Genomic DNA, 576,716 nt, shown 5'->3' on the forward strand with positions numbered 1-576,716 from the left:
AATAATGGGCAGGCCATCAGCAGAGCTTATGGGGAAATGACTGTGCTTAGAGCAACGTGGATTAGTGACTGATGGTCCTGCACCTCATCCCAAACAAGGTAGTGAGTCCGAATGGCCTGTGTCCACAGCCCAGCTTGGTTTGTCCCAGCTTGGCCCAGCCATGTCTGTACTTGGAGGGACTTGGACTCATCTCTAAGGGTGACTAGGACAACTGATGCTTCTGACAGATGTGCAAGTCATGATGCTGGCCGACTGTATTTACTCAGAGAAGAGTAAATACAGACTCCTCAGAGGGGCATGGGGACCACTGGCCACAGGGCTTATGGAAAGAGATGGCAGCTTTGTCAAGGGGTTACACACACATATTCTCTCTCTCTCTGTCTCTCTGTCTCTGTCTCTGTCTGTCTCTGTCTCTCTGTCTCTCTCTGTCTCTCTCTGTCTCTCTCTGTCTCTCTCTGTCTCTCTCTCTCTCTCTCTCTCTCTCTCTCTCTCTCTCTCTCTCTCTCTGTCTCTCTCTCTGTCTCTCTGTCTCTCTCTGTCTCTCTCTGTCTCTCTCTCTCTCTCTCTCTCTCTCTCTCTCTCTCTCTCTCTCTCTCAGGCAAATGTCTAAGAGCAACACGCCCACCACAGAAGCCTTAGCTAGGTAAAGATGGGGGTAGGGGTGGGGAGGCAGTAGCAACACAAGCTAGAGTTGTTTAGCAATTACGCTAGTTCACATGCTGCCCCTGTCATCTTGGGAATCCCATGGAGTTTCTAGAGGCCCCAAAGAGGCTCTGCCAGGAAGGAGGGATGAGCAGATCAGCCTCCAACCTACCTAGGCACATGGGGGTAAAGCACAGGCCAGCAGGAGTCACATATGTTGGAAATTTTACCCCACTGTGAAAACCCACTGTAAGTCTCACAACTGTGGGATCTGAGAGGTTAACTGGACAATGGACCCCTGCCAGACCTCCCCACTATTCTTCCTGGAAGGTGGCCAGAGTCTTGGAGATAGTTTTGGCTTTAGAGGAGAGAGTTTGAGAGTTATAAACCCACTACCTGCCTGGCAGCGTCTTCCGAACACAAAAGGCTGCACACATGCAAGGCACGTGCTTCCTTCTCCTGAGAGGAGAAACTGAAGTTTGTTCTCCTGTGTTGTTCTTCCCAAGAGACAGTGTTAGCCCACAGGGGTCACGTGCCCTGTGTGGACATCATAGGGCAGAAGGCAGCCTCAGTCTAGGGGGTTTAGCCTGTAGAAGTGGCTGGGACAAAATACCTGGGCTGGCAGGGCTACAAAACAACAGAAACCTGCTGTTTTCTTCTTTTGTATGAATGTGTGTGCATGCGCTTGTGTGTACTTGTTTATGTGTGTGCGCACACTTATGTACATAGGCATATTGTGGTGCTGTATGTGTGTAGGGGTTCGAGTGGATACAGGTGTTTGTGCGTATGTGAGTGGAGGTAGTGTCACACATCTTTCTTGACCACTCTCCATCTTATATACTGGATCAGAGTCTCTCACTTGAGCCCAGAGCTTGTTCATTTGGCTAGTCTAGTTAGCCAGCTTGCTTCGGTGACCCTGTCTCTGCCCCGAGTGCTGGCACGGCAGGGAGGTTGCTGCACAGGCCTGGCACTGGTGTGGGGGCTGGAGAACCAAACTGTCATACGCATGCTTGGGTGGTAAACCATTTCTTTACTCCCCAAAATGTACTCGCTTGCAGCCCTGATGGCTAGAAACCCAAGTTTAAAGTATATGGCTGGCTCCTTCTAAGGATTCCTTCTCCTCCTCTGATTACAGATGGCGCCTTTTCCTGGTATCCGTAGGTGGTGTTTTCTCTGGACACAATGTATCCCTGGAGTTTCTGTGCGTTTCAAATCTCTCATCAGAAATCAGTTAGCTTGGCTAAGGGAGATCCCCACAGCCCCCACTTCATCACATATTTAATATCCCTCTCACCCTAGAAGCCAGAAATGTAACGGAATAAGACAATCGTTAAAGTCATAAAAAAGGTAACAAATAATATCTTACAAGAAATACCACATTAAGTGCTGGAATACTAGTTTTCTCCCAAATGTTAGAAATAAGACAAGGATCCCTGTTTTTGTCATTTCTAGTTAAAACGGTGAAAGTTGCAGTGGCTCAATATGGAAAAGAAAACAAAATAAAACATAAGAGGATCAAGAAGAAAGGAGACAAATTAACTATTTTGCACAGAACATAACTGTGTGCCTAGAAAGCCCAAACAAGTTATAAACTTCTAAAGTTAATAAATTAATTTTAGGACGGTTTTCTGCTCTCTGTTTGCTTTTTTCATTTACCCTAACTCATAAATAGTTAATGAATCTCATTAAATCATTTCTGTATATCTATGACTAGCATAGGGTAGTATATTGTATTTAAAGAATACAATAGTTTTGTCTCCTCACCGCTGAGCCAGGCCAAGTGTTCAGTTTTGCATTAAAGCAGAGGACAAACACAGAAACAGGATTTGTGATATAAAAAATAGAATACTTAAATTTAGTGTTATGACTTGGGCAAATATGCAGGAGCTGTAGGGGAAACCAAAGCATTGTGGAGTCATGGCAAGAGGCATGGCTCGGTTGAATTACAGGTGACGAGAGTTTATGCTCATTCCCAGTATTTTCTGGGACCCTGCGTTTCACAGGCGCTGCGCTTGGAGTCACGGCAGTGTCTTCTGTGGAAAACGGGGACTTGGTGCAAACTTTAAGGGAAGGTGCCTGTGGAGAGGTTCAACTTGCTGTGAATAGGATAACTATATAAGCTGTTGCAGTGAAAATTGTAGGCATGAAGCGGGCCATAGACTGTCTGGAAAATATTAAGAACGAGAACTGCATTCAACAAAATGCTAAATTTACAAGAATGTTCAGAAATTCTATGGTCACAGGAGAAGAGGCAACACCCAGTACCAGTTCGCGGAGTAGTGCAGTGAAGGAGAACTTTTTGATAAAATAGAGCCAGACATAGGCGTGCCTGAGCAAGATGCTCAGAGGTTCTTCCATCAACTCCTGGCAGGGTGTTTCTTCTGCATAGAATTGGAACAACTCACAGGGATATTAAACCAGAAAACCTCCTCTTGGATGAAAGGGATAACTTCAAAATCCCTGACTGCGGCTTGGCAACGATGTTTCAGCATAATAATTGTGAATGTTTACTGAACAAGATGTGTAGGACTTTACCTTATGTTGCTCCACCGCTTCTAAAGCGGAAAGAATTTAGTGCAGAACTAGTTGATGTTTGGTTTTATGGAATAGCACTTACTCCAGTGTTGGCTGGAGAATTGCGGTGGGAACATTCCAGTGATGACTGTCAGGAATATTCTGATTGGAAAGAAAAAAACTATCTCAATCCTTGGAAAAAAAATTGATTCTGCTCCTCTGGCTTTGTTTCATAAAACTCTGGTTGAGAATCCACCAGATGACGCATGGTACAACAAATCTCTTAACAGGGGAGCAAAGAGGCCCCGCACCACTTCAGGTGGTATTTAGAATGGATTCTCTAGGCACATTCATTCCAACTTCAACTTTTTCCCAGGAAATAGTGGTTCCAGTGAAGAAAACATGAAGCCCTCTACTTCCCAGCCAGAGCTGAGGACAGGGCTTTGCTCGTGGGACACTGATTCCTCATATGTTGACAAACTGGCACAAGCTCCAGTTTTCAGAGCCTACATATCCCGATCATATGCTTGTCAACAGTCAGTTACTTGGCACTCCTGGATCTTCACAGAGCCCCTGGCAGCTCTTGGTCAAAAGAACGGCAAGATTCTTTACCAAACTGGATGCAGACAAATCTTACCCATGCCTGAAAGAGACCCTTTGAGAAGTTGGGCTCTCAGTGGAAGAAGAGTTGTAACAACAACTGATCGAAGAGACGGTGACGGTGATGAGAAGACACTGGTTGACTTCGGCTTTCTACAGGTGATGGATTAGAGTCCAGGAGACGCTTCCTGAAGATTAAAGGGAAGCTCAGTGATGTTGTGAGCAGCCAGAAGGCCTGGTTTCCTGTGACATGATGAAGCCGGCAGCCCTGCAGATTCCTGGTGACTATTGTGGTGCTGTGTTGACGTTATTCTTCCTAGAGAAGGTTATCCTATTCTGCAAGCTGCAAATAGTGCCTTGAAGAGTTCTCATTACCCAAACATCTTCCAGTTCTTAGTATGTTTTGCATACAAATAATACTGTATCTTAATTGTATGTAATAGTTTTACTTTGGGGGAAAGGGTGGGCCAAATCCGCTAGGTATTTCTCCAGCTGTGTTTAAATTGTCTGAATTTGAAACCTGTTTGGTAGACCAAGTTTTGGGATATTTGAGTTTGCCTGCTTTTATACTAAAAATAAATAAATAAATGAAAAAGAAAAAAGAAAGAAAGAAAGCCCACCAAAACCAAGCAACCAACCAAAAGACCAAATCAAAATGCTTTGCTTCATTCCAAGAAAATATATTTCTTCTCTGCCTATTTAAATTGTAAGGATGAATAAACAAAGACCATGTAAAGTTGACTGGTCCACGAATGAGGTCTGCCACAAAAAGTGAATCTCAAGATATGTACTATAGTTTCAGTTTGGGAATATGTGCTGCACAAGGGCTTGACCAATTATATAAAACTGTTTTTGAGTTATGATGATTAAAATTGCAAGTGTATTCCCTCCTGCCCCTCCCTTGTATAGCTAGTCAAATATAGAGCCTGATTTGGTTGGTCTTTCATGAAATTAAACATACGCTTGAGTGCATAACTGACTTTACCCTAAAAATTACATACTTAAGTAATGCTTTCTATACTCATAGCCATATTTTAACTACTCTATAAATAAATTCTATTTTCAAAATAAAAATTAATAATACAATAAAGTTTTAATTGATACACATATCTGAAAGTAAGCATGCCCTCTCCAAGTATAGATTCTAGGGTTTAAGTCAGCGGTTCTCAACCTTCCTAATGCTGCAACCCTTTAACACAGTTTCTCATGCTGTAGTCATCACCCCCCTCCACACACACACACCATAAAATTATTTTAGTTGTTTTCAAAACTGTAATTATGCTACTGTTGTGACCCATAATGTAAATATCTGTGTTTTCTGATAGTCTTAGGTGACCCCTGTGACAGAGTCATCCGACCCCAAAGAGGTCGTAATTAACAGATTGAGAACCACTGGTTTAGGTCTTTATGGATGGATTTCAGGGGCCCCACAACACCTGTGGGGTGCTGCCAGCTATTGCTATATTATGCTGTAAAACAACCTCCAATGGCATTTGACATTCACTTCTCATTCTAAGTTGGGGGGCGGGGACTGACAGTTTGCCTGTGGGGAGGTTGCTTTGGGATGGTCCAGGCTGCAGAATGGAGTTCAGTTGTACTACTTTGGGGACAGATGTCCCTCCTGTCCCACCCCTCTCCCAGTGAGTAAAGGGGCTAGAACTTTGGACCACGTCCAGTTTCCACTGGACAGAGCAAGTCTGGTGCCAAGACTACAGAATTTATTTACAAAATCAGCCTGGTGTCTATGCCCTTTCTTTCAAGCCATGGCCTTTTCTTTTTTTTAAATTTTTTTATTTTTAATTTTTAATTTTTTTATTTTTTTATTAATTTATTCTTGTTACATCTCAATGTTTATCTCATCCCTTGTATCCTCCCATTCCTTCCCCCCCCCCATTTTCCCATTATTCCCCTCCCCTATGACTGTTCCTGAGGGGGATTACCTCCCCCTGTATATTCTCATAGGGTAGTCTCTTCGTGGCTACCAGCTGTCCTTCCTCTGAATGCCACCAGGTCTCCCCCTCCAGGGGACATGGTCAAATGTGAGGCACCAGAGTACGTGAGAAAGTCATATCACACTCTCCACTCAACTGTGGAGAATATTCTGACCATTGGCTAGATCTGGGAAGGGGTTTAAAGTTTACCTCCTATATTGTCCTTGGCTGGTGCCTTAGTTTGAGTGGGACCCCTGGGCCCAAATCTGCCTATCATATTGTTCTACTTGTAGATTTCTAGGACCCTCTGGATCCTTTTATTTTGCTGTTCTCCCATGCGTCTCTCATTTAGAGTCCCAATAGGATGCCCTCCCCTCTGTCCCAGTTTCCTGGCCTTTTCATTTCTAGTTGGCGGTTTTCTTATGGTCTCGTCTCTGTCAGAGCTCAGAGAATTGAGGCACTTTGGGCCTGTGGTACTTTCTCCTGAGTCACTCTTTCTTCATGCTATTTTCTGCAGAGGGTGCATACCATGCTAACTCCTTCCCTCCTTTGCACTCACCCAGTGCATTGCTGCCATGGTTATCTCAGCTGCTGTGACTCTCAAGATGTAATAGAAAAGATTATGGAGCACATAAAAGCTAGAAGCTGAAGGTGTCCTGCCCTGATCTTTTCTATTCAGTTGCCATCAGATTCACAGAACGCCTTATAGTGGGTAGGTGGGCTTTGCCAGCCTCAGAAGTTAGCACTGGGTGAGCGTAGGTTTGTGCTGTGGACATGAGTCAGTCGCCTGAAGTAGAGGTGGGTCTGCTTCAGAGCAATTCAGCATTCCTTCTTGTCAGCTTATAGTTAGGAAGCAAGTCTTACAACTGTGTTGCTTTCTATCTATACGCAAAGCTTTGCTCTTTCTGAATAGTCCTGGGATCCCCTCAATCTCTTTGGCTCCTTACCTGGTGTCCCTCTGTCTTTTGTCTCCGCAGATGATACCTGACTAAACTTTTGTGGGCATTTGCCTCTGGAGTTGATCATGTCACTAGTCCTAGGACCCAGAATTCAGAGTAACTTGTCTTTTCCTTCTTCGTTCTATTGTGACAGAAACACACAGACCATGAAATTCCTCTTCTTATTTTCTGAGCATCCATTGGGTGCTGGGCACATTCACAGTGCTCAGCTGCCACTGCTGTCCAATTTCAGAACTTGCTCATCTTTCCAAACTGCCACTGTCCCCACTGAACACAGATTTCTCATTCTCTAACCCAGCGTTTCAGACTGAGAGGCCAGGGACTTACTTGTTGCCCGAGGGTAGTCACAGCATTTGAACACATGCTTTTAACACCAGCCATGTTCGCGTTTGATGCTCTTATTTGGGTGTGTGGCTAGAGAAGCTGCCCTTGGAATCCTGGGTAGCAGTGAGGAAGGGCGTGGCACTTGGGCTAGCTTACCTCCCTTCAGCTTTTCATTTACTGCTCTGAGCTCTAGTCTTGCTCTCTGGGAATGGATGTACTGATAGAGCCTTCCAAGTAAAAAGATAGGTGCTTGTTTTCCCACATGTGAATGGGGCTCAGCGTGTGATTTAGGAAACGCATGGAAGAGTTTGCGCATCGATGAGGAACTCTGTCTGAAGGGTGCTGGCAGTGGCCCTATACGCTGGTCTCCTTCTCAAAGCAGGGCGTGGGGGCTGTACTCTAAGTTAGTTACTGTCCTTAATGTTTCCAGAACCATCCTTCAAGGAACAAGGGCACATAACATTTGCCTGTCCCTGGTCCAGGGACATCTTCTTGCCTTTCCCGAGGTCCCCCGATTGTGAGCTCTTGAAGAGGACAGGGACAAAGCCGTTTCCTTCCAGAGCCTGCTGACCTCTGCACTGAAATCAAGGAATTTTCATTCATCTTCAGGTTTGAAAAGCCCCTGCAATCAAGCAGTTTGACCTATGGTTCCAGAATGCATCACTGCCTTTTGCAAGCTCCTAAGGCACAGCCCTCCGTCCCGCTTAGCAGGTTGGTGAGAATAGAAGAGATAGATTTCCCTGGAGTTAAGTGGTGTTTGAGAGTCCAAGTCTTGACCTAAGACATTAAATACTCCATTCCCAACGGCTGTGAGGGGAGGGGACAGGGACATTCTCAGTGATGTGAACACTAAAGGTGGACACAGACCTCTAGCTTAAGGTGGGGGGGGGGCTTGGGCTTTCTATAAGAAAGATATTATTATTGTTAAATATATGGAAGCTACATACAGAACTTGTTCCAAACCACTTCCCCTGTGTGCATGTGCATCTGAACACACATGGGTGGACACACACACACACACACACACACACACACACACACACACACACGTCTATCATGACTCTAGGTTATGACATCTTATACAGTCAGACTCTGGATGTAAAATCCTATCTTCCTCAGAGAGCTTGGCTTTCCTCTAAGTGCTGGGCTGAGTCCAGTTCATTACGGAGGGCAAGATGCCCCACACAGTCTATGGATTCAAATGAGAAACAGAGATGTGGAGTGTGGTTGGGTCCTGTCTGGGCACACCATGGTGAGCTTCCAGAGTCTGTAAACATCATTATCTCCCAGGAGAGGCACAGGTTCAGAGAGCAAGGAGGTTACTGCGGCATGTGCTTTGAAGAGGAAGAGACCTTCCTTCTGATCCTGAGGAGAAGGCACACCTGTGTACCTGCTCCTGTAGCATGGTGGAGGACAGGAGAGTCCACATCTACATGCCTCTCTCTGAGCACCCACTTCTGAAGCGCCTCTAGGTAACAGATCTGCAAGCTGGGCATGCACATGTACACCCCGTTTTGTTAGTGTGTGGACAAGCATAGATGCACGTGTAAACACCCACACGTGGCTGCAAGGCGGCCACAGGTTGATATCAGACATTGCCCTCAGTTTCTCTCTACCTTGCTATTTTGAGATAAGGTCTCTCACTGCATCGGGAGCTCACGGATTTGGCTAGACTGCTCGGCAGTGAGCCCCAGAGATCATCCATTTTACCCCTCCCAACGCCAGGGTGACAGGTGTATACTAATGGGACTGGCTTTTCTTATGTGGGTCCTGGGTGATTTAACTCAGAGCCTCATGTGTGTGCAGGAAGCAATGTACCAACTGAGTCATCTGCCACCTCCCCTCATTTTTACAGACTCCAGATCGTGAGGCATTGGGTATAATCATTTCTATTCAGTAATGTCTATAGCCCATCAGTGAAGGGCATATTGGATCCATGTCTAATGGCTGGCATAACCTCCTGTGCCATCATGGGTATTTGGGTTGATTAACTGTGGCTGGAAATCACCCCGCTGGAATAAGTTCCTGGGAAAGGAAGGACCAAGGCTAAGGGCAGATGTATTTTTCAGATTTGGTTTCCTGTTGCTCCCTTGGTCTGTGGTCTGTGATGTGTCCTCTCAATTTATGCCCCTAGGAGTAGTGTACTTTGAAATATTTGCTGACCTGATATGGGGGGATGCGAGAGCCGTCGTGGGTTTTAGTTTAGAGTCCTTGAAATATGTCTGCCATTCTCATGATTTTCAGGCCACCTCCTCTGTCCTGCCACTTCTGTCACCATCAAGGAGAAGCTGTATCTTTACCTAGTCACTGTTTGGTGCGTCCAGGTAACTGGGCTCAGGGGCTGGTAATGGGGGCACCAGGAGCGAAGGTATAGTAGAATGGGCCACAATGACCTGATTTTTAGTTGTTGGCATCAAGATGTTGGGGATCATCAGAGCAATAAAAGCCTGATGATTAACAGTCTGTCGACAGTCAGGGCTGTGTCTGCAATATGGTGGAAGAAGTATGAAAAACAACGGGCAGCAAGCAGCGATGATAAATGCATGGAACGATTTATGACCTCTCACTCCTGCCTGAGAAGAGTAGGGAGGATGCGATCAGACTAGTTGAAGGGCTTTTAATTTAAAATGCCCTGTCCTTGCCAAGGGGAGCACATTGTCTGGGAGAGTACACTGTGTGGCTGAGCTTTTGTTGACCGGGCACAGAGGAGACGCCTTTCCAACCCTGCTTCCTCCTGACCCTCTGTGATGGGTGTCCCACAAAAGGAGGTCTCATTCCTCAGAAAGGCCATGCCACAGGGGACTGGACACCACTCAGGACATCCTCTGTGAGTGTAGCAATAAAGATGGGCACAGGGGAAGGAAGCCCAGGTCACCTGACTCCATCTGCCTGCCTGTTCCTCTGCTCTGTCTTGTCTCCACATTTCTCCTGACCAGCCAAATCCTGTTGAAGAGCTTTAGCGGCCTTATTCCCTACTGTCAGCATTCACTAGCCAGCTCCTGAGCAGTGCCTCTCTGACAGGGCTGGGTGGAGTCTAACGCTCCTGGTGGAGATCAGTAAATGTGGGATGAGTGTGTGTGTGTGTGTGTGTGTGTGTGTGTGTGTGTGTGTGTGATACTTGAGATACCTGCCTGCAGCACTTCAATAAGGATACCCAAGCCCTATATGTAAGAGGGCTGGAGCCAGGATCAGGTGCCAGGAGGCCTCTAGTCAGCCCAGGTTAGAAGGAAAAAAGTCAGCTCAAGTAAGGCCAAAGAAAATGCCCAAGGCCCACAGTCAGGACCAAGGTCAAGGGTCTGGTTCTAAGTTTAGCTAGAGCCCCATACATGCTGGGCAGATTAGCCACCACCCAGAGGCTACCAGATCCACAGTTAGAGCCATAGCGGGGCCTCCCGAGGCACAGCAGGAGCCATGGTGTGAGTTGGGGGAGATGTCAGAGGGGTGTCATGGTGGTGACTCTTTGAACAGTCCACCTATGGATGTCAGATGAAGGTTTGGGTTGAATGAGGGTCTCTCTCCCGTCCTGGGGATTTTGACAGGGAAGAACTCCTGCGGGAGCTGTGTGAGCAGGAGCCAAATCCTTCACAGGACTCTGAAAACAGAGGTTCCCCAGGTGATTTGGACACCAACTGGGAGTTTATCCTAAAGACAGAGCCTGGTGTCGGATCCTGTCAGGAGCACTGTGCCACTGTGCTGGTTTCTCTAGAAGCTGCCTTGCATCTTAGAGGACATATTATCCCTTCAGGAATGTGATTTAGTTAATTGAAAGTCACTGTTGTTTTTCTGGAAAAAAAAAGCTTTCAGAATGTGGGGTTATATTTAGTTTTTCAACAAATTACCTGAATTGTTTTCAAAATTGTGTTTTATTGTCAATAAATTGAAAGTGTCATCTTGAATTATTTATTTTTGAAGACCACACTATCTTAATTAGCCAGGTAAATTAAGAGAACATTCTTCTAAATGGGCCTTTGTCACCATGCTTGTCACAGTGATGGCAGGGACACTCGGGCTAGCTCTGAGTGTTTCACATCATCTTGAATGTTGTTGAGTGAGCAGTGACCATCACTGCGTGTACCCAACCCAATGGGCTTATCTCTACTCAGCCTTCGAAATCGATGCTTCATTAAATCATTTCAAAAAAATGCATGGTTGTATGATCCTTTAATATCAGCAGTCTGGAGGCCGAGACAGGAGAACTGTAAGTTCACAGGCGATGTGGGATACAGAACAAGTTCAAGGGCAGATGAGCTGTGTCTCAAAGCACAAGGGTGGGGCGTGTAGCTCAGTGGGAGAGCATACAGGGCACATGCACAAGGCTCCGAGTTCAATTCCTCACTGTAAAACAAGTCAGGGATAAGCGGTGACCTCGATCAGGCTGCAGGTTAGATGGTATAGGCTGAACTGTTCAGGCAGCATAGACTGTCACATAACACCACCTGGGAACCACCTCCTACAGCAACTGGAGCTGTACCAAGACCCCAAGAGCCTCTGGGGAGGGGTTCTGAAGGGTTTAGGAAGGACTGACCAGGGAGTCCAGGCGCCTCCCTGTTGAAGGGTACAGAGGGAGGCAGACAGCCCGCCCAGTGCCTTCCACCACACACTGAGGTGTGGTGACAGCTGTTCATGTGACATTCCAGATGTTTTCCAATAGCTTCTTTACTATTTCTAGAAAGGAAAGAGCTGGTTGCCAGCTGTCAAACACCACCACTACCGTCCAGGAATGTCCTGTGTGTCCTCTCCATGACAACAGCTCCCACACAGCCCTCTCTGGAAGTCAGCTTCCAGTTTAATCTCTACTCACCAAGTGCTCTGCTTCTTAACCTGGCTGGCTCCCTAAAGTGGCTGTAGCAGGTGGCCATGGGACCAGGGGATGCATGCCCACTGAGACCCACTGCTGCACAGCTCTGGAGGCTGGAAGCCCTGGTTGAAGTGCCAGCAGGACTGGTTCTGGGGCTCAGGGGAAGATTGCTCCTTGGCTTTTGCTGCTATTGGTAACTAGCCACAGTCCTTGGCTTGTACTTCAGTCTTGCTGGTCTGCCTCCGTCCTTATACAGGATGTCCCTCTGTTATGCCTGTGTGTCAAAACTCCCTTTCCTTCCTCTTAGCAATTTGTATTTTGGGTTTTTTTTTTGTTTATGTTTATGATTTCATGTATACAGACACAGACACACGTTATGGGAATGTGTAGAGGTCAGAGAACAGCATTTCCTTGTTCATTCTCATCTTCAACAGGTTAAGGCAGGATCTTTTTTGATAATTCTGCCATATCGCATACTTCAGGGTAGCTTGCCGGTAAGCTTTTGTTTGCTCCTCCTGCCTCTGTCTCACATATTTCCGCAAGAGTGCTGGGATTACAGATGTGTACCACAACATCTGAGTCTTTAATGTAAATTATAGAGATCTGGTTCTAGGTCTGAGGTTTATGTGACAAATGCTTTCACCCACTGAGCCATCTTGCCAGCCCCAACATTTTCCTTTGCCTTAAGAAGGCACCGTTCACTGGGTAGAGGACTTACCTTAAATCAGGCTGGTCTTCCGAGATCTTTACGGTGACTAGATGAGCAAAGCCATCCTTTTTAAGGCCACTCACATCCACAGATCCAGGCTCTAGACGCAGGGTGTATCCTTTGGGGCCACTATCAACGCCGAGCTTTTCAGTCTCACATCTTGCCTTAAGTTGTTGCCGTCACAGAGAGGTGGAATGGTCCCTTCAGTGGAAGGTGCCCGGCATGGCACATATTGGGAGGGTGTCTCAAGGGCTGGCACCAGCCTTCTCGGCCTCCAGTACTCACCGATGAGTAGCCTTGTTTCTCCAACATAGGTGGCTCTTACAGGTGACACCTCCGCCCCAGCCCTGAGACATGGGCTAGGGTTGAATCTGGCTTTGGGAGGAGGATGGCTTTTATCGCTACTGCGTCGTCCCACAGCGCCTTGTGGACTGGACTGTGGCTCAGCCTCTTTGCTGAAGCTCTCTCCGATGAGTTTTACCTTCAGGGAATCTTTTTTTCTTCCTAAGCCAGGAATGGAACAAACATTAAACAACTATAGAGACAAATGTGACATTAGAAAAAATACGAAAGTTAAGCTAAAGCTTGAGTTGTGAGGAGAGCAGGCACCTTCCCTTCTGAGTCTTCAGGGTGAGGACTCCTTCCGACTCAGGGAGGCCTGGCTCTGGATTCTTGGTGTGCCGGTGGTCATGCTGCATGTTACCACCAGGAGGCGCTCTAGACACAGTTTCAGCACATGGCACCTCCAGGGACATGCCACCACTGCTTGATGCTGGGTACACCCGAAAGCAAGAGGCTGAAGCATCCCTCCAGCGCCCAGTTTACCCTCACCAATCAGTCACGAAGCAGGACTCCATATGAAATCAAATGTGGCTTTATTTTCCTAAAACCTTCTCCAATCTCGGGTCCCCTGGAAGAACAGCAAGTGCTCTTATCGATAGAGCCTGCCACAAACCCCCTCTTTATTCAGTTGGGAGACCCCAGCCCATAGAATGAAATCACTCAAACTCAGGGTAGATCTCCCCATTTGTACTAACCTAGTCTGGAAAATCTGCAGACATATTCAGAGGGTGACCACCATGGTAATTCCAAAGCCTATCAAATGACAAGCAAGCTTAACCATTACAGTATGCGTCCTGTACACAGCCCCTCAATCACAACAGAGCTCTGGGAAGATCAGGCCAAAGCCCCAGATGCTTAAGTGTGAGTGAAGAAGAAGAACTTTTGGACCTTTACAGAGACAGGAGAAAATGCCGCCCGAGAGTCTTGCCTGGAAGTGTACAAAGTACCAAGACACTTGGTCATAGTGCTGATTGTACCAAATCCAGAACTTTGGAATAAAGCAAAAAACTTTATAACACTTTACAATGGAGTGGAGTATCGTTGTGAAAATGTTTCGCAGCTGAAAGATTTATCCAACCTAAACATAATTTTTCTTTTGTAGAAGAACGTATTTTAAATTTTCTGATATTTTCTATGATGACAAGAGGGTCTTAGAATATGCTGCCTGGGATATATTTCTGCAAAAATCAATACATTTAATCCAAACCTTCAAAGATAAGATGATATTTAGCCAACATGTGAGAAATATATTTTCGAAGGGAACTGGGCTATGGAGAAAGCATTAAAACTCCCAAAGCCAACATTGGGAAATGCGATTTGATTTTGTTGCCGGCATCTATATGTGCCATTCTTCTCTCTGTGGCTGTGTGGAAGTAGAATTTTCTAAAGTAATTCAATTTTCCAAATGAAGACTTTGAACACATCTGTGGAACTAGAAAATGACACTTAGCATTTTAGCTGATGTGGGGCTGGGTGATGCCAGCCGAGCTTTAACTGCTCCTCTTGGAAGCTGTCCTGTTAGAGGCCCTACCCACAGATGCTGAGAAGGACCCACGCAACCCAAGGCCTGGCTTTTGGGTCCCCTGGAATACAGCACTCTGGCTTTTATGTTTAATGGCTACAGATCCTAGATTCAGTTCAAGTTAGCAGTCCTCGAGTGTTCAGATTGTGTGTACACTGGGGCTGGGGCTGGGCGCACACAGAGGGACAGAGCCATCTCCTGAAGGGAACACACAGGGCAGGAAAAGCTCCATGCAGTCTGTTGGCTGGTGGCTCTGTAGGGAAGAGTTTGAACTGCTGGGCTGGCATGAAGGTGACCTCTAGTCCAGATGTGTTTGATGCTAAGATTGAGAGGAGAGAGGTACCGGCCAAGGAGAGGAACGCAGGTGCCATACACAGGCACAGTATGCATGATTTATTTAGGGCGTCCCAAGTCCTATGCATGTTCCTGAGACCCTCTGGCCTGGCTATGCTCAGAGTAACCACCCCAGAGGAGTAGGGCTTTGTGTGCATGTGAGCAGGTTACTGACTGCAGAGCTCATCTTCAAATCACCTCTCTCTGCTACAGTTTGGCCTTGTGTATGTGGATCGTCAGAGGCAGAGAGAGCTTAGCCAGGTCTGCAGCTGGAGAGTAGAGCCTGGCCTCAGAAATGATGGTGCTCAAAGGCTGGAGGCCAGCGACCTGTCCCTGCAGAGGATGCTTTTCAGTGAGTACCCCAATGGAAGAGGAAAAAATGGCTAGACAAGATAGACACTGCAGCATGAGTCTATTGCTCAGGCTCAGAAGTTTCTCAGCTTCAGGGACAGAGTTATCTTGCCAAGGGACCTCAACAAGGGTAGGTCTGCTTGGCCACTCTGTGGTGGCAGTTCATGGCTGCTACAACATTCTGTGTGGCTGCTTCTTCCTAAGAGCCCCATAGCCTGGTCATCCCCTCACTTCCAAATAACTTTCAACACTGATTTAGTTATTTTCTATAGCACAATAACGGAATCAAACAAAATATACCTAGGATTAATATTTTAACTCAAACAATGAAGGACTTCCTTGTAAAACAAACTTTACAGTCAACAAAAAGAAACTCTTAAAAATATAAACCCCAAAATGTTATTTTATGATTGGTTCTTTGGTTCGTTCAATTTAATCACACACACACACACACACACACACACACACACACACACACACACACACGTACAGAGTTTGGGTGGGTGTAGCTGGGGAGATAGTTTCAGTGGGGAAAATGCCAGCATGAGGGCATGAGGACCTGAGTTCAAATTCCTAGGACCCACATAAAGCTGGGCAGGGTAGCTTGAGTCTGTGATCCCGGCACTCCTATGGTAGATAGGAAACAGAGACAGAATCCCTGAGTTGTGGCTGGAATGAGAATTGTTCCTATAGTCTCCAGTATCGGAGAGCCGGGTCTGCAGTTGATGGTGTTCTCTGAGGAGCTTCAGGTGGCGCATACTTGCTGGAGGAAGTACATCATTGGAGGCAGGTGTTGACATTAAAAATGCCTTGCGCCACGCCCAGTTCATTCTCTGTTTTCTGCTTATGTTTGAAGACGCGAGCTCTAGGCTTCCACCTCCTGTTAACGTGCCTGCAGTTTATTGCTGAGCCTCCCGCCATGATGGGCTTGTATCTACCCTCTGAAATTATAAGCCAAAATAAGTTTCCTCTTTCTTAAGTTGCCTCTGATGATGAGTTTTATCACAACAACAGAAGTGTGACTAAGACATCTCAGAAGGTCACTGGACAGATAGCCTGGCATATTCAACAGTGAGCAAGAGACCCTGCCTCAAGGAAGGTGGGAGTCCAAGCCTGACACCTGGAGTTGCCCTCTGACATCCACAAGCACACGGTGGCATACACATGCCCACGCTCACACAAATAACATGCTCACACACAAACATGTGTGAGCACGTATCAAATACCCAAAATGATTAAAAATCTTCTATGGGTAAGACATAGCCTAGGTGGTTTTTATGCTAATCCTAAGACAACAGAGAAGGGACATGGATGCGAGCAACCAGCGCTGACAAGGTTATTTTGATTTAATTATTAATGCCGTGGGCTTTAACCACTGATCTATTGACATTCTACTTTCTTCTGAAGTCTGTAGATCTTTACAAGAATTGTATGATTGACAGATTCACAGAAACTCTGGAAATGGACATTTTTGAGCCAATGGGAATTGTGCTGCATAATCTGGGTTTGGGAGAAACCACTATACTTATCACCAGTGTAGGTTTGAGCTGATCAGAGGCCCCTTGTCCCACCTTTGCTTTAATTAATATTAATGAAGGTCGGCAGCCCACACGTAACTCGGGGCACAGTGGAACGTGTGCTATTTAGGCTAATTGAGGGTTTAACAATCTGTAAAGCCACTGGCATGGATAATAGCTGACAAATGGAAAAGCAGTAAATGTGGGGGAAGGAGCGGGTGGGCTCAGACCTCCCCCCACGAGCTACTTCCTCAGTTCTTCCCTGGAGTCTGGAGCCTCGGTGGACAGGCAGCCTGGCGTGGAACACACCCTGGATCCTCTTCCTCTCTCAGAGGACTTTGGATTTGCTCGTTGTTTTCTGGTGCAGCTCTCTCACTTGTGACTCATGAGGATGGAGCTAACGAGCACATGGCCCTCTGCTCACCTCTCCTGAGGCTGCAGGTGCACTGTGGTTCCCTCAGGAAGCCCTTCCCACACGTCGCTCTGCCCACAGCAGTGAGGTCTACAATGAAAAGTCCAGCTTCCTAGGCCTCGAGCTAACCCCAAGCATGCCGAGGAGGGCCTCCTCTGGGCTGGCAGACTTAATTAAGTTTAATTAACGAATTGTAGGAATAGCTAAGTCCTGGAGAACCTCAGGGAAGGAATGGGGGCTTCTGTCTCCCAGAAATGTCATTAACGCCTTTTATCACATTGACAGTATCACCATATCTCTCCTGTTCCATTTTTCTTTGATCGTTGAAATGAAGCTTTGATCCTGTTTCTCATTTATCACTGAAGGAGTTCCTGGACCTTTACTGCCGGAAGGTAGGTTCCTTCAAAGAGTGTTGAATCTGTGGCAGGTTCCAAAACTGTGTGCTTGATGCGATGCAGGAGCACTGTACCTGGGCAGTCTGGGCTCTGCGTCTGAGTGTTTGGTTGGAGCTTGTGGCAGGAACGATGGTGGCCCTCACTGTGCCTGTCTTTCAAGTGTGCTCAAGGGAAAAATCTTACAGATGGTGGTGGTGGTGGTGGTGGGGCTGTCATCAGCTCAACTCTGATGCCACCCGCCTGGGCTGACTTAGACCCTGGGTGGAGAGCAAGGTCCTGCAACAAGACTATTTGCTGCAAACAAACAGGGCCCAACTCCTCCCACCTTACCGGAGGTTCTCCAGAACAATGCTTCCCTGGAATAATGCTTCTTAAACTGGGTTGCAAGTCTGTAAGGGGTTTCTAAACCCAGTATGTGTGTATGTGTGTGGGACGTATCTCTAAAAAGTTCTCAGTGATAGAAAGTTTCTAAACATTCTACAACCAAAAATTAATTAAAAATAAAATACTCCATGAAGTCAGGGTGTTTCTGGAGAAGTTTGCCTGTGCTGTGCCACAAGGCTTCACTGCAGCTTTGATTCTGAACTTGCAACAGTGTGCTGCACAGGCTGTTCCACTGCACAGGCTGTCCCACTGCACAGGCTGTTCCACTGCACAGGCTGTCCCACTGCAAGATTGTTCCACTGCACAAGCTGTGCCATTGCATAGGCTGTGCCACTGCACAGGCTGCACAGGCTGTTCCACTGTGCAGTGCAAGATGTTGCTGGAAACCGTTTGGTGCAGATTGAAAGCTATTGCATGATATGACTCTCAGTGTTTTACTATACACACTACGTCTTCTGCTTGCACAGAAACATAATGGTTTAACTATAGAAAACAAGTTCATTCTTTTTCAGTGTGTATCAGATTAATTTATCTCTGGATGGTATTGTGGTAGACAAACAAGCACATTCATCTCATTAGTTTGCAAATTTGCCTTCACTTTTAATAAGTGGTGGAATTACGTGTTTGACAAAGAAGAGTTTTTTTTTTTTAAGTTTCTTTATTATTTGTTTTCAGTGTTTGGTGCACTGATATACATCTACTTTATATATTTATATGTGATAGGTTTTGTAGAATATTGGGGGACATAAAAAGGTTGTGAATAGAGAAGGGTCCTAGAGTCTCTTTTCTGGTCCTAGAGTGACTCAGCAGAGCATAGGACTCTTCATTAGAGGGTGAGGATGGAGAGGCGTGTTGGGCAAAGTCTGGACGGCTCTTTGGCATTGGGATCTCCTCATGTGTCCACTAACCAAGAAGTCCTCCCAGTCTTATTTCCCAGTGTCATGGGTGTTTAAAGACACAGGCACTGTTGCTCTAATTGTGGCCGGTGTGGTATGAGTGTCTCCAGCCCTCTCCCTTCCTGGAGATCAGAGGCAGAGAAGTGGCTATCCCTGTTGGATTATTAGAGACCAGTCCCCCTCTTAAAGTGTCCATCCAGGTTCTCCAGGAACCATCTCATTTGCACAGCAGATGTCCCATCACCGATGAAATGCCTAGGTCCTGTGGTGCTTTGGACTCTAAGCCAGAAAGCTGGCTGTCCTGGAACTTCCTATTGCGATCAGTCTGGGCTCAAACTCAGAGATTTTCCTGCAGCTGCCTTCTGAATGCTGGTATTGAAGGAATTTACCACCATGCCCAGTGCATCACATAATTAAAAACAAACATGGTACCCTAGTGAGGGCTGTGAGCTCATAGTGTTAGCCAGGCCTCAGCCAGAACTAGCCAGCTCAAGTAACCCTCAGAAGAGGTGCCGAGAGGTAGCTCCAACACACCACTGCCTTGTCTCTCTCTGCAATAAGGCTCTGGAGAAACAGTCCCCTGGCCAGGCTATGCCTGTTCCGTCCTCCCTCTGTTCTCAACATACAGGAATGCTGTCTTGAAGGGACAGCCTTCAACATACAAACTGTCTTGAAGGAAGCAGAGAAGGGGTATCTGCCCACAGAGGACGGTCAAGAAGAAAAAGCTGCAGATCCTCCCTAGGGAGCATCTGCCACTGGCCCTTTCCAAATGGCCACCTTCCTAGGGAAGCCAGGTCCCAGGGAGAGGGTTCCTGTCCAGATGAGCCCCCTGCTGGTTATGTGCCACAGCAATTTAGTCTGCTGTGTTCTTCAGAGGTAGAGATAGAAGGCATCTGGCTTTAGAGTTCATCTTGTTATAGCTTAGTGGTGGAACAATTACCCAGCACGTGCAAGGCTCTGGGTTCTATCTAATCAATCAGTCACTCAATCAATCTTCAATCAATTCATCACAAACTTAAAAAAGTACATCTTGTTCTAGGAGGTCAAGATGACTGGCAGGACTGCCTTTGCTAGGTCGGCCAGAAGGCAAGGAGCTCTCCAGGGTCCTGCTTAGCTGAAAACCTAGCAGCCTCCCAACTGTCTCTTCATAGCTTGGCCACTATTGTGAGTCCCCTAACAATTGGAATAGAAGCTGTCTTTGATTCTGTTGCCTGATTCTGAGTCCCTTTCCCTTAGCTGGGCTGCCTTGTCACCCCCTGGTGGGAGAGGATGTGCTTAGCCCTGCTATGACTTTAGGTGCCAGGGTGGATTGGTACCCCTTGGGGTCCTCCCATCTCTGGGAGGAGGGGGAGGGGAAATGGGAGGAGGGGAGTATGGAGGTGGGACTGAGAGGAGGGGAGGCTGGGACTGGGCTATAAAGTGATTTAATAAATAAATAGATGAAAGAAAAGATGTAGCCATTGTTCCACAAGAGTAAAAATACAGCAGTAGACTAGCAAGATGACTCCAGAGGTTAGAATGCCTGCTGTGCAGGCCCAGAGTCCCGAGTTGGATCTTTAGGACCCATATAAAAGTGGAAGGAGAGAAGTCTCTCCTCAAAGTTCTTCTCTGCCCTTCACAAACATGCCTGCACACATTAACACACACACACACACACACACACACACACACACACACACACACACACAGAGAGAGTAGTAATGTAAAAATAAGAACCAGTACATTAAAAATGCAGCAGCAATTCAATTGGAATAGAGAAAAAAAGTGACCAGGAACCACTTCACCAGCCAGCTTCTGACTGACTCATGATTTCACTTTCTTGGGTCCTACGCGCCGTGTCTCTTCCTCGGCTGGGGAAATGCGTCATCAGACTGAGTTGTTTCATTCTTAGTTGTCCTCTGCCTAGCCCCCACCGTGGCTCTGGTCTTCTTGTCCAACCATTTGCTAGGGTCCTCTTCTAGTACCTAGCATGGACCGAGCTCTGAGTGGGAACCAAATATCTGCTGGGTTGGTTTAACTCAGACAGAGACCGAGTCATCCCACTTGGCTGCTTCTCCCCATGCCTCCCAAAACGGAGAGAAGAGAGAGGGAGAACGATACACACTTCATGTTAGGGCTGGGACCTGGGGCATAGGCCAAGATGAGGGGGATGGGAGGAGGAATGTCCCTAGACAGGCTAGGGCAAGGTACAGTAGAAAGGCTGGTGACATGCCTGGCCACTGTCGGGGAGGATGACCTTCTGAGTGTGTTCCATGGCTCACGGTCTCTCTTCTTTCTCCTCTCCTCCTTCTATCTCTCTTCAAAGCCTTCTCATAACTTCAAAGCCATTCTTTACAAGGCAAGCTCCCACTCTGAGAACTCCAGAGCTGAGTTCCTGTTTGTAGGAACTGCGACTTGGGTGGATTCACAAGAGGAATAAATCTGGTAGACTTTGAAGCTGGGTGTGGGCTGTGAGGAGCAGCTGAGCTCTCAGTGTGCTCCCAAGGCAAGTGTGTTCTCCATGGCCTTCTTGCCTCTGCTGAGGTGTTCCGTGTCCATTTTCAGAAGGGTTTCAGGTATCTCCAGCCGAGTGTGCACAGTGCCTTCCCTGGAGGTGTTTCTGACACAGGGCACCTTCACCTACCAGGGCTGAGCTATACACAAAATGAAAAAAAAATCTGTACATGGTGTTTCTGATGATTGGTGTTGCCTCCTTTTAGAATTTGTCCATTCAAATCGAGGAAGTTAAGGGGCCATTGTCAGGCCTGAGTGTTTGGGCCAGGGTGGCACCTGGATGACCAGGAAGGGCAGTTTCTCATGCGCTGTAGGTACAACTCTCCACATTGTGGGGGCCTAGGACACAGCAGGGGCAGCAGCTGGAGCTCTGTAGAGTCCCTGAGCTTTACCCACATGCTCTGTTCTCTTGCCCGGGCTTCTCTTTCCAGCACCTCACTCTCAGCATGACTGTCTTTCTTTGGTTCCAGCCAAGAAAAACAGTAGTGACTTCTGTGTCCTGTGTCCATTCTAGGAGTTGTGGCTCCCTCTGGCCAGGGCCCAGTGACGTCATAAGACGATGACTATCATCTACTTGATGGATGTGAGGAGACAGCAAGCTAGAGGGCACCTCAGGCCAGGACCTGCTCAGCCTGCTGTGTGCTGTGGACCCAACAGGAGTGGGAGTGGACAGAGCCTGAGATGCTGGCCTCTGACAGATAGCTCCGCCACGACATACCTGTCTTTTACCATCTTGTTCTGATGCATGCTTTGAGTCAGGTATTAAGACCTTAGCAATATTTTTTTTTTTTCTGTAACCACCTCCAAGTATTCTGCCTAGCACGTCAGTTGTGCTATCCCAGTGTGGAAAGGATACCAAGCCACAAAGCCAGCCTTTCCTCCTTTCGTATAGGAGAGCCGCTTGCAGTGTGGGTGCCAGGAGGCAATGTTTATGTCCGGCATAGGAACTTTTGGCCTTTTATTTACTTATAACATTATTAGCATTGTCATTAACACTAAAATTAATGGCAATTATTATTAATATTTACCAAAAATCATTTTACCAGTCATTACCGTATTAACAGCTATTTAGTTGTGACCATTATGCAATTATTTTGAATTAACATATCAGTGTTAACAGCCCATATTAATGCTACACAAATATTACTGGCTGACTGCTGGTTTGCTTGCTGGTCTGGGATCCACTTAGCCTACTCTGTGGCAGAAGTGACGGTGACCATCACTGTCCCGAAGCCCCAAAGACACAGCTTCCTCTATTGTGAAGAAGAGGTCCTCTCTTCAGTGTCACAGCTGCTCCTGCTGTCACCTCAGGTCCTTCCCACACCAGTGTCTCTATCTCCCCTGTAAACTGTTTATTAGTCCCTAAACTACTTCTATAAACAAACTCATTTCAATTGGGAGAACGCAGGCTACAAACACGTAGAGACCTGGAGTGGAGATGAGGTATGTGACGTTTCCCCTGCCCTGGAAAGGTCCAAGGTCATGGCCCCAGACTGCTAGGGGGCCTGGCTTCTCTCTTCATGTGATCCTATCACAAAGGTTATAAAGGTTCCTCAGCATCAAGAGGAACGGCTGCTTGACCCCCCATAGCCAGCTCAGGAGACGCACTGACCCCAGATTAGACCAGTGGCTCTCAATCTTCCTAATGTGTCACCCATTAATACAGTTCCTTATGTTCTGGTGATTCCCCAACCATAAAATTATTTTCGTTGCTACTTCATAACTCTCATGTAAACATCTGTGTTTTTCTACTGCTCTTGGGTGACCCCTGTGAAAGGGGTTGTTCAACTCCCAAAGGGGTCGAGACCCACAGGTTGAGAACCACTGCCTTAGGCTTTGCTGGTGAGAGCACTTGGTTGTCTTGCTCGTGCCTGGACCGTGGGATATACCTTCAGGTGTCATGATGCTCTTGAGACTCTGACCTCCAGAGGCTTTGCCAAAGGCAGCCCCCAGGATGTCTATACAGTGTCCCTGCATACCATGCCAACAGTGGCCTGGGCAAGGCAGTGCCTAGGCCAGGTACCAGTGTTCTACTGTGCCACACAGCAGCTTGCATGGGAACATTCTCCTGCCTCTTCTTCTCAACCAGCTTCAGGCTGCAGCCCTAACATGGAGATTGGTGTATGTTGCTCTATCCATCTGCCACACTCCGTTTTTGGAGTTATGAAACAAGCAGGTGATCTGACTCTCTTCTCTGTCTGAATTAAACAAGCACAGTAGCTCACTGTGTAGCTCCAAGCAGTGCTGGCTGGTGTGCATGGTAGGTACTGGATAAAGAGTTGTTGAATTAACAAACTAATGAGATACAGGGCTTTTTTGTTTTGTTTTTGTTTCTGGTTTTAAAGCAACAGGGAATTTTTAAGGACCATTTATGCTGGAGGCTAGCTGCATCTCTCTTGGGAGGCTGCCAAAGACAAGAATGTGGACAAGCAACATCTCCAGGAAGCTGGAGCCTGGCCACTGCCACCTGCTTCTTGTCAGTCACCTTGTGGAGGCTTCCAGGGCAGAGTCAAGGAGAAGCAATGATTCCAGGAAGCTAAAGGCTGGCCACTGCCACCTGCTTGTCAATCACCACGAGGAGATGGCCCAGCCCTGGGTGTCCGTGTCCACACATGTATTGACAGCTTCATAACAGCACTGGGATGGTGTCCAAGCCGTGGTCTCCCTGCTAGACCTAACACACTCGTGTGAACCCTCAGCTTGAACAGCTTTATAACGGTGTTGGGAGTGGGACCAAGCTGGACTTGCCGTTCCTCACTGAACTCTGAAGTTCAAGTGTGACTCTTGTCCGCGTTCCTGCAGAACTGGAATGCTTCCACTTCCATTGCGGCAGCCATGCTGGAACTGTTATGCCATTTTACGAGAAGTGCCAACCTTGGGTGCTGCCATGTGCCAGCTGTGCCTCCCTTCTTGCCGTTTGCTGAGGAGCAATGGGAGCTCTTTGCTCCTGTACCCAACATGGCTTGTTTCATCAGGATTTCCTCCTTGGTTGTTTTTGTCTGGCCACAGTGGGAGAAGAATTGCTTAGTCCTGCTGTAACTTGAGGTGTCAGGGTAGTTTGGTACCCTTTAGGAGCCTCCCCCTCTCTGAGAAGAAGGAGAGGATAGAATGGGAGGGATATGGGGGGGGGACTAGGAGGAGAGAAGGCAGGAGGCTCAGATCAGGCTGTAAAGTGAGTAAATAAAATAAATTGAAAAAAATTCTTCTTCCCCCTTATTTTCAAAACTTCCTATTTTTTTAATCTAAATTTGTGTAGTTTGCTAGAGGAAAAAGACCCCTGAGCTGGTATTCTTAGGTGGTACCCAGCCCATGGCTCTTTCCTGGGAGGAATATATTGATTATGGCAAATACAAGTATAAGTGATTCTTTGAAGAGGACCTTGCAGGTTGGTCTGAACTGTCACAACAGCTCAGAATGACCTGGGAACCACATCTTACACAGGTTCTATCTAGGTCAGATGTGCCTGTGGGCAGGTGTGCAGGGGACAGTCTTGACAGTTCAATATGGCGCGCAGTGCCTCCATAAATATAGGCAACACCATCTCTAGGCCCAAATAACAGGCCATGGAGGAAGGAAGGTTTTGGTTCTTTGCTTGCTTGGTTTTCACTCTCACTGGCCGGTTCATCTACCCTGTTGCTGCTGCTGATTCATCCTCTAATTTTGGAGCCAGCTTCTTTGGGCTTCCAATGTGGACTGAAGACAACAGATCTCCAAGAATTCTCTGGGTCTTCAGCACTAGGTTGGGACAGCTGAGGGGAACAAGTCTTGAGAGCTGAGCAACTACTGCGTGTCCCGCCTCTGCGGTATGAGACGGATTGTTGGACTCCTCTGGATCCTAACTCAACCAGGATGGCACTTTTGTGCTCTCTCACTTCTTTGTGGAGGACAGCCAGGGCCATTCAGCTGCTCATAAAGGTGATCTGTGCAGTACGAGGCTTGGGGAAAGCCTCAGCACAATGCTTGAGACACCCAGCCTTGTGATAACTAGTCCAGGTCTAGAATTTTGAGAGGGACAGCTTGTTGCTAGTTCAGCTACATCTGGGACAATGTGCTCTAGCACATGGGTCCACAGGCTCCCTTCTCAAGGACTGGCCTGGATTCTGATGGAGATCCTTCTATCTTTCCTCCTCTTTGAGCCCTAACACATCATTGGAGCCGGCACCCCTCATGAAAGGGACAGCGGGCAGGAGAGTTAGAGTGGGAGGTGGGTGGTGATGGGTCTCTAGGAAGTCCTGGGTTATGTCAGGGATCTCTGGCTTGTGGATGGCTTCTGAAGCTACCTGACTGGAGACAAGGCTGGGCTGTTGTTCCTCTGAGTGTCACCTGGGAAACATGTACCTGGGAAACATCCCTCTGAGGGATGACCTGTCCACACCAGGGTGGACCTAGGCACTGCGACCAAAGAGCCAGTGAGGAACAAGGCAAAGATGAGGCTGCTGCCTGCCTGCCCACCAGAGGCAAGGGGTGGGGGTGAGAAGGTGGAGAGAGAATGAGGAAGAGGAAGATAGATGGGAAGAGGAGGCAGGAGGGAGCTCCAGCAAAGAGCACAGATGTCTCTAAGTAGGACAGCATTGACATTTGCAAAGAAAGATGGAGTCATATGGAAACCAGCTGGAAACAAAGTTGGGGACTGGTTTATAGGCAATATTCTTGCTTTATTATTTATGGTTGTTTTATTTTTTCCCAACCAGTCTTTAGAGTTGCATAGCAACTTTGTAAAGTTGTAAGCATGTGAATGTGTCATGCGCAGGCTTAACTTAACAACACAGACTAGTCATGGTCACCCATGCACACTCTGTGAGCCTGTTCCAATCACTGTCTCTGGTGGCTGGCTGTAGCCTCTAGCATAAGCAAGTATCTGGGTCCCACTCTGTCTGGTGGAAGGTCTACCTGGCACAGGAAGTGATGTGGTCAGCACAGGAAGCTCTGGAATCTTCTGAGAATGGCCTCTGTTTGTGGGGTGCAGATCCTGTTTGACTACCCAGGTGTGCTCTGGCAAGCAGCTGCATGGCTGTGTTGGGTGGGTAACAGCTGCCCTCTGGATGGTGGAACACACCCCAGACTAAGAGAATCACCAGACACCATCAGGGATGGACATGCAGATTCGGGGGCAGAGCGTGGATTGCTGTAGGGTCATGGGCTGGATTGTGGCTCCCAAAAGTCTTGTCTGCTTGCAACCTCAAGATATGACTTAATTTCAGTTAGAGAGAGAGACTTCAAGATGGGCTTATCCTGGGTTATCTGGGCTCTCCATTCAATGAAAAGTCCTTGTGAGGAAGAGGAGGAGGAAGAGGAGAATTGAGTGCAAATGGAGAAGGAAGGGTCATGCGATGATGACCATAGGGGCACCACATACATGTGTATATACATAGGTACACTCCAGCACACACACATATTAAAACAGAGAATCCTAAGTTTGTGGTGATTTTTAAGGGCACCCTTCCAAAGCCAATGCAGATGACCACTGCTGGTAAAGTTCCCGGAGCTCACACATTCCACCTCACCCTCCACAAATGCCTGCTTGGGGTCCCCTTTCCTGCCTGGCACAGCTTGGCAGTGGGGTCTCTCTGTCTTGACTTCTCATCTTTATTTCTGAGAAAGCTAAAAGCAAAGTTGAGAGTGAAACCACTTTTGAGAAATGAGAAAGGCAGGCAGGAGGAGAGGCTGATGTCATGGCATGAAGTGGCCCTAGCCAGGCACTGGAGGGCAGTGATGATGGAGACGGGAGTTCAGAAATGGCAGAGGAAGCGAGGGTTGGGTTTTGGCCAGGTGAGCTCATGGACCTCCCTGAAAGCTTGGCTGTGGGAAGCTAGGATGGCTTGATGGATCTGAGAGAGAAACTCAGTGATGTCCTGCTGACCCGTCTTTCCAAATAGGTATCAGGACTTCACAACTTGCTCAGGACCAGAAACTGGAACTGGCTGATGTCAACTGAGACAAGACTGGAAGCTAATACTTAGTCAAATCCTGTGCAGAGCAGAGTGTGGGCAACTCTACCTGTCTGTTTGTGTCAAGTACATCTGGGCTCGAGAAGGAGGAAGCCAAGCACACATCTGTTGATTCATTAGGCTTCTAAAGAAGGCTGGGCACCTAAAAAGTGAGTTCAGTCTCAGGTTTCTCAAGATGTACATTTGCTCGCACAGGATATGTTTAGTGACACTGAGGATGTCCAAGGCTTTGCTGTAGATGGTTTGCAACACATCTGCAAATGTCAGACAAGCCACTATCTGGCGTTCACACAATGACTGTGGGAGACAGACAAATACAAGAGAACCACTCAAGATCAATATCACCTACCACACTCCAACCTCCACATATGCCAATTATAGGGAAGCCTGAACAGTGATAACCACCAAGCTGTGGTTACAGCCAAGTCAATTGAGAAAATGACGTCTGGATGAGGGCAAGTGGGAGGTGACCAAAATACTTGTGCAGACATGGAACAATAGCATCCATGAAGACAGAGGGCATTGTAAAGACCCTAACTTTTGGGCGCAGCAAGGGACTAAGGCTGGGAAGGTCAGCTGGTGATGGGGCGGGTTCAGGAGCATGGCTGCCAGGGGCATGTAGTCTCCCTGCTGGCAGGACTGCTGGTTCTGTTCTGTCGGAGGAGCAGGCCCAGGAGTCTCTAGAGAGTGGATGGTACAGGAGGTGGAGGAAAGTCCTTTGGGAAGCTGAGGCAATAAAATAGGGAAGACCTGATAGTATCCCGAGGGAGGGTTGGCAGCTGGTAGTGGGTGGGGAGGACTGAGTGTCAAATAAAGAAGGGGTAGAGAATTGATTATTGTAAGCTATGCTAGAGCTCTGAGCTTTGATGGGCGAGGGAGGCAATGTCTGGGGAATCCTGGGATGCTTCGTTGGGGAATTTCTCCCCAGGCACATAATGCATAGGAGGCCTGTTCATCTTTCTGTGGCTTCTTCATTTTTGAAGGCAAGAGCCACATTTCCTGCTTTGTCAGCTTTGCAGGCAGGATCTGAGCAGGGTTCTACCTTTTACAAATAGCTCTTGCCTCCCAGTTTCAGCTAGGGGGGACCTCAGCAAGGCTTGCTGTAGCCGCCACAGAGTAAAGAACAGAGTGGCTGACTGCGAGTTTAGCCACATTGGGGCATGCTCAGGAGACAGGTAGATTATTGTTTACCCCAAGCATCTATCTGCAGCTTCTACAGGGAGGAGCTTGTCCCTGTCCCAGGGGAAGCTTGGAGCCAAGGAGGGAAAGTGATTGGGCTTCCCAGGCAAGGGAATGTGAGGGTGTGGAGGGCACAGCACTACAGTTGACCACATCTGGATGCGGAGACAGGAGGCTCCTCTCAGGGAAGGAAGAACTCTGTCTTTGGGGCTCAGCCTCAGCACTTTTCATTCTGTCCTGAGAAACCCTGTCACTTCTCCAAATTCCAATCTCCTTGGCAGCTATGAGAAAGGGGCAGAGCCCATGCCAGACAGTTCATGGTAGAAGGGAGATAGAGGAGGAAGGAAAGGCAAGGGTGGGGCAGAGGACTCCAAGGATGCAATGCAGACACTCACCTCCCTTTAGCTCCTCAGAAGCAGAGACTGGCCAGCTTAGGGTGTGGTCTGTGACAGTGGTGGGTGTGGTAGTTGACTGTCACAGGCCCAGACATGTGTACTATGTGCCTTATAGTGTCCAGGGCCAAGATGTGCTCTTAACCAGGCACAGAGCCAGCAAGATGGGCCCCCTTAAGATGCACAACCCTGAGCTGCCCTGAGGGTGAGAGTGTTGACAGAGCCTTCCTAGCCCACAGCAACCAAACACGCTGAACAAATTTATGCATGTATGCAAATTGCAGCAACCTAGACTTCTGCCAGTTACAAACTCCACTGCCCTGTTGCTCAGTCTTCCCTCCACTGCTGCTGATGGGAGATTTATAGATGTGCAGTCCCTCAGCCCCTGGCTTCTCTGTTGGCCTCTCTGCTTGGGCCTCTGGGATTCCAAAGGAGACAGTTTCCTACATGGCTGATCCCTGGTTTAGGGAGCTGAGAGAAAGTCTGCTCAGGGAGCTAAACCCTCCTGTCTTTCAGTGTTCTGCCATTCTCTTCACAATGTGTGGATGTACCTCATTTTTGTTAAAAGTTCTTGGCTCCACGTCTTGAAAAAAAACAACAACAACAAAAAACAAAAAACAAAAAACAAAATGAGCTAAGTTCTCATTCAACAAGCAGGGTGGATTTCTCATGAAGTGTCTTGTGTTTGATGGATAGGATCCTGTCTGGTTTTACATGCCTGTTCCTCCCATACTGTCACCATACTGCTCACGAATTCTTACAATGCCTTAGTGAGCAGGTGGCTTAGAGTTACAGGTTCCCATTTGCATGTGGCGAACTGTGCCATGAGGGGCCTGTTCTGGAGTCTTGTTGGAGTGACCAACAGTGATGTGTCCTAAGATCTGCCTGGGTTTCACTGGCCATAGCTTCAAGGCTGGGTCTAGTCCAGAGAGACTGTGTGTGTGTGTGTGTGTGTGTGTGTGTGTGTGTGTGTGTGTGTGTGTGTGTGTGTGATTTAAGAAGGAAGAGAAAAAAAAGAGCATGTTTCAGGGCTTGAATTTGCTAAAATGTACACATGGCTTTACCTTCTTACCAGCCAGCGGTGGCTGCCTCTCCCTATGACAGCGTCGAGCCCTGGGCCCTGTGCTATTCATTAAGGTGTTAATGGGGACAAGAAATAGAAATTTCCAAGATTTGAAGAAATTAAGACTTTGCCATTAGCTGGCATAGCTCAGAAGTGGGTAGGAGTACATCAGCCTACATGTTTGAAGAATTGGAAACAGAAAAAGCGTTGTGGTCTATGCTAAGGAGACTTTGGGGTGTAATATTATTTAAAACCAGCCAGTTTACTGTGATGTCTGGGCTGAAACCTGCTCTTGGCAGGCTAATGAAATCAGGGCTGCAGAGCTGACTAATCTCTTGTTCTGATTAGAATATTCGAGTGCTCTCCGCAGAAGCAGGTCAAAGCGCTGCTGCTGCTGCCATAGAGAACCCAGACTGGATCCTGCTGGGTGGATGTTGGGGTGTGTGTGTATGGGTCTGCTTAGATATAATCAGTATTGGCAGTGCTTGGAATGATGGGATGAAAGGTCATAGGGTGGACATGGGAAGGGTGCAGTTCCCTTTGCTGGAGGGGCTCCACAAGACAAAGGTGTCTCTCATTCTGAATCCTCTACAGGCTACGCCAGCTATAGGGATGGCTGGGGTGCGGTTCATTACCTCTACAATTCATCCTGGGTGCTGTGGAAATATCCAAGCCACAGATACACACAGCTTCTCTTTGACTTATCTGGGAGATTTAAGTAGACAGACAGGCTCATCACAGAGGGGTCTAATTTAGAGGTGAGATAATTAGGAAAGAAACAGGAGAGCCCAAATTAGAAAAGAGGCCAGAGTGAGAAGTCATTCAATTGTTATTCAACCTAAATAACAAACAGAGATTCTCTAGGTTGGGAAAAACAAAGGGTTCTCAGGGGGACCCAAATGCCATTGCGAACCACGCACCTGTTCAAGGGGAAGAGGTGGGCAGAAGTGTTTAGAGGAAAAAACAAGAGGAGTTCATCAAATGTTTTGAAATAATAATGCCCAGCCAGAAAGATTTATGAACTGATATGCCCAGAAAAAGGCCACTCCAGTGTTCAGCATTTCAGAGAGATTGCTGACTGACTACAGAGAGCTGGAGGTTGCAGGTTGGGGCCAAAATCCTCCTGGGATTTCCTGGATAGTCACTCCTTGCTCTTTTGCATCTGACACAATGCCCTGTGACTAGTAAGTAAATTCTTTAGGGATGTATAAACAGACCGCTGGCTCCCACCGACTCAAAGCTAAGAATGTCACTGGGTAGTAATCGAGACTATAGCAGATTTATCTGCTTTGCTGTGCCCTGCTTGCCTGGTATCCCAACCAATGCATCGGAAAACTGTCTTTATTTAGGATTTTCTTTGTTCTGTTGCTCGTCTGAAAAACATTTATGTACCGTTCCCACATGGAAACATGGCATATTGAATAACCTAAATCTACATTCCTGAGCCATAGTTACTACAGGAAACAGAGGGCTGTAAGGGCCAGTTTATGTTCAGATTACAGGTTTATACAATATGGAGATCTGGTATGAGCCAAGATGAGTTTAACACTGGATACCTAGGGGCCTATGAGTCAGTAAGAAATGGCTCATACTGGGTACCTGGGTAACTCAAAGTAAACAGTGATGTGCTGTATAGTAAATGTGTCAACATGATCCTGGGGGAAGGCTTATATTTAAACTGCAGCCAGAGTGGCCAGCAGCTTCTAGACAGAGAGGCAGGGTCAGACCACGCCTCTGGGTCTCCATAAGGAACCAGTCTTGCCACCACCTTCATGTGGACCTTTGATCTCCAGACATATAGGGATAAATTTCCTTGGTTTAAAACCACCAAGGCCTGACCCTAGATGTGCTGTGTGTGTGTGTGTGCGTGTGTGTGTGTCTGCTGTGTCACACATGTGTCATCAGGTGGCAGAGAGGAGAGAGGCTATGTCTATGCCCAGCATTCTGACCTGTGAACATCTGAATGCTTAGTAGCCTAACACTCCTTGAGAAAAGCAAGCCTGAGATGACCCACCACCAGTCCTCACCAGGCAGGATCTGGACAGGCTCTCAGAATAGGGAGCAAGGCAGACTCCCAGATAGGCTCTCAGAATGGGGGGTGGGGAGCAAGCTGGAGACTAGAATAACCCTGCCTGGGATGGTGGACCCAGGGGAAGAGTGAGCCAGAGATGACCAGCAGACCAGTGCCATGGGACCCTGATGAGGAGCTGGCCTGGGATGAGCACTAGTCTGGTGCTGTGCAGGCCTGGGAGGGATGGATGACCATGCCAGAGATGCCCCTTGTCTGGTGCCATAGTGCATGAACCCTGGGCACAACAACACTCCTGAGACCACTCCTGGGATGGCCCCAGACACTCAGAGACCCTGGGTGTCACTGGCATGAGCAAGTGAGTGTTGAGGAAATAGAAGAGAAAGAGAAACGGATGTGAACACAATGAAGAGAGGCAGAACTGGAGACATGTGGGTAGATTTGATGAACATTCCAATGGGAATACCCTGTGATGCCACCTGGGACTATGGTTGGGTCCTGGCCTGTGCTGCCACATGGGACTATGTCTGGGTCTGTGGCTCTGCAGTAACAGGGGTCTGTTGTCACCAGAGGTGACATGGAAGTCCCTGGTCTGGGCTCCTCTCTGGGAACATGTTGATGTCTGAGGGCTGTGCAGAACTGGCGCCACTCCTTACCTGGGCATCGTGGGAGAGCTGGCTGTAGAGGCAGGAGAGCAGGAGAGATGACCCAGTCCCTAAGTAGGCACAGTACTTGGGAGAACCCCCCACCCCCACCCCCGGTGCCATAAACACATAGTGAGTTGCTGATGAGCCAGCCCTAATGATATGAGCATAGGAGAGCTGGCCCTGAAGGAACCAGCCCCCTAAAGGACCCCCATTAAGGCCAAAGTCTGGAAAACTATAAAAGTCAGCCTACCCAGTCCTCCCTTAAGGACTCCCATTAAGGCCAAAGCATATAAATTTCTAGAGGGTCCAGCTTGAACCAAAGACAGACAGATATCAGATCTCTCTCTCTCTCTCTCTCTCTCTCTCTCTCTCTCTCTCTCTCTCTCTCTCTCTCTCTGTGTGTGTGTGTGTGTGTGTGTGTGTGTGTGTGTGTGTGTGGGCGCGCGCGCGTGCCAGGGACAGGAAAAACCTTGAAGAGTCCAACTTGACTCAAGGTCTCAGTCTGTGCTCAGGGTCTATCTGAACTCAAGGACAACCAACTGTGTTTAAAATTTCCACTACCCCCCCAACTAAAAAAGTTCCTAAATGCCCCCTGTGACTGCTTCAACCAATCTTTTCCATAGGTTAACTTGCCCCTCCACCCATTACTCAACCATGAAACGCCAAGACTTGTAATTCCCTGCTTGTTGTTTTTCTGCCCAAATGCCAACCAATCACATATGGTAAAACTCATTTGTCTAAAACCTATAAAAGTCCCATGCCTCTGCTTCTTGGGGTCTGCAGCTTAAAGGATCTGGACAGAACCCGTCGCATCAGCTCAATAAATTCCTATGCATTTGCATTGACTACGGACTCTGTCTCTTAGTGGGGACTCCGGGAATAGACTAGAGATCTCTCTAGAGGTCTCAGTCTTACAGCCCTGCCACTTGTCTCGTGTGCTGGCATTTACAAGGGAGAGTTACTTTCCACCCCTCACCACCTGTGACAGGAGGGAGACCTTGCCCTAGGCATGGGTGAGCTGGCCCCACAACTTGTATGCAGTGGGGCAGCATGGGCAAGGGAGAGGTGTCCTACCCCACCCTTGCCTCCTTTACAACCTACTGTAGGTGGACGACCAGGCCCTGGGGTCATAGGATGGGAGAACTGGCCATGTCCCTCACCAGCTGCAACACTCAGGAGAGTAGCCCTGTACCTTGCCTGGGCAGCAGGGTAGAGCTGACCCTGGTTGAAGGGGCATGGGGAGGGCTTGGTGGAGAGCTGGCCCTGAGGGTGAGAGAGCAGGAGAGCAGCTCAGATACTGCTCAGGTCCAGGGCTTTGAATTGGCCCACCTCAACATCTATGCCATTGGTGAGCTGCTGGAGTACATGAAGGGGCCGGTCCTACAGATCCAAAACTACTGGATCTCCATGACACGGGGCAACAACAGGCTCTGTGAGTGGAGTCTCAGTGAGGTTCCAGTATTGACAGAGTAGCAGAGGCCACAGGCCTTGTATCAGATCAACAACTCATTGTAACAAACATTTGCAAGCAAAGAAGTGTCAACAAAAGGGTATACTGTGCGACACACCGTGACACACTACAGCTTCCACAGCTGTTGGTGGGGAGGTAGCAAGGGTGGAGGGTGGGAATGAGGGGAGCAGGGGATAAATAGGATGGAGTGAATGGTGTAAAACTCACAAAGAACCAATAAAAAAATTTTAAAAATTATATAACAAAACAAAACCCACTAAGCTTAGGGCTCTTGGTTACAGCAACACTAAACACCTAAGCACTCTGTAGGTTTTTCTGGCCTCTGTTGTCCATGGAGGTGGTGTCGGAGGTTTCTCTGGAAAATGATCCTTCCTCTAACACACCTGCCTGGTAAAAGTCTGTGAAGGGGCATGGGGGACTCAGGCATACACTGCAAGTTTGCATTCGGTGTCATTTCTACACTGTGTTCTTGAGACCCTGTGATTTCTGCATCTTGGTGTGAGCCATAGTTGAGTTTAACAATCAAAAACAACCAGGGTAGGAGCAATTTTCAGCAGGGTTCTTCATCTGTGGAAGCAGCTGACGATGCCCTGACTGGAATTGCTCCTTCCAGCTCCACGTAATTGACTGACAGCCAAAGCCACAGCAAAGGCTCCAATGGAATAGGAAAATCCAGCACCCATTTAGTCACTCAGTATGGTGGTTTATGCCAATGGGTATTACTTTCTGCTGGTAGCATCTACTCAGGCTTTTATGAAAACGTCACACTGAAGGCGTGGTTCGGAATGGCTGTGGCATGCCTTCTCTATTCCTGCCGGATGAACAATGACAAGGTGGTAGTTTGGGAGAGTCTAGGTAGAGCAGGTTGTTCTCTGGAAATCAGTACAGAGGGTTTCCAGGTGACTGCCCTTGGTGCAATTCCGGGTCACCCGAGCGTGAGGGATGCTTGCAGTATGAGCTTTGGCTAGGGGTGCTGCTCAAAGTGTGGAGAGGACTCTCCCTCCCTGTTTGCTTTCAGAGAAACCCACCTGTCCCTCTCCACTCAGCATTGCTATGGGTGTGTGTGGGAGCCTGTCTATGCTGGAAGCTGGCATAGTGCATGATTCACAAAGGAAATCCACTGGACATGGAGAAGCAGTTTCTGAGGCCACCACAGTGTTCATGCCTGTACTGAAGAAGGCAGATATGGTGGCTGCTTTCTCACAGATGTCTGAGAAACTTTTAGAATCTCAGCTTCATTTAAGATAAATTAGAAGAGGATAAGGTCACACTTGAGCATTTTAAACAGGCAATCATGCCCTCAATGACCAGCTTCTTGGAGATAAAATTACTCCATTTTTTCCATCCCTGCCTTGTTTCTGCCACTTCTTTGCCTGCCACATATTTCACTGCATCTTTGTGGCAACTCCATCCATTTATCCAACCCACTAGAGCTTTTCGTGAAGCAGCCTTGCCTTCTGAAACCCCCCCCCCACTGCCACCCCGCTCAGCTTCTTCCATCCCCTGTGGTCTGATGACTGCTTCTTGCAGACAGAGGTATTTGCCTTTAGAGGTCGTCATCACTCAGGTCTGCTGCTGGAGCACTCTGTGAACTGTTCCACACACTAGAACTTCTTGGCGACAGACCCCCTGCAGGGACCTGGGCTGCCCTCCATATCTGTAGAAAGTGTTTTGTTTATAGGAAAGGTATATTTGCTTTCATTACACGGACACAGAAACTTCGAAACAGTAGGACTTCTGAGGCATGTGCCAGGCTCCGATTGATCTTCAAAGCTTAAGAGACTGTTGTTAGCACTCTAAGTAGATGTGAGTTATGAGCAAGGGCTTTTGGGATGTGACACTGGAGTTTCAGAAAGGTAGCTCTGGATATGCTGCTTGGTGAGAAATGGTGTAGATGTTTCCTGTGAGGCTTAGGTTGCCCCCCCCCCAGGTAAGCTGCTTTAGAACTTGGGGGGGGGGTAACCAGGTGAATGTGTGACCACAGACCTGAAGTGTACTCATTGTTAGCTTGCTTCTGACTTTCTAAGATTTAAAGATTTTGCAAGTTTGTCTTATGTAGATACATAGTGATGTAAGAGGCCTTTCCTTGTTTTGTTGGTTTTTTCCCCTCCAGTCATGTTGTCCTTTAATGCAGGACTCACTTTAATTAAGTGAAAGCAAGGCTGCACTGACTGCGGGGCTCTTTAAAGACCTAAAATGTGAAAATATTTGTTTGTTGCCAAGAGACCAGTACATATAGCTCTATTTTCTAAATGGAATTTTCTGGAGTGCGCTCCTTAGAACCTGTAGATACAATGGAGACAACCTTAGCCCACAGACACATGAGACAGCTTTGAGTGACTTCCCAACCAACCAACCAACCAACCAAACGAACAACCCAACAACCAACCTACCAATCTATCTACCTACCTGCCAACCAGGCACCAACTGACCAAACAACCTACCAAACAACTAGGCACCAACCAACCAATAAGCTAGCCACCAGCCAGCCACCAAACCAACCACCAGTCAATCAATCTACCAACCAACCAACCTACCAACCAACCAACCAACCAAATTTACCAAGAAATATATCAATTCTTAGATATACCAAATACAAGTAACTACCCTACTTAACAACCAATCAACTGACATACCAACTAAGAAACTAACTACTTATCCAATTAACTAGTCCATTAACCAACCAATTAAATAGCCAAGAACCTTATCAACCAGACAACCAAAAACCAGTTCTACCAACCTATAAATCTATGAAACCACCTATCAGTTCATCAACCTATCAAACAAATGGTCAGGCAATGTACCAATCAATCAACTGGCTTACTAATTAACTAACCAACTAGCTTATCAACAGCCCTACCAATATAGCAAAGAACCTACTCACCACTCTATATACCAATTAACCAATTAGCCATAAAACAAAAGCTATCAACTACTCTACCAATCATTAACCAACCAGTCTAGCAACTGACCGAGTAATCAACCAACTAATTAGCAAACTAACCTACCAATCAAGAAAAGTCCAGCGTCTTTGGAGTTTCTATTCTTCCATTGTTTTACAAGAAGTTAGGGATGCAGTTTTTCTTGTTCTCATGGTTTTAACTAGCCTAACACAATTTGGGAGTAAATTCCTTGTAAATCATAAGCAACCTGTGCCCTGTATTTCCTAAGTACAGCAGTTGGCAAATCTTGATGGTTCAGGTTTCTAAATCTGAATTTGATTGAGGCTCCACCTTGGTGTTTGGTGGGCTTCTCTTCTGACATACTTCATGGAAATTGGGTTTTGTCTTCAGAGACAGTTTTGGTGCAAATCCATATCTGATCTCTAATCTCCTGGCAAAAAGAATCTTTGTCAGATGCAGTAAGGTTGGCTGTCCCTTCTCTGAGCTGTGGTGCAGTGGCCTTGGCAATGAAGCTTTAACATGTGACCCTGTCTCCTCACTAGCCAGTGTCCTTTAATCTGCAAAGTTTCTACCTTCCTGAACAATCTGGGTAAATATGTCATTCTGATCTCTCGCGGGGGCTCAGTGTGTGGATGTTGTCTCCCATTGGCCTCTGTTGCATATGGCACCTCCCTGTCAAGTTTCAACCCCCCTGAAATCTCGTAATTCATTGAAACTCAAAATTTGTTCCTTTTCCCTTACTATAGCTTCTGCAAAGATCCCAGTAGAAATTGGAAATGGGCAGATGAGTTGTTCTAGGGCTGTGTTAAGCTTCTTCCATCTAATGAAATGTGTTTCTTTTGTGACAATTTCTGTTTCATGGCATTCAATTTCTTGTCAAATGTGATAAACAACAGAATGAATGGGCTTTATATTAGCCTTTCATCACTCTGTGGACTATTTACTCTCACACAGCCTCTCTTACCATCTCCTAATGCTTCATTTAGCTGAAATGGGAGACCAGGAGAGCCTGGCTGTTGACACATCTATGCAATATAGAGGCAGCAGCGCAGACACGCTCGCTTTTAAAGTACTAGTCGGGCGTAATCAGGAACAGTTTCCCTGTGTGCTGTGTGATTTAGTTAATTGCTACCTTAACTCTTTCTGGTGTCCAGGCTCATCCCAAGCTGAGCATCAGTCCTCTGAACTCTGTGCTCTGTTGTCATCTAACCCCTTTCTTACACACTGTCTCTTTCCTTTCTCTGAACTGCTGTCTTGGTCTGCTTCTTTCTTGGCCTCCTGTTCGTTTGGTTCACTCCATATTATGTGATGTTAGTTGTATTTTACAACTGAATTGTTTGACTTAGATGTAATATTCACCTGTTGAATTGTTCATATCAACTTGAAAATATCTATGAATTCCAAAGATAATCTTAGCAAGGTTTCTCAGCCTTTGTTTAAGTTGGAGTTTGTCAATAAAGTGTCTATGATTGTTCTTTGACAGCTGAGGGAACCCAGCCCCTGACCCTTAGAACCAGAGAAGAGTATGTGGTGAGAGTACACTGATCCATTCTGATCCAATTACTGAGAATATTTAGCAAGAACAATTCAAAAAATAGTGCCCTTGTCATTTTTATCTTCTCTGCTCCATGTCTCATTTTATCCGGGACTCAGGGATATAATTTTTCTGACACTTTGAAGCCTCCTTCCTCTTCTGGAAATTGGTGTTGACATTTTCCTATAAAGACACTGAACTTTTACGTTCTTGATTCAGTGCTCAACTGAACTCTTTGTAGAACTCCTTCATTTGCTTTTTGGTTTATAGCATAGAAGCCAGAGATGAGCTCATCAATTTCTTTATTAGACACTCCAGAGAAGCTGGGATTGGATGGGCCTTGATTTAGTCCTTTGCTAGACTTCAGTAAGAAAGTATCTTGTTATTTTCTGGAGTTCTGAAGTTGGCTCTTAAGTAAAACCCTTGCAGGGGTTCATGTGAGCAGCACATGTGTGTGGATATGCATGTGCATGCATGTGTGCATGCTTGTGTGAGCATGGATGTGTGCCCTCCTTCTCCCCCCCACCCCCCATGTGTGTGTGTGTATGTGTGTGTGTGTGTGTGTGTGTGTGTGTGTGTGTGTGTGTGTATTTGGGTGAATAAATGATGCTTTTAAAAAGGGCAATTTCTTTATGGGGCAGCTTAAAAAGAAAGTCACATAAATGCAGAGGCTATTTTGAAACACACACTTCTAGTCATGTAAAACAGTAAAGAGTTTGGTTTTTCAACTTCAGGAGCAGTTCTGGAGCTCTTGGGCAAAGTGTTTTAAAAATTATTTCATTTCATGTCTTACTAGCAACTGTGTTGGAAAAAGTGCTCTTCTAAACCTGTCTCTTTCAGGATGAGCATTTACCTGGCTCCCCAGACTTTCTCCAGGGCAGCAGGGGAGGCTCACAACAGGGAGTAAGCAAGACAGAGGAGTGCCCTGACATTTGCCAGCTCCCACAGTACAGTCTTCACATGCCTTCTGAGGACACTGCCTATCATTTTGCAGCCTTTCCCTCTAGGTTAGATTGTGTTGCTTCCCACAATCAATATGTTGACATCCTAGTTTCTGACACTCATGAATGTGATCTTATTTAGCAATAGTATTTTTGCAGATTTTTTTTTTTACTTTACATGTATATTTAGACGGAGTGGTTAGAGCAGGCATACCCTTAACAGAGCACAGCTACTGTCCTCAGAAGCTGAGACTCATGTAGATAGAGGGATGTTTTAGAGGGGATTTTCATGGAAGATGTTCCATGTTCACTTTCGCAAGTCAGTGAATGCTGGCAGTGTCCAAGAGCTAAGAGGCAAGTAAGGATATTTAGCCAACAATCCCAGAGGGACTGTGGCTCTACAGAAAGTCTAATGTCAGCCTTCAGGTCTGTGGGACTGTGGGACTGTGGGAGTCTGACTTCTTTTGCCCAAACCATCCAGCTAGTCGTTGTTTGTCATGGAAGCCACACAGACCTTTCTAAAGCCAATGGGAGCTGGAACTGGCTGCCCATGTAAGTAACAGGGATGAGTCTAGTTAGTTTTCCTGACCCTGGAGGGCAGGAGACCTCGTGCCTATTGCTTCCCTAGTATGCTGTGTGTAGAAATGAGAGCAATCTCTTCATAGCAACCGATGGAGCTGAGATCTGGCAATGGTATGACATTCAAATGCCTATTACACACATGGATAACCAGCCCGATGGTATCCTCTCCCTGAAGGGAGTGTCTCAGCAGTATGGCCTGGTAGTCTGGCAGATAAGCTCTGTACCAAAAGGGGTCATTGTTTGAGACAAGAACTGGAGGGCAGACACCTTGGCTGGGCCCACATTTAGGAGGTAGAGATCCCAGGCAGCAGGCTGATGGATTTCCAGCCCTTCTATCCTGGAACTGTTAGCCACCTATCAGCCCCTTATGCCTAAAGGCCCCAGGTGGGGTGCTTACAGCCAGAAAGTGCACAGTACCAGTCCCTCATATTCCTCAGCAAGCACCAGGGCATCCATCCACACTTACTTTAAACCCTAGGAAACATTACTAAGTTTATACATTTTAGTGTTCATTGTGAAGACCACTCAGTTTTCCAGCAGGAAATGATGTGCATGACTCTAACTGTTGCTTTAGCAAATGGAATTTAGGATTAGGCTGAGCCTGGAAGCTGTTGGTAGTCCAAACAACATAGAGTAACATAGGAGTGACGGGGGCCTGAAGAAAGGTAGGATGAGAAAGATGATGGGGAAATTGGTGGCTACAACACAGGAGGGTTGGAGCTCCCACAAGAGCAAGCAGGAGAAGCTGACTGGGTTGTGCATGAGAGCAAAGTTGGAGTGTGTCAGTACACTCCCCGGGATTTGGCCACAGCAGTGCCCCCTCCTTGACTATGCTTCTCTCTGTTCTGTGCACAGAGGTGGAGTAAACTTCCCAGAGTATGGCTGGCTTGTGGCACGTATGTGCTATGCCGCAAGGTGCTGTGATTTCAGTGGCAGCAATTTGCCAGATAGTCCTGCCTACCCTGGTAGCCTATATCACATGCAACACAGTATCTATCTATCTATCTATCTATCTATCTATCTATCTATCTATCTATCCATCTATCTACCATCTATCAATTTTCACATCTCTCTGCTTATTTATCAGATGTTACAGAATGAATGCTAGTTAAAGAGACCATAGCAGAGTTCAGCACCAGAGGTGAGATGATCAGAACACATATACGGTCTGTATTGATAAGGAGCTTGAATCGGTGAAGAAGCTTCTCTGTAGAGATCAGGCTCAGAAGAGGGAAAGCAATGGTGTAGCCAGTGACAGAGATGAAAGGGCAGGACCAGATGCAGATGGGCAAGCAGTGGGTCGTCAGACAGCAACTGAGAAAGAACATCTAACACAGGGGATTGAGTTTAACTGAGCTCTCTGGCTGTTGGCCCTTGATGCACACACCAGAAGTGTGGTCATCCTTCACTCTCAAAATGGAGTTAAAAGCTGTGTGTAAATTGGGATCTTGTGGGGGACAAAGTCCAGCCTGAGAAACCACTGTTTAGACATATAAAGTAACTTAGAGCAAGGCACAGTCTTACGTTGATACCATGTGCCTCATTTTGATCTCTAAAATGCAGAAATAACTGTATGACATCAAGGAAACCATGTGGGGTTAGATCCAGGCCCCCCAAATTCTATGGAACGTCAGCTTTCCAGCTGGGTACAAGCTAGATGACTCCATTTGAGAATGCAACAATTTTGACCAGTTACTGTGTTCTGAGTATGAATGCCAAGAAAAAAATGAGTCTATGTCTTATTTATATGAGTAAACAGCTACCATCTGCCATCACAGCAGGTGGTATAAACTTACAATGTTTGCCAATGTATTATAATACCCAAAAAGATACCAAATCACACCAAATCACCAGTCATACATGAGCATATCAACCACGTCAGATGGCACCCCATCACCTGGAACCGTAAAGAAAGAGCACCCTAAGACTCCCACATGCAGGCAGTCTGACTGGTTGCCTGGTCACGCATCAGCAACCTTTTTTTCTGGGAAAACTGCTGTGGCAAAGGACCTCTGCCTCTGCTTCTGGGCTCCAGCTTGAGTAGTTTCTCCTGCCTGTGGTACTCAGCCTACTTCAGATCTGTATCTCTACCTGACACTTCAGTGCCCATTTCTAAGATTCCTTCTGTGGTCACCTGCAGACCTAGACTTGAAGAAACACTCTCTGAACTCCACAGACTCTTTAACCATTCCTTATTTGGTAAGTTGAATATGAGGTAACTTGTAACTTGCATTATGATGTAACATGGTAACGGAACCTGAGAGTATCACAGTAATTAAGTTTGGAATAAAAGGAGTCAAGGCTGCCAACGGCCGGGTGGTCATGGGAAATTGGGACTGCTTGAAAAGTTGTGGCCAGTGAGACAGATGTAGCCTGTGAATGCATTGGTTATCTTGGAAAAAATGCAAACGTGTCTGTTTCTCACGTAACACACTCATGAGAGCCACCACAGCCTCAGAGACTTTGCAATCTCTGATCTTCCTGTCTTAGAAAAAGAAGCCCAGGCTAGCCCATGGAGAGCAGAGCCATATGCAGCAGAGACACTGTCCAACTGACTCTTCCAGATTCATTAGCCCATATCAAAATGAAGCATCGTGTGAGAGTTGCCACCTTAACTGATGGCACTGTCAACCTGATACCTAGTGCAGGTTGACTTACAGTGTAAGTTCTATTACCACAGTGGTGTGATGAAGCCAGCCATCAGGAGGCAGTGGCTGCTGAAAAGATAATTTGTACTCACAGCTCTCCAGCAAAGGTGTGTCACACTGAGGAAGCCCCATTGGTTCCAAGGCAGAGGAAGTAGTCTCTATGTGGATGGATTGGTGAGACTTATGATTGAGAGTCTTGGTCATTTTAGTGGGCTCTGTCACTTGAGTGGAGGGGGTTGGGATAGTGACCCTGAATGAGAGCTCCCTGAGGAAGTGGCTGGGCTTGAAAACTATGAGTTGGCTGGTTTATGTACAACAGGGGTGCTCTAGTGGCCACTGGCTCAAGAAATTAGCCAGTCCTGGGAAAGACCTCCATCTCTGGGAGATCTTCACCAGACTAAGAGGCCAACTTAAAGCATGGCTTAATGCTTGCTTGATGCATGATTTAATGCATGGATGTTCCAGGATCTGCTGGATCTGGGAGTTTGGCAACACAATATAGGAGGGTGAGGGCCTAGGTGAGACCATGAAGGAAGCAAAGACGTGTCTGAGGTGCAGTACTGAGGATACATATGCAGTGTGCAGTGATCGTGTTCAGCAGAAGTGGCAAGAACTTCAAAGGGGCATCCAGAAGTATAGAGGAAGAAAGGAGTGGGAGGAGAGAATAACTTCCCTGAAGCTAGACAAGGGAACTTCAAGGGCGGCTGAACAAGGATCCAGAGTTTTACATGGATCAGGAAGCATGAAGAGGAGGCAATGGCCACTGGACCCAGCTCCAGCAACAGGAGCAGATCCATCCTCAGGGAGTGAGAGGAGAGAACTACCCCATCTGTGCACTGGCCAGTGTCCTCCCTTTTTTTCTAGCTTTCCTTCCTGCTTGATTTTTCTCAGCTTGGTACTCCCTGCTGTCTAACATGCTAAGCCTGTGGCTTACTTCTTTGTTTGTTGTCTGCTCCCTGAGTGCATGAGCCTCTTGGAGGCGGAGGATTCTGTGTCTAACATTACATGATGTCCTGAGAGTCATAGCTTCCAAACACTGAAATGCAAGGAAGGGACTCCAGCTTCTCATCTGTAAGCAGGTACTGGAGACAGAGGCCATGGCTCCCCACAGCAGAGTGACAGGACTCCTGCCTCCTGGAGTAGATGAGGCTCTACTTTAAGAGGACACTTTGTATTGTCTTGTTTACACCTAGTATCTGATGAAAACTCAGTTTTCTATATGCCTGACATACAATAACCACTTAGTAAACAGCTACCAAGGGACTGGTGTTGTTAGTCACCTCCCTGTTGTGGTGATAAGACACTGGAGAGGAAAGGGTTAAAGACTTGTGGCCTCAGTAGTTTCAGTCCATGATAGTTAGCTCTTTTGTTAATTCTGTGACAGTGAGAAATATGCCAGCCAGAAAGTGGGTGAGAGACAGATAGGCAGAGACAAAGGCACACCAAGGAAGGAGAGAGGGAAAAAGAAAGAGGAGGGAGGGAGGAAGGGAGGGAGGGAGGGAAGGAGAGAGAGAGAGAGAGAGACAGAGACAGAGAGAGAGAGAGAGAGAGACAGAGAGACAGAGAGAGAGACAGAGAGAGAGAGAGGGTAGGGTATGCTATAAAGGCAAGATACACCCTTCAAAGCCATACCCCCATGACCAACCTCTTCCAATTAGCTCCAATTTCCAATTCCCATATCTCCCAATAATGACATCAAACAGTGAACACCATGAGAGAAATCTCACTGTCTAGGTCAGAGTCCTCATACTCTGATAAGTGCCTTAAAAAGTATTTCTATTTTTAAAATTGTGTGTACACACATCTGAGTATGAGCACATGAGTGCAGGTGCCTATGGAGACCAGAAGAGGGCAGCAGATTCCCTGGAGCTGGAGTTCTAGGTGGTTGTGACTCTCCCAATGGAGGTTGTGGGAGCCAAGTTCAAGTCTTCTGTAAAAGTAGGAGGTGCTTTTAACTGCTAAAGCATCTTTCTAGCCACCTAATAACTTCCTAATAACACCACTATCTAGGGCCCAAGTCTTTGACACCAAGACTTAGGGGGCAGGGAGCATTTCATATCTAAGCCATAACAACTAGATAAATAAAAAATGACATTTTGTATTAGCTGTTAATCTAAAACTGGAATGTGTCACATCTACTTCATCAAACAAAACAACCTTAAATGTCCCAAACAGAAAGCTTTTAGTCAAGTTTCTCCTCTAAGATAGTGAGGTACTTAAGGGAGAAGTCTTAGCAAAACCCTCACAAAATCACTGGGTGTGATAGTACATACTTTAATCCCATCCCATAGGAAGCAGAGGTAGGAGGATCTCTGTGAGTTCAAGGCAAAACTGGTCTACAGAGAGAGTTTCGGGATAGCCAGAAATATATAATGAAATGTTCTAAAAATGTTTTGTAAGCACACCATTTTGCTCATTGTTTGTGGCTTAAGAACTCTATACATCTTTGGCAAGCAAAGCTTAGTGTAGGTAAATTGAACACTGGCAAATATGTTCTGTGTTGACTTCAGAAGGGTACCGTGAGGCCCACAGCTTGATCTGTCTTCAGCATAGAGGGAGCCAGGTGCTCATCACACAGGCAGAAATTCACACCCAGAGGCATGATGGGATTGAGAACAGGAAGCCACCAGTGTTAAAGCCTCTAGGAGAACTTATCCTTTCGAGAAGTTAACATACTTAAACTTAAAAATAATGTGACCCTTGGCGGGCCTCTTAATAGTAAGTGACTTGCCACTCAGTGCCGCAGCTACTTCTAATCACACTTGTGTCACCTCATGTGGTCCAGTTGTAATGGCTCCCGTTGGCTCATAAGTTTGAATACTTGGTTCCCAGTTGGTGGAATTGTTTCAGAAGGATTAGGACATGCAGCTTTGCTGACACAGGGAAAGGCTTTGGGGCTTCAAAAGCTTCCTGCTGTTTCCAGTATGTTCTCGGCCTCCTGTTTGTGCACCAAGTTGTGAGCTTTCAGCTGTTGCTCCCACCATTTCTTCTCATGCACTATGGACTTCGACTCTATGATAGTATAAACCCAATTCAATACTTCCTTAATTGTAGCATTTTGTCTTGGAAATATGAAAGTAACTAAAACACCTTGGCAGCTGGCAGCCGCTAACACTTGGTCAGGGGTTAAGTATGGGCAACAGAGGGGATGCTAAGACACAGCAGCCTCTGGTTCTCAGCTGATGGAAGAAACCAGTGTTGTGTTTGCACATATGTTCACACTCCACAGCTGATACAGGCCAGACCACAAGAAGCTCTTACTTCTTTTCATCAGGGACCCAGGAATAGGGCTCCATTGCCCCTTGGACCTTGGAATCCTCTGCCAATATGGGACCTCTGGAAAACCTGGGAGTCCCATGCTAATGTTGACATTCTCTGTCCAGAGTTGGTTCACATCATTGTCCCAGTCAGAGCCAGTCACACCATGTAACCCACAAATAGGTATGAAGACACTAGTGGACTTGTCTCATCAGTATTGCTGCGGTCCTGGTCCTTGGGGTGGAGGTGGGGTCATCTATTGCCTTTGTAGATCCTGGACAGTAGGGTTTTTGTAACATGATTAAGGAATGGCTTTCAAGCTGTGGGACAGAAACACGTGGAGGTTTCCTTGAGTTGACACCCTGCCTGTCATGCCAGGTGAGAGGCAGTTGGCTCTGCCTTGAGAGGTTTTCAGCAGGGCCCAGTGCTGGGCTTGCCCGAAGAGATGCTCACACATCTCATATTCCTTTCCCAGAACACATGGATCCCCTCTGGAGAAGGGACCCCACATTTAGAGTCTGAGTCGTTCTCACAGGTTTCTCACCTGTCAGCAGGTAAAGAGCCAGTAGGCTGGATGAAGGTGGAATGGAATATCTCTTTCATTCCATACCCAAATGAAGTGTCTGGGGGCATCCTGATACTGGTTTCAATTCTTAATGCTGATGCTGATGCTGACAAAAGGGCTTATGTGAGAGTGTCTGCTGGTGATGCTGACATGAAGTGTTAATGCTGAGTACTGATATGTTGTTGTGATGCTGGTGCTGATGTTGGGATGCTGTGTACTGGTGCTGATGTTGGGATGCTGATACTGGTGCTGATGTTGGATGCTGGAGGTGATACATAATCATTCTCATATCTCACATCTCCGAGGACACTGATTCTTCCCTGTCCCACGGTAAGGAGAACTCAGGGCTACCACTTTGTTGACCTGGACTTTGCACATGCTTTTTCAGAGAGGTAAAGTGGATCTCCTACTGTGACACTGTAGTACAGCCTTGATCCCATCTGAGGGCAGTAATTCACATGCCCTCTTTAACTCCTAACAATCTTGGTTTCCGAACACTAATAGTCAGCTATAGGCTTATCTATCGGGGAAGTTCTAAATCCACAGACTGCTTCACTGTCAATGACCCGGTGAGGTGTCAGACTGTATGGGCTTTGATGGTGTCACAGGAGAGCATGGATGCTTCACAAGGTTGTAGTGTATGAGAGGCTTAAGGAGTCTCCAGAGGAGAGCCAGATTTCATAGCTTCTTCCCTTCCTCCTCCCTTTCCTTCTCCTTTATCTCCCCTCCCATTTTCTTTCTCCCATCCCATGACCCCCAGTCCCCCTTTCCCCCATCCCCCCACCCCCGCCTCATTGCTCCTCTCTTCTTCCATCTATCTACTCTGATAAAAATAGAGAAGTCAAAAGCATATACTTGCTTTTGGAGGGGCTGTGGTGTTGGGTGCTGCTAGGAAGGTGGCTCTAAATAGAGGGTTTTCGTTGGCAAACATTTTAAGACTTGTGTTCAGAAAGCCCCTAGGATCCCAGGTCAGAAAACACAGTAGGGAGGCCCAGGTGACACCAGGCCCACCTTTGACAGCCTGAGGCTTTAGGGATGCTGGGATGTGCCCTTTGAGTTGGGCCTTGAAGAGCTCTTGGCGTAAACAAAAGCAGAATCAACCCTCCTAGGTAAACAATACACAGGGCCCCAGGAGTCCTCCCTGAAAGGCAAGCAGCAGGTGGGATTCCCCTGGGAACTAATTAAGGCTTCCTGCTGAGGTGCAAGGTGTGGGTTTGGAAAGTCTCCCCAGCACTTGGCCTAGGGGGCCTGCCAAGCTCCCTTTCCAAGTGCCTTTGTCTTTTCTTCTTGACTAATTGCTGTTTAAGCTAGAAGTTGTCAGATAAATGGTTTCTGATTCAAATAACCAAATGCCTCCCAGGTGCTCCAGAGGCCTTCTCACCTTGGCCTGGGAGCAGGCTTCAGTTCAACTTTCCCTGTTTCTGCTTAGGCAATTTAGCAACTGCTGGTTGAGAGATGCTAAATTAATTAAAGAGGTGATGGTAATGCAGGACGGGCCTGAACACTGGAAATCAGCTTCTAATTGAAGAATGAAATGCTTCTTCCTCACACCAGTGGTTAGCTGGCATTTCATTAGCATCGCGCTGGCTGTTTAATAGAGCATTGGGGTGGGGAAATGGCCAGCAGCTAGGCTAATAGACAGCCCGCCCCTACTTCCCAAGACTGTGATGAGCTGAATGGGCTCTCCTCCTTCCAGGGGAAAATGAGAATGTGGAAGGATAGGGCACAGTCTACAAGGAAGACAGGTAACATACCCTAGTATGGATCATCTTATATCTTTATTTTTAGAACAATGATGAAATACCCCAACCCAAAGCAGCTTAGATAAGAGAGGGTTTATTTTACCTCATAATTCTAGTTTATAGTCTATCATAGTGGAGAAGTCAAGGCAGGGACTTGAGTCACGTTCTGTTTGCCGGGAATTGAACTCAGGACCTTTGGAAGAAGAGCCAGTGCTCTTAACCTCTGAGCCATCTCTCCAGCCCAAGGCAGGGATTTGAAATAGTTGGTCATAACACATCCGTAGTCAAGAGCAAAAGGAAATAGACACCTGTGTGCTTAGTGCTCAGCCTGCTTTCCCTACTTTTATATATGGCAGCACTCATCTTCAGGCTTGTCTTCCCAAGTCATTTAACAACCAATCAATTCCACAGACTAACTTGACCTAGACAATTTCTTATTCAGACTTCTTTCCCAGATGATTCTATTTGCATCGATTTGACAATTAAAACTACCATCACAAGCCACTTAAGTCACGATTCATCACAGAAAGAAGGTTTCAGTATAGGGGGACTAATGTCACCTGGAACAAGTGGCCCTAGCTGGGCAAGAAATAATTCATAGGTATGCTGGATGCTGACCAAACTAGACTTTACATACTTTTTGTTTTGTTTTGTTTTTCGAGGCAGGGTTTCTCTGTGTAGCCTTGGCTGTCCTAGACTTGCTTTGCAGACCAGGCTGGCATTGAAGTCACAGCGATCCACCTGCCTCTGCCTCCTGAGCGCTGGGATTAAAAGCATGTGCCTTCTGTCCTACCCTCCCCCTTTCATTTTCAGGACATTGGGGCTTAGAGGGGAAACCCAACTGTGTGGCCTCTGTGGTCAGTGGCTGGTTCTGTAGTCTTGGTCATTGTTCTGTTGCTGTGAAGAGACGTAATGAACATAGCAACTCTTGTAAAAGAAGAAAAAAACCATTTAATTGAGGCTTGCTTACAGTTACAGAGGTTTAGTCTATTGTCATAACGGTGGAAAGCACAACAACCTGTAGGCAAACATGGTGAAAAAGCTTGAGAGTTCTACTGCCAGATCTGCAGGCAGCAGGAAGAGCCAAAGTCCCTGGGCCTGGCTTGGCCTTCTGAAACCTCCAAACCAGTGACACACTTTCTCCAACAAAGCCACACCTACTCCAACAAGGCCACACCTTCTAAGGCTTTCAAATAGTGCCACTCCTTATTGAATAAAAAAGAAAATAAACAAGGAGGACATAACTGCTCTGAGGTACGGTGGAGTTGAAGGTCTATTGTAGGTATGAGAGGGCATAGCCAGAGGTGGAGACATCTAGGAGAGTCCAGAGTCAACATGGCCAGACTGAGCTTGGCCATGTGAGGAGAGAGGGAGGAGACAGGGGTAAGGGAGAGATGGAGGAGAGCAAGAGAAGAACTGCTGACCAAGATGGGCAGCCTGGGTCAAGAGACTGGTCAAGAGGCCAGGAGGGTAAAGGGTAAACACAAAGGTCAGGTAAGCAAAATATTCCCCCAACTTAGGGAAGGGCAGCTGGGGGGAAGGACAGCCCAGCCCCTCGGCTAGAGTTTAGGGTGGCGGGAGGGGGGGTACACCAATCAGAAGGACCCTGTAACAGGTAGGGACTGAAGGTTGTTGGTGGAACCCCGCATCCAGGCCTGATTTGATATGTTAAATAGGCACCTCAGCCATTAGCTGTTTGCTTGGGTTTAAGACTCAATAGCTGTGAGCCTATGGGGGTCATTTTTATTCAAACCATTACACTCGCCTCCCCCACTATGCCTTTCTTAAAATCTTCTTAGTCCTATGTCTTTGCATTCCTACTGTGTAAATGAGCTTAGAAGCTGCTTAACTAAAAGTGCAGGCCCTTCCCTCGGGCCTGCAAGGTAAGTAGAAGCAGATAAAAGGCTGGCAGCTCTGCCTTCATTTTGTACTTGTCTCCTTCACTTTGGGTTAGAGTCCTGTTCAGCTTTGCACATAGGCCTGTTAATCATTAAAGGAAGATGTCAAGATTTGCAGGGACATTGGAAGTCAAGTTTTACACGCTTCTGATCCACCTGGAATCATGCCTACAAGTTTCCAGTCATTGCCTCAAACCCGAAGTCACCTTGGATTCCAGGAATAGTGGAGCCTCACAAACAGATCTCCACCTAAGCAGGAACAATTTTCCTCTGATGGAAACCCCTCACCACCCCCACCCTCCACCCACTCCCCGTTTCAAGGAGGAACAAACATCTCCTGAGAACAAGACTTTCTCCTTAGGCAATAAAAGTAAAGACAATAGTCATCTTAGAAAAAAAATCCATTTTCATTGGAAATATCCTGGAGACCTGCTGTTGCCTCCTTAATGTAGGGGAGATAAAATAAAACAGTTCATCTTGGAGTCCTGGTGTTGCCTCCATAGTCCCATAAAAGGGATATGCAATGACAAGCAGAGGGCTCAGTGGCTCTAGTTGTCTTATGGGTGCTGTCTTAATTGGTTTGTGCCATGTGGTCACCTTATCCAAAATGGAGATAAAGTCATGTGGCATGTGTCCATCCTGATGAGTTACCAGCCAAGATGGTGGCAAGCCACGTGCTTGTTACTTACTTCAAGGTGAGCCTATGCCCTCAGTCTAGATGACAGCAGGCCACATGGTACAAGGTGAGCCCACCAGGCACCTACCCTTTTCCTAAACACAAGTTGAATCCAACGTGTATGGTATGTTACAGCAAATTACATGCTTTAAAGACAGGGAGCAAAACCAAGGAAGAGGAGGGGGAACTCAGGGAGTTAGACACCTTGCCATTTGTAACCGCTATGGGAAACAGTTTACGTCTTAGCATACTCAGAGCTCACTGTCCTTCCCTGGGCTGTTCTGTTTTGCTCTCCTTCCCCCTGTCACAGAACCAGGTGGTTATGATGCTGGTGGATATTTTCTTTAAAAAAAAAAAAAAAAACTCTCAAAGCCAGTATTTGTTGAAACTCATTTAATTTGGCTATCTTGCTTTACAAATTATGCCTCTAAATGACTGACCTATTTTTAAATAGAATGGTGTTAGGAAACAGGCTCACTGCTGCTGCCAGTACGTGGTGACTTAGCGGTGTGTTCACCAGCAGGAGGAGTCAAGATTAGCTTCTTTGTTGAGTCAGTCTATGAAGTAAATTATTTATTACAAATTTGACATGACTAACTGCTTTCACCTTTCACCTGCTGATTGAGTGTATGGAACGAAAATAAAGGCTCCGTTAGCAGGGTTGATTTTTAGAAAACTTTATAAAAAGGACCTGGCTGTCACTTGGGTAGGAACTTATGTTCTAGAGTGTTCTAGAGAAGTGCCTCTTGAGGAAAAAGCAAGGTAGTCACCGTCTCTGGGGATATTTTAAAACAGGAAAGTTAAAAAAAAAAAAACCTATTTCTTTTTAGGAAACACAACTTAGAATTAAGCTGTCTCTTGGAATATAGGCATAATGATTTGATGCTAACAAAATGTGCTGTCATGTTTTCAAATACTAGGCATGGCCATTTAAGGTAATAGTTCCAATTTTTATAATTTTATCTAATCAACTTGCTTCTAAGCAAAACTTGTGCTTTACTTGAGAAACTGTCTTTGTTCATTAAATAACAGCTGATATTGTTAATATTTAAAAGAAATATACAAAGTTCATCATATATAAAAACAAAAAATATCACTTAGGCATTTTCTGTTTAGATTTATTTCTTATATACTGACTGTAACCGATTTCTTTTACAAAGCTCCCAGGTGCCTGTTCCTTATGCAGATGTCTGATGTAACAAACAGTTAATCAGCTATCTTATCCTGCTTTAGGGTTCTGGCACATGGTCTAGCCAGTTGTACAACTGTGTTAACCTTATATTAACTTTATATCTAACCTTATGTTATAGTGACTCATGTTAATCTTAACGCAGACATTAGGATACATGTATTTTGTCTCTCAGAGTTCCCCTCAGAGTTATATAGCCATTACTTCCTGCCCTGTGCTCTGAGTCTCTGCCAATTGTTGAGCTTTACCCATAGCCCCTTGGATGGACCCTCTTCGGAGGCATTCTAACTGCTTCTCCTCTGTCACCCCTTTGTCATCCTTGGAGCAGTTACAGAGAGATCGATGGCCCCAAACCCACAGATGCAGTTTGGGTGACCTCTAACAGGGGACTAATGGGCCATGGGCCATTCAGCTCATGCCTCTTGTCATTCTGGACACTGTACTTGGGACTCAGAACTAAAAAGGCTGGGCTGAAGTCTCTTTTGCATCAATGAGCATCTCTGTCTCACCAGCCCAGGTCAGCTTCATGTCCATCTCCACTCCTTGGCTGCTGCGGTACTCCAAAGTTAAAAGGCTCTACATCTGACCGCTGCTAAGGATGGGCTCTGTGGTCTCCTTGGGCAACACTGTTCCCAGGACAACAAATTCTAACTGGTTTGAAGTGGGTCCTAAAGGCAAAGGGACCAGACAAAAATTACCTCCCACTTTAGCTTCTTTCTTGGTCACGTGTTTCTTCCTTATTATTTCCATACTTACGTTTTTTACTTGCCTTTTATTGAACTTCTCTCGCTACTCAAAAGAAATGTTTCACGTTAGCTCGTCCTTTGGCTCTCATCCTACGACAGCTCCAGTTGTCTTGATACATTTGCAAGGAGACCTTTAAGATGCTGGGGAGAAGCTGGCTAAAAGGCAACTTCATCCCTTTCACCCTGGACCAGATATAATCCTTTACCTTCGTCCTCTATTTACTCTGGTTCCTTCTTTGATGTGCTGTAGCTCCCTGATACTTCTGCTAGCTCATTTTGTGCAACAGCCCTGGCAATGGGACCAGTCACCATCACCCCCGAATCTACTCTATGCCTACTTCCTCTCACTGGCCCATTCCATCTCTCCCACCTCTGTTCTTGTCCCTCCCTGAACATTTCCAGAAAAATCGATTTTGCTCTGTACTGCTTACAGCCCTTTAATAACTATTTTCCAAGCTTCTTCAGAAACACAGGATGGCAATCGCCTGATCCATTGCAACCCATCAAGTTAAGACTACATGAGCAGAGGACTTGCTCTTCAATGGACCCAGAACTAACCCTCGAACAAAGAGCTTTATCAGAAGAAGTTATAATGGCCCTGCCCTGCATTTTTATTTCCTTTTAGACTTAGGAACGATAGCTTTCTGCTGAAAGACTACATTTCCCAGCTTCCCTTGTGGACTATAGAAGTCATTTCTGCTCTTATAAGGGGCTTAATGCCATCTTCCTCTGTAGGCACTATTGGCCATCCCCACACATGGATGACAAAGATGCCTACTCACTTTTATAAACATGGTCCTGTCTAGGGTCAGAATATAAGAAAAAAGAAAAAGAAAGAAATACCCAGGTTCTTGTGTCTGAGGGCAATGGACACAGGGTTAGAAGTAGAGACAGGATATTCAGAAAGAAAAAACTAGGAATGACAGTGGGCTAGTGAGCAGATTGTAAAGTCCCCAAAGCCCAGGTCACAAGGCACATGACTCTTTATGGAGCATTCACACAGCACCCACCTTCTCTAGTTGTATATGGAGGCTTTTCTTGCACACACTTTGTTCATTAGATGAAGCTCAGGTATGGAAGGATTTCTAGCCTTTCCTGAGCACGCTCTATTTATTGTATGGAGACCCACCCCCCAACCTCTGGGGAGGGCAGGGCTCCCAGGGTTTCTCTGCAAACTGAATTGCTGTATCCATTAATCTTGGAGCTTCGGTCTCCAGGTCCTACTCTCCTGTCCCGCAATGGAGGAGTCTTTACCACCAAGGTGCTGCATCCTACAATAGTCTGAGAAAGAGCCTAGCTGGAGATCCTCCTCTGTAGAGACTCAACTGCTTCCCAGCCATCCAAGACTGAGCACAAGAGGCTGTGAGGTATCAAGACTGACTGCTGCCCAGGTCCTAGTGTGAGGGCCTTGTGATGAGTGTGGGTTTGTCGTGCGGGGGGATGAGAGGTGGGACTTGGGGGAGTAGAGACTGTCTCTGCTCATGGACAGATGTCCCAAATACCAGGCTCAGAGGCTATAGCAACTCTGGTTGATGCTCATAAAAGGGCTTGGTGACCTGAGCTGCAGGGATTTTGTATGGATGGGACTGCAACCACTACTGTCTCTAAGATCTTTCTGTGAAACCATATTATGGGAAAGAACTGTGAGTACCTAGTCCCACCTTGCTTAGGTAATTTATAGTTGAAAAATAGCCGGCCCTCTTCAGTCCCACTGGCTGGTAACAACACAGCCAAGAGTTATAATTGCATTCGGCGTGATTTTGCTGCCACTGGATTTTGGTTAATGGGGTAACTTACAATTTTACACTTCAAAATATCAGCATCCGTTCAAACTGAGTACATTAAGAGCAATTAGAGGAGATTATGGATTTGAAATGAAGAAGGAGATACATTAATATGTCTAATTACTATGTTAATTAGACACCCGGGCCATAATATTTCATACGTAAATGGTAATGTTGATGGAGCTGTAATTACTATTATTGGTAGAAGTATTACAGAGCGCAAAATGAATCTCTGCTATTCTGCTCAGCAGTAAATAACAGCCTGGTCCTTGGGGGATCTATGTGTAAATCTGCCAGTCCCTGCCTTTCAGGGGCCCCAGTGACTTAGGGGTTGGTTAGTAGAAAACTTAGGGTGAATGTTAGTAGCCCTGTCATATGCTGCTTGACTGTGAACGTCTGATGCGTTCGTGAAAGAGTGTGGCTGAGGAATTTCAAGGAAGTTGCTGGACCCCAGTCTTTTAGTGCCCTGGGAAGTCAATGTTTTAAATCACATGATAGTTGCTGCAGCTTTCCAAGTCTGGACTGATGAAGTTGGGAGTGGGCCAGTGGGGGCTGCCTGGGATGCCTGGATCACAAGAGAAGGAGTTGTGGTAGTATTAATGTCAGGGATGGGATAACATTACCAAGTAGAGTGCCCCAGGTTTGTCAAGAGATTTTCTGACTTTAAAATTCATAGTTCAAGCCAGATGTGGTGTCTCAAATCTGTAATTATAATGTTTGGGGAGCTAAGGCAGGAGGATTTCCCTGAGTTTGAGGCCATTCTGGATTATGTAATGAATTCCTGGCTATCCTGAGCTAAGAGACTCTGTCTCAAAGAAACAGGAAAACAAAACAGCCTCAGGAGCCTCACATGCTAGGGTCCCATTCTGGCTTGAAAAGGGAATATAAAGTCACACACTCCAGAAACCTGATCTGTCCCAGGAAAGCCATGTCTCAGCCTACTCTGGGTGCCCCACATCACACCTCCAGTGACTAAGATGATGCCTTGGCCTGCGGGATTGGTCACATGCCCAGCCAACCTAGGGTATGAGATCCCAGCTGCATGACATGGGCTTCTGTTTGCAACGTGGCTTTGTGTACTACAGCAGCAAGAAGGAGTAAATGAAAGACTTTGGATCCCAGGATAAATTTGAACATGGCCTTGACCTTGCAGGAGATCTCTAAGGTATGAGCTTAACCATCATGCTGTAGAAGAAAAGTGCAGACTCCGTGCTTGAGAGTCCTTGAACTCAGGACACCTTCCAGTCAGCGGTAGGAGCCCCTCAATGACTCACCTGGTGTTCACTCTACTTCCTGTTTGAAATGTCATCCAAGGCACACAGGCTCAACTTGGGTCACTCTCTTCAAGTATCAGGCCCCATGGCTGCTTATTTCCTCTGTGGCACAGATGAACTTTTCCCATCTACCATCCCCAGAGATACAGGTGGGGCGGGGATGGTGGGGATAAATAAAAGGGTCTGATTTCTCTAAGTCAGTGAAAAACTGTACCAACTCGGCAAAATCTTCAGCCCAGCTGAAACCATGGGACACCATTTTTTTCTGTAGACTTTGAGTCCTCTACAAAGTAATAGGAAGCAAAGCAATGGACTGGCCAGTTCCTCAGTTTCCTGGATGACTCTGCTCTTGGCTGGGTGATGGCTCATCTTGATGAGCCTAAGTCTTATCCTTTCTGAGCACAGCTCCTGGGTCTTTTGTTTGATCCCATGAACTTCTTTCATATTCCCGCCACCCCAACTCCTCAAATGCTCAGATCTCTCAGGTTGGCTAAAGTTGTTGTCAACCAAAGACCCCTGCAATTAGCATAGATTCTGGCTTTGCAGTGTATCAGGGCCAGACAAGGCCTGACATCTCTAAACTGCACCCTTGCAACTATTGCGCCCTGTTCTTTCTAGTCTGGTCAGGTAGTGAGTTCAAAGCCATTAGGATTCAGTGATAAATGTTATTCACATAAATCATTAATATTTTAGTTTTCTAAAAATAAAATAATTATATTTAAAAAAAAAGGATTCAGTGATAAACAAACTCTGCATGTGGTTCGCAGTGATCTCTGCCCTGCAGAGAATGGAAATGGTCTCCTGGCTTCTGGAGGCTTCTAGGTGACCATGCCTCCAGGTAGGGACGGAGCAACTAGACTAATGTCCTGATGTTACTTCAAGCCCCCAAACCCTCAGAAGTACCCATTCTCTTTCCACCTTCTGTTTCCCTTACTGGCATGTGCCTGTCTCCAGAGACTGGTTTCCAGAGAGCACCAGGCTTCAGGACACACAGCCTCAACTTTGAGTCATCCACTCTTCAAGTATCAGACTTTTGGTTGCTTACTTCCCCTGCAGCATAGAAAAGACTTTAATTGCTCTTCTGCCAGCTCAGCCAGATGACCCAGTTAAAATAGTCCTCATTCCCTGGAGAGTTTCTTACCTGCCACTATTTTTATGCAACAATTGCTTTAAAAGAAAGAAAGAAAGTAATTCAGGGTGAATGTAAGTAAAAGGAGAGTGTGGGGAGGAGCAAAGAGGCAGAGGAAATAGAAATAAAAACAGAACCCATGGCTTAGGAAGTCTGGGAGGCCAAGCAGAAGGGTCTCAGGCCAGTTCCTCTGGTCCATGAGTGGCTACCATACCTGTCTAGTATTCTCCGTGACCAGCAGGTGTGTAACCACATCTGAGCTGCTGGAAACTTGAGTTTCCTTGTGATCTGGAAGCATTTCTCACTTCAAGGCTCTTGTGAAAGGCAAAGGAAGAGGGAGAAGACATTTTAGTCCCCTCCAAGTAGGAGGGACATCTGGGCATGCCTGGGGGTGCATGGGCTTGTTGCTGTCATTACTAGGGAGTGGTGTGTGTGTGTGTGTGTGTGTGTGTGTGTGTGTGTGTGTGTGTGTGTGTGTTAGTGCTTTAGCTGAATATTTGACAGAAAGAGCGTGTGACTTTCAAGGGTCGGGTAGTTGAGAATTCTAGCAGTTTTGTTCGGTACCTAAGGGTAATGGATCATCTTTTCAATGAGCCTTTGGGCAGAGTTGTCATGCTCCGGACTATCTATTGTGAAGGGGAGGGTGCCCATTGTTAGTCACTTCTGTCTGGCTTCACATTCCTTAGAGATCCTAGCGGCAACTTAAAAAGAAAATGTTCCTGCTGATTAATTGGATGCTGGGAAATGATCTTTTCCCTTGTCTTTGATACTTTTATTCATTCTTTGAACACTCAGCTGCCCAGACAATGCATGTGTTATTCTGCATGTCTTGGCTCGGCTCACTGACACTCAAAAGATGGATGCAGCTGGCTGGCTTCACTTGTAGAGAGTCCACTATGCAGCAAGCATCCGTTATTTTCCTTCAGAGAACAGTGAGAGATGCTCAGCCAGACTTTAGGGTCAGGGGTAGGGTCAGTGATGGCAGCCTTAGCAAGAGGAGCAGGTGGGTGGTGTGTCGGGGAGGGAAGAAGATGCCTAAGGTCCGTGATTATTTTCTAGGCCCATACTGCCAGATGGAGGAGCTGAAAAGGTGACCCCAGTGACATCACAGGCCCTCAGGCTCAGACCAGCTTTCAGAGCCCCACTGTCACTCACTGCTCCTTCTCCATGTCATGAGCAGCGACTGCCCTCAAGAGCAGGCTTTCAGTTTTCAATATGTCAGACTTTGTCAAATTCTCTGTAAGGAGGTTGGAGCATCCTATGGATCCACTTATCCAGATAGAGGCCTCTTCCCAAGCAGTCACCTGCCATGTGCTGCTTACAGGCAAAGTGGGCCTTCTGACCACAGAATCTGCTTAGAGTAGGGCAGTCCTTAAAAAAAAAACTTAACCAGGTTTGTCACTAAGACATCAGCAGTGGAGATACAATTAAACCACAAGGAACACTCAAATCATACTAAAAGTGAGCAGAAAATGGGTAAACAGAACAAGGAAGAATCGAGAAAACAAGAAAATAACTGGTAAATGGAGTTCTTGAAACTACAACTAGATAAATAACGGTATTAAGTGAAAATGTCATAAACATCTTAAGCCTGCACAAAACACCTTAAACACTGGGATGATCTGGCTGCAGGAAGAAGCAAGACCTGGTACTGAGCTATGCTGAATTTGCAGGTGGGAATGGGTGGAACAGTGCGAACAGGGACCTCAGTCCTATTGCTGTGACGAGACACCACGACCAAGGCGACTTATAAGAGAAAACATTCAATTGGGAGCTTCCTTACCATTTCAGAGGCTTAATCCTTTATCATTATGGTGGGGACAATGGTGGCAGGTATGTGGCTGAGAGATTTACATCCTGATCCATAGGCAGCAGGCAGAGGGAGAGAGGGGGTGGAGGAAATCTGAGCCTGCTGTGGCCTTTGAAAACCTCAAAGCCCACGCCCCTAGTGACACACACCTCCTCCAACAAGGCCATACCTTCTAATTCTTCCCAAAACAGCTCTGCTAACTGCGGACCAATCATTCAAACACATTAGCCTATTGGGGCTACTGCACCACCACAATGGGAGAGGAGGCAGATGCTGGCTTAGGGAACTTTGGAACAACCTCCCATCCATCACGTAGGGCAGACCTCAGAACAAGTATAGTCTCTGGACAAAAAGGGATGTTCTATGGAAACAGAGGTCAATTAGTCAAGAGCCATGATCCCGAGTGTGCAGGCAGCTAATAAAAGCACTCTTAAGTATGTGAAACACATACTGATTGGACTGAAAAAAAGGAGACAGATCCATAATTACAGTGGATGATAACCTTCACCTTGTAATCAATGCAGCGGGTAAACAGAATCAGCAAGGGCCTGAGACGGAGCCACGCTCTGCCAACTAGATTTGATGACACTCAGGACAATGATGCCGCAGTGGCAGTGACAGCTGTGGCACGGATGGCTTTGCTGAGCCATTGTGGGGCAGACACCAGCAACTCATGATGTTGAAAGAAACTCAAGTTGCAAAAAAAGTGTATTCTGTAGTCAGGAGAGAATCGGATGAGATTTCCAGAACCAAAGGATATTTAGAGAATGCCCTCATTAGGAAATCAAAGAACAGTCTCCCAAGAAGCTTGGGTGGGGGTCGGGGCGGGGTCAAAGAGGCCGAGACCCTGCTTCTCACTGAGCTAACTGAAAACACATCTAAACCTTGGGTTCTAAGGCTAACGTAATCCGTGAGAGAATTACACAGCATTAAATATTTATGTTAAAAAGAAAGGTTTCACCGTGAGAACAAAAGTTTCTTTCTTAAGTGACTAGAAAAGAACCAGTCAATATTAAACCAATCAGAAGCAGGAAATAGTCAAGCTAAAGGCAGCAGGAGGGGGACGGAGGATCGGTCACCTTGGGGAGAATGGTGCTGCGGTTGGCTGCCTCCAGGACACCACCTGCAGTCACGCAGCGCAAGGCTATGCCGGGCATCACAGCTACCCAAGGGTATTTTCAATGGGAAGGGAAAGGCTGGGTGAGCTGCTTGGTGTGGAACACATGCTTATTATAGAAGGCGTTACAGGAAAATGATGGCACTCTCAGAAGAAGTCACTGAAGAAATTCCAGGAGGCACAGACAGGCTTAAAGCAAAAACAAAAGAGCAGCTAAAGAGACAAGAGAGCACAGCTACTTACTCTGGAGAGAAACAGAGCTTCGCTTTCTGCTTCCTTGAGCTCATGCAGAAGTTGCAGGGTTTGGGTCACATGTCTTTTTCTGAGCCAATTGGGGAGGGAGACATGTGTTTTAATTGGACAAGCCAGGGTCCCAACCCTGGACCTTGCCGTTGGGGGAGGTGATTTTTTTCCCCCTCAGAGGGATATGGGTGCGGTGACTAGTAGAGAAGGGTAGAAGCTGTGAGGGAGCTAGGAAAGATGTGTCATGATGAAACAGGATACTGTCCACTCCCTCAATGGATTACTGTTGCCGCTGAAACCAGTGGTCACAGATACAGTGTCTTAAAACAGCTGCTTCGTCTCTGCCAGTTCTAGTAGCCAGGAGTCCCAGATTAAGTCTCTCTGAGCACGCTCCTCCAAGAATTCCAAGAAGCCACGCCCCACCCGCCCCTGCTTCCTTCTGTTGCATGGCTTCTGCAAGTGCCGGAGATGCTCATCTTTTGACTCCAGCCTGCATCTTCCACCCAGCACAGTGGGCAGAGTCATTGCTCCGTTACCTCTCTACACTTTCTTTTCTCTTTGGCTCTTTCTTTCCTCTCTTTTGTTCCTTGCAAAGACCCTCGGATGGCTGTGGGTCCCTGGGATGATCCTGGATAGTTTTGCTATGCCAAGGTCTGCTGATAATAACATAGCTTGCTCGTCAAGCTTAATTCCCGTTGTCAGGTTGACGGGTTCTGAGGATCAAGATGTGGGCATCTTTGTGAGTATCAGCGTTCCTGACACCACATTTAGATCTGTCTTTGGGTCAGGGAGTATGTATGGACTGGTGGAGACAAGAGTAGCTCTGGCCCCTGAGTCAAAGAGAATTTTAATAGGCCAGAGAAGTGATGGGCTTTGCTCCAAGTTCATTATCTGTCTGGGATTTTTTTTTTCTGAGATATGGAACAGGGAGATGGATATTAAATGTCAGACAGGCAAGGCAGACTGCGGTTGGAAGGCACTAAGCACCCTGGAAGGTGGCTATTTCTCTAATTTGATTTGTATTAGACAAGGTCACCCCAAAATTTGTTTCTAGAGGCAATATAAAAACTTAACCAAATTGGAGAGAAGACTCAGTAGTTAAAAAGAGCACTGGGTTCTCTTCCAGAGGTCCTGAGTTCAATTCCCGGCAACCACACGGTGGCTCACAACCATCTATAATGGGATCTGATGCCCTCTCTGACATGCTGGCATACATGCATGTAAAACACTCATATACATAAATAAATATATTTTAAAAAATGATAAAATTTATTTAAAAAAAAAAAACTAAAGAGCACAGCAAGGGAGCAGACTTACTCCGGCATTATAAGGCATATGAAGAAAGTCTGGAATCACTCATGCTAAAGAAAGCCCTGGTTTGGGAGCCTGTAACAGCACCAGCCTACGAGAAACAGGTTGCTGCAAGACTCGGGCCTGCTGACGCTTTTGCTGGTTGTCCAGGCATCCTCACTGTGATCACAGATGAACTGGGATGATAGTTCCCCTACAAACCAGGAAGTGGGTAGGCCATGCCAACAAGCTAAGGAGCCGTGAGGGCTGTGATTTTTCTCCTGGAGAGAAAGAGAAAAGGTCAGAAGGTGTACTTGCCTCTGTGGGTGGGCCAGGCAGATCCACAGGTAGCCTGGTGCTCAGGGGTCTTCTGTTTGTTCTGTGACCACAAGAGGAGTCAGTGGATATGTGGGGTGTCTCTGCCTTCCAGTGACTAGCAGATGAAAGGACGTAAGGAAGCTTTGAAGCCATGGGGAGTGATAAGCGCCCTTGTAAGCCTGCTGCTTATTCTATAGGCTGCAACCCTGAGGTTCTCAGACAGCAATGTTGGACCTTGCAAAAATGTCTGACTGTAAGGTACTTCCTTCGTTGACTTTCTTTAGGATACTCTGAGGTTTGCTGAAGGGAACTGTACGCCCTGATTACCAACTGTGCATACTCACTGTGGTGCTGGGGGTGATCTCCTCCCTGCCTGACAAAGGGTTATAGTGTGTGCGTGTGTGTGTGTGCATGTGTCTATGTGTTTGTATGTTAATCATGCATGCGATGGCACATGTAGAGGTCTGTGAAAAACTTATAGGAGTTGGTTCTCTCCTTTTACCATCTGGATCTCAGATACTAAACTCAGGTGGGCAGGCTTGACAGCAAGCACCACAACCCGCCACTGAGACATCTTGTCTACCCCAGTGAGCTGCGTCTTGCATAGCTTATTTCCCTTGCCATTTTGTCATCCTGCCCTGGAGTTCCCACAGGCATGTATGTCACACCTCATGGTGTCTTCACACAGCCCACCTGGGCACTGTTGGAGCATCCTTCCTCCTGTCTCTTCTCCCACGTGTTCTTGGTGACTCAGGCAGGCCTCATCTTGGTTTCTTCTACAGATGAGGTCTTTGCATCTCCCTTGCTCTACTGTTTTAAGTATCTTCATTGATTTCCTTTGGTGGGGGGGAGTAAGAATAACAATTCTTATTTTCTCTGCAACCTCCCTTTCTCCCTCTCTCTCTCTCTCTCTCTCTCTCTCTCTCTCTCTCTCTCTCTCTCTCTCTCTCTCTCTCTCTAATGCAAATAAATGAAAATATCTCCAAAGTGATACCCTGTCATTTTCTCACTGGCTTGGGGGAACTTGTTACATAGTAAAGTGTCTTCACAAATCTTGGGACATTTCTTAGGGGACAATATGGAGCTTTATGCTGGGGGAGAAACCAAAAACTTACCTCTTACACTGGCCCTGCGGATGCCTTAAACTCTCACCAGCTGTTTATTATTTTATAGTATCAGACAGCAGAATTCTTGGAATCTAGGCAGTACTGCCTCATTCCAGAGGCTTCTAAGCACCCAGAGTCTATATCCTTATTCTATTCTTTGTGTGTTTTGCATGGTAGAGTCCTTGGTACAGCCCTTGGCTCAGGCCCACTCCTTATAACACTTCAACTCTGAGTTGCTGTGCTGCCTCTAACTGCTGACCGTGAGTCTCCTCATCTATCTTCAGGGCCCCAAGAATTATTCTAGGAATCCCAGTGTTACTTGGGAGGATAATCTCTCACCAGAGAGTGTAATTTAATGACAGGTAAAATCCTTAATTGTTATGGAAGGGGACACATTCATGTTTCTAGGGATTGAGTTCTGGGATTGGCTGTTGCTGTCTGCCTTGGGTAGATGCTGTTTAGTTTTTAACTACTTAAAAGTTTAGATTTTTTTTTATATAATTCTATTTAGGCATAGAACAGAGTATAAATCCATATCCTTTTTAAGAGATTCATTTTATGGTTACAAGTGTTAAGGTCCAGAGGAAGCTGCACAAACCACTCAGACACCAATCTCAGTTAGATATGGATGGTTTATTGAACACACGTCCCAAGACTGATCATGATCAGAGACACAGAGTGGACTTGGGAGCCAAACTGTGACAACCAACATTCTCTAGAGATGGCTCATAAAAGCAAACACTGCAATTAGCTCACATGAGGGTTGGGTAGGGACAGCGGAATAGGATAGTCACCCCTGACTCAAGTTACTGTTGTTAATTAGACAAAGCAGTTCTAGTTGACCTTTAATTTTTTTTTTTTTAATTTGATATAGTTAGGGCCAGTTGTGCTTATGTTTGGGGAATTTCCAGGAGTACCAAGGCCATAGAGTATGATGCACATAAACATAGATTTTGGTCAAATTGACCTTTCCCAGACAGCTTTCCCCTGTACCAGCAACCTGCTGAGATGATGTGGCTGCTAAGCCTGAAACAAAAATGGCTACAGCTATGCCAAAAGGACCAGACCTCCGCACAAGTATAGCTGACCGTAAATATAAGTCACACAAGGCAGACACACAGCTTGCTGTCATCGGAGAGCTGTACCATCATTGAATTTGGGTAACTAGGTGGCTGGAGTGATTCTATATACTTGCTGATGTTCCACTCTTATGCCAGGTAGGGGGTATCTAGATGTAATGAATTTTTCTTTCATATTTAGTGGTTTCTGCTTCCTGGGGTTTAGGCTCTGTATGTAGATGATGAATTGAATCAACCCTCTTCACCACTATAAGTAAGCCACTTAACTGATGCTACTTTTCTATGCGTTGGAGTTGGCAGCATCTGACATTAAAGTGTCAACTCCCCTTTTTAGAAAATTGGACATTAAGTGATCTTCTTTCCTATCTTTTTACTTTATCTGTGTCTGTAGGCAATATATAATACATTCTTGCTTTTGGCCATTCCTGACAGTCTCTGCCTTTGAACTGGGTTGTTTTGCCCATTTATATTTAATGAGACTGCTGATATTGTTGGTTTTAAATTTACTCTCTTATTATTTTTTATCTGCTACACTTATTTTCACTCCTATTCTTTTTTTTGCCTTCTTTTGGGTTAATTGTGTATTTTCACAAATCTAATCTTTCTCTTTTGTTAGCATGTCATCTATAGTTCTTTATTTTGTTTTTTAATTAAATTATTATTAAGTTATTTATTTCCTTTTCATTCTGATCACAGTTTCTCCTTTCATCTCTCCTTCCAATACCTCCTCTGTCCCCTTGTTTTGATGTTTTAATGGTTGCGTTTGAGTTTGTAGTGTATGCCTTAGATTTCATTGTCTACTTCCAAGTGATAAGACACAATTTCATGTATAATGTAAGAAACTGATAAAACCAAAGTTGCCCCTCTGAGTCATTTCCCTTCTCCTCCTCTTCTTCCTCATTCTCTTCTTCTGTTTCTAATACTTCTAAGTGCTTTCATAATCCTTCTAAAAACCAAGACGAGGTTCATCACAATCAATAATTGACTCCTGGTACTATTTTCTATTCTAGTTAGGTAGGGCTGTCAACTGAGTTATTTGAGTGATGCTCAACTTAGAGATTGCCTTGAGCACCACCACCACCTTCTTTTTCTCCTCCCCCTGCTCCTCCTCCTTCTTTTTCTCTTTCTTAACACACACACACACACACACACACACACACACACACACCTCTAAACCAGATTGTACACGACTATTTTTCAGTTAAGCAGTCATCTCTGTTAAGAAGTTTAAATAGTAAAGATAATTGCTTTCACATTGCTCCACATTCCTCATGTGATTTGTGTGTGTGTGTGTGTGTGTGTGTGTGTGTGTGTGTGTGTGTGTGTGTGTGCGCACAGTTCCAGGCTTCCATCTGTTCTTATTTTCCTTATGCTTGAAGAATGTTCTTTATAATTTCTTACACTGTGGTTTTATTAGAGAGAATAGTTTCGGCTTTTTTTCATAAACCAAAATACTTTTCTTCATATTTGAAATCCCTTCTTGCTAAGAAATGCCTCTAAATTGACCCTACGTATGTGTATGTGTATGTGTACACATGGTGTAGGCTTTCTAATTGTTTACAGACACTGAGCTATCATTTTTAGCTTGAATAGGTTTTATATGTGTGTAAGATGTGCTCGTGTGTGTAAGTATACTTGCGCATACAGGTGTGTACATATTCCAAAAGTTTGTAGCCACGGAGCCATCATCTTTTAGGTAGCAGTTTCTTTTGTGTATGTGTGTATGTGCTTGTGTGAGTCTGTGTATCTGTGCATGCAGTTGATTGTACACATTCATCTGGAGGCCAGAGAATAACGCCAAGTGTCTTCCTCAATAGCTCCACACTTTATTATTATTTTTTTTAAAGACATGGTATTACTGGGATTCATCTACTTGGCAAAACTTGCCAAGCTCCATAGAGACACCTGTCTGCTACCCAAGCAGCAGGGCTATAGACACATGCTACTGCTCCTAATTTTTACATGGGTGCTGAGGTCTTGAACTTGGGTACTCATACTTATGTGGTAGGCACTTTACTGGCTGATCTATCTCCTAGCTGGCATGATTTTTAATGAGACATATGCTGTTGCCTTTGCCTATTTTCCTCTCCACATACTTTGACTATTTTTCTCCTGGCTGCTTTTAAGATTTTCTTTTTTGTCTCTGGCTTTGATTTCAATGTGCTGATGTAGTCTTCTTCATGTTTGCTCTGCTCAAGATTGGCTAAGTTTCTTCTTTTTTTTGGATGTGATTTATGTTTTCATTACATTTAGAAAATGTTACCCATGCTGTCCCCTGCCTTTCCTCACCCAGGAATTTCTTCTGCATCAGAGTTGGTTATTTAAAGCTGTCCAAAACACATGAATTTTGTGTTCTCTTTTGAAGGCTGTATGTTTAATTTTACACAGTTCCTAATCTGGCATCTTCAACTTCAGGAATCCTTTTCAACATTTAGCCTGTTCTTATGTCCGTTATGATGCTTATATCATTCTCAACCTTAGGAGTCCCTAAGGTTCCTATGTTTCGGGAAGTCCTGCAGGTGTCTTTTCAAGATGCCTTGCTAGGTCAGTCTTGATGGGTTAATATTCTTCGTCATGATGGGCGTTACTTTTCTGTCTCCTTCTGTGATTGGTTGGAACCATGGCCTGGGTGCCAGTCATTGGAGACTTTCCCTTGCAGTGTGCTGCATGTTTTCTTCTGTACCATGGTTGTAGTCACCTTATGTTTAATCATCTTAGGTTTTTTTGCTCCTGCACATTAGGTGGAGTGGGATGCTGTTTAGCTAGAGTGAACTTTTCCCACTGTTGGGTACTGCACCTGTACTCTGCCCTCAGGCTACCACAAGTGGCCTCTATTGGACGTGATATTTGGTGACTGTTTTCTTCAATTCAGCATAAGAGTCATTCTTTTCCTGGGGCAGCTTTTCTCATGCTAGACCTGGTCAGAAAAGTGCTACATGTTCAAGGGGGGAACTCTGCAAATTTCTGCAGTTCTTATTGCATGCAGCTGTCTGATCCCTGGCACTCTGACCTATGAACTCCAGGCTCTTGGCTTTTGGGGATTCCCCAGCCCTATATCCTTAAGCTAGGGAAAACTCAGCACTCATCCAGCAGGATATTTTGCTGAACCACCTTGACAGTCAGATATGGGGGAGCCACCTGTCTGGTTTGAGCTGTATAATTTCCCACCTAGAACTCGAAGTACTTGATCTTAGTGCTGTGACTTGCTCCTGTCTTGTCAATACTCCTCACCTGCAGTTTGCTGAGGACTGTGTCCACCACTATAAAGTGTGGCCAGCCCCGAGATCAGCCTCCCTCCATGTCTCCTAGGTTTGATTTCTCTCCTGTCACTATCTAGGTTGCTCGCTCCTTAAATGTTAACTATTGTTTCTTCTTCTTCTTCTTCTTCTTCTTCTTCTTCTTCTTCTTCTTCTTCTTCTTCTTCTTCTTCTTCTTCTTCTTCTCCTTCTTCTCCTTCTTCTTCTTCTTTCTTTCTTCTTCTTCTTCTTCTCTTCTTCTCTTCTTCTTCTTCTCTTCTTCTTCTCTTCTCTTCTTCTTCTCTCCTTCCTTCTCTTCTTCGCTTCTTCTCTTCTTCTCCTTCTCCTTCTCCTTCTCCTCCTCCTCTTCCTTCCTCCTCTTCCTCCTCCTCCTCCTTCTTCTTCTTCTTCGTCTTCTTCTCCCCAAGAAAGGTGCTCATTCTTAAATGTAACATTGAAGGTCTGTTCCAAACAGGTCACAGTGATTGCCCTCTGCTCCTTCCATGATGTGATTCTTGTCATGTCACTCGGTTTGCTTCAGCCTTTTTGACATCTCATGTTGTTCGGTTATCTGTATGCTTAGGTCCCTAGACTTCCTTAGATCTTATTTCTGTATGCGATGGTAACATTAAGTATCCACAATATATACTTTTTTGCTTCAATATTGGCCTTTGAGGAACAGGTTTGAACAAATGTCAACAATCTTGTTAGGAACAGCTTTAGAGATGCTCAGAGGTTAAGGGCATTTGATGTTCTTCCAAAGGATTCGAGTCCTAGGACCCTTATTGGGAGACTCACAATCATCTGTAACTCTGGCTTTGGGGCAATCCAATGCCTTTTGTGGCCTCTGTAAGTATCCACACACACGAGTGTACACACATATTCACATACATAAATAAATAAAACAAATTTTCAAAAATTATTAGAAATGAGCAAAATTTCAAATTCAGGAGCCAGGACTGACTGGGGGGCATCTATGTATGTCTTTATATTTGAAATGAAACCATGTGTAAGAACTTTCTAGAAGTGCATGTTTCGAATACAGATGAGCCTTTGTTTAAATAGACATAATCACATTTTGTAGATGTCCTTGACCTGACAGATTTCAGGTTTTTGGAACCAGGCTGCCTTTTAAGTGGGTTCTGATTCATGAAGACACATCTTAGGGAGTGTGGGGGCAAGGCTTATGAGCAACAACTGTGTGTGCTGAGACCCAGCATGCTATGGAGATTTGATTAAGACAGCTGGCATAAAAGGGCCACACCCTAGTGCACAGAACCCTGTTATTATAGAGCAGAATAAAATAGTTACTGCAAAACACCACAGTTTAGAAAGTAAAGGTTACCCAAGAGCATGAAATTATTTCAAGTTAATTTTGCACTCTGCCTTTGACGCTGATTAGTGTAAAATGTAATGAAATGTAATTTTTGCTAAACAGCTTAACTAGAAGTATAGCACAGAACCCTGCAATTAGTGCTGGTTGATACTGAGTCTTTCATGTGTCAAAGGAAAACTGAGTGCATGGCAGTGGTTAACAAGGTGACTGTGACAGTGCCAGGCATCTTGGCCTTTGAGAAGTAGGCCTGTCACTCTCCTGTGGCAAGAGCTGCTGGCAGATAGCAGTAGTTCTTTTGTGTGTATGAGTGTGACTGTGTCTATATGTGTGTATATGAGTGTGCATGTGAGTGTGTGAAGGAGAGAAGGAGGTTTCTGGTTCCTGGGACGAGTCCAGACCCAGTGTCTACTTAGTAACCACCCATCTCTCCTTTGCTGAGAGCTTGTGGTAGCTCAGTCATGTGCTTAGCTGTCTCACCTTGAGGGACTCAAGAAGAAGACGCCTCTTCCCAAGGCTTAGGAGGGGACTATGCACAAATGTTCAGATGCAGTGTGGCTGGTGGCTGATGAGAAAGCTTCTGATTTGAGCTACCTTGGAAAATTGCTCTCCACTCCCCATGTGTCTCTGTCTCTCCCTCTCTGTCTCTCTGTTTCTCTGTCTCTTTCTGTCTCTTTCTCTCTGTCTCTCTGCCTCTCTGTCTCTCTGTCTCTCTATCTCTGTCTCTCTCTGTGTGTATGTGTGTGTGTGTGTGTGTGTGTGTGAGAGAGAGAGAGAGAGAGAGAGAGAGAGAGAGAGAGAGAGAGAGAGAGAGAGAGAGAGAAGAGAGAGAGATTGTGCAATGCCCTCAGAAAAAGACTTCGGAGGAACGGAGGAATTAAGTGCTGCCTAAGCAGGCAGCAACAGGTCTTCCCTGGCTCAGCCTTTTGGTCCAGATCTTCATCTGCTTGGATGAGGTCCACCCACACCATGAACATCACTCAATTGGCAGATTCAGCTATTAATCTGACCTAGAAGTAGCCTCACAGATGCATGGAGGACAGTGTTTGCCAAATTTCTGGGCAGGAATCGACACACAAGATTAACCCTCATCTGATTTACTCTAACAACCCAGAGTGGAGAAAATTGATATAGAAAGTGGCATCGCCTACTTCAGGGCTGAGAGTTTTAAGATTTATGAGATGTGACTATCTCCTCTGATGGGCGTGCTTCTCCCTCGTTCCCCAGCTGTGTTTTGTTTTGTTTTGTTTTTTTGATGGTGTACTCTACAACTGTCAAGAGTTAAATAAAACCAATAAGCTTAGGACAGTTTCTAATGACATTTCTGCAATTTCTAAAGATGAAAATAGTTTAACCACGCATTTTTCAAAATGGAAGAGTGTTTTGTAGTGTAGGAAACTTGGAGTGGAGGAAACTCCAAGCGAGTGAAGTCCTGAGTGGGTGTGTGTTTGTTGACATGGCCATGTTGAGCCTCTCGTAGTTTCAGACCCATGAGAAAATGCCACACCCTCACTCTCAGGGGATGGCAAAGTCGTCCTTTGGTTCATGTGCAGATGTGACAGTGTGTGCAGGAAGTGTCCACCATATCCCTTTCATGCCAGATACTTAGGACCCGAAGACTGCTCCTTTACAGAGTCTACTTCTACCAACATCAGCTAAACCTGCCTCCTTGGTCCAGCAGTTTACAATCGTGCTGCTTCTTTGTTCTGCTGTATACAATAACCTGCCTCTCTGTTTGACTCGCTATAAAACACCCTGAACTTTGGGGGTGCAGAGGCTTCGTTATCAGAGAGAAAGTCTGTGTGCATGTGTATGTGTGTCTATTTTTTCCTTGTTCCATTGTCCCTTCTAGTTACGTCAAGTCCTTGAGGCCAAGCAAGGATGCAGCAGTGTTGGTCTGAAGCCTAAAACGTCCAAGTGAACTCTGTTAGGCTATAAGGCGAGACACACATCTGACAGGCCTGCAGCCCTGCCTTCGCTTGCCTGGAGAGGAGGCAGCAAGTCATGTCTTCTTGTCTTTTTCCACTTATTCTGAAGGCCCCCAGAGCAGGCAGGCGATGGACAGTAGCCAGGAGTTCCCCAGGGCTAGACAGTGTTCTTTGCACTTGAGGTTCCCAGTGACCAACACTCTGTTGGCAGATCTGGGTCTACAGATCTCCATTCCGGTAGGCAGAGTGGGCAGTAAACACCTGCTCCAGCTGCATCCTGTGAGGCGGTCTGGCAGGGGGAGGGGCAGGAGAGAGTTTTCCGAATTGCTGGCTAAGGCTCTTGCTGGCATCACTGGACTCTAGTGCTCATCCGCTCAAAGAAGTGAGGCTCTTATCAAGTCAACTCACCCTAAAGTATGGAAACAAACGTCTGTATAGTGGCTCCCCATGCCCCTCCCCTACTTCCACCTAAGAGTATGCCCCAATAATGTGTGTGATGCTTCCTGCTAAATTTTCTCCAGATCTATAACTCCCCTCTCTGACCACATCGTAGACTAGTCTTCTTTCTGATCTGTGGCTCTGGCCCAGAGTCCGATGCCCAGGTTTTCTCAGATCATGCTCCCCTCTTCATCCATGGCTGTCTAGTCCAGTAGCCTTTCTGGACCCACCTTTGCATTCTTTGTCTCAGATCTGAAGTTGGTCCACTGAGGTCAGATAACCCCATACATCCCGCGTGCTCACTCCGGAGCAGTTTGGGAAGGAGAGAGGCAGCTGTATATGGGTAGTTCAGGGCCCAGGGCAGGGGGGAGCCTCAGGGTTTGTCTGTGTCCTTTCTGCAGCTGGGCGTTCCAAGGAAGGCTACTGTTCCTAGTAGGGTCACACAACATGCGTTTTTTGAGCTAGTGCTCTTCAGCAGCTGGCTGAGAGCTTCCGGTGGTCCCTTTTCTGTCGTGTTGCCTTTACTTCCACCATCCTTTCACGGTGGAGATCTCAGCCATCAGTCCTGCTCTCGCACAGTCTGCTTTATTCCTTTTATTCTCGTACCAGCTGCCTATTTCAGTGCGACGTCTCCTTGTTCAGAATCCAGCAGCTGTTTTCTCACCAGGATGGAATCCAGGGTTCCACAGACTAAGATGGGGAAAATTGGTACATGTTCAGAGTGGGCCATTACTTTCTTTTTAGCTGTGCCACGCTGGTTCACCTCAAAGTCATCCACCGTAGGAATGACAAGAACAGGACAGGCCTCGGCATGCCTGACTAGCTGTCAGCCTCCAGTCCTGGAGACTTGACTAATCCTGTAATTTGAAGTTGTTTAACCAACAACGTGCACCTGTGTGGTTGCATGGCTTTATTTTTAATTAACTATTTGGCACACGGTTTGCTTTCTAATGTTTTCAATTACCTCATGTAATTATTTAGATATAAATTTTAGAAACGTCAAGTGAGTAGTTTCTTGGCAGAAGTTTCTTGAAAACTATCAACGAGCCATATTTCAAAGTCTGTTACCGAAACCCAAGGTTTCTCAGAACGCAGGGGGAAATGCCCTTGGGTGGTCTGCAGGGCAGGCCAGGTTTGGGGACCAGAATCTGTGATCAATTTTTATTGATGAGCAGTACTTTTTTTTCTTTTTTCTTTATTAATTTTTAAATTTTTTATTAATTTATTCTTGTTACATCTCAATGGTTATCCCACCCCTTGTATCCTCCCATTCTTCCCTCCCTCCCATTTTTCCCTTATTCCCCTCCCCTATGACTGTTCCTGAGGGGGATTTCCTCCCCCTGTATATGCTCATAGGGTATCAAGTCTGATGAGCAGTACTTTTAATCATGATTATTTAAAACTCTCCCAAGATATGTTGCAGGAGGGATATATAGTTTATGTATTTGAAGACAGTTCAAACTTGTCTCAGTGTTCTCTGAGGATATGATTTAAGGCACATTTTTATTATATTGTTATTTTTACATTTATTTATTTGTGTATGTAGGGTGTGCCTATGTATAAGTTGTGGATGTTGGTTCCCTTCTTCCACCATGTGGGTTCCAGGATTCGTTACTCAGGTTGGCAAGCACCTTAACCCAAATGAACCATCTTGCCAACTGTAGGGCAGAATTTAAAGGAGGGTCCTTCCTTCATGAAGTTAGGTCAGCCTTTCAGTTTTCAGCCTTCCCTTGGGTGTCTCTCATGCATGGCAAGACACAAAGTTGGGGCCTCAGAAGGATTCAATGAGTGGTTTACCTTCTGCTATGACAAAATGTCAACAACGCAAGTTGAAAGGGGGAACGCCCGTTGTGGCTCAGAGTTTGAAGATGAAATCCCTCCTGGAGGGAAAGGTACGGTAGCAGGGCATGAAACAGCTGGTCACACCATGACCACAGTCAGGAGGTAGAGAGAGATGCTCATAGCTTTCATATTTTCAGTTTGTCTCAGATTCTAGCCCCTAAGGTAGAGCTTCCCACATTCGGGCTGAGTCCTTCCTTCCTCAGCTAACCCAATCTAGAAAATTCTCTCATAGACGTGCAAGAGATTCATCTCCTAGGCCATTCAAGAGCCCATCAAGCTGACAACCAGTATGAACCACCACACCGACGATGGTATCTCTAGGCCTGCAGGTGTTTGCTGTTAGCTGGGAGTACTTCCTGTGTGGTAACAGTCAGGAGGCAGGCTACCATTCCGAGGGTGAATGATTTATAAAAAAGAGGCATGAGCACCAGGACTTTTGTCCTTTGAGAATTCAAGACAGAATAGACCTTTGTTACACAAGACTGTTCCAAATATTAGTTGAGATGTGCATCTTATGCCAGGGGAGCTAGGCAGGTTTCCAGACCTGGGACTGAGTGAGCTGCCCGTGGTCCTGCCCCGGGACAGGGCTGTGAGAGAGGCTTCATACTTATAACTCATAGGTCCAGCGGGTGCTTCCGGTGCTCAATGGTGATATTTCTTCAGCCAAACTAAGATCACAGCCTTTCTGAAAGTGCCTATTACTAGTCCTTGTTCCTGGAAAGGTTTTCACAGGAGAATGCAGCCACAGGTCACAGTTGGGGTGCTGGCTTCAGGCAGCAGGTGAAGACAGTGTCTAGAGACCAGGAGCGGCCATTTGCTAAGGTGCTAGAGGCTGTGACTCATGTCACTCTGGGTCTCCCAGGTGTGTTTAAGAGGGAAGTCCAACTCCAGGATCCAATAACTCAAAAGGCTGTCTCCTAATCATCAAAAGTTTTCAAAGACAGGTGGGAGGCACTCTATAAGCCAGACTCTACTCTCCAGAGTCTTTTAAGAGGTGGGAAAACGTCAGTTATGCTTGTTGGGAGATTTAGGATGTAATCTCACCAGCCATGCTGGATAACTATCACCTCAAACTGTTAAAATGTACAAAGACATTTAGGGGTGACTTTTGCTATGTCGGCTCCAGCTTTTCTTAGTGGAATTTGCAGGACACAAGAAGGATATTGAGTGCAGGATTTATCCTGCTCGTGGGCAAGGCAATTTGTCCCCCTGGGAGGCCAAGAGCAGGGACCGTGAAGCTCTTAGCACCCGCCGTGAGATCAGGTGCATGGTTTGCATTTAAAGCATCTCACATCAAATACACAGATGAATGAATGGAGGGTTGGATGATGGATAATGGATGACAGGCAATGGATGCATGGATATAGGAATAGATGGGTAGATGAGTGTATGGGTGGGTAAGTAAACAGGTGGATGGGTGATGGCTGAATGGGTCGATATATGATAATTATGCATAGAAGCCTGAGTTCTTCACTTGTGAGTAGAGGTACGAGGATGGGCAAATGACAGCACAGGCAAGTGGCTCATGGGGGAACAGTTGGGGAGGCAGCAGATCCTGTGCTGTGAAGCCTGAAGGGAAAAGGTTAATTGAAAAAATGGTGGTTACTGCCTCTGTGGGGCTTTTGAAGAAGTGGGTGTAGGCCACCTGCAAGGCAGTAACACTTGAAAAAGATGGGAGGAGAGGCTACGTGAGGGGGAAATGGCACGTGATCTGGTTCTTTGGGAACCTGTGCTCTATGGAATGAGTGGAAAAGTCAGTGCAATGTCTTGAGGCCCAGACTCCCTGTCCATGGCAACAGGGAAACAGCATGAAGGGTAGATGGGGTCATAGATTGCTCTTAGGAGATATCTTTTGGAAGCTAAATCTGGAGTGACTCAGAGAGGGAGAGTTGAGGAACTGTGAATAATGAGAGTGACATAGTCCTCAGGTGATGAGTGAAGCAAAGGGTGGCCTTTACAGTGCTCCCTCCAAGGTGCTCCCAGGCTTCCCATACAGTAAAGGCAGAACCTCAGATGAAATTCAATCCCACAACATAAAGGACAACACATTGGTATGACTTTTTCATTTGTGAGCATGTGTGTACATGCTTCCATCTGTGTGTGCATGTGTGTGTCTGTGCTTGCTGGCATGCACATGAATACAGCTGTATGTAGATATCAAACGTCGGATCTTAATTCTTTAGGTGTCATCCACCTTGTGCTTTGAGACATGATCTCTTACTGGCCTGGAGATGGCCAAGTAGAATAGACTTGTTGGCCAACAAGACCCGAAGATCCCACCTCTCTCTGTCTTCCCAGTGCTGGGATGACAAGTGCACACCATAACACCTGACACTTTTTCTGTGGGTTCTGAGGCTTGAAGGCAGGTCTTATGCTTACATTGCACTCCCTAGTGTAAATACCATTCTGCTCCAGGAAAGAATTATCATTTTAAGCTTGGTAGAGACACTGTTGTCAGCACAAGCTGCTCAAGTCTCCAGATATTTGCCCAGAACCTAATAGAATCTCCTGAGTCATAATTATTGCTTTCCTCACTGAGCTATATAGTCTCTGTCAGACAGGGATCCTGTTTTGGCTATCCTTGCCCTCTGTCACTTGCACAGTCTCTGTCACTTAAATCAATATTGGCTGATGAGTATAATTCACCAGATACCCTGCAAAGAAGAGCTATCCCCAATTAAGCGCAAGGAAAACACTTTGGAATGACGTACATGTTCTTGCATCTTCTATGCCTCTCAGTATTAAACAAAGTTTAGTGTTCTGCCTTGTTAAAAATAGATGTTTATTCAAGGTATTGATTCTTTGCAAAATCTGATTCCCACACTTTATGTAATGAAGGCAATTACTGCCTATATCCTCCCCAACACAATGCATTGCAGCCTTGAGGTGCTGATAACTGTAATCAAGGTGAATGTGGCCCAGTGATCAGAGGTGGGTGCCAGCGCTGAACGCAGCACTGCACCTACGGGCCCATGGATGTGCATAGAAGTTTTTCCACTGCAAACTGAAGGTCAATCAGACCAAGGGACAGAAACATTAACTGGAAGAAAGGACAAGGAGATGACCATGTCTCAGTGAGGCACCAAGGCTTCCTATAGGCCCCCACACAACACACACAGAACCATCAGAGTCTAAATAGGGTGCAATACTTTCAGGGGGCCACGGGCCTCAGCCTTTCTGAGAGTCCCTAAGTGGTAACTTCAAGATCATCCTGCCTCTGCCCACTAGAGTCCTCCCTGATCCTTGCATTGTTCCTGGCTATGTCTGAAGGGTAAGTCGGCCAAGGTGCTGCACTGTCTTGGCCCCACGTTCTTGAGGAATGGAGAGGAAAATCCAGACGAAGTGGTGGGGTGGGTGAGCAGAGCAACTCAGCAGCCACAAATGCTGCCCATGCAGAGCACTGTGAGGCTGCAGCTTTTGGGTGACAGCAAAGGATCAAGCACTTTCAATAGTGAAAACCCTGTTTAGTCTTTGATTGGAAAGCTCCACCCTCTGGTGCAGTCTGTGAAGCTAAGTCTCCAAGGAGACAACAAAGGCCCTCCTTAGCCCCCTCTTCACAGTTTGCTTGGAGGGCAACCTGGTCACCCCACTACCCAAGGCCTCAGGAACCTCTACAGTTTATTCTGCTCCAGATTGGCTGCCCTTTTGCTGCTCACGTGCTCAGGGAATTGTGAACCTCAAGAGTTGCAGAGGTTAAAGAACATCTAAGACAGGGTAGCTTTTCATTCTTGTTTCTTTCTTTTGAGTTATGAGCACTATCGGGTTCATCTCAGTCTCTAACAAATGACACTTCTGAGTTGGGCAGTGGTGGTGCGCTCCTTTAATCCCAGCACTTGGGAGGCAGAGGTGAGAGAATCGATGTGAGTTCAAGGCCAGCCTGGTCTGCAAAGTGAGTCCAGGATGGCCAAGGTTACACAGAGAAACCCTGTCTTGAGAAACAAAAACAACAACAAAAACAAAATAGAGCAAAAAACAAATAATACTCTGGGGCCAAATGAAGTCCTTTTATTTCTGATGCCTCAGAAAGAAGCTTCATGTAAATCAAAATGGAAACGGCAGCATCCCTGGAACACCACGATTGGAAACCTTGGCTGTGCCAGATTTATGAAGCCTGGTCCTTATTCTCTGATTCTACTTCTGAGACTTCCATAGGTATTCAAAATGCAGCATGGGTGCAACTTAGTGCTTTCCCCACTGGCCATGCTTATATCCCTTGTCTAAAGCTATGAAGCTCTTTTCCTTCTCCCGGGCTCTGGGCCAACCTTCTGCACAGCCAGCTGCTGTGCATGAATTCTTAGATTCAGGTGGAGGGTGGACACAGTGCAAAGGAGGCTGAGATGACACTTCCCAGAGCTCAGGGTCTGGCGTCAGACGTACACAGGAGCTCGGTACCTGTTTCTTACCAAACAGAGAAGGACCTCATAGAGCATGCAGGTTTCTTTCAGAAATGAAAACCGTGGTCCTTGGACTTCCATTGCAAAATGTGTGGAAGAGAAGCCCCTGCTGATCTGAGGAGGGACCCTGGGGATGGAGATTAGAGATGAAGGGAGAATGGGAGGTGATACCCCAGGACTTCAAGGTCATGGTCAGGTGCTACATACGTCTGCATTTAGCTGAAAGAGTGGCCTTGGCTCTTGTTCCCATATTGTCCTCTGTGGGTAAGAAGGACAACTCTTCCATGACGAGGGTGTTTTAGGCCTGACTGGAGGGTTAAGTGGGATCAGATGGTCTCTGTCAAGCATGAAGCACAGCCTTGGCACTTTGGAGTGATATCCAGGTGTCAGCGCCTGTTTTTCACACTCAAGGGCCACTGGCATTTTCCCATATGCCTCAGTGGGATGTCCACACAGTGACATGAGAAACAGCCATCCAGCTCACCCTAGCTGAGGTGAGGCCCCTCCAGGGCAGCCCCCTACCCCGGCCCAGGCATTCACCCAACCAGGGTCACGGCCTTCACAGACACAAGGGCTCTTGTGCTGCCCTGCCATGCCAATCTGTCTTTTCCAGTTCATTTTTGTTGAAGATGTGCCAGGCTTAGAAATGAGCAACGAGACCTGCCTGTTGGCTCTGCTCATGGCAGCTCAGTAGCAGAAGCTTGGCCACGCGAAAGCAGCAGATGGTCACAGAAAGAGAAGCCATAGGCCGGTGGTCTCAACAGGAGCCAGGCGTGGGGACACCGGGAAGGGAGGAGGAGTCAATGGTGCTTCCCTAACTCGACCCAGTAACACCTCCCTCATCCCACCACAGCCATCTGACATCCTTTATCAGCCTTATGTCACACCATTCGTCTCTGAGGAGGCATCCCCTCTTCTGCTGCCGCCTTCCCATGCTCCATGTGTGAGAGTAAATGTGAGTTCTCTGAGCATGTGTCATCCGCCTACTGGAACTTTCCAAGGTGCTGGCTGGTCTTGATGTAGTAGCCTCTTCGTTGCTTGGCACCTCTCCTTTCCTCTGTGCTAACAGCAGTAAGGACACTGGCTGGCAGCCACAACACTGACCATCTCTAGCCTCGGCCTTGGACACAAGGCACCAGCATCCTGTCTCCTCAAGGAGCATGTGGACACAGGTGAGGATGGAGGGCTGAGATGCAAGGCTGAACCCCACTTAGACCCCCACATAACTTCTGTTTTATATCCTGGCAGCTGGCGGTGCCTCCTCAATCTTCAATCCTGATGCGCACGCAGTATGCCTCAAACCAAATACCTTAGATGTCCCCCTTAATCCACTACATCCCCAGCCCTCCCTGATGTCTCCCTCCCTACTCCATCAACTTCCTCTGACGCTGCCTGCCTTTCCCCATCATCCCTCTGGTGACACGCCTTGACTTTCTTCCTTCCCTCCTTTCATTTGAATTCATTTTGATAAATTAACTCAATTAATACGGTTACTAATTAACTATTGACAGGGTGACAGCACCACAATCTGTCTGTAAAACAGCTCTGCTGTTGTCCTCCTAGATGTGACAGCATACCTCTGCTCTGGGATGCAGCCCCAGCCAGCCTCTGCCCTCCCACTCCTAGCGGGCAGCTTTTAGGATTTTGCATCTTCAGATTTCAAAGTAACCTGGAGGCTTTAATGACTTCACTGCTTCCACAACAAAGAAGTTCCTTAGATCTAAGCATCCCACTCACTCTCCTGCTGTATGTGTTTCTGCTGAGACACAGGCAGAATGAGGAGGTGACTGGACATTCAATCACGCTATGGAAGATTGACAAGCAATGTGTTGAATCAATCTGCAGTGGAGCCGTGCCAGCTCCCATTGTTCCCACGGTGCTATGAAGGTTGCGAAGCTGATGGAGGCTCTTGTTGGCCCCCACATGGTCTCTCAAACCCACCAGGTTACATGACCAAAGGCATACCACTTCATAAAATGGCGATGGGCTACATGATGAAAAGCCAGCTACTTCATCTCCCTTGTTCTTCTCCTACCCAATCAGAGACAGCTGCCCCAACCCTCTCTGGGCAAGAGACACACCTTTCTTTTCCCATGCCAGAGTTCTTAAGACAGCCACGTGCCCGGAGGCTATCTCTGTCTTTGTCATCTTTGTCAATCTGGAATCAGCCTTCTTATCCTTCTCAGGGAAAATAAATCTCCGTTGTGCCAAGAATCTGGTGTCTGGGTATGTTCTGTGCTGACTCCGAGGACCCTTCGGTTCTTGTATTTATCCATCTCCTTCACACTGTGTGAGAGTCTGAGGGTCCTCATCACACACTTACAGGACCCCCAGGTTTTCAAAGAGAACTAGAAGACTTTTCTCTCCCCGCAACTCACCTACTTATCCAAACTAACTCAACCACTCCCATACTCCCACGGCTTCTTAGTACCCCTTTTTGGTAGGGTGACTGCATTTTACTCAGGCCCCCATTATGGCTTTTCCAGCAGGGGTCTGTCTGTCCTGGCCCCAGCTGGTAGTTATCCCAGTCACCCTTGATACAGGCCTGAGGACCCCTTATCCCATAGCATCTGCGGTAGATCAATGCCTCTCTTTACCCATGTGGTCCTATGGTTTCAGTTATCTGTGATCAGTTATAGGATGCACATGTTAAGGAGGGAAGAAAGGAAAAAGAGAGTGAGCATTCACATGAGTTTCAAATTTTATTTTTGAGGTGTGTGTGTGTGTGTGTGTGTGTGTGTGTGTGTGTGTGTGTGTGTGTAATGCATATGGAGGCAATAGCACCAGAGTCTCTGGAGATAAAGTTACAAATGACTATGAGCCATTCATTATGAATGTTCAAAACTGAACCTGAGTCCCCTTGCAAGAGCAGGATGTGCTCTTAACGATTGAGCCATCTCTAGAGCCTCCATGTGTTTTATAGCACAGCACATTGTTTTAACAGCCCTACTCATAAGAGTAGCTGGGTGTTACCATGAGAAACCATAGCAGAAGCACATTCCAGTCTCATGTGTGCTGTCAGCCACCAGAGCATCTCCACAGATGGAGATCTGCATTTGTAGACGGGTTAGTGCTCACACAGCTGGAAGGGCATTCAGCTGCCTAGAAGCCTGAAAGTGTTGTGTAAATAGTTCTTTTTCTCGTTAATCCCTAGATGTTAGATGAGCAGAGATACAGAGCACAATACAAATAAAGCCAGAAGCATCTTTCTTAATTGGATTTGAAATGCTGGTAATTATATCCATTTAGAAAGCCCATATGATCTACCTCAAATGGATGATGGGATCGGAGTTGGGGGCTAGAGTTTCCTCCGCATGGTTGAAGTCGCCAACGCTCAGCCAAGATGACAAGTTAAATGATGTCTTCTGTGTTCTTCTGCCCAGAGTGTTTGTGTTCAAGAAAGGCTGGGGAGCATGTTACCTGGCTGACATACAAAAGCTCCTGAAAGACTTCATGAGAATCCGTAGGGACCTCAGCTGTGGCTCTTGTAGGGAGTGAGTAGACTGGCCAACTAGTTAGGCACTAGTGAGTGCTACCTCCCATTTTTAGAGCTTCTGCCATTAATGGAACTGCCTTCTGCCTGTGATGCAGAATATGTGGGTGAGGGGTGGTGTTACACACATGGCCAGTGGAGGAGCTGTGGCTTGTATGATACCAGGGACCCTGAGTAGATGTCTATTTATCATGAAGAGGCTGGTGTGAATGATCCAAAGTGGTGTGTGTGTGTGTGTGTGTGTGTGTGTGTGTGTGTGTGTGTGTGTAAAGTATTAGGCTATGCCCTAATCACCACCCACCATTGCTTCAGATCCCTTCACAAAGCTGAATCTTTTACTTTCTATCCTGGAAAGGTTAGCATGAATGCTGATGCTGACGATATTGATGCTGATGCTGGTGCTGATGCTGATGCTTATGCCGATCCTGATGTTGATGCTGTTGCTGTTGCTGGTACCTGCAGCTTCAAGTGGAACCCTTCTACTGGCTCAGATTTGCTTCCCTGGGTATCAGGCCAGCACTGACGTCACTAGGTAAAGGTGCCTACCAGAAACTGGACCAGCTACCCACCACTCCTCATTTTTACTGCTCCCTCCATTGTCTCTTCACTGAACTCTGACAGGCAGTGTTGCTGCTGCTTCGAGCAGCCTGGGTCTATCCCTTTACATGTTTGTGATTTGAGTTTGTTTCCACTGAGAAGCTGCTCAAAGAGGCTCCTAGGGTGGCCCTCCAGCTGCACAGGGATATGCGCAGGGCTGGCAGTGGAGTGTTTCTTCTCTGGAGTATTTCTTTTCCAATACTTACTTATGCTTTGTGAGCTCAGTTTTAGACAAGGATGGATTTATTCTGCTCATGCCTCGTGTGGAGACAGTGTTTAATGAAGAGACATTTCAAGACATCTTCTGAACTTGTGGATCTTGAGACAAGAATAATAGCATCACAAAATCACTTTCTAAAACATGTTCTTAGCCAAAATTTACTTAATGAGAGGAAACCAAGAAATGTGGCCTTGCTGCTTGGCTGGGTACTCTCTTCAACATGCCTTAGCCTGCACACTTTAGTGAGCCTGAAGACCGCGAAGCTAAGCACCTGCAAACGGCAGGAAATTGACTACCATGTCTGTAAAATAACCCAGCAGGCTTCTGTTGGAACTCCAGTACAGGAAGCTCTGTCTGCTCTGCATCTGGGCGGATCTCCTCGCTGAATTAGGGACTGTGACAGCTCCTCACAACGTGTACTACTTGCTTACCTGGCTCTGGAGTTTGATTTTTTTTCTAAGAGTTCATTCAGGACAACACACAGAGTGAGGCCTGAAATTGCCTGGCTTCTGGAGCAGTATGTGCGGGAGATGGTTGTCACCATGTGTATCACTGTATGGCATCCATAGAATAGTGTGGCTTCAGGCCATGCCAGCAAGGAGAGGAGTCTCTTTGAAAATGCAGGAATCGCTGATGTGAGATGAAGAATGATTGCAGCTCTCTGTCAGAGTCCTGGCTTGAAGACAGACATGCTTCCTGGATCCCAACTCACTTCCAAGATTCAGAGGAGGTATGCCTTTGAGCTTGGGTGGGTGCGGGATGGAGGGTCAGGGTTGCTGGGTTTGGCCTTGTATCCAACAGCTTGCTAGACCATCACCTCCATTTCCCCCTCTCTCAGTATTAATTTCCCTCTGATATTCCCCTGTGGGGCTGCTGGCATCCTGGGTAATTAATGGTGAATCCAGATTTCACCGGTGCAGACCTTGTAACTTGAAAGATGTTGGAAGGTCTCTGGACCTGATTTTCAGCATCGTCGTTGTTTAATTAGGTGAGTTGAAGTGAGGCCATTTTGGCAACGAGAGCACATTGCTCTGACTTGCAGGCCCACCGGATCCCATTAATGTTCTCTTTCCGCCACCTTGCAGATCCATGCACATGAAAGGTTGGGACTCTAGGCTCAGATTTGCATGGTTGGTTGTAAGGGGTTGCTTCTAGACTCCTGACAAGAGTCCTCAGGAGTGCTGCCTCTTTCTGTATTTTGCTGGGCTCAGTTGAATCAGGCACTCCCACTGTCTGATAAAGAAGAGAAACAAGGATCATAGCACTGAAATGGCTGCATCTTGAATGAAGGGATTGCTGGTACAAATGCCTGCAAATGTGTTCCATTTGAACTTGGCTCCTGCACGCAAAAGGCTCCCATCTCTTTCCAAGCTTCTCAAGCACATTTTCTTCAAGGTCAGCATAGGCTTGGCTTCTGCTATGCATCAGTTTCCCTGTCTGGCCTGTGTGCTGCTCTTCTCCACAGAGAATCTCATTTTCGCTTTAAATCTTTAGAAGCAGGCATGCATTGGCATCTGAGATGGACAAGATGCTGACTCCCCAAAGATGTCTGTGATTAACCCTGTAAACTGTGACTGTGTGACCTCTTCAGAGCCAGTGTCATCACAGGGCTTTTTACAAGAGAGAGGAGGCAGGTAGAAGGCAGGGCAGGAGAAAGGATGGTTGAACTGGCAGGTATTTCAGGCCAGAGATAGGTACTGTGAAGACAGAAGAGGCTCAGGGTCCAGGGACACACTTAGAGCAGTGGTTCTGAGCCTGTGGGTCCTGACTGCTTTGCAGCTGAAAGACCGTTTCATAGGGATCACCTAGGACTATCAGGAGACACAAATATTTACATTGTGATTCATCAGAGTAGCATAATTACAGCTATGAAGTAGTGATGAAGATACTTTCATGGTTGGCGGTCACTACGGCACAAGGAACTGTATTGAAAGGCCACAGCATTAGGAAGGCTGAGAGCCACTGATCTAGAGAGATGCACCACAAAGAGGAAGGATGAGACAGTGCCGAGGGCGTTTTCCAGAAGCCACAAAGACAAGGCAGCAGAGTTCCCTACAGCCTACACGAAGAGCCAGCCTTGCAGCCACTTTGGTTTCAGGGTTCTGAGCTCAACAAGGGAAAGGAAACGATGTTTTGCACCACTGAACTTGTGGTTGTTTGTCACCGCTGCAACGGGGCATTAGTCCACAACCTTGTGCTCTCCAAGTACCAAGTGCTTATTGTGTGAAATAATGCGCTGTAGACCTGGAAGCCCAGACGCATGTCTTAGTGTGTTTGTGTATGAGGTCAGTTTCCCTGAGTGCTATTTCCCTCTCCACTTAAGCAAGTTTGTTGCTTCCTGAGACTTAACAGCCACACGCATGGGGTTGCGTTAGTTAAAAAACAAATCTTTGACTGATGATCCCAACACTGAGCAAAATACCCATTAAAAGGAAACTTAGAGATTCCTTTCATGAAGTTTTCATGATGTGTTTAAAGTTAAATATGCGCGTGTGTTACTCTGTCATCTTTTTCAAAGGTGCCGGGAGAAGTAAGACTTAAGAAGAGCAGAGAGGTGGAGAGGGACCGGGGTGGGGGCTCCAATCTTTGAAGGCACCATTTTTTATGAAGGCTGCGATTCTCCATGGAACACATGTGTACCTTTGGCTTGAAAGAATTCTTTGACGTTTGTTTCATGTTTTTTTTGTGTGTGTTTTGTGTCTCAGCATGTCCTTTACTGATGCTCAGCATGTTGCTCTCATTTTGACAAATTGATGCCAGGCACATTTTCAGGAAGGTGGCAGAGAGGGGCTGTGTGGTGTCGGGGTGGTGCTGAGATTGCTGGGCTCTCTGTGACCCAGTCCCTCGCTCCCTGTCTAGATCTGGTAGCCTCTTCTGTAAACAAGGCAGCCTGTAAGATCATCCCAGGGACATTCTACTCAGGTTTTCAGTCTATCTCACAGCCTCGTGAAAGCTAATTCAATGGGACACTTTAATGGAACATACATCTGCTCTGCTCAGCTGAGATTTCCAGACACAGTCCTTGGAGGTGTGCTGGCCTTCCAAAGTCTCTCTTGAGAAAACAGCAACAGCAACAAATCAGTTTGTAAACATGTTAATAAGCTTCCCAAAGACCACTATTCATCATTCTGATTGAAACCTTTTAAATCGCATAATTGTGCTCTGTTTTTCTCAGTTAACCATAATAAAGTAGCTTTGGGGGCAACAATGATTAACTACTCACCTTACAACACATGATGCTTTTGTCTTTAGGTGTCTGCTTGTTTTGGTTTTTGCATTTATCTTAACCCTGTGAGGAGTGGTTCAGGTAGGAGGCTAGCATGGCAATCATTACTTCTTAATTTCACCTAAAATTAGCAGCGATGAAGCTCATATTTTCTCTTTCAATGTGTTGATTTCTCCTTCTTGACGTAGGCAAAAACTCATGGCAGGCTTGGTCTTTATTGATCTGTGCTTCAAAATGAAACCTACAGCCATATAAATATCATATTTTTTAAAGGCTTAATGCACGGCTTCTTTAAAGATTTATGAGATTCTGCAACTAGATTTTATATAAGGAAGCACAGACCCTAAATTTGTTGCCTGTAATAAGATCAGAGGGACTGATTCATTGGCTTTTGGAACTTTATAGAAAGTCGATCAGTACAGTTCTCTAACCCCTGGGGAACTTTGGGGCTTGGGTCTTCCATCAACCTCAGATGTACATTACTGTAAGGTTTCCTGTTGAAATGTCTCAGGAAATGCATAATTCAATAACCATAACTGGAAGTCCTCGGATAACTTCTCTTCTCTGATGTGAGCCATACCTCACCCCCATCCGAATTCCCAGCTTGCGAATATGCCTTTCAGTGGCCACAGGTCAAAGAGTGGTTTTGAATCCCTTAATGGTAAGTCATAAATGGAAAGACGTAGAAATAATTGCTTATGGCTTTGAGACGATGGCTTCGAAACCATGCCAATCCAAATGATATAAGCAGGTTATGAGATATAAGAATTATCTGCTCTGGCGAGCGTGAAGTAGACATAACTCAGAGGTATGATAGCATCCCCCATGTGGAGAATAAACCAGAGAGCCAGACAGCGAAAAGGAGGGGCAATAAAAGGGCTTTCTTTGTTCTTTACCATAAAACTGACATTGTGTTTAATGGCATGACCTCTGAGCAGAGGATGTGTGCTGAGGATGTAGGTGGAGGATGTGCTGGGTCACAGATGGGTTTTACTCAGCCAAGAACTGGACCTAGGGTCACACAAACCACATGTACCATGCTCCACGGAGGAACAGTCGCCTGACTGTTTAGATTGAGCTATCCTTTCAGGCAGAATTTTTAAAAATATATTTTATTACTTTATTCATATTACATCTCAATTATTATCCCATCCCTTGTATCCTCCCATTCCTCCCTCCCTCCCATTTTCCCCCTACTCCCTTCCCCTCTGACTGTGACTGAGGGGGTCCTTCTCCCCCTGTATATGCTCATAGGGTATCAAGTCTCTTCTTGGTAGCCTGCTATCCTTCCTCTGAGTGCCACCAGGCCTCAGGCAGAATTTTAACATCAGTTCTAAAGTAATATTCTCTCTCTCTCTCTCTCTCTCTCTCTCTCTCTCTCCTCTGTATTGTCTGTGCATGCATGCTTGAGGTCAACATTAGGTGCCTTACTCACTCCTCACTTCCCCCTTTTATTTGAGACAGAGTTTCTCATTGAACCTGGAGCCCACTCATTCATTTAAATCCTTGGTGAGCAAGCCTCAGGATCCTCCTGTCTCTGCCCAACCCCAGCACTGGGGTTACAAATTCATATTGCCATGCTAGGCTTTTTAATATGGGCTCTGGAGAGCTGAACTCAGGTCTTCATTCTTGCATAAGAAGCACTTTATCGACAGAGCCATCTCTCCAGCCCCCAGAGTTTCTTCCATATGGAGAGGAGCAGTGTGGCTCCCTGAACTTGGATGCCAGGTTCTTTTGCAGGAAGCAGGAGAAATCCAGTAGGCCCTCAGATTTTTTCACAAGCCACTGTTAAAATTTTTCATAATATCACGTATGTGATTCACACCTTTTTTTAGAATTAGAAAAAATAAGAATATAGCTGTCTTGGCAATGAATAAAGAAAGAACAATCATTATCTAGTACAGGAGAAACCAAGTCCTCCAACTGGGCTCTCCAACAGTGTCTCTGGCTTCTATGTACATGTGCCTACCCTGTCATTTTCATAAGGAGTTGTGATTTTCCTCATTGTTGCTTTTAACCCATGTTACAAACACACACATTACATGGTTCATAAGAATATAGATCGGCACATCCATGAGCTACTACTTACATGAGCACCACCAAGTTTCCCACCACCTGGAAAGGAAGGCTCCAATGAAACGCTTTCCAAGAGACGTGAAGAGGCTTGGGTAGCCACAGTCATCTCAACCATGAACGTTCCTTCTGCCTGTTCTATAAATCTATGTTTGTATACCCGCACATCTTGAGCTTACATACGAAGTATATAGGATCCATCATACTTTTTTGTGGGAACACACTTAGGCTTTTCACTTGGGAAGCTGTGTTCCTATTCCGTATGACATTCCTTGGTTCATGTTCTGGATGTCTGCTGTTCTGGGCTATTATGAATAAATTTGCCATGACCACTCTTGAACCTGTGCCATGAACATTTCCTTGAATGTCATCTCCAGGAGAAGCATTGCTTATGCTGTTTGTTGCACCTGCCTGTGCTGAGGGCCCACGCTACCTGACCAAGCGCAGGTGTCTTTTGTTACAGGGCACGTCCGCCTTTGCGCTCACTCTCCACTGCTTCTCTAGGTAACGTCACTAGTGCTTTGTCTCGGCTGCTTACATAGTAATTCCTGACCCATTGGCATCTCCTAACAGTGTGCTTCTGAGACCCCCCTGGCTTTTCTAGATCCAGAGCTGGGCATTAGCTGGGACTGTGCTGGGTCTGGAAATTATTTTGGGGAGAACTGCTATTTAAAAAAATAATGACTTTTCTAATCCATGAACAAAGCTTTCCCTCCCCACTGTGTCTCCTGCAGTTTATGTCAGTAATGCTTTATAATTTTTCATGCAAAGGCCTTGCACTTCAAAAAAATAATAAATTTAATTCTAGGTATTGACGGTTTTTGCTATATTAAACATATTTTCTCTAGTTTTTGTTACTTTCCTAGCAAACAACATTTCTAAGTTTTGTTGATGTCTTTTGTTGAACAAGTTAATGGATACCTTTCTGAAACTCATTTGCTAATTCTTAGAATTTATCTATGAATATTATGGGCTGTTTATGCAGTTATATCACCAGTAAATCATAGAATTTTCTCTATCCTTCCCTCATTTTCTTTCTTTCTTCCTCCCTTCCTCCAACCTATTAGTCCTGTCTTCCTTCTTCCCTTTTCTTCCTTCCCTTCCTCCCTCCTTTCCTCCTTCCCTCCCTCCCTCCCTTCCTCCCTCTATTCCTCTCTCTCTCCCTTCCTTCTACCCAGCTCTCCCACCCTCCCCTTTCCTTCCTTCCCACTTCCTTTCACTTACTTGTTTATTTCCCTTTGTGGCTCAAGCACAATGTTTCCTGCACACTGTCTGACAGGCATGATAAAGGGTCCCCAGGCTCACAGGAGTAGTGTTCCGTTTTTTACATCAAGTAGGCTATTAGCTGTAGGCTTCTTAAAAATGCACACATTCTTTACCATATTTGAGGACACTCCTTCTTTTCCAGTTTTTGGAACACTTTAATCATGATGGGTAGGTATTGGATGTTATTAATCTCTTGAGATAATCCTGTTTTTTCCTTTTCTTCTATTAAAGTGCTCAATAACATTTATAGGCATTTAAATGTTAGCCCCATGTTTCTGGAACCAGCCCCATCTGGCCATGATCTATTATGCTTTTACTATCCCTAGATTCAGATCACTAATGTTGCCTTAGCGTTTCTGTTGCCACATTCACAAATAGTGTTTGACTGTAGTTTTCTTTCTTGGTAGTGTTTGTGCTGGTCTTTTTGGAGACAGGGCCATAGGCTCATGAAATTTACTGATGAGTGTCCCTTTCTCTTCTCAGAAAGTATATTTTTAGACGAACAATAATTTTTAAAGGGTTGAAGGAATTGACCAGGGGTCTTGGTCTGGGATTTTTGTTTCTTTCTTTTCTTCTTCCCCCCTTTTCATGTTGCTGGGGTAGATCTAGGGGCCTTATGCCTGCCGATCATGAGCTTGACCACCGAGCAGCTCCTGGCCTTGGGATTTTCTTCTTGGGAGACTTTCTATTTATTCAATTTTTACAAAACAGTATAGAGCCGTGGAAATGCAGTTTCCTCATATCTGTTTCCAAAGCTGTGATCCTCAGAAAGTGTGTTCTTTTTTATCCAAGTGTCACCTGACATTTCATGCTGTGACTGGTTAGTCTCACAAAGTCCCTGAGATGTTAGCATTGTCCTTTCTCCTTCCTGACACTGGTTAGTGGTAATTTTGAAGCTCTTTTTGTCATCACCATCCATGGCACTGGATTGCCTATAGTGTTCTTGTATGTATTTATGGTATATAACGTACTCTGGTAGACACGTGATTACAAAGACAGCTCCTGCCAGCAGGCAAAGGGACATAAGCATTTCTCAGCTACCTTCTCACATGGCTCACTAACTGCTGAAATATGGTCCTGGTGATTGTCTAGTCTCTAAGACAGTGTCACTGACTATACCCCCACTGCTGAACTTCCTGGCACTCTATCTGTCCATCCTATGCAACAGAAACTTCATGTCTTTTGACCCACTTTTCTCTGACCTGATCCTGGTAGTCACTGCTATACTATTGTTTTTGTTTTGTAACTTTCACAGATGTTGCACACACTTGTTTCTTCCTGTGCTTATTTTATTTCATGGAGCATAATAACCCCCAGGTTTATCTGTATTGCTACAAGTGGCTGAGTATATTTCCTTTACAAGACTGAATAATATTTCTCTCTCTCTCTCTCTCTCTCTCTCTCTCTCTCTCTCTCTCTCTCTCTATCTATCAATAATCTATCAATCAATCAATCTATCTATCCATCATCTGTCTATCTATCATCTATCTATCTATCATCTACCAATTTTCTATCTATCCAGTATCTATCTATCCATTTATCTATCACTTATCTGTCTCTCTATAATCTCTAGATAACAATATATCTTTATCCCCCACATTCTGTTTCTGTTTCTTGGCTGTTGAGCATAACACATCAATGAATATGGAAACTCGGCTATCTCGGCTGGGTATAGTTTTGTTTTCTGTGAGTGCTTGTTGGGTCTTAACATTAATTTTCCACAATGTCTGTTCCAGTTTACATTTGCATCAACACTGTGCAGATCCTAAGGCTTCACCCCACGTGCAGACCCCCCAAGGGCACAGCTCTGGCAGCCATGATCTCTAGTAGGACTCTCCTTTTCTTGTGACAATTGCTCTTGGCATCCTGAGAAGCCTGGTATGCTGACGCCATGTTACATTTCTGGGGTCTCACATTGAGGCGAGATGGTGGATGTTGTGTACGTTCTACTCCCTTACATCTAAGGTGTCTTCAGTATAGCTGTTTTAGATTTCATCACAGATAAGGGTGGTAGGTGCGGTAGACTGCTCTTGGTGTCTAGGGCAGAGGGGATGCTCTTGGGCAGATGCACATGTTAACAGACAAGGTCTCCACTGTGCTTTTGCTATCCAGAAATACCTGGGATCAATGTCCTTCTCCAGGATGCCTCTGTTGATAACAGTCCTTTCCCCCACCCTCTTCTCCCTGCTCCTTTTACCTTTATCTCTTAGATTTTATGGAAATTCCAGCTGAATCCATGTCTCTTGCAGCGAGCCGTTTCAACTCCTTTATGGTAGTAGCTGCTGGTATAGATAATAAACTCATTATGAATTCATGTTCTCTAGCTGCAGTGGGGCCATCTATGCCATTCCAGTCTCCAGTCACTGGATTTATTCTGTTGTTCCTGGCAGTAGCTGTCTCACATCTCTTTGCTTCTTTTCAAGTTTGACATTTCCCATTTCTGCCACTGCATCCTGCTCTGTGGGAAGTATAAGTTGTTACCTGAGCATTCTCCTCTCCCCGTAAATCAACCTGCACCCCACATACCCCTTGTTCTTCTTGCCTGTCTGAATCCAGGAGGTCCCTCCTGCTGTCTGAGCCAGACCCTAGTAGTGATTGAGTTCTGGTTGCACCGATTGCACTGGCTCAAGCACCTGTTTCTCCAGGACTTTGCTCTGAGCCTGTGTCCATGCTCAGCCATAGGCCAGTGCTGTGGGAAATACTCAGATTCCATTTCCAACTGGGCTCTCATGTTTCCCCATTTCTCCCAAGCTTTATTTTTCTTTAAAAAGTTGTTCTATTTTTATGCACATGGGGAATTTGCCAGTGTGTACGTCTGTGTACCTACCACCTGTTTGCTGAATGGCTGAGGAGGTTAGAAGAGGTCATTAGATCCCCTTAAACTGGAATTACACATGATTGTGGGTTACCATGTGGGTGCTGGGAATCAAACCCTGGTTCCCTGGGAGAGTAGTCAGTGATCTTAACTAATGCACCATTTCTCCAGCCCATAGTTTTCATTTGAGACAGGGTCTCATGTAGCCCAGGATAGCATCAACTCACTGTGTAGCTGATGTAATCTCCTTGAACTTCTGATCTTCCTGCCATTAGCTCCTGAGGTGTATAACACTATTCTGAGTTTATGTGGTATTGAAGATTGACCCCGGGGCTTTTTGTATGCTAGGCAAATATTCTACAAATTGAGCAAAACCCCCCGCCCTTATAACTGATGAATGCTTTTCTTTACCTCCCCCCCTTGAGCCTTTCTGCTCACTCCTGCAATCTCTCTTTTAGCCATAGTTCCCCCCCCCTCCACAGAGGGCTGTCTGAGGCCCAGTGTTTGCAACAGTAGTGCAGAAGAAGGAACACAGTGTGTTGCAGACCCGATCACTAGCCTCTCCAAGTCTTGGCTTCTTTAGTTGTGGGGTGATCATCTTAAAGTCCTGATCCTATGACAGGGATGCCGAGTTTCCATCAGAAGGACATGCCTAGGTAATCGTGTTCTTGCTGGCCCTGGTTGGTCTGGGCTCTCCTGCTTCTGTGTGGTGGTCGTTTCCACTTGGCTCTTGTATCTGCAGTAGCCTCTGTGGTACTCTCTGATCTCTCCCTTGGCTGTGGCGGACAGGCTCTTCCTTCTTTTTGGCTTCCCTCATCTGCAGTTTCTGGCTGCTTTGTAGGCATCACACAGCTCATCAGTACCCATGTGTCTTCTTGTTGTGCATCCTACAGGTGAGTAAAGCTCACCAGATGTCCCTGGGCAGAGGGCTGCTGTGACCCAGAAGAGCAAGCATGCATGGCCACTGGAGGCCAGCCAGCATAGCCATAGCAGTATCAATTGAGGCTTTGCCAGTTCCTTGAGGGCTTGGTGGTTCTTCTGCTTTGATTTTATTCAGGTATGTACATACTCTGATAGTGGCACACTTGAATGAACAGTGTTTGCAACTGCTGGCTGTGTCTGGGGTAGGAGAAGGGTTTCCACCATTTGGGGGTGGGTGGCTATAAATCCTCCCTATCCCTCCAGCACCAGGCCTCTCCTTAGTGCCCTTTCTCTCAGCATCTATTGCTTTTTGTTGTCACCACCTGGGAAGGGCGTTTGGTATTCACTCCTGTGGTCCCAAAGGGGGAGGCATTTGCCACCTGTTAGAGAGGCCTCCAGTTTTCAGAACACACCCAGGGTACCTGCAAGCCAGTGCTGGTGCTTAGCTGTAGTGAGACTGCAGCCAAACCAAGTGGGGATTTCTCTAATATTTAGATTTGCCCTTACTAGGTCCTGTGGAGTGTGTCCCCCTTATGAGAACTCATGTGATACTGCTGGGAGGAGGGTTGAGGGTATGGTCTCCCCAGCTACCACTCTTCCTCAGGAGCCATATATTTGAGTTCTTGTAGTTCAGGGAAGACCCCCTGGCCCACAGGGCTTGGGCCTGTGTCTAGGCCTGTGCATTTATGATGTCTGGTTTGCGCTTAGAGTTTGCTTTGTCTTCAGAACTCTGGGACTGATTCTAAAGGCAGACGGAACTTGCAAGCCAGAAAGGCAGGCCCTTTTGCCAGCTGATCATACCCCGCCAACCTTCCAAATGCCCTTAGTGTTATGAGTGTTCTCCCTGGGCCCTATAGTACGTGGGAGCTGCTAAGGGCAGCACTGTGACCTTGACCTTGCTGAGGTCTAGACCTGAGAGGTTTTACCCAGCATGCATTAGTTTCTTAAACCTCACTTTATTAACAGCTTTACCAGGGCCTAAGGGGAGAAGGAGGTGCTGAGGGTTCTCGGCCTGAGAGACGGAGTTGTCAGATTTCAAGTGCGCCTCTGAACAAAGCTGCCTCTGCTCCAGAGACTTGCAGAGCTCTTCCTTGCTCTTTACCAGGATGGTTAAATAGGGCCTCTTTTGTGGTTAGGGTGCTGTTCACCAACAGCTCGTATCACTGTTTTAGTGACAAATCTTATCCCAGCATGTGGGACTTTGTTCTTCTGGGAGTTGGCATTCAGGGTGTATGTGGTTGCAGAGAGTTGGGCAATCAAGGATACAAGAACATCGTCATTGGATACTAATAATAGAAACATCACTACTGTCATCTGCCCTAGTTTTCTAATCTTCTTTCTATTGTTGTGAAAAACACATAACTGAAAACACCTTGGGGAAAAAGAAAGACTCTCCTTAAGCGTTCAGGCTCCAGTCTATCACTGAAGGAAGGCAAGGCAGGAAGCCAGAGGCAGGAACTGAAGCAGAGGACATGGAATAATGCTGCCTACTGGTTTGCTCCCTCTGGCTTTCTTGGCTACTTTTTGTTATGCACCTCAGGCCCACTTGCCTAGAGATGATGCCCCTACCCAGTGGGCTGGGACCAACTCCATTAATTAACAATTAAAAAAGTGACTCACAGATGTATCCACAGGCCAGTCTGAATAGACAATTCTGAAACTGAAGTTCCCTCTTCCAAGGTGACACTAGTTTGTATTTTTTTCAAAAATGTACCAGAACATCATGTATCCTCCAGGCTACCATCATGTATCCTCCAGGCTACCACCAGTATCCTCCAGGCTACCATCAGTATCCTCCAGGCTACCATCAGTATCCTCCAGGCTACCATCAGTATCCTCTAGGCTACCATCAGTATCCTGCAGGCTACCATCAGTATCCTCCAGGCTACCATCAGTATCCTCCAGGCTACCATCATGTTTCCCCCAGGCTACCATCAGTATCCTCCAGGCTACCACCGGTATCCTCCAAGCTATCATCAGTATCCTCCAGGCTACCACCAGTATCCTCCAGGCTACCATCATGTATCCTACAGGCTACCATCATGTATCCTCCAGAATACCTCTGGTGGCGGCATCAGCTTCAGTGGGCAGTTCAGGGACAACTGAGACCTGCTTTGTACTTACTGTGTGTCAACTTAAGCATGTGCCTGAGAGGGTTACATTTTTGGGTCCCGAGGACATCTGGGTGCTCTGAAGGTCTGCAGGGAGTGTCTAGTGGCGAAGGTAGATGATGGATAGATGCTAGAGCTATTTAGGTATTTCAAGAGCTTTGGTGAGACTTTTACATACAATGTCCTTTGTTTGTCCCTGTGCCTTTGTTATCCCACTGCCTTTTCTGCCTACTGCCTCCTAGGGTCACTTTCCTAGGATCCAGCTCCATCCTTGCTCTTGGAGGAAACCAAAGTAGCATACTAATGTATGAAAATGTTTCAGATGGAACAAGGCTTCCTTAGTGTGATGGTTTTAGTTTTAGTTGCCAACTTGACATAGCCTAGAATCACCTAGGAAGAGCCTTAGTGAGGGTCTATCTAGATAATATGGGCCTGTGGGTATGCCTGGGAAATATTTTCTTAACAGAGTTAAGTGAGGTAGGCCTGGTCTGTGGGCAGTACCATTCCCTAGGCTTGGGTCCTAGAATCTTCAAACATACAAGGGGGCTGAGTACAGGCAGGCATACGGCCTGGTTAGATTTATTTACTTATTTATTTTACTTTTTCAACTTGACACAAGCTAGAGTCATTTGAGAAGTTGGGCCATCAATTGAGAAAATAGCCACACCAGACTGGCCTGTGGGCCATTTTCTTGTTTAGCGATCGATGTAAAAAGACTCAGTTCCCTGTGGTCACTACTACTCCTGGGAGGGGGGTCCTGAGTTGTATAAGAAAGCAGGCTGTGAGATCCATGAAGATAAAGGCCGTAAGCATCAGTATTCCTTCACAGTCTCTGTATCCATCCCTGCTTCCAGTTTCCTGCCTTGAGTTCCTTTCCTGGCGTCTGTCAGCAATGGAGTAAGTGCTGAGTGTTGTAAGCAGAAATAACTCCTTTACTCCCCTAGTTGTTCTGGGTCGTGGTGTTTTATCACAGCAAAAGAAACCCTAAATAAAATAGCCTGCATGCATTCATTCTTCTCTGCTCTTGATTGTGGTTGTCATGCGACCAGCTGTTTCAAACTCCTGCCACTGTGACTCTTTTGCAATGATGAACCATAACTTTGATGTGAGCTAAAGTATAAATTTCTTTTACGCCAGGATATCTTATCACAGCAACAGAAATGAAGCCAGGAAATGGACTGCCTTGGAAATTAGTGGAGCTTTGGGTATGTAAACTCCACATTCTAAAATAGGTGGGATATAGTCAGACATAGGAAGGTACTTACTGAGACCAAAGCTCCTGGCCTGTTCACATAGCACCACTAGAAAAAAGGCCCCTGTCTATTCCCCTTTCTGGTCCTCCCAGAACCAGAACATTTGAAATTTCTCTTACTTTCTAGAAAGAAGCTGGTGGGAAGGATCCCTGGGTTGGGTGAGTTTCAGACAAGCTATTTTCCACTTTTCTTGTGGCCTCCCAGAGATGACAAAGAGTTGTCTTCCTAAAATTAGACTGTGCCTCCATGGCCATAGCTAATGAAGAAACTTGTAGAAGAAGTGGCTCTGGAGAAGGCTCCAAATACCTCTGACAGTGGTGGCTCCATCTATGTGGCCATCTGAAGCCATCTGAGAAGAGCTAGGATTCCATGAACACTGGGTCCCTGGTACGTTTTGCCTCCTTCTGAGAATCTTAGCATAGGACACAGTGAGCTTTAGCACAATTCTCAATAATATTTATATCTCAGCAGGGCTCCAAGCTGAGGTTTTGTACACTGGCAAGAAAACAAAGCAATGCTAAGCCCTCAGATGCTGCTGGAAATGTCTTGAGGTTTGTTTTACTGTTGTCTGAAGATTTTTGTTGTTTGAATATTATGTGCTTAGATGGTAAGCAAAAGAACCCAAAAAACTCCATAAAACCCAACCAAGCAACCAGCCAACCAACCAACCAACCAATCAAACAGACAAAACCCCAATTAAACATACAAACAAACAAATAACCTAGTTATTAATTAGTTAAACTACACCAAGCCAACCACAGGCAGCCCTCTGCTGGAGCAGCAGTGCTGTTTGATCTCTCTGGTTGAGTGGCTTTCTAGAGAGCTCATGTGAGCGGCTTAGCAAAGTAGACTCAGGGCTTTGTACTTCTGACCTGAGAAGCCAGATAGGGTGGTCAGGGGCTGTGATGGTTATTTTCAGTTGTCAGCTGGTCACAACCTAGAATCATATGAAAAGAGAGTCTCCATGAGGAGTTATCCTGATTGTCTTAATTGGTGTGGGAAGACTCAGCCTGAAAGTGGGCGACCCTATCCCTGGGTTTGGGGCTGTGTGAGAGTAGAGAGATCTGATCACTAAGCACGTGTATGCTTGTGTCTCTCTGCTCCTGAATGTGGGTGCGATGTGACTGGCTGTCGCTCTCCTACTTCTGCGACTTGCCCACAGTGATAGGCTAAATAAGCTAAAACAAACCCTTTCTCTCTTCTAAGTTACTTTTTGTCAGGGTATTTTATCACAGCAATGAAAAACAACTAGGATGGAAGTCAATCACTCTGGATAGCTGAGGCTTCCAGGTGGGACTGAGGGACTACAGGAACCGTCCGCAGTAACTACCACGACAGAGAGTTTATAGTGGTGATGCTGATACTGACATCTGATATAAGATGCCACTTGGGATGGAAGAGAACTTTTCAGAAAGATGCTTAGCAACATTGCCAAAAAGTAGGAAACTCCCAGAGTGTTAGGAATGAGAACTTTCCTAATTAGCTTTGACTGTCAATGCGACATAGCCAAGAACAAGTTGAAAAAGAGTCTCAGTTGATGAATTGTCTTTATCAGTTTGGTCTGTGAACATGGACACATCTGTGAGGGATTACTTGGACTTTCATAATTGATGCTGGTGGGTCTAGTCCACTGTGGGAGGCGCCGTTCCCTGGGCAGGGGGTTCTGGGCTGTATAAGGAAGCTAGCTGAACATGAGCCTAAGTGAGCCAGAGAACAAGCCAACAGCAGTATTTTTCCATGGCTCCTGCCTACAGGAATCTGCCCTGACTTTCCTCAGCAATGTGTTGGGCCCTCGAGTTTAAGCTGAAATAGATGCTTTCCTCTCCTAGGTTGCTTTTGGTCAGAGCACTTTATCACAACAACAGAATTAAATTAGAACAGGAATCCATGAAGGCCTTAGCTGGGAATTAGACCTTCTTCACAGATGCTTCTCTCTGTCTGGTGAAGCCCGGGGACAGCACAGCCCTGGCAGTGTCACTTAATCTCCATGTTTTATGAAAGAGCCCCATTTTTGTGGCTCTGTGATTTGCACAACCTAATTGGCTGTTTTTCTTTTAATTGTGAATAAAAAACCTTGCAAATGATTTTCCCTCTGGAGAAGCTCCCTCATAAGGGAGAATTTAAAACATCCCTTGAGATATAAAACTCTTTTTTTTTTTTTTTTTAAGACAAGAGTATTAGTTTTCCATTTTCTGTCATAAAATCTTTTTGTATAAGCTCAACAGGACCACATGTCTCCCCCAAGGATGTTTAAATACTGTTTAATTAGATGAATCTTTAGGCCTATATTTTATTGTTCCTAAGGTAACTCATAGTGCCTCACCACGACCCCATGCACACTGGCATGCAGTGGCCAAGAGAAGATGCAGAGTATTGCCCTCCTGACAAGTGTCCAGGAAGGCATAATTTACACAAGATATCTTCACTGTGCTAGAGCCCTGTGAGCTAAGATGGGGCTCTGTGCACTTGGACAGTCCAGGGGTCTGATTCCCCGAATTCCTGGAGGCAGAGAAAGGGGTATCTTTGGGCCAATGCCTTACCTTTTTTTCTAGAATCCTGCTTTGCGGCTTCTCATAGTTTCTCTGATTTCTAAGCTTATAAGGAGCTTGCCCATCTCTCATTTTCTTTCCACAACCTAAAAAAAGGACGCCGGCAAACCTAAGACATTTTAAGTGCAGAGAAATATCATTAAATGAGTCTGAAAAGAAAGGAGGTTTAAGAAAAAGAAGCTAGGATGGCACTGGAATCTTAAGAAAACGTGGTATATTTATACAATGTGGAGTATGCAGCCTTAAGGAAGATGGAAACTATGGTATTTGCAACAATATGGATGAAGGTGGAGGGTGTTATACAAAGCAAAATAAGCTGTAGACAGAAAGGCACACACCACATACAGGAGGAGTCCAAGAGTCACATTCTTAGAATAGAAAGTCAGATGGGTTTGGCAAAACTTTACACATACTTTGTCCTTATGGTATTGGATAGTTAGGGGACTCTGTCCAGAGGAAGGGGTTGGAAATGATCAATAAGGAGATACACCCTTGAGCTCTATAAATGTTGTAGTAGTTTACTGTATAACATCAGCTTCCAGTTAACAATATTACCTTGTACACTTACAAACTTATGGAGAAGGTAGATCTTACTTTAAGTGTTTCTACTAAGAAAATAATGAACGATGATGAGATGATAAGTCATATGTGTGAAAGGAACTCTTTGAAGCAATGGCATGCGTGTGGCCTCCACTTTGGTGCTGGTGTCACAGGTACTCATCTCCTTTGTGTATGTTAAGCGTGGATGGCTTTCTATTTCAGCCATATCTCCAAAAATGCTCACAGAGACAAGACTAGATGGGAAGTTTCCTAGTTACCCCCTCCCTCCGCACCCCCATCAGCAGTGAGAGCATTGTGCAGCTTGGTGTAGTTCAAGGCTCTAGATCAGCAGGGCCAACGTTGAGAGACAAGCAGGAGAGAGTGTCTCCTGGAAGCTGGGGCGCTGAGCCATGCATGCCAAGAGACTTTTGCCGGTGCATGCCCTCCCATGCCCGAGACACTCCAACCTACTTACTCATCCTGTTCCAGAGCAGCCCAGGGTGAGGTGAAGATGGAGGTAAGGAGAACCCACTAATTCTCACAGAGCAGCTTGCAGACTCTGAGGGCAGCTTCTCTCTGGAAGTGACCTCTTCCTGCACCTGCTGCTGGGAGTATGTCTGTGGGGTACTAACTCCAGTTTCCCCACCCACCTTCTACATCCACTTAACCCACAAAAGAGCAAAGCAAGGTGGTGGGGATCGCTGAGGGATCTTCTCCCAACCATGCCCTGAAGCTTCTTGTGGAGCGCCCCAGCTCAAGGTGTGTAAGTGTGGCATCATCTCTGTGCTGCCCTAGTCTCTTCCAGGTTCTAGCTCCTGTTTTATACTCGAAAAGCATGACGCCGTGTGGAGAAGTTGATGTTCTTGGCAGTGCAAGTGTGCTCTGACTGGGGAACCAGCTCAGATAAGTTTTCATTTCCACTGTGATCTAGAGAGACTCTCAGAGATGTGGAACCCTCCGTGCACATGCCCTGAGCATGCTACTCTTCACACCCATGCATGTATCAGCCTGCACAGAGAGATGCATCTCTTCCCTTCATCAGCTGCACATGCAGATCTCACTGCAGCCTGGAGGGGGCGTCCCTTTCCTCTTCCCTGTCCCTCCAGGAGAGAACTCGGGTGAATGTCCCCTTGGCATTGTTTAAAAACAAGGTGACTGCCCTTTAGGCAGCCAGGGATGAAGCTGAGTGATTTCGTTTTTTTTTTTTTTTTTTTTTTTTTTAAAAACAAACTGATGTAGTTAATGGCAGACACTGAAGTAGAAGCTAATGGAAGCTGAATGCATCTAGCTTCCAGCCAAGAGAAGCCTTCTTAGGACTATTGATTCCGTTTTGTTCCTTAGCTCCTCGCCCTTTTCACTGTAAATGGCTCTTGGTTTTTGGTAGGTTAGATGTGTACTTTCTTTGTTGGGCCATTTGAAGTTACTGTGGCCCATGTCAGGGGTGTCACAGCGTCTGGACTTGCGCTGTGACCTGCACTGCTTAGGAACTGACCTGACCTGAAGAGACAGGTACCAAAAAGATAGGATGAGGTGGGCAACGCTCTCTAATGGAGATGCAACGCCAGCCCAGAAATGCAGCAAATTTAGTATACAATGCTGAAAGAGGAGGCTAGTTTGTCACATACAGCTGCAGAATAGCTAATCTCAGGAGGAGGTCTCCACAGGGGAGCAGGCTCAGACTTGAAGTCATTGGAGCAGAGGAAGTTGCTAACATTTTGAAGCATTGTTAACATCCATATTCCCAGTAGGGGAGGCCTTGCTGTTACTGTGAGCCTAACTTGGGGAAGAGCAGTTCCTGTAAGTTGGAGGCGTTGGAGTGCTTTGACATGACCGGACTCATGCCAGTAGTACACACCACTTAGAACTCTTCTTACACTTCCTGTTTGCAGGTACACGGGGGGGGGGGGGTGACAGCTAGGTGGGGGCAGGGATGAAAGCTTCTGTATGCCCTGCCAGCCCTACCCCCCAGCACACTTACCTTTACAGAAGCCATTTCACCCTATATCTTCACTCTGTCAAAACAAATACACCAGAACCAGGCCGGCAGGCAGACAAGATCCCTGCATCCCCCAGCTGCATAGTCAGCCCCTCCAAGCTCCCGCCGCTGAGACTTCCCCGTCAGGAGCTAAATAAACCCTTTCTCCATTAAGTGGCTTTAGTCTGAGTGTTCATCTCCGCCACAGAACAACTAAGAAACTCAGCTTTGTGGAGTCAAAACAACAACAGCAAAAACAAACAAACAAAAAAACCCCCCAAAAACCAACCAAACAAACAAACAAAAAACCTCCCCAAATTGAACTGCTATTTAAATTAAAACTACCCCCATCCCTCTGCATGCATCTCATGTCTGGATGTATCCTGGCATCTCCCTCATGCCTGAGCTTCGGTCTACCTCATTAACAGTACTCAAAGGTTAGAGTCGGGATTACACAGTGCATTTGTGTATTGCTTTTTCCTGGCCCGGTGGTCTTAGTGTACACAAACTACTGCCAGTTATTTTCTAGTTTCCTTTCTAGGAACTGCTGCATTGTGGGTACTGTGCATCGGACTTGATAAAACATGTACATTATTACTATTTTCAGGCTTGGCTCTCCTAAGTGTAGGAACCATTGTTTAGAAGTGCAGTGTAGGTGTTACTGTGTGCTGCTCTGCCCTTGAGCTTCTCCACCCTGATCTTGTCCTCTTACACACTTATGGTCTTGGCTGGATTTCCAGTGTGAGGGCTGCAGTGTGGGTTGGCAGCTGGACAAGTGTCAGGGACTGTTAGGAGGACGGGAAGAGCTGGTGTTGGCTTAGTGCAGAGCAGGACTCAGGTGTTGCAGAGACAGGAAGACCGGGGAGCTGTCAGAAGCATCCTAGCTTTGATATTTGATGCTATCTAATGTGAGCATCATGGGGGTAAAAAAGACACATTCGGGAGTTGGGCTTGGCTTAGGAGAGCTGGGCAGCAGGTGCAGGTGTGTTGAGAATCAGACAGAGGCTGTGGGCTCAGATGGGTCACTGTGCTGCAGCACAGCTTGCATTTGGAGGTCCTGAGTAAGAGAGGAGTGACAATAGAAACAGACTATCTCCGTTGCTTTTCTGCTTTTGGCTTCCTTTCTTCCTTCCTTTTTTCCTTCCTTCCTTCCTTCTTTCTTGTTGTATGATTTTTTTCCTAGGGAGGTATGAACAAATCTGTATCCACCCCAGGTAAGTCTCTGACCAAAGACAGATCCCGCCAAGTGTAACTGGGTGAACCAGTGCATTTATTGGGGTTACTTTCATGGGTCAGGTAGACGTGGGTAACTCTACAACTACATTCCCAGAAAACCCACCCCAGCATGGGTGATGACTTACAAAAGCCACGTCCCTGGGGCTCCCTGTCCGGTTCGCAGGCTTCTCCGTTGGAGAGTTTACTCTCCTCAGCAGTTGCAACCAAGAGGGGCTTGTGAGTTTCATGGGTTCCCACTCTCTCAGCGTTTCTACAAGAGGGAATGTTTGCTTTGGGAGGCAACAGCCACACATTTCTTGCTTGCATTTTTCTCCCACTTTACAATGTGAAGGTGAGATCATTGGTTTGAGATTTCCTTCTGTTTCAATCTAAGAACTCACTGTTCAAAATCTCCCTGTGAACATCACCTTAGCTGCATTTTACACATCAATATGTTGTGGTTTTTGCCTTTATTTGATTAAAAATAGTTTGTGATTTCCTTTGTGACTTCCTCTTTGACTCATGGGTTACTTAAACTGTATTGTTTAATTTGGCATTTGGACATTTTTCAGATATATTTCTGTTACTGATTTATACTTTAATTCTGTTTGGGTCAGAGAATACACTGTGCATGGTTTTAATTTTCTTATATGTGTGGACATTTGTTTTCAGGCTGAACGTGGCCAGTTCTCATGAGTGGTTAATTTTGAGAGCCTCTGCACTCCGTAGTATCCATGAAGGATGCGTTACAGAGGCCAGTAAGATGAGGCTGATGGTGCAGTTCAGAGTCTGTGTCCTTGCTAATATGGAGTCTGCTTGTGTTTTTGCTTCTTTGAGATAAGGTATCACTCTGTAGGTCAGGCTGCCCTGGGATACCTATGTAGCCCAGGCTGGCCTCAAGGCCCGGATAGTCCTACTACCTCAGCTTCTCAAGCATTGGGATCACAGATGTGAGGCTCCGTCTGTGTCTTCTCTTACCCACAGGACTGCTGACATCATCAGCATGCTTACCGGGGTTTCCAGTTTTGCTTTTCAGTCCTCTTCTTTGCTTTGCGCATTTGGACCTCTGAGCTACGTGTGTGGGCCTTCAGGACTGCTGTCCTCTGGCGAGCTGACCTCTCGTCCACACGTCATTTCTCTCCATCGCTGGTGGCGCTCTCTCTCCAAAGGCTAGCTCTGCTCTCTGAGTAGCCACTCCGGCTTTCTTCTGTAGCTTGTTGCTTTTTGCTGTGTCTTTTCCACTGATTTGCTCTTGCAGAGGATCAGAATGTATGCGTGTTGGGTGGCTCACAACTGCCTGTAACTCCAGCTCCAGGGGGCACTTGCACTCACATGCACATGCCCACAATCATATGCATAATTAAGAGTAAAGCAATCTTTTAAAAGACCATTTGTATGTAGCATATTTATTCATCATGCAGGATTTCAAATACTCTCTTGATATCCGCTGGTTGGATTTATTTGCAGGACATGGTTTCCTTGAAAACTCCACCTCCGTTTTCTTCACAAACACTCCTGCTGCCTTTCCCTTCAATTTCTCAGCGTACTTTAGACTATGGACTGCTCCATACTCTGTTGTCAACATGACTAAAGCATGTAGCTTTGTCCTCTATTGGACTGCAGGTCCTCCAGCCTGGAGGCTTTGCTGTGGTGTCCCCTGGGTCATCAGCAGAGAGGAGATGCACAGAAATTTCCTCCCCAAGGAGAATGACCTTATATTGAAGTCCTCACTAGGTGCAGATGCCAAGCAAGGGGGAAGGGGCACAATCATGTGACGTGCGCACAGTTTCTGGTGTACAATCATGTGATGTGTGCACAGGTTTCTGGTGCACAATCATGTGATGTGCACACAGGTTTCTGGTGCTGATGCTTTCTTCTCTCACTAGCCCTAAAGTGCCAGATTCATCTTGTCATTACTGTGACGAAAGACCTTACACAAGCAGACTGAGGAAGAGATGGTTTACTTGGCTGTATCCTGTAAGATGCTACCTATCATGATGGGGGAAGGTATTATGAGATGCTCTAGCCTTGGAGACAGGAGTGTGAGGTAGCTGGTCACATTATACCTGATTAGGAAGCAGAGAGAAGTAAATGCTGGTTCTCGGGTGTTTCTCTGTCATGCCTAATATTGCTCCTGAGATGGACCTGTCTGGGGCAGCAAGGGAATAAAGAAAAGATGAGCAGATGGACACACAGACAGAATGCTGGGATTGGGTGGTCTGGGCTCTCAGGTGGGGAAACTATAGCACTGTGGGAGCACAGCATCTTTATTATACAGATTTGATCAGAGAGGCAGGGCTATTGCATGCAGATGCACGAGAAGGCTCAGTTAGCATATCCAGAAAAACCAGTAGGCAGGGGCTATGGTGTGCAGCTGGGTCAAGGAGATATTCTTTGGCTAGTCTTTGTAGAAGTCTTGTAGGTGAATAGTTCTCAGGCTGCAAATATCTAGGGAGAGAAAGAGACGGTGGACATTTTCTGTACACTATCAATAGCCACACTCTGAGTCCCGAGGAAGAGGACCATTTTCCATCTGAGTCTCACCCTAATGGCAGGCTTTGGCATTTCTCCTCAGACCTGAGGCTCTGGGGTCCTTGGCATGGCCATGCTTACTCAAGCCTTCCTCTGCGTGCTACAGTTTTCTCCTTTTTACTTAGCATTATAACACAGCCTGTGGATGCTGCTGCCTACATTAGGGTGGGTCTTTTCTCCTCATTTGAATGTTCTTGTAAATGCCCTCACAGGCATTCCAGAAGTATGTGTCCTGTGATATTCCTATCCAGTCAATGATAATGAGAACTAGGCACGCTGTGCTCTCGGGTGCTCATGTGAAAGGTCTGCATGCTTTCAAGCCTACCCAGCCCTTCATGGATGTTGAGGGTCTACAGATGGACTCTTCCATAGGCAACTGCTACCTCATTACCCCGTTCTCCACTGACCTCAGTGAGGCACATCTGTACCAGCTGTAGCCCCAGCAAGTTCTGGATATGATATCCTGACCTTCATGTACCTCACAGACTTTCGTACTCTCCCTGTCTCGTGGAGAGTACTCTTTCTATAAGACCCACCATCAGCATTGTCAAAGCCTCACTGATCCCTTTCTTTCTGCCACTCAGTGCCCAGTCCTGTTCTTTCATCTGATTGCTTTCCTTTAGTATCTCCTCTAAATTTGACCTTGGTTCCTTAAGACTGGAGCAGAGGCCCAGGTTTGGTATTTCTATCCAATGCGGCACCTTTTGTCATCCAGGCTGATCCCCTGCCTCAGAATACTCTCTCCTAGAGTGGACTTGTAGCTTTCTTCCCATCCTGCTTTAACTCACTTTGGACAATGTATTAGTTAGATTTTTGTTGCTGTGATGAAACATATGACCAGAGGCAGCTGAGAGATCACATCTTAACCACGCCTGGGAAGCACAATGTGGGGTGAGGTTAGACATCCTAGAAGCCCACCTCCCAATGATGTGATCCCTCCAGCTCCATACTCTGAAGGTTCCATCCCTTCCCAAACAGTGCCATTAACTAGGTCGAAGTATTCAAATGTGTGAGCCATGGGTGAACATTTTCACAATAGATGAGAACTGGTCAGGTCTTTTTCAGTCCTGCTATTTCTTCCCTGGCGTTGGAGGACACCCTCATCTCAGTGCCTACACCCCAGTTTCATGTTACTCTGTGTCTTGGGACAGAAACACTTTGTAGAAAGGGTCCCCATCTCTTCATTTTGGTCACCCCCCGTCCACCTGACAGAAGTAGCACCTTGGCAGACGTTCACATGAACACTCTCTTTGTTCTTGGCCTCAAGACCTAGTTTTTAGTGAAAGTGGCAGAAGGGCCTGCTTGTACATCCATTTCTGCCCTGGCTACTGGCCATCTTTAAAACAACAGAGTGAAGTCTAAAGTAGGAACAAAGGCATCTCTGGAGAGATACCCGTGGCCACTGAGAACCCCTTGGCAGTTGCCCTGTGCAGATTTACACTTGACTCTCACATTGAATGAGACTGTAGACTAGGAAATGATGAGAGTGGCCATCAGAGGTATCAGCAGGGTATACCTCATAGTATGTTTCTAATTTATTTCCCTGCAGATGCCTTCTTCTCTCTGCCAACATGGTCTGCTGTGCCTTATTTATCCCTAATTTTCCAGTGTTCTTCGGATGCTGGGGAGTCTAGATTCTTCCATGGGCCTGAAAGAAAATTGCCCTGTCGTGTCACATTAAGGACAGCGGGACATTCTGTCTGAGGGCCGCTGGACCCTGCTGCTGGGCTGACTCACAGGCAGGAAATCACCTCCCACTTCCCAAAGTGCTCTTGATTTCCTGATGTGGCCATTTGTCAGGTTTCTGTCATCTGTATCCCCAGGGGAACTGTCCCTTGGGACAAACAGAACTTGCGGGAATAGATTGTTTATCTATCGCTGAGAAACATGACTAGCTCCTTATAAAATGTGAGATTGGAATTGAAAACGCATGAGATTGGAATTGAAAACTGCTCTTTTTGGATGAAGTCCTGCCTGCCTTTCAGACTGCGGCTTCTGTGGTATAGCGGAGACGCAAGCTCATCAGGGAAGAGCTTTGAGATGAGGCAGTTCTGGGGCTCTTTATAGAGACTGCCTGTGGGCACAGAAACTTTGATTTGTTTGGATATCTAGGTCCACATGTGTGTGGGAAAATATTAATAATCCAATAATAGTTGGGGGTATTGTTTTTAAGTGAACTTAAAATTTAATTGAGCCATTTTAAATGGCTAATTCTTCTAAGTGAAAAATGTAGCAAAAGAGACTTACCTGCATTGGGTTCTGCAGTGAGTGTTCAGCACAGCTCCTGCAGGGAATGTGTGGCCATTCTTTCAGGGAAAGCTACAGGCAGGCAACTTGTTTATTGACACTCTCTGTAGGTTGGATGTTGTGTGTCTGTGTATATGCAAATGTGTGTACCTATGTGGCCTCGGATGATCCTTAAGCCCGGTGCCTGAGACCTGAAGTTTGGTTCTCTCTGGGCACTCATAGAATTTCAGGGACACCGAACTGTCTTCACTGGCCTTCCAAATCTGGTGTGAGTTTGCTCCTGTGCCAAGGACTTCCCTGGTTTGATTGGTACCGCCCACAGGAAGTTCTGGTCTAAAGGGAGGAGGAAAAGCTTGTTTTGGCAGACTCACAGGTGGCTTCTCATATGGCAGATGCATCACAGTCTATGAAATACCAAAGGGAAGCATGCTCTGGCATTTCTCTTGGAATCAGTAATAGAATTCACAGAGGGACAGAAGCTGCTGGGACTCCTGGCAGCTGCAGTGGGGCCTGCTGTCTCTCACAGCATCTCTGGGAGATGTGGTCTATGAGCCAGCTTTTCACTTGCTGCTGAAACCAGTGAAGTGGCCCTCCGGCTCTCCAGCTCTTACAGAACTGAGGGTAAATGGCAGCTGAGTGATGCTGTGAAGAGAGCTGGTCCTCTGGGGGAGAGCACTGAGGCCCCTCCAGCTGTTTCCAAGCATGAAATGGCCTCCCCAAGGAGGCAGCGACCTAAATGGAAAGAATTAGGCTGCATTAAATGACTCATTAAATGTCTCCTTCATAAAAGCAGAAGTGTGAGCAGGGATGAGAAGCCAAGTGGGGAAACACCTTGAGAGGTGTTGGAGAAACAAAGCCTGAAGGCGCTCTTTTCTGCCAGGCCCCTGTCTCTACTGGCCTGGATAAACCTGCTGCTCAGCCAGGGAAGACGTGGGCCTTGGTATGTGTTTACTAAATGGGCTTAAGTGAGTGAGGTCATGGCCATCAGGTGACAGGGGAACTGCATGAGTGCTTTACCCAAGACTACAGCCTGTGAGACAGCCTGCATCTGTCCAATGAGTCTCCCCTCAAGGATGTTCCTTCAGACAGTGAGTTTGGCAATTCCCCTCAAAGATGTTACCTGTTTATTTCCTTCAGAGAGTGAGTTTGGCAAGATTCTTGGCCATTGGTGGCAACTCTTGCCATGTAAAACAAAGGAGCCATGACATACAAAATTCAGGAAAACCTAGATGACCTGTAGCCCTTCAAAGGACAGACCTGCCTCAGTGTCCCATTGAAACAGCACCCGAGGCCTGATTGTTCAACCCCATGCCCACACAAGTCCTGCCTAAGCTTCTGGTGTCTCACGTTGCAGTGTAATAGCTGCAGCCAGACACACTGCAGAGACTTGGTTTTATTTCCAGTCTTGGAGAAGGGAAAGATCAGGGCATCTTGGGACATAGTTTGATTGTTAGAAAGAGAAAATTTGTTCTTTAATGGCAGGCACAGAATAGATGGAAGTAAGAGTCAGCCAGTAAAGGTGTTTCCAGCTGCAATGTCAGAATGGGGTTTAAACTGTACAGAAGTCAGCTGAGTCTGCAAGGTGTCTTGAGCTCAGCATGACCTTTGAAAGAAAATGTTAACAAGGAGTGTGTACAAAGGCAGCCATCAGGGTGATTAATAAGATGCCGTTGTTTTGAAGGTTGTGTAATTAGTAGGATGTCCAGTTTCTTCGTTCAGCTTCTTTCCTGTCTCTAAACTGTGTAGACAACACTTGTTTTTGTACAAGTAGGAGAGGGGTCCTGTAGGAAAGAGAATGGATCCAGATGCTTGGACAAAGTGGGACGCATTTGAGTGTGGAGAGGCTTATGTCATCAAGAGGGGACAGATGTGAGTGTTGTGAGTGAGGATTCCTGGGAAGAAGTTGGGCCTGCAAAGGCTGATTGGCTGGTTAAAGCTCCAATGGCTTTGGAGGGAGTGGGGTATTGCAGGTCTAGAACCTGAATGCAATCATCCCTGGCTACCTGTAGCCCCCTATATAGCCCTTTCTTGCCTTGCTCTATGTCAGACTTAGCATTCACACCCATGTGCACACACAGTTATTACAATAGCAGATGAATAGAGCCCACTATGGGTAGCTGGTACACAGCACGTGCATCTATCTCGGCTTACCTAGTAAGCCAAGTCTCACTGGAAGCCCTGGCCCTTGGCAGAGGAGCCTCCAACTCCCACTGGGTACTAGACTCCTTGAACAGCCAACAGTCACCTAGCCAGGAAGGGCCAACACACATGCAGGTGAGTCCCAGCACCATATCCGGATGCGCAAGACAGAGTCGAGACTTTTGATTCTTATGTGGGTGAAATAGGGCTGAGGCTAGAGATTCATGCTGCACAGGATGGTTCTGGCCAGCAAGCTTTTCTGTTGAGGGGAGATGTCTTTAGGTGAGCTAGGCTACCTTGAGAGAGAGGAACAGCTTGTGAGTGGCTAGTGCAGACAAGAGAAGGAAGAACGAACGCCTTCGCCCTAAGGAGAAATCTTGGCTCTGGTACAAGGCCTGAAGCTCCATGGCCGGTACTCTGTTTAAAGGAGAGATAAAGTCACTATTTATTCTTAATTGGCTACTCTGTTTTCAAATACTCCATCTCAGAAGACCCACCAAAGCCTCTGTTGGGCAGCTTCTCCCCAGGTAGAGGAAGGAGTTCAGATCAGCTGGGCCAAAGACAGCTGGAATGCAGGAGGTAAGTTCTGGCTCTGGACTGCATCCAAATCTGTAATAGCAAACACGGTATTTGCTAGTACTTCTGAGTGGAATCTTTATACATTTATTGCACAGCATGGTGGGAATAATACCTTGATTATTTGGGCGCTATTTAATATGTATTAGTATTTTTCAGGCTCCAATGTAATTTCTCATGAAATGATCCAGAGGCTCCATGCAGTTGAGGCTTGCCTGGCCCTCCTCTCCTCAATTATGGAGGCTGCTCGGCTATTTTTAAAGCACAATGGCACTTGGCACCAGTAAACATGTTGTTCTCATCCATTACGCCCTAACCACTGCCTCTGGACCTGTCTGACTCATAAATTACCAATTTTTGGATTCTGAAATACATAAACGTAAACTAATTATCATGCAATATTAAAATACGTGCTTAGCAGGGGGACGGTCATTATTTTTCTGTCATTATTGTTCTAGCCATTAGTTCCTTCATGGTTTGGGAAAATCTGATTAAGCCTTAGCTCAGTGGGGAGAAAGGAATTGCTGCCCACCTCAGCCTCATCACAGCCACGTGTTTGAAGCTCCTTCATCCAGCTTTCCTGGAAGGTATGGCTAGCGAGCTGTATGGTCAGCTTCTTCCCTCCATGCCTGCTAAGAAGCAGGACAATGAACAAGAAAGGCCAGGGAAGAATTGTGGAGCATGAGGAAGCCAGGCTGTGAAGGGCCTGCCTGAAGGCTCATGCTTGCCAGCAGGGCCTTCACCCGCTGTTCACGCAGGCCTCATGGCCTCTGACAAGTCCAGATGTCTCTCTTCAGGCTCCTTTCGTCCACTGGGCAGAAACGCTCCCAAGCTCTGAAGAATTAGCCCCTACAAGACACGCCTCCTCTCCTCAGTCTGCACAGAGAGCACCAGCTATTGTGTCCTCTGCACTCGGAGGCTTGGCATCTCGCATGCTCCTAACGAAGGATCATCCACAGTGTATCGTCTATCTGTCGTCTATCTATCTATCTATCTATCTATCTATCTATCTATCTATCTATCTATCATCTATCTATCTATCTATCTATCTATCATCTATCTATCTATCATCTGTCTGTCTGTCTATCTGTCTATCATCTATCTGTCTATCTGACTATCATCTGTCTGTCTATCTATCTATCCATCTATCTATCTATCTATCATCTATCTGTCTGTCTATCTGTCTATCATCTATCTATCTATCTCCATATGCAAAAGAATACAGAGAATCTTATCAGGGAGCTGTCTCCTTTGGTTTTATGTAAAACTTATTTGGTGAAGTGTTGTCAGCATCCCTCCCTGGGTTGGTTTTGGCTCTAGCACCTTTTGGAGTTCGTTCATAAAGGAAACTCGGTGTCAGCTTCAGCTGGAACTTGGTCCCTCTGTCTTTTGCAGTGGAGCATCCTGTTCACTCAGCGGGGAACTTGTTCTCCAGCTGTGGGTTCCCTGGGCATGCAGGTTTTTCCATAAACGGTGTTTCAAAGCATTATTTTTGTAATAGCTGAGATGGTTCCAAAATGCCAGAAATTTATCCACGCTTTCATCAATATGTCCATGAACTTACTTTCTGTAGTGTGCTTCCATAAGGGGTTCTGGGTGTTCATAGGATTATGTGTGGCCGAAAGTGGGGGACCTGTGCAATGTAAAATTGGCAGCTGATATCCCATGGGGACTTGCAAATCTTGACCCAGGACAAGTTTCTGCCTATATCTACTGTTTTGAGATGATGCTTGATGCTCAGCTAAGTGTCCTGCTCTTGGACTGTAGAGGGGAGTGCCCACTGAGCGGTCAGTGACTTTTACTCTCATAGTCCTCTCTGGCTGGCTCATAGCTGGCTCTGCTGATTTTCTGCTGCGTTAGTCTTAGGGTTCTGAGTCTTGAGGAGTGTCAGAGATTGAGTGAGAATAATGGACTCAAGCTCTGAGCAGCTGTGTACTCATGTCTGGTGAGCACCGGTCAGCAAACCAGAACCAGGCATGGAGGTCATTGGTGAGTCTTCCTTCTTGCTGTCATGTCCCCAGCTAGTGCCAGTGGCTCTCACTTCCTCTCTGCTGTCACTGCCCGAGGCCTCCTAAGTCTGTGTTTTCTTGCTCCTTCTAGTTTCCCTGGCTTTGTTCTCTAAGGTACCTGGTCCCTTGTCTCAGTTCCTTTAGCTGCTATAATGAAGCACCAGACTGGGGGAACTTCTTAGTGACAGGATTTATTTCTTAGTTCTAGAGGTCAGAAATCTGAGATGAGGGTATCGCCTGTGTGGTGCTGGTGTGACCCTTTCCTGGGTGCACAGAACTGCCTCCTTCCTGTGTTGTCTTGTGAGAGACAGGATGAGAGGGCTCTTTGGAGTTCATTTAGTCAGGGCACTGATTCCATTTGTGTGGACTTACCTCCTGAAGGTCTCCTGATAGTATCGCCTTGGGTTTGGGGCACCCAGCCTAAGAGATTTGGGTCACAAGCATGCAGTGCAAAGTGTCCTTTTCTGTATGCTCCCTATGGCTCTGTGGCCCCAGCCCTGTTTCTTATCTCTCCTACTTTCTCAACGGCAGAAACAACGAGCATGGCATTGACTGCTCAGCGGAGGTCCTTGGCTCCCAGGAGGGAACCCAGCTCTGGAAGAGAAGTGTTCTCTTTTGGAGTGGCAGTCTTTGGAAGGCTGGCTTTGCCTAGCAAACAGAGCCAACCTTCCTTCTTGAGAGGGCTGTCTTCACAGAGCACCCCTGGAGCATGGGGCTTTAAGGCCAACAGGCAGGGCTCCTCTTGAACCTTGATCTAAGACCAAGACTTCAGAAGCTCCGCTGGATTGCTTACTTGCTTACAGTCAGGCCCACAGTAGGGGTGGGGACCAAGGAAAGCTCCAATAACTCCGTCACACATGTAACTGTGCCCAGGGCTGATGTTTCTCATAATGGATGGGACAGATACACAGCAGCATCTCAAGGGATAAGGAAGCAGGTAGAAAAATCTGTATGAACCCTGGTATGTACTTTCTTATTCTTTCCCCACCTCAAGAAGGGGGTGGCAGGAGCTCACTCCTCTTTCAACATGAATGCAGCAGAGGTGGGCCATTTTCTTATTTTAGGAAAAAAGTCTCATTATGTAGCCCAGGCGAGCTTCTAACTAGGAGGAATTCTGCCTTAGCTTTGCAAGTGCTGGGATTATAGATGTAAGCTACCACACTGGGTTCGTGCTGAGGTTTTCACTGGGGCTAGTCCCATAGCTCCCCTTGCCTGGCCTGTGTCAGAGGGTGACAGTCTGGCAATAATGAATAGTAAATGAAACCTCAAGGAGTCCCAGTGTCAGAGGTACAGAGCCCGAGGTTTGGTCCAAGCACACTGCTGAAACCATGTGTCACCAAAAGCTAAACATAATCCCTAAGTCCCTTCATCAATAGTGGTGAAACTCTGCTCTATACTGGTGAAGGTGCACGTGCTGAGCTATATGACTGCACGTACACATGCCTGTCACCCTGCTGGACCCTTCCTTCTTTCATGCATAAAACTGGCCACTGTCAGCATGCTCAATCACGGGGGGCGGAAAAAAAGAGGAAACAATATAAGCGAACAACAGAGTTGATTCAGTACAGTGAGGGTTGTTAGAATATTCAGTTACTGGCTGACTGAATATTTTAAGGAAAATCACAAATTTAAAATACATATTTATTTTCTCCATTATGACCCCTGCTGAAGCCACATTATCCTCCTGTGGCGAATCTGTCAATCACTGTTCACCATCTCCCATATCAATAATGACAGCGGTCGTCCTCAGACACAGGGGCGGGGGGCAGGGACAGTGCTTATGTCCCTGAAGAACAAATGGTAGTTTAGGGAAGCAAGGCTTTGGATGTGAGTTCCTGTTTGGAACCAGGTTTGGAGATTCAGCCATCCCTGGGAGATAGCGAAGCTTGCAGGCCCCACGGAGAACTTGCTGATCTGATTGAGGTGAAGCCAAAAGGGAAGATACAGTCTTTACACGGGGGCACCAGGGCTTTGTTTAACAATAAACTGGCTGGGGATGCAATCCCATTATTCAGTTGCCTAACTAAGGGTAGGGTTTTTTTTTTTTTTTTTTAGCACTGTTTATTGGCAGTAGATGAAATCAAGTTGAAAGCCCAGTTGAAAGGTTCTTTCAAGTAGCGACTTTGACTTTTCCCTTGAACACAATCTCACGTTAACATTGGAAGGCTATGGGAGTTTTTAAATGTAAGGGTGATTGCGGATGAACCTGTGAAAGAAAGGGACACATGTTACAGTTCAAATTACTGGTGACATTAAATGATTATGAAGGGCTCATCCAAGGCTGAGGCAGGATGAAAAGGAGGCTGGGAAAGAAGTCACAGTCTGGTGGCTCTGGTTGATGCCTCAGCATCTGGGAGGGTCTTGCCGGCGGAGATGCATCTCATCACTAGGTGACATTGCTGGAGCTGTTATTCCCTTCGTGATTCTAAAACCCAAGGTCCTCTCCGTACAGTTTAGGTATTCAACTGTTAGCTGCCGGAGGGTAACCGTGGGCTAAGCTGTATCAGTGTCTCCATTATGAATGGGAAAAGATTAATTTTCATTATGGCTGCTAGTTAGTAAACTATCTTTTTATCAGCCTGGAAAAATAATATGAGTGATGGGAACTATCTCACTTATTTTGGGTTAACTTTAAAGCTTTAATTACGGCAATTCTTTGCATATTTAATGGGCTTTTGGATTGAAGCAAGTTATTTCTGTTGTCTGATTTGTGGAGAGAGTTCTTACTGGGTCCCTGAGAGGGAAGGAATGGCAGCCCCTGGGAGCTTGTGGATATGGGACGGAAGGCAGCAGGAGAGGAGCCGAGCTGCTTGGATTGGGGATTCTGAATGACTTGGTTTAGGCAAAATCTTGTGACAAGCAGATGCCATTCATTCATTCATTCATTCATTCACTATTCATTCACTTACTCACTCATCCATTCAATCATTCACTCATTCATTCATTCCTGGGCGAATACTGATTGAGGCTGAACAGAACTTTGGACTGTTGAATCTCCCATAATCACCGGCTGGCAATTTTGTCCGATGTTCCCCACTTGCCTCCTCTGAGTTTCATCTGAGGCATGACACATCAAGACTAAGTCAGTGCAGGTTTAGGTTGATAGAGTGAAAGATCCAGAGTTCGGCCTTGCAGTGACCTGAACCTCAGTTCTGATTCTGGAGCTTCTAAACTGTGTGAGCGTAAGCGAGTCAGAGACCCTCATGGAGTTTCCTCCTTTGCAAGAAGCAGCTCATCAGAGGGCAGTTGGTCTTGGTGGAGGGCCCTCAACCAAAGTCCTACTACTCCTGAACCCTCTTGGAGCTTCCTATCATAGGTCTTGCCTGCTTTGTGGGAGTGGATTGTTTGAGCGGAAGTCAGGAGAGCATGCACACACACCACACGCGCGCATGCCAGTGGATGCGGAGTTTCTCTTTACCCACCCAGGTTCCTAACATTTACTGGAGTTCCCACAGGCCTGAGGAGGAAGCCAAGATTACATTGGTGTGGTTTTTTTTTTTTTTTTTAGAGTGTAGATATCATCTCCCAGGCTTCACAACCCCTATGCATTTGTGGAATTGGGAGCTAGGGCTCAGGTGATCTTCTAGGCATGAACTAAAAGTCCTATGGTTCTCTGGCCATCTGTTTCTTGCCTGGCTGTCCAGTTTGATATAGGAAAAATGCTTTCTGAGCCTGTTGTGTCTGAAGAAATTTTCTTGCCTCTCAAGAACGCAGCGCCTCGTGTGATCTCCAGTGTCTCTCTGGCAGGCAGTGCTCGAAGGCGCAGAACAGTGGAGCCCCTGGCTCATCACAGGTAAAATCCTTGTCTCTTAGGAGCATTTATGGTGCTTGATAGAAACAGTGGCTGGAGCTGACCAAATTGAAACATTTGGGAGGAAGAGAAGTGGACACTATGCCTGTTGGGAACACAGTTAACCCAGAGCCTCTGTGGCAGCAAGGTGTCAGATTTTCTTCCTGGGGCCCTGGGGATGGGTGTGACCTAACCGCATACTGTAGCTTGCCAGTGCTGGGCTGGCAGCCATGGCCTCCTGTATGCACCTCCCTATAGAATTTCTGTTGTGACCTTAAAGCTCTGTCAAATGTTTCTGCCTTTAGGCTCAGGTTTTCTCCCCTTGTGAGTTTGCTGGAGCTTGTGTCACTATGAGAAACACTGCAGAGAGCATATCAGGACCCCATGGCTACCCTGAACTGTTGAGTAACTGGTGGTCTCGCCTTTAGGCTTAGCGAGGTTGGCACAGTTGGAGAATTCAGCCAATTGGCAAGTGGGAGAGTGCTTTGAAACTGCTCACAGTGCCTCAGAGAAAATGAAAACTGATTTCTGGTGTCCGCCAGGCATGGAGCCAGACATCTGCAGGGTGCTTGTCTGTTAGAAGCCTTGCTCCTTACTCAGGCTGCTTGCATCTTACACAGGCTTGTCTCTGCTGGGCATCCCTGCCTGCACAGGAACCGCAGATGTTGGCTGGATGTAGTTGCACTTAGAACCCATGTACCAGAGGCTGAGCTTCAAGTGGAGGTACAGCCCGCATGGAGACACGGGCGGCAGCCACTGTCTAGGCAGGTTCAGCCTGACAGGTCACTCTGCATTATTTCGTCTTAAGAGTGTGGCTTGTTTGGCGGTTTGCTTTTCTTTTGAAACAAGAAGTTATGTATTCTAGGATAGTCTTAACCTTGCCCTGTAGCCAGAGATGGCCTTGGACTTCTGATCCTCCTGCCTCCACTTCCCATGTGCTAGGATTATAAGGGTGTACCACCAGGTGCTGGGATTGGATGGAGGGCTTTGTTCATGCTAGGTAAGCAGACTACCAACCTGGTTACATGGTGGTGGGAGTGTGGCTTGGGCAGGTCATGGGTATCTCTTGTTTCATAGAGGGGATGCAAAGCTGAATTAGTGTGTGAGCTGTACAGAGTCAGGTGTCATACAATGCAGTCTCAGGGAAATCTTGCAGGAGGGCCAGCTTGCAGCTGCTTTTTTGGTTGCTAGGTATAGAAACCAAATAGAAGTAGTTTATGAAAGGGAAGGTGAACTTGCAAAGTTCTAGTACACTGAACCCTGTGGGGGAAGGGCTGCTGTTGCTTCAAAAGCAGATCTCAGCAGACTTGCAGCCTCTCCCTGAAGCTCACCAGCCATGGCCTTATCTCACTTGCTCCAGTGTCTCTGCAGACACCAGGCACTTCTTGCTTCCTAAATCCAGATTCCAGGAGCGTGTGTGCCTGGCCAAGCTTGAGTCAGAAACCCTCAGGTCAAATCAGTGTGTTCAGGAGAAGTGAATAAGGCACTGGGCACGGAGCATGGAGTTTGGCAAACACACGCACATCTATTAGCTACCGCAAACTAATAAATAAAAATACAAATACATTTTAACAAAAGTCTGTGCTTTTACTTGACACCTTCATGTTCACAGCAAACTCAGATCTATGAGTGAGAATACGCATCTGAGCTGCAGGAAGCTGGGACTATGGGACATATGGCACCTGTGACATGGCTCAGGACGTGGCTGGTGCCGATGCTTTCTGAATAGATGAAAAGTGATGAGGACTTTGAGTCATTCTGAAAAAGTCATAGGTTTTGAGAATCCAGGATGGGGGGGGGTAGAGAGCTCGAGGCTATGGAATCTGGACATTGTCCCAGAGACAGAGAAAGCTGTGTCCTGAATTTCTGATGCTGGTTCTAGGCAACCAAGCTCAAGCTTATTCGTGCTTGCTTTCACTCCCTTTGCTGTGGTAAAACTTTATTTTATCATTAGTCATGAGCCATCACGGGTGTGCTTTGTCAATTGATCTGTTGGTTGATAATGTACTCATGGGTAACTCCGGAGCCCTGTTGGACAAGTCAGCTGAGGCAGCTATGGAGGAGGTGGCTCTGTGGGCAACCACACACCAACCCCTAAGTTCCCTGAATCTGACAGCTTCCCTTGTGGTCTGATTGCCCATCACCCCAGGCTACCACACACATTCTCAAGAGCTCAGGCTGCTGTGCAAAATGCAGCTTCTGGGATGTAAAACTCGACAGTGGCTGTTTTTTTCCTAAACATGAAAATCTTCAGGAAGTGCATTTGTTTTTCTAGTAAGCATCCAATGCGGCTGTGCATTTGCTTGATTCTGTAATTCTACACAGGGAAATTTGCCAACATAGCATCTACCCAGTTCTGCCCCCTTTCCATGCAGGCAAGAAGACCTGACAATCTATGCAGCTTGCTGTTGCCCAGTTGTAAGTGTATGCTGAGCTGCATGGCACTAGAGGAAGGAGACAGCCATGGTGCTTCTCACTCCCATGTTGGGATGTGAATGACATGATGATGCTCTGCCCAATGAGAGAGCTGTGATAGGTTGTTGAATAGGGTGACATGGTGTGTACGGTGGGTTTGGGGTGCAGGCCTGGTCATAGCTACTAGCTCCTTCAGAGAAAAGGCATGTCACTTCTGTCCCTGTTGGTTTAACAGTGCTGCAGGAGACTGTGCAGGCCATGCCTCACACCCCTTCTGCTTTTCTATAATGTCAAGTGGATGCATGGGTTTTGGGACAGAAGCCAGCCATACAGCAGCACATATATCTTAGGACAGATGCACAGAAATTTCCAGAATAACACACTTTGCCTAATAACTTCCGAGGGCTTCAGAGCCAGAAAGCTTAGCAGCGCAGTGAGCTGAGCCTTAATGATGGGCTCCCGATGGTGGACTAATGGGCTGGAAAGGCAGGGCTATTTGGACAGCTGCTGTAGACCCTGCAAGGAAGCCCATGCTCTTAGCACATATTTGATTTTCTTTGGCATCATTGCACAGCACTTAGGAGGTCCTTTTCATTCAGCTTTATTTCAGCCTACTTAGCCATGTTAAGGAATGGCCACCAAGTAGGTGCTGTAGTGGGAAGCTTGTTCAAAGGGAGTGAGAAATGGTTCCCTTGCAGGTAAGAGGCACGGCGTGGTTGGGTGCAGTCGTGTAGACATAGGTATTCTGCATCTTCCTATGTGTAAACCAGATGGGCTATTGGGGAGCAAACCAGGGATGATGGTTTGAAGGAGAATGTTCCTCATAGCCTCATGGATTTGAATACCTGGCTCCCAGTTGGAGGCACTGTTTTGGAAGTTTGTGGGACCTTTAGGAGGTAGAGCCTTGCTAGAGGAAGTGTGATATTTGGAAGGGAGTGGGCGTTGAGGGTTTGTGGCCTGGACCCTCTTGTGTTCTCTCTCTCTCTCTCTCTCTCTCTCTCTCTCTCTCTCTCTCTCTCTCTCTCTCTCTCTCTCTCTCTCTCTCTCTGCCTCCGCTATGTGGATCAAACAGTTTGCTTCTTGATGGTCAGGCCAGCCCCATGCTCCTGCTGCCATACTGTTCCTGCTGTCCATGATAGACTCTATTCCTCCGTAACTGGGAGCCCAAACAAATCTTTTCATCCTGTTGTTTTCTCATAACAACAGAAAAGAAATGAGAGCACCAAGCATATGCCACGTGCTAAGAGGAACCTCTGGGAATGTAGAATCTTCTTTATGGGATCAAGAAGCAGAGGAAGAAGCTAGGAAGTTGTAATGTGTGTGTGTGTGTGTGTGTGTGTGTGTGTGTGTGTGTGTAGGGTTGAGAGACTGACGTCTTTTTCATGTTGGGGTTGTGGGAGGACCCATCTCTTTTCTTCCAGCCAGGGAAGGTAGTGCTGCCCTAGGCTGTGGTGCGTATCTTCTAGTCTTGAGTGATTTTAGAACCTGGGGTTTGCAAATACTCTGCATATATGTGTCTCACAGACTGGGCCCATCCCTTGCTGGGGAGTTCTCATGGCAGAGGCTGAGTTGAGGGTGAAAAGGGAGTAGCCTGCTGCTTTGCCTTCCAGTTTGAGGAGAGTTGTCATGCTGGCACATGGGTGAGGAGTGAATGGGTCTCCATGCCCCTTTTCTAGGGCAAGTGACCTCTGACCTCGAGTGCCGTGCTGGCATTCTTGGTCTCAGATTTCTGACACTATGGAGCTTCTCTTAGCCAGTCAGTACAGAATTGTATTCTGAGCTATTGCTCTGATATTTTGGTCTAGCTACAGGAGACTCTTGTTCTCAGATTTCTGACACTATGGAGCCTCTCTTAACCCCTCGTCAGTACAGAATTGTATTCTGAGCTATTGCTCTTATATTTTGGTCTAGCTAATGAGATCTTTTCTTTGGAATGTCACTATGTACACACTCGGTCCCCATCTTACCAGATCCAGGGTACGTTAGGGATGAAGGTGGACTGTGGTACTTTTCTGACTATGCTGAGATGGGCTGCGCCTGGGCCATGTTCCCTGGTCCTTGAACTGTGACAAAGCACTGTGCTCTCTTTTTGTTCTCTGTGTGCCATCGTTGCACAGAATGAGAGGCCCTTCATGTTGTCCAAAGCTTTTTTCTTCTATTTGAAAATTTCTCTCCATTTTGAGAACATAACTTCTTTTTTTGACTGTATATCTTTTATGTATATAGATATATATATTTATTAATTTTTTACATATACACTTATATTATTACACATATATACAATAAACTACCTATAGCAAGAAGAACCATTAAACAATCAAGAATAATATAAATGTTACATTCTTAGTGTTTTGGCTATTTGGCAGCCTTGAAGAAAATGTCTTTCCTATCTTGGTGTGTTTAAAATTTTGAAAGTAAATCAGTATCTATCATATCTCATCATCATCAACTTAAAACATCTATCTAGACCTAAAAACATTTTAACCCCTAAACAACTACGCTTAATTGTAAAAACTAAACTATCTGGTCTTCAACCTCATCAGAGACTTGAGAAGGAATAAAATTAATTACCTGAGTATACAGGATGTGCAGGCTAGCTGCTTCCCAAATTAGAAGATTACAAAGACAGTTTGCTACCTGAGAAGCCACCACAAACTCTCTATAATGTTGGAGCATCATCTTCTTATGTCTTTAATTTATCTGACAGACATATTTATGAGGCAGGAACTATTGAGGACTTACTTACTCTGTCTTGGCAGAATTTGGCCATCAACTCAGCCTGCTTCCAAGCTTTCCCCTTTTTAGGTAGAATTATGCCTATGGTAGAAGCGAGGACATTTTACCTGGTAGATTTTTGCTACATTTGAAGCTATCTCCATAAGGAGGTTCTTTGATGCTCATCATCCTCTTTGAGGTGGGCTGGGTGTTTCCAGGAGTTTACCTGTCTCGTTGTCAATGAATCTTTAAAATAATAAAAACATGTTTAAATTAAATAAATTCTGTATGTCTCTGAGGTTTTTGAAGATCTTATCTAACTATTTTACCTTATCTTTCTATAGAATCATATCTATCTGTTCCACCTAAGATGTATATTGTTGTGATAAAAGTAGACTAGTGATTGCTATGACCATGATTTGACCAACTAACAATTAACTTGTATAATTTATTTATCCTAAACAGCCTGCAATAGCACTTTCAAAGTATTGGAAGTAAACCTTGTATTATAATCGAGCTATATGGGGAGAACCTAACTTCTTTTTTTTTTTAATTTCGGTTAGAATTTTTATTTATTCTTTGAAATGTTCATACATGTACACAAAATATCTCAATCATGTCCACCTCTGAGTTCCCTATCCTACTCCCTCAAGACCCTCAATCACAGCTCTATCCCTACTTTATGTCCTATCATAATTTTTTCTTTGTTAGTTTTTTTTTTTATAATTTCACACATGAGTACTGTAGTTACACAATCTCCACCCCCTCCTTTCTCCCTTCCAACTCTTCCCCTGTCACCCTTCTTAAATTCACAAGTTCTTCTACCTACTGAGTCCTTTAGTGTTACTCATATGCACATGTATTTAGGGCCAAACACTTAGAATTAGAAATCCTAGCCTGGGTGCTTCCCTGAAGAAAACCTCTTCCCTCTCTTATCAGCCATGCATGGATTAAAGTCTTCATCTAGGGTTGAGGCCTTGTGAAATTTCCCCCGTTCATATTGGCACATTCGTTGAGCTATGCAGCCATTTTGCAAGTCTTGTTTAAAGCAGTTGTTTTTGAGAGTCCATGGATACGGTTTCCCTGACATGTCCATATGACACTATCTCACAGTAGACATCCTGGACCTCTGGAGAACCTAACTTCTTAACAAGAATATGTAATACTGAATTTCTCTTTTGAGTTGTACTAAAAATCATTTTGCTGGGATTGAGTTTTCATAATGTCATATTCTACCTTTTGGTCTATATATCATCTATGTATCTACCTTTGTTCTTACAAAGTTCACAGACTGTGGGATGCTGGCCCACAGCTAGCTTTCTTTCCATCTGTTTGTGCATTGATGACATTGTGTGGTCACATACACTTACTGAAGGCAGAGGAAGAGATCAGAGAAGTTACGAGACTTGAATGGACTAAGAAAGAGATGGGAAAGGGCTTGGTGGATAAGTGGAGGCATGCTGGGCAATTTGTATGACCAGTTGGGACTTTATAGATTTTGTCCAATGGCAAATGTTTACTTCTGGACTTCTCTGTTTTGGGAATAATGATATGTGCCTACCAAAATGTTCAACCATAAAGAAATGCATAAAAGTGTATACTAGCTACTTTGCTTATTGATATGACAAAATACTTTGTAAAAGTAACTTTTAAGGAAAGAAAGATTTGCTTTGTCTCATGGTTTCAGGGAGTCACAGTCCATCTTGGGAGGGAGGGGCAAAGCAGAGCTGTTTGCTCCATCATAGCACTGTATGTACTAGAGGCTTGTTCATGGTCATAGAGGAAGGAACAGAGAGAGACAGACAGGACTAGGACTGGGCTATTCTTCAAAGGCCCAAACTTGTGATTTACTTCCACCATCCAGGTCTTAATTCCTGAAGGCTCCACAGCCTCTCAAAAACAGTTCTGTGAGCTTGGGACTAAGGCCTCAAAAACATGAACCCATGGAGGACATTTCAGATCAAATCTTAGGCATGTGGTGGCTGACAAGGTCCCTGGGGATATGTGCTGGCTAGTCTTCTGTCAACTTGACACAAGCTAGTGATATCTGAAAATGAGAGACACTCAATTGAGAAAATAGCTCCATAAGATCTGGCTGTAAGGCATTTTTCTTAATTAGTGATTGATGGGGGAAGAACCTATTCCATTATGGGAGGATTCATCCCTGGGCTGGTGGTCCTGGGTACCATAAGAAAGCAAGATGAGCAAGCCATGAGAAAGAAACCAGTAACCAGCATTCTTCCATCACTTCGGCATCAGCTTCTGTCTCCAGGTCCCTGCCTTGTTTGAATTTCTGTCATGACTTCTTCCAACGATAAACAGTGGTGTGGAAGAATAAACCAAATAAATCTTTTCCTCCACAAGTTTCTTTGGTCATGGTGCTTTATCACATCAGAAGTGACTATAACTAAGACAAGGTGTTTGGTTAATGTTTGGTGAACTTTCTCCAAAGCCTCTTTTTATTCTACATATGGCAGAAGAGTGGCTGTCAGTCTGTCTACTGGCTCAAGTAGTTCACCACAATGATAAAAGTGGGTTATATGATGTGTGATATGCTGCAAATTGTGATTCACTTTAATTTTGCATGAATACAACAAAGGCAACACATGCAGAGCTTGATGGACTGTTCAACTTCAGATTAATAGTTCTAATTAAATGAGATCTTAGTGACATAATGGTGGCTTGGGGCTCTGACAGATAATTGTGAGAAATGGTGAGGTCAAAGTCAGTTGGCATGCTCCATTTTCACATCTGACCCATTCTTTCCTGGAGAAGAAAAAACAAAACAAAACAAAACAAAACAAAACAAAACAAAACCAGGAGTCCTGCCGAGTTTCTTCTCCGTCTGTGACCATGAGCATCATGTTCACTTTGAAGCTTAATTTCTATATGTTTCTTTTCCATCCTTGCTTATGGACCTTTCCCTTGTCATGGTTCCTCAGACAGACTTCTTCATTCGTAGGTCATTTCATTCCCTGGTGTCTGGATTTATTGTCTATCAATTCCTGGGAGAACTCTGTTTTCCTGTTCCTAAGCTCTCAAAGACGAGAACACATGTCTGCCTTTGGGATGGCCCATCTCTGCTTTCCTGGTGCCCCCTGAAATTTCCCTGCTAGTTACTTTTGGGAATTGTCCTACCTAGCCTCCATTGTCAACTTAATACAGGCTAGAGTCATCTGAGAGGGAAGTTTTAATTGAGGAGTTGCCACCATTGACCTATGGGTATGTTTGTGAGTGGTTGTCTTAATTATTAATCTGTGTAGAAGGGTCTTGTCCACTGTGGGCAGCACTATTCCCTAGGCATGTGGTCTTGAGCTATATAAGCAAGGTAGGTAAACAGGAGTCTGTGAATGAGCCAGTAAGCAGTGTTTCTTCATGTTTTCTGCTTTGAGTTTCTGGCTTGGGTTCCTGCCCCTTCTTTCTTCCTTGATAAACTATAACCTGCAAGAAAAGATACTTTCTTTTTTTTAAAATTAATTTATTCTTGTTACATCTCAATGGTTATCCCATCCCTTGTATCCTCCCATTCTTCCCTCCCTCCCATTTTCCCCCTACCCCCCTCCCCTATGACTGTGACTGAGGGGGACTTCCTCCACCTTTATATGCTCATAGGGTATCAAGTCTAAAAAGAGATACTTTAGTCCTCTAAGTTGCTTGTGGTTAAGACTGGTTTTTTTTTTTTTTTTTTTTAATAATGACAACAAAAAGGAGATGAGCACAAAGATTTTGTATGAAAATGTCACCATTGTCATCTTCTTGTCTATGCTTCCCTGAGCTCCAATAAGGTGAAAGCTGTAAGCAAGGGTGGCGCAGTGAAACCACTGAACTAGACCACTCTGTTGGGAGAAAACAGCTTATTGGAGAGCAAACTGCTGTGTTTTTTCACAGGAATAGGGAACAACAGCTCAGCTGGAAGGGTGTTTTATATGATAGTCAGCCCGGTGGGGGGTTTGAGCTGATGCAGGCTGTTCGGATTAATGGGGAGCTAGATGCCTTTACCTGAGGTAGTTGATTATTGAGAGTGGATAAAGGAGGTAGTGCTTTTCCTGGTAAGCAGAAACACACCTATGAGATTCCTGAGGAACGCTGGATTTAGGTTCTGTTTACCTAGTCAGAGTCCTTCTGTTTAGGACAATGCCATCAGTTCTGCATTTTGGGGAGCCTGCTTTGGGCCTAACAAAAATGTCGGCTTTTATTGTCTTAAACTCGAATCCCCAGCTAGCTGAAGTAGATGTCTCTTTCTTACAACCTTGTAGACGTGGCCCTATCACCTTTGACAACCGTGGTCGAGGCATAGAGGGCTCCAAGTCAGCTGATTGTTCTTAGTCTTAAAGAATTCTGTATTGTCCCAGGAAGTGCAAGAATTACCTCTCTGTCTTAGTCAGCTGTCTATTGCTGTGAAGAGACACCATGGCCTATGGCAACTCTTATAAAGGAAAGCATTTGATTGGGGCTGGCTTACAGCTTCAGAGGTTTAGTTCATTGTCATCATGGTAAGAAGAATGGTGGCATGGAGGTTGACATTGTGGAGAGAAGTAGCTGGGAGTTCTACATCTGGATCTGTAGGCAGCAGGAAGGGAGAAACATTGGGCCTGGCTTGGACTTCAGAAACCTCAAAGTTCCTCCTCCCTTACCTCCCCAGTGATATCCTCTCTCGAAAGAGGCCACGCCTACTCTAACAAGGCCACACCTCTTAATCCTTCTCAGGTAGTACCACTCCCTGACTACTAACCATTCAAGTGAATGAGCCTATTAGGGCCATTCTTTTTCAAGCCACCACACTCTCTAAATGTGAAAATGAGTCCCCTCATCAAGGTTTGTCTGGCAGCTTGTTCTCTGTGATTTAACCAAGAAACCCAAATGTGGTTCTGGGAGACAAGCTTGCTAGGCAGGACCACTGCTATCCTTACGTCCTATTATCTCTCCCTCCTATTAACTCCTGCTTCATCTTCTCAGCTGCCCCTCGGCCATCTCTATTTTTCCACTTACTCATTCAGAGTTACTCATATGAAACCTTTCTCCGTGTTTTGATTCACAGCATAGCAGAGTCCTCATAATGATGATGTTTTGGGCAAACTTGTTTCCTGGAGCCTATGATTTCCATTTTCATCTTATTTTCTTGTTTTACAGCCTTGCCTTTGGATGAGTGTTCCTATTGAATTTCTGTCCCTATTCCACTCCTCTAAAGTATGAAGCACTCATGGGGAATGTTCGACCGTCTCTCAGGGCATGTGCTCTTCCTCTGGACTATCTGTTTTCTTAAAGGTCTGCTCTCTTGCTTTCCTCTCCTCCTTCCCTCCCTCGCTTTACCCCCCTTTTCTTCTTCTCATCCCAGTGGATGCATTGGAGTCCCATGGGATTCTTGAACACGAGACTTCTTGGATTTAGCTGCACATTTATGTATAAGTGTATAATGTATATATATATATATATATGTATATATATATATATACATACATACACACATATATAATTGGATCAGATTATCTGAGAGTGAAAGGATATAATCAATGATGTCAGTGTAAGGCTTCAAACAATGATGTCAGCTAAAAGACCATGTGGGTCCCTTTCCGGATTGGAACATGGGCCTGTAGAGTGTGAGAGAAGAAACAGGACATATGACAGCAGTGGCCTGGCCCAGGGAGCTGTTTTCCTATAAACCACATCCGGTTTCTGGGTAAAATCACAAAGAACAAACTGCTGAAGCTAGTGGCCAGGCCGGGCCAAGCTCAACCTAGGTTCAACCTAGGGCCTTTGTGCCCCTGGTCTTGCATTAGACTCAGAGGATGTTCACTCGTCATCCTGGCAAGCAGTGTTTCCTCGCCTTTGCCCAGACTGCACCTTTTCCCACCTGCTACAGCAATTACAGGAAGGGCTTCTTTGCACTCAAGCCAGGAATTAATCATTTCCAGATAATTCCCAGATGGGAAGCCTTGTGACTTTTGTTTACTTCCTTAAAAAAAAAATTCCCGTTTAGCCTGAGGCTGGGCTGAAAGAATTTTAAACAGTCTTTGAAAGCTGTTAAAGAAGGGTTGGGACTGCAGTGACCACTCTAACTGGAGACATCATTTTTATTTTTTAAGTGCCTTGTTAAGGAGAGGGCACCCAGTCCTACCTGAGAAATGATCCTGCCACCCGTGGAATGTTAATTTCATCAGAGGCGACTCTGGAAATGAATTGTAGCTGCCTAGCAGTTGCTGGGCCAGATGAACCACATTAGGGCCGATGGCATTATGATTCAGACCCAGGACACAGAGAATATTATTTTGATCAGGATCTGTGTGCACACTGTAAATAGTTGTGGCTAGGTGGGGACAGAGGCTGCAGATGGAGAGCCAGGGTGGGGCTGGGCCTGCCACCCCAGCCTTATCTAAGGTAGGGGAGTGAATTCTTCCCAGCTGCTGCTCGGAGGGGCTCAGTCCACAACCCTGGGTCCAAATCACGGACTGCTATGTTCATGTCAGGAGCAGGAGTGTCTTCTGTTCCTTGTCCTCGAGCTCGGGCCATTCTTCATTGCTCCGAGAGTAGAAGATCATAGACATGTGAGTTTGGAAGAGAAAGGGACGGCATGCCCCGGGGTTAGGTACAGCCTCCTGTGTGCCTAGACACAGGCCTTGCGACTGTTTGAAGAGTAGGAGTCACAGAGGATAGAGACGGTGTATGCACAGTGGGTGTGGGTGCTGATCACAGGCCCTGGGAATATGCGCTGTGTGTAGTTGCTGGACAAGGGCACTATTTGGGAACCCTGAGGCACACACCCTTGGTATTCTATCTAGATATGGGTCTCTGGGCGTGGTACTGTTGGTATATAAGCTGGATGTGAGATCCTGTGAGAGTAACATTGGGCATGGTTCTATTGGGCATGAGCCTGGGACAGGATACAGGGGGCTGGCCTTGTTTCCTTTTCATGGTAGCAGTGAGCTCTCCTGCCTCGTTCTGACCTGTGATATCAGAAGCTGCTAGCCAGCTATTATGCTCTTCCCTCCTGGGGACTACACATGTGCGTCCCTGTCCCCGTTGGAGTGCCCATGGGACCTCAGTCTTGTTAAGTTTCTCTTTCAGTCTCTGCTGGCTTCCTCTCTGTCTGCAAATCTGCACACCTTCCTGGTGGCCCACGCTGCAGCTTGTCACTGTCCTGTCTGTGGTTCGTGGCAGCTGTGGGGACCCTGCTCCTAGGCCTCTGCTGAAGCCCGGATGGGTTAGGGACCCTAGAATGAATCTAACCCAGTTCATAGGGACCTGGGGAAGAAACAGCTGCCGCTTAGAGTGAGAGCCTTTACCCTAAGGGATTTAGTGTCGAGCCATACAGCTAATGACAATTATGAATTCATAACTGGTACAAGTCACATGCTTATGGAGCACCAGGTGCCGTTAGACATCTGGGAAGTTTAAGATTTAATTTTCAAGATGGCCCTGTGGGTGGACACTGCAGTCCGCATTCGTAGGCAGGACACAGAGCTCAGCCTGGTCAGTGGCTGGCTTAGCAGTCTCCTGCCAGGTGCTGGACCTGAACCTGAGCAGGCGCAACTCAAGGACAGCGAGCAGGACAGAGTGTTGGAGCTTCTGCGTTTTGACACTCACCTTCCTCACTGGTAACAGAGGGAAGAAATCTGGCAATCAGACACAGGCAGGGCTGAATCCTTAGTGATGGATGCACAGGGCCAGCCAGGTGGCTTTGCTACTTTCATGCACGTTTGAACATTTCTATAAGAAGCAAAGTTGAGAAATATTACCATATAGATGGAGAAATAAAAGATATGGCCTAGGGATAACAAATAGGTATTTGCTAGTTTGAATAAGAATCTTTGGATGCTTTCCTTTCCGGGGTGGAGAAAGGTAGGGCCTGGGTTTGGGGCTATGCAGGGAGATAGAGGGCCACTATTTCCTCAGGGCTCTCCAGTGTCTTGGGGGCACCGCATTTTCTTAGCACAGGAACCAATACAAATGCAGACCCAGAGAAGCCTGAGTGTGTATGGATACATATGTGACATGCATATGCACGTGTGTGCATGTATACTTTTACATGTATAGCCCATGCATATGTTTGTGTGTAACTGTGTGCACACATGTAAATTTATGTAGGCACTCACAGTTATGTACATATGCTCATAGTGAATACAATATCCACAGATGTATTCATATGTACATCCTGAAGGGCATTTGTACGTATGTATATTTCATGTGTGTGCATAGAAAAAGTAATTGTTCTCTGATGTTTAGCAAAGAACAAGCCTAGGCCTGCTGCTGCTGCTGCTCATAGATAGAAATTGCTAGAGACATATAGGTGGTATTCTTCCAGAATTAATGACTGGACATTTACTAAGGCCACAAGGAAGCCATTCTTGTCTTTCCATTTTATTCCCCTCTGCCTCCTGTAAAGATGGTACGGAGCATGGCCTCAGCCCCGGCCTTGTCAGGCCCTGGAGTGTGGGTGGTAGGAACTTGGTGTTTCTCATACATTTCTGTGTGCTAGGAACCTGGATAGGGTTCAGGGTGAGCCCATGGCAAGCATTGACTTGGAACACAGCTTTCCTATGAAACAGTGAGCCTGAGCACCCAGGATACAAAAGCTTCGTGAATGTGCTTCCCCCATCTACCTAGAATCCTTGCTTCCTGTGTACTGTCTGGGGGACATTATGGAAAATCTACTACTTCTCCTAGGAAGAACATTAAGAAGGGAAACCAGATGGCCCAGGAGAGACAAAATAAATGGCCCCGACTCAGGACGACCAGTCCAATACACAGTTAGTATCTCAGCTGGCGTTTGGGAGATACCTTCTCACTGGCAAAACCTCAGTGCCTGTGTTGCGGGAAGGAGTTGCGGTACCCTGACACTGCGCTCCAGGAGATGATGCCTTTCAGGGATGTGGCTATAAGGGCTGAGCCTTCTACTTCCTCCCAATTCAGAGCCCAGTTTCTTAGCCATCAGGAGGGAATCTGAATTCTCATTACTCCCAGCAGCAAGGAGAAATGGGTATATAGGAGAAGAGCTTTGGCAGAGATGGGGTAGCTAAGGAGGCTGGGTGTGTGGGCATGAGTGTCCCACACTGACACCTCTGAACTGGCCACCCACAGGCCCATAGAAGATCTGCAATGTGCCAGGAATAAGGTCGGTGCAGTGCTCAAGACCACCCCATCAGGCTCAGAAGAGCAATCCCAAGGGAGGCCTGGCCTGGCCCTGCTGGTGACACCCACAGTGACACCCACACTGCCCACATCCTGACCAGACTCTTGTGAGGAAAAGACAGAAACAAAGATCAGCATTCGATCTCGCCGTGGCGAGCTGCTCACAGTGCGTGTAGGTCTGCTCCTGCCACCCATGATGTATTAGGCGTCTGAACCTGAAGGTCTCACAGTGAAATGCGTGGTGACTGCTAACGACTCGCTCTGCTTCTCCCCTCAGTCCACGTCACAATTTCCAAGACAAGCTGGGTGGATTTAGAGGCAAGAAGCAGTTCCTTGTTTTGATACTGGGGGATGCTACTCATCACCTCTCAGCTGGGAAGGACATTAGTTCCCACCGGAGTCGGCAGGATGGCTGATTGCCACATGCATAGTCTTGTCCTGTCTTGCCTGAAAAACTAGCAAAGAATTGATCACAGAGAGCAAAGCCTCAGACTGTCCTGGAATTACTGACCCTGCACTCTGTGTGTGTGTGTGTGTGTGTGTGTGTGTGTGTGTGTGTGTGTGTGTGTGTGTGTGTATTGTATGCCAGGTCCTTGATGGGGCGCAAGATCCCTAGATCCCTAGTGAACCAGCTGGTTATGTAGACTAGGCGACCATTGCTTTGCTGGGAAAGGACAAGCCAGATTACTTCCAGTTAAGTCTGTGGATGATGCTAGATGCTGCCCAGTTACATAGCCAATTCGTTACCAAAGAAAGAAAGAAGGATTCTTAGCCTATTTAGTTAACAAGTGGCTTTCTGAGTCACAGCTTCAATAGGGCCTGGGAGGGAATAAGAGGATTTCTATTTAAGCCTCATCCCCTTTTCCACCCTATGCCATGTCTACATGGGCCCACATTTCCATACAAGTGAGCATACACCCTCACAGGTCTCTCCTGGAGTGTCCCGAGATTCATGCCCAGGAATTACAGCAATCACACTGTGCTGTACAATACTTTTTGTGTATTATTGATGACATTTTGTGGAAGTAAATTGCATCACTCCCACAGTTCCTCAAGCCATTGCTGTCAGTCTATTAGCATTTTGTGGCCTGAGGGGACAGCTGGCTGGCTGTTTGAGCTGTGTGAAAGATCCCACCGGCAAAGCAGCATGCCAAAAGTGCAGAAAATTTAGCTTTCAATAAACATATTAAATCGTCACCGTTTGTTTGCAGCGGTGGCTTGCTCAGACTAGAAAGTTATTTTCTTTTCCATTTTGCAGAACGTTTTGATGTCACCTGCAGATTTCACAGTGTGTTGCACAGAGGTGTGACAGAGGACAGGAAAGTTACTTCTTATGGTGTCTGGTCTTTTTGGGTCAGCAATACAGAACTGGAGCTCAGGGCCCAGAGCTGGTGAGCTACTTCTGCTGGAGATTTGGGGCTTCTTCCTCCACTAGACTGGATGTTCATTCAGAGTGACCCTGGGGTCCTGAGAACCTGTGGTGTGTGTCGGGGGGGTTTGAGAAGGGATTATATTTTGAAAGCAGTGATACAGCCAACAGGGGCAGAGTAGGAGAAGGTGCTGGGGTAACATTCTAGATTTGGATTTCTTGAATAGAAGCATGCAGAGAAACGAATGTTGTTCTAGAAGAGTGAAAAGCCCTAGTGACCCAAGATCTGTCTTCAGAGAGCTAGCATGAACCTTGAAGTGCTACAATAAAGGGAAGGCAGGCATGGCTGGGGATTTGCACATCTGGGTTTTGCATAGATTGGAGGTTTTCTTGGGGTGTTGCATAGGCGGGAGTTGCATAGCTGGGTATTGAATAGGGAGTTTGCTTAGTAGGGGGTTGCATAACTAGGGGTTTCAAGCATGGGGGCTGCATGGCATAGGAAATTGACATTTGGGTATGCCATAGTTAGGATACGGTATAGTTGGAGGGTAGCATAGCTCATGGGTTGCATAGCTTGGGAATTGCATAGCTGGGGTGTGACATAGCTGAGGGCTTGCACAGCTAGGGAGTTTCATAGCTGAGGGGTTGCATAGCTGAGGTTTTGCGTAACATGGAGGCTTGTGTTCAAAGAGGCTTCACAACTGGGGGTGGCATGACTTAGGGGTGGCATAGATGAGGGGTTAAATAGCTGGCAAGGGGGATAGTATAACTGAGGCACCTTCAGTACTCTCAGGAGGTGAGTGGCTAGCTGGCAAAGCAGCAATGCCAGGCAAGCTTTAAACTGCTCTACCTAAGTCTTCACTCAGGATGGTAGGTGAAAGAAAGTCCCTGCTGTCCAGGGCTGTTTTAACTCCTTTCCCAAGATGTTTATTCATTAGATATATTATACTCAAGAGTCCAAGTTGGCTGGCAGAGGGCCTGACTTGAAGAAACAATGAAGAAAAGCAGATGTGAAGTTAACCCTTCAGGGTTAGGACAGGGATTGGAGGTGTGTCGTCATAGCTCCGGGGCCTGGAATGGGATTCCTAGCAGCTGGCTGCCAACTGTACACTGATGGCCACGTCCCTGAAAACCTTGGAACTATCCTAATTACTTTTGTGCTAGTGTCTTCAGCCTGGGATCAAGGAGGCCCTCCAGCTTCGGAGGAATACTCATCAAATGGTTGACAGAGCTGAGTGCAGAGCTGAGCAGGGCTCTGACCTCAAGGTTAAGGTAGCAAAGGTGACAGTTGTAGGGTGGAGGCAGAGGCTCCAGGCTTCACTAATTTTTACCAATCACTAGGCACCCAAAGTGTTAATACTTTGGGCACAGCGCAACTTCCCAGTCCTCTTTCTGTGGGTTGCTGCAGAGCTGAGGTTCCCACTTGGGAAAGATGACTTGTGGCCTGGTGGCTGTGGGGACTAAGTGGTGTTCAGAATCTGATGGCCATTCCAGGCTGATGGCCTGTTTGTCTCTGTGTCCTTCACAGATGCTGTGAGCCATAACCAGGCTGGGAGCTTCTGTCTGGACTAAGAGAAGATGGAATAGCATTATTATTATGCCATTTTTTCTACCAGCCACATGGTCCTCGGTTCACCAAGCAGGAATCTGGCCAGGTCCTGCTTCCTTCCTTCAGGGGAGGTGCCCAGTCCCTGCTCTGTTAAGCCTTGGTCTAGGCTTCCAAACTGCACAGATGATGATGTTCAGGCTTGGATTCATAAGAGTTACAATGAGACAGGTGGTCAGAACACAGTGATTGGTCCTGTGCCTGGGCATGCACTGTGACATAGAAACTGTCCTCATTCACAATTGAATTTCCATTCCCGAGGGAGTCTCAAATGTCTCTGAGGAGTGGTGTGGAGACCAGTCCCGTGGAGTGGAAGGGGCAGGTTGAGGGGATAGAGAAATGTCTCTAGTCACCATGCATTCTCTGGAGAGTGTGAGCAATGCTTAAGTCTGAGGCCCTGGACACCATCTGGTCATCCTGCAGTATCTGTGAGTTTTTGGAGGCCAGGACTTAGGGCATGAAAAGCCATGCCGCAGCTCTTCATGGGATAGACAGGCCATGCTACATGTTTGATGAGCTTGGGAGTGCGCAGACACATGCCACACAGAACAGCTTCCTGACCTCCATCTACCTCACCCTCCTCCAGCTGAGATGGGAGCATAGTTAACACCCCCTACTGGGTGTGCCAATAAGGATAAAGAGAGGGACACATGGGAGCCCTGGTGTACCACTGTTGCCCGTGGAGCTTCTTTCTTCTGGTGGCCCTTCTACTCACTGTGATTTGCTCTGCTGGCAGAGATAAATATTTAGAAAAGCAAGGACTTCTGGAAGATATCTTATCCTCATCCCCCTGCCTCTTCCCCACCCCTTGTCTCTTTCCCCCTCTCTCATTCCCCCCACAATGTGTGTGTGTGTGTGTGTGTGTGTGTGTGTGTGTGTGTGTGTGTGTGTGTGCGTGCGTGCGTGTGTGTGTGTTTCTCTGTAAGGAGGCCAGGATCAGAATGTGAAGTGAATTTAGGAACCCAGACAGAGATAATGGCTGAAATGTGGCCATCTGACACTGGACAGCTTTGCTCTGGGATCTGGGATCTTCAATCCAGGCATAGTCATTCATCACTGTTAAGATTCTCACACATAGTTGGGGATAGCTGTACTCAAGAGACAGGGTCCCCAGAATCCCCTGGACCAGCTTGAGCAGATTCAATTACTGGCTGCCTGAGCACTTCATTGTCTTATTGACTCATAGTAGAAAGGTGATCGTGGTAGGACCCTCCACTTTCTCGTAGAGGCTTTGTACAGGCGCCGGTGCTTCTTCATCATCAAAATGACCATTCTCCCTGGGTTCTGTTAATGCACAGAACCCCCAGGATCAAGATGTGTGGTCAACTTGGGAAGTGTGCTGTGCTTTGGGGACCTTACTAGGTGCCTGGGAATTGCCGGTGCGGCCAATGGGACTGGAGTTAAGACTCTAGACAAAGTCATCACAGAGAACTCTGTCTTTGTGAAGGGCAGCATCAGGAGGTAGTATCACTGTGTGGTTAAGTGTGGTCTCTACCTCAGGAATCACACTTGAGGCATTGCATAGGCTGTCTCCTCCCTGAGAAGGTTCAGGTCAGGGCCAGTAGAGGATGGGGGCCTGGGTGGTTACCGCCCTTTGCCCACACATGCTTCTGAAAGATGTGCTTGTCTCCGACGTTTGATTACTCCCCTATCTTTTCTCAATGATTTATTTGTGTGTTATCGGGTGCTTGTGTAGGAGATGGCCTTGTGAAGGAATCCAGGACTGAAACTTATCCTGTCTTTCTGTATGTTATTTGTTACATTCTGTGACCAATGTTTCTGCTGGCCTTTTTTTTTTTATCCCTATGGAAAGGTGACTCACTGGAAAGGCTAAATCTCCCCACCACAACCCCAGCAAGATGGTAGGAAATTGTAGGTGGGAATGGTAGAATAGGTAGAGCCCTCAGGAATGTTTGAGGGGACTTGGTGGTGTGGGGGTCTTAGAATTGCCTGTGTCTGTACTTCTCTGGTGGACAGAATCCTGGGAAACTACAGATGACATCTTCCTTAAGGACAACCCATCCACCCACCTCCCTGCTGATGGGGATACTGCAGCATGGATGTGATTAACCCAGACAGGAATATAAGCTTGGAGTCTTGGTCTGGTCTCTGCTGCTCTAGCTTTCTCTTGTAGACCAGATGGCTTAAGCAACAGATAGTCACTTCTCAGAGTTCTGGGGTTGGCCATCTGAGGCCAGACGCCAGAGGGTGGCGCTCTATGAAGCCTCACTCCCAGGCTGAAGGCAGCCAGCTTCTCACGAAGTCTTCTTTGCAAGGGCTCTAGTCCCGTTCATCTCTTTCCTCTCAGGACCGTGTTGACTTTTGTGTGTCTTTTTGTGCTTCCACGTGAATGAGAGGATTGCTTTTTACCGTTCTGTGAAAAACATTGTTGGAATTTTTGATTTCTGCATTCTGAACCATCCTTGTGTGTTTGATCATAGAACATATTTTAGTGTGTCGATTTAGTTTGCAAAGAATAATTTTTGTTTTTTGTTGTGTCATCTAATTGTGGTACCAGGGTAACAATTGCTTCATAGAGTAATGTGGTATAGTCTTTCTCTTTTGATGTTACAAAATTGTTTGTGTAGCATTGGTATTTGGTCTATAAGGTCTCATAGAAGTCAGCAGCGAGCCTGTCCTTTCCCTAACTTTACTTTGGTGGGAAAATCTGTGTTATTTTCTCCTTGTCGTTGCTCATGATCAGCCTGCTTAGCTTGTGTATCCCTCTTGATGCAGTTTTGGCAGGTCATGTGGACCTATGGTTTGGTTTGGTATTTTTGTAAGACCTTGAAGTTATTTATGTAGAATCTCTTTTATTTCTAAAGCCGTAAGTTACTTATTTGAGATCTCTTTCAGTTTTTAATGTAGGCATCCATAGCTCAGGCCTACCTTGGGTCAACCCAAAAGGTTTTGTTTTCATTTTCATCTGAATATAGACATTTAAAAATTCCGGTCCTGAGTTCTTATGAGCCCACTTTATTCAAAGCTGTGTTGTCAAATCTCTGTGTGCACATTTAGTTTCTACAGTGTCTGCTTTGACTGATTTCTTACGTTACTTTACTATAATCTGATAAGACGCCATAAATAGTCTCAACAGTTTTTGAGTCTGTGAAGAGGCACTTTGTTGCCAGCTCCAGTGGACTATGCCTTTGCCTAAGTCATTATGGAGGCTGAGGCAGGAGGATCTCTGAGTTCATGGGTTTTGAGCTGCTCTGTTTCTAGCCTGGGCCAGTTGATGCCTCCTTATGCATCTGGTGCTTCAGTATGGGCACTCATTCCACGTAGTATACTGTAGCCCAAAACTCAGGGGCTGGATAGGCCCTGTGGGCAGGCACTGCTCCCCAGCCCTAGCAACATAGCTTGGCCCCATCTCTCTAAAATGTTCTTGCTTTATGGCCTAAAATGTGGTCTCTTTTAGAGAAACTTCAGTGGGTTGTGGAGAGGAATGTTTATTTTGTGGCTCTGGGCAGTGTTCTGTTAATGTCTGTTAGGTTCATTTGATCTGTGCTGCAGATGGATTCTGGAGTGTCTTTGTTGATCTTCTTGGTCTGGGTGCTATCTATTGATAGACATTGGAGTACGTAAGTGATCCTCTTTTATCCTATCTGTGTAAACCTACCTGTCCCTTAGTGTCCAGCTTTATGAAACTGAATGTGGCAAGGTTGGATGCAAGTATATTGACAAACATATCACCTCAACGGACTCTTTTCTTTATTAATATGAAGTGAATCTTGATTTACAGTCTTTGTCACATATGAATGTGGCTTCTGCTCTCATTTTCCACTTCTCTTCTTTGTCTTTGTGTCCCCTAACTCTTTCAACAACCACCCAGGGTCTTAGCAGTGTTCACACTAACGAGAGTTCTGTCTCCGCTGTGCCCTCCACAGATTAGGAAGCTGTGTTTTCGGTCCCAGCCTTGGCTCTGGTGTGTTTTTAAGTGTCTTTGCCTGACAGATGAAGCCCGCCCTCTGGCACCAACACATTTCCCAGCACCTCATCAACACACAGTACTGTAAAATGAGTGCAGTTGAGGGAACTCGGTTGTTTAGTGTGTCCCTTTAAAATGAGGGTTATGTCAGGCAGGAGATCCAAAGTGATCAGAGAAAATGGAGAAAAATACCCCGTGAACCCTGAGTGGCGTGCTTGTTAGAGCTGTAGCCCTTGACTTCCACCTGAGGAATTTGCAGTTAGGGCAAAGGAGGGGTCAGCACTTAACTGTGTAATGCTCCCTGCTTTTACCCAGGGGAGAGTTTAGCAGCCGTGAGGCTCCTGCTGTTCTGCAGCTTGTTTTTCCATGTATGAGCCATTAGATGTCCCATCAGCTCCCTGCCACGATGACAGACAGCCACACTCAGACCTCATTTAATTCTCGACTGGAGCGATGGCTGGACTGGGGGAAGGACGCAGAGAGAAAGAATTCATTGAGTTCAGGTAGACTGACATTTGCATTGGATGAGATTTCTTTTCAAGCTCTCAGAAGAAAAAGAAATTAAAGGAGCGCTCACAGGAAGCCAATACACATTTCAAAATGTTTCTACCTCTGAGCTCTATTTAAGGTTGAGCTGTTTTATGGTTCTTTTCAAATGGCCAAGCTTCTCTTGACAAGGACCAATTTAACTCGAGGGGGGAGGCATACTTTGTATGCAATTAAGAAAATTGTAGATACCAAGAACCTCTGTAAATACAGCAGAAAGAAGCTTCAGATGACCTGAGTGTTCCATCACGGTTAGAGGGCTGACTGGGAGGTGTGCTTTCATGTGGAAATGTCTTCCTCCCAGAGGAGATAGACCTCCAGCCTTCGAGAGTGGGGTCTTACCCTGTAGAGCACGACACCCTCCATCTCAGCAGGCCATCTTCTGTCCTGGAGAGAATCAGGCATTGTTTAATGCTCTTGACCAGACAGCTTTGATTTGACTAGAATCTTCTTAGAGGCTGTAACATCACTAAATAATTGGTATTTCTGTATTTGTCTGCTAAAAGTAACTGGTAGAGCTAGTACATTGATCGGTTGCCATAAGGCAGGTGGAAGCTCATCTTCCCTATAGGAAGAGAAGAGAGGGAGTCCACTCCATCTAGGGGGAGGAGCCAGGAGTCCTTTCCATAGGCCTTCACCACATTCTGCTTCTTGCCTGAGGACAGAGTTGGAGGAACGGGAGCAGGGATTTGGGAGGAGAGAGACAAGGTAGCTAAAGATGGAGCCTGGTGCTGCCCTGTGACTTTCTGTGAGTAGCAGGCTCTGAGTTGGGGGAACAGGGAACAAGTGGAGGAATGACCTTCACACAGCAGGCAGGGAGACTGAGGCAGAATTAGCAAGCAAATTTAAACAATGAGTCCCCTAATCCTGAGCAGTACATGTACATAGATCATTTGGGCTTCCACAGGCCAGGGCTCAGGAAAAAAAAAAAAAAAAAAAAAAAAAAAAAAGATGCTGTGCCCATTGACAGCATAAGAGAAACTGAATGAGGGTGGGATGGAAAGAGCTCTTGGCCAGGATGCACCCTTCAGTGCTTCTCCTGAGTTGGTGCCATGTTTTCTCCATCACAGCAGGCAGTCTCAGAGCCTAGAGAAGGCCTGGATGCTGAAGGTGGGCTCCTTGTTTATAAAGGGAGCTGACTCTGCTGGAGAGAGGGGGGGGGGGATCAGGACATTGCTTGTTGCTTTGTCTGTCCCATGCAACTGTAATGAAACTCCCAAGGCTAGGTACTTATCATAACATCCTTGAGGCTGGGTACTTATCACAAAGTCCCTAAGACTGGGTACTTATCACATAGCCCCCGAGGCTAGGTACTTATGACAAAGTTCCTGAGGTTGGGTACTTATCACAAAGTCCCTGAGGCTGGTTACTTATCACAAAATCCCTAAGGCTGGGTACTTATCACAAAACCCCTGAGGCTGGGTACTTATCACAAAACTCTGAGGCTGGGTACTTAAAACAAATCTCTGAATCTGGGCACTTATAATCAAACACACTGGATGGGTAGTTATAAAGTAAATTTGTTTACTGGGCCCACAATTATAGTGCTGGAGGGTCCAAACAAGATGGTGCTGATATCCTGCCCAGACCCCTGGCTGTTCTGAAACACTGCAGAAACATGAGTTGGTAACAGAATCCACCCATCCTTTCCCACAGCATCCCATTATCTATCAATGGCCCAGTGGTCCCACTTCACTGAGGCTTCACAGCATTAGTGCATTCCACTGGCCGCCAGCTTCCAGGGACATCCAGTGTTGGGGCTGAGCCCCTTCCAAACTGCCTACTCTGTCTCCCTGCTCAGTTCCTTACATTCTTTGCAGGTGTCCCTGGGAATAGTCTGTGCTAACAGGATCTGGAGCAACAGACAGCATCCAAAGCTACTGGCCTCTGTGTTTTTGTGTTCATGTCATTACTCGTTTCAGATGTTCATGCTGGTGAAAATGGGACTTCATCTCAGTTTATGATTATGTCAGGCAGATTTGTAATGAGGATTGTTATGATGGTGGTGGAGGAGGCCTTGCTAATGTCATCACTATTTGGGGTCCTTTTCTTTTCCTTGGGACCAGAGTCATCTTGGCTCCATGCTGGCTTGGAGGACAGGAGGGCAACAGCAGTGCTCTGAGATGGGTTTTCACTGTGTATAGCTCCTGGGCACTGAGGCCTCTGTTTAGGATGGAGGAGACAACACAGTGTGTCCTGGAAGTCTGCCCTACACATATAAGGCAGATGCTGCTGCCATTGTCAGGACCAGCAGAAAGGAACAGCCAGAAACCTGCCATATGATGGGATAGGCCTCTTGGTGGTGGGCGCAAGCAGCCTGGCTGGACACTGCTCAGCTTCCACATTTCTTTCTACCCCTCCTTCTGCCTCTCCTTCCCTTTTCCATGGCTCCTGTCTTCTGTTTGGGATGCAAGTTAAAGAATAGCATGTCAGACAGGTATTGTCGTCACTAGAGAGGCTTGCATGTTCCCCTGGTAGAGTATTACAGGAATTAAACCCAGGTAAAGATGGTTCTATTGACCCAAGACAGAATGACTATCAGGCCGTTAAGCAGTCTTTCTGTAATGTGAAGCTTTGTGTATTCAGGATAGGATCTCTCCTATTTAAGTGTGTGTCCCTGCCACTTGTAAATCACCATCTCTCCTTGTGCTCTGGCTCCTTCCTTCTAACCAGCATCTGAGTTAAAATCTCTTGATCACAGGCCAGGGTCTCCTTCTATCTTTGGTGCTCTCATGTATGTGATTTTCCAGGAGCTTTCACAGACGACACATCATCAAGATGTCACCTGTCTCAGATTCTAGAGCAGTGGTCCTCAACCTTCCCAATGTTGCGACCCTTTAATACAGTTTCTTATGTTGTGGTGACTCAAGACCATAAAATTATCTCATTGCTACTTCATAATTGTAATCTTGCTCCTGTTATCAATCATAATGCAAATATCTGACACATAGCAGATCTGATATATGACCCCCAATGAGGATGGGACCCACAGGTTGAGAACCACTGTCTTAGAGCATCATTTCCACCATGTACCTTTCTTGTGCCTAGTTTTCATCTCTCCTCACTGCCTGGAGGATGAGGGTACAGTGACACAGTGGTATTCAAGAAAATCATCATGTGGACCCAGGTCATCAGTAGTTATTCCAGCATAGAGATCATATCAAAAGATCAATAAACTCCCACAGGCATTCTGATACAGGCCAAAGCCCCCTATTAATGAGTTTCTATTGGTGTCTGATAAAGTTGGAGGGGGAATAAAACAACCAGAATGGTAGCTACCGTGTTCGCATATCTGATGGTGACAGACCAGGAGGCTTGGGCCAGCATCCACTGGGAGCAACTAGAAGTGCCAGGTGCCAAAGGCCTGAAATTCCTGCTTGAATACTTCTGAACACCTGCCATGACCTGGCATAGGAGACATAATAGTCTATTATTAAATCATCCCAGGTCCTGTTTGGTTTGGAGTGATACGATGTATAGATACCAATTCCTGCAGACTGGCTACCTAAAATAAGTAGGAAAGCTGCATACATTCTGAAGGAAGAGACACCATCAATACCCTCAAATCAACTTCATTATTTTCTACCATGTATCACAGGCATTTTTGTATTTCATTAAAAAAAAATAACCATCGTGGCATGAGGGGACACAAGGTGTAAAAAAAAAAAATCCAAAATAATGAAATAGATACACATGGTGTCCAAAGATTAGAATCATCACATATAGAATTAGGAGCTATCGGGCTTGAAGTTTTAAATTGCTATCTTCATATGATTCTTTGAATAAACGTTTAGATTTAAAAATGACCAAAAAAGTGGACACTATAAGAAAGACTAAGATGTTGAGCCTGCAGCTGATGACCATGACTGAGTGAGTTGCTCAGAGGTGAGTCAGACAAATTCACCAGAACATCTTTAAATGAATCCCTGAGAGAAACCGATGGGAAGAAAAAGAAAAGCAGAAAAATGGTTAGATATTAGAAGGCTTCAGAACAAGGATTGAAACTTGAAAATGTCTCATGGTCAAACTTAATATTTCAAGCCAGGCTTTAAAAAGGATACTGAAGAATAAATTCAAAAATCAGGATAATATCAAGAAAACCACACTCAAGCAAATTGTCATAAAACTGTCGACATTGAAGACAAGAGAGAATTCTTAAAAGGAAGAAGACAAAAGGCCAGTGAACTCAAGCTCCCCCGTTACCTTCAGAGGAACAAGAGTAATAGCTACATTTCCAATAAAACAATAGCTACAAACCAAAATGAGTGTTTAAAGAATTGAAGGAAAACAACTGCTTGCTCACAAGTTCATGTACCACAGCAGCATCTCTCAAAAATAAAAGCAAGCCAAGGGTAGTGTTGCAAGCCCAGGCTGATCCCAGCCTTACCAATGTTGCGACCCCTTTAATACAGTTTCTTATGTTGTGGTGACTCAAGACCATAAAATTATCTCATTGCTACTTCATAATTGTAATCCTGCTCCTGTTATCAATCATAATGCAAATATCTGACACATAGCAGAGCTGATATATGACCCCCAATGGGGTTGCGACCCACAGGTTGAGAACCACTGTCCTAGAGCATCATTTCCACCATGTACCTTTCTTGTGCCTAGTTTCACCTCTCCTCACTGCCTGGAGGATGAGGGTACAGTGCACGAGGATTCTGAGTTCAAGGCCACCCTGTGATACATTGCAAGATCCCATCTTTTAATGCATAATCTTTTATTAGCATAGTCAGTAGACAAAGAAACCAGTTATTGTTTCATAGACAGAATAATGATGGCCTTCAGGGATACAAAAGAGAAGGGAAAGAGAGGTGTAAACATGCATTATGAAAATACATTGAATTTTAATAAATATAGAAGATCTTAAATCATAGAACCTCTGAGGCCCATAAACTAGAGAGCAATTAACAGAGTGAATGCATCTCAGAGGGAGGCAACCTCACGGTGTGTTAGGGGGAAAGCTCTGAGTTATGAAAGCCCCCTCAGGAACCAAACCAAAACTCAAGGATTAGAAAGTGAAGACTGATCCTGACAAAAGACACCAATTAATAAAATAGAAAACAAATATGCAATGCAAAGTTAACTGGAAAGAGTCTTTGGAAAGCAAGACCTTCGGTGTCATCAGGAAAATATGAGATCTGCACCCAGTCAGAGGGGCTCTTCGGCACAGATCTACCAGCAAGATCATAAGGGATAAGGGCTTGGAATAGTTTTATGGGAATCCATTAGAATATTTAAACAGAATCATGAAGAAACCTGGAAATGCAAGCTTAAAAACTACCTCAAGGAAATAGAAAACAATCTGAATGTTCACATCAGAATTAAGTACTCCAAACTCATATACACACTGAAGCTTTATACTTTATATATATACTTTATCTGAAGTGTGCGTTACATCCCATGCCCATGTTCCTGGCAGCAGATTCTATCAAGCTGTCATGGACAGAGTCACCTTTCTGCTTTATAAAGATCAGCTAGGGAGTAAGAAAAGGTGATACCCATGGGGGGGGGGTGGAAACAACGAGTTTGGCGTCGTCTAACCACAGAAATAAAACAAATGGCAGCCCAACTGTTGAGTTAACCCTGCAAGGCAAATTTAAAAACACTCAAGCCTCATCCACTAGAGACAAGATTTAGAGACTGGACTTTGCCCCATTGAAGCTCTTCAGAGGAAACCACTAAGAGGGTAACATGCAAGTCGCAGAGCGAGGCAAGGCAGCTGCAGTATGGGTGGCTATCCTAAGAGAAAGATGCTCAGTCTCTGCCGTGGAGACCTGCTGTCGTGCAGAGATGCAGTCCAGTTTATTGCCCAGAGCTGGCAGACCCTTGCATCTTGTTGAACTTGGAAAGCAGAGCCCCGCCTTTCTGCCCGTACCCCTGAGAATCTCGCTGGTCTCTATCTGAAGACATTCAGAAAGATGAAAGAGTGCAACTGCCATTTGTCTTCTGGGGAAGGGCTTGTCACGGATGCCAGCAGGTCAACATGACAAGCCTTCCCTCTGTGTGTGTGTGTGTGTGTGTGTGTGTGTGTGTGTGTGTGTGTGTTCACATGTAGATGCTGGAGGTTGGTGTCTTGTGTCTTCTGCTGTTCCTCTCCACCTCCTAATTTGGAGATGGGGGTCTCTAACAGAACCTGGAGCTACCAGCTCAGTTGAATGGCTGCTTAGCAAGCCTCTGGGCTCTGTCTGCATCTCCCTCTCAGCACTGGAATTATAGACATGCACTGCACAGCCAGTGTTCATGTGGTTGCTGGGGTCTGAACTCGGGTTCTCATGCTCGAGCAGCAAGTTCTTTGTACACTGTGCCACCTCCCCACCTCTTCCTTTTAAAGATCAAATTAACCTTTATCTTCCATCATTAGCCTGGTGATGGGCATGCAGCTCTGCCTCTTGCCCACTGTAACTCCTTTGTGACAACCCACATACATGACCTCGGCACCATTATGCATACAGGACTGAGTGTCATACCTGAGCCCAGGTGCATGTACCCGGCGTGTGTAGTTTTGGTGCACACAGTTGGAAGGTCTGGCTGTTCTCTTGAGAGCTCCCCTGTGTCCCTCAGAGAGCCTGAAATTTCATGGCTCCCTGGCTGTGCCATATAAGCATGCCTTCTTATTGCTAGATTGAGACCATAATCTCTTAAGCTCATCTTTGGCCACAGGACAAGATGAACAGGAATACATGCAGCAAGCCTCTGAGAAATAGCTGTAGGCAAGGGCAGAGGTCAGAAGAAGGCAAGAGGGCTAATGTATAAATGGAAATGACAGTGCTGCAGGGCCAGGAGCACAGTAGGGCTGAGGAAAGCTTCCCACACAGGGAAATAACAGGATTGAAAGGATGGTCAAGACAATCTGAGTCCTGGTAGCTCTACCTCATATGTGTGAACTGGCTTTCTTTTTTGTAGCTATAGGTTGGACTTTGAGGAAGAAAGTTACTGGGTAATTCTGGGTAGTGATGTAATGTTGACTACATACAGGTGGGACTTATGGCAGCTTCTCTGATAAGAGAAACAAAAAGAGTAACCAATGAATGTGTGAAACTGGGAACTTTGACATAGCACAGGAGCTCCCTTAATACCACCAGCCCAAGAGCTACAGAAGCTAGGGGAGAGAAGGCACAGTGGTGGGTCTGTGTGCTGGTTAGGATTTTAGCAATTTGACACAGACTAGCGTCATTTTGGTATAAGAACCCTTAATTAAGAAGATCCCTCCATAAGACTGGCCTGTGGGTAGATCTGTGGGCTTTCTTGATCGATGGTTAACATGGGTGGGCCCAGGCAATTATAAGCAGTGCCACCTCTGGGCAGGTGGTTCTGGGTTGTACAAGACAAGAGGCTGAGCAAGCCATGGGAAGCAAGGCGGGAAGCAGTTCTTCTGTGGCTTCTGCTTCCTTTCCTGCCCCCAGGTTCCTGCTTCCGTTCCCACCCTGACTTCCCTCTCTGATGGACTGTGATGTGGAAGTGTAAGCGAACAAGCCCTTTCCTCTGCCTGTCACTTTGGTCATGGTGTTTATCACAGCAAGAGGAAGCTAGGGAGGACGGTCTAAGATGGAGGCCTAAAGTTACTGCGGGAAAGGACTATGTGAGAAAACGCCAAGTTGTGTGGTAGCTGAGGCCCACCCCGAACAGAGACGCGGAAGCATGCCCCCTCAATTGTGAGTCTGCCTTCTGGAGATGGTGGCAGTTTGAAGGGATGGAAATGGAAGAATTTCAAAGAGAGGAGCCTGGATACTGCCTGGGAAGGAAAGAAAAATCAAAGCACACAGATTCCATCTTTCTATCCAGACTCCAAAAAAATAAAAGAGCAAGAAAACAGCCAAGTCAGTAAAGAGCCCAGGCTCACAGTGCTGACAGGAAAACATGGAAACCCATTAAACTTTTAGCAACTAGCCCTGGTATAATAGTAATTGATATACATTTTATTAACATAATGAAATATGGATGCTAGATCCTCAGCCTGTACCTGCCAATGTGAGGAAATTCTTTCAAAGGGCTGAGGGATGAGAGAGTGGTGCTTCCTGTCTCTACTGCCACTCAGTACTGGGCTGGGGGTTAGAGGTCCTTAAGTCACTGTTACACAAATGCATGTGAGCGTAGTTTAATAGTATCATGACGTAAATGCAAGCTAGAATCACACCTAAATTATATTTCTGGCTTAGCTGGTGGACAGATATTTTCACACAAGGCCTCCTGAGTCGGCTTCCTCCCACACTGCTGGTGGAAATGCAAATTGCTGTAACTGTCTTGAAGGCAATTCAGCAACAGTTATGAAGGTGACGTTTCCATTCTCCTTTGGGCGTGGCTATGTCATTTCATCATTTACTCCCATGCTAGGCTTTCAGAGGTATAAGAGCACAAAGTTGTTACTGTAGTACCGTTTGGAATTGCAAAGCACGGGGACTCGGAATCCAGCCATTCTTCACACAGTGTGGCTGGGCCGTGGGGAAGTGGGTACTCAGCAACTGTCAACAGTATGGAGAAAAGCCAAGGGCAGACAGGGGGATACCTGGGGACACATTAATAAGTAGAAAAATGGAAGAATGTGGAAGAATGTAGCATGGTGGGTTTTTTTTTTTTTTTTTTTTTGTACATGGAAATAAAACACACGTGCATTTGTTCATCTATAGGGAAAATTCCCAAGTGAAAACCACACATACAAGAAGATATGAACCAGAGGGGTGGCATCAGGGCTTCTTGACATTCTAAGACAAGTGAATGGATGTGTGTGTGTGTGTGTGTGTGTGTGTGTGTGTGTGTGTGTGTGCGCGTATGCGTGCACGTGCATGCGAGCGCGCCCTCTGCCAATATCACTGCCTTAGTTTGATTCTGTGAAAGCTGATGATCTTTTCTCTACTTGAGAAAAAGAAACCAAAACATTATCAAGGAAGGTTGGGGTGGAACCTAGAACAAACGCAAGAGTGAAATGAACGTGGTCACTTGTCTGCTGGGGTGAATAACATAGTGAATTGGAGAGAGAGTTGCTGATGGAAGAAGTCACCCAGGAACCCAATGTTTGGATCTTCATTCAGATGAAAGGCAAAAACTCAACATACTTCCTAACACTGGTTAGCAGTACCTGAAGCCCGGCCTCCACGGAAGTGAGGGAAAAACCATCCTGCAATTTATTTTCTTTTTGGTGTTTGTTCTGTATAGTACAAAGAATGATCTGTGGTGAAGTGCTTTTGGTTTTTAAACAAATTTATTATTCCAAACAGAAGGTAACATCATCAAATTGGGGGCTTGCAAACTTCCACCAGAAACTGATCAGTGAGACCCAGATGAGGCAGCCAGCTAGAGTTCTGGGCCGGAAGTCCCAGACAAAGCAGGGTGTCTCAAGTAAGGCTTCCAAGCAGAAAAACAACTAAGAAAAGAAAAGTAACATCCTTGTGGATGCACAATTATCTGGCAGAGATAACTGGGGAAACCTTGAAGGGAGTGTGGGGCTTGAATTTCTAGCACAGAGCTTTAGGGGACTGTAGCAGTGGAGCGTTGCTCCCTCCCTCCCTCCCTCCCACTGCCACGGCAGTTGTTTTCTGTTTGTTTTTTAAATACAGAATAGAAACTTCAACTGGAAACAGTTCACCTGTCAGTTGTCTCCAAGCGTGTACTCTCTGGCTCTACTTTTGGGCTGCTCTTCCTTTTTGCTGTTATGGAATCCGGGATCTGCCCATCCACCCACACACAAGGCATCTTGGATTTTGAAATGAACACCGGAGTCTGGGACAGGAGAGCCCTCTTTGTTCTCAAAGTCCACTTCAAGAAGCTTAAAGAGCACAAGGCAGTTTGTCAATTTAAGGTACATTACAGAGTCTTAGGGTCAAGCACATCTATAGGCATTTTGTAGATTAAAGGAGTAACTGACGGGGGGAGGGTGGTGGTGGTGGTGGTGGTGGAGAGCACTTGACAGGGAGGAGGGGTTGATGGAAGGAGGCAACACTGTGTGGTAGGTTTGGCTTTGTGGATAGGCCACCATTTTGTCCTTTGAGGTTTATGGCTGATAAGTGTACAAGCCCCTGTCTGGGCTGCTATAGGAAGGGGCTCATTCTTAGATGTATTTCAGTAGATAGTACTGACCTTTGCGCTCCATGGCCTCTGGCAACTATGTGTCTCTGTAATGGTCCAAGGGGGGCAGAACCGTTCCTAGGGTTTAAATCCAGGATCCCCATCACCACTGCTATTGGCCATATTTCCCTGTCTGTTTTGTGTATCGTGGGTTTGTGCCTGATAGATGTGGGGACCCCAGTGGTAACATGCAAGGAACTCCCAGCACATGTGGCTCTAAGTGAGGTTCCCAATCCACGGGTTCTTTTACTGTCTGTAATTTGGTTGAAAGTGTGTGTGTTGCTGGAGGTGAGGGTAGGAAACGTGCTCTGCCCTTGTGGAAACATTTGTGTTGCTTTCTTCTGTTCTCTACTGCTCCTTACATCCGAGTGAGCCCTTGCGAGGACTAGGGAAACTCAGCAGAGATGTTGGCAGAGGTCGGAGATCACGTCTCAAGTTGATTGTGTTTTTGAAGGGCAAGACTCTATTTTCCTCCAGGGCATCAATCTTTCACCATGCTAAATGAGAAGGTAAATTTGAGCTGAAGCCTGGTGATAGGCCGGCATTCCCACCTGGCAGCTGATAAGTCAATCGTGCTGGTGTCTGGGGCCTCATCACGGAGTCGGCACAGGGAGACGGGAGCCAGGCAGAGGTGGAAGCTGGTCCTGGGTGGTGATGTTCAGGCAAGGTGGAAATGAGGGCTAGTTGGTTGGTTGACATTTCCAACTTCAGCTTCAGAGGGGAGGGGCTCCACCCCTCTGCACAGCTCCTGGCACTTTGGGTAAAGACACAAAGGCCCGTCCTCTCTATTCTGAGAGCAGCCCTGTGGGTTTGCCTGTACCCAAATACCAGCCATGCATCATCAAATCTGAAAGACGTTATCCCCTCCAGCCACTCCACTTAGACATGAGAACCATTTACATCTTTGGGAACTTCAATCCTTTGGAAAAAATGAGCATGGTGGCACCGGCCTTTAATCCTAGTACTTGAGGGATAGGCAGGTGGTTTTCTGTGAGTTGGAGGCCATCTTGGTCTACAAAGAAGACCCTCTCCCAGTCCCCAACTCCATGAACTATTATATATCAGATAGAGCTGTTTTATTTTTTTCCTAGATTAAAAAAAAAAATCTATTATGAGCAGTTCACAACAGCACTGAAATAGCTTCCAAAACATTATTTTCAAAACACTCAGTATTTCTGAAGGCATCAGTTTAACAGCTTTGTTGAGGTGTAACTGATTTATGATAAATCCACATATTTAAGATGTACCGGCTGATAAGTTCTGACATGTGTACACACCCATGAAGGCATTACCACCAGTGTGTTGACAAAGGTATCTATCACTCTCAAAGCTTCTCCTCACTGACGATTTCTTCATGCTGCTGAGATACTGGTAGGTCATGTCTTTTTATGCATGAGTAGTAAGTACTTAATGGTACCGATACATCCACTGAACAGCTGCATGGTTTCCAGTTTGGAGCTATTGTAAGTGAAGTTCACATGACGTCTGCACACGAATCTTTGTATGGATTTTTTTTTTTTTTTTTTTTTTTGGCATGAAAACAAAAGAAAGTGTTACCCACTGTCCGAGCTATCTATGAGTAGAGTAGATGGATCCTATATTTTGTGTATTTTAAGAAAGTAACCAACTGTTTTTCAAAGTGGTTTCCTTCTCTGTGTGTGTGTGTGTGTGTGTGTGTGTGTGTGTGTATGTGTGTGTGTTCCCTCATAGCCATTAACTGCCAGTAGCTCCTGAGCTAGGGGTGGGGCCTTGTGAGCCCCTCTCCTGTCCATGCTGGAATGTTGAGTGGTTTGATCTCGTGTGTGTCTTGTACATTGTAACCTCAGCTGCTGTGAGCTCATGAGTGCCACAGCATGGTGCATCTCGGAGACATAGCTTCATAACACTCCTCCCCATCACCTGCCTCTTACCTTCTTTCTGTTCCCTTATCTGTGATGTTCCCCGAGCTTCATGGGGGGGATGGCTTTGTTGTAGTTGTCCCCTGTAGGACTGAGAGATCACAGCCTTTTATTCTTGAACTTTGACTAATTGTGAGTCTCTGTATTAACTTCTGATCACTACAGAAAGAATCTTTTTTTGATTCAGGTTGAGAGCAGTTCTAATCTAAGAGCATAAAGATACATATTTAGAAGGCAGTTTGGCAACATGGACATTTAGCAAAATAACATCAATAGATTTTCCCCGTAGGACCTATGACTTTCCCAGCTATGGGCTTCTGCTTGGGTTTATGATGCCTGGTGTGCATTTCTTCCTGTGGAACAGGCCTCAAACCCCACCAGAAAGCAGTCAGTTTCCCCACCAACAGTCATGCCATTATTGCACCAATGGGGGCATCTTACCTGACAGGTTGATATTACAATGTTGGAGTCCGTCAGTAACCCACAGACCACTCAGGCTCAGGAATCGATTCCAAACATGATTTATTGAACATCTTTTACCAAGCCGATTGATGTGGGACACAGTTGGACTTGGGAGCCAAGACTGAGACCCTGAGCCATTTTCAAAGTCTATTTTAAAAAGGAAAACCCTCAAGCAGGCTGGTTGGCAACATTCCTGCTATTTAGTCAAAGCATTGCTCTTTGGCCTTTAAGCTGATTGGCTAGATCTAACGTCATAGGAGTCTAGGGAGTTTCTAAGACTCAAGGGCCTCATGGTGGGGGAACTTCCAGATTAGAAAAACAAGACATCATAGTTAGGGCAAGGGACAATTTAGGTCAAACTGAGGTTACAAGCTAATGCTAAAATGAAAGTTAGGATAAAATAGTTGAATTGTTAGAACTACTGTCAAGTTTTAGCATAAAATAACATGCAGGATTTATTGATGATGTCTTTTTCTCCCATAGTGGCCTGCATGGTACCTTTTGGCACTACAAAAACTTGCCAGCAGGAAAGAAGTTTCCAGGTCACTTCCAAATTGATTTCTCTATGGCCTACAGCAATTATTTTGTGTGGTGTCTTCAACAATAGGGATTTACCATCAAGTTATGGAGAGCAACCACGAGTCTTGACAATAGCCTGTATTGTTTTGCGGGCCTCTGGGACCTCCCTGATTAATAACCCATAGCACGGTATCTCACACCTGGCACTGATACTTTCCTTTAGCAACCATGTCATCTGGGAACAGTATTGTCTACTCAGGCAGCTAGACCTCTCTGTAAAATCATTTTAAAATTATGTTTTAAAACCAGCTTATAAAGTAATGGGTTAATGTAAGGGTTTTTCATATACTCTTGGTGTTGGTTAACCTCTCCAAAATATCCCTCTGCTCTATCCACCCGCCCCCACCACTGATTCCCCTTGAACTTCCAGAATCCTTCCTTCCTTTAAATCACTGTTTTGGCATACATTTTGCTCCTGTGTTGTCTCATAATATATTGATTTGTATAAATAGCTCACTTTTAAAGAACATTTAAATAATAATAAGAGCGTACAGACTTGTCTGGGAACTCCCCATTCCCGTGTTCTTCACTGTGTTTTCTGAGCCCATGCTTCTGTCACCATTTCCTTCTGCTTGAAGACTCCCCTCTGCGTTTTTTACACCATGGGTCCGGTGTAAGGCTAAAGCTGGCCAAGGATAAAGCTCTTCGGTTTATCTTTCTGTCTGAAAATATTTACTGTGCCTTTGTTAAGAGAATCTTTTCTTTGAGCCTGGAAATCGTGGTTGGCAGCTTTGCTTTTCCATTTCTGCTCCCACAGATGTTGCTTCACAGCTTCCCCTGCGCACTGTTGTTAACGAGAAGTTTGAAATCATCGGTATGTTTGTTCCTCTGTGTGTAAAATCTAATTTTCTCTGGCTCAGAGAATATTCTCTTCATTGCTGGTTTTGAGTCGCTTAATCTCTTATTTCTTGGTTTTCATTTGTTCTTTTCTTTATGTGGTTCACTAACCTTTTGACTTTGTTTACTTAGAGTATTTAACAAATTTGGCAGTGTTTTAGACATTGTTTCCTGAAACACTTTTTAGTTACTCTACCCGGGCTACTTAAACTGCCACAGCACACTGATGCTTCCTAGTGCGTTTTCTTCTCCATTGATTCTTATCAGCATGATTTCTAATAGTTATGCAATATTTCATCTTATGTTTTTCAAATTGTTTAACCGTCTCTTTTAGTTGAGCATATAATTGGTTTTTATGTTTTATTATTCTATTATCAATACACCCAAGAAGGATATTTTGGAGAGAACATGCTCCAATTTCCCAAAAGTATAAATCATGAGATAATTTGTTTCAAATCCTTGATGCACACCCACAGTGTGATCAGCAGGGTAGAAACAAAGAAATGGTACGTGCCATTTTACAATAGGATTTGATTATTTGCCATATGCAGTGTGGGAGAAAATCCACTCATTGTAGGGATGCCTTCAGGGGTAATCATTCCCATAAGAATAAATGGGTGTACCCTCATGTGTGTATGTGTGCACCTGTGTACACTACATATACTTGTTATCAGAATGAATAATCTATTGCTTATTTTCATTTTTGAGAATGCAACATAGGCACCACAAATGCAGAAAAATGCTCAAACGAATAAGTAGAATTGTCCTTACCGAACACACTTAGACTGTTTGTTATATGTGTCACCCTTAGAGGAAATTTAGGTGACAGTTCAAAGATAATAAAATAAAACATAATACTATCCACAATAGGGGATAATTATGATCTACGTATCTTTTATGCATGTGTACAAATATCATAGTGAAGCCCATATTCTATGCAACTTTTTGTGTATTTTTATCTTTTGAAACAGAGTTTCTCTGTGGGGCTCTGGCTGTCCTAGACTCACTCTGTAGACCAGGCTAGCCTTGAACTCACCGAACTCTGCCTGCCTCTGCCTCCCTGAATGCTGGGATTAAAGGCGTGCGCCACCACTCCTGGCTGTTTTGTGCAAGTTTTAATGTTCTAACTGAACAAAAGAAACTGTTATGTCTATTAAAATGGCAAATGCATTTATTCTCATTGTGTTTGTACATGAGCAGTAGTGTGATTCAAGTGTCACCGAGAAAGGACATTTTCCTTTCCACCTGGTGTCCCACAACCACACACTACCAAGTCTGAATGCAGTCTACATGTTCGTAACTGGGTAATTTTAAACAAAACTATGGAACTTTTGCCTGTAAATGTTATAAAGTTATGACAAAAGCAAAATTGCATTAATGTCTTATTATATTATTTAATATTATTCAGTCTTACTGAAGTAATCTCATTGTGTAGTTTTTCTTTCAGTATTTTGTTCTCCAACTTCTTCTCTATGCTTTAGATCAATGGCTGGAACTTATAGGTCCACATGGAGAACCAGCTGTGGCGGAAGCTGTCTCAGCCTGGACTCCTACAGGAGAGCATCACAGACTCACTGCCTTTATGCTCTCAGATTCAGTGTCTGTGAAGGCCCTCAGCCTGACTTATAGGTAACGTCTTCTCATGTGGAGGAAAGAAGAGGGTGCTTCATATCTCTTTTTTCAACTCTTTTTTCAAGGCACGTTCTCTGTTCACAAAGGCTCCACTCCTAGCCACCTCCTGTGAGCCCCTCAACAAATACCATCATATTAGGGTTGGGCTGCAACAGTAATTTGTGGGCATCATAATTCTGTTCCCAATTTTGAGGAGAATTTCTATATCATTTAAATGTTGAGAATAGCCAGATGGTGGTGGCACACACCTTTAATCCTAGCAGTCGGAAGGCAGAGGCAGGTGGATCATTGTGAGTTCAAGGCTAGCCTGGACTACAGTGTGAGTCCAGGATAGCCAAGCCTACACATAGAAACCCTGTCTCAGAAAACCAGGAAAAAAAAGTTGATAATAAATACTTGCTTTGCTTAGATGACACATAACTTTATTTTTAGTTTTTATTTTTATAATATATATTTTATTAATTTATTCATATTACATCTCAATAGTTATCCCATCCCTTGTATCCTCTCATTCCTCCCTCCCGCTCACTTTCCCCCTACTGCCCTCCCCTGTGACTGTGACTGAGGGGGACCTCCTCCCCCTGTATATGCTCATAGGGTACCAGATGTAACAAGAATAAATTAATAAAAAATTAAAATATATATAATTATCTGACACATAACTTTATAACTTGACTTGTGGTGTATATCTGTCTGTCTGTCATCTACCTATATGAGAGAGAGAGAGAGAGAGAGAGAGAGAGAGAGAGAGAGAGAGAGAGAGAGAAGGTGGAGGGAGTTTTTGCTTTGTATTTCAGGCTATCTTGAAACTGTCCCAGCCTCCTAAATGCTGGGATTACAGAAGTGACATATCTGGTGGTCCACCCAGGCTGACCCTTCAAGAAATAACAGCAATACCTGCCAACCATCTTCAATTCTTGGGACATCCCAGACACCACTATTCATTCTCATCTTTGAGATAAAGACAGTGCAGAGGTCAGAGATTAATGATCCCCAGTGTCAGGCCTAGCCATAGTGGAGCTTATGTGCAGTGGGGAATCAGGCTGGGTCTAAGTACTGTTCGGGTTGCCTATAGATCCAGCCTTATAGAAGTCATTTCACAAATCAGAATGTGTCTTCTCCCTTCCATTTTAGATTGTCATGTGCCATGTCTGCCTATTTAATTCTACATATTTTCCCCTTTGCAAAGGATCTTGTTGTTATCCAAAGTCGTATGCTGTACATTTATTCTGAGCAGCCAATCACTTAAGTTTAAAGAGAGCAGTGGGGATTCAGGCCAGCAGCTATATCTGGGAGAGTAGGTGTTACAGGATATTTGCTCACACTGTGAACTCTGAGATTGTGTTGTTTATTGGAAAAACCTGTTTCTAGTTGTGCCTTGACTCAGCCCTAGCACACACCTTTAATCCAAGAGCTTTCTGATTGAGTACTGTAAACAGGATTAAACAAAGTTAATGCTAGGTCAAGAAGCAGAGCAATGAACGAGTTGACAGAGAGTAAGCATAGGAAAAAACCAAACAGAATAAGAGGAGGCCAGGAGGGCAGATATATGCACTAGAAATGTAAGGGAGGGACATTGAGTTTAAAGGGTTTTGGAGACAGCATGGGAGAAGGAATAGGCCCTTTTCCTTCTGGGATGTTGACTGAGGAGGAAAGTCAGTTGGGTGCTTCCTCTGCCTCTCTGAGCTAGCAGGCTTTTACCCTAGCATCTTGAGATTTTTATTAAAAACAGTTAGATTCCAATGTAGGAGGAGAGTAAACTGTTCTAGGACCAGTGACTGCAAGTCAAGGCTTTGCCTCCTTGATCACACTCATGCTGCAAAGTCAGCCACTGCACCTCAGATGCCACCACCTTACTGTCACCAGTTAGGATTGGAAAACCACCTCATTAGGGAGAATTTCCCTGTGTTTGTATCCCCTGCAGATTTGTGTAAACTCAGGCCCTCTGTGTGTGGGAATAGCCTCTCATATGACAAGGCCTGTGGAGAACCTCCCACTCCCGCTATGGGATGTCCTAGAGTTGGCCTTGTTAAGCTGTGGAGACACACTGTAGGAAAACACAAGCTCCATGAAGCACTTTGTCAAGGTGCGCATTAAGTAATTGCTGCTATCGGGGTCAAATGAGATTTTACTTAAATTAATTAAAGCTGCAGGATCCAGACGGGATGTGATGAAATTATTATTTTCTCACCTTTACAGCTCTGTACAGGCCTGGAGAGACTCCAATTAAGACTTCAGGGAGGGGAGGGATTCCTGTCTGTTAAAATGAAGCTTGCACGGAACTGGACAGAACAGCTGCTAAATTGTGATTAGCCAAATTCCCCAAATTTCATTTGGACTGATGCTAAAAGGACACATTTGCCAAATAATGATCAAGACAGATGCTCCGATTCCATGATCATATTTGCAAGAATGGTTTACTGGAAGTCAGGATGTCATTAGATGAAATGAAAGCTAAGTGGCACATGGTCCCGTTTTTCATCGCAGTGCGTGGCAGAAAGGGGCTGTGATCTGTGTGGACCCCTGTGGAGCCTTCTGGCTTTTCTGGGCCGAATACAGTGTTTTCACTGGGAATCACTGTTTTTATCAATATCCCACCCCCACATACTTGGGAACCATCTATTATTATGGGGCATACCTCCATATTACACCCTCAAATGTTCTAACATTATCCCCCAGGCTACACATCCTAGGCCACGCAACAGACATTGAGGGGGTCAGGTATCTCACAACAGTGATGAACAAGTTGAGCAACAATTTAACTCAGAACTGTGTGTGAAGTAATCACGGGTTGCAGACAGGTGTTTTCCTCCGTGGTGACATCTGCTAAAGGATTTGGGAAGAGACTGTCTCATGGGACGTACTGACTTGATGCCACGTGTGTCCCACCCATCATCACTGTACTTGGGTTGGACTTGTGCTCACAGCTGGGATACCACATATGGGCCCCTGGAGTTGTGAGAGCTTTGGCCTTCTGTGTTGCAGACTCATCTCTCCCTCCCAATGCTGTGGAGAAAAAGATGGGTTCACTAAAGTCAGCTATCATTCTGGGGCTCTTAAGTATGTTCTGGGGGTAACTGTGACTTTTTTTTGTACTTCAAAGAGTTTCCATCGGCCTGTGAGGGAGCTGCCTGGCTTGGGCTCCAGCCTTGGTCATGGTTGCCATGTCAATGAGAAGCTATAAGAAGTAAGACAGCTAGCAACAGGCATGCCACGCGGTGACCCAGAAGGGTCACACAGATGTCAGACATACCGTTTTGGGGGCTGTCTTTGGGTTCAATTGCTGTGAAGAGACACCACGATCACAGCAACCCTTCTAAAGGAAAACATTGAATTGGGACTGGCTTACAGTTTCAGAGGCTTAGACCATTATCACCATGGGGAGAAAAATGGCATCATGCAGGCAGACATGGTGCTAAAGGAGCTGGGAGTTCTACATCTTGATCCAAAGGCAGCAGGAAGAGACTGTGTATCATACTAGGCATAGCTTGAGCATAGAAACCCTCAAAGCTCACTCCCACAGTGACATACTTCCTCCAGCAAGGTCACACTTCCTAACCGTGCCACTCCCTATGGGCCAAGAATTCAAACACATAAGTCTATGGGGCCATAGCTATTCATACCACCACATTCCACTCCCTTACCTCCACAGGCATATAGCCATGACATAATGCAACATGCATTTAGTCCAACTTCAAAATTCCCCATAGTCTATCACAGTCTAAATAATGTTTAAAAGTCCGAAGTTCAAAGTCTCTTCTGAGATTCATGCAATCTCTTAACTGTAATTCCCTATACTATCAAAATAGAAACTGATTACATACTTACAACATACATTAGCACAGGATATATATTGCCATTCCAAAATGTAGGGAAGACAGACAGCATAGGAAATACTGGACTAAAGAAAGACCAAAAACCAACTGGTCAAATTCCAAACTCTGCATCTCATGTCTGATATCAAAATGTTTTGTCAGATCTTCAACTCCTTTCATCTTTGTTGAGTGCAACACACTTCTTTATCTTGGGCTGGTTCCACTCCCTGTTAGCAGATTTACTTAACAGGCATTCCACAGCTCTGAAATCTCTAACTTCTTGTCTCCAAGGCAATCCAAGCTTCGTCTTTACAGCTTCATACAGGGAACTTTCTAGGCCTTCATACAGGGACACCCTGTAGAGGGATTTTAATCCAGCAACATGGATACTTTGGCTGAAATAAAGGCATGTCTTTAATACAAGGGAAGCAGAGGCAAGCAGATCTCTGAGCCAAGGCCAGCCCGGTATAGAGCAAGTTTCAGGTAAAGAAATGCTTAATTCCAGGCGTGGTGGTACACGCTTGTAATCCCAGCACCCAGCACTCAGGAAACAGAAGGATGCAGATTTCTGAGCCCTAGTCAGTGCTATTGTGTCAGTTTGGTTGAGTCAGTGAATTGAAAGGCAGTGCAGTAGAGTTGAGTTCACGGGAGTATGAGTTCAGTATAGGTCAGCAGAGCCAGTTGAAGTCAGAAAGCAGCACAGAGAGAGGAAGAGAGGAGACAGTTTTACCAGGACAGTTGTGCAGAGACAGGCTGCAGAGAGAGAGAGAGAGAACAAGCTGGACACATGTGAAGACAGAATGAACCAGAGAATTAGAAGGAGCCAGAATATTAGAACATATTGCCAAAGTTAGTATGAGACCAAGCAGAGCAATTTAGTTAGAAGTCGTGAAGCCAGTTTGAATCAATCAGCTTGGAGAGAACTTTTGAGCCAGCCAGCTGAGTTGAACCAGCCAACCAGAGTTCAAAAAGAGCTAGAAAGGGCGAGCTTATTCAGCAATAAGTCTCAGAGGATGAAAACATTCTAGGACTAAATTAGATTGTATGGTGGCTAGAAGTTCCAGGGCTAGGCTTAGGCTAGCAGACAGAGGCAGTAAGAGGAGATGACAATTATCCAGGTGAATAAAAGATACTTTAACAACACCCCTGCCACACACTTGGACTCAGCAACTTTCCTTGGTTACAAAGGGAAATTCTATAACTCCTTTCTTCTATTCTTGACTTTAAAGCCAGAACCACATGACTGAAGCTACCAAATTCTGCTGCCTATTGGGACTGGAAGATAGCCCCCTCTTTCAAATACATCATGACCAGCTTTCTGTTTTCAAATTCCTCCTACTGCCTAAGCTTGGCTCTCCTGGAACTTACTCTTTAGACCAAGCCTGGCCTTGAACTCAGAGATTCAATTGCCTCTGCCTCTGGAGTTGTGGGACTAAAGGGAAGTCTTGCCCTGAGGGCACTGCTCCCTTAATTCCATTTAACATCTGGCTTTTCTTTAATTTTTTTCTTGAACACAGGATTTAGCTCCATTCTGCCCCTTTTTAGTATAGATCTTGATAAGCATGACCATTAAAAAAACACAGGACATAGTCCGTGTTAAGCTGTTTTGAAATTTTCTCTGCAAATACATTTAATCCTAAACTCTTCAATATATCCCGAGGCAGTTTTATGTATGTGCAAAAAGCAGTCACATTCTTCACCAAAATGTCACAAGAATGACCTCTAAATAACACCCTAAAGTTCTCCTTTGAAGCTTCTTGAGCCAGGCCCCCACACTTCAAACCTTGCTCAATGCCATGGTCTTCCATGCTTCTACTAGGCCCCACTTAAAGCATTTCATTGCTTTCCTAACCCAACGTCCACATTCCTCCAAACAAAAGCTCGGTCAGGCCTAACACAGCAATACCCAGTCCATGGTACCAACTTAGTTAGGATTGTATTGCTATCAGGAGACACCAAACCATAGCAACTCTTATAAAGGAAAACATTGGGGCTGGCTTACAGTTTCAGAGGTTTAGTACATTATCATCATGGCAGGCATGATGGCAGGCGTGAAGACGGACATGATCCTAGAGAAACAGCTGAGAATTCTACATCTTGATCCAGTAGATCAAGCAGAAAGTGACTGTGTATCTTACTGGGCATAGCTTGAGCATAGAAGATCTCAAGCCCACTCTTATGGTCACACACATCCTCCAAAAAGGCCACACCCACTCCAGGAAGGTCATACCTAGCAGTGCCACTTCCTATGGGCTAAGCATTCAAACACAGGAGTCTGTAGGGGCCATGCCTATTCAACCCGCCGCCCCCTACAGAGGCTTTTCACATCTACCAAGTCTAGGTGGCCATGGTACTTTCTTCTTGTATGCTGGCTGCTGCCAAGCTCTGGGGCCTGTGGAATGAGGTATTTAAAGAGACAGACATGTGAATTAGACAGATGCATGTTCTGGGCACAGATAAAAGGTAGGGCATCAGCAGCCTGTGGAAATCCTGGAGAAAGTCTGTCTGCATGGGAAGCCCTGGGGTCTTCCAAGCACACCAGGGGCATTGTGCAGAGCCCTCGTCCAGTGCTATACTGTGCACTTGAGGCTAAGGTAAGTATGGATTAAGCTTTTGGGTCACTGTGCTTGGATCTACATGAAGGCATTTATAAAATGTGTTATTATAGATGTACTGTCTAAAAATAATAGTTTCAAAAGTAGTGAAAATAAAACACTTGTCAATCAAGTCCCTGTCTAGAACTTCTAAGTCTGGTGTATAGCCCTATTGACATCTGTCCCTCAGTTTTAAAACACAGGTATTGTAGTATATAGGTAATGAGATAGACATCTCCTGTGGACCCTACTCGATGCATCATCCCCAGGGCAGAATGGACTGTAAGGACGGAGGCTACCACCACCACCAAGAGGGGCACAGAACTCCTCAGCAAGTGGGGTGTGCAGCTCGCTCATGTGCATGTGGGCCCCACTCTGCCATCCCAGCATGCCAGTCTTGCACTGTAAAGCCCTTCTTTCTCACTGCTCTCAGAAATGGCCAGTCTGTTGCTTTCCGGTCTTTGCTCTATAAATAAACACTCACTGCCCTCAATAGCAGATGCAAGCCACCTGTTCTTTCATTAAGAAAGTATAAACCACCTAGGGGAAAACCTGCTGTTGAGCGACTGCAGAGAAGGCTCACGTCTGCCCTGGTGTCATGCTAAGGACTCCTTCCATGGCAGGTGTGTTTGGCTTCTGGGTGATAGTTAGTGACAGCCTTGCAGGGCTGGTTGATGCAGGAGCAGAGAAAGCCCAGTAGTGTTGGCTTTTATACCAATGCACGGTATGGCCATGGCAACTTCATGGCCAAGTTCTGATGAGTTGGAACAACCAAGACCTCCATGTCCTAGTCCCTGCTCTCTGAGAATTTCTAATGAAGAGGAGTGACAGATACGCCCACGGCGATTCTGAATGCTGCCTACTGGATGATTTGTGGTTTCTTGAGCATTACTCTAGCTACCTCAGGATGGACAGCACCATCTGAGAAGGACAGCCCCCTGGAGGCCAATGGTAACAGGAGGCCAGATAATGGCTCTGAAGGAGCAGGGAGGCTGCCCAGGAAGAAGCACAGGCTGTGGTAGATGCCAAACTTGCTGACACTGCTACAGCCTCATGTGCTTTAGGTGTCAGAGATCATGGCTTCACCTTCCCTTCCAGAGACCCAATCTAGAATTTAGAGTGCTGGCAACATGACTCAGTGGGTTGAGGCATTTACCACTAAGCCTGACAACCTGAGTTCAATCCCGAGAACCCACATTGTAGGAGACAACCAACCCCTAAAAGTTGTCCTTTGACTCCCCTCCTGCCCCAAACATGTGTTATGACATGCTTACACCTCGCCCTCCATACACACAAAATATAGTTTTTATGTAAACAAAATCAGTTATTTTACTTCTAGGGCCTGTGTTAGTTAAGGTATTTGACAACTTTCAATACCAAAAAAAAAAAAAAAAAAAAAAAAAGGAAGTTGCAGCCAGGAGCTCACTTGGCTGAGTGGCTTCTTTGGATTTCATGTTCTGTTTCTTCAAAGTGCTTAAACAATGGCCAGGCTGCGCAGGCTAGAGCTGCAGTGTTCCTGGAATGGAGTCCAAGGCTGCACTCAGCAGTGATTAGATGGTGAGCCATCACCCAGGCTATTTTGGTGTTGGCCAAATATTTTGAATATGTGCTAAATGGCAATAATCAACTTTCTCTTAATTGCCTCTGCATTAGGTTAGCAGGTGAGCAATAATATGAATACAAAAATTGGCTCTGTGGGAGCATGTGACAAGGAGGCCTGAGGGATTCTGAGCCAGGCTGGAAGGAGCTCCAGGTAGCCGTGTGTGTGGAGATTTCATTCACGTTGCTGCTGTTGCTCTGGCCTTTGCCAGGTTCTTTCTAGTTTATTTCTGACCTCAGAAGGGTCCTGATGTCTGTGCTGAGATTCTTGGCAGCTTCTCCACTCTGGATCTCCTCCTACTTGTTTCTCCATCCCAGGTCACCCTCTGTCCCATCAAACCACCTTAACACATTTGCTCTAAATTCCCAACCAAATTAGTCCTTTAATGATACTTGCAAAAATTACGCCTGCCCTGTGTCCAATTTCTGTCCAAGGGGATCACCTGCTCCGGGCATTTGACTATGACCAGCAGAGGGTCGCCATGGCCCCAGCTCCCGTATGATGTGGTGTTATTGGTAGGTCATGGAAAGTAGGAGGTGAGGCCTCACTGGAGGGAGTGGATCACACAGATGCTGGTCTCTTATGCCTCCTTTCCGTTCTGTCCTCCTTCCCTTCCTTCTCTTTTTGTTCCCAGCCTTGATCCATTTCCTGGCTTCCACAAGATGAACAGCCTCTGCTACTTAAACTGCCATCTTGGTTATGTCTTTCCTCAGGACAAAATCGATTATGTCAGAGATAATAGATAGGATCCTCTGAAACTGAGAGCGAAAGGAAGCCATACTCATCTTATTTTCTCTGTTATTTTGTCATGATGGAAAACTGCTACGCTCTCCCCTTCTACCACAGGATAGCACAGCGGTGAGCGCACACCACCACAGGAGAGCACAGGCGAGAGCATGCCACCACAGGACAGCACAGCGGCGAGAACACGCCACTACAGGAGAGCACAGCGGCGTGAACATGCCCTCTACAAACAGAACACAGAACTCTATGGGTCACAGTTCTGTTGGAACCTTCATCTTGGACTCTTCAATTTACAGAAATGTGAGAAATAAGTTCGTCTTGCTTATAGGCTAGCTATAAAATATAGTTATCCTGGCATTTCCTTAGACCAGTTTCAATAGTCAGGGACAGAAGAGTCCTCTCTTCAGTAAGTGGTGCTAGGAAAACTAGACTTAAAATTGGGCCATGTGAAAAAAAAAATCAACTGAAAATGAATAAAAGACCTAATTGTAAGACACGAATCTATAAAATCCTAGTAGAAAACAGGGGAAAGAAAGGTCCTTGGTATTGGCCGTATACCAAAACATGGTGTACACCTTAAATAAAGACAGTCAGGATGAATTAGGAGAGGCTGGGGAAATGGCTCAGTAAAGCCTGTGCCACGCTTGGTGGTTTGAGCAAGAATGACCCTCCAACACCCCCATAGGCTCATATATTTGAATGTTTGGTCCCCAGCTGGAGAAACTGTTTAGAAGGCTTAGGAACTGTGGCCTTGGTGGAGGTGTCACTGGGTTAGGACTTGAGGTTTCAGCGCTTTCTTTGCCCTGTGCTTGTGGGTCCTGCTGTGAGCGCTCCGCTACTGCTCCAGCACCATGCCTGCCTGTTGCCATGCTGCCTGTCTGTGCCACTCCACACACACCTGCATTGGAAGGGCAAGACATTGTTTCTGTCCTGGCATGCAGTCAATCTTAGCTTCAGACGGTGCGGAAGCAAAGCAGTTTTGCAGCTGCTGAGGATGGGATCTCACTCAACACCCATGGGCCAAGAGCGGTGCGTGGGAAAGCTGGGACATGGAAGAATTCAATTCCTCTCTTCTGCCATCTGATCAGTGGGCCCATATACTTAACTGGACATCACATCTGTATGCAAAAGCTCTTTGCTTCCAAACGACGGTAACATATTCACAGTGCTGAAGCAGAGGCTGACTTTTCTTACTATGACTGTCTGCTGAATCATGTGTCCAGGTTTGTGGCTCTGTGATTTTATTTGCTTCAATATCTAACTCCTGACTAGAATGCAGCAAAGAGAAGAGAAAGATTAGCTTCCATGTTTAGAAAGCCTGTGGTACAGAATGATATGGAAAAAGTTAAGATATATTTACCTATATGGATGACACACATGTGTAGATCCATAAATAAATCATTTTATCTACTTTTGAATAAGCAAATGGGGTGAGATGATATCTGAACTGAGAGAGGATAAGAGGACATTGGAAAAAGTAATGAAGTATAGAAGGCATTTTTAGAAAATATTGGCAATATGTTATTTCCAGGAAGTGCTGGAGGGCCTTGGATTTACATGATAGTCAAATATACCTTCCTCAGTGGTCTAATTTTTTCCAAATTGTAGCCTATTTGGTACAAGCTCATAAAACATTTGAGTCTTGGCTCAAGGCAAAGATTATTTTCCAGCCAAATATGAGAAAGATGGAGAAAGGTTAAGGACATCTTATTACTCAAGTGATACGAAGGTAAGAGGCAACTTGTGGACAGTGTAATAGGAAACTCTTTGTCTCTTTGATATTAAGTAATTGACACACAGGTTTCAGATTAAATAAAAATGCATGGCTTGAGAAGCATTTGACAGTGGGCCAAGTGCTCCAGAATTAGGGAGAATTCACCTTTCCCTTGTCTGATGTTCTGTCCAGGCCTGAAGGCTTTGACAGTCTGACTGCTGCTTTTTCTCACCCAGCCACCGGCTCACGTGTTCCCCCTTTAGCAAACTCCTTCCCAGATGCTCCCAGATAGTGCTCTGCCAGTGAGCTCCGGGCAGCCTGTCAAGTCAATGCATAAAACGTACCATCACAGGTGGGCAGAAGTGAGGTGGCAGCTGCCCACTGTGGGCAGAAGAGCCAGGAGACCACCGAGGTGGGGCAAGGAGAAGAAAGCTGTTTAGATTTACAGGATAGGATTTAACTCCTTCACATCACTTTAGTGTTCCAGGCTGTCCTGTGCTCACTGTGCCTTGTGCCGTGGTCTCCCAAAGCTGTGTGAGTGTAAGTGCTTAGATTGTGTGTCCCCAGGTAAGGTGTCTCAGGAGACAGAGACTAGGGGGTCCCTGAGGCTGCTCCTGGGATGGAGCAATAGGCAGATGCTGCTGCCACAGTCTCCATTCATATGCACTTCCTTTGAGGGCAGGAGATGACTCCTTCAGTAAATACCTGCTGTCCTCGCTTGAGGACCTGAGTTCAGATCCTCAGCACTTAGGTAAAAGGGAGATGCAACCCAGCAAGGTGCGTCTGTAAAACTACCACCAGCAGAGCAAGAGACTAAGGATCTAAGGATGACTGCAAAAGTTTGACCAGCCAATCTATCTGAGTGGATGGGTTCCAGGTTCAGTGGGAGATAGTCAACAAACAAAATAAAACAAAACACCACCACCAACAACAACAAACAACCCCCCCCCCGAAAACAATGCTAAGTTCCTTTTCACTATACCATACATGAACCCCAATTTGCAACAGCCAGAGGGAAGCCATCTTCAGCTCTGATGGAGCCCATGACTCTTGACTCTCTTTTGGCTCAGTGGTTATTTGACTAGCAATCTTGGTGGCCAAGGCTTTTCCTTTCCCCTCCCAATTAGGGTTGGGCTTAAAACAGTTTGCTGTGGATTAATTCTCAGTGTGTGGAATGTTTGGTATGCAGATCTACTCCCTTAACTGTCATCTTTCATTTGCCAGTGTGGCAAGCCTTTATTTGTTTCTATTACAAAACCAAATCCCTGAAACTCCAAGTTCTTAATATTTTGAAATTTCAATTACCCACCGTGATCATATCTCTGTCTACACTCCCATTTGCATGCAGGGAGAGCAGGCTGTAAACAAAAGCGCCTTTTGAAGTTAGGAGCATTACTAGAATCTCCAGCGGAGCCCTTATTTGTCAGAAAGAAGTCATTTCCATAAGGAAGCCAGAAGAGGGCCAGTGGGAATGAGAGGCCCTTGGAGGATCCTGACCCTGCTCAGAGCAGTAGCCTTGCTGGGAAGTGAATTGACCTTGTGCTAAGTCTTGGTGTTCTGAATGTCTTGGAGGGTCCCAGGTGGACTATGTGGTGGTGGCACGCTCGTGAATTATAGAGCTTGCTGCTCTTGGGCCTGGACACCAATACATACAGTTGCACGTTTTAACTGCACTTTAAGTCAGATAAGTGCACTTAGAGAAAACCCATGGCAAGAGCTACATGAACAGTCGGATGCTGTTTCCAGAAGGACTGAGCAGGAATTTGCGCTCACTCCACAGTGTAAGTGGAAGATATGGACAGTTAGCACAGAATGCCAAGGGCAGAGCAGGGAGTACAGACCTGGGGACGTGACTGCACGAGAAGGCAGGAGTCCCGAGGGAGGCTGGGTTGGGTCTTTAGTGAATGATTGCCTGCTGATCTGCCTTGCAGCCATGACCGGGCTCCTTAAAGCCAGGACCCCTGCCCAACCACATCCCAGTCGTAGGTGCCAGAACTGCCTCAGCTGATTCATCAGTGTCACAACCATGATGGCGACACTGTAGCACTTAAGAGAGTGGGTTGAGGTTGGTTTGTGAGAAAGGTATAGGGTGGGACCTCTAGGCTGTTTCCCAGCCAGGATGCCATCTATTCCATGGTTTCTTCTAGGTGAAACTGGCCTGCAGCTGGGACTCCCATTCTGTGAGTCACACCAGGCACTGAGCCTTAGTCCTGGAGAGTGCCAGATGTTTATGTATGAAACCGAGGAGCTGATGAAGGAACGCTACTATATTATATGGAAGAACTTGTGTTTTATGGGAAAGCTCTCCTCCATGGGCCCAGTGAGCATTATAGAACCTTTCTCTGTAGACATAGGGAGTACTCCGGATTCTCTCTCTATCTCTCTCTGTGGCTACAGCAAATGTTCCAGACCAAGCTCAATGGGAACAGGAAGTGTTTCTGACCCTTCCTTCTAGGGACAGTGAGTGTTCTAGATGCTTCTTGATGGGGACAGTGAATGTCTAGCCCTCCCTCCACAGAGAAGTAAGATTGAAGACCATTTCTCCACAGAGACAGTGAACTCTCATGTGTGCACAGCACATCAGCCATTCCCAGATTTACTACATGATGCCAGCACTCCTGTCTAGGCACTGGTCCAGCCCTTGAGGACACTGTGATGAGCAAGGCTGTTTATGCTCTGGGTAGTTAGTCTCCCAAGAGCTAGTCAGCAGATGGCCTCCTAGTCCAGATGGTAACCACAGCTGCTCAGAGGTATAAACCACAAAGCCTCAACCAATAAAACAAACAAACAAACAAACAAACCAAAAACCAAAACAACAACCATATCTCTTGCTTCTCTTTCTACCCCCTCCCTACTTAGGTCAGAATGACCTGATGACCCATTCCACATGGTCATGCCCCAGATACCACCCCAATGATGGGTTGCCCAGAAGAAGTGGAGGATTTTCAGGAGCTTAGGGTAAGGTCTGGACATAGGGTTTCCACTCTAAACACAGTATAGGCCATTCAGCTCCTGCCTTGATCAAGGCAGGGCCTCAAGGATGGAATGAGCACAAGAAAGATGACTGAAAGTAGCACTGGAGTGGGATCTACCCTGCTCAGGTGAGAGGGGGCAGGCTCTCAGGGATCCTGCACCCACCACTGGTCTGCGGCTGAAGGGAATAGAGTACCAAGCTTCAACTTTCCTTCTAGAATATAGACTGGTAGCTAACAAAAGAGTTGTCAGGGCAAAGCAACCAACCCAGGGCTACAGAAGGCCAACCCTGTGGTAACTGCAGCCTGATGTGCTCTGGGACCGTCTAAGCAGAGCCATGGACAGGAAGACCGAGCCAAGCATGTCCCCAAAGAGGAATCTTTATTCTGAGGATGGGCCAGTGTTCTACCTCTATTCTTTCTGTTTATTTTGTTATTTGGATTTTTCTTTAGCAATTTGCCAGGCTTGCTGTATTTCTTTGTTTCACTGTTTTTCATCTGTGCATAGATTACATGTTTTCAGCAGCGTCTGCTGTGAATTTTAATTATGACGCTCAACTCAAAGGGAGCCTCACAAAGCAGTCTGCATCGTTAGCAGTCCAGGGCCATGTTTATGGCGCAGGCGGAGGTAGCACAGTGCATTGGGAGACTTGGAAGTCAGTCAAAGGAAATACGACCCTGCAGTTCTCCCCGTGTCTCACTGCCCCTCACCACCCCCCCCCTCACACTTTTAAGAAGCATCTGTAGCAAGGGACCACTATGCATAAAATTACTCTTGGCTTTTGTTTTTCGCCAATAATTGTCCTTTGGTTCTTTGAGGTAGCACCACAAAGGCCTGGAAGCTTTTAAAGTAGCAATCTGGGACTGGCGGGTAGACTGGTGGAAAATACATGTCTGGGTTTTGTTTTTTCAATTGCAAAAATAAGCTTATAAAATGCCATAAAACCGGGCTGTGATTACCTCTTAGCTTAGGAAGGCTTTCTGGGACACATGGAATTGAGGAATGTGAGTCCCCTGAGGTCATCCTTATGTTGCTAGTGCTAACTCCACGTAGCTCAGCATGGAAGCCTAGAGGGTCCTGCTCACACAGGCGTGTCAAGCCAGGCTGCTGGTGTCCAGCACCTGGGGCCAGTCCTCCTGCTGAATTGACTGGGCAGAGCATGCCCCAGCCACAGAACACATTCCCGACAGAGCAGATTGTGTCTGTCATGGTCATTTGTACAATGCAGCCCCATGAGTGACTTTTGTTTCCAGTGTGTCTGTTTGGAATACACGATTATGCAGTCAGAATTTGCCTGCTACCATAGTCAAGGGAGCTGGGAAGAGAAGACAGACATTACATTCCTTGAAGCCCCAGACTAAGTCTGTGCTTTTGGTCAGGGGCTGCCAGAAGTCTGTGGGCATGTCCTGAAGGGCAAGAGAAAGCTTCATCCTTGGCATGTGTGGCACTATGTCTTCTTAGGAGCATGGATGTTCTTGACATGCGGCTGTAGGGTGTTGTGTTAACGTTTCTTATGGAGACATGAATAAACATAGCCTCACCCCAATAGGGCACCAACGACAGAGCAAAGATTCTACTGGTATTGATCTTGATAAACCAAATATGTTTTTCAAGCTTATTGTAGGAGTATGGATGAAGAGTTACTATAGGACCATGGGTGGCGCCTAAACAGCCAACCAAAACACCTCACCATAGCATACATGATGACTTCCCCACAACTGCATAGACCTGCTTCCTCTTCGGTTTACATTCTACCTCATGTATAGTCTAACACCTCCTCAGCCCATGTAACTGGGACAGAATCATGCTCTGCTGGGAACAGGGTTTCGAAGTGAGGTAGTGGCTGGACTCTCAAGTGAGGGTCTCATGAACCATTCCAAGCTCTCCTAGAAGGGAATGTCAATAGGCACAACATTTTTGAAGCTCTCTTGTTCCTTAATTAAAACAATGTTAATGGTTATTGGGTTCTCCAAGATGGACCAACAGGTAAAGAGAGTTTCCATGCAAGCCTGATCATCTGAGTTTGATCCATAGGATCCATGTACAGATAAAGGGAGAGAACCAACTTTACAACGTTGTTTTCTGACAGCCACCCATGTGCCACAACATGTTCTTCCTTCTTCCCAACATGCAGAGACATAATAATAGTAAATCATTTTTAAAGTGTAGTAAGGGCTACACATGTATCATAGTAAGTTCTCCCCTCCCCCACATCATGCATACACATAGTACAATAAATAAAAATGGAAAGGATAGTGATGAATGCTACTATTGATGGATAATGTTCTATAACTCAGGGCCTTTGGCAATGATCTATGAGAGCTGCGAAGGTGCCCAAGGCAAATGTTATGCAGTGTTTGCCAAACTTCATTCTCCTTTTTCCTGAGCACTTCAACCAAGTCACCAGGGGACCAGAAGCAGCTTATATGACTCCAGCACAGGTTGGCTTCTGCAGGGCAGTATGTAGCATAGACAGTGCATGTTTGGTGTCAACTTTCACTGCCATACCTCCTGAATGGTGTCTGCTCTAGCCAACCTGATCCCACTTGCCAGGCACATGTACAGACCATGGTAACATGGAGGTTGGCCAAGAGTGCTTGGTCTTCATGTGGCAAGAGACAAAGCTGGGGCTGGAGTTCAGTCATCTATCTGTCCCAGAGCTCCAGAGGGTGGTGACTTTGTGGTTTTTGTCCTTCAGGCTCTATGGCCTAGAGACCTTTGACAGTTATTGCTCAATCCCCTTCTATTGATCTCCAGTAAGGTCCCTCCGTGCTGTCGCTGATCTCATTGTAATTGCTTGACTCTTCTGGCCTTTGAATGGCAGGCCATATAGTCTTTAGTGCCCTGTCAATATCCTAGGGAATGAGAAAGTATGTTCTTGGGCTTTTGGGTGCCATGTCACTTCCTTCTTCTACTACCAATATGCTAGGAATACATTCGGCCATGAGGTCATGGATCTCTGCGGCCCGGGGGCCCTGCTCTTACATTGTCTTGTAAGCTGAAGCCTCTGCTTTCTCTACTGCTCGGCTTGGCTTGTAGGAGGATTCTCCCATCTCTGGGAATGCCACACAGGGAGGAGAGACTTGCAAGTGATGACCTCACCCCAGGGGAACATCATGCTTATTCAATAGGGTTTGACACTTGTTTCCTCTTGAATAGCCTGTATAGAAATGAGACAGGGAAAGTTGTTTTGTGCCTGGAAGCTGGGGCACGGTGCTCACCGTGGGCAGTGAGAAACCGATTGGTCACCTGACGCCACAGAAAAAGTGTCTTTTTTCTGTCCCAAGTCACCCATCCAGGATTCCCCCACTTCGTTTAGCTGCTTTGTCTCCTTAGGCTGTTCTTGATGGTGAGAGTTTTCAGACCCTCATTGTTTTTGATGACCCTAATCATGCAGGGGAATATGTCAGGAAGGGTCTTACTTTTGGTTTTCCCTCCCCCTTTATCATAATGAGACTGAGCTAAGGGTCTTTGGAGGAATCCCACAGAGGTGGAGTGGCTCCTTGTCATGTCACATCTAGACCATGCTCTATCCGCTTGACTGGGCCACTGCTTGATGTCACTCAGTCACCAAGCTGAAGAAGTATTTGTCTGGTTTCTTCCTCCTCTAGTTCACTTTTCTGTTTCTATGATAAACACCACATCCCATAAGGTAAGGGCTTATTTGGCTCATACTTTCATTATTGAAGGAAACCAGGACAGAATTCAGCACAGAAACTTGAAGCAGAGACCACAGAGGAGGGCTGCTTAATGGCTTGTATCATCTGGGTTGCTCAGCTACCTTGCTTGTAAGAGGACGACCCAGGCCCATCTGCCTAAAAATAGTATTCCCTATAGTGGGCGGAGCCTTCCCAAATCATTTAGCAATCAAGAAAATGTCCCATAGATGTGCCTTCAAGGCCATTCTGGTGGTGACAGTTCCTCAATTAAGATTCTCTCTTCCTAAGTGTCTCAGATTGACAAACTAGTTATCACAGTGTCCTATATATGACCTGTACACCTGATGGAAAAGGCAGATATTCCAAGGCACCAGGGCTGAAGTGCTTGGCCCCCTTCTTCCAGGGCTCTGGACTTACAGAATGACTAGCTGCCCAGTCTTAACAGTGAGGTCACCCTGGTCCCTGGTATGCCTGGGGCTTAGGAACTCTGGGAAGCACCAGAAGAGTGGCTGGTTTGCTGGGCATATTTGTTTGGGGTGGTGATGAAGAACATCCCTCCATTCTTGTCATGGCTGTCCGTGGTTGACAGATGTGCAGACTGACTCAGGCTGTCTGGTAGGGCCTGTCAATCTACCATAGTTCTCAGGAGCAGTGGCTGTCCGTGGCTGATGGGTGTACAAAGTGACTCAAACTGCCTGGTAGGGCCCATCAATCTACCTCAGCTCCCAGGGTCCATGACTCTCAATACAGTGAAGAGATGCCACGTGGGGGAGCAGCTATAACTTTCCCAATAGGTTATTATAAATTTTTTTTGCCCCCAAATGCTTTAAGAATCTGCTAGGAAACCATCTTAAGCTTCTATCGGAGAGTCTATGTTTTCAGAAACACGTGAAAAGAACCATTTCCTTCCAATGGGGTATAAAACAAGACTATTTTCATCAGATATTTTGGGGCCTTTATAGCTAAGAGGGTTTGAATTTTGAATTCACCATCGCATTCTACACATCTTTCTGTAAACATGTCCAGGGGATTGTTTATCTGCCAGCTCAGCCTCAATAACCCATAATACCACTTTCCTTTCTACCCTTTTCTATTCCTGAGTCTCAGGAAACATGGAAGGGCTAGCACTTACCAACATGGATGGCGTGCCACAGCTTTCAAGAGACTGAGCAAAACTATCAGTGTACATTTGGAAGAGAAGGTTCTTAGCAGGGCTAGTAAACATTGTATTTTGTAATACTTTTATTTTTCTTTTCTTCTCTTATTATGTGTGTTGTGAGCAAGGCAAGCTTGGTACTGGGATGTTTTAAGAAGTTTTTTTACTGATGAAAAACAAGGCCCTGGAGTACAGTGGTTAGAGCTGAGCCAATGGGAAGGTCATGTGATCCTGAACGGACTTTTTGTAGGAGTTTTGCCTAGGTGCAGAAAATATTTGGAAGCCTAAATGTCATGTGAATCCACACACTGACTTCATGATATGTAACTTTCCATGTTTTCTACTGATGCTTTCTTGGCAGTATGGTCTAAACACAATTTGATGTTGTCACTTTACCCCATCCCTACTCCCAACCCTGCAACTTTTGGATTCTGGCTACAGCCTATGTGCAGCCCATGAGGCCCATGGGAATTTCTGTGCACTTGTTCCATCCAGTTTTGTTGAGAAACCGGCAATCCTTTGTGAACAGCCGAGACCATTGTTGGTCCCAGAGGTCCGGGTTCTTTACTGTTAGTAACCTCGTGTTATTAAGTTCCCAGCACTGCCACACTGCTCCGGCTCTGATTTCTTACTTGTGAATATTAAGTGGTGTTCTTATTGAGGACATATTTTCCCTTTTATGAATGTTAGGAAAGCTCATGTCCTCAGCAGCGGGGAGCATGGACTAGCAGCACAGAAGGCCTCTGCCGAGAGGAGAGTGGAGAAGGGCTCCTGCGTGTTCAGGAGTGTGGGTGCTGAGGAGGTCAGGTGACTGCAGGTGTCCTCGGCTCTGCAGCCGGCTTCCACAGGGCAGTAGGGACTCCTCCAGAGGATGTCATAAGGCAAAGAGCACAGACACAAGTATGTCATGTGAACTCTTGCTACAAGGGCTGAACAAATGTGTATGCACCCCAGATAGGGCACCAAAGTAATGATTCCATCTATAGATTGATGATATAACAATCTTAGGCTTATCCGAAGGAAAAGTGGGAGACGGGTTGCTTAGAGCAGTGTATGTGACCCCAACTCAGTGATGTCACCAGAAAGTCTTACCCTAGCCTAGATGAGGACTTTCCCACAACTGCATGGAAGGAGTATTTGCTTTGGTTTACCCTCCATCTCCTGTATACTCTGACATATGCAGAGATCGAGTCTAGCTTGGGCACAGTTACATACAGCTGGGGATGAGTCCGAGGAGGGAAGGAGTGGTTAGGATCTCAGGTAAGGGCCTAACCCCATCCTAGGCTATTTTATGAGGGACTGTCAACAGGCCCAATCCTGAGGGTTCCTTGCTGGTAGTAAAGGCTGACATGCTTGGGAGACAGCAGCCCTCAATAATGTGGGATCCAGACGGGTGTGTGGTGATAGACAGCAGGGGAGAGGCTTTATCAATGTGGGGGTGGGGTGAGGGGCAGCTAATCTCCCACTTCTGAGGTCCTCCAGTATGGCAAGCAGAGGAAGAGCCCCGGCACCCAAGAGCTGGTATGTTTTTTGCCAACAGCGGGACTTTGTCCTTTGAATATCCTCCATGTCTAAGGCATCACACATAAATGCATGACCTGTGGATGCTCCAGGGACAGGAGGGCACTTCTAACCTTCATTCAAGATGAGCTGTGCAAAGGACTCCTCCTCTTTCCACATGCAAAGACCGCTCCTACCAGAGGTTCCCCGTTTGGGTAACAGCAGGACTCCCTGCATTTCCCAGTGGCTAAGCTGTGAATCTCATCACTGCTACAAAGCCCTGGGGCTCTCCACTGAGGTGAGCATGAGGCTGAGTAAAGCATCAGAGCGCCCCTGTACAAGGCATGCATGCTCCAGGAAGGGAGGCGCAGGAGACGGATGTAGTTGAAAATATGCTCATAGGAAGGTCTTGGCTCCCGTTGGCCTACTTGCATTCCATCCTCAAGAATGAGTGAGTAGAATCTGCCCTGGGCAAATCGCTGTGATGTTCCATACACACGGGGTGGATATTAGTTACTTTTCTTACTACTGTGACAAAACAGCCAACAAAAGCAACTTTAGAAGGAAAGAGTTCATTTTGCCTCACAGTTTGCGGGTGCAGTCTGTTGCGGTGCAGACGTCATGGAGGCAGGATCTTGAGGCAGCCACAGTCAGGAAGCAGAAAGAGATGAATGCTGATGCTCAAGTCACCATCTCCTTCTTCTCTAACTGGGGGCCCACTCCATGGAATGGTACTGCTTACTTCAAACGACTCAAACTGGAGATTTGCTTACATACATGCCCAGAGGTTTGCCTTCCAGATGATCTTTATATCTAGTCAAGTTGCTAATCAATCTTAAAAAAAGAAAGAAAGAAAGAAAGAAAGAAAGAAAGAAAGGAAGAAAACCCCAAACAAAACATTTTTATTGATTCTTCTGTGGGTTTCACAGTATGTACCCCGGTGCTGCTCATCACTCTGTCCCCTTATATGTGCCCTTCACCTTTGCATGTCCCCCATTGATGACATCACACTATGTCCCCCAGTATATGTCTCTGTCCACATCACTTCACTCCCAAATGTTCATTGCAATGAGTCATTGGTCTTGTTTGAGATCTCTGCCTTCTGTGTCACTATCAGTTATTGGATCCTCACTGGGGCTGCTCCCAGTTATTCTGTTGTTGCCCCATGTCATGGAGATCCTGTAGCTTTGGAACTGCAGAACTGGCCCTTTTGTGTATATCCCAATCATTTGCAGATGCTATGGATTTTTGCGTGGACCAATTCTGAGCCCTGGATATTGGCCTGGGTGGTAGCTGAGCTGGTCAGCATGCTGGGTTTCCATTATTGCATCACCAAGATTACACCACCAGGACAAGTTCTCCAGCACTGCTCCAGTGAGGCCACTCAGCGCTACCATTGGCAGGAGGCAGGGTCAGCTGCCTCTCTTTCATCCACGCCTCCTGAGCCAGTTCCACTGTGCTGCCCAGTCAAGGTGCTGGGGCCATTCTCCAGAGAGCTGCAGCCTGTGAGATTCGGGGACGACTCTCCTATTTTCATGCCCTTGGGGCTAGTTCACCTGTGTACCTTCACCATCAGGGTCAGCTCCACTGTGTAACCCAGGCAAGTTGTAGGGCCCACTCTCCTAAGTTATACAGTTGGTGATGGTGTAGAGTTAGCTTTCCCTTTCACATAAACCAGGGCCAGATCTCCTGGCTACTTCAGGTGGCAAGGAGAGAGGGGAAGGACATCATCCCTGTACCCACACCACCTTACACCAGAAAGTGATGGGGCCAGCTCTTCCTTGCTCTGTCCTTGGGGATGGTCCACTAGCGCCACCTCATCCAGGGCCAACACTATTGTGCTGCCCAGGCTAAGTGTAGCGCCCGCTCTCCCAAGTGCTGTAGCTGGCGATGGACAAGGCCAGCTCTCCTGCTCTCATGACCCCAGGGCCAGTTCTTCTGTCTGCCACAAGTGTTAAGGAATGAAGGGCTAAGGACATCTCCCCTCCCACAACCCTGCCCAGGCCACCTCACAGTAGAAGAGAGGCAAGAACAGCTCCCCTGCTCTCATGCCCTCAGGGCCAGCTCATCAGCTGGTGTGCTTTCCATGAGGGCCAGTTCTACTGTGCTGCTCAGGCAAGGTGCAGAGCCCAGCCTGGTCTCCCGAGTGCTGCAGTCTATGAGGAGCAGGGCCAGCTTATCTGCTTCCATGACCCAGGGGGCCAGTTCATCCAGCTGCTGCAGATGGTGAGGGGAACAGAGGAGAGAGGTGTCACTTTCGTAGCCATGACACCTCATGATTGCTGTCCAGTTCTCCTGCTCACTTGCCCTCGGAGCTGGCTTACCTGTGACCCTGCCAGGTGAGATGCGGTCCAGGTGAGATGCTTGCTCCTGCTCTTCTGAGTGCTGCTACTGGGATAGCTCGCTCTCAGTTTCATCTCTCCTCCTGATGCTCAAGCTTCTCCGTGTCCCTTTCTCTCCCATCTGACCACCACAAACTTTCACATTGTAGTGGCTCTTACTGCAGCTCTCGAAGCAGCTGGTGGCCTCCTGGGTTCCTGGGTGACATCCTCCATCCTTGCTGTGGGTGTGGCAGAAGGCAGGTGTCTATGAGCCACCTGTGCCATATACTAGAGGGCAGCTCTGTGGTCGGCAGGGTGGGCCCCAGGTCTCTCTGTCTGTCTTCCTCTTCCTGTGCTTTGCTGCCTGGCTCTAATTTGATTTCATTTTTTTAATGAGTCCCGGATGTAAAAGACAGCTTTGGCCACCAGGTCAGGCATCAAGCTAGGATGAACAAAAGAACTGCCCTTTGCTCTGCCCCTGAGTGGTACAAGGACAGCGCCACAAACAAGGTCTCATTGCCTATTGTTGGGAGCTGGGGAGATGGGTAGTCAGTCTTAACTATCGCAAGTTGTAAGAAGAATTAATTGTAAGATTATTTTGACATAAATGTATATGCCAAGGAGAGGTGTTTGGGGGAGAACTGTTCTTTCGTTCTTTATGATGAGACCAGCAACAATTTAGTTCTTCAAAATTGAATATCCCAAGTCAAGAGAACATACACTGTAAAACATTGATAGGTTGGTTGATTGGTTGATTGACTGGATCATTCTCCAAACGTTCATTTGCTATATCCCACAGGCCAGGTCTTACTTATATAGGGATAAGATTAACCAGACAGGCATGGTCCCTGCTATAGGCAACCTTCACCCAGTGTGAGAAGATAGACAGTCATCGGATAATTACAAGTCATGGCTTAACTGTGGTCAGAAATACTACTACAGACGAAAACACCATGAAGATACTATGGGTAGCTGAGGCTATCATTCTGAGCTATTTAAATATGAACGCCCCCCCCCCCAAAAAAAAGCCCAGAGCAAGGCATTCATGTGTTGAAGGAGCAGAGAGCTTGGATTCAGGATGCTGGGCTAGCTTAGGTGGCTGACACTGGGCCTCCAGGGTCTGCCTAGGACATGGGCTGTGGCTTTCCCTGGATGAGGTCACTGAAATGCATGATTGATGTGCTCACAAACACTGTGCTTGGGGATCTCCCGAGTGAATGGTACATTGAATTTTGTTGCATTTCCAATCAAACTAATTAGGAGAGGCAGCTCTTCTAGGCGAATCCTATCATCACCGTGCCAAGGCCAAGCATGCTTTTTTTTCCCAGAGAGTACCTAGTGCTTCTACCATCAAGTCCAAACTGTTTGCTAAAAATATGCACAGACTGATTGCCACCTGCTTCAGAATCAGAGTTAATGGACTTACAGAGAAACAGTGGTATTAATTTCCATACTGATTTCTTTTGGAAAACAACTTGAGAAGGTCTGGATCCTGTACACCTTCACAATCAAGGCTCTGTTTGAACTTCAGAAGTTAGAGGAAATCTGGGTGCCCTGCAGCTCAGTGGGGTGCCGGGGTCAGTGGGTAGTCACCTCTGTCATATAATGGAGACACAGAGCCTCAGTTGGGGCAACGCCTGACTCTTGGCTATGAGGCTCTGTTGCAAGGGGCTGAGAAGTCAATATCTATTCCTGAAGAAAACCACGACATGTCACAGACCACTAGGTAAGATGTATCTTTAATTTATGGAACAGCACAATTCTGGGGGAATTTTTAAAGACAGAAAAAAGTTTTGAGACCACTGCCTATAATTAATTGTTTATCCCATGCCCATGACTGAGCTGAGAAATTAAGGGGATAAAGTTGGGAGAGAAGTCCAGAGGTTTCCATGTAGGACAGGCAAGCTTTGCTCTCCTGGGCTACTCTAGAACTTTCTGTCCCTTCTTCTAAAACCTCCCTTGCTTTTCTTCTCAAATAAAGTTTAATATGAAATGTCTGAATGGAGAAGCAGAACAGTTTGAGGTTCAGTTGGGGCACCTCTAGGGATTGCCCCTCCCCAAATCAAGTTAAATCTGAGCCTGCTCCTTGTGGTACATCTGCTGCCCTCTTGTGGCCTTTCTGGTCACTGCAGGCTCTGCTCTATAACCGGGAGCTCAGGGTCATCAGGCTGGGCTTTGGCAGCCATCTTGTTAGGTATCCCCACAACTGTGTCAGCTAAGAGTTGGGGAGGCAGGAGGGGGTGAGTGGCCGACATGCAGATGGTGGAGCACTGAGCTGTTCCTGTCCACTTCCTCCAGCTCTGTGCCTCCAGCTCTGACACAACTGCAAGGATTCAGGTCTAGTTAAGAGGAGCCTTTGTTTGCCAAATGTCTCCACAACCCCTGCTTTTATGAATGAATTTATATAAAGTAGAGACATCTTGTTTATGTGACAGGCTGTTTCACCTAAGGTTTTTGTTTTGTTTTGTTTTTGTTTTTAATGTAAAGAGGTTCTTGAAAAGACCATGTCTCTCCATAGAATCCTGTCATCTGATTCAGCCGGCGATCAAGAGGCCAGAAGTCCAGGAGATGGCAGCTCCCACTTAACAATACGCCACAGAGAACAAATAGAGAGCAGGGCTCTCTAGCAGGGACTTGTTTACAAACAGTTTTGAGATGAGCTGATTCTACTTCATTAGCTGCACGGAGCCGCCCAGGAGTTCAGCTACTATTGTCGAACTAAAATGGGTTCTTCCGAGGATCCCCTGAGCCTTCTTGCAGCTCAGTTTTACCTCTATTAATAGCAAGCTCTTCTCAATTATATCTGCAATGCGAAAATGAATTGGCCTTGAAGTCCATTGTGAGTTCCTGGAGGCTATCAGGGTTCAGCATTGAGCTGTGAATGTGTCCAACTGTGACCTTTAGTGGAACCCTTGGTTGAGGTTAAGTACTACCAGGGAGCAGAGGGTGAAATGATATATTTGTTTCCGGGGGCACAGAAATGGTCCCCAGCCAGGAGAGTGGCTTTGAAGTTGATGGCCGGTGAATTTATTCAATTGAACTTGTTAGAACCACTTGGGAGGCAGTGGCAGGTGGATCGCTGTGAGTTTGAGGACAGCCTGGTCTACAAAGTGAGTACAGGACAGCCAAGGCTACACAGAGAAACCCTGTCTCAGAGAGAGAGAGAGAGAGAGAGAGAGAGAGAGAGAGAGAGAGAGAGAGAGAGAACTAGAGTAGGCTTAGGGTTGTCTGATAACATGCTATCTACGGAATAGGTGTTCCTTGCCCATACTCTGCAGGGATACAGGCCTGATGGTATGATACTACCTGGAGAGTTTGTCTACCCTCAAAGCAAATAGAAACCGTGACCTCCTTTCCCTTGTCAAAGCCAAATCACACATTTCGAAGCATTTGCTCTAGACTTCCTTTGCTCAGACAAGGTTCTTTGTAGATATTGTAGCTGACTGAACTCCCTGTTCTCCTGGGATGCTTAGACTGACACAGAGCAGAGACATTCTTTAGGACCCCCACTTGGGTGAACGAGCACTGCCCGCCTTCTCCAGAGGCTTCACCCCATTCGCTGTCACCCACAGAGGTAGAGGAACTCACCCTCCCTCCGTAAGCATCAGTTCCTGCTTTTCTTTTTCTTTAAAAAAAAATCCATTTACATCTTAGACATGTGCCGATTCTACAGTGCTGCTTAGTTTTAGAGGGGGGTGCAGGAAGAGCTTCCAGGGAGTGTTAAAGCCTTGCTCCTTCTGCTTCCATCCTGTGAGTTACAGAGTGGGAGATGCTACAGTAGCAAGTTCTGGTGGTGGATAACATGAGAGAGATAGATAGAGAGAGAGAGAGAGAGAGAGAGAGAGAGAGAGAGAGAGAGAGAGAGAGAGAGAGAGAGAGAGAGAGAGAGAGAGAGAGAACTGGAGTAGGCTTAGGGCTGTCTGATAACATGCTGTCTACGGAATAGGTGTTCCTTGCCCATACTCTGCAGGGATACAGGCCTGATGGTATGATACTACCTGGGGAGTAAGTTCCTGTTGGGAGATGCAGTAAAATGGATAAACATGGATCCCCTTCAGCTCCATCAGCATGCTTCTGGGGTTGCTCATTCTTCTTCAGTTGCAAGAAACAGTGGGTTTTCCTCTAGACTTGATTTCTCCCATGCCACTCACAACATGTGCTGTGGTCCAGGCAATGCATCTGTCAGTAGTGCAGTGTCTGCTGAGGCATGCTGCTGCCTTCTTCACGTCTAAGGATCAGCCTTCCAACATCTTTCTGACTGATGGATTATTACTGTGAAGTTAAGACCTCGGCTCACAGCACCTCATGCTGGTGACACTACACTAGCATTCTATTAAAAATGATCTCCTTCTTTCAAAATCTAAGAACAATTTAGGCAAAAGTCTACGTATTTATTTTTTAAAAAGAGAATGTATGTGAAATTAGAGAGAAAGGCCAGTGATTATGACTTAATGAAAGTTTTTAGTTTCTGAGTTTTGACTGGATTGAATTACGTTTGATCTTGTAAGGATATCAGGTAAAGGAAGAAAGGGCTAATTAAATGTTTTGAGCTCAACTAAGCAAAGGGGCACAGTTACCCTGCGTGCTCAATCTTTGTAGAAAGCAAAGGAGCAAAGGATAAAAGAATATCTGAGCTCAGGAAAAAAAATCCCACACTGTCTCCCTGTTGGTGTCTCCATTAGCTGCTTTCTCATTGCTGTGTGAAATACCTTAGGGAAAGATCTTAAGGGAGGCAGAACTGATTTCCCTCAGGGTTTGAAAGTATGGCAGAGCAGGGGTGGAGCAAGAAGGTGCCACCATCATGGTGCAGAAGGTGTGGGCGAGAGCAGTTCTAGCTCTGGTGGTACAGAACTGTGAGGTCACAAGAGCCGAAAGCTGCTGTTCCTGATGGCTCTCTCTTCTTGTCTAGTCTAAGACCCAAGCCCATGGAATGGTGCTGTCCACACTCAGGGTGGGTCTTCCTTCCTTGCTCAGTTAAACCTCCTTGGAAATGCTCTGATGGACATGCTTGGAGGTGTGTCTCCCAGGTGACTCAAAATGTGCTGAGCTGACAGTGTAGATAAACTATCCTGGGGCCTGTGATGGATATACTTGGTTGTCAACTTGACTATATCTGGGATTGACTAAAACCCAAATGATTGGGCACAACTGTAAGTGATTTTCTTTTCTTAATTAAACCATTTTAAGTAGGAAGACTCACTTCTGATCTGGATCTTTGAAGTGCAAAGATGCAGTTTTAATCTGGACTGCAACTTCTGCTTGTAGCTTGTATAAAGGACATGGGAGGTGGAGGCATGCTCTCTCTTTGCCTGCTTGTTCTTTCTAGCATGTCCATTCCTTCACTGGCACTGGAGCCTACTTCTTTAGGATTCCAGCATATACTGAAGGCCAGCTGAGACATCCAGCTTCATTGACTGAACAATTACTAAATTCTTAGACCGTCTATTGGTAGAAAGCCATTGTTAGATTAGCTGGACCACAGCATATAAGCCATTCTAATAATTTTCTTTATCTATCTATCTATCTATCTATCTATCTATCTACCTATCTATCTATCTATCTTATCCATATATATATCTACCATGTTCCTTTCAGCCTGCACACATGGTGTGTCCTTCGTGCCCTGGCCTATTTCATTTCAGAGGCTGAAGGGCTCAGTCTGCTTCTTGCCTGCACCATGAACAATACGGTGTTTGATGCCTTGCTTATTTGGGATATCAAAATATATTTTGTGATGTACTACAGAGAAGATACTCATCTTGAAGTCTACCAAATATCGTTGTGCATTTTAGCCTAACCACTCCCTGTATGACGTTATATAAGTAGCTGTAGATGACTGGGGTCTATGTCATTTGTATGAAGCCCAGATCTATATCTGAGTATGGGGTTCATGCTGTTGTAAAAGTGTTTTACCTTTCACCTTCTTCAGTTTGAAATGTGAGGATTCCCTTGTATCCTTGTGGCCCAGAGAGCACTGATATATCATTTCTAGCACAGTAAACAAACTCCTGGAGGCATGCTTTCCTGTTCTAATGTTGGAAGTCTTGCCAGAAGGTGTCTCTGAGATGATTGATGATGAAACAGTGATGTAGCAATGAAGACTGATAATTAAGGACTAGTTCAGATGAATTGGATTACTAAACTGAAAACATTTTAAAAAATCTTAAGGCAAAAAGGGCGTTTGAAGTCCCATTCTAAAGGGACAAACAGCAGCATGATGCCTGACGCAAGTCTTTGCTTCTAGAACACCGTCCTACCCTCATATTGAAGCCTGCTGTTCTCCTGGAATACTGTGAGCCAGCTAACCGTGGGAGGCTGTCACTATTCCTAGTGACTTCACTCACTGCTGGGGTTGGCAACAGTGCAGGGATCATCAGCTTCTACACTGTCTTACCTTTTAGCCTTTCTGCACATGTCTGTCTTTTTTTTTTTTTTTTAAAGCCTTTCCTCGGGGTGAAACTAACTCGGTGTTACCCATGATAGTCAGACACAGCTGGATTCTAGCTCTACCTTCAACGCCCTGTGCTTCTGTCCTCACTGGAACGGCCTGTGAACAGCATCTCTCTCCTCTCTGCTCACGGGCCTTGAACATCCCCTGTTGCATCTTGAACCTAGGAAGAGAGAAGGTCCACAGTCTGCTCAGCCTGGATGTCTCGACCCGAACATGTCCCTCTGAAAGCCTCTGCTTGCGTCTCTTTCTCTGTATGCGTTCCTTACAACCCCCTGTGTCAAGGCCCAACAGTGTGTGACCCGGTGGCCCTTTACTGTTCTCAGATGATGTATACAGCCCCATGCCTTCCCCAGCTTTGTACTCTATAGATAAACCTCTCAGTCCATCCATGCATCCATCGCGCCACTCACCCATCTGCCTAGCCTCTGGCTCTCTGCTTGCAACCTTGATAGAACACAGAAACAAGCATTGTACAGGCCAGCCTCTTTTGTCAAGATGCTTCCCGCTGACAAACTAACTCTCTGAAAGACACAGATGCACCCTGTCACAACTCTGGTCTCTCCTTGCCACCATTGCTCTTCTCACTGGCTGCTTCTGGTCCATATTCACTGCCTTGTCTCCACCATGTCATCAAAGTGGTGCTGCTAAAGACACCATTGTCATTATGCTATTAAATCCCATAGAAAACCTGTCTCTGATTTGAGTTTCACCCGCTGTTTTCCCCCTTAAGAATTCCCCATGTTATGGCCCTTTTCAGTGCCCACTCACCTACTATTGCTGTGTAGGAAGCAAGAATCTGACCTGTTCTGTCTGGAGAATCCTGAGGCATGTTTGGCTCTCCTGGTCTATGGAGAAGTGGTGGTAGGAGCAGATGAGAGGCCAATGTCCTTTAAATCTGGATGAATTCCTCCCTCAAAGGTGTATCACAGATGAGAACCTCGGAGGTTGGAACTCATACCGGCACACAGATCTCTTTCCTGAGCCTCAGGCTTGGCCACACTCTACTGCACAGTCACTCCAATTTGACCATGCCTTGTCTTCAGTCATCACCGCCCCCCCCTACTCCTTTCTTTCATAGTTATCATCTCACGAAAACAAGAAGGACCAGCTCATCTCATTTCTCCCTGAGGAAGCCCAGTCTTAGCAAGTGGTGCCATGTTGTTGATGCCAGAATCCATCACTCCACAGCTGGCCTGTCTCCAGGTCTTTGGGTCTTGATCTACTACCAACACCAACTCATTTTTACTGTCTGGATTGTTGTCATCATTTCTCTGTCCACTTTTTCCTATCCACACTGGATCCTCAGCATTCTTCAGGGGCGTCCTATTGATGCATATGCCACTGTCTTGCTACAAACCCCTCAAAGTCTAATAAAGTTCCTCTTCTGGAGAAATTATGTAGCCCCCAAGGAAGGAAGATGTAGCCCTCATGGGTCTACCTCCTCTACTTTTCTGGTCTCCCCAACAAGGCTCTTCTCCTTCACCTCCTTTCACTCATAGCAGCCTTCAACTCATCTCAGTCCTCTTCTGGGAGACCTTCCCTTGCGTTGCCTTCTGTTTGGGGGGCCTTGTTCATCCCTGGCTTGGGTGCTTCCCAAGACAGTGCCATTGCTTATAGCATCCGCGTGCAGCTTAAGTTTGTCTGTGGTCACCATCCATCCTCTCTGCCTCACTTGTTAGGTCGTAAATGCATGCAAAGGAGGGTGTGGGCTGTTTATTGATGTGGCCCTGAGTCTGCAGTGTTGTACTGGATTACTGGAGCTAAACCAAGGGGAAGGCTGGGTCATGGAGATATTGCTTGATAGAAGATCATAGTCACACGTTGGCTGCATGCTGCCCTACACTGGATGTGATGGGATCTGTGTCCTGCTTCCTTCCACCTTTCCTCCTTCAAACATCTTTTCCCTTACCACCCTCATCATTCTCACATGACCGGGGATCTGAAGTGAGGCTGGTGCCCAGGCATCTCTGTGCAGTAGTGTCTGTGTGACTTTGAGGATTTGGGGCATTCACAGACTGAGCAGATCCCTTCCCCCACCGCTCTCCTGGTGCCCATCAGGACTGAGAGTTTTCTTTTTAAAGTTTATGGCCTCAGTGCTTCGAAGGCAGTTACAGTGCCCCGAACAGCTGTTACTCCTTGCAACAGTGGATCAGAAATGAAGCTGAGCTCTGGCTTAATGGAAATTGTCCCTTGAAAGGTTTGAATTTAGAACATTTATTCTCCATTAATTCCAAGTAGATTCAAAGTTGAGCAAAACAGCCTCCGTCTTCCCTTTCAGTCGCAGGTTTGTACTGAGAAGTGGGTGTCGCGGCTGCTGATTTGATTGCTGGCATCGGGATGAGGGATTTCTGCAAATGTGCTCATGTTTCCCAACTTGTATCTTTCCAGCTGCAGCCTAGGCACCTGCAGTGCCCAGTGCACCATATAGCCCTGTCATGCTGGGGTGGAGAGCACATTTGTGTCTGTCACTTTCCTCCTTGCTACGATCAAATACTTAGGAAAAGAAACTTAAGAAAAGAAAGGCATCTCTGGTTTACAGTTTAAAAATACAGTCTATCTGTCCATCATGGAGGGAGAGCCATGAAAGGAGGGACATGAGACAGCTGGTCACCTCGCACCCAAAGTCATAAAGGAGACAGCTGGCGGGGAGGCAGGGAATGATGCTGCTCAGCTTGCTTTCTCCTTTTTTATTTAACCTTGGACTCCCGCCTATGAAGTGGTACCCACCACATTTAGAGTAGGAACTACCTCCCCAGTCAAACCTTTCTTTAACACAGCCATGGGTACCCCAGACCCATTCCCATGATGAATCTAAACCCTCTTGGGTTGACATCAAGGATTATACATGGCCACAGTCTCTTCATGTGTGTAGACACTGACAGAAACCTACTGAGGTGGGCGGGAGGAGTGCCAGAAGGACCCCTGAGTAGAGAAGACAGATCAAAGTCCCTGCCCTGGGCCCTGCTCCCTCATAAATGGATTCTCTCACCACCTGAAAGATTGACTGGTCTCACACTGGGGGAAGTGGCAGCTATATGAGCTCCTTACAAGGTCTGGGCGCTGAGCATCTAATCAGGAATAGCAATGGCTTTGAAGCTGTGCTATGAACGTCCTGTACACAAGCCGTGGAAATGAGTGTTCTCCGATCAGTGATGCTGTGATGGGGGAAGGGTCAGCACAAGCTTTGCCTTGCGTCATGCTAAGCTGGAGGTGGGAATGGATGACAGCTAACAGGCCTTTCGGGCTTGAGAAGCCACACCCTGCCCATGGTATTGTCTGGACACAGCCTAGAGTCACCTGAGAAGAGAGTCTCCCTCGAGGGCTTGCCTAGACCAGGTTGGCTTGTGGACCAGGCTTTGAGGCATTGTCTTGATTGTTCATTGCTGTAGGCTGGCCCAGCCCACTGTGGGACGCACCATCCTTCAGCAGGTGCCCCTGGGCTGCATGAAAACAGTGGCTGGTCATGGGCTCGTGAGTGATCCAGCAGCAGCCTTCCACCATGCTTTCTGCTTTGAGTTCCTGCCTTTGATGATGGACTACGACTTGGAAGTATAAGCCAAAGAAATCCTTTCTTCTCCCAAGTTGCTGTGGTCAGAGTGTCCATCACCGAGCAGGAAGGCGAGGGGGACACCTGTCCTGCCTCAGACCCTTATACAAGCCAGAGTTAGGCTTGCGCAAGCAGAGTGACACTTGTTCTTCTGAAACCTGGAAATTCAGAGCAAAGCTTTCAAACCGACGTCTGTGGCACCCATAGGAGGCTGAAGGTCTCATACTAGTGGACACCTGACTTTGCACATCACTGGCTTGCTCGTGTTGCTATGACTTTGAACTCTGCTGGGGGAAATCCTGTGCTGGGTGTTTGGCTTTCTTATCATGTGGCTACTCAGGCCCCCTGAGTCTCAGCAGGCAGACTTCCCCACTCCTTTTGCACCACTGATTCCAATCAACTTCAGTCTTATGAGCTCGTGGGGGAGCACAGAGAGGAAGTCATCTTATACTGTCTACCCCTTGCCCCTCTGCTGTCTGCTGTGGGCTGTGTGTGCCTCCTGGTGACACCTTCACTGATGGTATGGATTTCTGGTCACCTTCTAGTGGTAACAAGTCCAGGGGAATCCAGCTCAAACTTCAAGTCTCTTCTTCCTATTCCATTAGTCTCCAGTGGCTTGTAGTGGGGAGAGTGAGGTTATTCTGTGAGGACCTCTCCTTACTGGGTCCCAGTTTTCACTGGAGAGAAAGCCTGAAGGGGCTAGGAATGAAAAGAAAAAGAGCCTCTTAGGCATGTGAAGCTGCTGGGATACACTGTTGGTTGTGTGAAATCCAGAAGAAAACCATGACAAAGGGCTTGCTCACAGGGCCATTGGAATGGAGATTGTGAGACCATGAGAAAACAGGACACATGCATGTGCCAGAAAGATGCTTGCTGAAAATGGACTCCTGAACTAGGCAGCTGGCTGTGAGCTTTGGGCCATGGTTGCACTGCTGTGACCACTCCTAATGTGTGCTATGGTCGGCGCTTGAGTTGGTCCTCACGACTGGTTTTATTTGGCAGAATGTGTGCAGCTCAAGGCTAGGATGGGCCCTCTGTACCAGCCATTATCTTATAGCATGGCTTTGGGATTTCCTCTGTGCTTATCTTGCCCTTCCCAGTGAGTACCCTGCACACCTGTATTTCTTTGAAACATTCATGCAGAGGTCTGAACCTCTGTTTACCTAAATTGCAATTCCCAGGACCCCAAGTAGAGCTTCTCCAACTTTATTGTTTCTAAGATTTGAGTTGATGGACAGCTGTGTAGTGTGTGAAGAGCCTGAGAGTTTCAGTGCCTCTTGCATCTGTTTTTCCATGGTCTCCCAACTCTGTTCTGATGGCTCTTTAAGGGTAGCCCTTTGTCATGGTTTTCTTTTGGATTTCACACAACCAACAATGTACCCCAACACCACCACGTACCTAAGAGGCTCTTGTCCCTTTTTATACTTAGCCCTCTCATGCTGTCTCACCATTGGAGACAGGTACCCAATAAGGAGAGTTCCTCATGGACTACAACCCATTCTTCTCACATGTCACTGGAGACTCGTTACGTAGCAAAATGAGACTTTGAGTTCCAGCTGGATTTCCCTGGACTTGTTACCACTAGAAGGTGACCAGAAATCCATACAGTCAGCCAAACGGTCATCAAGAGGCACACATCTTCAGCCCTGGGGTCCAGGGGCTCAAATACCAGCTCCAAGTTGCACTCAAATCCCTTGCACAGTCTCTCAAGACCTTGCCTTCACTAATCCCTGTCCCTGTCCACTGTGCTCATACCTCCACACACATCCTCTCAAGCCACCAAAGAGATGCCCTGTTCTTTTTAGTGAGTGCCTCCTTCCCTCACGAGCTCTGTGTCCTTCCTTCTTTCTCCCTCAATGAATGGGCACTTGTTGGTATTATTCGGCTATGGAAAGATCTTTGCTTCATCTCAGCAGCAGAGGATGCAGAAGGTTGCCATCAAACTTCTGAGAATCACCTTTGAACTTTTGGCTTCTTAGACAGAAGTCCTTGAAGTATGGACCTATGCGTTAGCAGTTGTTGGACTGTTTGATTTCCCTTTTTCATTTGTATCAGGCTTGTCCTTTTGTACATTCCATTCAGTCTGCCTCAGGTTTTTGTTTGTTTGTTTGTTTGATGATGTAACATTGGATTCTGGGTACAAAATTGGCCATACCACCAGCACCATCTCTTCTCTGGCCACATCCTGTGCTTCAGCGTTGGGCTTTCCTCCTGGCCCCTGGTAGGTTGCAAAGAGGCAGCTATTTCCTCAACCACAGTGCTTCAATAGACAGAAGTTCCCAGAACTACAGAAAATAAAGGGAAAAGGAAAACACCTCCTCTCTGGTTTTAAAAGAAAGATTGGCCTTGCCGTGTTCTCAACAGCAAAGCCACAGCACTTGTGTATTTAAAGTATGGACATATTAAAACAATTACAAAACAGATACATTTGCAAACCTTTCAAAAGCAATAGCTCCATCAAGAAAATACTTAAATAAAAAATAAATGATTGCAATTTTCAGGTTGAGCAATAATGTGCTTATAATTGCAATGGCTAATACATACATCTAATGAACCATATCTATCTTCCTGCAGGAGTACCACCGATCAACATGTGATGGAGTGATGTAATAAAGGATACAGCACTGTTCCAAAATGGTTTTAAAAGCCCTAAGCATCTCACAGTGCCTTGTGTTAACCGGCATAGAGTTAATGCCATCTGTTTGTGCAACTCTTTGCTAAATGCTAAGGTCCAGTTGTCCTCTGAGGGGTCCTTAGTTAGCTGAAGGAAAAAGGTAATGCCCACAGAGCCTGAGCCAGGCCCCATTCATTACTTTTCTGTTACTGTTATGAAATAGCACCACTGAAAAGCAACTTAAAGGGGAAAGGAGCTTATTTTGGCTTCTAGCTGCAGAGGGTTAGGGTCCAGAAAAGTATGGCAACAGAAGGCAGGAACAGGAAGACTACTCAGGCAGTTCCCAGGATCCAAGGCTCTCTGAAATGCTGACAGCTGGTCCAGAATCTACTTCCTGACCCTGATGGTGAGATGGGCAAGTGCTGTGCAAAATCTGAGACCAGGTGAAGAGCAGAGCCCTATAGATTCAATGCTCATTATCAAAAGTCAACTAAGAGATCTTACTAGGTGCCCAGCACTGCTATTAGCCAAATGAGAGTCAGCCCAGAGTGAATGACACCAGGGAGAAGCCCACAGTCAGATGCCTTCTTAATGTTTTCAATGCATCATTTAACATTCATGACATTTCTGTTATCTGCTGTAGCAGCAGGGGAGGAGGAGAGGAACCTGGAAGACTGACAGGTCTCCACTGTTGTACATCGTTAGTGAGATATTCTAATGGTCCAGAAAAACAGGAGCAACCCCAGAGACCTGAGTGTACACACACACACACACACACACACACACACACTTTTATCAGAGATTTCATATAGAAAGAAGAGAGTGAAGGAAAGAGGGAAGGGGCAAGCCAGAGTGTGAGGTGGGAAGTAGAGTCATGCAGAACAATGCATTGTATAAAATAGTGCATTTTTGGACAAAATCATATGTAGCATATGTGGAAAGCAATAGGTAATGCTACCAAACCAAATGCTTGTGCACATGGCATGTAAATCACAAAGAAAACATCAAGAACTCTGATGCCTACCATGGACTTCCCCCTTAACGTCACCCTTTTATCTCAAGGGGCAGCACTGAGATTAAGTTTTGTGGGTACCAACCCTTATATCTATCTATCTATCTATCTATCTATCTATCTATCTATCTATCTATCTACCTATCCATCCATCCATCTATCCATCTATTATCTGCAATCTATTTTTGCACACATATGAATATCTAAGCAATATTTTACTTATAATTTTTCAGAAGTTCTGGACTTTGCTGTAATCGGAGCCACACCACACACAGCCTTCTGTGGTTTGCTTTCTTACTTAATATCAAATGTGTGAATTTTGTTTATGGTGATGAATGAATAGAAAGGACCATAGTTCATATGTCTTTGCTGCCTTATAACTTTCTGCTAAATAGAGATGGGACTCTGTATCCATTAATCTGTCAATAGATTATGTTCAAGTTTTTGCTGTTACAAAATGGTCTAATAAATATTCTCAAACTCGTCTCCTGATGCATAAAAGTGACATTTCTTCCATCCATACATATATTTGTGTGTATGTATATGTGTGAAATTGTCAGGGCTTGTGGCATGTAAATCTTTCACTTTAATGAGAAAATGACGCCCCCTCCAAGGGAAACCACCGTTTTACATTTCCACTAAAAATTCAGTAGCTCCCCCTATTGCCAGCAGCTGCTGTGTATTTTCTTTTCAGCTTTTCTTCAACTGCAGGTCATAAAGCGATGTCCCTGTGGCTCAGCTACCCACTGATCAGCTGAGAGGACAAGCACCATTCCTCAGGTGTCTTAACTGCCTGACTATTCAGGCTTTTTTTTTTTTCCCAAGAGAAATCCTGTTTTAGGGTTTGTCTATTGTGGCTTTCTTTTAATTGTTTTGAGTGATCCCTCACACATCTTGTAATTTTTTTTTATTGTTTCAGAATTTCATACGTGCATATAATGTGTTTTGGTCAAATCCCCTTCTATTCCCTCCCTTCCAAGTCCTCCCTCTCTAGTCACCACCAACTTCATATTCTCTCTCCCTCTTGCTCTCCCTCTCCCTCTCCCTCTCCCTCTCCCTCTCCTTCTTCCATTCACTTGGTGCTGCCTTGTGTGCATGGGTGTAAAACCATTACTAGAACATGAGTAACCCTTTAGGGTGGGGGAATCCAAAAAGAAAACCAACTCTGCCTCCTCCAGAAGCCATCAGTTGTCAGTATCTCCTGGGCTAGGCATGGGACTTCACGAGCCCCTCCACGTTCCACGGCGGGGTTTTGGCTGGCTTGGGCTAGGGCAGGTCTTGTGCTTGCGTTACAGATGCTGTCCTATCAGAAGACTCTGGTTTGGACTTGCATTTCCTCACTATGGATGTTGGTGTCCATCTCTTCATAATGTTCAACTGTTTGAAGCTCTTGCTTTTCTGCTCTATTTTTTTCCATGGCATCGTCTTTTGTGTTCTTGGGTGTGAAAGTACATTCTGGACTTTTATTTCTACATTGTAAATATCTTTCCTGCAAGTGGATCTCACTTTTCATCCCCCAAAATCAGACCTGATTTAGTGCATAATTTCTATCTATCTATCTATCTATCTATCTATCTATCTATCTATCTATCTATCTATCATCTATTTATAGTGTGTGTGTGTGTGTGTGTGTGTGTGTGTGTGTGTGTGTGTGATGGCACATGCATGTGGAAGACAGGGCAACTCTCATGAGTAGGTCCTCTCTTGCTTCCTTGTGGGATCTGTGGATAGAACTCAGGTCATCAGGCCTGTGAATAAGTCCCTCCGTCATGCCTTCTGAGCTCTCCTACTAGCTTTAATCTGTGATTTTTTATTTTCTGATTGAAAGAATTTTCCTACTCTGTGTTGTGAAAACATTCTGACTTGACTTCCTAGCTGGTTTAAGTTTTCTTGCTCTCATTTAGGTTTGCTTTCCAGGCAGCTTTGCCTTGGTGACTGACAATTCCCCCACAATCAGGACAGTCTTGTTGTAAGTCAGTGCTTCTGTGTGTAGCCCATATTGGGGTCCATTTTTGCTTGTCTGGTTGGTTTCCAGTATAAGATGTGGCCCCTGAGTACCAGCTTATAATGATTGGCTTAGATCTCTGACCAAGCTGACACCAGTAGAATGATCGCAGAATACCCATTAGGAAAAGAAGTAAAGCACACTTCCACTTCCCTTTCAAGTCTCTCCTTAGACATTCTTGGTCCCTTGCTCACTCTTTCTTTTCCTGCTTTTGTTATAGATTAAGCTTGTATATTTGAAGAATTGGGGACTTTGAGTTAATTTGTGAAAAATCATTTTGTTGCAATGTTAATTCTTCAAATCAAATAAACATGACTTATCTCTCTGTTTATTCAATTTCCTTAAGTGCCTTGATGATTTTTCTTTTTTCCCCCTGAATATAAATTTTGAATGCTGCTTGTTAGATCAATTCTTAGATATTGGTATGTTGAACAATATTGTAAATGGTGCCTTTGTAAACTGTATTTTAAAACTTTATTATCAGGGGCTGGAAGGGTGACTTAGCAGTTAAGAGCACATGCTACTCTTGTAGAGGACCCAAGTTTGGTCCTTAGCGCCCATGTTAGAATTAGACATCTCTGGTCTCTGAAGGTACCTACACTTAGTGTGTACATTCCTACACACAGACACACAGACATGAACATGCACATACAGAGAGACTAAAAATAATAAAAATGCATAATAAAAAGTTTTGCATCTGGAGATATATTTGTTTTCCACACATTGAATTTGTGTGCATCAACTCTTGTTATAGTTTTGTTGTCTGGTTAGTTGGTTGTTTGCTGCCGAGGAACTTGCATGTTCTGGGCATGTGCTTCCAAGGCAAACACTCTACTACTGAGCCATATCCTCAGCCCTGTATTAACCTTTAAAACTTCTCCTAGAAACTCTACTTATCTGTTTGCACAGCCCCTTTACTTTATGCATAGATTTAATTTTTTTAAAAAGTGGCATGAATAAAATCCTGGGCCTTCTGCATACTAGCTAGGTTCTCTACTATAGGCTTATAACTTAATTTATAAGCTCTCAATTATTACAACAAATGCAATATTAAATAATGTCATTAATTAAATGATAAATGTTTTATTAAAAAGGAAGATTTTACTATGTTAAGGTAAGTTTCCAATCTACATGTGTGACAGAAGCTCATCATCTGGTCCGCTGTGAAGGACAAGTGTCCCATGGACAACAGTGATCCTTGACTCCATGTTCATTTTCCTCTGATGCTGATGCCTGGTGTCTGCGATGAGCTTTTAAGGCATTTTCTGTCTAGTCTTTCCAATTACCTTCAAGGCGGATTCAGTTCAGGTGTCTTAATCCACCATTTCCAAAAGCGGAATGCCATTTAAAAAATATTTACCTTCAAAAAAGTCATTACTATTATTTGTGTGTATATGTGTACATGTGTGTTCATGTGCTTATGGAGGGTGGAGTTCAATATCAGCTGTTTTATTTCCTCCCTTTAATTTTTTAAAGCTAATTTTATTTGTATCATTAAGTGTTTTGCCTATATGCATGTGTTTGCACCAAGTGTGTGCTAGTGTCCACAGAAGCCAGAAAAAGGTGTTGGATCCCATGATACTGGAGTTAACTATGGTTGTGAGCCAGCATGTTGGTGCTGGGCGTCCAACCCAGGTCCTCTGGAAGAGCAAAAATATTCTTAACTGCTAAGCCATATCTATAGTACCTCCCCCCTCCCCCGACACCTTAATTTTTAAGACAGGGTGTCTCACTGAACTTGGAACTCACAGATTGGCTTGACAGGCTGCCCAGTGAGCTCTGGGCATTCAGACCATCTTTCTCTACCCTCTCGGGCCTCGGGTTACATGCAGATTCTGGCTGCCAGAACCAGTTTTCTACATGAGTGCTGAAAATCCAAATCAGGTCTTGGTTTTTGTAAAGCAGGAACCTTCCCCACCAATCCCCTACTATCATTTTTTTCTTGTAAAAAGAACACAGTTAATATTTCTTTAAATCTTTATTTAATATCATATATTGTTATCTTTTTTACAGATGCTTTTCCAACTGAAATGTTTTCCTTTCCTTTTTTTTTGGTGCACAGTCATTAGAAGGGCCCTTTGAGAAGATCTGCTGTCAACACATGCAGTTTTGTGTGTTTAACGACGTAATAGTGTCTACCTGCCTACTGGCCTACCTACCACCTATGCTCCATGCTGGTTCTTGAGGCTTTGATGGACTACTTGTTTCTGTAGATTGAGGAGCACTTTGAAGACACTAACTCTGGTGTTTGTTTGTTTGTTTGTGGCACCTGTTGCTGCTGTTGGGACAGCAGCCAGTCCCCCCCTGCCCCCCACCCAATTTTTTCTTTCTCATCTGTCAGCTTTTAAGATCTTCTTTGACTTTAATGCTCTGGTCTCCCTGGGATAGTCCGAGTTCCAGGTGGATGTTCATTTGTTCTTTATGTTCTTTGTGATTGGGGGCTTTGGTGTCTGCGATAACATGGTGGCCATTTCTGCCCAAATTCTGTCTCTCCAGACTTTGCATTCCATTCTAGAAATTCCTTGTGTGATGTTCTCTCATTTCACCTGTCCTCCATTTTGTCCATCTCTTATCTTTCTTTATTGAACTCTGGGTCATCTTCTCAAATTTATTTTTCATTTACTCATTCTTTATGCACATAGTTTAATCTGCTTTTGCCACATCTATTGAAATATTAACATTTATTATAAATTCCTTTAAAGGTTTGTCTTTTTTCTATTATGCAGACCAGGCTGTCTCTGAATTTGCTGCAATTCTTCAGCCTCAGACTCACCAGTGCTGCTATGATAGGCCTATGACATCACACATAGCTTTTTTTTTTTTTTTTTTGAAATTTAAAGTTATCTCTTTTTCCTTGTTAATATTGTCTGTTTCTGGCTTATTTTATTTGTTCATATTTTATTCATTTATTTTGTATTTTTAGTGTAATATCTTATTATCTGTGGTTTTGCAGTCTATTTTTGAGAGAGAGAGAGAGAGAGAGAGAGAGAGAGAGAGAGAGAGAGAGAGAGAGAGAGAGAGAGATTGTTATGTAGAGCAGCAGGTTGGTTTCAAACTCACAGAGACCTTCTTGCCTTCTGAGTATGAAATTGAACTATATCATACCTGGCTGCAGTCTAATTTGGTTGTCCATTTAAAAATGTTTATCTGTTTTTGTGTTTTGTGTGTGTTTGTGTGTGTGTGTGTGCGTGCTTGTGTGTGTGTGCGTGTGCGTGTGTGTGTGTGTGTGTGTCTGAGTTTTCTTCTTCCATGTATGTCTGTGCACCACATGTGTGTCTGGTTCCTTGGAGGTCAGAAAATGGTCTTACATTCCCTTGAAATGGAATTATAGATGCTTTTGAGCTACCATGTGGGTTTTGGAATAGAATCTGGATCCTTTGCAAGAGCTACAAATACTTTATTTATTTACTTATTTATTATACAGTATTCAGCCTGCCTGTGAGCAAGCAGGCCAGAAGAGGGCACCAGATCTCATTATAGATGGTTAGGAGCCAGCATGTGGTTGCTGGGAATTGAACTTAGGATCTTTGGAAGAGCAGCCAGTGCTCTTAACCTCTGAGCCATCTCTGCAGCTCCCTACAAGTATTCTTAAGTGGCTGAACCAAATGTCCAGTCACTGACCATTGTTTTTACTAAAGTCGTTACTTGGGCTCCTTACTCTCCAGTGTTCCTAGGATGTTTTGTGTATTTAGACAGTAGGGGAAGTGTGTGGATTTGCTTCTGCCAAAGTAAAGGAAGCCCTGTCTGGGACCTCTTGCTGTATAGTCCTCAGCTGGTGTTTTATGCATTCTGCGATAGAGAGCTGGTAGCCACCAATCCTGTGTATGGATGTGGCTAGGCCACAGAGTGAGTCTTTAGGGAACCGTGTCACACCCCAGTGTGTGTCCCTGATGCTCAAGTCCCCTGCTGTGACTTTTCAGAAGTCAGAGTTTACTTGCGGTTTTAGAGGCCCGCAGCCCTGCGGAGGTCTGACTTTAAAGACTACCCCTCATCAGAGAGGACATGCAAACCCTGAGCTACTGAGGGCTTGGTCTAGCCGTCTGTATCCACCAGGCTTGGTGCTCATCTCTTGTCATATATTGGCCCTGTTTGGAGACACAGAATATTTTCTTTTAGGTCATTCATACACGTCAATTAATGCTTTTTTAATATATATTTTCCCAACATTTTCAGATTTATTTTGAGATGTTTTTGTTTCATGTTAACTTGGGCTAAATTGACCGAAAGTAATCCCATAATCTCTTTCCTGGAATTGTTTCTGAAAGGGAAACTTACGGGTAATTGGAGGGTAAAATAGTGTGGAGCCACTCCTCCGAGGAGGCTGTCACTGTCCTATCCAATCAGGATACAGCTTCTAGAATCCCTGCTTACTGCTCCCCTCAGCTCCAGGTTCAGCTCTTTACATATATATATATATATATATATATATATACATACATACACATGATTATGTCTAACAAATGATGTTTGTCTCTAAGAACACAAACTCTAGGAGCTGGCAGATAGCTCAGCTATTAAAGTGCTTGCTAAGTATCCATGAAACCCGGGGCCTATTCCCAGCACCCCATGAATCAGGCCTGACGGAGAGAGCCTGTAACCCCCAGTGCTTGGAAGGTCGAGGCAGGAGCCTTATCAGGTCCAGGCTATCTTCAGCTGCACAGTGAATCCTGGTGTAAATAAACACCCCCACCCACCCGCATCCCTCACGCATAGTCTAGAATCCATACTTCTATGACACTTTCTCACTTGGAGTAGATGTTTTATCCATTTAAGTCATTCTTGACATCTTTCCGTAGTTAAGTAATTCAGATTTATCGTGAGTACAAAGCCATATGATTTAATTACAAGAGGGAAAAATAGTGGTCATCTTTAATCGTTGCCCATGCGTGGGGAAAGCAGCACTGAGCTGTTCAGTTCTGACTGTCCTTTAATTTGATGACTACTGTCCAGCAGGTGTCTGCTGACATCTCACAAGGAAGTCAACATGAAACAGTTGGGCTGAGCCTCCTTACACCTGCCGTTTCTCCCACGACCTCCACCACCAGCCATAGCTTGTGTGGCCTCTGGTCTAGGTACTGATTGAGTTGAAGCACCCCGTGTACTCACAGTCAATGGCCATTTGTATTCTCCAATTTCCTTGGAAACTCCTCCGCTGAGCCCTTATCAGCCCTCAGGACAGAGGTGCCCTCTCTTCCCAGCCTGGTGTGTGACATCTTTCAGTCGTCAAAGTAGCCCTTCTAAAATGTATGGTCTCCACCATGATTCTCTGGGGGAAGGGGCTGCAGTCTCGGGTTTGAAGCCGCGTATCTGGTTACATTCCCCTCCCTTCACAGAAAAGAAACAGGAAGAAGAAAGACAAGCTGCCTCCTGGCTCTGCACACCAGCTTCACACCCATTGCCGTTCACAAGGAAACAGAGGCCCAAGCTAAGCACTAGTGACTTCAAGACAGTATATGAAGGTGAGCCCCCAGGGAGGGCTTCGGTGAGAGATGCGACGACTGGGAATTTAAAGGAAAAGTTGAAGTGGCATTCTCCGTCAGAGACTAAGTGAGAGGCTGTCACGAAGGCAAGTCCTCTTTACTCAGGCTAGCACAAGTTTTGATGCTGTAAGATGTGTGTACGTTGGCACACACAGTGCATTCGCGCCCGAGTGAGACACACCATGACACTCCCCGCTCGCATGGCCGCTTCTATCATCTTTTCTCTACCTCCACTTTGGGGTTTGTAAGGTGTCACTTGCCTACACTCAACAGATGGCTCCTGCTCTAAGCATGGACGGCAGCTCCATCACCGGCTGAATGGTTTTGGCACGGAATATCATCACTGTCCCATTTCCAACCTGTCACATTAGCAGGATCTCATGTGACAGAAGGCAGAACTTTGCTGCACAAGGAGTGTAGCTCAGAGACCGCTTCGCCGTTTGCTCAGTGTCACAGCGGAGTAGACAGCTGTGAGGGGGAAACATGACCTTCTGTTGGCTTGTACTGTTTTTTGGTGCGGCCTGAGGTGGGGGCAGGGCAGGTAGGAGGGTGGGCTTCCCTGCCAGCTCTGTGGCAGGAGCTTCTGAAATAGACCTTGGCTTACCTCGGATTTTACACCCTATTATACGCTTGGCTGGAAGGTGCTAACTCTCGCAGTTTATCAGCTCACAACTGCTGTTTCCACACATCTCTTCTATCCTTCATTTAACTACAGGAATTATTTTCTTAAAATGTGAAGGTTGGATCACGTCAAAAAATACCCTCACGTCAAAAAAATTTTTAGGAGACTCCCTAAATATTTTTTAAAAACATTTCTTTAGTTACCAGATGTTTTGAGATATATTTTCACATATTTTATCTTTGTAAAAAATTTAATAATTTGTATAAACTAACAAAATTATATATGGCCATCATATATACTCACTTATATCAAAACACTAGTCCAAGGGATACGTACCATGAAAATCTTTACTTACCAAGAAAGTGGGTCAGAGGAGAGGACATCCGAGTGAGACTTTAGGCAAGAGTAGCATGGAAGAAAGGGGAAATAGTAGGACCCACAGGGTCCTGGAAAACCTACAAGAAGAACTTTATGACAGGCAGATCTGGATCCTGGGGTCCTCCTCAAACTAAGACACCAGCCAAGGAGAATATAGGCAGTAAGCTTCGAACCCCTACCAAGACCTAGCCGACGAACAGGATATTCTCCACCATTGAGTGGAGAGTGAGATCTGACTCTCACACGAACTCTGGTGCCCCTTTTCTGACCATGTCCTTTGGATGGGGAGACCTGGAGGCACTCAGAGGAAGGATAGCAAGTTACCAAGAAGAGACTTGATATTCTGAGAGCATATATAAGGGGAGGAGGTCTCCCTCAGTCACAGACATAGGGGAGGGGAGAAGGAGAGAAATGGGAGGGAGGGAAGAATGGGAGGAAACAGGGGAAGGGCTAACAATCGAGATGTAATATGAATAAATTAATAAAATTATAAAAAAAATCGGGATTTCTTGTACTCATTAGTCTAGCCTCTTTCTTGGGATTTCTTTCAAGTTGTATCTCAGAATGCACAGACCTTTTTGCCTGACTTCTTTATTAAACATAACATCAAGAGGCTCATTTATAGCATAACATGCTTACAGAGTTTTCCTCATTCAGGGCAGAATAGTATTCCATTGCCCGTCTAGTTTTCTAGTTGGGTTTACAGGTTGTCGCCAATTCAAGGGTATTGTGAACACTGGAGCAAAGAAATGCATAAAAGTTTTTTTTTTTTTTTAATGTGAAAACAGCTTCCCTTTCTGTGTGAGCACTGAAATGGGAATTACCAGGCTACCTGGACAATTACGTTTAACTTTCAAGAGTCTGAAAATCAGTTTTCTCAAGTGGCTGCAGCATTTGTTTCCTCCAGCCGTGTGTGGAGGTTCCCATATCTCCCCAGCTGTCCCAGTGCTGTTGCTGGTGGTTTGGCTGTAGTCTTCCTGACAGTCTCAAGGCCAGCATCTGTGGTTTCACTTAGCTGTTGCTTAGAGACTCAAGGAGCCTTTTAATTATGAACTATCCTTGCATCTTCTATGGAGCAACGCTTTTTTTCACCACATGCTCACGTTTTCCTTGGGTGGTCTGTCTTCTGGAAATATGTTGTTTCTATTCAAAACCAGGAGTTTTAATAGACAAATGTTTGCAAATGTCGCTGCCCACTGTGTTCCCTGTGTTTTCCTTAGAGCTAATGTCAAACCTTAATGAGGGCCGATTGATGATTCTTCTGTTGTGGACCATGTGTTTGGTGACATTTTAGGAAATCTTTGCCTAACCTAAAATTTTCTTCTCTGTTTTATTTGGGTTGAGACAGGGTCTCACTACACCAATCACCCATGGAGATCATTTTGGAGAGAATGGTCAGCTCAGTAGTATTCAGTCAGTTAGCGTGGGGCGTCTCCCCATTTAGTCAGGGCATTAACTTCCCCAGCAACTTTCCACAATTTCAGTGTAAAAGGGTTTCATCCTTCATTAATTGTATCCATAGTTTACTTGTTTTGATGATACAGTATAGTTTATCATAGGTTTAATTTCATTTATTTTTGCATCATTGACCTTTGGATTGTGTGCTTATGAGCATCTGTTGACCTTGGATCTTGTGACTTCTCCATGATTATTTCCTAGCTCTGACTTAATCGCTTCTTAACGGTGCATTTAGCTGAACAACTAAAGGTAGTATTTAAAGTGTAAGTGTAAACATGGGCCTCCATCCCTCAAGGACCAATACAATCAACTGAATAAATCCCCTCACAATTCTTTAAAGGCCTATGTCTGCCCCACCTCCCAGCCTTCTCAGCATCTTTCCAAAGCTCGTTTGCTGTGGTTATCATGCTGTTCACAGAAGGACAAGCGCAAGTAGTGTTGAGGTCACCTGGGAAATGCCTAGAGCTCTTTGAAAAGTGACTGTGCTGTGTGTGAGCACAAGACTTCGGAGTCTTCCCACATCCTCAGCGGCATTTGGAATGCTCAAAATTCCAGTCATGTGTGTGCTTTCACTCGGGCTCTGGTGGGACTCCGTGGAGGCTTTAGCTTTGCATTTTCCTAATGGCCAATATCATGGAGGAGAGTCTGTGTGGTGACTTACCATCTACATATGCTCTTTGATGAAGAATACGTGGTAATGTAATTTTCTTCTAGAAGATTTAGAGTATAGGTTTCATACTTAACTCTATAGAGCCTCTGAGTTACATTTTGCGTGTAGCGCGAGGTGATTCTTGGCTTTTTATTTTATTTTTTTAGAGAGAGAGTTGGTTGTTTTGATATCATTTGTCAAACAGCCGTTCTTTGCCTCACAGAATGACTGCAGTCCTTTGTCAAAAGTCGGTGTTTATATGTATGGTATACTGCTGAGGCCTCTGCTTCATTCTTTTGATGTACTGTCTATTTTGAAAATTATAATATACTTTTGATTATTGTCATTTCAAATAAGACTTCATGTGGAGTAGAGGTATTTCCCGTGCAGTTGTTATTTTTCAAAAGTGTTTTTTTTTTTCCTAAGTCTTTTTGCAATTCCTCTTGCCTTTTTAGAATCGCTGTGTCAATTTCAACAAAGGGCCTTGGTGGGGTTTTGTTATATCTCTAAATGGATTTTGGAGAAAGTGACGTGTTAACAATATTGAGTCTTCTAGCCTATGAATAAAGCAGATATTGCCGTTTATTTAAATTTTATGTCTTTCAGCCATACTGTGCAGTTTCTGTTCATAAACATCCTTTGTTAGCTCTCAGTTTTCCGCACTTTAATGCTATTGTACATGGTGTGATTTTAGGGTTTAGGTGTCTGATTGTTATTTTGGTGTGCTATGTAGTCCAGCCTGATATTAAATACTGCTGCACCTGCAACCTCACAGACTCACTCATCTGTCCTTGTGTCTCTGGCAGACATCATGAAACACTTGGCACTAGTGATCATGTCTTTTGAAGAATAAGCCCATTTCTTGGCCAGTCTTACTCCCCTCCTTCTTTTTCTGTTTCCTAGCTTAAGTGTACCAGGCTATATCCACAATGCAATGTGAAAGAGAAGTGTGAAGGTGAGAAAGTCCTGTCCTGGCAAGGACAGGATTCCATGTGCATCCCCAACTCTGAGGGTCATCATTTGAGCAGCACTGGCCCTGAAGTATCAGGGGTGAAGGTGAGCTGCTCCTCTTGGGCAGGACCCTCTGTGCACTGTCAAGTATGAGGGTGAACCTCCTCACCGGCGTCAACATCCGTGACGCACAATCAAGCAGAAACTCGCACGGACTCCTGCTCCTCGTTGCCTACTCCTGTAAAGCTTCCCGCGAGTTTTGTCTGCTTCTTCTTTGTTTCATGTTGGACAACAAGCCACGTCCCTGGCACTGCATTCAAGGTATCAGCAGATACTCCTGTCTGCGCTCCGTATGACTTTCAAGTCCTCTGGGACTCAGTGACCACTAGACTTCACAACCTATATTCTCAGCCTACAGCTGTGTTAGCACTTTTGCACTTCTGTGCATGTTGAATATCCTTCCTCCCACACCTGTGCTGATAAATAGACGGTGCTCAAAGCTCACGTCACTATTTCTACCATCCGTCGTGAAAATTTTCATAGGTATTTACTATGCGCATCAGGCACTGGCCTGGGTGAGATAAAAACAGTGATCCTGGCAGATGTGTGTCTGACTTTCAGGATCCCATTGTTTAGTTTGTAAGTGATAAAGATAGAGGATGGAAACCACGCAGGATGCGTGTGGTGGCCTCCTGTAGACTCATGTGTTGAATGTTTGGCCCATACGTAGCGGCACTATTAGGCGGTGTGGCCTTGTTGGAGTAGGTGTGAACTTGTTGGAGGAAGTGTGCCACTGTGGGGGGCTGGCTTTGAGGTCTCCTATGCTCACGCTATGCCAACAGTCTCCTGCTGCCTGTGGATCAAGATGCAGAACTCCCAACTCCTTCTCCAGCACCATGTCTGCCTGTACGCTGCCGCTGCCGTGCTTCCTGGCATGAGGACAATGGACTAAACCTCTGAACTGTAAGCCAGCCCCAGTTCACTGTTTTCCTTTATAAGAGTTGCTGTAGTCACGTTGTCTTTTCACAGCAATCCACTAAGACAATGAGGTTCCTGCATCTGGAATCCTGGCTTTGGGCACAGGGCGGGTTGGGAAGGTGGCATTGGAGAGGAAGTTGGATTCAGATCTGTCATTGGCTAAGTGCTTTCATTTCCTTTTGCTCCAGTTTCCCAGTCCCAAAGTTGCTCTCCCTGACCCTGGTATTTGAAGCGTATTGTCCTTGGCTTCTGCTGTCCTGTGGCTTTCTCAGGAAGCAGGGCTTGTGTACTGGTCCTCAGCGCTGTCCTCACAGCAGTGCTTCACGGGGGTGGGGTGAGGGGGATCAGTGACAGTAAACTCTGGTGACACAGATTAACAAAGGACACTTTTTTTTGTTTTGTTTGTTTTTGGTTTTTCAAGACAGGGTTTCTCTGTGTTAGCCTTGGCTGTCCTGGAGTCGTTTTTTAGACCAGGCTGGCCTGAAACTCACAGAGATCTGCCTGTCTCTGCCTCCCGAGTGCTGGGATTAAAGGTGTGCCCCACCACGCCCGGCCCCAAAGGACACTGTTTTAAGGCATGCAGCATCAGCTGTTTCTCTGGGCTGCCCATTGCTCTATGTGTGAGGACTTCATAGCCATGCAATTTTAATTTCAAGAACCAAATAAATGTGTCAACAGAGCAGACCCAGACAAGAAATTCTCAGCTTGATTTTTCTCCCTCACCGTCATCACCTTTATGGTCCCATGGAGCTGTACATAAGTGCTCCGATCAAGAGGGAAAGAAATGAGCAGGTGGTGCAGTGTGGAAAACGGTCGCCTGAAGTGCACTGTCCAGCTAGATCCCTGATCAGATGCTACTGAGGGCTGTGAAACAGGCCTGCAGTATCCCCCGGGCAGCTGCATCTTCAACAGCATTGCAGCCATGAGTTGCCCTACAGAGGCTCAGCCATCAGCTCTCGGGACTCTTGATTTGGGGCCAAGGCAGGGAGGTGATTCTTATAAGCCAGGCTTGTACCTTCAGTTTATTGTTCTTCATAGAAACGGGGCCCAGCGAGACATTTGCTGATCTCTGTGTCAGGACATCAGTGCAGAGACTCTGACTATGGGCGGAGAGTCCTGGGTGCTATGAGAGGCCGGGAAAATCGATGCTTTTGATTCAAGGGCAGGTTTGAAGGTTCTGCCTTTGAAATGAAGAGACTGTACCCTGAACGATACTTCAGATCTCAGAAACAACATTTATTTTTTAAGAACTGGGTTTACAACACAGTGTGGTATAAAAATACAACAAAATCCCTTCACCTCTCTTTGAGCCAATTGTGGGGCATCTCTAAGCCCAAGAATAATGCTAGGATCAGAGCCTTGGAAACTGTCCCTCCAGGACAGGCTCTGTGTGTGTATGTGTTGGGGAGGAGGGAGGTGCCACCAATGCAAGGCCAACACATGCCCTGCACTGCTGACCTGGTCTCACTATAGCTTGGAGGTTGACTGTCCCCAAAGGACGCTTGGTTCCCAGCAGAGTGCTATTAGAAAGTTGGCAGAATCTTATAGAAGTGTGGCCTACTGGGTAGGTCTCTGTGTATGTGTGTGGTGTGTGTGTGTGTATGTGTGTGTGTGTGTGTAAACAGAAACCAGAGGTGGCTGTGAGAGATCCAACCTAACTCCGTTTTGAAGCAGGTTCAAAAAGGGGACAGGCCCTGAGGAATTCCACCCTGTGGAATGGACAGTTTTAGCCTACACAAACAGGAACTTACCCACCCAGAGACAGTTAAAACAAGTTCCCCTCTGATTCTGAACGCCTCCGGGCTAAGACATAGTTTTAGAAATACCCAATAAAATTAAAGGTCATGTTAAGTAGCCAATAAGATTGTTACAAATCTGACTTTAAGAGAAGTAGAAGAACTGAGCACTTTTGTTACTCGGGGTCACCTCTCCCTCAGGTGCAGGTAGACCCCGTTGCGTCAGGTCAATAAACTTCCTCTTGTGTTTGCATCGAACTGGCCTCTGTCTCTCATCCAATTGCTTCCCAGAATAGACTCTCCCAACCAGAGTCTCAGAGCTGTTACATATTTTCCTTATGCTTTTTAAACAAGGCCTCTCATTGAACTTGGAGACGGTCTCTGCTAGATTTGGCTGGCCAGCAAGCCCCCCAATCCTCTTGTCTCTGTTGTCTCAGAGCTGTGACTGATTATAGATAAATGGTGCCACGCCTGGCTTTCTACCTGGGTATCTGAACCCAGCACCTCAGGCTTGGGTGGCAAGCAGTTTACTGACTGAGCCGTCTCCCCAGGCCCCACGTTCTCACTTTTATGCGATGTCATCTGTGCTTGATTGAAAGCTTGCCATGGACAGATGCTTCTAATAGGGGACTGTATGACCTCAATGTCCCCTCTTTTGTCCCTTGGTCATGAAGGATCAGTTTTTCTCTACCACATGCTCTTGCCGTGTGTTCTGCTTTGCCACTGGCCTGCCTGCTGCAGGGATGACTGGCCAGGGAGGGACACAGGCTAACTGAGCTAACCCTGGCTAAATCTGACAGTAGCTCCTCAACATGGCCCATGTGTTCCTATGGTTTAATAACATTTTTTTAAAAATTCATTTTTACTTAAGGTGTATGGGTGTTTTTACTGTATGTGTGTCTGTGTGGTAAGTGTGGGACTGGTGCCTGCAGAGGTTGGAAGGGGGTATCAGAACCCCTCACCTGTTCTATGGGTGCTGGGAATCTGACCCAAGTCCTCTGGAAAAGCCAGTGCTCTTAGCCACTTCTCCAGCCCCCGCCATGCATTGTTGTTTCATTCATATTATGTTAATTGATCATGGCTGTTTCCCCATATTTTCTTTGCTAAGTTTGTTACACTTCGTTGTCTAAGTCTATTAATGCCCTGCCATGCCCTGCTGACGGCTCTTGTACCTTAGCTCACTCAATAGGTCCTGCTCTGACTCTCGGAGGCCAGCATCATTACACTATCCAGTTTGGAAACAGAACGGGCTTTACAGTTTTGAAGTTTTAAAATCTCGATATTTACCTTTTGGACAATTTGTAAAATTAGTCGTGCCACCAGTCTCATGGGGCAAGAGGGTGAGGTGGCATTGCAGAGGGCTCAGCGCACTGATCTTAGGGATGGTGCTATTCCTCCCATGCTGTTCCATCAGCACACGCTATTTCTGAGACTTGGATGCCCATTGGGTCTTGTTGGCGTGGATGTCCCCATAGGAGCCACAGTATCATAGTCGGCTTTTGATCCGTGAGTGACTTCTCCTCTGAGGATCAGGGACCTTCCGGGCTCAACGGGATGCCCCTCTACATGTGCATCTTTAGCTCATTTTCACGGTCACAGTCTGGCACATCCTAGTCCCCAGCTCTGCACCCAGCCAACCCTTTCTCTTGCTTCTGAAAAGCTGCTTCTCATGTCTGTAGTTATCCCACCCAGTGGGCTTCAGGCCCATGCCTGGGCTGACTTTTTCTTTCTCCTGGGTGGCCCTTGATTTCATCTTTCAGGTTGTAGTGGGAGGGACACTCTTCAGAGAACTTTCTAGGTTGCCCTGGCTACAGTGGCCCTCTTCCCTGGGTCACTTCTGTTTCCTCATGGCACTGGCCAAACTTTAAATGTTCTCATTTATTTTCCAGAGTCCCTGATGAGTAGAGTTTCCGTTGCCTGTTTTGAAGGTACTTGCAGCAGAATGTTATGATTACAGGCCTTGCTCTGATTTCTAGGGGTTGCCCATGAAGACTACGCTGCCCATCAGCTACATATGTGTAGCTGATACACATACATGTGTAGGGGCCCTAGGTCCAGCCCACACATGCTCTCTGTTTGGTGGTTCAAGGCTTGGACTGGCATCACACTATCCCGATGGATCCAGTAGGAGATAATTGGTTTTTTTTTTTTATGTTTTCTAATTAGTTATGTTGTTCCATTTCTATCTTTAAAATCATAGATCTTTCTCCATTGACTTATTATCAATCCTTTGCTATTTATCCTGCATCTCCATTTGATAAATTTTGATAGTACTAAAGATATTCTTAAAAAATATTTATGGCATGTGCTTTATTACTGGGGTAGAGAAACATACACAGGTGAGAACAGAGAGAACTTCCCTGGACCTCCAGGAGCCACTGAGTTCCTCTCCTCATTCTCCCACCCATTCTCCCCTTTTGTCTTAGTTACTTTTCTATTACTGTGAAGAATTTCTATCACTTCACCATGGCAACATATCAAAGCATATATCAAAGAAAACATTTAACTGGGGACTTGATTACAGCTTCATATGGTAAATCCATGATCACCATAGTGGGGAGCGTGACAGCGGACAGGCATGGTGCCGGAGCATCGGCTGAGAACTTACACCTGATCCACAAACAGCAGACAGAGAGTGAGAGCTGAGCTGGGGTGGGCTTTTAAAGCCTCAAAGCCCATCCCCAGTGACACACCTCCTCTGACAAGGCCACACCTCCCAATTCTTCCCACGCAGTTCCACCAGCTGGGGACCAAGTATTCAAATATATGAACACGTGGGATGTATTTTTATTCAAACCATTACACCTTTGATATTAAACATGAAGGTGGATTCATTTACATGATTCTGAGGTAAAGCAGCCAATCAATGTAGCTAATCAACATACCAAACCCAAGGTGAATAAATAAATCTGATTTTATCTTCTAACCAAACTTGGAAATTCTTTGACAGGTTCTTTTTTATTCTCTGGTTAGTACTGTTGCTTTGAGTCTCATTATATTTTTTAATTCAGATTGAGAATCTATAGCAAAAGAAGAGATCAACATGGAGATATAATAATCATGGAATCATGTTCACTGAACAGATAGATGGATTTGGAGTAGAGAGAGTCAATAATGACATAGCTGAGAGGTTAGGGTCCATCATGCCCGCCAGGCACACAGCCAACATCTTTTTTTGTTTGTTTGTTTGTTTGTCTTGGTTTGGTTTGGTCTTTTGATACAGGGCTTCTCTGTGTAGCCTTGACTGTCCTGGACTCACTTTGTAGTTCAAGCTGGCCTCGAACTCATAGCGATCTGCCTTCCTCTGCATCCTGAGTGCTGGGATTTAAGGCATGTGCCACCACTGCTGGGCACCAACATGCTTCTTTTTCAATCTGACCCATAGACAAGTACAGTTCAGTGAGATATATGATGATGCAGAGATACTTATGCATTCATAAATAGAAAACAAAGAACCGTACCCTTTACCCCCAATACATTTAGAATATTTGCTCAAGAATTAACAAACTGGAGTTTTATATACGTTCCAAAGAATTGATATTATATATAGCATAGCCTCTGCTCTTAGGTGATAATTTAAAATCTAATAATAAAAGAATATAAAAAAAAAAGAATGCTCAGATGCTTGTAAATTACACCATAATTCACGATACTTATAAAATATTTATAATTGTCTTTAAAACCCCCAGTTTCCAGAATGATGCTTTACACACAGTCAGTACTCAACATTTGTTACCCAGATAAACACTAATGTAGACATTTGGTACAAATCCTGTGGGACACAGCGCAGTTATTTCTTAGAGGAAAATGTTAGTACTAATGCATATTGGGAACCAAAAGGGATGGGCTATGATGCGGTATGGGCTGAATACTTGATTTTTCTCTCTTCCACTCATAAACTCTGACATACCTCATTAATACCAATTCTAGAGGCCCAAATGTAATGACATACAAAAGACTGAAAACTCCTTAGACTTTGATGATGCAAAATAAGAGCAGCCTTGATGTGGGTATACATGCCTGAAGCCACTGGGAGAGAGGAACAGTGTAGCTGGTAGGGGGAAGCAAACCTTCTCCGACCTTCTGCACAGCAGTGTGCACTGCAGTCTTGTTGGGAGAAAAACGGAGGGTGGAGCAATTAAAATGTCCACAAACAGCAGAATTAGAAACCCTTGGTATGCCTATAGATGAGATGGCCATACGAAGGGTGAGCCGGCTGGAAAATGCATCACCTTGACAGTTCATGTCACGATGCTAAACAAAGCAGGAAGCTGCGAATGAAAGCATGGCAAACTACCTGTGTGTATTTATTTATAACAACACATCAGGCCCACGTAGCTCCCAGGTTCAAAGTTATATACCATGAAGATATACAAGCATACGCACAGAGAATACCTTCATGATTAATGTTAATTGTTGCCTGAGAAGGCATGAAATGGACTAAAATAGGGACTTAGCAGGATCGTTCGCAATATTTGCAATGTTTGTGTTTCACTCGGGATTTTGTAGAACATCAGAAACACCCACCTACCTCCCCCACACACAAAACACAAAACATAGAGTATGGCTTAGATGTAAAATGCCCCCCCCCCCCCCCGACCAGCTCATGTGTTCAAATACACACTCCTCAGCTGGTGAGTCCGCTCTTAAAGGTTGCAAGAATGGAGTAGATGGAGTTTCTTGCTGGAAGTGGGTTGCTAGAGGGTAGCCCTTGGGTTCATAGTCTTGCCCCTCTGCTCTTTCCCTGCTTTCTGCTGTGCAGAGATGTGAGGAGGTTCAGCCATGAGCTTCCGGTATTGTGTCGTTCCTCAAACAGGCCTTTCTTCCCATAAGCGGTGTGTGTGTGTGTCTGTGTGTCTGCGTGTGTGTCTGTGTGTGTGTTTGCATTTGTGTGTGGTGGTATGCATGTGTATGCATATGTGTGTGGTACCCATGTGTGTGCATGTTTGGATGTGTGTGTGTGTGTCAGCTCTAGATACCTCATCACGTTACTTTCAATAAACTTCCAAAAGATACAAACCACAGGACTACAGCATTTGTTTGACCGTGGGCGTTTTGGCCTTCCTTTGATGTCATTCCTTCCTTCCACAGCCCGCTCTTCCTTCTCAGAATGGGAACGTTTGCTGTGTGCTGTTGTAGACGGGAAGCGATGTTTGATTTTACAGAGCCTCACTGCCAAGCTGCCTTGAGTCTCAGAGAAAATTATGGACTTGAAATTTTGAACAATGTTGGAACCATGAGGGTCCTGAGGACTCTTAAATTATATTTTTCATTAGGACATGGCCAAACACTTTTCAGAACCAGGGACAGACATTTGTGGTTTTAATATATAGCCACACCCATGTTCAGAATACTTGGTGCCTATCTGGTTGTACTATTTTGGGAGGTTCTGGAAACATTAAGAAGTGGGGCTTACCTGGAGGAAGGAGGTGTGTTATTTCTGCCTGCTTCCTGCCTTGCCCTCTGCCTCCTGGTCAGATATGGTGTGAAAAGCATCTACCACACAGCCCTGACGCCATGAAATCATATTAATCTATAACACCATCCCTACTAAGAGCTAAAAATAAAATCCACCTCCCCAACATACTCTCTCTTTCAGTGGCTGTGGTCATAGCAACACAAAAGTTGGTTAATAACAGTATCCCTAACTGGCCTTGGCCTCCTGAGTGTTGGGGTTGTGGCTGTGGCTAGCACGCTTGGCTTGAACCTCCACTGACGGTATGTGTGAAGACTAAGGGAAGATGGCCTTGTCCAGTGATGTCTCTGGGACTACCGAGCTGGGTGTGACTTGAAAAGACTCCACCCCAGTGCTGTGATGTGCCACGGCATACTTAGGCAGGACACTGGCGTGCTAGGGATCTTTTAGCAGCACCCTACTGAACTTGGCACTCACCCTTTGCTTTCCTCACCTCTGAGCTCACCAAGGGATAAGTCGGCCTCTGGGTTGACTCTGTTGAGATGCTACGAAAATAACAGGTCATGTGAGTTCATCTGAGAAGACTTGGGTTGCAAACTGCCAAGTGAACTCAATTTAATCATCTAAGCAAAGTGTAGCCTCATTGGAATTACTGGGGGGCACAGCCCTTGTAAAGGGGGCTGTCGAATGAGCAATTGGAAGCGGCCTTCATTTTTGCATGCACCATAGGTGCGATTAGATAGTAGCGGAGGTGACTGGGGTAATATCTTCCTCTTTGGATGGGCCGAGAACTCTTTAGTGCTGGGAACCAGGCTCATGCTGCTGACAGGCTGTTCCATGTGCCTAGTGCCAAAATAAGAATGATGGATGCATTCTGTGAAGCGGGCAGGTGGGTGATAGGAGAAAGCTATAACATACGGAGGAGCATCCGGAAATTAACTGGATTCACTACCCCAGAACAGTATAGGTCTGCATAACAAGTCTGGAGAGAAGGTATTTGTGTGTGCATATGTAAGGGTATGTGATGATGCACATATGACCTGTGTGTGCATGACGTGTGTGTGTGTGTGTGTGTGTGTGTGTGTGTGTGTGAGAGAGAGAGAGAGAGAGAGAGAGAGAGAGAGAGAGAGAGAGAGAGAGAGAGAGAGAGAGTTCTGTCTAAACTATGAAACCACCTTCCACCTTTAGTGGATAGGAAAAATGTAAAAGCATGCCACCTTGGGTCCAGGAACACAGAAGCAGTTCCCATGAAGATAAGAACAGAGCAGAAGACAACTGACCACCCTGCCTCTCTGGTGGACAGTACCAAAGGATCCTGCAAAGTGTTGGCCCTGGAAACCCAGCTCATGAAGACACTGTCATCAGTGGCTGCTTTCCTAAAAAGTGTGTTGGGGGGGGGTTAGAGGATTAAGAAGGGGGTTGTGTGTCTTCCTGTCTACTTTGCATGTGGCTGAGCTTTTTCTGGGGGACAAACACTTTGACTTGCATCCCAGGGTGGTAGTATCAGTGACCATGTGTCCTTTTCTCACTGGATCCCTCACAAAGTTCTCCAATAGGAGACAAATGACTCAGACGAAAGTGCCTCTGTGCTCATGTGTAGCCCCCAGGGTCCTCACCAGGCACAAGACACAGCTACTCAACTAGCAATATGTGTACCTATAAGCACTGGGCAGGGATGTGGGCAAGTCGCCGAATCGGGGTGAGGATGGAAAACTTCCCATCAGCATGGGTGCCCTTTCCCTACCTTTGGGTGCAGGTCCTAAGAGCACAAATTAGGTCCAAGAGGGTCAGCAGGAAATACCCTTGCATGGTCTTCCATTGTCCTCAGCAGGAAAGCACCATCAGTCCCTCAGACCTGAGGGTCTTTGGTCAGCACTACACCTCAGGCCCTGCAGCCCCTGCAGGCCCTGTGACAGGTGTCTTTGATAGGAAACCAGCCTAGTAATGAGAAACACAGGGCCCCAGCTCCACCCTCTTTGCATCCTGGGAGTAAACACCTGCCAAGATGACTGGCCCCCTCGCTCAGACCTCTGAACTCTCCCTCCTCTGCCTACCCTCACCTCTGCTGTTCTTTCTCCTCAGGATTACCACCCATGCACACACCCTCTTGACAGAATCCAGACCTCCTCCTTTCTTCAGAGAAAAACTGGGCCCAATTCCTTTCTGGAAATCAAGGGCACTGGTCTGCGTGAAGTTGACCCTCCTTTTGGGCCTTCCACATGGAGGTCGAACCCCCTCCCTTTTTTCAGTTTGATTTCTCACACCACGTGCCCAGTTCCTCCCATCATCGTTTCTTTATTAGCTGGATCAGGATGGGAACAGGAAGCGGAAGCTTGAAGAACCAGGCTTTAGGTTAGAAGGCTTCAGAAATCTCACCATCAGAGAAAGATAAAAACCTACCACCCTGAGGCCGATTTTGTCTGTTGGAATATTCCTATTGTAAACCAGAGCCTTTGGTGCCCATGGCCGAGGCCCCTCACTTTAGAGTAGCCTCTTTCCATCCACTATTGCTTTCAAAACTCTTGAGAGAGGGGAGCCAGCGGCTTCCATGGTGACAAGCTGTATTTTGAAACCAGGGCCCTGGGCAGTACTGGGGTAGCCAGAATTCTCAGAATGAAAGACCTCCCGCCCCCCTGCGTTGTTTGGCTTATCTGGCATTTATGGCAGAGCCTTCAGGCCGCCTCATTCACCCCTTGCCGGTTCCATTCCTTCAACCATCATTGGCTCAGCCTAGCAGGGGCCAGCACAGGTATTCCAGGGACAAGTGAGGAACCACTTGGCCTCAGCCACCCAGTACCTGTTCCAAGGAGCGGATTCTGGATGAGGGTGGCAGCGAGGCGCCACACTGATCCCTCTTCTACGTTTTCTCCACTTCTTTCATCTCCGTGTCTCGTCGTTGTCCCCGCCGCCGCCGCCAGAGATCTGAGCAATGCTGTGCCCTCTTGCTGTCTGAGTCTCTTTTGTTTTGACACTCAGCCCTGGCCACCAGCGTGAGGGACCAATTTCTACTCATCACCTACTTGTCAGCCTGCATAGACCTTGGGCTCCTGGGAGAGCTCCGGGCAGCTTGTTGACTGATCTTGTCACCTCCACAGGCCTAGAGGCTTTTTTTTTTTTTTAGTATGAGCTTTACTTTTTGAAGGCTGTGGAGAGATTTGGGACACCTAATTTAAAAGGTATTTCCTTTTTGGCGCTAACTTTGACACCCATGCCTTCTAGTAAAGCAGAATTCCTGGTGGGTGGGGCTAAGCCACAGCTTTCGGCCCTGGTGCCGTTTATCAGCTCCCATCCCAGAAGCATCACGTGAAATTCTTGCAGAACCTTCTCACACACACTATGGGAGAGACCCACCCAAAGGGCACAGGAGCTGATGCAAACCAGGTAGCTGCAGCTGTCTGCCCATGTTAGCCCAAAGGGCACCAGCAACAAACACAAAAGTCTATTGCCCTTTGAGCCTCCATCACTTCTAACTCTGAAATCCCAAGGAAGATGTAGGCCATGACGTCCTCCCCTCTCCCCATGCACCAGGATCCATTAGGACTCAACTCAATGCAGCATAGAGGACGCTACTTCCAGCTAAAAACCTTGTACATTTGTGAGGATTTAGACTTAGGATGCCCTCTAGAGAAGCAGACAAGACATGGTTCTCCAGAAATAAAGACCCAGTAGGCATGTGATTTCTGCCATTGGCTGGCTGGCTCTGTGGGTGGGTGCTGCTCTGGCGTGCCTATTCCCTTGGGTCCCATGACCCCTGCCAATTCTTCTGGAGCTCTCTCTCCCTCCTGGAGCTCTGTCCACTGTGGATCTGCCCCTCTTATGCCCCTGATTGGTGTGGAAGAAAAATAGGTCCATATAATTCTAGGGTTGGCAGCTAAGGCTCTCTTGGGCCACCTAGGCTGGTTTGGTCCACGTGGAGGAACGCACAGCCCAGCTTCTTGAGCCTAGATTCCTGATGGGCCAAATGTCATTAGCCACTTGGAGCAAAGGTAGCTTAAAATGTACACCTGTGATGATGGCTGCCAAGCAGTTTTGCCTACCATGAGCAAGAAAGTCTTTACTGTGACTTTCCTGCTGTTAAAAAAAGAAGGTTTTTGGTTACTTTTCTATTTCAATCATGAGACACCAAGACCAAGGCAACTTATAAAATAAGTTTATTGGGGTCCGTGGTTCCAAAAGGTTAGAGTTCATGGTCATTATTGTGGGGAGGACAGGCAGACAAGCATAGTGCTGGAGCAGTGTGTGAGAACTTATATCCTGATTCCCAGGCACAAGGCAGAGAGAGCTGGTTTGGAATGACATGGGCATTTGAAACCTCAAAGTCCACTGCAATGATGTACCTCCTCCAATAAAGCTGTGCACCCTAATCTTTGCCAAATAGTTCCACCAATGGGGGGACGAACCATTCAAAACCACCACAATAAGGAAAATCAGAGTAATTAGCCATTATATCATCACCCAGATACAAAATGCTAAGTTTTGATTCTTTTCCTCTGTCACGCGCACAGTTTTAGAGAATTTTATTCTGATTTCTTTTGTTCGACATCAAAAGTATTGTCCCGTGTCACTCCCACACAGCAGCCCTTTCCACAACTGAGTGTGACTTGACCTGTGGTATGGTCAGTCCTGGTTGCCAACATCAGAGGACAATTTCTACCCGTCACTACATGTCAGCCTGGGTGGGCTGTGGGCTTCTGGGAGCTTTTGTTACTCAGGGCCTCATGGCGATGTTCTTGTCCCACATATGGCATGCCTGATTCTGGTATTTTTATACTGTATTTTATAATCACTCAGAAAGGTACTTTTTCGTTATAGCACTTGTCACTGTGTGGTTCTTCCAGCCTCTTGAGTCATTTTATGGTTAAAGGACCACAGAGTATATTTCCCGCACTCTTGTCCATGGGTTTGATGTGAGACAGTAAGAACCAGAGGGGTAAGAAATCAACGCTGGGGTAATGCAGACTGCATTGGTCTATGCCCTGCTACTTTTAGGGACAGAACTGTGCACCTCAGATTTAAGTAGTGATAATGGGGATGTGATACATGCTCTGCATTGTGTCTTCTTGTCACTGATCACCACAAGATGGCAAATACATTTCCCTGTGTCTCCTTCTTGAAGTTTTATGGTCTTGGCTCTGACTCTTTTGATCCATGAGACATTTCAGGATTATTTGGGTATGTGGTATTTTTTTTTTCACATTTACATCCTATTGTTCTCATACTCTCCCCCCTACTCCCTGCACCCCTCTGAGGTAATGAGTTCATCTCTCCATCTAGTTGCCTTTGTCATAAATCAATTGGAGATGCACACATGGGTCCAGCACTGGAAGCTGTGATTTCTTCCATTGATCTCTATATCTTTGTCCTTCTGCAGATCTCACACTGTCCCCAATACTGTGGCTTCAGAGTGAGTGTGGCACCCTGGGGATGGTCCCCCACACCATACCTTCTGTGTCAAAGGCATATGCAGGTGGCCAGGCTTCTGTAGGCTGCTCTCCACTGAGGTCATTCACAGTTCCGTTCTGTCTCTCGTGGCTCACTTCTGTGTCACCTTTGTCCGTTTGTTTCTTTAAACCTCAGGTATTAAATGTATCAATGAAGCATTATTTCAATTACACCCTGGCTGCTATTTCAACACCTACAGAAGCTTTACTGTTGTCTCTTATTCCTCACGTTTTTCACTCATGTTTTTTTTTCCTTGTGAAGATTTTCAGTTTGATCTACATTTTCAAAGAATTACTTTTCTATTTTTCTGTTTTTCGTTCCATTGCTATTTTCACTCATCTTGTTCTGTGTACAGTTGAGTTTGGTAATTGTTTTTCTTCCTACCCTGGGTTGAAAGTTACAGCATTAAAATTTAAACACTTTTATTGTTTGCTAGTGGTGTTTAAGGCTCTTGATTTTACTCTGTGCCTTCTTCAGCTGCCACCTCACATTTTAAATGTCTTTTTACTTTCATTTAGCTCGAAGGACCCTTTTTTTAAAGTTAGCTTGTAGTAATTTTTGAATGAATTATTTATTTGAGGATTTATTATTTATTAATGAGTTATTTAGAAATGAGTTGTATAATGTGCATATATTTGAACTTTTAAGGATCTTACTGAAGTAGAATTTTCTGCAATATTTCAATTTTCTGAAGTTGAGGCTGTCTTGGTTTATAGGGCAGCATATTTTCTGATTTGGTGACTACTCCCCCCCCTTTTTTTTATACTCAGAAGACAAAATATGTTGTGTAGTCATCAACTGTATGCTTTAGAAATGCCTGTTAGCTCACAGGGCCACAGCGTCGATGCTGTGAACCTTCTATGTGCCTGTTTGTGCTTAGTTGTTCTACCAGCTACTGAGCAAAGTGCACAGAATCCCATAGTTAGGCTGTGACTTCATTTTCTCTGTGGTTCTGAGTATTTACAAAGTGTGTTTTGAGGCATTGTTATTATAACCAGACCTCCCTCGTGGCCGGCTGGCTCTGTTAACACTGTACAATATCGCTGTCATTTGTCTGCATTCCTTCACGTGTATGTCACCTGACAGAGTAGCCACATAGCCTAATTACATCACTCTATGCTGTTACCTGCTACATCCTCTTTCATCATTTCACTTACAATCTCCTTGTGCTTTTGCAGTCAAAGGGTGACATATGTGTGTGTGTGTGTGTGTGTGTGTGTGTGTGTGTGTGTGTGTGTCCACACAATTAGTTTGCTCTTGGTTGTCATCCCTCCCTAGGTTGGTTAAACCTGCATTTTGACAGAGGCATCTAACTTGTTTACATTTAATACTGTCATTGACCTACCAGATTTTAATCTGTCACCATGTCACTTTTCCTCAACTCATTTTATCATGCATTTTATATATCACGTATGCCTAGTAAAATGCTACCCTTAGGGCTGGAGAGGTGGCTCTGTGGTCAGTGCGCTGGCCTCTCTTACAGAGATCCCTAGTGTAATTCCCACATCATAGCTCACAACTGTCTCCAACTGTAGTTCTGGGGGAGCTGAACTCTCTTCTGGCCCCTGAGGACTCTGCATACATGTAGTGCACACACATACATTTAAAAAGCACCCGTACAATAAAATTATAAAATAAGATGGAATAAAATACTATAACTTCTTTTGAGTTCATTGGATATGTATCTTTTAGAGAAAATAAGAAATAAGAGGAAAAAAGCAGCAATCCAGCCATTCTTACTTGGCCATGCAGTGATGGTTTCTACTGCTCTGCAAATTTCCCAGAACGTCTGAGTTTCTAGCAAGTCTCCTTTGACTTCAGCCAGGAGAATTTCATTAGCAAGTATCCTCTCAGCTTTTTTTTTTTTTTATCATTTTCAACTTACAAAGTTTTGGTAAATACAGACTTTTTGGTAGATTTTTTAAAATTAACATGTGACAACAAAATAATATTTCCAAATCTTATGACCTCAGGCTCCCTGTGAAGCTGGCTACTGTATTACATACATTTCCTTGTATGTAACATGTCAGCTTTCTCTGGCGTTAAACACTTTCTCTGTTCAACTTCAGCACTGAAACTCCCAGTGCCCGGCAGTGATGAGCCTTTCCTGGAGTTTTCAGGAAAACTCCATTTACTGGCCTGGGGGTCCTTATCTTCCACCAAATCATAGAACTCTGTGTACGTTTTCTTCTTTAAAGTTTTGTTTGTTTGTTTGCTTTGATTTTGGTTTGTTTCATTTTTGTTTTTTCTGTTTTGTTTTTGTTTTGAGACAGGGTTTCTGTATAGCCCCGGCTGTGCTGGAACTCACTCTGTAGACCAGGCTGGCTGCCTGCTTCTGTCTCTCAAGTGCTGGGATTACAGGTGTGTACCACTCTGCTCAGCTGTAATTTTTTTTTTTTTTTTTTTTTTTTTTTTTGCAGAAGACATTTTTCAGCCCAATTTTATCTCTTTTCAAGTGAGATTTCAGTATTGTGTGTTTGGACTGTTTGGATTCTTGTTTCTGTGCATCTCAGTTTTCCTCTCCTTGTTCTTCATATCCAGAACTTTCTTTTTTACTCAACCACAAGTTAACCAGTCCTTTTTCAGAGTTGTCCTTCAACTGGCATTTAACCCTTAGAGTGACTTTTAAAAATGTCAATAACTTGAAGAGTAAGGTGGTGAACGCCTTCAATCCAAGCACTGGAAAGACAGAGGCAGGCAGATCTTTGTGAGTTCCAGGCCCTGCTACAGATATGGAGGGAGACTTTGTCCCAAACAAACAATTTAGTGACTATATTCAGATCTAAAATTCTTACTTTAAAATTTTTACATATACGTTTATATTATTACACGTATATACAATAAATTACCTATTGCAAGAAGAACCATGGCACAATCAGGAATGGTATAAATGTTGTGTCTAAAATTCTGAATGTAAATCAGTCTCCATCATATCTTGCCATTATCAACCTAAAACATCTATCAATACCTAAAAACATCTTAACCCCTAAACAACTAAGCTTCATGGTAAAACTAAGCTACCTGGTCTTCAACTCCATCAGAGACGTGAGAAGGAATAAACTTGAGTATCTGAGTATGCCAGGAGTGCAGGTTAGTAGTTTTCCAAATGAGAAGATGACAGAGACAGTTTTCTACCTGAATAGTCACCCAAAACTCTCTATAACATTGGAGCATCTTCTTCAGCCTTCTGGCCCAATACATCTGACAGACATATTTGTGAGGCAGGAGCTATTGAGGACTTGGTTACCATCTCTTGGCAGAGTTTGGCCATCAACTCTGCCTGCATCCAAGCTTGCCTTTTTTAAAGGCAGAATTCTGTCTGTGGTAGAAATGAAGATATTTTGCCCAATGGCTTGTTTGTCACATTTGAAGCCTTTTCCATAAGGAGGTTCTTTGATGCTCATCATCCTTTTTGAGGTAGGCTGGGTGTGGCCAGGAGTTAACCTGTTTCATTTTCAGTGAATCTAAAATAATAAAAACATTTAAAATGCCATATTCTGTATGCCTCTGAGGTTTCTTAAGACCTTATCTTACTGTCCTACCTTATCTTTCTATAGAATCATATCCATCTGCCACACCTAAGATGTATATTCTTGTGATAAAAGTACACTAGTGATTGACATGACCTTGATTTGATCAGCTAACAATTAACTTGTATAACTTATTTATCCTAAACAGTAAATTTCCTGTTTTAAAATTTTAAGTGTGTGTGTGTGTGTGTGTGTGTGTGTGTGTATGTGTGTGTGCCATGTATGTACAGGAGCCCACGAAGGACAGAAGAGGGCATAAGATCACTAGAAGCTGAAGTCACAGGCAGTTGTGAGCCCTCTGACATGTGTGCTGGGAACAGAGTTCAGATCCTCTGGAAGAGTAACGATTGCTCTTAGCTGCTAATTAGTCATATTCCCATCCTCAATTTTTTCATTTTAATTAGTTTCAGCTCCTCAGTGGAGGTTTCATATCCTGTTGTCCTTTTATTTTTAAATTATTTTTGTGAGTGTGGAACTCCTCAATATTGTTTCTGTAGCTCACTTCTGTCATCGTTCTTTCTTTCTTTCTTTCTTTCTTTCTTTCTTTCTTTCTTTCTTTTTTCTTTGTTTTGTTTGTTTGTTTTCAAGACAGGGTTTCTCTGTGTAGACTTGGCTCTTCTAGATTCATTTTGTACATGAAGCTGGCCTCGAACTCACAGAGATCTGCCTGTCTCTGCCTCTCTGAGTACTGGGCTTACAGGTGTGCGCCACCATGCCTGGCATCTGGTGGGTTTCTATTGATCACTCTTTCCCATGCTCAGGTCATACTTTGCTGTTGATTTGCATGTCTATCAATGTGGGCTTGAAGCTTACATGGTACATATGACTAGAGTCTTCAGCGCTCTTCACGCTTGGCTCTGTATTGTCCTAATTGGGCAGTTCACTTCCTTGGCTCCAATCTTCAGATTGATTTTTCCTGATGAGGCTGCTGAACTCAACTGTTTTGTCTCTCTAGCTATTACTTTGTGGCCACTTTTGTAAATTGATCTTGCTGATACTTAAATTTCTCTGTAATTAAACAACAACAACAACAACAACCAGTTTCAGCTTTTTGTTTCTTTGGTATTTAATCTGTGGTTGAATAATTTAACAATTCATCAAAGGTTTATGCCGAGAGTTTGCTCAGATTTAGCCCTCTGCTTCTGTGAGTTTTCTGACCCCTTGGGTACCCCTGCTTTCTTATAGCTCTGCTCTGTGCCCTGAATGTTAAGCCTATGTGGTGTTGGCTTTCTGTTGCTGAAAATCACATTTAGGGCGCACCCAGGGGTCAAATAATCAAACACACAGATATGACCTGTTCAGCTTTGCTTCCTTAAAGAGCCCCTCCTGGACCCTGGCTTCTTCCCCCCAAGTTCTCTGTGCTATCCTCTGCCCACTTAATGCCTAGCTCAGACTTCAGGCAGTGATTTGGGTGAGTTTTGTATTTGGTTTTCTTGTGTCACTCCCTCTGCATCACCTTCATCCTAGAGTGTTTATAGCGAGCTCTACCCTTTGTCTCTGGTCTGATTTCTCATCTCCTGTATCGTGGTCATTCTTTCTGGCACATCTGGGTTCTGGGATGCTCACACATGCCACCAACTCTCCTTACTCTTCTCCATTATATTCTTTTAAATAGTATGAGCTCTGGACTGTTTTTTTGCCCATTGCTAGCTGATTTCTAAGTTTTTAAAAAAATCTTTTTATTTTTATTTTATTAGTTTATTCATATTACATCTCAATGGTTATCCCGTCCCTTGTATCCTCCCATTCCTCCCTCCCTCCCATTTTCCCCTTACTCCCCTTCCCTATGACTGTGCCTGAGGGGGACCTCCTCCCCCTGTATATGCTCATAGGGTATCACGTCTCTTCTTGGTGGCCTGCTATCTTTCCTCTGAGTGCCACCAGGTCTCCCCATTCAGGGGACATGGTCAAATGTGAGGCACCAGAGTACATATGAAAGTCAGACCCCACTCTCTTTAAGTAGCTCCTTTAAAATACTTATGTGGGTTTAGCCACTATAATCACAGAGTGGCAAATCAGCAGCAAATTGCAGTTTGTGTGAGAACCATGGATTTACCTTTTTCTGTGGTTAAAACAAAACAAAACAAAAAACAATCAACCATCTTCCAAATCAAAACAACAACAAACCCTTAAAGTTAATTCATCTTTTTAATTTTCAAATTCATTATTTATACCTTTCACTCACATTTAATAATTATGATGAGAGCAAGTTATTGTTTGTGTGTGTGTGTTTACTAGTATTCAGGATTTTTCATCCTTGCTGTAGAAGGCTATCCTCTGAACAAATAGCCGCTGTCCTCATTAGATCAGCTGTGCCTGCTTCCAGAGTGCACCATGATGGAACTTTTTGGCCGCTGACACTCGCTCATAGAAGGGTGGGTGCAAAGAGTCATGTGACCATCTCCTGAGATTCCTGTTTCTTACACCGTCCATTTGCCCATTAGCATGCAATTCTGCCCTAATTGCCTGTTGGCTTTGAGGTCTAGAATATATAGGCTAGGGAAATTCGATTGAGAGGTGTCCATGTTTAAGGCTGTGGGGAGGCCATTGTCCACACTAGGTGAAAACTTTCCAGTGCCTGTGCCTTGTGCCCACTTTCTGCCATGCTCTGTAAGTAAGTCTGATAAATGCATCTGCTCCCTGGGGTGAACACTAGGGCTGTCCTATGTTGGTGTGTCATCAGGGTCTTAAGTGGAGGGACAGATTTTGACTTTGCATTTCCTTAGAGAAGGAGCTCCAGCAACAACCCCTACGTGACTGGGTAAGATTTTCAGAGGTTCTGCCTGTATGTCAGAAATCATCCACTTGGGTCAGATGGATCATAAGTTTTGAATTGTAGTCTTTCTATGGGTATTATTTTGCTTATATTATTGGTTTTTTATTAGTATATTAAAAACAAAACCAATCTGCTTTATTAAAAATGTGAAGCCAATCTGCCTTGTAACTTATTTTATTCTGTTTTTATAGTTTACATTTCTTTGATTACTCTTGAGACGTTTCTCAATGTTTATGAGCTATTCAAAATTCCTCTCTCATGAGTTGACTTTGTTATTTCTCTTTCGCCATAACTTTTAACGTGTATTTGTTACAACTCTATATACTGGGGATATTAAACCTTTGTCACACGACGTGTCAGTATTTTCCCCAGGGCTCAGCCACTTTCTACTTTTTTGTGGTGTTTCAAGCTACACGGTTCTGTGTTTTTAAGATGCCTAATAAAGAGTGTTCTTTTCCCATTAACACCCTGCTTTTCCAGCTTCCCCTACATGCATGGTACACTTGGGTAGCTCTCACTGTCATCAGTTCTTGTGCTATATTTATATCTGCAGGCCACTGATGATTTGTTTATGTATTAATTTATTTAGAGATAGAATCTTATTATATCATTGAGGATGGTCTTGAACTCACAACCCTGCTATCTTGCCACCTGAGTGCTGCGACTGCAGGCACGGAACACCATGCCCTGCATTTTGATATTAGTTGTGAATGAAGGAGCTAAATATTATTTCCCCATGGCTTTCCATTTTGCAAACACCGTTTGTTGAATAATTTATCTTACTCTTGTTATTTGGAATTCTACTGCTCTGTTTTAAGCAGTTCCGGGTCTTTGGGTTTGTTTGTTAACTCTCTTCTATGCCAGCACTCTGCCCTTCCCTCATACAGAGTATGTGGTACATTTTTGAATGAACATATGCTTAAGATAGATTTTTTTGACATTTCATAGGTCATTTTTTCTCTCTAATATTCTTCTATGTTTTCTGCTTCAAACCAATTTTTATAAAATTTTGTCATATGAAGCTATTTGTGATTTTTACTGAAGCAGCATGAGTCTGCGGGGTTTAGTGGCAGGAGTTGAAATGTCACTCTTGAAACAGTTCTGGTTGCCTTGGTGCCCATCGCCCTGTGAGATTTTTCTCCAGGCAGGTCTGTGGTGCTTCAGCGTGGGTTTGTTCTTGTGGTCCTGCTAGGGATGCAGGTGCTGGAAATCAACTCTTCCGTGAGGTCTTATATTGTCCCTGGTTGTTACTGGACATAGTAAGATGGCCAGTCTAGTCAAATTGCCAACATTCAAACATTGCTTCTTATACATTTTATTTGATCTCTAAGCTAAAATGTCATATTGTCACTAAAATTTGCAGCAGAAATTCTTTTTGTTGAAAAAGTTTACATTGGCTCTAGAAAGGGTAGCGATAGCAATCACCTTTGCTTTGTTGTGTTTTATTTTATTTTACCTTTCCTGCGGGGTTTTTATATATGCTAGGCAAGAGCTCTACTTTTGAACTGTAGCCTCTGCCTCAGGGACACTGTGGTTTAATAAGAATATATGCTTTGGTCACCTCCTTGTTCAGAGATCCTAAAACCCTGTTGTAATATGTTTAACCACAAAGGTGCTACTAACGCCCTATGTCCCTGTATTTGGTCATTGACTTGCATCTGACTCAGTGATGCCAAATGCCTTGGCATTTCCCAGGACATGGAGACATTCTTCTCTCTGCATAAAGTGACTCTTGGTGGCCCCCGATTGGGAGCTCCTCATCAGAAGAATGAAGACAGGTCTTGCCAGATGGAAATACTCAGCTCTACCCCATCTCTGTGAAAGGGAAAAGAGCTTGAGATTGTAGACGGCTCTGTAAGAATTCTAGAGAGCTTCCAGGTCGCTGAACTCCTGGAATTCTTGAGTTGGGTCAATGTATCCCAGGAGGAAGGAAACTCTTGCCCCAAGGCCCTGCCCCGTGGGTCTCTTTCCTCTGGCTGCTGATTAGTGTATCTGATAATATCTTGTACAACAGGTCAATAAATGCTTCTCTGAATTTCAAGGTCTTTCCATCCAACAACAAAGCTTAGGGAAGTGGTACTGAGAACTATCAACTTACAACTTGGAATATTGGAATGCTGCAGTCTGCATTTGCCTCGGACCCTGAAGTGTGGAGGTCAGTTGAGACTGAACCCTCTACCTTGGTCCCATTAACTTTGGCCAGCATCAGAACTGAATCGACACCACTTTGGTGTCCACTGGTGAATTTGTGTTATGTGGGCAATCCCCACACATCTGGTCACGATGTGTTTGTTAAGTGTACAGAGTTCTATAAAATAGAGAGGTTTGAGTCTTCCTGCCGCTCACAAGTAGGAAAGACTAATAGTTTGAGATAAATCGATCTTCATTTCATTTAAAAACATTTAGCAATATTTTTACATCTCTGTTTTTCAAACACTCTATAAAAATTAGGAATCAATGTTAAATTGGCTGAGTGGCTCTTAGGCATTTGTTATGATAACCATATAGTTTGTTTTCCTATGATTTATTATGGTAAATTATATTGATAAATTTGCTATTTTTCTAGAAAACCATTTCTTATCATTTTCTTCTTATTTTAGATATGCTGAAATATTAGACGAAATATGTTGTCTAATTTGAAATTGAAAAATATTTATTGATAGCTAAAATTATTTTGCACGTTTGCTTATGTGCTTCTAAGATTTTCTGGCTGTCAGGGTTATGTGCAGTGAACTGGGAAGCCTTCCAAATTCTTATGTGCTAAAATAATTTAAATAGCAAAAGAATGATCTCTTTTTGAATTTTGAAATTACCTGCTTGTAAAAATGCCCAGACCTGGCATTTCTTATGAGATTAGTTCTGGGACACCTTTAAACATTTCATCTTTTAAATTAATTTTTAACTGCAAGCTATATATGAGTATACTTTTGTTATGTTAATTTTTAAAAGATACAGGGAAAGTTTTTTTTTTCTTGGTTATTTCACACATACCCCCATTTCTCGGCAGAAGCAAAGATTATGCAACTTGGTGAGACCAACGGAAGTTTTCTCTCCACTGCTGCACTGAGCAAGAAGCACAATCGAGCAGTAGGAAGGCCATGAGTTGGCCTGTCATGTCATGGGACAGAAGTGAACCCTGGTGACCTGTTAATTCCACAGTACAAAAGAAAGAGATACAAAAAGAAGTTCAGAAGAAGATGGGGAGACACATCTGACAAGCCAGAAAGAAGAGGGAAACAAAGCCAGACATTCTTACATACCACTAACCTGCTCCGTCTGCTTAGAAAAATGACAGAGATTCTCTCTCATGGAGACCCACATGTTAGAGATTCCACCTGTTCGCTCACAGATATATAGTCCACAGCATCTCACATGGTGACTGCGTGCATGTGTGCGTGCATGCGTGTGTGCGTGCATGTGTGTGTGTGTGTGTGTGTGTGTGTGTGTGTGTGTGTGCATGTGGCAGAGGCCAACCCTGCCTATCAGTTCTTGCCTTCCAACTTGTTTGAGACACCGTCTCTTTGTTGTTTGTCATCGCACTCTCTAGGCTAGCTGGCCCATAAGCTTCCAGGGATTCTCCTGTACTGCTTCTCCCTATAGGATGACTGAGATTACAGATGCACATCTGGCTTGGCATGGGTTCTGGGAGCTTGAGCTTACAAGGCAAGTCCTTTACGCATGGAGTCATCTCTTGGGGCTAATTTGGTGTTTCTTTTTTGTTTGTTTGTTTTTGTTTTGATTTTTGTTTTTTTCTCAAATTTATTTATTTATTCACTTTACATCCTGATCTTAGGCCCCTTTCTCACTTCCTTTTGGTTCCACCCTCTCTCCTTCTTCCTTCTCCCCTTTTCCTCAGAACACCCCGCCCACTAACCCACCCTAGCTCATCAAGTTGCATTAGGACTGAGTTTATCCTCTTCCTTGCGGTCTGGCAAGGCAGCCCCACCAAGGGAAAGTGATAAAAAAGCAGGCCACAGAACCCAGGTCAGAGATAGCTCTCACTCCCCTTACTAGGGGACCCACATGAAGTCTGAAGAACTCATTGGATACATCTGTGTAGGGGGCTTAGATCCAGTCCATGCATGGTCCTTGGTTGGTGCTTCAGTCTCCACAAGCCCCTCTGGGCCCTGGTTGGTTGGCTTTGTTGATCTTCTTGGGAGCTCTTGTCACCTCCAGATCCTTTTATCCTTCCTCTCATTTTTCCACAAGACTCCTTACACTTAACCCAGTGTTTGACTGTGCGTCTTGAATCTGTTTTGAACGTTTGCAGGGTGGAGCCTCTCAGAGGACAGCTAGGCTTCGGTCTGCAAGTATAACAGAGTATCATTAACAGTGTCAGGGGCTGGCTTTCTCCAATGGAGTGGGTCTCAGGTTGGGCCAGGCATTTGTTGGACATTCCCTCAATCTCTGCTCTATCTTTATGCCTACATATCTTGTAAGCAGGGGAAATTTGGGGTCAAAGTTTTTATGGGTGGGTTGGTTGTTCTCCCTCCACTAGGAGTCTTGTCTTTAGTTTCCATGCTACTAGAAGTCTCAACAAGAGTTTTCCCCATATCCTCCCAGAAGCCTATCCTGTTTTATGTCTCCAGCTTGTCACAGAGATGCTCCAGCTCACAGTTTCTCTTCTCTCTTTAGGCCTTCTGCCCTCCTATCCTTGCTCTCCCCAGGTCTGATTTCCATTGCCAGTTATTCCTGCTCTCCTTCTAACGTGTTCCCTCTCTTCAACCACTTCTGTTGTCTATTCCATTTTCCTTTCTGAGTGATTCCTCCCTTGGATGCCTGCTTTTTATCATCTTTGAGTCTGTGAATTATAGTATGTTCATCCTGTACTAATATGGCTAAAATTTGCTTATAAATGAGCATATACCATGTGTGTCTTTCTAGGTTGCCTCCCTCAGAATGATCTTTTCTAGTTCCATCCATTTACCTGCAATTTTCATGATTTACCTGTTTTTAATAGCCGGGTAGTATTCCATTGTGTAAATGTACCACAGTTTCTTTATCCATTGTTTGGTTAATGAACACCTAGGTTGTTTCCAGATTTTGTCTATTACAAATAAAGCTGCTTGGAATATAGGTAAGTGAGTATATTTGTTGTTGGATTCAGTTTGCAACTATTTCATTGAGTATTTTTATATCATTGTTCATAAGAGAGATTGGTATGAAATTTTCTTTCTTTGTTGGGGTCTTTGTGTAGTTTAGGTATCAAAGTGACTGTGGCTTCATAGAATAAGTTTGGCAATGTTCCTTCTGTTTCTATTTTGTGGAATAGTTTGAGGAGTATTGGTATTAACTCTTCTTTGAAAGTTTGGTAGAAATCTGGGCAGAAACCATCTGGCCCTGGACTTTTTTTGGATGGGAGACTTTTAATGATCGCTTCTTTTTTTAAATTTTATTTTAATAATTTATTCACATTACATCTCAATTGTTAGCCCATCCCTTGTATCCTCCCATTCCTCCCTCCCTCCCATTTTCCCCTTACTCCCTTCCCCTATGACTGTGACTGAGGGGGACCTCTTCCCCCTGTATATGCTCATAGGGTACCAAGCCTCTTCTTAGTAGCCTGCTATCCTTCCTCTGAGTACCACCACGCCTCCTCATCCAGGGGACGTGGTCAAATATGGGGCACCAGAGTTCATGTGAAAGTCATACTCCACTCTCTACTCAACTGTGAAGAATGTCCTGTCATTGGCTAGATTTGGGTAGGGGTTCGAAGTTTACTGCATGTATTGTTCTTGGTTGGTGCCTTAGTTTGAGCAGGACCCCTGGGCCTGGATCCGTCTGTCATAATGTTCTTCTTGTAGGTTTCTATGACCCTCTGGATCCTTCTATTTCCCCATTCTCCCATGCTTCTCTCACCTAGCATCCCAGTAGCGTGTCCTCCCCTCTGTTTCACTTTCCTGATAAGTAAAGACATTCATGGGACATGCCCCTTGGGCTAGTGTCCAGATATAAGTGAGTTTAATGACTGCTTCTATTTCTTTAGAGGTTGTAGGACTATTAAGCTACTTGACTCAATCTTGATTTAACTTTGGTAAGTAGGATCTATCAAGAAAATTGTCCATTTCATTTAGATTTCTCAATTTTGTGGAATAAAGACATTTGAAGTAAGACCTAATGATTCTTTGGATTTCCCCAGTGTCTGTTGTAATGTCCTCCCTTTCATTTACGATTTTGCTGATTTGGATATTGTCTTTCTGCCTTTTAGTTAGTGGGGCTAAGGGTTTGCCTATCTTGTTGATTTTTCTCAAAGAACCAGCTCTTGCTTTCATTGATTCTTTGTATTGTTATCTTTGTTTCTACTTTATTGAGTTCAGACCTGAGTTTGATTATTTCCTGCTATCTATTCATCTTTAGTGTCTTTGCTTCTTTTTTTCCTAAAGCTTTCAGATCAGTTGTTAATTTGCTAGTATGAGCTCTTTCCAATTTCTTTATGAAGGCACTTAGTGCTGTGAACTTCCCTCTTAGCACTGCTTTCATTGTGTCCCATAAATTTTCATTGAATTTTAGCCTTCATTTTCATTGAATTTTAGCAAGTCTTTAATTTATTTCTTTGTTTCTCCCCTGACCTAGTGGTCATTGAGTAAGGAGTTATTCTGTTTCCATGAGGGTGTAGGCTCTTTGTCACTTCTGTTGTTGTTGAAGTCCAGCTTTAATACATGGTAACATGATTAAGCACAATGGGTTAAGTCAATCTTCTTGGATTGATTGAAGTTTGCCTTATGACTGACTATATGGTAGATTTTGGAGGTTCTGTGTTGTGCTGAGAAGAAGGCATATTCTTTTGTGTTTGAGTGAAAAGTCCTGTAGATATCTATTAGGTCCATTTGATTTCTGACATCTGTTAGTTTCATTATTTCTCTATTTAGTTTCTGTCTCAATGATCTGTCCCTTGGAGAAAGTGGGGTGTTGAAGTCTCCCACTATTAATATATGGGAATTGATGTGTGATTTAAGCTTTAATAGTGTTTCTTTTAGAAATGTGGTTGCCATTGTATTTCTGGCATAGATGTTCAGGATTGCCAGTGGTTTTCATTGGATTTTATATTTTATTTCCTTCTTCATCTCTTTCCTCTTGTAGTCTGGTGAGAAATTCTACAGCCAGTCACTGGACTGACAAATGAATTATTTTCCTGGGTTCAGTTCTGTTCTTATGTTTTGTTGTCTGTTTAATCCCAGGGTCCTGCTCTTTAACTATAAGCATTCTTCTTGGTCACAGGTGCATGTCACCTGAAACTTCCTTTAAAAATTCAAAATGGTGAATCAAAGAGACTTTTCTTCAGGCCACTGCAGGATATCCAGCTCCCAGGAGAATGTTCTGACCTGTAGGTAAGTGCCTTTCATTGAGTTCTGAATCATTGTGAGGGAGATTCCTCTCTATGAGCTCATTCCTGAAGAACGCCACAGACCCATGGTTTTTGCAGGGAGCTGTCAGAGTCTGTTACATACCACACTGCTGCTTTGACTTCATTGTGTCCTTTCAAATCAGACATGTGAAGGGAAATGCAGAGCTGAAGCTCTGGATGGAGGTAAGGGCTAGGTGGCTCTATTTCTGTGCATTCAACTTCTGTTGCTTTTTCACCTTTTTATACAGTGCCGAGCTTTCCCCAGACAGCACTCCTGAAGATTCTGTAAGACCTGTGTGGCCTTGTCCTAGTGCTGGGCTGTTCAGCCTTTTCTGCTTATCAGAGGAAATGAAGGACCAACTGGGAGTTTGTGTCCCTTAGTGCAGATCTTTTATCCTTCAGAGAGTGCACAGCAGCTTCATCCTGCACTGCGACTTCCTAGAAACAGTTCGAAACGCTGTCCCTGTGGACTCTAAAGTAGCCTGATGGCTCCTGCACCCTGAGTTTGAACACAGCCCAATGGAGGCAGGGTCAGCACCTTTCCCCTGCTCAGCTTCCTCTATCAGAAATGGTTAAAACTTATTCTCATCAGTCTAGAAATTTCTTCTTTCAAGAGTTGCACAAACCTCACCTGTGTTCTCCAACAAGCTATCCAGTCATTTCTTATCTTACTTCCCTTGTTCCCGAACTCCTGTTTTCCAAGCAGCTCTTCTCAGAAGCCGCCAGCTCAGGACCTGCTCTGTCTTTGCTTATACTCCTAGAGAATTGGTGCAGGGGCTAGAGGCTCTCTGTTCCACCACCACCGCCATCTGCAAGGCTCAGGTTTTACTTTCAACTTCTGAGCGTCATACCGCTCAATGCAATGTGACCCTTATCTGTTTACGGCCCACTAAGCCACACGTCTATCGGTCTGTCTTGACCTTATGGTCTGTTCATACTCCATTCAACCACACACCTGTCTTGACCTTGTGGTCTGTTCATATTTCACTAAGCCACACATCTGTCTGGGTGCTATTATTGATTTTTTTGAACGTAGATGCAAGTCATGCTATTAACCCCGACTTCCCTTACGCTGAGCTACACACACCCTTCCTCCAAGCTCCTTCCACTGTGCACAGCAATGTCTTATTTCGTTACATTCTCACAAATCTCCAGCTGAGAGGTAAAGTATTTTAACTTTTTTTATTTTTGAAATTAAAATATAATTGCATCATTTCCCCCTTTCCTTTTTCTCCCTCCCACTCTTCTCCTGTATCCCCCCAAACTTTGCCTCAAATTCATGGCCTCTATTTCTTTAATTGTTGTTATATATACACATAATAATATATTCCTAAATGTATAAATACATCCTGTTCTGTCCATATAATGTTAGTGTTACACATGCACACACACATACACACATATATATTCATACACACACATATGTGATTTCAGGGCTGATTACTTAGTATTGGATAACCAGTCTGGGAGCTCTCTTCTGGGAAAGACTATTTCTCCAGCATTAGTCACCTGCAGTTCTTTGTGTAGGGTTGAGGCCCCATGAGATTCCACGCCCCCTTCCATGTTAGCATGTCTAATGTTCACAAAGATAAGAAAACAAATATTTGGAATATTATTAACATCCAAAAACACTTACAGCAGACATAATGATTCTACCATTGCTGTCCTGTTGTGGGGGTCACCCTGTGTCTCTGGCACCTGCCTTCCTCTTTCTGTCTTAGGTTAACTTCTGGGTAGAGAAGACGGGTGTTCTGTAAGGAGAGACTTTCCATTTCAAACGGGCTCCTTGCTTAGCTGTGTTTTTCTTCACAAGGAGACACACACAGAGCCAATTAGGAAGTATTTGACCTCAACATTTCTTAACCTCAGCATTTGCCCCTCAACCTGCTGAGGACCTGCAGGAGTATCTTGCAGTCCAGATTTGGTTGGAAATGACTGGTTTTTTGTTTGTTTGTTGTTTTGTTTTGTGTGTGTGTGTGTGTTTTGTGTTTGCTTGTTTGTTTGTTTTGCTTTCAGGGACTTCACTTAGGTCAAATCTCTCTCACACACACCCCCAACCACACTGTTCTTGGGACACATCCCCACTTATCTTTTAGCCCTGAGTGCACAAACTGCTTCTTACATGGGGTCTCCTGGCCTCTTCAGGAGGGGCAGGTTTCCCTGCCTGTGCCTCAGCAGCCCTGAGTTTAGTGATCTCATCATGCAGAATGGCCCTGCCACACCCACTCCCCTTCACAGTGGCAGCAGCTCCAGGACAAGCTGCATATGTGTTTACTGAAGCACAAACACCCAACTTGCCCACCCAGTGTAAGCTCTTGGCCTAAGGATAAGACACATTGCTGTACAGTCTTTGTGTAGATGCAAAGGCAAGGGTGCTACTAGCAAATGTTAATAAATATTTAAGGGGAAAATTAGTGCACTCAGTCAGAGCACAACAGGTGAAGGCGCATTCTCTAGTCCTCTGAAGGCCTAGGAGAACTCTGAAATCAACCATGCAGGAATAATAAAAGGAAATAAAATTATAGACTAATAGTCAAGTGCAGCGAGATGTGAACACTAGTAACAATAGGTCAGCATGCCAAAATGTAGCCCCATGCACACATGTGTACATTCAAGGAATTCATACTTTGTATATAAGCATTCTTCTTGCCATTCCATTCATACTAGCTACATATACCACATGGGCACCTACTGCAAATGTACACCATACATTAATCCTACATACATAAACTACATATACACATGCACACCTTACACAAACCTTACATATTATATACACACACATACCTATGTGCACACTCCAAGGTGAAGATAGGCATTTGCTGCAAGTGCTCACAGACTTCAGAGAGGAAAGGCAAGCACACGTGTTGCAGGACAGTCAGAAAGGGAATCCAAGGGCTTATGAGCTCAGTGGGTAAGGATGAGCTCTAAAGGAAGGTGGACTGAAGCCTGCTCTGATGCCTGTGGCCTTACCTACAGCATTTCCCATGACAAGGACATGTTGGGGAAAGCATGGGGACATGCGATTTTGTTAGGGCTACAGCAGAAAAAATGTGGCCGCACATGGCGTTGTCTACACTGAACAAACAACGGGGACTGAGTGGAGGCTGGTTCTAAGTATGGAAGTCAGGGCCAAGGGGGCTGTGGGAACGCCAGACCAATGCTTGGGTGGCAGGGATATACATGAGTCCTGGTAGCTTAATGGCACAAAGTGGATGTGACTTCCTAAGAGGAGTCACAGAAGGCTCACTGTTGTTGGGACATTTATTCAACACTAGTTGACTAGTCCTAGCCAGGGAAACAAAACCAAGGTAAGAAAACTAACCATAAAGATGTAAGGTCAGCATGGTAGAGGGAGCCTGACAATTGCACAATTGCATGTAAGGACGGCATGGTGATCCATACATGTGTCTATCCCAGTACATGCAGCTTAAATAGGAAAGCTAAAACTAAGATGGCATGAGCCAACAGAAATTGGTTAAGTGCTGTGCTTGTTTGTTGAAAGCAAGGAAAACCAAATTTAACAAAACCAAACAGAGGTCTGAAAAATAATATCAGATCTGAAAAAGAACCAACAAGAATCTCTTAAAAGTGCAATGGACCAGGCTCAGGTGACGGTTTGGTCAGGAAGTGCTTGTCTTGCAAGCATGAGGACTTGAGTCCATTTCCAGATCCCGAGAAAAGCCAGGAATGGTGATATCCCGTTGTAATTCTAGTGTTGGGGAAGCAGATTTCTGGGTCTTGCTCTTCAGTCAGTTTAACCTGCTTGGGACATCCCAGGCCAATGAGAGCTCTCCTTTCGAGAGAAAAAGCAAGAGTGGGCAGCACCTGCAAAATGATACCCAATGTTATCTTCTGGCCTCCATGTGCACATGCACATACATACACGAACAAGCACATATACATACATGAACACACATACACACATATATATACAAAATGCGGTGTATTAGCTCAATTAGACATAATCTAAGAGATCGTTAGTAAGTTGGAAATTTTAAGAGAAAATGTTGAAGAATGAACCCGGTAAAGCCAGCAGGACCAAACATATGGAAGAGAAGGTGAGAGGATCCGAGCATATGGCTTGCTGGTCTAATATACATGAATGCCAGATCAGGAGACTTGGGTCTGGGCTTTGCCTGCTGCCTCCATCTTGGCACCACAGCAAAATGAGAAAGACCATATAAGAAAGCAAAGAGATAAATCTTCAAACCACAAGAATGGCACACTTGGACACATTCTCAGAAAATCTGAGATGAGAAACAGAGGGAACATCATGAAGGCAGCCAGAGGAAACACCACTGAATGTGAAAAACAGCCAGGCTTCTAGCCAAAAGACAAACACATGGGAGTAGAAACCAGATTGTCTTTCAGAATGAGGGGTGAGTTAGCCAGTGTGGTGACCACAGGGGACATGGTCACGTGCATAGGCTATGTTTCAGCTGGTAAGGATAAGACAGTCAATCCTTAGAGTCTGGAAGGAGAATATGGTCATTAACTGCCACCAAGACAAGCTGCCAGGCTTTGGCCTCTGGCTCTGCCCTCTACCTCCAGGAAGCACACATCAGGCTTGGTGCTTCTCTGGGTAAACAGAGAAAAATCCATGGCTGTAGTGCTGTCAAAGAAAAGCCACACCACAATACTGGCACATTCTATGAAGGGAGTCAGGAGCAGTCTTTATAAAAATGGACAGTGATGCCACGTGGGAAAAAAGAAGGATAGAACTAAGTGGTTAATAAGCTCTTCACCTTCATTAGAAAGCAAGGAGATGTAAATTGAAGCCAAAATAGGACTCAAATCTCCAGGGCGGAAATGTAAAGGGCAGAAGGCTTGGTGCCAGCTTGGACATGAAGCTGTGGGCCTTCAAACCTGTTCTTCAGTACGCGCATGAACTGGATCTGCACTATGGGAAACCATTTACCACATCTGCCAACTGTGCACACGCAGGTGCCAAGACCCAGCAATCCCACCTTGAGGTCTATTCTCAAGAGCATTCCAGGCACCATACTCTTAGACGTATGTTTAAGGATGGCCAGCATGTCCTCATATGTGACAGGTAAAAATTACATGGAATAAAATGTCAAATTAGCACGTAAGCCAAGGCAGCACAGTGTGGATGCTGATGTGTGTCTGAGTCTCAAACGGTGACAGATGAAAAGCTGTTAAACCCAAAGATGGGAGGAGAAAGACCACCGACCCAAATCATCATGGCCAAATTAAGTAAAGCAAACTATCTTTAAATTTGTGTACCTAGGCTGCCTCCCTGTAAGGCGGGTTTTGAGAGTTCAGCACTGGATGTGAGGAAGACAAGGTGTTTATAGTTCAAGGGTAGGGGATTTCCAAATGGAGGATTTGGTGGGTGAGGTTACAGGAGCATCACAAGTTAGTCCTAACAGCCTCCTGGTTCTAACAACAAGCAGTCATAACAAGGCAGTCTTCACAACTCATCTGAAACAAAGGCGGGGTTGCAAGATGGTTATTAACTTTTTGAAAGAAAAACGTGATTGTTATTCCTGGGACAGGCAGTATAGAGTCATTTGTAGTTAAGGTTACAGGTGGGGCAGAGCCCGATCCTTGAGAAATGGAGGCTCAATCATATGTAGGAATGAACCTAGTTTGTCTTTATTAGAAGATGGCTTTCAAGTCTAAGATGGAGGCAGGCTGCTTCTTCAAAGCCAGGCAGGAAGACTGATGGAGGATGATTTTGTCAGCATGAATAAAACGAAATGTGAAGCAGTGTTCAAGGATGGAGGTGTATATCCATCGTGCTGCTCAGGATAGGCGGGGCGTGAGATTTTAACACCAAGGCAATACTGGCCTTCAGAGGCAGGGAGGCCAGAGAGAAGTGGAACAGAGCTGGTCTGGCATGCTCACCATGGACCAGCATATGACTCTATGCCCCTGGGTTACTCATTTTATAATGGTCGAAAACTTCATAAGGAATCCCACAGAGACCCACTGTGCAAGATCTACGTAATGGGAAAGGAGGGCTAAGAAGCCACCTTGAATGAGTCAGGCCAGATCCACTGTCTTGGGAACCATTTTCAGAGGGCAGGATGCCGTTTCACCTCCTTGCTGTGGAGTGTGTTCAAGGCCTAGACAGAAAATGACCACAGCGGCTCTGGGAAGATGTCCCAGGCCCCAGGGCCCAGCGCTGAGCTCCTCCATCTCCTCTCCAATCTCTCTCCTCCCTGGCAGCACCTCCCCCATCACATCTCTATCCCTCTGAGGATCTCTTGCTGTTTGGGTACAAGCAGAAAATGAGGAGAAGAGCTGGTACAATAGTGCTAATTATTTTAACAAGTAAATGCTAAAAGGAAAAAAAACCAAAAGAGCAACAGGGAGCATCCACCAGGGTATGGTTAGTAAAATGCGGGACCCTTGGATGTAGAACTCTGCAAATGAGGTCAAGTGAGATCAAGTACATTCTCCCAAATAACTTCTACTTCCTTGAAAAGACCCTTTGCAGAAGGAGCCTTAAAGGGGCAGGACCCCATTCTTGGAACTAGTCCAGTTCATGTATTCCTCAGTTTCAAAAGGAAAGCACTTCTCTAGTGCAGAACCAAAAGCAGAAACCTGTAAGTCAGGCCTAATGACAGGAGATGTGAGTAACATGTTGGTGTGGATAAGCCAGATAGAGATTTCCCGAAGCAGAGCAAGCACTGATTGTCTGCATGATTACTTTGAATAAAGGGTCAATTTTTGGTTTAAGGAAAACAGCTGAAATGTTGAATATTTATGAAGCTGAGTCACTGCGGCAGAGGGCAGCTGAGGGCCCAGGAGCTGGCTGCTGGAACACACCATGATGTCTAGCATTCTTCTTCTGGGCTACTGGAGGGGGTTCAAGGACAGTGTAAGATCATTCATCATCCAGAGGGAAAAAATAACACCAAATGTAGATTTTTCTCTGAATCGACCCAGGCTGAGAGCAGGGGATTTACAAAGCCCAGTGCTGGAGTCCTTGTGTAAATTGCTCCAATCAGTTTGTTTGGATGAACTTAAGCCACAGCAAGCCCTTCCTCTGGCTGTAAAGGGGCATAATGACCCTCTCTGCTGCTGCTCTGCTCATTAAAGCACCATAAATCTGGTAGAGGCAAAAAATGCTGTCAACTGATTCCTGCAAGGTTACTAGTGGGAAGATACCTCTCTAGTCCTGTTCCTGCAGTCTGGGAACCCAGAGGGGCTTTTGGCCATACTGTCAAGTTGTTCCCTGTGTCATGAGGGGTTTGGGATGGAGAGACTACTAGTTTCAAATGTGGCTAAGGAGATCAGATGGTGTGCACCTATGTTTGTATGTATTGTAGAAACGTAAACACACATACACATCTTAGGTATATATTTGCATAAATAGGTTTAAATGTATATGCATGTCATATTCATCAGCGCTATACATGCATATTATATGCAAATAGGTATCATACTTATATATACAAGATATACATTATAAGTAACTCTGTTATGCATGTGGGTGGATACCTGAATTTGCAGACATAGGCAGGTGTGTGTACAACTGTATGCTCACACACGTTTTTGATTGGGCACAGTATAGATGGTTGTGGAATTGCCTCTGGAAAATGATGTTTGTGTTGTTAGCTTTGGAATACCCAGATTCCATCTGTGACTGCGATGTTCAAGCCTTCTATCACCTTCTTCAGAGGGTACACTCTCGCTCTGGTGTTTCTTTCTCTGTCTCTGTCTGTCTGTCTGTCTGTCTGTCTGTCTGTCTGTCTCTTTCTCAGGTGGGGGTTTCTTTGTTTAGCCCTGGCTATCCTGGAACTCACTGTATAGAGCAGGCTGGCCTCAAACTCAGAGATTCACCTCTCTCTGACCACCCCCCCACCCCCAGGAAGTGCTGGATTAAAAGTGTGCATCAGCCATGCTCAGCTGGTGTTCCCTTAATCTGTGAGAATGCATTGGTAGCCAGTGGTTTTTCTTGAAGAGGCTGACTGCCCAGCCAAGGTTTAGACCCTAAACTTTAGGTGGACTTCCATTAGGTTTTCACTGGGCTACACAAGCAAAAACTCATATCAGCTCTCCTGGGAAGGCCTTCATCTGCAAAGACTGTGCTGGCTGGTTAGAGGAGTTTTGTAACTCACATGTGATCCGATGAGGTCCCTCTTTCCATCTTAGATATATATTACTTTCTTACACTAAGCTGATGCCCTTGCTACAGAAATCAGAGGGAAGCTGTCCTGCTGTATATGGCTCTGAGGACGCTACTGTCTCTGGTGGGCAGCAGGCTAGAGAGTGTATGCTTGATGCACTCGGTGCTCAACCCTCTCATAAGAAGACCAGTGGCCTCTAGATACTGGCTTTTTACCCACCAAGGTCGACAAGAGACCTCACCTAAGATCCCTTGGTCTCTCAGATAATTTTATGATGGCTTCCCTGCATTCTGGGGATGTGTGGTAGTTTGGTGGAGTTGGAGCTTTTCCTAGGGAACTGTTTTATGATCCTGAAGCCCTTACTACCTCTCCAAGTGTCTTTATAAAGACACAGATTTTCTACAGTCTTGTCCTTGTGAGTGCCCTTGCTCTGTCCACTTCCAGTTTCCGTTTGAACATTTGCTTCTCTCTGTCCCTTTCCCCTAAAGCTCTAGGGGAGCCTGTCCAGGGGCATTTCCTTGTGATCATCCTCTTGTCCTCAGGGTTGATGGCCACAGCCACAGCCCAGCTTGTTCCTGGGCCAGGATGGACTCTGCCCTGGAGTCCCAACCAGAGCCCCCTCTGTATTCCTAGTATGAGAATTGTAGACACTTTTGTGATGTTCTGCCCAGCATTCCTCAGCAGAGCATGGACATACAAAGACTTTAGGAAGTCTCATACCTCACCCAAGAGACCTTGAACAACAGGAAACAGGCCCACCCAGAGTGACCTACTGCAGAACTAACATCAAGGGAGGATTATGGGTTGACAGTGTCACTGCTATGTTAAGCCATTTCTGAATGGAACTTTGTCCAGTAGCAACCCTGGGAGTATTGAAAAGGTGAGGTATGCTTGGGTTGCCTGTCCCTTCCCTCCCTTCTTCCCTCCCTCCCTCCTCTTCTTCCCTTTCTCCTTTCCTCACTTCCTCCCTCCCTCTCTCCCTCCCTCCTTCCCTTTCTCCCTTCCTCTTTACTTTATTCTCTCTTTCCCTTATTCTTTCATTCTTTGATTTGCAATACAGTGTCTCTGTGTGTAGCCCAGGCTAGCACTGTATTTGCAGTGCTATGCCTCTGCTTCCTCGGTGCCAAGTCTACAGATGCATGTCACCAGGGCCTGCTCCACCGAGGTATGAGCTCTGTGTGTCTCGCCTCTGCTGCCCTCAAAGTGAAGCATGGGTTCTGTGCAATGATGTATTGGCAGTGGGCTTTCTCACACTCTGACCCATTTGATCCCACCTCCTTTCATTCTCAGTCCATGTTCTTTCCAGAAAGATCAGTTTTTCTCCAGAAACCCATGACAGAGTCTGTTTCTTCCAGTCTCTGCTATCATCCCATGCCTGCTGGGCTTCCCAAGTTCCTGGGATGATTCTCTCTGCCTCAGTTTTCTGCCAGCCATGCCAGAATGTTCTGCCCTACACATACTTACTTTCACTTCTGACTTTGCAGATAAAATGCCTGGCTCTCCACAGATATTACCACATCTTTCACAGGCACCATGTTCCACTGGAGTTTGACAATATCAAAGAGCATTGTTCACAAGTCATTTGGCAATTGATGAAGGCAGTCTTACTTAAATAGGATTGGAACTGACGACAAATGCGACAGGAGTGCTTTGAATAACAAGCTGGTTTATAACGCCACGCAAGTGTTTCACCAGCTGTGAAGAGACAAGAATGTCAAGAGAAGGCATAAGAAACTCATGAAGATCTCCTGAGAACACGGAAACCTTCCAAGGTTCACTGGGAGCCTGAGGTGGCAAGTTCTGCACACAGTCTCAGATATCTGTGGGAGCAGGGCACACTTCCTACAATGGACCAGTCTTCACACTGGTTGCATGCTCTCCCTGACACAGAGTCTCCTCAGAGGATCTTCTTATTGAGTCCTATATCTAGCTGTCACAAGATGGATAGCCAGTCTCCTACCTTGCCAGCATATAAGCAGCTTCCCAAGCCTGGCCCCCAGGCTGCCTACCAACCTATGATGTCATCACCGCCCACCCACCATCAGGGGTGCACCCCTACCCAGGATATAAAAAGGGCAAACCCAGCTCATCTCTCTTTTGTTCAGTCTTGCTGTCTCTGTCTGTCTGTCTATCTGTCTGTCTGTCTGTCTGCCTCTTTCTCTCTGAGGAACCCTTTTTTGTTCCTCCACGCTTCTACAATAAACGTCTCCATATCACTCCCGCCTGACATCTTATTTCATATTTAACACATCTGGCTTGGGAACTGTGAAGATGAAGATGAACAGTTTTGGGAGGAATCTGAGTTGATGTGTCCATCACAGATGAAAGACAGAAGGACCAGAAGCCACCCATAACACAGCACCCGAGTCCCTGGAATCAAGTGTGGCTTTATTTCCAGTGACTTCAGTTTCTAGGGCTTCATAGGTCTATTCACATTTAACTTTTTATTTCAAAGTCCTTCAAATCTAGAAATGCTTTCTCGGGAATAATACAAAGTCCTTCTTAGATTCGCCAATTTGAATAATTTTTAATCTTATTTTTACTTTTTTTGCATAAAAATGTTTTTCCTAGTCTCCTTTACCTCTGCTCTAGTGAGTGGTCAGTCACTCCTAAAGCTACCTACCTGTGCAGGGGTATATGTTACTTACTGAATGTTATGATAAGACTGCTTGACCTAGGGTAGCTTACAGAACAGAACAATTTGTCTGGGCTTAGCTTCCAGAGGGAGAAATATCCATCACCAACATGGTGGGGAAGCAAAGCAGTAGGCAGGCATGGTGGCTGGAGGAGAAGCAAGCTAAAAGATTACCTCTTTTTTTTTTTTTAAGATTCATTTATTATTTATACAGTAGTCTGTATGCACATATACCTACACACCAGAAGAGGGCACCAGATCTCATTATAGATGGTTGTGAGCCATCATGTGGTTGCTGGGAATTGAACTCAGGATCTCTGGAAGAGCAACCTGTGCTTTTAACCTGAGCCATATCTCTAGCCTTAAAAGCTCACCTCTTAAACAGCAAGCAGCAAGCAGAGAAAGTGCACTGAGAATGGTAGCAGACTTCTCCAGCAAGGCCACGCCTTTGAACCATAGCTAAATAATGCCACCAATGGGGACCAAGTATGCAAATGATCGTGACTCTGGACATTCTATTCAAACCACTACAGGAGAACACAGAAAGGAAGAACTGAGCTGGTAGGTCCCTGAGCATGAATACTGGGGGGGGGGGGGGGAGAATCAACACATCCATGTTTATTTCACGGCTGTTCACAATAGCCAAGCTATGGAATCAGCCTAGGTGTCTGTCAACTGATGCATGGATAAAGAGGGTGCAGTGTATAGACACAATGCTGTTTTATTCAGTCACAAAGAAGAAGGAAATCATGTCATCTGCTGGGAAGTAGATCATCACATTAAGAGAAATATGCCAGACTCAAAAAGACAAACATTGCATGCTCTCTTTCATTTGCGGCTCTTAAATTGTACACAGAAACGTAAAATCATTCATACACATGACATGAAAGCAGAAGGGAGCTTGGGAGAAGGAACAAGACAAGCATCAGGGAGAAGGGGGCCAAAGAAAGGGGAGTGATAATATGCCTTTTGTGGGATGTTTTTTGCGGGGAGGCAGAGTTTCTCTATGTTTCTTTGACTGTTCTGGAACTCACTCAATAGACCAGGTTGGCCTTGAACTCACAGAGATTTGCTTGCTTCTGCCTTCCTAGTGTGGCAACTAAAGGTGTGCATCCCCATTCCTGCTGTTCTCTGTGTGCTTTAATCCCTCTCTCTCTCTCTCTCTCTCTCTCTCTCTCTCTCTCTCTCTCTCTCTCTCTTTCTTTTCTTTTGGAGACAGGGTCTCATGTAGCTCAAGCTGGCCTCTAATTTCTTATGAAGCTGAGGATCACCTCAACTTCCTGAGTCTCCTGCCTCAGTGCTAGGATCACTGGCACAGGCCATGTATGTGTTTATGTGGTGCTGGGGATTGAACATAGACCCTCATGTGTGTCAAGAGAGTGCTCCATCAACTAAGCCACAACCTCAGCACCCTCCTGATACTTGCTCTATCTATCTATCTATCTATCTATCTATCTATCTATCTATCTATCTTCGGTCTATCATCTATCTGTGAATCTATTTTTTGCATAAAAAATATCTGGCATGCTACATTTGTCAGGAACTAGACATTTTTTTAAATGCCCTTTCATAGAGAACAGTCCTAGGAAATTATGATCTTTGCATCTCACAGGCTCACAGCTAAAGGAACATCACAGACTTCAGGCCCCTCAGCAAACAGAACAGAAGAACCCTGCCTGTCTGCCTTTCTATCTGAATCTAGCTCCAGGTCTCTAATACCATGAGTTCATGATCACAGAGCCATCTCCATCCACTACATCCTTTGCAGCCTGCCCGCATTTCCCATTTGTGCCTCCATTTGCCAATAGTGACAGCTGAGCCTCCTGTGTCATCATGGCTTTGCCACACTGCTTGGTCCTGCTGGTGCGGGAAAGCTTCCAGAACTGCTGCTCCATTCCACTGTGAAAACTGCTGCTTGGGGATGCTGTGTAAGTCAGTGCCTCCTGCTTTGAATGATGAGAACAAAATACAATGCCTAAAACAGCCTCTTCCAACCAGAAGCAGGAAACAGCGGAGGGACAGAGTAACGTGTGAAAGGATGGAAACAAACAAGTTAGTCACGCAATCATACAGCTCGCTGGAGAAGCTTCTGGGCTGTGGTGCAGAAAGGTGAATCTTAAACAGTGCTCAGGAATTTTCCGACTCCCAAACACAGAGCTCATAGCTTTAGAGGCCAAGACCTTCAGACTGTGCCATGATGACCCCGAGACAGAGGTCTGCAAGTTCCTCTTGAATCAACCTCAGTGTCAGTCTGTGGTCACGTGTGGAAATCTCTATGCATGAAAACAAAAGCCACTAGGAGACAGAAGGGCAAATTGTGGAACTTATACTTCAACAGCACAGTTGGAAAGACCTGTAAGACCTGGGCAAGGAGGCTGAGTCCTCAGAAGACCACAGCCTGAGAAGCTGAACTAAGGTAGCCCCAGACTACCAGTCAGGGGAAGACTCTGCTTGCAAGCCTGCAGACAGACCTCAGAGGAGCCTGCCTGATCCCATGCAAAGTAAGTGAAAGACACAGTAGTTCCCAGTGCTCGGTATCCAGTAAAAGCCCCGGTGAGGCAAAGAGATAACAAAATGAAACCTACCAATAGGATGAGACTTGGCTACTGAGGTCCAAACAGTCCAGGAAGCATGGAATTTTCAGATGAAGGTGATAAATTTCAAATAAAACAGTATACACAAATGCACACAGACACATACATACACACAGCTTCTGAAACACACACACACACACACACACACACACAGAGAGAAAGAGAGACACACACACACACACAGAGAGAGAGAGAGAGAGAGAGAGAGAGAGAGAGAGAGAGAGAGAGAGAGAGAGAGAGAGAGAGAGAAAACAGAGATAAGATTAATGATGGATCTGAGAATAAAGCTGTGGATTCTGAGCACACAGATTCAATCCACCATGGCTAAAAGGGTTTTTTTTTTTAAACCTAGTGTAGGGACACAGGCCTGTAACCCCAGATAGCTGAGACAGGGGACCTCCTGTGTAACATAATGGGAGCTCCTTCTCAAGATAAAAGCTGTTAAAAACAGAGATGTCACGCAATTTGCAGACAAGTGGATGGAACTAGAAAAGATCTTTCTGAGTGAGGTAACCCACACCCAGAAAGACACACATGGTATGTACTCACTTCTAAGTGGATGTTAGCCGTAAGGTACAGGATAACCAGGCTACAATCCACAGACCCAAAGAAGCCAAGAAGGGCCCAAGGGAGGATGCTTGAATCTCATTCAAAAGAAAAAGTAAAACAGACATCTGAAGTAATGGGGCTGGGAATCAGGTGTGGGGAGAACAGGGTGTGTGTGTGTGTGTGTGTGTGTGTGTGTGTGTGTGTGTGTGTGTGTGTGTGTGTGTGTGTGTACCAGGAGAAAGAACAGGCATTGGTTGGGGGCACCTCTAGGAGAGGGGAGTGACCCTGGTTGAGAAACAGTGGAGGTTAAGGAGCCTGAAGTTACATCCCCCTGTAGCTAGTGGAGGGAGAGGGACACTAACCCACCCATAAAACTTTTGACCCAAAATCTGTCTAACTTACAAGAACTGTAGGGATAAAGATGGAACAGAGATTGAGGGAATGGCAGACTAATGACTGGCCCAACTTGAGACTCACCCTATAGGAGAAAGCCAACCTCTGTCACTACTAATGATATCCTGCTATGCATACCTGTCTTCTGAGAGGCTTCACTCAGCAGCTGGTGGAAACAGATGCAGAGACCCACAGCCAAACAATAGGTTGAGCTTGGAGAGTCTTGTGGAAGAGTGGGAGAAAAGATAGAGCCAGTTAGAGGTGTCAAGGACACCACAAGAAGACCTACAGAATCAACTATCCTGGGCCAATGGGTGTACTCAGAGACTGAGCCACCAACCAAACAGCATGCATGAGCTGGGCCTAGACCCACTACACAAACATAGCAGATGTGCAGCTTGGTCTACATATTGGTCTCTTACCACTGGGAGTAGAGTTTGTCTCTGACTCTGCTACCTGCCTTTGGATCCCTTACCCCTTCTCTGGGCTGCCTTGTCAGGTCTTAGTAAGAGAGGATGTGCTTAGTCTCGCTGTGACTTGAGACGCCAAGATGGATTGACACTCATCGGGGGGGGGGGGGGGGGGGGGGTGGGGGGGGGGGGGGGAGGGGGTGGGGGGGGACTCTCCTTCTCTGAGAAGAAGGAAAGGGGGAAATTGGGGGAGGCGGGATGTGAGGGTAGGACTGGAAGGAGAGGAAAAAGGGGCTTGGGATGGATCAGACTATAAAGTGATTAAATAAAGAAATGAATTTTTAAAAATGAGAGAAAAGGGGTATGGGATGCTGAGGGGTAGAGCACTTGCCTAGCTTGATGAGGCCCTAAATTCAATCCCTAATACTTTAACAAGCTATAAAGTACTCTGTACTGAGCATGTGTAAATTTTTGCCTTACATCTATTCCATAAACAGCATGACACTTTTTCCTGCAGTATTCAGATTGTTTCAGGTGCCGTAAATAATCGAGATAGTTTACATGAGGGTGTGGTCAGGTTACCTATGCCTAGAGGAGCTCTGTAGAACTAAGGGATAACCATGGACCCAGAGAAACTAAACATGATGAATCTCAAAGATAAACAGTATCAGGATTTGTGAAAGAACAGCAAAAGATTCAAAATGGGAAGAGAGGTCAGAAGGTGCTGAGGAAAAAAATAGCTGAAGAAAGAAAAGCTGATAAAATACTGAAATTTGTTAAAACCCCATGAACGGAAATTGAAGAAGAAGTCTCTACTGGAAAGAAAGTGAAGAAAATCATGGCCAGGCCACACATCGATCCAGTTGCTACCAAGAAGAAACCTTAAAGCACCTTATATAAGAGACGCATCGATGGATGTTGTTATGTAATTGTGCAAAAGAAACGGAAAAAGATTGATGCACACTTTGCTTCAGCACGTAAGTGCCAGAGAGATTGAACAGGGCTTTTTGTTCACCAGAACAAAATACCCTCAGCTGAGGATCCTATGCAGAATGAAGCTACTTTTCAAAAACTTCAGAGGGCTTCCACCCTTGTGTGAGGGATTCAGGGCCTATAGATAACAGACTCCTTCAAGAAACCACTACAAGTTTGAGGCTCAGCACAAGGTGTAGTTAACCTAAGTCAGTCCTACTCTGAGGCTTCCGTGCAGCCACACGGTATGCAAAAGACAGCACAACACATGTGCGAATCTCATACATTGTTTATGCCTGGGGAACAAGACAGGCCAGGCTGCGGAACTCACACATTGCAGAGAACTGTTGAAGGCAGAGAAGGGAGCCCCGACTATGTTTAACCACGTCTCTGACTGGCTCCAAACATGTACAGCAAATTCCTGTATCACTCGGCTCAAAGCAAAGTATCTAACCATGCCCTACCTTCCAAAACAGTGTGTAACAATGGACCAGTAGGGGACATTTCACACTCAAAATGATAGCAGTGTGACCTTTCACTTTGCCCCTCTTGAGTTTTAAATCTAAAGTAGACCATTAGTTTTAATTAAAGAAATTCCCTAAAGATAACTAAAAGGCCTCAGTAGAGAAATGGACACAACCAAGGATGAAAATTTATGAATTCAATAATTTAGTTATTTTTTAAAAGATGTATGTGAAGGGGGCACACAGGCCATGATGTATATGGATCAGACAGCAGCTGGTATGAATTGGCTCTTTCCTTCCACTGTAGGTTTTGAGGATGAAACCCAAGTATCCAGGCTTTTGTGGCAGGCCCAATAATTTAATTTTAAGTAACAACAAGTGCATTTACCCACGGAACTGTCTCGCCAGGCCTGTCTTTAACATCTTTTAAAAACACAAAGCCTAAGCGGTTTGCTGGAGTCTACGAAACAGTTCAATATACATGTAATTGGATTGTCAGGAGGGAAGAGAGGAGAGACTGGGAGCGAGATATGTTTGAAGATTTAATATCTAAATATTCTGTAGCTGATGTAAACCAGAAAGACACTAAGTAGACCACAGGAAAAACAAAGTAGCCAGGCCGCAGATCATTACCAACCTGCTGGAAACTACATGTAGCAAGTGAATGTTAACAGCAGGTGGAGAAAGATGGCTTGCTACTTTCCTGGTGACCAGGATGCAATTAGCTCCTATTTTTTGGCTGAAATCCAGCAGGGGCAGGGGACACAGCATTTACCAAGAACAAAAACAAACAAACAAGCAAACAAAACACACACACACACAAAACCCCACAGTAAACTCCACTCAGTTTTGAAAATAAGCTACATTCAGAATTCTATGGTCAAAACATTCTTTCAGAATTAAGATAACATAAAAATTTTTGATAATTTGTTGTGAGGCATTCTTTGATTTTTTTTTAAAAAGAAATATCAATATAAGCTATTCAGACTGATGGGAATGCCAAGAAATACAAAATGGGATATTCTGTAGGGAATGAAAGGCAGAATGTGGGGGGATGGTTTCGGGGGTGAAACCTTAGTCTGCACCCCTAGAACCTATGTAAAAAGGCAGTTGTAGTGGTGGGCATCTGTAAGCCCAGCATCGAGGAGGAGGCAAACACAGGCTGATCTTTGAAGGACGCTGGTCAATGAGTCCAGTCAAATCAGTGAGAGACTCTGTCTGAAAAAATAAGGTAAAGAGCGATAGATGGAAGTGGCCAACATTGGTCTCTGGTTGTCTCCTGCAGTGCATGCACACACACACGTGTACACATTTGTTCACACGTGTATATATATACTACACATGTGCACAAAAGAAAAAAGAACAAAAAAACGGCAAGTATTTATGGTCCCTTCAAAATCCATACTACTGTAAACTATAGACAGTGAGCCTGAACATACTCAAGTTAGAGAAATACAACCTGTGTATGGAGCGTTGTGGGATGGTATCCCTGCAAAGAAGAGGCCGGTCCACACTGAGGATGGAGAAAAAAGGATACAGTCTTTCTAATTCAGATCTAAGACACCCTTAGGCTAAGGACAGAACTGTAGTTTAACACTGCGTTACAGTGGGTGAACTCGAATCTTACATGGGGTATTTCAAGAATTCCAAAGCGGTTCACATGCTCAGTAGGGGTGAATAAGTATGCAAGTGAAGTGGGTATTAGGAGCCTTGCTTCTCCAAGGAAAATCATCACTAATAATCAGGAAGGGCTGGCTTAGATGCTGTGGGTCTGGAGAGGGGCAGGAGTAATCTATGAATGTATTTTGATGTATTACTGTAGTTTGAATGTGAAATGTCCCATATAGAGGCTCATGCGCCCTAGCCATTGGCATCATTTGGGGAGATTGTAGAACCTATAGGAGGTGGGGATTTTCTGGAAGAAGTTGGGAGGCAGGTCTTAAGGTCTTAGAAGTCTGCTTACTTCCTGTCCTCTCTCTGCTTTCTGATCTGTACAGGTGTGAAGAGTCTCACCCACACACTCCCACTGCCGCTGTGTCCCCTCAAACTGTGAGCCAAAGCAAACACTTCATTTTTAAGTCGCTTATGCCAGGTATTTGCAGTGATGGGGAAGGTAGCAAGGGCACGCGTATGCATATTCCGACACATAACTAGCTAAATGTCTAGTGGGCGTGGTTTTTAAAAGCCCTGGCAAAAGAAGCTGGAGGAGAAAAGGGTTTATTTTGGCTTGCATCTTCAGAGTGCAGTCCACCATGGGGGCGAGCACTTGAGACTGGTTGTGTGCACGGTTTGGGGAGAGGAGGGTGACGGTTGCTGGTGTTCAGGTGTTTTCCTTTTTATACGCACTCCAGGACCCAAGCTTGTGGGATTTCCCTCCCAGGAATGCCCAGAGAGCCTAGGTGAGTAATATCCTGTCAAGCTAACAATCAGTCATAGCCATTACATCAACAGACACAGGACCATCAAAAGTGAGAAACCATCGCATTTAATCCCCAGTTCTGATGTGTAGTGTTAGGCAATTCCTGTGCTGTTTCTGACATGGCTGATTTTAAGGGATAAACTGTGATGCTGGGAGATACAGGTGCTCGGCACTGTGAGTGAGAGTGAGCACACAATGAGAAGAAACCATTTTCCTGGGGCATAACAATTCTCAATAAATGCAAGAAGTTGCCAAGTTTAAGGTACATTGTTTAAAAATATGGGCAAACTATGGAAGAAATCAAAGGCTGAAATATCTCTAGAAAAATATGTAACTTTTTAGAATTAAACAGTGTGTGTGTGTGTGTGTGTGTGTGTGTGTGTGTGTGTGTGTGCGTGCGTGCATTCCAAAGAAGTAAGATCAAGAGAAATAGGGGGGAAATAAGGAAAGCAAAAACCCAAGAGCGTGACTTATAAGGCTTACATCAAAATGACCATAATATCCTTTAGACAGCATTTTTCAGAAACATGTTCACAAAACAATGCCCAGCTGGATGCAGGCCATTCCAAAGGAACAGGTTAGGCTGATCCACTGAGTTCACCCTATGAAAGGAAGAATGGCCTCAAACTGAAAGATCCATCATAGCCATTCATATTGATAATGGAGCATGAATGAACACTGTGCGATTATCTTACTATATGCAGAAAAAGCATGTGAATAAATTTAATATCCATCCATGATTAAAAAAAAAAACAATAAAACAAATTCTCCTGGGCTCAGAGATGGAAGAGAGCTTCCTGGATATGGCTAGTAGACTGTGTAAAATCACACAGCTACTATGATACCCACTAGTGAAAGAGACTTCCCCAGAGCTCTACCCCAAACTCCCACCACAATAAAACATGGTATAAATTAAGAGATGTGGAACTCTTTAACCATGGGTTGTTCTTAATACTCCACTGTATGTACAAACCCAACAAATAAAATTAATGAGAAATGTAAACATGATCATGAGACACTGAAACATCTGTATTTTAACCCTAATTTTGTATTCTTTATACAGTTTAAGTGTAATTTTAGAGATTAAGTTTCCCAGAGAATCTAAAAAATATTTTTAAATGTTAATAATAAAAAATTCGATTCATCATCTCATGTATCTACTCGTGTATGCCCTCAAATACAATCACCTAAGAGTATCAAATAACATATATACAAGATTCCTGGCTTACAATTATGAAACGCTCCTTAAATAAGTCAAGAAAGACCTGGATAAGTTTTTAAAAATACTATATTCAGGTCACAGAAAGCTGAATATTGCCACAAGCCAATTTTCCCCAAATAGACCTGTAAATTTGCAGAAACCCAGTTAAAATCTCTTAAGTTTTCATTTCTTAAAATTTATAAAGAAAAGCAAAGGTTTTAAACAATTATTTTAAAGACTTATTCTGCACGATTTCATGCTTATTATATAAAGCTATGAGGTTAGGTGGTGCTGGTGTTCCGAGGAGGAGGAGGAAGAAGAGGAGGAGAAGGAGGAGCAGGAGCAGGAGGAGCTCTGAATGGAGCCACACTCATCCGCCATGCAATTAGGGAGGAAAGGACAGACTCATACCAAGCAGTGGTGGAAAACCACTCAGAGTATCGCAGTAACCACACAAATGTCATGGCTGGTGGCACAAGCTGCCATCCACAAGAAGAGTACTAGCGGCACATAGCTGTGCAGTGCAGCTTGGTGTTCAGAAGACACAGCCACAGCCACTGCCTGTGTGGTGGGCCCAATTACACAGACTTCTGGAAAAGGCAGGAAAAAACATCAGTGGCTTCCCTGGGGATAGGCCTAGGAGAGTGATAGGCTGCAAATAAGGGGGCACTCTGTGGGAATGGAGTGAGTCTAACAATTGTATGCATTTGCAAAAAACCCATTGAATTTCACACTTTAAATTAGAACTTAATTGTGCATAAGCCATACCTCGATTAAAGCAATTAGAAGTGTTAAGTGAAAAACCCCAAGCAAAAACCAAGGGAGGCAGTCACTCTCACTGACTTGGGCATCAGCCGGGTCTCTACATGCTGTTCACATGGGGCTTGTTGAGCTCCTTGGCCATATCATGACAAAGACAGCTTTTTTTGTGTGTGCCACATCCCCTGTTACCTTGAGTTGGCTGATCCTGAGTTAATGTGGTCCGCATCTGGTGGCTCCAGATCCTGCCGAGGATCAGAGCTCTCCTTCCCCTGTCTGGTTCCCAAGGCCATCCTCTTGGGGACTGGTGATGGAGCGGACATTTGAGTCCTTCCAGGAGAGCCGCATCTCATCTGTGTAGCAGGTGCTCCATGTTAATAGCATGTTTTAGCACCCATGCTCAGCCCTTCTCAGGGAGAGCTGTAGGCTAATTGTTGTGTTTTCCCTCTTGGCCACTTTGCTCCACAGGTATTGAGCTGGGCTTATTAATTGGGGGAATTCCTTCTCTCTGCATACAGACTTTGAGTTGGAAAAGCTTATACTTACCCTAAGGTGACCATACTGATGCATGGGGACCCAGGGGAGGCCAGCTAAGGGCTCCCTTTGCAACCTTAAGTTTTCTAGAACATGCTTTACATGTGTGTGGTATGTATACAGACCCATAGGTATATAAATATATATTTATATAATTAATATAATGTATACTATGTAACACATATATATTATAAAGATATAATTATATAATATATTATACCATATAAAAGATAACTCCTTATAATCTGAGGGTTGTCAGGGTTGAGAATTTGCCAGGAGCCACACTCCTTAGGCTCCAGGGCCTGTGTATTTCCCCTAACACTACCAGGGAATTGATATATATGTGTGCACACATACAAGGGGTTGTAGGTATATGTATGTAGTATATACATATGTTTATGCATATATATATATGAAAGTATGCACACACAGACAAGTGTGTATAAACATGTTCATACCTGTCCACATGTGCATTATCTGATCACATATGCATATATAAGCTCATGCATGTGGTTATGCTTTTATGTACCTGAATATGATCATGTGTGTATACATGTGTACATAATATTACACAGGTAAGGACACCTATATAACCATAGGTGGGTCAGTGTCTGGTGTTCATAGGCATCAGGTATATACATGTGTGGACGGAAAGAGAAAGGGAGTGGCAAAGCAACAGGGGCTGGGGACCATCTGCTCCTTTTTCATTTTTAGAAGACAAATGAACATATTGGTTTTCACCTTCTGTGGATCTGGGTCTAACCCATATTCCTGGTTTTGGGGGGCAGTTTCATATAGGCAAATCTTTCCTTCTGAAAGATTCGTTTGTGCAGTAAGATACAGTGTTTCTACTAATGTAACAATTGATGTGTGCTGCAAAACCCAACTGCTTCTTGGAAATTTTGTGTCTTACACTCTGATGGGGCCTGGGGCCCCTACAAAAATGGAACACCTGATCCCTCAGTGCTCCAGCACCAAGAAATAAGCTTTTGGGCGGAGGTGGTGGTCCTGAGACCTCCTCTGCTTGTGAGAGTGTGTGGGCAGACACTGCTGCCTTGAACTCTAGGATCAACACAGCTGTTGTGTTTCTAACCTGTGCCAGAGGTCTGGTGTTGGGGCCAGGAGGACATACCTGGCTGTCTACAGCCACTACCTCTCCCCCCTATCCCCCCCCCACCACCGTGCCCTGCCACATACCCACCATAAGGCTGTGTGTGGGGATTCCAGGCCAGCCCCTCCTCCTTGAAGCTAAGAAAGATCTCACATACCTGAAACCTTGGAAGTTGGATCCTCTCAAGGGAGAAGGGGGCGGGGGGGATGTAGGTAAGGCCACTGAAAGGTCAAATCTAAGTGGGAAAGCTGGCAAGGTGTGATGCCACCTGGGAAAGCTGGCAAGGTGTGATGCCACCTGGGAAATGATGCTGGGATGAGATCCGGTGTTGGGAGAAGCAGCTGCCACTCTATACAGGTCCTGCTTTGTTACAGTCATTTTCTCTGCAATTACCAAAACTCCCAATACTCTCTTCCATCCTAGCCTCTCAATGAACATTGATTCAAAGGTTCTTGCATGCAGCCACTGAGGGATGCCAGTAGAGCCTGTATTTAGTTCTCATTTTTAAGGACATTCAGTGGCTGGCATGAGGGTTGGCTTCCATGAGGTTCTCATGCTTTGCTATGCTGGCTGAGGAGCATCGGCTGCCTCAGCACTGGAGACAGTGCAGACATGCATGCTGGGGGGCTGCGAGGTCCATTTCCTAATCAAAAATCGGGCTGAGGAAGTCAGTACCGCTTTGACAAGCACTGCTGTGCTTTGGAAGGAGATGTGGGTTTAATTGAACAGATCAGCCCAGCAGGCCAGCAATTGATTTTGTGTAACACAGAGACACAGGGAGAGAGTTTCAGGAGAGCCAGAATCTGCACAGATGGCCACCGAAACCACTGGCGAGGAGACTGGAAAGTCAGCAGCATTCTCAGCAGGGATGGTCTGTGATTCTGGAACCTGCCTTAGTGATTAATTGACCGTTAGTCAATTAATAGTTTTTAAATCCTTTCACTGGATGGGAACAATAAGTGTGTGCATGTGTTATATTTGTGTGCATGCATGCATCTTGAACTTGTGTGACTTTGTGTGTGTGTGTGTGTTACGTGTTTGCATACATGCCTTTTGAACTTATGTGAGTTTGTGTCTGTCTCTTTGTGTGTGTGCGTTTGTTACCTGTGTGTTCATGCATGTCTTTTGAACTTGTGTGAGTTTAAGTGCGTGTGCATATCTAAGTGTATCTGTTCGTGCAGGTGTGTGTGTGTGTGTGTGTGTGTGTGTGTGTGTGTAGAGGCTAAAAGTCAACATCAAGTGTCTTCCTTAACCACTCTCCTCCTCAGTTTTAAAGAGACTGTCTCCTATAGAACCTGGAGGTGGCTGATTCTGCTCCACTGCCTAACTAGTGAGCCCCAGAACCCTCCTGTCTTCATTCCTCTAGCACTAGGATTATGTTCATGCCATGTGCCCAGCTTGTGTGGGGAGGATCTAAAATCAGGTCCTTAGGACTGCATAGCAAGCAGTTACTGACTGAGTCATTTTCCCAGCAGAAAGACTTGGGGCTTGAGGGGGGGGGCGGGCTTTGAGGACATCACTTTGGACCTCTTTAAAGTTTAAGCCTACAGTCCTTTGTGGATATGTGCCTAGTGGACAGAGAAGCCCACACTCTGCTCTTTTTATTCTAACTAAGAAAACAAGGCTCTGCAAAAACCAGAGTCTGCATCCAAGGCACCTGTAGCAGGACCTTGTATAATCAAGGCATATACGCATTCAGCAAAGCCTGGCTCATTCCAACTGCCAAATTCAATGCAGTAAAACCAGGCCTCTCATTCAAGATGTCTTCACAAATTAGCAAGTACAGCGAACCCCAGAGTGTTGCTTCTGTCTCATCGGCTGGTCTCCTTACAGTCACTGCTGCCCATGGCTCCTGGGGCTTCAGAATCTATGAAGACCTTTTCTCATGCTGGTTTTAAGCTGTGGTTTAAAAGATGCCAGCATCCAGGTTAATGTCTCAGGCACACACATCATCAGGAGGTTCATCTTCAGGGCAGGACACCCGTCTCCAGTTTGAGATGTGTGAAACTTGCAGGGATCTGGCTGGAACTTGCATCTCAATGTGAGGTGATGAAGAAGAGGTGGCAGGCAGTGATGCCAGGAGCAGTCAGCTGGGAGCCAGCTACACAGAGGATGATGGAAGCCGGGAATCAGTATGGATGGAAAAGGCGCAATCAGCAGCCAGCCAACCTGCAGGTCTGCAGCTGGAGATCCACACTCTTCCCCGAGGAGTGTTTTCCTCACCAGCTGAGAACAGGCCTGTCACTCGGAGGTCAGCAAACTCATGTCTGCCTTGAACACAGGTGGGGCCTTCAGGAGGACAGTGGGAGGAAAACACCAGCTGGACTGAAGATACCAGAGTCCAGCAGGGTTTTAATACTGGCAGAAAAAAAAAATGGAGAATAAGCAGCCACAGTCGCCGCACATTGACCAAGGAAGAATTCTATACAAACAGTCTGTGGGGTGGCTGGGCAGTGTGTCAGGGCCCAGGAGAGCAGCTGTCTGCTGAGTGACCAGGCCTAGCTTGGAGAGAGGAGTGAGGAGGAGCTAAAAAGGTGCTCCTGGAATCCACCTCCTGGGAGCCACTTGTGTTTGGATTCACTGCAGTCTCCAGACTTAGGGCTGAGAGTTTGTGTCTGTCAGCCATTCTCCAGGTCCCGAGGACAATTCCCTGAGCAATACGGATGGGGGAAAAAAGTGAAGTAATAGAATTCATATCACAAAGGATTTGTTAATAGATTTGTTTAGGAGACATTGAACAGAATTTAGCTAAGAGAATAGTGTCCCTAACACACTCCAAAGATAAACACTATGCTAACCAGGCCTGTTGGGGGATAAGCAAAGTTTACAATGGTAGGACATAAATGTTTGCTCTTCAGGATGGACCAGCTATTGGGCCCATTCCCCCAAAGAACAATGCAGGAAAGGCAGCTCAAGAGCAGCACAAAGCCGCAAGAAATGATAAGACCTGACCTGCCATAAAGCTCCTGTTCTCTTCTGGAGGAACCTGTAATTCTGCCAGATGGGCAAGATGACCCTGGGTAACAACTACTGGAAAAGATCAACACAGGTGTACTTAAGAAATAATTCTGGCAATATCTTTGCTGTGTAAATCCTCCATCTGCCCAAGTGGCCAGACTTGCAGTCACCTGTCTCTGTTTAAATTGTTCAAAGCGTGATCTGAGGTCAGGACCTGAAAGGGATTTAAAGATGACAGCATATGTAAAATGCCTAAGGTGTATATAAGTTAGTGAAATTGTCTGTTCAAGGCTGGCTCTTACTTGGGCATGAGCCCCAGGTGGCTTTGTACTTTAGTAAAGAGCAGTTGGAGGGGAGGGATGTTTATATGTTTGCCTCGACACAGAAAAGCTTACCACATGGGGTGGAATGCTCTGTACAATATAGGTTTATGAACACATTACTGCTTGGCCCAAGTGTCCCTCTCTCTTTCCTCTGATATGTGTGTGTGTGCTTACCTTTCATTTCTTCTTGGTGTTCACACAGCAGGTCCTTAGGCCCAGGACTGACTGTACTGTAGCAGAGTGAGTCAGACTGCACAAGCATGCATTCACTGGCCCTCTCCTACCTCAGCAGCCATCACAATGCATGTAACACACTGCGGTTTGTGGTGGATCTCTGAAGCTGCAGGTAATATCCCACACATCTTGCAGAGCCTTGCCTCTCAGGATGCACATCTGCACTGAGGTTATCTCACAAACTCAAAACCAGGGAGGAGGAAGCTTTGTGTCTTTGTATCTGTGAGCTCCAGGGACTGAGGTGGAGATGAGGAGCTGCCTGGAAGAGGACCCCTGAGCCCAAAGAAGATGCTCGCACAGGCACATCCAAGTTTCTGCTGTAAGCCGAGGCCACTCATCCCTCCAAACCCATAGAAGCTCCAGGACTGTTTCTGGAGATCAGGAGGAGGGAACCAACAAATGACTGAGACCATACTCAGGGGCATGTGGCATTTGGGGAGGTTGTGCATGCAGTTAAGGCGCTGAGCAGTCCATTGGAAGCGGTCCTTGCAGAGGAATCCTTGTCTCAGAGTAGCCGCCTGCCATCCTTGAATTCACATTTCACAAAGGCTAAAGGCAGGACCACCACTTGAAGTTACTAGAAGGCCCTTCCTGTTTTATCAACATGGAGGAACAATTTGCCTTTACAGTGGATCCTAAGTGCCACCAAATGATAGGCTTTTGTTTTGTTTTATTCTTTTGGGTTAAACATTACATCAATAAGGCTGTCATAGCCGGAACTGGGTGTTTCAAAACTCAGGAGAATTTCAGGAGTCCATTGAGATGACCCAGTGGGCCTGCCAGCTGATGGAAAACGTCACCCATGGGGCTTTCTCAGGAAGTGTCATTGGTTGACAACAACTCTCCCAGCCACTCAAGGGGTCCCACTACACACCCGCAAAGCTTTCCTGAGCATTTCTTTATATTGATTGTGGAAAATGGGATGCTTCTCTGGAGAGCTAGGAGGATGGAACTGGCAATTCCTCTGAGCATGAGCCCCAGGGAGAAACACTAGGGAAACTGAGGTCAGCATTGCAGCAAAGGCCTCTTCTTCGGGCCCTAGCCTCACTCACTACCCTTCAAGTGGGTGACATCCAGCACCAAGTGTCTGGCCGCTGAGGTCTGTTGAAAGGTCAGGATGAGTTCCATGGGTCTTCAATGTGAGAATAATCCTTGGACCATCCTCAGGACTCCAGAGAATGAAGTGGGTATTGTGCAAACTTGCCATACTGTTGAAGGAACTGATTCTCAAGAGTGTGGGGGATCCTGTGTCTTGTCTTACTGTGGCGACAGCAGCTGGACTGAGTTTTGTGGCCCCAGAAAACCCGGCTGCCACCTGCATCGTTGGATGCGGAAGCAGCCTATACTAGAATGTGTGTTGTGAAGAGCTCAGGTGGGGAGGGTCTGAGTTATCCTAGGATGTGGCCCAAGACTATCTCAGTAGATGGTTTGATGCCACCGCACAGGAATGACGTGCTACCACATCAGCGTCTTCTCTACCAGCAGCCCCCCCGGGAAAGTGTGGACAAATCCGCCCACCACCTTGCTTTAGGAGCCGAAGCAGGGAGGAAATTCCTTGGCTTAGCTTAATTCAATTAAGAACTATTAATTGGGCTTCTAAAATGTTCAAGGTAGTGTCCTCAGTAATTCAATTATTTGCAGGTTTTCTTTGAATAGCTAATTTAAACGCTCACTCCTTATAAAGGAAACAGAAGGTAATTGGTAATATTTAATTTGCAAATGCTTGCCCCCAAAGTAGTAGCCACTAGATGGGAGGACAAGGTGAAGGAAACCAAGCCAGCCTAGGCTTCTTCCTACCAGAGCCTGGGATGTGTGCAGCAAGCCTGTTTGAGTGGTATTACACTCCTCATGACTTAGTCAACTAGGAGGTGCTGGGGTACCTTTTGGCCTTTCCTTAGCCAGACTGTATCCTGGACAGACTCTAGCTCTGCGATGATGGTTTGTGTCCAAGTCCCCAGCTGTACATAAGGACTGAGCAAAACCTATATTAAAGGATTCTGAGAATCCCCGCCAGGAGACACTCCTTGTGTGATCAGAGATTATTTTCAACCACCTTAAATAGAATAAAGATCTTTTATTTATTCTGGAGTCAAATGTGAGTGACCATGGCCCAGGAACAGATTCAGGTGATGCCACATTTGATGCTCTGATGTGGAAACAGTTTCACAAGGCTCTAAAGAGTAACAACAGAACAACCAAAACCATTAAAGTCGCCGGTGTGGACATCAGGTAGGCGGACTAGAGTAAAGCAGCAAGTCTTTGTCACAGGTCTGAGTCACTAGGTGACAGCATCCTTAGCCTTTGGGTTGGTACAAAGCTGAGGGTTCTGTTAGGAAACTCTAAAAGTATCTCACTCATTGTCACAGGATGGATGTTAGGCCGCACACAGAAGTGGGCAATGAATGGAGATAAGGGAACTACAAAGGATAGCCTGAGATAATTGAGCCCTAGGCATGTAACAACCATTTTCTCCGTAGACACAGAGGATCTAACCAGGCAGCCTTCTATAGCCTTTAACACAGACGTAATTTCTCTCCCCGAGAGCTTCAGTTACAAGGTGTTGGTTAAGCCTTGCTTATCCAGGCATAAGGAAGAGCGCCCACCACCAGCTCCAGTCTCAGGCTAGCTTCCCAGGTCCCAAGGACCAGAGATAGTGCCCTTCAGAGTCCCTGAATCTTTTGTGACATGGACATTTCTGTTGTGCCAAGGTATAAAAACAATGCCTTGGTTTCCCCTAGTGACTGTGTTTCACAGCACATATTGCTCCACCAGAACTAAGGAAAGAGAAGGCATCATCCTGGGTTTGGATTAAACTGACTTCTTGGTAAGTCAGCCTGGGAAAGGATGAAAGGGTCAAGGGGCAGTGATGATGTCCATGGCTTAACTTGCAATTATTTAGAAAAAATATATACCCGAAAGCTAGACCAATTGCCCCTCCCTACAATAGGCTCTTCTTTCAGTTTCAAAGTGACGGCTACCTGGGGATCCTAAGCACACTTGTTGGAAAAGTGACAGGCACTCTGGATGTTCTGGGGTCGGCCACATTGGAGGTGGCATACCAGACTGCAGAGCTGTAGTCAGAGCCCCTGTGCTGCTTCCTCCGGCTCTGCAGTAGAGACATCCCTCTCACCACTGTGTGGAGCAAGCCTAGGCCCCAGACCATGGCTCAGGAGAAAGATGTCTGCACTGTGAGAGTTCAGAAGCAGGTCAACACTTCACTGAGAGTTTCACTAAAATAACTATGCTGATCAATTTCCAGCAATGGACAAGCTAGAGCCACCCTAGAGATAGAGTCGGAGGGACATGAAGGGCCCCCCCCCCCCCCCCCGTGGTGATGCTCCATTGGTCACTGGACCACAACCCTCTAACAGGAGGCTGAAGCTGTCCTGAGTCCCTGCTCGCTCTGCCAGCAGGATGCTGTGCACCTGACTAGGCACAGATCCACCACGGACACGCTGGTGTTTCCTTGAGAAGCTCACACAGTGCTTATGAATCTCAGTTTGAGACCCCCTGATTGGACAATCAGGCCTTTTCACAATAAACTTTAAATGATTTTTAATTTGATCTGATTTTATGTTTTAATGAAACTTATTTTTAGGAGCTGGAGACATTTCTTGGTAGATAAAGGCACTTACTGCTCTTGCAGACAACCCAGGGTCAGCTCCCAGTACCTATATGGCAGCTTGCAGCCATCTGTAAGTCTAGTTTCAGGAGATCCAATGCCTTTTTCTGACTTTTATGGCCACCAGGCATGCATGATGCACATACATACATGTAGGCAAAATACTCATACACATAAAATGAAAATAAAATGTAAAAGTAAACACAATTTTATCTAATCTGTAAGAATATAAAAAACAGAGAATGCCACATGAGGATGAATGTATTTTTTCACAACTACACTGTATGACAGTCTTTCTTTCTGGGTAGCAAGAAAGGGTCAGTGTGACTACAGCAAAGGAACACTGAGTACCAAGGCAGCAGAGCCAGTGTCCTGTGGGTTTTCACCTGTCCCTTCCCAACACAGTGGACTCTAAAAGGCACGAATGGACCAAAAGCTGGGACAGGAAGGAAGGAGAAGGCAGGGTCTTGCCCAGGGCTTGTTTGCCTTTCTCTCTCTAGGCAGATTTTCTTGCCTCTGTTACTTTGCCTGGAATCATGAGTCAAAGCAGATGGCACCATCATGGTAATGAAATTACCCAGGACCTCTGAGTGATTGCACTCGGAGGCCAAAAGCAACAAGCAAGCTGAGTGTGAGGAGGTGCAGCCCTCTTCACTCTGATGGGATCCCCCTCGTGGACGGGATAAATTTGATTGGGATTCAGATGTAGTCAGTCAATGACGATCTCTAATTTAGGAAAATGTTAAGTTAATTTGTAATTCTAATGTCCTTTAATGTCAAAGAGCCACGAGGAAAAAGATCCTCTAAAAGATCCTGAAGTAGGGACTGAGAGAGAGCTCAGGAGCATTTGCAGAGGACCCAGGTTTGCATCCCAGCTCACAACCATTTGTAATGCCAGTTCCAGGGGTCTGACGCCCTCTTCTGGCCTCTGTGGGTAATGCATGCATGCTCTATTGATACATGCACATAGGCAAAACACTCATATACTTAAAATAAAAATAAATCTTTAAAAAATGTGGTGAAGTAATGTTATTGCTGAGAATGAAGCTTCCTCTTCTTGTCCAGGTGGGAGGAAATCCAGTTCACAGCGTTGAATGACTGTGGTTCAGTGATCCCCTCAGTCCCGTGACAATTCTGCAACATTAACAAGACCTTCAGGGCAAGTGGAAAACGGATGAGGAGGAGCATGCTTGTGTGTGGCAGTGAAGACTGGAAGGCGAGGTTGTGCAGACAAGAGGGAAGAGACTCTCACGAGATGGCAATGGAACAGAGGTCAAATTGTCAGTGTGGTTGCTGGCCGAGCAGGGAGAAAATTGCCAGTATGGTTGGTTTCATTTTGGACCTCAGAGAGCTGCACCACAGGGAGGAGGCAGCAGGCCCAGCAGGGAATGCAGCATTCTCAGGGGACTGGACTACTCTTTAGACAGTGGGATGCTAATTGCTTCGACTTCAGGGGCAACTTTCCTGAAAGCTCACGTTGCTCTGCTCATGTGAAGTTCACAGGCAGCCTCTGTGAATACTCAGGCTGCCTTCATTTTCCTTCTCAGAACCAGGCTCAGATGGGCTTTGCCACGGCTTGCTGAGGAGAGAAGAGGGACTTAAGTGGTCCAAGGGCAGAGAGGCCAGAGCAAAGCTGGGAGGGAGGCAGTATGCATGCCTCCTGCTACCTTTGAGTGGACTCAGATTGGAGCGTACTGATGGCCTGCAGGGAAACTCGTGGGAGATATGGGCAGGCCTGGTGGACACAGGGTCCTCCTCAGAGTTCTATACTGAAAATGAACATTTGTTAAGTATATGTGAGCCTGAAAGTGTTAAATGTTGTATTAGTAAGCTTCTGTCACTGTGACTGAATGTCTGGGAAAATTCACTTTACAAGGAGGACATGTTTGTTGGCGTCATTGCTTCAGTCTGTGGCTTCTTGGTTCTGGTATTGGGCCTGTGGTGAGGTGGTATGCCATGGTGAGGAGTGTGGTAGAGAGGAGCCAAGGCACAAAAGGAGAGCTAGGAAGGGGGTCAAGGGGGGCAGGGTCCTGATGTCCCCTTCAAGGCCACACCCCTGATGACCTAACTTCCTTCCAGGAGGCCGGTTTCCACTTTTATTTCCTGATAGGGACAAAGTCTGAGAACCAAGCTTTCAACTTATGACCTCTGGGGGACATTTCAAATCTAACCTGTGTTGCAGGATGCTTGATCCCATTGTGAACCCCAAGATTTTGAACTGTAAAAATCTGTTTTTTTGTTTGGTGTGGTTTAGCCCTAACACACATTTTTAATCCAAGAACTTTCTGTTTATTGTAAATATGTGAATATGGTGTGGCTCGGCCCTAGCACATACCTTTTCTTCAAGAGTTTTGTGTACACAGGATTTACTAAAATTAACCCTAGGTCAAAAGACAGAGCAAGAAACCAGCTGACAGGGTTTAAGTGGAAAGGGGGGCACTTTGAGAGAATTTAAGACAGAGCTTTTTGGCTTTTAGCTTCTGGATTTTTCTGCCTGTGTTGTTGGGTGAGTTATCAGGGCTTTTTCTCCTGGGCTGTCAGCCGAGCTGGCAAGATTTGGTTTTTGGATTTTTCCTTTGGGAAGTGAGCTGAGTAGGAAGGTCAGCTGGATGCTCTGCCTTTCTGAGCTAGCAAGTTTTCACCCCAGGATCTGGTTCCTGAGTATTCACTGGTAAAAGCAAACAATTGAGATTTCCTTTCATTATAACAATAAACCTGTAGTGTTGTGCACACTTATGCTGAGAGAAAGAAGAAAAAGAAAGAAAAAAGAAAGGAAGGAAGGAAGGAAGGAAGAAAAACAAGAAAAGAAGCTGCTTCTTCTAAAATTCAGCTTGAGCTGGGTACCTGTATTTTCCTGTTTTCTTTTTTTACGTTTAAAAATTTTAATTTTTAATTTATTCACTTTACATCCTGACTGTAGCCTCCTCCCTCATCTCCTTCTGTTTCCATTATCCCTCTCTCCTCCCTCCTTCTCCCTCCCTTAGTCCTCAGAAAGAGGGAGCCCTCCTCCCTTATCATCTAACCCAAGCCTACCAAGTCTCATCTGGACTGCCTGTATCCTCTTCCTCTGTATCCTGGCAAGGCAGCCCTGCCAGAGGGAAGTGGTCAACAAGTGGGCACCAGAGTTCATATCAGAGGTAGCCCCTACTCACCATAATATGGTACCCACAAGGAGACTGTGCTGCCTCTCAACTACATCTGAGCAGGGATCTAGGTCATCACTATGCATGGTCCTTGGCTGATGCATCAGTCTCTGCAGGCTTCCCCTCCTCCCCCCCCCCACCTGGATTTCTTGGTTCCATTGGTCCCCTTGTGGTGCTCCTGTCCCTTCCAGCTCCTTCTATCCCCTAACTCTTCCATAAGACTCCCTGTACTCCATCCCAAAGTTTGGCTGTGAGTGTCAGCATCTGCTTCCATCCCTACTGCGTGGAGTCTTTTGGAGGACCTCTATGGATATCTGCATTTCTATGCACTCAATGTGGTAGGGGCAGACTGGTGGCTTTCACAGGGCATGGAAGGAATTCAGAGGGAGGAAAAGTAGCTTATAAGCCAGGTTTTGCCTCTTGGGAGGTTCCTAGGGGCGTGGCTTGGTGGCGCTGTGGAGGGACTCTGTGGGCCATGATCAGCTGGCCAGGGCTGGAACTCAAGGGGGGGGGGGCATGTGTAGCCTGAGGCTAAAGAGTGGCCAACTGGATGCACAGCCACTTCGCTTAATGAGCCTGAGAAGCATACTGTGAATTTCCCCTGAGGAAATCTGTTCAGAAATGAACTTTAGTAAACACATGGGCAAGATTTGGTGCCATTACTTTTTCTAATAAATGCATTTCTGCTGTGAAAGGTCTTTGAAACACAGAAATCATTTTCATTGATATTTGATTAGTGTTCCCTGTGTAAGAGGCACAGCTCTGAGTGTCCCATTGCATAGCCCTCTCCTAGAAGTTGTCATTCACCGTCTAAGAACCTCTTTCTGGGTGAAGCTCCAGACCCTGACCCGAGCTCCTAAGAGATGCAGAGCAGGGGGCCATAGGAGGCAAACAAGATTCAGAACTCACTGGTCATTGCGGGACGTCTTTAACCTTCTCAGAAAACCTTTAGGATTTGAATTTCAGATAAAGAAGAACCAAGGCTGCAGCATAAGTTGTCAGAAATATTCCATAGGTATATTTATTTTGAAATACTTATAATTTATTCTAAAATTCAGATGCAACTGGGGACTATTATTAAAGCACAGAGAGTTTAAATACGTGCTCCAAATTACGAAGTCAGGAAGTCAGTAAGGCAGGGTTTGAGCCCAGGCCAGGGATTTGAGCTTCTTAATTTCTATTCATGCTGCCTGGAAATTCTTCCTATTATGAACAAATGAAGCCTGCCTTGGGCTCTTTCTAGCAATGAGAGACTGAACAGCACTTATAAATATGATAACATTTCTAAAGGGATTATGTGAATAGGTATGGCCCCCATCTACTCATATGTTTGAATGTTTGGCCCATAAACAATGGCACTACTAGGAGGTGTGGCCTTGTTGAAGTAGGTGTGGCCTTGTTGGAGGAAGTGTGGCCTTGTTGGAGGAAGTATGGCCTTGTTGGAGGAAGTGTGTCACTGTGGAGGTGGGCTTTGAGTTTCATATGCTCAAACCACACTTAGTGTGGCAGTCTCTTTCTGATGCTTGCATGGTAGGATGTAGAACTCTCAGTTCCTTCTCCAGCACCGTGTCTGCCTGCGTGCTGCCATGCTTCCCACCATGATGATAATGGGCGAAATCTCTGAAACTGTAAGCCAGTCCCAGCTAAATGTTTTCCTTCATAAGTGTTGCTGTGGTCATGGTGTCTCTTCACTGCAGTAGAACTCTAACTGAGACAGGGATACTTGGTGGCTCAGGGAGCCTGGGATGGGCTTTTTTTGTGAAGATGGATTTGTCCTGAAGAAGCTGAAGCTGTCCTAACCCCAAGATCAGAAGGACAAAGGAACAAGTGAGCATTCCAGGCAGATGGACTGGCTTGGGAAAAGTCTCTAGTAGGGAGTAGTTCTCTCCAAGATAGATGAGCTATGTAATTTGGAGGGCCCAGCAGACAAATAGAGAGCAAAACCCCTCATTCAGAAAATTCTTAGAAATTTTAAAGTGGAGAAAAAAACACTGAGCCCATTGAAGTGCCTCAGACACGCCACATAGCAAGAAACAGGCCTAGCTCAAAGCAGAAGGCCAGCAAGGCAAGAGTGGATGAAGCAGGGGTGATGAGCCTTGAGGGGTTATGGGTTATGCATCAGAGATACCAGCAGACCCAGTGAGACATAGGAATGTGGCAGAGGGTACCCAGATGAGAGACCAGATGGAGACTTCCAACTTCAGCCAAAGGGCAACTGGCAGTCAAGGGCCTCCAGCCAGACGATGACATGACAGGCTGACACGTATTAGGACATTTCTCTGGCTGCAGGTGGACTGTGGGCCAGGTGCTTGGTGATGACCATGGCCCCTGTCACATCAACATAAGCAAACTGTGGCAAGGGCTAGCCTGACAGAAAGAGGGTTTAGAAGTGACTTCCACAAAACTGCTGGCTCCAGAGTCCAGGAAGGGCCTTCAGGAAACTGTTCAGGGTTGTGATTCAAGAATCAGAGTAACTATAGAGCTGGGTGTGAGCTAGGAGGGTGTGGGGCCATGCCTGCACAGGTTTAGTAGGGGAAGACACAGATGAGGGAGGGATTGGCCTCAGTTCCCACATGCAGTCTTGGTCTGAGCTGGAGATAAATAAGTGGGGAGGTGGACCTAGAGATGTGGACCAGTGCACCCAGTTAGAAAGGGGACCAGGAAAGAGTTCGCTAGACCTGTTGATGAAACAGACTAGCTCCAGAAATTAGGAATGAAGGACAGGAAGATAGACATGAGCCAAAGACCCCCTTGCTTCTTACGACCGTGCTTCCAGATGGTTGAGGATGGGGAAGAGACCATAGGTCAGAAGCAACAGGACAATGTACACAGCTTATTCCTTAGACAAAAAAGAACATCAAAATTCTGGTTTATGCATCAGCAGTGGAGCAGCCAGGCTGATTCTGGGCAACTTGTCTGTGAAAGCTTTGGTACCAATAGTGTCCCAATCCTGATTCTTCCTCTCCTTCTATGAGGCTCAGAACAGGCATACATATCTCTATGTAGGGACACAAGTTCTGTGTGTTGTTTCTAGGGTGGGTACTGGCCTAAGGGAGGACTATGCCTGGCTCTAAAGTTTCTGTTTTGGTTCAAGAACCAGGCTAAACAGCTACTGACTGCGCCCCAGCCGCCTCTGGTAACAGGAATCTTCAGCCAGTTGCAAACCTTTAGGACTGGTTGTTGTTCATAACAAAATTGCCTACTGCTTAGTTTTTTTTCCTATTGCTGTGGTATAAATACTCTGACAGAAGGAACCTAAGAGAAAAGGGGGAAGGGCCTTAATTTAGGCTCACAGATGTCCATTGTGGCAGAGGTTTCGTGGCTGTAGGAGCTTACAGCAGCTGCAGTCAGGAAGGAGAGGATGAGAGAGCTCTCTCTATTTAATGCAGCCTAGGACACCAGCCTCTGAGATGCTGCCACCCAATTCTAGAATGAGTCTTCTTACTTCAATTAATCTGATGAACATGTGATGAACATAACCCACACAGGTGTGTTTGGAAGGCCTGTCTCCTAGGTGACTATAGATCCTGCCAATTTGATTTGGTAATTGACACTAACCATCACACCTAGGATATCACATACAAACAGATGAAAGTAGTGTTGGGATAATAAAGCAAACCGAAGGCATAGTGGTCCACAAATGTAGGTGGATGGGGTAGGGCTCAGGGAACCTAGATCTGCCTGGGCCAAGGCCGCTCCAGGGGAGCCACCCTGAGGCAGATGCTGAGATTTCAGGATCCGTGCCTTTCAGCAGCATGCCGCCAACTATGAAAATGCTGAAGTGTGTGACAAATAAGCCCTGTCTGGGGACTAAGAGTAAAGGCACACTTCCGGAGATTAGATATGGAGAGCCCTTAGCTTAGAGAGATGTACAGACTGAGTTCCAGCATGGAGTGAGAGCAAGGGTGGGGTCCCAGGAAGAGAGGCTCAGAGTGAGGAGGTAGTAATATTAGTTTGTGGAACCCAGAAAAGACAGAAGCAAACCCCCAAGGCAGGAACAAAGGTAGCCTACGGAGAGGCAGGAGGATGGAGGCCCCTGGGTAAGAACTGCAGCAAGGAGGGGATGCTCCAGAACCCAGGAGAAAGGAAAGCTACATCTTTAAGAGTAATGGACAACCAAACATTTTTTTTTTTGTGAAATAAAAGGTTGATTGGTTCAACAATGAGGAATTCATACATATAATTCATTATACAAGTAGGGGGAAATTACTCCAATCAGAATAAAAACCATGAGCTGAGGTCTCTGGAGATGGAAAAGGGCATTTGATAAAAATCAGTCCCTATTTATGAAAACAGCAAGAGTTATCAACACAAAGGATGTTAGCTGAGATTAGAAACATGTCTACAGAAAAACACTGGTTCTATTTCCTTTTCTGTTGCCGTGGCAGATTCCCTGACCAAAAGTAACTTTGGAGAGCCAAGGGTTTATTCAGTTTACAATCCCAGGTTTGAGGAGAAGTTGAGGCAGGGACTCTAAGCAATCAGCCACATAATATTTATTGTCAAGAGCAGAGAGAAATGAAGCTTGAAGCTGCCTGCTTGCTGCTACATTCATATAACTTTCTTCTGTTCTAGATGGCTCAAAACCACTTGCCTACGGAATGGTGCCACCCACAAAGGGATGGATCTTTCTACATTATTAATAATTAAGACATCTCCCTCAAACATGGCCACAGTGCCAACATGAGCTAAATAATTCCTCAGCTGTAACTCTCTTCCCAGGTAACTCTCTTCCCTAGGCTGTGGCAGAGTGACATCAAGCTAATTGTCACAACACTGAACAATTTGTCACTATAAAAACTTGGTGTTAGAATGTGAAATTTCACCTGTGACCCCCAGGTTCAGGCATGTGGTAGGTGTGGGAACACTGCCAGACCCTAGAGCTACATCTTGTCTGTAAGTTGTGTTCCACTTCCTTTCTAGAATTTTGTAAAAAAAAAAACGAAAGAAAGAAAGAAAAGGATGGGTTATGCTAGACCTCAACACACACTGTCCATGCAAGCAATGAAAGGGGTTATCAGGTAGTTGGACTCATAGATGCATGTTTCTGATTCACAATATTTAAAGGAAATTCCTCTACCCAGACTCCCTTGCCTGCTCTTTTTTTTTTTTTTATTTTTTTTATTTTTTATTTTTTTTGTATTTTGTCATTGCCTGTCTTGGTTTGAAAAAATATTTTGCCTTGACCTTCTTTATTCCTAGTATTGTTATTTTTTTTGTCCATTTCTTTTTTTCCTGTAGAAACTCTCTAAGTGCCAGGGTTGAGTAGGAGACTCAGGCACACAATCTACACAAGACTTTCCCTCATCCTGGTGTCCTGGGATGCCTCTATTCTCTAACTCCGGGACAGCTGGAGCTCAGTGGAGGGTCGCTGGTGTGAATGGAATGTGTGATGCCCTTGCATGACCATCTGGTTCTCCAGTCTCTCCACATCTCTGAGTGAAGCTGCTGGGATTTGCGCTAGGAAGCAGTTAGGCAGGAGTAGCCCTGCTGCATGGGCCCAGGCTTCCGAGAGTGTAGAGAAGGCTACTCACAGCAATGGATAGTTGGAAAAGGAAGCCTTTGGAGGTGAGGGTAGCCCAAGAAAGGTCTCAATGATTGTGGTTACTTATGAAGGAGGGGCATAATGCATCCTATGGCGGAGATGATCCTTCCCAGTGTAGGTGAAGTTTATAGGCTACGGCTTCTACCCACAGGTTCCAGCCTCTTTGCTGGTTCTATCACATCTCTACTTTCTGGGTGGACAAGCACAATGCTATAGAACATCCCCAGGCATTGATGGGGAAAATCCTTACAAAGGGAGAGCTCATCCGTTGTCTGACTTCTCAGTTCTCCTAACAAGGCAGCCGAGGCTTTTCCTAAGGTGTCTATAGACAGTGGCTATCTTCTCCCAGCTTCTGAATCAGTGTCTAGGCTCATATAATAATTCTCAGTACTATAGGTTGCTTTGTGGTTGAGTTGAAGCAGTGTTTGCTAAGCTGTAATCGAGGAATTATGAAGGAAGAGTAGAAGATGCCTAACTTTTAGAAATAAGTAATTTGAAGGTATCTGAGGTCTCTAAAACAAGACAAAACATTTTCATGTGTTCTAGTATTTTACCTCATGGGTATACATAGAGGGCATAGAGGGGAAAGACTATGCCATTTTTAATGAAAACATCATGTTGTGGTTGTTCTGATTACAAAATAACTATGCACTCAGAACAGGAAACTGGAGAGTCTATAAGGAATATAGCACTGAGGTAAGCAGGTAAGGACTGCCTATAGCGATGTTGCTTGGGAGGCCACGCTGTTAGCATTTGGGGTTAAGCCTTTCCAGCCTATTTATGTGGCTATAATTTTATTCATTACCCTTTTGAAGTAAAAATGTCACCGTGACACAAATGCTTTTGTAGATTGCACAAAAGATGTACCAGGAAAATAAAAACCAAGAAAAGCTGGGATGGCTATTAATATGCTGAGTTAAATTGCATTTCTAATGCCAGCTGCAAGTGCTTAGAAAATAGCTAAAAAAGATGTAGCTGAAAAGATGTCAAGCTATAAAGCTTGTAAAAAAAAAAAAATAGAAAGAACACAGTCGTTTGGTTTTAAAGTTATCTAACGGAGGCGGAGGTGAGCGGAGAAGTGTACCATGTGCATGGATAGAAGACACACCATTGTGAAGGCAAGAAGCCCACGGAATCCAATTCATAGGTGTACTGTGCTGGGATTGCATCCCACTAACATGATCTCGATGGGTCTGTGGAGTTCTGCTGTGGATACCACCCTCATTTGCTTAAGCAACATTCCTCTGCTTGCTATTCAGATTTTTATTAGGCACATTTTCATGGGTGTAAAATGAACTATTTGAAACCCTTGACTATGGCCCAGCAACTGCATTTATAATAACTTACTCAGCATAAATGCTCATAGCTAAACCAGGAGTGTTGGCATTGTTATATAATGTTACTGTGCACTGTATAAGTTTTATCCTTGTTCATTCAAACGCTGGTTTCTCTACCCCACTATTTGGTTTCAACCCAGAAATGGCATTGTAATGTTTAGTCTAAACATCTCCTGTCTCAAGTTTGTGTAAACATGCCGCCATTTGTTCTCTGTTCTGCTAATAAAGCGCTGATAAGCCAACGGTGAGTGATAAAGAGAATAGGATGGGAAACTGGGGTCCGGTGAAGGGAAGAGAAAGAGAGAGAAGTAAGAGGTGGAGTCGCAATGAGAGGACTAGGAAGCATCAGGAGAAATGAACTGAGAAGAAGAGATGAGTAGAAGTGGAAGTATGATGGGAAAGTGGGCTGGGAGAAAGCTAGAATAGCTTGGAATTTTAGAACGGAGCAACCAGTGTTCAGTATTGTGCTCTAAGCTAGTTAAATAAACGGTAGTACCCATGTATCATTACTTGCATAAATAGCTGGCTATAGGTAAACTGCCACTGTGCTAAATTTATGATTTATATCACATTGATAATCTTTCCACACAGACGTCCAAAGGACAGGGGGATTTTTATTTATTTATTTTCTGTCATTCTCACCTGAGATCTTTCTCTCAGACTGTCAGGACTGAGTTTCCCATTTCCTCATGTCCTCATGCTCTGGGCAACACCGTTCCACTGGTCTTTGTGAATGGGATAGCTAGAACATACCCACGGACTCACACTTTCCTATAAACTCCATGGAGTAGAGAACATCCCAGCATAAGGATTGTTTGGTATTGGATAGATATTTCTAAATAAAAGAATTAAAGAGTTTTTATTTTCTGTTCTTTCCTTCTCTGTTTTTTTTAATTTAACATTTTTTATTTATTCTTTGTGAACTTCACATCAGATACCCCAACACCACCTATCTCCCCATCACTGTGTATCTGCCTCCACCCTTGAAACTTCCCCCCAAAGGAAAAAATAACTCATTGTGAAAGTTGTAGTGTGTCACAGTGTGTGCCATAGTATACCCTGACTCACGTTCTCTGGTTTCTGCTGCACTATCAATAATCAATACTGGATCCTCACTGGGACTGTTCTCAGATAGCCTGCTATTGTCCTGTTTCATGAAGATCCTATAGCTCTGGATTTGTATTTGCAGGACTAGTAGATGTCAGAGTGGGCCAACTCAAAGCCCTGGAACTTGGCTTGGGTCGTAGCCAAACTGGTCAGCTCTCCTGCACCCACAAGCGATTCTTCTGTTTGTGAGGAGACAGGACATGGCCACAGTCTTACAGACTTGCTTTTCCTTTACATCCCATGTTTCATTTCCCTGTTGTGTCTTCTTATTACAGTCCAAGAAAACTGTGACATCATCAAACAGAGACTGGTGAACTATACTCAGAATCCCTGAAAGTTTTGGGAAGATTCAATTACAGAACTACATGTTAGACCAGACATATGACTATAAAGAAAGCCAGCCCATGGCAGTCACTGCTCTCTCAGTGGCGTCTAGAGGCCCACTTCACAGCAGGTCAGAGCTATGGGCTTTGACAACTGAGGCACTTTAGGACATGCATGATATTCCTAGACATCTAATTCTATCATTTCGGTAGAGGAAGTTGCTAGCTTCCATATTTTCCTCATGTTTGGCAACAGCCATTAAGGACCCAGATTTCATTTCATAAGTGCATCTCCTACTGTGCACTTGGCTTATGGAATGCCACACACTTTAGATTTATATTGTACATTTTCTGTAGTTTTCTTGGCATAAATAATAGACAAATTTATGTGTTTATAACCCACAAACATTTGACAATAATTCTTAGCTTTAATACATTTTAAAAAGTTGGATATAATAAAAAATGAGCTATTATTTCTCCTGATAAGACATCAATACCTTAGTTTTCTTGATAGTTCCTGGGGGCCCTGGGTAGGGTCCATTAGTACACTCTGGAGTCTGGGGAACTCCTGCCTAGTAGCATAGAAGGCAGTCTGCTTCAGGTCCCCAGGGTGAGAAATACTGCTCAGTAGCCTCAAGATATTCTTTCTCAAATACATTTATAATGAAGTGTGTGTGTGTGTGTGTGTGTGTGTGTGTGTGTGCGTGCATGTGCGTGTGTGTGTGTGTGTGTGTGTGTGTGTGTGTGTGTGTGTGTGTGCGCGCGCATGTGCGTGTGTGTGTGTGGCTGGAGGGATGATTAACAAACTCCAGATAGTGAAAGCTATCAACAATCACAAAACGTTTCTCTTTCATTGTTATATCAATTAAGTGCATGAATATGGGTTTTCCCTTCAAATTCAGGAAGTAATATATCTTAGAGTGTTCTATCAGCAAGATTTCATGGACTTCAGCTTATCCATCAAAGCCAGATCTGGAAGGCTCCTCCCACCCTTGGGACAATGTCCACACACCTGAATGCCTGTGCCCTTCTTCCGTCCCACGATGCACCAATTAACCTCATTATGTTCACGAGAAAGAATATATGGCAAAGTTCTCTGCAGTCTTATACCAAATCCCCAGCAGCACGGGCCCAGCTCGTTCTCACTGAATGCCCCTTGCTGAGCTGGAGAGCTGCCCTGTTGGCTGGCATGACCCAAATCTAGCTGTTCATTAGTACAGAAAGACACATGCACCCGACTTCAAAGTTGGAGCCTTGCTGACAAAAGTGTGGTGACGTTGGCAAAGGAACCAAGCCTAGAAAGTTCCATTGAGGTTTTCAGCCTTTTGATAATGTGTCTGCACCCCTAGATAAACCTTTGACAAACTGAAATGTGACAAAAGACCTTATAGAGGTCCAAGCGAATAACACCATAAAAACACCCTCGTCAGACCAGTAAAAAAAAAACCTCTCAGAACAAGATACTATCTCTCCATTTGTCACTTAGAAGACACACAATGTGTGAGGACTCTGGAAACATTAAGAAGTGCTCAACAGAGGGAGAGATCCCTAAAGCCCGTGATACCATCGTGGATCGATACAGTGACTAATTGGATGGAGGAAGAACAGGAGGCAGCCCTACTCTTAGCAGCCCTCACTTTTAACTGGCTGTATCCAAGTTTCTTAAGTTCCTCTGTGCCCCACCCAGGATCACCGCAGGGTATCCCTCTCCCATGGATGGACTTTGTGGGGCCAGCCAGGGGAAGAGGCTAGCTGGGACCACATTTCACAGCAGAGAATGTCATTATTCAAGGCATGCGTCCTAGGTGCGGCACTCCCAGGCAACGTGTCCATTTAATCATTTTCCAATCTGTTTCCCTTGTGAAATTCATTACTTTTTGTGGAAATAAATATCTGTCAAAATATAATATTAGGGTGGCATTTGAAGGCCCACACATCTTCGGCAATAACAGCTCCGTATCTTCTTTTCCTTTGAAGGGAGCTGATGAGTCTCTCTGAGGATGTGCTCCCATTCCATCTTGGGGCTGTTTTCCTGTCATTGGGTGGTAAATATCCTTAATTGGTTGAAGATGCTGTCCTGGCAGGAATCCACTACAGGGGAGTCAGAACAAGCCCCCCCAACCCCGCCCCCTGCACAGTCCAAGGCAAATGGAGGCTTCAGTCTAGAGGCAGAGCATCCTCTTACCACTCATAAGAAACGCCCATATTTAACATATGGCCACACTAAAGTGTTCATTAAGAGAACTGGCTGGAACTGAGTGGTACAGCTATGCGCATGGGTATTTCTGGTTAAAATTCACCTCACCTTTTATCAGCATTTGGCAGAGTAAAAAAAAGTTAAGATGAGAGTTCAGTTCAGAGGGGAGTCTTACGACCTCCTGCCTCTGCTCTCCAGAAGCCCTGGCACAGGCGTCAGGCACGGATGTGATCTAGGAATGTGTGGTACTGATACAGGATCCTGAATCTCCTTTCCGCTGCTCATCCTGAATCAACCCTCACCCCCATCTCCTATAAAACCCTCTTCCAAGCACACCTGCTGTAAGTGGTATTAATGCAGAAGGATGGAGAGTGAATGCCCACAACCCAGCACTGAGCATCCAGCTTACAACCCACTATAACACCTGCTCCCAGAGGGGGACTTGGCTGCCAAATGAAAACATCCAGCCACTTAGGAAGATGAATGGAGCAAGCCTCAGTTTCCTGTGCAGAACTGACACCCAGTAAAACCTCCCTACCTTGAAGCTCAAAGCTTGGCAGGGTTCCGAGTGCTGGACATCCCACTGCAGGCACTGAACACTGGCCTCCGCAGACCCTATCCCTTTCCACTCTGTGCCAACTCCACTGAGTTCACTCTTTTCGTTGCTCTCTGCCCACTCAGAGCCCTAGACCCCAAATTGCTTTTTAAAAAAACAGGAGGGACTTGCTTTTGGAGGAAAGCAATTGTAGACTTGATTTAACCAACCGACACTTATGCTAAGCCCCAAATTTACAGTCAAACTGTTCTTAGCTCTTCTCGTAGTAAACACATTTCAATTGAAAAGCACAATTTCAGACTTGAGGTGAGGCAAACCATCCAGCTGAACTTAAACGGAAACAAAAGGAAATAAAGCATGATAATACATGGGGGCAGTAACAAGACATTTAAATTCATCCTGAGGCCAGAGGCAAAGAGCAGAAGATATAATGCCCATGAAGACAGACAGACAGACAGACAGACACATTTCACAGTCTCCCCTGGGGTAAGGTGGTTCTGACAATGAAAGAAGTGAAGGATGGTTCACCACAGGGAGTAAAGGTCTGGTTCCTCAGTGGGAATGAAAACTTTGATTCTCTAGGGGGAATGAAGCCTTGGTTCCCCAGTGGGGATGAAGGATTAGTTCACCAAAGGGAATAAAGATTTAGTTCTCCAATGGGAGTGAAGACTTGGTTCCCTGGTGGAAACGAAGTCTTGGGAATGAAGCCTTGGTCCTCTGTTGGGACAAAGCCCCGGACTCCCTTGGGAATGAAGCCTTGGTCCTCTGTTGGGACAAAGCCCTGGCTTCCTGTGGGAATGAAGCCTTGGTTCCCCAGTGGGGATGAAGGATTGGTTCACCAAAGGGAATAAAGATTTAGTTCTCCAATGGGAGTGAAGACTTGGTTCCCTGGTGGAAACAAAGTCTTGGGAATGAAGCCTTGGTCCTCTGTTGGGACAAAGCCCTGGCTTCCTGTGGGAATGAAGCCTTGGTCCTCTGTTGGGACAAAGCCCCGGACTCCCTTGGGAATGAAGCCTTGGTCCTCTGTTGGGACAAAGCCCTGGACTCCCTTGGGAATGAAGCCTTGGTCCTCTGTTGGGACAAAGCCCTGGCTTCCTGTGGGAATGAAGCCTTGTTCCTTCAGGGTCTTCTGGGAAGGTAGCTTTCTGAGGTCCAGTGACTCATAACCCTGCATGCTCTGATTTTTGGCTGGAGGTTTTGGGTTCTTCATACTCTCTGGCTGGAGGATCCAAAGATGGTGAGATATTTAGACAGTGCCTGAAACCTCTTCTTCCCAAGTAGATCCTGAAAGTGAATTTTGGACTAGGTGTAACACTAGACATGAGAATAGCATACAAGCAAGATGGACCTCACGAGTAATAGGGACAGTGATTGGTCATCACTAAAACAGACCTGGGCGATGTGCTCCTCATGCTGTGAGATGGTATCATTGGGATGCCTGGAGAGGGATAAGGCTAAAGGCAGGTGGCAGAGTCTATGCAGTGTTTTGTGGCTGGGTAACGGTTTATGATCTTTATCCTACAATATATGCAAAGCCACATTAGTGCTCATTCCTCTACAAATGGGGAATTCCAGGCGGGGAGAAGACAGCCGGTTTGATATGGTGTAAAATCTTTGTGAGGTTAGGGATGGCAAGGGTTGCTACCGGGAGACTGGGTAGGAGACCCAGCAGTCACAGGAGCGAGCACTGATGGCAGCAAGGGGATGAGGGCAAGTCGGGAGAAGCCTGGAAGGTAACACCTGCAAAAAATAGTACAGGATCATCTCTGGTGGACAGGTAGAGGGGAGCTGAGTTCGCCAAGGCTTTGAATTCCTTTCTGTTTACTAATTGGATAATGGAGATGTTTCCCAGACAGGGGTACTGGGAAGGATCAGGGGTGGAGGGGATCATCAGCTAATTGCTTTTAGATATGTTGAGTTGGAGCAACTATGCCATATCCGAGTAGAGCTCCCCCTGCAAATGGGTTTAGAGGAGAGAAATGTATGATGAGGTAGAAGCTTATGATTTGATGACAGGCAGCAATTAAGGTTACAGGTGCAGACGGAATCTCCCAGAGGAAGGATGCAAGAGGATACAGGGAGCTCTGAGGATCTTTGAGACTCATTGGTGAAGGTGAAGGAACATGTGTAGGTAGAAGACGATCTGTAGTTACCTGACCTCAGGGAGAGTCACCACAAAGAACAATCTCAATGGTAGAAAGACGAGGTGAGGATAGAATGATGTGCTTCGACGGAAACTCATCGGAGATGTGACCATCATGGTGGCGTTAAACGTAACAGTGCTGATGGCGTAAATCCCATGTGGTACAGCTAGGAATGAGTGGCAGGTGGGCAAATGGAGGCAGAGGAGGAAAGAGGATTCTTCTGGGAGCCCTGTGGGCCTTTTTGCTTTCGTTGAAGCCAAGGTGTGCTGTCCAAACTCATCTTTAGAGACCTCTCATCTGCAAGACCCTGAGGCGTTCCCAGGACACCCTGGTGGAACACAGCTAGATGGCCTGGCATGCACTGGGGGTTTCCAAATACCTAACGCTGAGCAGAATACGCCATTTGGGTTCTACCTGCTGGTTCAACCCTTCCACAGCAGCTCCAATGTGCAGACTCCATAGAGAGCAGCCTGAGAGTGGACTAAGGGCAGGTTCCCGGTCTCATAGGAGTCCATCCCAGAGTAGTAGAGGACATGCAACAATGTCTGCTAGAAAGGAAACGGGAAGGATAGACTCTAGTTGAGTCAGAAGCATGAGGTTCAACAGCAAGGCTGGATGTGCACAAGGAATCATTGAGGAGGTCTTATAGGGTGTTAGGACAGGACAGCAGTACAAAATAGCAGTCTCTGTGGATGGAGGACTCTGAAGGCAACATGTCATCTCTGAACAGAGGCAACAGAACCCACGTCGGGAAGGTGGGAATGCTAAATCAGATGACAGCGAGGCTGAAGAGCCACAGGGAGATGGTAGTAGTTGTCAGCGACCACTAGAAGTTGGAGAAGCCTTGGCTCGCACAGCAGCAGCAGGACTCCAAGTGAGGACCCATGCTTTCATCAGCCTGTGGCTCCTTGGTCGTCATGTCAGATGGTATCTGTTTGTGTGTGAGTACACGGATAGTATTGACAACACCCCAGTAACAGATGGCACACCTAAAGAAATGGAGCTTCTAAGCATGGTCATAAACCCTTCATCTCAACACTGCCATGACTCCTCCCCTTAACATTAGATGTGAGGCCGGAGGATACCACCTGCTGTCCAAGTGATTTTGGGTGGATGGGTGTGTTAGATTTTTTTAAGACAGGGTTTCTCTGTGTAGCCTTGGTTGTACTGCACTTGCCTTGTGGACCAGGCTGGCCTCAAATTTCATGTGAATTTTTTTCCTGTTATTTTGGAAGTTGTCTCCAGGCTGTGACATTTCACACCAGGGTAGCCTGGTCTCACTATGCCTCTTAATTTAAGTACTTGCTGTACAAATGTTTCTTTCCACAAAAACTCTGCTTTGCCAATAGACTAGCAACTAAGGAAATTCTAACATGAATGTGCTCTGCTCAGAAACAAAACACCTGTCAATACTTGGCCTCAAATCTCAGACTCAGTCCCTGGAACGTATACAATTTATGAAGGCTGTTATTATTTCATTTCTTCAGAATTGGGAGACTTGAAGCTTAATAACACGTCATGGAGCGAGTGCCACTCTGCATAACGGGCTGTGGCAGCTCTCGGGAGCATTCTGGAAGTTTACTTGGTGTGACAGGAATGAATATAAAATTATTCACAATAGATACACCAATAAAAAGAAAAAAATTATTTCCATCATGAAAGCACTGTCCCACGTCCCTGGCTGTTGCTCAATAATGGGACACAGACCAGACAGGATCTCCAGCTCTGCTCCAGCATTAGCCCCTCCATGGGCAGCTTTGTGTGCCTTGAAATTACTGAGAAATAAGTTCTCACCCTGCTATAGACTCTAGGTGACCAGTAAGAGTCTGGTTTTGCAAGTTGGACCAGTAGGGAGCACCTGCTCCCTTGAAAAATGGCCGCTTTCACCTGGCATCCCTTGGAGTGCTCCCTCTGGGGGAAGCCAGCGCCATGTTAAATACCAGGGTAAGACCAATTAACCCCAGGGGAGGCTTTGTGGAGGGAGAGCAGACTCCTGTGGTTTTTTAGTTTCCCAAGCCATCCAGCAGGCAAGCAAGCTTTGGGTTTATGGACTCTGTTATAAAATGCCTCTGCCTGTGACTCAGAAACCTGTCGGGCAGGGCCAACATTGCTGGTCCCTGCCAGCAGCAGGAAATAATGGTTTTTTTTTTTTTTAAATTTCTGGTTTAGTGCTGATTTGAATTAATCAGGACTGACTTCCTTCCTTCCTTCTTCCTTCCATCCATCCTTCCTTCCTTCCCTTCCTTCCTCCCTTCCTCCCTTCTTTTATTTTTTTTTCCCCTAAAGACTTAGATCAGTGATCATTTAAGGCAAATCTTCTCTCCTAAATCCCAGGTACTCTAACTTTATAAGTACCTAGTTGGCTCATCTAACACAGGCATCTCTGTTTACACAGTGAAGGTCCTGGTGCTTTGCTGTTCTCAAGTCTATCCCTTTGGCCACTCCCCAGATTAGGTATCTGCTTATCATCTATCAATCTATCTACCTTTCATTTATCAATCTGTCTTCTATTATCTATCACCTATCTGTCAGTCATCTATTAATCATCTGTCTTCTATCACCTATCAGTCACTTATATCTACCTATTATCTACCTAGCATCTATCTATTAGTCATCTATTATTTATTTACCATCTCTCTACCTTCCATCATCCCATCCATCCATTCAACCATCCATCCATCAATCACATCTTCTTCTTCCTCTTCTCTCTGTCTTTCCCCCTTCCTATGCCAACTGACTGGGCAGATGGTGATATGGCTCAGATAACTCCAGCTGAATAGAAGATCCACAAATACACACATTTCAATGTGCAACACTTATGCTTAGCTATTGGTGCATGAAATAAACAAAGACACAGTTGAATGGTGTGAAGTCACAGCTTTTGCCAAGCATAGTATTTCAGAATTCAGATACAGCACACCTGGGGCCTCTGCTATGGACATTGGAGGGGTGGCTGGGCCTTCTTTAATAGAGAAGCGGCTGTGGCTTTATTTCTTTTCTAAACGGCATAGGTGAATTCAGGGCAGTCAAGATGGTCATCTTCTCTGACCTATGATGCTTAGAACACAAGATGCAGGCAGGCACTGCCTTCTCTCTCTCTCTCTCTCTCTCTCTCTCCTCTCTCCTCACTCCTCTCTCTCTCTCTCTCTCTCTCTCTCTCTCTCTCTCTCTCTCTCTCTCTCTCTCTCTCTCTCTCTCTCCACGCCTTTCCTGAGGCTGATGGCTATTCCTCAAAGTGTAATGACTCAGTGTATTGTAGGTAAGACTTATGCTTACAGAGGTGTGCACTGGTCATCATACGGTGTCCTGAATGTCATTACAGTGTCAGATCCCACCCACAGCAAGGAAAGGGAGAGGAAGGGCCTCTCAGGAAGGAGTGTCAGAGATAACACAGTCTGCCATGGCCTCTCCTGCCTGGCCTTGTGAGTCACAGGTTTGGGCAGGGGCTATGGAAACTGTCTTGAAGGGGAGCCTGATCTGAGTGGAGCAGGAAGTCCAGGTGATCTGGATGGTGAGACTCCAGGGCCAGCTGCTGAGGGAACTGGTGCCAGGCAGTTACTTAAAAACCCAGGCACAAGTTCACAAACATAATGCAGAATATTTAGGATTCTTTCATTTAAGTCGTGGAAACATCCTACATTGCAAACTCCTCAGAGAGCCTGTTGGAGGACTCTCACTGGTGCTCCTGGCTATGAAAACTCTTCCAGAAAGAACACTCCAGGTAGCCACCTCTGCTGCTCAGGCCTAACATCCTGGCATATCCTGGGGTGGGTCTTTTTGCTGCCGCAGGCTGTGCCCAGCACCACCATCAGTTTATTTATGAATCTCTGCTCTGGTACCACCTACTCAAGGATGAGAAGTAGCCCTTCTCATGTTTTTTTTTTTCTATTCTTGTTCAAATACAGTTTCATTTTGTAGTATCAGTGGAGCCTACCTACTCTGGAGGCATAAGTAAACATTCTAATCATTCAAAATATAAATTCACTCAGTGGGAGACAGTGCCTTCAAGTGCACCTGCTCTTTCTAGACCACGCTGCAAGGGCTGGTCCTGCGGTGAGATGTACTTCCTCGCTGATACTGAAATGCAATTCTGACAGCTGCTTCTTGCCTTGCCTCATACCTGTTTGTGTGGCACAGGGTGTCCTTTCTCTGTGTCTCATCCTCCCTCTGAGAAGTGTGTCAGTCACTCTGGAGGTGGCAGTCAGCGAATCCTACTTACATGTGCAAGATATGTGCCTACTCAAAATCCCTTGCCAATGGGCTGTCCGAGGCACGAAGAAAACCCCATGGCAGTCAGAAGTAGGTGACACAGGCGACACTTCCTGTTCAGTCACACTCGAGTGTTTGTGATTCATCGGAGATCTCTGTGTAGAGGTTTTCACACGCTGCCCCAAATTTGCATCTCACCGTTGTTAATTATGGGAACTGTCACAATCTCATTTTAAATAAGATCAAGGTCAGTTCTCTAGGGAGCCATGATTCAGATGAAGAGTCGGACTTCCTAGCAATGTGAACGTGAGGATGGCAGAGAAAGGCATCATCAGATACACGGAAGTCTGTATCTAAAGTGAGCGTCATGCAGCCTCGTCCTTCCAGATGAGGATGTGTGGTGCCAAGTGTCAGGGTTGGCTTGGGATGGATGGGGCAGGGAACCAGGAGGTTGTGACTGTCATAGAGGAAAGCAGGTATGGTGGCAGAGATGCTGGGGCTTAATGGAGTGATTTTCCCCCATGCCAGGCTAGCTCCCTGTCTCCCCATTGCTTCTCCATCTTCGCTCCACACTCCTGAAATTTCAAACATGACATCATAAAGAGTCACCTATATAAAATCCTCCTTGTCAAGAGGAGACCATGTATTTCTAAAACAGTTCATTGGCCCCTCATCTAGCTTTGCAATGAGCAGTTTCCCAGCCTCCCCAGGCCCAACATGGGTCTGACTATGTTGGGCTCATCTGACAACCACTGCAGGGAGTCTCAAGCCTGCTGGAACTGGTCTCTGCCTAGTACAGTGTTCCTACCACAATATGAATCATACTCTCACCATGAGAGCCCTGGAGAGACACAAATAACACAGCCTTGTGAGTTGCCATAGAACACATCACCTCAGGACTCAGTTATTTAAAACAATAAGCTTTTGTCATCTTTCAGACCTGAGGGCTGAGTCAGGATGCAGGTAAGCTCTGTGACTCCATTTCCACGTCTCTCATTGTGTTGTCAAGGTGTCCATTGGGTCCAGATTTTATGCTTAGTCCTATCATTGTTGCAAAGGTTTCACAGGAGGTCTGACCAAGGGCCTTCTTTCTTCCATGGTTGTTGACAAGAAGGTTCCTTTTGTCCCTCTTCTCTGTGTCTATCCACTGGCTTTGTTCACAATAGGTGGCGAGAAGGTGGCTTGGCTGGTTGGATGTCCTCATGACCCGAGAAGAGACTGCTCACTCATTTGTCCTCCCGTCCTTTGGTCATATGCTGCAGGCTTGATGCAAAAGCTCGGATCCACGTGTCTGCCACGGTCACCTTGTCTCTAGGGTACCAGCCTAGACACATGCTTCCTTCAGTGACACAGAGACACAGAAATGGAAGTCATCAAGGCCTCGTAAGGGCTCAAACAGCGCATGGTGGCTTCTGTTTCAGTCTTTGGGCCAAAGCATGTCATGTTTGAGCTCAGCTTTACCATGGGGCTATATAGCCGCCCTGTGGGAGAAGTACACTTAGGGTTCCATGGCAAAGAGTGTCGATGCAGAAAGAAGTGACCGACCAAGGACATTAATGTAGTCTCCTCATTGTCTGTTCTCTACTCAGCAGGAACCTATAATTCCTAAGCTCCCTGCCTTCTTGCCTCTGATTGGCTTAAGGACTGGGTACCTTGAGGCAAGCCTGGAGAGAGGTATAGGGGAAGCCTAGCATGTTCCCCTCCATTTACTCTGTGAGGTACTTCTGGAAATGACTGCTCTTTCTCTGTGACTCCAGTCCACCTCAGTGTGCTCCTAGCAGGTCCCCTCTCTAGCCGCTCTCACTACGAGGCCCAGGCTGCTGTTTCCCAGCACCATTCCTCTTCAAGCTGGTGAGTAGCTGCCTGCTATGCTGCTGTTTGGTCTGCCTCATCACTGTTCTCCAATCATTGCCTCACCCGTGCAGCCATATTACTACTACACCCCGCCACCTCACTACTACACCTTGCCTCCTCACTACTACATCCTGCCGCCTCACTGCTACACCCTGCAGCCTCACTACTACACCCTGCCGCCTCACCACTACACCCTGCCGCCTCACCACTACACCCTGCCGCCTCACCACTACACCCTGCCGCCTCACCACTACACCCTGCCGCCTCACCACTACACCCTGCCGCCTCACTACACCCTGCCGCCTCACCACTACACCCTGCCGCCTCACTACTACACCCTGCCGCCTCACCACTACACCCTGCCGCCTCACCACTACACCCTGCCGCCTCACTACTACACCCCGCCACCTCACTACTACACCCTGCCGCCTCACTACTACACCCTGCCGCCTCACTACTACACCCTGCCATCTGTGATCCCTGAATCTTGTGATCCCACCTCTTTCCTTCTCTCTGTGGCCACACCTATCTTGGGTGAGGTCAAGTATGTCCAGATCAGAAGAAGATGAAAATATTTATTAGTACATAGAAAAAATGCTGCAATTTCACTTTTAAGATATTGTGGTTATAGTTTTTTTTTATTAATTTATTCTTGTTACATCTCAATGTTTATCCCATCCATTGTATCCTCCCATTCCTCCCCCCCCCCATTTTCCCATTATTCCCCTCCCCTATGACTGTTCCTGAGGGGGATTACCTCCCCCTGTATATTCTCATAGGGTATCAAGTCTCTTCTTGGCTACCTGCTGTCCTTCCTCTGAGTGCCACCAGGTCTCTCCCTCCAGGGGACATGGTCAAATGTGAGGCACCAGAGTACGTGAGAAAGTCATATCCCACTCTCCACTCAACACCAGAGTACGTGAGAAAGTCGTATCACACTCTCCACTCAACTGTGGAGAATATTCTGACCATTGGCTAGATCTCGGAAGGGGTTTAAAGTTTACCTCCTGTATTGTCCTTGGCTGGTGCCTTAGTTTGAGAGGGACCCCTGGGTTATAGTTTTTAAGGAAACAGAATATGTACTTTCCTTGGTTTATAGTGAGATTGTCTCGATGAACCAGTTGTAAGCTGAAAATATCACACATAGAAAAAAACTGTTCACTTCGCCCAAGCTCCTGGGCATCCCAGCTCAGTAGGACATGCCGAGGGGCTTTGGCACGTCCTACTCATGTAGCTGGGACTGGCTCCCAGAGAGGATCATGGACCTTCGTTCACCTAGAGAAGGATTTCAATCCTAAATTCAAAGTACGGGTGAGCATGTCACTTTCACAGTAAGATGAGGTTAAGACTCCAGAGTCAAAGCATCTGGACCCAGAACAGAGACTGGCTGTAGATCTGGCTGTGGTCCTTGGCTCTTTGCTAAATATCCCATGATTTTTTTTTTTTTTTGACTTAGCAAATGACTTACATTCTGTATTTGTCACCAGGCTGATAGAATGCTGACACTCCGGGTGATGTCCTTGGCCGTGTTTCCCCATCCATGACAACATGAAAACAGGAACAACTGCCTTTCTGTCTCATAGGGCGCATGAGATGAGCTCTCCAGCATGCAGTGGGTAAACAGTGGGACACCCCAGTTCTGAAATCCAGCTCTCCCCTGTGGTGACCTTCTTTTACTGTGTCCTCATACATTTTCCACTACTTTGTTGCAGCCCTGTGCTGCGAGAGGGCTCTTTGCTTGGGCTGTGTGCAGAGAATAAAGACACAGAAGTGCTCATCGGAGTGGCTTGTGGAAGCTCCTTGCTCTAGTAAAATTTAATTTGAAACAGTAAACCTGCTGCCTTTCCATGACATATATATGAGGATTACATAATTATAGGACAAACGGCTTTTCTGAGGAGGACATGAAAACCAGTGATTTAGCACACATGCTGTGTGAGATCCGCAACTCTCCACTCCTCATTAAATGCAGGCTGTCCATTCGAATCACTCTCAGTGCAGTGGCCACCTTCCGTCCAACGCTTATCATCAGAGCGGCCAGGAGAGCCTTCAGCTTCATGTGTGTGATGGATGAGAGATTCTGTTGGACAGGTTTCCACTGTGATAGACAGAAGCAATATCTCTCAAGCTACAAGCATACCAGTCTTTATAAAGACGTTGTGCCTCATAAGGTATGTGGCGAATATTTACCCAACACCTGCAGCCTCGACAGAGATTTTCATTAGGAGTTGAGAGGTGTTTTAAAGTCTTTTCAGGGCACATTTCTGTTTGCTTCTATTTTCTTATCACTCTTGTTTCACCCATCCCATCCTTTGTCAGAAGGATAGATGCAGCCTCGTCACTACCGCTGCAGGTGTGTGCTTCTTTTGGGTAGAAGCCGTCAGCAGTTCTTAGAGCATTGGGACCAAACAGCTCTGTTCTGGTCCATGACTGTGATGGTCAGAATAACTTGCGACTTTCCCAGGAAAGGATGCTTGACCCAAAGCATTCCTGTACTAATGGCCATCACCTTACCTATAACTCTTCCTCTGAGAAGCTCATAGACCCCAAAACTCACACTTGCAGAGATGAACCCAACAGCCCTCCTAGGCATGCTTCTTCTATCCTTCTAGTGCCTGGACTGTCACCAAGGCACTCAAGCTGTTGCCCTTGGCACTTCTTCTGATTGCCATGAACCATTGAGGATTTCACCAAATGAAATGAATGCACTCCTCCTCCAATATCATTGCTAAGCTGCATACAGCCAAAGCCACACAGTTGCTTGGATGCAGTCTGAGCTTCACAGTTGCTTTGATGCATTCAGCCAGAGCTGCGCAGTTGCTTTGGTGCATACAGTCACAGCCTTACACTTGCTCCCCTTGGCTAGTGGAGTCATTCATCCTATTCACACATTGACTCAGCTACTTCGGACATCACCCTGTGCTACACCCTGCTTTCACGTTTTTGTTTCTATCTACACAGATAAAATGTTCTCACACTGGCTGGCATCATTAAGCCATTACCAAGGTCTTGTTTCATATTTTACTTTGAATTTCTTTGTATAGTGTTTTAGATTCCTTCTTTTCTATTTTTTACACTCTCTCTCCCCAAAGGAAATGCTCCAAAGTATGTGATGTCTGTCTTTAGATTTATGTGTATTCTTCAAGTTTTCTTTATCTGAAACAGGCTCTCTCAACAAAGCACAGGCTGACAGTGAACTCATGATCTCATGATCTGTCAGTCCCAGACTCCTGGGTGCTGGAATTATAGGCATGTACCATAGTGTCCATCCTATATAAGGCTGCTAATAAGCTCAAATTTTGATACATGTACATATCTAATTTATCCATAGTATATTTCATTATAAACTTGCATCTTTTACTTTTTCCATTTGTACTGTGTTCTTGAGGAAGATTGGGTTTCCATTTGTGCATTTAACCTGTTTCTTAGTGTCCTTGAAGGGGAAGATTTCTCTCGGTGGGAGATCCAATGACTGGGAAATAGTTACTGTTGCTTGTCCTCATCTTCTTCCTTCACTGTTCCTCATCCTCCTTCTGAGACAACGTCTCACTGTGTAGACCAGGGTGTCTTGGAACTTCTATGTGGCCCAGGCTAGTTAGTATTAAATCCATGGCAATCCTCCCATTTGGTCCACTCAAGATAATAGGCATGAGACATCATTCTTAGTTTTTTTATTTCCCCCTCTTTCCCATTTTTTCTATTAGCTGAATTCTTTAAAAAAGAAAGAAAGAAAGAAAGAAAGAAAGAAAGAAAGAAAGAAAGAAGGAAAATTCCCCTGGAATAGTGTACTGGAGCAGTTTATTGTCCTTTTGTAGTTATTTCTTATCTAATTTGCTTTTTGTTTATTCTGTCATGTAATTATGTCAGAAGTTTACCTATGATGTTGTTTCGAAGAAAGCATTTGCAGTGATCTGAAGGATAAGTGATCTCCACAGCCTCCTGTAGCTGAGCACTTGGTCCTCAGGTAATGCTGCAGTTTGGGGAGGTTGTACACCTTATGGAGTGTAGGGTTGCTGAAGGAAGTACAACACTTGAGGTGGACTTTTTTGGGCCTTTCAGCTTTCCCCCACTTCCTGCTTGTTCTCTCCCTCCTCCTGCCTCAGCCCCCCCCCCCCCAGCCTCTGTATGCTGCGTGCAGATAAAAAGTAATCAGCCAGTACTGCCTGTTGCCTTGTCATGGCTACGTATCCCTCTGGAACCGAAAGTCAGCAGCAACTCTTCCACAAGTAGCCTTTGGTCATGGTATTTTATCCTAGCAACAGAAAAAAATAGTTAACACACCATCATTTCAATCTTTTGTCATGCGTTTCCCAGTGTGTGCAAAGTAGGATGCATAATGCCACAGGCCCTGTGTACTTGGCAGTGGACCATATCTTGGCTGCTCAGCTAAACTGAGCATTTAGAAGCAAGACATAGGTTATCAAGTGACCTTATCCATTCATGGTGCCAAGAAACAACAGCCAATTTCACGTATCTTCACTGATAGTTCTGACTTCGTTCTTGGCTTCCTTATATAGAATCTTGTTTTCTTTGCTTTCCTACATTGCGCTCACATTCTCCTTGTAGATGCTTGAGTGGAATGCTGCGCTTCTAATAACTCTTGTTTTCTAGTGACTGATGGCTGCAACACTGATCAGAGCATGGGCGGCCAGGGCTCATCTACACAGGCACAGGCTGTATATTTTCATGGTGTGCACATTTATGATTGTCCCATCTTCTACTTCTGCTACCTTTTTATGGATGTATAGCTTCCCTTGTCAAGTGTTGTGGCTTTATCCTAAATCCTGCTGTGCTCATTACTAAAAATGTTGCGCTAGTTTCCTTGAGTTCATGTTTAAACATTATTTTTTCATATTTGTGTTAGCCTTTCTTCCCCTTTGTTCTAAATTGTCTCTCATTTCTCATAGCCCCTTTTTCTTAATCTGGAGTCTGCCTTATGATGGGGAAATTTAACATACTTACAGTTAATGTGACCGTGTTTATGCCTATTTCTTCTTCTTATTTTGTGAGCTTATTTATCACATTTTCCTTATCCTTTATTACTTCCCATTGGATAGATTAAACTTTTGTACTGATTTTAAAATTATGAATTTATTTCCACATGTTAGGTGGGTGGCTTCAAATGATTAAGAGCAAGGTTTTTTCTCACTGAGCATGGTGGCGCAATCCTTCATATCAGTTCCTGAGAAGACCGAGGCAGGAGCGTAACAAGTTCAAGGCCTGCCTGAGCCAGTGTGGCTAACTCAGTGATGCCTTATCTCAAAATAGAATTCAAAACAAGAACCAGGGGTATAAATCAGAGGCATAGTGCTTGCCTGGCATGTGTGAGGCCCTCAGTTCAGTCTGTAAGACCCAACAATAAAAAGCATTTACTTAATTTCTTTTAAATCTCTTGACCATAACTACAACTTCATGTCTCCTAGACAAAATGGGCAAATGGGCTTAGCAGAGCACAGTCATGCCTTCTTTCCCTCTTAGTATGCGCTCTCTCTCTCTCTCTCTCTCTCTCTCTCTCTCTCTCTCTCTCTCTCTCTCTCTCTCTCTGCGCTATCTAAAAGTCATGTTGAGTGTGAATCCCCAATGCATGATAATGATGAGGCATGCCTTCTGGAGCTATCCTGTAATATAGAGGTCAAGCAGATGAAGGCCTCTCCTCCTATCCTTTCTCTCCTTCATTCGAGAACACAGTCAAGCCTCCATCTTGGAATCAGCAATCAGGCCCTCACTGGACTCTAGATCTGCTGGAACCTAGATCTTGGGTTTTCCAGCCTCTAGGATGGAGAGAAAGTAAAATTGTTTTTATTTGTAATTTAAATTAGCAGATATTTTCTCACAGTAGGAGAAATGGGCTAAGTTTCCTCCCCACTCACATATCTTTGGATAAGCTTTCTGTACCCTCCTAGGAGAATTTTTCTCTAATAAGCGTCAAGCTAGCAAACTGAAGAAGCAAGCTCTTCCCATTCAGAGGTCCTGGGTGGACCACAATTCCTCAAGATCCAGTACCAACTGGTCTTAGATAGAGGTTCAAGAAGCACACTGAGAAGTGTTGCTAATGTTAAGAAATCTATTAGAAGATTTATTAACACTGTGGTTAAATAGACAGACAGACGGACAGGAAGCATGGCAAGGATTCGGAGATAAACCTGGCCCGTGTGGCAGAGTCCAGGATCCTTTTCATAGCGCTGTGAGGAAGGGGTATGTTTCACAGCACAAGCCTGCAGCCAGGAAATCAGATTCCCAAACAAGGAGCAGTGAGGGTGTGGGGAACAAGATGTGTGGCCAGCAATACTCTTTTTGATAAAAACCTCACTTTCCCAGGTGAGAAGTCCCTGCATCTACAAGTCTATTAGCTAGAGGTTTATGGGCAATGTTCTCAGTGAGTGCCTGTCAGTCTGGAGTGGTGTGTGTGTGTGTGTGTGTGTGTGTGTGTGTGTGTGTGTGTGTGTGTGTGTGTAGAGATATTGCTGCTCCAGACATGGCCTGATCTGGATTCTAACATTGCAAGTATCTGCAGCTACAAGTTTTCATGACATAATAAGCACAGAAGAGGAAATGTTTTTAGTGGTGTGATGAAGCAGGCTTGTACCAGGACTTGAAAATCTATTCTCTATGTCTTTTCCCAGCTCTGTATCCAGTGATGCCAGGATAGCAGGTTGAAATTATTCATGTTAGAAAAATTTATACTACAAAAATCGACAAACATTACAAATATGCGTGTATTGTCCCTCAGGAAACATGCTTCAAATGCTCCATTAACATGCTTTCTGATGCTTCCTACATATTCATTAAGGACACAAAGCCAGAATATTTTTTCTCAAGATATTGAAGCTAAATTTTCTGCACAGGGATATTTAAAGGAATTTCTTCTCTGCAAGAAGCAGGGGTGAGCGTCTGGCTGTGAGCGGAGAATGACATGATGGGCACACTAAGAACTGACTCAGACCTTCAGAACAGCTGGGCAGAAGCCCTGTCATCTCACCCTACACTCAGCACCCTACACTTAGGTCAGAGTGCAAGCTCTGTCCCCTGCGTGTTGTTCCATAGCTATTTCTCAGGCATCTGAGCAGAAGCCTCCAAATTCAGCAGTCACTGGTCCCCAGGTGGGTCAGGAGTGGAGCAGAGGGAGGCAACATATCTGCTATTCATACTTCTGTGTCACCAGGCAACGATTCACATCCAATTTTTCCTGCAAACATATGTTGGGTTGAGGGAGCCTAAATAAAGACGTTCATTACAGCCCACAACAGGGTAGTCAGGAAATTCCACCACTCGCACTTTCAGCAAGTAATGGTCATGATAAGATCGCTTGATGGGCTCAGCCACCCTACCAGATCGCCCCTGTCTGTGCAGCCAAATCTTGTCACTATGATAAGATACAGCGTGTTCTTCCAAGGGGCTCCTCAGTCTCTGTAAAGTTGTTTGGGAAAGAGTTAACAAGTTGATACAAATATGTCTCTGCCTGTTCCAGGATTACTTTTAAGTTACAGTGTTGTAAGTAGAATTATTCTCTGTTGATGTCTTCTTTCTCAGAGAGCAAACTCTCTTTTAGAAGCTATTAAGAAACACTGATGTCTATAAGGACGTTTCATTTTTGATTTGTGAAATATGAAGGTTTTCTTGGAATCCTTAAAGGGCAGAAATAAGAAAAAAAAAACCCACTCCAACTGAGTGATTGCACACAGCCATCTTGGTTAAAGGAAGTTAAAGAGATAAGAGGGGAAGTTGGCAGTCTCCCACACATTATTAATATTGTATGAATCTAAAGTGATGTACGATTCCAATCGTGAAGCCAAACGCAGACAAAAAAAAAAATGGCTTCTTAGATCAACCTCAAGGAAAGCAATTGATGTGAGAAGTAATCAGTGAGTGTGAATCCCAGGCTTAATTCCCAAGGTTCTGAGTACAGCTCCCAGAGTGGCCAATATGGTCTATTCAATCCCAGGCCCTGTCCGATCTGGGAGAGATGGGGTGAGATAATTTCTGCTGAAGGTCAAAGGGGTTAATACTTATAAAAATGACCAAGGTGCTTCAAGAACATAAGAGGCACTGTAAAGATGCTTATTAGACAAACAAAGACATATACACAGGTGAATGACTCTGTTCCTAGGCAAGTGAGGAGTTAGAATTGAGGTCACAGTGGGAAGCTGCAGCTGCATGTTGTAGCTGTGTCTCCTGACAGCCAGATGTCTCGTTGGGACTAAACATCGCTGCAGCTGCAGGTCTGTTATTCCTGCCATCTCAGAACTGAGGCACCAAGGAATTCGCCTGCACGTGTGAACCAACCAAGGGTCTATATACAGCTCCACAAGACTTGATCTCAGTATGACATCACGTCTTCTATGGTTTTGAGCGCCTCTCCCCAACTTGTGGGCTTTTCTAGAGGACTATGGGAAGATGCATCCAAAAAAGGAGATCCGGTCTACCATGATTTATGAGGGCAAGTGGGAGGGCCTTACCCCGTGAATAGGCCAGCCACCTCTTGGGTATTCATAAAGAAATTTCTTTCCATTGCACAGAACTCAGTGTGTCTGTGGGGTTGGGTACCATGCAGGAAAGGGGGTTTTCCATTACAACTTGTATTGAGTTCTCTAGGAAGGGACCTGGGATAAGATCTTCTATATAATAGAACTTAGCTTGGTGTCTGAGAGAATCGAGGTGGGAGAAGGTAGGTGAGACCAGGGAAGAGGTCAGACAGATGCACGGTCCAAACAAGATGCACATGGAGACACTTAGCCTGCAGCAAAGTAGGTCTTCGAGGTGGGGTATTGGGAAGGCTCAGCTTCTACCTGTATGGACACTGCTTAGGTCACTTTGGAAGTGCATCCAGATACTTATGGCAGCCTTAACATAAGCACAGGCCAGAGGATGTGCCTTCTGTCATCACCATGGGAGAAGCAGGTTTCAGGAAGGAATGGGCAAGGACATGTGAGTAGAATGAACAGCAGTGACAGTCCTTGTGCTGTTTGAGAGAAAAACTTAAAAATATTTGCACTCATCACTCCCTCTGTGTCTCAAGTCTACAGGGCAAAGAGGGCACTGGGAGCTTCAGCTGTAGCCTAATGAAAAACTTAAGGCAAAGGAGTCTTGTGCTGAGGACACTCTAGCCGGCTGCCCTCTTACTACCAGGCGCTCTTAGCATCACGTCTGTAAGATCCAACCGGAAAGAAAAACAAAGATATTTTTATGCAGCTCTTCCCTCAGCCCACAGGGAAGTGGACCCTGACCTCCACCCCAGATACCGGCCAAAAAGAAAAGGGAGCAGACAGGTTGAAGAGGCAGGGACACTTGAGTACTGCAGAAGGGGAAGTGAACAAAGGAAACACAGGGTACTGGCTTCTAGGAAGACCTTAGAACTAGATCTCTTAGCACCGTGTGTCCTTTGCCTGAGGATGACAGTCCTAGGCAGAGAGAACCAACAGTGGAAGGTGCCATGTCCAGTGGGGGTAAGCCAGCCAAGGCCAGCCAAAGAGAAACTTAGCCTCCCAAATTCCTGTCCTCTTTACTTACCAACAGCACCAAACCAGTTGTTGGGCAGATTTGATAATGTGACAGAAGAGTTAACGCACCTTAAATGAGGGAGACCCCAGAGTACTCCCAGGGACACCAGTCTCCAATGGGTACCATATCCCTAAGGGTCCCAGGTGGTCATCCCCATATCCATTTAACTGTTCTCATCCCCAAGTGCACTCTGAATGACCAATAGCGAGGACGGGGTGAAGGATGCCTCCCAGCTGCCGATCATGTATCCTCCTAAGATTTTTCCCTAGTTCAACTCCCTGCTCTCTTATTTATTTTCTGAAGCAAGCAACAAGAATTGTAGAATAAAAAGCTTTTCGAAAAAAGCAAGCACAAGCGGCAAGCAGAGACCACCTCTGAACAGGATGAAACAGCCAGAAAGAGAGTTTTTTTTTTAAAGGAGATTTGCAAGTACCATTATAGAGCTAAGAATTAAAAAAAAAAAAAAAATGGAATGGATCAAAGAAGTATTTGTTTTCTAAACAATCTGGGAACTCAGGGAGATAAAGGCAGCTAGCTGCCATACAGAGAACCCCCTGCTGCCCTGTGCCTGTGGGCTGAACACTAGGGGCTTAGTTCACCGATAGAAATTGTGGCTTAAAATCTGCCAAGTGAATCAAGCATCGTTTTCCTATGTAAATAGAATGGTGGAGATGAATTATTCAGGAGTTGGAGCCAGGACATTTGCATGCATCCATCATGTGTGCGGAGGTATAATACAGTATATCTCTCTCAAGATGTTTTCTAGTATTTATGAAAACAATTTATAAAATTAAATCTCATTAGTTCTAGATTAGCACTTGACATTCGTCAGACTAATGACTCTGGTTGCTGGGGGGGAGGAGGGACACCCCTAGTGCTGATGCACCTAATGTCTCTCACCGTGGTGATCACTGCTCCATTGAACCGACCCTCCTCTTCCTTGCAGATTACTTTGTTCTTGGGGAAGTGTATTTTGTATTTGTCTTGAAACTCAAACCTTCCATTTCTGCAGGAAACTGAATTTTTGTTCAGTTTCATATTTAAAAACAATCTTGTCAGCGGAGGCCTCCTGGAAGACATCTATAGATGCAGTCGTAGCCATTTATCAACCGTGGATTTTCTGCTTCCCTAGACCGTCATCGACAGTGAATACGTAGTGTCGATACTCTGCTCAGGGCTGATATGATTACCTGGCTCAGTGGAGAATCTTGAGCATTGACAAGTGCATCCCGGTGTCAACACAAGTACCTCTTGGCTGGTAGCAGATCACCTACTCAAGATGGTTCCTAAGGAGCCATTTATACGCGTGTCTTTAATTCCCTGTGCTCACTCTAGATCAGACAGATGTTCTGTGTTGTTGAGAGGCTCAGGAGCCTCTCATGGGCTGTCTCTTGAGTACTTGCAAAGAAGCAGAGCTCGAAGTGGGGACTATACACCAAGTAGTGTATCCGCAAGACTATAAACACGCGATGTTTATAGGACTTTGCTTTGGTAGCAAGCAAAAGAGATCAAGGCTAGGCCAAAGTCCTGCAAACAAAAATTATTTAGAGGGTCATCCATCAAAGAACCAAAGGCTTAGAGAGGTGGCTCAGTTGTTAAGAGCATTGGCTGCTTTTTGCAGAGAACCTAATTTGATTCCCTTTGCTCACACAGTGGCTCACAACTTTCTAGAACTCCGGTTCTAAGAGGTCTGACGCCCTCTTCAGGCATCAGGCATATATATCAGTTCCACAGATTCAGGCAAAGCATTCAGATACATAAAATAAAAATAGCAGTTCAAAAAAGAACTGAGGGATGTTAGTGTATGAAATGTTATCAGTAAATCACATTGTCTTTTTGATTGTCAGGTCTCTGAGCATATACCTCCAGTGAGTTGCATGTCTCAAAGCAGACATATCTAACCTGAATACCATGCTTGTCCCATTCCATGGTCGAGGGATCAAGCTCCTTTATGAGAGCTCATTCTTTGTTAAGCTGCAGAGATTTTCACTGTGAGATCTGCCTTGAGGCATTAGGCATCTCAAGAGAGAGGCCAAGACCACAGAGAGCCCTGAAATCTCTCGCTTAGGGATGATAGCAAATCCCTCATAAAGATTAAGCAGAATAGGACTGAGCCTCGAGGGCCACCATCCACAGAACAGCTGCCTGGAGGAAGAAGAAGTGACTAGAGACACACAGATCAGCACAGAGGAGCTGCAGAGAGAAAGAAGAGATGGCCAGGGACACACACCTGTAGGATCAGGGAGCAGAGAGCCATCATACAGAGACCATCAGTGTTGGGTTATTTTATGTGAATGAGGCATCACGATTTTTTGGAGATGGAGAATCAGTGAGTTGCCTTGGGCCCTGTGAACAAAGCTTTGGGGGGCCAAGGTGAGCTGGTAGTGGTGCAGGCATCAGCCTAGGTGTAACCAGAGTGAAGATCATTCTTTCTGTCAGCAGGCAGAGAAACAAGAGAGCTTGGTGGCCAAGAAGAAGCAGGAACATGGGGCTGAATGATGACTGTCAGACAGGCTTTCCCAGAAGCCATTACTGCCATAGTAACCAAAGAGGATGCTCCTTAGGATGCACTGTGAGCTATAAGGCTATGGTGTTTTATTAATTTTAGAGTAAACTATAAACTACGTGGTGACAGGGACAGCAGCCCATGTGCATGCTTGACATCTCCTGAAATATCAGCCTTATTGTATGACATAATAAATTCCCACTCTGGTGTGGACACAGGAATAAAGACATCCAGGCTTGTGGAGCCCTCTGGGTGGATCACATAGGTACTTGAGAAGCCATGTTAGCATGCATGTCAGCTGAATGTTATCTAAATTGTAGTCTAAGCACTGCTGTGACCTAGGAGCGAGCCTTCTTAAATTTTCTCAGAGCTTTGAAGTCTGTCTAGACCATATAGCTGAAGGCTATGTCATAATCGGGAAGCTATGTCTTAGGAATGGTTCTGGAGAGAGAGAGAGAGAGAGAGAGAGAGAGAGAGAGAGAGAGAGAGAGAGAGAGAGAGAGAGAGAGAGAGATAAAGAAAAAGAAGAAGGAGGAGGAGGAGAGAGACAGAGATAGAGACAGAGACAGAAACAGAGAAACAAAGTTGGCTAGTCTGGCTTCTATTTCCTTTCAGCCCTGATTTTGCAGTTACTCGTTTATTGGCATTTCAAAGGCTTCTGTCCTTGAAGAGTTTCCCATCACCATAGCGGCTGCTGGCCAGGGTCTCTGGGCTTCTTCTGTTCATTCAAGTCCTCCTTTCTGCCCCCCAAAAGGCCCATGCTCATTCAGCAAGCTTCATCACACTGCAGAATGTATTACCCATCCACCCAACAGAAGAGAGGCTCTGGTGAAATATATATTGATTTTTGAGAACTGCCCACTTGTTAGAAAGCGGTACCCTTTCATTATATGGTTTCTTGTTCTATTTATGTGTTCTTAGAAGCGAGCAAGTTTTAAGCATGTACAGGCTTTTGCTTGGGTTATTCTTTCCCTGAGGGCTTCTTCAGTCAAGCTCTCGGTATTAATAAGGGTTTTGTAAAAATGTTAAAATGATTCACCTGTTGGAGAGGTGAACTTTGGAGTCAAAGAGGCCTGGAAGATTATTAGAGACCAAGATTGCTCTTTGTTTTTCTGTTTCTTTTTTCCCCATTAGTTAACCTATTTACCTTCCATCTCAGTGGGAGGTTGCCCTCCCTTTTCTCTTCGCAGTCTGTCCCTCTCCCCTCCCCTCCCTGTATTCCTCCTCCCATTCACTTCAGAGAAAGGAAGAACTACCATGGATATGAACCTCCCCTTGGTATATCAAGTTGTAGTAGGCTTGGATGCATCTAGGATAGACAAGGCCATCCAGTTAAGGGAAAGGCATTCAAAAGCTAGCAGAGTCATATACAGCTCCTGCCCCTGCTGTTAGAGGACCAAGCTCTATATCTACTACATATGTGTAGGGGCCCTAGATCTTTCCTATTCATAGTCTCTGGTTGGTGGTTTAGTCTTTGTGAGCTCCTATGGGCTCAGGTTAGCTGATTTTGTATGGTTTCTAGTGGTGTCCTTGATCCCTCTGGCTCTTTCAATCCTTCTTCCTCCACCTCTTCCACAAGATTCTTTGAGCTCCGCCTAATGGTAGGCTGTTGGTCTCTGCATGTTTTCATCAGCTGCTCAGTGAAGCCACCCAGATGCCAGTTATGCTAGCCTCTTGTCTGCAAGTATAGCAGGGTATCATTAATAGTGTCAAGGGTGGGCTCTCTCTCTCTCTCACAGTATGGGACTCAAGTTGGGACAGTCATTCATTGGCCATTCCTGACTTTCTACTCCCACTTTATCCCTGCACCTCTGATAGGCAGGAAAAATTATGGGTCCAAACTTTTGTGGCTGGATTGGTGTCCCAACACCTTCATTGGAAGTCTTGCCTGGTTACAGAGGTGGCTATTCCATATCTCCTATTACTAGAAGCCTTATCTAGGGTCACTCTCATAGATTCTTTGGAGTTTCTATTGTCCTAGATTTCTAGCTTGTGCCAGAGATAACCCCACCCACACTGCTTCCAGCTCTTTCTCTTGCCATCCTTCTCACACTTGATCCCCCCTGTTCTCTCCACCCCATCTCCCACACAGTCCCCTCCATCCATCCACCCCAGATACCTGCTGTATTTCCCATTCTCAGTAAGATTCAAGCATCCTCTCTTGGGCCCTCCTTGTTACTTAGCCTCTTTGGGTCTGTGGATTGTATAGTGGTTATCCTGTACTTTATGGCTAACTTCCACTTATAAGTCAATATATACCATGTGTGTCTTTCTGGGTCTGGATTACTTCACTCAGGATGATCTTTTCTAGTTCCATTCATTTTCCTGCAAATTTCATGATGTCATTGCTTTTAATAGCTGAGAAATATTTCGTTGTGTAAATGTTCCATATTTCCTTTATCCATTCTTCAGTTGAGGATCATCTAGGTTGTTTCTAGTTTCTGGTTATTACAAATAAAGCTGCTATGAACATAGTTGAGCAGGTGTCCTTTTGGTATCGTTTAGGTACATGCCCAGGAGTGGTATACCTGAGTCTTGAAGTAGAGCTATTCCCAATTTTCTAAGAAACTGCCAGATTGATTTCCGAAGTGGCTATACAAGTTTATACTCCCACCAGCAGTGGAGGAGTTTCCCCCTTGTTTTACATCTTGTTTGAATGTGTTGTCACTTGAGTTTTTGATCTTAGATATTCTGATTGGTGTAACATGGAATATCAGAGTCCTTTTGATTTGCCTTCCCATGATGTCAAGCATTTCTTGAAGTGTTTCTGGGCCGTAAGAGATTTCTCTGTTGAGAATTCTCTTTTTAGCTGTTTCCCAGTTTTTTAAATTGAGTTGTTTGGTTTGTTGGTGTTTAATTTCTTCAGTTCTTTGTATATGTTTGGAATCAAAATATATAAATATATGGCTGCCATTTGTCCTTTTGATGATGTCCTTTGCCTTACAAAAGCCTTTCAGCTTCATGAGGTCCCATTTATTAATTGTTGATTGTAGAGCTTAAGCTGTTGGTGTTCTGTCCCGGAATTTGTCTCCTGTGCCAGTGTATTCAAGGCTATTCCCTATTTTTATTTCTATCAGATTTAGTGTATCTGGTTTTATGTTGAAGTATTTGATCCACTTGAATTTGAGTTTTGCGCAGAGTGATAGATATGGATCTATTTGCATTCTTCTACATGCAGACATCCAGTTAGACCAGCACCATTTGTTGAAGATGGTTTCTTTGTTCCATTGTAAAGTTTTGGCTTGTTTGTCAAAAATCATGTGCCCATATGTGTGTGGGATTACTTCTGGGTCTTCAATTCCATTGATCAACCTGTTTGTTTCTATGCCAGTACCTTGTGGCTTTTATTACTATTGCTCTGTACTAGAGCTTGAGATCAGGGATGGAAATACCTTCAGAAGTTCTTTATTGTGTAGGATTGTTTTAGTTATCCTGTTTTTCCATGTGAAATTAAGATTGTTCTTTTAAGGTCTGTAAAGAATTGTGTTGTAATTTTGATGGAAATTGCATTGAATCTGTAGATTACTTTTGGTTAAGATGGCCATTTTTACTATGTTAATCCTATGAATCCATGATTGGGAGGTCTTTCCATCTTCTGATATCCTCTTTAACTTCTTTCTTCAAGGACGATGAGTTCTTGTCATGTAAGTCTTTAATTGCTTGGTTAGAATTACACTAAGATATTTTATTTTATTGTGAAGGGTGTTTTTTCTCTAATTTCTTCTTCAGTCTGTTTATCATTTATATAAAGGAGGGCTACTTATTTTTTAGAGTTAATTTTGTATCCAGCCACTTTGTTGAAGGTGTTTATTAGCTGTTGGAGTTCTCAGATAGAATTTTTGGGTCATTTGTGTATACTAGCATATCATCCGCAAATAGAGATAGTTTGACTTCTTCCTTACCAATTTGTATCTCTTTGATCTCCTTTAGTTGTCTTACTGCTTCAGCCAAAATTTTAAATACTATATTGAATAGATAGAGAGTGGGAAGCCTTGTCTTGTCCCTGATTCTAGTGGAATTGCTTCAAGTCTCTCTCTACTTAATTTGATGTTGGCTATAGGCTTTCTGTATTTTGCCTTTATTGTGTTTAGGTATGTGCCTTGTATCCCTGATCTCTCCAAGACTTTTTATAAAGAAAGAATGTTGGATCTTGTCAATGGCTTCTCAACATCAAATGAGATGATCATGTGATTTTTTTCTTTCAGTTTGTTTATATATATGGTGGATTATATTGATGGATTTTCATATGTTGAACCATCCTGTATCCCTGGGATCAAGCCTACTTGATCATGGTGGATATATTTTTGATGTATTCTGTTTGAGAGTATTTTTCATTTTTCATCAATGTTCATAAAGGAGATAGGTCTGACATTCTCTTTCTTTCTTGGGTTTTTGTGTGGTTTAGGTATCAAGGTGACTGTGGCCTCATAGAATGAGTTCAACAATGCTCCTTTTGTTTCTATTTTGTGGAATCATCTGAGGAATATTGGTATTAGCTCTTCTTTTAATGTCTGATAGAATTCTGTGCTAAAACCATCAAATCCTGGGCTTCTTTTCCTTTTTCCTTTTTGGTTGGAAGACTATTATTGACTGCTTCTGTTTTCTTAGGGTTCATAGGTCTTTTTACATTGTTTTCCTGATCTTGATTTAACTTTGGTAAGTAGAATCTATCAAGTTCAGTGGCTATTGCAAAGTTCAAGGCTCAGAGCTTGTTCAGTGAGTGGTCTTTGACCTCACATATACACATCCTTCCCTCAACACTATATGTCTTTGCCTACAGTCTACACACAGTGGCATCCCTGCCACCCCTTTCTGTGATGTCCCTTGTGTTTCTGAGACATTCATAACTTTGTATTTCTTAGAAATCTTGGCTATAAATCATTCTAGTGAGATCCCAGCAGTGAGCAGTAAGATCTCCTTCCCTGCCCAGAAGCTGAGTATGAAGGTTAGGAAATGGCAGATGTGCACACAGTTCACAGAGGGTAATGGTAAGGCAGAGACCTCAGTTCATACTGAAGAATTCTAAGTCTTCACTTTGGAATGGCCAACAGATGATCCTGGGCTCCCCAGACCCAGGACAGTGAAAACTTAGTGTCCAGGTGAGTGCATGCTCCCCCCCCCCAATCTGTCCTATCTTTCTCTGCCATGCACTCTTTTTGTTGATGGACTCAGAATATCTTGAGCAGTTGTTTTCCTAACCACTTTTGTTTTTGTCAAAATCTCACTCCCTTGATTTTTACCAATAAAGACTCAGGATCCAGATGCCGGGGTGAAAGCCTACTAGATCAGAGAGGCAGAGAAAGCACCCAGCTGACCTTCTGACTCAGCCAACATTCCAAAAGGAAAAGGAAGTTCTTCTTTACACTGTTTCAAAAACCTTCAGATTCAATGTTCCTCCCTTCTACTTCCTGTGTTTCTCTCCATCCATTCTCCTCCTCACTTCCTCTTACTCTCTATGTTTTTTCCCTATATTTACTCTCTCTGTCAACTGATTGCTTCCTCTGCCTCTTAACCTAGCATTAACTTTGTTTAATCCTGTTTTGGATTAAAGGTAGGGCTGAGCAACACCACAACTAGAAACAGGTTTTTCCAGTAAGCAACACAATCTCAGTGTTCACAGTGTAACCAAGTATCCTGCAATAGACCACAGCCTGGTTGCTTGACAGCAAGCATCTTGCCCTAAAGGAGACATAATTCTCCCAAAGATGACACTTTTGAAAGAGGAACTTTGGGGACAGAAAGAGTGGGAAGCAGGTCTCCTGGGGTAAACGAAGGGATGCAGAGCATTTGGAGGCAGTGGCTATCACCCACAAAATAGATTCAAGGTCATGAGTCTATTAACCACCATAGCAGTTCCGGTCTCTACTCCATTGCATAGGGTGAGAGAGGGTAACCTCATGCCATGCCTGGGGGCGTGGCTAGACATAGTGTACTGTCTCAGGAGATCTAAAATCTGCTCCCACGCACCCTCTTCCCAGGGAAGCATTTGTAATCCAAGCATAGAAACATGTCTCTGTTAAGTGCTGGAGTGACGGGTCAATGGTAGTGGGCAAGGTTGGACTCCCCTCACCTATGTGATGACTCACCATCACCAGTCACACCAGTTCCAGGGGATCTGATGTCCTCTTCTGACCTCCACAGGCAAAACCCCACACACTTGGTGCACATATACATATGCAGGCAAAACATTTATACATGTAAAATAAATGAATAAATCTTTAAGAAAAGTATGTGTGTCTGTTTAACATGCTGTTGACACAAACATACCCACAGACACATACCCATACAGACACACATACACGCATACACACACACACACACACACACACACACACACACACACACACACACACACATGCATTTCTTTTTCAAGGTACAGGAAATACAAACAGAAGTCAGCCTGTGAGGTTGTGGAATCTCTTCCCCTCACCCTCCTGCAGGAACATACTTATCAATTATGGACTCTTTCACAGCTTCCTTATCTGCCTCCAGTTTCTTGCTATTGAAGTCAAAACAAAAGACTGTTAGTTTCTTCTCCTGAGCAGTTAGGCACCTTGTGTAGGGTTAGCGCCCTGAGTCATTAGTTGCTATTAGCTACCTGATGATGCTCGTCTCTCACGAAGTCCTGTGATTATGAGGACTCCCATTTTACAGCTCAGGTGTTTAGAAGAAAGTGACATCACCACTGTCGTACAGTCTCTGGACAGGTGGTTGCAGACTTCAAGCTTGTGAATCCTCAGCTTTGTGCCAGCCACATCCACCCTTGGGCCCTCATGCCATCTCTCTACCTCTCTTCCTTTCATTGTCTTTCTCTCCCTTTTCTCTCCTGGATGGTCTTCACGTCTTTGCTGTGTTTAGCCTTGAGCAGCAATGATTCGGTGCTTTTTGGGGTAGGGGCTGTCTCAGAAGCATTCCCCATCCCCATGGCTTTCTATGTACCCAGACACATCTAGAACTTTTCACGGTGGATGCCCAGACACTAATGTGATTTGAGCCCCTCATTTGGCCAGGCTCATGGAGGAAGGAGTCTCCATCTAGGAGTGGCAAATGGTCTCTGATGAGTCTCAGAGATCTAGGACACTGGGTAGAGGCTATACCTCCCATCCTGGCACAATCCTGGCCAAGTCAGCATGGCTCCATATCACCTCTGCATTGGGATAGTCCTAGGGCATGAGAGTAGATATCTGCTACCACAGCTGAAAAGCCTGTGATCTCGGACACTCGGACAGAGGGCTTCTAGTCCTGAGCCCTCTCCATACCCTAAGCAGGGCCGTCACTAAGTCAGAGATGCCTGGTCCTCTTTTGCTTCTCTTCCTAGTATATCCACCAGGCAGACCATGGGTAAACAGCCTTTTTATCTAAATCTAGGCAGGTTCCCCAGCCTCTGCCCAGGTGGAGTTTGGCCTGATTCTCTCAAGCACTATGATGGTGGACACTCTTGTAAGAGAGGGTGAGAGCAGCAGTCAGTCCTGCTCTATATAGCCTTCATAGCCTCTATCTGTCTGAGCCCTTTTCGTGACAGTCTTTCTTCTTGGCAGAACATTGTGGAGCATTGTATAGAATTGCAGGGCAGGATGGCTACTGCTTCGGGTAGATTTCCAAGTCAGAAAAGGGATGAGGGCCTTAGAAGATGATTTCTGACTCTTCAACTAAGAGTAGCGTTTAGGTAACCTGGTGACAGGCACATTCAGCGTGCTACTCAGACCCAGAGTGTCTCCATCTAGGTCTTCTTTACCACATGAGGGTTCCAAGGTTGGCATGGAAACCCTTTACCACAGGCCAGGAGAGAATATGACTTGTAGAATGGAGCCACAAAGAGGGTTTCACACTCAGGGGAGGAGGGACTCCCCTCCCCACAAATGCATGACCTCATTAAACCACAAGGGCACCCTGGAAGTGTAATTCACTCAGGAGCTCCTTCTCCAGTGATCATTTCCCAAAGGAAGAGGCATCAGACTCTCCGGATATATGATTGGCTTATTTCTGAGGCCAGGACAGCATGAGATGAGGTTGAAGGCCACACAGATGGTGAGTAACAAGTACCATGAAACAGGTGAATCCCATGTCTGCACAGAAATGTTCTCCTGGCCAGAAGGCTTTGTGGTGTCCTGGTGTGGTTAGCCACGAGTGCAGGAGGCAGTATAATCTCCTCTTCAGAGTCCTGGTCCAGGTAGTGCACAGAGGAAGAGGTTCTATAGCTAGAGGTACCCACATTGCAGCTGGGCTGCCTCCCCAACAGGGGCTGATCAGGAGCCTGTGAGCATCCTCCTGCACCTCTTTGGGCCCTGAGACACGATGGAGTACGGGATCGCAGAGCAAGCCTGCTCAGAATGAGACACTCTGTGGTGGACTCCAGGTATCTCTCCTGGGGCTGATCTTTCTTAAGAAGTGGTTCTGTGGGAAGTGCATGACAATTTGTTTTGTTTGTTTGATTGATTGATTTTTGTTCATTTTCTTTTCTTCTTTCTTTCCTTTTTTTTGGGGCGGGAAGGGGGATGGATGTTCCGGAATATTATCTGGCTTCAGAACACTATAAGCAGGGATGATTACAGCCCAAGAAAGTGCCTCGGGCTGGGTAAGTGGTACAGACACACAGGCTACAGAAGGATGAATCTGAATGGACTAAGAGTTGAACTCATAAGCTCTGAAATTCCTGAGCTGCATCCTAGAGATGCTGCCCTAATAGCCTCCACTCATTCCCATCCCCAGCCCTGTTCACTCCCCCTTGAATGCTCATTTCCTGGCTGATCATAGGTCGCAGCCCCTTCAGACCAGGCAGGGGGTGAACTCCTCCTGTGCCCAACTTAGCAGTGGGCCTGACAGAGGTCGTCAGTGGTGTGGCCAGTAGCTAGCTGGCTGTACTAGCAGGCCAATGCACAGCAGCAGGTATTCTTTCAAATTCTGGAAGCCTTCTCCCCATACACACACACACACACACACACACACACACACACACACACACACACACACACCCTGAGTGAACCTAGGAGAGTTGCCTTGACTGAAGGCTAATGAAAAATGTCTCAGAAATACTGTGGAAATCTGAATAATTCCCATGAGAAAGATTTTCCCATCTGGACCCAGAGCATTCTGTTTGGCTGAAAACACAGCTGAGCTGATAAACGTGCCTCCTTCCGAATGAAGAATTGCAGGTGGTTTACAGGAGCTGTGGTAGAGAAACCCAACTGTTTCCCGACAGTTTCCTTTTCAAAGGTCATTTCTCCCAAAGGAGAGTGGGTAAAGTGACAGCAAATAGTAGACTGGGTCAGTTGGGCTTTCGCTACCTTGATGGACTAAGTGCACCCCCCCTCAGAAATATACCTCACTGCAAAGAGGAGGCTGGGTTGTCCCTGGCCTTGTGACAACATCCGATATTTGCTGAGACACTTGTATTGTTTCAACAACAAAAGCCTAATTCTCACATCAAACCCCGAGGAAAGAGTTGATTTTCCAAATTTCAAGCTGTTAAAAAATCAGCCGATGGCTTATTCTTTAATCAGCATATATGCAAGCTGCATGCATTTAAATCATTGCAAATACCTGTGGACTCCGTCTGCTCAGTACATGCTAATGAAAGCTCTTTTTTTTTTTTTTTTTAAAGAAGTGACATACCTGGCCATTCTTGACCCCAAGGCACCATTAGGCACCTGCTGATCATGTATTTCTGAGATTGCAGCAGTATGGGTTTTTCCAAATACAACACCAATTAGCTTTCATATTTTTACAAATAAAATTCTCTCAAACCTGCCTGGGGTGCAGGTGGAAGCAGATGGCTCACATTTGGGCATATGAGGATGGATAGTGCTCAATGCATTTCAAGTTTAGCAGTGCCCATGACTTCCTCAGAATGCTGTACATCTAGACTCCAAAGAACAATGGCCTCAAGAGAGATGCTTCAGGAACAAAGTTCCCAGTGTCATAAAACCAAGCCCTGTATGGCCGCCAACCAGTAGCTTCTAAGTCCCAGCCCTGCAAAGCCATGGCCCACCGTGAAGCTCTTACAGAAAGCCCCACAAGGCTGGTGACTTGTGCTGGTAGTTCCTGCAGCCTAAACCCTAGGAGGAAAACCAAGGAGGGATTTTCATGGTGCTGAGTATTAGCAGAGGGTTTCTGGAATAACCAATGAGATAGTGCCTGAGAACATGACTAGGTCACACTCTGCTGAGGTCACTGGCTTCAATCAGTAAAGCCACACATAGTTTACAAGGCAGCTTAATGGCTGATCCTCACAAGAGGTGGTGCTTATTGGTGATCCTTTGTGTTCGAGGACCATGTGGAGAACTGCCTGCCTGGCCTGTTTGAGCCCACACTACTGACCCTCCTGATGCCATAGGAGTCATCCAGGTTCCAGAATCCAGTGATGCCTCTGCTAGCCCAGATGATGGCATCATGGGCTCTAGACAATTGAGACCCAATTAGAAGCTTTCAAATCTGTTTCTGGTGAGTGACAAGAGGGGAAGGGGGTGGGAGAAGGGGGATGGGGGGAAATGGGGGGCTGGAGGTTGCTGGGGCTAATCCAAGTCTCACTTCCTTGATGGCAACCTAAGGTGCTGGTGCCAGGCTACCGCCATATGGGTTGGTGATGTCCTAGTTTTTGCTTCTGTTGCTGTAATAAAATATCTGACAGAAGAACTTTAAGAGAGAAAGAGCTTATTTAGATCACAATTCCAGGCCATGGTCCCTTATTTTGGGAAGTCAAGGCAGTACCCTAAGCAACAGTCACATCCACAATGAAGAAGAGAGAGAATGAATAGATGTATACTTAGAGCTTATGCAAATCAGGAGCCCCTGGCTAGGGAATGGTGCCACCCACAATGAGTGGGTCTTCTCATCTCAATTAAGACAATTAACACAATTCCCCAAAGCCATAAGCCAACCCAACCTAGAGCAGCACTCATTAAGACTCTCTTCCCACCTGACCCCCACCCTTGTTCTCTTCCTCATCCCTCCAGGCTGGGAGAAAAAAAAAAAGAAACCAATGGGGGGGCATTTCTGGGATAAGCTGGAGACTCTCAGTGGAGTAGGCTCTTGGGAGGATATGGCAGTGACTCTAGCTGAGTCTCCTAACAGCAGGGGATATGGAGACTGATGTAGCTACCTCCTATAGCCAGGCAGGACTTTCAGTGAAGGAAGGGGACACCAACCCACCTGCAAAATCTTCTACCCAAACTTTACCCTGCAAACAAGATATGTAGGGATAAAAATGGAACAGAAATTGAGGGAGGAGAGGGCCAACCAATGACTAGCTCAATTTGAGACCTACCTCATTAGAGAGAGCCAACCCCTGACACTATTAACAATAGTCTGCTATTGCTTGCAGACAGGAGACTAGCATAACTGTCCTCTGAGAGGCTCCTCCCAGCAGCAGATCAAAACAGACGAAGATACCCACAGCCAAATATTAAGCAGAGCTTGGGGAGTCTTGTAGAAGAGTTGGGGGAAGGACAGAAGGACTCAAAGGGGACAAGAACTCCACATGAAGACCAACAGAGTCAACTAACCAAGGACCATGGGGGCTTACAGAGACTGAACCACCAACCAAAGAACATGCATGGACTGGGCCAAAGTCCCCTACACATATGTAGCTGATGGACAGCTTGGTCTTCATGAGGGTCTCCTAGCAATTAGAAGGGGGCTTATCTTTGACATGGACTCTGTTGCCTGCTTTTGGATCACTTTGCCCTAGCTGGGCTGCCTTGTCAGACTTTAGAGGGAGAGGATGAGCTTAGTCCTGATGGGACTTGATGTGTTGGGCTGAGTTGATGGGGGTAATCCCCTTTTCTGAGGGGAAGGGGAGGGGGAAAAGAGGGAGGGCAGGACAAGGAGGAAAGGAGAGGAGGTAGGGGGAAGGGGGATGTAAAGTGAGTGAAAAAAGAATAAAAAAAATTTTAAAGACTCTCTTCCTAAGTTATTCTAAATTTGTGTCAAGCGACAATTAAAAATAACCATTACAAATGACATAGCCTAGTGATATGCCCCAAGGGCCCAGTGCAATGTAAACAAAAACAAAAACAAACAAACTAACAAAAAAAAAAAAAAACTGGCCTTCATTGCCATGGCACCTGTCCACGGGTCATTTAGAGAGAAGTCCTACCTGACATCAGATACTAGGTTGTGACTACAGCCTGCCCTCCTGCGTGTGCAGGCTAGAGACTTAACTTTCCATTGTTGTGAAGCTCCATGGAAGTCCTGTCTTTCTTGTGTCTGAAGACATTGGCTCATGTCTTTCTCCTTATAGGTGGCCTACAGCAGGATTGACACCATGCCTGGTGTGACCTGAGCAAGCATGAAAAGGATGGAAACCTGAGGGACCACAGGAAGCTGACTCCAAGGCGACTCTACCATAGCTTTCTATCATCCTTCTAGTGAGGAGATGCCCCTTCTCATTTCTGTGGGGTCTAGGTCAGCTAGCTAGAATCTGGAACCTTAGTTACCAGTGAAAGCAGAGAAGCAGAGAGATATGTTGGCATCCTTTGTGTTCTATAGACCAAATTTTCCCACATGTGCTCTACTTTCCTTTCTGGGTGGGGCTTGGATTCAGGAACAGGGCAGGACAAGAGAGGGGTGGGCAGGACTCCAATGCCTCCTTCCTCCGTGACCCCATGACCTCATGGACTGCTTCAATGTATCCCTTAAACTTAGTAGGAGCCAGAAAGCTATGCTCCCTGACCAAATGTTGTCCTATTTTGTGTGATCTTCAAACTGAGGATAGTTGTCACAGTATTAGCTTTCAGAGGAAACACATGTTGAGCCCTAATTTTGGCAACGAGCACTTTGTTTCCCAGGAGTCTCCAGCTTGGCTGAAACTCTACTCTGCCCTCCATTATTTTTTATTGGCCATCCATTTCTGCACGTTGGAGAGACTTCAGTGGGTGAATGGGATAATCACAGACAGATAGGCATTCAAGGTACTGTCAGAGCCCTGGAGCCTCATGCGTAGAGCCTGTGGTGTGACAAGTGGGTGCCCCTGGCAGGACACAGTAGGAAAAAAAAAGGAAAATTCAGCATTCAACTTGCCTCTGCATACTTCTGAGTCTGGAAATCCAGTTCTTTGGAAGCCCTGGAGTGAGAAACAAAATTGCCAAGAATTCCCCGATGCAGGGTAGGTTTGTAAAGACCTTGGAAGTATACCTTGCCATTCTGTCTCTCCTTCCTGTTTGCTTTAGGTGCCAGTTTTCCCAGGAGTTAGCAGCAGGAGTAGAGTGGCCCCGTAAGAGTTTTTATGCAGTAGAGAGAGGGACATGAGTGTGGGTGACCAGTCACTGGCATGCAGACAGATGTTCTTTGAAGGACACAGAATTTGTTGGTGGGGGCAGCTCAAAGCTTAACAGCTCTGGGGTTCAGGCTGGGCTCATGTGAGCCTCCTGATCTGCTGGCCCTTCACAGTGTGCAAAACTTGTTGTCATCTGCCTTGACTGTCCAGGTGTCTAAGTGCCCATGTAGTTGTCAAAGAGGGAGAAGACAGCCACGGTTGTCAGAAGTGGGAACAGGCTGTGGTGAGGAAGATGGGGAATGGGTGGGTGGTCAAGGGGTCCAGAATGCAGCTTCTCCAGAATCTTAATATGTTGCAATGCAATGATACAACAGTGGCTGGCACCAATAAGGACATTTTCAAACAGCTCCTAGGGAGGATTTTCATTGTTCCTAGCACAAAGAAACAGTGAGTGTCTGAGCTGATTGATGTGCCAATTATCCAGATCTGATCATTAGCCTTGTAAGCATGTGTTGCAATGTCATGATGTACCCAATAAATATGGAAAGCCACTATGTGTCAATTAAAATCAATTGAATAAATAAATACAATCTATCAAAAGCACAGACCTAAAATAGCAAGAGTGTATCTTCTGGAGCTAATACAAACCTTTTCCGGGAGAGTGCCCTGCTCTGATGGGGAGAAGCAGGAGTCTGTTTTAAGGAAGGACATGAAAGTGGTGTCCTCTGGGGACAGCCCAGGCTAGTCCTCATTCTGGTTGCAATGATGAGACAGTTTCAAACTGGTCTGCAGCCCTACAAGGCTTCCTAGACTCCTCCTGAGACCAAATGGGGAGAAAATGGCACTGTACGGGGAGTGGTGGCCTGAGCCAGGGTGAGCACTTGGTCATGGCAAGAAGATCATAGACAGGGCTCTCAAAGCCAGGGCCAGGTTTCATACAACTGGTGGTCTGCTCTGGAAAGCTCCTTTGCATGAGTGAAATTTCCAAAGAAAGAATTTATAAACAGTTCTTTTCTACTCTGTAATGTGTGAGTAGACAGACACTTTGATGGATTTGACAAGTGCTCAACCTCTGAGTGGGTCATCTCACCCCCCCCTCCCACATTCTTATCTCAGCTCAGGCTGTACCACTCAGCTTATAGGCAGCATGGCAACGACCCACCTGCTAGCCAGCTAGCCAGATGCAGGCTCTGTCTCTTGGCTTTCTCCTCTTCTCAGCCTCAGCAGCATGGTTGAGAATCTGTTTTCTGTACACCACGGTGGGAATCTCAGCACTAGCCACCATCAGAAGAGCCCAGGATGGGCAGCCTGGGCTCAGTCTACGGTTCTAGATGGTCATGCACAGGCCTGTGTGCATACTTCCTTCCTTCCACTTGGGTAAAGATTTGAGTGGATGTGTGGACTTGCTGATGGTAGAAGGGGGCTGATTAATTTGTGAGATGCTGCACACTGTTTCTCCCAAATTTCCAATTGTGAGGTGTGTGACTGTCCATGGCACGGTGCTATGCTCCTAGGGAGGAGAGACACCTTGGATGGATTTATTTAGCATTTCCCAGTGACCCAGAACATGAGGAATTTTTAAAAATGCAAACTCAAGCTGCTCTGAGTCCAGCCTCAGAGAACAGGAAAGGGCTCTCTTCGAGTCTGTTTTGCAGTCTCCCAGGAGAGAAGTTGGACTCTCTTCTCGTCTGTGCACCTCAACAAAAGAGACAAGTTTTCAAAAAAGAAAATGTCAAATTCCTCCTGAAAACGAACAGCACAGAATCCAGAACAGTCTGCAACCAGGCTGCAGAACCTTCTGCATGTGCCCCTCTGTGAATGGCCCTGCATGTCTGAGAACTCATGGAACACTTTCTGAATAGAAGGAAGGAGTGAGGGCAAATGCCTCCTCTAGAGCCCTCTTAAAACACTTCCCAGGCTGTGCCTTATGCCATGCTGAAGTTCAAAGTGAGAAAAGAAAAGTCAATGCTGAGTGATTAATTTATAAATTAACAGACAACATGGTTGATCCGTCTGCTTTTTAACGAATTTATTTTCAAATCTGCCATATATAAGGCTGATATGAAGTGTTTAGATTGGGGTAGAATTCAGTTTCCTTATCCATTCACTAATTCATTCATTAACTTCCTCTTTCACTCACTCATTCATCCACTTATTCATTCACTCGCCCTATTCATTACGTTTTTACAAAACAGGGTCCTGCTTCACATTCTTTGACTAAACTGTTAATTAACTTTTCTGTCAGTTTACCATTCCGTCAAACACCAACACAGCAATAGCATTTCTTTCCCCCTCCCGTCCCCTTCCTTCCTTCCTTCCTTCCTACAAATACTCCCTACTCTAGTCAGACTCCTTGAGACCTTGCCCATCAGGCCTCCACCTCCATTCCTTGCTTCCACTCTGGCTATGGCTGTAAAGTCCAGTTCTAGCAAGAATCTTGCCGCCTCATCTTAGAGCAGGCCTCTGACCTTCCAGATTTCGCTTCAGTATTTCTACAAATTCCTGACCCTCTCTCTTTGAAGCCCATTAGCTTGGCTCACATCCAGCAAATCCTTGCAGGTCGTGTGAGCAAGAATTCTCACCCTTTATACCTATTGGGGAACTTCAAATGTATGCCCCCCCCCCCACCTTGTGTGCTGTACTCCAAACCTGCTCATATCCTATACTCCTGGCTTTTTCTCCTGTGGCCCTAGATCCTAAATGAAATCTGTATTTCCTTTCCATATGAATTGTTGTCACTCATATGCCAAGCCCTGAGTGGCCAATGCACTTGGTCACCGTCTCAACTGGCCTGTAAAGAAGGTGCCCAGGCAGGCAAAGTGAACACAGCATAACAGGACACTGAAAAGGACTGGCTGCCTTTCTTAGGTGGTAGGAAAAGAAGGAAGGAGAGGAGAAGGCGTGCCACCAGGATACCTGCATGTGCCCTTCTCTACAGCACCATTTTATGATCAATTGTTGACCCCCTCCACATCAAGGTGAGTGTATACACGGGTGAAAGGAAGGAGGGGACAGTAGCTGGAGATGGTGACACACACAGAGGTGGGGACTGCACTACGAGGGTTAATAATTTATCACTGCAATGATGAGCAATATCACAGCCTGATTCTTACTCCTTAGCCAGGGACCCCAGGTCTAACAGGAAAGACCTCTCTGCCCAGAAGGCCAAGGCTGTGCTTGTGTGCTGATCCTGGTCACCAGTGAGAAAGACAGCCTACAAAAGTGGAAGTCTGTCATGCAGGATGTCAGATTGTCGCTCCACTGAGCACATAAGTGACTTCATACCTCTGTGGGAAGGCTCTATGGCTTCAGGGGTCTGTGCTCTTTTGGACACTGAGAGCAAACTTGTCCTGAAAAAAAAAAAAACAGTCTCAAGAGAGGAAAGAATTGGAGTGCAGAAAAGTGACCTCACTTTCACAAGCAGTTAGCAAACAAGTCAGCATCTCAGTCCATGAGCTGTACTCCACAGGTAATTCAAAGCCTGCATGCTGCCACACCACTAATCCATTTGACAAGACTCAGCCAGGCCCCCAAGCATCACAAAATGACCAGGTTAGCCGAAGAAGCCAGATGGAGTGGCCATGCTGAGGGGGCAGTGACGTGAGCCATACCCACCCCTTCTATCAAGAGCCTGTGCCCAAAAACGGAGAGGTGAGGCTACCTCCTGCAATTTCTTTACTTGAAGCAGTGTGTGGTGCCCAGGAAGTCTCAGCAATGAATGGTGAATGAATCCATTAATGAGGGAAGGAAGAAGGGACAATGACTTTGGCGCCACACTAGGAGCTGTGAGACAGCTATGCCTCCCACTCCCTGAAACTTTGGTCAGACATATGGGCCTCAGTTTCCCTATCTGACACATGGAGATAAAGGTAGTAATTACCCATAAACTATGGCCAATTCTGCATCTGGCTTTGGCCACTGCCAGGAAACCTGCAAAGTCACTGTTCTCATCGTGAGGGCTCTCATCTGCAGGCCACAGGAGAAAATTGAGATGCAGTTGAGCTAGGAAAATGCCTGCACACTGAAGCCTTCCTCTTCCCATTCTGTCTCTCCCACCTCCAGTTTTCTCTATGGAAGTCAGTCACTGATGCTATCCACCAGGTGCCAGCAGTAAGGAGAGACGTTTCTGGAATCATGTTGCCTGCCAGTGAGAAGAGCTACCAGATATAGCTAGCACACCAATGTCAAAACTACATGCATGTGTGTCCTGACCTCCTGAGAATCCAGAGAATACAGTCTGAGAGTGCATTTCCTCCCAGGCCCCGAGCAACCAGGAAAGGACTTTTCCCATCACTTTGTCCCAGCTACAGTCTAACCAGCTCTTCATGGAAGCATCAACTCTAAAACTCCACCTGTTTTGTACACCCACAATACTGAAGGGACCAATAACTCCAGAGTTTCCAGAGGGGATGGCTGTGACACCAGGACAACATTTCCCCCTGCTGCCTGACCTGACTGCAGGCTCAAGTCCAGAGTGCCATCGAGCAGGTGTGAGAAGCATCAGCAGTCACTCCCTCACTCACTGGGACCATGGTCCTACTGCCATGCCTTCTTTTTGTCATGGTCTGTGCCCTCTGAAACCACAGTAAGTCATCTTTTCCTTAAGTTGCTTCTTACTGGATATTTGAAGAAAAGTGTCTTCCATGGAGCTGCCCCAGCAAAGTGAATGCCTGCTCCATTGGTCTCATCCTCAGCCCAGCATGTATCTTGTGATTTTTTTTTAATTATTTATTTTTAAAGTGTAGCTGTCATTGGCATTTGGCCTGTACATATGTCTGTATGAGGGAGTCAGATCTACTGGAAGCTGAGTGACAGACAGTTGTGAGCTGCATTGTGGGTGCTTGGAATTGAACCCTGGTCCTCTGGAAGAGCAGCCAATGTTCTTAAACACTGAGCCCCTCTTCAGCTCCTGTCTCTTTGATTCTTAACCCAAGTGCCATGAGTGCTGCCCCTGGGGACCAAAAACATCATCTCCTAGTTATGAACAGGGGCCAGTGACATAACCCATGATTGGCCTCAGAGTTTTGAGTTTGGGCTGGCCCAGATTTTCCTGTACCTTTTTACAGATGGAGCACTATCCAAGGCTGCAGCAGGAGGCTGTCACACTGCATGAGTGACTGTCTCCAGTAGTCACTCTTCCTTCATTCCATGCAGACTCCTGCCTCCTATGCATCAGGAAGGCCATGTGGTTGTGTGTGTGCATTCATGTGGTGCCTTTGAATGTGTTCTTTCTCTTCTCTCTTTTGTCTGTTCCAGTGCTCAGCACATGGAGTTGGCTCTGCCCATTGCAGTCAGAGAGAGAGAGCAGTCAGAGGCAGGGCAAGTATTACTGTACATTGTGGTCTCAGCAGGAACAGGCAAGAGGCGGGGGATGTTCTCTAAAGGCCCAAGGTTGTGAGTTCAGAGATGCTGAAGCAGCTAGAAGTAGAAACATCATAGTGGAGATTGTAAAAACAGGAAAATAAGACTTCACAGACTAAAGCCAACAAAGCCATCACATGGGCCACCACCTCACTGTGGCAGGAGGGTTTGTGGCCAGCATGCTTGAGGCCTGAATGTATATGAGATATCACTGAACGAGGTCACTACTAACCCGAGGACCATCCTGCAGCTCCTATAAATGTTAAAGGCATCATTCCTAGAGATGGAAAACACATGTGGTATGATTTCATTGATGGGGGGAAAAAGTTCAGAGTGGGTAGTTCTATAGATCCAGAAGTTGGTACTTAGTGCTTGCCCGTTTCTAGTACTGGGACTACGTATTAACTCCAGATGTCCCTGAGGGCTCTTGGTGGGTGGTCTGAAGTATTATGGCACTGGGTTACAGTAGCATTTCTGCAAAGCTAGATGAATTTTATGCTTTGTACTTTACACTGCAATTAAATTGTTTTTTTTTTTTCCTCTTTAAAGTAAGCGGATGCATGGTACTCTACAGTGCCCAGTGTGGAATTTCTTGCCTACAGCAGGCTGGATGCACAAGACTCTACAGTGTCCAGTCTGAGATTCATCACCTGCATCTGGATGCATGGGACATTACAGTATCCAGTCTGATATTCCATATGGCTATATGCAGGCAAAACACTATGGAATTTCAGAAAGGATCACCCAGTGCACCGTGTAGGCTCTCCTCATACAGAAAGCACACTGCAGGGACTGAAATGGGAGGCAGGGGAGGAAGGCTGTAGTTAGTGTGAGTAGTCACTGTGACAAGACAGTAACAAGGTGATAGATGATGGGGGTGGGGTGGGCAGTGGAGATATGCTATCTGAGGGAGCTGAGGTAAAGATGGGGCTTAGAGCACTCATAACCTAGACTATCACTCTGACAACATCGAGATGAACCAAGGAGAGATTACACAGATGAGCCCGTCACACGATTTCAATGGAGAAGTGCTGACAAAATGCCTCTTCTGTGCCCAAGGGCATGAATCGGCAATGAGTCTGATGAGGGACCCAGCACAGGCACAAACTCCTTCAGGGAAATCGTCACGGAAAGTGGGTGGGGTTTCACCACTCTGCTGTCTGCCCAGAGATGCTGCGATAGTGCTTGTTCACTCTTCTCTCCCACAGAGATGCAGTTCCAGCTCCATAACGTGCCTAGGTTTTTACTGCCCCAAAGCATGTGTATGGATAAGTTAAGACAGCTCTAAAGCAATCTCTTACTACAGCTCTCTTCCAATACTGTGTGGGATAGGAGACCCAGACACATGACCTGGTGATTAAAGAGCACCTAGGTGCCATGTTTAGAATCCCAGTGAGCATTCAGAGACCAGCAGTATACTCTCTCCCTCCCTCCCTTCTTTTTCTCTTATAGAAATTATTGTTAGTATAATAGCTCAAAAGTAATTCATTTGCTATAATAAATGATTTCATATACCACTTTCTAAACTATAACCGTATTGACTCTTGGTTTTATTCTCTTGTTTGTTAGTGTATATTTAGTGTACATTTGTTGAGCAAACCAGCAGGTTTCATCATGACATCCTCCTACATGGATACAAGCTACCTGATTATACCCACTTCTAGTTCCCCTTTCTTGTTTCTTTGTTCCCCGATCCCTTTTCTCTTGCCAAACAGTTCCCCTGCCATTTTCATACATAGAGGAGTGAACATGTGACCGTGTATTCCTTCCAAGAAATGGGATGGTTTCCATGGCTGCTGAATGGAGGTTTTATGTGGATGAGTGTGAGAAAGCTCAGAGATTGGAAACACAGATGCCTGGAGACTTTTCTTGTTCTTCTGCGTAGAAGAGGTTGAGTCACACGGTGTCTAACTTAGGTTTCTCTTGCTGTGATGAAACGCCAGGAACAAAGGCAGATTGGAGAAGAAAGGGTTTTATTTCACTTTACACTTCCACATCACAGTCCATCATCTAAGGGAGCCAAGGGCAGGAACTCAAGGGAGAAATCTGGTGGCAGGAACTGAAACAGAGGAGGGATGCTGCTTACTGGCTTGCTTCTCTTGGCTCGCTTAGCCTGCTTTCCTATACAACGTAGGACAACCTGCCCAAGTGTGGCACCATGCACAGTGCATTGGACCCTCTCATGTCAATCATTAATCAAGAAAATTTCCCACAGATTTGCTTACAGGCCAAGATCTTTTCTCAGTTAAGATTCTCTCTCCCCAGATAGGTTTAGGCTTGTGTCATCTGGCGATCCTCGCTCTGCCCTTGGTTCTGAATTTTACGTGGCTTCTTGCACTACATCTTATCTCAGCTTTTGTCTCTCTTCATGAGGAAGACGGGAGTTCAGTGTGCATGAGTATGCACGCGCCCGTGTGTGTATGTGTGTGTGGGGGGGGGCAGACATAACTGCAACTGAGCTGAGCCTATCCACTTCTTGACAAAACAAATACCCTTTCTTATCCCACTGCAAGACCTGCCAGGGTCCTGTGTACATCAGCTGTAGCTCCCCAGCAGAGTCAATATGAGCCTATAGGAACCTCCCCAAGGACATGGGGAGAAGCTGGGCCTTGGACGGGGCCCTTGCTCTACAGGCATCTCTAATGCTGTAAAGGAAGCCTTGCCTAATCATAAGCAACAATGAAGCATCAGGCACATGCGTTTTACCCTCTGCCTCCCTAGTTGGTGCTGGGGTGCTTCTCCATGTCTCATCTGCTAAACTGGCTGAAGACAACAAGGGATATGTCTCTCAGTAAAGTCCAGGGACATTGTTTTCTCAATGAAATAACCACCTGACGCTAAACAGAAAGCTTCAAGTGGGCACCTAGAATTTTATTCTCTCGGAAAGCAAACTTCAGGATGGCAATCTCTTTCTTTTCTCTGATCATATTCTTTTTTTAAAAATGATACTTTTAGGGAACACCTCTTGAAACACCCATTTAAGCTACATTTCTATTTATGTCCCAGTTATTGGAAAAAATTCAATACCCACACAGAGACTCCACTCCCATTCCAGGCAGAAGGAGCTGAGTATGGCACTCTTAAGGCAGTGTCAACTTAGACTTTGAAGCTGAGGCCTTCCTTAGGCATTATTCCCAGTCTCTAGTAAGAAGTAGTTTTTAATTTTTAAATCAAACTTTCCTGGCAACATTTTCTTTTACAAAGAACTTGTAGCAGATCTCTCTCTCTCTCTCTCTCTCTCTCTCTCTCTCTCTCTCTCTCTCTCTCTCTCTCTCTCACACACACACACACACACACACAGTATTCCTGAAATTGTACATCCTGGCCATGCCTAGGCTGAACCAGAACTTACTGAAGGCCACCTCTCTTGGCACTGCAGGCAAAGTAAGACAACCTATTTATTTTCTGAGCAGTTGCTATAGGCCAGGCATCATCTAGTCCCTGGGACTGGTGAGGGATGGTAGTCCAGCCACCTGGTAAGACTTGGCATTCATAGATCTGAGCTGAGGTCCCTGAGCTGTCATGCTTGGTGCTAGCTGACCTGTTCCTGTTAAAGCTGTCAAGGGCAGAGGAGGAGGGGGAAGAGGGCATTCTAAGAGGACTGGCCATTTCATCACCTGATTTGCAAGTTGTCCTAAGTCATGCTTTTGCTTGACAGGCTCTTACTTTACAATGTAAACCTGATGTTATTCAAACTTACATCTTCAATCCGTGTCGCACCCACAAGGGAGAAAACGAATGCTTAGGAGATGAAATGTGCACCTTTACTTAAAAAAAAAAAAAAAAAAGCCTCCACCAACACCTCTTGCCCGAGTGAAGCTAGGGAGTGGAGCACCTGCATCTGTGAAGGTGATATGTTTCCCTTAAAAATAAAGTGAGTAATCGTGTGCACTCCAGTTTACCAAAACAAATAGACTGCGGGATTGGACTGCGGTCGATTGTCTTAAATGAATACTCTGTTGGAGAGAAGCCATCTGTCTGCAGCTTCCCTGAAACTTACTGATAAGCCATAAATCCATTAGGAGATTCTCCCTTCTGCAGTTTAGAATGAAGGAGGAAAAAAACATTTATACTGGAACAGCTGCGTTCGGGATGATGGCTCTTGTGGACATGATGTATGTGTGATGGATCATCAATGGACAGCCATCCTTGAGCTTCATTTTAATTTTATTATGATCCTTGTGATATTTACTGTACAAGCAAACAGGAACCTGTGCATATTTATGGGAGATAGCAGGGCTTTTAATATGAGCAGAATGAATAAATCTACACACCCTGAAAGGAGGGGGGCGGTAAAAAGGGTTCGGATGGGCAGTGGTTTTAGACATAATTTTCAATTAAAGCAGAGTTGAACGGAACAGCACTATGCTCATCCCTCTCATCTCTCATGTTCCCATTGGCTCTGAGGCAGGTAGGAGACTTGATGCACCATCCAGCTGTTCTCTAAAAGACGCACTTGTAGGTCCGTGTGGGGACTTGGGAGGAGTGTGTCTTTTCAGAACCTCTTTTTGCATAAGTGCTGGGCAAGAAAGCAGAGGCTCACAGAGAGGCCTGGAAAACATTTTAAGATGTGAGCTGATAGCTGTGATGGTATGTCCTGTGCAACCGTGCAAGGCTGGGAGAACATGTAAGACCCCTGGATGGACCAGACTGAAGCCATCCCCCTGTCAACGAGCAGCAGGAAAAGGCCGAAGGCTCTATTTGTTTTCATGAGTCTCTGCTTCCAATAAGGAAGCGTGTTACATCTCATCAAAGTTATTTCGTATTTCCAACAGTTTTCTCCTGCTCTAATGCTCAGATATGAAAGGAACTTAGAGAGGGGGCTTAACTTGGGAGTGCAATGGTACCTGAGTGTCATGGGGCAGAGCTCTGTGAGGAAGCCTGCTGGTGAGAGCAGAAGCCCCAGGACTGGTTCAGGTCCACCTCATCCCCCTCCGGTGACTATGTGATTGCCTGCTAAAGAGCTTTGCAGCTCTAAGCCCCTTTTTCCTCTGGTGTAAAAATGAAGGCAATATCGGCTCCTTTTCAGGAGTTCCTAAGGATAAAATGCAATGGCTGTTAACAAAGTCACTGTTAGCAGTGGACAAAGTGGCCACTGCTCCCTGTGTGAGTGCCCACCCCGTTCCCACTGTGTGCTTACCTCTGAGCTTCCAGAAGACAGGCGGTCTGGCAACCTACACCCTCATTATTCCCGCTGCAAGCAGAGTCAGGATGTCACTGGAGGCCCAAAGCAAGTACAACGTGGACGATGACAGAGTGGCTGTGTGTTAGGGAGGTAGCTGGCTCTCAAGGTCCTGGCATGGGCCCGGGTACAACTCTGTTCCACCTGGCCTGGATCAGAAGCAGAGTGCGGGTGGCTCCCTCCATGTTCTGGTTATGCTTCCACTGTAGAGTGGCAGCTATGAAGCTGCAAGTATCTCTGAGGAGCAAGCTGAGTACCTGCCAAGGGTCCAGCTCAGGGCAGCAGCTCTAGCCTAGCACATAGTAGACGTAAAAGTCTTTCAAGTGTTCCAAAGCAAGTGTCAAGATCCTAAGACTTGGCTGTCCCAGTCGCCAACTACTTTCCCTGAGGGATCAAACCCAAGTGTAGAGAGAGCATGCTGGTCCCAACTGAAAAATTCACCACAGTCTCCAATGAAACAGAGGGATGACCCCAATGAGAAGAGGTATGCCAGAGGACAATGCTTCAGTGGTTTTCTCAGCATGGAGGCCAGCATTCCTGTTTCCAGAGGTGTCACAGGGGATGCCCAGCAGAGCATTAGACCCTGGTGGAGGACAGGAATCTCAGGTTTACTTGTTGAACTCAGAAGTGACTATGCCCCTGCCACTGGCTCAGGCAGATGGAACAATACTCAGTGACACAGTTCATGCTCCAGGCTTGCAAACAGGTAGAAGAGAGGAGATGACTGGACAGTGCTGCACAGCACCCTGTCCTGTTCCCATGCTAAATGTCTACCTCGAGCCACAATGTCACCAAGTACTCCCTAAGAGTGTCAGGGCCATGTCAAACATTGGCTGACCCCAGGTAGGAACAAATATGGATGGCACTGATGAGAAAGGATAGTTAGTGGTCTTGGCTCTGGGCCAGACTCCATGGGGAAAAGGGCAGAAGACACTAATGTCAACAGTAAGGAAGTTGGTGGAAGTGTTTTGAGACATTGGAAAGCCAGGAAGATGAGGTCGAGGGTCAGGAGTCAGGAGTCAGGGTCCATTTTTCATGTGTAAAAGAGCTTTTATGTGTTAATTCACTGCCAGCTCTGTGTTTGGGCAACTGGCTATGAGCACCTCTCTCCCAGATCTTCTGAGGGGGTGGGGATTGCCCATGCTGTATTCTCTGTCCACAGAGCACCATCTGATCCTCATGCTGACTGCCGCGGCATCCTGTTCTGCGTTGTATGTGTTCCTGTTCCACACAGCGGCCTCATTTTTGAGTGTGTGTCACCTGAAAGTCCCATGACATTTCTATTCAGGGCCTGGGGCAGAGACTCTCTAAGCTTTCTGCATCCTGTGTGTATCACTGGAGGCGGCACCTAGGCGTGGAAGCAGGGTGGGGGAGGTGTGCTTCCCTGCCGTGGAGCACCCTAGAGATGTGGACACTTGCCAGCCAGGCACTAGATGCTTCTAGAGCTGAAAAGGAGATGGGAGAATCACTGAGCTCAAAACTATTGCAATGAGATGAGGGTGGGGAGGCATTGGGTTGGAGATAACTGGGCTCTTAGGCGGTTAGGAACATTTGCTGTTCTTGCACAGAACTGGAGTTCAATTCTCAGCACCATGTTGGGTGGCTTACTACCCATAACAAGCAAACAAATACATAAGTCTTGGTAAAAAAAGAGGATTGTCCAATCAGGGCTGCAGAAAAAGGGTTAAATGAAGTGGCACTTTCACAGCCTCCCACTGTAATTCAAGAACCAGTTAGTTCCAGAAGAGTGAAGGAAAGGGAGCTATCACACGTGCTGAAATGGGCTCACACCATTACCTTGTTTAAAACAGCAGAGCTTATCTGTTGAGGAAACAAGTGGCTATATTGAGAAGTAATTAATTTAGTAATTAGGAACGGAAATCACAAGCTCCTGGCAATCAAGGCTGAGCACACCTTAAGAGAAATCGCTGCCTTCTTATAGAAGAAAGGTGTGGAGGAAGAGTGGGGAGCTTCGGGGGCAGGTGGCTGCTTCATCTTCAAAGATGCACTGGCTGGTGCAGACATGTGGGAGTGCAGTCACTTTCCTTCCTGCAGGACCTTTTTTTTTTTTTTTTTTTTTTTTTTTTTTTTAAGTTTCTCTGATAGGAACAAGAAAAATGTGTTAGAAGGGAATTTGTGTTGACTTAGTTTTTTTGAAACTGACTCTCCTCCGAGTGCACTTAACCTAATGTGTCTCCTCAGGGAAGAAAGGACCTCAGAAGACAGAGGAGCAGAGAGGGCACTGACCAAGCAGAGCGCACCCACTTAGGATGAGGCGCTGTCAACCTTTGATGGCTTTTCACCAGGCTCAGTACCTGGAACCACACACTTGTCCCTAGCTTGCAGATCCACTCTCAGAATTTGTGACCAGGGTGACATGTCTGATAGGCTTCTGTGTGGAATCAGTCCAGGGAGCCAGTCTGGTGTCATAGTGGCCTAATTCCCTCAGGTGTTGGAAGGTGACATGGTACTCCTTTCTTAACAGATGACAGCAAGCCTTGCATACCGAGACACCGTCAGAAACACTTTGGAGAGAAACAGAAATATGTGAGAGAGCTTATATGGCTCCAGGGGTGATGGTCATATTTGCCTCTGTGTTAGGGATCTTGTGACATATGCAAACCACTGAGGAGGAGAAAGTGGGGTGCACACATCTTCCACACGATGGCTGGTTCTTCAGATACGATGGTGTCAACTGACAGTGTGTTCTCCATGGAACAAGTTTACAACAGTTTGAGAATAGGATTAAAATACTGAAACATCGTCACTATCTGCAAGGCATTGTTTGATTAGCATGACAAAATATAGTACAACTCTTCTAGCTGTCAAAACATATATTCCTGGGGAAATAATTACACGAGGCCTGAGGAAGTGGAGGAGAGCTTTGCACAACTCTGTTTCTAGGTCACAGGGAACAAGATGACATTGATTTCCCAGTGCCCTATCCATAAAGCCACACCATACTGAGAAAGAATTTTAAGGAGCACTTTTAAGCCCAAAATTTTGAAGTGAAAGTCCTACTTTGCTAGAATAACATGGCCTCACCGTGCTTTGATCAGCATGGCATAAGACCTGGCAGCCGAGCTTCAAACTGTTTGGACAGAAATTGAAATTATTTTCCTCTGCATGTTGTGCTTTGTTCTAGCTTGGTGACTGCATCACTGAGCTGTCGTCTCAGTGGCTTCTGGGAGGAAAAGGAATCAAAGCTAGGTGCAGACACTTGCTTCCCCGTTTCCTGGGCTCAGGTGAAATGTAAATCAGCTTGAGCAATGGTTCTTTGGAACCTGGGTTGCTGTCATGGTGCTGCCACCAACTTGTCCCTGGGATGTGGACAGGTCACATGCCTTTCGTGGGTTCCATATTTTCACTGATACAGTTGAATAGTAATGAGTCCTCTTTTGAGATTGAAGAACTGATCCTATGAAACACCGAATCAGAAAAATGAGAGCTGGAGTCAAGAAACAACACCCCAATTCCTCACATAGGCTTACCTTGGACAAGCTGTGTGGAGCACTATGGAGGGTGCTGGTGAGCAAAGAGAACACACAATAGCTGCCCCCATAGATGATGCTACATTTTTACAAGGATGAATAAATAAGTGGGACTTCATTGGTGGCAACATCATGGGTAGTAAATCAAGCTCCAAGATGAGCAGTGATGGCCAGTGAATAGTCAACCAAGGTCCAGGGTGGGTAATGATGGTCAGAGACCTACCACAAACTGTCAAACAAACTCCAGAGTGGGTAATGATGGAGGATAGGTACTCACCATGGGGTCAAAGAGGCCTCTTGAAGAGGGGTGATGGAGCTCAGATGAAACACTTAGAAAAAAGGACACAGTTTGAGCAGGACCCCAGGATCCAGATCTGCCCATCATAATGTTCTTCTTGTAGGTTTCCAGGACCCTCTGGATCCTTCTATTTCCCCATTCTCCCATGCTTCTCTCACATAAAGTCCCAATAGGATGTCCTCCCCTCTGACCCGTTTTCCTGGTAAGTAAAGTCTTACATGGGACATACCTCTTGGGCTAGTGTCTCGATATAAGTGAGTATATACTATTTGTCTCTTTTTGCTTCTAGGTGAACTCACTCATTATGATAATTTCTAGTTTAATCCATTTGTCCACAAATTTTGGGAATTCCTTGTTTTTAATAGCTGAATAGTATTCCATAGTGTAAATGTACCACAGTTTCTTTATCCATTCTTCTACTGAGGGACACTTAGGCTGTTTCCATGTTCTGGCTATTATGAATAAGGCAGCTATGAACATGGTTGAGCATATGTCCTTGTTGTGTGGTAGAGCATTTTCTGGGTATATTCCAAGGAGTGGAATAGCTGGGTCTTGAGGAAGCCCTATTCCCAGTTTTCTGAGAAAGTGCTAGATAGATTTTCAAAGTGGTTGTACTAGTTTGCATTCCCACCAGCAATGAAGGAGTGTTCCTCTCTCTCCACATCCTCACCAACATGTGGTGTCACTTGAGTTTTTGATCTTAGTCATTCTGATGGGTGTAAGATGGAATCTCAGTGTCATTTTGATTTGCATTTCCCTGATGACTAAGGAGGTTGAGCATTTCCTTAAGTGTTTCTCAGCCATTTGATATTCCTCTGTTGAGAATTCTCTGTTTAGTTCCAAGCCCCATTTCTCAATTGGGTTATTTGGTTTGGTGGTGTTTAATTTCTTGAGTTCTTTATATATTTTGGATGTTAGACCTTTGTCAGATGTATGGTTGGTGAAGATCTTTTTCCAGTCTATAGGCTGTCGCTTTGTTCTGTTGACAGTGTCTCCTGCCTTACAGAAGCTTCTCAGCCTCATGAGGTCCCATTTATTAATTGTTGACCTTAAGGCCTGGGCTGTTGGTGTTCTCTTCAGGAAGTTGTCTCCTGTGCCAATGTGTTCCAGGCTCTTACCCACTTTTTCCTCTAACCGATTTAATGTCTCTGGTTTTATGTTGAGGTCTTTAATTCACTTGGACTTGAGTTTTGTGCATGGTGACAATTAGGGGTCTAGTTGCATTTTTCTACATGTAGACATCCAGTTAGACCAGCACCATTTGTTGAAGATGCTATCCTTTTTCCATTGACTAGATTTGGCTTCTTTCTCAATTATTAAGTGACCAAATGTATGTGGATTCATCTCGGGGTCTTCAATTCGATTCCGTTGATCCACCAGCCTATTTCTGTGCCAGTACCATGCTGTTTTAATTACTATTGCTCTATAGTACAGCTTGAGATCGGGTATGGAGATTCCTCCAGAGGATCTTTTATTGTATAGAATTGTTTTTGCTATTATGGGCTTTTTGTTTCTCCATATGAAGTAGAGAAATGATCTTTCAATATCTTCAAAATATTTTTTAGGTATTTTGATAAGGATTGCCAAGGAAAATATAGGCAGTAAACTTTGAACTCTTACCCAGAGCTAGCCGATGGACAGGACATTCTCCACAGTTGAGTGGAGAGGGAGATCTGACATTCATACAAACTCTGGTGCCCCATTTCTGACCACCTCCCCTTGATGGGGAGGCCTGGTTGCACTCAGAGGAAGTATAACAGGTCACCAAGAAGAGACTCTATACCCTATGGGCATATACAGGGGTAGGAGGTTCCCCTCAGTCACAGACATAGGGGAGGGGAGTAAGGAGGAAGCTGGAGGGAGGGAGGAATGGGAGAACACAAGGGATGGGCTAACAACTGATATGTAATATGAATAAATTATTAACAATAAAAAAGAATGGAGGACACCTGGGGCAAGTGAGTGAAAAGTCTTCCAAAGAGAGCTCCATAGGCTTGAAGAAGCCTGGCTGAAGTGAATTTGGTATGTTTTAAGTTTTAGAAAGAGGCTAATAGTAGCTAGAACATTGTGTCTGGTGGTGTGTATGTGTGAGACATAGTTTTAGAAGCAGGTGGAAGCCAAGTTGCTAGACCCAACAACCCTGGGTCATGGTGGTGGGTGGCTTGGCAGTCATTCCAGGTATGATGGAAAGGCATTTGGTGGTTAAACCAGAGATTCAAGTTTAGATTTATTGGTTCACTGGTTCATCATAGGTGCTCTGTAGAAAGAGATGACATGAGAACCGAAGTTAGAAAACCCAAGAGGAGGCTGCTTGGCCAGGAATTGTAAGTCTAATAATGATGAAAGAGAGAGATGTGAGATTGCAGTAGCCAGAAGCCCTCCTGAGCTACTGATGATTCCACATGAAGAGCTTTTGGCCCCTTGGTTTGGAGTTTAGGCATCAGGGTGACAGGGACTTGTTGGTCATATGCTACTATTGTTTTTCTTTCTGTTGCATCAGGGTGAATGCAGCATCAGCCACACCTCCACAGAGTGATTTTCCAAGAAACTAGAGCAAGTTTAACTTTTGAGGAGTTGTATATAGGATTGAGAGGGAAGAAGATGGAAAGTAGATGCAAAAAGGTGTGGGAGGCCTTCTCTACTCATAAAGGGAAAACAACCACACAGTGTGCTCTCTGCAGAAGCAGTGAGGAGGGGAGTCTGACAGTGCTGCAGGGAGAAGGCAGAGAAGAGATGTAGTCATGGCCTTGAGTGTAGGAGAAGGCTTGGGCTGGGACAAATAGAGAAGAGAAAGAGCATGGACACACATTTGGCAGATGCCATTTGGGGGGAGTGGGAATTCTATCCCAGTTGCTTTTATTTTCTCAATTAACAAGGAGGAAGTGAGGCTAAGTACCATAAGAAGGGGTTGCTTGGAAGTTTCAGAAGGTAGGAGTTGCTTCAAGAATTGTTAGTAAGGGAGGAGAAAATATGCAATATAAGACATTCTAGATTTCTGGGCAGCTTGGGGGTACCACAGATAACATAGTAGAAAGTTTCAGCTCACAGTAACCAGTCAGCAGAGTTGTTGTGTACATAGAAAATCTCACAGATAATCATCATGAACTTGATTTACCCTGTCTTGACCTGTCTTGAAACTTATCTGAATAGTGTAACAAAGGCTAGGAACTCAAGAGTATGCCTGGTAGATATTGCAGAGAATAAGAAAAACAACAACAACAACAAAAAACAAAACAAGTTTCAGGATGGGAGGAAGTACAGCTTTGAGGAAGAAGAGACCAAGAGGCTGTGGTCATATCAAAGGACTGAAGGTCCGGTGCTGGGAGAGTGACTGCAATTGGATGATGGGAGTTGATGGTTCTGGCCAGAGGGAAGATGCCCGAGTCTGATTTAAGAAGGAGTGTATTAGTGAAGAAGGATTCAGGGGGAACTGTAAGAGTTAATATTGACTGTGAGCTTGGTGGGGTTTAGAATCACACTCTGGATGTGTCTAAGAGGGTGTTTCCAGCATGACTTAGCTTGTAATGAAGACTCATCCTAAATGTGGCAGTACCATTTTATGGGCTGGGGTCTCAGTCTGATTTAAAAGGTGAAAGCAAGTTAAGAGGCAGCATTGATTTCTCTCTGTTTCTTGGCTGTGCCCAAAACTTGACCATCTTCCTACTTCCCCACCTTCATACTGTGGTCCAAAAGAAGTCCCTCGTTCTTCAAGTTACTTTTGTTGGAAATCTCATGGCAGCCTAGGGAGACCTAATACAGAACCATAGAGTATGGCAGTAGTAGGTAGAGAGGTAGAGAGTGTCCCTGAGGAGAGGACAGTTTACAGGGAACATAGAGGGGTTTAGTATACAGATGGGTCTGGGGAAGCTGGACCTAGCCCATACTGGCAGTGTCCCCCCAAAATGCATGGCCTCTGCAGTATGCGTAGAAACCCAAAATCAAAGAGGGATCCTATACGGCTCTGGCAACAGTGTGCTCTTCTGCAGCCAGGCTCACTTCCACTGAAAGTCCTGGATCATTTGTCTCAACCTCTTCACATGCTTGCCTGTCCTTCCCAAATTTTCATTTGTAGCTGCATGTAAAGGCATCCACCTTAGTCCTGTCTTCCTACAAATGAAGATGCTAGCATGCTTGTTATGGCCTCAGATCTCTCATAATATAGCTCAGCACATCACATTTGCTGTATCTCTTGGTCACAGCCACATCCTTGGGGATTGTCAAATAAGTTGTATTTCAGATTTCTGCCACCACTGAAGTGTGTGCTGCTGTCCAAAATCCAATATCCTTTTTATTTCTCACACCCCCACTGTATAGCTGTTCCTTAGGGCTAAGTAGACCACTAAGTTAGTGTCTGATCTTAGATAAAGCTTTATTTTCCCAAATTGGACCTGAAGTCTGAATCCTCCTTGACCTGTGGGAAATAGACTGTCCTACTGCTGGAGGCTCTGGCCCAGATGCTCAGTAGCATGGCTTTTTAGTGATGGCTAGAGATGTCTCTGATGGCATCACAACTCTCAGTACTTCACATGTAGAATGGAGAGAGACAAGGATGTGATTTTTGTTAATGGATTATTATATTTCATTTGCATATAGATATAATTATTTTCTTCATAAGAAGATCGTTGCTCCAACTAAATGACATAAGATTTCTTTCTAAGGGAGACTTGAGCAATTTGCAGAGACTTCTGGGGAGGTGGTATAATTAGCAAGCCACTCTAACGCTAATGAGACCTGGGTAGGTGGGAGCTCTTCCCTGTATCACCAATATACCCTTTGTGGGTTTGTCTTGGCTGCGCTTGTGGGTTGTGGGCTGCTAGTGGGGAGGAAATGGCTCCTTGGAGGCTAGATATTATACAACTTAGGAGACACAAGAATACAGGAGAAGACGGAGTGTGTGTGTGTGTGTGTGTGTGTGTGTGTGTTTGCATGTCCTTTTCAAGACCTGTGTTTAAGATTCCATGAAGCTGAGACTTGGATTTTCTATGAAAGGCATCACTATCTATGCAAAATCCTACCTTTTCAATTTGGATAGACTTGGGAACAACACCTAGCAGATAAGAGGTGAAGGCAGAATCCTAACAGGTCATGTAAGTGTAGTAAGAAAGGCACAGGGGTCCACTTCTAAACTACTGACACAACAGGGAGGGCTGCTTCAGGACCATGGACAGTAACCTCACTGCCTTAGGAAGCAAATGAGTTGCTGAGATACTGATTGATATGTGGTAGGTTCTGTACACAATTTAAAAGAGAAACCCGTGAAGTCTCACCAACACACTGCCCAAACGTGAGCAAACGATGACACCAATCAGCACACCAAATTATACGGGAAAAAGCCCATAAGGCCTCAGCCCTACAGAAAGAACTGCAGGCAACTGAGAAAAACTAGGAGTAGGAGGGGTGGTCCTCCCCAGGGAAGAGCACACCAATGGTTGTCCACTGCAAAATGGTCAGCTTTGAAAACATACACATAGGTGGCATTATACAGACTGGTTATATGGGGTTATATGTAGGAAAATATATGTATATACATATACATATGCAATAACAATTAGTAAAAGTAGAGATGACCCATTTGAATAGGAGAAGGTAGAAGGATAAGAGAAGAAAGAAAAGGTAGAAATGTTATTATCAAAGTATAATCTAAAAATATAAAAAGGAAAATAAAAATAAATTGAACAGAGAGAGAGAGACAGAGACAGAGAGAGACAGAGAGAGAGAGAGAGAGAGAGAGAGAGAGAGAGAGAGAGAGACAGAGAGAGAGAGAGAGAAGGGTGGGGGTGGAGAGAGAACACAGAAAGCAGGCACAGGCAGAGCTTGAGTGGCAGTTGCTAGCTGGGTCCTATGTCAGCCAGAAACATAGCATGAGAATGTGCCTCAGAGAGACAGCCAGAGTTAGTCACAGAGCACAGAGAGCTCCCCGGGCTAGAGAACAGTACCATTCTCAGGAACAGAAACTTCACCAAACCGTTTACCTATGTGAACCCGAGGAGACAGAGAGGACAGCACACAGGACCTCAACTGTGAACAGCAGTACATCCTGACAGGGTCCTTGTCACAGGCAGGGTCACAGGCAGGCAGCAAGAGACCAAGGGCACAGCTTGTGATGTTTCTCTCCCTCTTATCTCATGCTAGTGTGAAGCACTGTCATTAACATGTTGTGGAAGGTGTGTGTGTGTGTGTGTGTGTGTGTGTGTGTGTGTGTATGTCTCAGTTCTTCTTCCTAAAGAACATCATTCTGTCAAGTTTAAATGGACAGCTTACGTATTTCATCCAGTGAAGCAAACACTCCAAAGAGAGGCTGGAGTGGACTACTCTAAAGGGAGGGGCAGCGTTATGGTTATGTGTTGTGGATTTTAGAGATGATGATGATGATGATGATGATGATGATGATGTGTGTGTATGTACATATGTATGTAAGTGTATATGTAGTGGGCGGGTATATTTATAAGATAAGGTGAACCGTTTCCCCTCATCCTGGTGAAGCCAACAGTCTTTTTAAGGTATTTAATTAAATGAACCTCCTAAAAAGCCCACAAAGGAAGGAGATTTAAATTGTACTGCAGTGATATAATGAAATTTGGGTCTTTGGAGGATGTAGACCCTTCATTAGGCATCTGTGTATGGGAAAATTCCCCGGTGCCTCAGTTTCTGATACAGTGGGAACAATATGACTGCAGCTTCAAGGATGTTTACTCACAAAGCGACATGCAAACTATCAGGAGACACAGCGACGAGGACCCAGCTGACTAAGCATATTTAACTGCTTGACTACCTGGTATCAAGACCAAGCAGGGGCCACAGAACACAAAAATGTTTCATTCTTTGAAGAATGAACTCCTCATCAAAGGGGAGGAATATGCTGCTTTGGTCTGTACCTATCAGCTATAAGGTGTCACAGAACACTGGTACCTAGGAACACTCTGTAGTTAGCTGATCAGAGGTGAGAGGTCCCCAGACCACCATGCCAACCTCATGTTGACAGGGCATTGGCTCACACTGCTGGCTGGCCTCTGAACTGCCCCAAGTCTCCTTTTGTATTTTCCAGGCATTCACATGTCATCTGTGAGTGCCCATCCCCACCTTACTCTCTGCATTGTATTTTCTATGGTTCACCTCCCAATTCATCTCTAAGCAGAAGGTGGCACCATGAATACCGAGAACTGCAGAGGTTACGTTAAGATACTGAGGCCTTGGTCCTCTAGGTCCTTAATGTTCACTCTCTGGATGAGTGGAGAGGATTCCTGGGAGTGGAAAGAGTGCAAATCCACATTCTTAGCTTGGCTGGCTCTCAACACAGACTGCTTTCTTATGTCTCCTCTTTGTAGCTTTCCAGCCTCCATGTTCAGCACCCACAGTCTACAGACTTTAACACGTTAACTCTGCATTTCCTAGGATTTCCCTGCAGTATCTTCATCCATCCTACGCCTGCGTGCACGTGGCACAGAGCCCCCATAGTTATTACGAAGGTCTCTGCCTCGCTAGGGAAGGCTGCACTGTCAGTCTTACATTCCTGGTGGCACCCCGTGAAGCAGTTAAAGTGTCTCCTAAAGTCACTGACAGGGAAAACTGAGCAGAAGCAGAAACTTCTTACAAGCCTAGGTTATTGGGCACCTTGTCCCTCATCAGGCCATCAAAGCTCAAAGGCAGAGAAGGGCCAATGCACACATCAGCACATATTCAAAGAAGCAGAGAAGAAAAAAGTGGGGAAAGAGGCAGGATACACTTGCTTCTTTCTACCCCAGAAGCCACGCCATCATAGAAAATGGGCCTCATACCCAACCCTGAAGCCAAATGGGTCAGAAATGGAGGATCCTTGAAAACAGACTGATTGAGAACATGGCTGATAATGCTGACCAGCCCCCCTCAGCCTTAATTCACAGCTGAAATCGGCACTGGACAGATCACCCAGGAGGATTGGGATGGGTGAGTGAGCAGAAAACTTAGACCAACTTAAGATACACATTGTTGTGCCTTTAAGTGCTGTGTCTGTTGGGGAATAAGGGTCCTTTTTGGATCAGTGAAGAGCCAAGGGTGCTGATTGATGTTACAGGGATTCTGATCTGGAGAGCCCACAGTCCCAGGAAACTGCGACAGAATCCAGGCAAGATTCCTTAAAGACATCCAAAATGACAAGTTCCCTGTGAAGCCTGAGGTGGTCCATGGGCCACAATCACATTCTGCAGTCTAGTACTGGCCTCATGGGCAGTCTAGGTATGAACATTCAGAGGCCATTCAAAGATTACTCCCCTTTCCATCCTGGTACAGAGATGGCTGGCATGTATGGCCTCAGTTACATCCCCTGTACACCCCACCTCCTGAGCTGCATCCCAGCTTGCGAGTCAGCTGATCAGTCTTCTCCAGACACCTGCCTGCCCTTGTCTCTGCTTAGCCTTTAATGAGCAACCCTCCCTGGCTGAGTCTGGAGCAGAAGATTACTCTGCTCCTGTGATCCTTGTCAAAGGCAGAACCATACTTTCCACCAGAGTGCCTGTCTTACTGTCTTGTGTGATCCTATGTTCTACTTTTTACAGTCCTTGGGTGGGTGGGTGGGTGGGTGGGAGGGTGGGTGGGAGGGTGGGTGAGGCTCTGTGCCTCCAGATCTCTCGCCATGTTGATTTCAACCCTGTCTGCTGATTTCATACCTCTTCGCTTCCCCTCGCTCCTACCTTCCTCCTTCTAGGACCACAAAGCCTCTTAAAAAAAAAAAACCTTCCTCCTTCTAGGACCACAGAGCCTCTTAAAAAAAAACCACACTTCTTTGCCATTCAATTTAAGATGCCAGGTTTAGAGAGCTCTCACACTCGGCCCTTCCACCAGCCAATCAGCTTACAGAAGCAGAGCTGAAACCCCTCACCCCAATAGCCATTGCTCCTGAGACCTGCAACAGAAAACTTCCCCAAACAACTTGCTTGTGCTTGGTGGAGATAAAAGTTGTTTGTATTTTGTTCCAAGCATCCAATCTTTATTCCTTGCTGATATCTGCTCTAAAACTTGTAATCAAAAAACCAAACTGTCAAGACATAAATGATGAAGCCACCCGTGGGGCCAGGCATGGGAGAGGATGCCGGTTCTGCAACCCTCTGATCCGAATGCAACTTGACATAATGATGAGCTGACTCTTACCCTCACCACTGCCAACCCCCAGGGGGGCACGGCAGCCTGCCCATCCACTGAAGCTGGAGGCGGAAAAATTCTAATACGGAAAATTAAAGTTAGGGGTTGCTATGCCCTGTGGACCCCAGGGTGATACACTTGCACTCTGCACCTTTGCTTCTTATTCTTAAACCATCACTCTGGCAATTTGGGATCACAGAGCAGAAATTACCAACTTCTGATCTGTTTAAAAGCCTTCAAGGAAGTAGTGTCAGTTTGCTGTAAGCAGCAGTTCAATGTGATGCAGTGGGACACGGCAGGTCTTGAGAACCATAAGAACATGCTGGTTACTTTTAGTCAATTTGACACAGGCTAGAGTCATTTGGGTGGAGGGAACTTTAATGGAGAATATGTTTCCATAACTTGTCCTGCCTGTTGGACGGGGGACTCTTGTAGGTCATTTTCTATTTTTTTTTGATTCATGATTTGTAAGGGAAGACAAAGTTCACCATGGGTGGTGTCGTGCCCTGGTAGGTGGTACTAGGTTGCATATAGGAGCAGACTGAGCATGCTGTGAGAGCAAGCCAGTAAGCAGCACTCCTCCATGGCCTCTACTTCAGTTCCTGCCTCCAGGTTTTTGTCCTGATTCCCTGTTGTGATGAAAAATTTAAGGACAATACAGGCTGTAAACTTCAAACCCCTACCCAGATCTAGCCAATGGACAGGACATTCTCCACAGTTGAGCGGAGAGTGGGGTCTGACTTTCACATGTACTCTGGTGCCTCATATTTGACCACGTCCCCTGAATGGGGAGACCTGGTGGCACTCAGAAGAAGGATGGCAGGCTACCAAGAAGAGACTTGATACCCTATGAACATATACAGGGGGAGGAAGTCCCCCTCAGTCACAGTCATAGGGGAGGGGAGTAAGGGGAAAGTGGGATGGAGGGAGGAATGGGAGGATACAAGGGAGGGGATAACCATTGAGATGTAATATGAATAAATTAATAAAATAAAATTTTAAAAAAGATGTAAGTGAGACAATAGACTATCCAGTGAGCCTGTCAGGCAGGTCTTCATGTCCCCTTGGTTTTCTTTTCTCACTTAAAAAAGAAAAGATGCTATAAAAGAATGTGTTTATCAAAATAATAATAATAATAATAATAATAATAATAATAATAATAATAATAATAATAATAATAATAATAATAGCAATAATAATAATAAACCCTGTCTTCTCCAAAACCTTCTTGTAGTTGTGTTTATCGTGAAACATCTTGAACATGTTACAAGCGTCCTGGGAGGAGGGGTAGCCTGAAAAATGCCACTTTGTACATGGTTTGTGAAAAAGGACAACTCTCTAAATCACCTTGGCTCTGGTTTACTCCTCTATTCCCACCCACTGTGCCTTGACACTTAGGTTGGCCTGGGTGAACTGTGGCCTCCAGCCTTCTGCAGATCCAGCTGTTCAGTGATGGGTAAGCACTACGGACCTCCTGGGCAGAGTTTGATCCTGTTCAGACCCTGTTCTGTGTTTTGGACCTTGGTCTCAGCCTCCAGTCTTGTCCAGCCCAATGTCAGCTGCCCAAAGCTACTGACATTGTTCTCCCAGTAGCCCCCTCCCTCCCCAGTCTATCCCCAAATATCCAACCCCTCTATCTCAGAGTCTTTCCCAGACAGACCAGTAACCATATGGCTTGGACAGAACCCAGTCACTAGAAAGGCCTAGAATTTACCCCATGAAGCATTTGCCATAAAAGAAAAGCAGGGAGTCTGTCCTGACTCAGCAGAGAGCCTGAGTGCTGTGCTGAGCCTTCCTAAGCCAATGCTTGCCCACTAGGGAAGCAAGAAGGCCTGCAGTCTCTGCCCTGCTTAATAACATGCCTTAATCACTGGGGAAGACTGGCACTTAGAAGTCCTGTAATACTTTTCTTAAAATTTATTCCACCAAGCACATTGACATTCAGTTCCTCATTGTTATGACACCTGCCCTGGAGGTAGCTCATCAGGTGAGGCAGGCAGGAATTCCAGTGCCAGAAGGCAGGAGGATGTAGTCTTCAGAGGGTTTCCTGCAAGGTAAAAAGATGAAATGGCCTTGGGTCTGTCATACTCTGGAGCATCTGTGAGACGGAAGGATGGTTGCCCCACTGGCTACACCCATTCCTAAGGGTACCTGAATACTGGTGATACCCATCAACCAAGATCTGTCATTTCCTGATCTGTTAGTGCTCTGATTGGACCCGTCCCAAAAAGCCCACCTCTCCTGTTTGCTATTTAAACAAACCTCTTGTTTTTATCAAAGAGCCTGATGAATGTTCAGATCTGGCCTGGTCAAGTTTAGTCTAAGGTCTCCAAATTTAGAATGGGTAATTGATCTGGAGACATTTGAGAGAAAACAAACAAACAAACAACAACAATAACAAAAATGCAAACAAAACAAAACAAACAAACAACTACAGAGAAAGGCCTCCTGGGAGCATCTCTGGCCATCTAGTGAGCAGAAGCTTCTGGGAAATGTAGTTGCCACAGCTGTGGCTCCAGAAAAAACAGCCAGGGGCTAGCCTGCTATGGATCTCCTCTCTAGGAACATTCACAGCCAGGATAAGGATAAGGAGACACTTATACCATACAAGTGAACTGTCATTCTTTCTTATCTCTCATTCGCTCACCCAAAAGCCCACTTGTATTTGCAGAAAGCTTCCTGCTCTTCTGTAAAGCCTTTCACTCCCCACTCCCCACGCTGTCTAAGCCCAGGCTCCCCTTTGAGTCAGCCAGACAGTAACATGCCTATGCTCATGTGAAATGCATGCATAACTGTATGTTTTCCTTAGGTAATGAGACTTCCATTCCCTTAATTTTCAGGCCTTACACAATGAACTTTAAAGGGTAGGAGAGACATTTTTCTTTCCATCTCACACAAGCCTCTGTTCTCCTCCTTAGCCAAGCTTTGCACATGAGGATGTGAAAAAATCCACAGCACCTTTTCCTAATGTTCCCTGATGAAGTGGCTCAATCCACTCCAGTCCCCCAAGCTCTTCCCCTTGTGACAGGAAATCACTCATCTATCATGGAGAATCTCACAGTTTTTGTGGTCTGAGGTCCCTCTTCTTGAAGCAGACAGGATTGTTTATTTCAACAGTATTCTCTTTTGATCTTCCTGACCCTTACAAATAAAGCCTCTTCTTCCCCAAACGGTTTGCTTTGGCTGACAATGGCCAGATGGACTGAGGCCACTCAGGCCACGTCAGTGACTTAATGGCAGCAGCTGTGTAGCAATCCCATCTGTGGTGGATTGTTGGGGTCTTATTATGAGTTATGCCATCAAGCCAGCTACCGTGCATTAAGTAAACTGTGCTTAAAACAATGGGGAATAGTTGGTGTTGGGGAGATGGGTGGGTGGGTAAAGAACTTGCTGTGCCAACATGAAAGCCTGAGTTTAACTTCATAGAATCCACATAAAGCCAGACATGGTGATATGTGTCTATAATGCCAGCACTCTTACAGTGAGATGAGAAGAGAAAATGAAAGAATTCTCAAGAAGCTTGGAGGCCAGAGTGCCAGGCTCATGTAGTTATGAAAACAAATGAACAAATAATAACAATAACAAGAGAATTTGTCTCAGGCAAGGTGAACAGTGAGGACTGATGACAGAGGTTTTTCTCCGACCTTCACACATGTGCCATAGGACACACAAGACTCAAAAACAAGAATGGGAAAATGTCCAGGTCAGGGAGAAAGATCAGTTGGCAATGTGCTTGCTTGAAAATGTGAGCACCAAGTGGGGACTCCCACCGATGTGAAAAGCCAGGTACACAGAGCAGGTCTGTAATTCTAGCACTGAAAAGACAGAAACAGAATTCCTGGACTTTGCTGATCAGCCATCATAGATGAATAGACTAGTTTCAGGTTTAGTGAGGGATCCTGTCAGATAAAATAGGGTAGCAACTGACACCAACCTATGACCTCCACATGCATGTGCAGGCGCACACCCCCACACACCCCATACACACACAGAATAAGAGCAAGACAACCCAGCCCTGAGTGCAGTCTAACTAGGCAGCATGATGTTCAATTTGCAGACATCCGACCCATCTTGACTGAAGTCTACACTGCTTCCTCATTAATGTGTCATTAACACAAAAATTGCATTATTTCCAAAGCCTATTGATTCAGGACGATCCAACAAAGCCTACCTTCTCTGAACTTCAGCTTTTGACACTGTGAAAGTCCCCCCAGAAGCACTTTAATTGTCTTGGATACTGGCTGCTTGTCATCTTGTGCTTGGCTTCTCCAGGGAGGGACATTTTTGATTTTCTGTTCTTTGTGACTCTTGTAGTTATCACGCTGTGAGGAGATTCTCTCAGGGTTGAAAGAGAGGACTATTTGAACACGAAAGAGTGGCGATTGTGAACATATTTTCCCAATTTACATTTTCAAAGGGCCTTACTATTCCAGCCCCAGGAGGACAGCCATGGATTAGGGAAAGGATGGAGCAGCATGACTGTGAGGATGCTGTGCTTGCCCATCACGGGATGCAGCTCTGGGCCTGGACCAACCTGTGTGCATAACAACCTCTGCATTTGCCTAGCAATTAATACGCTTTTCAGCTTAGGAGATGATTCTAGCTTTTCTGGAGCTAAAAAATGAACTAAGACCCAAAATGCATAAGCAATGCTATTGGACAGACTGCCAATCTCTGAGGCCTGACTCATTATCACACTTCTAGAATCCGCTGGGAGTGCACTCCAATATCACACGCCCTACAAAAGAGTGGTAGGCATGACTTAGACTCCTGGGGGGTTTGAGGCTGCATCCCTGTGACTTGGCCTCCTGCCCCATCAATTCTCAGCTGCTCAGCGCTCTCTGCTGCCCTTAACGTATTGATAGCGGGACATTGACGATAGATCCAATTAACCAAAGTGATAGAATGTGACCTTTGCAAGATCGCTGTCTGGCCTTGATTTGCTCAGGGGGATAAAGGTTTCCTATTTTTTTTTTAAAAAACAGGAAATAACAAGTAAATAATGCCTTACGTATTTGAAGGCTCACAAATAAAAATATTTTAACACATTTATGTATACCACACATGAGAGGGAGGGCAGGGTGAGATTTCAACTTGGAGGCAAATGAGTTGCTTAATCATACATAATGATCCTTAGTTGTAATTATCTTGAGTTGTTTTAAATATTTGTAGATCAGGTGAATGGCCCAGAGAAGCTCCCATGGAAACGTTTCTCACCGACCAAGTTCCAAAGGGCTCAGGCCAAGCTAATGTTCTGTAGCCAAGTCTGGGTGTCCATGTCATGGGACATTGTTAGAGCCTTTAAAAAATCTGGTATTCTTCCCAGTTTCCATTTGGCAGGCAGTAGGCTGCCTGCAGAGGTGCTCGTAATGTCATCCAGTTTGCACTCTGAACTCAGCCAGACTCCATGCTCTAGAAGTTAAAGGAGCATGGTAGCCCCTACGTTCAGAGAGAGCGAGTAGCCAGGCCCAGTTTCTCACTGGCACCAGCTCCGAGGTGAGTACATGGAAAAGGGCATGCCCGGGAGAATGCAGTGTGCAGCAAGCAGCTCTCAAGTGGTTTTCTGGCCTTAGAGTATTAGTCATCAGTATGGAAACACTGGAGCCCGTGGGCCACAGGCCAAAGGACCTTCAGAAGAATCCAAGGAGCCTTCACTTGTTTGAATAGTTCTCTTTCTGCTGTGCGTCCTCACCCGTGCTGTCCTTTCACTGCCCTCAGGTCCCCACTTGGGTTACAGACTCTCTATAATGAAGCTGCCATCTCGCCCATTCTCCTCTGCCTCTAGACCTCACCTGCTGAAGTCGCCACCTGTCCTGTGGTCCGTGGCTGTGCAGCAGGTATGCCCTGATTGTGCAGCTGACTTTTGCTGTAGATCATCATTTGTCTTGTTACACATGGCAGTGCCTCTCAGTTTCTTGTCTGTAAAACACCTCACTAGCTGTCTCTTGTACTAAGAAGTTGCCTTGTTGGCTGTCCTTGGCACCTCAATTTCCATTTCCAGCAGTGTTAGGTGTATTGAGAACCCCACGTGGATGCAAAGCAGCAGCCCACACGCCAGCTTCTCTCCTGGATGCTCCTGGCTTCCCAAAGCTGTGCCTGCTTGTGTCCTACCTATGTTCAGCTATATTCCTGTCCTTTCCTCGCTCTAATACACCTTGATATAACTCGATTTCTTGGATATTTTATTGGGTTCTTTCTCCTACCTCCCTATAGAGGGGATAGAGGGAAAACGGGGCATAGATTTCTTCTTGTTGATTTCGAGTTCTTTGGGGGGGCAATGTTCAGTCTTTGCTGTCAGGATATCTCTAACCAGCCACCAAATCCAGCAACCAGAACCAAGCAATCAGAAACCAGCAAAAGCAGCCACGGGGGCAGCAGCAGCTGCTACTTCTTCAGCAGCCCCAGCTCCCCTGCCTCTTAGGGCTCTGGCATTATAAACTGTCTGACGAGTCCCCCCGGAATCCCAAACAAAATCACGCTGCTGCTGGAGCACGAGGCAGATAAGAGTCAGCTGCTGTGGTCACCTCGAAGCAGCCCCATATCCCGTACCTGGGACCGATACTCATATAATATGCCTATGTTTTTATTTTTATTTTTATTTATTTATTTATTTATTTTTGTTTTGTTTTATTTTTTATTTTTTATTAATTTATTCTTGTTACATCTCAATGTTTATCCCATCCCTTGTATCCTCCCATTCCTCCCCCTCCCCCATTTTCCCATTATTCCCCTCCCCTATGACTGTTCCTGAGGGGGATTACCTCCCCCTGTATATTCTCATAGGGTATCAAGTCTCTTCTTGGCTACCTGCTGTCCTTCCTCTGAGTGCCACCAGGTCTCCCCCTCCAGGGGACATGGTCAAATGTGAGGCACCAGAGTACGTGAGAAAGTCGTATCACACTCTCCACTCAACTGTGGAGAATATTCTGACCATTGGCTAGATCTGGGAAGGGGTTTAAAGTTTACCTCCTGTATTGTCCTTGGCTGGTGCCTTAGTTTGAGCGGGACCCCTGGGCTCAAATCTGCCTATCATATTGTTCTACTTGTAGACTTCTAGGACCCTCTGTATCCTTTTATTTTGCTGTTCTCCCATGCGTTTCTCATTTAGAGTCCCAATAGGATGCCTTCCCCTCTGTCCCAGTTTCCTGGTAAGTGAAGGCTTTCGTGGGACATGCCCCTTGGGCTAGTATGCAGATATAAGTGAGTATATACCATTTGATTCTTTCTGCTTCTGGGTTAACTCACTCATTATGATCATTTCTAGCTCAATCCAATGCCTATGTTTTTAAAGAAATCACAATTTCCACTACACCTTGCTTTCTCCTCTTAGGGACTCCCTGTTTCTAGCTTCTCTGCTTTGTATTTGGGAGCTTGAGAAAGCCAGGGATGAAACTGTCCTTGCTTTTTTTCAGAACGTGTAGGTGTGCAGTATCCTTGTGGGCATGGCTAGCCCTTATTCCTCCTGAGCTCTGTCCTGTGCTGCTATGCTGACTGCCACTGCCTGCCTGCAGGCTATGGCCCTGGTTAGATGATCCTGTCTCTTTTGATCTGGTGGCTTCCCCCTCCCCAGAACCCCAGCTCCAGTATCGTTAGGAACAGTCGATGGGCTTTTCGTACCTGTAAAGGGAAGCCCTGGTCCATACAGGCTACCATCTTTAGGCCCCCACAGTAATAGCGATACCAGTTCCTCCTATAGTTGACCTCAGTTTCATGTGTAGGAAAGAAGCCTCTTTAAGAATCATACATGACCCTGGGTATATTTGCTGCTGCCTATAGGTTGTTCAGCTTCCCTGTTAATCTGAAGAGAGGAGGAACAGTCTGGGCAAAGAGCTAGAAAGACAAAGAGCAGGCTGTGTCTGAGACATTTCTCCTGACTTGACTTTACGACAGCAAGTCCCAATGTGGACTTGTGACTTCAGAACTGTGAGGTGATACACTCCTGTTCCACAGACCTTTTAGGAGGGCCGGGTGTCATGGCAGGCACAAGATACTTAGGCATAGGCTAGGGAGGCTCTCACTCACAGCAGGGTCTATGATGACCTGAACAGACCTGGGGCTTAGAGTTCCGGGCTCATTTTCCTATATTTCAAATGCACACAGGCTGGTATAGTCTCAGCCCGTATCTTGATGTAGAAGTCTTTGAGCTTGGAGGGAGCATAACTTTCCTAAGATTCGAGCCCTCACTCAGTAGGGCTGCTTGATACAAATGGGGTTTTTACATGCTGGAACTTCCGGTGTCACTTTGACTTACGTTTTCTTTCTGATCTTAGAAGCACGGGGCTCTTTACCACTGAATATGAGATGAATCACAGAATGCTCGTGTCTTCATCAGGTTGAGGGAGTTCAGCTCTTTTTGCTCTATCTGAGGTGTTTATTGTTAATGGCTGTGAATTCTGGGAATGCTTTTATTACATTGATCTGCTGGATTATGTTTACTGATTTGCGTGTTGAGACAGGCTTGCATCCACAGCATTCGGCTTGTAATCATGTAATTATTTTTCTTTATCGCTGACTTTAGCATCCCACCTTCGGAGATCACCTGCCGTCTCCTCTTTGGTGCTTTTTTTTCCCCTGCAGTTTTGGCATCAGGGTGATACTGGCTTCATGAAAGGAACTGGGGAGTTCTGCTTTCTTCCAGAAAACAGTTTCTGGAAGAGTCTGACAGAACTGGTGTTAATCCGATTTTGAATGTTTGTAGAATTCTACAGGGAAGCCATCTGGGTCTAGAGATTTCATATTGTGGGATTTTAAAATTATGAATTCGATGTCTGGAGTAGCTTTGTAATTTTTCAAGGGATCTGTTTCGTATGGGCTGGGTCATGGTGGTCATTCTTTTCAAAGAACCAGCTGATTTCATAGACGCTGTCAAACTGATATGAGGAGAGATGCCTGTAGGCTCCTGTTACTGCCCTTTGCCACCTGTCAGGTCATGTGCCATGCCCTCTGACACTTGGCCATTATGTCTCTTTTTTCCACTAGTCTGGACTTGCCAGTGGTTTGTGCATTTTGCTGCTGCCTTCTGACAGGGGCCCTTTTTGTTTACTGGCATCTCTCTGCTCTTTTCAAGTCCCCCTCCGTCCTGCTTTCCTGTGCCTTGGTTTTCCTGTGACCTTCTTTTCTTCCTTTATTGAGGTCAGAGTTTAGCTGGCTGCTGTGAGAGGTCACGTCAGTCTGGTAGTGTTGGCATTCTTGCTACACATCTCCCTCCCAGCCCTGCTTTATCTGCCACCTGCATGCTTTGAATGTCACATTTTAACATCCCTTCATCCCAGGGTCCTGATGTGCCTGCCGAATCCTTGCATGGGTAGCACTGAAAGTCCAACTTCACTGGAGGTGGCAGAAGTGAGGCTGAGAGGCACTCATCCCCTCAGCCCTGCAGGGGGACTTCAGTGCAGCCTTGGCTTGCAGAGCCCAGCAGGGTTGCCTTTTGTCTGCACCTTCCCCCACAGTCCCTAGCAGTTACATAAAGGGCTTTCCTTCTGACATTTCCGTAGATGTATAAACTGCTCTGATTATACCCACCCCTGCTACTCCCCATTAATATCTCCTTTCCCTTTTCCATGCTTTCTTTCTATCCATGATGACAAGGCTACCAAGAAGACTAATGCAGTGCTGGGGTCCAGCCAGTCAGAGCTTTTCTCTTCTTCCCTGTTTCCTAATTGACCAATAGGATGAGTTGGCTGTGTGAATTAGGTACATCCTCTATTGTTTGTGGGTCATGTTTTTCTTGAAGTCAGGTGTATCAGGCCCTTCCTACTGGCTCTGGAAACTACCCAGAGACAGTCATGGCAAAGCATCAATGGACAGTCTCTGCAGAAACCACCACTATGTTGAAGATCTGTAGACTCCAGACCAGAGAGGCATGATTGTGGGGAGACAGAATGTTACAGACCATGAGCCAGAGTTATCTTTATCTGCCATTTACACTACCAACCTCTGTATCTGAATTAATGTCCTTGTGACTATTAGGTGACACTTTACACTTTTATTTACTCATGTATTCATTGATTCATTTTGTGCATATATATGTGTGTATATGTCTGGGGTGGAGGGCGGCCATATCCACTGAGGCCAGAAGGGGGCAATAGATTCCCAGAAGCTGGAGTTGTGGTTATTTGTGAGTCACCTGACATGGGTGAAGAGAAACAAACTTGGGTCCGAGAGCCGCAAGCACTCTAAACTACTGAACAGTCTCTCCAGGCCCTAGGCAAAATTTGTGAACTAGATTAGCAGACGCCTAGCTTTCATAAACTCCAAAACCAAAAGTGTTGTTAGGTGGAATGTGGAACTTAGAGCAAAGGTTGTATTGCTTGATTGTAGCCTGCCTACCTTCTGTTCCCCACCTATGTATCTGGCAAATCCATTGATTTATTCTTTCCTTTCATTCTAAGGCCATAAAAGCTCTCACAACTGCTTTTATGGATGAACAGGACAGCTTGATTCTGTGTTCAGAGGCCATGGCCACTCATATTGGCTCAGAACAAACTATCATGTGTTGGCATTTCAGTAAGAGTGACAGTGTTGCATTGAAACCATCACAGGTGGTCAGAGCCGTCAGAAGATATACTGAGGAGACAAGACAGATGTTGCCAAGATCCAGTGGGTTGTCCTCATCCACAGAAGTGGATGGTTCTAATAGCAGGTCCACTTCTATGCCCAAACCATAAACATCTTTTTTTTTTTTTTTTTTTTTTACAGTGGCTAGGCCTTAACTCCACTGTGCACCAGGATCTGGAAGCCTCTCTCCATCTACTACTGGTGACAATGGCTCAAAACACTGAGCTTGGCTTCCCTACTGTCTCCCCCTCTATTCTGCCAAGACTAAGTGTGGATGTTGCATTCTGATGACTCTTTTAAGGACAGACATGCAACGACACATGATCATGTATGTCCTGATAATTCATCCTTGTGTACATTCAGGACACCTGTTCACAAAATGTCACCATTGGAAGAATGCCTTGACACCCTGTCTCTCCCTCTATTCTACATTCACAGGACCCAGTGATCTGCAAACAGGTCATCGTTTCTCAAGATCACATGGTCTCAGGGCAGCATCTGTCTCCTTGGAGATACTTTATGACTGAGTCTCATTTATAGGTAAAATGGAGCTAAAGGCTTAGGTGGCCTAAAATGCCTGGAAGTCATTCGTTCTCAGAAATCTTGGCATAAGGCTCGGCGCCTTGCAGGGATGTAAAGCCAGATAAGGATGCCAGAGCCTAGTGAAGGAAAGACGTCTAGGAACGAACATGGAGTTTAGTGTACAACTAATTGTATTCTAGCATCCAGCTGTAATGAGTTTTCCTGAACTAACATTGATCTAAAACCTAAACAATCTGATGTGGCTCTTTCAGTACTTAAGATGTAACTCTCAAAAGTCAGGAGTGTAGATCTCATGGAAAGTGGCAGAAGAAAGGAAAATCTTGCAGAACTCTAAGCATGTTATATATGCATGCATGAATGTGTGTGTGTGTGTGTACAACACATGATGCATTACATGAATGTACATATGTGTACCTGCATGAACTTATGTCTGCACTGCCATTCCCATACACTGCTTCTTCCATGTTGATAGTGGCAGAGACCTGAACATCTTGCTGCATCCTGTAGACACAACGTAAACCAGGAGTGCTGCTAACTGGTTGATGGTAGTGTGGTTCCCACTGGGTTCAAGGTAAATACTGTTATAAAAGTTTGACAAACGATCTATCATTTATGTCCTTTAATCTGAGTTTCACCTGAAACCCTGAAGTTGGTTGGATTTCAGTGAGCAGGTGGACGCTCAGATATTTTTACTGGGGGCTCTATATCCTCTACCTTGGGGACCTGCTCATCTCCATTCCCAGGAAAATGGCCTGCACATTTGGAAAGCCAGTGTCCATTCGCATACCCTGCATTGGGTTCTCTAGTGGAAACTCATTAAATAATTATTCTAGATGTAATAAAGAGAGACAAGGAAAGAGAAGGGGAGATGGACTTATTTCATTAAATCATGACACCAGGTCTATTTCAAACCCTCTCCATGGGTTTGGGGAGTAAAGAGTCAGAAAAAAGAGCCCAAGAGCACTGACCCTTTTAAATTAATGGGACAATCAAAGCCAATCCACTTCTAATTAGGCTAATCATCTGTAGCAACCTTAGGTCAAATATGATCATCCTGTGTTTAAGATAGTCTTGCCAATTCTCAGCCAGTGATACCTAGGGTGGACGTGCTAGATGGCCTCCCACTCTGGGACCCTTGTGAATGGAATAGGTACACAAAACCAACTGCTTAAATTATCTATGTAATTGGTAACTAATGATGGCCAGGCAGAGTGCAAGCACAGGGGATGCCCTCACTTGGCCCTTGTGTGGATTATGTTCACAGGCTAAAAGTCAGAGGGCAGGTAGCCAATATTGGGGAAATGGTGTAATGGCCATGCTGTGTCTGTATATCAAGTGATGCAGCAGTTTACCCATCCATTCGCTCTTTATTCAGAACCAAGTCTCAAGCTGTTACCAGGTGCCAGGAAGGAAGGCCAGGCAAGCTGGCGAAGCTGAAGGCCCAGCCTCCTGTTCTCCCACCTAAGGCCTGGAAAGTTCCCTAGCATTGTCCCCATGACCCACCACTGTTTCCATTTCTGCAGAACCAGACGCTTTATTTTGTTTTGTTTTGTTTTTGTTTTTGTTTTTGTTTTTTTGAATTTTTTATTTTTTGTGCACCAGTGTCTTGCCTACACATATGTTTCTGTGAGGGTGTCAGGTCCCTTGGAACTGAGGTTACAGACAGCTGTGAGCTGCCATGTGGTTGCTGGGAATAGAACTCAGGTCCTCTGGAAGAGCAGCCAGCGCTCTTAACTGCTGAGCCATCTCTCGATTTGCAAGCACACTTCTCATCTCCACCTCTCTCCAGGAGGAGGACAATGGGATAGCGGTGAACTCTAAGTTGGAGGTGGCATGTCTTATGGTGGACACTTCAACATGGAGATCTGTTCCTACAGATTGCTTGGGATGGGAGAGCCTAATCCTTGTGGATTGTCAGTGCTCTGACCATGACCCATATTGCTTCCCAGTGTTTATGATGCTCAATGGTCTGTCTCTGACCCCTTAGCCACATTAACTTCTGTGCCTACACTGCCTCTAGTCCTCTGCACTGCCTGTGACCATCTCCCTTAGACACCACACCTATACTGTCCCTGTCCTTAGCCTTGCCTGTGGTCCATCTCCCACCAGAACCTATGCTTACGCTTATATCCCTGCTCAAGACTGTCTGTGGGACTCTAATTTCCTGTTGCAGCACATGGACTGGATGGTTTAAATGAACAAAGAAATCACTTCTCACAGTTCTTGAGGACCAAAGGCCAGGGGTGCTTACCTGGGGCTACAGTTGAGATGTGCTCATGGCCAAATTTCACAAGGCTCTTGGAGTGGAAACATTCATGGCCTCCTATGTTTGCATCATGCTGCCCTTGCATGGTCACATGACCTCTTCTTACCAGTCTGTGTCAGATTTTTTTTTTCATCTCCTTTTTATAAGGACACCTATCTATCAGTTAGTGCCTGCCTAGCTAAGCCAGGCTTCTTTTGTCAAAATCCACCATTTAATCATTTGCCAATGAAATACCATAGATTCTGGGGATTAGAAGCTGGTACCTTGGGGGGCATTGTTCAGATGACTACACAGATCTACCTGGATTCCCCTTCTTCCTCTTCTCCCTCTTCTTAATCCTCTTCTTCTCTCCCATTCTCTCTCTCTCTTTTTCTCTCTTATTTTCTCCCTTGACCCTCATCCTGGAATGTCCTTAGCAATTCCATCTTTTCCTAAACATGTCAATTTCTCCCTGGTTGAGGAAATACTGAGACTGACAAGGGCAAGGTAAAACTCCCAACACTCTACAGCAAAGACTCCCACTGTGGCAATAGCTGAGGAGGATGTAGAACCATTCATTCAAGGAGCGTAACCTCACGATTAACGGAAAGCAAGCATGATATGATTCTCTATGTTTGAATACAAATGTCCCTGAGTCTTTCTGACAGTAGTCTCCCACCTCTCATCCCCACAGCTCAAAATTTCATATCACAGAAAGTGAGGTACATGAGCAGAAGGAATCCCCGTCTGTCACCATTCTGGCTGAAGGTCAAGGTCAAGGTATTTATAGGGTGGTTTTGTTGAGTTCTTCTGATGGGCTTGCTGAGATTTCTTGTTGTGTCTTTATTTAAGATCTCCTGGGTAGTGAGCAGAGCTGACTCAGTAGACAAAACATGGCAGTCAAAGAGCCAGGGCCAAGGCCAGGGATACAGCAGCAGATAGCCACCAGGGTAAGGGGGCTGATTGGACAGATGTGCCTGAAAGATCTCAGGGGCCCTGCTAACCTCAGAGGGTCCAGTGCTTGTATGCTGCGTGTAGCCTAGGGAGAATGAAAACTAAATGTGCAGGCTTGTTTGCATATTCAGGCTCCTGACAGGACACAAGAGGAACAGAGGTTTAGAAGCTTCTGGGACTGTCCATGGCCCACAAAGGTGCTGGGATTGAAAGAACCATGGATAGAAATGAATGAAAGGGAAGGCAGCTGTGATAACTGGATTTGGAGGGAATGAATACCCCTTGGCAAGGCCTGGCTTTTCATTTTGGTCTGGGGAAAAGGCCAACTAGTTTGCCAGGGTCATACCAAGTAGTAGCCCACAGGAGCGGACTGTCTCTGGGCTTCTGAGAGCCAATTGGCTTCATTATTCTCACCTTAATATTTATATTCACCTCCATATTCTCTGTTTCATTTCATTTCCACTTTCTAGGCCACCTGTGCATCACCCAGCCATGGGGCTTGTGGAAACCTTCTTCCTGCCTGGGATTCCAAGATAGTCCCAGACCTTCTATGGGACCCTCTTATATGCTGTCTGGAGTCCCTGCTATAACCTATTACACCACCTGCCAGGGGTTGGGGATCGTCCAAGCAGTCTTTGGGGAACCCAGCAACCTCAGGCAAACTGAGGAAGGCTGAAAGCAGCTTTCAGAATTTGAACTTTTTCAGGTAAAATAAAATGAAAATGGGATGATTTTTATAACTTACGTTTATAATTCTCTAGCTTGCAGAATTTCCCTGTGAACACAGAGGCCTTCCTCTGTCTTCTATCTCAACCCTCCATCTCTGTCCCATGACTCCTAGAAGCTTGGGGCCAACTAAGAGAGCTGAGGAAAGGAAAGGGTTACATGGACCCAGGGTCAGAGTTAAGGAAGAAGCCCAGGTTTATCTTCCAGCCCAGACTTCTATTTAAGCTGTGGCCTGCCACTGTTAGCACAGTGTTTAGTGACCACCTCGCCTGTGACCTGGGATGGTCAGGATCTTGCAGTGTTTTCTATATGTTAACAGAACTGATGGGCAGGTGTGCCAATCTGTCCACATCTGATGCTTTCAAAGGCCTGAGTAGGGAGTATGGGGTGATCGGCCCTTGTGCCAGTGGTCAACAGAAGGATAACGCCCACCCATGACAAGTAAACTTGGATTAAAGCAGTTTATGAGATTGGGAAGAGGCTGCCCAGGTTGAAAGGCTGACTTATCTTCCTGAGTCCAAAGCCACAAGGCAGATGTGGTTAAAGAGGAAGTAATTGTCTAGCCCTTTGATGGATTTAGTCTTTCCTTGAAGACCCTAGCCACAGACTCTGGTAAGAGGATGCACTCTTAGAAAGGCGGGAGAGAGAAAGGGCACTGTACTGTGATATATTCCTTACTGCCTGGGGGACTTCTTCCTTCTGAAGATGCCCATCAGTTCCAGCCATGAACACAGTGTGTCCCAGAATCATCCTGTACCAGCAATGATCCCCATTCTCTTCCATTTCAGTATGTGAAGACAGAGAAGCAATAGTCGTAGAATCTGACACCTGTCTTTACTCAGCCTGGGTAGATGTGGAAAGGCATGGCCCTGACAGGTTGCACTGATTGCAAAAATCATTTCATAAAATTGACGTAAATGTTTAAGATGACACAATTCAGAAACTCAAAAATGACTTAAATATTTTCAGTATTTTGGTATTCCTGAATTATAATGTATTCTCTTTCATCATTTATATAACTAACTCCAAAAAGGAATGCAACACATTTGTTCATTTTGTTGTTGTTGTTTTGTTTTTTGAGACAGGATTTCTCTGTGTAGCCTTGGCTGTCCTATAACTCACTGTATAGACCAGGCTGCCTGAAACTCAGAGATCCATCTGTCTCTGTCTCTGGAGTGTGGGCATTAAAGGTGTGTACCACCACCGCCCAGCCAACATATTTGTTCTTAACAATGGTTTTGTATTTTACTTTTTTATTAAAAATTATTTTCTACAATTTAAAGGTCATCAAATTTTACCTTTACATAACAGGGTTTGCAAACTATAAATTCTAAAATGTGTGTGTGTGTGTGTGTGTGTGTGTGTGTGTGTGTGTGTGTGTGTGTGTGTACCATAGCACACACATGAAGGTCAGAGGCCAAGTTGTGGAATTCAGTTTTATGCTTTGTTTAAAATATTTTATTTTATTTTAAGTGTATGTGTGTGTGTGTACACACATGCAGTGACTATGGCGGATGGAATATAGTATTGACTATTATAAGCATGGAGTTATAAGTGGTTGTAAGCTACTCAGAGTGGGTGCTGGGAACTGAACGTGGGTCCCCTTTAAGAACAGTATATTCTCTTATCCACTGAGCTATCTCACAGACCCCAGTTCTCTCTTCCTGTCACGTGAGTCCCAGTGATTGAACTCAGGTTATCAGACTTGGTGGCAGGTGCTCTTACCTATTCAACCATCTCACTAGCTAAAAAACATAATCTTTAAAGGACTCCTTAATGAGATATTAACCGAACAAAAATAATAATGGAAGCAACCGTATGGTTTTGTAGATCTTGTTCTGTGGAATATGCGTGTCTCTATTTTATCACTCAGACATCATTAGGCGGTGGACACAAATCTCAGAAAGGTCCTTGATACCTGGCTAGCTCTCAATCCAATCCCAACACTTTTCGGTGATGCTCTAAGGGCAATGTCTGTTAGGCATGAAGAAGGGCGCATTGCCTTAGTAATTTATTGGCTTGGATTCTATTCGTGAGTGCTTTGGAGGCCCTGTGTCTCTGGCTGTCCCAGTTGACCTGAACAAGGCTGCCTGCGCCTTGATCGATGGCTTCTCTGTTCCTCTAGAAAACTGAGAGCTTGCAGAACAGTCTTTGTAATTAGCTTTTGTGTGTCCAGATTGTGTGCATTTAGACACACAGTGGACAGAGCACTCTGCAACTTCACTCTGTGTGTACTTGAGAGGGAGTTCTTATTTTGGGGTCTTTATGTGGTTGACCTTTCCCTGAAGTACTAGCCAGGCACAGCCAGATATGCTGCCTGCATTCTCATGATCCTAAGGTTCTGTGCAGCCGGGGAGGATTTGGAGCTGTTGGAAGCAATACCCCATCTGCAGATCTGACCCCTAAGCTGTGTAAATCTGGTGGATGTTTGCTTCCTCTGTGACAGATACTGAACAGATGTCACAGAAATGACCAAATTCACAGTGTGAAGCTCTGCACATGGTGACAAAATGACCAGATGAATGGACAAAAAAAAAAGTCTAAGATAAGGGGAAAAGAAGATTTTGTTGGTTTTTAAAACTGGATTTTAGAGAAGTTTTCAAAGATGACCGTCCTTGGTTCCAGCAGAGGAGATGACCATCAAAATGTACTGTGTACATCTGTAGGGCCATGACAGAAGCTAAGAAGATTGACAGTGCCACTACACACTGGGTAGTAGGACTTCACAAAGTACGCTCCTGTCTCTCGTCAGTCTTCACCTCCAATTCCCCAACTTTCTGTATGTGGTAAGCAGGTACCCAACCATCCCTAGGAACCAGAGCACAGTGGTAGCCAGGATCAGACACCTAGAGATGTGTTTGGGATCTTGCTGAGCTGGCAGAAGCATGCAAGTGTGTTCTGTGTTCAGCCCACGCAGAAAGGCAGAAGGAAAAACATAGGATGCTATGGTCATGAGGCTTGACAAAGAACTCCTAAGCGCCCAGAGGATGGCTTCCGTACAAACCACAACAGGCTCATGGGTAACTCCGTCTCTGCTTCCACTGTCTGCCAGCCATGCTTCCCCTCTTCCCTTCCCACCCTGCCCACTGCGTTCCTTTACCATGCTTCTTCTGTTTATCTTCACAGGACATGGCAGCCAGGAGCCTTAGAAAATGGCATCTGTGCCCCTCTGAGCCTTCTGCATAGATACAGGACAGGCTCATTCGGAGGGATACAGCGGATCCTCCGGGCTTTCTAGTAATCACAGACACCCAGGAGTCTCCCCTTCTGCCAAGGGTGACAGGATACAGAGCTGGGCACTTGGTGTTACCACGATCTTGTCTACAATTTCTTTAATTCTGTTTGATTTGTGCCATTTCTTGGGTAACTGAGCTTACTCAGGAGTGTAATGATGGGATTCGTATTTGTGCATTGTAAATATTATAACTTTAGGACTGGATGCATAAAATATGAGAAATGCATTTACAGTGGGACTTGTGCATCACATTATGGGTTCCATCTAGGGAAATAGGTTTAAGCATTAGCATCATGAATAAAGGAATTTCATTTCTCCTTATTTACAGTCCACAGTTCATTGGGCTTTTTAAGAGAGAGAGAGAAATAAAAAGAACCCATGCTGAAAATGTGGAAGGAATCCAAATCTGTTTACCTCTAGAGACATTTCTTGGACAAAAGAAAAAACAAAGCTATTATTGAATTGTCTGAAGATGCCAGCAAAAGAGCACTGGGTTATTTAAATTGGGGCTGAATAGGCAAGGAGCTGGTCATTCTGTTTATTCACAGTGGTTTCAACTTGCAAGCTGGGATCGAATATACTCTTGTGACTAAGCTGGTCCCATTGATCATGTGAATGTGAAGGCCATGCTCTGAGGTAGGCAGGGTGACCCCCAATCCTGTGTACTCCCCCAGATGCTGTCTCAGCTAGGCTATGGCTGTTGTGTGGATCCAACAAGGAAAAGGGTACTTGACAAAATCGGTAGATGCAGAGCTATGAAAAGCTCAAGGAGATGCTGCAGCATCCCTCTGGTATGACTGGTGCTGCTCATGAGATTCTTTCCTCTAGCATTTCCTATTGGTGCCATTCACAGGAAATGTGTTTCCAAAGAGTTAATTTTAAAAAGGAAAAGGCACTCTTTATCCCATTTTTTAATCAGATAATTTGGTTTGGTGGTGTTTAATTTCTTGAGTTCTTTATATATTTTGGGTATTAGCCTGTTGTCAGATGTAGGGTTGGTGAAGATCTTTTCCTACTCTGTAGGCTGTTGTTTTGTTCTGCTGACAGTGTCCTTTGCCTTTCAGAAGGTTTTCAGTTTCATGAGGTCCCATTTATTAATTGTTGATCTTAAAGCCTGAGCTGTTGGTGTTCTTCTGTACAGGAAGTTGTCTCCTGTGCCACTGAGTTCAAGGTTCTCCCCCATTTTCTCTTCTAACAGATACAGTGTATCTGGTTTCATGTTGAGGTCTTTAATCTACTTGGACTTGAGTTTTGTGCAGGGTGGTAAACATGGATCTATTTGCAGCTTTCTACATGTAGATATTCAGTTAAACAAGCACCATTTGTTGAAGATGGTATCTTTTTTCCATTGTATGAATTTTGCTACACTGGGAAAAGATCTTCACCAAGCCTACATCCAACAAAGAGATAATATCCAAAATATATAAATAACTCAAGAAATTAAACACCACCAAATCAAATAGTCCAATTAAAAATGGGGTACAGACTTAAACAGACAATTCTCAACAGAGAAACATAGAATTGCCAAGAAACATTTAAATGTTCAACATCCTTAGTTATCAGGGAAACACAGATCAAAATGACCCTGAGATTCCATCTTACATCTACTAGAATGGCTAAGATAAAAATTTCAAGAGACAGCACACGCTGGCAAGTATGTGGATAAAGAGGAACACTCCTCCATTGCTGGTGGGGGTGCAAATTAATACAACCACTTTGGAAATCAATTTAGTGCTTTCTCAGAAAGTTGGGAATAGTGCTACCTCAAGACCCAGCTATATCACTCTTGGGCATATACACAAAATATGTCCTACCACACAACAAGGACATTTGCTCAACTACATTCATAGCAGCTTTATTCTTAATAGCCATAATCTGGAAACAACCTCGATGTCCCTCAACCAAAGATGGATAAAGAAACTGTGATACATTTACACTATGGAATACTACTCAGCTATTAAAAAGAAGGAAATCATGACATTTGCAGGCAAATGGATGGAATGAGAAATGATTATCCTGAGTGAGGTAACCTAGACCTAGAAAGATACACATGGTGTGTACTCACTTATAAGTGGACATTAGCCCAACATAGATGTCTTCTGAGAGACTCCACCCAAAGGAAGATTAGGACAGATGCTGAGACTCACTGCTAGATTCTGGACAGAACACTGAGAGTGGTATGGAAGTGTAGGGGATGGAAGGAAGTATACGGGATGGAAGGACCCAGAGGGTTCAGAAGTCCCATACAGAGGCTATTAAGGCTGACATATCTGGACAAAGTAGGGGGCCTGCACAAACTGTGCCACCAACCAAGGACAATGCAGGCAGTGAACCTAGACACCCTTTTCAGACCTAGTCAATGGACAGCTCATTCTCCAAGGTTGTGGGGACAGCAGGGACTGCCTCTGACATGCACTCTGGTGGCCCTGATTTGACAACTTCCCCTTGGTGGGGAAGCTTAGTGAGAACTCAGAGAAAGGGAAGGTAGGCCATCCAGGTGAGACCTGATAGGCTGTGGTCATAGGGAGGAGGAGGAGGTCCTCTTCTTTCAGAAGTCTAGGGGAGGCTAATAGTGTGAAAGAGGGAGGGAAGGTGGGAATGAAAAGATACAAGTGAGGGGATAATAATCTGGGTGTATTCTGAATAAATTATAATAAATTAAATTTTTTTAAAAGAAAAGAAAAGAAAAGACACATCTATTCAGGCAGTCTGTGCTCTTACTTATGGGCTACAAGCCAATAGGAATGTGGTCCTGAAAGCTTAGTGACTCTAGGTTCATGGAGAAAAGGAAAACACAAACAATACTCCAAGATGCCTAAGAATCCCACCACTGAACCTGCTGACAGGCCCAGGGTGATGGTGAGCTATGAGGTTCCTTTCTCCCGGAGGCTGGGCTGAGAATTGGGTCACAGAGTTTTCTTCAGCCTTCTGGAGGGCTAGCTGAGGAAGGCGTTGCCTGGAGAACGGGCCACTAGGAAGGCCTCCTGGGCAGTGAGGGAGAATTCAGGTCAGATCCCCTAGCCTGAGGGAGCTCAGGGTGGCTCTTAGCTGGGGGTTGAGACAATGAGGAGAAGGGAGCCCCAGACTTGTAAATGACCAGGTAACCAACCGCACTTGGTTAAAATAAAAACAGTCAAGAGTCGAAAAGCAAGATTTTAATTCACTAAACTATTTCTCTATCCAATCTTAAAAGAAAGACAAAGACAAGGAGATATGGAGGGAGAAACAGGGGAGTGAGTGCCCCCATCCCAAACCTCTGGGTTTATAAACCAAGTATATTTGAATTGAAGAAGCCACACCCAGGACATCTCCCAGGGCTTGTTTCCAGGGCTTAGGGTCTTGTGGACTACTGCCAGCAGGGGAACACCTGCCTATTTCCAAGAGCAAAGCTTACTGGGACAGGGAGTCTCCTCCACCCACAGACAAAGACTCACAGTGAGCACCCCCTCAGAGTACAGCTCTGTGTTAGCGGGTCTCCAGTGCCCCAAGTGATGCCAAGCTGTGGTCCCATCTCTGTTGTCGGCTTCCAGTTCTGCTCCTTTCTACCCACCCTCATTGTTTTGCTGGGCGGGAAGCACTTAGCTGGAGGGTTTCAGTCATAACATTACGGTTTATGTCCGCCATGCAATTCCTCTGGCGAGGAGAAACACGGCCTTTTCGTTTTATGACACCTAAATGCATTTTCTTAATGGCTTATTTTCTTGAGCATCTTAATAATTCTTCGGATGGCACTCACAAACCCCTTGGTGATATAGAAATTACAGCAGAAGAAACACAAGCCCGGCCATCCTTCTTTTCCGCATTTTGCTTGATATCAGAAGCTGCAGTCCTAAAAGGAAGAGAACAAATATTTTCCAGTTTGGAATCCATCAAATAATTTCAGAGAGCTCCAGAAGGTAATTGGCTCCTGGAGCTCTCGTGGTACACGTGGGAACTGACTGACCTCAGAGCTCTCCAATAGACCTGAGCCTCTTTGTGGCTTGCTTTCTATATAAGGCTTAGTACAACTTGGTCTGAACAAAAATAGCCTTACTTAAAAGCAAATCTTCAAGACAGAGTCTCCTTCAGCCATTGGGATATGGTCCTTGGACGATTAGCCCAGTGGCCTGTCAGATCTGGGGCACCAGTGCCCACTTAGTGAGCAGAATGGGTTTGGGATGCTCTGTCCTGCTAATGACTCACTCCGAAGGGCAGCAACTCAGTCTGGCATCTGTCACAGTCACGCAATGATGCATTGATTCTCGGGAATAACCCCTGTATCTCTGTCAATCCGCAGGTCCCAGACTGTCACAGGGGGCACAGGCTAGAGTCTAGTAGACCTCCTCAATCCCTATGTAACAGTTGGGTGTAGCAGGCTCAGTGGGGACAGCTGATCCTAGGATTTAGAGAGGGCCCAGTGTTCTACTGTTAACAATTTCCTGTTAGTGTACCATTTCTGACCTTCTAGAACAGTCACGTTCTGTCATGCATCTTCCTCTTGCTGGAGTCTCTAATGGCTGCGGTACCCATTGACCAGTGTCTCATAAGGGACTCTCCAGGCATGGTTCCAAAAAGATCATTACCAAAGAGGTATCACATGGCTAACATAAAAGTCTGTGGGTCATGTTCCCCTCATCCCCATCACAGTCCTTTCATGTCCTGAGAAATGGGCATAACTTCCTTGAGTTGGTATAAATCAAAATGTCAATCTGGGTCTGGTAAGTCAAGGACACATAAGGAATCCCTGGTGCCTCGGTGTTCCCATCAACGAATGGAGATGACATTGTCTATACCCAAAGTCTGCAAATGCAACAGCCAGAGATGTTTGCAGAGGGCAGAAGCTAGCCCTAGTCGGGGGGGGGGGCATGGCACTGCAGGGTCACCCTGTGTTCACTCTAGCCACCATCAGCTGTGGCCTTGCTCTGTGAGTGTGGCTGGGTTCTGTATGGTATGTACTGGAACAGAGGGAGAGTGTTTGCTGATCCTGCCTCAGGGAAAAGGCTTCTAGATTTTCTAGGCTCACTCTGCTCAAGCCACATGCTAGGAACAGAAGGCCAGACAGTGGCCCTATCTAACTGTGGTAGCAGACATCCCCGTTAGAGTCAAGGTCCAAAGGCAAACTGTTTCTCTGGGAGACTAGGAGTAAAAGGGGAACTTGGCAACCAAATTGCTCCTAACGTGTCTTGTCAGAGAACAAGCTCAGACTTAAGACTCACTAGTGGCCTGACTTAGGACCCCTCTGGCTGCCAGCCTGACCCCTCAGGACCGTCCTATGTGCAAGAGCCTTGCTCTTGTTCTACATCACAACAGATGACCACATTTTGTAAAGTTTGTATTTGCCCGTGATTGTGTGATCAGGCTTAAAAACAACCTTGTCCTTTACCCCCCTTAGCTTGCCTGTGTTCCTCTGGATGGTAGCGCCATCAGAGCATGTGCATCATACCCAATGTCTGTAGGTTTTACCCACGGGGAGTCTGACTTGGCAATGGATTGAAGATAATACATTTCCATGATAAGAAAATACTCAACACAATGAAAGATAAGGCCAATGGCTATGATTTTTTTTTATCCTTGCATGCCTGTCATACTAGAATGATTTATTTTACTCATCCTAAAAGTATCTGATCAAGAACTGAGGTGCCTAACATATGCAGAGCCCTGGAATCAATCCTTAGCATTGAGTGGGGGGGGGGTGGTAAGGAAAGGGGAGAGAAAGCTATTGAGAAACTAGATCTGCTGTTATGGAAACCCTTCCCAGGACCATGAGGGGAGAGTAGAGCCAGAATACCCAAGTGCACATGACTAGCACAGCCTGTACCACCTTGATTAGTCCAGCCTTATGCCACTGTTTCCTGCTAAGCTAAGGAGAAAGAGCCAAAACACAGGAATCATGTATCATTTAGGCTACTAAAGCCAGGGTGTGTGTGCAGGCATGTGTGTGCACGTGCTCATGTCTTTGTTGAGTGTGTGTGCTCTGTCGAAGCACACATGTGTGTACATGTGAATGTCCACATGATACAACTGTGATTCTGTATGGGTCCATCCTTGCCTCCAATTTCCAGCCCCCACTGTGTCTTACCTTCTCTGTGAAACAGCCTTCTCTTGAGTCCTCTGCTTCTGAGCTCAATCAGAGTGACCTAGTGAGAGCACAAGTTTATGATTATTGCAAGGACAGCAGTTTACTCTGGGAACAACAGCAGAGTTATCCTAGCATTGTACCCACTCTCATCCCCAGTAACAGTCTCCTTCCTTTTAAGCACCATTATTGCTTCTTGTTGAGAGCCATCCCTGAAGCTCTTCAGGGCACAGTTCTTCCTTCAGACTTCTTCAATGAGGCCTTCTCTGATCTTCCTGATCCCAGGCGTCCCCAGAATTTATTTACTTCTACATATATGTCACATGTACACTGTGTGATGTCCCAGTGGGCTGTGAGTGACTTGAAGCTGAGGGGAGCAGACTTGATTTTCTGTGGTCTGGCAGCTTCAACCTGGCTAGGCACCTGAACTTTGTTTGTTTTATGAATGGATGCATATGCGGTGGGTCGCAAATACATGGATTTACTCTGCTTTGAATCTTTGAAAGGCTACCAACAGTCTTATGATTCCCACCCAAGATGTCCACCTTTCTCTCTTCCCATGATACACAGGCCCCTGTAATTCCTCTCTGGGATAAGCTGTGGTGGCCTGTGTCATCTGCCAAGTCTTGTGCTCTCATGACTCCTGCCCTGCTATATGGAACCTGAGAACTTAGGCCCAGCTTTCCCCTGCCTCCCATGAGGGCCCCATAACCCGATGATTTTTACACATGATCTCATTGAGCAATGATATGGGGTGTCTCTGACAGAGACAGAAAACAGGCTCCAGGCAGGCTGACATGGAGGCTGGCACATCATGCAGCATGGCAGCAGACACCTTCCTAAACTCTATAATTTCTTCAAAGTCACCCCCTCCCAAACACACATACACAATAACAATGTTGCTGATGCTGAAATGAAGAGATGAGTGGTGGCTGTGAGCTCTCTGGGCCAGGTACCTTTTACCGAAAGGATTCAGGAGTGTAAGATTATTTTAAAAGGTGTCAAAGGAAATGGGCTCTCAAGGGTGGGATCCTGGGAGCAGCTTGCTGTTTCTCTGAGTCTCAGGTAGAATACTGAACCCTGATTGGGTTGCAAAAGAGGATGAAGATGCTCAACACTGAACCTCTGCTTGGCATGCAAAGGAGGATGAAGAGGCTCACCATGAGAGGAGCAAACACATACAAAGGCAGCAGCCAGCCAGGGAAGGTATGGCCCTGGGCTCCCCCTTTTCTCACTTAAATTCTTTAGTACCCTCCCCTTTGGATGAAACACAACTGGGACCAAAGGTAGCTCTTTTTGTCCTTCAGACTTTTATTAGTTGCTTTTGTATCCTTGTAACCAAATTCCTAAAGGGGGATTGTTTGAGCCCAGTTTCCAAGCAATTTCAGTCTATAGCGCTGGAGGCAGCAGAGTGCAGTGGCTCATCTGTGACTGCAGGAGGATAAAGTCACTGCTCACATCACACTGGACAAGGAAGCAGAGAGCAGAAGGGAAGCAGGGATGGCCATGACCTTCAAAGTCTGTTCCTTGTCCCTAGAGGCACACTTCTGTCAATGAGGACCCATCTTTATTTTTATTTACTTTACATGCAGATAGCAGTCTCCCCTCCTCTCCTCCCAGTCCTACCCTCATACTCCCTCCTCTTACTGTCACCTCCCCTTCTCCTCAAGGAGAAGCCCCCATGGGTACCAACCCTCCCTGATACATCAAGTTACATCAGGACTAAGCACATACTCTTCCACTGAGGCCAGACAAGGCAGCCCGGCTAGGGGAAAGGGATACAAGGGTAGGTAACAGAGAGGGCTCAACTTTTAAAGGCTCCATGGGCCTCTGAAATAGCACCCCAGGCTAGAGATAGAGAGCTCAAAACACCAACCCATGAGGGGCCTTTCAATTTCAAACTGAGCAGCTTATGCTGGGTCATTTATAAACAACATAAAGAAATTGTCCTCACAGTTCTAGAGAACAGGGAGGCTGTGATCAAGGTCAGCATGTGATGAGGGCCTTGTGGCCAGGCCACAGCACTGTGAAGAGGAGTGACAAGGTGATTCTGAGCAAGGTGAGAGCAAGCTTGGGTCCCCATCATGGGAGCCCCACCCACATGACCTCATCTTACTCTGAAGTCCCAGAATCTTTGGAAACAAAAATTCTAACACACACACACACACACACACACACACACACACACACACACACACACACACACACACACACACCCAACTTTGGGATATGCTGGAGCCACTGCAGAGGCAGCCAATGGCATCAGGGCACACACATGCTGAGCGGGGAGGTGGAAAGGAAGAAGAGCAATTCTAGGTAGATGGAAAGTCGGTTGGTCTAAACTCAGTTTTATGTCTGTTGACTTGTTCTAGTTCTGTTCACTCATTTGTTTAAAGAATATTCTCACTTTGCAACCCAGGCTGGCCTGGATCACTCCATGTAGCCAGGCTAGTCTTGAATTCATGGCAATCCTCCTGTCTTAGCTACCCCAGTGCAGACTTGAGCCACCAGTTCAGAAGATCAAATATCTTACTGCTGTTTTCTGAGCATTATGAGCCATGTTCCAGTGATCCTTCTAGAATAAACCCTACTGCTTCTGTTCACAGTGCTGTTTCCGTAGTAGAGCACCTCCAGGCTAGAGCATGGCTCCCCTTCACAATAACCAGCGCTCATCTCAGGCTTGTGACATCCACAAGTTTACTGATGGGTTTCCCACTCGGTTAAGTCACTCAGCCATCATCTGCGATGAGCTCAGTAGCTCACCCAGAGCCAGGTGGGATTCTGGTCCAAGCTCCAGCCTTATTTTCTGTGATAGCACTGAGCAATTGTAAGCTGATTGCAGAGCGCTCAGGCTATTAACATCAAACTCTAGGTATCAATACAAAAAGACTTGCCTGTCAGCCTTCCCTCTGCCTGGAGCTAGAGATGGGAAGAAAAGGAACAAGGAGGAGAAGACTTCAAGCCTCTGTCCCTAGCTGCTGCCTTGGCAGCAGCTCCAGGCCTCTCATGAATTAAAAACCTCTCCTTGGCCAGTGAGTCTCAGTTTCAGTGTTCCGAGTTGATTTTTCCAGCAGGGGCATAAGACATAAATAGCCCAATGTGTTTGTGCTCCACAGGGGACTTCACCTAAGAGCTGTGACACTCCAGGAAGCCACCCACTTCCTAATGTGAAAAGCCTGCCCACTTACCTCGTGGTAGGATGGCCACTGGAGTGTGCCCAGGCTCTGGGACAACACCAGCAAATTGGTATTCACTATAAACCTCCCGGCCACACCAGGCAGAAGTAGATCAGTGCTTCCAATCTTCCATCTCCAGTAAGAAAAAAAAAAGCCAATGTGCAAGGCACCATGTCATTCCCACTGACATCCAGACCCATGCAGCTGTCACTGAGAGCTCCCCAAGGCTTCCTGCGCAAGCCGAGGGATGCCAGCTCCTTTTGTCTTCTTAGTGGCTCAAGGTTTCTAGAAAGAATACAGTCACTGGGTATGGTTCCCAGTAAGAAGTCACAGGCTCCAGTCAATGTGGCTTGACCTCTATGTGCCAGGAGGGGCACCAGGTCCATGTCTCCAAGTGCCAGCTGTAGGAGCCAGAGATGGTGGCTCACTGTGCACCCACACCAGTCTGCCCTGGGGAAAGCTCTGGGCCTGTGTAGGCCTTCTGCAACTTCCCCTTCTGCTAATACTGGAAACTGCTCTTCCCTGCCTTCTTCAGCCCCAAGACCAGGAAGGACTCTGCCATCACTAGGCCCTGGGGCTTGCTGTCCTCCTGAATGCTTTTCTTACCGTGATGCCTTTGACTCTGACCACATATTGGTCCTTCAGTGACCCTGTGACAAGTGGAACATGCTTCAGTGTAAGGCTTTGGCTCTGGAGACCTGTGCAAATTAGGTCAGTATGACTGAGAAGGCTGGATGTCTACAGAGCCCAGGAAGGCTCCCTCTGCCTCAAACCCCGATCGCTGCCCCAAAGCCCATCTTCAGGGTAGAGGAGAGAAAGGGACAGCGGCTATTCATGGAAACCACCACTGAAACACCTTGCACTAGAGGGCAGAAGCAGGAGCATGCCATGTGGTGGCCTCTCCTGAGAGAAGGTATTCCCTTCACCTTCCCTTGTAAAAGGCTGGCTCTTGGACTCTATTCCATTACTAAGAAACGCACAGAAGTTGGAGTCACTTCTGAAAACCAATTATAGAGTGTTGCAAGGTTTCCTCCACCAAATTTCAAAGCCTGTTTTGTCAGCCCAGAAGTAACCACAATTTCTTTGTAATTATTAGGAAAGCAAAGGAAGGGACAAGTACAGCCTAAGCCTGAAGTTGTTTGAAAATCAAAAAGCTGAGTTGAGAATAGAGGGCTGCTCTCTGCGCAGCTGTAATCTCGGTTTGGAAAATGAGAAATAATGAAATCAATCTCATCTGCATGGGTCGGGCACTCTCACTGGCCATTTCTCGGCTCTCCCAGGTGCAGAGAAAGCGAGTGCGTTCCTCCTTGTACTTCCCTCCTCAGCCTTCTCTCAGATGAAGCATCCTGGTGGATGCCTAACCCTCGCCCAACCACTTCATCTCAGAAAGCACAGCCTCACCGGTTCTGACAGGATCCTTTGGTGATGGTTACATGCAGACATGCAATCATTGAGTTGGTTTCTGAACTCACTCACAATGTCTCACATTTGCAGTTAATTTTATTCTGATGCTGTGAATGGGCAGAGCTCCGCTGAAGTGACAAGCAGATCTCCAGTGCAACTTAGCTCCTCTTGGAAATGGTGGCAGGAAGAGAAGGTTTGTGCAAACCATCCTGGCTCAGGCCTATTTCACGTTAGCCTTATGGAGAAGGCCTGAGGTTAAAGTGCACAGTCCTCAGTCCATCAGAAATCTCCCCAGGGAGGATCCCTTCTCCTTGTGCTGTGTTGTTGTTTTCCCTTAGGACGGGCAGTGTCAGGCTTTGATGATATGAGTCCCCAGAGGAACCTGCTTCGTGTTCGGAAACTACAGGAAAAGCAAGAGCTGTGATTGTGTTTTCAGATGTAAGTACACTGGGCTTGACAACACCTACCACACAAATGGGAGAAGGCAACCCAGGCACCTCAGGTTGACCAGAGAGGGTCTCTCTAACAGGACATGTTTTAATTTCATACTCAGGGAAAAATTCTCCCATGCTGGGTCCACAGCTGGTATGGATTAAACTGTGTCCCCCAGAGTATGGGTTGGATTTCTATTCACATTGTATAGAAATGTGGTCCAATTCTGTAGAGAAGGAACCAGGTTAAGATCAGATTAAGGCTGGACTCCGAATCCAATGACAGTGTTCTTACGTGCTCAGTCTTCTGAAGGGAGCTTGTTATCCCTGCTGTTATCCTTTGAAAAGTCCCTTAACAACCAGGCCTAGGCCAGATAGGCGGTGCACTGCTGTCATCCCAGCACTTGGAGATTAGAGGATCAGAAATTCAAGGTCACCATTGGATACAGAGAGAGTTCAAAACCAACCCGGGCTCCTTGAGATACTGTCTCAAAAGTGAAAATTAAACCCCAAGACAATCCCAGGAATGATGATGATAAAGTCCAGGGTCTATGCCCCTCCATGTACAAATCAGACTCTTGTCCTGGGCAGCATGAAAGGAAGAGCTTAGGGAAGCATGGCTTTGGGAAGGGGAAGCCATCCCTGCTACGTGGATCAACATGCCCACTGCACACTGTGAATACCATAGCACGTAACTCAAGACTTTATTCCACACCGGCCTTCAAAGTGAAGCTTTGAAAGGCATGGGGCACAAAGCAGATAGATTTAGATGTGGGGCTCAGGATCTCTTTCCATGTTTGCAGACAAGCCAGGCCAGGCTGAGGCCCTGGCAGGCTAATGGAGGGACTGTGGATAGTGCTCAAATTTGCGGTCTCTGACTCTCAAGAACATGGACTCTAAATCTCAGCCGAGCAGCCCTGCAAGGGCGTGTCCCAGAGTCAAATCAATCCCTCATGCTCAGTGCTCTGCTCTTGTTTCCACAGCCAGCCCGGTGCGTGGTGATGGATGCGCTACATCTAAAGTTCACTCCTCTCATTTCACTAATGGATTTCCTCATGTATCATGAGCCATCTTCTGTTGGCTAATGTCTGCATAAGCAGTTCATCTTACGAATGTGTGTCAGCCACATTATTCTTGCTTCTTGATGCCTCCCCAACACAGTAAAGCCAGCAAAGACACTGCCTCCCTGGTTCTCCCAGTAAAATGTACAAGAGCGTGCTACAATGAGCATAGGGTAGTGCTCTGCTACCAGCTTTCAATGCATGGTGGCTCCCAGGTCCTTGGATTTTCAGGAAGGTCTCCTGCCCAGAAGGACATGGACCAACTTTCCCTGGAAGGATTTTTCTGTTTCCAGAGCACAAGACTCAGGGATCACAGGAGACCGGGTAGCTCGGTGCTTAGCTGCCAATGCTGCCACACATTTTGCTCCAGAAACTGATCAGTAAATAAAACAATGGGAAGCACAGTGACCTTCGTGGGAACCATGGCCACAAAGATAAGGTCCAGTTCTCATCTCATTTCCAACAACCAGATGTTCTTTTGTACGTGTTCATGGCAGCCAACATCTGGCAACCGCCCCCCCCCCCCCAATGATTCCCTTTTAACAGGGAAATGCATGAGCTCAGCTTGACCCTATTGACTGTTTTGATGGATAAAGATGACTTAGCAGATGTGATGGGAAGAGGGCTCCTAGTGTGGACCCATCATAGAGATCTTGTCCAGAACACCATCATTCTCTTAAACCCTGAATTACAGAATCCGTCTATGCTTGAAGCTCAGAAGTAGAGTCACAGCAGCCTGAGATCACACCTCTCGCTGCTCCTGGCTTCCTGCTCTTCTGGTTTGCTTCTGTTTCTGCTCATGCTCATTGCTCATTCTGTTCCCAGGGGGAGGGGATGCTCCTATCATACTATCTTCCCGGCTCAGGAAGATCTCTAACTTCCACTCATCTACTAATTCATTCAGTTGCCTATCACTGTCTCAGCCTGTCGCTCTTCAGATGGAAGGCAGGATGTATGAATCTCTCGGGCTGAGTCCTCAATTATAAGAAGAAGATGTTCAGCCTTCCTAGGACCTATGAAGTCCAGGGACCTCCAGTGGGCAACCGGAGACCCCAGGGAGCCAATGGAGAATGTTCCAGATGGATTCTTAGTCTATGGACAGAAGACCTCTGCCCAGTATAAAGGCAGCCAGGCAAGGAGGGGCAGGATTTCTTCCTAGATAGCCTCTTATTCTGTTCAGATTCTTCATACATTGGAGAGGCCCACCTACACTGGGGAGCACAATGTCATTTAGTTCATAGACTCAAGTATTTCCCTATTCAGACAGACAAACATAGACGTGTACACAATCAATGTGATGTGACTACATTCCTGGGTTCCACACAGCCAACTCAAGTTGATGCATAAAATTAATTGCCATAGCCCTCCATCCTAATTACACTAGAGTGGGCAATGTGGGTGCCTCAGGGACAGAAAATAACATGACTGGACACCTGACATTCTGCAGCCACAGTGAAAGATACTTAAACTTCTTGGTGACTATGAGGTAACACCACTCATATTTTGAAGAGTTGAGGCAACTACCTAAGGACACATGTTACGTCAGACTAACACCAGGATCATTGTCCTCCACATGCACCACATTGACTCTTTTGTAAAAATAAATAAATAAATAAACACACATCCACAGTTGTATATGTCTTACATACTCTGAAATAAAAAAATATTAATTTATGTGAAAAATATTAACCACTCAAAAGCAAACTAATCCAGGACCAGGGTTATGCCATTCATGGAGACATTAATTACAATGTGATGACAAGTTCTGTATAACACTCCAGCAGTGGCTGGAGGTGGCTGCTCTTCCCTTCCCTGTGGGAGATGGTGGTCAGAGAGGCTTCACTAGGTTGCACGTTGCAAGGTAGAAGAGGCAGGGGTGGAGCTGCTCAGATTCTTTGCCATTTGCAAACAATATTTAGAAGACAATAAACCCATCATTCAGGAACAATCTTCATGAAATGCATGTTGGGAACAGGCAAACCATTCTTTCTCCATGATGTCTCTACATGTACTCGCCTTTTAGTTCTTGGGACACCATCACTATACCCTAATTTTAGAAATGGCTTGTTTGGAGGGCTCCCCCTCTCTGCACCATCAACATGTCTCTAACACATCACCAGCTGGCTTTCCAAATAGGTACTCCCATGATTCCTGAGCGACCTGCACCTGCTTAGTCTCCAGGACCCCTTTCTGCTATCAGGGACCTTGGTGTTTTAACCCATACCCAAACTGACCATCCTGAGAGACATATTTGTAAAGATGGAGTAAAGGATCGGATTTTGTGCAATTAGAATGTGGGAGGTCAGGCAGAGAACATTCAAACTAGGGTCTTATGTCCATAATCATTGAATATAGGACAACAGACATATTTTAAACCTGCGAGGGAGTCAGGATGTCTCAAGCCTGTAACTCTGGCACATTGAAAATTGAAGCAGATGTGTTGCCATGACATGAACATCATCCTAGGCTACATGATGAGTTCTAGGTCAGCCTGGGCTATAGAGTAAGACTGTATCTCAGAAACAAAAACAAAAAACAAAAACAAAACCAGAAAATCCTCACCAATTAGTGGTTTCATATAGAGCCTGTTGGAGATCTGTGCTATACGTTGAACTCATGGAAAAACACTTCAAGCAGAGATAGATCACTCCAGGAATCAGAAGAGACAGAGACTGCAGGTGCTTATTCAAAGAGTGTGGGTCTGCAGGGCATGCCACAGTACCCAGAGACACACATCAGTAGACACTGCATTAGCCCAGTTGCTGGCCAAGGCCCAGCTGCCCAACACAAAGCCAGAGGTCATAGACAGAGGGCCTGCCCAGTCCATGCTAGAGTTGCCTACATGGATCTGGAGAAGTGAGGAGCCTTTCTCTACTGTACTTTCAGAGGCATCCTAGTAGCAACAGGAAATCAGCCCTGTGGGAAAATTTACACTGTAAGAGTTGGCAGACATGGGAAGTCAGCATTCCCTTCCCTTCCTTCACCCAAGCTGGTTGTTAGACCTATTGGGCACTGTCTTCCCAAGAGAAAACACATGTGCTGGGGCTCTTGGATTCTGTGGCTTTATGAAGGCATTTCCTTCTTTGAAGACCAGGAAAAAAATGAGGTCATTTATTTGCTTTCTCAACTTCTAGTTGGCTTCTCACATCATTTGAAGAGAAAAGTGGCTCTGTCCCAGGTCCATCACATGACATGAGTTAGGGATGCAGCCAACATGGATCACCCATCCTTGGGTCAGTCATCCTGCTAATATGAATGCTGGTGCTCAACCTTGTCCCCATGGGGGTTTTGAGGGAGTTCCACATCCAGCGATGCTATGAATGGGAAAGAGTCCACAGCTAATGTCCTGGAGCTCTAAGGAAGCCAGCCAGGAATATTTTAGAGCTAAGATGCCTCATCTTACACTTCCAATAAACCCCTTGCTTCCAAAGACAGAACAGGGAACAGGAAGTGGAGGAGGAAAAAATCAAGAGTTGGTAAGGAAGCGGGGTGTGCAGAGGATCTTCACTCAAGAGTTCCTTCATGACTCGAGACTGAAGACAGACAGAGGAAGGGTTTCCTGTGCCCTACATGTATGATGCAAATGAAAGGATCAGGTTTTATAAATGGGGTGACAGGACTGCGGTCCTCCTGTAGAGTCTTCAGAGTCTCTAGCTCCCCATGCTATGCTGAGCAGTCTTTGGCCTTGACCTTGCAAAGGTTACACGTACCTGGCTTGACTTCATATAGGAACTCCAAATTCCTATTCTCAAATCCTTACAAGATTCCCTCCTACATCCCAATGGCCATAGCCAACACCCCCTTTTAGCTAGAAGAAACCAGATCTGTTGTCACCCTAATACCACAATGACTGTTAGGATTACCTCTTCAGAGAGCAGATGATAAAAACAGAAGGTAGAAATTGGCTAAGCAGTTTAGGACAAAACACAAAAACACAAACAAACAAACAAACAAACCAAAAACCCTAAGAAAAATAACTAATTTTAACCTTGACCTAAAAGCCCCAAATGTCCTGGGACTTATTGGCAGCTTCATCCTTGCCAGAGGTTAGAAGGATACCAGAAGTATTTGGGGCTCTAATCTGTCACCTGACTCCTAAATGACTGTGGGGTGGGAGTAGGGGGAGTATTAGAATAGCAGTGAAGACCCATTAAGAAACAATTCTTTGTGGTCAAGAGAGGAAACCCTTTAGTCCGGTGAATGCCTAAGATTCCAGTTAGACAGAGTCAATGCCTTGGCCAGGAGACTCCCCTGTGGGCTCACCTTAAGATATAGAGAGATAGACAGAATAAGATTTCCTTGAATGCCATGCCGTACTTTTCCTTCCCAAAATTCTTGCTCAGTCCTTGCAAGCAGAACAGCCACAGGGGCCAAACTAGGTCTATTGACTTTGTATGTGACTTTTCCTTTTCTTTTTAAAAAATTTGAATTTATTTATTATTTTACTTGTACATTTATATTAGCACACATATATACAATAAACTACCTACAGCAAGAAGAACCATGAAACAATCAGGAATTATATTAATTGTTACATTCATAGCGTTTTCTTCAAGGCTGCCAAATACAAATAGCCAAAACACTATGAAGGAAACGCGACTTTTCCATTTCATTCTTTTTCTCCCAAATGCTGCCTGGAAGGCTAAGTACACTGTTTTTGAAGCTTTGAGCTTTCTATTCTTTCCACAATGTGTCTAGCCTCCAAGCTGACTTAAACAGAGTGGCTTTCCCTTCTTTCCTCCAGTCTTCTCCAGACAGCTACAGGGATTTACAGTTTATTTTCCCTTTGGTTTTTCTTTAAAATTCTAATACAGCTGTCCTTAAGCTTAAACAGATCTCCTCACCATGCCTCAGTTTCTTCTTCTGTAATGCATGGAGTAACAATATAAGCAGTTCATGGGACTAGAGTCTGAGGTGGACTGTAGGAATGGCGCGCAAGGACTCCACGTTTTTGACTGGTCCACCTCAGCACAGCCTGGCCACATTCAGAACTGGATACACAGCACCAGGTCCTCCTGGACCTGGATATGAGGTTTACGGCCCAGCTGGAGGATGCTGAGGCTAAATTCCTGTGTCCCAGTGGACAGAAGTGTGCTCCAATTTATATGGTCCCAGTTTCCTCCTTTGAAACCATCACTGAGGTCACAAGTTCATCCAAACCTTAGAGGCTGTCTGCATTTTCAGAGGCAAGCTGCTCCTGGGGAAGATCCCTGGTCAGCATCCACTCCTTTTGTGTTTCACTTTCCTCCATAATTAATCAAAGAGTGTTTCCCCTAAAGTGTGTGTAGGAACAGCCTGGGCCCAGATGACACGTCCCAGAAGAGAAGGAGAGTGAAAGTTCTGGAACACAAGCCACGTAGGGGCGGCCCCAATATTCTCTGCATCCCAGTGACGCCTTGGTTAGTATTCATTTGGTATTCCTCTATAAATCAATAGCTTTGAATGTAAATGGATTTCCTAAATAGTAAAACGTGTGTCATCACCTTATATCAAAAGCCATTAGCTCTTGGCAGGACTAAAAGACAATAAATAATGAAGACATATATACGTTCTTGAGTGACTGAACTGTGTATGCACACATATATTATTTATTGGCCTTTGGTGTGTATATTAGTAATGATGATTAATATCAACGTTACATGATGCCACATCTTGTTTCTGTTTAGTTTGGGCTCTATGTTGAGAAGAATGGTAAGGAAGTGATGTGATGAGAGAGGAGGCAAAAAAGGGACAGGGGAGGCTATACTCGTTATGCTAGACAAAGTCAGTTTGAGAAAGCAACACCTGTAGTAATGATGGAAGAGAGACAGAGCCAGGGACACATGGATTAGGAGACCTGAGTAAGAAGCTGATAGATGCTCACAGGTGTGCCTCAGAATGATGGTTGTCAACAGACACGTGCAGGGTGCTCAGGGTTCTATTTTTCACTTCCCTTCCTTTCCACTCTGCGTGCTGGGTCTTGAGCCTTTAGGTTCCATCTACTAGCAGACCATTTGTGTTATGAGAGTGAATTCACAGGGCCGCAGTGAGGCCGGAAGAGAAACAGTTCTGTAGATGTGCTGGTGACCTGATGATGAGGATTCACTGTTGTGAGCCTTGCAGCACAGCATGAGGATGCTGATGCAAAGACCGGACCTTGGGTCCTCTGAAGTTTCCAGATGTTGAGATGAGACAGCCATGTAGAAAGCGGTAAAGATGTAAGAACAGAGCCTTCTCAGTTATCACCAGTAGTAACTGAACTATCAGTTGACACTCCATGCAGAATTGTTTCACAGTATTGGGTCAGAGGGTTTCAGATAGCTGCCTTCCTCAGAGGATTCAGCAGCAGCACCCAGCACTGAAGGCTTCAGAATTTCTAGCACCAGCACCTAGGAGGAGAGCTGGCTTGATGGTTTGGATGCAGTTTAAGTAAGTGACCTATAGAGAAACGGAGCCTGTCCTCCTGTATCTCTCTGTTCTAAGTGAAGAATAGTATCTTTGATCCTATTGGCAGAGGAGCAGGCCACAGTGGCTTTCCTTACTGCTGCTGGGATCTGACTCCTGCACGTGTTCTCCTAGTTACATGTGACTGTGGCCCAGGATATGATAAAACAAAAAAAGTTACATTTCTTGCTCTGCGAGATGGTCGCTGGGCTCAGGAGTACACATGTAGACCTCTGCAGATGGACAAATGGAAGCCTGATGTGCCTGGACTTGGGCCAAGCAGACAGGAGCCGAGACTTCTCAGGCTTGCAGAAGGAGCAGAAATGCTATGATCTGGAGGACTTGATGGACAGGGTGACAAAAATGTCTACACTTAGGGTAAAGCTATTCTTATGTCACCTTTGACTATTCAGAGTGTTTCGTGAACTTAGAGAACTATTGGTGGCTTCCTAAATACTCGTAAATATTTATCCTTATACCTGAGGTGCGCTCAAGTCCTCAGCAATGAAGAACTGCGTACCAGAGCCTGAGGCTGGTTATGCTTACCATGGGGACACCATCAACTTCCTTCTGTGGTCACTGTTCTTAAAACCTTAATAGCCACTGTCAAGAATGGGATTGTGATAGTAAGTACTTTTTTTTTTTTTTTTTTCAGAATCAGATAGAGATCCAATCCAAATTAATTCATTAGTTGGTCAAGAGAAAACCAATTGAGTCCAAGGCTGTACTGAGCCTATAACACGACCACAAAGCTGCACCCAGGAGCCTGGGCAGTGTGTTAGTTTCTGCACGGGTCCTAAGAGTAACTGTCATCCATACCCAGTAATCAGCACAGACCCTAGAGCTTCAGTGGCCAGACTATTACAAGGAGGAAGGGGTCATGCTTAACTAAGCTGCTGCTCCAGAGAGTGGATTCTCCTAAAAATGTGTCCTATCACGGGATATGGGAAACTGACCATGACCAGAATCTTACAGTTTGTTCCAGACAGTGGAACATTTTTTAAAAGGAAAAACATGGTACCCAGCACATCTGTTTAAAAAGAAAATGAAAAATATGAGTAATAAACAGGTTTTCCAGGACATTTTCCAAATGACCAACAGATTGAACATACAGTAGGTATCATGTGAATTAGGAAAGACTTCAGGAAGAAAGGGAGAGGTAAAGGAAGCAAGGAAAGAAGAGAGGGAGAGAGAAAGGAGAGAGGAAGAGATAAGGGAGGAAGAGGAGGGATGAAGTGAAAGAAAGTCAAAGGAAGGAAGAATGAAGAAAAGGAGGAAGTGCAGGGAGAGGGAGGGAGGGAGGGAGAGAGAGGAAGGAGAAAAGAATGAAGGAGAAAAGGAAGGGAGGGAGAGAGGGAAGGAGGGAAGAAGAGAAGTAGAAGGGGATGGAGGTAGGAGGGAAGGGTTCATGGAAGAAAAGAAAGGGAAGAAGGAGGAAAGAAGGAAGCGTTAGGAAGGGAGAAGGGAAGAGGGTAGAGAAGGACAGCAAGACAGAAGGGCTGAGGGAGGGAGGGCGAAAGGAAGGAAGAAAGGGAGAGAGCAAAATGGGAAGGAAAGGAAGTGAGAAGAAAAATAGCAAGGGAGGGATGGAGGGAGGGAGGGAAGAGCTCTGGGGCTTTCTGCTCAACAGTATTAGGCCAGGCCCAGAGGTCAGCTGGTGTATAGTGCTTGTTGAGACTGCATATGGGTGTCTGGTGGGTAAAGAACCCCTTCCTTTCTAGGGAGGAGGGATTTACCCTAGGGATTTGTCAGTTTCTGCTCCCCCAACTCCTGTGTTGGGGATGGCAGGCAGGTTTCCCTCATTAGGAAATCCTGTGGGAGCTAGTCTATCCCAGGTGAGAACAGAGGCCCCAGATAGGCCTAGGAACTACAGAATCTTAAATACTAAAATTAATAACCCTTTTGCTCTTGGAAAAGCAGAATCTAATTACCTTCTTGTCAGTTCAAGTAGCAGTAGAGGAAGAGAAAATAGAAGGAGAGGCAGATGAAAACCGGCCATAAGTGCGTTTATTGAAAGCTCAATTTTCTGCTTCTTCCTGGTGGCCGTATTTCTTCCTTCTCCGGGGCATTTTCACTTACTTCATTTATAATAAATAACCCCTAAGTATATCCCGCCTTTGCTCTCCAGACAGACTAAAAAATCACACAAAAGTACCCACATGAAAAATTTTGTCTTAGGAAAGGAAATGATATTTCTTTCTCTAGAAGTACAAGTTGATACAAGGTTCCTTCACCCCGTCTGGATGTCATGGAAACCAACAGGAGCTGTTGGGCAGCCTTCTCCACTACAGTCCTACACACACACACACATACACACACACACACACACATCACATCACCAAGAGCAGAATGACTGTACAGAAAGAAAAGCCCCTCCTCATCAGGTCTCATAGAACACTATTCTGGGGACCATTCCTGAAGACTGCAGTTACTTGCCAACATTCTGTAGTCATGATGGGAGCTGGAAACCAAGTTTACTTGGAGTAATGTTGCATTGGCTCTTGGGTGATGGCTTAGCCACTGGGTGACATCCATGTGTGGCCTCATTTTATTTAGGTGCCTGTGTTCCAATGCCTAAGCTGTCTTATAAATGCTCATGGGTTTAGACAGAGAAGATGATGGGGTGGCTTATAGTGACTGTCAGTTTGGTGGAATTGAGAATCACTCTAAAGAAAAATCTTTGGGCCTGCCTGCACAGGATTTTCTAGACTGGATTAATAGGGGTGAAAAGACACCCCCCCTCAACTGTGGGGCCAAAGAAGAAAGCTAGCTGAGCACTAGAATTCATGGTTCTCCACTTCCAGGTGAGGGATGCCATGTGACTAGTTGCCTTCAGCTCCTGCTACTGTGACTTCCCCACTATGATGCACAGTGCCCTGCAGCTATGAGCCAAATCAAACCCTTCATTTCTGAAGTTAATTTGGTTGGGTAGTTGTCACAGAAATGAGACATGTTACTAATATTTATGAAGAAATAGAAGAAGAAGAAGAAGAAGAAGAAGAAGAAGAAGAAGAAGAAGAAGAAGAAGAAGAAGAAGAAGAAGAAAAGGAGAAGGAGAAGGAGAAGGAAAAGGAAAAGGAAAAGGAAAAGGAGAAGAAGAAAGGGGCCACAGAGAAGACTTCTAGTTGATTTTATTCTATATATCAGTGAATGGTGGTAAAGCTGGAAAGGGATCTTAGATGATGTTTGGAGTCTTCAGTGTCCACAGACAGGGATATATGGCTCCACTTCCCTTCCTGGCATGCCATGTTGGCTGAAGTATGGGTGAGGTCAGCACATCACCAGGACACCCAGGGCCTGTGTGATGCAGCCCTCTCTTTAGACAGGAGTGTCTGTTGTTAGTGCTTTCTTGTCTTTGGAGGGGTCACACCCTATGAAGACATCTTGGCTCCATAGCGTCTCCTGTGGCACCTGGAGTGAAGAGGTTAAAAACAGAGATCTCATGCCTGGGAATGCACATGCACAGAAGAGCAGGATGATGAAGAGACTGGTGTTGACTGGATAGTAGATAATGGCGTCTGGTCTAAGTGTTTTGATGTTCTAATTCAGTTCGTATTTACAGACTTCAGGGATGGACAAGCCATTCTTACGTCATTTCACAACTGAGGAAACTGAGGCACAAAGAAATGGGTAATGTGTTCAATGCCAGTGTTAATTTCTTTTCTTATTGCTGATGAAATCATCTCTCCCACAGACTGAGTCAATGGCAGTATGTGCTGAACTTCCCAGGGTTGCCCAGAGGGAGATGGCTGTTTGCCCCTGCACTTGCACCTAGAAAGCTATATAGGAGGTAATCCTGGGAGTCCTCCAAGATCGGTCTCCCTGTCCCCATTGAGCACTGGTCTTATTCTTAGCCCATGCTAAGGGGAAGTGGTAGCCTTGTCATCCTGCCCTTTCAAGAGAGGGTTGTAGCCAGTGATGGTGGCATGCATCTTTAATCCCTTTACTCAGGAGGCAGAGGCAGGCAAATCTCTGTGAGTTTAAGGCTAGCCTGGTCTACAGAGCTAGGTACGGAATAGCCAGGTCTACAGAGAGAAACCCTATCTTCAAAAAACAAAACAACAAGAATAAAAAGGGGTTGTAAGCTTCCAATGATACAAACCAAGGCTCTATCAGAGAAAGACCTAAAACCCAGATTAAGTATCTGATGCCTTGGCATCTGACACAAAGCAGAGGGCCTTGTTGCTCAGCAACCAGCAGCCATTTCTACTTATACTTGGCCAGAGGGTTTTGCTTCCTAATCACTCCTGAGCATGAAGCGCTGTCCCTTGTTCACCCTTTGGCAGCAGGCCTGACCTCAGATCACCCCTAGGGAGGAGTGAGCTGTGAACCACTATCACCCCCATGCAGCAAGGCTAGCTCTTGCTCACCTCTGAGCAGCAGGCCTTTGTGCCCACTCTGCTCCTGAGATAACTATGGTCCCAGCACACACTCCTGAAGGATGTACTCCTGTCCTTTTGTGGCCATACAGTCCACCTCCTGCAGCATCAGTAAGTCATTCTGCCTCCAAGTATCCTACTCCATTGCCCTCTATTGCATCCTACCCTCCTGGATGACAGTGCATGAGACTGACAAATTGGGCTCAGTCTTTGGACATTCTTGTAACCCTTAGCAGAGAGGTCTTTCCTCATGAAGGAGCAGGAGGCCTCCAGAACACCCTACTATGGCTGGCATAAAGGAGTGGGACACAAAAGCCCATCATTAAATGAATTGCACATGGGAGATTATTACCATGGTCCAGTTCAGGTCATCCACTTCTTTTCCAGTCTGGTTCAAACCAAGCAAGAACTAGCTCGGCTCCTGAAAACACAGACTGCCTACAACTGTAGATGTGGAGTCCTACTTTATGACCAGAACATGCTCCAACAAGGAGAACTGGATCTGCCTCTTTGAGTGGGTTGTGTTCAGTGATGGTCATCTCGCAGCACAGAATCCACACAGCAGGAACACTTTGCTTGGTTCTTTGAACCACTCTTGGATGGCTGCCTTCCTGAGTTCATTTGGCTATGTAACATCCTAAGCCTTTCTTTACATGGTGACTGCCTTTCATGACTCAGATCATGGCTGGCAGGCATGACACATGAGTTTAGAAAGTCTTGTGTATATGAAAACTCCTACTTCTGTGTGAGTCCTCCAGTCTCAGAGAATGGCCTACTTTCTGGTCCATGCTTTGAGATTGGCCATCTTATCCGCATTTCCTGGGCTCAGTGTCTTGGGCTTCTAGGGTTGCGTTGCCACGATTAGATGGCCACTCTATAAGTTTAAATGGAAGCACAGCTTCTTCATGGGCTCTAGTAGGAAAGGAAATGTGTGTGTGTGTGTGTGTGTGTGTGTGTGTGTGTGTGTGTGTGTGTGTGTGTGTGTGTTAGGGGCCCTTATTTTTAGTTGTTATCCCTTAAAACAGAGGGGAGAAACAGAGAAGCCTATTCCATGTTTGTGACTCAGAAAGGGTTTTAGAGAATAAAACAGTGTTTCAAGTCATCAATTTCACAGCTGGCTTTTGTGAGGCACTTGATAATTAAAATGCATACCTGTAATAGCCACGGGCAATGGAAATTTCAAGATAGTCATTAGAGTTACCTCTTCCTTATTCATTTATTCGGAGGGTTATTTTCACAGGAATGCTTCTGAGAGGAATTTTCAGCCATTTTAGAGAAAGGAAGACACAGTCCAGGAAACGCAGCACCGTGTGTTGCAACTGTCATCTCTTAGAGCTGGGGCACTGTGAGTGATTGTCTTTGGCTGCCAAATCCAGCTCTGTGGACCCTTTAAACCCCTCAGAGACTCACCAGAGGCTACCATAGAAAGGGTGGCTACATCTTCCTTACTGTCCTCACCTTTACTGCCCCCACTCACACCAGGCTTACCTACAGCCTTCTGTGCTCTGTCTGTCTCCTGAGTTCCATGGAAGCTTTTCATTTAGATGCTCTTCTGTGTAGAATGTTTGTAAGCCACTGACTACCCTGCCCATGTCTGTGGTTCAGCCTCATTCAAACACAAAAGGACTAAGAGAAGAGTGAAGATTTCCCCAGCCTGTCAGCAGAGAGGAGCTAGGGACAGTGTCAGAGCCTGGCAGCTCAAACCACTATCTCATGTCTTCACAACACGCATCTCTCTTGTAACCCATGAGATGTCTGTTTATGCAAAACACCAGAGCCAAACTGGGGTGACCACCCCACACCCCCCCCACGCACACACAGGATGGTAAAATGCCTCATTCCAAAGACTTATCTGTGGTAGTGCTGATGAACTGCAGTCCCCCAGGTGTGAGACTGGCTCTGAATAGCTTCCCTGTAAAAGGAAGGTACACCTAACAGCATCCATGAACAGTGCTGCAAAGCCACGCCTTTCTGCCTGATACTTGCCTTCTGCCTTGGAAAGATGATCTTCACAGTAAAGCATCCTCTCTCACAGGAGCGTCACGCATCCCACCCCAGCATCCAGAGTCCCTGTGCCTGCAACTTCGGCAGCTGCCATCTGCCTCCCTGTGAGTCTTATACTGCTGCGCTTTAGGCGTGTAATATATCCTGCATGCTCTTTTCCCCCTTATCTGTCTATTGTCAGTTTATTTCACAGACTAAAATTATTGAACCTTCAGAGGGAAAAGAGTAAATTTGAAACTCCCAACAGCAGTATCTTAGATCATGGAAAGACCATTTCAACACAGTGTATAGCCTGGTGTCAGGACGGCTTTGATTCAATGTCTGGGAATGTCAGGATGCAACTCATGAGCTGAGACACATTCTTCCTCCTAGGCCTGTGAGGACTAAATGACCCCATTTCCCTCCACATAGTTACTCACTAGCAACAGAGTCAAGCAACCAGGGGATTGGGATGGGGTGCTATATAGGCAAGGCGATTCTTTTTCTAAAACCCCATCTCTGTGCCAGAAATGCAGTGAGCTCTATGACCGGGGAAGAAATGAGATTCATCTGAGAAGCAAACGAAGAGACACAGGCAACTTTGCATCTCAAGTAGCTCTCCTGATCCCACCTGGGCCCCCTTGCCTGTTCTTCCTTTGGGGACCCGAGAAAGCCCACAGCATGGCAATCCAGAGATGCTACAACCCAGTTCTGTGTCGTGGTGTTGGCATCCAAGACTTTCCAAACAAGACAGTCTCCAAGTTCTGTCTTGAGCTCCGTGGACTAACAGGATCCATAAAATAACAGAAGTGTGCCCGCAAGGGAAGAAAAGGAAACCGGCACATGGAGGGGAAGAGATTACAACCCCTAGTCCTTTCAGCCACTAGAGATTAGGTTCCATGTTAAACTGATCCAACATCCCTGTGTGTAAATGCAACACTAAGCACCCTCAAGCTGGTGAATGGACTCCGCTATGCACTGATGTGGAACGGTGCTCGCCTCGCTCATTTCCTTGGCCCACAACTGCACTTATTGAACTACAGAGCCTTGCCTCATCTTTCCATCTTTTGAACCAAGACATTGATGCTGACCAGGGGCACTTTACCACCAATAAGTAAAAAAAAAAAAAAAAAAGTGTTCTTAGGATTTTCTTAAGCTATGAAAATTTTCCACATCCATAAGAAGGTAAACTGGGTAATACCCAACAAGTAAAAAAATATCATCAATAGTTATTTTCAGGGCCATATTTAATCAGTTTCAACTGAGTCCTGACTAAATATGCAATGCTATTCAATGTTACCTAGCTTTTTAATGAACTCAATTTGTTTCCTATTTAAGTCTCCAGTGACCACATTTATTTTAATTATCAATGCATATACATTAATTAATTTCATTGTAATATTTATCCTTAATTTAAATTAAAACAAGGGAAGAGTCATCTGACTGCTGTTTGAGGTAGCAAATGACTTCTCTCTGCTCTTCTCTGTAGCTCGTGGTTTCCTACCAACAGAATGAAATAACTCAAGTCATCAGTCTCAATTTATCTTAAAAAAAAAAAAGCTTTAAATATCAAGAAATGAAAAGTCATAGATACGGTTTCCCTGTTAATTTACATGTAAATGGTGCTAACCGTTTATTGCTTATTGTTTAGGGAGAGAATGTCTCATAAAAAATCAAAGAAAGTTTAAATCACAGCCAAGGCAAAAGCTAATAATGATGCTTGAAAAAACTTTTTATCATTCCTAATAAAAATCCTATCTGGTTTTCGTAGAAAGCTTATCCTAGCTCTGGTGAGGAAAGTCTGCTCTTTTGCCTCTGATTGGGTCCAGATAATGCTCCAGGAAGCACTACTGCAGGCCACTCGGCTTGTAACTCCACATTTCCCCTGGCCAGAACTCACAGAACCCAACTGAAAAGAAACCATTCACTGAGCAGGAGAGATGGCTCAGAGCTTAAGAGCCCTGGCTGCTCTTCCAAAGATCCTGAGTTCAATTCCAAGCAAACACATGGTGGCTCGCAACTATCTATAATGAGATCTGATGCCCTCTTTCTGGCGGGCAGGCAGAATATCATATAAATAATAAATAAATGATAAATAAAAACTAAAAAAAAAAATCATTCACCATTGCTCTGGTGATTTTGTAATGAAATCTTCAGTCCCTATGGCTGATGTCTGCCGTCTGATCACACAGGCAGCCACTCTTAGGGTCGGTGGCTTTGGGTCACTCTGTGGGTCATCACTGTGTACCCTGCTAGGCACTGAACAGACCTGGTGACAGTTCTCTATAGCCAGAAGCAGATTACCATGAATCTTCATAATATCCCTCCTGGAACAGTGCTCCCATTTCCTAGAGTTAGGAGCAAAGAAACTGATGTAATCTGAAAGCTCCTAGAAACAGTAGTACCTCTAGATCAGACCTGATCTCCTCTCCACCTGCTATAATCCCATCCCTTGATTCTCTAGCAGGATGCTTTCCAATGCACTTTTCACAAGGTGTGTCATTCTGCAGACAACTTCCTTGCAGGCTAAACTTATGACAGGCACATCATTCTTAATTGAGATAGTGTGGGTTTTTCTTTTCTGATGAAACATTATGACAGTAGAAACTAAGATTCACTTTGCCACTAGCCTGCACCAAGTCGGGCATCAACATTTCAGAGCGACTAATATGCAAGTCCCAATATGGGGAGGAGGAAGAAGACAGATGGGCTTAATTTAGAGTGTGCTGGCAGCAAGCACATAAACATATAAACCAATGTCTATAGATCAGAAGCGTCTCTCACACTGCGGTAGATGTGAAGATGTGCTGTGCAGCTCCAGGGACAGAGCTGGCGCCTATTGGTACCTTCACTTGAAGAGAGCCACAGTCAAGGAGAAAATTGTAACTCTGACTTCTGTTTCAGCCAAATAAGGTTGGTTAAGGGTGTCAACAATTTTTTTTAATAATATGCTCTGATTCTGTTTGTGTTTGCTGTACCCAAGCCAGGCAGTCTGCACTAGTGCAGGAAACAACCTGGCAGTACAGACCCTGCCCTGCTTGGAGCTGAGACTGACAAGAGGGAAGATGGGTAGAACATCCAGAGGCAAAGAAGGAGTTAGAAGTTTTCTCTGGTTGTGAAATTGTCACAAATGTCATTATAATCCCCCTTTTAATGCTGTTTAATGATACCAGCCCATTGTATGTGACAGGCATGCATGAGCAGCCTGAGCTTAGCTTCAGAATCTGTCTACAGTTGTCCCACAAATTGCCGTCTCCATTATGAAGATGAGAGAGCGGGGTCAGAAACCTGTCTGGCCACCTAATGAGACACAGGATAGGAAGCCATATCTGCGGCAAGTTCCATGGTCAAGACTCTTGTCAAAGCCACAGGTCAATGAAAAGTAGGGCATGACCAATTCAGTACTGACACCGACAAGAAGCTGTGAAAAGTCTTTGCCATTGTCTCATGGTTCCCTTAGGCTGACCAGTTCCCCACTCTGTCCCTTCTTCATCCTGTTTCGGTGGTGGTGGTGGTAGTAGCAGTAGTGGGAGTAGTGGGAGGAGGAGGAGGAGGAAGAGGAGGAGGAGAACGAGAGAGGGAGAGAGAGAGAAAGAGTGTGTGTGTGTGTGTTTGAGAGAGAGAGAGAGAGAGAGAGAGAGAGAGAGAGAGAGAGAGGGAAGGTATGTGTGGTTGTATATGAGTGGATATAAATGCTTGTCTTGGAAGGGATCATATCTTTCTATATGTGAGTTGGGTGGGACGAAGTATGCGGGTCTGAGTGTGCGGCATATATGAAGAATGGGCATATGTGTGCGTTCATTTGCGTGTAGGTCGCACCAAGACATCTCCCAAAGGAAAGCTATGAAGGTTGAGAATGATACTGTACTGCCATTCAGGCTTCACATGGATTCACACATGGATAACACCGTGGGCATTCAGCACTGAACATATCATCTCATTTGCAAACACAGCTGCTTGCTGACAACTTTCATAATGCTTAGATTTTGGCTGAGGGTTTTTTTTTTTAACATGTAAGGTTTTTGTTTTTTGGTTTTTTTTGACAATTATCAATATAAGCTAAAGGCCAAAACCAGAATTAATTGTCTGGATGTAAAAGTACTTTGCCTAAGAAGAGACACACAGAGCCCCAAACACAGATACAGTAGGGCATTCACAGACAAGGACTCCCATGATCTCTATAGTAACTGTGGTGCAGAGCAGGAGCCTTGATCTCAATTCATTATACTCACAAAAATAATAATCCTCAACTAGATCAGGGATTTAAATGTGGAAGATGGAATGAGTAAGTTAAAAAGAGAATCCTCAAACCTTTGGGGAAAAAAAGACGTCTTTAAAATGGAAGGAAACACTAGGCATTAAGGGATAGTTGAGAAACCACACTCCACTAAAACATTCTCAATAAAAAATTATTCTTTCATAAAAGACTACTTATTAAGAAGGTGAAAAGTCAAGATAAAGTATTCCTGATGCAGTCATAAAAATAGAGACTCAGCCTTTGAATCCATAACTGTTGCTGCCAATCAGAGAGGAGAAGAGAGGCAGCTGATTATAAAAGACACCAAAAGACCAAAAAGGAATGAGGTACTGTAGTGGAAATAAGCATGTTTTCATTTTGATCCCAAGTGTGGGATGTGAAACACACTTGTGAAAGGGTTACAGTGTTTTACTGCTGGAAACAGGCTTGTGAGAAAACAGATGATGTTTGTCCACTAGAAGAGGAACTGCCTCTTGTAGAGGCGCCGTCTTATCCTGATAATGAAGAGTAGAATTGCTCCAAGGAACTGAGTCTAAAAAGGTCTGCTTCTCCTGTTCCCATTCACCTCTTTTCTCTCATTGCTAGGGTATGTGGGTTAGAAGGGAGGTATAAGCCTACAAGCTACTTCACCGAACATATCATACAAACTCACAGTGGGCTGTGGTCAACTTCAGTAGTTGTTTGGAAATACAAATGCAGACACTAGGACTGTAATAGTTATATTCCTCACTGTGACACATCCCTGGCAAGGCATTATTTTGGCTCCTGGTTTGAATATAAAGCCCATCATGGTGGTGAGAGGCATGGAACCAGGAGCATGAGATGGCTGGTCACACTGTGTCTACACTCGGGAAACAAAAAGAGATGGATACTGGTGCTCATCTCTTTTTCTCCTTTATTCAATTGAGAGCCTCAGCCCATGGGATGGTGCCATCCACAATTGGGGTGTGTCTTCTCTTCTTAGTTAATTCTTTTTGAAAACATATGCACAGATGCTCATGGGTGTGTCTTCTAGGTGAGTCTAAATCTAACCAATTAAATGATTATGACCACTAACCACCACACATGATACCAGCAAGCAGATATGGGAAAGGCTGTAGTGAGAAGTCATACCAGAGGCATCAGTGAGGATGTGGAGTGGTTGTCAGGGTGAATTAGCACAGCTCCTCTGCATGGCGATATAGTAATGCCAGTAACCGCTGATCATGTGCACTCCATGGTACCTAGAGAATCTCTTCTAGGATAGTCACCTGAAATAAACATGTACACCATACACACACACACACACACACACACACACACACACACACACACACACCAGAAACTGGACAGACCTGATCTAGAAACAACCAAAACAGGCATTGGTAACAACGTTCTTGAGTGAATTATACTTGTGCATGCCAAGGAAGATGGTGCCACAAGGAAGAGACATCAGTGACAACTATTGACCGTCTATGCTGAGTGAAGAGCTGAGCACAAAAGCAACCCTCGCACATGGTTATTTAAAAGCCAAGCCACACATTCTGTTGTCACCCATTGACCACTGGAGATCTAAACACTTTCCCCATGTTTCTATGGATTTCTGTTTACAGAAAAGGTAGAGAAAAAAATCAACACTACAAACTCTGAGGCTGCACAATGCAGAAGGAACACAAATATCCCCCTTGGCTTTAGACACCAACACCATCATCTATCATGGCTGAACAAACTACCTCATATTTAACTCCACAAAGTAACAGCCGCTTTGTACACTTATAAAAAAGAAAAAGAATGGTGCTGGCTTGACTCCCCAAAAAGACATGTATTGAAGCCATGAATCCAGAAGGGACTAATAGCAAGATCACTTCTTTTTTTTTTTTTTTTTTTTTTTTTTTTTTGTGTGTGTATCTAATTGGTCAGTATTTATTATGGGGATGATTTTTTTCTTTTTTTTTTTTTTTTTTTTTTTTTTTTTTTTTTTTTTTATTAATTTATTCTTGTTACATCTCAATGTTTATCCCATCCCTTGTATCCTCCCATTCCTTCCCCCCCCCATTTTCCCATTATTCCCCTCCCCTATGACTGTTCCTGAGGGGGATTACCTCCCCCTATATATTCTCATAGGGTATCAAGTCTCTTCTTGGTTACTTGCTGTCCTTCCTCTGAGTGCCACCAGGTCTCCCCCTCCAGGGGACATGGTCAAATGTGAGGCACCAGAGTATGTGAGAAAGTCGTATCACACTCTCCACTCAACTGTGGAGAATATTCTGACCATTGGCTAGATCTGGGAAGGGGTTTAAAGTTTACCTCCTGTATTGTCCTTGGCTGGTGCCTTAGTTTGAGCGGGACCCCTGGGCCCAAATCTGCCTATCATATTGTTCTACTTGTAGATTTCTAGGACCCTCTGGATCCTTTTATTTTGCTGTTCTCCATGCGTCTCTCATTTAGAGTCCCAATAGGATGCCTTCCCCTCTGTCCCAGTTTCCTGGTAAGTGAAGGCTTTCGTGGGACATGCCCCTTGGGCTAGTATGCAGATATAAGTGAGTATATACCATTTGATTCTTTCTGCTTCTGGGTTAACTCACTCATTATGATCATTTCTAGCTCAATCCATTTATCCACAAATTTCGGGAATTCCTTGTTTTTAATAGCTGAGTAGTATTCCATAGTGTATATGTACCACAGTTTCTTTATCCACTCTTCTACTGAGGGACACTTAGGCTGTTTCCATGTTCTGGCTATTATGAATAAGGCTGCTATGAACATGGTTGAGCAAATTTTCTTGTTGTGTGCTGGAGCATCTTCTGGGTATATTCCAAGGAGTGGAATAGCTGGGTCTTGAGGCAGCCCTATTCCCATTTTTCTGAGATAGCACCAGATAGATTTCCAAAGTGGCTGTACTAGTTTGCATTCCCACCAGCAATGAAGGAGTGTTCCTCTCTCCCCACATCCTCGCCAGCATGTGGTGTCGCTTGAATTTTTGATCTTAGCCATTCTGATGGGTGTAAGATGGAATCTCAGAGTTGTTTTGATTTGCATTTCCCTGATGACTAAGGAGGTTGAGCATTTCTTTAAGTGTTTCTCAGCCATTTGATACTCCTCTGTTGAGAATTCTCTGTTTAGTTCCAAGCCCCATTTCTCAATTGGGTTATTCGGTTTGGTGGTGTTTAATTTCTTGAGTTCTTTATATATTTTGGATATTAGACCTTTGTCAGATGTAGGGTTGGTGAAGATTTTTTCCCAGTCTGTAGGCTGTCGCTTTGTTCTCTTGACAGTGTCTCCTGCCTTACAGAAGCTTCTCAGCCTCATGAGGTCCCATTTATTAATGGTTGACATTAAGGCCTGGGCCGTTGGTGTTCTGTTCAGGAAGTTGTCTCCTGTGCCAATATGTTCCAGGCTCTTTCCCACTTTTTCTTCTAAGTGAGTTAGTGTCTCTGGTTTTATGTTGAGGTCTTTAATCCACTTGGATTTGAGTTTTGTGCAAGGTGACAAATATGGGTCCAGTTTCATTTTTTTACACATAGACCTCCAGTTAGACCAGCACCATTTGTTGAAGATGCTATCCTTTTTCCATTGAATGGATTTGGCTTCTTTGTCAAAAATCAAGTGACCATATGTGTGTGGATTCATATCTGGGTCTTCGATTCGATTCCACTGATCAACCAGCCTGTTGCTGTGCCAGTACCATGCTGTTTTAAGTACTATTGCTTATAGTACAGTTTGAGATCAGGTATGGAGATTCCTCCGGAGCATCTTTTATTGTACAAGATTGTTTTAGCTATTCTGGGTTTTTTGTTTTTCCATATGAAGTTCAGAATTGAACTTTCAATGTCTTTAAAAAATTGTGTAGTTATTTTGATAGGGATTGCATTGAATCTGTAGATTGCTTTTGGTAGGATGGCCATTTTTACTATGTTAATTCTCCCGATCCATGAGCAAGGAAGATCACGCCATCTTCTCAGGTCATCTTCAATCTCTTTCTTCAGAGTTTTGAAATTTTTTTCATACAAGTCCTTCACTTGCTTAGTTAGGGTAACTCCTAGATATTTTATATTGCTTGTGGCTAATGTGAAGGGTGTGGTTTTCCTAATTTCTTCCTCTGTAAGCTTGTCATTTGTGTATAGGAAGGCTACAGACTTTTTTGAGTTAATTTTGTATCCAGCCAATTTGCTGAAGGTGTTTATCAGCTTTAGGAGTTCTCTGGTGGAGTTTTGAGGGTCACTTATGTACACTATCATATCATCTGCAAAGAGGGATAATTTGACTTCCTCCTTTCCCATTTGGATCCCCTTGATCTCCTTTTGTTGTCTTATTGCTCTGGCTAGAACTTCGAGTACTATATTGAAGAGATATGGAGAGAGTGGGCAGCCTTGCCTTGTTCCCGATTTGAGAGGAATTTCCTTGAGTATCTCACCATTTACTTTGATTTTGGCTATTGGCTTGCTGTATATAGCCTTTATTATGTTCAGGAAAGTGCCTTGTATCCCCGATCTCTCTAACACTTTAAACATGAATGGGTGTTGAATTTTATCAAATGCTTTCTCTGCATCCAAGGAGATAATCATGTGGTTTTTTATTTTCAGTTTGTTTATATGGTGGATTACATTGATGGATTTCCGTATATTAAACCATCCCTGCATGCCTGGAATGAAGCCTACTTGGTCATGATGAATGATATCTTTGATGTGCTCCTGTATTCGTTTTGCAAGTATTTTATTTAGTATTTTTGCAGCAAGATCACTTCTAAAGCCACCTGCCTGAGCTCATAATGGGTAGCTGGGCTGTCACCAGCGTGCCTATACATTCAAGTTATAGATAATAAAAATAACATCTCATCCAATGCTACAAAAGTCAAAGACATGCAAAACCAATTGACATGCTTTGTTATTTTGTTGTGCTAAAACACCATGACAATAAGTAACTTGGAGACAGGAGAATTTACTTGGATACTATGTCCCAATCATAGGTAGGGCAGGAAGGCAAGGCAGGAACCTAGAGGCAGGAACTGATGCAGAGACCATGGAGAAATTCTGCTACCTGGTGTGCTCCCATAGTAACAACTTTCCAGACTTTGGGATAACTGATATTATGTTAGGTTATAACCTTATTATAACCTTAGAATCCAGGACATAGACTCCAACACCTGCCAAAATACCTAATCCATCAAAGACATAGTCCATCGTTCCAGGAAAAATCCAGAAATGTATTAATGTTTCTCTTTGGTTTCTTGTAGTTCTGCTTCTTGCAACTGAAGTTTGACAAGCATGATGTGGGGTTTGTGCATAAAAGGCAAAAGGTTAACTGAGGGTGAAATTCAATGATGCAGCTTCCATGAGGTTAGCACAACACCATGGACTTTTTGGGGATCACCCATATTACTACAAGTAACCTCTCACTTATGTTCCTATAAATAAGTACAACAAACTTGTCCATTCACTAGGATGGGCCTGCATGGAAATGCTGCTTGGCTTGTTTTTGGTGCCCTATCTGAGATGAGAAGATATTTGTTCATATCTCCCCAGGAAATTTTATAATGCATTTATTCAACAAATGAGTGATCCTAAGATACTTCTGTATAAACTCATGAAACCATAGCAAGAATTCTGTAAGGTAGACATCATGACCACACACTGAGAAGAGACTTGCTCCAGCTTCCATGGTTTTGGTAGAGGCTAGGTCTTGACAGACATGAGGTTGAGATCTCCTTATTTTGTTGGTTAGTTTTGATTTTCAACTTTATTGGCTGGAAAGCTGCCTGCAGGCTTAGGGGAGCCTCAGAGTGTCTTTGGGAGCATTTCCAGAGAGAATTAACTAAGGATGGCTATATACCCTGAGTGTGGGTGGTACATTTCCTCCAGTGGGGGTAATAAAGATGAAAGGGGAGAGAGCCAACTAGCTCAAGAATCTACACCCACCCACTCTGGTCTACCGTCGTTTCTTTGTTTTACCACACCTTTCATATTGTGATTGCCTGACATCTCTGAACCCATGAGCTATGTTAACATAAGTTATTCTGTTAGGAATTTCTTCACAGAGACAAACAAAAAACAAAAAACCCAAACAAACAAAACCACCACTACCAACAACAACAACAATAACAACATTGTAAGATAGAAAGTTAGTACGAGAGACATGAGGTCATTGTGGTCATTGTTACCACTAAACCTGGCCATGATATACCAGAGAAACCCCAGGATGCAGAATTTAATAGGGATCATAGAAAGCACAGAGACTGCAATGCTGACAGGAGTGCCGGCAGTAAGGAGACTGTGCCTGTGAGGGTTTAGATGGAAATAGGGACTCCTGTGGGGATTGGACTAGTGGTCATTCCTGCTATATTCCTGAAAGAAAATCTTGGCTACATTATTTTCATACCACGTGACTTAAAAAAAAAAAGGCCAAGTTTAAAAGTGGCAGCTACTTTGGTAGAGAAGCTTTCAAAGCAGCCCAGCACTTGGAATGTAGAATGGTCACTGATGAATGCTTTCACCCAGGTTTACAGGGTAATTGGAAGCAAAGATACTGCACAAAGATTTTTAAAAGTTGTTCTGTGGTTAGAAAAGCTTATACAAAGTTGAATCTAAGAAAGACACACTTGCTAAAGATATCAGGGCCATTAAAAAGAAGCCAAGAGAGACCAGCAATGGTGAGGTCTGCCCTGTGACCCATGCATGCCAGATCCTGGGCCCCAGATCTGCTTGCAGTTCCAGAAACATAACCCACTGGGGACCACCAGCAATGGGAGAGTTCTGCCCCATTACTTCTTTGTGACAGCTCCTGGGTCCCAGCTCTGCCTACAGTCCTAGAGACAGCAGCCATCAGGGACTAGCAGAGGCAGTAGCCAAAAGAGACTATTATCAGCAGTACAACATGCTACTTCCTGCACCCCAACTACACCTGCAGTCACAGAGGTGGCAGCCATCAATGACTACCAGAAACTTCCAAGTCTGCCCAAACCAGGGACAACCAGATGGGTAAAGGACAGTGTAAGAACACATTCAACACAACTCAGGTCAATATAGAATCCTCAGAGCCCAGTATCCTACTACACCAAGATCTGGATACCCTAACACATTTGAAACACAGGAAAATGACCCCAAATCTAATCTTATGAATATGATAGAGTCCTTTAAACAGGAAATGAATAAATTTCTCAAAGAAATACAGGAAAATATAAGCAAACAGGAGAATGAAATGAATAAAACTGTTCAAGACCTGAAAAGGGAAGTAGAAGCAATAAAGGAAACAAACTGAGACAATCCTGGAGATGGAAAACCTAAGAAAGAGAACAGGAACTACAGACACAAGTGTCACCAACAGACTACAAAAGAGGAAGAAAGATTCTCAGGCATAAAAGTTACAATAGAAGAAATTGATACATCGGTTAAAGAAAATACTAAATCTAAAAGTTTTCTAACACATAAAATTTGGGACACTATGAAAATACCAAACCAAAGAATAATAGGAGTAGAAGAAGGAGATACCCACCTCAAATACCCAGAATCATACAGAACAAAGAAAGAATATTAAAAGCGACAAGGGGTAAGGGCCAGGTAACATATATAGGCAGACCTATTAGAATTATACCAGACTTCTCAAGAGAGACTTTAAGAGCTACAAGGGCCTGGGAAGATATCTTGCAAACCCAAAAAAAAACCACAGATGCCAGCTCAGACTACTATACCCAGCAAATGATCCCTGCCCTACAAAACATATTAGAAAGAAAACTTCAACACAATGGGGGTAAATACATCCAAGAAAACACAGAAAATAAATAATTTCACACCAGCAAAAGAAAAAGAAAGGAAGCACACACACTCACACTACCACCACCAATATCAAAATTATAGAAATCATCATTGGTCATTAATATCAGTCAACATCAGTGGACTTAATTCCTAAATAAAAAAGACACAGGCTAACAGAATGTATGCAGAAGCAGGATCCATCATTCTGCTGCATACAAGAAACACACTTCAGCAACAAAGATAGACATTACCTCAGAGTGAATGACTAGAAAAGGGGTTTCTAAGCAAATAGACCCAGAAACAAGCAGAAGTAAATATTCTAATATCTAATAAATAGACTTTCAACCAAAATTAATCAAAAGAGATGGGGAAGGACACTTTATACTCATCAGAGGAAAAATCCACCAAGATGACATCTCAATTCTGAACATTTATGTCCCAAATACAAGGGCACTCATGTTCACAAAAGAAACATTACTAAAACTTAAATCACACATCTATCTCCACAAATTAATGGTAGGAGACTTCAATACCCAACTCCCATCAATGGACAGGCCAATGAGACAGAAACTAAACAGAGAAATAATAAAACTAACCAACATTATGAATCAAATGAACTTAATAGATATCTATAGAACATCTCACCTAAACACAAAAGAGTATACCTTCTCAGCACCACATCGAACCTTCTCCAAAGTTGACTACCTACTTGGTCACAAAGCAAGCCTGAATAGATACAAGATGATTGAAAATAACCCCTTTGCATCTTACCAGACCACCAAGGATCTCATCATCAACAGAAACAAAAGAAAGTCTACAAACTCATGGAAACTGAATAAGTTTCTGTGGCACGCAACGACCACTGGGTCAGGGAAGAAATAAAGAAATTAGAGTCTTTCTATAATTCAATAAAAATGAAGGCTCAACATACTGAAACTTATGGGACACAGTGAAAGCAACGCTAAGAAGAAAGTTCATAGCACTAAGTGCCTTCCTAAAGAAATTGGAGAGATCTTAACAGCACATCTGAAAGCTCCAGAACAAAAAGAGTCAAATACACCCAAGAGAAGTAGATGGCAAGAAATAATTAAATTCAGAACTAAAATCAATAACTTAGAAACAAAATGAACAATACAAAGAATCAATGAAACTAAAAGCTGTTTCTTTGAGAAAATGAACAAGATAGACAAGTCCTTAGCCAAATTAACTAAAAGGCAGAGAGGTAATATCCAAATTAACAAAATCAGAAAAAAGGGGGACATAACAACAGACATAGACAAAAATCCAAAGAATCATTAGGTCTTACTTCAAAAGCCTGTATTCTACAAAACTGAAAAGTCTAAATGAAATGGACAATTTTCTTGATATATGCCATTTACCAAAGTTAAATCAAGATCAGGTTAACAATTTAAATAGTCGTATAACCTCTAAGGAAATAGAAGCAACCATCAAAAGACTAACAACCAAAAAAGGCCGGGGCCAGATGGCTTTAGTGCAGAATTCTACCAGACTTTCAAAGAAGAGCTAATATCAATACTTCTCAAACTGTTCCACAATATAAAAACAGAAGGAATACTGCCAAACTCATTTTATGAAGCTACAGTACCCTTGATACCTAAGCCACACAAAGATTCAATCAAAAAAGAAAATTTCAGTCCAATTACCCTTACGAACATCAATGCAAAAAAAATACTCATTAAAATACTCTCCAACCAAATCCAAGAACACATCAAAAACACCATGATCAAGTAGGCCTCATTCCAGGGGTGCAGAGATGGTTCAACATATGAAAATCTATTAATGTAATCCACTATATAAACAAACTGAAATAAAAAAAACCACATGATCATCTCATTATATACAGAAAAAGCCTTTGACAAAATCGGACACCCCTTCATTACAAAAGTCTTAAAGATACAAGGCCCATACCTAAACATAATGAAAACAATATACAGCAAGCTGATAGTCAACATCAAATTAAATGGAGAGAAACTTAAAGCAATTCCACTAAAATCAGGGACAAAGCAAGGCTGTCCACTCTCTCCATACCTAGACAACATAGTACTTGAACTCCTAGCTAATGCAATAAGACAATTAAAGGAAATCATAATTCCTGATTTTAAGTTGTACTACAAAGCAATAGTAAAAAAAAAAAGGAAAAAAAAACCCACATGGTAGTGGCATAAAAAGCGACAGGTTGATCAATAGAATGGAATCAATGCCTGAGAAATAAACCCACACACCTATGGACACTTGATTTTATACAAAGAACCAAAACCATACAATGGAAAAATTATAGCATCTTTAACATACGATACTGGTATAACTGGATGTGGAAGCATGCAAATAGATCCATATTTATCATCCTTCACAAAACTCAAATCTAATAGATCAAAGACCTCAACATAAAACAAGAAACATGAAACCTGTTAGAAAATAAATTGGGATAAGAGATTTAAATTCACTGGCACAGGAGACAACTTCCTGAACCGAACACCAACAGTTAAGACTCTAAGATTAACTATCGATAAATGGGACTTCATGAAACTAGAAGCTTCTGCAAGGCAAAGGACATGATCGATAGAACAAAGCAGCAGCCAACAGACTGGGAAAAGATCTTCACCAACCCTACATGTGACAAAAGGCTAATATCCAAAATATATATAAAGATCTCAGTAAATCAAACACCAACAAACTAAAAAACACTATTAAAATGGGTACAAAGCTAAACAGAATTTTCAGCAGAGGGACTTTGAATGTCCAAGAAGCACTTAAAGAATGATCAATGTGCTTAGTCCTCAGGGAAATGCAAATTGAAATGACTCTGAGATTCCATCTTACATTCATCAAAATGGCTAAGATCAAAACTCAAATGACAGAACATGCTGGAGAGGATGTGGAGCAAGGGGACACTCCTTCATTGCTGATGGGAGCACAGACTTGTACAACCACTTTGGAAATCAATCTGAAGCTTTCTCAGAAATTTGGGAATAGCTCTACCTCAAGACCCAGCTATGCCACTCCTGGGCAAACACCCAAAAACTGCCCCATCATACCACAAGGACACTTTCTCAACTATGTTCATAACAGTTTTATTCATAATAGCCAGAAACTGGCAACAACTCAGATGTCCCTCAGTCAAAGAATGGGTAAAGAAACTGTGATACATTTACACAATGGAATACTACTTAGCTATTAAAAACAAGGAAATCATGACATTTGCAGGCAAATGGAAGGATCTAGAAAATATTATCCTGAATGAAGTAACCCAGACCCAGAAAGGCACACATGGTACATTTTTACTTATTACCAGATATTAGCTATATAGTACAGGATAAACATACTGCAATTCACAATAGGGCCCAAGGAGCATGCTTGAATATCACTCAGAAGGGGAAATAGAATAGACATCAGAAGTGGATGAGGAGAGGGAACAAGGTAGGATGGAGGTGTGAAGGGAAATGAGGATCATATGTGGGGAAAGCATGGGAAGGAGGTCAGAAGGCTTGGAGGGAGAAGAGAAACCAAGGGTGGGGGCACTGCTGAGACAAGCTAGAGACCTAAGGCATGGTAGGTTCCTGGGAAGTTATGGGGGTGACTCTAGTTAAGACTCCTAGTATCAAGGGTCATGGAGATTGAAGAGGCCATCCTCTAACTAGACACAACTCCAAGTGGAGGGAGGGGAACACCAAACCACTCACAAAAACTGACCCAAAATTTACCCTGCCTACAAGATGTGGAAGGATAAAGATAGAACAGATATTAAGGGAATGTCTCCCCAATGCCTGGCCCAACTTGAGACTCACCTCACAGGAAAGAGCCAACCCCTGACATGACAAATGATATTCTGTTATGCTTGCAGAAGGGAGCCTAGCATAGTTGTCCTCTGAGAGGCTCCACCCAGCAGTGGATCGAAACAGATGCTGAGACTCTCAGCCAAATATTAAGTGGAGTGTGGGGAACCTTGTGGAAAAGTAATGGGACAGATAAAAGGACCTAGAGAGGATAAAAGCCATATAAGAAGACCACCAGTGTCAACTAACCAGGGCCCGGGGGCCATACAGAAACTGAAGCACCAATTGAGGACCATGTATAGACTTTACCTAGGCCCTCTACACATATGTAGCCAATGGGCAGCTTAGTTCTCATGTGAGTCCTCTAGTAAGGGGAGTAGGGACTGTCTTTGACATGGATTCTGTTGTCTGCTTTTTTGTCACTTCTCTCTGGCAAGGCTGTGTTGTCAGGCCTCAGTGGAAGAGGATGCACTTAGTCCTGATGGGACTTGGTGTGAGAAGGTCGGCTGGGGGAGGGGCTCCATTTTGCTGAGGAGTAGGGGAGAGGGGATAATGGAAAGAGAAAGGGACAGTAAGACCAGGAGAAGAGGAGGGAAGGGTTATGATCAGGATGTAAAGTGAAAACAAACAAACAAACAAATATTAAAAGAAAAGAAGCCAAGAACTTTGCAGTAAAGCTACAAGAAAGATTTCTTGAGGATGTCTTAAATGGCCAGATTACAACCCACTGCAGGCTCAGGCATATAAAAGAAACTTTGTAGAAAGACTTCCTCTTTTAAAGAGAGTGCTGCCACTGGGCTACCCTGCTCATTCACATAGGGTAATTTAAGAAATGTATATTTCTGAGCTTAGCCTTCTAGACACTCATAGGTCACTGTGGTTGTTGGCCAAGGAGGCCTTGTGACTACCTGAGCTGCTGACACACCTTGGAAGCATGCATATGAAAATATATGATATTTTCGCAGACATGCAGAATAGAAGAATTACGTGGTCATGGAGGCTTTCACTCAGATAGGAGAAAGGTTCATGGGATCAGGCAGTGTAGAAAAGTCCCTGAATTAGCAGTGTGTGGAACTGTGAAAGTGAAGTCTAAGTTTCAAAGAAAGCACCATAATGTTGGAGATGCCAGGGATATGGGATGTTTGCTGAGAAAACTTACAGACAGTGAGTGGAGTTAACTTAAGAGAGGCCATGTGGGTTGCAAATGAAAAGGCCCCAGGGGTGGGTCTCTTCAGACCCCTTGTGGTTCACTGTGTGTGCCTGGGATGCCTGGAGTGGACTAAGGTCTTCAGGACTAAGTGTTTGCTTGATTTTGCTCTGAGTCAATGCTTCCTCTTTGTCTCCTATTCTCTTTTGGAATGGCAATGCTTACTCTTTGGCCTTGTATCTTGGGACTATGCGATTGGTTTCCTGATTTTTGTAAATATCCAGTTAGGGATTTTTTGATGTTTTCGTAAGTTATTTAATAGATAATATGTATATACATATGCATATTATCATATGTACACATATTCATGTACATTATCATATTCAAATCTCACAGGAGATTTGAACTTGGATTTTGGAGTAAGGGGAGAGCTGTTAAGATTATGAGACTGGTGGAGATGGACTGAATGTATTTGCATTATGGATGAACACAACCCTTTCTGCTGTGCTTTGTGTCAAACTGACAAGGGGTGGATTCTTGTGGTTAGTATTGATTGTCAGTCTTGGTTGGATTCAGAGTTGCATAGGGAATTAGTAAAATAAACTTCTGTGTATATGTGCAATGTTTTTTCTTTTTAGAAAAAAAATTGACAAAGAAGGAAGAATTGCTCTGAAACATCTCATTAAAGAGCACCAAATAAAATAAAATGTGGAAAAGGAGATACACACAGAGAGAGAAAGGGGGTGTGTGTCTCTGCTTCCCGACCACTATAGAGCAAGCAGTCTCTGCCACTTGCTATCACCGTGATATTCTAGAAGCTTAAGTGCAGCACAGAATCAGAGGTTGGGGTGAGAACTGAGCTCAAATGTCTAAACTATGAGTTAAAATCAATCTGCCCTCAAATTATGTCAAGATCTTGTCATAGCAATGAAAAAAGTAACACGATCATGATTTATTTATACTGTTCTGATAATAAATGCTGTAGGTCACTGAAGAAGCAATCAACAGAAGTCAAATAAACAAAATGTCAAATACTTTTATAAAAAGTTCAATCATGTAGCCATCAAAGAAATATGAATTCAGTGAGAAACAATTCTTCTTCCTTATGAATTGGTAATAATTATGAACATGGTGCTGTCTATATTTGGAAAGCTTCGGGAGAATTCATATGCCTTTCCATTGAGGATGTCAGCTACTTGAAAAGATGTTTCAAACGTTTAACCAATTCATATTAAACATTTAAATGTAGATAGCCTTTAACCTAGAAGCTCCAATTCTAAGTGCTCTTGCTGCAAAGTAATTAGGCAATTATGCAAGATTCAGATTGCTCTATTAATTATTCTTTACAAAGGATTACAGAAGGCAAAAGAAAAATCAGAGGTAAGAAAGACAGAGAAAAGAGGAAGGATGAAAGGGGGAAGGAAGGAAGGAGGAAGGGAAAATATCAAAGGAGAATGGAAGAGGGGAAGTGATGAAGAAAAGAGGGAGGGGAAAGTAGGACAAGTTAAAAACTTTCTCAAGGAAGATTTGGTAAATGAATTGTGTTGTATTCACTACATGCCTATTATATGAATATTGCAATATGCGTGTCCACATGGTGAGGCCTCCACATGCTATACATGTGTATACATGTGTATACATGTGTATACAAGTGTATACATGTACACATAGTATACCAGAATGAGCAGAATGATCCTGCTTTGTAAATACGCACGCACAGAAGTGTTCAGAGCACTGAAAGGACTGCTCCAAAATGTGGTTAGAGGTGTGTGGGAGGGTTGGCAGCATTATCCTTCTTATAATATTGATGTTCTTTGTATTGAACATGCATTTATATATACATATTATCTATTACATGACTTATGAAAATATCAGAAAAACCCAAACAAAATTATGTAAAATGCAATGATGGTCTCACAAATACATGCTCCTGTGAATGTGAGGTGCACATGTAGGTGAAAAATAGGAAAGAAACGGCAACTATGGTTAAAACAATAGGATGTTTTTAAACTCTTGCCATAAGTTAATATATACACAATTGTTTGAATACAGAAATATATAAGGGAAAACGTTGAATTCAGCTCAGTTACCTTCACGATGCCTGTTTTCCTAACAGGACTTTACCCTCCACGGGGAGTAAGGAGCACCCAGCCCCAGCTGGAGCCGACTGCAATGGGGATGAGTGGTGTGCTCAGGCTGACAGGTAAGTGGTGCTCAGCCTGGTCTGAGTGTGAGTGTCCCCACTGGCTCATGTGTCTTATCACTTGGTCCCCACTGATGATACTGCTTCTGGAGGTTGTCGAGTCTCTGGGGGATGGAGCCAGGCTGGAGGAAGTGGCTCTGAGTGCAATGGAACCCAGTGTTTATAGCTCCAGCTCACAGCCAGCTCCATCTCTGCTTCTTGACTCTCGCAGATGTCAGCAAGGAGTCTCATGTTCCTGCCAACACATCTCCGAACTACTCCTGCAGGCGTGTCTCCTCCACCCTGGTGGATTGTACCTTTCAACAGTGAGCAAATGTCGACCCTTCTACCCCCAAAGCCACCTCTTGTGAGGCTGCTAGCACATTTGCCCAGGCAGGCTGGCCTGCCAGGGAATCCTGTTTCCGTCTCATGGTCAGAAGTCTCCTGTGTCTGCTTCACATGCTGTTCCCAGTCCCACCTATCACTACGGGGACCTCCACACTGGCCTGTCTGGCCTGAGAGAGCTTCCACTCTTTCTGGAGTCTATCCAAGCTCTCTCATCAGTGCCCGGGTGATGTTGTCATCACTACTCCCACTGTCCACTCTCCTCAAACACCTGTATGCACACCCCAGCGACCTCACATGCCCAATTTCATACTCTCATGCCTGTACAAGTGCACACCTGCAGGCATGTAGCATTCCTACGTGCACTCCTAATTGTACTCATTCACATGCGTATGCACACACAACTGTATAAAAACAAGCTCGCGAACTTTCTTTGCACATACAAAGCACGCAGTCACGTACGTACACCTGTGTGCATGCCTACATGAACACAAGGACATCTGTGTTCATCCATACACACAGCTACATTCCTGCACATATACACAACACACATGCCTAAAGCCTCAAGTCCCTGAAGACCAGGGCTCAGTGTTTCTCCTTTGGATGACACTCTTTTTGGATAATCTCTGGTGATTAGTTAATGACTGTCTTTCTGAACTGGAAGTGGCACAGGGCCAGGTCTGTTTCATAAGTAGCTGCATTTCTAAACTCAGCAAAGTGCCTGATCCTTATGGGTGTCTCAGCAACTCTTACAGATGAACAGGTGCCTGAGTTGTGTCTGGCACTCAGTAAGGGTCTAGTCTCACCCTGGACTCTAATCCCTTCGTCCTGGGATATAGAGGGCTATGGAGAATACAGGGCAGGCCTTCTGTCTGACTGGGAAAAGAGAGAGCTTCTAATAGCCTATGTGGGCCCTACATGAAGCATAGTATCAAGAACCTGTGACCCAGGCAACTCTACAATCCTATACTCACGAAGACCTGCATGAAGCCAAATATCTGGTTGTCACCTACTGGCACAGGTCTTATTTGGCACAAACCTTTGTCTTGGTTACTTTTCTTGTTCCAATGAAAAAATACTCTGACAAAAGTAACTTGAGGGAGAAAGGGCTATTCTGGCTCACAGTTCTGAGAAGACACAGTCCACCATGGCGAAGAAGACATGTGAGCAGGAGGCTGGCTGGTCCCATTGTCTTCACAATAAGGCAGACAGATAACAGGAAGTGGGGACCAGCTATAAAATAAAATCCCAAGGCCTTCCTTCAGTGGCCTATTTCCTCTAGCAAAGCTCCACCTTCTGAAGGTTCCACAACCCTCCCAAACAGCAGCAGCAGCAGGACAACCAAGTGTTCTAACACAGGAGCCTTTAGGGGAGCATTTCCCATTAGTTCCAAGTGATGGGTAGGTCCTACCAGCCTGGTAGCCCAGCAAGGTGGGCATGCTCCCCACTAGAGCCACAAAGTAGGGCTTTCTGAGGAAGGATCAAGCTACCTTCCATGTATTGCTGAGGAAATGTTCTAGCAGTTGAATTTTCCTTCTTTGCCCTAGGGTGCAGGCAGGGCCTCATGAACGTTGAGCCTGTGCTTTGCTGCTAAACCCATTCTTCCAGTTCAAGAGGTCTTCAGTGAAGTTGATGCTCTTAGAAACTCCCCTGGGCCACATTCTGAACTCTTGGGAGCCACAGACAACTGGGCTGACCACACATACTGAAGCCACAGAGCATGGCTGCAGGCCCTCATTCCTGTGAAGCCTCCATAAGCCATACTGGTAGGGAACACACAGTTTGACTTCAGAGTCTCAGTCCTATGAGTGTTTTGTAGACCAATCTGGAAGGTGATATATAGTGTGGCTTCAAGGCACCACTCCTATGAGTTTTCTTTGCTGGGGCCACATGCAAGCTAATGAGTAACACAAACATCAGGGCTTTTTCAAAAGATATCCTCCAAAGTGACTTCCAACAGCCACCTGGATCCCTTAGGGCAGAACAAGGGATGTCTTAACTAGAACTGTACCCAAGGAGGAAAGAAATAAATGTTTGTTGGTAGATACCTAGCCACTTGCAAAGATAACTTGTTTCATGATGGATGAAGTAACAAGAAAACCTACAAACATTTGATTTCCAGACCATCAGCTCTTGGAGAGCGAACTGTTGACCTTCCTTTTGGAACCTTAAAGGAATGGGCTGGGTGTGGTTTTGAGTCTCTAATGCTAGAAACCCAACATTTAAGCAATGTTACCTAAGACTCCACAGTGGAAACTCTTTCCTACTGGAATACTTGAGTAAGTAAGGATGATTCTGTCATTTATATTTGTACTAAGTGTGAACCCAGGTGACACAGTAACACTAGTCATGCAGGCAAACATGTATACACAGAGAAACATAAACATATGCAGACACATAAGAGGCTCATGTGCACAAATGAATGTACATAAAACATGAATACATACACATCAATACACACAGGTACATTATATATATATATATATATATATATATATATATATATATATATATATATATATATGTAGCCCATTGATTTGTATATTGCACACACTCAGGTACATACATACACACTGTCAAATGTATTGGAGGCTCTAGGGCACACATCTCACAAACTCACTTCTATATACATGCATGCAAACTGGTGCCTTCAAGTACACAACCAAATGAACATGTACATGTATAGGCATACACAAGGGAACTCACATGCACACATGTGTTCACATACATACAACACACATTGAGAGACTCAAACAGCCAAATGCATAGACACACACGTAAGCTCTTTGTGGATTTACACTCTCTAAGCCCCACTTTTGGGCATATTGACCCTGTTTCTTACTTCACCTTCCATTTAGAGTCAATTCAGAAAGTCATTGAGCAGCAATTGCAACAGACACACTCCATTGTTCCCCCATTTTCAGAGGATGCTCTGGAGTTTCTGGTTCACAGAGTTTTTACTGAGTGACATAATCCAAGACAAAGTCAGGAAAGTGCCACACCACTCCCAGTAGAGCCATAGCTGGTCTACAGGAATGGCTGGGTCCTGGATGGACAAATTCTGGGAGAGGAGGGGAAGACCCTGATGAACACTGCTATGGGAGGTTCAGACCGTGTATGCCAAATGGTGTCTAAAGTCTCAGAACCAAGTACAGATAGGGACGCAGGGATGGAGCCAGAGGCACTTTCAGCACAGCAGTGGTTACATGCTGTCTCTTCATCAGTTTGTCCTCAAAGTCACACCCATAATGGTAAAAAAATAGAGCTTCAGGCACATGAGGGGACATGCAGTAAGAGACTTCTACTGCTTTGTCATGGGATGTAGTAAGGGAGGCAAGTAAGGTCTTGTCTTCTCTGATGGCAGAGGGATTCTTGCAATAGAGCTGTATTTCTAGAACCAGTGGGTCAGCTGTGTGATTTAGGCATTATGTAGGATCCTCTGGCATACTCGGCCGCAGGTGCTGCTTCAGAGTCTCTAGCTTGACTGTCAGTTTGGATGAGATTCTAATTAGTTCCTAGTGTACTCAGGGTTTAATTATCTTCCAGTCGCTAAATACCTATTTACTTAATATCTTCTAAACCACTCCTTCAGGTAATGGAGGGAATGCAACCAGACTGAGATCACCCAGTAGAACTGAACCATCAGCCCTGTCATGTGTGTACATGTGTCAGGTCTGCAGAGGCATGCAGGCAGTGACACAATGTAGCCAGAAGCTTGGACCAACTGTGGCAAGGAGCTGATGAACTCCTGAGAAGTGGTGCTCTTCCAGGGAAATAATTAAAACTAAGAAGCAAAGGCTGTAGCTTTAAGCTGAAACATAGAAAGAGCATGGAAATCATTGCCCCATTATATTAGCAAGAATAAGTGGAACAAATGGGAAATCCTTGATTTTTTTTCTCAGACCTTTCTTGGTCTAAGGCTACATGTCCAGCTGCCACCCAAGATCCTGGGAGTCATAGCTAGGACTATAATGTCATGAGCAGAGATTTCTGAGGACACCTCCTAGTCCAGTGATTTGTAGTGGAAGTAAACATGTTTTTGTTTTGATCCCAAGTATGGGATGTGAAACAGACTTGTGTGAGGGTGTGTGGTGTTTTTTCCGCTAAAAACAGAATTGTGAGAGACCGGGTGCTGTTTGTCCACTGGAAGAGGAACTGCCTCATGCAGGGGCATGGTCTTGCCAACTGTTAAACATCCTAGTATAGGCTCTGAGAGGCAGGGCTTTTTTGGTCTTGGCTGTTCATCACTCCACTTCAAGACGCTCCTAGAGAGAACCACTCCAATGAAGGCTTCGAGGCTCAGGGCTTCAAGGCTTAGGACTCTGGCTGCTGCTCTGGGCTCCTACTGCTGTTCCAGGTGCCAGCGGCTGTGGACCTGTTCACTGAATTGCTGGTTTACTGTTTAACTGGTCTATTGGAATCCTGCTGACTACATCAGTGGAATCACTCCAAGGAACTGAGTATAAAAAACAGGTCTATCTCTTCTGTTCCTATTAACTTCTTTTCTCTGCTATCTAGGGTATTTGTGTTGGAAGGGAGGTGTAAGCATTAAAGAACCCCAAATAAAGTAAGTTTGAAGAAGTTCAAAGCCTACAGATGACTCACTTGGTGTGTGACTGGCTTGCTATACTATTAAGAATGGAAATATCAAGTGGCTACAGTGGTGAGGGAATCCAAGGAGATTCTATTGGTAAGAGTAAGGAAAGACCCCTTTATTTTGAAAGGGAGGGAAGGGTTGACCAATAGGAAGGAACCTCATGTGTTCTCCATGAAGAAGGATTGCCATTTTCAACAAGAAAAGACCTTCACCTGAGACTAAGCTCACCTCTTGGGAAGGTAACACACTTACTTTCCCAGCCCTCTGAAATTAACATAGGGGTGGGAAGTAAAAATAATATTCACTCAGTAGCAGTAAGTCACCAGACCCAGTCACTTTGTTATACCAGACAGACCTGCAGATGCATCCAGAAAATAACTCATTTTACACCGAACTCATCCCTGTGCAGTAGAGCCCAGAAACACATGCCCGGTGAAGACTCAGATTTAGTTGTAAGGTTGTGGAATGCTTCTCCTCCCACATCAACAGAGCTCCAGTATAATAGCTGCTACACTCATAGGTGAAAGGCTTGGGCTCTATTTAAGAAAGAATTCCTAGATGGACCAAAAGGAAGAAGAAAGCAAGGCCATTAGAAAATAGGTATATTCACATTAGATACTGGTACACCATTTTAATTAGTATGTTTAAAGGGCATGGGGCTTACATAACTGATCAAATGATGGAGATCCTCAGGGCTGTCCAAAAGAAAGAGTCAACAAAGCATTGTTTGCAAGAGGCCAGCTTTAGCCTAGATGCGTATAGATTGGTCAGATGCAACAAGACGACAGAAGCCATAAGTTGATGCATTCATTTTCTTAAACCTGTCAGAACAACTCAGGGCAGCAAGGCTTTATTTAGATTCATGGTGGAGAAGGCTCGTCAACTAAAGCAAGTCAGTCCATCACAGCAAGAGCCATAGCCCGTTCACATCATGGCGAAGGAGAAGTAGGCAGGGATATCACCTCCAAGACCTTGTCCCTGCGACTCACTTCTACCAGATAGTCAAAGTTCCCAACAGTTCCACAAACCCCTAAAGAGCTGGGGACCAAGTGCTCACAGATATGAGCCTATCGGGGGACTGTTCACACTGAAGTCATAACATTTAATAACTCATACAAAAAGAAAGATGGAGTTCAGAGTGACTTCCAATACAGCCTCTTCCTAACATGCATAAGGCCCCAAGTTCATCTTAACATCTGAAATAAGAATCAGGAAGAAAACTGAGATGATCACTACATTTGCTTCAGATACAGTGATTTATTTTTATCTAAAAAGGGCAATTACATAGAGAAAATGGATTGATTCAAGGACAAGGCACTTTTTTTTTTTTTTTACATTCTTGCATCTAATAGACAATCAGCATATGTGAGGCAAGGACCAAGAGACTGACTGCATAGAATGTATAAATCCATCCATCAAAGATTCGGAGATATTCACATCTCTTCTTCTGGTAATGATACATAATGTCGTGGGCATATTGGTGTATAATTAATATGCCATCAACTATTGATTAGTTTGGTTTAATTGACATTATCAGGTGTGTCAGCCAATAATGTCAAACTAGCATAATTTGAAATTCATGCAGAATCTTCATCAATTTGCAACATACCCTGAATCACAAAACTAAACTAAAGGCCATAAAAGGTCGGAGTTTTAGCTCACAGTAGGATTAAATTAGAAATCAGTAATAGAGAGATATTTTAAATGGCAAAATATTTTCTTTTTAAATAACATTATTCCAAATAATACTGGAACAAGTAAAATGTTTTTAGAAGACTGTGAAATATTTTGAACTAAATTAAAATTGAAATATACTTTTTTAAATTGCAGGTTGCATTGGAATCCATGGATGGAGAGAAATAAACATTATGAAGTGAGCCCTGGAGAGGAAGATGCCTTGCAGTCAATGCTCTATGCTTCTCCTTGAGAATGTGGGAAGGAAGGAAACCAAGCCCGATGCAGGAAGAAGAAAGGAAGCAATCAGTTAGAACAGAAATCAATAAAGTCAGGAAGTCGATGGGAAAAATCAAGTACTGGCTGTTTGAAAACATCAAAGAAATTCTAAACACTTAGCCTGTCTAGCCAAGATAAAAAGAGAGAAGACATGAACTGTAAGCCTCAGGCAAAAAAGAGATGTCACTTCAGAATCCATGATGTTAGAAGGATTAAAAGGGAATATGATAAACATTTCTCTGTCTCAACTGTGATAACATAGATGAAGTCAACAAATCCCTTGACAGACACTACAAACATTTTTTAAAGAATGTGATTACCCTAATAGAGCAAAATCATTTAAAGAAATGGAATCAACGACTAACATCTTTCCAAATATAAAGCACGGGGCCCACATGGTTTCATGGGTAAATTTCACCAGAATTCAAGAGGTTAAATCAATTCTTCACAATCTCTTCTAGAAAATGGAAGCAGAGAGAGACTTTCCAACTTCATTCTGTAAGGACAATTTTGTCCTATTGACTCAAGACAGATGAATACATTTCAAGAAATGAAAATTATAATAAAATATCTTTCATAAGTAAAGCTGCAAGAAATCTCCACAAGTCAAATCCAACAATGAATAAAAAGAACTATATGCCATGGTCAAGTTGGATTTGTTCCAAGCAGGAAGCCTGTTCAATGTTTGAAAGCTAAACAAATGTGATAAAGTCATGAGCTTGGCTGAAAAAAGAAAGATCACATGATCACGTTAATTACTACAACAGTTGCATCTGACAGAATCCCACAGCTGGCAAGGACAATAACTACAACAGCAAACACCTCATTCAGATTAAAGATACATCAGTGACCGACACCTGCAAAATGCTTATAGCTGCATCTCATTTCTGAGTGACGTACAGAGCCTGAAAACACAGCCAGCCTGCCTGTGTCTCTTACTGAGCATCACACTTGAAATCCTAACTAGTACAAGACAGAGAATGTTAAAAAAAAATAGACAATCGGGAAGGAAGGAATACAATTGCCTTCGTGTGGAGATGACATGATACAACTTTCTATGCAAAAATACTAACAAATAGGCAATACAGTTCTTGATAGTAGTGAGCGAGTACAGAGAACTCATAATACAAAATCTACAAAATCGATTTCTTTTCCCTGTATTATCCATGAATGCCTGGAACTCGAAATTAAAAACACAAAATCATGTAAAATAGAAAGCATCCTATCTCTAAAAATGATATATTTGGTACAAATCTAGCAGAGTATATACAGGCTTCCTGTATAGTAAAAAAACAAAACAAAACAAAAAAAAAACAACTATAAAGCTTTGATGTAGGAAGACAAAAGGGCTTAAAGAAATGCAGACTCTCTGATGAGCGATTACAAAACGTTGTATCTAAATATGTCAGCTCCCAACTTGATCTGTAATTTTAACACAGTGCTAAAATGTTTCCATCAAGTTACTTTGTGCTTGTGGATAAAGTAATTCTTAAGTTTATTGGAACAAAAAAAAAATTAGTAATGATACATATGATTGTGAGGCGAGAGAGCAACAGTTCTTCAGCCATATAGCCTCAAGACTCACAGCAGTGGGGACAGCTCACAATTAGAGGAGGGACAGCTGCCTGAGTCTATGGAACGCTATAGACAACTGACCTAGCTTGTTTCCTGCTGCTATGATAAACACCATAACCAAAAGCAACTTGGGGAGGACAGGCTTTTTTTTTTTTTTTTTAGTTACTTAATTTTTTTAATTTTTAAATTATGTTATTTTTGTACATATATATTTATATTATTACAAATATATACAATAGATTGCCTATGGCAAGAAGAACCATGACACAATCAGGAATTATATAGATGTTACATTCTTAGTGTTTTGGCTATTTGTATTTGACAGCCTTGAAGAAGACATCTTTCCTATCTTGGTGCATCTGAATTTCTGAATATAAACCAATCTCTATCACATATTGTCATTATCAACTTAGAACACCTATCTAGACCTAAAAACATCTTAACCCCTAAACAATTAAGCTTCATTGTAAAACTAAGCTACCTGGTCTTCAACTCCCTCAGAGACTTGAGAAGGAGTAAGCTTGATTACCTGAGTATGGACAGGTCACAGTTCATCACTGAAGGAAGTCAGGGCAGGAACTCAGGCAGAGCCAGAGGCAAGGACCACGGAGAATGCTGCACACTCGCTTCCCTGAGGTTCCCTCTTCCCTTGCTGTGGCAGATTGACGATCAAGATTCACCATCACAACGACCCAGAACAAATACAGATGCATACAACCCCACACCTTTGACCAAGGAGCAAGACCCACTGATATGACTTTCTCACGTACTATGGTGCCTCACATTTGACCATGTCCCCTGGAGGGGGAGACCTGGTGGCACTCAGAGGAAGGACAGCAGGTAGCCAAGAAGAGACTTGATACCCTATGAGAATATATAGGGGGACGTAATCCCCCTCAGGAACAGTCATAGGGGAGGGGAATAATGGGAAAATGGGGGGGGAGGAATGGGAGGATACAAGGGATGGGATAAACATTGAGATGTAACAAGAATTAATTAAAAATAAAAATAAAAAATAAAAAAATAAAACAAATAAAACAAAAATAAAATAAAATAAAATAAATAAGTTTAGAAAAGAAAAAGTCACAGTGGAACCCATTATATTATATATTATATAACCAAAAAATAATTTTAAAATCATCAAAAATTTTTTAAAAAAACATTAAAAGTATACTTTCCAAGTTAAAAAAAAAAAAAGAAAATAATGGCTAACACTGGACATCCATATGCAAACTGGAAATGAATCTACACAGGTCTCAGAGTTTTCACAACAACTAGCTACATATGAATAGCAGGAAGTAACATAACATTTTCAGAAAAAAAAATACTGGATAAAATTTATTTGGCCTGTGTTTGCTCATGAATATTTAGATATAAAACTGAAAATACGATGCATTAAAAATTGATAGGTGAGGGTTTTTTTTTTAAGTTAAATAGAAGTCCACAAAACATATTGTTAAGTTAATGATTACCCATAGTGAGGTGGAAATATTTGAAAAAGTACATGATATGGCCTTTTTTGTGGGGGGGGTTGGTTTTTCAAGACAACATTTCTCTATGTAGCCTTGCCTTTCCCGGACTCGCTTTGTAGACCAGGCTGGCCTTGAACTCATAGAGGTCCACTTGCCTCTGCCTCACCTAAGGGCTTTTTATATAAGATAAAGAAGAGTCTTATGAAGTGAACAGTACAAGGGCATACACCCACTTGTTAAAAATGGACCCAAGCTCTGAACAAATATATTCTAAAGATGAAACACACATGAACTATAGCCATGTGCAACATCTCCAAGTCTGTGCTATGAGAGTGAAAATAAAATAGTAAGTAGTGAAGCCGAGGACATGGCTTCGTGGACATAGACACACATGTGCAAATCAAACAGAAACCAGCATGATACTGGTCTGCTGCACTGACCCTTCTGAGCTGACTCTTACACACAGAACCCAGCAGATGACAGCAAGTACTGATGGGAGAGTGGGACTGCAGACAACCATAACCACTTTGGAAGGTCTTTTTGGCAGAGTCTATGAAGCTTATTACCTTACCAATTAATTAGTCTAGAGAGTGTGCTCTTAACTTTTTACCAAACTAGCTTGGAAAATTCATACTCACACAAAAGTCAACAAAGGGGTATTTGTAACAGCTTTATTCATTATCATCAAAAATTGGAAGTGACCAGGATGCCTTTCCCTGGGTGAAGACACACACCACAGCACATCCATTAAAACAGAATATTAATTCAACATTAGAAAGAAATCAGGCATTGTTCTGAGAGATGGTATCCTGTGATTCTCATTATCTTGGGAAAGCGGAAGCTGCCACTGTAGTGGTGAAATAAGAGGTCCTATGGTTGGAATGGGAGGAACAGGGAGAGTGGAGACGTTTGGTATGTTGCTGCAATGCTGTGACAGGGGGTTTTCATGTGTCTAAACTCATAGAACACACCCAAGGAGGATCTCTCTCCCTCTCTCTCTCTCTCTCTCTCTCTCTCTCTCTCTCTCTCTCTCCCTCTCTCTGTCTCTCTCTCTCTCTCACTTTTGTATTTGTGCATTTGCAAGTCTGGATGCACACATGCCATGGCTTGTGAGTGGAGGTCAGAGGACAATTTGCCTTCCACCCTGCCTGAGACAGAGTCTCTTTGTCTTTTGCCTCTGTGTACACCAGGGCAAGTGACCTGCGATCTTCCTGAGAGTTTCTTGTCCCCACCACCAATTTCCCTATAGGGGCACTGCAATCACAGATGTATACGAAAGCACCTGCCTCCATGTGGGTTCTGGAGATTCAAAGTCAGTTCCTCGCGCTTGCATGCCTGCTTACCTGCTTCAGCCTCTACACCTGCCTGAACAGGAGGGCCTGCTTGGGAGCTGCAGAGACTCAGTGCTGAAAGCTGGAAGTGAAGGTCATAGCTGAAGGTGACTGTTTCCACACAATCCACAGAATGATAATTAGCCGATAAAAACAAAAAAGACAAGGTGCTCTAATCCTTCAACATGGAATGACTCCAACTCCATGGCCTTCAAAGATTTGAAGAACAGCAAACAATCCTTTGAAAAGAACAGAGGCACTACCTTGTCTCAGCTGTGCCCCTCCCAGCAAGCTGAGCAAAGGAGCGTTAATTAGTATCTCCCCCGCTGCCCCCGCCGGCCTCCCCCACCCCTGCCTGCCACATCATCCTCTCATTCCATGCTGCATAGGAGAGAACTGAAGGGCCAGTGTCTGCTGCGGATAGAGGACCACACTGGGGACATAATTCTGCAGGTGAGGGGCTCCTGGCAGCATGGTAAAGGCTCAGTGATTTTATCCAACTGGATGGAAACAGTATTCTCAGCGAGACCTGGATGGCCAAATCTTGTTCTTTATCCTACAGGACTTTGGTGTTTTCTGTTGTTGTTTTCCTTTTCCTTCTTCTCCCTCAAAATATTGCTTTTATAAGGGTAAATTCATATCATGTCTTTAGCTTTTGAGCACCTTTATCCTATCCTGTCTGCTGGGATAGTGGCCTCATCCCCAAAACCCAGGAAAGCCTCTATGAGCTGAGGTTATGAGCACAGAGCTCTTGCCACTTGGATCTGGAATCTGAACAAAAGCTCTTTCCTGTCAATGGAAGCTTGTCATTTCACCCACAGGAAAGGCAGTTCTACTAAGGACGGTGGCAGTCCTACAAAATGCTTGAATTTGCACAGCAAGAAACCATACAATCCTGTAAAGCTAAATATCCAGGCTCAGCTTCCTTTTCAATTCTCTGTGGAGCAGCACGCAGCTCTCCTCCCTGTCTGTGAATGGCTCTGAGGGTCTCCCAGTCTCCTGAAATTGAACTGGGCTGAAAGCTGCAGCAGCTGGACCAATGCCACCAGAGTAGATTGCCCAGGCCCAGCTGTGACTCAAGATACCTGCCCTGCAGAGCCAGACCTTACTCACTGGGGTGTTGGCTTGAGGAAGCTCTACACGTTGGCCTTGGGTCAGTGGAATAAAGTGGCCTCATCTCAGCACACCTGGGAATGAGTCCAGTCCAATCAGGTGAGGAAAGAAAGAATAACAGTCAAGCTGGCTAAGAGGACTCTGCGTTCTTGTCCTTTTAAGGTTAAAAAAAAAAAAATACATGTTTACTTAGGGCTTATCTGTTCTGTTTCCATGAGACTACCCAGAATGGGAAGACAGGAAAATGGGACAGCAGATATGTGCCAGCTAAAGGTGACAGAACAGCCCATTGCCAAGGCCTCTGAGCCCCTCACCTGCCTGGTGCCCCAGACTCTGTATTGTTGCCTTCCTCTCAGACTTCCCCTCTGGACTTATTCTGGGCTCTGTTCCTCGCTCCACTTCCACCTATAGGATGACCAACCCTGCTTTTGGGCCAAGGCATTCTCCTTTTGCTTCAAGGTCATTCATCCACAGGCATTATGTGACTGCCTTCCACTTGTGAGATTCTCGGGGCAATTTTTGCAGGACTCCCTAAGGCAGATGGCCATTGGTAATACAGAGTCTTGGCCCATGGTCCCTCTCAGATGCCTATATCATCAAATGCTCAAGACCTTCATATTTAAAATTGCAAAGGGTGTGCCTTGAAATCATTGGGTGTCCTTTAAACTGTCTCCAAATGACTCACTATGTAAAAACTGTGCAAATGGCTATTATACCAGTTTCTTCATAGAATAACGAAGAAGAGAATGTGTATTCTAGCCTGACAATGAAGCTTTGGTAAGGCAGGACCACAAAACAGGAAAAAGATGTGAGGCCAAAGTGCTCAAGTAGCCAGAGGTGCAGAGATTTCCTGCCTGTGCAGTGGTGCTCTGCAATGGGGTGGCCCTGCATGAATTCCTGCATGGTCGTCTGTTACTTGGTAGGTGACCACATTGTCTCTTACTGTAAATTTATCCATAGACAGCCTGGAAGAAAAGCATCAGTGTCCCAATAGAATCATAATTAGACAAAGGGTGGTGGGCCAGACTGGATGCATGGGCTCTGGGGATTTTCCTTTGCCTCCAAGGGCAGAACATACCTTGATTTTTGTTCAAAGGGAGTCCAGTCACTCCCCCCAATACAGGACTCCCCTTTCCAGCCCTTCCCACACAGACTCCTCCCTAAATGTGTTTGTTCTGTCAGTTGGTGCCCGTCTCTACTCACTTCAATGTCCACCTCAGAATGCAGGGACTTGTGAGGCTTGCAAGGGGCTGTGGACTGTATGAGTGACAATCTTCCAAGAAAGGAGGAGACATCTACTTACCAGGGGGATGTCTTTCTCCAAATGCACCAGGGATAATGACCTTCAGAAGGTCATTATCATGCTGGGGTCATGCCCAAAGCAGAGTGACAGTGGGAGGGCTTGGCAAGGCAGCAGACCCCACATGAAGGAGCGAGCCTTCCTTAAAGCGAGGCAGCCTACTGAAGGCTCTATCCCAAGCACAGCTGTGAGCCTGGAAAGATGTCCAGGTGTCAAGGAGCCCAGGAGCCTGGATCCTTCCAAGCTGGAGGTGAAGCACAGCTCTGTGCTGTAGTTAGTCTTAAAGCATAAAATTGATAAGAGTCATGCTGTCTAGTGGATAAGTGGTGGTCCTGAGAGAGTAATCTTGGCACTGCCCTCCCAAGCATGTATGCGACCTGATTTCTGAAGGGACCTTTGGTGGTAAAAGTGGGTGAAGTTGCTCCTAACAAGAAGAGGGAAAGCCATCCAGGAAGAGCCACATGAGGACTGAAGCGGACATTAGAGGGATGTTCCAGCTAAGGAGGTGCCTTGATCTGGGCCAGGCCTGAACAGGCAGGTCATCCTGGAAGGGATCTCTAGCAAGAGCTCTGCCTACTCACTTCATGTTCCTGCCTCCAGAGAGGACGTATGACATTGTCACCCACCCTCTATGTGGCAACAATGACCCAGAAGAGACAAACAGAAGTTTTAGGCAGTAGTCCTCTGATGATCTTTTTCAACATGTACTGGTAGGTACATCCTGTCACTCAAAGTCCTGTGCCCAGGCTCTGAGGAGGCACCCCCATGCCACAGGGAACAGTTCTCTGAATGTGGATTCATGCTGCGCTCTGAGCCCAGTGTTTCCACACAGCCTTTGAGAACCATCATTCTCCATGTGACAGGAATTCCATGAAGCAAAGCTTACCCCACCAGCTTGAGGTGCTCCATGCCTTTGTTCTAGCTCTGCATTTTTTCTGGTGCTCATCAATTACCTATGCAAATCAGTTTGCATCTCTTTGGCATGTTTTCTTTCCTGGATAAAGTGTGTAACTCTGCCTGTGTGGGAGGGCGGAGACAGAGCTACACTAGAAGAATGCTAGCTACCTGCTTGAAATTCACCTTCGGGTTCTCGAATCCACAAAGAGCAGAGTGACTCCCAACAGAGGGTCTTGGAAGAAAAGCGAGGCATCCCTGTCAATCTGCAGCTTGTCAGTAAACGGTGCAAAGCTATTTCTGAGATGAAGAATGGCTGTAACTCAGACTGCTGACACCCATAAATACTGCTGAAATTGCTTTTCTCAATCATGTACTTCCAAATAGGCATGAAGAGACTCAATTTCAACACAGGTCAGCTTTGAGCAGATGAGGAATATTGCCCTCCTGTGTCCTGCCTCTGGGCACAACAGGAAGCACTCCTACCACACAGGTTCTTGGAACTCAGTCACAGCTGACTTCCAACTCCTAACACTATACGAGGACCGCAATCCATTTCTCATTACTCAACAGAGACTAGCAAGACCATATCTTCCTCTGTTCATGATAGCTGCCGCTTGCTTTGGGAAATTTGAAGACTGAGACGCAGTTATTGTTTTTCCATTGTATTTGGGTCTTTTCCAGATCTGTCCTGGTGCTTGCCTGAATATCTGGGATTTGCACTTAGGAGGTGGCCACTCCTTTAACAATGTTGCCGTCTCAAAGGCAGTGCCCATTCATTTCATTTAACAGATGTTTACAGAGAACATGAAAGTCCCATCCGTTCACCCATCTACCCATTATCCATTGAACATTCATCCATTCATTCATCCATCCTTTCACCATTCCATTCATCTATCTACCCATCCAATATCCATCCCTCCATTAATCTGCCCACCCATCTAGCCACCCATTTCCCGACCATCCATTAATCGTCTGTCTATTCATCCATCTCCCTTCAACCATCCATCCATCTCCCCATTCACTCACTAATTCATCTATCAGTCATCCACCTGTCATGTATTCAACTACTCACACATCATCCATCCATCACTCATCCACCTACCCACTCATGCACTCATCATCCATCTATCCATTTATTCACCTATCATACATACATACACACACACACACACACACACACACACACACACACGCACACATATACATACACAGATTATCCATTCATGCACACATCATTTATGTCATTGGTTCATTCTTTCAACGAAGTCTTATTATTATCTACACTGTATTTTACACAGTGTTTCTACAAGACCTTTGAATAACTTTCTGACAATGTTTCCACCTCCTCCTAGTGTGCTAGGAATCACCTCTACAAGACTCCAGGTCCCCAATTTCTCTATGGCATTCCTCATATCTCAATGCCAAGGAGTGAGACACAGGAATTAAAGTACAGAGTGTAGGAACAATACAGAGATATGCATACAGATCTGGAGCTGCTGATAGGCAGATAGCAAGCCACTTTGGGACCAGGCATGGGTTCTCTTTCTTGAGTCAATTGTGACCTGTGGGAGGGGGGCGGAGATCTTCTGTCTCTCTGTCCATGGTCCACATTTGGAATTGACTACAGAAGTCAGTTTTTCCTTTCCCATCTATCTGTGCTGGACTCTCGTAGCATCTGCTGTTACTCACTACAAGCTTCATATCTTAAACAGTAAAAAATGCATCTTCTTATATAAGTCATAGGTGTCTACATGGGCCTCAGTGGGATAAAAATCAAGCTGCCTTGATTTTGGACTATGAAAAAAGGTAAGCAGCACCAGTAAATAGAAGCAGAGATGAAGGAGGAGCCATCACAACAGCTTCATCGACATCTTGTATAAGAGGATAGTGGGAAATGGGGCAGAGAAAACACAAGCTGATGAAAAAAAAAAAAAGGAGGGAGCAAGGAGTCTGGTGAGGAAGATGGAGCCTGTATGGTGTGTGTGTGTGTGTGTGTGTGTGTGTGTGTGTGTGTGTGTGTGTCAGAGGCAGCTCATACATGTAGGTCTTGGGAGTAAGGTGACACAGATGAGGGGGCAATGGAATGGCTCTCCAGGTAAGCAGCTCTCCTGATGGACCAGCTGCAATGCCCCATGTGCTGAGGCCTTATGCCTCACATCTCAGTCTTCAACAGCTCCTGAGAGGCATTCACCCAGTCTGGAAGGGCTTCCTGGGTGACATGATTCTGCCGGTCCTGCCCTGTGCTTAGACTTGAGCTTTGTGTTCATGCCAGCTCCCCCACCTTCCCCACCACCTCTGCTATCCCCACCTTCCCTATCTTCCCCAACCCCTCCCACTTGGACACCTCTGTTCAATGCTAGAGTCTGGACCAAGAGACCTAATAAGAACAGAAACATCCTGCCAGAGGAGGCTCAACCCCAGCCCTGGAATTGAGTTCATAGACAAGTGGAGAAGGTCTAGGGTGGCTTTGGAGAAAATATCAGCAGGACAGGATGACATCCATATTGCTGTCTGGTCTGCAAGTCTTCTCAGGGAGACAGATCACAAAGCCCTACATACATGGTCTTATTCTAGGACAGAGACAGTTTCTGTGTTTCTTTTTAAATAAACTAATATAAACTTCATCGCATTCATTTTGAAAACTGCACACTGTATTAATTTCCAAACAAAATTCCAATCTTGTGTTCATTTCCAAAGCAAATGAAATGTTGAGCAGTGCTGGATACACCACACCCCTGACAATACAACCCACAGGCTCTTGTGGCTGTCAACTCCCCTTTACTTATATTTTTACATAGGACTCTGGGGATGTGGCTGCCATGGAGCAGTGCAGACAAGACCTTTGAGGCCCACCAGACTCCTAATGCACCCCCTGGCCTCCCGAGTGGGACACGCCAGAGTCTGGTGGGTATAGCTGTCAGTAATACTCACAGAGTTACTGTCCTGTCCTGCTTCGGTATTTGTCTGGTTCCATTCCTTCCGCCTATAGAACCTCTTTTCATAACTTATATCAATGCTTCTTCCAGAAACCACTGGGAACTGGCACAGCTGACAAGCCCCCGGAACTGCTTGACATATTTTCTCAAAATGTAAAGCTGTGAATGAAACTGAAGCTTGTGTGCAAACAGCTATCTCCTGGGACGGTCCCTCCCCGGTCCTTCTCCTTATTATCGTGGGTGATTTAAAGATTTCTAAACAGATGATGGTTTTTAAAGCAGATTATCTTTGCACAGATCCTCAGACTTATGGCTGAGAACTTCAAGTCGGCAAGGCCCAGATGTGATTTAGTAGGCCATTTGGGCTGTACCTAGAGTTTCCTATAAATTACCTCTCTATTGTTAATTTTGATAAAGATACTCCACCTATCAGAAAGTGCAGTGACAGTCCACACAGCGAGGAATAACACACACACACACACACACACACACACACACACGCAAGAGGCCCCCTGATGGCCCTCTAGGAATGAGAGTGTGCCTGCCGAACACCAACCATTTCCATATCTGCTTTGCACTTCATTTTTCTTGAGCCCAGGTCCATGAGGTTGTTGACATACTGATCACAGTAGTGCTCGTGTTCATAATGGACATGTCCCTAAAACTGCATAAATTAGGACACACACACACACATGCACACACACACACATGTGTGAGTGCACAAATCAGTGATCCAGGTGTGCAAACTGCATCTTTGAAAACAAAGAGGGAATTTCTTGAAATAACAGCAGATGCCATGGTATGTTCTCAGGTGGAGCTGGCCAACAGTCTAATTGATGGGCCTCAGCATCTTAGCATTGTGAGTGTCAGAGCACAGGAACCACAGAGATCTTGAATCTAACATCTTGCTCTAGGAAAGAAGACAGTGAGACTCCAGGCGACGAACCACAAGCTCAGGTCTCAGCATGGCATGGTGGCTGTGGGGGTCCTGGCTCCAGAGCCTGCTACCTGGTCTGATGTGTTCTGCATAATGTCCTGCTTCCATGGTGATGTCTCCTGCTCTGCAGGTGAGCATCATGGTGAGGTCACAAGGTGTGATCAATACACCAAGTCCTTTTGGTAGCATTGTTCACTACCAAAACCACCAGGCTACCCCTCCTGGGCGGTGAAGGGGCTGCCTTGTCAATCTCCATTCTATGCAACTTGAGACAGACTTTCCTCCTGTTCTCATTGGAGGTCCCAGTTTTCTCTGAGAATGAGGCAGGACCTGAATCCAGGAGCTGACTTCAGTGTCATCCCATGAGCTTGCCCCAGTCTGAGAAGAGAGGAGTTTTGCTTCTGTTTTACAGTTGATGTTTCCTCCCAGAGGGGTGTAAATGCCTTTATACTGTGTGACTGCCATCCTGACAATTGTCAGTGGGTAAAACCAGGCCATGGGCATCAAAGCTAACAAAGTGCTCAGGGCTATGCATCCCAGAAGCTGTTTTGGTCACTTACACCATGAGCTCTCTTATTGCTCTGAGGCAATCATGGGACCCCAAGTATGCAGTTAGAACCCTAGGCATAACTTCTAGATGAATCAAGTTGGCTAACTTGGGTGCCTTACCTCGCCCCCCCACTACCTCCTCTTATCTTTTGCCAAGGCCATGTGACCCAATGGTTCCCTTGGTGCCTGCCACACAAAGCCTCAGTTCCCCCCCAAAAAGGACATAGCACAGAGCCTGTGAAATGTCTTCTTATCTGCAAGACTGCAGTCCAAATAAATAACACAAAGCTCCTAAGAACGAAGACCGAATAACCAGAAACATGAAGTTTAAAAGAGCTATGATTCATGTGACTGAAGACATAGAGAAATGGATGAGAGTTTCATCAGACACTTAGAATCCCTAAAAGACCATAAATAGGAATTCTAGAGCTAAAATTGCCATGAATTGAATTAATAATTTAACAAATGAGTTTAATGGGATGTTAGGCCCATTGGAATAAAAAAATGAGAGAATTATGATAATTCACAGGGAAGTGTCCACAGGGTTACCTGGAGAAATAATGGTGACTGAGTGGCGAGATGTAGGGAGGGGGCAGAAAGGCAAAGCATCATCTGACATATGCCAATCAAGAGTTTCCTAAAACAATGCACCTGTCAACTTAAGATGCCATAATAAATTAAGCCAGACTGGGTGTCATAAATAGACACACTCTCACTGTTCTAGAGCCTAGAAGTCAAAGGTCAAATGTGAGAGTATCCCATGAGTCTCCTTCTAAGGATGAAGATCATAGATCCAACTTGATCAGGGATCCGCACTTGAACTTCATCAATCTCCACTGCCCCAAATACGATCACGTTAAAGTCTGGGGCTTCCGCACATGAATATTAGGGGGCACAGCTCGATCTTTAACAAGTGGCTGCAAGCCAACTAAAGACTTCATGTTGCATAATGAAGACCTTCTCCTCACCCCAAAGCAGGAAGAATACAAGAAACTCATCTGACCTTGTGGTCACAGGAAAAAAGAAAGCCTTAAAATAACTACAGTGGGAAGGGAAATGCTATCTTTAGAGAAACAGTGCAGACAGAAGAGCTAGCACCCCCACAGATCAGCATCTGAAGGTCAGGACACAGCATTCTTTGGGGAAGATCTCATTTAGAAGTAATTTTAGAAACAAAAACAAGAAGAGTAGTTACCCCTGTGCGGAATTCACCCCAACTTACCCACCGTCTCCATGTCACCAGCTTATCTACATGCTTTCTCCTCTTGATGGTCACTCACTGCTCAACTTGTATTGACAGTGTCTTCAAAAGTGGTTAATTTCATATTGATCCCTACTGCAACATAACCCCAAATCCTTTCTGGGAACACTTCTATTGTGCCACTGATTTTCTTTCCATCTGTCTTTTCCAGGAGCTTGAAATTCCAGCAAAAGTCTGTCCCATTTGGTCTTTGTATCTGTTTTAGCCTCCATAGTTTTGATACTTTTGAACACTGTGAGAGGAATTTAATATGATGCTCCTTCAATATTTCTTCATACTGTATTGTGACCATGAACTTCCAGAGAGGGCCTGCTTGTATTGTTGCACTAGTTCAAGGCTGGTGCCCTCTCTAGTTTTCTTCACAGGCCCTCCTCTCCCGTGAGGAGCACATCGAATGACCTTCACTGCACTTTCTCGTCGGCACAATCCAAGAGAATCTTGCAGCAGTGTGAACCCACAATGCTAGGAAAACAATCACAAACAAGAGTCTGCTGTTTGTTTGTGGGTTTTCTCTGTCTTTGTAAAGTCTACACAGTCAAATTTTTGTTTCCAGATTTCTTAATCCATTGTTCCCCCTTCCATGCTCCTACATTATTTAACTGGAATACAGTTGATCATGAGAGGTCCTAAGTGGAAAAAAATCCTAACAAGGTTCTAACATTCAAAGTTGTCCAAAAAGTAGCACTCAGACAAGTGTTGCCCATTGACAACCCACTGGTCCCAAATCACATTCATTAGTTTCTGGTCTAATCTCTCAGCATTTCTTTGTAAGAAGGGACCAAAAGAAATATTCATTTCTTTTTTTTCTGTTATATCGACTGCCCTGTCCTCTGCATATTCCCTAACAGTACATCCAGTAAATATTAGCAACCATCCTTAAACCTGTGTGTGTGCATGCACATGCTCGTGTGTGTGTGTGTGTGTGTGTGTGTGTGTGTGTGTGTGTGTGTGTGTGGTTATTTGTACAATTTGAGTGCATAGGTCACTGGTTAGACATTCGTCATTGGTGAATATTTCCTCATGGCCTATACCAGCCCTTATCTGGTCATCTGGGAGGAAGGCAAACGTGTCTGGTTTTAAACTCTGAGTGGGAACTGATCTCTCTGGGCACAGTGTTTTAGCACTCCTGTGAAGCTGAGAGAACTGTTTCCTACTGTCTTTACCAGGTCTAAGTATTCACGCTTTATAACAATAGGAGTTCTTGTCTTTCGCTTATGCTAAGAAGTCTTGGGTTCTTGCTTTTGTTTTTTATCTTCAGCACTCAGAATGTCTTCCCTCTGGGCCTGCAGCATGACCCCTGGGAAGCGATCAGGTGGGTTCCCTCTCTTCCAGGTCAGGGACTCAGTAACTTTGTGACTTCCTTAGAAAGTGTGTTACTTAAACTTTCTGTTTCTAAGAGAAGAGTGACAAAGATTGCTACTTTCTTCTCTGTTCTAGGTTTTAAATTCAGTTGCATAGGGTTTCATAAATGATATTTTATGATGCTTTCTAATGGTTATATTTGGGGGGACTGATTTTTTTTCATGCTTGCAATCCCATCCACCTCTCTATCCACTCTCTTTCTCCTTTCTCCTCTCCCCCGCGCCGCCCCCGTCTCTCTGTCTCTGTCTCGGTCTCTGTCTCTCTCTCTCTCTTGTGCACGCTCGCACACACACACACACTCACACACACACTCACACACACACACACACATACTCACACACACATCTTCCCCCTCTTTCTTTTTCTGTATTAGAGTTTCCTCTTTCCATTTCTTGATCAAGTCAGCTAGTTGCTTATCTACTTTGAATTTCTGGGATGGAGCAGCCCACAGTTTTTGATTATTAATGTGTTCTGCTCTTTTTCTATTTTCTAGTGCATTAATTCCTGTTTTTATTTTTATTGATTGCTTCTTAATGCTCTATTTTGCTTTTATTGTTCTTCAGATTTGCCAATTATTTTGACATGGATACAGACATTTAAAGCTACAGGCTGCCCTCTTACTAATGCTTTTCATGACTTTCTTACCATCAGAATTAAAAAAAAAAATAATGCTGTGATTTTGATCTGCATGTATTCTTTCATCTAAGAATGGTTTAATGGAATATATTTGTCTTAATTCTAAGCTTGAGACTAGAGAGATGGCTCAGTATGTAAAATGTTTGCTGTGCAAATGTGAGCAGCTGAGTTGAGGCCCAGAATCTACATCCACAGTGGCTCTGAAATCACAGTGCTCCTAAGACGAGATGGGAAGTGGAACCAGAAGAATCCCTGGAAACTCCAGATCCAGCTAGCCTGCTGTATGCAGGAGAGAATGAGGGAGCCTGTCTCAAACAAGGTGAAAGGTGATGACTGCCACTCAAGATTGTCCTCAGACTGCCACATGTACACCTCGGTACACTCACACATAGCAGACCCATATGCACACACGTAAAGGTAAATAAATAAATTTTGAAGCCCATTTGTTTTCTGCTTTTGCCATTGGTCCCCAACTCTTTGGCATTCTGATTGGACAGGCTGTTGGCCGTCGTATTGACGGAGTATGTTGATGCTTTCCTTACAACCCAAGCCATGAAGTCTCGTCGGTTTCCTACACATTCCAGGGAAGAAGTTGAGTTCCTAGTTTTGAAGAGTAAATCTTAAACTGTCAAATGAGATCCATCTCGCTAGTCATATGGCTTACATCTCACTCCTGGCCCATTTCCCAGTCATTCCTCATTACACATATTCACAGGTGTCATTTGATCCTGGTGGCCTGTGCTTCTGGCATGGAGATGTGACTTTTCCCATAGTGTTCTCATACTCAGTCATAACCTCTGGTTTCTATCTGTCACCTGCCAGTCACCCTTAGCCTTTCCTCATCATTCTGAGCCTTCTCTTTTTAGCCAAATCTGCTTTCTAAGATGGACAGAAAACAATTTTCTTTTCAAAGGCCAGTTAAAGTATGCTGCATACCCATAAGGCTGTGTTTGGTCTCTCTGCAGGTATGATGTTCCAGGTAGGGCTGCAGTAGTCTACTACGTGTGCTTGCTGTTTTCTCCTCTCCCTGCGGCCTTTCTCCTTATTCACATGTGTTCCTGTTTTGCTTCAGAGGTTCTTCGATACTTATGCCATTTAAAATTCCTTCAGGCTTCTGTATTCTTATTCTGCCTTTTGCTAATTCATAATGTTTTAGTACCATCCTTGACAGTCTCCTATACAGTGCCTCCCACTCAATATGCTTGGTTTCCTCTCCCTTTCTTTCAGTTTTATGCACCTGTTCAGTTCTAACACTTTCATTTTGTCAAACTCTGTAACACATATGCATACACACCACACACACACACACATACACACACACACACACACACATACACACACACACACACACACACACACCTTCCACTTTCATGCCTTCCTTATTTTAGCCTTAAATATTCAGTTAAATATAAAGTCATCACCATCTGTCTTTCTGCCTGAGCTTTCTCAGGCATCTTATGGCTAGAATTGAGGAAGCTCATCTTTTAGGAGATCCCATAAGATGGCTCATGAGAGCAGTATGTTGTGTGTTCTTAGATGTCATGTTGTTATTCTAAAGAGCAGAAGTGTAGCTTGGTGGTACAGCACGTCCTTGCTCCCCTCCCCCCAGTCCTAGCTTTTGTCTCTAACCATGCAAAAAGTAAATAGACAAATAAAAAGAAAACAAAAGCTTTTCTTGAGGCATGGCCCTTGGTTAGTTTAGCTGGCAATGATGCCCTGCATGCACTAGAAGCTTTTCTCATTGCTATGACAGTGTACCCGACAAAAGCAATTTACAGACTGATTTCTTTTAGCTCATGATTAGAGCTAAAGAAAGTCACGGTGGCAGGAGTATGGGACAGCTGGAATGTTGCCTTTTCAGGCAGAAGGAAGAGAAATGGATGCTAGTCCCCAGCTTGCCTTCCTTTCATTTTATTCAGTCTGGAACCCCAACCCCTGGGTAGTTCCTTCTACATGAGGGCTGACTCTCCCCTCTTTAGTTAAACCCTCATGAATCACCCTCATGAGCACATGCATGCCTGCAGGTTTGTTTCCTAGGCACGTCTGCATGTAGCCAAGTTGAGAGTGAGCATGACCCTCCATGTTCTAAGCTGCTCTCATCTAATGTTAGAGTCATCTTTGCCTATTGTCTACGGGATGGAGTCGGTGCTCCTGTGTGCTTCTCATCCCTGCACTCTAGTTAGGATGTCTGCTTTGAGGCCATGGGGACCTTTGTACTTAATGTTTAAAGTCTAGTTGCTTCCTGGGCTAAGATCCTAAGCTCCCTTAGTTTGCCAATGACCATTATGTCCTTGTCAATGACCAAGAATATCTTTAATTTCTGAAAAGTTCCATGAGGTAGGCTTTGCTACTGGTTTTTCTTTGAAGACCCAATTACGTGTTTTGAACTTCACTTCTGTGCCTGCAAGGCACTTCAACCAGTGTTCTCTGACCTTGTTTATGCCTTCTCGCTCCTTTTTCTCCTAGTTATTTTTCTACCTTTTTGTGGTACAATATTTACTAAATCTTGATATTCCCTCAGGCAGCTTGTGAGTTTGTCTCTATTTCTGATATGATAGTACTTGTTTTTTTCTCCCTAGTTAAAAAAAAAAACCGTTCTCATTCAGCTTTTTGTCTTCTTCCCATTTTGTTTGTGTTTTATCTTCATTTTTGAAATTTCTGACATCGTGAAATGTTTGTATGAAGGTATTAATCCTCCTAGGATTACTGTGTTATTTTGTTCTATTTCTGTTTCCTTTTTGTGGGTGGATTCATCAGCTGAGTTCTTTGATTTAGTCTTTCTGCTTATTCTCACATTTGCTTTGTAGAGTCAAAGACTCTATTATTCACAGAGGTCACTTGGAGGGTGCTATGAGTTTATGGGTTAAGAAAGACTTCTGTCACCATAGCCAAGTATAGTTACTGATGTGTTTTATGGGGCAGAGGGTTGGAAGGGCTAGCCGTTCTTTGATATTTGCAACTCAATTTTGTTAAAGACTCTAAATTTCGCACATTTATTCTTTCTTTCCCTCTTCTCCATCTTTTTTGCTTACTTTACTCATTGCTGTGAAAAAAAAATGCCTGGCACAAAGCAACGTCAAGAAGGAAGAGTGAGAGGGTGGCTAATGGTCTGATGAGCTATTGCCCATCATGTTGTGTAGCTATAGCAATGGGAGTGGGAAGCATCTGACTACATTGTGTCCACAGTCAGAAGCCAAGGGGTGGTGGGGGAAGGGATGCTGGTGCTTGGTTGGCAGCTTGCAAGGATGTGCTTTTAATTCAATCTAAGACCCCACCTGTGGGATAATAGCACCCATATCCTTGGTGGGTTCTCCTCTCAGTTAAATTTCTCTGGAAATGTCCTCACAGACTCGCTCAGAGGTGTGTCTCTTAGGTGAGTCTAACCCCAGGAAAGCTGACAATGGAGACGAACCACCACACCCTGTCTCCATGAGTGCCTTGGCCTTGCTTTGCTCCTCTCATCCCACAGCAGCAGTGTGTCTCAGTCCCATTCAGGTATCTCAGCTCTCTAGTGATCAGAGGAGATGAGATGGGCATGGTCATATCCAAGATGAGCATTCTGGGTTCCTGTTTCCTTCCCTCTTCTGTGCCTTTCTCCAAATTCTTCTGATTTCCACTTAGACTCCCCAAACATTACAACAAGGCCAAGCGAGAACTCCCTTCAGTACAATACTATCATTATTGTTTTTCTTTTTTAAAAAACAGTTGTGTGCCTATGGTGTATATAGGATGCTTTATATATGAAAGTGGGTGCAAGAGCTCTATAGCCATGCATGTGTAGAGACCAGATGGGCCTCTTGGATATCTTTCTCCATTGCTTTCTGTTGTGCTTTTCCAAGACAGGGACTTTCACCAAACCCAAAACTCACCAGCTGGCTAGACTGGTTGCTGGCGAACCTCTAGGAACTCTTTGTCTTCCTTACTCCTAGTGTGTGCTACAGGAACATACTACCATACTCAGTGGTGTGGATGCAGGTCCTTTTGCTCATATGGCAGAAACTTTACCAACAGGTACCCCACCCCCAGCAAACTAGCATTTTGCCATTAAATTTATGCAGAAGTTCTATAGAATTTAAAGTCTGTGGTGCCTTTTGTATGTTTGCTAAATGGAAACGTGATATCTTTTTTTCTTTTCTGAAGATGGGCAGAAAGATTTGAGACTAACATCCAGTACCAGTACATTCTCAGCTAGCTGGATATGCTACCAGGACATCTGCATGGCATGGAAAGGACATGCTTCTGGCCTGAGTATTCCCAGGTCAAGGATAGGAAGCTAGAAGCACCATAGACATCACAGAGAAAGAAGAGAGCATCTTTCAGTACACTTACATGGGGGCACTTGTGGTGAGCAATGGACCAGCAGCGGCTAGAGGGTAGAGTCCTACCCTAGACACTGAAGTGTGATACAAAACAGTGCACACAGCGGGACTATGTAAATGAGATGTTGGCATAGGAGAAACTGATACTTGATGACATGAAACAGAAAATGGTCTGCTTCAGGCTGAGGTGGTGGCTGCCGGAACTGAGAGGTTTGAGGGATATCTAAGGGTAGCAGACATGCTGCCTCTCTTGATTGACAAGGCAGCTCCATGAATGGATGCCTTGTCAATGCTAGTCACTGAGGTGAAGTGTACCTTATCATATGAAAATCCCAGCTCAAGACTGGCTTTACAAAACGCCAAAGATGGATGGGTGAGATGGCTCAGTAAGTAAAGGTACCTGCTGCCAAGATGACAAGATGAGTTCTGTTCCTGGGACTCACGCGGTGGAGGGCAAAAACTTACTTTCTCAAGTTTTCCTCTGACCTCTGCGCACATGCCATGGCACATGTACAATACACACACACACACACACACACACACACACATAAACACACACACACATAAACACACACACACACTCAAAAAATGTAAATTTTAAAAGGTGAGTATGTTTTCAGAAAACTCCAAAGGAAAGAGAATTCAGGGAGTCCTGTCCAAGATGTGACCATGGATCTATGGAAAAAAGATGCAGTGTCTCAGTTTTAGGGCTCAGCTCCTAGAAGTTGAGGAGTTACAGGCCCACTACAGAGCTTCCAGGACACCCTTCCTCCTTGTCTCCACTGGATCCACTCATTGGAAGGGCTGTCACAGAATGGGGAGTTCTCCTGCAACCAAGCAGCTAGGGCAGAAGCCAGGTCCCTCAACACCAGCCTTCCGTCTCCACTGTCTGGCTCACAGGGGCCTTCCACTGAAATGAAATCTACAGGGCTGACGATCACAGACTCATCAGATTATTCCAACTTGCTGGTCACTTTTATGCTATCTGAGAAGACAAGAGGAAGTGAGTCCTAAAGCATTTCCGAATGTACAACTGGCAGAAGGTATCAAAGGCTATGAAAGAGCCCAGAAACACCTCCATACGTCCTATTGAAATATGTATCTGACTGCTGAATTTTGGAAGCCAAGAGATAAGTAAAAATGGACTTCCCCAGCACGGGACTGTGTGGAATGGGGGCTTCCTGGTGAGTGCCAATCCTTCTGCCTACAGCTCTGATAAGAAGCAGTGAGAGGGTTTCAGGCCATGAGCAGAGTGTTTTTTAATCAACATTGGCAGTAACAATCAGAATGCTAACACCAAGAGTAGTTAGGAAAATGAGAGTGGGCGAAATCCCACACCTCTCTCTTATCTCTTAGCAAGTGTGAAGTTTAACACAAGCTGGGAGCCTTGTGTTCTCAGGGCTCTAAGACAGACTGGGAGCCCTGGATTCTCAGGGCTCTAAGACAGGCTGCGAGCCTTGGGTTCTCAGGGCTCAGACTTTGAACCTCGGAAGGCCCCATTGTGAAGCCAAGTATGAAGAATGCAGATGCCTATCTAAAGTTCAGCTATCCCTTCAGCCTCATCCCTTTCCTGCTTCATTTGAATGAAGTTAAGCTTAAAATGCGTATAACACAGTGACGTATTTAATTCTATTAAAATAAATTTCATGCCCGTGCCCATCATTTCTAGTCCATTTGTATGTAGGAGGAAAACTTATATTAGTGTTAATACTAATGGAAGTTGTCATTAGGAAGTGGGAAATGGCATCATTTAACTGCCTCGCTCCTTAGAGTCCCCAGCTTCACAGAGTATCAAGCAGAAACATTCTTATTTCTTAGGATCCTGGGGTTGCACTCCAGTAAACAAAGATAACCTGGGGGCAGGGGAGGATTCCAGCTGAACTGGTATGGAGTTACAGCTGGAGGCTGTGTAAAAGACACAGGGGTGGGGCAGAGCTGTACCACTAGTGACAGACAGCATCGATGACACAAAAAAACATGGGAAGATGCTGGAGCGTCATCACTGATGTTTTAAACTTAGAGAGTAGTTCCCACAGAGCTCGATCCTGGGTATGAGGTTACTGCCTCACCAATGGTGGTCTTGGGGTGAGAAGCAAGACTGGGTAGAAAGTAATGCAGAAAGTCATCAAATGCAAACCCTATTCATCTGTAAGATGGTGTCCTACCACAGGGTTAAAGTGATGTATCCCCGAGGCACCAATGGGACTTGCAGCTGGAGTAGCCATTCAGAAGCAAATGAGTAGAAACCACAGGAGCCAGCCTTGCCCTCACCAACCAGGCATCTCGAACTGGAAATTCTTGGGGTTGACAGAAGAGAGCCTGGCAAAGCTCTACTCGCCCCTCTGACAGAGAACCAACAATGGCTCACACTGAGGAACAGTGGCATGGCTCCTAGGCCACTCTGGCCTTGGAGTAGGAGCTTCTGGTTCATACAGATGCTTCTAGACGGCACAGACACAACTTCTGTTCATTCCTAACAAAGTCTGGCCTTCCTTCATTGGATCAAAAGTGACCCCAAAGTGAAGGGTACATCTTTAGTGTTGTCTGTCCTCATATCTATTCTTTCACTAACACTCTGTCCACCCTAAGGTAGGTGCCCATAAGACTCAGATATAAATCCTAAACATGCAGGTTCCCCAAAACTAGCAGCCATAGTCCTCCAGGGGGCGGGGCTCATGAGAGATGAGCCTCAGGAGATGGGAAAAGAGGTGCCACACAGAAATTAGGAGGCAGAGCAAGAGGGAGGCAGCACTGAAGAGTATCCCTCTCCTGGCTCTTGTCACCAGTTGATGGACTGGAGCTGTGAAAATGGATAGCGAGGATTGGGGGTTTGGTAAAGTTAATCCAAAAAATGTTTTTCAAGAAAAGGGTAGGTGAAACCTAGAGGCAAAGAAAAGCAGCGCCCAACAGTTGAGTTTTCCTGAAGACAACATGTCTCCAGGGATGCTGGGCACAGCACCCTGGTATTCCTGGGTGAAGGTGGCTACGTTTAGATGGAAAGAACTATAGTCCTTCTGACCTGCGGGAAGACAAGTAGGAACAAGGCCAAGTCACATAGGACAAGGAACTGGACAGCAGAGAGCGCACAGGGCCTGGAGTGCTCCTGCTGCTCAGAGCTCAGGAGCACACACTGAAGGATTTGGAACTCTTAAGTGAAGGAAGTTGCCTGGAGTTCTTCAGGAGTCCAAACTCTTGAAATTTTGGCCTTTGTAACTATGCAGTAAAGGGAGGGAGAGAGGGAAGGAGGAAAAGAGGGAGGGAAGGAAGGAGGGAGGAAGAGAGCCAAGGATGGAGAGGAGGAAGTACTTTGTTTCTTTCACCTGCAAACAGAAGTAATAAGCAAATGACTAGGCCTAAGATGTTCATGAGGAAAAGATCCAGGTGAGCACTAGCTAAGGTCTCAAAGAGTCACATATGATTCCCCAGATTGGTATTGCTTGAGCCTTCTCTTTTGGAACAGTAGAGAACTCACCATCTGAAAATAGAACCCTTTCTTTCTATGTAAATGGTATCTTGGGAGGGAGCGCATGCCCACAGCTGCCAGAAAGGACAGAGCTCCTTGCAATGTGCTCTCTGTATCTTTGCAACACTTATGCTGGCTTCTAGCCGGCGGGGGGGGGGGGGGGGGGGGGGGAGGGCGGTATTAGTCTGTGTCATAAGTGTAGCCTATGTTCAGCTTCTGGTGGTTCATGGTAGAGTGTTCTGTGACCAGGAAAAAAGCATCCCCAAGGCATCTCAAGGCTGTGAGCAAGGTGATGGTTTACTTAGCATTCTCCCTTTGTCCATGACAGCCAGTATTTCCCAGCTATGTGGCAGACAGGAAGCACATACACTCTGCATGCAAGTGGGTTCGCTGACACATGGTGTTTGCAGAAGTGAGGACAGCACACAGTACTGTGGCTTATGCCACTACTGGGAAGTATCTCTAGCCAAAAATAAAACACTACATGCTCGGAGCTGGAGGGCAGGCCCAATGATTAAGAGTGTTTACTTATTTTCCAGAGGGTACAAGGTTAACTCCCAGCACCCACATTGGACAGCTCCCAGTTACCTGTAATTCCACCTCTAGGGAATGCCCTCTTCTGGTCTCCTCAGACACTGCACTCACGTGCCATACAGGTACACAGATACTACACATAACTAAAAAGAAAAATTTAATGCACCATTTTAAAAAGGCAATGAGTTGGTCTTACTTTGGGGGTCTAGTTATTGTTACTCAGAACTAATTTAAATTAAAATCTCAATCTGAATGAAATCAGAGAATTACACTTCTATTTGCCATTGTATTCAAAGCCCCCAACCCTGGGCTTTGTGAACTGAGGAGAAGCAGCTGTGAACAAATGTTTTCTACCTGCAAGCTCTGCTCCCAGCCCCATGTGCCGTTACTCGGCTACAAGGCTGAATAATTATTCAGCTTCTTCAGACTGGAGTCAGTAAATAAAGCCAATCCCCTCTACTTCAGAATCCAACTATTCAGGCTCATGAAGGCCAAGGCCGACCTCATCACTCAGGACTAAGTCATGCGTGTGCCTGCATATGGGAAAGAGTGTGTAGAATCCACATCAGCCACGTGAACACCTGGGGTGGATGGCTCAGTGAGGCCCAACCAGGTCTGTCTCCAGTTTTGATACTCAGATCCTGGGGATTATGGAAACTGACAGCAAGAGAACCCTCAGGGGAACATCTGTCTTCTTGACGACGGTGCAAATGCACATGAATTGGGTGGAAACTGCACTTGAACTTTGCAGAGTTGAGCCTTTCCTAAGCTAGCAATGTGTGCTAAAGTACTCTCTCATGTTTTTAATTAATTTGTAAGACCCCGTTCACAGTAATTAGTTTCATTGTGGTGTCTTCATGCGCATCTTATTATGATCGGTTTCCACTCTCCCCCTCCCTCCTCCCCTTCCCTCATGCCTACCTTCTTCTTTCATGGGCTCCCTTTCCTGCTCCACTTAGTGCCCCTTTCTGATTTCCTATTGCATGTATTCCATTACCCTACCCCATCATATTCCTTAAAATCTCTTCCTCTATGTTTATGATCCCCTTTGTAGTTTCATGGCCAATACACATATGTAAACACACACTTATATGCATGCACATATACACAACACACACACACACACACACACACACACACACACATTTAATTTAAGGCCCACATATAAAAGAAAATGTGGTACTTGTCTTTCTGAGTCCGGCTCATTTCATTTAACATAATGCCCTCTTTGCATCCATTTTCCTGCAAATGTTATGGTTTTGTTGTTCTCCATGTGTATATGTACCAAATCTATCCACACAGATGTTGATGGACGTCTGGGCCAGGTCCTCTTCCTGGCTATCGTAAACAGTACAGCTTCTGCATGAGTGTGCAGCTGTCTTTTTGGCATGCTCTCATAGTATGTACCCCAGTGGGGTATAGCTGGGTCACATGTTAGTTCTCTTGAGTTTGTCTGTTTGTTTTCTGAGGAGCCTCTGCTCTGCTTTCCACAGATCCTGCTGTTCTCAAATGGAGACTTGGTTACACACAGAGCTGGTGCTTATCTTGGGCACTCTCCTCCACTGTGCAGGTACAATAGGGAACCTCTGCCATGGTGGGTCATAGGCATTTCCACTTCCTCTTCCTCTTCACCAAGCCAGATGGGCCTTCCTGAGTCTGCTTTGACCTCTCCTCAGTAGAATGCTCAGTAGGTGCTGCTTCTTCCAGCACCTAGTATTGCCCAAGTGTCTCCTAAAAGTTGTCAAAAGTTTAGAATGATAGTCTCCAGACATTGGTGGGAAAACCCTCATCTTGTAGTCTATAGAGTCAGCATCCTTAGAAAGCAAGAGACAAAGACCCTGGGAAAGGTAGGTATCTTGCCTGCCACCGGTGTAGTCACAGGTGAATAGCACGGCAGTATAAAACTACAACTGACTAGATTAGAAGATATCCATTCTTGTCTAGGCTCTTCTAGTGAATTTGCCCTGGACAAGTCTAGTCGTCTCCCCGTGCCTCAGTTTCCCCAAATTAAGATTAGGTCTGTCATCCATAGCAGACTGGAACTGTGCCCTAAATCCTGGGCCATGATCTACTGGGGTAGAGGTTGATGTTCCTCAGTGGATGGCTTTGGGTTACTGGCCAGATGTAGCCAATGGTCTATGAGCAGAATGGTTCTCATCATTAGGATGTTGTCAGATTAGGCTTGGTCTCTTGTGTCCTCCTGATCATAGACTAGGAACCTCATTAGCAATAAGGACATGGAGCATGTCCTAACCCACTATGGGTATGCAGAACATGTGAAAAGTAAACTGGTGCCTCAAATCATGATACCTCTGGGCTGCTTGTTACTGCAGTATACCCAAGGTTACATTGACCTTGTCACCTTGATTATAGAAGGACTCTAGAACGCTTGGAAGCTACTGTGATAAGTGACCCCAAATCATAGCACCCACGACCTACACTATAATTACAGAGACTTGCATGTCCTCATCTGTCAGGAAAGATGTGAATGCAGCTTTGTCATTCCCAGGGGTAATCACACTCAGAAGAAACAACAGCTAGACCCAGTTCTTGAAGGACTGAGTGAGATAAAATGTGATTTCTCTTCATCACAGGGAATGGAAATTAGATGGGAAAGCAAAGAGGCTTACACAGAGATAGGAGAAGATTCCTGCTGAGACAAAGAAGCCATCACCAGACTGTAATTATGCGATAGAGAAGGGAGCCTTCTCCTAAGCAGGGTGGAAACAGACTTCTCTTTACACAAAGATGGCAGCAGGATCTAGGCCAAAGAGTTTACCAACCATTGTTATAATGAGGTAACCTGGTGATCTTTCACAATAGGTTCTTGTGATGGCCCACAGAAAATCAAAGCCTGGTATCCCGACAAGTGCCAACAAGTGATGAGGAATCAGAACTGGCATCTAAAATAGGATTCATGGCCAAGGGAGCAGGGATGCTGTAAGTCTGTCATGCATCAGGATGGAAGGCACTCACTGGGAACTCAGGATGGGAGAAGACTAGGCCCAGGAGTCAAGTGGAGATGCCTTCACAAAGACAGGCATTTTTATTGTGGCTCCCAGAAGGAGGTAAGGTCTAGAGCCCAGTCCTGGTCAAGGTATGAATCTAAGATTCGGGCGTGGACCACCTATAGAGACAGGCAATCTGTACTCGCCTGTATGTATCCTACTAGGCAGGTTAGAAGGCTATAAGCAGGAGCCACTGGTTTCTCACCCTGGGTCAGTCCCTTGACCCCACCCAGCTCTATTTTATTGATCTACTGGCTCCAGGGACTGTACTGGCTTTAGCCATTAGGCATCCAGGCATTGTTTGAGGACACTGCACACCAACTGTTAATAACAACCACTTAGCCAGTCTCTGGCCTCAGTTCTTCCTCTGCTCCAATATGGACATGGCGGCATGGAAGATGGCAAGCAGGTGTGCAACCAGAGTTGTCCGTTGAGCATTTTAGGAAAGGGCTTTTGTCACACATGGGTTGTCTGGAGGTGTTTCTTTCGGGTCCAGCCACTTTCTGATTGCTCTCAACTTTCATGCCCTAGCACAGGACATCTACCAGAGTGCAAAAAGATGGTGGGTAACAGTCTTGGGTTCAAGTCTAAGTATGAGACCTAGGGTCTAAGTTGCATGAGCCTCACCGTCGTGGTGTTTGGAGAGGAGCTAAGTGTTTCTGCACAACTTTGATCCAGTTGTATGAAGGTCCTGGGCACACTGGCACAGGATTTTGTACAGGTTGATTTTATTCTTCTGTGTGGCATCATGTGTACCCTCCAACGCTGCACCACAGCACTGCAGGAAAACACACTGGCTTTCCCCAAGCAGCAGTGAAATTGTAGAAACCCCAGCCACGTGTGTTCGTTGATCAGCTAGAAGGATTACCCTCCTGATTGATGACCTTCGAGAGCTTGCTCATGACAGGTCTTCAAATTACCGGGCTTGCCTTCAAGAGCCCAGACATGGTAATAAGTACATGTCAATTCCACCAGCCCCACCGTGCTTCCCTCTAGGAAGATGAGTGATCAAAGCGCTATTTTAAAATTAGCCAGCTGATGACCTTTCCATCCTGCCATGCGCTGGAAATGCCAGCATTAGCAAAATCATGGGGAACAACTGCGAGACTCCTTGTCAGGAAGGAGACCCATGAGGAGTGGTGCAGCCACGGCCTTTGTGTGTGAGGAAAAACTCTGCCGGAGTAGATGAGAATGATGTTTTTTTTTCCATTTTATTATTTTCTTCATATTACATCTTGATTGTTAGCCCTTCCCCTGTTTCCTCCCATTCTTCCCTCCCTCCCACTTCCCCCCTTCTCCCCTTCCCTATGTCTGTGATTGAGGGAGACCTCCTCCCCCTATATATGCTCTTAGAATATCGAGTCTCTTCTTGGTAACTTGCTATCCTTCCTCTGAGTGCCGCCAGGCCTCCCCATCCAGGGGACATGGTCAGAAAAGGGGCACCAGAGTTCGTGTGAGAGTCGGATCTCACTCTCCACTCAACGGTGGAGAATATCCTGATCGTAGGCTAGGTCCTGGTAGGGGTTCGAAGTTTAATGCCTATATTCTCCTTGGCTGGTGCCTTAGTTTGAGGAGGACCCCAGGACCCAGAATGATGCTTGCATTTCAGAAGAGGAGGAGATGGGGGCTATCAGGAATGCTAATCTCTCGATGCAGCTTGGCTTCACTCAACCTGCAGAGTGCTCTGGATGGCTCCTCGCTGCAGGAAGAAGCAGCACAAAAAGCCCATGTGGTGCACACAGGAGACATTTGTCTCAGTTGCTTGGACAGAGTTCACAAGAATCTCTGTAGATGTGATCATAAATTTGTGTCTGATGATAGCAATCGAAGCACAGTATTATAGTGTTCCGAATGCTGCATTTAGCTAATGCGGCCTGCTGAAATGAACAGGAAGCTATGTCAGAGAGGGAGAAAAGTAGTCCCATTTAATCTGTTTCTCTATGTCCAGAGCTATATTTCTCCCTCATATTGTCAGTTCTCAGGAGCTATGTCCATACTGCCTGATAATGGTTCAGGAAAAAATTTAATTTCCATTTATTTTTATTATTAATATTAATACTTATTTAAATTTATTATTAATTAACAATTTGTTTAATCAATACATTTATTATTAATACTAATGTTCAATTTTAATTTTTTCTTCTTCTCTCTCTCTCTCTCTCTCTCTCTCTCTCTCTCTCTCTCTCTCTGTCTGTCTGTCTCTGTCTCTCTCTCATGTAAATGCAGGCACCCAATAAAGCAAGAGACTTCTGATCCTCTAAAGTTGGTATTTCTGGTGACTGAAAGCCACCTCATGTGGTTGTTGAGACCTGAACTCTGGAAGCATGCTGGAAGAGCAGTGACCTTAACTGCTGAGCCATCTCTCCAGCCCCACTAAGGAAGTTTAAAATGTGGTATTTTCCCCCCACGATACAGGGCAGGGTAATGCGACCTTCCCATCCATCCAGAAGTAAGCCATGACTGCCAGTCACCTCAGGTCTTGGATTGACCACCATGCTGGCTCTATTTAGTCTGAGGCCATGGGAGAGGCACACTCCATCAATGGACATTGCAGTGCCCAGTAGCCAGATGTTAGCTGTTTTTAGGGTAACAATATGCTTTTATGGAGTTTGATAGAAAACGTCCATTTGTCCTTCTGGAGGGGATGTTGTGAAGCATCACTCCATCCATAAGGTCCCCCTGGACTACTCTCAGTGCATCCTTACCTCTCATCCTGCTAAGCCCAATCAAAGCCCAGTGATCTCAGTAGTTCCACCCTCACACTTGCTCCCTTTTAGAATCACTAGACTTTTACATTTCCTGCAGAGCATGCTTTGCTGGGCCTATAGGATCAATTTCCCCACCATGAAGTAACGTAGTTAGGAAGACAAATCCTAAGGCACTCTCTAGCCTCCACACTAGTCCTCATGTTCCTTGATGTACCCTTGACCTTGGGGTGACCTTTCATTTGCAGCCCAACACTAGATCCAATTCATTCTCTCTGGGATGAGCTTGAGTTGTCAGTCTAGCCTCAAGTGCAGCAGCAGAGGGCATTACACAGACAGGTGGTGAGTTGGTCTGTATGCCCCCATATTAAAGTGACCTGTTGCCTTCATCCTGGTATGCCGGGCTGCCTCCCCACCTCCATCCAAAGCTCTAGAGCAATGCAGCAGGTGGCTATTGCCCACCATACCATCCTCTTCGAAGTCAAAGGTCATTAATCTCCAGGCTGCTCCCCGCTCCCTTGCCCAGCATTCATTTCTTCAATGATATGGTTATGGGCACAGTGATGAAAAGTAGACACACTCTTGTAAAGCACTCCCCTTGAAAAGGTCTTCATGTTTGAGGGTGGCACAGCAAGCTCATCAAGTTCAGCCTGTTACAGAGACACAGCCAATGTATCTCAGAGCCTCTTCTAATTCCTTGCTTTTTACTACAATGGCCACCAGCTCGTCTCCCTGACACCAGCCTCCCTGGATACCATCCAATTTTCTTGCTTCACTCAGGATTTCTTACAGCAATATCTGACTTGCCAGTTGACATGGGTTGAGATCATTTTCTACAGGAGATATACGGGCACTTTATGTCTGGATCCATCTCCTCCTGGCTTTATCTCCTATTCCTATAGCATAAGGTACTGTTTTCAACTCATGGCATCCTCCTGGACATTCCCCAGTGGCACAGCTATCTGCCTTCAGCACATACCTTCATACACATTCATGTTTTCTATATATAGCTCACTCTGCCTGGGACCCAGTACCTCTGCCTCTCGAAGAGAGTAACAATACCCACAGAGTCTCAACACCACTGGTGCTTCTGTGATGCCATCTCAACCCCAGGAGGACCTGTTGACATCACCTGCTGACCTCACTTTGAGGATAGGCAAGGTCTTTGATGGGTAGGACTACCTTAATCCCTCTTTGCTGGCCAGCATAGGTGACGTCTTGGGATAAATATAGCAGTGAAATGGATACATGAAAATGGATTCAACTCTGAGAACATGTGCCACTTAGCCAACTGTGTACCCTCCTCACATACCTAGAGGAATGGCAGAAAGCTAATGTGAAGAAGAAGTCAACAGTTCTTATGGGACACATGTGACTTACAAGTTCAAACTGATATGAAATTAAATTGGAGTAAGCATACACTTAGGATGTAGTCTTTGTCCAAGAAATAAACTGCTATGATGTGGTAACAATTCTCTCAAATTCCACAGAAGAGAAAGCTCTCATTACTGAAGAGGTGTGGTATGCACAGATTATACCAATGCCGTGCTAATAAGATTTTAATTAGCACTGACATCATGGAGAGGAAGGTGCGGTGTACAGTTAGAGCTAATTGCCTAGTAAAATCGTGGTACTTCTAAGAACAATAGCTAAAGAAAGCAACATTCTTTCCCCCAAACTAACGTTTTCCAGCAGGTAGCCTGGCAGATGTGGAGCTCTTAGGGCTGGTATGTGATATAAAGAGAAATGAAAATGGCATACCTGTGTGATGGAAGATATGACAGAGAAGTGAAGACAGCTCCTCTGTGTGCTGGGACATCTTAGTGTCAAGAATAGATTTTATTCGGCATGTTTGGAGCCACCTTGAGTTTTAATTCTGGTTCGGATTTTTCTTAAATTAAAATTCAGCGGGCAGATTTCAGTGGTCGACACATCTCTGGCCTTCTATCCAGAGTCTCCAGGAATGTGCTATTGTGGTGACATATCTCCAAGAGACCTCCACTGAGAGTTCTTTTACAGCTGAGCCTGATGCTGTTGTGTAGATCAGACTGAGTAGCGAGGTGTGCCAAGACACAGGAAAGCAGGGACAGTTCAGCCTTAGTTGGGCAGTCCATGATAACATCAGTGTTTGTGGGTACACGGGGACTACTTTCCATTTGAAAGTCACATTGAGTCCATGAGGCCACTTAGACTTTTTTCTCTTAACTCCGGTTCTGAAGAACTGTTGAATGTTAATGTTAGTCCCACCCAAGTCTCATCACCTTGATGCCGTCAGCAACATTTCTAACTTAAACCTAGTTCCTGTCTCTGTAGCCTAGTGCAGCACTTTTTTGATGGAACTCAATTCTCTGAACACACTCAGGTCCTGTTAGCTTTAATATGGAGGTCTATGTCTCTGCTCTTCTGCTTAATCTTCTACAATGTCTCTGTCCTCTAATCTATGTGTGTGTGTGTGTGTGTGTGTGTGTGTGTGTGTGTGTGTGTGTAATGTATATTAAGTATATATATAATATATATCTATATCATATACCATACATCATATCATATATCATATATTGCCATAAACACACACATGAAGAATATATGTATATAGATATAGATATTCAGCAGCATAAAAAAATGGGCTTTTATCTTCCTCCTAGGACTGTGCTCTGGCACCTCACCAGCCAGATCAGACAGGTTCTTGCCTTGTCCTGCTGCACTACATGTGGACCATGGACCTTGAAGTCCCTGAGTTTCATTCTTGCCCTCTTCCCACTTCCCACAGCAGCCCATGGCATGCCGAGCTGCTCAGGTCAAGTGTTCTCAGGCAAGAATCCCCAATCCTCTATGATTTGCCCAGGGCCAGAGGATCTGTCTCCTAGACAGTCAGGATCTTCTATGCTCTCTTTTCCATGCTGGAGTGCTAATTCCTCATGATGTACTGGGCTTTTGGCCTCTTCAGTTTTCCACCCTATAGGTAAACAGTCTTACACTAAAGTATTTTCCAGAGCTTGATTGACAGTAATATTAGCACCAGGAGTGGGCACAGGAAAGGACACTCAGTGTGGCATATAAAGACTTCTTTCGCCCTGCTCTCAGACTGGGTGACAGTGATGAGCATCCTACAGACCTGAATGAACATACTAGCTGTAAAGCCCGTGCTAATACCATTATTGATCAAATTGCCACCTGGACATGATGACTATAAAATAAGCATTATAGATTCAAATACTTTAATGGTAGCTGTGGGGGTTGTGGATGGGAGCAAGTTCCTGGGAACTCTACAGAGCTCATAGAAAGACTTGGACAGCCCCAAGATTGGAAAGCTTCTGGCCAAGCCATAATCAGAGAAAGCAGGGCTTTTTTTGGCACCCCTGCAGATGCTGGTAGTCCTCACAGTAGCAAGCACATCCTTTCTCACTTGGGCCCATGCTGAGCCATCTATACTGCTAAGATATGAATCCTTCACAGGGTATTTTGGGTGCTTTTCCTCCAGCTAATGGCTCTGCTTTGGGGCACCATGGAAATTCAGGTGGGAACTGGCTGGCAGGAGGTATGTCTTAGACACAGGATTGTATAGGTTAAACACAGCATTGGTTCCCACCTGCTGTGTGGTCTGCTGCCATATGAACCTCTTTATCCCATCTTTTCCACCATGGATGGAGCTAGAACTGAGCCATTACACTATGGCGGACTGAAGATCCCTGAAACTAGGAGACAAAATAAATCTTCTGAGCTTAAGCCATTCTTCCAGGTGTCTGTCACAACGAGAAAAGTAACTGAACAAATTGTAGTTGGCTTTGGTCTCCCAGGATGCGTTTATAAGAGATGCGTACTGATAGGGGCTATGCATCTTGAAACAGGAACAAACAAGAGGCACAAACAAAACCGAGAGCTCTGTCCCTGGCAAATAACCTTGAGGGTCATTTACCATTGAAAACTGCATACCTTCCCTGTCCCCACGTCTAAGAATAGCACAAGCTTGATAACATATCCCTCAGTAGCTTAATGTAGGACAGTTACCCTACAAGCACATACCTATTTCATAAGAACCCATGTCAGCCACTCCATGTCGCCCCTAGACTTATGACTAGGGTCAGATGTCAGCTTGTGGCAGGAGGGACGTACAGAGGCAAGCCTAGGAAGATGTCACTTTATCTCTGGCAGGGGAGGGGAGTGTCTACTAGTCAATACTGAAGAAATGAATTCTATCTAAGAGAACAGCACAAGGAGAGTGGACCGTGGAGAGGATGCCAAGCATAGACTGAGTGCTCTGACAGGGATTTCATTCATATGGCTGAAGGGGCTCTAGCAGTATCTCTGGCTTGGTGACAGACAGGATAAAGCCCAGTGGCCTCCATTCTATAGAACTGGGATGGCGGTGCTCTTCTGACATAGTTTGTACCAAAAGGCCCATGAAGTGTGTGTGTCAGGAAGGGGCAAATCTTGACCACTGCAGGGGTTGGGGTGCTATCCTTGGTGTTGCCACTGAGTCGTCCTTGATCTCACTGAAAGAGGCAGGCTCAGGATGCCTTTACTTCAGGGATGCCTTCACTTCACTTACTGGAAAGGGCAGCAGGGACAACTGGCAGCAGAGTTTAACCCACAGAGAGCTGCAGCACTATCCAACTGGCCATGGCATGCCTAGGAGTGATGTGGACAATCAGGTACCCTAACAATGCTTGGTGTCCGTACATCAAGAACAAAGGTGCCAGGTGTGGTGGTTCACCCTTTTAATCCCAACACTGCAGCACTCCAGCAGAGGCAGGAGGATCGCTGTGAGTTCAAGGCCAGCCTAGTCTGCAAAATGAGTCCAGGACAGCCAAGTCCACACAGAGAAATCCTGTCTTGAAAAACCAAAAATAAAATAAAACAAAGGCAAACTGATGACAGTAACTAAGCTGAGTTACTGCATGGAGACATTCAGCTTTCCCCCTCATGTCTGAGATGTAGACCAGAAGCTCTTGGCTGGAGATGTCAGGCACAATGTAGAAAGTTCCAGACAAACTGCTATAACGTTATTCTCTCAGGCCTTTTCTAAATGAACTGTGATTGTTCCCTAAGTGGCTATGCTCCTGGTAAAAGAAAACACCCAGCTCCTTCAGGGTTTTCTAGACACAAATTTGTGTCATCTTAGGATCACCCTCACCAACCCAGTGATGACCACCCATACTGTGGTTGGTGGCAGTCAAGTATGACATTGGCAAATCTACCTTAAAGTTTGTTTTGAATTCTAGAGTTTATTAGTAGGAGAGCCATCTTGGGCAGCATGGAATCCCTGTGTGTAATGAGGCTCATTATCCTCAGAAGCAGCAGGTGGGTGATCCTAGAGAGTCTTCTACTTACCAGACTACTAAACTGCAAGCGATGAACACCCTTGAAGAGATTATAGATTAGATCCATCACCAAAACTTGGAGAATCCAGAGGTGGTAATAGAAATTCGATATTTGTTTAGCTATCTTTTGTTCCCTACAAAGAAGGTGGGAATCTGAGAGAATGACTGTAGATTATTATAAATTTAATCAATTGCCAGCGTTAATTGAAGCTGCTGTTTCAAACATGCTTGCCTTACTGGAGCAGATCAATATGTCTCCTGGAACACGGGTTGTAGGCATTGACTTGACAGATTATTTTTCCTCTCTACCAATTTGTTGATCCTGGAAGATGTGCTTCAGCATGACAGGGCCACTAATGCACCTTCACAGTTTTGCCTCAGGGTGACTCTCTCTCTCTCTCTCTCTCTCTCTCTCTCTCTCTCTCTCTCTCTCTCTCTCTCTCTCTCTCTCTCTCTCTCTTTCTCCCTCTCTCTCATGCACTCTGCCATGAGCAATCCTCAGTAGTGTTCCCTTCTCTTGACAGTCCTGAAAGATGGCACTGCTTTTACCAGGCTGGTAAATGTATACATTAGACATGAAAAAGAGGAAGCTATAAGTAAGATGTGCATCGGCCAGAGGGTGTGGGGAAGAGCTTTAGTGTTGCACCATAGCATGGAGTTTCTGGAGGTCTGGAAAGTGTCAAAGTCGTCCTCTAACATTAAAGAGAAGCTACTGGAAGTTTTCCAAATCTCTCCCCAGCTTTAATGGAACCCAGGGCCTTGCACTTGCAAGGCAAGCACTCTACCACTGAACTAAATCCCCAACCCAAACATTTTTATTTCTAATTATAATTATATAATTTTTCCCTCTCCTCCCTCCTACTCCTTTCTTCCCCTCCCCCATTCCTCTTAAATGCATGACATATTTTTCTGTAATTACTATTACATAACATACATATGAACAAATATATATGTGAATATGTTTCTCTCTCTCCTCCCTCCCTCCCCCCCCCCTCTCTGTGTCCTGTTGATACCATTTAGTATTGTTTGTATGTTTGTTTTTAGGACTGACCATTTGATATTGGATAGCCAATTAAGGGACTCATCTCTGGGGAAACTGGTTCTTGGATTCCCTCAGTAGTTATTGTTTGTAGCTCTTCATCTGGGGAAGAAGGCCCATGAGAGTCCTCCATCTCTGTTGGCATGTCAACTAGTGTCAGCATTGGTTAGAGCTTGCTTAGGCAGCTGTGTTGTTGAGATTTCACGGGTGTAGCTTTGTTGTATCTCCAACACCTTTTCTCAGAAGACTTCCTTGTCTTTTGGCTCTTATGCTCCTTTCTCCTCAGCCCTCTGTGATGTTCCTTGAGCCTTAAGTGTAAAGTTAGTGTTGCCAACTATCACGTGTCTTAGAGGAGAACCGGCTATCACCACCTTCCTCAACCAGCATAATTTCTACGTCCATTCTAAAAACTTATTCTTATGCAGTGGATAAGTGTAGCTCTTACCCCTCACAAGGAAGCTATTATTTTCTTTTTGCAGTAAACAGAGGTCATTACAGAGCTCTATAACCAGTCAAAATGCAGAGAACAACTGACAATGAGGTCCCCACCACCAAGTGATACAGCAAAAGCTAGTGGAATTGTTAATATCTGCAGTAAAAAAAAAAAAGAGGCACAACTATGCTTTGGCTCTTAGAGCCAGTATGTATTACACAAGATGTTGTGCAGGATGAATAGCATACTCTAACTGGTCCCTGCACTCTCCATTTCTGAGTGGGAAACATCACAAGACACAGCTCTGCAGGGAATCTGACTGCCCATCATCCACTGGGCACCATGAAACAGGGCCTGTGCAGCACCCAGACGTCTCATACAGAGCACAGTGCAAACTGTCCTCCTCCAGCAGTGGTTCTCAAAGTTGATGCAGGATCGACATCTTTAGGAAGTGCTAAAACATACTACTGTACCCACTCTCAGAGTTCTTGATTTAGTGGTCTAGGGATCTATGTTTCTAGTAAGTTCCCCTGTGATACTGTGTCCACACATACTGAGTTCAGCTGCTGTTATTCCTGGGAGTAAAGATAATCTCTCCCTATAAGCTAATTCTTCCCTTTGTGTGAATCCTCCAGTTTTCCAAGGACTGCTCCAATAGGGTGGTACAGACTGTGTGACTACAGGGAGACAAGCATTATTTCCCTGGTGAGGTGGCTAGATATCTGAACTCAAGGTGGCTTCAGGCACATTCTGAAGGTGTATCTAATAAGCTTCTGCGTACATGCATTTGTAACCCACTATCAGTCACTGATATCACATGACATGAATATGTTTTAGTAAGATACACGTGAGCCAGGGGATGAAAGAAGAGTCATTGCTATCAATATCTTCTAGGGTACACACACTGAACGGGAGCTCAGCCCACCCTACTCCAATATGACTTATTTATTGAAAATAGATTTTTTTCAAGCCATTTCTCCTTCACCCAAGTCCTCCTAGATCCTTCCCACTTCCCCACATACTCAAATTCACTCTTTGTCTTTCTTATTAGAATACAAATAGACCATCTAATGATGATGGTGATGATGAAATAAAAAACAAAACAGAATATGACAGAATAAGCTAACATTAGAAAAAGAGACAAAGAGAAAGGAAAGGAACACATTTATGTGAGGGCACACATGTTCACAAACAGAGAAATTCCAGAAAAACACAAAGCTGGAAATGATAACATATTCATAAAGACCTGTCTAGACTGTATAAAAAAGAAAACAAAACAACAACAACAACAAAAAACTGGACAAAAGAAAATAACCCAATTAAAAACGGTGTACAGATCTACCAGAGAATTTTCAAAAGAAGAAATACAAATGCCCGAGGAGCACTTAGAGAAATGTTCAACATCCTTATTCATAGGGGATATGCAAATAAAAAAATACTTTGAGATTTCATCTTACACCTGTCAGAATGGCTAAGATCAATAGCACAAGTGACAGCTCCTGCCGGTGAGGGTGTAGAGTAAAGAGGACCCTCACCTGTTGTTGGTGGGATGGAAAACCCATCCAGCCACTGTGGAAATCAGTGTGGCAGTTCCTCAGGAAGCTGGGAATAGATCCAGCTCTACCACTTATTGGCAGATACCCAAAGGACTCCACATCTTACTACGGAGACATGTGCTCAATTATGTTCATTGCTGCTCTATGCATAATAGTCAGAAATTGGAAACAGTCTAGATGTTCATTACCAGATGAATGGGTAAAGGAAATGTGCTACATTTACACTATGAAATATTACTCGGCTGTTAAAAAATGGAATTGTAACATTTTCAGGAAAATAGATGGGGCTAAAAAAAGTTATCCTGACTGAAGTAACCAACCTAGATTTAAAAAATATAAATAATGGTGAGTATTCACTTATATGTGGGTGTTAGATGTTAAGTCTTGAAAAGCAGGCTAAAATCCATATTATCATAGAGGTTAGGCACAGAGTAAGGGACTGGGGATGGTCAGGGAGAGGGGGATTGGATCTCCCTAGGAAAGGAAAGTAGAATAGATAGTTATGAGTGGATGGGGGTGCAGATACTGAAAGGGAAGTATCAAATGTGAAGGGGGAAAAATGGGGGGGGGTGAGGGAGGAACAACTACAACTAAGGGCCATTTGAGGCTTATATGGAAACCTAATACAACAGAAACCTCCCAAAATATATACCTATATGAAGGTAAATGGAATTGCCAAATAATGGGGAGATGGAGGCCCAACTAGACATCTCTCATTGCAAAAGCAAGCCTCCATTTCCAGGAATGGGTTACATCTAACCAAGCTGTTAGCAAAAGCATAAGAACCAAGACTATTGCCAAGGGTACTGGTTGTTCTCCAAAACCTGATAGTACCATTCTATTGCTAATGGCAACACCTGAACAACTCATTGAACCTGGAGAAGTTGAATTGGTGCCTACCTAGAACCTTCACCCCTACTGAGTACTGTCCATGGTACTGGAAATTACTTTTCATGCTACCAGAGGAGATAGTTAAACACCAACTCAGCTACCAATCCTTCAGTCTACAATAGTGACCTGCTGTAAGATACACTAGTGCAGTAGTGGCACCAGGCTTGTTGGAGTAACCAACCACTGTCTGATTGGATTTAAGGCCCACTCCTGTGAGATGGAACCCACCCTTGACGCTGCTAAAGCAGCCAAGAACTTGAGGCTAGATAGGCCAGGTGCCTAGGGGAAAACCAAATACTACTGTTCTGTTGAATGACAACTACACCAGAAAAATGACTCCTAATGACATTCTGCTAGATTCATAAATCATTGTCTTGCTTAACCATCATCAGTGACTCTTCCTTCTGTAGTAGATGGAAGCAAATACAGAGACATACAGATGGGTAATGTGCAGAGTGAGGAACCTTGGAAAAGTCAGTCCTAAATTATATGTCTTCATCAAAGTTTTCCCCCTCAGGGCTCAAGGAACTCTGCAGAGGAGAAGGAAGGAAGAATGTTACAGCCAGAGAGGATGGAGGATACCAGGGGAGCAAGACCTTCTGAACACAGCAGGACTGACACACATATAAACTTAGAGAGGCTGAGGCAGCGTGCACAGGGCCTGTGCAGACCTGGACTAGATAGAGTCCTTCTGCCAAAAAAGAAACCACTCACAAAAGAGAACTTGGTTTTATTCAATGGAGTTTCACTGTGGATACAAACCTTTCTTAAGGCCAGGCCATATTCCCAGCACTTGATAGTCAACACAAACAGAACTTGGTGGCATCTTTGGATGTTCTTCACCTTATAATGCTCTGTCTGGATTTTTTCCTGATGTTTTATTAGCCTGTCAAATTTGTAGTGCTTATATTCCCAAGTCAGAGTGAGACATGTTCTGGTTTTTTTAAAGGCAGCCTCTACTAGCGTTTCTCTTCTCTCCTTGTTCCAGAAATGTTGCTTTTTGGAGGTAGTTTGGATTGAAATTCAGGAGCGAATTAGAGACAGACTACTGCAGGTAACCTGGATACAGACAGAGAGTCAAGATGGCAACAAAAGAGGAGATCCTCCCAAAATGAAAAACTCTGAGCTTCCGAGGTGTCAACTCAGAGACGTCTGGAGGTATGAAACTGCTCATCCAGTGCCTCTCGCTAACGGTCTCCTGGATGACCCTGGACATTAGAGCAAGAACACTGGAGGACTGGTGACAAGGAAGAGCTGTGGGTGCTATTTTTAGAAGAGACCCATTCCCTAAGTACATGTTCATAAATGTGCATCCACCATGAAAAGCTATCAACAGCAAAGAAGAAGGGATGACTCACTGTTCATCTTTCCCCAGTCACTCCCAAGCTTTCTCTATGGTCATGTGACAAGAATGCCATGAAGGGGCCCCATAGTGTGTATTTCCCAGATAAAAATTTAATGGTTGTGATGCACATGCCTGAGATGACAACAAGACAGCGCCTGCCTCAGGCTTATTAGGCTGAACTGCTTCTGCATATGGCTTTGGCCGAACACTTCCTGCAGCACTCATATGGGCTTGATGAATTCCTGTATTCATTACCATGCCTTTAGACCCCTGCACCAAAGGAGCTAGTTTGTTCTTGTAAAGTGAGTTTTCTTGTTAGAAGCAACACTGTGTTAAGGCATGGTAGTGAATTTTGTCGTGAGTTTTGGATGAGGCACGTATTCAAACTTTAGCACTCAGTAATCCATTTGTAAGTCTTAGAGTGGAAACAGCCATGTGACAGTCAGAACTTCTCTTGACACCAGTATGGAAAGCAGGCTCAGGAGAATCCTTGGCCTGAAGTGCTGGTGCCCATTTCTGAGGATGTAGAGGACTGGTTGGCATAATGAAAACAAGAGCTTTGAGCCTGGGCCCTGGAATGTTCTGGGGTCAGCCACTTCTGTAATTCACAAAGAAACTAATAGAAACCATAGCAACCAGTATAGAGAAGAAAAAGACAGAGAGAAAGAAAGAAAGAAAGAAAGAAAGAAAGAAAGAAAGAAAGAAAGAAAGAAGTGAGTAGACCACTGAAGGTAATCATTCTGCAGGAATAAAAGCCAGTGCCACCACAGTAAGTAATCAGATGAGGTATGGCTGAGAATGAGGAAGTAATGGGGTGTGTGATGGGAGCAGGAAGATGCATCAAGAAATGATGGCCTCCACCACAGAAAAAGACTGAGATATTGCCACATTGTTTGTTTTCTCTGTTGCTGTCTCCCTTGTCCTCCTATGTGGACCCTGGGATGTGATTAGGCCTTGTTATTATGCCCTACATGGTTATCCTGTGGCTATCTATCTCAATCGCTATGAGCCATATCTGCAAGGTCCCCTTTTGCCATAAGAAGGTAAGTCCATAGTGCTGGAAAAGGAGCCTCTGACTCAGAGTATGATCACTGAGAAGCTGATGCAGAAATGTAGGGTGTATCTCCTAGGTGACCCTCAGGACTCTGTGCCTCATCATCATGAGGGGTCAGAAAGGGACCGCAGCTGTGAAAAGCACAGCTCTGAGTGAGCGGAGCTAAGTTGCTTACAGCTCACACTGGAGTTTCAGCATTCACAGACACGGGAACTTGCAGAGCACTCAGGGGTTGGCCTAGGCAGTCAGTGCCCTCTGCCCCTCTGCTCCAAAGCAGCTTCTGCCTGGGCTTAGAGAAACAGCTCTGCCCCTTCCACTTCCGTCCCCGCATCTGCTGCAGCTGCTGCTTTGAGATCCACAACTGGGGATTCCAAATGGAGCAGGGCAGGGACATTCGGTCTTTTCTGTTTTCTCTTTCTCGTTGCTGTTAGCATTGGCTCAGCCATGGCTTTCTCCATCCAGCACAAGCTGGTCTCAGTGAGGCACCTGGTCCTAGTTTGGTCTCTTTTCTCCCCTTGTTTCTGGAGCCAGTCTTGGATGTTGTCTTTAAAATGTGGTTCTAACTGTTTCTGGGACTGGGGAACTTGGGTCCCTTCCCTTAGACCTGTGATGTCACCGTCCTGCAAGCAGTAGGGCTGCCTCTGCCAATCCCGTTCCAGTTTCTGGGTCAGAAGGTTCTCAGCCTCTATTCTGGGTTCTCCAACTCTGCTGCCCCCCACCAAGCCACTGTCTCTTGGATGCCACAGGCTTCTCTCTTGTTTGTTGATGTTTCTTCAGCCCAATTTAAAATATGTCATATAGCTAGACTTGTGAACAGTGTGGTTCCAAGTCAGGCTGGACTCCAGTTCCATCCGTTACTCCACCCCTGCGGAGGATGCTGGATCAGTTTTCTGTGTGGTATGCACACAGCCGCTGGCAGCTCACATGGAGAGAGTCTGGCTTCATGCTATTTCTCTGAGTCAACATCAATTGCTTACTCTCCCTCACAGCGAAAGGGTGAGAGTCACCATTGCTGGGTCCTCCTGGAAGACAGCAAGCCAACGAACGGCCCACACTGTGAAGTTGTGGGTTATTGCAAGGATAATCACACACCGCTACCCTTCTTAAAGGCATAGGAACCGCGGTGTGTGGTGATGAGATGTAAAAATAGGCTTTTGTTGAGTCGTATCCACGGAGAAGGCCAGAACATGTTGAACATGTGGTGTTTTGTTTCAGCTGTACTCCTGAACTCTCTAGCATCCAACCTAGGGTAGCCCACCACTTCATGGGGGCCCCAGGCCTGTTGTTTCAGGGTCCAGTGGCAGCAGTTTTAAAAGAAGAGGAAAACATTTTATCATGTAAGATAAACTTGGATTCAGCTGTCACCAGTTAATAAAGTAATAAGATTCCTATGGAAGCACAAACTATAAAGACTTTCCAGGTACCCTTACATCTGCTGCATAGACCAGAGAATCAATACCCTCTGGGAAGAGCTGGCTTCGAAAGCTGTCCCTCCGAACAAAACCACACCTGTCCTACCAACACAGATCATTCCCTGGGTAGAAAACCTGCACAAGTGTATGTGTTATGGGGGGCCCACCAGAGACGACCACCCAGACAGTTTTGTAGGCTAGTGAAAGTCTTAGGTCCAGCAGGATGGACTAAATTCAGGTAGTCAAGATGTAAGTTCAGGCCAGAGTGTCCAGAGCACAAAGTTTTTAAAGATAAAAAAAAAAACAACAACAACAACAACAAAAAAACCCATCTTGCTTGGCAGCTGCAGGAGGGTAGAGGCTGGGGTGGGGCACGGAAGCAAGCAGTTGAGGAGAAACTAAGTTAAGCTAGCTGGGGCATCTTGACCTTGGGCTCCTACAATAGAGTTGGGTAATTTCCATGGGATTCTCCATCAAGGAGATCAAATTCTGGTTAAACATGAAATGGCTTCAGCGAGAGTATAAGACAGAGAAACCACTGCATGTCCTTGCCCTGGTGCACATAAGAACCTTGCAGAACTGCAGGGAGGGTGGAGAAGTTTTATGTTTTCAAGGGAACTTTTTTTTTTTTAGAGTCTCATGTATCTCCAGCTGTCCTTGCACTCATAGGGTAGCTGAGGCTGGCCTTGAACTTCTCATCATTCTGCCTCCACCTCCTAAATGCTGGGATTAGGGGCATGAGCCCCCCTGCCTTGGTGAAAGGGATCGATTTTTAAAATCCCTGTGTGCTGCCAAGGAAAATGATGAGTTTTGCTGTCTTGAATTGGAGGGATAAGGAGAAGGATTTTTCAAAGATGTGTTTGGTTTCAAGATGATTGAATTGTTTCATGTCTCTTTGAACAAAGCCTAAACATAACATACTCTGCAGAGGCCCTGTCTTAGATCCCCTCCTGCCTGTGTGAGCATGGCTCTACTCTCACCCTTCCACTTTGCAGCATTACTGGACTATTCATTTTGCGAAGAGGTGAGAAGCCTGAAACCTGTGGAGCAGAAGCCCCAGACCTGGACCAGGGAGAGGCCACTGTATTAGATAGTGGCATCTCCATGTCCTTCAACCTGGGGCGGTGCAAGCTAACATGCTGCCAAATTCCCTGGGTAAGCACATCACCATGGCAGCTTTCCTTTCCAGATGGCTGGCACCGCTTCTTCATCAAACAGTTCTGCATAGAGCTTTATTCATGTCCTTGGTCTCTGCAGCACATTCCTGATGCAGGGAGCTGGGATAAAGCCTGAAGCAGAAAGCTGAAGCAGACAGGGATGTGTAGGGAACCAAGTGTCACCAAGGGAGATGTCTTCACTCTGTCCTTAGTCTATAAACTACTTAAAGCTGAGGATAGCGCATAGCTAGGGTGAGAAAAATCCATCCTGGTCTAAATTGTCAAGTCTCTCAGATTCATCACTTTCCAGCAGTGATCCTTCCTACCCTGTTTGATTTCAGACGTGTTAGGGCTGACTCCTTATCTCTACAAGTCTGCAAAAGTCCCTCATCCTTGCAATGCCTCAGTGTGTTCACCTTGCTGGAAATGGGGCAGAGAGACTGGTGGTTAATAATAGTAATTTGCTTATTCATTTTTATAGCAGCTTTTTTTTCTCCTATAGCACATTCTTGTGGCCATGTTGTCTGTTTCTCTCCACTGTGTTTGAGGCAGTTGTCTTGGATACAGAGAACACTGACACTGACAAATTGCAATTCACACCTAAAGCAATCTGCATCTCTGGCAGGATGGACATTTATAGAACATTCTTTGCCACAGGCAAAACTTTCTTCCTTGGGATTTGAACACTTGTTTTCAGCAGTGAGAAAGGAAGCCAGGGTGTGTCTGGATTTCCCCTCAACTACATTGTTTTATTTCCCCTTCACCTGGATCTGCTGTCCTGTCCGTTTTGCACACTGGGTGCCCCACTGTGTTTTGCCATGTCCTTCGGCTCCAGCAGAACTCTTTCCCAGTAGGGCAGCGGCTCTGTGTTGTATCTGTTTTTCCTTTTGGTCTAGACCTTTAACCAGCCCATTCTCCCAACCTCAGAATTCTATGAGAACCATGTTCTAAACTCTGATGGGCAGGAATGATGGGCAGGAAGTATTCTTAACTGTGAAGCCCCTCTCTTCCTGGCTGGGCCCGTTTAGATGACTCAATGAGACCTTAATGCTGTCAGCACCTTGCTGGATCCTGAGTTCACACAGTGGCCCAGAGAGGCCCTTGTGTTCCTTATGGCCAGCTGTTCTGTGTAATCTATACTGACTGAGGGACAGTGTCTGCCAAGTGTGCATAGCACCTATGTCTGGTTCCACGCAAAAAGCCAAGGTGGAGCCAGGCTTGGAGACAGGCTACTGGGCCAAGTGCAGCCCTTAGTTCAGAAGGCATGGCAAGGCTGAGCCAGTGGCCTGATGAGAGAGCTTTGAATAGCAGCACTTCCTTGCTGCAAAGGCTACACTCCTTAGCACCATCTAACCCACCATGACCATCACCGAGTGCCTTGTCTCCCTCAGACAGCTGATTTCCTACTCACTGGTCCCCTATTTGTTTATCTCAGCAAAGGTGTTTCCTATATTGTGTGGTTGGGGTGGGGATGTCTGTGTGTATAAGTCTATGGCCACAGTTCTCGTATGTGTGTGTGCCTATATGTGTCTGTGTTCATAGTTCTTGAGTCTGTGTGTTTGTGTGTGTGTGTGTGTGTTCTGTGTGCCTACATGTGTCTGTTCACAGTTCTTGTGTGTGGGTGTGTAATTGGCATTGCAAATGTGTGGACGTCAGAGGGCAGCCTTTGGTTTCAGCTCTCCCCTTACACCTTATTTGAGGTAGGGCCTTTGTTGTTTGCCACTCCACTGCCATTGACCCTCTAAGGATTCTCCTATCCTCACTCGCCTATCTTGCCGCAAGAGTGCTAGGATGTCAGACACATCCTAGCCCATCCAGCTTTCATGTTGGTTCAAACTCAGGTCTTTATGCTTGTCCCACAAGTGCTCGATCCACTGAGTCCTCTCCCCAGTTTCCCTCCATTATTTTTCAAACTATAGCCCCCCCCCCCCCGAAAGCTAGTTTTATTTTAACAACTTATCAGGGGGACCAACAAACTAAAAATGTCATCCACTCAACTTGGAGAACATCATTTTTTTGTGACAGACTGCCCACTCCCTGGTCAGCATTCTTCAGTGTTTTCCTGTAAGCAAATGATGAACAGATCCACAAGCCCAAACAGGCAATAAACAGCTCATATCCGAGCACAATGAGCAGAACCATTGTGAGAATTACAGAATAACAGCCCACTAGCACAGGTAGCACTCCACCTGGACTGTGCCGAGCACATTTGCAAATGCATTTTACAATGGCATTAGCTCACAATTCAAGGGCTTCTCTAGGCAACTGCTCAATAATGACCCAAAGATTTGTACTGCGTACAATAAGTGCTCTCCCATCCCCTGGCCTACGGAGCCATTTTCCTTCTTGTCAGCACAAAGAAATAGCATTACAACCATGTAATTTTTTCCTGACCAAATCATGTGTTGGAAAGAAGCAGCAGAAGAAAGCAAGAGCAGTCAGTCAGATGCTGCAGAAGATTTACAGTCTCAAGCTCATGGAGAAGAGGGTGGGGGCTTTGATTTACCCGAGTGGGCTTTTTACCTTTGTATCCTCACTAGGACATCCCTTGTCTAAGATGAGTCAGAATTTGGAGAATAACAGATGCATTGAGCTTCTAGGTCTATAAAGGTAGGCTGGAGACTGACAGTGGGACATCTATCGATAGCACCCCTAAGAACAAGGTGTGCAGCCGTGTGCCTCTTCTTCCCCCAACAGAGGAGCCAAGACTACAAGTCACCACATAGCATCTAACTGGGTGGAGGTGAGACTACAAAGTCAACATCCATCCTCCTTCTGGGCCTTCCTTGGCTCCTTACTGGCTTGATGGCCAATTGATGCTGCCATGTTTTGGAGAAAGCTATCTTAATGGCCACTTATGCCAGCTCTGTGGTGGGGTTGAGGCATGTGGCTGTCAGATAACACAGAGGTCTGGCCTCTTCTTCTTTACAGCTGGTCCACCTTGGTGGTAACTTAACTTCCCCATCCCCATTGCTCACAGATACAAGGTCAGCATAGGACCTGGGCTACAGTTAGGTACAAAAACCACTACTAGCAAAGCTGGGTTTACAGATTCACCTGATAGGTTGGGTTTTTCTGTGCCTCTGGTTCTAAGAAGTTGTAATTTACCTAGAAGTGGTGACTCTCACAAGATAGACCTAGCCAGAGGCAAGGGCAAGCAGATCTCAATGACTCTGGTCAGGGCTACATAATGAGACTCCTTTGATGATGATGATGATGGTGGTGGTGGTGGTGGTGGTGGTGGTGGTAAAACTCACAAAAGTTTTAATGTAGAATTAGAGAAGACAGATGAAGCTGGAAGCTGCCCCATCCCAGACCTGCAGACTCATTGCCTTACAGAGTCTCTAAGCTCTTGGTAACAAAAGACATAAGGCCTGACCCAGCAGTCCCCATCTCAGGATTCACACTGGAATTTTTGACCCAGCAAACACACTCTACGAGCTCCCTCTCATCACCTCTGAGTTTGCATCTTCACGCAGACTTGAAGCATATTCAAAAGTCCTAGTGTTTTTATCTTTGTGAGAAAGGTATTGGAATCCATGTATCCTTTCAGTTTACAAGAATGTGCCAAGGCTGATGTATGTTTTGCTTTTGGCTGCTGGGTGATCAAAGCATGGTCCATTCCTTCTCTCTTCTTTTCCTCTTTGGGAGTCACTCGTGCCTGTTCTCTTTCACAATGCTTCAGTGAACTGAGCAGCCCTGATGGTGGTTCACTTCCACTTCAAGCATGGCTCCATGCATGAATAGCACCATGGGACGTGTTGTTGGGAGACAGTTGGAGTCTGCCAGCATGCTGGCATTGCTGTGTCTTGCAGCTACGGTTCCCATCTTTGTCACACTCCTTGGGACCTGACACCTGTGTATGTCAGTGACCAGCTAGTGAAGGGATGCCGCCCCCTGCTTCTTGGTGATTATGCCCACTCCTGCTAGCTGCAGCTCCTCCTCACTAGCTGCAGCCACTGTCCTTTCTACCAAGGCCATGCGTGCTTTGCTCTCACCTGTGAGCAACTTTCCTTACTGGTGCTCTTTACCAACTTTAAGCACTATTTCTCACACTTAGTACTTACCTTTGCACTGCGTTTCATAAAAATGTCAACATCAACTCAGTGCACCCTACAGACAGTGCTGGGGCTCCCTTCGCATTTCTGATACTTGTCAGAGGGTTCCAGAACAAATGCACAAATGCTGTTCTTCTTTTGTGGTGAAGGCCTGAGGTGCCAGAAGCGCTGGCACAGTCTGGGCAGCTGCAGGTGAATGAAGCCAGAGACCGTGTTGGGGTTCCTGAAAAGTTCTCTTCCTCCCCCCCCTCAATTATTTCCCTGCTGAAAATGGAGGTTCTAATGTGATGCCACTAAGGTCTTTCCTCCTTAGTGGTCCCTGATGCTAGCTGGAGGCTCACAACAGACACTGACACACACACACCAGTCTGTACCTAAAGGGCACTTGCTGAGGACCAGGCACCAGATGCCAAGCCCTCCTCACAAGTGGCCTTTGTGACCTCCCTGTGACTTGATGACAGCCCCACTATTGCAACAGGAGAGGCCTCTTTGTCTGAGAATCCACAGGTCTGCTGAAGGTTTGTTTACTCTAACCTGTAAAACTCCCCAGATTTCCAAATCAATGGGAATCAGCCAACATCTCAATTCATCACCCTTAAGTTAAATTTAAAAGGAACATTCAAAGATCAAGGCCCAGAATCTCCCAGAAATCCCCACTCCCTTCCTTCTGACAGGAGGAATCCAGGCTTTCAAATTGTTTCTGATATACAAATGGTCTTGTTGAACCTCAGGAGCCAGAGATCTAGGGCTTGAAGCACATAATCCTCCCAGTTTGAACAGCACCCATCCATCAGCTTAAGGAGCCCAGCCAGGAGCTGGCTGTTTGGACAGGTAGGTTGCCCCTCTTTGCTAGTCTGTGGGAGCCTGGCTTTAGACAGCCTCATCCATCAAATGGGAACGTGGTTCATGGCCCTATCAGTGTCAGGAGGGGCTTTCTGGGCTGTGTGTGTGTGTGTGTGTGAGGGGGGGGGCGTGGCAGGTGGGGGAGGGCAGATGAGTGAGGAAGGGGCATGGATTTCCCAGAGTTGCCATGTACCTCTCTCTCCCCTTCTCAAGCAAACAGGTCTTCTGTAAACCATCTTGCTACTCCTCAGAGTATAGTCCTTCACAACCTCATCTGCTGTTCACAACTCTACAGAAATTCAGCATCGCTGAGGGACAAGGGGAATGAAATCACTGACCTCTCATTCGCTTTAGGAGAAATCAACTGATGGGCGCCCAACAAAGTCTGGGACAGAAACCTAGTGGACCACCTTGCCCCTACATGGTCATTCGTTTTCACTTGACCTGGTTTCTGTTTCCCCAAGGGAACAGGCAGTTAATTATAGCTCATTTCTTGAGCAGATCAGTGGTAGGCAGCCTCCTCACTACCCAGGCTCTTGTTGATAACGGAAAGGCTCCTGCGTGGAAAACACGCAAGACACAGACCTCCTGTGAAACAGAGATCCAGTCTTGTCAACAATACATCAACTAGGAAATTTTTCCCATTATTTGCTTCTGACTTATAACAGTCTCCAGATAATGGCTTTTTTGGGCTTCTTTGTATGAGCACCCACTCCGCGCTGGCTTAGATAGAGCTTAGAAAGCATAGCTACCATGCAAGCAACATTCTTTCTGTTCTGGATTAGCCACTGGTTCAGAGGAGAACAAAGGCAACTGAACTGAGAACAGAGAGCTCAGAGTAATACTGATGGAGTCAACTCTACAAAACAGGTGGCTTCCAAGCATTGATCTAGGAGATCAAGAGAGCTGTTGGCAGACTGTGATATATAATAATGGCATTTTAATTATTTTTTTTATTGTAATAATGAAACCTTATGGCCATGGAAACTCATAGAAGAAATGCTTTATTGAGGCTTACAGTTTCATAGGGCGAGTCCATGACTATGATGGCAGGGAGCATGAAGCAGGCAGGCAGGCATGGCACTGAAACAGTAACCGAGAGAGCTTACATATTGTTGAACTTAAGACACAGAGACAGTGATACCTGGAATTGTCCCCAGGCTTTTGAAACCTCAAAGCCTATCCCCAGTGGCAGGTCTCCTCCAATAAAGCCATACTCCTAATCCATCCCAAAAAGTTCTACCAAATGGGGACAAAGTATTCAAATATATATATATATATTGGGGCCTGTGGGGATCATTCTCATTCAAACCACCACAAGTAGGGTCATGAAGTGGAAGAGGATATTTTAAGTAGAGAGAATAGCGTCTCCACATGCTCTGAGGTCACCAGGGAAAAGAAGCTTCTAACTCCAGGAATCTAGTCTTTTACAGGGAAGGAAAAAGAAGCCTCAGAGGTACTGGGATTTCCATAGATCCATGGCAAATGCAGAGAGAATTCAAACGTATTCCTTCTGCATGTTGGGTCAGAGTTCACCCGTCCATCCACCCTCCCATCCATTTAGTTGTTTTTCTACATCCGAGAGTTCCTAGGGGCTGAAACTGCCAGTGACGTGCCTCTCTGTCTGATGTGACCCACATGACCACTTCCTCATCCTGTATGTGACTAGATTGAAAGATGTTGGTCTTACTTTAGGTCCTGGTGAAACTGATCTTCTTAAACTCTTGCGAGCTCCAAATTCTGATGTGGCTAAAACGTCAGATAATGAAAAGGGAGGGAGAAGAACACAGACTCCTGACCTGTTTCCTTCTTTGCTCCTCCGCTGCAGAAGAAGGAGGCAGCATACTTATTTCCCAGAAAAGGGGGCTTCATCTTGGACGCTCCTAGCTGCCATACACTCTTATCTAAGCCTAGAGTATGTTCACCCTCTGAGACTTAGTGTTTCTTGTTGGCTGGTTCAACTCAGCAGTTCTGGCACAAAGTCCTCTCCACGTTGACTGAGTATAACTGGCTTCTCTCAGTTTCTCATTGAATTGTTCTGCTTGGACTCAAGCTAACTTTAGCAATCTGTTCTAATCTTCTGGCTCCTTCTCATTCTCTGGCTCGTTCTGTCTTCACTTGTGTCCAGCTTGTTCTCTCTTCAGGCTCTCTTTGTAAAACTCTCTTCAGTTAAAAAAAAAAAAAACTGCCTCTGAATTCCACAAACTGAATTCCCATGAACTCAACTCCCCAAGCACTGCCTCTCAACTCACTCTCAGCTGAACTGCTTAAACAGCATTGACTAGAACTCAGAGGTCTGCATGCCTCTGTCTCCTGAGTGCTGGGATTAAAAGTGTGTATCACCACACCTGGACCTAAGCCTTTCTTTACCCGAAATTTGCTCTGTACTATACTTGTCTTGAATTCAGAGATCTGCTTGCCTCTGTCTCCTGAGATTAAAGGCGTGTCTGTATTCCAGCTGGACCACACAAACCAAGAAGGTCTTCTTTGGACTTGATCTCTTGCCAAAGCAGCCATGTTCCAAATTGAAATTCTACATCTACACCAGGAAAAACAGAGCCAGGTGTGTTGGTAAGAGTGTAGCTCTGTGATAAAGGGTGCCAATGTTCTGAGTGTCTATGAAGACAGCTTCCCAGATGTTTCAGGGCATTTGGAGGTCAGTACACTGGTCCATGCATGAGTGGGGATTTAATTTGGATATAGTGGGTAAGGCTGGGAGTTTGACAATACTTGGTTGGGGCAGATAGAGTAGATCATCCCCCCGTCCGTCTAAGCCCAGCTTTGACAGAGAGGTGGGCTTAGTCAGGGACTGGTATCTCTTCCTAAAGGCATGATCTCATTCTGGGACAGCTCCATCTCAGAAGGAGAGGACAAGAGGAAGGGGGAGGATGGAAGGAAGGGACCAGGTACTGAGCAATGCAACCAGTACCAAGAGGGATTCTGAGATTTCAGGATAAAAATATAACCCAGACTCGAATTTAAACATCTGTCTAAATAACAGACTAAAGAATCAAGCTAAGGAAGATGCACTCCGATGATTCTCAAGCCATTATCACTAAAGTAATAACCGTACATTTTGTGCTGATGGGAAATAACAATCCCACAGCCTGTGGCCAGCTCAGAGCTTCATCTCTCATTGTTATCTACCTCTGAAAACCACAATTCTCTGAATGTCAGGGTAAGCGCCATCCCAGCAGCACCGCTCTACTGGATCCATGCCAGGCACTGGGCATGAGGACCTTGGGGCTGGCAGTTGACACAATTGCTCCTACTTGCCCAGGGCCCAGAGCCTCCTTAAGGGGTCCAGAGAGCTGAGAAGGAGACAAATGATGCAGGGCTTAGCTTTAAGCTGCTGGTTTTTTCATACAGTTTATCATGTATTTGGCAGGAGAGAGAGAGAGAGAGAGAGAGAGAGAGAGAGAGAGAGAGAGAGAGGAGAGAGAGAGAGAGAGAGAGAGAGAGAGAGAGAGAGGAGAGAGAGAGAGAGAGAGAGAGACTTTGAAATGTCAAAAACGGGAAATGATGGCAATGCCACAACGTCCAGAAAGCAAACTGGAGCAGTGCTGAATTCTTCCAGCCTGGGGCAGTGTCATACTTACGGTTTCTGTTGCTGTGACAAAACATGGTGACCAAAGAGCCATTTGCAGAGAAAAGTGTTTATTTGTGTTACACTTACATATGTCATTGAAGGAAGTAAGGAAAGGAACTCCAACAGGGTAGGAACCTGAAGGCAGGAGCTGATGCAGGACATGGAGGTGCTGCTTACTGACTTGCTCCTCATGGCATGCTCAATCTGCCTTCTTATAGAGCCCAGGACCACCAGTCCAGGGATGACACCATCTACAGTGGGTTGGTCCCTCCCACATCAATCACTAGTAAGAAAGCGCCATACAGCTGTATCTTATAAAGACATTTTTTTTCTGTTGAGGTTCCCTCCTTTCAGTTCATATCAGGTTGATAGAAGACTACATGGCACAGGCAGGAAAAGCTATCAGAGCTGAGTCTCTGAGACAAGGACTGTAACATCCTTGAGGGACTTGGGTCCATGTTGCTGTGCAGCCTAACCCTCAGAGCTGAATTAATCACAGATGACCTGCAAACGGTTCCCTACTCAACTCTCTGTTCTTGGACTCCTGTTTTGACATCACCTGTCTTTGGACAGGTATCAGCCACCCACTCTGATGTCAAAATGCCCTACATATGGTTTCCTCAGGCATGATTCTGAGCAGAAGACTCTTGATTTCATTCCTAGGACCTATGTGACACAGCCCAAGATGAGGCACAGTGTGGAGGCTGCCGCTAGAGCATCCTCTGCTTCCAAGGATCCCCTACTCCTGTCTTTGCTGGGCCCTGGGGCTCCCACAGTCTCTCAGCAGCCCTCACTATAGCACTGGCCTCCTTCCCCAGCAACCTTCCACCATTGTCCCTTCCCTCTACAAGAAGGATCCCCTACTCCTGTCTTTGCTCAGCCCTGGGGCTCCCACAGTCTCTCAGCAGCCCTCACTATAGCACTGGCCTCCTTCCCCAGCAACCTTCGACCATTGTCCCTTCCCTCTACAAGAAGGATATGCTCCTGAGGAGAGGACCTTCGTGACCATCTTGGTGCCCTTTGGTCCTCCACTGAAAAGGCTATTGAAGGAAAGACCATGAAATTGTTAACGTCTAGGGGTCTTGATCAGATTCACTTTCTCTGCCAGTTGAAAAATTAAAAGGCAGGCAGCACAGGAGAAAACATGAACCCAGCAAACAGGAGTGGGAAAAATCAGCAGTGGAAGAAAGGCTTTTATTGGGCCTGAGGAAACACATAGGCAGCAGGCATATAGAAAAAGATAAGGGGGGACTCAGGAAGCCAAAAGACCCAGTGTCTTAGAGGCTGGTGCTCTGTTTTTTAAGTCTCTGAAGAGCCTTCCTTTCCTGATTTAGGGTTGGGGAGCTTGAAGAAAGCCCGGATCATTGACTGGTCCACAACCTTTGCATAGCATGTCCTGATTCTGCATCAAACTCATCCAGCTAGTTCATCACAGGGGGATTATTAGCAGGCCTTTGGAGGGGAGAAAGAAAGCCAAAAGCCACCATCTTAGAAGTTTGCCACCTTTATTACCTGGCCATGGCCCTTCTCCATGTCTGTCTGCCTATCAGAAAATCGTTTCAACTTTTAAGCCCCCAAAGAAAACACAGGAAAAGGAATTAGAAGATGAAGGTGAGGTGGTGTAAAATCAGGCAGTTGGGCAAAGGGCCCTCCAGAAAGCTGTGCACTTTCCCTGTTGCTGTGTGGTAGTCAAACACTACTCTTCAGCAATGGTTCTCAACCTGTCTATCTCGGCCCCTCTGGGGTGACATATTAGATATTTACAGTATGACTCATAACAGTAGCAAAACTACAACTATGGAGTAGCAATGAAATAATTGTATGGCCAGGGTGTCATCAGAACACGAGGAACTGTATTAAATGGTTGTAGTATTAGGAAGGTTGAGAACCACTGCTCTAGAGTAAAACGTCTATTTAAGATAAAAGATTGTTGCGTATGATGATGCATGTCTTTAATCGCAGTACTAGAATGGTAGAAACAGTAGTATTAGGAGTTCAAAGTCATCCCTGGATACATAGTAAAGTTGAGTCCAACCTTGGCTATGTGAAACCTTATTTCAGAAAAAAAAAATAATGAAAGAAGTAGTCCATGAATACAGGCATTGGGGTTGGGCAAAAAAAATGGCAGCTTACCTTTGGCTCTTTTCCTAGTGTGAAGAAAACTTCCTTGAAAGAAGCTATGTGCAAGGGCTGATGGACTGATTAAAACTTGAATGAATGTAGAGAGGCTGCAATGCTGAAGTTTCAGAACCTAATTACGATTTATCTTGGGAGATCTTTAGCTTACCAAATAGCCATTGCTGGCCCACCTCTGTGTCAGACCTAACATCCTGTAAGTAGCAGATAAAGCTCAGCCTAACATCACAACACGCAGATAAAACCCTTGGCAATGTATTTACTTAACAAAACCCCATTCTCCACCCATCAAAGGGCTGAGAATGCTATCAGATAAGACCTGAGGCCTGGCTGCCTGGCTTTAACCTGCTTCTCTTATGTATCCACCAATGTGTTTTAAAATTACCTTGATTTATGCTTTTCTTTGTTCTGTTAACTATGAACTCCAAGAAATTTCTTGTCCTTTGAAAAGCATGGACGTGGGGAGTCAGGCCACAGCAGCTCTTCTGCTCAAAGGGCTACTGAACCATTTGTTCTGTTCTGCAAAGAAAAGGCCACCAAGTCTCTGTCTCAGAGAGAAAGAGAGAGAGGAAAGAGGAGGGAAGGGAAGGATAGGGAAGATGAAAGAGGGGAGGAGGTGGAAGGGGAGGAGGAGGAAGGAGAGAAAGAGGAGGAGGAAGAAGGAAGAGTAGAAGGAAAACGTCACTTGTTCCTTAATTAAATTACCTCTTATCTCTGTGAGTTGAGAGTTGTGTTTTTGTGCTAATCAATGATACACTGTTCCGTTTGTATGTAGTCAAGACATGCATCTCCAGTGTCTAATGGCACCTGTGGAAATCCACCATATTCATATCATCGGTTATTCTTGCTGGGCCACTGGCTTTGTTGTGACTCAATACATACATACATGCAAACACACACACACACACACACACACACACACACACACAGAGAGAGAGAGAGAGAGAGAGAGAGAGAGAGAGAGAGAGAGAGAGAGAGAGAGAGAGAGAGAGAGAGGAGGGAGACAGAGATAGACAGACAGAGACAGACACTTCTTTCTGGGTCATCTAGTGGCAGGTTGGTTGGAATGCCTATTCACAGACACAGTACCTCAGACACAGGAAAGCCAAGTGTTCTCAGGTCTGCAGTAAATGCACTCAAAGCACCATGGACTCACACATATTGCTAAAGGTATCTAAGGTCAAGAGCCTCTGGAAAATGGCCTACATTTAACAAGCATCCTCACCTGAGGAACGGAGGGAAAGATTATCTTGCTGACACAGTTGGCAACATGCTGTCAAAGTCAGAGTATAGATTAGGTTGACTTAAAATAGCCCTAAACCAATTTCAGCTAAGTCATGATAACTTGTGTGAAAACCAGAGCAGAGACTACAGGCAATAAAAGGCATTGCGGCTCCATCGAAACCTAGTTTCTACTTATGAGGATCCTGGCCTGAGATTATTACTTCTTATCCCTGATGCTAGTTAAGTAAAGCATTCTTAGCATTTCAGAGTCTTCTCAAAAGCTGCTGTGTAGCTGAAGAATGGCTATATTTACAGAAAGTGACATTTTTGTAGCATGGTTCTTAAACCACAGTTATCTGATGACACTAGAGTCAAGCAAACATTTGCATGTACAGCAGAGAAAACCTAGACCAAACTAAAAACATCATCTCACACCCACAAAGACGCTCTTTTCTCCTTGTATTTGCTTTCTTCTGTGAAGAGAATACAAAGTGGAACCTCCTTCCCTTCTTCTTTCTCACATGGAAGTATCAAGGTTTCAGGTCATTGTGGATACTGGGAGGAATCTTTGCACTTTTAGATATCCAGACAGGGTGGACAGCCTCCCTGGGGTTGGTGGAATGGTCACAGAGAGGGAATGTGTTTGGCCTTTTGTCCACTGCATCAGGATAGATGGATGAAATTGACAGGATGGTGTTGTTCAAGGTTTCAGGAACAGAATCTTTCTTCCCAGTTATTTAAATACTAAGAAGACAGGAAAGGCAAAGTACAAGTTTTACTAAAAGCAAAAAGTGTACAGGTGTACATACCTCATACACACACACACACACACACACACACACACACACACACACACACGACTTCCAGAGTGGGAAGTTAACCCAAAGATGGTGTTCCCATCTTCTCAGAAAGCTGGGGACTTTTTATGTTTGAGGATGGGATGCATTTCCTTTTTTCCTAGGCATTGTTTGGGCCTTTGCCCACATGAGTTAGATAGCTTAAAGCAAGGGATGCTGATGGAGTCAGGCCACAGCAGCTGTCTGCTCAAAGTGCTGCTGAACCACTCATTCCCCTCTACAGAGAAGGGCCCACCAAGTCTCTGTCTCAGAAAGAAAGAGAGAGAGAGAGAGTAGGGATGGGAGGGATAGGGAAGAAGAAAGAGGGGGGAGGAGGAAGAGGAGGAAGAGGAGGAGGAAGGAAGAGAAGGAGGAAGAAGGAAGGATGGAAAGGAGAAAGTCAGTCATCTTGAATGTATCTAGGACCTCTTTCCTGTTTGTCTGTAGACCATGAAGCTGTCTGGCTCTTATTTCCTCAAGGAGAGGAAGAAGAGAAAGAGCCAGCTTGTATGGGACTCATCGAATATGCTGATGGCACCAGGGACATTGATCGGCATCTGGTCTGAGGAGAGACTGATAAGCTTCAAGGGAAGTAAAGGCAGAATTGTGAGTTGGGAAGTAGCAGGTACCTGTTCCTCCCTCAGTTTGAGCAAAGGAATCTCTTTCTCCTTGCCTACCATGTCAAAAATCCTGAAGGGGCCAACTTCCTGTCCCCCAATCCTCTGTTCAGGCTACTAGCCCTTGTCCTGGACTCCATATGTCTGGGTGATCTTGAGTTCACACGCAGAGAAGATAATTTTTTTTTTAAACCTAGCAACACCAGAGGCCAATGGTGGCAGGTCTCTTCTAGGTTTCTAGTGGTGACAGGCACTTAAAAAGAAAAACAAAAACCAAAACAAAAAACCCAAACTGAAACAAAAAATTAAAAAAATAAAAAAGAGAAAAAACCAAGGGGAGAGAACCGAGCTCTACAACCTCCTATCTGCAATCCCCAAATCAAAAGAATTAATACTTTCATTTTTCTTCATTATGGCTCAGAATTCATTTGGCAGCAAAATGTACTCCCATTTCATGTGAAGCTGTTCAAAAGCTTCATTCATTCCCCCCTAGGCTGGCCGTTTCCCAGTAGCAATGTGACCCTGTGTGATTATGGATGGCTTTCCGGGCCCTGGTGAGTGTTCACAGCTCAAGGAGAAGGTACAATCGCAGTTCCTAGCCTCAACTGCTCCTCCTGATGTGTCCTTTGCACACCAGGCAAAGCCGCCATAGAGAGCTGGGGTGCCTCTCTTTGTTCTTACACAGCTGCACATAAGCAACACAATTGCTTTATATTTCCCAGCAAGCAAATTTTTAAAAGTTAGTCCAAGACAGAGACTGTACAACACACAGCAAGGCAGAACAGAAAATGCAACTGACTTTAAAGGAATAAGGTCTTTGGGAGATTGATGTGCTCCCAGATGAAGTGAGAAATCCCGCTGCAGACCTCTGACTTGACTCTCGAACATCAGGCCCTGAGTCTCTCTGCCCCCTTGAGGGGAAAGCTCAGGCTCTGCTGGCAAGGACTGAACCATGGATAATTAATTGCAGCTATTGGAGGAGCAAAAGGATCAGGCAGCAGAGAAACAGCAAGAGGGAAGGTGATTGATACTAGGCTTTCAGTAGTTTAACATCAAGAACCAATTTACCAGGAAAAAAATTATTGGATTATGTAGAACCAGCCTACAGCTCAACTCTCAGTGAGGAGCCTTTATTCTGTCTAAACATAAACCAAAGTTTCTGTGCATTCTCAAAATTACTTGTTTGACTTACAGCTTTCAACTTGACACAAGATTTTCATTATATATATATATATATATATTGAAATATATATATTCAATATATATATTTTTTTTTTTTTTTTTTTTTTTTTTTTTTTTTTTTGAAAGGCACCAAAACCCCTTACAGCTCAACAGCAGGTGAAAGGTGGGTCCACAAGAGACCTTGCTACACTGACAGTTTGAAAAATACTGTGGGGCTGTGATCTGAGGCTTGGAGGCCAGATCAGAGCACCCTGAATTTCATTGTCTGGTGGTGAAGCTCAGAATGTGTTTCTAAAAAAAGGCTTTTCAGAAAACGTAGCTCATTTATCAGAGAAGACAAGGCTGGGAGACGCAACGAGTAGGCTGGATGGCTGGATGGCTGGATGGGAATCTGTCCTGGGCTCTACGACCTTCCAGAAGACAGGGGTGTTGAGAGCAGGGCTAGGACAAGCCATCACCACAGGGACCATGGGGAGCATCAAGGAAGGCCTCCATGCTCTTGTGTTTAGTTTTCTTATCCTCATTCTTACCTCAGAGGCACAAGCAAATTGTCATCAATTTAGGGCCATAAGGCCACACTGGTAGCTCACAAATAAATTCCACAAATATCATGAGGCTCTTCCTACGTCTGCAGATAGGTTAGTGGGGACCACTGCTGAAAGTCACACAGTCACCTGGCCATCCTCCTTGCTCTGGCTGTCCCCACGCACACCTCCCTGTTCTCACTCCTGCTCTGTCTATTTCCACAACCGTTCTGGGATCTAACCACAGGCCATGGAGGATGCATTTCAGACATAGCCACAGCCAAATACAGAGGACACAGGAGTGACATAGAAGGAGATACAGAACTCTCATGCACAGAGCTGACTCACTGAGAGTCATAGGTGACCCAACAGAGAGTCTGTGCTTGTCACCTGTCTTTGCTTTGGGGGTTAGAAGGGCAGAGCTGGACTACTCGGAGCTCAGGTCAACTCTCAAAGCAAGGTGGTGATGACAAATCTGGTGATTTGTTACTGGGAGCTCTGAGCCTTTGGAGACAGGAGTCTTGGGTCTCAATGTCTGCATTATAGGGGCATCATGAAGAAATGCCACCACTTTGCTTCTTGGAGTAATCCAACTTTCCCTAAGATTCCATTGTACTTGCTAATAGGAAATTTAGCATCAGCTGTCTCTGGGCACCTTTCAGAGAACTGTTACCCCATGTATCTGCTCTGGACTTAAAGTGCTCAATCTGCTGAAGAGGTCAACCTGAGCCCTATGAAGAGGGCAGATGAGGACAAGGGTTTATAGAGGAGGACTTTCTCTTCTGGTGAGCACTGTCTTTGGAGCTCTGCCCTCACCATGTTAATTGGCTGAGGCCCCACTTGTTCTCCTGGATGCTCAGATAACCCTTAGCCCCACCCCTTGCTCATCCACTACACTGGGCACAGGGATGTGGGTAGGCCTTTGCTGTAGTCTCTACAGCCAGATTCTGGGTTTGAGATACTACTATTTGCGCGCTCCACTCCAAGGCACTGAAGTTCGAAGAAAGCACAGGTGGCCACTGGGAGGTGTTGTCTAGGTGCTTGAGACTAGGCAACTCTCAATGTGGGTCTTCCCTTAGACTTTTCAATATCCTGTCTCATCTACTTGCGTCCCCATTCCTAGAACACTGCAAGTGCTGGGGAGTTCAGGCTGACTGGGCAAGCAGAGGCTTTTCTCACTGTCTAGCTATATATACCCCAGCATGGTAAAGTGTGCCTTACCTCTGGATAAACTCCATGGCAGTCATGATGAACTGATGGCTTTCAATTCCCCCACAATAATAACTCCAGGGGCTCCTCCTACAGTGCTGGGAAGTTCCTGTGTTTAAAGGTGAGACAGTGAAAACAAAGAGGGCTCTTTGATTGACGGTTAGATTTCTTTTTTTAAAATCTCTTCAGAGCTATGCGGTCCTGGGTGAGGACTCTCTGAGGACTTCTAGGCTCCAGACAGCTTCAGTTTTATCAAAAGGCTTGCCCAGGAGCCCTGGGGCACAGAAGCTTACTCCAAAAGAGAGGAGAAAGCCCGCAGGTCTGACTTAAGAAGGCTTCTCAGCCCTGTCTATACATCAAATTGCCCACCAGGCTGTAAAGAGATACCAAGAAGCCTGAACCAAGGCCTGCTCTGAGTCAATTTAAATCAGCCCCTAATGGGAGGCCAGGCTAGCTGAAACTTTGCAAAGCTCTCAGTACAGCTGGGATTTTACACCTAGCTTAGGGACAGAACCCATCTCGCTCCCAGCTCCCAGGGGAAGCCAGGCAGAGACTGATGACAGAGGTCAGGTTATGGTTCCTATGCACACTTAGGAACACTCTGGAAGCTGGGGGGAAGGGCAGATGTAAAACGAGGGAAATTTTGCAGGCTGATTCTGTCCTTCTCAGGGGCTAGCTGGGATATTACAAGCCCCTAGAGACTGCCATGTAGAAAGTGGTCTAAGATAGTGAAAACATACTATAGCCAGAAATGGCTTCTCACCTAGTCAGGCTAGGAGGCCTGGAGCTGGATACCCTGCAGTACAAGGGGGCACTGCTGGATATCAACTGAAGCTGGCATAAAGAGGGCAAATGTGGCAGGCAGACCACTGCTTGCACTGGAGAGGAAGGCATGAATCTGGGAGAGGAGGGTCCCTTGAGACCCTGGCCGTTCATTGCCTGTGACTACCTGCAAACCGATGCATCCCTGGTATGGGAGAGATGCTGGCCGAGGGCTCTCTTATGGATTCTCATTCCTTGGTTGGCCACGGCTCAGGCTATGGTTTTGCACAGCACAGTTGAACAGTGGGGTCCTAGCTAACGGACCTACTAGTTAGAATATCTCTGACAGTCTGCCCTGAGAGACACTGTTACAGCTGTTCTGGGAAGCCATCATAATACCAAAGGTGAGACCATCCTTCTAGAATGTCAAAGTCCAGAGAAATGCTGGGTCATAATTTATGAATGATATGTGGGCTTCTAGTCTGTATCATGGATTCCACAGAGGCTGGCCAACCAGCAACCTTCTCTGTGTGATGGAATGAACCATTGGCTCAAGATTGGTCACAGCAGGAACCAGAATAAGCCAGTTGCATTTCTTCCCATTTTCCTGTTCTTAACTTCTCGAGCTACCAGTACATGCTTCTGTCTACCTCAGAACTCAGCTCAAAGCGTCCAGGATTTAATCAATGGTTCTATCCACCTACCACTGTTTTTGTGACTGCCCCCTCCCTATGTGGCTTACTTTTTAGACTTACATGTCACTCATGCTCCCTGGGCTCCACACCAGGATGATGCTGGCCCCACATGCTGCCCATGCAGAGACAAGCTACTTCCTCAGAAGCCCAGAAGGAAACGTGCTGTACCAACCTTGATCCCAGGCTGAGATTCACTGTGGACAGACTCATATCGGCACTCAAGCAATGTGGCCAAGTCCAGACCATGGGAATGTCCAGGACAGTGTCTCAAGGGCCAGATGAGATGACTCCTCCATTTATCCCTCACAGGGCTGCCCAAGCTTCCTGGAGGGGCATCTTGAACAAACTTTTAGAACAAAGAAGAGTTGAATAAAATCAGATGCTTTTTTTTTTCTTGGAAATATATTCCATTAACTGTGAGCCTAAATACTGATCCATGTGCCAAATGGGCTTATTCAGTAAGAGTTCTCGTATTAAGGTTTGCACTACAGAACATAAATAAACTAGTTCTTACATTGGGTTGATGGGCAGATGCTTCCTTCTCCTTTGTCCTCAGAAGCTGGAATCCATCCCATCCTAGATTCTGGTAGTTAATGGCTTCCCTACAGATCTGTCAGTGTGGCTTCCTCTGTGTTCCCTTGTCACCAAGCTCTAAAGGCCATCAAAGCCAATTCAGAGGTGGCCTCTGGCCCAGCTGCTCTCAGCTCTGATTTACAGTGTGTGAATGAAGCTAATCTGTCTGTAAGAGTTAGAAAAGCGAGTCTCTTCCTCCCACTGTCACTTGAGGCTATGGATCTCAAGAACATATATGACTTTTAAATCCTGGGGAGCTCCAGAAAAGACAGGGAGCCTTGGCAGCCTGTCTGGGGCTGACTGCCAGAGGGATGCTTAAGTTCCTTTTCTTGGCTACTCTGGGCCTCTCTAGGAGCCTCTAAGTATTTATTATTATTATTATTATTATTATTATTATTATTATTATTATTATTATTATTATTCACTTTACATCCTGATTGTAGCAACGTTCCTTGTTTTCTCCCATCCCCACACTTCCTCCCTCTTCTCCCATCCCTCCCTCCCTTAGACCTCAAAAATGGGGAGCCATCATCTCCTACCATCTGACCCCAGCCTATCAAGTCTCATCAGGACTGCCTGCATCCTCTTCCTCCGTGGCCTGGCAAGGCCACCCCACCAGGGGGAAGTGACTAATGAGCTGAATGGGCAACAGAGTCCATGTCAGAGACAGCCCCTGCTCCCTTTAGGAGACCCACATGGAGACTAAGCAGCCTATTGACTGCATCTGAGCAGGGGGTCTAGGTCTTCTCCATGTGTGGTCTTTGGTTGGTGCATCAGTCTCCGCAGGCCCTCCTGGGTCCGGATCTGTTGGCTCTGTCGGTTTCCTTGTGAAGTCCCTGCCCTCCCACCAAGGCCTTCTATCCTTCAACTGTCCCATAAGATTCTCTGTGCTCTGTTCAAAGTGAGTCGCAGCTTCTGTATTAATCCCCTGCTGGGTGGAGTCTTTCAGAGGACATCTACGATAGGCAAAGTGGCTAGATAGAAAATTAACTATAAAAAATATCAGTAGCCCTCTAAGTGTTTCTTACAGCTAGAAGCTCCTTCACATCTCCTGCAGGACTCCCTCCCGTGTGGCTGCAGATTAGGGAGGAGTCTAAAGCACTTCATCTTAGCACTGGCTAGGGCTTCCAGCCTGACAGGCCACAGGGCCACAGGGCTACAGGGCCACAGCGCCACAGGGCCACAGGCCACAGGGCCACAGAGCCACAGGGCCACAGGAAGTGATGCATTATTTATGACCGTGGTTTCCCACAGCCTCAGGAATCCTTCAAGAGATGAAGCAGAGCATGTTATGTTGCTTCCCTGGAGAAGAACACATGGCCTTGGAGGCCAGGCTGAGAAGCACAGATAAGTGTCCTTGGGCACCTGAGCCTAGAAATCAGAGATCTACTCTAGAACAATGCACTCAAGGACACTGACTGCTCACAATCAAGTCCCCACTGTCCATTTAGAAGCTCCCATCAAGGTGAGGTGGCTCACTGGGTAAAACCTTGACTCCTCTAAGCAATGGGAACTGTGCAAGACAGGAGCTGTGAGCGAGTCATACATAGATGTTTTCAGTGTTTGTGTAGTTTCTCTGGACTGGCAAAAAAAAAAAAAATAATAATAATGAAAACAAACACGGAGAACAATGGCTTGGTAATATAGGGAATGCAGTGGCGTGGGCTAAACTGTTTTCACCATAAGTGAAGGGTACATGACACCTGGCATTTACAGCAGTGCTTTCTATATGAAAACATGCTGACAGCCTCCCTCAGGCAGAGGAAGGCATGGTAAGCATTTCCCAGAGACGATGGATCATCTCTCCTGTGTCATTTACTCCCCTAGCCCTGGCCTTTGATTCACCTTTAGGCTCTAGAACTTGGCTAGTGTTTCTAACACTTTCCCAACCCTACATGAGTCAGGAACATTTAGGTTATTCCACAGTATTGAGCACCCACAGCTGCCCCTGCCCCGCCACGAGTTCTCCAAAACTGACTCATAGTAGGAGTGTATGATTGGTGCATCAGAAGACAGCTGTGTACCCATGAGTTCCGAGGCATAGCTGCGTACGCATCGGGATGTATGCTGACTTTACAGTGCAAGTAGCTGTTTGTCTGAGCCTGTGCCAACATCCGGGTTGTACATCAGTCTCCAGTCACAGGTGGTTAAGACTTGAAATAGCTTTTTCTAATCCTTTAGTCAACTACACGGGGAAGGACATTTGTCTGTTGAACAAGCTTGTAAAGTGACATTTCACATAACACAACGGCTTTATGGAGCTGTCTATTTCTTTAGGTAGGAAATAACCCTGACTAGTCTCTAGCATGTCTTGGTGGCTGGGCAGAGGCCAAGACCTCTTGAGACAGTGGGACTGAGAGTGGCTGCGGGAGAACCCACTCTCCCACACCTTAGTTATGGATGTTTAACCCATAACCCTAGAACCCTAGAACCCAGGGGACACAGCCATGCCTGTTCTCAGAAAGAAGACTAGGGGCCTTACAAAATGACCGAAAACTTTGTCAGAACCCCAGCTAAAATGTCTACTCCCGAAATCCCAGTGCTTAGTGTGAGGGCCTTGTGCCGAGAAACATCATCAGTTGGAGTCAGCCTCTGAGGTGACACACAGCAGCAGTTGGGTCAGCAGCCTGTTCTCACGTCTCTCATCCTTTGAAGGCCGACTCTGAGCTTTTATCCCCTGCTCTGATGTTGCTCGGTCCCCCAGGAAGACTTCAAGCATTTCAGCCTAAAGCCAGGGGAACTTTCTTCTGCCTCTTCAAAGCCTCAAAATAAAAAGGCCATTAATACAGGAGACAGAAGCTCAGCAGAAGGGGTACTCCTCCCAGGATGAAATAGGAACACTGGTGTCCAGCCTTGCACTAGAGGTTTCCTGTACCAGTGAAGCTACTTCAGAGCATCTACTGTTCAGACCATAATGAGCTGCTGGTCTGGGGTTACCTTTGCTCTGTGACAAGCAGTCCCAGGATACCATTTTTATGCCCCTCAAATAATGTCTTCCAAGCACCCACTGTTCTTCAGAGTTCACAGCAAATCATTCATGTAGATAGAGCTGCATAGATGGGGGCCAATGAAGGGGCGTGATGGCAGGTGGCCAGTGCTAAAGAATGTCCCTTGGTCTCCTAATAGGAAGAGGCCTCTGCCTCATGGTCTGGGGTCTTATCCCATTGTCTCCCACTTTTCCTCCAAACAACTGCAGCCAAGGGGCTGGGCCTACATGACTGGGGCCAGCAGGCCACTCTTCAGTGACAGGTTCCTGAGGGGAAGGACTGGAGATTAGAAAATAAAGAAGACAAGAAAGTTGGAATCAGGAGTTGCAGGAGCTGATGCCCCATGCCAAGCAAGGTTATTAAAAAGTATAGCATCTTACACAGTATTTACAGGGGAAGGATGAAACAGAGTCAGCAGAAAGCTAATCTAGCAATGCTGTGCAAAGGAGACAGGATATCTCAGTGTCTCGCAGACCTAGCACTCAGCGGCCTGAGATTGATAAGCACAGCCCTTCAGTGCAGAGAAGGAGACATTTGAGTTAGAAGACTGTGAAATCTCCTGGAAGGTTCTGGTCTTTACTGGCCTTGACAAGCATGTTCTTTGTCTAAAACCCTGGGTTCTTCCTCTCTATCTGTACAGGACTAGCCAGGTATCCTGGTGGAGAGCCATGGAGCCAAGCAGATGGGCCGTGGCAGACAAGCATGAGATAATATCAGTCTCTATGTGTTGGAGACCAGCCTTGTCCTAGAATTTTCCTGTAGTAAAACACTGACCAAAACCAACTTGCAAGGGGAAGGTCTATTTGGCTTTCAGGTTATATAGTCCATCATCAAGGAAAGGCAAGGCAGGAACTGAAGCAGAGACCATGGTGGAATGCTACTTACTGGCTTGCTTCTCTGGGCTTGCCCAGTTAGCTCTCTTACAGAGCCCAGGCTTGTTTATCCAGGAACGGCACCTCCCACAGTGAGCTGGGCCCTCCTACATCAATGAACAACCGAGGAAGTGCAGCAGGAACACAACCATGGGCCAATAGGACCGAGCCAATTCTTCAGTTGAATTTCCTTCTTCACAGGTGACTCTAGATTTGCATCAAGTTAACAGCTGAGGCTAATTATGACAACCCCTCACTCTGCTCCTCAGCAGCCATAACACCCTTACCCCAGGTTTGAGGAAGGGTACTTCCTCAGATGTCTCTAGGTTTGCATCAATTTGACAGCTGAGGCTCACTATGACAACCCCTCACTCTGCTCCTCAGCAGCCATAACACTCTCACCCCAGGTCTGAGGAAGGGTACCCTAACATTCCAATCCCATAGCCACAACAAGGTGTCCTAATACCCTGTGCCCTGCCACAGCTGGATCACAGCAAAGTGGGAAGAGAGAAGTGACCTGAAGCAACACAGTCCAGAGCCAACAATAAAATCTCCTCACCTTCTTCTCACACCTCACCCCAAAAGTGGCCACTAGGGTCATTATTTCCCAGCTATGTGGATGTGGCTGTCCCTTTACATACATGCAGAGTCAGACATGCACATTATACCCACGAGTCATCCCAGCATCACTTTCACGCTTGCTAGCTGAACTGTGCTGACTCATATCACTCCTCCATAGTGAGGTGCCAAGATACCCTCAACTTTGTTTTTTTTTTTTTTCCCCTTGATTCTGGGTTTCTTGGGCATCTGTCCTATTTATGGCAGGCTTTCCCAGGGCAAGCTCAGTGAATGAGTGAGTGAGCAGATGGAGGAATGAAGGACTTTCTACACTGTTGGCTCTTTGCAGTGATGGTCTCTGCATCACTTTTACTAAATACCTGCATCTGCCCCTCCCAGTTCTTGATAATACCTCCATGAATCAAGAAACCCTCATGCAAGTTCCAGTAGTCGGATGTGTTGTGTCTTCCCTGACCTGGTACAATTCAGGGTGGGCTGCAAGTTCCAGCTGCAGCCGAGCCATTCACACTGGCTGAAAACTTGACAGGCGGTAGAAGTACCTTCTTCCAGGTACTCGCTGAAGTCTTGTAGTGGAGGAATATGGGCTTGTCCTGTGTGGTTTAAATAAGATGAGGTTGAGGCTATGCAGCCCCATAGGATGTGCCTGGAGCTTGTTTTTCTCACCTTCCTTGGTGCAGAAGGTTGAAAAAGGATATATAAAAGCACCAAAAATTTTGGAGGGACAGACTCAGCTTGGCAGCACCTCCTTTCCCCTTTCCCATTTGATTTGTACCTTGAAAGAAGTTACCTCAATTCCCTGGGTAAGTTCTCTCACCTGTTAAAATAAGCACTTGTTCCTCAAGTCTCTTAGTTTCCTGAATATTGGCTGAGATGAGATGCCCAAATCTGGCAGCTTGGTGTGCCAAGTAAATGCTGAACAGAGTGAATTTCATCTCTGTCCTTCAAATGCAGCATTGTCGGGAGGCTGGTACTCAAAGGACCCAGCCTGCGGGTGCTTCTGGGGCCCAATCTGCCCTGTGGCAATTCATGGAATAGAGCTTGCTCTGTGCATTCCAATGAGGCTCCAAGCTCTATGCCTTTCATTTCAGGACAGAGGTGCCCCAGGGTCTTCTTGTGAAGTCCACCAATTTGCCTTTCTAATCAGACCCTTTTGGGTCAGTCTGCACCTCCATCAATCCTTTGCAGAGCCCAGGGGGTTCCCCTTGGTTCACCTGATTGGACAGGGTACCCACAGCAGTTCAGGAAATTAATTTTCCAGAAAGTCTGACCCTAAGACATGAGGCCAGCTTCCTCATACCTGCACTTTAACTTTTTTGCCAGTTTTCTCCTCTGTGAACGGTGGTTTCCTTTTGCCTGTCTAGTGTATGAAAAAAAAACCAAAAAGGTATTTAAAAGGGGGAGGGGTTATAGTATTTCTTATAGTTGCCTTTGTTTTCAGAGTTTCTGAAGTCTCCTCATTATAACATTCACATTTTAGTGAATATCATCATTTAGTGCCATTTAGTGAAATATAACACTGTTGTTTGATATTTTATAAGAAGTCATTACCCTCCGTAAAAATACCTGCAGCCCACCCAAGCCCACTCCCACCCTGCTGCTGGAAGCTGGCTTTCTGCTCCCCTAGCTCCTCTTTCAAATGGTCTGTAAATGGAATCTTCACCTGCGCAACATTTTATATTTCCTTCCTGTAGCAAAGCATGTTTGCGATCCACTCATGCAGTGGGTGAATGGTCGCCCCTTGCTTTCCATGAATAAGTGTGAGAATGAGTTCCGGTCTCTACCTGACTACCTGCTGAGGAGCATTTGTATTCTTCCCAATTATGGAGGACTATTCATAAAACTGCTAAAAATGAATATCTAATATCAAGTATTTTGTGAGCATGAGTTTTTATTAATCTTAAATGAAAACCCAGCAGTGCCATTTCTGGTCCCATGATTAATGTATGGTTGAATATGCTAGAAGTTGTCATCAAACTTTTTTCATTTCAGCATTTATACAAACTTGTAAAATTAGATGAACACAGCTATATAATCAACAAGATAATATGTCCATAAAATGTTAAGTGTGGGAAGAGTAACAACTTGATTGCCACTCAAGTTGTCTTGAAGCTGCTTTGGGCTCTAAGACCTGCCTCCCACTAGTGACACCGACACTTGCTGCACTCCACAGATGTACCAAGATGTAGCTCAGCTCTGAGGAATGACATGGACTATGCATCTCTCTTGGTCATCATCTTAGCCATCAATGACCCACTCTGAGCATCTCTTGTATCTCATCAGACCATCATGAAGTGTGTGTGTGTGTGTGTGTGTGTGTGTGTATGTGTGTGTGTGTGTGTGTTTTCAAAGCTCATTGTCACTGCTTTATTGAGATATAATTCTCATCATGCGCAATTCACCCAGAGTGCACAGTCGGCTTCCTTGGCCCATCTTCCTAGGGTAGAAACTATCATAACTTAATTTTACACTATAGCACTTCCAGCAAAGTAATTTACGTTAGAGCACTTCAAGCAAAAGTAGTACTTTCCTCATCCTGATGCTTCCCCAACCTGAACCCCAGAGAGTCTTGGAAGATTTGTTTATGGTTGATGTTTCACAGAAGGAGTAGCAAATCCTGTTCTGTCTTGTGCTTGATCCTTTCCCTGTCTGATGCCTTCAAACTCCTTAGCACTGCCCCCATTGGTACTTCTGCCCTCTGCACTGTGTGGATTACACAGTTAGCACATAACATCTTTCATTCTCCTATCCTCAAGTGGTGGGCGGCTGGCCTCCATATTTAGGCAGTTATAAATAAGGGTTGGTGAGCACTCTGCACAAGTCCCATGATGTGTATTGCTATTATTTTACTCAGATAGGTCTTTAATCATGGATTTGCTGGATCAAGTGATAACTACACATTTAAACTTTGAAATTTTTTTTCAAAGTATTACCCAAACGAACTCATTATTTTATTTTACCTTATTTACCAATTATGATTGTTTATTGGGAAGGCTACTTCATGTTTCTCTGTGCTCTTGATGGTACCTTCTTAGCCTTGCCTTAAAGCTTTCCACGTTTCCCTATCACTTCTACCATGGGTCTGATCTCTTTTCTGGTTGTATGAAACCTCCTTGTTTCATGAGCAGGGCTCATGAACTCTGACCTGCATCCTCTACACCTTTTTTATTTTTTGTCTTCCTTGTGCATAGCTTGGGAATCTGTCCTAACTTGTTGCGACTTGTGGCAGGAAAACCCCATTTTGTATGAGGTTGTTCAGTGCGTGCAGCAGCTCTTGGCCTATGATTACGTCACGTCCTGCTTCATACTATTGAATTTGACGTTAGTGTCCCGGCAGCCCCTCAGGATTGCAAAGCTCCTGGACTATCTGGAGGAAATTGCAGTGCAGTCCTGGGTATTCTCCCTAAATCCATGCATCTATTCCATCTATTCTTTCCATCAGGATACACGCTTCCCCAAGGAAATGGTTCATCTTCCTTGTTCCCTTAGCAACTGTTGATGTGGGACACAGACACATCCTCACCGTTACACCTTTGAGCCTCACAGGCACCAGAGCACAGCAGACCAAAATATCACAACGTCCTCTTGTCCTTCTGTGCCTGGGAACCCTGAGATACTCAAGTCGCCCCTGTGGGTTGGTGATTACAGAGCTCAGCTTGGATCTCGGCTGTGAGCTGAGCTAACCCCTGGTGTCAGTGTGGTCATCTTTCTACTGGTATGATGATGTGATTAAATTTCTCACCTAAGAATTCAGTGTGAGGTCTTGGAAAAAAACGTGGTGTTTGTGTAGGCTGTTTCTGAATTGGGTGTTTCCCTTTGCTTCCGTGGTAGCCATCTTTTGGCTCTGCTTTGCCCTTAACATGCCAACTGGATGAGGGCACTGCCATGGGAGCTACTCACGCAGCACGCAGAACTCCACAATGCTTCCAGACCTCACAGTGGAGCCTCTGTGGGCTATGGCTGGTGATGTCCCCCAATCTTTGTCTCACTCTGACTCTTTCCCACTCAGCCATCCCTGTGCTGCCTCCTTTTGCCCAGGATTCCTGGGTCATGTCGAATGAAACATAAATGGAGCAGTCTATCCCGGATTTCTTCTGTGTTTCATTAGCATCCTGCTAAAGCGTTTTTTTCTTCATGCATTTGAAGTTCCCAGTGCTTATAAAGGCTTAATCTAGCTTTTTTCACCTTCACTCATGGCTTAGCTGTCTCATTATCCCCCTCTTCATGGTCAGTGCTCCCTACAGATTGTTTCAAACACGGAGGTTGTGCATTCACTTCGTTTATGGGATGCATTCTTCCCATCCACTCTATGTTTTTATAAAACAGCTCCCCTCCCCCATCAGAGGGGTGGGTTGGAGAGAAGCTTGCTCTGATGCCTTCTCCACCCAGCTCTGGAGATGCAGGTGAAGCTTAGCAATGTGCACATCATAGCTATGAAGCCAATCAGCTATAATGGTCACAACAACTGTGTATTGTGTGTGTTGGGGGCAAGGAGGCAGAGGGTTGACAAAGGCACTTCAAGTTACCCATTGAGAATGAATGAGAAGATTCAAAACTTAAGGTTCATCAGTGATTCAAATGATAAGAAGGTACGTGTGAAAGGCCCAGTGACAGAAGCGGCCCAAGGGCGGGCTTCCTCAGTGACCTGTGGAGACAGAGCTTGGAAGAGACACTGATGTGTAAGGGTAGTGTCCTTCTTGATCCTTGTACTTCCTGAGATGGCATGGAGGTCTTCAGGCCATGAGAAATCCCTAAGTTGCTATCTCAGCCCGTTCTGCTGTGGCAACAACACACACACACACACACACACACACACACACACACACACACACACTCCAGATCAGGTAATTTACAAACAAGGAAAGCATATGGCTTCATCTCCAGGAGGCTGCAAAATTTCAAAGCAAGGCAGCAGTTGAGCTAATATCTGACACACTTGGTTCCTGCTTCGAAGGTGACATCTTGTTGCTACGTCTCCACAAGGCAGCACAGTAAAGGGGACAAATGCTAAAAGAGGTAGAAGGTACTGGCTGATGCTGTGAGTCTTTTGCTGGGGAATTAATGTCCCCATGAGGACAGAGTTCTTCCAACCCAGTCACTCCCTAAAGTGGTATCGTTACATTAGGAATTAAATGTCAATATGAATTGTGAGGGATGGTGTCAAGATCTAAGCCACAGCACTTGACAAAGCCTGAAGCCACAGAGATACTTCTGTGCTCTGTCTATGAGGTAGCTCTGTGAAAAACCCAGCTTCAGTCAGTGCAACTGCTGGACCAGAACTTAACGAGGAAAACGTGAGGCCAGCTCATGCAGGTGATCTATGGGTGCTTCACTTCCCATAGGCCAGCAAGCCAGGGGAAGCATGGGATCTAAACTAATCTACAGGTCACCATGGTCACCAGTGTGGTCAAGGCCTATGCAGCTTAGAGTGCCCCAGCCCAGGGCTTCTCACAGTCCTGCCTTTGAGCCTCTGGAAACTGAAATTCCCAGAGAGAAAAATATTCACACCTGTGTTAGAAGAGTCTACAAGGCTGAAGATGTGATCTGTGTTCTTAGGAAACTATCAACTTCAACCAATCCTGATGCTAAGCGTGTCATTGGATGGCATATGGGACCTATGTCACGGATTCCCCTGCTTTGCTGTCCCCATCAGTGTGTTTGGTAAATGCGGTGATGCACAGCTGTGTTTGCTCTGCAGCTAATAGACTCTTATCTCAATGCTTATGCAAGGCCACCTGCATCCACACTCCCAGCCATGGTCAGTCTTATTTAGCTCAAAATAAACTTCAATGTTCCCTTTGAGGTGAGAACTGTGCTTTGCATTCACACTTAAGTACCCTGAAGCACCCCCCACATTGCCTCCACAGGTGCAGGCCTCAAACCTCCCAGGAACAAAAATGTGTGCATTCTGCCCAAGGCTCCAATGCGCCACTTCCTTTGGAGACGAAGGAAAACTCAGCAAATCCATCAAAAACTTTTTCATTGCTTTCCCGAGCCAGGCACATGAACTGAGAGACACGATCAATGTGATTTATGGGCTGGATCAGCGATGGACCTGAGTCCTTTCCATGTAGAAAGGGCTTTTTTGATCAATTACAATGTACCTGCAGCACCATAAAAATACTGTATCTCCTGTGCACCAAGACGGTTCATCAAAACGTCAGAGTTATTGCGTTTCCCACCTGTGGCAGCCCTGTCTCTGCCTTACTGATTTTTCTCCCTATTCAAAATCATTTTTTTACCTGTCCCATTGTGGGGATGGAAGCTGCCTTAGCTCAGGGGATAAGTATGGAACCAGATCGTTATCTTTGGTCCCTCTTCTCGAATGAACCATTTCCAGATTTGCTGCTCCACCAGTAAGCAACACCCACTTCACTCAGGCTAAGGGCTAGGAGCATAGTTGTCTCTTCTGTGTCCTCCACTGGACCCCGCTACCCTGCAAGGTGAGCATATATCTGTATGGTCACTCCTGTTCCCCCCAGCTCTGGACCCAAAGGTCTTCATTAACGGCTGATAGATGGACAGAGAAGTCAGTAACCTAAAGCACAGGTGAAGGGGCGTAGACTAAAGACAGAGGAGGCTGCACCTAGGAGAACCTGTGTAGGAGACCCTGGGGCATGATGGGGCAGATATAGAACAGAAAAACTAGCTTCATTCAGTAGCCAGCCTTGGGGAAGGGCTTCAGAGGCCCCACTAGGAACAGGGATCCCTTCTTAGCATGCGGCTAGAGTGGAGGGAAGCTCCTGAACACAATCAAATGGCATTCCAGTGGAAGTAAGAGTTTAAATGTGGACACATCTTGGTGGTAGAGTACCTTCTTAGGATGCATGAAGCCCTGGGTTCAAGCCCTAGCATGGCACATAAGGCAGAAAAAGTTAAGTGAACGCTCAAATGGCCCTAAGATGAAGGATTCCTTCACCTGCGGCTTTCCAACTCACCCACGTGCACAAAGAATGACACCACTGTCCCTGGAGAGATCCTCCGTCATTGCTTTGAATAACACAAAGAGGTCAACAAGCTACCCATAACTTAACATCCACACTCCCAGCCTACTCCACAGGGCAGTGGGCAGCTTGGGTGCCCTTGGGACAGACACTGGACACATGCACTATCGTGCTCAAAACCATGCAGACAGCTGGTCTCCGGCCAGTGCCACAGGGCACATCCTACTTTCACTGACTTCTTTCCCTGGCAGACTCCACCCATGCTTCATTTTATTTTTTAATACAGAGAAACAAAGCTATGGAAGATGAATTGAACCTTTAATATAAGCCCACATCTGTGCTGGGTTCCTTACTTGAATTAATTCTCATACAAATGCTTCATAAAGCCATTTTTTATAAATGAGGTAAGTGAAATGAGGCTTAAAATAATTAATAACTCAGTGTTTCCACAGCTGTCCCATGCTGGGTACAGGACACCCATCTTTGAAGTCTGCACCAAAAGCCATAGACAACCTTTGGCCATCCATATTTGGTGTTGTGGCAGGGAGAATCCTTTGGATAGAGATGGAGAGAGAGCACTCAGAGAAGGGAGAGGAAGTCACAGCATGGGTGTGGATTGGGAGCTCAGAAGGCTGATTTAGATCAGACCTGTGCTGACAAGCCAAGTCAGGGCTGCTCTGCAATGACTGCTAGGAAGTTAACTGGTGACTTTGGAGTGCACAGCTCAATTCTCAACACCTGAAAGTGATGAAGGCTTGTCAATTGGAGATGAGGGGTTCTCTAATCCGGCCTCAGGATCTGATGTGGAAATGAAGCTACCCAGTGATAAATGTTCCTTCTCAGTTCCCCGACAGCCAAGGAAGCTGTCAGATGTGTTCAGGAAACCGGTCAGCTTTCCTAGTGATTTCTCAATGGCTTCTTTGCCAGCAACAAGCCCATTCATTTCAGGGAGGAATTCCTTTTTCTGCAAGATACACAAAGACGTCAATGGGCAGTGTCTTGGTCTGTTCTTTGAGGAGGATAGGTATGGCATAAAAAGAAAGCTGTGCATGCTGGTTTGCACTTTGGAAACAGGCTCTGTTGCTGGTGAGGGCCACAGAGATTATTATCATGGCAGAGTGTGGGAATGGAGGCAGCCATGTGCGGAAGCTCCTGGAACTGTAGAATCCATCTTAACCTATTGTGAGAGAGGGTCTTCATGACTCACAATGCCTTTTCATAATCCCCTCTCTTCTTATCACTATCACACAGGGGACTGGGCCAAACCAACTCAAATCACAGCAAGGGGTTTCAGAACTAACTTGCTCGAGCCAAAGCAAGGTAGGAGGACTTACTTGCAAAGAACACCTCACAACAGCCACCCACCCACTCACTCCCTGTCCATCCCAAGAAGACATGAGAAAAGGATGCATGTTCTAGGGCAAGAAGACATGATCTCAGGGGAGTTTTCTTGTTTCTCACTTCTCTTCTGTCTTGATTTAAAGAATAATTCTTTCATGTTTAAAGAAAAATTGGAAAGTACTACAGAGTACGCAGATTCCAAATATCAAGTTCCCCCATCAGGAACATCTTGTGTCATAGGATACCTTAGCTTTGGTTTAGCACAGAATGTAAACTGCCTGTTAACTGTGATGGTTAATTTAATTTTCAGCCTAAGGTCACCTAGAAATAGAGCCTCAATGAGGTATTTCTATACCTGTGTTTGCCCTGTAGGCATGTCTGTAAAGGATTGTCTTGATTCGCTGTAAGTGACATGGGAAAATCGAGCCTAAAAGAAGGTGACACCATTCCTAAGTTTGGGATCTTATCCTGCATACAAATAGAAAAGATAGCTGAGCACTAAGTATGAAGGAGTTCACTTGTCTCTCTGCTCTTGACTGGATCTGAGGTGATTAGCTGCTTTCTGTTCCTACCTTGACTTCTTTTGATGGCAGCCTAAAGCCTGGAATTGTGAGCTGAAATTAACCCTGTATCTATTTTTATCACAGCAGCAGAATAGGTGGAGCCTTTGCCCCTTTTCCTTTCTCTGTACCAGAATGCCACATAAATTTCCACATTCCATTTAACCATTTAACCCCTGTGTCTCTCTGGCTCCTCTTGGCCTTGGCACTATCTCAGATCCACCTGACTTCCAACAGTTTCAGCCTCACACTGACCACTCAGACACCTGACCCAGACAGATGGAAATTTATTGAACATGTAGCAAAGTCTGACCATTCAGGGACACAGTCTGGATTCAGGGGTGAGGACTGTGACCCCCATCTGTTTTTAAAGCAGGCTTTTTAATAAGAAGAACCATAACCCAGTGACAACTAGGTAACAGGTGTAGGTAGCAAGGGGAGGGCAGTGTTACATCATTTAACTAGTTAAACAAAGCATTTCTAACTTATAAATAAAGCCATAGATAATATACCACTACAAGAGATTATGCTGAGCTTACAACATGTCAGCATATTAATCATTAGGAGGCAGAGCCTGAGTACCTGAACTTAATTTTATCTTATGAACAAGATGGAGATTAAAGACAAAATGGCTTCAGTTATGTTAAAGATCAAAACAGATGTCAAAGGGAGAGCTACAGTTAGGCTAAAATCTAAAGTGGGTCTTAACAGAGGGGCTATAGTTATGCAAAAAGTTAAATCAGGCCTCAATGAGGTATGTCTCATGTGGGTGTATACTGCAATCTGTGTGGTGTATTTTGCACTGAGACACTGAAACACTTGAAAGAGTGACCACTTCCTCTCATCCCTGCTTCAGAATTCTCTCTTAGAGCACTACTTTTTCTCCCAAAATGGTCTGTGTGCATTGCTAGCAAGCATGGAAAGACAATGTAGTGTTGTTGTTATTTAGCCTACTCCATGACAGATGTGGAAGTTCTGCCTATTTTATACTCGTTGCCCTATTCCTAGGGAAACATAGCACCTGGCAGAGAGGTTGGACTCATCTTGCCCTCTGAAAGTTTTGAAGCCTTCTAGAAACTTCTGAGCACCCTGAAGAAGTACAGGACACTCAGATCCTGGTTTTGCTCAGAGCCTCACAGCTGCTCGTGTTGTGCCTGTGCCTACTCTTACAAAGGTGTCCTTCCATTTGCTGCATCTTGGACACCCTTACAAGAATTCTTTGCATGGCTGTGACTCAACACTGCCCTGAAGAACCTGAGGAAGTACAAGCAGCTATTGGCCAGGCAATAGCTGTATTAGATGAGGCAGCAGGAGCTCTTTGGAGAAGGCAGCAGATACATCACATGGACAAGAGAACCCAGTACATTAGAGGCACTTCTGTAAGCTACGACTTTGTCTCCAGATGGCTGATGCTACAATTTACATGTATCACTTACAAGGAGATGTGGTACAGACCGGAAGGCACACTAGCTATGCACAAGTAAGTGGGAAGAGCCCATTCTAGCTGTGCATTATCTATCCATCACCTACCTCACACAAACATGTCAGAGGAGGGGGACAAAAGTTGTCATCAATTTCTTTCTCAATCATTCTCTATGTTGTTTACTGAAGCAAGGGCTGTTGCTGAAGCCAGAGCCTGCTGCTTCAACGAATCTAGCTAGCTAGCTTGATTCAGGGATCTACTGTCTTTTCCTACTTATCTTTAGACTAACAGGTAGGTCACCACACCCATCTGGCTTTTATGCTGTTGGGGACAATAGGCCATATGGCCAATGTTCAGCTATCTTGTCCAAGTCTGCACCTTTAAGTCTCTGTTTTTCCCAGAGCTTGCCTTTCACCAGAAACTTGCTGACCCTGTTGTAGGTCATCAGTTAGACTAAAGACAGATAGAGATGGAGCAACCTTGTTATGGTTTAGCAGTTAGACTAGGCAAATATGGAGCCAGATACCCTGCATGGCAGGACATTATGACCATGCCTGGAATTCACTATGTTTTGAGAAAGGCCTATAGGTGGGTTGCTATAGCAATATGCTTCCTTGCCTTCTGACTTATAAAAACTGCTGCTTGACTAATAAAGTTTGAGAGTTTGATCATTCAGACTTGCTCTCCTTCTTTGTGTCTTGCATTTTCCACAGGTGAACTTCCTCCTGAGTTTTAGTCAAACCCCGAAGGCCAGGGCATTATGCACTGGAGTTAGGAATCCAAACTCCAGTCCTTATTCTTGCACAAGTGATTCATCCCTTTAACAATAGACCAAACCCTAACCAGTCTTTTATAAGGTAAGATCATTTGCTGGTCTGGAACTCACCAATTGGACCAAAAAAACCTGAAAGATCAACTCTACTATTCCTTCCAAGCACTGGGATTACAAGTATCCACCAAAACACCTGGGTTTGTTACACGTGTGTTTGGTGTTGGACTCAGGCTCTCATGCTTGAGTGAGGCTCTCCTTGTCCCTGGTGAGAATAGCTGGATATAAGGCAAAGGTTTTCCTTTAAAATTTTACATTAAATGCTGGCTATCAATATACATATTTTATATAAACTTTTTCTGAACCATTCAACCATTACTTTTCCCCCCAAAAGTTGTGGGATTTCTTATCACCCCAGGGAAAATGAACCCTTTCATGAAGAAGATGCTCCTTTGTCTGCAGATATTTCCTTTATGATGCCTCTTAGGCTCAGGTGGTAAGATATGTTCTGTATCATCTAATGTGGCCATGAACATAACCCACTATCTTCCTTTAGCCCAAAGTGTGATGAGAGGTTATTCTATGGTAAAGGCTGAGTAGTGCAGATGTCCAAGCAAATGAGGCTTAGCCCCCTCACCTCACATATGTTGCATTCTCTTTGAAGTCAGTATATCGTCCATATTCTATACAGACATTTTTCACAGAGGAAGGATTCACCTGCTGGCATGCCTTAGCTTTCTTTCTACATTTGCAACAGGTACAGCTGGTTTGATTTAGTCCCAGACAAGGACAGATGTCAGAAGGGATGAAGTAAATCTCAGTTGTGTCATGTGACATTTTTTCTGGAAGCTGTCCTGTGAGAGGGCATGTGATGATTTGCTGAGAACAAACACATGAGAGGGTGGGCAATGTTTGAAAAAGATATAAATAGAACTCCGCAGACAGTGAGATGATGCTTTTGCATTGCTACACTTCTTGTGATACTCCAGATGATTCTGGCTGTTTCCCAAGGACTTGTGCCCATTTGACCGAGCCTTAATGTTTCTGCTGGATCACACCACCACTACTGAGTCATGATACTGTTTGTTGTTTGCGACTGGATTGGACTGCTGGTATTCTGACAATGAATAGTGGAATTTCCCCCAAGGAACTACTTCTAAACAAATCTACATCCCCTTTTCTTATTAACTTTCTTTCTCCCCTACCTCTAGTCAGTGGTTTTGAAGGAGGTGGAAGCACTTAAGAACCCTAAATAAAGTAGGTTTAAAAAAAATCTAAGCCTACATGTCCTATTGCTCTGTGAAGTGCTGACAGGTGGACACAAGCAGAGCAGAGCTGGGTACCCAAGTCCCATCAGGGCTCAGCTAATCTCACTCTTACCCTGTTGCTTCAGCAACCTTCTGATGAGCAGGCTGTAGGCATGTTTAATGTGTCTAAGTGAGAGAAATGTGTTCCCATCTGTTCCAGAGTGTGCCAAAGTTGGCCCACTAGGGTGAGATGGACACACTCAGAGATCTTGGGTGCCCCCAGGTTTGCAACAAACAGCACTACTCTGGAGGGAAGACTGAAAAGAAATGCTAATCCCTGATGGAAATACCCTACCGTATTCCAACAGCTTAGCTGGGATAGGGGTTATTCTAGCCCGGCCAATAACATTTCATAATATGAGGCTCAGTGGCTTATCTCTAACATCTAACTATGGGAAGCTATAGGAGTCATGAACAATGTCCGAAAAACTAATGAATACAGTAACCATGGCTCCTGACACCCAGCTATGTACTTGATTGGGAAACAATGCTGGGAGAACATCCAGCAAGTTCATGGTACCTCTTCAGTCAGTATGGTTCCCCCAACACAGAAGAGTCACAGAGTAAAATGCAGAGGCACTCACTGCATTCCTTCTTCAGGTTCTTCTTGGTGGTGTTCTGACCTGTTTCCTTCTCATCATGGAGATGACGGTACAGCAGTATCTGGATCATCAATATCACTTTCACTGGACTGTGCTCTCAAGAGAAATCCAATTTGATCTTCGTGGCAGGTGTGCCAGGGTTCAAAGCTGTAAGTAAGCTTTCCATCCCTGACAAAACACCCATGAAAAATAACTTAAAAGAGAAAATGTCTTACTTTGGCTTATAGTGTCTGGAGTTACAGCCTAGGGTTATCTGGGGCCATCATTCCCGGCTTTGTGGCAATGAAGAAGAATATAGAGGAGAAGAGGCATTCAGCTTATGGAACTTATGAAGAAGAAATGGAGGGAGAGAGAGACTGAGGACCAGACAGATCCTTCAAGGACAGAGACCTCCAGTGACATGGTAATCTGAATGAGAATGGCTCCCAAAGGCTCATATGAATGCTTGGGACTCCAGTTGGTGGAACTCTTTGGGAAGGATTAACAGATGTGGCATTGTTAGAGGAGGTGTGCCATAGGGGCCAGGCTTTGAGGATTCAATGTCCCATCCTACTCACAGTAGGACTCTCTGCCTCCTGCTTGCAGATCACCATGTATACTCTCAGTTGCTGCTCAAGCAACCTATCACCACACGTTTGCTCCATCACCATGGACCCCAACACTCTGGAAGTGCAAGCTTAGTTAAACTCTTACCTTTCTAAGATGCTTTGGTCATGGCGTCTTATCACAGCAATTGAAGTGATACCTAGGCAAGTGACATGTTTTTCTTGATGTGGGCCTCATCTCCTAATAGACCACCGAACTGTGAACCCATTCATGGATTAACTCATTGATGAGGTCTTCTCATCCATGATTCAATCAGCTTTAGGGACCAAGACTTCATCATATGAGCATTTGGTGGGGAGAAGTGGCAGGGAGACATTTCTTATCCAAACCATAACAAAAGCTTGGAACTGAAGAGAGCTGAGGCCAGAGGATCAGAGAGATGCAGGATAGATACAAAAAAGCAAGAAGGGCGTTTCCCTGCTATTGCAGGTGATTATCTTAGTGTCTGCAATGTGTGTGCGATTTTGGCCTTTCCAGAAGCCTCTTGAGGGGGACAAAAAAGCCCACCTGGCATCAAACAGAGAGGTATCTCCTAATATGACTATCTTCTGGTATCTCATAGATATCATAGGAGAAGCTTCCGTCTTCTGAGCCTAATAACCTTTCACAGTTCCAGGGAAGAGATTTAAAAATGTAAATGGTTTTTAAAGGACCTGAAGGGGAAGCAGTAAGGCATGGTTCCACAGTATCAGGCAACATAGAGGAGGTGGTATGTCTGCCTAAGAGACATCATATGGCATTGAAAACCACAAAGTCCATTTGTCAGCTTTCTCATCAAGGCTGGCCCATAGTGTGTACATAGATGATAACTGTGTTACACATTGACTCAAAACATATACATAGACAGTAACCATGTTACACATTGACTCAACATAAAACATATAAAACCATTGCATTTTCTGTAGTTAATCTGTAACTCAGATTTTCTGGCCATAAAGTGATGCTTATGCTAGCATTCACGGTTCATTTCACTTACTGAGCAGCTGTATTTCCCAGGCATCTTCACAGTTTGCCTTGAACTATTTATACTTGTTTTTTATAGTTCTGCATGTGAAACTTCTTGGAGATGCAAAGCCCTGTACAAGATAAGTGTCAGTGTCTTTACTAGGAAACAATTCTCAGTTAGTATCTGGATGCCAGGCAAGGTCCAATGATCAAGGCCCACATGCTCGGCGCAAGGACACTGGACAAGACTACATCAGGTTAATAGGCCATGAAACAGTGGAAGGCCAGAAATAAGAGGTAGCTGGGTCTAGAAGCATAAGAAAGGCCAGTTTCCGTGAAAATGCTTGAGTGGTGACCAGATAGAGCTATGGAGTTGACTCTCTACAACTGTCATATACACTCCAAAGGATTTAGTGAGGTTTAAAGGTCCTGATCTGGGAAGCAAAGCAGAATGCCAGCTTTGCTGACAGCACACATGGGTCCAAAAGAAAGATTTAGAATGCTATCTCTGGAGGACTGGATGACAAAAGAGCCCCCAAGGAAGACATGGCACCAGAAATGTACCATAGGAATGTTCATATGAGGGCTCATGGGGACCATGTGGGCATACCATGGACAGTAATAGCCACTGTCCCCAGAAGCTGCTGGCCTTTCAGACCTGGTGTGGTATGATCCAAGCAACGCTGTGTCCTCAGCCTTTGTTCATTGCTAACACAGCAGCAGGGCCTTTGCTGTATTCCATAGCATGTCCTGTGAGCTTCATCAGAAAGGCATGACACTCTGCAGTGGCAATGGCCTCTTCTACTCCTCCTTAACTCAGAGTGAGGCGCTGGGCATTGGGACTTTTTTCCACACTGGAGCTTGGTGGAAGAGTGAGTGTCTCAGCAGCATTGATATATACAGGAAGGGTCTCTATGTGGCCCACTCTGTTCACCTGCAGGTGGACAGACTCCACATGGAGGTAACAGAGACTCTGGGAGGACATTAGCAAGTCATAACAGTTACTTTGCTCAGGACTGTGTCAGAGTGTCTGACAGTAAGCCACTTAAGGATAAGGTGAGCTTTAGATCACAGTTTAAGGTGATGCTGTCAGTCATAGTGGTATCCTGCTTTGTGGTGTCAAGAGTGTGTGGTCATGAATCTTCACTTCATGTGTCAGTGGAAAAGGAGATGGAGAGAATGTGGTCCTGGAACAAAGGCTGGACACAACCCTCAGGTCCCACTTCTCCAGTGGCCTACTTCTTGCAGTTATGTCCACCTCCTAGAGGTCCCACAATTCCTCACTCAGCACCACCACTTCATGGTGTTCAAACACACGAGCCTGAAGAACTCTTTACTTCCAACCCATAACACAAGGCTGCTACGGCCCCCTACCCTAATGCTACTTGTTAGTCTGTCATTTGAGCAGGAAAAAAAAAAATGTGACATCAAGCATCTAGGGCTTGTCGAATGCTTGTCACCACATTGACTTATCTGATGATGTGTGAATTCAAAAATGCACCCAGAAATGGAGATGCAAGTAGGACAAAGGGGACTTTCTTTGTAAATCCTTTGGCTGCCAGAGCTTTGCTCGAGAGCCTTCTGCACAGGGAAAGAGGCTGGAGCCTCCACCACCCACAATAGTGAAGGTTATTGTCCTCAGCTTGTCAGATGTGATAGATGAAGGATGTTGGGATAGACCTTTACAACCTACCTAAAGGTTGATTTAGTGATGCTCTAATAAGGGAGACAGGCTTCAGCCAAAATAACTTTAAAAGTTAAAATAAAATTAAATTAAATTAAACATGACAAAACAACTAATATTTATAGTAAAGATCAAGCCTAGGCATGCTGGATGTAAAATAACAAAGAAGGGTCTTTTATAGTAGGTGAACTCTTGCTAAACCCTCTTGAACAGAATTCTTGCCCAAATTAGGCTCTACATAGGTCTTAATCTATTTGGTGCCACTATAACAAAACACTTGGGGCTGGACATGTCATCAAGAAAAAAAAAAAAAAAAACAGGCTTATTTTATCATAATTCTTAAGGCTGAAAGCTCAAGATGAATTGGCCCATTTGGTGAGACTCTGTTCACTGATGCATCCAGTGACCAGTCCATTCCTGCAAAATCTGATCCACTTGCTATGATGACAGCAAAGAGCCCCGTCATAGTGGTGCTCATGGTGATCTCATTAACGCCCCTAAGTCCCTCCCATCTCTTTAAGGTCCTACAACCTCTTACATTGCTTTACTAGATGCTAAACCTCCAACCCAAGAACTTTGGGAGACAAGGCACATGTAGCCATAAGAGTGGGCCAGGGCCAGGGTCACAAGATGAGGCCAAAGAAGGGCTCTGGGCCTATGTATAAAGTTGGACGGGGGAAGCTTTGCCAGGATGAGTACAAATCAGAGGCGCTGGCTGTGGTACAGAATTCCCTCAGGCCTGGGATGGGCTACAGAGTGTCTGTTACCAATAAACAACTACGACTCTTAACAACAGGGTCTTCCAAAGCCTTGACAAATGCTTACTAGCAAAATAGATGACTGTTTGCTATGCAGAGAGCTGCACCTCCGGGAACACGGCTTCGTGTTGCGGAGTCTCATTTGTTATGTGATTGAAATATGGAAATCATTTTCTCTGCCTACATTGCTTCTGTATATTGATATTAACTATAAACAACAAATTTCTTCCACGGGCCAAACAAGCAGATGGGTTTTAAACACTTTAGAAATATAAAGAGGTCACTTAGCGCGTGATAACTCATCTAAGTATTGAGCCACTGTGGAGGCTCCTCTCCTTCCCAGCCTACCTTCCTGGGTACAACACCTGGAGCCATCCATGAGCCCACCACACATCCTCCCCTGGGGCAGTGATTTTGATACCTGACCAAACTTTGGGCTCCACTACAGCCTTCTGCTTTGCTCTAGAGGTTTTGAACCCTCAGGTCCAAGTAAGTCCATAAAGCTGGTTTTTGTGAGGACACGGTGGGGCTCCAGGAGTCTGGGCTTGGATTGCTGGTGCTCTAGACAGCTTTAAGAAGCTCTGACTTTGAATCTACCGTCTTTCTTAACAACTTGATCAAATCCCGCAGAGCAAGCTGGAGGTCTGCAGTGCTAGAGTAATTAGACCAACATATAAGGTCCCTTTGTTACATCTTTTCTGTCAGATCTGCCCTGCTGGAGTATCTAGCCCATATACAAGCCCCATATAAAAGCCCCATATACCAAGCACCTTTGTTGTATTGACTTGTTTGCACCTGAGAACACTCTGTGGGTTTATAGGTGCAGAGTTATGCTGTTAGGACACTCCTGATAGGTCATCCAAAACAGTGTATCTTTGCTTTTGAAAAGCTGATGGAAGCAATGAACTCTCCCAGGGAGAGCTTACTGAGCTTGGGTCATGAGGGCTCTGCTTTGGGGCCTGGCAGTGAAAGTGGACAGAAGCCTTCAGGTTGACACATGGTCTAGAAGAGCACCTTTAGTTGCTGGGCCAAACAGGCACATCTGCAAGCTCAGGGATGCTGCAGTTTGTTCTGGGACCTTGTGGCATCAATGGGAGAGCAGCTTCTCTTTATTCTGCATTGGCTGTGTCTGAGAGCAAGTCCATGCACTTCCAGCAACATCCATGTCTTCAGGATTAGCGTATACAGAATATTCCCCTTCACAGGTCAGAGAGATGACTTCCGGGGTGATGATAATTTGTCTAAGGATGAAAGGAAATTCCACATAAGACTCAGCGGCTCTACCTCATCTGCAACCTCACTGCCTGCTCTTAGCCCCATTGCTCCAGTCTGTCCTAACCTATCAAAGCCATACTTCCCTCTCCTCCCTTCCGCTCTCCTCCTTCCTTCCATTCTTGGCCCCTTTCGAGAACACAGGAAACTCTTCCCTTGGCTCAGAGAAAAGGAACCATCCTGCCTGCTCACCCACCCCAGAGGCCCACAAGAGGTCCCAGGATACACTTTTCTAATTTCTGCCTTCTCGCAGCCTTTTGAGGATAGATGGGCCAAGGGAGTGGCCGGTTTTCTTTCTTGACCTGTCTTGACCACTTTGGGAGAATAGTACCATTTTGGTGCACAGGTAAAATCAGTCATGGCTGTGACTGTGATGGGTCCTTCAAAAAGGCCTGGCTCTGCAAATCAGGATCAATGCACAGAAGGGGAATTACTTCTTCTTTGTGGGTGTGAGAAACTGGGACAAGGCGCCTCCCCCTGCTCTTTGAGAACACTTAGCGTAATGAACTAAAACTTGCTCAGCTCACTGACTAAGTGCACAGCAGGTGCTTAATATATGCCCCGTGTACTGTATAGTTTTATGTCAACTTGACATAAGCTGAAGTCATCTGAGAGGAAGAAACCTCAAAATGCTTCCAGGTGTTGGTGGAAGGGCTGGCCCCAGCCCGGTGGTGCTAACTCCAGCCCTGGTTGTGGCCCATGCTGATCAACTCAGATACTACCCAGGCGCAGGCCCACAGCTTTGCGTTGGTTCACTCCAACATTTACTCCATCTATGAGCTGCGGCTATGTGGTCTGGTGTTGGCTCTGTACAACCAGAACTGCAGGATCTCCGTGAGTCTGGGTGACAGCAGGGTATCTGAAAGGAGTCTCGGCAAGGGCGAGGGTCCAGTGTTGATGGTGAGGCAGAAGCCAGACCAGTGATTCACTGTGATGAACATTTGCATATAAAGCTGTTTGGTAACAAACTGCAGATTCCAGTGCCACTATAAGAAAAAAATTAATATGTGGCACAGAGTTGTAAGAGATGGGGGAGTGGAGCAATGCAATGGAACTGAAGAGACGACAGCTGTAACGAGTGAGAGAAGGCCGCAGTTGATGGAGGAACAGGTCATTCATTACTCAGTAGGGTTGGCAGGGTGGTGCGTGACAGTCTGGAGCTTGCAGCATCTCAGCCACTGAACAAGTTTTCCAACTGCATGACAGCCCTAGCTCTGAATGGCAAGAGGATGTTCCAGATGAAGATTGGTCCATGCACTAGATTGGACCTCCTTGAAAGACCTCCGTAGTCCATACTTCTCTCTGAGAGGCCATGCTGGTCTGTGGCCCATGCTTTGGCAGAGGTGGCAGAGGGCTATGTTGAGGTCCACTGGCCATATTGCCACCAGAGACCAAGCAGAGGCCCTTGGCATGTGCTGATGCTGGGGAGCTGATGGGTGTTTGTAGTCTATGTTCTTGCCAGAAGCCATGTAGAAGCCCAGGATCGTGTTCTTGCTGACTGTAAAGGGCAAGGAAGCTACACTTGTAGAGGTATTGATGACTGAAGATGTACAACTGAGAGAACATAGAAGACTCCTGTGACGACCCCTATCTCCAGATCCCCCCAAAATAACAGTCTAAAAAGGAAGCCATCAAAGAGAACTCCTAAAATTTTTTATAAGGATGCTGAAGTGTATCCCTCCACAAGGCCAGCTTCTAGTGAGGGTACAGGTGGAGAAAGACTCAGCTTTCCTTGGGGGTCAGGCCAGTGGGAGTTTGGCCATGCTCCACTGAGTATATGGACAACACAAAATGGACTTTTCCCCATTCTTTCTCTTTTTTTTTTTTCCTTTAAGGTGGTGGTCACAAGGATGAAAAAGTAGACATGGGAGGACAAGGAAGTGAATGTGAGCAAGGTGTATGATGTGAAATTTTACCAAATAATCAATAAAAATACTGTGTTGGAAACAAAAAAAATGTGTCCATAAGATCAGGCTGTAGACAAGCCTGTAGAACATTTTCTTAACTGATTGATGGGGGAGGGCCAAGTCTATTACGGATGGTCCCATCACTGGAATGATGGTCCTGGGTTCTATAAGAAAGCAGGCTGAATAAGCCAGAGACAGCAAGCCGATAAGCCACACTTTTTCATGGCCTCTGCATCAGCATCTGCCTCCAGGTTCCATCCCTGCTTGAGTTCCCGCCTTCAGTTCTTTTGATGATGAACTGTGACATGGATGTGTGAGTGATATAAACCCTTTCCTCTCCAAGTTGCTTTTGGGTATGGTAACTCATCACATCAATAAGAATGCTAACTAGGACACCCCTTTACCCCTTTGCTTCATCCCTCCTTCCACAGCTTGGAATGAAGAGAAACCACTCAGCCCTTACCCATAGCATATGGAGGCTCCGAGACCCATCATAAAACTGCCAACCAGGATGCATACTGTAGCTTGAATTAATATATTTCCAGTCACTTGCATTCTTTGTGCCAGAGGCACATTGGTTGACATATGTCCACAGCACATTTGCAAGTAGGAATGACACTTTAAAAAACTATGTAATGGATGTTTTGCTTTTTTGTTGCTGCACAGGATGAATGGCCCACTCTGTTGTCTGCTGCTCCTTCTTGCATTGGCCTGGGGCATGCCAATGGCACCATTACACTGTGTGAGCCCCTGGGTTACTAGGAACAGTGCTTCATTCATCTCCAAGCAGGGAAGAGCATCCTGTGGGCCTCAGGGTAACTTAGAGGGAGAGAAGGAAGTTGAACAGAGGACAAAGAGCTGGAGTTCCTCAGAGGACCCCACATTAAGGAAACATCTGCTGTAAGTTAAGGTAGAATTGGGGCTGGTGTGGAGACTGAGGTGACAATTCCTGACTTTGAGTTCACAGTTCCTGTGGAAGAAAAACCTCAGAAGAAGAGCTCCACTCCATGCCATCTGCTTCTAATAAATTCTATCTGGCCTATTTCCCATTCATAATGTCAAAATACTTGCTAATGTTGTTCATCTGGGCATTTCTTTCCATGTGGAACTTCAGAGTTCCTCCTCTTGCCCCACATGACCCCTTCCTATCCTCTGGTACTTGTCTGCTTCCCCTTCCCAAGATCCTTCTTTCTCCCAGAAGCCTGCAAACTTTCACTCCTCTACCCGCTGCTCCTTCCTTCTGTCCTGCCCAGGTATAGGGCTTTTATTCAGCTAATTAAGGAAACAAGGTTACACAGCAATACTTGGGGTGTGTGAGAAAATGCTCAGCAGGGCAGCAACTAGATCTTGGGAGCCAATAATTAGCATCAAAACACACAGCACCAGACCAACCTTCAAATCCTCCTTTTCAGTCTAATTAAAAAGACCATTTTTATAGTAACATATAGTAAGAACAATTATGAAACAATTATAAAAACCAGCAGATAAGATTTACATATATAATGTACACTGAAAAGGTATTTGGTAACCTTGAAGAAAATATTATCTATCCTATCTTGGTGAATCTAAAGTTTTGTATCCATATTAATTTCTATCATATCTTGTATCTGACAGCCTAAAAACATCTATCTAGACCTTAATATACCTTCTGAACTCCTGAGCAACTAAGCTTAATGGTAGAACTATAACTATCTGGTCTTTAACCCCATCAGCGACTTAAGAAGGGATAAAATGCAACAAATTCTGAAAAATAAAGATAAAAATATGATATTGTGACTATGCAAAACAGTGCAGAAGTTCTTCCATCCTGTTTTCTTTCTGAAGCCATTTCAGGTCTAATTACAATTTGATCTCTTTGATGGAGAATCCCATGGAAAATTACCCAACTCTATTCTAGGAACCTGAGGTCAAGATGCCACAACTGGCTTATCTTAGCTTCTTTTAAACTGCTTGCTCTGCAACCCTCTCTCTGTAGCTGCCCCTTGGGCTAAATGCTTGGGACTGCATTTAGGTCCTTAATACCTGAGTATAGTCCCAGCTAGATGGAATAAAGACTTTCAATTGGCTATGAACAGTGTCTGAGTGGTCATCTCTGGTTGCTTCTCTGTAAGAATATATTGAAATATATATAATTAAAAACAGTTTGATGAAAAGAAGCCATGGATCAGAAGCAAATTTGCATACCCCAATATAAATAAAAATAAAATATAAATTGGCAACTCAAGAGGCTTGAAGTAAGAGTGTAAAATTTGCCAAAAGAAGGAAATGCAGATAAAAGCAGAAATCAATGAGGTTAAAAAAAAAAAAAAAAAAACAAAGGAGTGAAGTAAATAAAGTATTCAGCATGATAAAAAAAAAATAGAATAAATGAAATCCTAAATAAACAAAATAAGCAGGCAAACCAACAACATGAGCATATTAACACAACTTGGTATGGAAACATTTGAAGTTTTTAAGTGAAAAAGATAAATTCTCAGAAAACTATAATTTGCCAAAAGTGACTTCATAGGAAAAGGAGAAATTAAGCAGACTCATTTCTTCAAACACAAAGAAATTTGTCAGGCCCAACATACAGTGGCTCAGAAAGTTCTTTAGACCTCCCAAAGAGTAAGAATTAAAAGAAAAACCAAAACAGAAAAAAAGAAAACCTTATAAATCATGTTCACTTGAGAAACATGCCATGGGCACTGACACCTGATGAAAACAGCACAGGAGATAAACCAGAAAAGCGGTATCAGGAAAGCCAACATAGAAAACATGAAATGCTAGCTGACACAGTCAAAACCTCTATTAAAAAGTATTTTAGCTATAGGGGATTTAGTCCAACAATACATGATGGTTCAAGCTCAGGAAATCTATTAAAAATTCTTCGTACGTGTCCAGAGAGAAATTTATATAACCATTTTCACAGATCTGTGATAGCTTTTGACCAACTACAGCATCCTCAGAGAAGGGCACTCCCTGGATCAACCCCCTGAGACCAAGGGTAAACCCAAGGCCACCAAGGGATCAACCCCAAGGACAAGAAAAAGCAAGGGTTCCTAGACTATGTATTATGGTGTGGATGACACAAAGCAGTTCCACCACAAAGAGAAGCAGCGTAAGTATAAGTTTAAGAGAGAATAAATAAAGCCTCCCTAGGAGACCAGGAGAAAACAAGACGCAAGGAAAACAAGCCCCAAAGCATGACACAGTGAATACCCAAAGTATGACTCCTTCATAGGAAAAAAATAATGTGAAGAGAATAGTGGAAGCCTTTACTACCCACATCGAGGAAGACAGGTAGATTCTCCAGATTGCTGTTAACAATCTGTAAGTGGAGATGGACAGTGACAGTACAACGATGAAAAACAACAGAAAGATTGGCCATCAATTTTGCTTGGGGGAAGATAATCACACTGAGAGTCACAGGCACATTCCCATGCTGGGGTGGGGGTGGGGGCACAGTGTCTTTATTTAATTTGATTATTTGATTGTTTATCCTCCAGTACCCATTTTGAAGTTTATACAGAGAAGATGAACATGTTATCACAGCAAGGAAAGCTTTAAAAGTAAGAGCTAGAGCACCCATCTGTGCTTCTGGTTAGAACACATTCCCAGGGCCTGAAAAGATGGCTCAGAGGGCAAATGTGCACACTGCATTTGCATGATGTAGAGGTTCCAGGTGTTTGGTGACCACAACCTATATCTGGTTGACCACAACTGCCTGTAACTCCATCCCCAGGGGATCCACTGTCCTCCTCTGGCCTCTGAGGGCACCTGAGCAAATGTGGCATACATTCACAGAAACACATATGTTCACAAACAATATAAAAATAAATATTTCCAGAATGATGACTATCTCGGTGACAGATGACTGAGGCACAGAGAAATCTATGACAGGAGTTGTCCTAGGGGACTAGAGATACTGTCTGTGACACACAATATTTTTGTCCATCAGCCCCAACATCTCTGTCCACTAGAAAAAAAAAGGGCACTTTGCAGATGCTGAAATCAGTGACAGACCAATGGAATAAACACACACACACACACACACACACACACACACACACACACCACCACCACCACCACCACCACCACCGTGAACAAGAAATGTTATCAAATACTATGCAAAACCTAGAGGCTTGCTAGCAACACCTTCAAATGCAGATGCAATAAAAGCCGATGGATGAGACAGTGCAGTAGTGAAAAGCTACAGAAATGTGGCCATAAATTTTGCCTGAAGGAAGGCATTTCTTGGCTGTATAGTCAGCTTTCTTTATTTAAAGTGTGTTTGTTGGAGATAAATGGTTAGTTTTCCATAGAATTCTTGGTACTGGAAGAAAATGAAGAACAACTCTCTGATAAAAACCTGCCTGGAAGCATGTACAGAGGCCAAGGCTACAATTGGCCTTCAGACATAGGAAGAGTGCTTGTCTTCCCTTCTCATCACAGAAGCACAAAGGAAGGTGCCCATCCTGCCAGGTGGCTTCTGTCATGGATGATGTTCTTCATAGCAGAAGCACTGTGTCTGCACCTGTGTCCTAGAAGAACCAAAGCTCCACAGGACAGACCAAGGATGGAGGGCTGTGAACCCAACAGAGAAGAGCATAGTTAGAGTATCAACAATACACCTGGTGAGACACAAATAGCCTCAGAGACCAACTGGTTACACCCCAGCAGCAAAGGAGGAAGGGAGGCTGCCACTCTGTAGGCAGCAGGCTACTGGGTAGAATGAGTTGGTAAGATGCTGTGTGATGATTGACATGGACAAGAGCCAGCAGTGAACCATAAGGACACTATATATAAGTGCGTCAGGGACCACTTTCCAGGTTACTGAGTAATTTTAAGTTCTGAAGAAAATCCCAAAACCCAGTGATGAAACACACATGGCTGGCAATGCTGCAAAGGGAAATGGTGGTGTAATTTCCAGGAAAAGCATAACATTACCATTCTGCAAATTTGTGCACCCTCAGTCTACTTATGAGAAAAAGACCAGACAACTGTAGGGGACTGGGAAGTCTGCAGGATGACCAGTTTAAATATTCAAAGCCCAATACTGCTGCTGCCACCAACACAGGGAACCCTCAGAGGTCTTTGAGATGCTCTGGGGTTGAGATGTTCCAAAGGAGATCAAAATATATGGCAGCTAAACTCAGGCCTGAAATAAGAATTTTAAATAAAAAAGAAGCATGAAGCAAGACAGAAATAAATAAAGGAATTAGACCAAAGCATGTTGTCTGTCACAGGGTAAAATTAAAAATGAAGTGCAGACCTTTGCTTTGTCCAATGCTTGCTTTTCAAAGACCCACCAAGATGCGATGAGATCTCAGCTCCCGGCCACTATCCGGCTTCCAGACCACTACACCCTGCTCCATTCTACGGAAGAATCACATTTGGCAGCCCCCGCACTCCTGCCTTGAGTATGATAAAGGACGCCAAGGCTAGGATGAGCCTGACCTTTTACTTATGATAAACAATCACGTTCATAGCTGCTTTATACATAATAGCCAGAACATGGAATCAGCCAAAGTATCCCTCAGTAGAAGAATGGACTAAGAAACTGTGGTACATTTACACTTTGGAATACTACTCAGCTATTAAAAACAAGGAATTCCCGAAATTTGTGGACAAATGGATTGATCTAGAAATTATCATAATGAGTGAGTTCACCCAGAAGCAAAAAGAGACAAACGGTATATACTCACTTATATCAAGACACTAGTCCAAGGGATATGTCACATGAAAAACCTTACTTACCAGGAAAGTGGGTCAGAGGAGAGGACATCCTATTGAGACTTTAGGTGAGAGTAGCATGGAAGAATGGGGAAATAATAGGATCCACAGGGTCCTGGAATTACAAGAAGAACTTTATGACAGGCAGATCTGGGTCCTGGGGGCCTCCTCAAACTAAGGCACCAGCCAAGGAGAATATAAGCAGTAAACTTCGAACCCCTACCAAGACCTAGCAGACGAACATGATATTCTCCACCGTTGAGTGGAGAGTGAGATCTGACTCTCACACGAACTCTGGTGCCCCTTTTCTGACCACGTCCCCTGGATGGGGAGGCCTGGCGGCACTCAGAGGAAGGATAGCAAGTTACCAAGAAGAGACTCGATATTCTAAGAGCATATATAGGGGGAGGAGGTCTCCCTCAATCACAGACATAGGGAAGGGGAGAAGGGGGGAAGTGGGAGGGAGGGAAGAATGGGAGGAAACAGGGGAAGGGCTAACAATCGAGATGTAATATGAATAAATTAATAAAAAAAGATGAAAAAAAGGAAAAAACTGTGTTATCAAAAGCTAAAGTGGTGTGATATACCTAAGTGTTACTTTTAAGTTATTCAGAAAATACCAAATGTAAATTACATTCAACAAGATTATATAACTATGTGTCCACATGCATAAGGAGAGAGGAAAGGCAGGCTGGCCTGGTGGTACAGTCCTGTAATCCCAGCTACTTTGGAGGCTGAGGCAAGAGGAGTTTTAGTTTGATGCCCATCTGGGCTACAGAATGAGCTCAGGCAGTGCCATCCTGGATTCCTTAGGGAGAGAGTGTCTCGAGAACTAAAAGGAAGACTGGGAATGGAGCCCAGTGTAGACATCTTGCTTACTATGAATTAGGCCGATGGGACAGAAACAGGAGAAGAGAAGGCAGGTTTAATCTTGTCAAATAATCAAATCTTAAGATTGAGGAAAATATGTGTGAACTGTGTATTATTATCCTGTTTTCTCAAGCTTTTCTGTGGACTTAGTAGTAACTTACGCATAATTCTTTGTCCCGTGGATCTCCTGCAGCCTCAGCGGTATAGATGTTTCAGCGCATGGCTGACCATAACCAGGAGCTCGGGCATTGCCACAAGCAGTGTGAACCGCACGGCCCAGCTCTCTATACCTGACTTGAATTACCACACAAGGCCATGACATACAGAAGAAGATAGCTCTCTGCAAACTTCATGATGATGACTGTCATGCTCTGAAATAGGTCGTCAAGTACAGATTCTGGGTTTGGGTGAGGTATCTATCTATCTATGTATCTATCTATGTATCTATCTATGTATCTATCATATATTTATTTATTGTGTGTGTGTGTGTGTACCTCCAGCACTGCAGATGCCCTCAGAGGCCAGTTCCCCTGAGACTAGAAGTACAGAGAGCTGTGAACCTCTAGATGTGGGTGAGTACTGGCAACCAAACCCAGGGTCTCTTCACGAACAGTAAGTGCTTGTAAGACTGAGCTATCTCTCCAGTTCCTATTGCTCCATTTCGTAAAGTGTTAACAATATTTTTGAGATTTCCATGGGATAAATGCAACTCGCGTGTGCACAGAGTGAGAGAAGACTCTTTGATAAATTGCCCTTTAATATCTTCTTGGATTTCCTGGGATCATAGAAAGAGGCACTGCAATTATAGTTAGTTGCTGGGTAACAACTGAATATTATCTTCCTACGAGAGAAGCAATTAACCCACTCTAATAAGAACATGATCTTCAGGTTTTTGGTGTGCAGCACTCATTCTGTGTTTCTGGTCACCTACTGGAGCATGTGGATTCCCCAAGGGAAGTAGTGATGGCAGAAACATAGAAATGCTCCAGGCAACCAACCTAATGTCAGAAGACAAATGTCCAATGCAGCTCCACCAGTCATCAGCAGATAGGAGAATGTGTCTAAACTGTAAAAACCACAGCCCCACAGTCAAAAGGACTGGAGCTTTGTTCTCCAAATGTGTTTCCTTCTCTGGCCTTCGCAGCATCTTCAAACCTCACAGCACGCTTGGAGGAAAGGCTATGGGTCAGCTTAAATGTTCTGTTTTGGTATTCCAAGCTTTAAGTCTGGAGCTGAGCAGGCATCCACAAGACTTCAGGCTCCATTTGAAGTCTTCAGAGAGATGCACAGTTCAAGTTAAGATCGTCACAGCAATTAGCTCTTCTCAATAGCCCTAAGTGGAAAGTGGTCTTAATGCTTCAATTAAAAGATTCAAACTAGCTGATTGAACTAAAATACAGCTGTCTGTGATCTCTAGAAAACACACCTCACTGTCAAAGATATAGACCATCATCAGAAAGATGGAGGTCAGTTTACCAAACAGTCCTGAAGAAAGTCACATAGCTATTCTGATAACTGATCAGGAAAATTTAAACCAAAATTAGTCAGGAGAGATAAAGAAGGGCACCACATATTAGGTAAAGGAATAATCCATCAAGATGGAGGAACAATTGACTACATGTACATGTTAAGCTTTGGAGCCTCTGACTTTAAACATGGGCGCACACACACACACACACACACACACACACACACACACACACACACACACACGGCCATAAAGGACCAAATGGGCCCTGACACAATACTAGTGAGTGACTTCAACACTTCACCTCACTAACAGGTCAATTGTCAAGACTGACAGATCAATGAAGAAACTTCAGAGTTGATCTGCATCATAGAGCAAATGGATTTACAGACATTTACAGAGTATTACATGCTATAGCTATAGAATACAAACTTTCCAGCAGCCCATAGACCCTTCTCTAAAAGAAAACTTAGGTCATAAATTAAATCTTAACAGATAAATAAATAATTTAAATAATTTATTGTGCCTTAAATGGCTATGATGGAATAAAGCTAATTGAAATTAATAGCAAAAGAAATTGTTGGTCCTTTCAGAATAGAGCAAATGCACATTATACACTCCATGGCAATGATGGTTTACATTAAAAACTCTGAGAGGTCTCAAATAAATAACTTTTCTGAGGGGCAGCCTCATACTAAAACAAGAACCAGCCAAAACCAAATGATTCAGTAAATATCTGACAGAATGAAACAGTAAATATCTGAGTAGAAATTAATGACATGGAGATTACAAAAGAGTAATAAGAAGAAGCAAAGTGACAGAGTTCGTTCCTTTAAAAAAAAGTCACAAACCCCTAGCCAAACTAACCAAAAGAAAAATAGAAAAATCAAATGAATAAAATTAGAGATGAAAAAAAAAATGCAACAGATTTCAATGAAATTCATTTGATCGCTAGGTGATATTTTGAAAACTCGTTTTGTAAAACCCTGGAAAATTCAGAAGAAATATAAATTCCTAGATATGACCAACCAAAGCTAAACCAAAGGTATATAAACAATACACATGGGTCTGAAACAGGAAGCAAGAGTGGAGCATCAGTGAATTGTCTCCCAACAAAGAAAAGCCCAGAACCAGATTCCCTGTCAGACCTTTAAAGGAAGAGCTAACAGCCACGCTGCCCAGGGGTCCCAGCCCACACATAGAGGATCTGTTCACTAAGTTCTTCTGCTCCCATTAGGATGGTCAAACACATTGCTGTTTGAAGTCCCCCTTCTGCATAGCCCGGGCAGCCTGAGCTCTGCTTCAGATCCACCCATGCACTGGCATTCCAGGCAGGAGAAAGCCTTCCCGTTTGTTTTAGGATCGTGTTTACAGATGCCACCTCTAGGTGTTTCCTTGCAAACACTGAGTGAGGGTGCCTCCTTCTCAATCTGAAATGTTCTGTGCAAAACCTGAGGAACAAATCACATGTCTTCTACCAGGAAGGTGAAACCAGATGGCGGCCTGAGGGGGATGATTGGTAAATGCCCGACCATTTACAGCCAGGTGAATCCACTCCTGACTGCTTTCTAGATTTGTCCTTCAATGTCCTTCTTCCTTCTGCATGTGTGTATCCACCTCTCACACACCTGCCCCAGGGACACAGACTCCTCTGACACCATGTTTGTCACCAAAGAAAGGGCTGATGCTTCCATCTGCCTCTCTTGTCAGACCTTCCAACTTTGTCAACAGTCAATACGTGAGTCAAAAGAGAGTACTCTGGAAGTGGAGGGAGGAGTGCTATGAATTCAAGACCAGTGTAGGCTATGTAATGAAACCTAATTTAGAGAGTAAGATCCTGTCTCAAATAAATAAATAGCAGCAACAACAGTAAAAACCAGCAGCTGCTGCATCCAGTGCTAGACCTCAGCTTCAGTTAAAGTCTCACCATGAGAGAACATCCCAGCTTTAGTCCAGAAGAGAATAGAGTCTCACCATGAGGGAGCATCCTAAACCTTAGGCCAGGAAAGAACAGTTGGATTTATCATCCCACCTTGGGCCATCCACGGTCGGGGAGATGGTTTTATTATGTGGGCAGGCATGGAGGAAGTGGGTCCCTCATATTCCAGGAACGGATAAAAACAGAAGTCAGAGCCCACGTCTGGGTAAGAACCCTGTATAGACACACTCCTCAGGTACCGAGGTTTGAGCTTGCTGGGATTTCCCTGCTGACAGTTCGGCTTTGTCTCAGTGTTTAAACAGATGCTTTTCAATCAAAAGTGATTTAATGAGCTGCCTTCAGCACAGCCAGGTTACACCAGAACTGGGCACACAGCTGTATTTATGTAAACTGTGCTACTTACACAAAAGCGGCCGAGACAAGGTGAACTCCATGGTGAGGGAGGACATATTTTGTTCATACCATCAGCAGCAGAGCTCTTGTTTTTACACTGTGCTCTTCAAAAATAACTTTATCTTACTTTATGTGTAAGGGGAAGGAATTGACATAAACCGGTACCATAACCCATCTGTGTTATCGGTAAATAGGAAATAATGGTGACTCATACCTATCCCTCTCATAAGCAGGAGTAGGGAGAGTTTGTCTCTATAACTTACACAGAGAATAACCAGGCGAGGGGATCTGGCACTTTGTAGCTGGCCTTAGCCTCACCATGTCCTCTATTTGTGGGGAAAAAGTGAAATCCACCTGTCTTATGCCCGCTTCTCGCTCCTTGTCCCTCAAACTCCTGCCTTTTCCTCTTCTTATGTTGTCACTCTCATGGGTACTGAGCAAGGATGTCCCCACCTGGGTGTGATTCTAATCTGTGCTCTATGGAGCCCTTCCCGGCATGCTAGGCAGGCACAGATGCCTCAGCCACACTGAGGCATGGCATAGAGCGTCCTGAAAGAATCACGTCTGGGATGGACTCAGGGGGACAGACAGATTTCATGAGGAGAGGCTGGAGAGAAAGAGCCCATGTAGTAGTGAGGCTGCAGCGTGTGGAACGATCTGTAAGCCTGGCTCTTACCCCAAGCGTCAAGTCACACCATCCGGTAAACCAGCACCATCGATGACAGTCATACTAGACTGGGACTCATTTCCCACCTGGTTCCTTCTAGGCCCACTTTCATATACCACCAAGACCACTTTACATGTCCTTTTTAAGGAAAGACAGAACCGCGAGAAGCTAAGAAGCAGGAAAACTCTAATTTAGAGCTCCAGGGTATGTAAAGGAGGCTTATCCTGGGGAGGGGCCCATCATGGACACTTGAACATCTAGTTGTGTACTGGTATTATTCACACTGAACATTTTGGACTTTGCCGCCCAGCCCTGGCAACTTCTGCGCTGCCAAAGATTCTGAACTTGGTCCCACAGTGAATGTCCTAAAACTCTTCATAAAAAAAAGGGTTTAGTCCACCAAAGAGGAGCCAAGCTTGATGTAGCTTGTTTTCACTGGGGAAACAGCCATCAAACTCCTGGTCCCCAGTGCCTACGTACAAGTCTATCCCCACGCCATGCCAGTCAGTCACAGTACCCCCAGTGACATGGGAGGAACCACTGAAGGCCCTGGGATAAGGAGCTCTGGAGAGAGAACAGCCAAGGCCTCCCTGAGCCTGTTTCCCAGCCCCACACAGCTGAGAAGGGAGCCAGGGCTTTCCCCTTGAGAGCCCGCGACACCCAGTGGAAGCGAGAGGGAAGAGAATGTCCCCTGAAATTAAGGAAGAATTTTCCAGTAACTGTCAGAACTGTTTCTGGCAATCAAGGACTTTCCCATAACCCCAGGAGGCCAAACATAGGAGGTAGGCCTCTGCTTCCGCCAGGGTTTCCTGGAGGGAGCTGCCTAGCTCATAGGAAGATTGTTCAACCAACCCAGAAGCATGCTTCTCCAATGACATTTGGGATGAATAGGAATTAATTTTCAACATATGGGGAAGTCCACAAGCCACCAACGGAGAATTAACAAAACATGAAGAAACCGGAGTGGCCTGGCCGGGCCTGACTGCAGCCTGGCCAACTTTCCCAATGTTGACGCTTAGTCTTACACACCACAGTAACTTTCTGATGAAAAATTGAAAATGATGCCTCACTGTCCTCAGTGACTAAAACATTTCCCATTCCGGGATCACTTTGAATCCTCCATCTCGGCACTACTCCCAAGAGCTGATGAAAATCACAGAGCTGTCTCCAGGCTGGGCAGTGAGAGGTAAACTTCTGGCACTGTGTTCCCTTCTATGGCTGCTGATGGAAGGCTGACCTTGTTTTTGCAAGGCTGAATGCCTATATAAAACGTGTGTGTGTGTGTGTGTGTGTGTGTGTGTGTGTGTGTATGTGTGTGTGTGTATGTGTGTGTGTATGTGTGTGTGTGTGTGTATGTGTGTGTGTGTGTGTGTGTGTGTGTGTGTGTGTGTGTGTCAGAGAAGGCCACCCAAAGTTCACTCACCATTTGGCTCTTCGGGCAGGTAACCTGCGAAGAACAGAGCAATGGTTAAGGCTTCTTGTTCTTCATCTTCCCCACTGACCTCACCCACCAGGCACAGCTGCAACCCTGACCTATGACCCTCATATCTTCCTCACCCAGTGCCCACGATTCTGATGGGAGTTTGAGGCCTAAAAGACACACACACACACACACACACACACACACACACACACACACACACACACACCAGACATAAGTGAGTTCCTCAATATTTTGAGCACCTCACAGAGCCAGCTGCCCTCCTGTACACTCCCTACTGAATTATTCACAGTAGCGAAGATTCAGAAAGAGCCTGAGTGCTTTTGACAGGCAGCAGATAGAGAAATCATGATATAACTGTGCCATAATGGGTACACAGTATGCAGTCCTAATATGCTGTAGTAAACACACAGACACACGCGCACTAACTGTACATCCGGAAGAGTGGCTGTATTCATACACATGGAAGCGTGGCTACGTTCACTTGCTTGTCTGTAGTAACCACTTCATTACGCACATGTGCATCCAAATATCATGTGTACACTTAAAATATTTTCAGTAAGAGTGTTTCTTTTTAAAGGGCCTTCATAAATGCCTGTGTACTGCTCTTTGAAAGTAAAATGTTCCCACAGGCTCACATGTTTGCACTCTTGGTTCCCAGTTTGCAGGAAGGTTATACAGTCCTTAAAAGGTGGAGCTTTGCTGGAAAGTGTGTCATTGGGGGCAGGATTTGAGGCTTTCTTGTCCTGTTCCTCTCTCTTTTGCTTCCTGGGTGTAGGTGCAATGTGGCCAGCCAGCCTACTGCTCTTGTCATGCCGTCCCTGCCTGCTGTATACCTTCCCTGCATGCTGCATGCCTTCCCTGCCTGCTGCATGCCTTCCCTGCCTGCTGCATGCCTTCCCTGCCTGCTGCATGCCTTCCCTGCCTGCTGCATGCCTTCCCTACCTGCTGCATGCCTTCCGTTCCTGCTGTATACCTTCCCTGCATGCTGCATGCCTTCCCTGCATGCTGCATGCCTTCCCTGCCTGCCACATATCTTCCTGTCACAATGAACTATATCTCCCTGGAACATGAGCCAAAATAAACCATATTCTCCTTGAGTGGTCCTTTTCAGGGTATTTTAGTCTAAGTACAAAGGAAGGGAAGTGTTTTACCCCAGGTTGACTATCCCTATCATGAAAATGCAAATTCCAAAATGTTCCAGAATCTAAAAGTATTTTGGCATTGACATAAGGTCATGATGGAAAATGCCACATCAAATCTTAAGAGACAGGTCACAGTCAAAATGTAAACACACAAAAATGTGTTAAAGAATTATCCCCACCATGTGTATAAGTGGCAGATAAAAACTAAGTAAATTCTATGTTGACCTCAAAAAGTCTCATTATATACATTATATGCAAAATCTTAAGAAGAATCCAGAAAAAGAACAGTGTAGGTGCCAAGCTTTTTGGATAAGGAACACTCACCCTAGGCATATAGTTTTGACTGTGAGATCATTTGAGTCTGTGACTATGAGTCAGGCTTCTAGGCCTGTAACAAAAGTATCAAGCTTCTGATGGCTGCAGTCATGTGTGTGGTCACAGACTCTGCCACGTTGGGCCTTTGGTAAGGAAGAGCATCATGGCGGAAACATGGGGAGGAGGAGGAGGAGGCTACTGCCTCGAGGTAGCCAAGCAGCAGAGGGAGGGTGTGGGGAGCCAGGGTCCGGTGTCCTCCTCAGTCATACTCCAGTGTACAAACCTTCTACCAGACTCCACCTCCCCACACGGTGCCACAGGCTGGGACCACGGTTTCAGTACACACATCTTTGGCACATGTGCCTTTAAAGGACATTTAAGACCTGGGCCACAACTGCCTCATCAAAAGCTCAACTTTGGTTCCCCCCCCCCTTTTTTTTGTTAATTTATTCATATTACATCTCAATTGTTAGCCCTTCCCTTGTATCCTCCTATCCCTCCCTCCCTCCCTCCCACTTCCCCCTTTCTCCCCTCCCCTATGTCTGTGATTGAGGGAGACCTCCTCCCCCTATATATGCTTTTAGAGTACCGAGTCTCTTCTTGGTAACTTGCTATCCTTCAGCTTTTTTTTTTTTTTTTTTTTCTAAAGGCGGGAATAAACTTGTTCCTGTGAGAATAATGATCTCACTTTCATAAATCCAAGGCTTTTTGTGATGTGATGACAATGTCTGTAGTGGCAAATAGGCTTCTCACCTTCTGTCATCAGGAAGCACCTCAGGCCCTACTTCCCCCAGAGCCAAGCCCCATGATAGGTGTTTGAAACCCATCAGCTAGTTGTGACTAAGAGGTCACAAGGCAATCTGTATGAAAAGGTACATACATCCTACTGAGTGTCACCAGGGTCCAGAGCCTCAATACAGTGTTCAACACATCCAAACAATGTCTCCTGGACAAGTCCACAGACTCAGGTGCTCTCAGGTGGCTCTGGGTGGGTCCCCAGACATCCCAGTTTCTACTTGGGTAGTGATACAGTGAACTATAAAGTGAGGAAACCCACAGAATATGTTGTGCCATAATTCTAGCATTTTGAGGTGCTCTGTGTTACAACTTCCAAATAAAACCTAACTTGGACCAAAATTTATTTTGTGTCAGAATTTTATCCTAGTTATAAACCCTATCAGGGCTTGAAAGTACCACGACATTGAATTTATTCACACTGCCAGACAGAACGCCAGGGAGGGGGTGGCCCACGTTTGCTGGTTTTTTATTTTACCACCACTACACTGAGAAGTTAAATGGCCTCTGCTTTCTAAGTACACCAGAACACAGCCTTAATTTGGTCCTCTTGCCTGGGACCACCACTGCAGATAAACATCTCCCCCACACACCCCAGGCTCTTTTTGAGTCACCATTTGATGACCCATACTTTTTTTATTTAGCTATGTTTCCTTGATCAGAATAAAAATGAGGAGGCCTTCATAAGCAACAGAAATAGCTTCAAGCATAGCCATTGACAACTAACCCGGCAGCCACACCCCTTGATACATATGGGGCTTCTAAACCTCTTCTCATCCCTGAGCTTTCTCAGTGGATACCAAGCCTGCTGATTGAAATCAGAGTCTCCTAAGCTGTTCATCTATCCAGGGAGGGTCTATGACCTGACCAAGCCTTCAGCCAGGGCTCCCAGAAAGCAGTGGGCAGGCATGTTTCTGGAGATATATCCAAGTTCAGGATGTTCAGGTCAGGGCCCTGCCAACACCCCAAAGATAAACGGAGAACACCGTATTTGGAGACTAAAGTCTCTGTGAAAGGGACTTGTCCCACCTTCTGAGAGCACTAGCAGCCATCTAAGGCTTTCCCCGAACCAGAACAGCTCTAGCCTCTGAGACGTGGCATGTGCTTCCTTCTGAAGGTTTCTCTCCCCTTGGCTGGAGAGATGGAGGATGACAAGGATGAGTCCTCACCCGGCCCTCAGGAGCTGCTTCTGTTCCCTGCATATAATGTGTGCTGCTGCACCTGCCAGCTTCAGGTCAGCCAGTGTGCCTGCATGTCCAGAGGCTGAGGCAGGTGCAAGATGTGGCATTGACAGGTGCTGCCCGAGTCACACTGTATGTATGCACACACTGCCCTCAGTTCATGCCCAACACAAAGCACCTCACAGACACTGTCACATTCCACACAAAGGAAGCTTTCTAGGCTAATGAGCAGCTAGACGGCCAGCCTTGAGCCTGTGATAAGAAAATTACAACCTAGAATGCTTCGCCCAACACACAATTACAGTATATTTAACGACCCAGTGGTGTCGAAACAAGCTAGAGCCAGGAAGCCAGTTAAACTACCCCTGTGAGGATGAAGCCGCTGGGTACCATTATAAAGAGAAAGAAAACCGTACTGTATAGCCTCACAATGCCTTCAACCTTTATAATATTAAAGGTCTCAGGGATGTGCCCTGTAAGTTGCAGGGGGACCCAGGAGTGGGGCCGTACCTTAGGCACCTCCTCATACCTCTGACCAAAAGACAACATGGTACTGGAGATGAGGTGGCCTATGTAGGGGAGGGGGGACTTTCTCCAGCCACTATTAACTAAAGAGCTTGTGTGTGGGGCTATCCCACTGTCATGACTCTGGTCACAGGTGACTTTTCTGATGCTTCAGCCTGTGGGGCTCCTTAGATAAGGAGGCCTTTCTGGTCACGTCACATAGTGTCCTCACACAGCTCCCTTCTGGAGAGCCCTCAATTTAACAGTACAGAGCCCCAGCCAGAGCCTCCAGAAAGCACACTGATGCTTAAGACCAGGCCTTATGAATAGGGCTGATACGACAGCTCAACATTTGTTTTGATTGAGAAGGTTTGCATTTTATTTCAGTGTTGACAAACAAATGACTGGCAGCAGTACAAATGAAATTTCAAAAACAAAACTTAACTATACACAAAAGGCACAGGAAAAACTATAGCTTGGTTGCCTTCTTGATCAAAAGCCAGGAGGACAGTGCCTGGCTGGCTTTTCTGTTTCCCTAGCTCCTCTGAGCTTCATTGTGCTCTCATCACTGGCAGCTACTCAGGTCTGGAACCTGGCGATTTTAGACAGAGCAGACATCTGACACACACAACCCAGACTCAAGAAACCAGGGAACTATACTCCCTCTCTCTTGTCCATGCTCCATAAACCATTCGGATTTCCTCTATAGCTTTAGACATACTGATCTTGCACGGATTGACTCTTACTCCCACTCTGTGCCTGTGAAGTCCTGTCCCTGGGCTGGATCACAACCGCTCCAACTGGTGACTGGACAGAAAGGCAGTTCAGTCAGTATTGGTGCGTAGAATGAAGTAAACTGGTAAGATAGTGCTTGGCAATTCCAGCCGGTGAGCTATGGCTGGCAAGGGCCATTGATCCAGGATCCTGGATTGTTGGTACTAATGCCCAAACCAACCTTTAGCCCACTACAGCACTGTTGGAGTGGAATGCCAACCACAGGGTATACAGGTGATGGAGAAATCCTCAGAGTCTTCCAGGATAAGAGTAGCTGTCATCTTCAGCCTTCTACAGCAGGGCTCACAGCTGTTTCTCACTTGAATACCACACCGTAACAATTTGTAATCAATGCTAAATACTGGCTGTGTACAAAGTTCAAATTCATGAGCCACATGACGCTCCACGGGCGTGCCCCAGAAGCTTTTCAGTTCCCACCAAAACAACTGGAAGCAAGGAAAAGACACATTCCATTAAAAACAAATCAGTCAAAAGAAAACTGCAAGAGCTGTTTTTGTATTCAAAAGGGATTCTGCAGCTTTTAAAAATAGGCTGTTTTCTGTAATAAGAACAATGACTATTTTACAAAGGTTAGTAACTCTAGGCCCATAAATCCAGGGAACAGCTAAATGTACCAGGCAAGGGCTCCTCCTTCTAATTCAAGCCCTCCATTTCTCCATTAAGCTGCTAACTAGGTCATTAGCGAGGGACCTGCAGCAGCTCCCATCAGCCTCCCTCTGCTTTGCTTCCCAGCTGGAGCGGAGTTGGAAGCTGGGAGTGATGGATGGCAGGCCTGCTGGGGGCTCATCTCTTTTCCTGGGGCACATCTTGAGGATGCTACTGCATGGGCCTATCTGAGATGACAGTAAATAAGCACTCGGTAATTTTCTTTGGAGAGACTGATGGAGTCTGTGCCCTTAGAGCTATTTGGGGTTTTACAGCACATGGTGCCACAGGAGTCAGTCACACCAGGAGCCCAGATCACAGGATACAGATTGTACTAATGCCCAATTAGAGTGGGAAGGAGAATTCGATAACTATAACAATTATTGAATGCTGACATATGTGCTAATCTGTTTGTGGGTTTATATGCACACACACGCTACACTTGTCAGAGAATCAAAAGACACTGAAACTCACATCTCTGCGTTTCTAGGCAGTGGTCTATGGCACGATGGACACTGACAGGCGTGAGGCACTGTTATGGAATCCAAAGCTTGGCCATTAGATGAAAAAGCCAGGAGTGAGCAAGGTTCCTTCTGAACATGGGCATTCACCATCGGTGTGGGTCAGCCGGGGTGGTATACTCAGTAAGCCCCCTCCTGCTGTAACCTCGAATCATTCAGATCCTGGAGATGCTGAGAGTGAATGCTGGGGAGCCAGTCTGTCTGGTCAGATTTCACTTTTAGCTAGTGAATGGCTCTCATTGACAGCCTGCGGGCAGCTTAAACCTATCGCAACCAGCACTGAGAGTCCTGCTCATCCTGTCTTCTTCCCTGGTCCCTGCCTGCCCTCTATGGCTGTTGCCTACATCCCTCCTCCCATGTTCACCACCCGAGGGGTCCCTCTCCCCAGAGAACGGTTCAGGACAAAGCTGGGTATTGCCTTCATCACTCCCTTCCTGCACTCACTCAACATTAGCCAGATACTGAGCTCTGCAACTTCTAAATCAGAAGTGAACATCTGTTTACCAGCCATCCTGTTCTTCAAAATGGGATCCCGTCTTCTTGTCTACAGAAATCTGTTGACGCGGAAGCCAGAGTGATGGCACTGAAACGGGGGCCTGGAGTCGCAGTTCCTCCAACAGGCTTCTCTGCAAGCATTAGAGTTACATCAGAAGGCCCGCATTTGGGTCCCCGTGTCTCCCTAGAGTAACCGACACCTTTTTAAGTCAGCTCCTAAGTCGGTACAATGAGGTGTGCACTGTCAGACTGATGACCTCCATCAGGATGCACATGGCCAATACTTTTATCCTCTTGTGGGGTGTGAACTGCCAATCTGACAACCCTCCAGGATGGGAATGTGACCCTTTCAACCACTCTCAGACTGGGAATCTAAGGGTCTAGGTATATCAGTGCTCCCCACACCAAGACCTTCCAATGCTCCTGTCTCATGTTAAACCTTAGTTAGGCCTCTGCATCCATGGCCTCGAGTCCTTTGCTCTTATGTCTGCTTCAGTTTGTTTCCAGAACTTACCCATGTGCTTTTGATCCTGCCTTGGCCACCTCTCCCTCCAGGAAGCCTTCTCTGCTTATGTGCCAACACATTTTCCATCATAGATCCAGACACTGTATGGGATCGGTCATTTGCCTCCTGTGAACAAGGAATATCTCTTTCAAGTATTATTTTTTTACATTTTATCATTGCTGCATCAGTACCAGGTATTTTAATATGATGAGCAGCAAGAATTAAAAAAAAAAAAACAAAACAAAACACTGGCTTCAGTGAAGACACTGCCACAACTGAGCTTTAGAAGATTACATGCTAGTGCGAGGCCAGCTAGTACATGTCCCTCCTTCCAGAAGCATCCACTATGCTAAGAATGGGGGTAGGAGCTGGGTTGTGCTGGCAGCCTGAGAACCAGATGAGTCTCTTCACTAGAAGACTTTGTAACACCTGGGCCTGTGACTTGGTTTTGTTCCCTGAAAGAACTCCCAGGGTGGGAGCAGGACAAGGTGTAATATAGCTAGCTACAACAAGAATTGACAGATGGCCTGTAAAGCAAGGGGCTTTGTTATGCTCAAGGTCTTATTCTGAGGTCTGTTCTTTATCCTGCATGAGTCCTGAGGCCAGGTGCAGGAAGGCATAACTGGCCATATTCCAAGATGTACAGACCCAAACTCAAGCATCTTAACCATCTGTGTGATGGTGGCACTGTTGTTGGTGGCAGGTCCAAAGCCCTAAGGTTGACTTTCACCTGTAGCTGCCAGCTCCTCCTCAGAAGGATGCTTTGCTGGGTGCTCATCTCTCTGAGGCAGATCACATAGAACACTGTTCCCCTAAAACTTTCAAGAGGGACCGTCTCATTCTGCAGCTTTTCATTGGGCAGGGTATTCATGACAAGTTTCATGGCCAGCATTTCAACACTCATAAAGTTGGGATGCACGTTGCACTTGCACTTGGGCCTGGGCAGCCATAAATAAAGAGCTTGGTTTCTCTCTAACCTTCAGCTTTTTCTATCTCTCTCAGCTGGTATGAGAAACACTCAGCATTCGCCCAAAGCTCAGTCAGCATTTTTCCCCACAGAGGTGGTCAACGCTGACCAACAAAGCCTGCTGGACTCTGTCTCTATTCTGTTCCTGCCTGGAAGCTACTTGGTGCGGTCAGCAGGGGCTTCTTTTCTTCATTTGATGCCAGCTGGGTGTCTACCTTGTTCCCCTGAGGCAGCAAGCATGGTTGGAGATGTAGGGGGATACATGGGAGTAACCCAAAGTCTCCCAGCTGTGCAAGACCAGAAGTTTTGGTGGGTAAGAGTCCATAGAGAGAATGATAGCTTGTTCTCTTGCATCATGGGAAATGTGAACTAAACCCAAGTATTTAGCTGCTCTTGGCAGGAGACCATGCCTGGTGATATTAGGAAGACACACAGCAGCAGCAGCAGTAGACCCTGGGCACTTACAATCTGCCTTGGGGGACTCAGCTCAAAAAGAGAATGAAAACATATTCAGAGTAGATTATTTATCCCACAGGCTCCCCAAAGGAGACTGAGTATGTATGCCCCGGGGGAACACTGGTTAGGGACATGGGAGAATACTGGAAGAGCAGAGCTCGGAGGCAGGAAGCTCAGCCACCTGCAGACAGCACACAGCAAAGCTGGCGGAGACGCCCCACACACAGTCCTGTTCATCAGTTGCGAGCTTCAGCCTGAGATGAAGGCAAAGCCACCCACCTGAGAAAAAAAGCTCTGATTTAGAGAAACAGAAGCTCACTGATTCCTTTGTCCATGTCTTGTCTGCCCCAGCATGTCTCTACTCCTCCTTGTCTCCTCCCCTTCTCCCATTCTCAACTCGGAGGCTGGCTAGGTGTGTTCTTGTCATCCAGGACCCTATCACATCTGCACATGAAGAGCCTGTTTGGCCTTCTCCAAGCCTCTTTTAGCCCTCCACCCCCACCCCACCCAGGCCATGCTGCTTTCTCTAAGACTAGAGCCATCTTGGTCTCTAGCACTGGGTCTCTTCCCCTTAATTGTGTGGGATGAAGAGGAACCAAGAAGCCATGTGGTCAGGGATGCGAAAGACAGCAAGGCCCCACTCCTAAGGAGCAACAGCCCCCACAAAAGCATTTCTTCCTGTGGATTCACCGGCAGAGAGGCAGAGGATCGCACATCACTGCACCACCATCCAGCTGTTCCTCTGTCGCAATTCCTGGTCTGGGAAGCTTCAGTAAGCAATAACATAGGGGGAAAGGAGATGCTGCAGTGTCACACTCACTTTGGAAATCATAGTCACATCAATGCGACAAGCTCACATGATCTCAAGGCAGAATTTATTTCAGAGCATTGCCGAATGCTCTGGGGTGCCAGATACGCCACTATGTGATGCGTCATCTTTGTGATGCGTTTGTCACTTGAAAGGGTCTGTTGCTGTTTCCCCTAGGCTGGGCAGGCCCAGGAGGAAACAGAAATAAATCAGCAGGACATTATATATTTTCTACAGTGTCAAATGATGTTCCCCATGGTGGGTTTGGGAGGAAATTGATTTGCCTCCTTTCTCAAGCAGCAGATGGAAAAGTATGCCTCTGAGCTTGCTGAGGGATCAGCGCTCAGGTGGGGACACAGCCCCCATCCTGGGGCTTCTAGTTGAGGAGTGCACTCTTCCAGTTCTTGCCTGGCCCAGAGAACTTCTGAGGAAGAGGCTTGAAGTTCAGGCCACAGCACAAGGAAATCTGTGGGCACATCAGAGACCCTTGGATGAACCCTATTATCAAACCTCAGGTGTCTCCAGCTCCATGTCCCACCTCAGAAATTCTTACAGGCTGTTCATGCTTCTCCCATTCTGTATACCAAGTGACTATGTCTTTTCTCTATTCATCATTACTGTGTGACCTGACACAGGCCTTTCTTGTCAATTTGTGGCACAGTGGTATAGAAATGCATTACCAAAGAAGAACTTTACATCTTTTGGCAAGGCGGCTTAGACCTGGGCGTGTGGATGCTGACAGGGCAAAGTCATGTCTGGGCCCAGTAGATCCCCTTGGAAGAAGTGATTCAGAAGAACTTGCCCTGGTCATCTTGCACATGTGGAGTTGTGATAGAATCACAGATCATTGGATTAAATCTACTACAAACTGTAAGGGTGGTATCACCTTCTATATTTGGAAACAACTCGTACAAATTCCACATCTTTCCAACAGTAGCTCATCTTGTTGCCTTGGTTGCACTCTACTGTACCTGTAAACATGGCCTGCAGCATCTGAATCCACTGGCCCTGCCTTGCCTCATCCACTTTCAAACTAAAGTTCTGGGTCATGCAATTATTTTGGCCTTTATTGCTAGTCCCATGGACTCAAAAGACCTGAAAAAGGTTATTGTTTTGAACTACAAAAGCCATAACCTTCTTCTGAACATCTCCTTCCCACCATGGAAATTATTTATCTACTGAGCAAATAGCAGCCATTGCCTAATGGACTGGAATCCTGCCTGAAGGAGGCATGTGGGCATCTTGTGGCTCCACTCAACTCCAGCCCCGCACCTGCCTCAGTGAACTGCAGGCCCCGTGCCTGCCTTGTATGTCCAAGATGGAAAAGTTTAAATTGTACAAATTATATAAAAACAGAGTTGATCAAGGCTGAGTCTCCCAGGTGGCCACCATTGCTGATAACAGAAGATGGCTTAGCTTTATTTAAACCACATTCAAGAACAACTTTCATGTTAGCTAATGTTGGAAATACAGCTATGAAGACCAAACGAATAGTCAGCAAATAAAAGTGCTTGGTGTGCAAGCATGAGGACTGGAGTTTGAACCCCAGCACCCATGTATCAATGTAGGTATGATCTGAACATGCCTGTGCCCTCCGGCCTGAACGAAGGGAGACAAGAAGAAGAGGATTACGGAAGTTACTGACTGACAGCCTAGCTGAAAAACACAAACTCAATCAAAATATTCATGTGGAAATCCTGCCTCGAAGAAATATGGTGGAGAATGGTCAGGGAAGACACCCAAAACCCTACTTTGGCCTCCACATGCTCTCACGGGTATGTATACCTATGATAAACTCACGTGCTCATACAGGGCGCTCTCTCTCTCTCTCTCTCTCTCTCTCTCTCTCTCTCTCTCTCTCTCTCTATGTATATATATATATATATATATATATATATATATATATATATATATATATACATGTGTCTGAATATGTATATGTTTGAGTAGTGTGGGAGCCATCAAGCTACCATGTCCTTGGAGCTATCTTCTTATCCACCTGATTCTCAGCCAGAACTGCCTGTAGACACAAAGCTTCCTTACAGTGTCAACGCTGGCTTTCTCCTTTAGCATTCTTGCCTTGAGCTATTACACACATTCAAGAAGTGACACCGAATCATCAGAGATCAAATAAGCATCATAATAACATCATGACCTTGCTTAAAGAATATAAGTCTGGGTGCCTCCTAGGTTTCCTAACTTTGACATGTCCTCTCTCCCTCCGGCCCCTTGGCTTTCCTGCATGTGTGTGGTATCACATGTTGTATTTCTGTTGCTGTAAATAAGAACCATGCCCAACACTGCTAATAGAAGGACGGGTTCATTTGGGCTTGTGGTGTCCGTAATGGTAGGGAAGCATGGTAGCAGGCAGCAGGCTTGCTGCTGAATCAGGAAGCTGAGTTCTCACATCCCTTATCATAAGCCCAAAGCAGAGAGAAAGAATTGGAAATGACATAAAGCCCACCTCCATGACATACTCATTCCAACAAGGCCATATGTCCCAAACCTCCATAAACAACACCAACAACTAGGGACCAAGTATCAAATATCTGAGCCCACAAGTGACATTCTCATGTAAGCCATTACATATGTCTAGAAGTAAAACAGTATGGATACTTTTATGGCTTAAAATAACATCGGCTAGAAAGCCAGCCTCAGACTATGTACACTCCATATAATAAATACCCTAATTATTGGGACCACTGAATAAGAAACCTTCACTGCATGCCACTCAAATGCTGCGGAGGGTGTCTGCCTCCCTGCATTCTACAAAGGGTGTCACCCCTCCCTCTGGCCCTGCATGCTTCAAAAGGTGTTCTCCTTCCCCTACATGCTGCAGAGAGTGTCTTCCTGTCCCATGCGTGTCCCCCACCTCCCTCTCCACACACCCCAGAGGTGCCTCTGCTCCTGGTGCCCCAATCCCCATGTTCCAAGTCATATCGCTGTTCACAGGGCTAGTGCTGTGCTGGCTCCTCCTGCTGAAGCAGTGCCCTTCCCCACACTGGAGTTGTATAATTCTGATGCTTCATTTTCATAGTGTGGCTTGAGCACTTTTCTGTGCTTGGTTCTTTCTCAGCGGTGGATTAGCTATTCTTAGCCCTCTGTTTTTCCGTATTAATTTTAGATTTATCTTGTAAAGTTCCATGAAAAACCCTGTTGAGATTTTGATTAGAATTGTATTGAAGAATTAAACCAATCTGGGGAGCTTTCTCGGGTTTGCAATATTTAGTTTTATGGTCCATGCGCCTGACATCTCTCTCCACTTAATTCTGCCTCATCTAATGCTTTCAATGAAGCGTAATAATTTTCTCATAACAGATGATTCACTTCTTTGGTGAAATGTTACTTTGTTAGTGACATTGTAAATAGTGTGTGCATCAGTCAGGGAAGGACCTGTCATGCTATAGTAACAAATAGCTCCCCAAACCTCTGGAGTTGAAATCCTCACTTGGCACTTCAGGCTGCAGAATAGTTTGGGGCTCTTATCTCTGAAGATATGAAACCAACCTGCACCTCTGTAGCGGACTCCTGGGCCGCTACACCCTGGTGTTCCATCGTGGGATGAAACTGCATTCATTCTGAATCAAAGCTTTGGATGCTGGAGTGACATTAGCAGGGGAAATTTGATGCTAGGTCCTGAGAAGCCAGCCCTTTCTGCAGACCTTTGTCTGAAGACCTCTAAATGAGAAGGTGTTCTCTCCTCCTGTGCATCACAGAGAGTGTCCCCAGACATGATCTGGTGCTGGGCTGGCATTTCCTACGGTGCATCTCTGCTGACTCTGCCCTCACTGTGGGTGGAAGCCTGTTTGAGCAGAAGGTCTCTCCTGCTCTTGGTGTAGACACAAGTCTAGATGCTCCAGGAGAACAAAGGCAGAAGGGAGGGGCTTGAATGAGCTCTGAGTAGACAGAGTGGAGGGTTTACCCCAACATGGCTGCAAGGCTCCTGACACACCTGCTGAGAATCCTGAGGACTCCGGTCTGTCATGGGCTTGTTTGGAAGGGTTGGCAAAGATCCAACATTGCCCCAGGAAGGGTTAGGGATGCTGGTTCTCAGTGGCAGGGCAGACAGTCTCCAGAGATGCCAACTTGTCCTGAGGCAATTAGGATGCTTGTTTTGTCCCTGACACCATTGAGTTGTGGCTAAAACAAGCAGAACCCAAAAGGATATCCAATTTAAAGGCAAACTAACCACACAACTCAAACACTCCACATCTTGTTCTCTATCCAATAAAGAAAGGAAGAAAGGAAGAAAGAAAGAAAGAAAGAAAGAAAGAAAGAAAGAAAGAAAGAAAGACACACAGGGATTTCAAGGCCACTTTTTTTCTTCCAGAGCTCAGAACTGGAAAGCCACAGGTCCACTTTTCTGGATGCTCAGTAAGGAAATGCTCTGTGTGTACAACATGGAACTCAACTCAGCAAGCAAAGGGAAACTGCAGACATTTGCTACATTGTGGATAAAGCTCAAAATTCATGAGCCAAATACACAAGTACGAACTGCATGTTGTGTGTCCAAGAAAGATGAACTGATAGGCACAGACAGTGGATCAGTGACTGCCTGTGGCTTGGGACCCAGAGAGGTACTGGGCTAGAAGTGAGCATCAGTGTTCCTCTCTCCCCACATCCTCGCCAGCATGTGGTGTCACTTGATTTTTTGATCTTAGCCATTCTGATGGGTGTAAGATGGAATCTCAGAGTTGTTTTGATTTGCATTTCCATGATGACTAAGGAGGTTGAGCATTTCCTTAAGTGTTTCTCAGCCATTTGATATTCCTCTGTTGAAAATTCTCTGTTTAGTTCCAAGCCCCATTTCTCAATTGGGTTCTTTGGTTTGGTGGTGTTTAATTTCTTGAGTTCTTTATATATTTTGGATATTAGACCTTTGTCAGATGAAGGGTTGGTGAAGATCTTTTCCCAGTCTGTAGACTGTCGCTTTGTTCTCTTGACAGTGTCTCCTGCCTTACAGAAGCTTCTCAGCCTCATGAGGTCCCGTTTATTAATGGTTGACATTAAGGCCTGGGCCATTGTTGTTCTGTTCAGGAAGTTGTCTCCTGTGCCAATATGTTCCAGGCTCTTTCCCACTTTTTCCTCTAAGTGGCTTAGTGTCTCTGGTTTTATGTTGAGGTCTTTAATCCACTTGGATTTGAGTTTTGTGCAAGGTCACAAATATGGGTCCAGTTGCATTTTTTTATACATAGACCTCCAGTTAGACCAGCACAATTTGTTGAAGATGTTATCTTTTTTCCATTGAATGGATTTGGCTTCTTTGTCAAAAATCAAGTGACCATATGTGTGTGGATTCATATCTGGGTCTTCTATTCGATTCCATTGATCAACCAGCCTGTTGCTGGTGGGAATGCAAACTAGTACAGCCACTTTGGAAATCTATCTGGTGCTATCTCAGAAAAATGGGAATAGGGCTTCCTCAAGACCCAGCTATTCCACTCCTTGGAATATACCCAGAAGATGCTCCAGCACACAACAAGAAAATTTGCTCAACCATGTTCATAGCCGCCTTATTCATAATAGCCAGAACATGGAAACATCCTAAGTGTCCATCAGTAGAAGAATGGATAAAGAAACTGTGGTACATATACGCTATAGAATACTATTCAGCTATTAAAAACAAGGAATTCCCGAAATTTGTGGATAAATGGATTGAGCTAGAAATGATCATAATGAGTGAGTTAACCCAGAAGCAGAAAGAATCAAATGGTATATACTCACTTATATCTGCATACTAGCCCAAGGGGCATGTGCCACGAAAGCCTTCACTTACCAGGAAACTGAGACAGAGGGGAGGACATCCTATTGGGACTCTAAAGGAGAGAAGCATGGGAGAATAGTAAAGTAGAAGGATCCAGAGGGTCCTAGAAACCTACAAGTAGAACATTATGATAGGCAGATTTGGGCCCAGGGATCCCGCTCAAACTAAGGCACCAGCCAAGGACAATACAGGTGGTAAACTTTAAACCCCTACCCAGATCTAGCCAATGGTCAGAACATTCTCCACAGTTGAGTGGAGAGTGGGATATGACTTTCTCACGTACTCTGGTGCCTCACATTTGACCATGTCCCCTGGAGGGGGAGACCTGGTGGCACTCAGAGGAAGGACAGCAGGTTACCAAGAAGAGACTTGATACCCTATGAACATATACAGGGGCAGGTAATCCCCCTCAGGAACAGTCATAGGGGAGGGGAATAAGGGGAAAATGGGAGGGAGGGAAGAATGGGAGGATACAAGGGATGGGATAAACATTGAGATGTAACAAGAGTAAATTAATTAAAAAAAATTTTTTTTAAAAGTGAGCATGGGGGAGTTTGTTAGGGTGAAATTATGCTAAATGGGCATTGTGGCAGTATCTGCCAACTCTAAATATTTGAGTAAAGTACATTTAAACTCACTCTATTGCATTCTATTGTAGACACTCTAAGCCCCAACAAAGCTGTTGTATATGTAAATCCAAATTTGTTAAGCACACAACTGTACATCATACATTCCATCAGCTTTACTTCCAGGAGTGTGTTGTCTAGAAGAAAGCAAACACATGTACCCCTCCTTAGACCTGTTTATAGATCCTGTGGCAGCATTGCTCACAACCACCAAACAGTGGAAGCCATCCAAATGCCACCAACAAGGGAAGAGATAAGTGAACAACAGTGTTGTGTGGCCACACAATAGTGCTCCTCGATAAAAGAAAAAGACTTCTGATGGGTGACCCATTATTTAATCTTAAAATGTGGCCGTGGGAAGAATCAAGGCGCAGAATCACACAAGGCAGGGTGTTCTCAAAGTTTCTACTCAAGACATGCTTGGGGGAAGGGGGTGGCAGTCAGAACAGTGGTCACTGCGGCTGGACCAAGGTCTGGGCCTTTGGAGATTTGAGGACACTCTATATCCAGTCTCTGGTGGTGGCTGAGGAGTTCGTGCATTTGTACAAATGCACAAGAGGGTGTATTCACATCCAAGGGGCAACATGAGAAGTCTGTGAACTAAATTTCCATTAACCCAACTTTAAAGGCAGAATGGAAGGGCGTCAGGGACCTTCAGCCTTCTGACTGTGATGACGACCCAGCTGGTTCCCAAGACAGGGCACACATGGTAAGGTCTGCAGAAACAGAGTAGAGAGCACTGCCACAGGAGACAGCCGTAATCCCCAAGCACTGTCCTCATGCTACGCCTGTTACTGTCAGGTACCCCCTGTTTCCTGGAGAGTTAGCTCCTCGCCTTGATGGGAGTCACTCTGCAGAGATAGCTTCATAGGCATACTGGAACAGAGAAGAGCATTCCATAGACTGACTCAGCATTAATCCAAGCCTCTGGGAATTCTGCCATTGTGAAGGTTCAGCAATGGGTAGAAAGGAGCAGTGTTAGGGCATAAGAACTTTACCCGTGTCCCACTTCATCACCTTTGATGAGGAGGCTTTTGGTAGGAGGTGGATCAGGTAGGAGCGACAAACTGGCACACAGGACAGTGAGCTTACCCAGGAACCTGAAGAGATTTGAGAAGGAGCTGGGGAAGTGGGACAGCAATGTAAGTGTCCATGATTTGAGAGCAGATGCTTGCAGGTCAGATGTCTGCTTTCTGGGTTGGGGTGGCTCTGTACTCTTCCCTCATTCCTTTGTTGCTCATAGCTTCCACCGTGTATGGGCATGCTGCATACTCTTGCTCACTCCCTTCAGCCTCTTGGGTTCTTTTCAAACTTTGGCTCCAGTGACTAGTGGGGCTAGGAGTACTTTTGTGCACATTTCTATATGTGTCTAAGTTTCCTAGAGTAGAATTGTGAGGTCATTTGGTTACTGGTTGGTTGGCGTTTTGAGGGAAGTCAGAGTGTTTTCTAATGCTGTGGAAACACTTTATCCTCAGTCAGCAACAGATGCGTGTCCTAGGGTCTTTCTGCACATCCTCCCAACACCAATTTCCATCTGCTTTGCTGACAGCCATTCTTATCAATAGGAAGGAACATCTCAAGGTTCTGATTTGTGTCTTAATAGTCACTAAGATTGCTGGGGAGAGTTTAAGTGCTTCTTGCCTTTTTATTTGCTTTGTTAAGGAAATGTGTTCAACTATGTGTTCATATCATTGAATTTTCATAGTTCATTACATATGGTGGCTATTAGCCCTTTATCAGAGATGTAATTGGCAAGTTCTCCCCTATTTCCTTGGCTGTGTGCTTGCTTTCTGAAGGATACTATTCTCATTACAGAGATTTTTTTTTTTAATTTGGATGAAGTCCAATTTTTCTGCCTGACTTTTAATTTCTTATGATTTGTTGGCTCTTCTGGGACCCTTACGTTTTCATAGACATTTCCATAGAAATCAGCTGTACAATTGCTACTTTAAAAGGACACAACCTACCTGCATCCCTGAGACAAGTTATGTTGGATTTTTCAGCCAATTTGAAAATCGCTTCATAACAATTGTAAATATTTTGATCCATGAACACTGGGTGTCTCACAGTTAACTGAGAAATTTAACTCATTTTGGCAACATTTTATGGTATTTAGAGTAAAATAACTGAACTTCTTTTTAGTGTATTTATATCTAAAAATATTTTATTGTTGTTGATACTTTCACTAATGGATCTTTATTAAATTCATTTTAATGGCTTATGGTTATTGACTAGAAATTAAAATATGTGTTTTATATAATAATCTTGTATCCAGCAACATTGGTATATTTTTAAAAGTACCTCTAATAGATTTTATTTCTGGATTCTGTAGAAGTTTCCATATCTACCTTCCTATATGAAATAGTTTCCCTTTTTCATTTCTCGTATGGATGGATTTATTTTATTCTCCTGTGTACTTGCCTCCTCTAGAAACTCTAGTACATCAGAATCGCACAGACCAAGCAGGAGAAACCCTCGCTAGCTTGTCTACAGATGTGGAGTATGAAGTTGGGTAAGTAAGAGGTCTTCAGTATGTTTTTATCCCAAGGAGCACATAGTCCCCTAGTCCCATTACCGTGAGTGCCCCTGTCATGAATGACTACAGGATTTCATTTAGTCCATACTGCTTAATGTCCTGATGACCAACCATATGGATTTGTCCCTAATTCTTCGGCCATGAGTCATTTCCAGGTGTCATGGCATGGGGCTAGAATCTTAGGATTTAGGAGTAAACAAGCGGATTGTGAGTTTGTGATCAGGCGTGCGGTGTCTATCAGAACTCTGTTTTAAAGAAAGGAAAAAAGAAGAAGAAGAAGAAGGAGGAGGCGGGAGAGAGAGGAACAAAGAACAGATCACAGCACTCTGGGAGGCAAAGGCAGGCACATCACTATGAGTTCGAGGCCAGCCTGGTCTGCAAAGCAAGTCTAGGACAGTCAAGGCTACACAGAGAAACCCTGTCTCAAAAAAACCAAACCAAACCAAACAAACAAACAAACAAAACCAAAGAACAATACACACTTTGGTGTAAGGTATTGTAATGACTGAAATTCAGCCTTGAGTTCCAGACAAGAATCTCACTCAGTCATGGTCTCGTATATCAATGGTTTGGGGTTTTGTTGTTGTTGTTGTTGTTTGTTTGTTTGTTTGTTGTTGTTGTTGTTGTTGTTTTGTTTTTTGTCTCTTCACTGGAGACACTGGCATTGACATCCATAAGGCACAATACTAAGTACTTTTCAATCCTTGTCAATGGTGTGTCTGGTTTGACCTAAGGAATGGCTTAGGAGAAGTAAGGTTTTTTTCTACTTTGAAATAAGTAAATAATTCTTCTCTAATTGTGGGAGGAAGCTGAACCAGCAAGTCACCCAGGCCTAAGCCTTCTATTATAGATGGCTTTCTGCTGGTAATTCAGTTGCTTGACTTGTTCTGAGGCTGCTGAGGTTTCTCGTTCCTTCTCCAGTTACCTGGGCAGTACCTCTAGGCAAGGCTCTGACTCACCTACATTACCTGCTCTGTTCAGACCTTTTTCTCCTTATAATCTTCTTCAGCAGTGTGAAACCTAGTCCTGTCTTGTGGTTCAGCCCCGTCTTCTTGATTGTCCACACTCAGTAGAACTTGGTCATGCTGAGGTAGGGGAGAGATGGGAGCAGCTGCTGTGAGCTCAGCTCAGATTTCACAGACTCTCACTATTCTAACAGGAATGCAGCAGATTGTCCAGGGTGAACAATTCACTTCCCTCCTAGGAAGATTCACAGAGATAAAAATGTCACTGCTCTGCTTTGTATTTCATTAGTTAAATGACTTCTTAATGGAGGAGAGGATCCACTCTGGAGGTCAGCCAAATCCCAGCCGTCATTCTCTTATGTCCATGTGGACACACAAACATCCACAGCTTATACACTGTACGGCGCCCCCCTTGGCTCCCCTTTCTGATGAATGCTGGACTTGATTAACCTTTCTTTTACATGAAAATGGTCCAAGTATCCCTCTCTGAACTTCAGATGCTTGCACGAATTGCTTTATAATGTAATCTTTTAGTTTGCTCTTCTGTGTCCTGGAGTCGCCTTGTAGACCAGGCTGGCCTCAGACTCAGAGAGATTCGCTCGCCTCTGCCTCCCTGAGTGCTGGGATTACAGGCATGCGCCATCATAGCTCACTTTAGAATATATTCTTTTATTTTTTTTAAAAAAATATTTATTTAATGTATGAGTGCTGTATCTGCATGTGCACTTGTATACCAGAATTGGGCATCGGATAGAACTATAGATGTGTGTGAGCCACCTTGTGATTGCTGGGAATGGAGCTCAGGACCTCTGGAAGTGCAGACCGTGCTCTTATCCACTGTGCCATCTCTCCAGCCTTAGAATATAGTATTTAAAAAAAAAAAAAAGGTAACGCTTTTTATAAGATCCAGTTTACCTTTAGTTTTGTTTGTGCCCATGAACAAACAATGCTCATGAGACAGTGCCTGTGTAGGTCAGAGATGGAGCTGTGGTTCTGAGTCTCCTAATGTGGTGCTGGGACAAGTCCTCTGCTGAACAACTTTCCAATCCTGGAATATTTTCCTAAGGATGAAACTCCGGGCTAGACAGAAATGACGTCTTTAACTTTGAAGGATACCGCCCAATCGATTACACCAATTTAAGCTGCAGCTACCAACCAACACTGCTTTAGGATCTCATCAATATGCAGCACAGTAGTAGAGTCTGAAGCTAGGCTAATTCTTTTCCACTTTAGCTTTCTTTTTCTCTTATCACTAAGGATGCCTTTAGGTTTTCTTTCATATAATTTTCTCTACCATATTCTTGTCTGTCCTCCTGTTAGGTTGGTTCTCTCTGCGTAGACAAGTATTGATTTGTATAAGTGATCTGTATGGATTCTGTTACCCCGTGGCCTTCAATGTATAGCTTGCCATGCAGGACTTTAAAGGTTTTGACAGAATTTAATTAATCTTTTTCAAAAGTTATTTTTCTCTCTGAGCTTTATTTAAGATCCTTACTACCCCCAAATCTTAATGGAATTCTACATTTTCTAGTAATGCGTTCGAAGTTTTGATTTTCATAGCAAGTCTTCAATTTACCTGGAGCTTATTTGCTAATTACCTCTGAACCATTCACTGAACTGATTCATCTCTAAATACACACACACACACACACACACACACACACACACACACACACACACACACCTTTTTATATCCTTATTGGCCCCTCTGAAGGCCAATCTCTGTTGCCAGTAACGGTGGAGACAAGCCTTTGGACACAACTCTTGCTAGATCAGGTAAACTTAGATGGAAAGGTCCATTTAAATTGGCTGCATCCGTCCATGGACCAGGGGTCCTGGACTGAACCAAAAGGACAGAGCGAGCTAAACAACAGTATCCATCTCTCTGTGCTTTCTAACTGTGGACACACAATGACCAGGTGCCTCACACTTCTGCAGACATGCGCCATGCTTTACCTGCTATAATGATGGACTGTACCTCCACTCCGTGAGCCAAATAAACCCTAATGTGGGCAACTGTGAACAAATCTGTGTCTTGGACCTTGGATATATTCCCATGGGCTTATGCCAGCACCAGTACCTCACGATTTAATCATTGTTGCTTGTCAGTGAAGCTAAGCCCTTCCAGAGCCATGTACTAACCTCAACCACTCCAAGAGGGTTTGCTAGCCTGGCCCCTGTGGCTTTGCATGTGAGCATAGTTGTAGTGCATTAGATTGGCATCTCTGACATTTAAGAAGAATACCATATTATCTGAAGAACTGACTTTTCCCCCATAATAGTTCCATCTGCCATGCTCATGATTAACTAGTTTGTTTGGTGTGTTGCCATGTGGCCTGATCTCCTTTCGAGTTATGTTTCTAATGAATGTCACCCTGCATGGAGAACTCTGGGTCCCTGTATCAGATCTCCCCACCTATGGAGTCTATCCGCAGGAGCTCGTCTATTGGCTGTGACTCGATGTCTTTCCTCTGTTTAGCCACTTGCTTTTCCTTGTTTAACTTTCCCACTCAGGAGCTCTGCCATGGAGGAGAGAGGCCTTCAGTGAACATCAGCTCTCATCTTGTTCAGAACCTTCTGGTCTGGGAACATGGTTTTCAGAGTGGGTATAGGCGTCAGGTGTCAGTGACAGTGTCACAGGTGGGTTCTGCAGAAGTAGGTGATAATGCAGAGATGGGGTGAAGGATGTCAATTAGGGATTATTCTAGTAGCATCCTGTTGCTATGATAAAACACTTCCGGCCTAAAGCAACTTAGGGGAGAAAAGGGTTGGTCTGGCTCACACTTCCAAGTTGTAATTCATCAATTTGGGAAGCCAGGAAAGGAATTCAAGCAGGAACTCAAAGGCAGGCCTGTTTGTTAGGCTGTGTATTTTCTCTAATCAGGGAACTCATTCAGAGGTAAAGAAGTACAGCAAAAGCCATGGCAGAATGCTTCTTAATGACTCACTCACAGACACAAGCTTAGCTAACATTCTTATACAGGCGAGGACCACCTGCCCTGGGAATGGGCCAGCCAACTGTGGCCTGGGCCTTCCAACACCAATGAATAATCAGGCCACTTCTCCACAGAAGTGCCTACAAGCCAGTGATGTGGGTAAGCCCTCCATTGACACTCACTCCTCAGATGACTTCAGGCTGAGTCAGGCTGACAGTCAGTGAAAGCAAACTGGGGCAGGGGTCATAACCTATGAAGAAGATAGGTTGGGCAGAGGAGCCCCAACAGAGCTCAGCTGGCCTAGTGAGGAAACCTGATGCAAAGTGCACAGCAGAGGTGTTCTGCAGTAGACCAATTGGCAGGGGCTGCGGCACCCCTGCCAATCACAGCCTGGAGTATCTGCTTTTGCCCACTTTCTTTCTCTAGGGGTTTTCACTCACCACTCACTGAGTATCTAGTAAGTGTGCGGATGAGTCTCATCCCATTTGGTAAGGCCTTGCTAGAGAGAGGAAAGTTCCATGGCTCACGTTTGAAGAGCAATTCACATCTCATACAGTTTCCCTGGAGCTTTTAATTGCACAAAAAGCTATAGGATCTGGTGCTTTGATAAATATACATCTTGAAGGATCTCAGACTCAAAGTGATGCAGCGGCTGATGCGCTCTGTATTTCCGTCTCTGACATCTGGAGCGGTCCTCTTCTGCACTTGAACTTGTGTGGGGAGCGTTATAAAGGAGCCCTCCATCCGACTCCACTGCCCACCAGGGAAGTCCTGTGGGTGAGGACAGGGAGCTGGCCTCAGTGGTTCTAGAAAGCAGGTCTGTTTTCTCTCTAGTAAGCAGGCCCAAACCACACCAAGTAAGCATCCCTGTGGGAAGCAACCTCAGGCACTTGAGGCCTCATTTCGTGTCTCTCAGACAACGATGGGTGACTTTGTCATTCTTGGCTGAAGCTGACAGGGGATCTTGGGAGGTTTGTCAGGATTTGTTGGCCTGTATAGCTCAGTGCCAGAGCCAGGAGATGATGGGTCTCTGCCGCTGGCCCAGTCTCCATCCCAGCTACAGGTGGGCAGGTGGACTGGGTCAGCAGCTGCACAGGAAGAAGGCTGATTGTATTTTGTCATTCACAGGACCCATGAGAAAACATGATCCACACAGGCAGTGAATCAGGCAGGATAAAGCAATCAATGCTTCAGCTCAGTCCTTCCTGCTCAGCGTTTTCAACTGTCCTCAGGCCCACCATTCGATTCCTACGGCAGGATGTTTGCAAAGTGAAACCCTTCCTTTCTTTCCCCTGGTAAACGGTCGGGCTGAGCAGAGCCTGGAAAGAACTGAGTGTACAGGAAAGCCACTCCTGAGTCACTATCGCTTTTAAGTTCCTGGCTGCTACTCACAGAGTGGAGAAGTCTGTATAGGCATCGCCTGGTCTGGCTGGGTGAGTCCAGAATAAGTCAGGTCCTTCACCTCTGGAATCTAGATCATCAACCTGTAGCTTCTTCCTGACTATCCTGTCAACAGGGAAAAGCACCTGCCTCTATGTCACCACTGGAACACTTCGACCAAAGCCTCTGAGCCCAGCATGAAGAGGACACCTGGCACCTTCTGGGGTTATCCATGATAACATATCTAAGGGTAAGAAGGGACTTCAGAAAAGCCTTTTCTGGGGCTGAGAGATGTCTTTCTCATAAACTACAAAGGCCCTCCCTACTCCTGTGATGGGCTCTGCTACTTAGCATCAGACTGAATGTTGAATTGTTGCACTATATTTAGTGACAGAAAAATTCTGTAGATTTTTTTTTTCTTCATTATTTTTACCTTTAGGTATAGAATCAGAAGCCCTGATCTTAGGGCTGCCAAAGAGGAGGTGGCACTGGGAGCCAGTTGGCAGAGGTCACTGGTAAGAGAGGTGAAGAGGGGGCAGTGAATGGATCTGCACAATTCCACATCCCAGCCTGCCCAACCCCCACCCCCACCCCATGCTGCTGACTCTCCCGCATCTGCCTCAGGGTCCTCTTTACTTGGAACTGTGCCCCGCAATGCCCACATGCTCTGTCACCCCTATTTCTTCACTGCCTTTCCCATTCTTCTGGCTGATTTTCAGTATGAGAAAGCAGAGAAACTGTCCTTGGGAAAATGAGCTGTGTATTCCAGCACTCATTAATGTACACCCTGGCCCTTCAGAGAACAGCAGTGGCTGTTCTCCTCAGCTAAAGGTTGGTAGCAAGGCCTGGCCCTACATGGCTCACCAAGCAGCTGTGGGGCTGGCACGGTGTGCAGAGGCATGTGGAGAACGGAGCAGCTCTGGGGCTCTGCTGTCCCTCTTCCTGCCTAGCTACCTCCAGTTCTGAAGCACTATAGTTGCCATGGAAACGGTAGGGTCTTACAAGCTATTTCAAGGTAGCCCACAAAGATGGATCTCCAGAATACGTAGGAAGCCAGGTGAAAAGGGCTCAGCCCCTTCTCTGCTCTGGAACTCAGGGATTGTGGTTGCTTGGCGAGAGCTCAGAGGTGCCTGCAGGCCTCAAGGAAGGGGAGATTCTTTTCCGACCCTAGTGTCTCTGGGGTGTTTGATGGTGTAGGTATGGTAACCATACACCTGACTCATTTCCATCTCTCTTTACAAAATGACCCCAGCTGCCTCCTACCCGTGCCTCACTTCCTATAGCCTAGACTTAGCTCTCTGCATGATTCTGCTCTGGATGAATGTCACCATTTGCTCTCCCTGGATCTTTATGAATTCCAGTCCTTAGCTGTTCTTTCTGTTCATTTCTGTTATTTGGATAAAACTAGTTCAGCCACCTAGGGCAGAAGACATGAATCCAGGGTCCCCTAGCATGTTTCTGATGATCCCATCTCAAGCCCGTTAACCATCTCTGCCTCCCAGGCTTTGGGTTTCCGCTGACTATGGTACCTAGGTGCTTGACACACTGATCTGCTATGTTCTTACACATTGAAGTCCAAAGACCCCCTCTGGGCTCCAGACTCAGGCAAGCTTTTGCTGCTAGTCACTCACCTGCTGGGTTGTTGTTTCTTTCCTGACCCTCCATACCTACCACAGAGGGGTACTTACTCCAATCCCCCCATATAATCACACCCTCTCTCTCCTCTGCCTCAGGAAGGGCTATCGCATGTTAGCTCCTGTCCCTGGTACGCTACAGTGACATTGAGCAAGGATGAGACACAGTTAACTTCTGTGTCCTGTGACCTCTGGTCAAAGAGGCCTTGCCAAAGCAGAACTGGACATCAGCCAGCCTCTGGGAAAGCTCACCTGCCTTACAGTGGCCTCTACACCTCCAGGCAGCAGACATGGATCCAGTATGCATCGCATTGCTTTTGGGAGAACATACAAAAAAATCTCATAAACTCTTTTCATAGGTGATGTGTGTGTGTGTGTGTGTGTGTGTGTGTGTGTGTGTGTATGTGTGTGTGTGTGTATGTGTGTGTGTGTGTGTATGTGTGTGTATGTGTGTGTGTGTGTATGTGTGTGTGTGTATGTGTGTGTGTGTATGTGTGTGTGTGTATGTGTGTATGTGTGTGTGTATGTGTGTGTGTATGTATGTGTGTGTGTGTGTGTGTATGTGTGTGTGTGTATGTGTGTATTATATACAGAATATAAGCCACACATTACAACTTTGGGATACTTACTATTCTTACTGAATAATCTTTATTTTGTGTTTCCCTGGCACCTAGAGTTTCTACCTCACCTACATAGAATATTTTTTTGAAATCAGAAAGTAAATGTCTCACCCCACTCCCACAGTAAGATAATCACAGATGGTGAAGCCAAGACTCTGCTTTCAGTTCTCCAGTCATCCATAGGTCCATTATCTGTCCACAACCACAGCATGTACACTGTCCTTTCCCAATCAAGGGAATATGGAGGAGAGGCGACACTGTCATTAATATCCACATTAAGCCCGTACTATGCTCCTGAGATCTGATACCAAAGGTTCACAGAGGTGTACTCTAGGCTTGGGACAGGTGTGGCCCCGTAGCCTAGGATTCACAGACAAGATGTTCCTTTCATCCTCATCTTCATGGGCCTCTTTTTCCCTTATCAAGGCCTGAGAATAGACCAAACTTTAATATGAGCTGGGGTTTAGTCGCCATGAAAGACCATCCAGGAGAGCCCTGTGCTTCGTCTGAAGCAAGCAGGTGAAGCTTGCTCACCCACGTACACCACTGGTCCAGAGTCGAGAGCTGAAGAATGCTAGGCAGACAAGGGCCATTAGGCTGGCAGCTGGAGCACACAGAGTTTGGCTTAGCCACAGCCTTGGTCAAGCCAAGAGTTGAACTTGATGTCTCTATCAAGACCATGTTCATGGCACCCTGGAGTGCCCAATATGCTTACAACTTCTGCATCTCGAGTTTCCTCACAGGCTGGAATCTGGGCCAACCAAACCCAGAGCAAGCTGCCGAACAGACAGGCAAGCTGCTAGCAGCCACTGTGGCTCCCTAAGTGGACCGGAGAACCATTGGCTTCCAGGTTTTGAACTTGGATGGCAACACCATCTGCTGCCTTTCCAGTGCTAATTGCATGCCTGAGCATTGAGGAGTGACAGTCCAGGGGCTCCAAAAGATCAGCCCAGGCTGGCACTTCCCACAGGCCTGTCTTCCTCCTCCAACCCTGCTTTTCCCATTTTCCTTCTTCCTACTCAGCCCAGGGTGGAACCAGTTGCTCAACAAGTCTGAGCTCCTATGAGACATGTGTAGAATATTTTCACATGTGGCAAGCTGCTTATCCAAACACCCGAGTCCCAGGGTCTCTCAGCTTTAATTAAAAACATTTGTAAACAACCTGATGATTGCCACCATCATCCCATCTACTAAGCAATAAGAACAATGAACAATCAGCTGAACGTATAACTGGGAAATGGTTTGCCTTTGAACTTTCCAGATGGGACTCGGTTCCACGGTTTAATAGACAATTACAGATTGTGTTAACAGTTGAACACGAGAATATCTGCCTCCTAGATTCCGGGGGCGCAATGGGGAGCCATAGTTCAATGCCTCTCATCAGGATACAGCTCTATCCAATAGATAAGCCGATTAATGCTGGATATATTTGAAAAACAAGTAGCAGCCAGCCACCTGCTTTCTGGTGACAGCTTTATGCTGTCGCCTCTCTGGTTTATAAGCAGGCCAGCAGAGCGTCTCAACATATCTGCACAGGTGGCCTGAAGGCCAAGGCCAGCTCATTATCCTCTTGTCCAGGGGAATTCCCACACCAGCTGTTCGTGTAAGCCTATTGAGACTCAGCAAGAGCTATCCTAAAAGTTTGGCGATTCATAGAAACTTCCAGAATCACTTCTACTCAGTGAACAGAGGGAATTTTGCAAAAAAAAACAAAACCAGACTCAAATATCCTTACTGTGAAAAAGAAAGCCCAATTGCAGCCCATGGCACCTTTCAGGAGAAGCCGTGGTGATGCTGTAGTTTAGGTCTTCAGAAAGGCAGGTGATTCATGTGGCCCCACTCAGGACGGCTGTTGAAGCTTACTGCTCCATTCAACACTTACCCTAAAGGATAAAGATTTCTGTCATCTAGATAAGGATGGATACCTGAAACATCGATAGCAGTTGCTACTAAGTCGATTATGGCTGCCAGAGGAAAGGGGGTGACTTTCACCTCCACAGCCCAGTCTTGCTAGGAGGGTCCATTAACACGTGGCTGGTAAAGCTCTCAGCCTGGATAGGAGTAATAGTTACACCTATGTCAACAGAGGAAGAAGTCCAAATCCCAGGTGCTTGACCTTGGGTCTCTGTAACAGATTCTAACAAAGGATGCATCCATGTTTCCACTTCTCACACACCTTTGCTCAGCACAGTGAGGGACCAAACTCTAGGAGGCTGTATTCTCACATGGGACCTGCCTGAGTGATGCACACAGAGCTGGTGGTTAACTCTATAAGTGGGATTTACCAATGTTTCAGTGTGGACGTTATGTGGGAGCAGTGTCTCTACTTAGTATAATTGGCAGTTGCTTGTATAATATCACTGCAGAAAAAGCACCGTGGCAGATATGAAGCACTTTGGTGTGAAACCTCAGAGCATTGAACAGTCACAGTTGTAACTGACATCAAAAGATGCCCAACAAGGTGAGGCCTGTTGGCATTCTTTCATAGAACAAGGGAGTGAGTGGCTGAGGTTCTAGCCGTTGTGTCCTGCATACCCCTAGCCATATACAGCTGGGCCCTCGCTGCACTGGTCTTGGGATGTGCTAGAACACACAGCAAGTGGGAAGTTAACTGAAGAAAGGGGTTTATGGGTTGGTGAGATGGCTCAGGGGTTAAGAGCACTGGCTGTTCTTCTAAAGGTCCTGAGTTCAAATCACAGCAACCACATGGTGGCTCACCACCATCTGTAGTGAGGTCAGGTACCCTCTTCTGGCCTGCAGGCACAACATTGTATAAATAATAAATAAGTTGAAGGAAAGAAAGAAAAAAGAAAGAAAGAAAGAAAGAAAGAAAGAAAGAAAGAAAGAATCTTTGGGGGGTGATCATCCACAGTCCTGTAAGATCCTAGATGTTTTTAGGGTTTCTATTGTTGTGATAAAACACCATGACCAACACCAACTTGGAGGAAAGAGAAGGAAGCCTTACCCCAAGTGAGGACACTGGGCATTGAGTCTCACCCTCCTTGTGGTGACATTGACCAGGCCCTGTCCATCCACAGACCGCCCAGCATGCTGCCCCCAAGGAATGGATGAGATGAGAAGCAATGGAACCAAGTGAGTAATTTAGATCTCAGGATTTCAATATTCCACTCAGTATTCTATTTGCTAAATTTTAAAACGAGAACAAAATACCAGAAATGAGCCAATTTCCTGATTCTAACCACACATCTGCATTCCTCTGTGTGGCCTTCCATTAATGCAGAATATGCTATTATATTGAAAAATCAAATAATACAGTTGAGGTTATAGGGCTCAGAGTGAAGCATCCAGGGAGGAGAATAAATCCAGAATATTAAAGTCAAGTGCAGAGCGTGTTGGGATTTGGGGCTGCATGGAGATTTCCAGGCACCGATTTTCCACAGCCAGGCTGCAAGACTTTGGGTAGGACAGGGACAAATCTTTCCACAAAGCCTGAACAACGTTGGATCCGCATTCTGTCCCAGTGGGTCTGAGAGCAAGGAGCTATCACTGAGAGCACATGAAGAGTGCAGGGCACTTGCTGGAAACACCTCTCCTCTGAGGGCAGAGAGAAGACATAGAGAAAGGTCTGATGGAGAGTCCCTCATATGTAGTCTCCTTGGGGTACGTAGCCTTGCTTCTGTTTGTGGTCTAGCGACTCTCGTGCCAAGCTCTGTCTGCTTCTCCATTTAATTCTTCAGGTTCCCTCTCTCTCTCTCTCTCTCTCTCTCTCTCTCTCTCTCTCTCTCTCTCTCTCTCTCTCTCTCTCACACACACACACACACACACAAATTGTTGTGCACCCTGGCATGCCCATATTTCTAACTGGTTTTTTTTTTTCCTTTAACTGTACTTTTTGTGCCTGATGGTTCCCGCTGTGCCAGAATACCTGTGTGCCTTCCTGGTCTTCGTGTCACACATATTACTGTCACAGACATTCGCAGCTCACAACACTGTAGTGACTTTTCTTTACTTGGGTCACATTAGTACAGGTGACTTCAGTGTCTCATTGTTTTTATTTACATAGAAAGAATGCATTCCATCTTAGTTTCTGAACGGACCTTTCTCTGAAGATAAAACTGTGCTTCTGATGTTTCCTCTTCTGTACTGCAAAGTTGCCATTTTATTGTCTTCTGACCTTGTAGTTTTTCTCGTGGGGAAGCTGCCTCATGCCTGTATGCCTTCCCTTGTATTGGATGTAATGCATTTCCCTGGTTGCTTTTAGCTTTTTGTTTTGGAGGGCAGGTGGATTGGGATGTGTCTGTGCTGCTGTCTTGGCATTCACCCTACTTCACTTGCTGAGCCTCATATATCTGTTCAGTGTCCTCCCCCACTTTGGAATGTTTTGGCTACTTTGCCTTCGCCTGCCTTTCTGATTCACTCTTGTTTGACTTCTGTAATTCCAGCAGCATAGAACTGCTGGAATTACAGCCTGCTTGTTATTTCCAACATGTCTTCGAGATTCAGCCTTTACATTGTTAACTTCGTTTTTTTTTTCTTTTCTTCTTTTTTATTCCTCAGATTGGATCATTTCTATTGATCTACCTTCAGGACTGCTGAGTCTTTACTTCTATCTCAGACCTTGTACGAAACTCACCTAGTGAGTTTTTCACTTGATTTGTATTTCTCCAACTTTCAGATATTCCCCTGATTCATGTTTACGCAGTCTGCATTTGTATGGTGATTCCCACTGGTTTAGATATGGTGTTTATGTTTTTCTTTAAGCCACCACTGCTTGGAGCCACTGTGGGGTATCTGCAGCCCAGGTGGTATTTTAATCTCAATCTCTACCAGCTGATATTCTCTTCTGACTTTGGGCCACAGTTTTCTTTTTCTTTTTTATCCTTTATTTTAATGATTCTGAAAATTAATTTTAAGGGATTTTTTTTACACAGGATCTCATTATGTAGCCCTCCTTGGCCTAGAGCTCACTTTGTAGGCTAGGTTACCTTTGAATTCACAGAGATCTACACCTGCCTCTGCCTGTTGAGTGCTGGGACTGAAGGTGCACATCACAACACCTGGCTAATTAATTTTTTAATCAAAAAAAGAAATACTTTCATATGAGTAAGAGTTAACATTTTCTTTAACTATTTAAGCTATGTCTATATAGTTTGTTGTTTTGTTTTCCAATTTTTTCTTTATAGTTGTAACAGCCATGAGGAGGCAGGGGTGGGATGAGGTGGGGGGGTGGGGAGTGGAGGTGGGGGGGGGAAGAAGAGAGTACAAGGAGAAAGGAAAAGGAGAGAGGAAGAGGAGGCTTGGATTTAGGGCTGTGTTCATCCACACTGCAGATCTCCTGGCCTTGGCTATGTTATACTGCAGAGTGATTTTTGTTTTGCAAATAACTTCCCTGAAATGGAGAGCTGCAGCCTGTTTTTGCAATGAGGAGGAAGGTAAAACATCATCTCAGTGATTTCTATTTTCAGTCTGGCTTTTCTGCCAGCTCTCATGTCACCTAAAATGCCCTGTGTTGTAGGCTGAGCAGTGTCCAAAGGAAGAAATTGGATCATGAGTGCCCCAACTTCGTGAAAGGGTTAATCCACTGACAGTGCCCAGAGTCCCAGCAAGGTGGATTATTAGGAAGTTGTGGAAATGTTAGGAAGTGGGGAGCGTTTGGAGGAAGTAGGTCATTGAGGTATGTGTCTGAACAGTTAGTCTGTGACCCTCCCCACCTCGTCTTCTCTGTCTCTTAATCCTCCCTTCCTTTCTTTTCCCCCTTTCTCTGTCTCTTTCTTTCTCCCCTCTCTCTCCTTCCCAGAACTTTTCTCTACCACAGGTTGCCACCATGTTGCTGTCCCTTATCACAAGCTCAAGAAGGATGGGACCAAGTGACTAAAGCATCAGCCAAAACAAACTTCCCTTCTTTAAATTGTTGATCTTAAGCATGTTGTCATCATGAAGAAAGGGAGTACACAGGTCTTCCCACTCAGTGTATGACAGTTGAGTGACGAGCCTGGGATTTCCCACGTCTTTACACTGTCATCAACTCCGTCCACCCCAGCTCCCTCCCCACCCCAGCTCCCTGATCAATGTACAAAGCCATGTGCTCTCTCAGACTGAGTCGCTGCTCTGCTGCCTTGAGTTCCTCTGCCTCTCATCTGAAGTGCGAGCCCTCAGCTCTCTTGGATGAAAGTCAAGTTTAAGCTTTCATTCCTCAAGGCTCTGCTTGCTTTGGGTCTCCCTCCAATACCTACGAAGAGTCACATTTTAAAAACAATTATACTCAGCTTTGTAATGTTTTGCCTGTGAGAGTTCAGTAGCTAGGATACCTGTTGCTATTCTCAGACATACTTTTTCCAAGGATCTATGTAAGCAATGCTGATGCTGAATTCTTTTTTAAAAAATATTTATTTGTTATGGGTATACGAGTGTGATTGAGCGTATGTATGAATATCGTGTGCGTGGAGCCTGTGGGTGTCCGAGAAGACATCCTCTTGAACTGGAGTTACAGGTGGTTGTGAATGGCCATATGGGTATTATGAATTGAACCTGGGTCTTTTGCAAAAGCTGTAAGGACCTTTAACTGCTGAGCTACCTCTCCAGGCCCTGATTCTGGAGTCTTAAGAAAGAACAGCCACAGCAGTGCTATTCAAAGGTTAACAATTCAATGCCATGGTGGCAATAGGCTCCATCATTTACACTTCTTGTCACCTTACACATCATTTTGTGACTAAATTATGAGGTACTAAAATCAGGGTATAATTATTGGCTCCACAAAAGATTGCTTTGAGGTTTCTGTACAGTTCCCTGGGTTTCAATCGAATGGCATCAGACACCATTCTGTCAATTACTACGGTCCTCACACTCCTTAATCTCTGCTACCTAATGAGCTGGTAGACAGGCTCCTAGGGCGTTCATACTACCTGACACTCATGAAGCGCAGAGCAATGATAAACTGTGAGTGCCTGTGTCTCCCTCCCGGACAGCACTGGCTCTGAGGGAAACAGACAGATGAATACCAGCCTTTGAGTAGGTATGTGAGCTGCAGTGTCAGGCACTGCCACTTTCAGTTCCCTTTAGCCAGGCATCCTGGATATACCTTCTCGGAATGATGCTCTCGTCCGACTGGGAATGCATCTGCCATCTGAATGTGGGCAGAACTGGGCTCCTAGCTCCTCTTTTACCTCAAACCCCAGTCTTGCTCAGCTGAGTATGACAGAATGCAGGCCCAGCCCTTCCTTTTCTGTTGCTGAGTTTGCTTTTGTAAGGGTCCAAAAATTGCTGAAGGAAGACCCCAGACTCAAATAGTAAGTAAAAACAGAATGTTTATTCTGCATAAACAACCAGCATTCAGGGGTCAACCATGCATACAAAATGGTGGCGACCATGAGGAGGAGCTCACAGACTCTTTTAAAGGCTTCTAGAGGAATAGTATCTGTGGCTACGTGACTCTAACTGGGATTGGCTTGTGGAGGTAGGCCAGGCAGATGCTCATGGAGGCTACATGACTCTAGCCACGGTCCTTTTAGCAATGTCCCATCCTCTCGCTCTTGCTCTGTGAGCCACATAGGACTTTCCTGAGGCTATAGAATCCTGGCTGTACCCCATTATTGGCCCAATCCCTGCCTAACATGTAGGTGTTTTGTCTGCCACCCACCACTCAGTGAGTTGAGATGCCTCTGTCGGTATTTGAGGCATCGTGCCCATCTACGTTCTAGAAAGGTGCCACAGTCAAACTCTAGAGACAAGTTTTCCAGCTGCTGCTCGCTAGGAAAGTCAGGTGCAGCACAGAGCAAGGCACGCCTGGCACAGACCTAGAGGGTCATCCACGTGCTCAGTGACTTCTAGGTGTAAGAGGGCCACAGAGACACAAATATAAATGCAAACAAGTGTCCTCTGGGCCTTAAAAGACCCATGTGAGAAAAGGAACAGGTGGGTGAGAAAACACCAAGAGTTCTGGCTTACCTTGTCTTTCAAGGACAAAACTAATCCCATGTTCTGTGTGTAATGTATATTCTGCAACTAATGCTGTGGTCTGTGAATGTTCTGTGAAAACTTGTTCTCCAGGTGACTTCACTCCTTCCTGTGTTCTGGGAATGACCACGTATTGCCATAAACTAGACCTGCCAGCTGTCTCCAGAAACTCCAAACTTCCAACGATCCTCTGAGATAAACAACTTCCCTGGAGATTCAGCCTCCTGCACCCAACCAGCCAAAAGGTCAACATTCCTGTGACCTACAATGTCCCCTTGAGATCCAGCCTCCACCCAACCTGCTCTCCCAGACCCAAGCTCCCTAAAAGTTGACATTCCTGTGATTCACAAACCCCACTTCCGTTTTACCCCCTATTGCCCTTGAAGCATCAGTGTCACTCTCCTTTCTTGCTGCATCAGGGAGGACTGTGACCTGAAACTCGAGACTATATGTTGCATTAGTATTGAGTCCTGGTGGCCTTTTTGGCGATCTGGGTATTACAGTCTTTCTCGCTGAGCAGACCTGCCTGAGCTCACAGAGTCAGCAGGTTCCCTTGGGCTTTCTGCACATATCTCTCCTGATCCCACTGTGGACTGAATCCCACTGGACTCCTTGGTGACACCTCTACCAAATAGCTTTGCCATCGTATGGCTCATGGTATCTAAGACTGACAGCCTACTAACACAGAGGATTTGTTATGTCACAAGGGAGAAACATATCTCGAGTGCAGAAAGACCCTGGTTTGTATGATGAATTTTCATGATAGAAAGAAGATTCATGAAAAGTGATTTTGACATAGAAAAATGCTCTAGTAAATTTTTCAGTTAGGAAGAAAGAAAGAAAAAGGAAAGAAAGAAAGAAAGAAAGAAAGAAAGAAAGAAAGAAAGAAAGAAAGAAAGAAAGAAAGAAGCTTCCCAAATCACTAGACTGGAACTGAAATATTTATCTCAAGAACAAGCCTCAAGCAGACTGTGGATTTTTAGTCTTCAATTCTAGGCTTGAAACAAGTCCAGACTTCTCACCAAATCTAGATGAAAAAGACACTGAGTTCCTAAATTTCAGCTTGTAGTTGAAGTGCCCTGTGTGCATTACAAAGAGGAACTGGGAGAAGATTCCTCCAAAAGGCACGCTAGTATAAGCTATCTGGCCGTGCCTTCAGTATCACTGATGGTCAAAGAAATAGCACTTCAGGAGAACTGAGAGTTGTGATTTGAATAGGTATGCCCCCCTCCCATGGACTCCTGTTTAAATGCTTGGTCCATAGGGAATGGTACTATTAGGAAATGTGGCCTTTTTGGAAGTCTGGAGGGCAGACTTTGAGGGCTCCTAGGCTCAAGCTACTACACCCAGTGTGCCACACAGTCTCCTTCTGCTGCCTGCAGATCAAGACATAGAGCTCGCAGCTCCTGCTCCACCACACTCCCCACCATGATGATAATGAACTAAACCTCTGAACTGTAAGCCAACCAACCCCAATTAAATATTTTCCTTTATAAGCATTGCCATGGCCATGTTCTCTTCATAGCAATGAAGTCCTAACTAAGACACTGAGTCAAACATAAGAGCAAACCCAGGGACCTAGCTAGATAAAAGAGCCAGAAGGCAGCTCTGAGAGGCCTGTTCTCAGCTCCTAGGAATCAGGTGAATCCTATATGGCACTGCTACTTCTCCTCCCACCATCAGCATGCCGGTCAGGTTCTCTGGGGAAATAGGAGTGTGTGTGCAGTGAATGGAGACCATTGATTGGTTGATGATGAGAACCAGTCCATGTGATTGTGAAGACCGGAGGCTAAGAAGCCCCACGATATGTTGTCTGCAAGCTATTCGCTGGTGGCATGATGCAACGTGAGGACCAGGGAAACATGAATGTTCATCCCAATCTGAGTCTCCCCAACTTTGAGCAGAAGGGCAACGCTCATGTGTGGGCAAAGATGGAGAGAAGGCGGATGTCCTGCTCAGGCAGAGAGATGGAGGAGTCAGGTTCCTCCATCTTGCTCTGTAAAGGCTCTGTGGTTTAGACAGTGCTCTCCACACTGGCAAAGGCAATCTTTTTTACTCAGCCATGGCATTAAACTCCAGTGTCTTCTAACTCACCCCTTGTGGACACACCTGGAAATCATGCCTGACCAGCTTTCTGAGCACTGTGTGGTATGTCCTGAAGGCCCATTTTCTAAGGCCAGGGTGGGGTTCGTGGAGTAAACACCATCTCAGGCTAGTCTAGATAGAAGTCGTACCATAGAGTCCGGAGCCTCCTGCATAGGTGGATGCTAATCTCGCAGAGAAGGTTGGGTCTCAGGAATGATTGTTCTCGTGGGCACAGATCATTAGGAAGCAAGGCTACTTACAAATGGGTCCAACTGTATGTGGCATCCATTCTTCTCATCAGGCTCTGGGTACCACACCACCTTGAGCCAAATGAACTTCAGTACTTTATATGTTACCCAGCCTCTGCTACATTGTTAGAGTAACACACATAAGCTAAACACTAAGCAGCACTGAGACTGAAATGATACCAGATCACCTTGTGAGTCCTGCTTTGCTTCGTTTGCACTCTCAAGCTCAGGTATCTGCCTGTTAGGTGTCTCAACAATGACAGGTGCAGCCTCACTCCCAATTGGCTGACACTAAAAGCCAAGTATTACTCTATCATCCCTCAGAATGGCTGAAGACAAGAGGAATCCAGATACTTAGAAAGTGCCATTACACAGGACCCAGCCCTAAGTTTCTGAAGCAATCAGTTTGGTCCACCGCTAAGTGACTCCAAATTCAGCAGAGGCTGCCCTGTCACTCTCCCTCTTCACCTGACTCCAATTCTTGTTCAAAGATGCAAGAAAAACCCGTGTTAGCCTGAGCCCCCTTAACAAAATCAAAGGGAATGAGTTAGTGCCACATCCCTTGCCTCTGGGGGCCAGGCTCCATCTCTACCACTGTACATGCTGAGAGACCCCCTTCTCAGAAAGTCCCACTTCCCAAACATTCGCACAGTGTTCTGCCCCAGGGTGACGTGCTTCGTGCCTGTAGGACAAAGGCCTGAGAGTGATTTAATGAATCAATCCCTCCTCCACGTCTCTGATTTCTGATGCCTGAAGCAAGTTCTGGGGCTATCACCTCAGAACAAGCTGAAGACACTGGTATGGGAGAAGGGCTAAACAACCTCCTACGCTGTGTTCACAGCAAGCCACTTAGCCCAGATTGGCAGGGAGTCCTGATGGAATTGCCTTAATCTTTTGTGTTGTCCTGGGAGGAGCCTGAACCTGATCTGAAGCCATTATTCAGTATACAGAATATAAAATAGTGTCTTTATCGGGACTATTGAAAGAAAAGAAAAAAATAACGCAAGACACATTTTTATTCTTATTTATAAGACTGACGCTGACAGGGAGTGAGTTCTGGAGAAGAACGCGGAGGAAACGTGGATTCCACCTGTTGAGCTGTTGAAGTGCTAGGAATTTATAACAATGACTTGTTCTGCTTTCCAACCAGCTGCCTTTGGACGCCCTCCAGCTGGCCCTTTGTGTCCTGATGGAGCACAGATAGAATCTGGTGTCACAGAGAAGACTCGAGGAAGAGTATTGAATTGCAAATATTCTCAGCAAATCTCTTGTTTGAGCAGCACAGCAGAGGTGGATCTGTCTAGGGCATCCATCGCTGAAGAGGCAATAGGAGAATCCTGCCGTGGACTGTGATCCTCTTCTGCTACTTTGTGCTGCGGGCAAGCTCCCATGTTTCCCCGGCCCTGCTTCCTGCTAGTGAGAAGCCAGGGAGGATTCTGGGAGCGCTTCCAGGAACACCCACAAAGTCCTCCATCTGGTTTGTTCACAGAACAATGAAGGATAAGAACTGTAGTTGTACGCCAATCTGGAATCTGTATTCAATTTTTTTATTAAAAACTCCCCGTTGTATCCGTTTCACCCTGGTCTTGAGGACCATCAGAGACATGATGGTTCTCTGTCCTAATGCATGTTCCAGAGTTCCCAGCATGCCCAGGTCCCTGAGGTGACTGAAAGCATCCTGAGCTCCCACCATAGCTTCCACCATGGCTCCTGAATGACAGAGTGGCTAGCTGTGGACCATGTGGGTCAAAGGTCGTCTGTTAATACAGTGTGGTTCCTGTGGAACCCCTTTCCTGCCAGCCTAGCAAGCAGTACTCTGCTTCTGGTAAAAGGTGAAATAAGAACCTATTTTAAGAAAGATTGTTTTCTCTGTGTTAATCACTGTGTTATGATGTTAAATTATATGTGCATTGATCTTGAGGTACTAAAATATGGAGCGACTCAGGAAGTGATACTTCTAAGACCAAAAGTGGATAAAGGGAAATTAATTTCATATTTGCGGGTATTGTGAGTCTGGATTATGCTTTCAGCTACCAAGGCAGAGGTCAGATTAATGTTCCAGGGTATAAGATCTGAGCCCACGGAGGCCTAGAGGATGTCAACTTCTGAGCTCACTGCATCCAGAGATGCCTAGGAACAGGGGGGGGAGGTGCTTCTGGGAGCCCTGCCTTCAAAGGCATCACAGTCTCAGGAAGTAGAGGACACCTTCAGGAAGTGATCGGAGTTGTTCACGGCAAGATGGCAGCACTCCCTCCAACTTCTACTTAAACCTGACACAGTATCACTAACTCTGTCCTGCAAACCAGCCTGCCCCCACCGATAGCAAAGACAAAGCTGTTTCTGGGTCATTTTGTTATCTGTGAGCTTACATGCTGCCTGGCCACTCATGGAGAAACCAAGACTGAGGCTGTTCTGAGAGCTGCTCAGGGGCTCAGGGGTGAGCCTGAGGCTTTCACCTGAACTGCTTTCTCATGAATGGTGTGAGAAATGTCTACGGAATTTTGTCAAATCCTGGGAAGGACATCATGGCTCACACAGGCTATGGTAAGCTGAAGTAGACTGTGATTCTCCAAGGAATGAGAGACTTTTTGTTTATTTCTGAATGCTAGATTTCAACACAAGGCTTAATCCAAAAATCACGCACATTCATTTTATGAGATGCTCAGGTATCGTTATGCTCTTGCGTGGTTTTTGTATTGTTCTTGTGTCCTGCCATGAGTCCTGGAGGCTATTAGAGTTTCCCTTCAGGAATATGTTCTTTCTCTTTCGGTAATGGGCAAACCACCCACAGTGAACAGGTGAAGGGACACAGGGACAGGTGCTAGTGAGAATGTTCATCCGTGGAACCTTAATCCACTGCTGGCAGGGGAGTAATTAGTATAATCACCTTGGAAAACAGTTTGACATCAGTTCCTGAAGTCAAACACACATATGTTCCACTCCACAGACATCCTACTCCCAGATAAACACCCAAAGGTAATTCTCACAAGTGAGTGATCAGAGGCCCACATCCATCCTTGCCAACACCATGTACAATAAGGAAAACCTGGCACTGTGTGCCCACCAGAAGTAGAACAAACCAATAAACTCTGGCACAGGTCCACTGCAAAATGTCTGGCAGAAATAAAAATCAGTAAATGCAGTGACACTCCCAGTATAGTCCAGTCCTAGCAATGCCGTGTCAGTGGATAGGAATAACTGAGTTCCAATAAGTAACATGAAAAATACATCATTTTTATGAAGTTGAAATTACTTTTTCATATCTATTCCCCCAGTCTTACTTACTCCAGCCCTGTAGCAGACCACCAGCTGTGGCCTCCTCTTCCTCCCTGCCCCCATCTCCTATGGATCAGGTAGATCTCTTCCTCCAATCTTTCTTACTCCAACTCATGGCATTATCCATCCCCAACACCAGCAGGCATTCCCTGGGGACCCAGCATCCCTATCAGCAAAGGAAACAGGTAAGCTAAGTGCAGATCTTCACCTCTCCCTCCTCTACTACAATTCCCATCCTCCAGCCTCATCCCCAGCTCTGTAGCAGACTACCTTGTTGTGGCCTCTCCTCATTCTTTGTCCCCATTCCCAGGGTCTAAGCAGATCATTGAGAAACAACTTATTTTCCTCCTTCTTATGGACCTTCCCACCTTCTCCCTCAAGTCCACCATAGCCCATCCCCTAAGTGTCAGTTCCTAATACCAAGAAACACATTTTACATGAAATCCCCAGAGGCCACATCTGGCAGGATACCAGAAGAATTCCCTACCAGAAAATACATAAGCACCACAGCCTCCTAAGAACCACAAAGAGCAACAAAAACCAAAGAACAAAATACCTACCCAACAAAGACAGCAATTCTAGATATCGGCACCTAGAATTATAATCATCCCAAACCCAGAGACCTAGACACCAATGTAAAAAAAAAAAAAATAACCAATAACAGCCAAGGCATATGTCTCCACTAGAGCCCCACAAGCCTACTACAGTAGGCCCTGAAATTTGCATTATGGCTAAAGCAGAAGACAAGGACTTTAAAATAGTTTTATGAATATTACAGAGGTCCCTAAAGAGGAAATTAATAAATCCCTTAAAGAAATCCAGGGAAGCACAAACGAGCAGTGAAAGGGAAGGAATAAAACAGTTCAAAGCCTGAAAATATAAGTAGAATCAATAAAGAAAATCCAAACTGAGAAAAATCTGGAAATGAAAAATTTAGAAATTCAAATTAGAACCTCAGAGGCAAGCCACACCAATAGAAGTGAGAATCCCAGGCACTGAAGACACAATAAAAGAAATGTATATCTCTGTAAAAGAAAATGTTGAATCTTAAAAAAAAAAGTCCTGGCACAAAATATCTAGGGAATTTGAGACAATATGAAAAGACAAATCTAAGGATAATAGGAATAGAGTAAGGAGAGGAAACTGAGTTCAAAGGCACAGAAAATATCTTCAACAAAATTTTAGGGAAAATTTTCCTAACCTAAAGAAGGAGGGACCCATCACAGTACAAGAAGCAGGAAAAACACCAAAATATGCTGAACAGTAAAAGAAATTCCCCTTAGCCCATAATAATCAAAGCACTAAGCATATGGAACAAAGAAAGAATATTAAAAACTGCAAAGGGGAAAAGACGAAGTAACTCGTAAAAGTAGACACATTTGGAAACACCTGACTTCTCAATGGAGACTCTAAACGCCAGAAGGACCTGAGCAGATGTTCTACAAACTCTAAGAGACCACAGATGCCAAGCCAGACTACTATACCCAGCAAAACTTTCAATCACCATATGTAAAATAAGGCATTTCATGGTAAAAATCAAACTTAAGGACCACCTACAGAAGGCACTAGAAGGAAGAATCAACCGAAAGAAGCTAACAATACAAGAAAGAGCATCAAATTCTTCCAGACCAGCAAATCAAAAGAGGGGAAACATACTATCCCCTAACACAAAGCTACCAGCAGCAACACCACCACCACAAGAACAACAGTAATAACAAAATAACATGAACCGACAAACACTGCTCATTGATAACTCAACATCAATGGTTTCAATTCCCCCAGTAAAAAAGACACAGACTAATAGAATAGATGTGAAAACAGGACCCATCCTTCTGCTGCCTTCAAGCAACACACCTTACCATCAAGGATAGGCATCACCTCAAGAGAACAGAACGAAAAAAGATTTTCCAAGAAAACGAACCCAAGAAGCATGCTGGTATAACTTTTAAAAAAATCTTATTATGTTTTATTTCATTGTGTTGCTATCTCTTAGAAGCCTATTTGTTTTCTAGTGAGAGTCAGAAATGGGGTGCGTCTGGATGGAAGTAGGAGAAACTGTAATCAGGCTAGATGTTATGGGAGAAAAATACCTATTTTCATTAAATGGTAAAAAATAAAAGTATTTCAGCCATCATAAAAATACTTTTTAAAAAAAGCACACTTTAGGGAAAATAAGTAGGAAACCATGAACACGATGGGCATGGATTAAGTGTAAGATTAACTTTGAAAGCAGAACAGAGCCAAGGAGTGGATGGGGCCTCCACAGGTCAAGATTCTAGATTTTCTTCTGAGAGGCTGACCCAAAGAGTTTTCTCAGATCTGAAGCTGTGGAGTCCAAAGACACTGTCTCATGATCAAAGGTAAGAACAGCACCTCGGCCCAAACAGAAACTTCTCTCTGGTTCTGTGTCAGCACACTCTGACTGGAGCATAGACACAGCTCTCAATTCACTGTGCCCTATGCCTCTTTGCAAGCCAGCTCCCACCCTTTCCAGTTTCCAAATCACTTGTATTGACAGCTTCATAGAGGAAGAAATACATAGCATTTCTGGGGAGAAAATTAATTTTGAAAGTAATTAAAGATGACTAGCTTCTGGCTGAACACAAAAGAGGCTCACTTTCTGCAGAATGTCATCCTCGGGGTTTGAAACTCCACTTCAAGGCCCAGAAAACTGAAGAAGTCTAATTCTAATTATTCTTGTAGCACATGCACATTCTTTTCAAAGACTCTATTGACGGTCTGCAAGAGCTTCTTATTATGTCAAACTCTCTTCTTTCCTTTGGCACTGACAATTCTAATAGAGGAGAAAACAAAAAGACTTTGTCCTTGAAGTTCATAAACTCTTAGAACACAAAACACCCTTTATCATCCTTAACATTAATAAGCAACAGAGATGCCCTGGGAGTTCAGGTTGGGCTCGCTCTGCAGTGAGCGGAAGCTGACTTCAGAGCCTCCGTGCCTAACATCTTCCCAGACTCATGTGGGATGGAGGATAACCTGTGACCATTGCTACCACTGTGGCCAAGGGAGCCCAGCTATGGTCTTCAGGTGAAATGTAGTACTAGAAGGGACACACAGAGGGAGTCTAGTTAGAAGTCGCCTGGGCTAGCCTTTGGTCACCTAGGGTCCACATGTCACAGGCTTCACCACACCCCTAGTGACATTCAGGCAGGGTCATCCAAGCACTCAGACTCCTTACATGTCCTCCCACACCCTGGCTCCTGCCACTGTGCTTACTTACCCCTTAACCTCCTCTAGTTCCCCCTGGTTGTCCTATGCAGTTACCCTTGCAAATGTCACCTTGTTACTGAACAGCCCTAAAGCAGAGAAATGCTTTACTTTCTGCCAGCAAAGCGGAGTCCTCCAAACACTTCAGGGTGCTCACACTTCCCTGGTCTATATTCAAGTTTTAATACTCTGACCACCAGAAGTCCAGCACACATGTCATGGTCTCCTGGTCCATTTCATTTCGTTTTAACTGTGCTTAAAACCTTTGTGGTGCAGCTGGCAGCACCGCAGCCCTGCCTGCCTTGGAGCCTGGCTTCTTCCTTCATTACCACACTGCAGCCCTTCACTTAGAATCCTCTTCAGGAGGCCCAGTGGAGATGGCCCATCCTGGCTCTCTCCCTCTATAACCATGTTTTATTTTTGTGTGGCTCTTAAATGCGGTAAAGCGACTGTATCCCATTTTGAGTTGGGCGTTTTTCATTCTTAGTGTTGTGGAGACGGTCCCCCTCCTCCTCTGGAGTCCATTGTCAGTACCTGGACTCTTAACTTGGCCTTCTGTTGGTCCCTCCTTTACTCTCTGTCCCCCAGGGCTCCTGTCCTTTTGTCCTGATGTGTCATGGCTTAGCAAAGCTGTGACCTGATGGGGACTTTGTTTTTCTATCCACATTTAAAATATTCCCCAATCTCCTGCGTTCTTAATAATTAATTATGCTAATTAAAACTTTCTATGCTGTTCCAGAGGCATTGCTTAGATTGCACAAAGGACATGGTGATTTCCTCTTTGCCGGTCAGTGACCTGTCACCAACTACACTCTGAACCTCACGTGTAGCTCAGGTCCATGCCTTAAGGTACAGTATAGAAAGGCCCAGGTACCCTCATACTGGTAAAACTAACCCAATGGCCTCTTTCCTCACCCTCCCTGGTAAGAGCAACTACCTAGCCTCTAAGGCACTTTCCCAGCAGGACTGCCAGGACCACAGGGTCTCAAAGACAAAGGGTCTTTGAGAAAGCAGCAGGTAAGATGGAGAGCCAGGAAGGGCAGATCTACTTAGAAGGAACAGCCACATGGGAGGCAAGGTGACCTCTACATGGCTGGGGGTATTGTGCCGAAAGTCCTCAGATGTTAATAGCTGAACTTTGAACTCAATTTCAAGTGAATGTCATATTCTTATAAAGGATGGTACAGACTTAAAGATGGCCCTGCCTCCCTCCATAGCTACACCTTATAGTCCTCTTCCTGGAACATGGTAGAGCTGATGCCTTTGCTCCTAGCTAGTAGAATAAAACAAGAAGACTGTGTGTGGCTCTGTGCTGGAATTTTGGCCCACTCTAAGGCCTGCTCCATTATTAGCTGTGAAGAAACAAGCCCCTGTCCTGAGAGCTACCTGATGGAGAGGCCGTACACCCAGGAATAAGAAGGACCTCTGATCCTTCGCCAGCAAGAAATTCAGACACCAGTCTGTGTGTCCGAAAACTAAACACTGCATATAATCATAGGAACTCAGAGGCATGCCGCTCGTCCTCAGGTAAGCCTCCGGTGGGACCCCTGTCACAGAGACACATCAGTACAGACCTGCAGATGCCCCAGTTACACAATGTTTAGATCTCTGACAGGAAGCAAGCTGATGTTGTACGTTCTTTGAAGCACTGCACACGTGGGTAGCAAGGAGCTGGGCGTGCGAGTTGGGTAACAGATCACTGTGACAGGAATCTGTATGCCTACCACAGATGCTCAGGGCCTCCTGCCGAAAGGGAGCAGAGGTCAGATGAAATTACCCCCACAAAGCCCAAACAGCACTGTGAAAAGACCTCAGCCTTCTTTGGGGGTGGCTTGAAACCCACTAAGCGTTTTAGACATTATGGAATAAAAATAGCCTGATGGCTCAAGTGTGACCTGAACCCCAGCCCTGTGAGGCACGCCCAGCTCCTTGATCCCCGTCTCCTTGAGAGATGGAATCTCTGTGGGAAAAAATGCAGTACGGACACAATGCATCCAAAGCCTTCCACATGAAATGTTTGCCCAGCACCACTTGCGGCAGATCGCTTATATTGTCTAAGTTCTGCGGAATCTCCCTTAAGCCAGTTCACAGTTGATAAATGGATTGTTTTTTTTTTTTCTCCCAATAGATGAAGAAGAATATGAGAGCACTTTGAAAATGAATCACAGAGCCCTCGGGTAGTTGTCAATAACCCCATCTGTGTTTCTCCTGCATTCTGCCGCCTCTTTGGATCTCCGAGCCCCAGCCCTGGCTGAACTCACCCTGGCACGAGGCCCTGGCTGAGTCCAGCGCCTACTCTTGGCCCCTCCTTCACTGTTTTACTGCCTGGCTTTGACTTCAGCTGCCTTTGGCCACGGCCTCCCCCTCTGTGGTGACACAGAAACACTAGGACCTCCCAGCCCGGCATAGATCCATACTAGTCCCCCTCCAGGTGTTTAGCAATTCCAGGAAGGAGATGGATGGCTAGGACTGCGGTCCCCCAGCCAGGCTGTTTCCTCCTTTCCCTGCGGTGTGAGCTGCACGCCAATGAGAACTGCAGCAGGCGTGCATGCACACACACACACACACACACACACACACACACACACACACACACACACACACACACGGTTCAGCACTCCATTATTTCTCAGTGACGGTTCCACCTCCTGCTTGCTACAGTCACTAAAAGGGCTCCAAAATGTTGCTTTGTCATTTTTCAAACCCGCAGCAGCTTCCCACTTATCATACAGGGGATAATTCACTCTCACCACATATCCCCTTCCAACAGCATCACTGAGAGACTGGGAATCAAGACTCAGGAGGGAACCTTTAGCTTTCATTTAAAGTGACATTTAAGGAACCAGCTATTATTCCTTTGTGACAGGAGCTGACACCATCTGGGAAGACATTGAGGTGATGGGGTTCACATGAGGACAGGCCTACGAGGATGCTTCCCAGATGGCCACACTGAGAGCACAGGCCTGTGTTGGGTCACACGCAGTAAGAGGAGCCTTTCCAGCCAGAACCAGAGCCCAGATATGTATCTATTCTCCACCGTCCCCTGCAGCCTCAGAAAGGGACACTAGGGCCTAAGGAGTAGAGGCCAGCTGGTTTTGTGTGGGCCAACACTGTGGGCCTCAGATGACAACTCTGGGATAGACGGCCAGAAAATATGGGAAGAGGCTGAGTTTCTCTGCCTTCCCTTCTATCAAGGAATAGTCCAGAGCCAGGGTCTAAGCTGCCTAAAGTGTGATTGGCGTCTCATCATGAGAGTGTTCTAGGGAGGGTCCAGGTCTCCAGGTGGGTCAGAATCCTTCTTTTGTATCCATGGAGCTCATGCAGGGAGAATGTCCTTCCCCAGGACTCAGGCCCGTATCTGAGGTCCCTCTAGTGCTGGCTTCTCATTGGTTCAGTTCCATGTGTGTTAGGTGGCTTAACATTAATTAGGGTGACAAATACCTGAGACAATCAACTATATAAGTAGTAAAGTCTCAGCCCCAGGTTAGTTGGCTTTGTTGCTTTCAGAGAATTCTCTGTCTACCTGTCTATCTGTCTACCTATCTACATCTATGTATCTATCTACATCTATCTATCTATCTATCTATCTATCTATCTATCTATCTATCTATCTATCTATCTATCTATCTACCTATGTATGTATGTATGTTTGTATGTATGAATGCAAGTATCTACCTCTTTATCTATTTCCCCCCCTCCTCCACATACTTATCACCTACCTTTCTCCATATGTATCATCTAGCTATTTACTAACTTTTCAGCTCTAAGCATGGAACCCAGGGCCTCACACATGCTCAGCAAGTGCTCTGCTGCAGAGCTCCTTCCCCAGCCTGTTTGGGCCTATGGCAGGCAGCAAGCCATGACATGAGCCTTGTTGTAGCAAAACTATTCATCTCAGCATCACCACCTCTCGACAGTGCCACCCTGGGACCTAGTCTTTTCATGTGGACTTGGGGGAGGGGAACTGTAGATCCAAACTTCAGCACCTGGCAATGCCTGGGCTGAACCAGGAGCCCATTGCAGAATCCAAGATGCCAAAGAGCAGGACCAGGAAGTTCTACCCAAGCATGAAGAGGGAACATTTGGTTAGTACAGGTCCTTGATAAGAGGGATTTGGAGAACCGCAGAAAATCTCACATTTATGTTCAGTATCCTGCTGTCCCCTGAGCCCTGGGTCCTTTATGTCATCAGAAGCCAGTCTATAAGAAATCACAGAGCTTTGTCTTTCCATCCTGGTCTTGCTGCCAGGATCATATACTACTCTTTGGGACAGACATTATTACCCTTCAGAGCATGGTCCCATCCCCCCACTCAGTCATGGGTCTCTGGAAGGTTCCCCTGTGGTCAGTACCCATGCAGATATGAGCTTCCAAGGCAAAGAGATGGCTTTTCCTCTGCTCATCTGTGATGAATGGTTCTGGGAAAAAAAACATAAAGAGGAGAGTGCTCTTTAAGCACACTTAGAATAAAATGTTTCTCAACGAACCTGGTCCTAGGTCACACCACACCACAAGGCAAAGCGTTTCTCCAGGGCTCACCATGAAGCACGGCTCCTTCCCAACCAGGTGAGTGCTAGGTCACGGATTAACATCTGCTTTGTGTTAATGCCAATATGTTGTGGGTAGCCTTCTATCTTCATCTGCATTGTGCTGTTAGACCATTGACTGGCGGGGTAGAAAGAGAAAGGCTCATTTCTTACAGTCTGGAGTCTGGAAGATTCACCATCAAGGTACCAGCATCTGGCAGGGAGCTTTCATTTGTTCCTTTCCAGGGTGAAAGGAGACAGAGTGGAGGATGGAGGTTCAACTGCTCTCACTCTTGCGGTTAGATAATGGCCTTAGTCCTTTCCCATGTGAGGAGCCCTTGTGAACCCGCTCTGGTTAGCTGTAACTGTCAATCTGGCACAGCCTAGAGTTATGTGAGAAGGTACTCTCAATTGTCCAGATTAGATTGGTGTGTGGACATGTCTGTAGGAGGGTTATCTAAAGGGGATTGATGTAGGAAGGCCTAGCCCACTGTGGACAGCAACATTCCCTGGGCAGATGGGAGTGGGCTATACAAATAAACTGTTTATGAGCCTAACCCATAGCTTCTGCTTTCATTTTCTGCATCAGTTCCTGCCCTGGTTCCCCTCAGTGATGGGCTGTGACCTATAAGTTAAATAAACTCTTTTTGTGTCCTAAATTGGTTTTGGTCAGAGTGTTTCATCACAGCAACAGAAATCAAAACAAGGCACTAGCCTCTTAGCAGACTCCACTCTCCAGACTGTCCCATTGGAGATGAAGCTTCCTAAACACAGGTGAACTTCAAGGACAGCAGCCCTGGCCAAATCACACAAAATAGCAGCACTGGAATGCTCTCCTGGAGAGACGTGTCCTATAAACTGGTTATAGCTGAGTGTGTGAAAATTGGGAGTCTCTGTAGGTAAATAGAAAAAAATTGTAGCTGTCAATGTTTTTTCTTTTTCACTTTAAAGGCAGTAACTGTTCAGAAAGTGTTCTCAGGGTAACTAGCCAATTACAGCCCTGTGTCCAGCAGGCCTTGAGGTTGAGACCACCCCTACCCATCAAGTGCTACCCACCCTGGGAAGATATGCAAGGTCACCTTTGGGGCAAATGCAGGTTCCTAGGATGACTTCTCAGCCATCAGAGAGAGTGACACCTCTATGATTTTTCACACACACACACACACACACACACACACACACACACACACACACGCACGTCTACAGAAGCTATGTCCTCTCCCATGGGCTTGAACTAAAAGTCTGAGCTTGGATCTCTGGCTCACATCTTTTTGAGGTATTGGGTCAGAAGCAGAGACACACACTGCTCACTGCAGGGGACCAAGCCCCGGAGGAGGAGGCTGATTCCACTGAAGATCATCTCCAGCCTACTTATCTTCCTCTACTTTACCAGTCCTGGCCACGAGCTACCTGCAGACCAGGGTGAGGGCAGAGACTAAAGTCCTTTCACTGTGGTCCCCAGAGAGATTCATAACTTAGCTAGCAAGTCAAACTGGTGCCATCCCAGAAGAATGGAAGCAAAGCAAACTGGGGAGACTTTCCCAAAGCAGACACCTGGTCGGTCTGAGGCTTTAGATAAAACCTGTGTCTACCCAACTACACGTGAGACCCACGCACTGAGTCTTGAGTGGAGCCTGGGTGTCTCAGGCCACCTGAGCCAAGAGGTCTTGAGTAGAGAGACAGTGAAGCACAGGGCCAGCGGCAGCAATGTCCAGAGCATTAGGAGTGACTCTGAACTGGAGACACAAGGAAACCAGCAGCCCTCTGGAACCAGAGCCTCGTTAGCAGTGCTGCCCTCTCCTCATGTGTGGCCCTCACACTCCCTGGGTGCAGACAACGTTTAAGTGATTTAAATCCTAGTGGAAAATAGGTCAGAACGAATTTCATTAAAAGATAAATATGCACTTTGAGGCCTGTTGAAAACACAGGTAATAAAATCATGGGGCCATTATAATACAGGCTATCTACGAGTGGGCAGCAAGGACATCTGAGCAGAGACAGTATCCTGAGGTCCTGACTACCTTGTTATCTATAGAGAGTTAAGTATCAGGCAGAACCAGTCCCTCCTTCTGTTGCATGGGGATGCTTCTTGTTCGCTACCTTTTCCTATACTATCCTCCTTCTACTGTGCCAATCCATGGTCATCTTCCAGCAGCAAAATGTTGCTGAACTTTTGGAGCTATTAAGCAACATTCTGGATTCCTACTGTCCAACACAACTATTCTTCCATCTTGGTTTGCTAAGTCAGTGATGTTTACATGCCTAAGCCTGAGTCCTGCAATATGGATCCATGCACACGTAATGCATGGACTTCTGCAATATGTGAAAATAGGCTCTCACACATGCAGATTCTCTCCAGATTGACCCAGCAAAAAACACCATCTTGACTCTTTCCACTAGTGAGGTCACTATGGAACCCATGGTTTGAGCTCAGATGAATTGTTCCTGGCTGGGGTCCTCTTAAATGAGGCAGACCATGCCTGGACCTTTGGCTTTCTTTAATGGTTGTTCATATCTGACATGACACTGGTGAAGTAGCACAAGAAACGTCTACATGACCATCTTAGGTACAAGTATAGCTGACCTGCCCTGATTCTGTAGAAAACTGCAGTTTGGGCCCGTAACAGAGAGTCTTTGAGGTCACTGTCCTAAGTATGGGAATCTAGACACTATTCTGTCCAGGCCTCTGACTTTAAGCCTATGGCTCAGACAGTGAGAGACCAATTGGGTCATTTGGGTAGTCCAGAAAAAGAGGACCTACAACAAAGGTGGGGTAACACTGGGAGAGTGAGGAAGGGAAGGATGCAGCCCCAACCTCTAGGCCTTTCCACAGCCCAAATCTAAAATACAAGTGCAGAGCAGTGGCCCTTGGGACATGTTGGGTCAGGCCATATTTAGAAAAGACAGCTGGCTGTGGACTTATTTCCTGCTCCAGGTAAGGATGGGACAGGGTGACCACGTTTACCCCTTAAACTCTGGTTTCCCCCGAATACCTATACATCTATGTATTTGAAAACTATGGCAGCTCAAGATGGGCATACATTTGTTTGTTTGCTTGTAGCCAGTGACATGTTTCATCAGATGAAGGTGCTTGTTGGGCAGGCCTGGTGATGTGAGTTTAGTCCTCTGAGCCCACATAAAGCTGGAAGGAGAGAATCAACCTATATGTCCTCTGACCTCCATGTGCACACTGTAGCACACATGTGCCTGTAGTCTTTCTCTCTCCTTCTCTCTCTCTCTCTCTCACATACACACACCATGCGCATATACAATAATAATGAGTAAAATATTTATATTTTCTTTTCAACAGACAAAAGCCTCTGTTCTTGTCAATGTCTGCTCTTCTCCTCTCTTCACTTGCCATTCATGGGCCTTCTACTTCCACGCTATGCAGACATCACAACACAGATGGAGCCAGGATCTAGCACAAGGAGCGAAAAAGAGATGAAGTGTGAGGGACCAGGAGCCTCACGAGCCTGACCCTGATGAGGCTGCTCAGGAACAAGCTCTTTTGTGCTCATTTGTCCTCACCGGCACAGCCACAATCAAGGAAGCATCTGAACTCTGACCTCACAGAGTGACAACTGCGCTCCATAGGTCAGTGAGTGATTCCTCCTCCAAGGTCCCCCAAGATACGACCACTAACTTCTCTCACACTGTCAAGTGTGAAGACAGAATGCCCTTGAGTCTACAGTGAGCACATTGTCTGTATCGGAACACCTCAGAAGGACAGTCATCTTCCCCTTTCAAGGGCTCGGTGACCTTCTAAGGACACATATGGTATATCCAGATCTATGGATTCACCTGGTATTTCCAGCTCTGGGCACCGAGCTAGGTCTGTGGGATGATGACAGACCCATGCAGGTTTCCTTTCTGGAATGTGACTAGGTGGCTTCACCTGAGCTTGTCTCCCCACTACAGCCCGAGGCCATGAATCCTTAAGACATGGAGGTTACTCAGTGGGTGTCCCATTGCTGGCACCACAGAAGCACCCTGGCACTGATGGGTCTGGAGAGAAGTCATGTGCTGTCCAGTGGGGCTTGTGTCTGTGCCCTTTGTGTAGCTACTGAACAATCAAAGAGAAGTGACTAAATCTCTAAAAGATGTCAAGATATCACTGGGGATACTGAACTAGACAGTAAGAACTTTGTGTGTGCAAAGAGGAAGCCAGAAGGTGTGTGGTAAAGTCCAAAGAACCATCTGGTCCTATTGGAAAGAGGAGGTCAGTCACATGATGCCACTGAAGAAGGAAGCCACACAGTCTCATTAGGGGTAGGAGGTCATGTGGTCTCACTATGAACAGGATGTCCTCACTCTCTTTCCTGGGAGTACATGCCCCACATTTATACCTGGTGAGTGCAAGCAGTCACTGACAGCCTCTGAATGCAGGACATAGGACAGAGAGGGCTGGGTTTGATGGTCCAGCACAGGTGGAGAAGAGGAGGCAGAGGCAAGAGCTCCAGTAATGATGGCTAAGGAACTTGTCCCACACTACCAGATGTGGGAAAGCTGGGGCAATTTCAAGTGGCAAGCGCCTCTCTGCCTCTCTAATATACCGAGCTCTGACAAAGGCCTTCAGAACAGCCCTGACAAAGATTCTGTCACTGCACGATAGCTGTCATTCACTGAGAAGGGACACAGGCAGGTGCTAACACTGATCATACAGTGTTCCAGACCTCTGCCCTTCACAACCTCCAGAGAAGCATGCAATCCAGAGGGTAGGTGGGGCTCACTGCAGAGGCCTGGTTAGACCCCTCCCTGCAAAAAGAGGCAGTGCCGAAGGGAGCCTGTGCTTGTGCCAAGGGAGTCCTGAGAGAGTTGGACTCAGAATGGATAGACACGGTGTGAGGCTGGTCTCCAGGGGGAAGCTCCCTATTGCTACAAGGATGCCTGTGTATAAAGGTTTATCTTGTTGCCACACAATATTTTTTAAACATAGAGGCACAAAAAGCATCAAATGAAAGCACAGGAGTCCATTTGGCAGCGTCAACAAAAACTCCACTCTGCTGCATTGCTTTCCTATCTTCTTTTTTTTCCCTTAGAGGATAGTACCATTATTCTTGGTAACTACCTTCATTGTTCTCCAAACCCTAACACATCTTGATGGACACTTTAGGAAAACAACAGGGCCTTGAAAGCATAGCATAAAGCTAAAATTCAGTTAATTTCCCATTTTTCCCCACTCTTTACCTCTTTGACCATTTCATATAAGTATACAATGCATTTTCAGTCGTTTTCATTCACCCATTCCTGGCTGTCAACCCACTCTCTCTCTCAGCAAAATCTTTCTTCCAATCTTTAAGGTGCAGAATGCCCTGCTTTCCTCTGATCCCCTCCCAGCCTCCTGGACATGCCTTTCTGTGTTCTGCATTGCTTGGATGCATGCAGGCTCAAGGCTCTGCATCTGTGTCCCTCGGGAGGGAACCTGGACCTCCTGAGCAGGGAACCTACACCCAAGAGCCCAGAAACTAATCTTAGGGGGCCACAGCAGCAGTCATCAAGGCTGTCCCTTTAAGGATTGCCCTAGCAGCACAGTGTCATTCAATATGCTGTGGAGAGTTGTGATTTACCTGAGTGCCCATACCTAGTTTGCCTCCTTTGACATTCCACACAGTCTGTATTCTGTGACTTGCTGTTGTGTGGAAACTCCCCCACACAGGCTCTCTGCCATGTATTCATGAGTCCTGTAAGCACTGCATGACTTATCTCCCCACCTTCTCACCCATAAGATCCCAATGATCCTGTTTGCCAGCATCACAGATGATGCAACAACACATTTGAGTCTACGTCTCAACACACATAAGGAGGTTTCCTACTACAGGGCACTTGCTTAGAGGTACAGTTTGAGGACATCTTCCCCTTCACTGGTATAAGGTGTTCTTAAATGTGGTTGAGCCACCTCCTCGTCACCTCTGATTTTGACTCATCACATCCCAGGGTCCACATGTATCCTAGGATAGCTTTGACACGTGATAGACCACAGTGTAAGGTACAAGTGTCAGAAGTTTGGAGGGCCCTGCACAAATCAACTCTTTGTGTCAGTGTGAATGCTCTTGTTGCTGGTGAGGGGCTGAGAGGAAACACAGAGCGTTGTGCATGGCTGTGTATGGCTCTTCATCTGTTACTGTTCACTTTCCTATTGATTGGGTGACCGTCACCCACCTCTGGCATTGATTGTACTGCAACATCCCACCATCCGTACCTTCTGTTTCACCTTATTTATTGTACTGTCTACTGCTGGAAACATAATTCTACACAACCACATTTACTTCTCCTTCTGCCAATTTTTTAAATTTAAGAAATCTGTTCCTACCCTCAGAGGTAAAAATTCTTCTAAAGTGTGTTTGAAACCATTAAAACTCTGTTTCTTTTGCTTTTTTTTTTTTTTTTTTTTTTTTTTTTTTAGTCTATTTCTGGCATGCAGCAATGTTTTGAGGTTACACTGGAGCCTCGCTGTCCCCTTGGCTTCCTCACTGTGTATATTATATCATTGATTTGCATGGGAAGGGAGTGAGTGGGAGGCCCTGAATTATACTTAGCAGTCATCCCTCTCAGGGGCAGCTCCTGTGCTCAGGAACTTGGAGTATGTGGGGAGGAGCCAGAGGTGGAGGACAGCCCCTGGCCTCAGACAGGTAGTCACAGAGCCAAAGGTATGCACCCTGACCTCTGTCCCCATTTCCATGATCCGCAGGGACAGATGGACTTGCCAAATAGGCCACTTCTCTGTTGTGTTCAAGGGTACCATCAAGAAATGGCCTTTAAGGTCTCTTTTGCAGAATGGAAGCTCTGTCCGGGCACAGAATACATTGAAATGACGCCTCTCGTTTCTCTGCATCCAACTCTTCAAAATAAAGTCCAGAGTTTAAAAGCAGGTGGGAGAAATCCAAGGTGGGAGGGGTCTCACCCATGTCCTTTGCTCGGATCTCCATGTTTGAACTAATGGAGCCTTTGCAACCTGAAGTCCTACCTGGTTTCAATTCACTGCCTCAACCACTGTTCCCACTGGTCACAGAGAAATACCCAAACATACACTCAAAGCCTCCATGGGTTCACACCACCTACAGCCTTGACCTGGCTCTGTGCTGTCTCCAGGAATAACCCAAGGTCACAACAAAGCTGGCTTATAGGACACCAGGTCTGCTTTTGCCAAGCATGACATATTTTCTCTGAGTTCATCTCCCCCAAATTCATTCATTCATATCCATACTTTCTCTCATATACAAGTTAAAATGGCAGAGCAGAGGGACAAGCAGCTTACCTTTGGGCTTCATAGTGACCTTGTCTCCTTTACAAAATGAGATGCTACCAAGGTCCCATGCTCCAGACACGTCTGGTCATCCTTCAGCACAGGTTGGTGTTCCAGCTCCTGTACTGCCTTGAGTGTACTGTTCCAGCAGGTTCTCCACCCCTGTGGAGACACCATTCTTCTTCCTCACAGACATCCTTCTGCCCAGCTGAAACCCTCCCTCCCCTCTTCTAACATTTCTGCCCACACACATTTCTCTACCTTTCTCTCTTCTTCATTTCTTCTTGACAATGGTTCCCTGGTACACATGCATGGTGGTCACTTATCTTCCTGTCAGTTGTTTGCATACAGGAAGAAAAGCCCTGGGTGGTGGGCATGGATCCTCGGTCCTCTGTGCCACTCATCTTCAGCTCTTGAAACTCTACCTGCATAGAGCTACTCACAAGAGACAAGACACTATTCATGTGGAGTGCATGTCAGAGTATGGTCTGCAGGACCCTAACTACCCTTCTCAGAGGTTTTCATGGAAGGTAAAGGGAATGACACTCGAGCAACCACTGTCTTTTCATCTACGTCAAGGGAACTCAGAGTATGTCCAGGAAGAAAAGGCCAAGGAGGAGCAGAAAGAGAGGGTCAATGACATCATTTGAGCCCCTAGAGCAGTGGTTCTCAACCTTCCTAATTCTGTGAATCTTTAATACAGTTCCTCATGTGTGCTGTCTCCAACCATAAAATTATTTTTGCTGTCACTTTATAACTTTTTTTTTGCTGCACTTACAAATTGTAATGTTTGTTGAAACATAGGTTTGCCAAAGGGGTTGCAACCCGTGGGTTGAGAAATGCTGCCCTAGTTCATGCTATGCCTGAAGCTGCTACAGAGTGACAAGGTCTATGAATCAATCAGTTTGCCTCTTGGCTGGAGATTCCACCACTAACAATCCTTAGTGTACTCGGTACTACAGAAATCCTTGCTAAGGGCCATTCCTGGAGAGGCAGTGGGGCCAAAACCCCAGCTGGCATTCACCTGTCCCACACTAAAGAAGCACAGGGCTACTCATGAGGCCCACACTGTGCAAAGCACTCATATGCCTCGCTAAAATGAACATTTGTATTTCTCAAGAAGGGTACCTAGGGCTTCCTAGATGGCTGGTCACCAGCTTTCCCTTCCAGTTAGTGGTGTATAGATGTGGTATAGCCCTTGCCAGAAAGGTATGTTGAGCCTGTGACTGCCTGCCGCAGTGCTTCGGCAATCTTTTTTTTTTTTTTTTTTTTTCTTGTTAACACACCTGCTGGGATTAAACAGCTATGTGAACAGCCCCAGAGGAAGGATAAGAATCAGCACCAATGACTCAGTCTGCTTCCACTGCACCCAAGAGATGCCTGAGATGCATGTGGCCCAGTTTTAGCAAATGAATAGAGAAGTCACCTGGGTGCTATTTTTATGCTTGCATAGCATGTCTTAGTATACCATATTATATATTTACATTACATATTAATGTAGAAGTGTTTGTATACTTGGAAATAGCTTGAATCACCAACTTGTACAGTGAGTCACCAACTTCCATCCTCTACAATAGTATATTGCATAAATAAGACAGAGGGAGGAGGAGAAAGATTCATCAGGCTGAGCATTAGAGTTGATTTCTCCATACCCCTTGTTGAGTAATGACAGATCTCCTATGTTCTAGTTAGTTTTGATGGCCAACTTGGCAAAGCCTAGAGTCATCTAAGGAAGGAATTGCCTAGATCAGATGTGACTATAGGCATATCTTTGAGGAACTGTCCTGATTGTCCATTGATGTAGGTGGGCTCAGCCCATGGTGGGCAGCACCATTCCCCAGGCAATGGGCCTTGGGCTGTATAAAAAAGCTAGATAAACAAGAGCCTGCGACAAGCCAGCAAGCAGCCTTCCTCCATGGTTTCTGCTTCAAGCTCTTGTTTGAGTTCCTACTCTGACTTCCCTCTGTGACAGACTATAACCTGTAAGCCGAAATTGAAGTTGAGTTTGGTCAGAGTGTTTTACTGGAGCACCCTCATTATTGGTGGTTAACAGATCCCTCATTTCTAGGGTTGGAGCTAGTACATGTTGATGGATACCCAGCATGTTCAGTGCTTGCTTGGCAAATGGTAATCTCAGAGTCCACATTTACAGAAGCACATGGGCATATTTTCTAATACAGTATGTGAAAGAGAAGCTAGTCCCATCTGCAAGGAGGGAAGAAATTGTCCACAGGTCACCAACGGCCATATCCCCAGACATGGGAGTTCTCCTCTGTTCTAGAATGTGAACCTCCAATGTTTAAGGTCAATACTCAGGGTTGAGAGTGACCACAGAAGACCTATATCCAGAAAGGGCTACTGCTACGGAGCCAGTGCTGCTGGACTCTCATCCATTATCTCCTGAAGATGATTATAACAGACCTTGAAGAATCCAGTATGAACTCTCTCTGTATAGCAGACCATAGGGCCAGAGATGTGGGTCTTGGCTCTCTGTATGGTTAACTACAGCTAACAGGAGAGTGGTGGACAAATGCCAACGCCTATGCAAATAGTGGAACTGCTAGGAAATATGGCCAGGAGGATTTCAGCTTGCCTGGCAATCATCCAAAGTCTGCAGGGCTTGATCATGGTGCAATTGAGACACTCCATAAATCTAAAGGGGATAAATTTTGAATATTAATGCTAATAATGTCAAAGGGTTTCAGTCAGACTGTATGATTCTAATTTTAGACCCAGAGGTGTATCTGAGAAAAGCAGGTTGGGAAACCCACATAAACCATCTTGGTAGGAGGCTAATGGCTCAGTTATTTACCTCTCCTATACCAAGAGAAATTCATAGGCATTGACATGTGAGTGCCTCGGAGGTATAAGGCACATCTAATAAACTCCTAAATGTCCAGAGAGTCACAGCAACAAGCCAGTGCCCAGTTGTCTAGAAGCAGAGCTGTAAAAAACTGTTTTTTGGTGCATCATGGGGCTCCCTCTCCAGAGGTGGGCTAAGGCCAAGAACAGGCTTGCAGTGGAATCTGCAGGATGAGGCTGGCTTCGTTATAGAACTGTCCAAGGTAGCTGAGGGATGAATGGGCCAGCCATGATGGCTCCAGGAAACACGCCTGCCTGCGCCTGCCTGCGCCACATCTCCTATCAATGAGTCCACCAGACACAACCAATGCTCTCAGGAGCACTAGTGAAGAAACACAGCTCCTATGGGTGTGGCTGGCCTCAGACAAGCCTTTACCTCCCTCTTCCACCAGCTGCTGTAGGCATCGTCTTGGCTGATACTTTTCCTGGACTAAATGGTTTATCTGGTGGGATCTTCAATCCCATCCCTGAAGACTCTCCAGCCTGGAGTTCCCACATTCCCATGACACAAGCTGTGAGTCTGTCTCTGACAGTATGGTTATAGTAGGGTAGCATTGCCCTAAGGGTTTACTGGGTGCCCTACTTTCCTCTTGGCTCCTCTGCAGGCTGTGAAGATGCACTAGGATAAGCAGGCAAGCTGCACAATAGAGTCTCTGGAGCCTTCCCATGGCTCTGCTGTGTTTCTCTCACACTCCTGGCCTCTGTGGTGTTTGGACAGCTCTGGTGTTTGGACAGCTCTGGTGAGGCTCTTTGGTGTTTATCTTCTGTAATGGAGAACACCACGTGTGGCAAGGAAGGGTCTCTGGTGAGGCAGTGACAAAGCAATGTCTAGTATGACACCTAGACAAGGTGTAGAGGCCATCATCCTGATCTGAGCTTCCTACCCTGCAGGCGGCCCAGGTGAGGGCCTATGTGGTCTTATATTTGCCCCTTCTCTGCATGGACCAGGAAGCCACAGACACACCCAGGTTACATCAGATACCAGGGAAGCACGTCATGACCAGACCCTCTGGCTCTGGCTCTCATCACCATGAAAACAGGACATGCCATTATCCTTCCTCCTCCAGTCTGTTAGAGTACCATATACGTAAGACTGAACTCTGAACATCACCAAGCTTAAGCATTGTACGACTAGAAGCATGAGAAGGGAGGTCAGGATCAGAGGTGGAAAGCCATCATCTGTGGGACTCATTGTGAACCAGGTCACTGCCAGTGTCAAGGTTCCAGCAAATCCCCAGCAGACCAGTCACTGGTTGGGAGAAGGCAACTTGAGTCCCCTGTCCCTGGATATGGGTTGTTCTAGTCTGGACAAAGCTCCAAGCCTGTGGCAAAGCTTCCTGCAAGCACCTGGTACTAGGGAAGACTACCATTTCCTTCCTGGGGATTTCATGAAAAAGAGCAGGAAGCAGGGTATTTTAGTAGAGTTTCCATTGCTGGGAAGAGACATCATGACCAAGTCAACCCTTATAAAGGACAGCATTTAATTGGCATTGGCTTACAACTTCAGAGGTTTAGTTCACTGTCATGGTGAGAAACATGGCAGCATCCAGGTAGACATGGTGCTGGAGAAACCAAGAGTTCTACATCTTGATCTGAAGGCAGCCAAGTAGGAGGCTGGATTTTTTTCATATTGGGCATACCTTCATGTGTGTGTGTGTGTGTGTGTGTGTGTGTGTGTGTGTGTGTGTGTGTGTGTGTTACACACATCATCCCACAAGGCCACACCTACTCCAATAAAGCCACACCTCCGAATAGTACCACTCCACAGGCATGCAAACACATGAGTCTATGGGGACAAATCTATTCAAACTACCACAGAGGTGACAGTCCAGAGGGGAAGGCATGGAGGGGAAGGGACTGAGGGCTGAATGGGGTAGAGAGGAGAGGACAGACTATATAGAGGAGTGAAGGGGAAATTGTTGGAGGGAGGCAGGGACAAATGAAAGAGAGAGAGAGAGATAATGGGGGGAGTGAGGGAAGGGAGAGCAGAGGGAGACATCCTGCCTGACTCTATCCTTTGGCCCTTGCTTGGGTATTCTGGAGGCACACCTCATAGATGAAACTTTTCTCTACTAGTAACATTCTCCAAAGCAATTGGCAAATATAAGAAACAGAGATAATTCATAATTTCACATTGACCCCGAAATAAATTGGATTATTTTATTTTTCTCAGGCATGCACTTGGTTTGCTCCATCTGGCATGTGATCTATAGGGTCAAGAGCCCCTCTGAGATCCATTCACAGCAGGGATTTATCTAATCTCAAGCAAAAGAGACAGACTGAGCCATTAGATATATGTTAAGTTAATTAGTAACCTCATGATATTATACAAGTCAACATCTCTCTTTTTTCTTTCTTTTCTTTTTTCTTCACTCAGTTTCTTCTTTTAAATACCAGAATCAACCATAGATCAGTCCCAAGTTATTAGGAAGTACAAATAAACCTTTGTGTTTTTTCTACTCTCTTTAAGGTCCACTTAAGCCAAGTTACACAGACAAGAAAAATAAATTTGGCTCCAGAAGCCTTTCATGATAAAATGAATCTTCTTTGATGTCTTTCATTCTTTTTTTTTCTGAGTAGTCAGTCAGGCTTTTTCTTAATTTTAATTTTAATAATTTATTCAGATTACAACTCAATTGTTATCCCATCACTTGTATCCTCCCCTTCCTCCCTCCCTCCCGCTTTCACCCTATTCCCCTCCCCTAGGTCTAAGACCAAGGGGGACCTCCTCTCCCACTATATGGTTATAAGCTATCAAGTCTCATCTTGATAGCCTGCTTATTTTTTCTTTGAATGCCATCATGTCTCCCCACCAAGTGGAGATGGTCAAATATGGGGCACCAGAGTTCATGTCAGAGTCAGTCCCCGCTCTCCACATAATTGTGGAGAATGTCCTGTCCATTGGGTAGATCAGAGTAGGGGTTCTATGTTTACTACTTGTATTGTCCTTGGTTAGTGCAATAGTTTGAGCAGACACCCCTGGGCCCCGATCCACCCGTCACGATGTTCTTCTTGTAGGTTTCTAGGATCCTCTGGGTCCTTCTATTTCACCATCTCCTATATTTGTCTTACCTAGAGTCTCAGTAGAGGGACTATAAGACCACTCCCTATGACACACAGGAAAATTTACCTGAATTGTCCTTACTGTAAATCTGTTGTATCCTTTAAACATGGGCAACTTCACTGAAGTTCTATAATAATAATAATAATAATAATAATAATAACAACAACAACAACAACAACAATGAAGCAATCTTTAAATGCCTCTACATAAGGACCTCTTCCCTGGTTTCTTTTTTTCATTGCACTAAAACCATCTGGCAGCCTCTGCAAACATGGAAGGCAGGACAATTCACTAGAATGCCTTGAAGAATTAGGGAAGGAACCAAGCTAAGCACTGCAGTGTCACTCCTGGGGGACACAAATCAAGAGCAGTTATGTGTGGAGTAAAGAAGTACAAAAAGGTCCTGCGTGCTCTCCTTACAGAATCAGGAGGAGACAGGGAAACGTGAGCCTCAGTATCCAGGGTTTTTAATTGAGGTCTGGTTGCACAGGCATGACAAATTGAATCATCAGTTAATCATCAGGAATGAGTGATTGAACAAAATCACCAGTCTCTTTCTTCTCACCAGTCAAGTTGACACCATGAAGCTCAGAATTTAAAACCACACAGTTGGTCTTCTCTGCACTATCATCCCTATCCTGGGGATGCCTGTGGGCTTCCCAAGAATCACTCATTAACATGACTTTAGGGATTAAAACTCAAGGGCCACCCTCAAGAACAATACTGTAGGCCTTTATTTAAAAACCCAAAGGACTCACATGCCCCTGTAGGAGGCCAGAATAAAGGACAGACTATGTGACAGCTAATTGTTCAACCCACATAGAAGACGGAGGTCAAATGTACTGTCATCTCTAGCACATCTTTGGTTTTCTCTAAAATTAGCACATAAAATACACAATTCATTGGTTAGTATTGGTAGTGATATTCCCAAAGTCACTCTGCGAGAATACTGTGCCCTAAGGACACAGGAGAAGGGGCAATCATACCTCTTTATTCAGATAAGAGTAAGTAAAGAGCTGGAATTTATATATATATATATGGAGAGAGAGAGACAGAGAGAGAGAGAGAGAGAGACAGAGAGACAGAGAGAGAGAGATGGGGGGGGGGGGGAGGGAGAACAATCTAGTACAGAGCTCTGAAAATGGGCTTGGTTTTGATCCTAAAGACAACAGACAGTAACGCCCAGTTATTTAAATCAGCATCTAGAGAGTGACCATGCCAACCTTACTTGTCCCTGTTACTGCCTCATTGTACTATGTCCACGTCACCACAAAGAAGGTTCGGGTTAGACCTTGCCAAGAAAATTCTGCAGCTTCCCTTCAAGATTCATTTTCCTATTAGCATAGAAAGTCTAAAACCAACCAAATAATCAAACAACAACAACAACAACAAACCACTCTGGGAGCTTTCTGACAGGTGGGCAGGTTCCAACATTCTGGCCCTGGGTGTTGTAGTTAAGGGATGGAAGGTCCTCCTGAGTTCCTTCTGAGCCACCCCCAGCTCCAGCTTCTTAAGAATGGTCTCCAAAGCCTGTGTATGGTCTTATTTGCATATGACCAGCTTTTAGAAGAGAGAAAAGAAGCCATTTTATTCAAGTAACTTTCATTTGCCTGAAGTAATTGTTATCTTCGAGGCTTACTGCTTCTATCGGTTAACCTAGGCCGAGGCCTGGAAGCCTCTAGCCTCCATACAATCTCATTGAGGCCGAGAATGTTTTCAACCTCTGAGACTTACTACTGAGTAAGTTTACTCTTTCTACCACTTTCTGAACTCTGCCTGGCTGGTTCAACTCAGCTGTTCTGGCTCAAACTCCTCTCCCAGCTTACTCAGTCTGGCTCCTCTCTAGGCCTCTGACTTTTTGCTCTGCTTGGCCTCAAATTAACTCTAGCAATCTGTTCTAATCTTCTGGCTCTTTCTCATTCTCTGGCTCATTCTGTCTTCACCTGTGTCTAGCTTGGTCTCTCTTCAACGTCTCTCTGTAAAACTCTCCTGATAAAACTGCCTCTGAATTCCACAAACTGAACTGCCATGAACTCAGCTCCACTGCACTGCCTCTCCACTCACTGACTCAACCAAACTGCCTGAACTGCCCTAACTAGAGCTCAGAGATCTGCATGCCTCGGTCTCCTGAGTGCTGGGATTAAAGGCGTGTACCACCACACCTGGACCTAAGCTTTTCTTTACCTGAAACTTTATACTACATTGGCCTTGAACTCAGAGATCTGCTTACCTTTGTCTCCTGGGATTACAGGCGTGCCTGTATTCCCTCTGTATCACACAGACCTAGGGGGTCTTTGGATGTGATCTCTTTCTAACACCAGCCATGTTCTGAATTAAAATTTCTCCGCACCATTTATTGTTTCTACTTTATTGTTAAGTGTCATCTATCTATTCTGTGTATGTGAATATGCATGTGCAAGAGTGTATGCACCGTGGAGAACATAGGTCCATATCAAGCATCTTCCTCAGTTGCTTTCCACCTGCTTTTTTTCTCACTTGTCCTGGAACTCACAGATTCTGGTAGACTGACTCACCATTGAGCACTGTAAGTAAATTCACTTGTCTCTAATCCCAGCCATGGAGTTACAGGCACATACCCTCAGGCTCCGGGGTTTACGCAGGCATTGAAAATTGGAAACTCAGGTCCTCACACATTTGTATCAGGCTGCTCCATTCCCCAGCCACCTGAGCTCTATTTTAAAGGAGGTTCTTTTTCACTGTGACTATTATTCCAAACCGAGAAACACTGAACTCACTTGGGCCTTCTGCGTATATCACGGCGCTTGGACTTTTTACAGATTATGAGTCTGCATAATATCATGGGCCTGGGACTCGTTTCTACGCACGGGATGGTACTGAGTAAAATGCACCCTGTACTGTTATCCTGTGGTCTCTAGAACTCATATGACCAGCAATAGCAATTTAAAAAATTAAATAAACATGCCTTGCTGTTGTTACTGGGTTTTTTGTTTTGTTTTGTTTTGTTTTGTTTTTTGTTTTTTACATTTCCTTTATTGCAATTGAGGTGAGCAAGGGAAGCACTTCCCCTTATCCCTGAGTACAGCGAGTGGCCACAGGGCAGGGTGCTTTTTGTGAAGGTTGCTGGTGACTCCCACGAAGCAGCAGTTTCCTTCTGTATATCTGCAAAAGCACATAAGAAAACAAAACAAAACAACAACAACAACAACAACAAAAAAAACCTCAAGTTGGCCTCAAGGCAAAAACCTTGTCTTGACAATCCCTGGAAGGCTGCCCATTCCTATAAGCCAAAGAAACCACGGGAAAGGCAGAACAGTGCAAAACCAGGGGTCCTGGGAGGATGCTGGGGGAGGTGTGTGGCCTGGAGCAGAGAGGGTTAGGAAACAGGCCTGTCAAGTGCTATAGCCTTTCTCAGAATCACTGGCACTTTGTGTGATTTTTCCAAGCAGATTCATGCAGTCATGTGACAGATGAACTTGCTGGTGTCACTTCATGCCACCAGCACCTGGAGCCCATGCTATCAGTGTCTCCATCCCAGCATCCTATGGTTTTCGTCCTCCTCCTTTTGCTCCTGTTTTCAGCTTCAAAGGTTGTACACGGCTTTGAATTTGGCAAGTTTCATTTCCAACAGTGTCTGAGACTCCAAGCAAAACAAAACTTAGTATTCTTTCCACAAAAGACTTCGCCTTCAAGCCCATCTGCTTGGGTGCCTGGCTGTAAGAGAAGTCTGTGAAGCCAGCATCCAGGGTAGTCTTGATCTGGCCCCCCGGTCACGCCTGGAGCCTGCCGATAACTTGCAACACGCCTCATCTGCGACTGTGGATTTCACCAAGTTCACAAGAGACTTTTTTGAATTGCTGCTTTTCAAAAGATTTCTGTCAAGAAATGGAAGCCGAATGTTGGATTTTCTCCACAGAAATCCTCTTGCGTCCCCGGAGTTTAAGTTCTTAAGCCCTTGCCTGCACTTCAGGTGTACACTTCTCCTTGGGGAGTGAGGAAGAGAACCCCTCGGGAACAATCTGGCGGCGGGGAAGATGTAATTCCTGGCTCCGCTCACCTGTGAATGTTGTTGATGCCAGGCAGAGGGAGTACAGAGGCAGAAGCAGGGTCTGCCTGCTGCAGGTACCAAAGGTGCTCCCTTTGAGGCAGGGTCTGCCTGCCTGCGATGGCAGCGGCTGCCCAGAGAACATCTTTCTCTCGGTTGTTAAAAGGGAATCTGGGGGCGGAAGGCAGTTTCTTCTCCCACCAAGGCATAGCAAGGCCCATGCTTCCGTACTTACGCTGGGTGCACTGTAATGTGCAGAATCCAAGGAAGCTAACTAGTAGCTCCTTGCTGTTGGCTTTTTGCTTCATATGCCTTTGTTTGGAACTGAGGAAGCCAATGGCCTCGGAGTAGCAGGAATTAAAACACTAAACCCAACATGAAAGCCGCCTGCATCTCTTGCACAGACCAAGGAAGAGGCAGCCTGGCCAGAAATGGAAAACACCCAGACCTCCCAGGCTCCTCCAGTCGTTCTCATTAGCATACGAGTAAATCTTCCATTTTTTCATGTCCCAAGGGAGGCTCAGGCCAGTTGCGTGCCACGAACTGGGAGTCACTTGGTTGCATGGGAAAATGAGATCTGGGAGAGATTTCATATTCGTCACTTTGCTTTTGCTGAAGATGTGCCTTGCCAATGCAATGACAGCCTTGCTTCTTTGTAAACTTTTATTCATTTTTAAGAATTTCATAGGTGGGTATAATGTGTTTTAATCAATCCCACCCCCAATTCCATCCCCTTCTACTCTTCCTAAACCACCGCCCCCCCCACACACACACACATACACACGTTTCTCTCCCTACCCGGTATACTCCTTAAAAAACAAATAAACAAACAATTGAATCTACTTAGCACCATCAGTTCATGGTTTTGTTTTTGTTTTTTTTGGTTTTTTGTTTGTTTGTTTGTTTGTTTGTTTTTGGTCATATGAAGAAAACACTCACTCCCCAGCAGGCACCAGTTATCAGCAGCTCTCCAGCTCTGGGTGTCATTTCTTCAGTCTCTTCCCCATCCATGCTGCAAAGCTGGCTGGCTTGATCTTGTGCAGGTCTTGTGTGTGCGGTCCAGCCGCTGTAGACTCATGCGTGCAGTCACCCTCTCATATCTGGAGCACGGTTTTATAACAATCCCCCCATAACTCTGGCTCTTCCTAGCTTTCTGCCTCCTCTTTCAAGATAATCCCTGAGCCTTGAGGGGCAAAAGCTTGATGTAGATATCCTACTTAGGGCTGAGCCCTCCTTGGTCTCCCATCCTCTGCACTTGGACCAGTTTTGAGTCTCTGTATTAATTGCCATCTCCTTCAAAAAGAAGCTTCTCTGAGGAGTTGAGAATGGCATTAATCTATCAGCAAAAGAGAAACACTTGAGGAAGTTTAATACTATGTATATTTCAGCAAATAATTGGTTCTCTCTTAGAACTTATGACCTACTCAACCACAGGCTCTTGGCTCAGGAAACAGTATCAGGCATGAGATCCATCTTGTGGATCTAATCTAATCAGAAATGGTTGGTTACTCTCCAAATTCTCTTGCCACTCTTATACCAATGGTCGTCTCCTGCCAGGGCAGTTGTTATAGTAGTGCACAGGGCTCACAGCAAGGTGAGGCAGTGATGCTTTTTCTTCTCTGGTAGCACCACAGCACCTTCCAGCACTACAACAGCTAAAGCAGCCGACATGAAGCATTCAGGGCAGTAGCGGTTTGATTTCTCTGTCTTCTATGGTATCCTGAGCAACAGGGCCTTAGCTTCACATTCTGAAGAGAAACCAAGAGCAATGGCGAAGAGCCTGTATTGTTTTGTGGCTCTGTGGGACCTCACGGACTGATAGCTCAAAGCAACCTAACCCACTCTAGGCTCTAGGCTTCTCTTTCTAAAGTCTATGGCATCTAAAGAGACGCTATCCCCTAGTATAGGGTAGCCCCACATAGACACAATAGTGTGTTTCCACGAGGCATTTTCAAACATATCCAGGGTGAGTTAGCACCCTGGCTTCTTAAGCTGTGGTTCATGACTTCACATGGATCATACAAGTGAATGTGTGTTGTCAAGTTTGGGCTCTGAATGTGTAATGATCAAAAATTAACTCACAATCAAATCGGGCCATGCTCATCTGTGTTATATCACACAGCTGTGTTGTCAGCCTTGGCTCTGCTGGCCGTACAACTTGGGCACTTCTCATGCTATCACACCACACAGCACCAAGAAAAAAAAAAAAAAAACCTGGCTGACACATCTTGGCTCTTGTTCAGCACCATTCCATGTTGGTGCTTTCCTTTTCAGTACATTAAATCAAAAACAAAAACAAAGTTTTCTGCTCTTTAAAAAGAATATAATTGTTAAATTATGCAAAATAAAAGAATGTTTTTCTATCATCATTCCTCAGCATGTATTAAATTAGCCTATCTTTAGATTGCATTGTGCCAGATTTTTAAAAAAAAAATACTGTTTGAGCCACTGACTGGAATTTATGAGAAATCACTTAATGAATTTTGGCTTGGGCTTAAAACAGAATTTCTAACAGTTTCTGTAATGGCCCTAGACATATTTCTACCATTTGTACTACATATTTATGCTAAGCGGGGTTCTCAGTACTGACAATTATAAAATCAAAATATTGATCAATTCTGAAAAACACTGAAGAAGCTCTATTCCCTACACCAGATATTCAGCCAGGGTTGAATTTTTATGTCAAAATAAACAAGCACGTCAACCCATTAATAAACAAGTTTATTTTTCGCCTTAACAAATGGTAAGAGTGTACGTACACAAAGACAGTTTTAAATTAAAATTGTTACTATTTGTAATCAGTGAATGTTTGATTTTTATACCTCAGGTCCCATATAAGTTCCTCAGGCAGGAAGAATCTATGAATGGGAAAGTTTAAAACTTGCCTCGGGGAAGCACAGCTTTATATGGATGCTGAGAATCAATGTAATCAGGTGTGGATGTAGCCTTTCTCAGACAATTGTCTTAGGGTTACTATTACTTCAATGAAAAGCCATAACCAAAAAGCAATTCGGGGAGGAAAGGGTTTATTTCACTTACATTTCCACATCAGATAGGAACTCAGACTGGAGGCAGAAGCTGATGCAGAGGCCATGGAGGAGTGCTGCTCACTGGCTTGCTCCTTATGGCTTTCTCAGCCTGCTTTCTTATAGAACCCGGGACCACCAGCCCAGGGATGGCACCACCCACAATGGGCTTGGCCCTCCCCCCATCAATCAGTAATTAAGAAAGTACCTTACAGACTTGCTAACAGCCTGATCTTCTGAAGGCATTTTCTCAATTGAGATACCTTATATCAGATAGATAGATAGATAGATAGATAGATAGATAGATAGATAGATAGATAGAACATGACAACACAGTTACAATTGTCTTCAGAAGTGAGCCCTGTGTTGATTTGAAGAGCACACAGTGTGCAGGGACTAAGTGACCCAGAGGCTATGCTGTTCTCCCTCCCAGCACCCTTCCCAGGAATGTACTGTCTGCCTATTTGAAAATGACCCCAGAAGATGCTCCAGCACACAACAAGAAAATTTGCTCAACCATGTTCATAGCAGCCTTATTCATAATAGCCAGAACATGGAAACAGCCTAAGTGTCCCTCAGTAGAAGAGTGGATAAAGAAACTGTGGTACATATACACTATGGAATACTACTCAGCTATTAAAAACAAGGAATTCCCGAAATTTGTGGATAAATGGATTGAGCTAGAAATGATCATAATGAGTGAGTTAACCCAGAAGCAGAAAGAATCAAATGGTATATACTCACTTATATCTGCATACTAGCCCAAGGGGCATGTCCCACGAAAGCCTTCACTTACCAGGAAACTGGGACAGAGGGGAAGGCATCCTATTGGGACTCTAAATGAGAGACGCATGGGAGAACAGCAAAATAAAAGGATCCAGAGGGTCCTAGAAATCTACAAGTAGAACAATATGATAGGCAGATTTGGGCCCAGGGGTCCCGCCAAAACTAAGGCACCAGCCAAGGACAATACAGGAGGTAAACTTTAAACCCCTTCCCAGATCTAGCCAATGGTCAGAATATTCTCCACAGTTGAGTGGAGAGTGTGATACGACTTTCTCACGTACTCTGGTGCCTCACATTTGACCATGTCCCCTGGAAGGGGAGACCTGGTGGCACTCAGAGGAAGGACAGCAAGTAGCCAAGAAGAGACTTGATACCCTATGAGAATATATAGGGGGACATAATCCCCCTCAGGAACAGTCATAGGGGAGGGGAATAATGGGAAAATGGGGGGGGGGAGGAATGGGAGGATACAAGGGATGGGATAAACATTGAGATGTAACAAGAATAAATTAATAAAAAAAAAAATGGGAAAAAAAAAAAAAAAAAGAAAATGACCAGATATTTTTTAAATGGACAGCTTTACTACTGGGTGCAACCACCACTGGGAAAGTGTGACAGTGCCTCTGGCTTATGCAGGGGGTGGGGGGTGGGGGGGGCTGAACAGGCAGCACTCAAACCATGGGCCCTCAAACCATAAGCACTCAAACCATAGGCGCGCAAACCATGGGGGCTCAAACCATGGACACTCAAACCATGGGCACTCAAACCATGGGCACTCAAGCCTTATGGTGTGAGAACATTGGTCCAGATTAGAAAACAGAAGTTCCAGTTTGCATGTGTTGATGATGCCACCAGTTTTCCAATTAGTCACAGTGTACATAAGTTGTCCTGAGGACCAGCTTCAGGATTCTCCACTCAGAAACACATCCTGATGTCACACCTGTACTGCCCACCTACTCAGGGAGAAGCCCTCATGGCCAGGCCTTGGCTGGAATAGCCCTTTTCTCAGCCCCCATCTACAGAACTACAGAGAACTTAGACAATGCAGGGCTGGGACATAGGGACAAGACTGCAGGAAAATAAGCATTCCCAAAGAAAGAAGGGGACAGAACGTGGGGTTAAAAGCCACAAGGCTGTCATCCCTGCTCTTCATGATGAATCCAGGACACTGGAGACCTTTCTTCCTTCTATGACCTCTGTCTAAACCCATCCTCCTACAAGAACTTGTTTACCTAAAAAACTCATGATCTACTTCAGGCCTAGTTCAGAGGGAGGATGGAGCATAAGAGGGAAGAAAAATCACTGGTGTAGAAAAGAAGGTAAGAAGGTGAGGAGGGAGGAAAGAAGGAGGCTACTGAGGGCAGGAGGGATGAACAGCAGGAGTAATGGAGGAGGGAATACAAGTAGAGACCTGGTACAGATGGGGACACAGAGAGAAGGGAAGAAATGATAGAGGCTTCAGTGCAAATGTAGGGTTACACCTGCATGCGTGCTTGTGCTTGAGCATGCATACACACACATACACAAACACACACACAAACACCACCACCACACACCATACATACACACACATACACACCACACCACACATCACACACACACACACAAACACACACACACCACATATACCACACACATCATACACCATACCACACACACACTTTCACACCTACCCACCCACATAACACACACACACACACACACACACACACACACACACACACACACACACAACTAAGACCACACCATCATCATTGAGGAAAGCAGCTCACCTGTTTCAAACAGGGTATGGTTTCCTGCCTCCCAGCTATGCAGTGTCAATCACAGAGTCTATGGCTGACCCAGTACTCTCATTCTTGCTGCTAGCTTCTTCCCCCTGCTAAATCAGAGTAGAGGGCTATGTGAGTCCCGGGGTAAGGCTAGGCCCTGAGTATCACTCTCCCACTTTCCAGCAAGCTATCCTCTTCTGACTTCAGCAGAGCCTGCTCTTATCATAGCTTAATGGTAAGACCTGAGTCTTCCAGATACTGGCACCAAGGGCTGTCCCTTGATAGGAGCCCTGTTTGAGCCAAAGACTCACTGTCCTGTGAGGGCATGGCAGGGTTTTAGGACTGTTCCCCACCCCCACCCCCAATGAAAGGTATGAGCTGGGGGGGGGGCAGATTCACTGTGTAACATTGGAATCACAAACCCACCTCTGGTACTCCAGCAGAAACTTCTCCAAGACTACCAGAGACTAGTCTATATATTAAACTAATTTTTTTATTATATTCTGTCCAGTTTACAGTGGTATGAATGGAGATGTGATGAGTTTTTGGCCCCAGTGTAACCTGGTGACCTGTGGCTTCCTTCCTCCCTTCTGCTCACGTCCACACCCACGGTGCTTTGATCATCCTGCAAGAGGAGCTTTGCTCAGCATAGCCAGGGTCGCCCTCTTTCTGGCACCTCCTTCCAGGATCTGGAGACCACAGCCCAGGCCAGTGAAAAGTCAGGTCAGTAAAGGTCAGTGGAGATCTTCCCTTTTTCTCTAAATCCAAATATCGGGACACTTGAAGCAATGGCAGGTACGCTTAATTTCTAAGAGTAACAACAACAACAACAAGAATAAAAGGATGTTATGACTCAATGAAAGGAATAAAATGAGCGAATAACCATAAAACAAAAGGAAAAAAAGACTGAAGAATGAAGCTCTATTACTGTGCAATAGTGTACAACGGGCTGCCTCTTTCATCAGTAGGGAGTGGAAACGAAATACTTGATTTTGTAGATGCTCACGGAGGCTGGGCCTTTGCAGACGTGATCCACATCATAATGCCAGCATTTGAGAGCAGCTCACTAGTCAGCTTGCGCTTAGCTCTTTTCCGCTCTTCATCTTTAAGCACTCCCATTGGCTCTCCTCCTCGTTGCTATCAGTTTTGGAAGTCATACACACTCGTGTGAAAGTATAAAGATGAGACATCTTTTAAAGAGCACAGTGCCGTAACCCAGGGGTAAGCACTGTAAAATCCATCTGCATTTTCTTCTAGTCTATGCACATATATTTACATAATTGAGATTATACTGCATGTGCGATTTTATATTCTGACTTTTTTTTTCACTTAATACTGCATTGTAAAACTTTCTACAAGTCATTGACAATTTCAGAGGAGCGTTTTAATAGCTATGTAATTATCTCTGATGGGATACAACACAATTTAATTATTCCCCCATTGTTGGACATAAGATTTTTGCATTTATTCTTCCATTACTGTGGATAATATTGTTATGAATATCTTCGCAAATAGAATTCTTTGATTGCCAATATGACTGTTTCTTAAGATAGACACAAACAAAAGACATTTTAATCAAATTATGGAAGTCAAAAACATATGAGGCAATTAATAGTCTTTCAGTTGCAGGAGCATGCTTGCTTCATTGTTCTTTGATGGAATATGCCTAGCACTATTTAGAAATGCTTCTAATTAATAAAGCTCGTACCTTAACTTTGCTGTATACCATTTCCTTAAATATCAGCAAATTTGAGTTATTTAATAGTGAGTTACTAATAAAATATTGTAAATCATGTGGTTCTTTTTGCGTTTAAGAAAACAAAATATTCTTTTTTTTTTTTTTTCCTTATTTTTTGGTTTTTCAAGACAGGGTTTCCCAGTGTAGCCTTGACTATCCTGGACTCACTTTGTAGACCAGGCTGGCCTCGAACTCATAGCGATCCACCTGCATCTGCAGGCTGGATTAAAGGCGTGCATCACCACTGCCCAGCTAACAAAATACTCTTAATTTATCATTTTCTCTTGAGTTTTTTTTTTTATCCTTCTGAATCACTTCCACTTATATTCAAAAAATATGTTTTCTTAAATCTAAGTTGTTTCTAGTACCTAAAGCCACAGGGTCACAAGTCAGTTAGAGGCTTTGGAAACTCTATTAATCGTCCATTTAGTTTCATCCAGACCGGAATGTGCTTGCTGTTGTTGTTATAGTTGTTGCAGCTGCTGCTTCTGTTGTCCTGCTTCATGTCTTGAATAAGCACACCGCAGCCAATGTGCTCCTCTTATCTAGCTCCCAAGCAGCAAGAGCCTGGATTCCTTCATTGGCTTCCCTTCTCCCTTCTGTGCTTTCTGAGTAGCCTCAGGAACCCTCTGGTTTGATTCAATGGTGTGATGCGAGGACACCAAACCTCACCCCCTTTTCAAATTAACCAAATGTTCTCATTGACCATGTTGGCTTCTGACTTCCCAGCTGACTTGCAGTTCCCTGATGGAGCACTGAAGCCCAGTGCAGAGTGTGGTTATTTCTAGACTTTCTTTTCTGCTCCCCTGATCTCTCTCTTTTTTCAGTAGCATTATATGGCGCTGGGTACTACAGGATTTTAACATCTTTAGGCTTTCTTTATACTGCCTCAGTTGCTCTGATCTGTCACTATTCAAATGCAGGTATATTACCCAACTATCCTACTTCGAGCTCAAGCAATCTGCCTGGAGACCCCAAGAATGAGATGAACATCACTCCTCCATCCCACCTCTTTGCTGCAATTGCTACTTTGCAGTGCACTTACAACCATGGGGGAGTGGAATACTGGCCACAGATGAATTTTGAAGGCTGTCCAGGCTAAATTTTAAATCACATCCGATATAGGCTAAGCACCTATAGGTAACTGTATACCACAGTCCTCTCCCTGCTCAGGGATCAGAACAGCTTTCAACATGATGGATCTTCTCTGCTGCCAGTTTCCACAGTCCCACCCACCCACCCAGTGCCATCTGGGCCTAAAGAGAGGAGAAACACCTCCATGGGAAAGTGTCTTAGCTCATAGTACTGAATTTGAAAACCAGCACTTGTAGGACAAGGCCCATCTAAATGCAGAACTGACTGTGTGTGCCAGGGACACCATTGGTTCCTTGGACCACTTTGTAAATGAGTCATTGGAACTAGAATTATAATGACAGCATCTTTCTTCACCCCGGCAGTGCATCAGTGTACTAAGAGAAGCAACTAGCTTGTCATTCCTGACATCAGAAAGTACTGAAGAAACCAGAGTGTGGATTGAACACAATAAAAGCTTGGCAGGGAGAAAAAAGGAGGTAGCAGTTGTTTAATAGATAAAAGAGTTACAGTTTAGGTCTATACAGAATCAGGTCAGCCATAAATACTATCCAGTAAGGCAAATGCTGAATCTTTGGAATCTGTTGATTGACTAGACAGAAATCCAAAGTTACAAATCTTTTCAGAATGATTGGGTAATGAGTTAGGCTACTCCTATTTGAAGAATGTTGAAGACCAGGTCAATGGTTAATATTGGCTGTTAAATGGACAGCATTGAAAATTGTCTCATGGTATGCCTGATCAGATGTTTCCCTTGGCATGTGAGTTAGCTGAGTGTGAAGGCCTGGCCTGAGCATGGGTGGCATCATCCATTTGTCTGCAGGTTCAGATGTAGTAAAAAGTAGACAAAAGATGCTCCCACACTTGAAAACATGGCTCATCTCAAGTGGCTGTGCCTGTTGCTGCTGCCATCACCCTAGGCTTCTTTGGTCTTTAAGTGGAGATGCTGTAGGGTAGGGTATGTATCTGGTGTTTAGCCACAGACTGGGGCAGCAGCATCTGTCCCTCTTCTTCTGAGGCTTTTTCAAACTCTTGAACTGAACAATTACTGGTTGCCCAAGCTTTGTAGCATGCACATGGCTATGGTAGGCCTGTCCAGCTTCAAGTCCAGTAAATCCTCATTTTTATTTATGTAAGAATTAAAATTATATATACATATATGTATGCATGTATGTATGTATGTATGTATGTATGTATGTATGTATGTATGCATGTATGTGTTACTCTGAGTTTTCTCCTCTGGAGTATCCTAACTCACATAGCCTGCATGCTGACATCAGTTGTCCATCTGAGTCTGTTCATGGATTGACATTTAGCAGATATACATGCCTCCCTCATCCAACCTTTCTACTTTCCTCAGGAGGCCTTTGCCTTCATCACTTCATCTTCTTTCACCAACAAGCACACAAGGAAAACAACCCCTGAGAGACTTGCAAGTGCTGTTGTTCTCTGAGAAACTTAAACTGTTCCTATAAGAAGCTACAGTAAAGGCATAGTTGATCTGTGTATTGCCTTCTCAATACAAAAATGATAGAAATCAGTGACCGCAGGAGAATAGATGCTTATTTGTAAAGACAATAGCTGGGAGACTGCACAGCATGTGCAGCTTTAGGTTAGCATAAAAAAGGAAAGCCTGGAACTCACGGGTGGAAACTCCAGGCAATATACTTTGCTGAGAGTTTTAAATGTAAACAAAACTTAGGAAAGCCCAGAAACAAGGTTTTGATTTCCCCCATCTTCAAACGTAAACACAAATCAAAGGAGGCCTGACTTTGAACTTCATCAGGCCGTATCCATGACTGTAACTCAGCTTGCAACCCCCAAATCCTGTAGTTCATCTGTACCTGAAAAATTCTCTGGGGTCAATATGAAACAGTGTTCCTCCTGTAAATGCAGCTTTGCTGTACACAAATGGTATTGTCACTACTGTGACTAGACATGTGAAAAGCCATGTCACCAGCATCCTCTAAGAAAGTCCTGCCACAGTTGACTCTCACTGGGATAGGACAACAGTCAGGTATAGAGTGCTATCCTCAAAGAAGATAACACACTTCACCCCCAGGAACTAGCAGTCAGAATCAGTAATGTGAGGGGCACAGAAACACTTCTCTGCTCCAAGTAGGCCTCTTAGCTATTGTGAAAACAGGTGAGGCAAGGCCACGCGCTGTTTCTGTAGTTAGAGTTCTGCCACAGAAGTCAGACAGGAAAATAAAACAATAGAAGGTGGGAAGGGAAGAAAAGTCCCTTTGGCTGGAGAAGGTAAGAGCATCCTGGGAAAGCCAGAGAAAGAAAAAAGAAAAGTAAACGTTAAACCAAAGCTGCCTGTATTAGGCACTTTTCTGTCACTGGCCTAAGACACATGATCAGGGATAACTTACATAAGGAGGGGTTTATTTTGCCTTATGGTTCCAGAGGGATAAGAACCCATCACAGTCGGGAGCCATGGCAACAAGAAGTGGGCATGGATATGGGAACTGGATCTTGAGAGCTCACATCTTCAAATGCAAGCATGAGAAGAGGAAGTGGGGTAATGTTATGAACCCTCAAAGCCTGCCTTCCAACAACATACTTCTCCCAGCAAGGTTCCAACTCCTAAGAGTTTCACAACTTTCCCAAACAGCATCACCAGACAGGGACCTCTAAGTATTTATATGTGTGAGCTTGTGGGGCATGTCTTTATTCAAAGTGCCACAATCTCCCCCTGAGTATGTTGTCAAGAGCAGGCCAAGGAATCCAGGACAGAAATAGGATGTGAGATTAGGATGATAATGAATGTCTACAGCCATAGCACTCTGAAGGCATGAGATCTCTTTTGCTATCCGAAGCTAAGCAGGGACTGGCCTGATTAATACTTGATGGAAGAGGATAATGGACTGTCTTTGTATGTACTCAATTACGAGCAAAGCCTGACAGGACAGATAGGAAGAAACCATCTAAATGGCAGTTCAGGAGAAAAATGTAGACAAGAAAATTAAAATACATGAGGAAAACCTGTACTTGTGTTTGGATTGCTTATTTTGTTTTGTTTCTGCAGTGATTGGGGATGAATTCAGGGCCTCACACACACTAAGCAAGTGCCCTACCCAGCAACAATGCAAAACCCCTTAAAAATATGGTATTTAACAGAATAGAGCCAGATCCCCTGTTCTTGAAGAGGTCTATTTAAAACTACTCATTAGGCTAATGTATAAGTTTCATGGAGTATCAATAAAAATGCTAATACGTTCTTTTTACCTGAAATCAAATAAATATTTTCTAAATTTTATATTAAAAATGGAAAACACCTCTAGAATGTAAAGAGGGAACAGTGAAGGGAGACTTACTAGATATTAATAATATCTAGTAAAGTATTAAAATATGATAAAGTCTCTGATTAAAGTAGTGGATTGTTGGAACATAATTCAGCAAAACAGTAGGAGATATGGAATTCCATAAATAAACTCAAACACAGATGGAAAGAGAACATACTTCAAAGACAACATCAGATTTAGAGGGGAATAGGAAGCCTTTGGGGTACCTGAAAAGTTCTAGGCTCCCTGAAACTTGTAACCACAACTCACTGTGCTCACAGATCAGAGTGGGTCTGAGACCTAAGTGTGAAAAGAGAACAAGCCCAAATGTCAAGCAAAGGATTGGGTGTATTTCTCCACAACCGGGATACAGTGAAACAAGGTATGATGGTAAAGGGGTTCCTCGACTTTGTATTCTTGTTGAGACCGTTTTAGGTTTAACTAGAAGTTGATCTCCTTGATGGGAAGTCTTGAGAAAAAAAAACTACCCAATGTTATTCTAGGGAGCCAAGGTCAGATACTCCAGCTAACTTAGCTTTTGTTAAACTGCCTGCCCCTGCAAACCTCCTCCTCCAGCTAACTGCTTATCTTGGCGTCTGTGAAACTGCTTGCTTGCACAAAACCTCCCCCTGTAGCTGCTGATCAAGATGTCAGGATGTGGTTTTTCCTTTAAAAAAAAAAAACAAAAAACAAAAAACCTTGTTCTAAACACTCAGCCCTACACATGGGTCCCCATACCTGAGTGAAATCCCATCTGGATGGAATAAAGACTTTCAGGCTGGCTATAGCCTGTTTGAGTGGTCTCCTCTTGTGGACTCCCCATAACAACAGCATAGCAATACAATGAAAGGTAGGTCAGGAGTGGGGACAACCTGTTTCTTTAGTTGTGTGGTAGAACTGAGACTTTGTGTGTGTGTGTGTGTGTGTGTGTGTGTGTGTGTGTGTGCTGGGTGGTGTACCTATATAGGTGTGTAGGTATATAAATCCATGTGTAGAGAAGTAGAGTGCTTTCTTCTACTCTGTTCTGCCTTATTGCGTTGAAACAGGTTCTCTCACCGAACTAGTCTGGGTTTGGCTAGTCTGGCTAGTCTGGCTAGCCAGTGAGCACTCAGGATCTGCCTGTCTCCAGCTTGCAATGCTGGGGTTACAGACAAGCACTCTTACACATCAAGACATTTACCCAGCTCCATCCTTCCTGGTTTCTTGAATTATTTTTTGTGAAAAGTAAGTAGACACTATTTAGTTTGAAAAGACAGACCCTCACTTCCTATCCCAACGAGCACATACTCAATGCAGGACTAAGATGGACCCACAGTTCATTGGGAGGATGCACTGGAGGTGGATACAGAGGCCTCATCGGCCACATGAGGACAAAACTCTTCAGTCACTTTAGTCTTGGCCCCACCATCAGGAAGTCCTTCTTGTCCCAACTGTAGCTCATCCTCAGTCCCTGTTAAAAGTTCCTCAGAACTTTCCTAACCTGAAAAATACTTCTAAAAAATGTTTCCATACTGCTCATAACACTGAATCCTGCCCACACCACCAAACACTGCCCCCACTGCTGAACACTGCTCACACCACAGCATATTCTCATGGTTCTGCTTACACAACAGCCCTGAGATGTTTTCTGTTTATGTGTTCATGAAAAAATACCTTTATAGTAAAATAAGATTAATAATTCAAAAATATATTGCATAATTCACATTTCTGAGACACTAATTATCAAATGCCTGCATTTTCCAGAGTAGAAAAAAAATGAGAAGTGTTGGGTTAAATGGAAATGTGCCTTCATTTATGCTGACAAACAGCTGTTACATGTGAGCCAATCCTGGACTCAGCTATGGGTAGATCACCCATAGAACAAACTTGTTTCATCCACTTCAGTGCACACACATGTGAATGCTCACACTTCTTAGTTGCTATTTCATTAGCATTCAGTGTATTAACTCATAGCACTCACACATATACGGCCCTTCCTTGTAGCACCCATGCCTTGAGAACAAAGGTTCTGAAAGCGCCCTGATAAAGGCCCATGTTTCCACTGGGACAAGACCCTGTATCCTAGATACACACCCACATTTGCCTCCCTGGACTGCCCAGTGTCTAGCTTTGTCTAGACTCAGCTGTCCACATGTCCAGGCATATCTGGTTAACAGTCCAGATTACTGAGAGATCAGAACAAAGCCCTGGGTTGGGGTTCCACAGGCAGGAGCAGAAAAATAGAGTCACTGAGAGATTGAGTCAAGGCTCACTGACCAAGTCAGGCTGTGGTGTGTCCCACAGGCTGGAGCTGAAATGGCATCAGGTGCTAAGAGTCTTCTATCAAAGTCCTGGGACAACATTAAGCCTAGTTCTGTCTGTAAAGGACCTACTAGGTTGTCACCAATAGAGCAAAATGGTGGCATAGAAATGACATATGCCAAACCCCCAAATCCTGAGGAAGAAATTGGCTTAGGCTGCCCCAACTGATGCTGCCTACAAGATCATCAGAGAAAAGCATCTCAGGAAAAGGAATGGACCAAGGATGAGAAGAACATCATCTCTCCTCCAGCTCCAGGATGCCCTTTTTGCTCTACAGCCACCAAACCTCCTGCATGGCTCAAGACATGTTAAGGAATTCACCTTGCACCCAGCCTCCTTATTCAACATGTAGCCTAGAAGAACTTTAAATCTTTCGGAGGCTTCCCTGTAAAGTCTGCCTTTAGATGCATATTAAAAACACAAGCAGTCCTAGAGGTGAGCATGTAACTAAGAGGCTGATGTCTTTTCTGAAGATATTTTCATTATTTGATAAAGATTTAAATGGGTCTTAACTACCTCCCTAGATAGTCCTTTTTAAATGTTTTAATTTTAAGGCCTTGCTGGCTTAATACATTATATGGTGCATAATCAGGTTATGCATTCTCCATCCTATCTCAGCCTGAAAAATAAGAAGATGGGATTATAGTAATACCTCTGCAGGGACGATTAAGCCTAGCAATCACAGAGCAGAGCTGAGATCATCCCAGGTTCCAGCTAAGGCTGCTGGATAGTGATTCCTTTGCCTGTCCATACCAGCTCCCTAGCCCGATCTAGCCCACCATGGGCTTCATACCCAAGGAGGTCTAGAACAGAGACTCCTTCCTTGGAGACAGGTAGCAAGGGTGACATTATCCCTGCATCATACCAGTAGCATTAGATATGACAGGAGCACATAATGGTCCAGGGGCTTCATATCTGACCCCTCTATCCCGAAGCTTCTATTATATGAGAATGTCTACTGAGTAGGAGAAGAAAACCTCAGTTGCCAATGTTTCAAGAGCTTCCCCACCTAACCCAGCACCCTCTGACTCACAGTACCCTGGAGGATGCACATGGGTGGCCCTTGCAAGTTGCTTCTCAAAAGAGCTTGCATAAAATGGTTCCCAGGTGATATGGGTACTGGGAAACTGGTGCCTGTAGGTGGGTGTCCCTCAGCACACCCAGAAGAGGTTCCCTAATGGGTCTCATCTCCTACCAGCAGCCCCAGCCCAGAGAAGCTGTGCTGAACCCTCGAGTCTTCAATCCATCCTGCCCATGTTCCAGGTCCAGCCTGAGGGTGCACTGCCTTTCTATGACTCAATTATAAATGGAGCTGTCACTTGGTGCTCCTGTGTCTCTGTGTGGCTTGTGTCAGTGGCTTTCTTGATACTGGGGCATTGAGGGGCACACTTGACATGGGCAGAGCTGTTCTGCAGGGACTCAGCTTCCACTGACCCACAGCTTTGTTCTGCAATAAGTCATCCGGTTAGGGTGGCCCATGCCCACTTCTCTTTCCTGCTTTGGGAGCTCTCCAGGGCCAGGGCAAGACTTAGTCACTTTGATCTCTACAAGCTGGAGCCAAGGAGGGAACATGGAGTTCAAACAGCTGAGGAACCCCTCAAGGGCCAGCACTCTTCGGATGTCGACCCTAGATTTGCTGCCTGGACTTTCCAAACAGTTGCCACATTTCAGCCTGGCCAAGAAGCACAGATCAAATGAATCAGCACAAAAACAATTTACTGCCTACTGCTGACTGCTGGGTGCTGAAGCTGGTGAGCAAGGGCAGAACGTCATTTGATTCCCTGGTCTTGGCTAAGGCCTGCAGAGCAGAGAAGCTAGGGTTTGTATAAGCCATTTCCACTCTAAAAATACGGGGTAGGCTGCAGGGAGAGTGCAAACTGTAAGAACTATTTATTATGTGTAGGACGGTAATAAATATTTCTTTTATATCCTAAATAAAATCTAAAAATTCAGAGTGTTTTGTGGGCCTCTTTTACGTTTTCCCATTATGGTCCTGGGTCTGTGATTTAGCTGAAATTTAGTGCAGTGAAAACGAGCTACCAAGAGTTCTCTCTGACCCCAGGAATAACTGTTTGGAACAACTGTCCCTTCACAGTCCACACAGCCTGTCCTGAAAGGAGTCCCCACCTGAGCAGGCAAGAGTCAGATGCCATGAAAAGGAGCTGTGACTGCCATGAAGAAGGCAGGTCACACAGTGGCTTCCTTCTCACCTGGATGAGTTATCCAGATCCTTCCTTTTAAGCACAGGCCCACTGATAGATAAAAGCAGACAGCATCTACGCAAGTGCATTATTTGAATCAAGAAAGCGTTTCAATGCTGTTAGTGGAAGAGAGAGGGGGGAGGGGAAGGAAGGCAAGGGGCAAGGCGGGTGTGTGTGTGTGTGTGTGTGTGTGTGTGTGTGTGTGTGTGTGTGCAGAGGGGGGAGGTTGCCAAGCCCTGCCTTTGTTATTAAATGTGAGCATTGGAGAAGCAGAAGATGTCAGCGAGGCAGTAAAAGTGATTCATTCCTCAGCGCACTTTGCCAGAGGTGATTTATTGTAAAGAGCATATGGGACGCCCACATTTTGTGACTTCATGGCAGAATTAGAGGACTAAAATGGAGAGATTCGTCTCCAATGGACATAGAGATGAATCAAGGGAAATCCCCACTGGAGTCCACACACCGCCTCCTATGGAAGGCACCACAGAATGATCTGTCCTCTCCTGGGAGCGATCATCCTATTTGTTTTCATTTTCTTGACTTCTACATACTCCAGTAGACAGTATCTCTCCAAAGGATGATCACAGCAGCCAGGCCACTTCCCATGGGAGCCCTGCACTGAAGGGACATTGACAAACTGGATAGAGGTACATGAAGACAGAGAGATATGGGTGCTGTAATTTGAGAGGGGCAAGAAATGGGGAGACTTCTGGAACCTTGGACTGTGACACAGACACACACACACACACACACACACACACACACACACACACACACACACACACACCCTCATCCAGTATATCATCATATTCCGGTGTTAGCCTTAATGGGAACAATATGCCCTACAGGCATACTACTGATTTGTTTAGGACATTGTCTTTAACTGCCATCTGGCCTTGGGGGATCTGGATCACACCTGAGACTGCACAGTGCGGAAAGGACATCCTTAAAGATTTGTCAGCAGTAACATTGCAATGAAACATTGCATCCTGAATGTCTTCTCCCTTCAAAGGGCCCTTTTAAGCCCCTAATTCCATCTGTGTCTTACACAGTGCTGATGTTGTAGGAGTGAAGTCTGGAAACCCTTACAGATGGACTTGTGGTCTCCTGGCTCAGGACAGAGAGTTAGAGGGGGCAATGTGGTTAGAAATAGAGCTCATTAGGAAGTGGGGAGCCCTCCTGAGAGTAAAAATAAGCCAGTGAACTGAGGGAAAAGCCACAAGGTGCATGACTATTAGGACATTTATCCAGTACCACTCTCCCATGTTTGTATACCACGAGCTTTTCTCAAGCATGCTCTGTTTGTTGTAAGAAGCTCAGGTGGTGAAGGGCTTCCGGGCCTTTGTCCACAGGCTTCTGTGGCTGTTGATCTTGACCCCTCCTTTCCCCCCTATCTACCTGCTCAGATGGAGTGGGCCAGGCACAGTGCTGACAACCCCTTTTAAATTCTGGGTTACCTGTGTGGGAGGCATGTGGGCTGTGTGAGCACAGAATTGCTGACTCAAAGATTCTGGTGGGTGCTGGGTTCCTAGGGAAAAGGCTCTAGGCTGAAGGAAGGTGTTTAGAGTATAGGTAGTGAGAACTGGTGGCCATAGGATGGACAAAGAAGGAATCTTGTCCCCAACTCTGGGGGAGGGGTAACATCCACACAACTGACCTGTACTCATGAGACCATCTTTGGCATTCTTGAGACTGCTTGGTTTTCCTAAGCCACACCAGCTTTGGAACACACCAAGGCAGTAAGAGCTGTGCAGAATATGACATTTCTATTGCTTATGCCCATGATGTTGGTGTAGCAATTCTGGCACTCTTTCTAGCTCTTCCAAGGCCTCCTTCAAATTCCAGGGATGAGGAGACGACTCCCAGTGTTTCAACTGGCTTAGAGAGTCAGGATGAAGTGCCATGGGCGCCTCATGGCAGTGTGCCTGAGCAGGTGGCCCGAGGGCTCGGCAGAAGGCATATGAAGCTGT

At 45.2% G+C, this 576,716-nt stretch overlaps 2 pseudogenes; both read left to right on the forward strand.

The window, feature by feature from the left end:
• The window catches only part of LOC127188797 (serine/threonine-protein kinase Chk1-like), a 20,148-nt pseudogene extending 16,138 nt beyond the window's left edge, over nt 1–4,010 (forward strand).
• Nucleotides 4,011–31,537: 27,527 nt separating this feature from the next.
• Nucleotides 31,538–31,687, forward strand: LOC127190223 (uncharacterized; annotated as a pseudogene).
• Nucleotides 31,688–576,716: the final 545,029 nt, after the last annotated feature.

This window comes from Acomys russatus, chromosome 5, assembly GCF_903995435.1.
Source record: "Acomys russatus chromosome 5, mAcoRus1.1, whole genome shotgun sequence".
Lineage (NCBI taxonomy): Eukaryota > Metazoa > Chordata > Mammalia > Rodentia > Muridae > Acomys > Acomys russatus.